The sequence below is a fragment of the Podarcis bocagei genome, assembly GCF_964188305.1.
Source record: "Podarcis bocagei genome assembly, chromosome: 2".
NCBI classification, from domain to species: domain Eukaryota; kingdom Metazoa; phylum Chordata; class Lepidosauria; order Squamata; family Lacertidae; genus Podarcis; species Podarcis bocagei.
The window spans coordinates 105,749,100-106,317,564 of NC_138126.1; the positions used below are offsets into that span (position 1 = coordinate 105,749,100).

The 568,465-nt window shown below is 46.0% G+C and overlaps 5 protein-coding genes and 1 long non-coding RNA gene across 24 annotated transcripts; 3 read left to right on the top strand and 3 right to left on the bottom strand.

Moving 5' to 3' along the window:
- Nucleotides 1–108,716: 108,716 nt before the first annotated feature.
- On the bottom strand, nucleotides 108,717–111,214 carry LOC308579904. Its single transcript, XR_014004623.1, has 2 exons — nucleotides 111,056–111,214; nucleotides 108,717–109,187 (listed from the first exon to the last, which is right to left on the bottom strand). It is a non-coding gene; the product is annotated as an uncharacterized lncRNA (long non-coding RNA).
- Nucleotides 111,215–111,317: 103 nt separating this feature from the next.
- SDK2 (sidekick cell adhesion molecule 2) lies at nucleotides 111,318–465,242 on the top strand. Of its 9 annotated transcripts, XM_081180817.1 has the most exons (47): nucleotides 196,457–196,739; nucleotides 197,566–198,290; nucleotides 306,615–306,774; nucleotides 373,520–373,626; nucleotides 381,578–381,725; nucleotides 389,598–389,731; nucleotides 395,435–395,546; nucleotides 396,561–396,751; nucleotides 398,274–398,357; nucleotides 400,346–400,540; nucleotides 401,535–401,657; nucleotides 402,951–403,118; nucleotides 404,309–404,411; nucleotides 405,279–405,455; nucleotides 406,837–406,973; nucleotides 408,094–408,241; nucleotides 409,745–409,885; nucleotides 410,596–410,777; nucleotides 411,803–411,918; nucleotides 418,704–418,899; nucleotides 419,268–419,366; nucleotides 420,501–420,692; nucleotides 423,286–423,407; nucleotides 424,405–424,514; nucleotides 425,717–425,867; nucleotides 426,654–426,891; nucleotides 427,067–427,182; nucleotides 428,077–428,266; nucleotides 429,134–429,232; nucleotides 429,943–430,137; nucleotides 433,242–433,443; nucleotides 433,804–433,907; nucleotides 435,053–435,123; nucleotides 436,067–436,202; nucleotides 436,988–437,044; nucleotides 438,121–438,222; nucleotides 439,274–439,389; nucleotides 442,824–443,010; nucleotides 449,169–449,306; nucleotides 450,658–450,819; nucleotides 451,203–451,328; nucleotides 454,103–454,267; nucleotides 454,405–454,545; nucleotides 456,004–456,075; nucleotides 456,486–456,624; nucleotides 456,747–456,894; nucleotides 462,790–465,242. In XM_081180817.1, exons 3-47 carry the CDS (start codon nucleotides 306,695–306,697, stop codon nucleotides 463,141–463,143), a joined length of 6,474 nt encoding a protein of 2,157 aa, XP_081036943.1. In that variant the 5' UTR covers nucleotides 196,457–196,739; nucleotides 197,566–198,290; nucleotides 306,615–306,694; the 3' UTR covers nucleotides 463,144–465,242. The 9 variants fall into 9 exon arrangements, with proteins under 9 accessions (XP_081036935.1, XP_081036936.1, XP_081036938.1 ...); XM_081180809.1 differs by lacking the exons at nucleotides 196,457–196,739; nucleotides 197,566–198,290 and adding an exon at nucleotides 111,318–111,879; XM_081180810.1 differs by lacking the exons at nucleotides 196,457–196,739; nucleotides 197,566–198,290 and adding an exon at nucleotides 111,318–111,879 and having other exon boundaries at nucleotides 401,535–401,651.
- A 14,575-nt stretch (nucleotides 465,243–479,817) lies between these two features.
- Nucleotides 479,818–512,704, top strand: CDC42EP4 (CDC42 effector protein 4). Of its 7 annotated transcripts, none has more exons than XM_081180955.1 (2): nucleotides 479,818–479,952; nucleotides 509,834–512,704. In XM_081180955.1, exon 2 carries the CDS (start codon nucleotides 509,982–509,984, stop codon nucleotides 511,005–511,007), a length of 1,026 nt encoding a protein of 341 aa, XP_081037081.1. In that variant the 5' UTR covers nucleotides 479,818–479,952; nucleotides 509,834–509,981; the 3' UTR covers nucleotides 511,008–512,704. The 7 variants fall into 7 exon arrangements, with proteins under 7 accessions (XP_081037081.1, XP_081037078.1, XP_081037076.1 ...); XM_081180952.1 differs by lacking the exon at nucleotides 479,818–479,952 and adding an exon at nucleotides 484,733–484,841; XM_081180950.1 differs by lacking the exon at nucleotides 479,818–479,952 and adding an exon at nucleotides 484,739–484,887.
- Nucleotides 512,705–523,138: 10,434 nt separating this feature from the next.
- Nucleotides 523,139–531,514, bottom strand: MTNAP1 (mitochondrial nucleoid associated protein 1). Of its 4 annotated transcripts, none has more exons than XM_081180900.1 (4): nucleotides 530,309–531,511; nucleotides 526,893–528,332; nucleotides 524,150–524,263; nucleotides 523,139–523,588 (listed from the first exon to the last, which is right to left on the bottom strand). In XM_081180900.1, exons 2-4 carry the CDS (start codon nucleotides 528,322–528,324, stop codon nucleotides 523,575–523,577), a joined length of 1,560 nt encoding a protein of 519 aa, XP_081037026.1. In that variant the 5' UTR covers nucleotides 528,325–528,332; nucleotides 530,309–531,511; the 3' UTR covers nucleotides 523,139–523,574. The 4 variants fall into 4 exon arrangements, 3 of the variants coding, with proteins under 3 accessions (XP_081037026.1, XP_081037025.1, XP_081037024.1); XM_081180899.1 differs by lacking the exon at nucleotides 523,139–523,588 and having other exon boundaries at nucleotides 523,627–524,263; nucleotides 530,309–530,426; nucleotides 530,590–531,513; XR_014004601.1 differs by lacking the exon at nucleotides 523,139–523,588 and adding an exon at nucleotides 526,239–526,439 and having other exon boundaries at nucleotides 524,159–524,263; nucleotides 530,309–531,514.
- Nucleotides 531,515–532,220: 706 nt separating this feature from the next.
- VCF1 (VCP nuclear cofactor family member 1) lies at nucleotides 532,221–538,166 on the top strand. Its single transcript, XM_081180977.1, has 3 exons — nucleotides 532,221–532,406; nucleotides 535,131–535,227; nucleotides 537,500–538,166. The coding sequence occupies exons 1-3, from the start codon at nucleotides 532,360–532,362 to the stop codon at nucleotides 537,740–537,742; spliced, it is 387 nt and encodes a 128-aa protein (XP_081037103.1). The 5' UTR covers nucleotides 532,221–532,359; the 3' UTR covers nucleotides 537,743–538,166.
- Nucleotides 538,167–538,514: 348 nt separating this feature from the next.
- COG1 (component of oligomeric golgi complex 1) lies at nucleotides 538,515–556,367 on the bottom strand. Of its 2 annotated transcripts, XM_081180860.1 has the most exons (15): nucleotides 556,001–556,367; nucleotides 553,806–554,050; nucleotides 551,594–551,775; nucleotides 549,347–549,517; nucleotides 549,091–549,247; nucleotides 547,663–547,873; nucleotides 546,275–547,063; nucleotides 545,209–545,355; nucleotides 544,311–544,472; nucleotides 542,273–542,400; nucleotides 541,208–541,316; nucleotides 540,060–540,169; nucleotides 539,890–539,968; nucleotides 539,494–539,534; nucleotides 538,515–538,676 (listed from the first exon to the last, which is right to left on the bottom strand). In XM_081180860.1, exons 1-15 carry the CDS (start codon nucleotides 556,346–556,348, stop codon nucleotides 538,655–538,657), a joined length of 2,901 nt encoding a protein of 966 aa, XP_081036986.1. In that variant the 5' UTR covers nucleotides 556,349–556,367; the 3' UTR covers nucleotides 538,515–538,654. The 2 variants fall into 2 exon arrangements, with proteins under 2 accessions (XP_081036986.1, XP_081036985.1); XM_081180859.1 differs by lacking the exon at nucleotides 539,494–539,534 and having other exon boundaries at nucleotides 556,001–556,366.
- Between the last annotated feature and the right edge of the window lie 12,098 nt (nucleotides 556,368–568,465).

Sequence of the window (568,465 nt, forward strand, 5' to 3'; positions counted from 1 at the left end):
TGGTACCTCGGGTTACAGATGCTTCAGGTTACAGACTCCGCTAGCGCAGAAATAGTACCTCGGGTTAAGAACTTTGCTTCAGGATAAGAACAGAAAACTTGCGGCGGCGGCACAGCAGCAGGAGGAGGCCCCATTAGCTAAAGTGGTACCTCAGCTTAAGAACACCTCCAGAACAAATTAAGTTCTTAACCCGAGGTACCACTGTAATTCTTTATCTCCATGACATCTGATGGGAGAGCATTCCACAGGGAGGACGCCATAGCCAAGACGGTCCTCTGCATTGGAAGTGGACCCCAGTATCTGGGCTGAAGGATGGAGGTGGAGACGCTCCTTCAGGTATTCTGGGCCAAAGCCATTTAGGGCTTTAAAGGTCAGCACCAACACTTCGACTTGTGCTCAGAAACATACTGGGAGCCAGTGAAGATCCTTTAGAACTGGTGTTATATGGTCTCAGCGGCCACTCCCAGTCACCAGTCTAGCTATCGCATTCTGGATTAGTTGTAGTTTCTGAGTCACCTTCAAAGGTAGCACTCTTCGCCATCACTATCACCACTTGGTAGGGTCAACATTGAGCTTTAACCCATGTCCAGTCCAATTCAGAATGAGCTTTCCACCACCGGCAATCTAGCCGTCTCAGTGATTGTTTCATCGCCCTCAGCTCAGGGGAGAACCATGGGGCCGTCCAGGCTCCATGCAATCAGAGAGGGTGCTTTGGAGCCACAGTCAATAGCCCTGGGTTTCTAGAAGGGTTCATTCATAGTCAGTGGCGTAGCGTGGGTTGTCAGCACCCGGGGCAAGGCAAGTAATTTGCTCCCCCTAACCCGTGGATTTGCGCCCCCTAACCCCCAGATGTTGCGCCCAGTGCGGCTGGCCCCCCTGCACCCCCCACGCTACGCCACTGTTCATAGTGCCTGAACAGAACACATTATCTATGCCTTTCAGGGATTACATCAGAAGGTGGCGGGGGGGGGGGAGCTTTTCAGCTTGAGAGCTACATTCCCTCACAGGCTACCATCCAGAGGCTAGATGTGGCCAGAGACACACTTTCTGGGAGGCAAAAAGTGGGTGGAGCAATTAATGTGACCCAGTGCATTCCAGCTACAATAACGTCAGAGGTCTCTGCATACTACCATCTCTCCATCCTCCACACAGACAAGTCAGAGGTATTCTCACAGTTAAGGACACATTCCACCCAGACAAAAGTGCTCAAGGAATCAAGGCAGCTAGGGAAGAGGGTTGTGGCCGGGCCAGGGTCCGAAGGGCCAGATGGAGATACATGGAAGACTACATTCTGACCCTAGGCCTAAGATTCTCTATCCTTACTTTGCTTTTGCTTCTGCTTCTTCTCTCGTGCATTTTTTCTTGGCTGTGGGTGCCACAACAGAGAAGACCCTTTCTCTCGTTCCCTAGAAGACACCTAGAAGGTATCTTCTACTGACCACAGTAGGTAGGAAAGATCATAGTGGAAGAGATTGTCCTTTGGATATCCTGGTATTAAGTCAGATGGCCGGGGTAAAATAATCAATGGTGATGTTGTGGAATGAAGGACATAGCCTTAGACATGAGATGTCACATTCAGAATAATATCCATCTGACTACCCTATGTTGTTTTTAGTCAGCTATTCTTAAGAGTCAAGATTAGGTCTACTTCCCTGCAGGCTCATAAAAGATCATCTGGGCTACATCGCATATGGGAAGACAAACAAACATCAGTCAGTTACATGTTACAGGCCTTTGGAAAGATGCTAAGATGCAGTTCCTGGCTGGGAAGGCAACAAACAGCTTCTTCCAGTGTCTGAATTTGTGAAATATTTTAGGTAGTGATGAAGCGCATCAGATGGGCCTCCATGTGATGGACAGGCCAGAAGGAATTCATTTACACCTCCACTAGCATGCCAGCATGAAAGCAGCTTTGCGAGCAAGGTGCAAATGGCCTTGTCAAAAGTTTCACTGCCCTTTTGGAAATTTCCACTTCTTACTAGGCTGATAGTTCAGAGTCTTATCCTGCACACGGCTGCCTGGGATGCAAATGCATTTACAGGCTGAATGCACAGTAACTGAGGACCAAGTCCTCAGGATCTTGCAGGATAGGGTCATTACCAGGGAGCAGAGAACAACCTTTTCCACTTGCGGTTGCAATCTCTGCCAGACAGGCTCTCTCAGCAGTAAGCTACAGAAGGCAAATCAAATGTTTCCAGTTGTGCGCCTCTGAAAGCCCAGGAAGTGGTGATGGTTAAGTATGGCAGGTGTTCACCTACTCTAAATTCAATGTCAACCAGTGTTAAAATGCAAAGTGATTTGGACTGCTTAAGACATGGCTCCTCAGCCCCACCCCAACTCACAAGCATTGTTTTGAGATAATGCCTGAGTTATTTGTTTTTGTGACCTTCTTCTGGCTTCTGTATGCAATCCTCCTAAAATGTGGTGACTGGCTCAACTGCATGAGTGTTGACTGTTGGTTTTGGAGGGTCTTTGGACAATACACCTTCCATGGACTCATCTCCATCAATGAGATGACCTCCTCACTGCAGCAAGTCCAGGAGGCTGGGACCCCTCCTGGGGTGTGTGCCCATAGCAGATTCCTGATCATGTTGACAACCAGCATTGACTCTGATAACAAAAGAAAGACAACCTCATCAGGATGTCCCTGAATTTGGCCACCCTGTGGCATAAAGCCCACCCCAATTTGCAAAGTGTAATACATCTTACCCTGTATCTTGATGTCATTAAGAGCATCCCATTATTTGGGAAAGAGGGTGGGGAGATGCTGGCCATAATGATCTCAGTCAGTCCCCCTTTCTAGAGAGGGAGGTGAGAGCCTAACATGGGCGTGCCATTTTCAACAGCAGCGCTGGATTTTTAAAAATATATAATTTGATCCACAGCAAGAAAAATCCGAATGTCAAAATAAATTGCCAACATCTTTAGGGACTTTAAGAAACCTACTGAGAAGAAAATGGCAGGAGAGAAAATTACAACAGGCTCTGGCAGAACAGGCTTCTGCTAATGTACACACCACAGGTCTGTAATGCACACTTAGAAAGCCACTCCAGGTCAACAAGTCATGGGGAAGTGTGCTATCAAGGCACAGTTTATAATTTTTCATTGGAAACAGAACTGTTGCATTGGTTCTGTCCTAATACAGAATTGTTTCTCTAACACCAGCCTGTCTTGCAGGCTCAACCCTCATAGCAATTTCTGGGGAAACAGTTGCCTAAATTGGCCAGAACAAATCTTGACCTATGCCAATCTAGGACAGTGGTCTAAATAGTAGGTAGCGGTAAAAGTAAAGGTAAAGGACCTCTGGATGGTTAAGTCCAGTTGAATTCGACTATGGGGTGTGGTGCTCATCTCTGCTTTCAGGCCAAGGGAGCAGGTGTTTGTCCACAGACAGCTTTGCTGGGTCATGTGGCCAGCATGACTAAACTGCTTCTGGTGCACAGAACACCGTGATGAATGCCAGAGCACATGGAAACACCATTTACCTTTCAGCTGCAGTGGTACCTATTTATCTACTTGCATTGGCATGCTTTCCACACTGCTAGGTTGGCAGGAGCTGGGACCGAGCAACAGGAGCTCACCCCGTCATGCAGATTTGAACTCCCGACCTTACAATCAGCAAGCCCAAGAGGCTCGGTGGTTTAGACCACAGTACCACCCATGTCCCTTATATAGTGGATGCCTAGAAGAAAAAGAATGTGTATAATCTCTGTGCTTCAGATTCTGAGAATCATGTTGAATTCAGAATCTCGGTGTTCATTATAAAACAAATTCCTAGCCCTTGTGGTGGCAAGAGACAGGGAATACGCAGAGGCTTGATTCTGCACAGCTCTTAAGAAATGTTATCAGTAGCTCTCCTCCACATTAGACATGTTCCATTTCTACCATCCTCAAAGGTTCAGAAAGTTTGCGTCCTTCCCATGTAAGGCTATGCCTTTGCATCAATTGGAAGTGGGAGCAATGGCCATATGGCAAATGGTTCCTGCTTAAACCAGAAGCGGTGTAGCGCTTAGCTCTCTGCTGTCAACACACAGCTCTGCTCTCTGCTTCACCGAGTGCAGTGAAGTGCAGCTCCCAATGTTCTGATATGCTCTAAGGCACAACGGAAATGGTACCAACCTTCATGCCATAAAGGAAACGCTTAGCGGAGTCACGGTGCAGGAATTGTCAGCGCAGTGATCCTGTCATCTTTGTATTATCTTATCACTTGTTACAGCACCGTCCAAGACAGCTGCTCTGAAAGGCAGTGTTGCACATTCCTCTTGGAAGGTTGCAATCAGTCTAGCCACTTCGGTTTTCTTGATGCTGTGCTCCCAGCCATAACTTCTGTCTGTGCTCGTGGGCACTTGTGGAAGCCAGCTGCTTGGGCACTGAATTGTGGAAGCCAGTGAAGGCATAGCGTGAGTTGTTAGGAGTTCAGCCTACACTTGAGTAGGACCCTGGCAGAGACACATGCCCGACTAGCATGTTCTCTCCCTCCTGGTCGATTGTTCGGGAGCTTCAAAAGCTTTCTTCTGCCCGAACATAACAGCGACCGATGCCAGCTGACACCGGCATACTTAGGGATCCGCAGAGACTGCGCAACTTGTGTGACAGACCTCAGCAACTCAGCATTATGGCTAATCTACTTTATTTACATATAAACACACATGGAGCACTGCAACATGGCTCCCTCTCTCTCTAGCATCAGACAGCAAAGAGAAAAAAACAAAGTACAATAGTCCCACTTCATGGAACACAGTAAAACAAACATTCTGTCTTCGTCACTTCACACTCTGTGGAGTCAAAACATATACTGTCATGTGAAAGACAACAATCCCATGACTGCAATCATGTCCAGGAATTCTAACATAAGTGTCTTGCCCAAGGCAAGGTGGTTCTTTTAAAATGAGTGAAACAAAATACACAAGTGAGTGAGAAGATTAAGGGTTTTATTCCAAAACAGCAAGCAAGGTATACATACCAAGCAAACACTTCAGTCTGCCACTTGGAAGCCCTCAAGAAGTGGCAAAGCGACTCCCCTAGGTAGCCTCAGTTTCCACGGCCCTGCGGCCAATCAGTCCATGCATGAGCTTCAAAGAAACTCTGCACAAACCTTCTGATTTTATAGATAGCCTGTGTGGCTTCCAAGACTGGCTACATGCAGATCATCCATTAGACACCCCCTCCCAGTGCCTCACTTTCTCAAAACAATATCCAACATCAAAGAAGGTACCCAGCACTATCCTCCACAACTGATTAAGGCAGCTGCGCGTGGGACTTCACCTCCTCCCAAGGTTCTCAGGGCATTAAAGACTGTTCTCACACCATCAAAAAACTTAACAAGAGCAAGGGAGGGGAAAGGAACAGAGGCAAGAAGGGTAACCATGTCAGATCACTAAGTCCTCGATACATTTTTGTCTTCCAGATGCATTTCCCATACAGTAAGTCAGCCAGGGCTCCCTGGCATGGTGACTCTTTTCTGGCTTAAGAATTGTACATTAAATAGTGTAGCCATATGTCCGGAATTTCCTGGACATATCTCCAGAATACTGCAGTCGGAAGCAGTGTCTGGGCAGAAATCAGTAAAAAAACATGTCTGGGAAAATCTGGGTGTATGGCAACCCATGTCGGCAGTGCCGTCTTTTGGTGATTCTTCATTAAAAAATCTAAAAAGCTTTTGTGAATTTGCCAAAAATGGCTCAACAACTTTTCTGTCCAGATTTCCACTGTTTTAAATTTGGCAACCCTATTTAAAATATATCCATTTCTTCAGCAACCTGTCTGCCCCAAGCTCCAAGTTCTTTTCCCCCAGAAAGTGGGGTGGAGATCATTGCTGCCATGCTGCCATTGTTTGATTCACAACAAAACTGAACTATATAAGGACTTAATGCTACCCTATATGGTCACTTCTCCCATATCATCTAGATCAGAGCTTTCCCAACTGTGTGTCATGACACATTAATGTGTCAGCTGCAGTGTGTAGGTATGTCAAACGAACTCTCCCCGTGCTAGTAAAATTGAATTACTGTGTCACGAAATGATGTGTGTCTCAAAAGCATGTCACCAACATGAAAAGTTTGGAAAGCTCTGATCTAGATGCTTGGGCAAGCTGAGCTGAAGCACTAGAAGAAATACGCAGCGCATTCCTTACTATTAACAAGATGATCACATCACTGCCATAACTCCTATTGGCCCCAGGCAACAAGAGGCTGATGAGAACCGTAGCCCAAAACACCTGGAAAGCACTAGGTTGGCAAAAGCTGGTACATGTACGCTTAACGTGTACCGTTCTCCATAAAATTTATTAGCCTTGCATTAGCATTCACAGTCGGGAGGAAAAAGACACCAATGTCTCTTTAAAAGTGAGGATTTCCAGTTAGGATAAGCAAGGATTCAGAGAGCTCCTGTGCAGAAATTCAAAGTCTACATGCGCACTGTATATTTAATGCTCTCTGACACCACTTTCAACATTTGGGGAGCTGTACTTTCTTAAAGGGACACAGGTGGCGCCGTGGGTTAAACCACAGAGCCTAGGACTTGCCGTCAGAAGGTCAGCGGTTCAAATCCCCACGACGGGGTGAGCTCCCATTGCTTGGTCCCTGCTCCTGCCAACCTAGCAGTTCAAAAGCACGTCAAAGTGCAAGTAGATAAATAGGTACCGCTCCGGCGGGAAGGTAAACGGCATTTTCGTGCGCTGCTTTGGTTCACCAGAAGTGGCTTAGTCATGCTGGCCACATGACCCGGAAGCTGTACACCGGCTCCCTCGACCAGTAAAGCAAGATGAGCACTGCAACCCCAGAGTCGTCCACGACTGGATCTAATGATCAGGGGTCCCTTTACCTTTACCTTACTTTCTTAAAAGTTCTAAAAGCTGTTAGGAGACCCCCATTCCCCACACAGAGCTACAGAGAGATTGACGGTTAAACCACTCTGGGAAATGTAATGGCCCTAATGGAATAGGGTTTCTCTTCACAACTCTCAGCACCCTTAACAAACAACAGCTCCCAGAATTCCTTGGGAGACTGTTCTATGACTGTTTAAAGTGGTATCAAAGTGCTTTAAATGCATGGTGTGAATGTGGCTGAAGTGAATGCTTGAAGAGGGTAGTATAGTCACAAGCCTCACCCACAACTGGGGGAGAAATTTAGAGGGGTCACAAGGTAGGGGTCAGCTGTGGGCCCTGTCAGGGTACTTGGACATAGACAACTTTTAAACAATGCCAGTTATTGATGTTCCCCACCATACTTTTCTCTCCACTGTGTCACTAGGGGTGGATCTACATGCAGTGGGGGAAAACACCATAAATAAGTCCTAAATTAAATTGTTATAACCAAAGAGGAAAAAACGCTATGTAAAATCGCATTAAAAAGTTTTGTGCTCTACAGCACCATCTGGTGTTACGTGTTTATAACGCATTCAAAACACAGCTTTTTGACTAATGTAGCTGAGTCCTGAGACACAGCTGAAATGTGTTTATGCATGGAAGTGGATATAGGCTGTAGGGTTAGAAGTAGAAGATGATGTGTTTTAAAATAGTATTATTTGTAAGGGATAAAATATGAAGATTTTTATGGTAAAAGCAAGTGTGATCAAAAAATGGTTAAAAATTATGATATAAGTAATCTGCTAAAGATGAGTTAAAATGAAAATCAGATGGGGGGACTTGGGAAAGCTCACCCAACAGTGTTTAGAAAAAGTAAGGATAAGACAAGAATTGGTTTGTATTGTTTGTTTTTCTGTTTTTGTTGTTCATTTGTGTTACAAAATGAATGAAAATTTGGGGGGGAGGAATGAAATGTGTTTATGCATCTTATGCACACACACTCTCTCACACATACATGCTCACACACATGAACACAAGCATGAACACACACACACGCACAAGCCATAGCTCTTTGTGGTACACACATTACAATTACATTTCCATTCCCATCCAGGCTATGGCAGCCTCTCATCTCACTGCCTATAATTCAGATGGTTTGACCTAGCTAGACTACATTATAAAGGAAGGAGCAGGCAGTGAGGAAGGAATCTGCCAAGCACACAGAGTGCGCACGGGGCCTTGAAGCCACTGATATGTAGTCCCTGAGCCAAGTCAGCAAGACGAAAGCGTGGCAAAATCCCACATTTGCCAGCATGCCAACCTGAGACTCGAATTATCGGTGCCTCCGTGTGCCAGGCTTTCACTGGGCATGGATGGCTTCTCCTCGATGCCAGCTCAGTGCTCTTGGGGAATGTCAGTCAGGCTTAATGTGCCATTGTGTAACAATGAGGAATGAGCTGTTGCATAAATTAATTGTTACATTGTTTCAGGCAGATGAAGATCCTCCGGGAAGGAGGTTTCTGCGCCAAGATTCTGTGATCTATGCCGTTGCTGGCTCAAAAGAAGATCTGGCAATTTGGCGGTCTCTCATCTTAGAGTGGTATTGATCAACGCAACATGGCTGCAGGGAAGGCTGGTGGGTGATCCCTGGACCCAAACACACTTCTGGCCTTTTACTGCAGTCACAACATCTCAGGGTAGTTCCATTCCCACAGCCTCTTTCCAGCGGTTCCTTCTCCCAGCCTCTCAAGAACATATGGGGAGCAGAACATTCCTCAGTTCCCATAATACAGGATGCTGTATAATGAGCTGGTCACTGTGTGCTTGGTCTTTTGATGAGTCTCAAACTTAGATATATTAGTGGAAAGGGTGTAGCTCAGTGGTAGAGCATGCGCTTTGCATGTAGAAGGTCGCAGGTTCAATTCCTGGTATCTCCAGGTACAACAGTGAAAGACCCACGCCTGAAACCAGTCAGTGTAGACAGTCCTGGGCTAGATGAGCCAATGATCTAAGTCAATATAAGGCAGCTTCCTGTGTTCCTATGGGATGGTGGTCCCTAGTGGGTAGGGCATAGGACAGAAGTGGAAAATCTGTGGCCCTACAGATGTTGCTAGACTACAACTCCTGTCATCCTCTACCATTGGCCATGCTGGCTGGGGCAGATGGGAGCCACAACACCAGAATGGTACCCTGGAATAAGACTTCTCCAGACACACAATTCATGTGCTGTTCATTCCTCTGAAAAGCAGGCAAGTAGGAAGTGGGAGATGCTTTTTTAAAAAAATGCCTTCATCTACTGGATTTAAGTTGCAAATGAAAAGCAGATTACATAGAGGATAAACAGTCATTCTTACGAGTAATTCAAAGAGGCCTCAAAGGCTGCCATTATTATGTCTTGGTGTTGCCTGCGTCTTTCAGAGCACTGAGTATGGCGATGTAGGATGTAAATCACAACCCTTATAAATATCCCCAGTCCCTATATATCTAAATAGTCCTGTCATCCCCAGCACAATCACTAGATATGTTCCAAAAAAGGAAAAGAAAAGTATTTATCTTTGTGTGCTTATTGGTCTGATCTGGGAGCAGCTGGTTGAAGAAAGTGTCATTTAATTTCTGTCAACTCTGCATCCTTTATCCTTTGTTTCAGGAACACATTGTCTACACTGAAATCCACACCTTGTCTACATTGAAATCTAAAGATAGATAGATGGATGATAGATAGATATAGATATAGATGATAGATATAGATGATAGACAGACAGACATGCTTGGCAACACTAGACAGAGGTAATAATAGATACCATAATAAGTGTAGGTCCATGTCACTAAGGCAAAGAAATAACACTTTGTGTCAAGAGGTCATCAGAGATCACTTCCCTTGCTCTCCCGGAGATGTAACACAGATCCAGATTGCGAGATAACCAACCTCTTGGTCTGGGATTAACTTTATAGCCTCTTCAAACCCTTTTGGCTGGAGACAAGAAAGAGAAAAGTAGAATCAAGAAGCTGCATATCCAGGACAGGGCTTGTGTTTGGTCTTAAGTCACAGCTGCATAGGAAGATAAAAGAACATTGGGACCAGCACCCAAATACACTGTACTTCCACAGTCAACATATTTCGCAGGAGTTGGCACAGAAAGGAATTACAATTAGCCTCTGCTTACTTATGTGATCCTTCTTATCTGAGCACACCCCAAAGCATCCAGGGTCTTGGATAGCTTTAAAAAAGGATCACGCAAATTCATGGAGAAAAATAAGGCTATCAGTAGCTACTAGTCATGATGGCTAAGCTCTGCTTCCATGGCTGAAGGCAGCAATGCTTCTGAACACCAGGTGCTAGAAACTGTAGGAGGGGGAACTGTTCTTGTGTTCGGGTCCTACAGGCACCTGTGAGAACAGGATGCTGGACTAGATGGATCTGTTAGAATTCCTGCTCCATGACTGCAGTCATGGGATTTTTGTCTTTCACATGACGGTATATGTTTTGACTCCACAGAGTGGGAAGTGACGGAGACAGGATGTTTGTGTTACTGTGTTCTGTGAAGTGGGACTATTGTCCTTTGTTCTTTTTCTCTTTGCTGTCTGATGCTAGAGAGAGAGGGAGCCATGTTGCAGTGATCCGTGTGTGTTTATATGTGTAAATAAAGTAGATTAGCCAAAATGCTGAGTTGCTGAGGTCTGTCATGCAAGTTGCGAAGACTCTGCAGATCCCTAAGTGTGCCAGTGTCAGTTGGCATTGGTCATTGTGATGTTCGGGCTGAAGAAAGCTTTTGAAGCTCCCAATTGATTAACCAGGAGGGAGGGAACATGCCAGTCGGGCATGTGTCTCTACCAGGGTCCTACTCATGTGTAGGCTCAGCTCCTGACAGGATCATGGGGCTGATCCAGCAGGCTCTTTTTATGTTCTTATGTGATCGCTGTAAGAATGCACAAGATCTAAAACCTATGGATACAGAATGCCCATGCAAATGAGTCTAGCATCTTACGATTCACACTTACTTTGTACCCTCCCCTGATATTTCCCCAACTATTAGAGTTAGTCTCTGGAAGGCTACTTTATTCCACCCCTAACCCCAGCATGCAAAGTGCAATGGTACTGATTCATTATGGTAGACCCACCCACTAATCTTAGGAAAGCCGAGCTTTGTTCCTCATTGTTGCCTTGCTTGTGTGGGCTGGGTCCTCTTTTGGAAGGACAAAAGAAAGAAAGAGCCTTTTAAGGCTGTGCTGTCATGGCTCCAATCACAGTCGTTTAGCACGAGCCACCATCAGTATAATCACTTCACATGCAGGCACAGCTTCCCCTGAATGGTGCTTATCTGTGAGAAAATGCAAAGCCAGCCACTGCCTAGGTAGGTAGAACCAGAACAATGTTTCTCTGAATCCTCCTGGCAGCTAAGCAGGACCAATGTGTGGAGCCAATGATAGCGGTGAGGATGCCTCAGCACCTGGCTGTCAGAAACAAAAGGTTTCTGCTTCTGTGTGCAAAGGCTTGGCTCTTCTGACAGAGACCGTATGTTGCAATTCTTGGTCAATAGGAACGTAGGAAGCTGCCTTATACTGTGTCAGATCATTGGCATACCTAGCCCAGTATTGTCTTTGCTGATTGGCAGGACCTCTCCAGAGTTCCAGATGCTCTAGCACTGAGCTATGGGGCTTCCCTAGTTAAAAGGTGGAGAACAAAGAGAAAAAGAGGATGATGGAGACGGAGGAGGGCTGGTGGTGTTGAAGTCGGGATAGTTACAAAGGCAGCATGAAAACAGCTGCCAAGCTGTCAGCAAAGCTGAACCAAGTCTGAGCTGGGGTTTCTAGGATACTATCCCTTGCTTTTTCCTGTAGGACTAATTGCAGTCGTTAACAGTTGTCAACAGGTTTACCATACCATTGAGTCAATCACCCATCTCCTGCTACCCTCCTGAGAAAAACCCCACCCCACTCTCCCACTATATATAAGGGTCTGGTGACTTCTGTTTCAGTGAATCTGAAGAAGTGTGCATGAACATGAAGGCTTATACCAAGAACTTGCTGATCAGAAGGTCAGCTGTTCGACTCCCTGCGATGGGGTGAGCTCCCGTTGCTCGGTCCCTGCTCCTGCCAACCTAGCAGTTCAAAAGCGCGTCAAAATGCAAGTAGATAAATAGGTACCGCTCCGGCAGGAAGGTAAACGGCATTTCCGTGAGCTGCTCTGGTTCACCAGAAGTGGCTTAGTCATGCTGGCCACATGACCCGGAAGTTGTACGCTGGCTCCCTCGGCCAATAAAGCAAGATGAGTGCCGCAACCCCAGAGTCGGCCACGTCTGGACTTAATGGACAGGGGTCCCTTTACCTTTACTTTAAGGTACTACTGAGCAATTTTTTATATTTATATATATATATTGACTGCGTCAGACCAACACGGCTACCTACCTGAATGGAGACAGAAATGGCGCGGCAGGCTGCACATGTGTTGCAGACTCATGCTTGTGCAGTCTGCAGTACACATAGCCAATGATCAGCACAAGCAGGAAATACGCACTGTCTCAGACCCTCCAAGTGTCCCTATTTTCCAGGGATGTCCCTGATTTCGAGAAGCTGTCCCGGTTTCTAATTTGACTTGGAAATGTCCGACCTTTCCTTAAGATGTCCCTATTTTCATTGGAGAAATGTTGGAGGGTATGGAGTTATCCAACCCTTGAGCCAAGATTTTAAAAAATGTTTAATTATGTTTTTATATATGTTGGAAGCTTCCCAGAGTAGCTGGGGAAACCAAATTACCATTATGGAATGGGACGTCCCTATTTTCATTGGAGAAATGTTGGAGAACATGCTGTCTGCAATCCTGCGTGTGCTCACTTGGATCATCACAGTGGGACTTGCTCACCCATGAGTGGCATAGGATTGCCGCTTGAGAGTTGTAGCAAAGACGGTTATGGGTGTTACCAAAAGGCAAGAGGCAGGCTCCAGACCTAAAATGAAAATTCTTTGTCAAGCAGATCTGGAAATTACCCTGAACAGTAATTTTCCTTTCCACTAATGTAGGGGTGGAGAACGTGTGGACCTTCAGAGGTAGCCATGAGCATAAGGGCTTTCCACTAATGCAAAGCATATTAGATAAAAACCCTTTTATTGTTTGGTCCCAATCCCACCTCCCATTTCATTGCCCGTGGGTTCTGCCTCATTTGGAATTTCTTGAAAGAACTTCCAGAAATAGGAAGGACAAGCATGGAATGAAAGGGACATTTTGTGGATGGGAGTGGAAAAAATAGACTTGGGACTAAGAGTTGGGGCAGGGAATTCTGAGCCACTAAAAACTTCACTGTGTTGAGAGACGGGAGGAAGATGGCGCCGGGTCAAGTCTCAACTGAGTCTCTGCTGCATGAGTAGGAGCTCTAATGACCAAATTATGACTGTCTTGACTATAGGAAGGTCCCACCATTCTTATCCTATTGCAGAAATGCCCATCAGATTCCCCCCCCCCCCCGTGCTAAGAAAGACCAGGAGGGTGAGGGGGGAAGAACCACCCCACTGGATACAACATTATGATCGGAGGTTTTCCAGATTCCACATTCTGCCTGTGTTCTGCTACAGTCCGCATTCAGGTGCACCAAACACGCACAACCATCAAGCTAAATGGCAGAGCACTTTGACAAGCTGCAGACTAACCTGCTGAGACAGATTTGGGCAATGTTTTAAAATATTCATTTTATGCACACTGTGAAACTAAAACATTGGTGATGGAGTGCCGGTGTTTTGCCAAAATATAAAATAAAATCTGGCAGCTGGCACCGCCGTGCACTTCCCAGTTGGCCATGGCGCAGGTTGTTCCAGTTAATGCCACCCATGATGTTTATGGTAATCAGCATTTGTTTAGGAAGGGGCACACCTGAGTGTGATCCCCCCTCACCTTTCCACCCCCTCCTCCCTTGAGTGGCTGTGCCTGCGTCAGAACTGCAGGTGAAAAACACAAGCCGCTTTTGCTGCACAGCCGGGGCAGCTTTCCCTGCTCCACTTCTGCTGCACTTCAATCTTATTTAGTTCTCATTTGCAAATGGGCTGCAACCCAACACAAAGAATCAGGGAGAATATAAAGCTGCTCTCCCATCAGCTTTAATTGGTGCTGGGTTCTTCATTACCTGCACACCTGTTTCCCATGCACCATATGGTCAGAGGTAAATAGACTGTAATTGTTTATCCAGAGCTGAATTTCCTCCCTTCAGTTCAGTGCATCTTGCCACTTGGAGAGAGAGTCACCTTTCTGAAAAGATTCTGGTCTGAAGATCTCAAGGTCAGAGGCAAGGGGAGACTTGTTTGTGGCCTCCCCTGTTTCCCTCCAGCTCTAATCTCTTTGCTTTACCCCATTTCTGAAGCTCCCCTTAGTACCTTGAGCAACACACTCTTTGCCAAACCTTTACTTCTCTGCTTGGCGTTGCCTGTGTCTCTCGTACAGCAGCAAGTTTAACACGGCAGCTTTCTGTTTTTAAGTCTTTTTATTTTCTGGCGTTGGCAATGAGAGATGAGGGGCATGGCTCATTTTCCTTACCTGCAGCTGGAGGGAGAAGAGAGCGAACGCAAGTGGGGGACTTTTCTAATTAGAGAACCGCAGGAACAGGAGGCGTCTCAGAAAGCAATCTAGTCCATCACTGTGCCACGGTGACAGGAGTCTATATTGGTTTTAAAAAATAATCATAGTACTGAAGTGCAAAAAAAAGGACTTGAAGGTCATTGCCTGTGTCTCTGCATTGGGATAAGAAATCTCGGCCCTAGCATTCTCCTCTGAGTTATAATGTGCTATTTTTCAACCAGCCACTGTTGCTTTGTCTTGAGCTGCAGACCCATATGCAGATCTGAGCGTGTGATATCTTCATGCTTCACCTGCTAATTTGTGTGCACTGAGCTCCTGTCAAAGAAGCAGAGCAGCCCAATCTTTGCATTGACTGGCTGTGAGCAAACTTGAGCCCAAGACATCTTGCTGGTTGAGGGGTAGGTCAAGATGACCCCTCCCTCCATTCCATGCATCGAAGGTGGCCAGTCTGACAGATGAACCATATTTTAAAACTGATGTGGTTTTGTTTCTTATACTTCAAATTTCAGTAGTCAACATTTACTGTACACTCCAGCTGTGGAACTCTGCTTGTATGACTTGATATTGGTGTGTTATCATCTGGAGGGTAGGACTCAAACCAAGTTACAAAGGAAGGAGATTCCAGCTAAACATCAGGAAGAACTTTCTGGCAGTAAGAGCTGTTTGATGGTGGAACAGTCTCCCTCAGGAGGTTGTGGACTCTCCTTTCTTGGGGGTATTTAGCAGAGGTTGGGTGGCCTTCTGTCGTGGATGCTTTAGTTGAGATTCCTGCATTGCAGAAAGTTGAACTAGATGATCCAACTCTACAATTCTATGACTCCTTCCATTTATTATTCCTTGTTTGATTGCTTTGTATATGGTATGTTGCAATACCCTACTACTGCATTTTTTGGGTTATTAATAATGCATGTTGAGTTAGAATAAAAATTCAAAAAAACTGGGGGAAGAACAGTGCCCTCTACTGCTCTGGAAGACAGTAAACTAGGGGGCATAGGCAGACTCCGCAGCATACATAGTTGAGTCCACTATCTGCCACTCAGCAGCTGCCACCTGAGGCAGCTGCCTAACAGCAAAGCTGGCCCTAAAAGTGACAGCATTCTTCTTGGCTGCATTTTATTTAGATATTAATATAACATAATATCTATTATATTTAAAATATTTTTAGGCTGCTCTTCAGCTGAACTATCAGGGTGGTGTACAATGAGGATGATAAAATGCCGGAGTAAATATAAAATCGCATATAAACAGAGCAGAGCAAAAGCATAAAAATTCAGCATAAAGCATCCACGCAGCGGATGAAAACATTGCACACCGAATTGATATTACCTCTGAAAAGCCTGCAAATAAAAATGTCTACCAGTGGCACAGGAATGACATTAAAGTTGGCTCCAGGCAAGCCTCCTGGGGCAGCAGGTATTCCATAGCCCATGGTCCTCTTTACAGTCGCCACTCATCTCCATTCCGATCTGGAGGACAGATGGCAAATGCAGGCTCCTGCAGTAAAAAGCAGCTCTTTGGGTACTTGGTACACACAGCTTAGCAGCCTGAATTGTGCTTAGAAATGGACAATGAGATCACACAAGAAATGTCGGGATTTGATATCTGTCCTGAGTTGTTTGGTACCTGTTGTTAGTAAACACTTGAAGAAGCTAACTAGCTATCAAAACCCGCCTGGGGGCACACGCAGCCTCCAGAATGAGACAAACCTCTCCTGATGCAGCGCAGCCTGGGATGTCCATAAATATTAAGTCCTGGCACGCACCAGCGACACATATCAGAAGACTATGTGCACGCTCACTCAGCAGAGTATAGCAGAAACGAAGTAGAGCTTTGGTTTGTGCATTCTAAGTATTTATTGAGCAATACATACAGGACAAAGCAATCATGGCGTCCTCTCCCTTCTCCTCCAAGAGAGAGAGAGGGTAAAAAAATAATACAAAAGTACAGTAGAGCAGAAGAGATAAGACTGGCTTCCGTTCTCACACTTTCCAAGCCTGTTAAGTAAACACAGACATGTGATGTAACAATCACATATCCAGCAACGGAGGAGTGAAATGCTAACACTAGTCCCATCTTCTAGTTGCCAATGTGTGTAATGGGCACCACCACCATCCTGGCCAACACACATTTGGCATCAGTCTGAAGGGCCCCTATGCACTGCAGAAAGTTGGACTACATGACCCCTGTGACCCTTCCGATTATACAGTTGTATGATGCTGTGTTCTTATCTCCATGCATAGGCTTCAGCGAGATGCTTTTCAATAGTCAAACAATGGTTGGGAACCATGATTGTCCATCAGTAAGTTATTTATTATTTATTTCATTTCTATACTGCTTTATATTTTGAAGAAATGTGTTGAGTCCTGTTGCTGGTCGCCCATTGGCCTAAGAATGTGGATGGCACATGCATTAGCAGCATCTAGGACATGGGTAGGCATACTAAGGCCTGGGGCCCGGATCTGGCCCAATCTCCTTCTCAATCCAGCCCGCGGACGGTCTGGGAATCAGATTGTTTTCACATGAGAAGAATGTGTCCTTTTATTTAAAATGCACCTCTGGGTTATTTCTGGGGCATAGGAATTAATTCATTCTTATTTTTTTCCCCAAAATATAGTCTGGCCCCCCACAAAGTCTGAGGGTCAGTGGACCGGCCCCCTGCTGAAAAAGTTTGCTGACCCCTGATCTAGGAAATGAGGCTAGTCAGCATGTTCTCAGAATCCCCTCCACACATTCATTCCTGAACACTCATAGTAGTATTAACTCCACAGAATCAAGGCAAGGGAATAAAAGTAGCCCATTCACTTAATTCCATGTGGGAACATACAGGCTGTACACATACACCCCATAAAACCTGGTTCGTCCGAGCTCCACCCCTGCCCCCTTTGTCTCTCCCTGTCCTACGACAGCCAGAACTCTGCTTTCTACAGTAGATCTGGCCTCATGTCAGCAGTAAAGGCTAAAAACAACCCCATTGCTTGTTGCAAAGTATCTCGCTTGATGTCACTAAACTCTTCGGGCCATTCAGCGAAAAGGAGCTGGACTGTTGTTAATTCACTCACCATTCAGGTTCTTGGGTAGTTCAAACAAGCTATTGTTTTCTTTCTTTCTTTCTTTCTTTCTTTCTTTCTTTCTTTCTTTCTTTCTTTCTTTCTTCTGTGTTGCTTTTGTAGCTGACTGGTGAGAGGGTGGGTGGGTGGAAACTTCAGTTCCCTTTTTTTGCACTTCTCAGGCTGTGGAGTGATTGAGCCAAATCCTGACAGGAGGAAACATTTCCTGTCACCTTAATCTGCAAGCAATTGGTCTTTAGTGTGACAGAAAGTCTCTGTTACTTTCAGAGATGATTAATCATCGGCCAAATAAAGGCATTAATTTTAGCCCAGAGTGTAGTGGGAAAAGATGAGAGCAACATGTAATACAATATGTATGATGTCTCCATGCTGTCATCATCATCTCTGTCTCTCTCACACACACTGCCCTGTGTTTCATACCTCTTCGCAGACATCCTCCGCATATGTCAATTTCTTTGTTGTTACTTTTTCTGTTAAAGTGCACTAATCCCTCCACCAGCGCCAGAGCCCCCTTCTCTGCCTCATCTATCCCCAGAGCCCTGGCACGTAGGTACCCAGGCGATCAGTGATTTACGGGAAGATGATATACGACCTGCTTGCTCATCGATGTTTGCAACTAATATTGGAGCTGAAATTTCTCTGCAGGAAAAATAAAACAGCGGGGTGGGGGGGGGGGACTTTTCCTCACCACAATGCTGTCCTTTGATTGTCTGCTCTTCAAAAGGAAAGATGCAGTAATGATAAACTCTGGCATTGCTTGAAAGCCGGAGCGAGGCTTATGTATATAAAAGAGGGGTTTTTACACAGGCTGGGAAACTGATCCCCAGTGGCCCAGCTTCCAGCTTCAGCCTCAGGTTAGCAGCAAACAAAAAGATTCCCTCATCTACCGTCAGACCCAAGGTTCTTCCCTTGGGCTGAAGTTAGAAGCTTGGGTAGAGAGGGCCCATGTTTCTGTTCCTGCATGCTGTCTGCTTATGGACCTCAGAGGGCTCACAGCAGCCTGCAGGGAGGCCCAAGACGCAGGCTCCAGCCGCCCCACCATCTGCTCCACCAACTCCCATGCCGTAGTCAGTGTCCTTGAAGAAGTCAGGTCATCACATGTTTGGAGATATATGGTTGGTAGCATTATGTGCTGTTATTTCATATACCATCTGGGGAAGCAGCAATAACAAGCATGGGAGCACTGAGGATAAACAGCACCGAAGCACTGAGAGAAATAGCAAATGTTACAAGAACCTGCCTGTCAGTAAACTGGAGAGAATTGGCTCCTCTGCTTGGGTGAACTTCTAACAAGGCAGAACTCAGGGACACACAAAAGACAATTGACATCACTTCCACTGACCTGTGTCCTCTCCTCCCAGGCCCAGCCCAGTCTTCTTTATTGCCTGAAGTGAAGAACAAGATGGTGCCCACACTGTTCAATGTACAGAAGCCAACAGGACTGCCAGTTGAATCTGATTTCAGTGTTGGCAAGAAGACAGTGTCTCACCACCACACCTAAGAGCAGCAGGATAGTTATGGAGGTACAGGAAAAGTCACATGACACACTCTGTCCTCCAATGGAAAGGTACAGTCGCCCTGCCTAAGATAGGGCCTGACCTGCCTCCTTTTGCTACCTATAGTAAAGGTAAAGGGACCCCTGACCATTAGGTCCAGTCGTGACCGACTCTGGGGTTGCGGCGCTCATCTCACTTTATTGGCCGAGGGAGCCGGCGTACAGCTTCCGGTCATGTGGCCAGCATGACTAAGCCACTTCTGGCGAACCAGAGCAGCTCACGGAAACGCCATTTACCTTCCCGCCGGAGTGGTACCTATTTATCTACTTGCACTTTGACGTGCTTTCGAACTGCTAGGTTGGCAGGAGCAGGGACCGAGCAACTGGAGCTCACACCATCGTGGGGATTCGAATCGCCGACCTTCTGATTGGCAAGTCCTAGGCTCTGTGGTTTAACCCACAAAACCACCCATGTCCCTATATGCATATATTATTATTATCAGTGCTACTTTCTAGAAAAAGTGACGCCGGAACTCACCATGAACACCTCCCTTGTTGTCTTAAGGTGCCCACCTGAGAGGTGCCGGAACTGAGTTCTGGTGAGTTCCAGTTGATAAAAGCCATGGTGGTGGTGGAGGTGATGCATTTCTATCTTACCTTTTTCTCCAATGAGCTCAAGGTGGTGTACATTATTTTCCTCCCCTAACTAATCCAAACAACAATGCTGTGAGATAAGTTAGACTGAGAGCTGATGACTGGCCCAAGCTCACCCAGTGAGCTTCATGACTGAGTGGGCAATTGAACACTGGCTTCCCCAAGTCCTGGTCCAACACTCTGACCACTACACCAGGCTTGCTCTTTGAGTTTTATCAACATTTCTTGGATAAAGGAAACACAGGATGGTTCCCCCTATCCTGTTCCAGTTCACTGTCTAATGCTTGCAGGGGGAAGGGAGATGCTAAGCACGATCCTGTCTCATCAGACGCATTTCTTTTGCCAGGATAATGTATGAAGGAGTTGCATGTTGGTGGCAGCCACGAATCCCTCTTAATTAGTGAGGCCACCAGTCGAGGCAGCTCAGTGAAATAATGCAATATATGCACAAGAGCAAGAGTTATTGACTTTGGAAGAGTTCAGCCAACAGCCTAGGAAGTTAACAATGTTGCCATTAGGAAGTGTGTACGCACATGCAGCATTCATGTTTATAAATCAGCCAAATTTTGGGCTGTTGTAAAAAAAAAAATGTAGTAAAAGTGATAGATGCTTATGCTTGTAAGTGATGCAGGTAGGCATAGTTTGGACAGATATATATACCACCCTGGTTTGTAAATCGCCTTTCAGCTATGCTGAAAGGATAGTATATAAATCTTCTAAATAAGTAAACCACAGGGCCTAGAGAAAGTTAGTTCTACTTAAATCTCATTGAAATTAATGGGACTTTGAGTCAAGCAATTATTTGTCCCATTGATTTCAGTGGGGTGTGAACATTACTTTTTCAAGAACAGGGCCCATGTTTACAAATGTAATCACCGAAACCATTCTTTATGCCTCCTTGGGCCTGTGAAATACTGGACACCAGGTACAGATACAAGGACTAATGTGCACCAATAGACTGTTTATCTTTATGTTTGATTGATATGCGCATCTGATATCGTTCATGTGTATGTGTGCATGTGTATGTATGGAACGACTCAAATAAAGAAGGCAACTGGATGTCAAACTGTATTTGAGTAAAGCATTTATACCCACCGGCTTTCATAGAATCCCCACTGTTTGATTCCGAGCCCCATACAATTTCCCCCAGCCGTGTGCATATCTTCCCACCCTTCTCCCTGTCTCCCAGGATGAACGCTCTATTGAATGTGAACTTGATTGACTCTTCGCTCTATAATGGAATTTTATCTGGGATTCCTGTTATGAGTAGCTTATTTTCGGCTTTCTGTCAGAGGCTCATTCCAGATAAAGAATGCAGAAGATGTGCTGGGGTGTCGGAAAATATATGCCGATCCCATCTATCATGCTGTCAAAGTATCAATCAGGACAGATGCTGCATAAAACAGACTCTGGTTGTTGGTATTCTGTGTTGTTTTTTCTCCCCTACCTGCAAGGTGATAGTATAAAGGCAAAACTTTTGGTCTGGAATCTTTCCTTCATTGACCTGATTTGTCTCTGTCTGCAGATGAGAACATTGGATTCAGAGAACATAGGTGCAAATCAAAGCCAGATCCGTAAGCTCCTGCATCTCTTGACTGTTCAAGGTGTCTTAGGGTTTATTAGTAATATGTTGGGTACCACACTCCATCATACTGAAGCCACAGACTGTTGTACAGTTTGGAAAGTCTGGTAATAAGAACGCTCAGGGGAGTTTTGACATTACCAGACATCTCTCTGTTTAATAATACAAACTTTCACTAGTCACACTTTGGGCTCATCCACACTTTTGCTTGACCCATATATTGATTGCATTGTGTACCAATTAATTCTCCCAGGTCCGAGAGCTTTTCTCCTTGTTCCATGGCTATGCCTAGTGAAATTCCAATCTTTCCCACTGAATTGAAGCTCAGTTAAGCAAAATCCCACTTTGGGTTTTCCACACATCCGATAACATCCAATCCAGCAGGTAAGATCAGATTTTCACAAGACACAGCCCCGGAACAATGAGAGCACATCAAAGTGCAAGTAGATAAATAGGTACCGCTCCAGTGGGAAAGTAAACGGCATAGCAGCTAGAGTGTTGGTTGGAGATGGAGAAGCCAGGTTCAGATCTTGCTCCCTGGGTGGTTTTGAGCAAGAGACTATCTCCATGGTTAACGTATCTCACTTCTTGTGACCTGAGTTCTCCCCGTAGGAAGGGCACAGAATACCAATAAAATAATAAGGGTACTTAGGATTGCAATTCTTCAAGACATTTATTAGCAAGTAAGGATAGGGAAACAGTGTTTCCGTGCGCTGCTCTGGTTCGCCAGAAGCGGCTTAGTCATACTGGCCACATAACCCGGAAGCTGTATGCCAGCTCCCTTGGCCAATAAAGCGAGATGAGTGCCGCAACCCCAGAGTCAGCCACAACTGGACCTAATGTTCAGGGGTCCCTTTACCTTTTATGTAGGAATTAATTGGTAAATGATGTGGTCAAAATACAAGTCAGGTGAAAGTATGGATGAGCCTTTTATTTTAGAATAAAATAACTTAGTGGCGATTGTTGCAATGCTTTTTGAAATCCTACCCCGTCCCTCAAATAATTTACTAGTGTGCCCTGTGCCAGCTTGTCTGCAAACCTATGGGAATACTGAGCAATGCTTGAGCTATGCTTGGCTAGAGTAGGGGTTCTCCAACATCAATCCACTGGTTTCATGTTTCAGAGATCAGGACCCAGATAGAAGAGAGGTCACATTTTCAGGACCTGGGACACTTCCCAGTAAGAGCCACCAAGTGAGAGAGAAGTGACTTCTGTATGGTTTATTTTTTTTCTGTTTGATGTGTGCGGATTTGTAAAATTAAAAATGATAAATAAAACTGAGAGAGAGAGAAGTGGCTTCAATGGTAAATTGAACTATAAAGAGCCAAGTGTCACGATCCAGGACCTGCATTGGAAAAGGAGTCATGGAGCTCAATAGCAAGGGATGTACTCTCCCTCAGCAATCTCAGGAAGAAGTCACTAAGGCAAATCCTTCTTGCAGAGATTAACCCTCACCAAAAAGGAAGAAGAATCCACAGGGGCTGGACTTTCTCTGTCCCCTGCTCCCAAGAGCATATTATTGCCAGCATCCTCATATATCAATCTTCTCCCAGGAAACTCCTGAGCTCTTGGTCAGAAAGCATGGGTCAGAGAGGTTTTCCACTTGTCCCACATTTTCTAGGCACAGGTCCGAGCAGTTTTGCCTTTGCCCCACTGCTTTCTCCCAGAAAACCTGCTCTTTAGCACTAAATTGGAACAAACAGCAGTCTGCACTAAAGATTGGGTTTCCAAAGGGGGAAGCAGCGGGGTGAAGAGAGGTGTGGATAAGCCTTCAGTTGCAAACTCACTGGAGCGCACGCCTAATCAACAGAGCACTGCCCCTTTAACTAAGGCTTCGTCTCCCTGGGGGAGGAGGGACCTAGAATACACACAACCCTGCAGGAGCATTTCAGTCCTCCATAGGCTTTCACCATATCTGCTCCTGCCAATTAGCCATGGTGCATTTGTCCTACTCTATATGACATAAGCTAACTGGGAAGCCTAGTCTGGAAATGCTTCAGTGACAAAGACTAATATGGAACAGTAGCTAGATGAGACATGCACGACTTTTGACTCAAGACCAACACAGTCCACCTACCATGCATGGCGGTCTAACCTCCAGCTTTTCCTGCTTATCTAGAACTGGTGTGTGTGTTGCAAAGCTATTAACAGACTATGATAAGAAGCTGGACTATATTCAGCTTGGGAGAACTTGAGTTGCACAGTCCAGAGACGAGGGTGTGATGATGTGGGAAATTCCAGGCCCAAATTCCTGCTCAAGTATGCAGTTCATTTGGTGGTCAGTGGCCATAGGCAGCTCAATGCCCCTTTATCTAACCTACCTCACAGGATGGCTGCTAGACTAAAATAATGAGCTTCTTAGAGGAAGGACAGGATATAAGCACCATTCAATAAATAGGACTCTCTCTCTCTCTCTCTCTCTCTCTCTCTCTCTCTCTCCCTCCCTCCCCCAATCATCCTACCATCAAAGCAAACAAGAAGGAGGCCAGTGAAGCTATCACTGTGCAGTTTCGGCAACATGTCAGCCCTGATCACCTCAACTGTCACCCTCCAAAAGCTGTTTGGGAAAGGCATTAAATCTGCTCTTCAATGTGATTAATCATTGTCACTGGAGTTTGAGGCCGCCTCAAGTGAAGAATGGGTGCCACCTCCCATTGGAACAAAGGAAATTCATGTGTGCCTTCACCACCATTTAATGTGAGACATCTCTACAATTATTACCTGGGCCATCTCCACTGACCGGAAGGTAGCTATGGTTAGGGGCGGAGCCCTAGTATGGAGAATTCCCATACACAGCACAGAAAACTTCAGTGTGTTGCTATAGCCAGGTTGGTAAGGAACAAGGCAATGTAACATTGGGACCACAAATTTTGGACATCCCACAAATGGGTCTATGTATGTGGTTGCAGGTGCACTGTTAGGTCATGACTGTGGGCATCTGTATGCAAACCTAGATCTGAAGTGTATATATTTCAATCCTGCAAAGGTGACGTGAGTTGCAAAAGTCAGAGCCTGAAGGGCAGAACCTCCCAGCACTGGGCCTGGCCAACCCCAAGTTTCCATTTGGTAAGTCAATCACAGAGGCTGATTTTGTCTACCCCTATTCCCCATTGTGCTTGAAGAGGGCTCTGAGGTAACAGCAGCAGTTAGATCCCAACCTCAGGCTATGAACAGACATGCTAGCAAAGTTTCCATAAGCCTTTCAAAAGACTGAGCTTGCATCAAAATGACAGTCCAGTTTTCCAAGGCCTCAAATTCTTCTCTGGCTTAAATTAACATCTGAGTCGGGGAAGAATTGCTCCACTCCAACTCCACCCTGCTCCACCACCCTTCCCATCCCAACACCTATCCCTGCCCCCCCAAAAAAACCCAACACGTTCCCCCCACTTTCCTAAAATCATTGGCAGTGGCAGTGGCTACAATGAAGCTGTCTGGGGAGAACATAGGAAGGTGGACTTCTCTCTCTCTCTCTCTTTTCTCTGTTGCCTGGTTGTGCAGCATAAGGGACTATGAGAGATGTAGTTCTTTCAAAAGCTTTGGTTGAGATCCTGGAGCCACTGACTCAGTTGGCAGGAAGCTGAAGGGGTTGGCTCAAGAAGGCCAGTGCGGGGAGACAGGTTCTGAATTCCACATTTGATTAGAAATAACCAGCCAAGCCTTGGGCTGCTTATCTCCCATCTTTGCATTAGCAAGGAAATAAATCCATATTGAGAAAGTACTATTCAGATTAGTGTGGCTGTTGACAGCTGATGTGATATGGACAACATAGGTAATGACAGAGGGTCTCTCTCTCTCTCCCTCCACCTTCATTATTTAGCAAGTTAATTTTTCCCTACATCCAAAGGGTTTTTGCCTGTTCCGACTCCTTTCTGCTCCATACAAACAACCCTATCACTCTTCTTGACTGTCAGCACCTCTGCTGAGAATGCAGGGAGAGGAAGTGATTCTTCTTCTTGTAAGGCTTATGCTCTCCTCCCACCCCCACCCGGCCTTGCCACCCACACTTCCTATCTCCTGTGCAGCCCTGTTTCTCCCTCCTGCATCTGGCAGGATTAATATTTATAACTCAAGGTACCAACTGTAGCACAGACTCAGACACAATCAGGCCACTTAAATTATTACACAGGGACTAATAGCGGTGGGCCCTGCACACCATGCCTGTCTCTCGATTGCGATGGCAAAGACAGAGCTGCTCAGTCAATCTAGAGCAGGCATAGGCAAACTCGGCCCTCCAGCTGTTTGGGGACTATCTCCCATCATCCCTAGCTAACAAGACCAGGGGTCAGGGATGATGGGAATTGTAGTCTCAAAACATCTGGAGGGCCGAGTTTGCCTATGCCTGATCTAGAGGAACTGATGGAGTGGGAGGTGGGAGGCTGAGCCAGTAATGAAGGTATGGGGAATCAAATATTGTTAGGTTCCAGCTCCCACCATCCCCAGTCAGCATGGACAATGGTTGGAAATTATGGAAGTTGTAGCTTAGCAGCATTCAGAAGGCCCTAGGCTCCCCATCCCTGCAATAACAAATAACACTGGCATCCGTGCAGCTTGGTCACTCATGCCCTCTGCTTGTGGAACTCTGTTGGTTGGTTCACAAGGAAATCTGTTGGTGCTGCTTGGGTCCCACCACCGACAAGATCTGGTAAGAAACCAGGAACTGAGAAGAAGCAGAGAACAGGACTATCAAAGGGGGAAAGGTGAGGCTAGACTGGTCCACTGAAGGCTTTGCTAAAGATGTTGGTTGCAATGATGAAGCTGAAAGCCAGTGAGGTGTAATCATTAGAAGGTTGGACTAGGAAGACCTAGATTCAAATCCTTAATCAGATATAGGAAGCTGCCTTAGCAGTTGAGACCACTGGTTCACCTACCTCACCATTGTCTTTCTCAACTTCCAGACATTTTGGACTGCAACTCCCATCAGTCCTGTCTGTTGGCCATGTTGGCAGAGGTTGCTGGGAGCTGTAGTCCAACAATGTTTGGAAGGCATCAGGTTGAAGAAGACTGGTCGGCTTTGATTGGGAGTGGCTTTCTGGTATTTCAGGCAAGGGTCTTTTCCAGTCCTACCTGAAGCTATCTGACATTTAAACCACTGGTTTTTGCATGCAACACATGTGCTCTGTGACTTGAGCTATGGCTAAAGCTCACAAGATGATCTTGGGCCAGGCATCATCTCTTACCCAAACCTAACGTGCAGGTTTTGCTGTGAGGATAAAATTGGAGGTGAGTAACCCTGCGGCGGGGTGAGCTCCCATTGCTCGGTCCCTGCTTCTGCCAACCTAGCAGTTCGAAAGCACGTCAAAGTGCAAGTAGATAAATAGCTACCGCTCCGGTGGGAAGATAAACAGCGTTTCCGTGTGCTGCTCTGGTTCGCCAGAAGCAGCTTAGTCATGCTGGCCACATGACCTGGAAGATGTATGCCGGCTCCCTCGGCCAATAAAGCGAGATGAGCGCCGCAACCCCAGAGTCGGTCATGACTGGACCTAATGGTCAGGGGTCCCTTTACCTAACCCTGTATACTTCCATGACCTCTTTGGAGGAATGGTGGACTATACATGCACTAGATGTAAGAGAAAAGAGAGGTGAGATCTGGCAAATATAAACATTGCCCCCATAGTACCAGTGTGGTGTAGTGGTTAGAATGTCAGACTAGGACCTGGGAGACCAGGGTTTGAATCCCCACTTGGTCATGAAGCTCATTGGGTGACCTTAGGCCAGTCACGGCCTCTCAGCCTAATCTACCCCACAGGATTAAATGAGGAGTGGGAGAACCATGCAAACCAGCTTGAGCTCTTTGAGGCAAATGATGGGATTTAAATGCACAACCGGACGCCTACATCTGACCCAGCTGTAACAAAATTTGTCTCTCCCTGATTGGTCTCCACAGCCACAGCAGACGCTGCAGCCTTCCAATAGCTTGACCTTACCCACAAAGGCACACTTCTCCATTGTCTCCTGGAGCAGACGGATGCCAAACAACGTTGGTAAATGACTGCTTATTTATATATATTTTCTGGGCCTGGCAGGAAAGGTGGATCAGAGGGAGGAAGGTGGCTGAGGGTAGCCTAAGTAAACAGCAGCTGAGGACCACTTGTACAGCTGGCATATAGAACCAGGATGAGAGCAAGCCAATACTGAAAGCATCTTCAGAACATGGCAGCTCTCAACTTGTGCAGGATTCAAATGTACCCTTGGACATCTGTGTAGAGGCTTTGCATGTGTGCTCAGACCTCCGGGTATAGGATGGTATCAGTGCCAGATTTACGTATAAGCTAAACAAGCTATAGCTTAGCGCCCCACTCTCTTGGGGCCCCCAAAAAAAATTAAAGGGGGGGCCTGGATTTACATTTCCAAAATATAAGATAAAAAACAAATAAAATAAAACCTACATACAGCAACAGTGTTTTGTGTTGTGTAGGCTCCTATGATGTAAGTAATGGGCCACGCCTGCTAGCCTGCTCCCTAAAATATCTCTGGTTTGCTCATTTCTATATATATGGTGCCTACATTCTGCATGTGCAAATGGCTTTAGATACCTATTAGGTCCATAAATTACCATATAGCATATATTCAACACAAAAAACAGTGACAATTTGTTGTTGACAAAGGACAACTGGACAAACGGTGTTTCCTGCTTGGCAGGGGGTTGGACTCGATGGCCCTTGTGGTCTCTTCCAACTCTATGATTCTATGATTCTATATAAAGGCCCCCATTACCTTCAGTAGCTTAGGGCCTCATCAAACCTAAATCCGGCCCTGGGCAGTATATAAATTCAATCATAATCGTAATCTATGTGGGCAGTGGTGGCTCAGCATCTCTGGGAGCCTTTCTCAATCTTCAGGCCCAGTGAAATCATTTCAGATGTATCCCTATGGCTATGGTATATTGTTTCATACCACACCTAGCTTGCAGCTCAACCCACACACATCACATTTCAGCGCAAACTCAACAGCTTTGTGATGAAAACGGTGCACACGCACGTTAAGTAGCAAGGTGGCATATGGTGAAGCAATCATCTTCACCACATGCTGAACACCACATGGATCCACTCAGCCCACAATCTCAGCAAATCAGCTCTTCTCTAGAGTAAGTAGTCAGGATGGGGGGCAGGAGTCTCATTCTGAGATGAGGAGAAATCCTGGACACTTTCCTATCGTCTCGACCCATCTTGTCTGCTTTTTTTGCATGAAACATACAGAAAACCAGACCCAGGAGCCCAGATTGGTCCTTTCTGCAATCGATTTTGCACTGTGTGAAATTGCTCAGAATCTCTGTGGAGTGAGAATGGGGTGCATACAGCTTCGCCACAAGCCGTCACCACCCTGAGAGCAAATCGCCATTTCTTCCACAGGGAACTCCAATTTGAAGGGGGTTTAAAGGGGCAACATAAAGACAGGCAAAAGTGTTGTCATTTCAGGCACTTACTCACCATCATCTGTGGTGCCAGAGGAGCAACTTGCAAGAAATGGAACAGTGTCATTACACACAGCTTGGTGCCTGCCATTCATCCCCTGTCAGCAAAAGAATACCACCCATACAGTCATTTCAGCGCACACAACATGGAGAAAGAAAATTTAAAAGATATTGGGCATGACCTGGCCTCTCCCACTGAAAACAAAGGGATTTAAATGCATGCTTCACTTTGGCAGGATGGTACCATCTAAATAAGTCATGGCTTGAAAGCAGGATAGTTATTCGTGGTTAATGCTTATGTAATTTATCTTTTGAAATTCCCCACCAGGAAAATTCCAAATCTCTTCTTACAAGACATTTCCTTTCAGTAGTTAATTATAGTTTGTCTCTGATGATGTTGGCCCATCCCTCCCCCCACCGCCTTTCCTAGTCCCTAGCGCTCCTAGTTGAAGCTCTTCACACAATGCTTTCAAACCATCGATGGAATAGGCCTGTTTTATGCTGAGGGTTGAGTCATCGGTCTGGATGAGAGCAAAGGGTGCTTTCTTCAAACCATGCACAGCTCTAATTAGAGAGGGTGCAAAATTTCTCAGGTGTTGAGTATTGAGGCTGATTCATTTCTCACACAGAAATTAAACATTCTTGCTTTTGAGGGCAGCCACAGATTATATGATGACAATGATGATGATGATGATGATGAAAACCAGCATCAACAGAAAATAAAGAACTACTGTTCTTTTCTTATCTCTGCAGCTGCAATCTCCTGGGTGATGTGGATGCCATTAGGCAATAGGATGTGCATGCGTACCCCGTCCATTTCCCTCCCACCCCCCGCCACACGGCCCTGGGTGCCGGCAACCCACGGTACGCCACTGTGTTCTACTGCTGGAGAGCTCAGGAAGACAAGTTGCTACTACATTTGAAATATGGGCACATGAGGTGGGAAGCACATCAGCAGCCGGACTCCCTTTGAAAATTTCAGCCGGGCAACTCTCGCTGCCAAAGAGGCAAGCTGCTCTTTGGTTTTTTAAATGGAGACTTGTCTCTTCAGCAGTTCTGACTCTAGAGCAAAGATGTCAGTGGAACTTCGGGCTGTTTGGTTGACTCCTTCCCACAAATGTGCATTGCACCTTCAGGTTGTAACCAAATTCTAGTTTTTATAGCATCACTATCCCTTGTCTTCATAAAATCACTATTCTTCCCCTATCCTCCACTCTATATCTATGCATGTGGTGCTTGCAGTGTAGTTCACATTTATTTATTTTACCTTTATCATATATGTTTTATCCCAAAAGACCTCCAAAGGGTTTAGATTTGTATATGGCATGGACCAACCAGGGACCAAAAGCAACCCTCCAGCTCTCCCCAGGCCACACTCTTTACCAGCCTTGCTTTGGCGCTCTGCTTGCATCCCCCCCCCCCAATCTGGCTGGGATGAGCCCTTGAACTCTGGTAATCCTTCCTGCTAGGATGGATGGAGGATAGAGAGAGGTGTGTGACATACCCTCCAACATTTCTCTGATGAACATAGGGACGTCATATTCAATAGTAATAGTAATAATGATATTTTTTTTTTACCCCGCCATCTCACTGGGTTGCCCTAGCCACTCTGGGTGGCTTCCAACATACTGTATTTTTTGCACCATAACACTCACTTTTTTCCTCCTAGAAAGTAAGGGAAAATGTCTGTGCGTGTTATGGAGGAAATGCCTACGGGTGGCATGCCTATGGATTTTCCTCCTCTAAAAACTACGTGCATGTTATGGTCGGGTGCGTGTTATAGAGCGAAAAATACGGTATATAAAAATATTAAACATTAAACATTTTTTTAAAAAACTTCCCTATACAGGGCTGCCTTCAGATGTCTTCTAAAAGTTGTAGAGTTACTTATCTCCTTGGCCCGGGGGTCTCCTGACTCCATGCCCTCCAACATTTCTCCAATGAAAACAGGGACATCCTAAGGAAAAGCGGAATATTCCAGAATCAAATCCAAAACCAGGACGGCTTCTGTAAATCTTTTCAACTGAAAGTGCTTCAGAAGGGCTGATTGACAGGTGATTAAGAAGAGTCCATTCTTGGGTCCATTTGGCAATGAAGGAGCTGCTTGTCGAGCCATTGTCACAAAGGTGGGTGTCTCTTCCACATTTGCTAATCTTGCCAAAGATTTGGAAATTGAAAAACATACCGTACTTTTCCGTGTATAAGACTAGGTTTTTTTACTTTAAAATAAGGTTAGAAATCTGGGGGCGTCTTATACACGGATAGTGCATATGCTCATTTTCTAAATTTGGGGTCCCCAGAAGTAGGGGGCATCTTATACATGGAAAAATACTATATATTTGTTTTTTTTGAAAAACCCACTGCTTCCTGTGTCAACTTTGAACTATATCAGACATGTTAATTGACTCAGGAACCATCAATGTGGAAAAATCTGTGGGGAAATTATAATTTCTAAAAAGGATTGTTTCGTAAAAAATAGCCATGACTTAATGAATGGATGCAATACCAGTCAAGCTTGACCATCTCAAGGGTATAATTAACTATTTCTATTCATAGGAATAGTGTTCTGTCACACACACACACACACACACAGAAAGCACAGCCTGTTTATTTGTAAATATGGGTGGGCGGTGTGAGAGAAGGACCAGTCTATTTCCAATCCATATTAGATTCACATATGTTCACTTGTAAGTCTGCTCTTTTCAGATTATTATTTCTTTAAGTGCAGAAAAGGTTACATTTTCCGCATCTTTCATGAACACATTTTCCACAAAAGTTCACGTTTTTAAGAAGCTGAGGACTTACATTATAAAACTCAGCTGTTGTATTAAGGAAATGCCTGTATATATTAAAAGAATCCTGGTGAAGATTCGCTAACAGAGCAATCCAAACTATAGGAAGGCAGCACAACTTTTGCTGGGTGTTACTTACCCCTATTCCAAACTCTATTCAGGAGTGCAGCTACTGCTACCTGAGGGCCTGACAGAGGGGAAACAATCCTTTAAACTCCCCCAGAATGCCCATTGTGAGTGTAATTTACCACAAGTTTTGGCTGAGCTGGCTGAGTCAGGAAGTAGGAATTTTGCAGGCATCTCATAGTCCTAACCGAGTCCAAGCTGAGCCAGCTCAGCCAAAATTCAGCCAATTCCAAACTCCCCTCATCCCAGGGAATCTTAGTTTGAATTGCTCCCTGAACTTGCAATTCTATACCCACTTACTTGGGAGTAAGCCCCATTGAACTGGGCTGCCTTCTGGGTACAGAATTGCAGAGGTGCATTTTCTTTCATGCAGGTAATTTTGAGCTATTTTTGTGGTTCTGACTGAATCCGTCAACTTTTTATGCAGCTGAATAAATAAACTGAGATTGTGAGAGGGTGGTGTTTGATAAGTAGATGGAGATAAGTGATTGAGGGAAAGAGACCTTCTGAGGGCAAATTTTGTCTCTCGTTTTTAACGCTTTTAATTGTAAATGTCTTTATGGGTTTTTTTCCTCTGCTACTTTTATTGGTATAGTTTATGTATTTGGTTAATTTGTAAGTGATTTACAGATTGAATAGGAGGAGAGCTATAATTGCTTTTTATTATCTATCTTTGATGACTTCTTTATGCTGAACATTCAGTCTTGTATAGTAGTAACATTTGTAGGGGGAGGGGAATATATATATATATATATATATATATATATATATATATATATATATATAGGTTTTGGTGTCTTCGGGTGTCTTCCCGTGTAAGAGTTGGGGTGTCTAGGCGACGTTTCGACGAGGTCTCACTCGTCATCTTCAGGCTGGTGCTTTCGGCTTCTTGTTACTAGAACTAGAATCTTGTTGGTTCTAGTAACAAGAAGCCGAAAGCACCAGCCTGAAGATGACGAGTGAGACCTCGTCGAAACGTCGCCTAGACACCCCAACTCTTACACGGGAAGACACCCGAAGACACCAAAACCTACATTCCTGTACCCGTGAAAATCTACGAAAGCATATATATATATATATATATATATATATATATATATATATATCTCTCTCTCCCCGGCTATGACATGTCATTAAATTCATTAAAACTTATCTGAAGATCCAGGAGATATTAATTAAGGAAGATAAATTATTGCTAACGTAACACAGAAATGTTAAATGAAAGTCATCAAAGGAATCAGAATTTCCAGACAACTGAATATTTGTTATGGAAGATGGGATAACAGGTATGTATATGATGGCATTCCTATATTAAAGGCAATAAATGAGGAAGGTCTTGCTGTAATGGTTTCAGGGAGCTTCCTTCCCCCCCCCCCCTTTTATTCTTCTTTTTTAAATACAAATTCATATCTGCTCTAAAAAAAAAGAACAATCCCCAGACAGCTCATTAACAAGGCTTGAGCACAAGGAAGTCAGAGAAATCTGGCCTATTTCTTACAGAGGTAGGTGATAAATATGTGTCTGGCTTTAGACTGCATGTGGAAACAAGGGATGTGTGCTGGCCGCAAGATTCAGTTCAGATTCAGCATTTCAGAAAACAGCTCAAGTTTTAATTGATTCAAAGACCGTCCAATTCTGCTCAGGGTCCAATTCCAAACCCTTGGTTCCCATTCATTATTACAGAGAAACCAAAATAAAAATGGTGATAGCTCCTGCACCCCCTTTTGACAGATATGGATGAAATTTGTAGGCATGGTAGCTTATTTTGAGGCTATAGATTATGCCAAATATCAGACAAATAGGACCAGGGGGTGTTGTTTGCTTGGTTGTTTTTTCTTTTTTGTTGGGGTTTCTTTGCTGGGTATAATATTTTCCAAAGAAGAAGAAGAAGAAGAAGAAGAAGAAGAAGAAGAAGAAGAAGAAGAAGAAGAAGAAACCATCTGTAACTTTTGTATTGTTTGGCAGAATTGGATGGAATTTGCAGGTATGATACCCTGAGGGGATGAAGCATGTTAAGTTTTAGAAATTTTAGAATTAAATTTAGAATGCTGTGCCTCTTCCCCCCCCCCCCAATAAGGACAGTATTTGCAGTTTTAGGGTGGTTAGAAAAGTGTCTCCTATTGCTTTGTGGGCAATTTGTATGAAAACAGTGTGTATGAGAGATATACTCTGAGGTAAGAAGCCTGCCAAATTTAACAATGACAGGTGCAGGGAGGGGTTGTAGTAGGCACCTTTACATTTGTGTTTTGGGGAGGGAATTAGAGGTGATTCACTCCCCTCTCAGATGTTTTGTGGCAATGTTTTTAATGTGAAAATGGCATGCACCAAGAGTTGCCACTAGGAAAAATGCCCTGCAGAAATTCAGAAGGATGGGCACAGTAGCTAAGGTGTTATGAATAATGCGGGTGGGACAGCTTCAGGCTTGTTTTCTGCTCAATTGACCCCCGAGGTCCCAAAAACTAAATGCAAAGCTAGTTTGGCAGGAGGAGGTGTGTAAGTATGTGGTACAGAGATAGAAGCACTTGAGTGTCCAGTATTTTCAAGCACCACTAGCAGAACAAGACCAAAGTGCTACATTACTTCAGAATTCCTTCTCCTAAACATTATGAGTAGAGATCCCTGATGCAATCATTTCTTCTTATTAGAAGTTTGACCTGTCAATCAGAAAAGAGCTCTCCCTCCCCTTCGTATTTTCCTTATGTGCCAAATCTGAGGAGTAATCTTTCCTTCCTTCCTTCCTTCCTTCCTTCCTGCAATCACACTGTCAACACCGTTTTTTCCTATGTGCAGATCTCTGAAATATTCCAAATCATTCCAGAAGTTCCTGCTTCAGTTCAAGGTGCTTCAGAGAGATCCTACTTCTGTCTGCACAAGCCTCAAATCTTTCCAAACTGGCCCATTTCGTCCAACGATTTAGGATTTATCTGAATTTGATGCACATCACAAAAGGAAATGCACATTATCAAATACTTCATAAATAGCACATTTTAAAAAAACTAGGTGTTAAGGAGAAAGTTAGGCAAAAGGCCTTCTCCCTGACATCAACTGTCCTGTGTAGGGAAATCTTTATTATTATTATTATTATTATTATTATTATTATTATTATTATTATTATTTTGAATGGAGAAATTTTTCATCATGTGAGGTGCCACTTACAGTAAAGCAAGGCAGGGCAGACATCAGGCTGTCAGGAAATATTTTTGTTTGTTTGTTTGTTTGTTTGTTTGTTTGTTTCCTGAACCCCTGAGATCTTCCAAACACCAACAAAGGCAAAAGACATACATTTAGAATTAAAGAATTCCAAGCCCAGGAACTGGTTTTGAAAACCAGAACCAAACTGAGCCCATTGTCCATTCCTGGTGACCACTTCCTAGCTTTCTTCATTTTCACAGTATACATTTGTAGAGGAGGGGGGTCATTTTGTTATTGCCTGTCTTAAGCAATTGGAAGTCAGAAAGCTTTGTGCATCTACTTTAAATCATTTAGAGGTATTTCAGTAGATCCTGATGTACCTTCTAAACACGTGTGATCTAAAGCTCAGACACTGGTTTATTATCTCAGCAAAACTCAATGTATATGCACTTTTTCTCCAGGGTAATATTTTTGCCCCCATCAAAAAATATATATGCACCAACATGTAAAGGTAAAGGACCCCTGGATGGTTATGTTCAGTCAAAGGCGACTATGGGGTTGTGGCGCTCATCTCGCTTTCAGGCTGAGGGAGCCGGCGTTTGTCCTCAGACAGCTTTCCGGGTCACGTGGCCAGCATGACTAAACCGCTTCTGGTGCAACAGGACACTGTGGCAGAAACCAGAATGCACAGAAACGCCGTTTACCTCCCCGCCACAGCGGTACCTATTTATCTACTTGCACTGGTGTGCTTTCGAACTGCTAGATTGGCACTAGCATGTACATCCACAGGAAAAAATATTGAGCCATATTTTCCTCCTGTTGGGGGGACAAACATTGTAAGGCATGCTTTTTAGCAGAACAACAACAACTAGTCTTTGTTTGCATTTTGACCATCATGTGAAGTTCTGGCCTCAGAATTAGGCCAAAGCAAGGGGAGCCAAGGGGTGCCCTTAGTTGCTGCTGAACTGCAACTCCCATTGTCCTCCATCATCAACCATGCTGGCTGGGGCTGATGGGATTTGTAGTTGCACAACATCCAGAGGATACCAGGTTGGCAACCCCTGCACTCGAGCTTTCCCTAAAACTTACTGAGCTGAAGAATTAACTTCATCAGCTAGTTCTATGCATCTTTAGCAGGCACCTAACATCTATGCAAAAAATTGGCAGAGACGTGTGTCAGCTAGCATCTTGCACTGAAATATTTAATTTGCTGAATGAAACGCTACATTTTAAACCATTAAAATGTCTACAGTCTAAGGCCTTTCACTAGAACTATATATATAGTTAAGTTCCTATACTCAAGAGTTTTGTGGTTGTTGTGGCCTTGAATCTATTAGATCTCCACTCAGGCCTGTCCCCTTTTCCTTGTGCCACCATTTATTTCTTTTTAGATTTATATCTCATTTTTCAGTTTTAAAAAAAATTAAGCCTGAAGGACAGCGCACAATTACAGCAATAAACTTCTACAGATCAAAATCAATCAAAAGGAAAAACTGCAGACACATGAGGCAATGTGTACAGGCACATGGAGTCACTGTGTGGCCTTGGGCAAGTTGCTATCTGTCAGCCTCAATTCTTCATCTGTAAAAGGGGAATAATAGTTCTTAAAAGATAATCCCTTCTTAGAAAAGTTGAGAGACAGCCTTGAGCCAGATAGTGTGCACCCTGCTGTTCCTCAAGGAAAGGCTGCAGTTTCTGTCCCTTTTCTGTTCTCTCCCATCTTCCCTATGAGGAAGAAGAAACCCTTTAGGTTCCCTTCCTCAAAACCTTTGGCGTCCCCTCCCCTCAAAAATGCCCAGTGCATTGGTCTGCCTCTTGGGGCCCTCAGCTTCCAGTTGTTATTGTCATTAGATTTTCTCCCTCCCTGGGGGTAGACTCAGAATGAGAATTCTCATGCTTCGTGTCCTTCTAGAGTTTTCAACTACCAGGTTTCACACTCCTACATAAAGGATTCATGCGTGCAATCACAAGAGCCAATAGCATTGGTGGGGCAGCAGCAGTTACCTGACCTCTGGCAGCTAACAGATTGGGGTTGAATCCTGACAAGACAGAAGTACTGTTTTGGGGGGACAGGAGGCGGGCAGGTGTGGAGCACTCTCTGGTCCTGAATGGGGTAACTGTGCTCCTGAAGGACCAGGTGTGCAGCCAAGAAGTCATTCTGGACTCACAGCTGTCAATGGAGGCACAGGTCAATTCTGTGTCCAGGGCAGTTGTTTACCAGCTCCATCTGGTATGCAGGCTGAGACCCTACCTGCCTGTGGACTGTCTCTCCAGAGTGGTACATGCTCTAGTTATCTCCCGCTTGGACTACTGCAATGCGCTCTATGTGGGGCTACCTTTGAAGGTGACCCGGAAACTACAACTAATCCAGAATGCGGCAGCTAGACTGGTGACTGGGAGCGGCCACTGAGACCACAACACCAGTCCTGAAAGACCTACACTGGCTCCCAGTACGTTTCCGAGCAAAATTCAAAGTGTTGGTGCTGACCTTTAAAGCCCTAAACGGCCTCGGTCCAGTATACCTGAAGGAGCATCTCCACCCCCATCGTTCTGCCCAGACACTGAGGTCCAGTGCCGAGGGCCTTCTGGTGGTTCTCTAACTGCAAGAAGCCAAGTTACAGGGAACCAGGCAGAGGGCCTTCTTGTTAGTGGCACCCGCCCTGTGGAACGCCCTCCCACCACATGTCAAAGAGAAAAACAACTACCAGACTTTTTAGAAGACATCTGAAGGCAGCCCTGTTTAGGGAAGCTTTTAATGTTTAATAGATTATTGTATTTTAATATTCTGTTGAAAGCCGCCTAGAGTGGCTGGGGAAACACAGCCAGATGGGCAGGGTATAAATAAATTATTATTATTATCATCATCATCAGCGTCACTGAAGACTACCAGGGGTGGAGGTTGCTGAGGTTGGCACAGGGCAAAAGCCTGTACCTTGCTCCCAGTGGTGTTACACTGCAGCCACCTCATACCCGCTTCATCCTCTCAGTGCACCACAGTGATGATGGTGTTGGGAGTTCAGGTGAGCAACGCTGTCCCACCCAGCCTCCTTACAACAGTGATCTTCCTCAGGACAAACATTCTGTTGTAGATCTCAGCCAAAAAAATTCAGATAATAAAATACAACATTAAAATGTGATGATTCAAAGCTGTGGTTTTGAGCCAGTGTGCCATGGTACCCTGGGGTGCTGTGAAGGATAGTCCATGGTGCCATAGGCAACACTGGCCTCTTTCCCTCTTTCTTTCCTTCCCTCCCTTCCCCTGAAGCCCTCTCGCATCTCTGCCTCTCAAAGGCTTGCACAGCTGTTTGTTGCAGTAGCCCTGGCTACAAACTCTTCAGGCGAATGGTGCCTCTAGGGCTGGCCAGGGGTGCTTCCCTGTAGGGCAGTGTGAGGAGGCATCTCTCTTTGGGGCAGAGGGGGCAGCTCAGAGATCAGCTACAGCTGCCCAGAGGGTTCCCAAGGAGAGGGGAGAAGAGAGGAGGCTGCAGGAACACTACACAAGGAAGGGTGTTCAAAAAGCAGTGAGTAGTTGCTTTGACCTTCAATGCATGTCAGATGTGTCTTCCAGCCAGCATGGTGAAGTGGTTGAGAGAGGTGGACTCGTAATATGGTGAACCGGGTTTGCTTCCCCGCTCCTCCACATGCAGCTGCTGGGTGACCTTGGGCTAGTCACACTTCTCTGAAGTCTCTCAGCCCCATTCACCTCACAGAGTGTTTGTTGTGGAGGAGGAAGGGAAAGGAGATTGTTAGCTGCTTTGAGACTCCTTGGAGTAGTGATAAAGTGGGATATCAAATCCAAACTCCTCCTCCTCCTCCTCTTCTTCTTCTTCCTGTTGTGACACTAGCTGTTGTGACACTAGTCGCCCATGTTTCACATCTCTTTTAAAGGATAAAGCAGGTTGCTGGTGGAAAAGTGTGTGTGTGTGTGTGTGTGTGTGTGTGTGTGTGAGAGAGAGAGAGAGAGAGAGAGAGAGAGAGAGAGAGAGAGAGAGGCAGCTATGGAATCTGTTGCTAAAACTTAATTGTATGCACTTTTTTTGTTCCAGGCTGAACTTCTTCCAGGATCTGCCAGATTTCCGTATCCTGGTTTGCAGTGGTGATGACACAGTCAGATGGATCTTGGATGCCATTGGTAGGTCTTTGAGATACTTTAAAGGTTGCCAGCTACACAGAGAAGGGTGACATAACTGGGCTCCTGACCCTCACAGAGGTGTCGCAGAAAGAAGGTAATTGGTCAAGGGGACCCCAGAAGAGTGAAAACCTCTGATTTAAAGAATCTACAGAAATAGTGAAATGCAGGATAAAACTTCTCTCTGTCTCTCTCTCTCTGTCTCTCTCTCTCTCTCTCTGTCTCTCTCTCTCTCTCTCTTTCTGTGTGTGTGGTGGAGGGGAGAAACAAAATAAAACTCAGGTTACACAATGACACCTCAGGTTTTGTTTTTAAGGTCTTGGGTGTTGTTGTTTTTAGAAAGTATGGGTAAATAACAAATTTCTTCACCTGACACTTGGGAAGCTATTGAGCAACAGCACCCTAGCCAGGAATCCCTACTGTATACTAGGGAATGGGAATGTGTGGGGCTATATTTCGCATCATCCCAGTCCATTGGCCAAGCTGGTCATACAGAAGTCCCACACCACCTGGAGGGCAACAGGTTATCCACTCTTGCTGTATGTATACAATAACAGCCACTTGCAGGGTACATACTTGGCCCACTCAAAAAGGAAGATGAAGTTTGAATTTGATGAGTCCAGCATCTTAGGCAGTGGAAGACAATTGCCTCATAACCTTATTTTAAAGCAAGGATGTGGAAAAGAGGAGTTGCTTGAGTGTGACCCACACAGGCTGTAGAAGTCATGAACATTTTGGCTTCAGTGACAGAGGTAACCGATCACCTTGTTACTGTATTCTACACACACTGTTTTGTCCTTATATTGGTAGGGCATGGTGTTTTTTTCCTCCAACAGCTTGTTTTTCCTTTTTTATTTCTGCTCTTGACAATGTCAAGAAAGAGGGCAGCATGGTATTGATTTAACATCCAGGGGGGGGTTTTGGTAGGTGTCCCAGACATCAGATCAATATGGCAGCTCCGCCTTCATTACAAGCCAACGCAAGCGCTAGGAATAATCCTAGCCTAGCACCCACAGGTCTGGAGGTCACTCTTCCAAAAAATGAACACAGCTATTACACTGGGGTGGCGGTGGCAGAGGAGGAGGGTGTGTTGTCTTTTAAAGGTAGGAGGCTGTCAGGAAACGACAGAGTCAACAACCTCTTTCAAACCTCCAAGAAGATTGCAGCTTACCTCCAAAATGTGCAAAATCAGCTTTTCTTACCGAATGCGATTCCAATGGAAGAAGGAGCAGGGAGGTTGAACTGGCAACTCCCACTAGCCCCCTTCATTTCAGATTCTCCACTGAACCATGCCAAAATGTGCAGGGCTCCAGTGGAGCATGCTCCACTTCTTGACTTTCAATTTCGACCAAAAAAAATGGGGAAATGGGCAAGCGAGGCATGACACTTCAGGAATAAATGATGTGCCAGAAGGCGGTGTTGAGAACCGTGAACTGACCCAGCCCTGTGGCTGCAGAGATTAAAACCACAGTTCTGGAACAGCAGAGGTGCAAAGCATGTGCTCAGTTTTACCTGCTCAGTGGCCAGACCAACAGGGTTCATTTCACACAGAAGTAGAGCCACGAAAGGTTTCTAAATATATGCAGATAGCAGCACTGGGCATGTGACAGAAAATGTGACGCTATATCTACTTACACAGGGCAAAAGGGCGTTCCAGGTAAAGAAATAATCGTAATTGTAATCTCTGGAACAGCTGACAGAATAGAAAAGGGAGTGGAATATATTAGGAGGAGTGTCGCTGAGCTAAATCCACGAAAGCTTCTGGGCACTGGTAAATACAGAAGTGGGATAGACAATTCTTTATTCTTTGAGTCTCCACTAATTCTAAATTTATGCAAATACTTCTGGGGAGCTGGAGCTGCAGTTAGGCAGTATTTGTGCTAAGCATTCTGCCACCATATGGAAAGAATGTGGAATCGCACATGTTGACATCACCATCATCATCTGTTTATTTATATGCCACTTTCCCACAATTGTGCCCAAAGTGGCTCACACAAGAAGAAGAAGAAGAGTTTGGATTTGATATCCCACTTTATCACTACCCAAATGAGTCTCAAAGCGGCTAACGTTCTCCTTTCCCTTCCTCCCCCACAACAAACACTCTGTGAGGTGAGTGGGGCTGAGAGACTTCAGAGAAGTGTGACTAGCCCAAGGTCACCCAGCAGCTGCATGTGGAGGAGCGGAGACTCGAACCCAGTTCACCAGATTACGAGTCCACCGCTCTTAACCACTACACCACAACACAAGTAAATGATAATGAAAACAACAATAACCAAACATATTAAGACCAATTGAAAATAATCACAATGTCAAGAAATACAGAAAACAAATTCATATATCATTATATAAAACAATGCAAATAAATTAACAGTTTAAAGCCGTTAAAACCCTAAACGGCCTCGGCCCAGTATACCTGAAGGAGCGTCTCCACCCCCATCATTTTACCTGGACACTGAAGTCCAGCACTGAGGACCTTCTGGCGGTTCCCTCACTGCAAGAAGTGAGGTTACAGGAAACCAGGCCGAGGGCCTTTTCAGTAGTGGCGCCCCCTGTGGAACGCCCTCCCATCAAATGTCAAAGTAATAAACAACTATCTGATGTTTAGAAGACATCTGAAGGCAGCCCTGCCTAGGGAAGTTTTTAATGACTGATGTTTTAATGTATTTTTAATCTTTTGTTGGAAGCCGCCCAGAGCAGCTGGGGAAACCCAGCCAGATGGGTGGGGTATAAATAAATTATTATTATTAATAATAATTATTATTAATTGTTGTTGTTGTTGTTGTTGTTGTTGTTACAGTTTAACAGTGAGCAGGAGAGAGAATGATGTCTAACATAGGAATAAAATGGCATACTCTCAACTGTCCCAATTAAATTGAGACATTCTGCTTTGGGGAGCCATGCTCTCAGCCAAAAACACACATCTCATATGAGATTGCAGCACCCAAAAACCTAGAACCCTGATTGTGTGTTTGTGCCGTAGTGGAGTTGGAGCTAGTACGTAGGGCCCTGCTGTCTGAAGCTGATTAGGACTCTGTTCTGTAACATGGGGATAGCTGTTCTGTTGGTTCTTGTTGAAAAACTTTCTGACTGAAATACTCAACCCCTAATGTTATGAAGCCCGCTTACATGTTTGTGCTCTTTTGAATCGTCAAATGAATTCAGTCTTTGAAAACTAATGTCTTGCATCTTGAAGTGCTTTGTGTTACATTGGGGAGAAGAAGAGAGTTTTGAGCAGTGTTTCTGGGAATGGCAGACTAGGTAACAATCATCACTAGCAATTTGCCTGCTGCAGTTTAAAACTAGACATGCCTGGTCAGGAATAAGCGCCACTGAATTCAGCGCAGCTTACTCATCCCAAGTGTGTGTGTGTGTGTGTGTGTGTGTGTGTGAGAGAGAGAGAGAGAGAGAGAGAGAGAGAGAGAGAGAGAGAGTAGGTTTGCAGCCTTCAACTGCTATCTTGGAACATACAGGTTTGTGCATTATACTGTGTGACAATCAGTTTGCAGAAAGCACCAATTGGGCTTGGGTTCAGAGTTCTCAACCCACCATAGAATAACAGGACAAACCAAATCAGCTTCTAGCCACATAGATCTCCCAAGCTTATTGGCACTCCAGCAAGTTTTCTACCCTAGAAACAGTTGTACTCAAAGACACCAAAGTCTTCTGGGGGAAGATTGAACCTCTCCAAGAAGGTAGTAGCTACTCAAAACTAATTGTTTTGTTCCTATGAAATGTGTTCAGTGGATTTGGTTGCCTCTCCTGTGCTTTCTTTTTTAGAAGAGAACGTGTTTCAACAGAAAGCAAAGAGATTTGATATGATTAATAGCTCAGTTCTGATAGCCTTATTGGTCTGGCCAGCAAAAAAAGAAAATTATTATTTTCTTATTTATAGGACATCCCTATTTTCACTGGAGAAATGTTGGAGGGTGTGCCATCTTAAAGTCTGAAGCAACAGCCACGCAAAATGGAGGGAAAGAAATGGTTTCTAAGTGAACTGCCTTCGAAAAAAAGTTGAACATTGTGAAAACCACCTGGGTAGAGAAGATATAGGCAACTGTGCCACCTCGGGGATTGTCAGCCATTTTGTTTTCCTGTATGTGTTCACCAGGCTGTGCTCAGGCTGCAGTTACCCAAAAATTTTAACAAGTTGTTGCTCTGTGCTGTGTCAAAGTCAGTCAGCTCACAAACTAATTTCCAGGATGCCCCAATTGCTTTTCCTATCCAGGAATCCAAGCTTTTTTGCCCTGTCCTGTCCTTTCTCCCTATCCCCCATTGGCCAAATACTGTCTGTTCTTCCCCAAATGGCTAGGGCGGTGATTTACCTGTAGGGAAAAAGCACCAAGGCAAAAGCCAGCTCCAGATTGCTGGAATGCAAAACAGGATGTTGTGGTTTGCTGCTGTACTGCTGGGGAAAAGGTGGAGCCTATTCTCTGTACTGCTCAGAGTGTCATGTGACCTGTGCTGGAAGTACAGGGGAGGAGTCGTGACTCTTCTGATGGAGTCTGAAGGGAACAGTCACAATTCTATGTACTGTTGAGTGACAGGAATAAAACATGTAAAAGGACTCCTGTCTGTCTCATTTCTCCTCCCTGGGAGAATGCAGGGAGGGGGAGAGAAGCAGAGTAGCGGAGGGTGTGTTCTTCACGTCTGATTGATGAGGAGAATCGCCGGAGTTATGACCTAGCCTGCCGGGAGACGCAGCGGAGAGGTCATCAAGTATCCAGCTTAATTGCCTCGGGGGAGGCCAGGTACCTCTGACTGTAAGCTGAGATACTAACATTTGGTAGCAGAGGATGGTTGCGATTCATCGGACATCTGCATGAGAGGCTGGTGGAATGTCCTCCTCTGCTCCAAGGGAGAAGGCAAGCGTCTGAGAGAAGCCAGAGGCTGAACAGACCCAGAGGAAAGTGTTTCCAAGCAACGGAGCTCAAGGTATGCTGCATTTTCGGGCTAAAAGTATGAACGCAGGTTGATTAATTCCCTGGTTCATAGGAGCTGCGTTTTGGAAAAACAAAAGCTCCGGGAGTAGAGGCCTGCAGCTCAAAGCTGAAGCCTGCATTCCACAAATTCTTGTGGTTAAGATAAGAAGTCCTGAATGCACTGTTGCTAAGTAACGGAAAGTTGGAAAGTTACTGGCAAAGGGGCTGGACTGTGAGTGTGAGCCCGGGAAAGCGAAACAAAGCCATAGAATGTTTTGGCTACACGTTTAAGAGCTCTTGGAGGGACTTTCCATAGCAGCCAGAGTTCAGCTGCCAGGTGCAAAAAGCGTAAACAGCTTGCAGTCTGCCTGAGAAAGGAAAAAACAACTGTTGGATTTTACAGTTTGTTTGAGAGTGTGAGCCAGAGGCTTGGCTTCAAGATGGATGCCAAGAAAGGGGGAGGTTTGCCTTACCCACCTCCCTTAACCAATAACAATTATTCATCTTGGTCTGTAAAGATGAAGGCCCTGCTGCAGAATCAGAGGCTTTTTGATGTAATTGAAAACCCCATCCCTGCAGCACCAACCAGAAGTTGGGAATCACAGAACGTGAGGGCCAGGACTGCTATAATTCTGTGTGTCTCAGATGAGCAGTTGGTGCATATTCAGAGTTTAGAACACGCGAAAGAGGTTTGGGATACACTGCGTACAACGCATCAGAGAGATGCTGGTTCTTCAGCGTTGCTGTATTTTGAGAAGTTGACCAATCTGAGACTTGCGCCTGATGGTGATGTTCAAGCGCACCTGACAGAAATGAAGTTTCTGCGTCAACAGATGGTGGAACGCAATTTCTGTCTTCAGGAGGAAGTGTTTTGCTTCATGATGATAAACAGCCTTAATCGCACCTACAAGGTTGTTGCCAGTCAGCTTGGTTCCCTACCTGCCGCGCAGCTAACCGCGGAAAGGGTGTGTGCTGTGGTCCTGAACGAACACGACAGACTTGCTGCACTGGAAGTGAAGGACAGGGGGAGGGTAGAACAGAGTTCGAATCTTCCCACTGGTGAATCTACTAGAGAGCATGGAGTAGCATTGAGTGCTGTCCGATGCTACAATTGTGGACAGACTGGGCATCTACAGCGAAACTGTAAGAAGCCGCGCCAGTCAAGAGGAGCAAAGAGCAGCTCTACGAAGCCTGAGGCGTCAGGCAAAAGCCGTACCAAGTGCCAGGTGAAACCTGCAAAGGCTATGATGGCGAAAGGAACCACGCCAGATGTTGGGAACGCCTTTATAATCGACACAGGATGTACAAAACATTTATGCCCGCACAGACAACTGTTTTCGACGTTGAGGAAGCAAAGCTTCACTGTGAAACAGGCCAACGGTCATGAGTTGGAAGCAACCGGAATTGGGACTGTGTATCTTGAAAGTCTGAACTTGACTATAAGCGATGTTTACCTGGTTCCAGAACTGAAATTTAATCTGCTGAGCGTGTCGCAGATTGCAAAGAAAGGACTGAAACTGTCCTATGATGCTAAAAGCTGCAAGATCTACAAAGATGGAGAACTGTTTCTTACTGCCAAAGAGAAAGATGGACTGTATTTGTTGACTTTTGATCAAAGTGATTACATGCAATGTAATTCTTCTGATTCTAATGAAATCTCTCTTGCAGGTGTGACCAAGAGCGCCCGGAAGGTGCCGAAGGTCGACAGAGCGTTTCAGCGGGTGTATGCTGGTGTGATTGGTCCTCTAGAACCATCTAGGGGCAATGCAAAATATTACCTTTTGTGTGTGGATTGTTTCACTAATTATTCTTGGGTTTATATGATGGAGAAACCGCAAGAAACTTTAGAAAAGTTTCAGGAGTTTTGTGACAAGGTTAAAAATATGCATGATGCTAACATTGATTGTCTTTTCACAGATGAGAAGCAAATTTTTCTGTTACAGAAGTTTCAGAAGTTCCTGGATGGAAAAGGGATAGACCACAAAGTTGCTGTTTCGACCGAAGCGTGGAACAGGGGGGTCTGTGTGAGAGTGAACAAAGAATTGCAAAAGGGGATGCATGCGCAATTGCTGAGTTCACATTTGCCACATGAATATTGGGCCGAATCTCTAGCGTCCTATCTTCATGTGTGGTTGAGAAAGGTCTCAACAGAGTTGGGATGTTCTCCTTTTGAGAAGCTGTTCAATAGAAAACCTTCTGTTGCCTATTTTAAGGTTTTCGGGTCTCATGTGAGAACAGAAGCTCCAGGTGGAGTAAAGAGTGCCAGAGGCATTTTTGTGGGTTATGAAAAGGGTCTCTACAGAGTAATTTTGTCTGAATCTGGTCAGGTGATTCTCACAAAATTTCTAGAGAGTGCTCCAGAGCAAGAGCGGGTTGTAGAACAAACATTTCCCACAGGTGGCGATTCAGATGATGATGATTTTTCTGATGTCACAGATTACAGTGGTGATGATGACACTGATAGCTCAGAGAGTTCAGTTGTAACAGTCATTGAGAGAAAATCTCACACAATGGATAGACCTTCACAGGTGAAGGAAGAACCACTGTTAGCCATTGCTACTGGTTCTCAACAAAGTCCAGAGGTTGAACCAGTGAGCACAGAGGATCAGAACCTCATACGCAGGTCTGAGAGAGTTACAAAGGGTGTATCACCAAAGAGGTACTCAAAAGAGTTTGCTAACTTAGCTGTTGCATGTGTTGCTATTGTTAACAACTCAAAACAGGTTAAAGCAGTGTCTAAGTCAGAGACAAAGACACAACAGAGAGTAGCTAGCCAAGGGAATGCAGAAGCACTCATTTCTTGGAAGCCAGACAACCAGAGAGGTACACTGGTGGAACCAGTGGTGGGAAGTTCCAAGGGTGGAACTGAAACATCAGGGGACTGTTATATGTATAACAACTGTTTGTTTTCTTCTCTGGATCATGTTTTGCCAATTGATGCTTTTGGGGGAGGATGTTGGGAAAAAGCACCAAGGCAAAAGCCAGCTCCAGATTGCTGGAATGCAAAACAGGATGTTGTGGTTTGCTGCTGTACTGCTGGGGAAAAGGTGGAGCCTATTCTCTGTACTGAGCACCGGATGTTAGCTCAGAGTGTCATGTGACCTGTGCTGGAAGTACAGGGGAGGAGTCGTGACTCTTCTGATGGAGTCTGAAGGGAACAGTCACATTTCTATGTACTGTTGAGTGACAGGAATAAAACATGTAAAAGGACTCCTGTCTGTCTCATTTCTCCTCCCTGGGAGAATGCAGGGAGGGGGAGAGAAGCAGAGTAGCGGAGGGTGTGTTCTTCACGTCTGATTGATGAGGAGAATCGCCGGAGTTATGACCTAGCCTGCCGGGAGACGCAGCGGAGAGGTCATCAAGTATCCAGCTTAATTGCCTCGGGGGAGGCCAGGTACCTCTGACTGTAAGCTGAGATACTAACATTACCATGTGTGGGATGTTGTTTCTTCCTAGCATACCTTCCAACAATTAGACACCCGCACAGCCCACCAGAAATATGAGGAAGGGTACACTTCACCTTACCCCATGTACAGATTGAAGATATACATTGCTTATCAAGTGGTTTTAGGCCAATGCTTTTATTTATTTGGGACGCGGGTGGCGCTGTGGGTAAAACCTCAGCGCCTAGGACTTGCCGATCACATGGTCGGTGGTTCAAATCCCCGCGGCGGGGTGAGCTCCCGTCTTTCGGTCCCAGCTCCTGCCCACCTAGCAGTTCGAAAGCACATCAAAGTGCAAGTAGATAAATAGGGACCGCTTTCTAGCAGGAAGGTAAACGGTGTTTCCGTGTGCTGTGCTGGTGCCGGCTCACCAGAGCAGCTTCGTCACGCTGGCCACGTGACCCGGAAGTGTCTCCGGACAGCGCTGGCCCCCGGCCTCTTGAGTGAGATGGGCGCACAACCCTAGAGTCGGACACGACTGGCCTGTACGGGCAGGGGTACCTTTACCTTTTATTTATTTATTTTGACATTTTATATTCCATTTAATTACAATGATCTCTAAATGGTGTGCAGGAAGCTCAACGTAAACAATAAAGACTGAAATCAATTCAAAAGGATAAAATCATATATATTTATATAAAGTGGTACCTCAGGTTACAGATGCTTCAGGTTACAGACTCTGCTAACCCAGAAATAGTACCTCGGGTTAAGAACTTTACCTCAGGATGAGAACAGAAATCATGTGGCAGCGGGAGGCCCCATTAGCTAAAGTGATACCTCAGGTTAATAACAGTTTCAGGTTAAGAACGGACCTCCAGAGCGAATTAAGTTCTTAACCTGAGGTACCACTGTATTTATATATACAGTGGTTCCTCAGTTTTTTAACGTCTTGGAAGCCGAACATTTCAATTTTCAAACGCTGAAAACCCAGAAGTAAATGCTTCCGTTTTCGAACGTGCCTCGGAAGTTGAACGACTTCCACTGAGTCCCCCCCCCCCAATTTTCTCCATTGAATTTGTAGACTGCCCTTTGCGCCTCGGTTTTCAACGTTTCGGAAGTCGGACGGTCTTCCAGAATGGATTACATTTGAAAACCGAGGTGCAGCTGCATTTGTTTGTTTTGTATGCTGCTCTTCATCCACAGATCTCAGGGTGATCGACAACATAACATTACAATATAAAAAACCACAAGAGTTCCAGCACCTCTCAGGTGGGCGCCATTGCCATTAGAAGAGAACAAGGGAGGCGTTTGTGGTGAGTTCTGGCCCTTCTTTTTCTAGAAAAATAGCTTTGGGTAGATGGTTGTCTATGTTCTCAGAGCAGAGCTGATCCAAGCCAAAGCCATAGAATAGAATACCCAGCAAATCCTAAGCAGTGCTGCACAAAAGAAAATAAAGATGGTATACAAATTCCATTAGTAGAGGGTTTTGGAAACCACTGGCTGAAGTGACTGAAGTAAGATCGTGTTTTTTATGACCTTCTTCCCAGATTCCTTTTGACAAAGATGTTTTTGCCACCCACCCACCCCCCTTTCTCTCATGTATTTATATAGTATATGGAAGCAACTTTCTGGTAATAAAGGATTTAATAACCCACTGTTCCATGTAGAAAGAAAGCTCATTTGTTTAATAGGCTGCTGTTTGGCTTTGTCATGTTCATTTAGTTTTTTAATGACGCGCAGTTGTGCCAATATTGATTTTAGCTTATAGGGAATTTACTATCTGGGATTATCTGAAATTTAACCATTTTATCTTCCGGGCAGGAAGATGGATTGCCTCCTGCTCATACTCTTGAGTTACAGGCTGTGCGCCATGCTTTATGATGGAGTCCGAATCACCCCCTTCCGCTGCTCGCCTAATTCGTTAAATATCACCCCATCAGGTACTGCTGAGGCTGCTGGAGGGGTGGGGAGGGGTGGTAGTTGATGTGTTTTTCATCTGGCAAAGAATAATGGAATTCTGTCAAGAACAGAAGAAAGGAAAGTGAATTTCCTCTGTTCTCTCTCCTCCGCTGCGTGCGCTGTTTTAATCTCTCTCCCTATATATAATTCTCTTCACTTCTGTCTCTCGACGGGATGCTTCTTTCCCTTTATTGCTTTCTTGGTGTGTACACAGAACTCAGCTGCACCTGATGTTTTGGCTCTGAAGCCCCTAGCAACCCTCCGGCATGACTCAAAATCTCCATTCCATGTTAGGAGATACTCCTTTGAGTGGAGGATCTGAAATATACATAGGAACCGGGAATCACCCTCAGGGCTATGCTGGCCTCTGATTCAGGCAGCGTAGCACATATATATATATATATATATATATATATATATATATATATAATCTGCTAATAACAATAACCTTCACCCATCTTTTCCCCCCTCCTTTCTTTCTTTTGTGTCAAAGTCCCACTGATAGAAAAGAAGCCCGGTTCTGTCAGGCGTCGGAAGACGCGGAATCACTTTTCCTGTTTTGTGTCAAGCTGCAAATAAGGTTGGTTGGAAGTAGCTGGGCAAAACGGAGGCAAAACACGCACGTACACTGCGGAGCATCCTGATTCATAGCTGCAATCCAATTCTTGCACATGTTTGGTGCTAAAACAAGAGAGACTTCTTCTTCAGAAGCTGGAAAGAGATGCCCTTTTTATTGTGCATCCTTGATGGTTTATGTTCATGACGGTATTGGGGCAATGATACCTGTTCTTACTTTCATTTACGCCTGTGGACATACTGCGTCATTTCCACTTGGTGCATGTCCTACAGCTTCCTGCTGAAATCCTAAAACTTTTCATACTGCAAAAGTTCATGTATAGGGAGTGGTGAGTGAGTGAGCGATCATCCTGCTTTTGTTATGCTTGGTGCGTTTTTTTGTTTTTGTGCCTGTACTCACAATGAAGTTGTTACAGTAAGTGCCACACTTTTAACATGTGGGGGGAAAGGTGTCCACGTGGCGCTGTGGTCTAAACCACTGAGCCTTTTAGGCTTGCTGATCAGAAGGTCGGTGGTTCGAATCCCCGCAATGGAGTGAGCTCCCGTCGCTCTGTCCCAGCTCCTGCCAACCTAGCAGTTTGAAAGCATACCTGCATGAGTAGATAAAGAGGTATCGCTGTGGCAGGAAGGTAAACGGTGTTTCCATGTGCTCCGGCTTCCATCACGGTGTTCCATTGCTCCAGGAGTGGTTTAGACATGCTGGCTACATGATCTGGAAAGCTGTCTGTGGACAAACACTGGCTCCCTCGGCCTGAAAAGCGAAATGAGTGCTACAACCCATAGTCGCCTTTGACTGGACTTAACCGTCCAGGGGTCCTTTACCTTTTTTACCTTTACTGCATACCCTTGAGTACTCTGGGGGGAGGGCGGAGCACTGGTATAGCTCAAGAGCTCTCCTCCAGACTGCAATAATGAGGTAATGTTGGGGAAGCATGGCCAAACTGTTAATAAAGTGGAATGCCATGTAGACATGCATGTTGACATAAACCCGCCACTAATGCACTATTAAAACTAAAACCAAGCCAGAATACCATGAGTCTGGATCTGCACATTCCTTTCCTCACCTGTCCTACTGTTGAGAGAGAGCTGAAGAGACCACGGCTCCATGTCTCCTTCTCTAAAATATGTTTTAGTGCAGGGGTATGTGCATGCTAAGGGACACAGGTGGGGCCGTGGGTTAAACCTCTGAGCCTAGGGCTTGTCGATCTGAAGGTCGGCGGTTTGAATCCCCGCGATGGGATGAGCTCCCGTTGTTCGGTTCCAGCTCCTGCCAACCTAGCAGTTCGAAAGCATGTCAAAGTGCAAGTAGATAAATAGGTACCACTCTGGTGGGAAGGTAAACGGCATTTCTGTGCACTGCTCTGGTTTCACCAGAAGTGGCTTAGTCATGCTGGCCACAGGACCTGGAAAACTGTCTGCGGAAGCAGACAAACTCTGGCTCCCCGGCCTGTAAAGCGAAATGAGCGCCGCAACCTCAGAGTCGTTCACAACTGGACTTAATTGTCAGGGGTCCCTTTACCTTTATGTGCATGCTCTGTGCAAGCCTGGGAAAGGTGCAGAATGCATACCCTCCAACATTCCTCAGATGAAAATATGGACATTTCTCACTTCCTGCCAACTGGCCCTTAACCCCCCTCCCCATTTTTTCTCCCCGCCCCTCCACAGAACATTTCCTGCCAAAGGAAGGGCGAGTGCCAGCACTACACCAACGGGACCCAGGACACATACCCTCCAACATTTCTCCGACGAAAATAGGGACGCCTTATTCCACAATAATATTAATAACAATAATTTTACTAACTATACCCTGCCCATCTGACTGGGTTGCCCCAGCCACTCTGGGCAGCTTCCAACGTATATGAACAATAAAACATTAAGCATTGAAAAGCATCCCTATGCAGGGCTGCCTTCATAACTCCATACCCTCCAATGTTTCACGGATGAAAATAGGGACATCTTAAGGAAAAGCAGGACATTCTGGAATCAAATCAGAATCTGTAAATCTGGGACTGTCCCTAGAAAACAGGGGCACTTGGAGGGCCTGAGAACACCCACCCTCCACCATCCTGAGCAAATCCCTTAATGCCGAAGTTATTTTATTTTATTTTATTTTATTGTTTAGTAGATTGACAAAAAGAAAAACGCACACTAAATTTTAGAAAGAGGCAAGATTAGATGCAGCAATTTTTTCATGCTCCTTGTTCTCTGCTCTGCCTCCCCCTTTCTTCTCGCCTAGGGCGGCCCTGCCCTCTTCCTGCCCCTCAGAGCCAGCACATCATGCAGGGCTGAGCCTTAGTGGATACAGTCTCTCCTTCTCACCTGCTCTTCAGCAGCTGCTGTGAGCTGCCCAAGGGAGGAGGCTGGCGGCAGCAGCAGCCATGCAGAGGCCATGGAGAGGCAACAGGATTCTCCCTCGCAGCCACCACTGCCGCCACCACCACTTGGAACAAGAGCCAGGTCATCTTCCTCCTTGAGCTCAGTGGCGGCAGATGCCGGGAAGGCTTTTGTGATTCCAAGACTGTTGGAAAATCGGGACCCTTGGAGGGTATGAGAATCCAGAACTTGGCAACTGACTACAAATTCCTGGAACTCTATAAGGGCTCAGTCTCTTGTATGAACAAGCTTTTCTTATTTTGCCCTTATAGCTTGCATGCACATGCTGAAATGTTGCATGTTGAACTGCAGACTGAAACCTCGGAATCCAGAGGCGTGATTTCCACTGGGGAGGAGGGAATTTGGTGCCCCATAGAGCTCCCCATGCCCTAGCAAAACACAAATAAATTATGCACAATAGTAAAAATTGCAGAATAACCTTTCAATCAATTTGCATAATTTATATAGGTCACAAAATCCAGCTTTTTTCTCTTCCCCAGCTTTCCCCACTCTTAACGCAGTGTGCACACACAACCAAGATTTACTGTGCGATATGGCTGAATCTCACCGAGGTCTGTGCAATGCCTGGCCAAATTGGTTCCAAATATTTCTGGTGCATTTGAGAGATGCACCAAAGAAAGCCCAATTCCTCCTCTAAGAAAGGAAATAAAGTCTGATTCAATAGTTACAGCCCACAGGTGCTTAGCAGTCCTGACTGAATATTGCTGTCTGTTCTGAAATCTGAAAGGGGATCATATTAAAATTCTCCTCATCTGAATTTCCGCTCGGTTTTTAGACTTCCAAATTACAATCCTAATCTGAGATAGGGTGCAGAACTGCCGTTGACTAACACATCCCAGCCTTTTCGCTCATTCCATCGAAGTCAGAAGGTGTGTGTGTGTGGTGGGGGGTGTTGGTGATATTTGCAGAAACAGTTCCAGGCTGACTCAGCTGAAGGGTCCATCCTGGGACACTTCCGAGGGCAACACAGCAGATCTGGCTCCATAAAATCTGCAGCTGACTCCTCTTTTCTCTGCTCCACCCCCATGGCATCGTGTTTTTTGGACTTGCAACCTCTGATGGAAGCAGCTGCAGAAGTAGCTTCTCAACCACCCCAACTTTCAGCAAGCACAATGGGGCCTTTGCAGCTGCAGAGCCTCTCCCTATGCTAGCAGAACCTGGTGAAATTTGGTCTATAGACAACCTCTACCATACCTTTTGGCCACCCAGCAGTACAGTTCAGGTGCTTAGGATTGCTGAGTTTGCCTTGTTCCTGAAAATGAGTCAATGCATTGGGATTTCCCATTGTTCTGTTTTTTCAAATGTCTAAATTATAGCGCAAAAGCCTATGCATTCACTGCTTATCGCACCTTTCCGTTCCTTCACTACCTTTGCGCCTGTCTCTATACCACCCCGTACATCACCAGTGTGTATGTTTGCAGACACTGATATCACACTGCAGAAAGCAACCTCTATTGACAATAAAGCTGTCATGGTGGCTATATTCTAATGAACCTCTTGGGCTTGCCGATTGGAAGGTCAGAGGTTCAAATCTGCACGACGAGGTGAGTGCCCGTTGCTCTGTTCCTGCGTCTGCCAAACCAGCAGTTCGAAAGCACATCAAAGTGCAAGTAGATAAATAGGTACCGCTCCGGTGGGAAGGTAAACGGTGTTTCCATGAGCTCTGGTTTCATCACAGTGTTCCGTTGCGCCAGAAACGGTTTAGTCATGCTGGCCACATGACCCAGAAAGCTCTCTGTGGACAAACACCGGCTCCCTCAGCCTGAAGTGATACAAGCACCGCACCCTATAGTCGCCTTTGTCTGGACTTAACCATCCAGGGATCCTTTACCTTTACCTTACCTATCAGAGGCAGTTGCTGGGGATCCTGAGTGGGGAAGTGTTGATGTTCCCATATCCTGCTTGTGGGCTTCCCAAAGCAATCTAGTTGCCCACTGTGAGAACAGAACACTTAGTGGAAGAACAGCAGAGATGCCAGGCAGACCTCACTGGAGAGAGGCTTTCCACAAGTGGGGAGCCAGAAACTGAAAAAGGCCCTCTCCCTTGTCGTTGTCCTCCTGGTGACAATAGCTTGACAATAGTTGACCAATGCTGAGTGGTCCCCGTTTCCTACCGCCCTGCTGGGTATTCCAGAGAATTAAACTAGAAGAAACAAAAGAGGCATTCAGCAAAATCATCAGGATGACAGGCTTGTTTGCAAACAGAATCTGTGATTCATACAAAGTGAGGTAGGCTCAGTGCAAGAGACAATAGGGCTAGGATGATAGACACTGTGCCTGTTTCCCTGTTGAGGCGTTCAGAACATCCACAGCTTTGAAGGAGTTTAAGGATAAAGACTGACAAAACATGCTAAGAGTGGGGGAAGTGGCTTGATAGCATAATCACTGCTCACAATGCAATCATAAAATGTTCAATTTGGTTGTGCAATTTCTCCATGTGTACTTCAGTCTGTACAGGAGAAAAACCTACCCAACTCCACATCTCAGAAGGTGGATTCAGCAGTTTTACATCTGCTCCCTGCAGACACCTATTGGCTACATCCATTTTAATGGATAGATAGATGATAGATGATAAATAGATATAAATAGATGATAGATAGATAGATGATAGAATGATAGAAAGCCAACAAGGAGGTGAATGATATCCAATATTTCACACAATATGAATGACTTATTTGCCTTTGGGGCAGAAGTTGTAGGTGTGTGTTTGATGCAATGAGCTTCTGGATCTTAGGAGACAAACAATATTCCTCCACTCTAAGGCAGATTATCTGGATGAACTGAAAAAAGCAGAGAGAGATGTAGATTGGTAAGACCTTCAGGCAGTGAGGTCCCACTTGCATGCGGATGGTTCCTCAACTATTATTGCGAGAAAAAGCCTAAACTCTTGGGCTCTTATTCTTCAAGTAGGATGGTTTTATAATGAGGAATGGGAAATGATCCATTGAAAGGGCTCATTTGTCCTGTCCCCATCCAGCATATGCAGACCCTTACTTGTAAGGAAGAAGGTGATATTTATTCAGGCAAGTAATGGTACTGACTCAGCAGCAGACATAGAATGAGGCAAGAAGTTCAGCACTGGACAAAAATGATAAAGATATCCCAATAAGTTTCCATACCCTACCCACCAAGCTTTTGAAGATGAGGTGTTTCATTCTCACTCCTGAGACTTGCTTGCCTTTCTGGGATTGCAAATGTGTGTCCTGTTGAGGTGGCTGGGTCTGTGCTCATCTGTGAAGGTGGTGCCTAGTTCTAGGCAACAAGACTATGCCCTCCTGTTCAGTCACTGCTGCCTCATGTGGTCTGCCTTCCTCCTTGGCTGCTCACAGCCCCATTACTACAAATGAAATGTCAGAACAAACAAAAGAGGACACTTCTTCAATGGATAATTAACTTTTTCAATTCACTGCCATAATAAGATGTGATAGTGGATGCTGACTTAGATGATAGTAAAAGGACAAATTTATGGAGGAACCACCCGTCAATGGTTGATTGTCATGAAATTTATACAATATCTTTATGTTCAGAACCGTTATACCTCTGAATAATCGTTGTTGTTTGGGGGTGGGAGGGGGATGAAAAACAGTTTGCCTTCATACTTGTGGGCATCATTGAAGAATCTGGCCAGCCACTATTGTAAACAGGATACTGACCTAGTTGGGCCCTTGGCATAATCCAGCAAGTTCTTCTTATGTTCTTCTCTTGTGATCTCATGAGAACCAAGTTCCTTTCCCATCACTGATGTAGCTCTGCAACTTTCAAAACACTTAAATGTATTTTTAGTAAGGTGAAATATTAATATGTGGGCATATAAGAACATACGTAGTATTCAAATAATGCACAACAAGCTCTGCACGGTTATCTACACAGCTATAATCAATACAATTTTCTTTCCTTAAATAACTAAAATTGTGAATTTTCATTTCCCAGCATCAATGCTCACTTCTAATATTTACCTAAATGAACTTTAAAAAGAGCCAAACAGGTGTTTTCCTTCTTCTGGAGAAACTCTACAACCTCCATTCTCACCTCCTCAAATCTAGACTCACTCTCCTATATTCCCATTTATGGGTTATTCATCTTTTAAAGCTAGACTGAAGCTATGATAACAGTGAAGGAGAAATCACTCTAAATTGTTTTCTTTTGTACCTACCGTAAGTCACAGAAGGTCTGTTACCCTATTCCTAACACAGTTGCACATGTTTTCTTAGGTCAAGTGGTACCTATAGTCAAATGTCTGGGGCTCCACTTGCCTCTTAAAGATCATTTAAAGACTGGCTTCTTTCCCTTCAGCATCTAACACAGTGGCGCTGTAGCACAGTAGCCTTCAGCCTTTTCAGCCTTTAACTCAAATATGCATTTCTTACATATTTCTACAGTGGTAGTGCTGCTGCTGCTGCTTCAAACCCACCTTAGATCAGGTTGCAACCCAGTAGTGACTCCTCCTGACCCACCACCTGAAGACCAATGCTGTAGCTGTTGGTGGCATCAGTGTTGGTGCATCCCCATTGTCTATCACTCTATTCCTATCCGCTAAATTCCTCATGTGCCCTTTTACTCCATCTCTCCATCTCCTGCTGCATCAAAGAGGGTGATGCAAATGACTTAGAAAATGACCATGGTTAGGAAAGTTGTAGTAGGCTCTCTATCACTGAACATCTTTAAGAAGAGTCAAAGCAGAACCCTGAGGGACAGGGAAGGCTTTTCAGTGTAGGATGTCTGGCCTCAAGGCAGACAACAGATTACATGTTTTGTTCAACTCTCTTTGTTATGGTGTTTGTTATCTACACTGGATACAGTTTGGAAGATTACCTTTCCCCTTCTTTCCATCTTTATAATATTCTATAATGTTGCTGAAGTTATCTATTATTCTTAGGAGTTTCTGCCTCTGTGGGCACATCAAGAATGAAGCTGGATGACATCTTTTTCACAATTCCACAGAATAAACTTTTCAGCAATGAACATGACAGAATGTTTTGTGGGCCCTCCGGTGTTTTGCTTGCGACTTTGAACACTGGGACACATTCAAGTAGGGGTTATAAAACAAGGTGTAACTGCTCCTGCAGTAGATACACACACACTCAGATGCTTATACCCAGTGCTTTTTTCTCCTTAAAAAGAATGTTTAGGGGTACTCTCATTTTGACTCACAAAAAACCACTATTTTATAGTTCAAATCGGGGAAAATAAACACAGTAAATGGACAAAAGTACAAAGATTCACAAAATGTTTGGGGTATGTGTATCCCTCCATCCCCCCAGAGAAAAGCACTGCTTATACCATGATACTCTTCTACTTGTCCCGGGCAGTCAGCATCACTCCCACAGAAACATGCCCGATTACTAATAGCTATTAAGTCTTACGTAACTACAGGGCTGAAGTGGACCCCAAAATGGTGCCCTGCTCCCCATCAGGGAAGAAGAGGTGAGGGAAGACCTACATCAGGAACAAGGGGGGGGGGCTGATATTGATGTTGGGATCTGCTGCCCCAGTGAATCCTTCTACCTGTGTGGTGTAGTGGTTAAGAGCGGTAGACTCGTAATCTGGTGAACCGGGTTCACTTCCCCACTCCTCCACATGCAGCTGATGGGTGACCTTGGGCTAGTCACACTTCTCTCAAGTCTCTCAGCCCCACTCACCTCACAGAGTGTTTGTTGTGGGGAAGGAAGGGAAAGGAGAATGTTAGCCGCTATTGAGACTCCTTCGAGTAGTGATAAAGCGGGATATCAAGTCCAAACAACTCCTCCTCTTCTTCTTCTTCTTCTTCTTCTTCTTCTTCTTCTTCTTCTTCTTCTTCTTCTTCTTCTTCTGCGTATGGAGGTTGCCTCACCAAGGCATCGTGCTCCTCTGTCCCCAACTGTCCCCAACCCCCCAAGAGGATGAAGGATGACACAGACTGATTTTGGATTGAAACACGCCACAACTTTTTTGAATATAGATGAAAGAGGTTTGGCTTGGGCACAGGGCAATCAATTACCTCTGGCCTGTCTGCCGGAAGTGGCACCATAGGTCGATCTGGCAGTGGGAATTCCTAGGACTTACGTACATAAAATAGGGTGACCCTGTAGTGATCGCAATCCGGGGGAGTACCATCAGCCCTGCCCCCCAACTAGTCTTAAGGACATAGGCAACTCCCCCCCAGAACCCATTAATGGGATACCTCAACATTGGAGGGGCAGGGAGAGACTACAACCTCTCCTCCATCCAAAACTAAGATTCACTTTGCCTCATGCGTACGCTGTGCGTGACTGGCTCCAAAGAGTCAATGCAGGAAGCGTTGTGTCCAGTGCTCCCCCCCCCCCGAAAAAAAATGTTTAAGGGTACACTCATTTTCCTACTTGTATTGAAATACTGCCCCTCAATGCAGCCAAACTTAGATTCAGAAAATGTTTAGGCATATGCATACCCCTGGGTCCGCCCCCCCCCCCAGAAAAAAGCACTGGTTGCGTCTATATGTTTTAATGTGCTTGCTTTGTCAAGGGAATGCTTCCTGCACTTTTCCCTTACGGATGTAAAGATAGGAGAACTGCCCTTCTGAAATGGAATGTAGATCGATATAGTCAGCTTTCTGTTTTCAACAGTAGCCAATCAGATCCCCCCTGGGGTAGCCTACAAGTAGGGTGTGAAGCTAATAGCTGTCATAAGAATATCAGAAGAGCCCTGCTGAATCAGACCAAAGGCCTATCTAGTCTGGCATCTTGCTTCCCAGAGTGGCCAATCAGATGCCTGTGGGAAGCCCAAAAACAGGACATGAGTGCAATAACCTTCTCTGGCTGTTGTTCCTCAGTAGCTGGTATACTGATACTGGAGACAGTGCAGAGCAGGGATGGAGGGGAATTTCATTCCCTTTGTGTTTTTAAATGAACCGACCTCATTCACAGCTCTTGGACTAACACACAGATTAGAATGTAACAATCCTTTGGATTTTACACTCTTCTGAATGTTGCAGTTCTTGACCAAAATGTACCAAAGTGCCCCAAAGTCCATATTTTGAGGTAAAATATATGAATAAATGTCAATTGAGATACAATGTCCATATAAATACATGTTTCTGGGCACCGCAATTTAAGAAGGACATTGACAAGCTGGAACTTGTGCAGAGGAGGGAAATAGGATGATCAAGGGTCTGGAAACAAAGCCTTATGAAGAATGGTTGAAGGAGCGGGTATGTTTAGCCTGGAAAGGGGTAGCCTGAGAGGAGATATGATAGCCATCTTCAAATATCTCAAGGGCTGTCACGTGCAAGAGGGAACAAGCTTGTTTTCTCCTGCTCTGGAGGGTAGGACTTGAACCAAAGGCTTCATGTTACAAGAAAGGAGATTCTGACTAAACGTACAGAAAAACTTTCTGACCGTAAGAGCTGTTTGACAGTAGAACCGTCTCCCTCGGGAGGTCGTGGATTCTCCTTGGAGGCTTTTAAGAAGAGGCTGGGTGACCTTCAGTCATGGATAATGTTAATAATAATATTAAGAATCACTATGTTGCTTCTTTGAGATCCTAGTATGGACTTGGATTTGAAATGTTGCCAACAGAAGCTTTTCTTTGCTTAGATGCCTGCACTTAGGGATTCTGGAGAAATTCAGTTTTGCAAGTTTGGAGACAAGCTGACCTGATCCACACCATCTAGACTAATGTGCAGATTCCAGTTTCCATAGCAATTTGAACCGACAACTGAATCCACCTTTGCATCTTTGGTGTTGACCTTTAAAGCCCTAAACGGCCTCGGCCCAGTATACCTGAAGGAGCGTCTCCACCCCCATCGTTCTGCCCAGACGCTGAGGTCCAGCACTGAGGGCCTTCTGGCAGTTCCCTCATTGCAAGAAGCAAAGTTACAGGGAACCAGGCAGAGGGCCTTCTCGGTAGTGGCACCCACCCTGTGGAACACCCTTCCATCAGATGTCACAGAGATAAACAACTACCTGACATTTAGAAGACATATGAAGGCTTCAGGGAAGTTTTTAATGTGTGACATTTTGATGTATTTTTAATCTTTGTTGGAAGCTGCCCAACAGAGTGGCTGGGGAAACCCAGCCAGATGAGCAGGGTATAAATAATATATTATTATTATTATTATTATTATTATTATTATTATTATTATTATTACTACTACTACTACTACTACTACTACTATTACTATTATTATTTGCATCTGAAGCCCTGCCAGCTCATGCCAGCCAGGGTGGAAGTTGGTGTGTGTTGCTTTTTGCTCTTGGGGGGATCCATGGGGCTTTGGATCCAGCAAGTTGGATCCACAGTGGGGACTTTCTGCTCTACCAGTGGAGAAACTGCCAGCAAGTACTTACCTCCTCTCTTGGCAAAGCTCGGCAGCTCCACCAGAGTGGAGCCCCCTCACCACCAATGATGGGCTTCTCCACCAGTGGAGGCCAGCAGACAAGAATCTACACACCATTCTATTCCCCCCAGCCACCATTGACATGGGGAGAGGAAGCATTGTGCTCACTCCAAGTTAACCACCATTGTCTACACTTTTTCAATGTTATTCTGCCATTCGTCACTTAAAAAACATATACAGTGGTACCTCGGGTTAAGAACTTAATTCATTCTGGAGGTCTGTTCTTAACCTGAAACTGTTCTTAAACTGAGGTACCACTTTAGCTAATGGGGCCTCCCGCTGCCACTGCGCCGCCGGAGCACAATTTCTGTTCTCATCCTGAAGCAAAGTTCTTAACCCGAGGTACTATTTCTGGGTTAGCGGAGTCTGTACCCTGAAGCATCTGTAACCTGAAGCGTCGGTAACCCGAGGTACCACTGTATAGTGGTACCTCTGTTTTCGAACATAATCTGTTCCGGAAGACTGCGAGTTCTGAAATGTTCAAAAACCGAAGCATTTACTTCTGGAAGCATTTACTCATGGAAAACTCAATATGGAAGCTGCGTGGTTAGTTAACCACCATTGTCTACACTTTTTCAGTGTTATTTTTGCCATTCATCACTTAAAAACATATACAGTGGTACCTCGGTTTTCGAACATAATCTGATCTTGAAGACCATCCACGTTCTGAAACATTCGAAAACTGAAGCATTTACTTACGTAAGCATTTGCTTACAGAAAACTGAATAGGGAAGCCACATGGCATGTTCGACTTGCGAAAAGTGTTTGGAAACCGATGCATTTACTTCTGGGTTTATGACGTTCGGAAACCAAAACATTTGTTAACGGAGACGTTCGGAAACCGAGGTACCACTGTATTGAAATACATTTTGAAAAGCATTTTTGATAGAGAAAATCTATTTAGAAATGCATCTTTAAATACATATACAAATGTGATTTTTGTGTGTGTGCACAGAAGTTGATTTATCTTTAAATGCAGATTAATGAGAATATATATGAGTGAACACAGGACAAAGCAACAAGGGGCTGGAAAGAGACTGATTCATCCATCACCAGCTGTAATTCTCTATGCACTGACTTGGGCGTAAGCCCTGTGGACACCAGTAAAATCAACTTCTGCGCATACATGAATAGGATTGGGCTATTAATGAAATGCTGGCTGTGCTACTGGAATATATCAAGAAATACTATGTGTGGAATTAACTACTGTGTTTTACAGATTGTAATATTTATCTTTTTGCACTTTTCCCTAATTAGCTGTATCCCTCTTCTGCATTATTGTTCCATTTGTAATCTGCACAGGTTTGTTGTGTAAAGGAATAACAGTATAAAAGGTAAGCAGGATTCAAAGGATACAAGATTCTAAGTTACACCTAATAGGAGAAGCCATAACTCTTTGGCAGAGTGAATGTGTTGCCTGCATAAAGTTAAAAATTCACTCCCTGCCATCTCCACTGAGCATGAATCATAGGTAAGGTAAAAAGGTAACTGTAAAGGACCCCTGGACGGTTAAGTCCACTCAAAGGTGACTATGGGGTTGTGGTCTCATCTCACTTTCAGGCTGAGGGAACCGGCGTTTGTCCACAGACAGCTTTTCAGGTCACGTGGCCAGTATGACTAAACCCCTTCTGGTGCAACGGGACACTGTGACGGAAACCAGAGCGCATGGAAACGCTGTTTACATTCCTGCCGCAGTGATACCTATTTATCTACTTGCATTGGCATGCTTTTGAACTGCTAGGTTGGCAGGAGCTGGGACAGAGCAACGGGAGCTCACTCCATCTCAGGGATTCGAACCACCAACCTTCCGATCTGCAAGCCCAAGAGGCTCAGTGGTTTAGACCACAGCGCCACCCGTCTGAATCACAGGTACAGTTCTAGACTTGGGTGGAGTATACACAGTGCTATTTTTCTAGAAAAAGAGGTTCTGGAACTCACAATGAACGCCTCCTTTGATCTCTTATAATGACAACGGAGAGGTAGCAGAACTGAATTTTGGTGAGTTCCGGCTGAAAAAAACAGTACTGAGCATACAGCTCTGGGATAGATGGACTAACAGTCTCACTTGGGAACACACTAAAGAAATTGAAGGAGTACTATTTTATCTTAGGGTAAGTTGACCTATGAAATGAGGTTTTTGTGTTCAGTTGAATATAGAATGCTACTTAAGGTAAACAGAATTTCTCCTGTGATCTGTGTATCCAACCCACTGATGCTGAGTCCCGGTCAGCATGCTCTCAGTCCCAGAGATTTGACAACTTCCCCAACTTGTGCCTTCATATACACCATCATTCATTCATTCATTCATTCAATTTATATACAACCCTTTATCAGACGATCCCAGGGTGGGGTGAAACAATAAAAATGCATTACACAACATCAATGATAAAAACATAATAAAATAAAAATACTGACAAACAGCCAATAAATAAAATAGTCATCATAATAACAGTCCTGTCCCCCACACTTTCACAAAGCGTAAGTTCTTTAACAGTCATAGGCCTGGATAAAGAGGAATGTTTTTGCCTGGGGAGCCTCTCTGGGGAGAGCATTTCATAATTGGGGAGCCACCACAGAAAAGGCCCTTAAGGCACCAGTCGAAAACATTCCTTTTCAAACAGGCCTTGGGCTGACTAACATCCTATATCCTTTTAACTGTGTTTGAGGGAGGGGTGGAGGGGTGCTGCTGCTGCTGTTATTAATTAAATTTGTATACAGCTCTGCTCTGTTGTTGTTTTTAATTTTGTGTTTTTATCTGGTATTTTTATGCTGTAAACTACCTAAAGTTGATGGATGAAGGGTGGCATACTTATCTAATAAACAACCAAACCCACTGTGTTGGGAATCCTGCCCCTTCATTTTATAATACAAATGGATCTTAAACAGCGAAGACTGAAGCCTTCCACATGATTAAATGGCTTTAGGACAGTGCCCAAGCCTGTAGTCCCTTACCTGAGAGTAGTCCCTATGAAATGCAATGGGACTTACTTGTGAGTACACATGCCTGGGATTGTACTTTAAGTCTTTTTTATTATTATTTTTTAAAAAATGATATTTATTACTTTTCGAACAGTTTCAACACAACACTACAAACAAAAAAAGAAAAAAGAAGAACAATACAAATACAATACAAAAACACTACATACAAAACAAAACAAAAACAAACAAAAACAATTTAAAAACACCTCAAACATTTTCAATATCTTATCTTTCATTTGCTTATTTCCAACGACCTCCTCACACCTCCCTTTTTGTATTCCACTTCTATTAATTGTTTCAGCAATTCTTTTCTATCTTCCTCTGTTTTCTATCCTATAATTATCTTAACACATTCTTGCCTTATTTTTTCCTTTAATTTTCTATTAATCTATTTATACTTAATTCCTTATAACATTTCTACTAAAGCCATATAACTTCATTCCAACATTCTTCTAACATTCATTAATTTTACAATATTTCTATAAATAGTCTTTAAACTTTTTCCAGTTTTCTTCCCCCGACTCTTCTCCCTGGTCTCGGATCTTGCCAGTCATTTCTGCCAATTCCATATAGTCCATCAACTTCATCTGCCATTATCCAACACTTCAGTGCTTTCAAGAAGCAGCCATTCTCTCAGCCAGCAAAAAGCAGATGGTTCACAACAAAGTTTAGGGGTCTGGCAGGGCAAGTCCACCTCCTTGGGATTGTACTTTAAGTCTTACGGTCATCAGTAGGTAACAGAAAGTTAGCAGCTCTCCATTCTGGTTTCAGACCTTGTTGGGGAGTCAAGTTACACTGAGGACTTTATATACAAGAGAACTCAGTTTTCAACTGAGAGAATCTAAGTGCATTGGCAGTTCATTTTTAAAAAATTAATATATTTATTGTGTTTTTAAAGAAAATGTGAAGAAAAACAATCTGTGCTGTTGCATGGCTATTTTAGGTTTGGGTTGGTTTTTTGTTTTGGAACCTGCTGTGTAACATTCAATTAAATTATGTTAAGCAGAACTTCCCAAAATCAAACTTGGTGATAAACAATTCTTGTGGTTCATTCTTTATCCTGCCCTTTCTTTCTGTGTATTTAAAAATAAATAAATCAGCAGTTTCCACATCAATCCATTCCCCACACCTGAACCTATTAGAGTTGATATTGTACAAAGTGACAGTTGACAGCAAATTCTATTGACAGAGTCTCATTGAACATAATTACTCAACAAGGACCATCCTGAATCCATTAGCCACAGTGTAAGTCAGCAGTAATTTTGTGACACCTTTGACGCTCAGACAATGAGCATGGGGTCATGGAACTGCAAACGCAGCCTCAACCCACTTCTTATTAAAACCAACAGGACACTGGGTAAAAGTCACCTCAGTCCAATGGAATGGCCTATTTTGTGTGCCAGTTCATTGCCATTTAGGCCAAATTAATTTCATAGAGATGCATACACAGACACACACACACTGTGTTAATCATTGTTTCCCCCCTCTTGCCTTTGATACTGCCACGTGCTGCTATGATGGACGTGAAGAAACAGAGGTTTGAAGCCCAAAATCGCCTCAACCCAGTATACCTGAAGGAGCGTCTCCACCTTTGTCGTTCAGTCTAGATACTGAGGTCCAGTACTAAGGGCCTGCCCCTGCCCAATATCTCAGAAGATATTGGAGAATTTTTCGTTCTGTACAAAAGAATCTATGGAAGTCCACAAAGAGAACAATAGCACTTTCCCAGAACTGATATTCAGAGACATACTATCCTTTTTTTAAAAAAAAATAATTTTTATTAGATTTTCCACAAAGCAAAATGATACACAAAAACAGAAAAAGAAAAAAGAAGAAAGAGAAAAAAGGAGGGAACAATAAACAGATAAACAATAACAACAAACTTAATTCTTCACAAATCCAACCTTTTAAACATCTTGGTTGACTTCCTCAAATCCCTCCCTTCTGAGTTTCCTTGTAATTAAAAGTAACAGCTTTCCAATATCATTATTAAACTAAAACAGTTTCCAATTATAGTCCATCTTATTCACTTTTCTTAACATTCTAAATCCCATTTATTTAATTATAACTTAATTTAATCCTAGGCCTATTTGTTTCTTTCAAGTAATTTCTAATTTTTTATATTACAATATTTATTCAAATAGTCCGTGAATTTCTTCCAGTCCTCTTGAAACTCCTCTTCCTTCTCGTTGCGGATTCTTCCAGTCAGGTCAGCTAGCTCCGAAAAGTCCATCATCTTCATCTGCCAATCTTCCACTGTTGGTAGTTCTTGTGTTTTCCAATTTTTAGCAAGTAATATTTGGGTGGCTGTTGTGGCATACTATCTGAAGTAGCACACAGCCATCAAGACTAGTACCATTGGCGGTCTTGCTCGTCATGCATTTGTCTAATCCCTTTTTAAAGCCAACCAAGTTGGTCTCCATCACTGCATCCATGGTGAACTACTGGCGAATGAGATTGTGCATCTCCAAATGGACTCCATGGCAGCTGTCGAAGAGCCGTTGGGTTCCAAGCAATGAAATTACTACTGATAAACATATGGCCTGGATTGAAAAGGGCATCTGGAGGGAAGGTTCTCCATTGCTGACAGCTATCCATCCTCATATAATATATTGTTTCACTTCACTTTGGACTATGTAGCTGTCACTTTTCAGAAGATGTTGGGAAACTGAATAAAGTTTTGATAAGTGTTATGCAAGGAGAGGAGTTTCTGCAAATGAAGTGAGCATATTAATTCTGTTGAAGAAAGGACATTACGTTGCATGTAATCATTTTCAAATATTGAAGTGGTTCTAATAAAAAACCACCAGAGAACAGTTCGTCTCCCTTGTCAGTGACAGAACATAATGGGGTTCAATTTGTGGAAATTTAATTTCAGTTGTAGGACCAACTCACTGGCAGGGGAATGAATTTTCCAGGGACACTAACTTGATCATTTTGAAACTAGTTTGAATGTTTTAACAGTTTGAATAAATGTCTCACAAATAATCAGTGTTTGAACAAATGATATATCCAGTTTGAGGGACAGGCTGACTGAACTTTAGTCCGACCTGATGAGATGGTTCTTCTATGGGTGGATTTGAATGCTGTTAATTCTCCTCTTTCAGTAAGTATATTATTCTAGTAAATGTTGGCCTGGCAAAGGAAATTTAGCATTTGGAACAAAAAGAGGGGTGTATGGGTGTGGGTGGGTGTGTGGGTGTGGGTGTGTGTGGGTGTGTGTGGGTGTGTGGGTGTGTGGGTGTGTGGGTGTGGGTGTGTGTGTGTGTGTGAGAGAGAGAGAGAGAGAGAGAGAGAGAGAGAGAGAGAGAGAGACCTGATGGGTGTCACACACTGAATCAGTAAAATAGGCCTTGCTGATTACCTTCCTTCATTTCCTGGACAAATAACCATTTGAGACTGCTGAGAGCTGTTGGATGGAATAGCCGTCAGTGGTCATATCAGGGATTACTTAGAGCTCCTTCAGACAACCTGTTTCTTCTGCATTCATCCTAATTTGCTTGCTCAAAACTTAACGGTGGTTAAACAACGTCCTGTTTTATTGAGCATTCATTCTAATTTGCTGACAGGGTATTTACACATCTTCACATTAGCCATTCGCTCGTCCCACACTTTTCAATGCCCTATCACTTTCCAAATTGCAAAATGTCTGGATTTATTTTTTTTTAAAAAGAATGGATTTGTTGATTTAGGACGATAGAGCCCTTTCATCCACTTTAACAGTGAAATCTAAAGTTCCAGTATGTGATTGAGTCCCTTCCAGAAAATAGTGACTATCTGGAGGTTGCCCTGTGATGCTGCTGTTTGGTGAAATGGACATCAGTGGTCATATCAGGGATCACTCAAATTGTGGGTAATAAAACACGGCCTGGTCTTATGATGCCAAAAACCACTGAAGCAGGCTATCCAAGGTAAACATGAAGCACTGATGAACATACATCCACTCCTTAGAAAGTAACACCTATAGGCCCCTACCTTTACTTTATCATTCCATCCTTGGGGTCCTTGATCTTCACTCTTCCCAGTAGACAACACCTGCTATCCCATCTCCACTCATGAGTTACCCTATGCCAGGGATCTGAAAGAGGTAGACCTTTAAAATTCTGGCTACATCCTCCCAGTGACTATTAAATATTGTTGGAGGACAGAGCACTGGAGATATATAGCACCTTTATAATATTTTTTAATCTACTAATGTACAAATTGAGCAGATATTATATGGTGTAGAATGAAGCACACATGCAGCAGTAAATTTACAGCAACATTATTTATTTCTGTTTATTTTTTTAAAAAGATTTATATCCCATTTCTTGATGGCCAAATAGTTTTCCCAGTGAAGCTTTAATCCAGTTCCCTAAAATCTAAAATCCATCCTGTTGATTTCTAGCTCTCTTCACAAAATACATCAGGTAACAGCGGTTACCTGCCACAGGCACATCAAGGTGACTCAAGGTGCGTTTCAATATTAAAGAGCAGCCCAACTGCCCGTTAATCAAGCTCTTATGATTCTCCATCAACTCCATACCCTTCAACATTTCTCCGGTGAAAATAGGGACGTCCTAAGGAAAAGCGGGACATTCAAGGGCTTTGGGGGAGAGAAAATCAGTTCTACCCTTCTAATATAATTTTAAACTTTACTTTTTACATTTGCTTTCATGTTTCTGTTTCTGAAGAGATATGTAAGCATAATATGACTGAACTAAAGGTGTTGTTAACTCTGGAAAGAGCTCTAGATCTTTCCAGACTATCCATTTTTTAGTTCAGTAACTCATGCACAATTGTTACACATTTGTTGTTCACAAATCTAGACATCATGTGTTGCTGATTCACTTCTGTTGCGGGTATAGTTCATTTCCCCAGCACTGGGTGTGATTTATTTTTCACTTTGCAAAATGGGATTCTTCTCCCAGATAGTGCAGTCATGGCTATCATTACCATTTTGTGGGATGTGAAGCTGCCCAAAATTTACAGCAGACTATGGACGTTGCTAGAAGAAATGCAAGTGGCTCTGAGTCAAGACCCACACAACTCAATTCCAGTGCTGTACCTGTTTCTTTATGGAGAGTTCCTGCTCAAAAAAACCAAAACCCTGGTTCTTGGAAGGTTGTACATTGGTCCACTTCTGGTCCAGTTCTTTATCTCCTGTCCAATATTTGTTTCTCCCTCTTAAGTGAAATCCAGCACCGAGGGCCTTCTGGCGGCTCCCTCACTGCAAGAAGTGAGGTTACGGGGAGCCAGGCAGAGGGCCTTCTTGGTAGTGGTGCCCGCCCTGTGGAACGCCCTCTCATCAGATGTCAAGGAAATAAACAACTATCTGACTTTTAGAAGACATCTGAAGGAAGTCATGCATTGGGAAATTTTTTATGTCTGATGGTTTACAATGTTTTATATATGCTGTAAGCCACCCAGAGTGGCTGGGAAAACCCAGCCAGATGGGCAGGGTATAAATAATAACTATTATTATTATTATTATTATTATTATTATTATTATTATTAATGTGTGGCTTGGGTATTGTGCTACTGCCTTTGAGATTATGTAGTATTACTATCAAAAACTGTCTAAAACTAGAATCTATTTGAGGCACGTCTCCGCAGATAATCAAATAAGCCACTGGAGCTCATAGCTGGGCATGCTACAATTTTCACATGACGTGTGAAATATAGATATGTGTGCAATTCAAAAGCACGCCACCCCTTTTAAAAGGGGAAGATGAAAAGCACCAGAAAGAAGTGATCATAGACATTTTGCCATCCTTCCTAGGAAACGCCGACATTTTCGGCTCTTATAGGCCCTTCCTAGGGTCCATTCAGGCCTAAAAACAGATTAGGTACATCACAGTTTTGCAATGATAATTGTAATTCAGTTTGAATTGAATTGCCTGAACGCATGAAAGGTCTGCTCTCTTTTTATTAAGTCATGGGCACAGAAGACAAAGTAGGAAGCGCTAAGAGAGAAAGTGTGCAGCCGATGACTTTTAACATGAGTTTCCCTTTTTTGGACAAATACTATCTTGAGGTACAGAATGCTCCTGCTGCCACCACCCCATCTAGGCTGCCAACTTTTCATTGCCCTCCGTTACTGTGCATTAAGCAAGAGATTCTTCTGGTGGAAATGCCTATCCACATGCCAAGAAAAGCTTCTGGTTTTTTAATATATATATTAAAATAGTGTGTGTGTGTGTGTGTGTGTGTGTGTGTGTGTGTGTGTGTGTGTGTGTGTCACTATGTCAGCTTGACAAGACCCCTTTGTGCTGTCACATGAAGACTGCAGTGAGCATGTCCAAAATGCTAAGGACAGCATGAACATCCTGGGCAAGACAAGAAGTGCTGGGATATGGTGTGGCTTTCTTAGGATGCTGGAGAATGGCTGTGTGTTTAATGACTTGGTTGGCGTGAATAAATCTGGGAGATGGCATGGCTGTTCTGGGAGAGACATGGTGTTCCCGCCAAAACATGAGGATCCAAATGTCTCCAAAAACATTATTTCAAGGAAGACAGTGCTCACACTATTCTCTGAATTAACCTCCTCTTTCATGCCATCCTCTAGGTACAGGAATTTGATAGGGCATGAACTGAGCTCACCAGCTAAAATCCAGGAAAGGCTGTGAGGGATTTTCCATTTGCAACACTGGAAAATATTGCTTTATGTCCAGTTCCCTGAGAGTGTGCTAGTCCGTGTTCCACACCTGCGTGTGCCAACTCCTTGGCTGCCTCTCAGTCCCTTTCCTGCCTTACTCAATTAGCTAATGCCTACTGGAGGGGGCTGTTGCTAGAACAACCAAGTTATTATAAACAGCCAAGTCACTCCTGGAAAGAAAGTCTTTCCACTTCTGGCCCTGTGGGTTACTAAGTAGTCCATAGGAGTTGACTAGCCCTTGAAGGGTTTCACAGAAGTGAACAACCGAGGTTCCAAACTCTGCTTCTCATATCAGGGTATGGCCACACACTCCTCCACCACTAACTATGGAGCATGAGCCTCCGATTCTCCACACCACAGATGTCTCAAAATGCTTTTCAGCTTCAGGTAACCTCTCTGCTTCTCTCTAAGCTGTTTTGTTTTGTTTTGTTTTGTTTTGTTTTGTTTTGTTTTGAAGTTCAGTGGTACCTCGGGTTACATATGCTTCAGGTAACATACGCTTCAGGTTACAGACACCGCTAACCCAGAAATAGTACCTCAGGTTAAGAACTTTGCTTCAGGATGAGAACAGAAATCGTGCTCCGGCGGTGTGGCGGCAGCAGGAGGCCCCATTAGCTAAAGTGGTGCTTCAGGTTAAGAACAGTTTCAGGTTAAGAACGGACCTCCGGAACGAATTAAGTACTTAACCTGAGGTACCACTGTAGTTTCTTTTACACACGGACCTAAGTCCCCTCTCATTAGTTGGGCGTACATGTGAAGAAATGTGTCTTGTTCCCCAAACTCTGATGGTTATCTTCATTAAAAACATTCTAGAAATCTCCCTGCTTCTGAATGTCAGCTCCCACTGTAGGCCAAGAAGATTGTTTTTTCAAGTCCCAAGCTCTGACCAGGCATTGCCTTCAGGCAAAATCATCACGATTGTCTCACCCACAATAATTCGACAGTAGTCCCTAACTTTGTACTGGGAGTGAGGTATCTTGCTGTTACTCACACAAAAAGTAAATGTCTTTTGGAGATATAATAACTCTCACCACAAGAGAGAAGCTTTGCTTTCTTATGAAGCCTGGGTCCTGACCTTATTAGAGTCAATAAATTGCATTCCTAGCCCTATTCCCTAGCGAACAATCTTGGGCTACTTTCCCCTCTGCCCTCTGACTTCCATCAGGGCTCGCTCATGTTTTGTTCTCCATCTTAGGGTCAGTTTCCATTTTTCAAAGCACACCTATAACAGGAAAACACACACACGTTTTTTTTAAAAAAGGTTCTCTTATGGATATGGCAACAGGAGTTTGACCTTTGTGTGTGTGGTTTCATGCTTTGCTCACCTACCTGGAAACAATACATACCCTGAAATAAGCATCCGTCTTCCACTGTCTCCCATGCTGCTGAACAGAAATTGTTGAAGGATCCCCCTGCTCAACATTCACAGAAACCAGTCAAATTCATGTAATATTCACAAAAATATTCACTCAACATTTTTGCTCAATATTCACAAAAGCCAGACAAATATATGCAAAAAGGGTATAACCAACTCAGAAAACGCTTCCACCCATTGGAAACCCACAACAAAAACAATTAAGTCTCATTGTCTGCCAAAAGTCTGTCCGTATCTCTTGCCTATTTCTTGAGGCCTTTGTGGGTACTAAGGTCACATCACCGCCATATATTTTAAGTGCATGACTTTCCCCAAAGAATCCTTGGAACTGTTGCTTGAAAAGAATTCTCAAAATTGTAGCTCTTTAAGGGGTGAACTACAGTTCCTAGTGCAGGAAATAGCTTGAACCACACAGTCTACTTAATTGAAGTGTTTAGGTATCACCCAAGTGAGAAAGGATGGGAATGGCTGTTATTTTTACACATATTTCATTTATTCAGTGTGTGAGCAGGGGGAGGAAGTAGGGCTCCTTCCAGTAAGGAATTCTGGACTATCACCCACAAGGTTAATTTGTCCTTCCTGAACTGCAGTTCCCATCATCCCTCACCAGTGTCTATGCTGGCAGAGTCTGATAGGAACTGGGGTTCAACAACATCTGCAGCGCCATAGGTTCCCCCCATGTTTTAGAGCAGGATTTTCCAGTTGGTTTTGGACCACAAGTCCCATCATCCCTAGCTACCCAGGAGCAGTGGTCAGGGATGATGGGAATTGTAGTCCAAAACCGTCTGGAGACCCAAATTTGGGGAACGCTGCTTTAGAGGAAGAGAAAGGATACTCTTTTTTGAAATGACAGACAATATGGACTTGATTGACATTTGGAGGACAAGGAACCCCTTGGGTAAAGAAGGAACCTTCTTCTCTGAGGCCCACTTGTCATGGACACGAATTGACCAAATTTGGATATCTAGAGGGCTGGCCCCGAAAACAAGAAAAGTGGAAATCTGCCCAAAAACCTGCTCCGACCATAATGCCTTAAAAATGGAATTGAGACTTTTCCCAACTGGATCCTTCAGATGGAGAATGAATGACACCTTGTTAAGAGATCAAGAGATTGTTAAGAAGGCCCAAAAAACGCTAAAGGACTACTTTGAAATAAATTTGAACACCACGGTGGAGAAAAGAACAATCTGGGATGCAAGCAAAGCTGTAATGAGAGGGTTTCTGATACAACAGAATACAATAAAGAGAAAATTTTGGAATGGAAAAAAGGAAAAATTTTTAGAGAAAATAAGTGAAGGAGAGAAAAAGTTGAGAACCAAACCGAAGTCAAAAGAGGTGCTAAGAGAGATCAAATTCCATCAAGCACAATATTCGAAACTGATCAACCAAGAGATTGAGTGGAAAATTAAACAAATGAAGCAGAGATCGTTTGAATCAGCAAATAAATGTGGAAAATTGCTAGCTTGGCAGTTGAAAAAAAGACAAAAGTTAAATACGGTTACAAACTTGGAGATTCAAGGAAAAATAGTTCAGAAACCAGAAGAAATAAGAAAGTGCTTCCACAGATACTTCAAAGAGCTTTACGCACAGGGGCCTCAGAAAGAACTGGAAATAGATCAATTTTTGAGGATAAATGGACTACCTAAAATAAGCCAAGATAAAAGATCAATCCTTAACAGCAAAATAACTCAACAGGAAATTGAAGGTGCCATCCAGAACATGCAGCTGGGCAAATCTCCAGGCCCGGATGGACTTACCTCCAAATATTATAAGACTTTGAAGGACTTCTTGATACAACCGTTGTTGGAGGTTTGTAACCAGATCATGGAGGGGAGAAAGGCACCGGAAACGTGGAAAGAAGCATTCATCACATTGATTCCCAAGTCAGAAAGGGAAAAGACTCAGCTTAAGAACTACCGTCCCATCTCACTCCTGAATGTGGATTACAAAATATTTGCAGACATTTTAGCAAATAGACTTAAAAATGTACTAAATGAAGTAATTCACAAGGACCAAGCAGGCTTTCTCCCTGGTAGACATATGTCTGACAACACCAGGAACATTATTGATATATTGGAGTTGTTGCGAATTAGAAACACAAGGGCTGCTTTAATCTTTATTGATGCGGAGAAAGCATTTGACAACATTTCTTGGATGTTTATGAAGAAAAACTTGAAAGGGATGGGAGTGGGACGGGGGTTTGAAAATGGATTAGAAGCAATCTATTCAGAACAAAAAGCCAAACTGATAGTGAACAATGTGGTATCTGAGGAACTCCAAATTGAAAAAGGGACACGACAGGGGTGCCCTTTATCCCCTCTGTTGTTTATTTCTGTTCTGGAGGTATTGCTGAATATGATCAGGGAGGACCAGTTGGTGCAGGGTATAGTGGTCGGAGCGAAACAATACAAACTGAAAGCTTTTGCAGATGACCTAGTCATCACAGTACAGGAGCCAGAATCTAGCACAAAAAGAGTTCTTGAACTTATTTTGGAGTTTGGTCGGGTGGCGGGATTCAAGCTAAACAAACAAAAAACTAAGGTTTTGGCCAAAAATTTGACGCCTACAGAGATAGAGGGGTACCAGAAAGAGACAGAGCTAAGCGTGGTTAAAAAAGTGAAATACCTGGGGGTATCTTTGTCCACCAAAAACTTAAATTTATTCAAAGATAATTATGAAAAATGTTGGTCGGAGATCAAAAAAGACTTGGATATTTGGTCAAGATTGAAACTTACCTTGTCAGGCCGAATCGCAGCTATAAAGATGTGTGTTTTGCCAAAAATGTTATTTTTATTTCAAACCCTCCAGGTCGTGGACAGAATGGAATGTTTTGGAAAATGGCAGAAGGATATTTCTAAGTTTGTCTGGCAGGGCAAAAAGCCCCGAATAAATACTAACTGACTCAAAAGAAAGAGGGGGGTTTGCCCTGCCGGATTTAAGGTTGTACTATGAGGCTGCAGCCTTCTGCTGGTTGAAGGATTGGTTTTTGTTGGAAAACACCGATGTCCTGGATCTGGAAGGGTTTGACAATGTTTATGGTTGGCATGCATACTTGTGGTATGACAAGGCGAAGGTTCATAAACTGTTTAAAAACCATATTGTCAGAAAATCAATTTTTGCCGTCTGGGTGAAGTACAAGGACTTATTAGAAAGTAAGACCCCGAGGTGGTTATCAACAGTGGAAGCCAAGATCTCTAAAAAAAGGCCCAATATGGAGGCCTACTGGCCAAAATATTGGGAATTGATTGAAAGAGTTGGAGATAATTGGAAGCTCCAAAGCCAGGACAAACTAAAAAACAAGGTGCGAGATTGGTTACATTATGCTCAAATTCAAGAGGTATTTAAAATGGATAAAAAAGTGGGTTTCCAGTTGGAGAAATCGAAACTGGAGACGGAGTTACTAGAACCAAAGACTAAGGTACTTTCGAGAATGTATGACTTGCTGCTTAAATGGAACACACAGGATGAGACAGTTAAATCTGCTATGATAAAATGGGCACAGGATGTAGGACACAACATTATGTTTGAGGACTGGGAAAGGTTATGGAACACCGGTATGAAATTCACGGCATGTAGTGCCTTGAAAGAGAACATTATGAAAATGGTATACCGGTGGTACATGACCCCAGTCAAGTTGGCTAAAATATATCATCTTTCTGATAATAAGTGTTGGAAATGCAAGGAGGCAGAAGGGACATTCTTTCACCTCTGGTGGACCTGCCCGAAAGTAAAGGCCTTTTGGGAAATGATACATAATGAGCTGAAAAAGGTATTCAGATATACCTTTTCTAAGAAACCAGAGGCCTTTCTTCTGGGCATGGTGGACCGGAAGGTGCCAAAGAAGGACAGAACCTTGTTTATGTATGCAACCACAGCAGCTAGGATTCTTATCGCAAAGTTCTGGAAGACACCAGATTTACCCACACTGGAGGACTGGCAGACGCAGCTGATGGACTACATGGAGTTGGCAGAAATGACTGGCAGAATTCGAGATCTGAGCGAAGAAACAATGGAGGAGGACTGGAAAAAATTTAAGGACTATTTGCAAAAACATTATAAGTTGTTTGAATGTTAAGATTGCGCACGATTAAGAAACGTTATGCTTCTGCAATTTATTTTAAGTAAATGATAAAGTAAGTATTGATGGGAAAAAAAACGAGACAAATTAGAAACAAAATATTATGTTTATTAAGAGTGTTAAAACTAAATTACAAATTTTCGAAATTGGTAACATAATAAATCTAAAGGTATAATAAGATGGGAAATAAGATAACAAATTGCTGAACTAGTTAGAATAATGAATGCAATGCTGAGAGGATGCGAGGAGGTCCAAAAATGAGCCGTCGAAGGATGTTATGAAAATATCTTAACTTTTTTTTTCTTTCTTTTTACTTTTCTTCATATGTAAAAAAAAAAAAATGTTTCTTGCATGTTGCTGTGTAAACAAATCTGTTAACCTATGGAAAGAAACGCAATAAAAAATTTTATAAAAAAAAAAAATAGAGGAAGAGAAAGGATACAAATTTCAGTAGAGTGGGGCAACTATTTGGGGCTAAAGAAGACCAAACTGCCATGCAAGAAGACGGTGTTTGAAAACTCCAGAGGCAACGCTGCATTTCCACAAAGCAAAAATTCCTTCTGTTTATAAATCTCCATGTCAGAACAAAATTCTATTTATCCTGTGTAATTGAGAAGGTGTTGAATTGGAGGCTCCCAGCTCTCAGGCTGGCATGGCAACTTTATGAGCAGTTGAAATAATTCGTCATTTTATTTATCTGGGTATGTGTTTTTAAGACTAATAAGAACTTGGCGTCAGATCTACAAAAGCACTTTCCTCCCCCTTAACTTTGCCATGCTCTTTTAATCTTGCACAATTGTGGCTTTGGGCTTGTTTTTTTTAATGATGACAACCCTTTTCTTCTCCCTCTATTTTCCAGGTGAACCTCTTTAACGAGACGATAAACAGCAGTTTGAAAGAAGGAGCTCTGAAAAAGGATTTCTGATGGGGAGAGCTTCCCCTAATTGTGGCGGGAGAATGACTGCACCAGCTGAAGGAAGTAATAGAATTTCATTTGAACGAATAATGCTTGCCTTGTCTCCAACACCTTTCATCCACCATTCTCAAAGTGCCTCAAATGTGCTAATTCCCTGCATTGATGTACTGCTGTCATGCTAACTGTGGGTTGCTGCAATGGTTCCCCACCTCCAATCTTCGCAGCCTGTAATAACATCTTGTGTGTACTTTTTTGAAATCTTCATGGGAGAGGCAAGCAAGCCCAGCCATTGACAAGAGGGATATTTCTGAGACAGGAGGCAAAACACTTTTAGCCACCTTTTTGCAGTCCAGATTCTCCACTCACTCCAACTTTGCATGGCTAGACTCCATTCATAATAATGCCACTTCCAACCTTAGCTTGTCTTGACCATACTTGGTGTGAATGTGAATTTTTGTATTGAATTTAAAGCACAGGGCAGAAGCCATTTGCTGAAGTGTGTGTGTGTGTGTGTGTGTGTGTGTGTGTGTGTGTGTGTGTGTGTAATAGCAGCTTGAGGAGGAACACATTTCATAAGACCCGGGTGTGGCTGCAGTATCAGTGCTGAATATCCCACCACCACCTACAACTAGGACTGGGAAATTTCTGCCTTTCAACATTGTAATATATCACCAACTAAACATCGTGATATACCAATATATCATGATATCTGAAATAAGGATGGAGCTATACAGAGGCGTTGGCTGGCTTCCCACATTTTGATTTTTTGCATAGCATGCACGCACACGCGTGTGCACACACACACACACACACAATGATTCTTGATATATTGTCAAAATTATGAAATCCATTATATGGACTTCAGACCAGTTTTAGACAATACATCACCCAGCCCTACTTACAAACCATCTACCCACAATAAACAGCTGCCTTTAAAGAATAAGGTAGAACCAATAAAAAAAATACATTAATGTGTTGCCTAGGCTTATCACTACTTTGCCGTGGCAAAGGGGCTTGAATAACTCAGAGGAGCTATGAGCTATGCCCTGCAAGGCCACCCAAGATGGACAGGTCATAGTGGAGAGTTTTGACCAAACGTGATCCACCTTGAGCAGGAACCGGCAAGCCACTCCAGTATCCCTGCCAAGAAAACTCCATGGACAAAGACATTTCCCAGTAGTGATGTATGGATGTATGGAAGTGAGAGCTGAACCATAAAGAACGCTGGTCGCCGAAGAATTTATGCTTTTGAATTCTGGTGCTGGAGGAGACTCTTGAGAGTCCCATGGACTGCAAGAAGATCAAACCTATCCATTCTTAAGGAAATCAGCCATGAGTGCTCACTGGAAGGACAGATCCTGAAGCTGAGGCTCCAATAATTTGGCCATCTTATGAGAAGAGAAGACTCCCTGGAAAAGACCCTGATGTTGGGAAAGATGGAGGGCACAAGGAGAAGGGGACGACAGAGGACAAGATGGTTGGACAGTGTTCTCGAAGCTACTAACATGAGTTTCACCAAACTGTGGGAGGCAGTGGAAGACAGGAGTCCATGGGGTCACGAAGAGTCGGACACGACTAAATGACTATACAACAACAACAGGCTGATGCTAAGTTTCTATATTGCTGCCGTGGGTACAACTAATGAATCAGCTGAAACTGACCAAAGTACAGCATGCCACGGCAGCTGTTGAGGACCCCAGAAGCAAAGCTGGGTCTAAGAGTGCCCCCCCAACAGCAAATTGTCTCTTTCAGGGCAAATGCAACCCCAACCCAAAAGGTTGGGATTCAATCAGTTTGCTGAGTCAGCCACCATTAGCTTATCCAGCTTGTCTGAATTTTGATTAAAATTATTCAGTTAGTTAGTTAGTTAGTTAGTTAGTTAGTTAGTTAGTTAAAAAGAGAAAAAAATGCTAATGCCAGGTAGTTAACGTTTAGTGCAGTGTTTCCCAAACTTGGGTCGCCAGCTGTTTTTGGACTACATTTCCCATCATCCCTGGCCACTGGTCCTGCTAACTAGGGGTGATGGGTGTTGTAGTCCAAAAACAGCTGGAGACCCAAGTTTGGGAAACCCTTCTCTAGTCGAATCGCATAGGCTAGAACAGGGGTCTGCAACCTTTAAGACAAAAAGAGCCACTTGGACCCGTTTCCGAAGAAAAAACTACAACTGGGAGCCGCAAAACCATTGCGACATTTAAAACAAATATATCTCCGGAGCCACGATCTGACAGCGGGCGGGAAGGTGACATTGGAACGGTGCGTGACTAACGGACGCACTGCCCCCATGCTACGTCACAGCTAGTACAGTGCCCGCCACAGTGAGGAGTGTCGGGGCGCACAATGCGCCTCATCACCTCGCTAGTATCCGCCCCGGAGCCGCAGCAAAGATGTAAAAGAGCCACATGCGGCTCCGGAGCCGCGGGTTGCAGACCCCTGGGCTAGAATGTAGCCTACTATATGAAGGAAAGCTACATCTGTTGCTCTGGCCAGGTTATTATTATGATTAAAGAACAAAGTAAACAAGTAAAAATATCACAGAACACATACGTCATATAAAAATCCTTCCCAAGATACTTATACTGTCCTCAACAGTATATATGGTTGAATGTATTCCTGCTTCCTTTTCCACAAATAAATACCAAATAAACCCCATTTTTCACTACACAGCTTATTAAGTTGCCTCGTTCTCAATATATCAGCGAACTTGACCATGCATGCCAACTTCCCGGCCCTTAAAATGAAATCCTCTGAGGTACAGAGGCTCATTTCCACACACCCCTTGAGTTGTAGTCAATTTATACATTGGCTGTTCCCCCCCCCCTGCTCTGTCCACTTCATTATTTATTTATTTGTTTGATTTCATCTTACTATGAAGACCTATAAGAATCCACCCTTCATTATACAGTCCCAGGGTGGGGTTCATACCAAATAATAATAATAATCAGTATAATAAATTTAAGCAGCATATAGCATTAACACTTTAATTAACTGTAAAATGGTAATGTAATATCTCAACGTATTTGAAGCTCACTTGGTGACCTTGGGCCAATAATAATAATAATAATAATTTATTATTTATACCCCGCCCATCTGGCTGGGTTTCCCCAGCCACTCTGGGCGGCTTCTAAAAGAATATTAAAATACTGTGATACAGTCACTGCCTCTCAGCTTAACCTACCTCACAGGGCCGTTGTGGGAATTAAAGGAGGGTGGGGAGAACCACATACACAACCTTGAACTCCTTGGAGGTAAATGCAGTAAATAAATAAAATAAGAAATTTTCAGGATCACTTTATGAAATAAATGGATTTTGTTGTGTTGCATCTTGGAACAACATACCGTACTTTCAAGATGCAACACTGCCATTTGCGCGTTATTTTCTTTATCATGAAATATTGTGCGAGTTTCTTTGTTGGTTTGTTTGTTTTTAATCTAATTTGGAGAAATTGTTTTTTTCATATTTGGGCGGGGTGGGTGCCTTGTTACTGCTGGATCGTTTAGCACTCTCGGTGTTTTGTAGAAATTATCTTGTTTTTTACATTTTCTAATTGCTGTTGTGTGTTGTTGTTTTTTACCCTCAGAAAGGCAGCCTATATTTAAAATTAAAATTAATTAAGTTAAATTTAACTTTTTTAAAAAACAGCACTACATTAGGGGAGGGGAGACAATAATTTAATCTTTAACTTTCCACCCCCATAGTTTACATTTAAAATATTATATGGGTGCAACTAAACATGTAATGGGAGATGTTCTGTGACCCTTAAATTGCCTGACCTGTGAGAAATCCTTCTAAATCTGATTATTCTTTGTGCCTGGGATGATTTTTCTAACTGACTGCTAGCACACAGTCGTGTGTGTGTGTGTGTGTGTGTGTGTGTGTGTATGCACATGCAACTCTCTGTCTCTGGGGACTGAGTGCTGAATGCGCCACAGGGAGTGTTTGTTGTGCTGCTAATACCCTTATTGTCTCCTGAATCCCCAGGGAAGAGATCACCATGCGACTTAATGCGTCTTCGCTCTCTCTTTCAATCAACCGCTGCCTGAGCAATTTGCAGCCTGTTCTCCAGGAGTCTGGAACGCCATTTGCCTGTGTGTGGTCTGATTAAAGGTATTTCGCTTCTGGTGCATGGAGAATATCACCCATGTGAGGCATGATGTATATGCAGAGAGGATTAATTCCTGTCAAAACATTGGAATACATCCTAACACGGTAGTTCCCAGCACAGAATCTCCATCTCCTTTCTCCTCTAAGGCCTTGGCAAGAGAACACAGCTAGGCTATCCTGCCAGGAAGATTCCACTCAATGCAGACAGGATACCATTTTTTTAGGGTCAAACTAGAAAAGGCACCAGGGATGCTAATGTTTTTATTATTATTCATTAATAATCATCAGAAGTTCTCAGGGTGGTTCACAAGATAAAAATACAAAACAAAACCACAAATAAGTGCAGTAGTACCTCGGGTTACATACGCCTCAGGTCACATACACTTCAGGTTACACACTCCGCTAACCCAGAAATAGTGCCTCAGGTTAAGAACTTTGCTTCAGGATGAGAACAGAAATCGTTCTCCGGCGGCGCGGCAGCAGCAGGAGGCCCCATTAGCTAAAGCGGTGCTTCAGGTTAAGAACAGTTTCAGGTTAAGAACGGACCTCCGGAACAAATTAAGTACTTAACCCGAGGTACCACTGTAGTTAAAACAAAAACAACAAAACAATAGCCCCCACACCAATCTATATCATATACAGTGGTACCTCAGGTTACATACGCTTCAGGTTACGGACTCCACTAACCCAGAAATAGTGCTTCATGTTAAGAACTTTGCTTCAGGATGAGAATAGAAATTGTGCTCCGGCGGTGCAGGCAGACCCATTAGCTAAAGTGGTGCTTCAGGTTAAGAACAGTTTCAGGTTAAGAACAGACCTCCAGAACGAATTAAGTACTTAACCTGAGGTACCAATCTATATCTATATCTATATCTATATCTATATCTATATCTATATCTATATCTATATCTATATCTATATCTATATCTATATCTATATCTATATCTATATCTATATCTATATCTATATCTATATCTATATCTATATCTATATCTATATCTATATCTATATCTATCTTGGTTCCCCACTTTTTTCTTTGCCAAAGGCAGCTGTATTTAGGAACAGGGGTGGATCAGGAACTCAACACAGCGGAGTGAGACTTAACTCTTTCCCCCACGCTGCTTCTCTGATACAAATCCCACCAAGCTACTGTTACAGCAGAAGGGAAACAGACAATCACCCATAATGTCACTTTATGTTTCCACTTTTACAGCTGATAGCAGCCTGAGGGGGGGGGAATGACTGGGGTCACAGCATGACAGAATGGTTGCGCCACCCCTTCTGGAACTGTGGCCCTAATTGAAGTTGCCTCTGCCAACCGCCATTACTATACATATAAAAAAAGTCAAGAGACCTTTAAAGAAAGGTTGAAGGAGCTGAGTAGGCTGGAGAAGAGAGGATTGAGCCTCAATATGAGAAATATATTTAAATATCTGAAGGGCTGTCACACAGATGATGGAGCAAATTTGGGTCCTGTTGCTGCAGAGAGAAGGACCCAGACCTGTGTGCTGAAATGAGAAGGGATTTTAGACTAAACTCTAGTTTCATTTTAACGGAACAACTTCATGTTGGTGCAACCTGTCTAGCAAAGCTGTATGACACGTCTGAAATATGTGTTGGCTAGGTCTGGCTGGAGAATATGCACTATACACAGGGCTTTTTCTCAGGCGGAACTCACCAGAACTCAGTTCCGTCACCTCTGAGGTAGGCACCATCGCCATTATAAGAGAACAAGGGAGGTGTTCGTAGTGAGTTCCAGTACCTCTTTTTCTAGAAAAACAGCGCTGCTCTAAAGCATTAAATCAATTAGCATTTTGAAACTTAAGTAATACAACTATGAGGTGAGAGAACCAAGAGTTTTATCATCTACACTGGGGGCGAATATCCAAAAAGGCGGCTATTACTCTTGCAAAGACATGCCCAGGGATTGCAAGAAAAGCAGCAGTGATCTCTGGGGTATGAGGATTGCAGGTGCAAAAATGTATTACACCGCGAGCTAGGCAAATGCCATCTCCTACAACAGAGGCACAACCCTGAGGGAAAACATCTATGGCAGAACACAACAAACAGGTTGCAACTGAGGGGTTGTGGCGCAGAGAAACAAATAGTCTAGAAAGGCCCTAACTTCAAGCAAGAGGTCATTTTTTCCCTCCGCTCCCCAATTATTTCTAAATATACGCCACCCTGCTTTTGGCTCATCCCCTGGCTATTTTTGGAGGAGGAAGCAGCAGTGAGGTCAGTAAGACATGCATTCCTGCAAATACGCTTGTCCTCTGAGAAGCCAATCAGGTTTCAGCAACAACACAGCCATCGATTTCCATTTTCAGCTCTTATCGAGATTTATTTATCATTCCCACAGGTAAAAATAGTGACCTTGGGCTGGCTTCATTTGATATTCACAGTGCGGGTCAGTGCATCTTCATACAGACCTCGGTGTTTGTCAATAACCAGCTTATTGTTGATCTCTCAAAGTCAATACGAGATCCTTCTGTGGTGGGGGAGGGGCCGGGGGTGGAGAGAGATTGGAGGACGGAGGCCTATTTAGCTACACTAGATCTCCTTCTGCTGTGGAAAGAAAAGGCAATCCTTAACTCAAACAAAGCTTTAGCCTGAAAAATCACAGTTTAAAACCAACTAAGCTCCTAGCAAACAGAGCAAGATAACTGTATAACACATCAAATTACACATAAAATGTAGCAGTTGGTTATTAAAGGGGGGGGGATTGTAATGGAAGTTGTTCACACACATTCCTATGCTGAGCCAGTCTTTTAGAATATGTACTCTACAGCAGGTTGGCTTAGATGCCTTTTTCAGAACCCGCCTAGTAGGACAGACATTTTGACATTTTGTTATATACTGTGAGAGCTGGGTGTGTCTACTCCACCGCAGGCCCATACCCTCCAACACTTTTCTGATGAAAATAAGGACATCTTCTTCCATACCTTCCAACATTTCTCCAATAATGTCCTAAGGAGAAGCAGGACGTTCCAGGAGCAAATCAGAAACCAGGACAGCTTCTGTAAATTTGGGACTGTCCCTGGAAGATAGGGACACTTGGAGGGTCTGTGGGCTTTGCCTGTGCCACTCTAAGTGGGATTGGGTGCCTAGTTAGTCAGGGTCCTAAAAAGTGTTGCTGGGCAGCAAGTGTTATGGGAAAAGGCAGAGAAAATTGGGGTTATCAACAGAGGCTAGCAGAGAGAAAATTACACCAGGAAAGGCACTACGGTATGATGTAGGAGCCCACAACCATGAAAGACTCTGGACCTGCCTGTTACCCCAACCTGAAACATGGGGGCCAGTAATATTAATTCTTAATGCAAATGTCTGCCTGTTCCTCCTCTGTTTGTCTCAGTTCAATTTGTATAGAACCAGGATTAAGTTGTAGCATAGATGGACCCCCATACACTTCCCTTGCCCTTCTCCCGCCATCTTTCTTACTCTATTTTTACTCTATGCAGTGCTACTGGGGATTGACATCAACTTGGATGGCTGCAAAATAGGATTCGACCCATTCATGGAGGGAAGGGCTTGCAATGTCTACTAGCCACAGTGGCTATGTGTTATCTTGAGTGCCAGAGACAGTATGCATGTCTGAATGCCAATTGCTGGGACCCACAAGTGGGTAGAGTGTCGTTTCACTTGCATCCTGCTTTTGGGCTTTCCATAGGCATCTGGTTGGCAACTGTGAAAGCAGCATTCTGGATGAGATGGACCATTGGCGTGATCCACCAGGGCTCAACGCTCTTATGTCTTAAAATCATAGGTGAATGCTTTCAGATAGGAATGTTTGCACCAAACCTATGGGATATTTGGCTAGAAACATGGTGGTGCTTTGTCTCACCCAGGACCCTTTCCTTGCATACGTTGTTGCTTTGCGAGAGGAATGTTTGCACCAAATCTGTGGAATATTTGGCTAGAAATGTTGGTGGCACCTTTCCTTGTATACGTTGTGGAGGCTAGAAGCTTTCCACTCCAAGCCAGCAGTTACTCCTTGTTGTGATAAATGCATAACCAGATGAAAATTAGCCAAGCAGCAAAAATCCCCACAAAAAGATGTCTGAAATGGAGACTGGCTTGATTGCTGCTTTACACTTGCTTTTCAACCATGACCAGAATGTTTTCTGGTCAAAAGGGTGGTGGTCTTTTGAAGCAGTCTGTCTCAGCTACGACTTTGTTTCTTTATTCCAAAGAATCCTATGACATGGTGGATTTAACAACAGCAAGAGAGGCAAAGAACCATAAAGGGAGAATTAAGAATGCCAATAACTCTCCATATAAACTGTTCAGAAGAAGTCATTATCTATAATGGCACAGCCAACCAAATTGGAAAAGGACCCATTCACATCCACAGATGAGCAAAATGCCTAGACGTCCCTACATCCAGGGAAAAAAGCACAAAGGAGATGGAGATTACGTTGATGGCCATTTATTTATTTATTTTAAGCTTCTGTATACTGTGCTCTTCAGCAGACAGAGGCACTTACGGAAAATCAGTAAAAACAATAAGAATTCATTAAAGGGGCAAAAAAGTGTGTGTGGTGTTTTGAACAGCCTGTTCAAAAGGGGCAGAGACAATGACATTTCACTCCATGGGTGGTGGCTATTTCTCTACTTCACAAGGCCTAATCATCTCTGATTCTTCTAGCTTTTAGTGGGAATGGCTCATTCATCTATTTCATATTAGAACTTACTCATGAGCCAACAGCAGTTTCACTGGGACAAGGAATGAGGTGGGGTGCGGGGAGAGAAGATTCATCATCTATTTCCCAAGTGTAACTTTAATCACACATTGTATGGTAAAATTTTATAGTGATGATTTGCAGGTCACCAAGCTGTTACAATAAAATACCAAAAGCATACCAAAAGCTATTTTAAAAATAAATAGCAGTATGCAATGATGATAGGACTGTGTATAAACGTCCTTGCTAATGTCACCCAAATTTTGAATGACTGGATGCTTCTCCTTGTTTTAAGTTATGCAAATTGTACAAGATGGCGTGCATTCTCTTTCTTCCCTTATTCTCTTCTGATTCTGCAACTCAAGGAAAGAGGTGAAGCTGTACAAGGAACCTTCTAATCCCCCCAAAATCTTATTTGGCAATTGCTCTCTGTCTTCCAAGGTTCCCTCAGCCGCTCTTCACAACCGTAAAGGTAGAAATCTTGCTATTTAAAATGGGAGCTGAGATTCAGGAGGCAGCAAATTCCGTGGACAGTGTTATAACAGGGTGGCAAGATGCGACAGAGGACTAAACATTAGGAAGAACTTCCTAAACATTAGGAAGAACTTCCTGACAGTAAGAGCTGTTCAACAGTGGAATTTGCTGCCAAGGAGTGTGGTGGAGTCTCCTTCTTTGGAGGTCTTTAAGCAGAGGTTTGACAATCATATGTCAGAAGTGCTCTGATGGTGTTTCCTGCTTGGCAGGGGGTTGGACTCGATGGCCCTTGTGGTCTATTCCAACTCTATGATTCTATGACTAGACTTCTGACCAGATGTTTTCCCCACCCCTCATGTACAAGAAACTGTTTATACAGTGGTACCTCGGGTTACATATGCTTCAGGTTACATAAGCTTCAGGTTACGTACGCTTCAGGTTACAGACTCTGCTAACCCAGAAATATTACCTCGGGTTAAGAACTTTGCTTCAGGATGAGAACATAAATCATGCTCCAGCAGCGTGGCAGCAGCGGGAGGCCCCATTAGCTAAAGTGGTGCTTCTGGTTAAGAACAATTTCAGGTTAAGAACAGACCTCCAGAACGAATTAAGTTCTTAACCCAAGGTACCACTGTATGTACAAATTACACTTTCGGAAACCCAGTCTTCTTCTGCAAAATCACTGGAGGTCTAGAACCCTCCCCTGTCCTCTTTGTCAAAGGCAGAATTGATGTCCGGGGGGGGGGGGGAGTCAACCGAAAAATCCTGGTTTTTACTTTTTGAAATACGGCAACCCTACGCATGCTCCAAGATCCTACACTTCTTTAAAGCGACGGCAGTCACTGTTGCTATCATCACATTTCCCCCACACTGTTAGGTGAGACATATTAAACAGCCATCTGCCGAGTGCAGTAGGTTGCAGACTGGCCTTATTTCAGGGTTGAAGAGTAAAGCTTAATTGGCATAGAAGCTAGCAGGGATGAAGAGCTCTGATCTGGGTGGCAAAGAAAAAAAGCAGCTTTCAAGTGCTCCTGTTTATTTCACATGTCTTTTCAAACATGCTGCTGCCGCTGCCTTTTTTGCCTTCTCCAACTCTCTCCACCCAACCCCCGCCTCCACCCCCACGGTCATATATTATTTTTTAAACGCCTTCAATTATTTAGCATAAGCGTCGGTTTTTGAAACAATTAGTTCAGCGGCTTGCCTTCAGGTGGAGTAAGGCTGCAGTCAAAGGCATTTCCTCATCTGATACAGCCATTTTCCCAGCTGGTTTTTATTCTCAATATCACACAACCGCAATTGCACTAGTTACATTATCTCATGAGGATTCTCATATCCTGGGTATGTGTCAGGCACTGGCTGGATGCAGAGGAGTTGTGCCAGGCCCCATGTGGGGGACCCCCAAGCGAACCCCCGGGGGAAGAAGGCTCAGAGCCAGGGGATGGGTGGTGGACGATGATGAGTGGTCAGAGGAAGAAGAGGGAACAGACTGGGAGAAGGTGTCAGAAACTGAAGAGGCAACAGGGTTCAGTGAGCAGGAAGAGGCTGTGGCAGAGAGCAGTCCAGGCTCAGAGACAGGAGTGGAGGGAGGACAGAAGACAGAGATGAGGCAGACTGCTGAAGAATCCTGGGAGCCTCCCCCTCTTTCTGCAAACCAGCTCCCCTCTCTGCTGGTCTCCCAGAACATGCAGAGAAATGAAGACAGTGGAGCAACGAGAGACAAGATGATGGAGTCTTAGGCTGCTGGGGGAGGAGCCGGGGGAGGAGCCAAAGAGAGCAGTGGGAAGGTAGGTACCTTCATTCTTTGCAACTGCTTCATTGAGGCATGACCTATGGAGAAGGGTTGCTGTGACCACTAGCACCGAGCCATTTCGTTTCTTTGAATAAAGACTTAGTTTCACAGACACCAGGTGCTTTATTGTTTAATTGCTGGCATAGGCCTTGACCCCAGCTCCTGACGTGGTGAGAAGCCACACAAGATACAAATGTGAAGCAAAACAATGAAAGAGGCCTCCGTGAAGTGGCCTCAATGTGTTTATAAACTCTTCATTTTCCACAAGCTTATGAGGAGACTGACCATAGCTCAGTGGTCAGCTTTATTTTTTTTTATATAAATTTTTTATTGATTTTACAAAAAAAATTAAACAATACAAGCATATAAAAAGACATACAAACACGTATAATTTCATAATCTTTTTTTCATAAACCTCGTTTCTCAGACTCCCCCATACCTCCCCTTTCTGCATCCCAATGTCCAAAATTTTCCAGCAACTTCTAACTCACTGGTCAGCTTTAAGCCCCAGCATTTCCAGGCGGACGTGGGAGAGTCCTCTGGAGAGCTGCTGCCAGTCAATGTCAACAATAATGGGTTAGAATCAGGGGTCAGCAAACTTTTTCAGCAGGGGGCTGGTCTACTGTCTCTCAGACCTTGTGGGGGGCCGGACTATATTTTTTTGGGGCGGGGGGGGGGGGGAATGAACGAATTCCTACACCGCACAAATAACCCAAGATGCAGTTTAAATAAAAGCACACATTCTACTCATGTAAAAACACGCTGATTCCCAGACAGTCTGTGGGCTGGATTTAGAAGGCGATTGGGCCGGATCCAGCCCCCGGGCCTTAGTTTGCCTATCCATGGGTTGGATCAGTGTTTCTCAACCAGTGGGTCCCCAGATGTTGTTGGACTACAACTCCCATCATTCCTAGCCAGCATGACCAGTGGTCAGAGATGATGGGAGTTGTAGTCCAACAACATCTGGGGACCCACCGGTTGAGAACCGCTGGGTTACATAAAGCAGCTTCCATTGTTTGTATGACTTACTTCCAGTTAAGTGTTGGGGTGGAGAGCCTGTGGTCCTCCAGAAGTTGCCAGGTACCAACTCTCACCATCTCTGGCTACTGGCCAGGCTGACTGGGGCTGTTGGGAGTTGGAGTCCAAACACCTCTTGGGGGCTGCCGATTCCCTATCCCTGTGGCCATCATCTAAGATCTCATCTGTACCACTGTACCAGGTAGAGAGGCAGTGGTTCCTTATGATCTTGAGTCTCCTTTGGGAGCCATAAGTCATGCTGCGATCCACATGGCTTTGTTCCCAGCCTTGTTCGTTGGTGTGCCTTACCCTGTGCTCCAAATACAAAGAGAGGGCTGCCAGCTAAGCCATTTGCCTTGATTGCCAGGAAGGCCCTGGTTTTGTTTGTTTGATTTTACCTGGGAGTCTGGCTGGGAGGAAGCTTAAGCACCAACATCTCAAAGCATTTAATTAATTGAAGAGTAACTAAAAGAAGAGAAGACTTTATAACCTCCAATAACGTGGGTAATAATGCCTAATTATAGAAAGGAATTATTAACTTTGAGTTAGAAATAACTCAAAGTAATGTGAAGTGAAGTGAAATTCTTTACAAAGAGAGAGTGGTGATGAACATCAACTTTTAAAGCAATATTTGAGTGGTATATTAATGGGATTAATACTCTCAAGACTAAATGTCCTCCTTCTTATGTCAGTTGTCTCAGATTGGCTTAGGTTTGAGAAGGAGTGATTGTGTGTATGTGCATGCGTGCACGCCCATGTCCAAGGTGGGTCTAGAATCCTAGAGATGTTATTATGCTTTTCTGGACCATGTATTAGTCCTCTCCAGTGCTATTTTTCTAGAAAAAGAGGTGCAGGAACTCACCGTGAATATAATGGCAATGGCGCTCACCTGAGAGGTTCCGGAACTGAGTTCCGGTGAGTTGCGTCTGAAAAAAAGCCCTGGTCCTCTCCAACTGCATGGACTACCTTGCCCTGAATCTGAGGAACCAAACATCTCCTACATTGCCTCACCAGTCCATGGAGCTATCCATGGTCCTGCAACTCCAGCCTTGCCACATGGGGTCCATCATCAGACCAGAATAGGACAGGGTGCTGCTTTTCCTCTGCCTCAAACAGCAGCTTGTCATGGGCTTGGTCCTGCTTCCTCAGCACAGCAAGAAGATGAGGGTCACTTTGTCTCTAAGGCCCAAACACCAATATCAGGGACTAAAACCAGCTTGCTGAAGTCGTGGCCAATGAAGGAAGATGGAAGCACCAAACAGAGTAGAGCGAAAAGAGAGAGAGGTGAACCTCAAAACGATGCTCAAATACATCATGGAAGAAAAAATGTTGCCTGAAGCATTTCAGTAGGCAGCTTCCTCAGGGACAGAAGAATATAATTCCTTAGAATACTCTAGCAAGGCAACATATCTCAAGACATTCTGTCCAGTAAAGTCAGACACAGCCCACAGCCATGTCATGTGGCTTTTCAAGTGCTTGGCAGCCCTCTGGTTTCTTCAGCAAGGACAAAAGCTTCACCAAGTCCCCAGTAGCTTGCATCCATTCATATCTGGTGGCACTGTGTTTGGCTGAGCGAGTTGTGCAGGTCCCTGGAAGAAAGTGAGGTCACCAGAGGTCCTAGTTATCAGCTTCCTTCTGCTACAGTTATAGATGGTGTTTGCGCTCACTAAAATCTAGATATCACCCAAAGTAAGACAAGGGCGCTGGTGGCATATGCTTGATTTATTCCATTGCTGCTTTTATTCTGATGTTGTGTTAACAGCTTTTGATTTTACATTCGTATTCTATTTTTATGCTTTGTGCCACAAACAAACAAATAAATAAAATTTGAGGGTTTTTTGAGACACTGGAATGTGTTAGTTGTCACCTTCTTTATATGGCCAGGGCTGCAATCCCCACACTGCAAAAACTCTTACACACACACACACACACACACACACACACTGTTATTTTCTTGAACATACAGTAAGAGTTTTGTGAGCATCAAAGCTTGCATCCTGCATTTTAAAGATCAGTTGTTCTAAATAAAAGGTGTTCTCCCCCTGGCTTTGTTTTGTTTTGTTACATTTTGCTCTGCTCTGTGGGACTTTGATGAGCTGTGTGAAGGCCAGTAGAATTCTGAGAGTGTTGACTTTCATATATAAAACAAGCTTCCATCTGTCATGACTACAAAGAAAAGCTTAAGATGTGAAGACGTTGGTTGTAAATAACAGAAGCCAGTGAAGTTCTGAGTGAGGTTTACAATGTCCATAATAAGCCTTTTTCATCGTCTGTCAGGTTATATGTCCATCCCTATGAATTTTAGCCACTGCTCCAGGGTCATTTGCCCAGGAATATTCCATGCACGAGCATCATTCTTCCTGTACTTTTCCTTATTTTCCTCTTGAGAACTTTATTGAAATTCTGAAGAACATGCTTAAAGTTTGTAACTCAACTAAAGTATTTAGAAAATGCATTTAAAGTATGGCTGTAGAATGTGTAGATTTTGTAGGACAGAAATCTAGAGCCCTTGGGTTAATACAAGACAAATAAATGCCTATCAGCTATGTGAGTGTTGACCGTGACCATTGGCCCCTTGTTGCCTGGGGGTAGGTTATTGTAGCGGACTGCTATGCAAGCACAACAGTTGGTACCACGGGTAATAACTACTGTGGTAGCTGGTCATGTAAACACTCCTGGCAGAAGAACACAACTATTCTGGAAAAATGGGTGTGTACAGGGTGGGGAATGACTTTTGGCCAGAGGACCAGATCCAAAACAGGCCAATGCCCGCACAGGCCACATTTGACAAGGTTGTCTGCCTGTCAGTCATCTGAAAAGGTATGATGTCAGATATGTCATATGATATCAGGCATTTCCCATCAGACATGGGAACTTCAAGACATGGATGGGCTGCAACGTAAGACTTGGGAGCACATTCTATGCTATAGTATAGCTGTGGGAACCCTTGGCACTCCAGATGTTGCGGAACTACAATTCCTACCATCCTTAGCAACTGGCCAGGCTTGCAGGGACTGCTGGGAGTTGAAGTTCAGCAACATCTAGTGAGCCAAAGATTCCCCACACCTGCTGTTTCATATACAAGATCTCACACCTTCTTGTGAATATACTGAAAATAATCAGATTTCTCTGTGTGGCCAATTTCCCCCATACCAATCCTAGTTCAGCTTAGCAACCTCTCCTACTACATGCTATACCTCTCGGAGCTAGGAAAATGTCAATCTTCTGGTTGCCAAGCATCTAGAAGTGTGAGTAGGTCATTGAGGGCACCTGAACTACTTCATTTTCTCTAAGTTGGTGGGGCTGGCATCTAAAAATTTGATGCTCCTAAAAAAATGATCCCTCAGAAGAAGAAGAAAATATCCCCCCCCCCCATTCCAGCTCCAGCCTACCTATTTCAGGCTAATTGTACCTGCCCCTTTAGTGTTAAAACAACAACAACAACAAAAGGAAATGTAAAATGTCTTAGAACGAAGCCCAGACTTGTTACTGCACAACCGTAGTCCCTGCTTTTGTCCCCTCACAATGCCAATATTAAGAGAGTGAATCAAAAAGTCTCCAATGTAACACAAATTCTCTCTCCCAAAGCAGTACTCACTGCACTGTGGCATGCTTACCTCTCTCTGTGTGTGTGAAGGGGTGTGTGTGTGACAAAGCCTCGTTATTCCCCCCCCCCCACATCTCCCCAGCCATTTAATTTCATGCTGACTGCAAGAGAAGATTGAGCTCTGAAATGTTTTCTTTAAAAACAGAAAGAAAAAGTTGCACATGAGGGGGGGAACAAAGTGAGGGGCGATGGGAGGGTTGTTTGAGAGTTGATATACCCAAGTCCCCTGCCAAACTCATTTTCACCCTGATTTAACAAGTTGGAGATGCATCAAGTGGAGGTGCACCACTTGCTATCTGTACCACACAGCTAGATAGGCTTGCCAATTTTTATTTACAATTTCCTGGTGACTAGGTGGAGCTAAGGACAGGTCAGGGGGCAGGCTGCACAAGGACATGACTGTGAGAGCAAATGCCACAGCTGCCACAGCCACTATACCATGTTCCTCAGTTGTCACTCAACCACAAAGTTCAGTACATGACCCTGGGACAGACACTCCCTCATCCTTAAGTAGGGATGGGGGAGAAATTCGATTCAATTCGCATTTAAAGGCAAACCAACCAATCTTCACTTTGCAAAGCAATGCCCAAACAAGAACACATCGATGCTTCAAAATTCGCACTACTCTGAATTTTGCAGTGCAGTGTTCCAGCCGAGCAAAAAAGTGCATATACTAGGTTAAAGTGTGCATATAAATGTGTATATTAGTAAAATACAAAAATTGCATCGTATTAAGGGAAATTGCTCTGCAAAATCTGTACATTAAACAAAACTGCATATTAAATGTTTTGTCATACGAAATTGCTGGCAAATTTTCACGAGGACTTTAAAATAAATAAATTGCATGCTTATGTAGAAAGGCAGAGGACTGGATTTAAGATTGAAGCAATGAAAAATCAAAATGGACCTTGCCCCCTAACTTTAAATTATGACAACAACCAGACAGAATTCCTGGCTTCTGAACAAATAAAAAAACTGGTAATTGCAGGCCCAGGTGGGGGAAAAATAGCTAGGCCACATCCCACCACCCTCATATTTGTTGGCAACCCAGACTTTCAAAAGCCAGATTTTTACATAACCAGAATTTACAGCCAGTATTCCTAATTTTTTTTACCCTGAAAATAGCATTCCTTGTAAGTGAGAACAGCATATCTCAGTGGGTTTTAGCCATACCGTCTCACCAAGTCCCCTCAGGTTGCAAGCTTTGAGGGTCTGCTGTGTTGCTCATGTTGTAAATAAAGGAATGACACCAAGGACTGGATTTAAAGTGACTAAAAAAAATTGCACTTGGCAAACCGCTTTAGGTGGCTTAGTTTTTTGTTTTTTTTAAAAAAAATAGTATCATTATTTTTTTTAAAAAAAGTATTATTATTTTTAAAAAATAGTATTATTTTTTAATATATGTTGGAAGCTGCTCATAGTGGCTAGGGCAACCTAGTCAGACGGGTGGGGTATTTATTATTATTATTATTATTATTATTATTATTATTATTATTATTATTATTATTATTATTATTATTATTGGATAGGTCATTCCTATTTTAATCAGAGAAATGTTGGGGGGTTTGCAAAATGGTATACATGTGTTAAATTTGTGTAAAATCTCTTGTACCAGATGAAAATCAATCATTATTGGCTGAAAATAGAACAGGGATGAAAACGGGTTTGAACAATAGAATAATGACAGATCTGGGTAAATTCCAGCTTTATAGGGCTATACAACCAGCTCTGAAAAAGTCAGTGCTGCTTTGATGGACTGAAAGAGTGTAGCTATGCCTTCTTTTCTGTCAGTATGAACAGCAACTTCTATGGATGAAATCAGCAAAGTCGGTCCAGAGAACTTTGTACTACTAAGTTTGAGCTAGTCTAGCATACTTTTTCATGCTACTCATGGTCTCATTGTTTTGCCTTCTTTAAAATATCTAATTTAGGCTCCAAATTTCCACCTGTTAGACGTCCATGCATGTGTCACTTTGCATTTAAAATAATTCTCAGCAAAAATCTGTAGAGTTGAATTAGATCAGTGAGACTTCTTTCCGAGTACATGTGTTTAGGATTAGGGGGTTGCAATCTGTTAAGCAGAGTGTTGGTTTATCAGGCGCTAGAGATCAAGAAAGAAAAAAAGAACAGTGTGCATTTTGTCCTATTACAATGTTTAAAATATTCTCACCTACTCTCAAGACTCTAGGGATAAAATGGGTTAATAACCTAAATAAATACCTTTATTACAAAGGTGGTAAGATTTATGGGATAAGAAATTCAGGCTCACTCTTCCATTCCTTTATTTTAAAATGTGGATTGTTGGCTAAAGTAAATTGCTTGATAATTGCTGGATCTTACTCACTTCAATCCTTCACACTTATCTACAAGTCCCATTGTATTCTAAGGGATTTGATTTCTATGCATATTTTCTTGAAATGGGCTGCAGAAGTACATTTTGTTGGGATACTGCCAGGGAGATAAAGTCCATCATGGCCCCCAAGCCGGCTGCCGGACGATCCATCGATCTCCCGTAGTCACGCAGTAAGAGCGATTAGCGACACGAGTTTCCTGAAAATACCTTGCCACATTCCAGGGCTCATGCACACTCTTATCAGCAGATAATGCACAGCCAGAAGTCGCACTCAGGAGAGCATTATTTACAAGCTTTTATTCAGCGTTGATCAGAACAAAGAAAGACATGACTGTCTGCAACAGTGTCTCAGACAGAGAGTGAGAAACGAAAGCAATAGCAAACATAAACATCCTGTGAACAGGAAATACGCAGGCTGTGACACAAACATCCTGCTCCCTTTTAAGGTGGAACGGAAATATCCTAACACATTTTGTCTTTAATGCTGTGGATGGTGGCCATGACACATGTCTTGTGAGTTGTCCAGTTGCTAAAGGGTGAGGGTGTGTCAGGAGTCCAGTCCCCGGCTTGATAACACAGTGAGCGCAGTTAACTAAAAAGGATGATTTATGGTTAAAACAAACAGATAACTCCAGGGGGCTTTAACACAGCCTCCGCCATCATCAATCAGATGACCCTTCTGAAGCCTGCTTCTGGCGAGACCAGAAGCAACTGAACTTTCGCTTCATACGTCTCTTGTTTTGCTTCCTCTCTTGCAGCCCTCCCATTCATCGAGACCTCGGAGTGAGTGGGTCAGCTCTCTCCTCTTCCCCATTCTCTGAGGGGCTGTCTCTTAACTCTTTCCTGCCAGTTGGTGCTTATGGTGAGCTTTGACTGCGTTCTAGCTTGCTCTCCACCATTCCCTTATCAGCCGGCATTCCAAGGGGCGGGGGAGTTGGCACTAGTCGATGCTCATCCTTAACCCTCTCTGTTCCTGACTGCTTGCTTCATTTGGCAGCAACCCTTCCCTGGGCGCTGGCTCATTCATGACAGGGTGTAACTACTCTGGCTCCATCTATGGTTAGCTGCCTTGCCATCTGCTCCACCAGTTCCAACGGGCAACAGTCACCCATGGCGAACGGCCTCTCCCTCCCTCGTGAACCCCATCACGAACCTTGGCAGCCCCAACCGCAGGGGGTCATGACTCCAGACCATAAGTCCAGTGATGATGGCACCTCTGAAAATGAGGTGGATCTGCTCCCTGGTACACTCCACATGGAGCTGCAAGCACCAGAGCTTGAATCTCCTCCACTGAACCCCAAGGAGATACCTCTGTCACTCCACTCCACAGACTCCTTGGAGAACTGGAGGAGCCAGAGGGAGATATCCCCACAGCTTGAAAAACCGGGGCCTACAATGCGCCAACATCTGCAGAAGAATCACTGGCCTTTTGACTGGTCAGATGCAGCAACCAAAAGTTGGAAGCTATAATAACTAACCTGGGCTACAAAGATCTGATCCAGGACACTACTGAAATAACTTCTGTGCTCTGCCTTAGCTGCAGGATCAGTAACCATGGACATGAAATCCAGACCTCGATCCCTCTCCAAGGCACTGATCTTCCCTCACCTTCTTGTCTTCCAGAAACTGGATTTCCTCCTTGCTTGGGCCATCACCTCTCTAATGAAGCAATGATGCCGAAATGGACTCGAAGTTTCTCTTGGGTGTCTGTGGAGAGAGTTCTCAGGCAGGATGCATTTAAGGTTTCCGAGCAGACAAGAGTTAATCATCCACCTTACTATCTTTTCTGTTCTCCTTGGCTATTTCTAGTATGTGTGAAGTGCTCCCTTTGTTCAAAGTGTCCTTGAGCCAAACTCTCCACTTGCATGTTCCTAGTTCTTTAGAAATGGAAGCAAAGTGACATTGCCCCTTGCTGTGCATCTTCATATACGGTAGTTGAGCTGGGTTTCCTTTGTGCTTAGATAATAATAATAATAATAAATTTATATCCCTCCCTCCTCTGAGCCGGGCTCAGAGCAGCTAATAACAGTAAAAATAGCACAGTTTACATAAAATCACAGTCAATTAATTGAAATACATTCTAAAATCAGTTCAGAATCAAATTAATGGCAACCATTGGGCTAGAGTTCTATGAGGATTACAGAAGGAGAGAGGGGGTCAGACTGCGCCTTGGCCAAAGGCCTGGTGGAACAGCTATGTCTTGTAGGCCTTGCGGAAAGATGTCAAGTCCCGCAGGGCCCTACTCTTGTGACAGAGCATTCCACCAGATCGGGGCCACAGCCGAACAGATATTGCTGGTGTTATGACAGGGTTGACCCCTTAATTGATATCTTATTCTCCCATGGGGACTGAGGTGGGGCGGACGCAGATAACCTCTCCTTTAGTCCAACTGAAGTGTATTTACTTACAACTGTTTTGTTGTTGCAGATGGGCCTTCTGGCGGTTCCCTCACTGCAAGAAGCAAAGCTACAGGGAACCAAGCAGAGGGCCTTCTCGGTAGTGGCGCCCGCCCTGTGGAACGCCCTCCCATCAGATGGCAAAGACATAAACAACTACCTGACATTTAGAAGACATCTGAAGGTAGGCCTGTTAAGAGAAGTTTTTAATGTGTGACATTTTGATGTATTTTTAATATTCTGCTGGAAGTCGCCCAGAGTGGCTGGGGAAACCCAGCCAGATGGGCGGGGTACAAATAAATAATAATAATAATAATAATAATAATAATAATAATAATAATAATAATAATATCTGGTGGGAGATGTACCCCAGAGGGAGGGAAGATGTGCTAGCTCCTTCCGTTGCTCTCTCCAGTTCCAGCTTGTTGGGATTCGCAGGATGTTGAATAAGTCTGCAGGCTTCAACAGACTGATGCAATACTCTGTGAAGTGCTGGGTCAGAGTGACTCAGCAGGAATGTGATTGGCTATCACCTGTTTTAAAAGGAAAGCCTGTTCAATAGTAAGTGGTGGTGGTGGTTGTGCTGTGGTGTGGTGGTGCTGTGGTGGAGAGTATTCGTTTGCCTTAAGGTGCAGATACTCTGTATGAACTGTTTTTGTAAATATTTGTATATAGCTCACATTAAAAAGACTGCACTTAAAAAGAAACCTGGGACTCTGAGCGTTTTCGCTAAAAAGCGTGACGAGGAATTCGCGACACAGCTCTCCCCTTCACACCTTTGTGCTTATGACAGCATAGTACTTACGCCAGGCGTGCAAAGCCTTTGATTCTTCCGTTGCTGTTGGGTCTCTAATACCCACCAGCCCCACCAGCATGGAGAGTAGTCAAGGGTGATGGGAGTTGTAGCTCAACATGTTAAGAACCTACACTAACTAGGTTCCAATGACAACAGCGTAACTTCATTGCACTGTCATAACTTGGGAGTTATGCTGGCATAGAAGAGTGAGTTGCAGTCCTGTCCTTGTCCAGCCAGTGTAACTAGAGGATAGGTTAGCTTTGCACAATGACAATATAGCATGTTTGGGCTTTTTAAAAGAATATTATGTTTCTGGGTTTTATTTATTTTTTGTTTGTTTTTCAAATTTTGCTGCTCCCCGCTGCTTTTTTTTTTTTTTGCTTTTGGTCAAGAACTCAAATCTGATTTCTTTTTCTAATTGCTTGGTGGTTTTTCCCCCCATTTGTGTGTGTGTGTGTTTTAAGGCCTATGGTGAGAAGGAGCAAAGAAGTAAATTGTGGTCTCCTTTGGTATTTGCTGCTTTGATCCACGAATGCTTTGTTGGAGTTGATAGTGAGTTTTCACAGAAATCTGACCATCGTTGGCTTTCTGGATTCTTATAGCTCTTGATCAGTGGAATGGGGGGCGAGGGTGGGAAGCAGAGGCTTCTGTTGCTATTAAGCAGCTGAAATACACCTAGGATGTATAAAAGAATGAGGCTGGTAGTTGGCTGTGAAGATCACCAAACTGAAGGAATCTTTGCAAAATTCAGAAGCAGGTGACAGTCTTGAATATTAGAGAACAGCTGAATTTGGGAGGTAAGAGTCATGGCACTAGTGAACATTCAAAGCCAGTGATTGTGCTGTAAAATATCCACTCTCTTTAGGAAACATTACATTCTACTAAGTGAATTTCCAAAACCGACTTGAAACATTATAAATATAACGTTATATTATGTCTGCATTTTCACACTCACTAAACACCATTAACATTGCAGGACTTGAAACAGAAGCTATTTTTATCACAGTAAAGTTGATAATGCCTGCAGAGGTCTCCACTCTTATTTTAGACTTGAGGCTCCAAAAATAAAAATAAAAGAATTGTTACTGTATTATCCAACTTAGTGTCTTCCAGAATTGCTGGACTAGAGTTCCCATCATTGTTTCATTTTTTAACTTACAAAGTATATACCACCGATTCACACAATATAACATGGCAGTACTGAACATTGGCCATGCTGGCTGTGGCTCGTGGAAGTTGAGGTTCAATAATAACATGCGTAGGGAACCAGGTTGGGGAAGGCTGAATTGTGCATACACAAGAAACATATGATTGGGTAACCTTGTTATTGATTGCTACTGATGGTGGTGAAGGGGACGTGGGTGGCGCTGTGGGTTAAACCACAGAGCCTAGGACTTGCCAATCAGAAGGTCGGCGGTTCAAATCCCCATGACAGGGTGAGCTCCCTTTGCTCGGTCCCTGTTCCTGCCAACCTAGCAGTGAAAGCACGTCAAAGTGCAAGTAGATAAATAGGTACCACTCCGGCGGGAAGGTAAACGGCGTCTCCATGCGCTGTTCTGGTTCTCCAGAAGTGGCTTAGTCATGCTGGCCACATGACCCAGAAGCTGTACGCCGGCTCCCTCGACCAATAAAGCGAGATGAGCGCCGCAACCCCAGAGTCGGCCACGACTGGACATAATGGTCAGGGGTCCCTTTACCTTTAATGGTGGTGAGGTTCTCCTGAGTCAGGCTCAGAATCAAAACGTGGAGGTTTGTGAAGCCCATTTTACAAGGAAAAGTATTGGAAGCCCCCAGATTTTATTCTGTATTGGTTAAAAATCAGAACAGGTCTTATATAGTTCTCCCGCAACCTGCTGCAATTTTAGGTGGGGCACTGAAGAAAGCCCCTCTACACACCACTTTTGCTGCTTGCTGCTTGCAAGGGAAGGGTTTGGGAAAATGTCTGGGCTAGTGGGGACAGAGAGGTTTGTTTCTTGAACCTCTATTTGGAAGTTCTTCTTGGTGGTTAGTTTTTTTAAAAAAAATCCCTTTTCTGAAGCTCTTTGGTCAAGTCCAAATAAAAATTGGGAGTGCTCTGCAGAACTCATCCATTCCTACTTATTTGCATGGGAGGCTTCTTGCATGGCCACAGGATTAGTGCAGACCTTCTTCCTTTACCACTTGTATGTACAATGGTGCTTTTGCTCATCTGGGGTTGCCATGTGTCTTCTTTTTCTAGGATGCGTCCGCTTTTCCAGGAGTAAAACTTGAGACAAATCGCATCTATTTCCTTGAATGGCCGTCATAGCATCCTCTATTTTTGCTCTTCCAAATATGGCAACCCTAGCCTGAGACTCTGTTCTCCTGTCTTTCCCCTCATCAACTTAACAACTCTCTCTCTGCTTCTACATGGATTAATCTTCCGTCATAAGTTGCTTCCATGAATAGAACCTTTGGGGAACTGGCTTGGCTATGCTCCTGACAATGACAGCTTTGCTCCTGTTTTCGATACAAAGCTACAATTACTCCTGTTGAGCCTTACCTGGTTATTTTTGCCTGTTTCTTTCCCACTGTGCTTTCTATAAAAAAACTTTCAGTGAGTTGAAAAAGGAGAGGAGTAAACACACACATATATTTATATAAAGATATAACAAGACTGGACTCACATTTTGGCATTCTATCTCTAGTACCCTTGGAGGGTCCAAAATAAAAGGCCACAGCATCTACTACAACAATAGAAAGTTCTTAATAACACTGCATTACACCACACTGCACCATCCCCGAAAAAAGGCTCTATAAACACGCATATAATTCATATACTTTATTAATAATGAGGTATCAATAAAATCCGTCTACAAACATTAAATCATTCCTGTATAGCTGGATGCATTTCAACTCCGCTGTCTTCCTCAGCAGTTTCTGCTCGCAAATAAATAATATGCCTGTATAACAACATTAAGAGTTTCATGGATCCTCTAGACACTTTGATTAATCTTCAAACTGTGACCATTAAGGTCAAAACAGAAAATGGATGATGATGATGATGATATATTTATTTATACCCCAGCCACTCTGGGCGGCTCCCAACAGAATATTAAAAACATGATAAAACATCAAACATTAACAATTTCCCTAAACAGGGCTGCCTTCAGAAAGTCAGATAGTTGTTTTACTCTTTGACACCTGATGGGAGGGCGTTCCACAGGGTGGGTGCCACTACTGAGAAGGCCCTCTGCCTGGTTCTTTGTAGCTTCACTTCTCGCAGTAAGGGAACTGCCAGAAGGCCCTCGGCACTGGACCTCAGTGTCCAGGCTGAATGATGCAGGTGGAGACGCTCCTTCGGGGCTTTAAAGGTCAGCACCAACACTTTGAATTGTGCTCGGAAACACACTGGGAGCCAATGTAGGTCTTTCAGGACCGGTGTTATATGGTCTCGGCGGCCGCTCCCAATCACCAGTCTAGCTGCCACATTCAGGATTAGTTGTAGCTTCTGGGTCGCCTTCAAAGGTAGCCCCACGTAGAGTTCTGGGGACAGAGCTCCAGAATCCGCTGCCACAGAGGGAAAATGCTGTACGTCTGGGGCTGCTGATTCCACTCACAATAAGGCACTAGAGCAGAGGTTCATGGCCCCCCTGAGCAACATGGCCACCAAACACAGTGCAAATGGCTATTTATATTTTGAAATAAGTGAAGGAATATACATCACCATCTGCTGCAGTACCAGATTGTAAATTTAAGTCAAGTTTAAAATTATCTAACTGCACCACATATCCTCCAACATTTTTATAACAAAATAATAATAGGGACATCCTATTCAATAAATTATTATTATTATTATTATCATCATCATCATCATCATCATCATCATCATCATCATCATTATTCCACCCTATACCACACGGTTGTTTACAGAATAAAATCAAAATATAAAACCACAAAATATAAAACCATCATCAAAATAAAAACCAGAACCCAATAACCCCCCCCCCAAAAAAAAACCTCTCACTTTTTTGCTATTTATACCCCACTCATCTGACTGCACTCTGGGCAGCTTCCAACGCATATAAAAACATAATAAAAATTAAACATTAAGAAACTTCCCTATACAGGGCTGCCTTCAGATGGCTTGGGGGTTGGATAACCCCATACCCTCCAACATTTCTCCAATGGAAATAAGGACGTCCTGAGGAAAAGCTGGACATTCTGGGATCAAATCAGAATCCAGGATGGCTTCTGCACATCCAGGACTGACCCTGGAAAATAGGGACACTTGGAAGGTCTTGCACCACGACCTAAGGCAGGAACGGAAGATAATCGCCTCCCTGCACAATTAGGCCCAATTCCAGTATGATGCAATAGGTTAAATTAGATGGGTTGGGTTTTTTTAAAAAACCAAAGCACAGGTTCTCATTTTAAGCAGAGCTTCCTGTACCTTCAGAGCATAGGGAGTCAGATGGGAAAGAGAAATGTTTGGACTGGAAAAGTCATAAAGTGGACACAGTGGATGCTAGCCGGCAATGCTATCACTACTTAATATCCAGCACTTCTTAAACAAGGGAAAGGAACCTCTAATTCCTTATGTCCAGGAAGGGACTTGACCAGCTTACATGGCCAAATAATGGTTATTGGAAATCTTCATTTTCACAGTTCTTGTGTTATTTCTTGCAAGGAAAATAGGTGATCTGAGGGGAAAGAGAGGGGAGGATATTTATTCATTTCAACTCTGACTTTCCTTATTGCTTAGAGAAACAAATTATTAACGTCAGAAGCAAAGTACATCTCTGTCACAAGAGGGCATTACATCGGAGGACACTGATGAGTTTCACCAATAACTATTTCTGATCAGAATGACAGAAGTCGTTTTTCATCCCCACTCTCTCTTTAGCAGCTGATTCTCCCAGGGGCTTCTTGGAACCTCCCAGGGTAATTAAATCAGATTCAACATGCAATTATCACTGGGGATGTGGCAGCTCCAGCTGCAATACGGTGGATGCGGGAAGGCGATTGCTAAAGCTGTTTTCTGAGCGAGGAGCTGGAGGGTTAATAGGGCAGCAGGAGGCTAGGGTGGGAAGGAGAAATCCTTGTTTGGAAATTCTCCTGCCTTCAAATACTCTCAAACTGCCAGGAGGACGAGTGTGTGGTTTTTGAGGAGAAGTGTCGCCTTTCCAAGTTAACTCTCTGTTCCCTTTCCTGTCTCTTGTATGTGGGTTTTGGGCAGAAATAAATGCAAACCCAAACCGAGTATTTTTGGGAGTAATTTGCGACACACCCTCAGAACAAAGATGCAAAATAACAGGCAAGGACATCTGCAAATAGCTCTGAATCAGCCCGTGCTCCACATGAGACAGAAGAGGGCTGTGGGTCAACGAAAAACCGAAGTCTCATTATGCATTTTCATGCTTTTCTCTTCTCATCTTTTCAAACAATTTCGCTCGTTAACAGCTGGGTGCTAAAGAGAACTCTAACGGGGATCCAGTGGAGCCATGTGTGTATATGTTCTGCAGCTACAGGGAGATCCCTTTTATATCCTGCAGATGTCCATGCCCAAGGATCACTTCACACGTGAGGCAAAGCTGTTCCTGGCATCACAGGGATAAAGGTAAAGGTAAAGGGGCCCCTGACCATTAGGTCCAGTCGTGGACAACTCTGGGGTTGCACGCTCATCTCGCTCTATAGGCCGAGGGAGCCGGCGTACAGCTTCCGGGTCATGTGGCCAACATGACTAAGCAGCTTCTGGCGAACCAGAGGAGCGCATGGAAACGCCGTTTACCTTCCCGCTAGACCTATTTATCTACTTTGACGTGCTTTCGAACTGCTAGGTTGGCAGAAGCAGGGACCAAGCAACAGGAGCTCACCCCATCGAAGGGATTCAAACAGCTGACCTTCTGATCAGCAAGCCCAAGAGGCTCAGTGGTTTAACCCACAGCGCCACCCGCGTCCCTCATATCACCTGAAGCTTTTCCTTCTTCTTATCACAGTGATAAGAAGAAGGAAAAGCTTCAGGTTGCTTGTAAAGGGAGAGAAGCAAGGCTATTGCGGGGGGGGGGTGAGATCCTGTCTCCTGATGTTTTCAGGTGAGGATTTGAAAATGAAACTGATTCAGTTTAATTGATATTGAATAATTACTTTGCACCTGATCACTCACTTGCTCCTGCATAATGAGTTGAACTGCCCTACGTTGTGACATATCTCCACCCATCATTTGGCCATGTTCTCCTTCCTTTCCAAGGACTGAACAGTGTAAACTAGCAGGAATTTGCCAAACTTGTGAGTGACAAAATAATAATAATGATCAGGACCTGGAAAATGCACAATTTCAGGCTTACCCTACACACAAAATACCTTTCGGTTTAAATCATCTTTGAAAAGATGATTATCGACCCCCCACCCACCCACCCAGCGAGAAGGTGCATTTGTAGCTGTTCGGCCCATGTATATCCTTTTCCAAGTGATTAAAGCTCAATCTCATCTGCCATTCTTCTTCCTAGTAACCCAGGAGAGATCTTTCTAAAGCTTTCTATGGTATGCTCCAGATTTCGTTGCCCTGAATGCTTCAATGCAGCAACGGTCTCTTGACCTGATCTTTTCACATGACATGGGTCCTTTTTAAAAGCTAAGTGCATTTTCTTACGCTGCGGACACCAGATGGGAAGGCTGTTTGAAAGGCTGTTTCAAATTAAAACTCATTTCCTTTTGCTCTCCTGTGCAGCTGTGCTGAAGGCATGGGATGGGGGAATAGAAATGGCTCCTAGTAGGCAAGTACTGTCAGTTGTTCAGAGACTACAGCGGTACCTCAGGTTACATACGCTTCAGGTTACAGACTCCACTAACCCAGAAATAGTGCTTCAGGTTAAGAACTTTGCTTCAGGATAAGAACAGAAATCGTGCTCCGGCGGCGCAGCAGCAGCAGGAGGCCCCATTAGCTAAAGTAGTGCTTCAGGTTAAGAACAGTTTCAGGTTAAGAACAGACCTCCGGAACGAATTAAGTACTTAACCCGAGGTACCACTGTATTTATGTTTCCAAGTGACCAATACATTGGAATAATACCAAGAAATAATAATGCCTGTGTGGTGCACATCACTGAAATATTCACAACTGCAGTGGTACCTCGGTTTACAGACGCTTCAGGTTACAGACTCCGCTAACCCAGAAATAGTACCTCAGGTTAAGAACTTTGCTTCAGGATGAGAACAGAAATTGTGTGATGGTGGCGTGGCGGCAGCAGAAGGCCCATTAGCTAAAGTGGTGCTTCAGGTTAAGAACAGTTTCAGGTTAAGAACGGACCTCCGGAACGAATTAAGTTCTTAACGTGAGGTGCCACTGTACTGAATAAGCTTGATCCAAATGCACTACGGTGCAGAAGGAGCCAAGTCTGAATCCAGCCTTTGAAACCAACTTGTTCTACCAAATGCATCCATCCTCTTCTAAGGCACCCATTGTTGTCTCATAGCTTGATTCACAGAAGTGTCATGTTCGTTAACTGATTTTCGCAGCATGAAGTGATGAGCTGCAAGCTTGAGTGGATGATCGCAAATACAGAAGTTCCATCTCTGGCGCTTTTCAATAGACAGGTCATCGATTCAGCTGCCTGTTCCCATCGCAAACGTTTTTGCTGTAAGGGTTGTAGGCGGATGTGTGGACGAGCCCTTTGAATAACTGCTATGCAGGCCCAACCTGATGAATATTGATTCAGAAGCCGAGTCCCAGTATGAGCAATGGAGTGGAGGAGGGAGGGCGAGCTCTTATATGATTGCAATGTACAAAGCCAGTCCTACGCATGTTTACTTGGAAGTTTGTCCCACCAAGTTCAATGGAACTTACACCCAAGTACGGTAATTGTGTACACAGGGTGCAGCCTCATGTGTCATCCGCATGGCTTGGCATTGCCACCAGAGGAAGATACAGTGGTACCTCGGGTTAAGTACTTAATTCGTTCTGGAGGTCTGTTCTTAACCTGAAACTGTTCTTAACCTGAAGCACCACTTTAGCTAATGGGGCCTCCTGCTGCTGCTGCGCCGCCGGAGCACGATTTCTGTTCTCAAGAACTAAGCAAAGTTCTTAACCTGAGGTACTATTTCTGGGTTAGCGGAATCTGTAACCTGAAGCGTATGTAACCCAAGGTACCACTGTACATTCAGAGACACACATCTACAACACCTGTTCCTACTCAGATCCCTTTTTAGATCATGTATTACAATGCTGCACTGTGAAAACTGTTCCTTTTGTTCTCCCCCTTTTGTTTCCTACATTTTATCGCATTTACAATTCATAAAAAAACACACACACCAAACTGTTCTCTTATCCTACGATTACCAAGCTTATGTAGGGGGCTTTGAATAATTTTGAACATCCAAAGTAAGTTTTGTCCATCAGGTCATTCCTATCCATGCTCTTCTTGCCATCTTCCAGGCTACTGAGATATGTTTTGCTTTTGCTTTTCACAGAAGTCACATGTTAACTTGGGGAGGGGGCATTCTCATTCCCTTGAGACTGGGGGTGCTAACTCCCAGGCTAAAGGACTACAGCCTACAGTAACCATTCTAGCTTTGGCTGTTGCTCAGAGAGAACCCTACCTGTCATTTCTACTCGCTTGAACACCCTATTATTCTGTTTGGATTGAGAGGAGGCCACAGGATATGAGAACAGCTTCCATCAAGTACAATTCTTCCATCAAGAAGAATTGGAACTGAGGAAGGAGCACTGTTGCTCAATACTAAAAACACATTATCTGCATGCAGAAGGTCTTGGGTTCAATCCCTGTTTCCCATGCCTGAAACGTGGAGAGTTATTGTCAGTAAATAACAAGAAATAGCCTCACCTATTCTTGTGCCTTCAGTCTTGTGTAAAAAGAAGGAGCTGAAGCTTTTCACAGCAAGGAAGGAAATGTTGTCACCTGGTAATCCTTGCACATCATCACTGCTGTTCAAACGAGGGCATTTTTTCAGGCAGAACTCGCTGGAACTCAGTTCCAGCATTTCTCAGCTGGGCGCCACTGCCATTATAGGAGAAAAAGAGAGTTCCGGCACCTCTTTTTCTAGGAAAACAGCACTGGTTAAAACCCACAACTACTGTGGTTGGCTTAAAAGTTAGCAACCCAACAGAGGCTGGTTATTGCTTGGTTAATACAGAGATGTAAAGTGTAATGCAAGTCTTATGTGATAGATGGGTAATGCTACCATCCAAAATTTTGGAAGTGAAGTGAACTTGAATGGTATGCAGACCCAGTGCCGGATTTATGTATAAGCTAAACAAGCTATAGCTTAGGCCCCCAAGAGAGTGGGGCCCAAAATATTTAAAGGGAAAACTGGATATACATTTCCAAAATATAAGATAAAAACAAATAAAACAAAACCTACATACAGAAACAGTGTTTTGTGTTGTATAGGCTCCTATGATGCAAGTAAGGGGCCCCGCCTGCTCCCTTAAACATCACTTCTATATATAGGTTGCCTACATAATGGTTGCACGGCAACAAGTGCAAATGGCTTTAAGTCCCTTTAAGTCCTATTAGGTCCATAAATTACCATATAGCATATATTCAACACAAAAAACAGCAACAATTTGTTGTTGACACAGGACAGCTGAACATATAAAGGGCCCCATTACTTTCAGTTGGGATGCGGGTGGCGCTGTGGTCTAAACCACTAAGTCTAGGGCTTACCGATCGGAAGGTCGGCGGTTCAAATCTCTGCGACGGGGTGAGCTCCCGTTGTTCAGTCCCAGCTCCCGACAATCTAGCAGTTCGAAAGCACGTCAAAGTGCAAGTAGATAAATAGGGACCGCTCCGGTGGGAAGGTAAATGGCGTTTCCGTGAACTGTTCTGGTTTCACCAGAAGCAGCTTAGTCATGCTTGCCACATGACCTGGAAAAACTGTCTGCAGACAGACGTCAGCTCCCTTGGCTAGTAAAGCAAGATGAGCGCCGCAACCCTAGAGTCGTTTGCGACTGGACTTAACTGCCAGGGGTCCTTTACCTTTACTTTTTACCTTCAGTAAAAATTATTAACATGGGATAATAATTCCATTTCATTAGCCTTCCAGGGGGTTGGAATTCACAGTTAGGTTGCATCCCAATCTAGGGTGGGGTAGCACAAACACACTGCTATCTTTTCCTGTCTCTTAGGTAAAACAGGAAGAGGAAGAGGAAGAGGAAGAAACAACCACGTGGGGCAGAGAAATGAAGTGTAACCAGAAGTGTAAAAGAGGCCAGAGCTCTTTTATTTTTGATTATTGCATAATGGAAGAAACTGGTGGATCCATTTCTGCATCACAAATCACACCTGGCCATACTCTCTCTCTTGGACCCGGCCCCCCTAAAAAGAGGAAAGAGTTGGAAACAACTAAAAGCAGGCCCCATATTGCAGTTTTCGGTTAAAGTTGGAGGGTGTTTGAAAAGATTTCTGGGTGTTTAAAAAAAGGAAGAAGAAAAGTGTTCGGAGACCTTACAGTCTTGTAGTATAGGAGTAGATTTGATTAACTTATAATATATAACTTTGCTGTTTCCTATTTGAGTTAAGAACTTTCAGGGGAATGTGCCATCTGGCCCTGGTGATTTCTTACGATTTAGCTTGCAGATTAGTTCTAAAAATACTTTGTCATTTTTCTTTGACGCTGTTCTGATTTATTGCCTTGGAAAAAAATAAGTTCAGGTGTAGATATCTCACCCAACATCTTCTGCAGTAAAGACAGATGTAAAGAATTCATTGACATGCCTTAGCAATTTCCCTGTCTTCCCTGAGTGCTCCTGTTACGTCTTTGTCATCTAGGAGCTCACTGCCTGTCTGGCTGGCTTCCTGCTCCTGATGTATTTAAAGAATTTTTGTATGATGAGGTGTAATACATATATATAGCAATTTGTTCTTCAAAAGCCTCCCTGATTGTAGCCTTGCATATAATTTATCCAAGTTTGCGCTATGCTCTTTACCTCGGCAAAACTTTCAGTTTTGGAAGGAATTCACTTTGACTTTATTACTCCCCCCCCCATGTTGGCATTTTGGGGGCTACACTTGTTGGGTTTTTGAGCAACGATAGAGACAGGGCTATTTTCCCCAGCCAGAACTCACTGGAACTCAGTTCCAGCACCTCTCAGGTGGGCGACATTGCTATTATAAGAGAACAAGGGAGGTGTTCACAGTGAGTTCTGGCACCTCTTTTCTCACAAAAATAGAACTGGATAGAGAGATCATGAAAAAATAGTCTATTTATACCATTATTTTTAATAACCTCCTTGCTGCCTTTAACTGTATTTTTCACTCTCAAGTAATTAAAAAAACACACATAAGGGATGAGTAGATTTTCCATGTTCTGATTTAAGTAGGTTGACTCTGCAAATAGCTTTCCTTTGCGCCAGGGAAGGGAAGCCTGTAGCCTTGGGCTATAGCATTTGCTTGCATGCAGAAGATCCCAGATTGAATCTACAGTCTCTTCAGATGTCCCTGAAACCTAAGAGACCTGCGGTTGGGATCTTGGTCTGACTTGGCATAAGGCTGCTTCCTATGCCCTTAAGGACAGTCTCACTCTCATTCAGTCTGAAGGAAGGGCTGTAGCTCAGTTGTCTGACTCAATAGAAGTGCCCCATGCTCCTTTGACTACAACTCCCAGGATGGACAGTGAGCAGGGAAGCCAGTAGCTGGAGTCCAAGATAACTGGAGGACCACAGGTTCCTCTCCCTGCTGTAAAAAGATATGCAGACAATGAGGTTTGCCTTGCCGTTTCTGCTTCTTTTGAGGCCAGGCCAAGGTCAGTTCCCTCAATTTCCCTCCAAGAGCATAGAAGCCAACTTCTAGGGGCTGAGGTCCCTTTAAAAAGGTAAAGGACCCCTGACTGTTAAGTCAAGTCGCTGATGACTCTGGGGTTGTGGCGCTCATCTCGCTTTATTGGCCGAGGGAGCTGGCGTACAGCTTCCGGATCATGTGGCGAACCAGAGCAGCGCACGGAAATACCGTTTACCTTCCCGCCGGAGCGGTACCTATTTATCTACTTGCACTTTGATGTGCTTTCGAACTGCTAGGTTGGCAGGAGCAGGGACCGAGCAATGGGAGCTCACCCCATCATGGGGATTCAAACCGCCGACCTTCTGATCTGCAAGTCCTAGGCTCTGTGGTTTAGACCACACCACCACCCGCGTCCCTTCACCCCCCCCAATAAAATATCTGAGAGAGGTTGCCCCCCCCCCGCCAGGTGATGGGCATTGCCATTCAAATGATGGATGTGTACCACATCTTACTTGGGCCCCCCAATGTTTTATTCAAGTTGGCACCCCCTGTCTGCAGTTATGAGGGCTCGTGATTCCAGCTCGTGTATTTTACAACATGGACCTTGGGCGTGCAGTTAAGTACAGTGGTACCTCGGGTTAAGTACTTAATTCGTTCCGGAGGTCCATTCTTAACCTGAAACTGTTCTTAACCTGAAACACCACTTTAGCTAATGGGGCCTCCCGCTGCTGCCGCGCCGCCAGAGCACAATTTCTGTTTTTATCCTGAAGCTAAGTTCTTAACCCGAGGTACTATTTCTGGGTTAGCGAAGTCTGTAACCTGAAGCGTCTGTAACCTGAAGCGTATGTAACCCGAGGTACCACTGTACTTAACTGCACACCCAAGGTCCATGTTGTAAAAGACATGTAAAACATTTGCAACAGCGTGTTCCCCTGAAAGAGTTTCTGGATCCATTTTGCGAAACTGGGGAAGGAGGGGGTGGGGCGGGGGAGAGACACAAACAGGGGTGTCTACAAAAGACAGTAAATCTGGATTTTATTTGATCCAAAACAACACCTTAACCCACCCCCCACCCCCGGAGGCAGGGATGCCGGCACAGCACATCTTCTGAGCGCACCCCTCTCAGGATCGCGCCCTTCCGGCGCACAGAAGTCGCGCCCGCGCCTGGGTCTTTTCAGAGGGGGCTTCTCATATTCCCGAAGGCGGAGGAAAGGAAGGCTGTGGCCTCCGGTTCGCGCAGAGCGGAGGCTTTTCGCGCCCAGCCTTCAACGACGCCCTGTTGAGCTGCGCTCGGCCAGCCGCCAGTCCTGCCTGGCGCGCACCGCGCGCTCTGGGAGCCGGCGTCGGTCACCAGGTGGCGCTGCCGGCCTCTCTCTTTCTCCGCCTACCCCGGGCTGAGGCTGCCGCCGCCGCCGCTACTGCTGGCGGCTCTACTGCTGCCAGATCTTTGGCTCACTCCGCTGCTGCCGAGCCGAGGAGTGGGAGGGCGGCAGCAGCAGCAGCAGCAGCAGAGCCGCTGGAAGAGCCGGCGTGCCCCCCGCAAGAGAGGCGCGCCGCGGCTGCCCTTGGAGACCCGTCGCCGCCAGCTCGCCTTCCGCCTTCCAGCCGGCGCTTGGGGTGGGTGGGGGTGCTGTGGGAGGCGGACACGTTCAGGAGAGGGAGACGCAAGCCGCTGCCTCCGGCCATGGAGAAGAAGACCGCTCGCCTGGCGAGCTGAGCGGGGGGTAATCGGGGAGGGGAGAACCCCGGACCCCCAGCCCAGTCCGGACCCTCCCCCTCCGCGAAACTTTTCCCCCCGTTTTGAAGCCCCCCGCAGTGCCTACCGAGAGAAAACTTCGCGCCGTCTGGGATTTGCGTGTCTGAGTCTGAGTCGATCCCTCCCCCTTTCTTCTCGTGACTCCACCAGTCGATCTTTGCTTTTGCAGGGATCGATCTCCGTAGCCTTGAAGTAATGTTTTGAGAAGCCCGGAGCAGTTCCTGGAAACCTCCCCCCACCTCCATCTCTACTCCCCCGTAAAGGTTTCCTCCTCCTCCCCCCCGACCCTGTTGAGCTTCCACGGGAGCCGAGCGCCGTCCGCTCCTTCCGCGCTGCTGCTGCGACCCCGGCGGAGGAGGGCAAGAATTTGCAACAGCTCCGAACTCCGACGAGGCGCGCCAGTGGACGCCTTGCCTGCCAAACTCTCTCTGTGCTTCCTCGCCCGCCGAACCCCCTGGAGGATGGAGGTGGTGGCTGCGTTGCAGCGGACTTCACAATTCCCCGTTCCCCCGTAGACTTTTTTTTTTTTAAGAGTTGATCCTAGGGCGGGATGTTTCAATTGGATTTAATTGCTGCCACCCTGTTTGCTTTTTCAATGCGCCCTGGAGGACGAAGTGGCTTTCTCTAAGGTCTGGCGGAGAAGATCGTTATCAAAACGGAAGAAGAGCGGAGGGAATCCCCTCTCCCCTGCGCGGTTCTTCCTGGGATCCGGCAGCAGGCATAAGGGATATTAGATACAGTACAGAACAAATATAAAAAAAGCCCGCTCCAGCAGAAGTTCTCTTCCTTGCAAAGCTTCTCTGGTAACCATGGCTGGGATTGGCAAACGCTGGGAGATAATGTGCTGCGTGATCGTCGTGCTTCTGGGCAGCCCTGCAGCCACAGCCCAAGGTAAATCGAGGAAGGGGTTGCTTACGAAGCCCCCTGCCCGCCTTCAATGGCTTGCATGTGTGGTTTGGCGGGGGGGGGGCGCTGGACGGCGCAACGGAGATATAGGGGCGCGCGGCAAAATCTGGATATTTAGCTCCTAGTAGCTGCTGGATAGCAAGACCCGCACTTCGCGTTGAGGGTTGTGCATGACTTTTTTGGGCTGATGGAAGTTGAACAACTCAGCCATAGGCTAAGGAGAGCCTGTTAAATGGAAAGGGACGGCGGGGGCGGGGGGGGGTAAGAGATTGTCAGAGAGAAAGAGGGGGGGAATCCTCGGCTTTTTTCTTCTTAGTTGGGCGATGGAGACTTTTCTTCAATTCGGTCCGATCTGTGCTTTGGTTAGTCAGGAGGAGGTTGACGGCGGGGGAGGGGGGAGGTTGTTTTGTTGTGGATGCCGGGAGACACGGCTTTGGATAAGTTTACGTCTGGTCGGTTTGCGGGACTGAAATGCCTGTTCAAAAGTAATCAAGAGATCAAAGCGGAGTGGGAAGGAGGGAGTCGGAGACGAGAAGAGGCAGGCGCTGGAGATTTGAGGGAGATAAAAAGAAAGGCTTTAAAGAGGAGGGGGGAAAGGAGGAGGGCCTCCTGTTGAAGGGCACTTTCTATATTCTCTGCTGGGGGCGGCGGCGGCGGCGGAATTCACAGCGCGATCCTAACTCGATCCTGCTCATTTAAGAAGTGGGGCTCGATCCCTAGCAAGTGGGAAAGAAACGAGCTTTCAGCCCCAAGACGAGTCCGGTGGGGCTTGCCTTCGAGCGCAGCCGTTTCTTTTAAAAACGCAAAGGATCGGAATGCGCGCCCGTCGGGGTTGCGCGCCCAGAAAGAAGCCTGCGGGGCGAGGTTTCCCCAAAGCACCGCCGGCCCCTCTCCAGGCGCGGGCTGGCCGCCGGTGAACCCGGCTTCTCCTTCGCGCAGCCAAAAGGCTTGAATGTTCCTTGGAGAGGGCTGCGTGTGTCTCCCTTTCTGCGTGCGTTTTGTGTGTGTGTGGCGTGCACAGCCCAGCGCAGGCTGCCTGGGATACCCAGAGAACTTCCGGGGGAGAAGAATGCGACACGTGGGGCAGACCTAAAAGAAAAGAAAGAGTAGGAGAGAGAGCTCCCTCCTTCTCTCTCTATCACCACAAAAGAAAATACTGCCTTGGGTGGCTTTTTTCCAGAATAAACCTTCCCTCAAGCTGAGGGGGGAAATGAATTGTGCGGCGACTCTGAGGAAATAATAACAATACGGCGACTTCTCCAGGCTCCCTCTCGCGCGCCAGCCTTTTATTTTTTAAAGGCTAGATGGAGAGGGTGACCTCTTTTCTTGCACAGCCTGTTGTCTCGCGATAAGGGCTTCTCTCTCCAAAGCTGCTTACAGGTGGGCAGGCTTTTCAAACCGCGCAGAGGCGAAGCGGGGACCGTAGGGCAGCCGTCAAGTGTCGTCGGCGTCGTCCCGGCGCCAAAGCGCCTCATTCTCTCCTCTCAGCTCTCTCCCCCCCCCCCGCCATTTCACGTCCAGTCTCGTTTGATGTGTGTGACTTCATTGGCCAGAGCAGCCCGGCGTAGCGAAATTCCCGCGCGCCTGGCATTCCAACTGAGGCGGGGAGGGGGCGCGAGGGGGGGGGAGAGAAGCGGGCAGAGTGAGGGACTGATCTAAGACAATGGCCGCCACATGCCATTCTTTTCCCAGGCCTCAGGAAAGGGTTAATCCTCCTGCAACCCAGGAAAAGCTGGGTTGTCGTAGCAGCCGTTCTTCTCGTTCTGCCTTGTTATAAAAGCACCAATTTGTCCAAAAAACTAAAAAAAAATCCTTTAAACGCCCTGGTTCACAGATGGGGGGCGTTGATGAAAGAAAGCAGACGGTTTTTGGACGATTTGCAAAGAAGAAGAAAAAGCGAATGATGGAGACCAACAGCAACAAGGAAAAGTTGCTGAGGGGATTAAAAACTAGGGTTGTTTGAGGAGGTGTTTTGTTGTGGTCTGGAGAATTCAATCAGTTGCTCTAGAATAGTGTTCCCACTTGATCTACCTGTTGCCTGTAGCTGTTCGTTTTCTCTCCTTTCCATCACCCTCTTTTTTCTTTTTCTTTTACCACAGTCACAGGACTCTTGAAAAAGTTTCAGAAGCTTCCCGAACTCCCCTTTCCCCTCCTCCATCCGTGGGCTGATCCAATATTTGGTTAGTTATCCAAACGGCAAATGACTGGCACAGGTTTTACAGCCCGCCTGTATAATATCTCACCAGGCACCTTCCTCTCGCCTCCTTTTCTATCTCTTGACCTGTCAAGATAACAATACCAGCCAGGAGAGAGATTTATGGTCAAGAGGCAGGATGCAATGGCCGGCTGAACCCATGGAGGCTGGCGATAGCTCCTTGGGGCTGCCGAGGGAAATGAAGTGGGGGCGAGATGGGCGGCAGTTCCAGGGTCCAACTTGATTTATTTTCTCCCGAGGCTGGCAGTCGGGTGATGGCAAAGCCTTGCTCATAATGGAGAGCATCCGCAGCAAAAGGATGTGTTGTGGAAGCTAATGCAAAGGGCACATAACTGCTACCCTGTGCTTCTGCTCCCGAGCAAAAAACCCCCCACACCTGGCTGTGTGGATGGGGGGGGGGTGGGAGTGGCAGGACTCTAAATGTGTATAATGGGCTGGTGGGATTTGCAGCTTGGATGCTGCATAATCGTCTCTGGGTGGAAGAGGCAACCCCCCCCCCACACACACACTGTATTTATTCCCTCAAACTTAGATGTTTGCTCTCTTTGGGTTGAACTAGAGTATATCCTTCAGCTAAACACATTTTTGTCAGCTTCTGGGGCTTGGTTGGTTTGTTTCAGCCACCAGTTGCTAAAATCGTTACGTTCCCTCGCATCCACTGTTCTCAATTTCCTCCCGTCCAGTTTCCCCTCTCTGCAGAGCTGTTGGAACCTGGCTATGTAAAACCCACTTAATGTGAATCAAATGAAAAGTTTGCCATTAGAAAAATGGCGAGTACCCTTTCATGACAGGCCATGGTCTGCGAGTGCCACAAGCCAGCGCAGGACCATGCGATAAGCTAATTGCCTCCGGGATGCTTATGTGCTGTGCAGACTATTTTCAGCCACTTCTGTTATCTGAACGTGATACATAAATAGACTCCCTCTTTAGGCAGAGAGCATTGATCTGGATGCACCAGCCAATGTTGGCTCTTGGAAACTCTAAACTACCTGAAAGGGCAAGAGGAGGGATGTGTGATGATGCCAAGGAAGAGGGGGAAAGTGCTTTCTTTTTATAGTAGACTTTGGGGATGCAAAAGGGTTTCTTAATACCGCACATTAGGCTTGTGGTATTGGCATCTTCCATGATTACTGTGGGCTGAATGCAATATTTTTAAAAAAATTACCCAAATTTATTAAACTGCTACTTGATACATTGTGCAAGCACAGGCACGGTGGGCAGGTTCTATATCTTCTGCATTTCTTCGCCACCCCATTCCCTAATGACCCATAGGGATCATGCGCAGCTGTCAAAATGCATGGTGAAGCTCATCCAATCTTGCCTTTAAAAGTCTGGGGCACTTTGTGCCAAAGCAGGAACTAAAAGAATGTCAGTATTAACAGCTAACTTCAATGGGTGGATAACGCCACTGAGGCTCTATAGGATGCTGTTATGTGACAATAGGGTTGCCAGCGTGTATACGTATATGTATATGTACTGAATGTGTATATGTATATGTATATGTGTGTGTGTCCTATTCCTATGAGCTGCAGTCATTGGCAGGTTGCAATGCTTATGTCATGGGAAGCTTGACTTGCTGACTCAACAACCAGTTGACCTAAAGAAAAATCACAGGAGCACAACATAAATTTGGCCCGTGTTTTTCTGATCAGCTGGGAACCCTAAATCTCCAGTTTGTAAAGGACCAAGAAGCAGATGATGGGAGAAGCATTGGGAAGATGGGAAATATAGTCTGACCTGATGTAAGGCAGCTTCTTATGTTCCCTGTTGCAAACGAAATGCACATGTGGGTGTGGTCATTTGCACTACATTGCTTTCCGTGAAGTGCACACTGGCCTACTGTGCACACTGTCAGGACGGTTGGACGCAGAGGAATGGTGGGAGGAAGGAGTTGGGGAACCACTAAGGGAAGAAGGCACAGAGCCTGGGGAGTGGTGACGGGACAACGATGGGTGGTCAAGAGGGAGAAGAAGAGAGAGAAGACTGGGAAGAGGATGTGTCAAAAGCTGAAGGGTTAACAGAGGTTAGGGAGCTGGGAAAGTGCTGTCAAGTGGGAGGAGGCAGAGATGAGTCAGGCTGATGAAGGGTCTTGGGTGTTTCTCCCTCCGGCTGCAACAGCCTCCCCTCTTTCTCCCAGAATCAAGAGAGGCATGAAGAGAGGTTGGAGATGCACAGATGCAGTCTCCGATTCCTTGGAAAAAGCCCTGGAGAGGAGGGGACTTAGATGGCTGTGGGGAGGCAGAGACTTCCAATCTCACCAACTGGTTTTTCATGGAGCAAGACCACCAGGAATGAGCTGCTGTGCTCCTTAGGCTTGACTCTCTGCCAAGTATGTGGAGATTGCGCTTTTGCTAATAAAGAGTTAACTCCAAGTTTGAACTGTGTGATGGCTGACCAGCAGGCTCTGTGACACCTACAGAGATGGATTGTAGGTTAGTGGTAGAGCATATTTGCTTGCAAACGGTGCTTGGGGTCCAGGGCTGGGGAGCTCTTTCTAGGTCTGAGGACGTGGGAGCCGTGTGATGATTAGCAGATGTCTAGTCGTGCCATTTAGGCACATGTAGCACCAGTTTAAGGGAGGCGGGTGGCCCTGTGGGTTAAACCACAGAGCCTAGGACTTGCCGATCAGAAGGTCGGCGGTTCAAATCCCCGCGATGGGGTGAGCTCCCATTGCCCGGTCCCTGCTCCTGCCAACCTAGCAGTTTGAAAGCACATCAAAGTGCAAGTAGATAACTACCACTCCAGCGGGAAGGTAAACGGCGTTTCTGTGTGCTGCTCTGGTTTGCCAGAAGCGGCTTAGTCATGCTGGCCACATGACCCGGAAGCTGTACGCCGGCTCTCTCGGCCAATAAAGCGAGATGACCACCGCAACCCCAGAGTCAGCCACGACTGGACCTAATGGTCAGGGGTCCCTTTACCTTTACCTAGCACCAGTTTGGTAGAAAGCTTTAACAAAATCTTCAGGAGGCACACCAAATCTTCAAGAGGAGGAACAGTTCTTTGCCCAGTAGCTGTGTATGCTGCCCCCTCTAGGTTGCAGAGAAAGGGATATCTGTGTTCATAATGACAAAGAATTACCGCCACATTTATTGACGCTGATGTTGAGGTCGAAACCATTTTTGTCCCACATGTTGTTTGCTGCACAGATGCACAGAGTGAAAGGCAGCCTTGCTTTGAAAGGGCTTGACAGGCTAAATGTGAGAGAGAGACTAGCTAGAGGTGAAAATAAAACTGCATCCACAGTTCAGTGGCAAATGTGGGAACCTAGTCCTGTTCCAGCGATGTAGAATCGTAGAGGATCATCTAGTCAACAATGCAGGAACATGCAGCTTGTCCCATGTGGGGATCGAACCTGCAACCTTGGCATTATCAGCACCGTGGCCAATGAGTGCCTCATTATTGGTGCCAGAAACCCTCTTAGAACATTGGGGTGCCAGTGGGTCCATTCCAGGATGGGGAGTAACCCCCCCCCGGCATGGAGTAATGGTTCACATACAGTGGTACCTCGGGTTAAGAACTTAATTCATTCTGTTCTTAACCTGAAACTGCTCTTAACCTGAAGCACCACTTTAGCTAATGGGGCCTCCCGCTGCCGCCGCACGATTTCTGTTCTCATCCTGAAGCAAAGTTCTTAACCCAGGTAATCTTTCTGGGTTAGCAGAGTCTGTAACCTGAAGCGTCTGTAACCTGAGGTACCACTGTATTCCTGCATTCAAGTCAGGAAGCTTTCTAGCCTGACCCTTAACACCTGTCCCTTTGCTCCAGGCAGTGGCGTAGCGTGGGGGGTGCAGGGGGGCCGTCCGCACCGGGTGCAACATCTGGGGAGGGTGCGCTCGCACTCACAGCTCTCTGCCCCTACCTGGCTCGGGTAGGGTTAGGGGGCGCAAATTACTTGCCTTGCCCCGGGTGCTGACAACCCACGCTACGCCACTGGCTCCAGGGTTGGCATTATGTCTTTGGAAACATTGCCCAGGCAGTGAGGCAGCATTTGTGACTGTGGAGGAGCCTGCGACTCTTTCCTTCAGGTACCTAATATCCAAGGTGCATATCACAATGTATTCTCTCTCTCTCTCTCTCCCCTCTGAATTTATAGCCATTGTTTCCAGCGGCTGACGAAGCCAAAGCCTTCTCAGTGCCCCTGGCTCTTAATGCTGCCTCTTCTTTGCACCTAGCCTATAATTTCTCAGTAATTAAGTCCAGAACATAACAGATAAACTTGCAGTATATTATCCAGAAGGGCCCCTGTGTCAGAAACTGTGACGGTCTCTTTGATTGATTCACTTGCGCTCGCCGAGTTCCTCTTCTCCTTGTCTCCGAGTTTCTGTCTCCTGGGCTCCCTTGCATTGTGTTTGCTCTCAGGCATCAGAAGCTATTACGGCCTGCGTTATGAACTTTTCCCAATTTATTTCGTAAACTCCTGCCTCTGTTGTCTTTGTTTAAAGTGTGTTTCAATGAAATACTGTGTGTGTGTCGGCCAAGGGAAGGAGAATTAGCACAAGGTTATCCACTTGAATTTCTTGTTGACTGTTGAATGAATCGGGTTTCGTAACTGTAATGCAGTACCATTTCATGGTATGTTTCCTGCAATTAAAAAAAACCACACACTTAAAATATGCAGAAGAGATGGGCAAAAAAGGAGGCAGTAGTAAGGATAACCTAGTAAAAAAAAGCTGTAGTCTAAAATATTGTACTTTTACTATTAGATTCTTGAATTATTTGGAGACTTATGGTGCAATCTTATACACCAGCGATAGCCAACTTGGTACTACTTCGCTCATCTCTGATCATCGGATATTACTGGCTGGTGCTGAAGGAAGTTTGATGTCCAGTAATATTTGGAGAGCACCACATTGGCTCACCCTGCTAGACACACTTACCTCGGAGAAAATTTCATTGAACTCATTGTACAGGATTGCAAACTAGACATTATGAGGCACCGCTGTCAACCTATGTCTTTCCCCATGGCCCATGCATTTAGCGAAACAGGTGACATAATATCAAGTCCAGTGTTTATTGGCTGCTGTTTGCAAGGATAAAGGAAATACTGAACGCAAAGAGGTCACATTAATCACGCATTTCCTTTATTGGACCAGGGTTGTAAATAGCCAGTCGCCAGGCTATCAGCCAGGGCAGTTTCTCTGAACCAGAATAGAACTAAATTATCTGCCACCGCCTTGAACTTTAGTCTGCCATCAGTTGTGGTTAAGAAGGAGCAGTAAAATTCTTTTGGTTGGTAGTCTTTGTGGACTTCCATGCAAGGCTGCACTCTGCTTTCTTACCAGGAAGCAAGAGGGAGATGGCAGTAGCTAGGCATTTCTCATAAAGTATTGTTAGGCCCGGGTGGCGCTGTGGGTAAAACCTCAGTGCCTAGGACTTGCCGATCGTATGGTCGGCGGTTCGAATCCCTGCGGCGGGGTGAGCTCCCGTCGTTCGGTCCCAGCTCCTGCCCACCTAGCAGTTCGAAAGCACCCTAAGTGCAAGTAGATAAATAGGTACCGCTTTATAGCGGGAAGGTAAACGGCGTTTCCGTGTGCTGCGCTGGTGCAGGCTTGCCAGAGCAGCTTTGTCACGCTGGCCACGTGACCCGGAAGTGTCTCCGGACAGCGCTGGCCCCCGGCCTCTTAAGCGAGATGAGCGCACAACCCTAGAGTCGGACACGACTGGCCCGTACGGGCAGGGGTACCTTTACCTTTATTGTTAGGCCCTTACATTCTCAAAGCAGATGTAAAAATTAGTGCTTTGGAAGCAATATCCACTCCTTGTGTCACTGTCAATATCCACACACCAGCCTGTCTTCTAGATATAAGGGCGGCCATGCATTTCTGTAGTGCCCTCACTGGGAAGCTAGGACTGTAGCATCAAAAAAGCCACCTAGTTAAGTTCTGCGCACTTACCCATTCATGGCTGAGGAGCTATATATGCAAGCAGGTGTTTTGTTTGTGATTCCTGACTGAATCCAGCTGTATGGTTAGTCGGAAAACCTGCAACAGTGCTGATCAATTATTTCAGAGACAGTCTCTCCTCCCCAAACAGCTAATTTGTGCTATGTGTGCACAGCCAGATGGGGGTGATTAAATCTGGGATCATTTTGGAGTAAGTTGCTTGCTTCCCTGTTTCGTCTTCTTCCGGTTGCCACATGGAATTCTGCTAAACATTTTTGGATGGGCTGCAGGCAGAGGTGGTGACACTGCTAGTCGTTTTATGTTTACATTTTGATTGTAACGAAGGAAGGTCACGTACTTTGTTCCTTGGGCAGAATAATTAAAGTCGATAACTTTTCCCGAAAGCTTGGCTTTGTTTTGTTTTTGTACATCCTGTTCTTCAAGAACGCATTTCTCCCTAACTATAATCTCAGAGTTTCACTGTAACAATTCCATTCATTTATGTGAGTTTAGGATCCTAGCCATGGAGACAGCTGCTCTTTATAATGGCCCTGTATGTAGTTGAGAAATGTTGCTCTGCTCCCCATCCATCATCCCAAAACTGAATGTGATCATTTCGTTCACATCTTGCCCAAGCCTTGCTTTGGACATTTTTATCTCTTCCTCTTCTCCATAAACTTGTTAACTTATCCACTTCACTACTGCATTCTGGGCCATGTGTCTGCTAGGTCTGTCGGTTTCCCAGGAAATATAAATTACCGGTAAGTGCCATGTTACACACGTGTGTGTGTGTGTGGTGGTGGTGGTGGTGGTGGCCTTTGACACGTGAGACATACATTTTCAAGACCCACACAAATTTTGCATGTGAGAGAGGTACTTAATTAATAAATAATAATACATGTGGATGCAACAGACATGTATTTCATTCAGTGACACTTAACGGGGAGCTGCAATTGGCCACAGCTCCTTGTGGCGTGTGCGCTTCGTGAGAAACCCTCATTTGCCTGTGTGTGGTGTAATGTGTAAAATAGCCCTCTGATGAACAGTTGGTAATGCAAACTTAAACTGGCATTGATATTTAACATTGCCTCCCCCTTTTCTTAAATAACTTGAGAAATAAGGCAAATCTCCTATCTCATGCCTGTAGTTCTGGGAACCTCAAATTATACTTGATATTTTGATTTGAGGGTAGCCGGTTCTTAAAACCACTTGTTTATCTAGCTAATGAAATGCCTGAGTTCAGAAGTTTGCATTTCTGAGTCAAACTCAGGCCACCTTTTAAACTCCCTGCACTTAACTCTTTTGTGTGGTCGCCTCTGCAATTGGAAGTCCACAAATACGCTGACTAGGAGCTCGAGGAAAATACAGCCAACGATGTGATCCAACCGATGTTTCTTTTTGATTGTGTGTTTGGGGTGTGGAGGTAAGACGTTGGAAAGAATAGTCCATGGATGTGGTGCTTTATATAACCACTAATGTCGACTAAATGTAAGCATGTTGTATTACAGGGTTTCCCAAACTTGGGTCTCCAGCTGTTTTTGGACTACAACTCCCATCATCCCTAACTAGCAGGATCAGTGGGCGGGGATGATGGGAATTGTAGTCCAAAAACAGCTGGAGACTCAAGTTTGGGAAGCTCTGTTGTATAAGAATGTACAGTGGTACCTTGGGTTAAGAACTTAATTCGTTCTGGAGGTCCATTCTTAACCTGAAAATGTTCTTAACCTGAACCACCACTTTAGCTAATAGGGCCTCCTGTTGCTGCCGCACGATTTCTGTTCTCATCCTGAAGCAAAGTTCTTAACCTGAGGTACTATTTTTGGGTTAGTGGAGTCTGTAACCTGAAGCGTATGTAACCTGAAGCATCTGTAACCTGAGGTACGACTGTATAAACAGAAGAAGAGGCTGCTGAATCAGTCCTGTCTTGTTCAGCATCCTTGACAAACCAGATACCTATGAGAAGCTTGCACGTAGGGCATGAATGGAACATCACTAATACACACTGCTGCTACTAATATATACTACTAATGTTGTAAAAGTATAGCTTTTCCTCATGATAAGAAAAAGTCGCATCAAGTCAATACACCACACTATCCTGTATAGCTGGTTCCGCTGTTTTCCCTTTGTCTGATTTGTATTGGCAGGTTCCAGTTGGGGGAGCTCTTTTCAGAAGCTTATGGGTCTGAGTTTTGGAAGCTGAGCGGGGGTACAATAGCTTGGCATCTTCCTACGAACATCTGAGCTGACATCCGTCTTTTGTTGCATGATCGATTCAGCTAAAGAAAGGCTGGTCGATAAGAGCTTGAGAAGCAAAGGGGGGAGAAGAAGAATGAAAGAGAAACCAAACCAAAAAAATACTCAAAGCCAGAGAACTGCTGCCCTAATGGCTCCGCCTGTGTAGAAGTAAAAAAAAAAAAAGTTTGATTACCCGCAGTTGTTATATACATGCCAGAATGCCAATCGGGGAAGGAACACCGAAAGTTTAATTATTGTCGAGGCAAGCCGCGCCACGTAATTATTAATTACCTAGGGCAAAAATAACTTATTGATTAAAGCCGATTGCTAATTATCCACAGTGGAATGCAATGTTTATCAGGAGGATAATATGTCACGGAGCTGGTGGCATTGCGGCTCAGAGGTGGGTCTCAGCTGGAGTGCCCTTAGTGGTTCAACCTCCGCTGGGCGATTAAAGGGCACATTGTGATAGACTTCTCTTTTATATCCTCCCACCAAATAAGTATTTCAAAGTATGGGATGAGCACAAACAGAATTTCCTGTTTCCTCCTCCCCTGCTTAAAAAAAAGTCCTTGCATAGAAATCTGTCAGGAGTGCATGCAGGAGCCAGGCCATGTGGCCAGTAGGGCTTTGCAGGACTGGGGCTTTCCTAAGTTTCTTCTCAAGAGGCAAGGCGCGGCCGCACAGGTGATGCCAATTGGTAACTCACAGCACCTGGTAGCAAGAGCCAGGAAGGGATATAAGGGTAGCATTTCCCTTTGGCTCTTTGACACAGCAACATGCTTCTTGCCTTGCTGCGTTTGGCTTCTTGACTCCTTGCTTCCTAATCCTCGGACCCTTGGCTTCTTGACTTCCGACTCTCTGACCCTTGGCTTCCTGACTTCTGGCTTCCAGACTCTCGTTCCTGCTCCCACCCCGCCATCTTGCCCCCGGTCCCGACATCCTCCTCCAGGACTTCGACCACCCATAAACTGGACCGTGACAGAAATCACTCTTACCCCCTCATCTTCCATTTTCCCAACACCAGATCCAGGACCCCATCCAAGGAAGTCCTGACTCAAGGAAGGAGCTGCTTAATGCAGTTTTGGCCCTAGGAATGGCCCACATCTCATTGGGCGTCCTTCCCCAGCCTGGTGCCATCTACATGTTGTTGGACTCTAGTACTCATCAGCCTCAGCCACCATGACCAGTGGTCATGGGAAATGGGAGCTGTAGTTCATCTTGATGGCACCAAGTTGGAATAGACTTCCCTTAGGGATCCTAACCTACTTTGAGGACTGTGGTTTTGAGCCAACCCTAACGTGGAATAAAGCTTCCTTGTTCAGCAGAAGTTTCTTCTCTGGTGAACCTTGATCGCTAATAATGCCCCACCTTAAAAATATTGTCATAGACAGAACTGGAAAAGGTGCAATGGATTAGAGCCTCTTGCCAGTGAGGGAAGTCTCAAGTGTTCTCAGTTTAGAAGGGGGGGAAAGACAACCCAAATGTGGATATGATAAGAGTTCTATCCATTTATTTGTGGTATTGAGAAAGTAGCTTTCACCTTACTTTCCACTGCATTAGAACTTGGAGTCATGCGATGACATCAGTTGGCAACAGGATGACCAAAAGAAACAAATTCTTCACACAATTCACAGTTAACTTAATAGAATTTACTGTCACACACTGTGTTAGAAACTCATATATATATATATATAATCTAATTGCTAAATGGTGCCTTAAGCCTGGCTTACAGCTGCCACAGTGGTATGTCTAGGCGCCATTTTTGTTTGTTTGTTTATGTTTTGCAGTGGACTTTATCATCATCATCATCATTTATTGTTGTCCATTTCATTTCTGTAGTGGTTTATAGTTTAAAGAACAAATCTCCACGTTGTTTACAACACATTAAAGCATTGAATAAAACAACAATAACAACTAATAATAATAATAAGCTTAAAAGACAATATTTCAGATCCTTCTCTAAGTGACATTTTGCTTTCCCCAGTTGCCAGCCTGGCATACAGAGATCTCCATGTGGTCACAGTTGGACTGGCGCCAGTCACGAAACGCATCTGGCGCCTGGCTAATTTTGAACACTGCACATGACATGGTGGTGATCTCAGGCCAGATCCGTGGAGGAGAATTGGTCTTATCAATGGATTGGTCTGTTGACTATGATAGCTAAATGAAACTTCCATGTTCAGGGGCAGTGCATCTCTTGAGTTCCGGTTCCAGAGGTTGGGGAGAGAAACACGAACCCTATTAATTGGCCATCATACCCTGTTATGCATTTCATTCTGTTTGGCAGTATGTGACCTCTGCAACTCCTCTTCTACTTCCTGCATCTGGAGGTGAGCACTGCTTTGCTTCTTACTTAAGATTAGCCAGTGCATTAGTTACCAGCCTTATGTGAGCAGCTGAGGAAGGAGAGTAGTTTGTGGGTGAGCAGGTTGCTGAGGAGGAGGAGGAGGGAAGAAGGAGATTAAAATTTGATGCTTCTTAGGAAGCCATTAGTGGCCTGGTGCGGCCCTGAAATTTTGATGATACGATAATCGTAAAGGAAGGAAATATTATTTGCCGTAATGCGGGCTGTTAATGACTCTGCCGGGGAGCTGAGACCTGGCAACGCAGCTGGCCTCGGGGGCCGCTCATGTGTGTGGTAATGTACAACAATTGTCTGTGTAACCTTGAGAAGTAGCTCTGGGACCGGTGGCACTCTGATCTCTTTCGGTGTATTGGTTTGTGTTCTCCCAGCAGTAGCAGACAAAAAAACAAAAGAACATTAAACCTTTCCTTGGCTTGGAGCTGCTCTGAGTGGCAGCTCGGAGATTGCACTGGGCAAATAAGCAGACTTTGTTTACCCAAACCTGCTTTTTACATCCAGGTCTTGAGAGGTAGGCAGATGTCTGCAGGAAACCAGCGAGCCTGAGCACCTAGGTCAGGGATGGGGACGTCTTTCCCAGCTCGAGGGCCACATTGGCTTCCGGGCAACTTCCCAGGGGCCACATACCAGTGCCAGGCAGGGCCAGAGGCTAATGGGAAGCAACAATTTTGAGCTTTGGCTTTATACAGTAGACTAGTTTCTGCATAGGCTCTCACAACTCTCTTTACCCTCTGTCCAGGCAAGCTAGAAACATTATCAGTGTTCAAGGCCGCATTCCAAAGCAAAAACAATCCGGGAGGATGCAAAGGAAGCAGAGTCCGTCAGGGGTGTGGCCCAGATAGAGCAGGTGTCACCTGGAGACAGTCCTGAGGGGCCAGACAGAGAGGTCTGGGTCCCCACATTTGGCCCCTGGGCCTGGGTGGAACAGCAAGGGACTCAAAACAAAAAAGCACCAGGGGACTGCATCTGTTAAATTCCATTTTCACTGCTGGCAGGGGAGGCTATTCCTAGGTTCGGTGTTTCTTGATGGGGAGGTTGCTTTTAGCTTTGATCTGCGTGGGGTTTTTTCCTCTTCTTTCTTTTTTTTTAATGGAAAGATGAAGGCGGCTGACACTGGAAACCCTTTGAAGAACTGAAGTGCCAGCTGAAAAGCGGAAAAAGTGCTTCTCGCTTTGCTTTTATTACTAGGATCCAACAGGAGAGAATCATGTCCTTTTCCAGAAGTCGTGCCGGCAAGCCGAGGGGTCGCCTGCTTCTTGCTGCCTCGCAAAGCATCACTCATTGCAGGCTCCAACGATCCACTGATGGGTTTTGACCCACCTTGTCAAAATGGCTTCCCCTTCCTTCTTTCTTTTTTTTTTTTTTTTTTTTTGCTGCCATATGAAATTTCGCTCCCCAGTTTCCCCCCTCTCTTGCATAATAAAAACGGAATAGAGAAGAGTGAAGGAGGAATGCCGAGTGGGGGGGGGGGAAGAAGCCAGAGAAATGACGTTTGAAATATTGGGCCCCCTCCTATGGTTGCAATCCTAGCAACAACCTTCTCTTATGATAGATGGACTTCCCATACATTGTTTGATCAAATGGGGACAACGCATTGGCTTCCGATGTTGGAAGTGTATGTGCTTCTGTCGAAATCTGCGATAACCTCAGCAAGCAACTGGTAGCAGGGTCAAAGCGAAACGCTTCAAAATCTTTTGCTCTGACTCTGCCTGCACTCCATCCCCTGCAGAATGTACAGTGGTACCTCGGGTTAAGAACTTACCGTATTTTTCGCTCTATAAGACGCACCAGACCACAAAACGCACTTAGTTTTTGGAGGAGGAAAACGAGAAAAAAAATATTCTAAATCTCAGAAGCCAGAACAACAAGAGGGATCGCTGCACAGCGAAAGCAGCGATCCCTCTTGCTGTTCTGGCTTCTGGGATAGCTGCACAGCCTGCATTCGCTCCATAAGACGCACACACATTTCCCCTTACTTTTTAGGAGGGAAAAAGTGAGTCTTATAGAGCAAAAAATACGGTAATTCATTCTGGAGGTCCGTTCTTAACCTGAAACTGTTCTTAACCCAAGGTACTATTTCTGGGTTAGCAAAGTCTGTAACCTGAAGCGTCTGTAACCTGAGGTACCACTGTATATTGTTGGCTGGATCAAGTGGTAAAGCTTTTTCCTGGGCTGGCTTGTTTCATGTCCTACGATATATCTATCTCTATTCACTACTAACCACTAATGATGTCTGGGGCTGGGGACCAATGTGCTATTTCACCATCCTTTCTAGCACTGCTCCCACTTTGCAGTGGACTTGTTTGTTTATTATTTAAAGCTATAACCCACTCTTCCTCTGCAAAGGGAGCCTAGGGAAACTCATAACAATAAGATTACATTAAAAAAATTCATATAAACTTGGCAGCACTTGGAACTAGCATAAAACTAAAGTCTGGATTAGACCCACCTCAGCTGGAGAGTGTGCAGGAGGCCCAGGTACATGCAGTTCCCTGGGCTCCTTGCTTCTCTGAAGCTGAGCTGGGGAACATGTGGTCTTCCAGAGGCTGGGCACAGTTCCCATTAGCCCCAACCAACATGGCAAATAATATGGGGTGAGGGGAGTTGTAGCCCAATAACATCTGGGGTTCTCCATCCCTGCCCTGAAGGGTTGCCATTTGGAATGTACAGCTCAGCTAGGAAACGGGGCTGGGGAATGGTGTTCGAAATTCGCCAGGCGCATTTTGCACATGGCTATTGCCCACTTGCGACCAAGTGAAGATGCCCGGGCGCCAGGATGGCGCTTGACGTCTCCAGCATCTGGAGGTGCATGCCTGGGGATCCTTGGATTTTGACTGTTTTCACACACTGGCAACACATCCGGTAGAATTCTGTCCGCCATTATTTTCTCTGTGCAATCAGAGTTAATTCCAGGAACCAAAGTCATATGGAAAAATATGATTTTCAAGCTGTCTGACCAAAAAATGACAATTAGGTATTCCGTTTTGGTGACTGTAACCCTGGTTTAAGAAGCCATTTGGTGCCTAGCTTTTATACCTGAGTTCCTGACACTGTTGGTGAAGTATCTGTCCTAGTGCTTTTCTTCAAGTCGCACTGACACTTGGTCTCACTCTCATGCTCCCATCCAATTGTGAAAACAGTGGTTGTGAATCTTAAGCATCTGGAATGGATAGCTCAGGAAGAATGCAGCTGTAGTCAGAAGTGGTTCCTTTCACAGGGTGCCCTGAGATACCATTTTAAAGGGCGAAAAACACCCTAAAATCAATGCGGAGATGGGGTTCAAATTAGCTGCTGGGACTTAGCAGGGTTGGCTTGGTGGAAAAGAGACTTGTAGAACTTCCATGTACTGCAGCCCCAGCCATCGCTAGCTGCATTGATTGCATTATTAGTTGCCCATTGATCCCCTGGGAGACAAGTTTAATCAGTTGGGTTTCCTGGGCAAACAAAATGGGACTTCATCAATGCCAGCTGTAGCTCTCATGGGCTCAGCAACCCTGTAATTGATGTCCTGGCTGTGACATGTGCCTGCCTGCTAATGCCATCTGATTTCACTGCTCCAGATCACCCCTGGCAGCAAATGGCTTCTCCCATTGTACACCAAGATTCATCTCAGCACAGCTGGAAAGGGCCTTTTAAAAGGGTCGGATATTTCCCCTTTAATTATAGGGATCAGGATGTTCCGGCAGCCTCTGCACAGCTGGAAGCAAGATGGTGCTGTTGTAGAAACTTGGCGGATTGGATACAGCAGAGGGACTACAAAGGGAAGGGTTAGGGTTAGCAGATAGGCAGGAAAAGAGAGAGGCTTTTCAGTTCCTTTTGATCCTTAGAGGTGGAGAAAACTGAAAGCACCCTGTTCAAAATGGTAGAGGGAGTTTGGGAGAGAGGTGAGAACGTAGATTTCTCAGCTGGGTACAAGCTGCAAGGTCTGAACCCAATCTGAGTTTCGGAAGGGATATTGAGAGATCAACCACTCAGCGAAGATGGCAATTTGATCCTATCAGCTGGCCTGGAGTCCCAGTAATTTTTAGGACTCAGTGAGAACAATTGATTTTGCTCGCCGCAGATCTCTGACATTTCTAGCTCATGTCCCACTTCGTATATGTCTCACTATGCGTTAGAAATCAACGGTGATTTGTTTTGTTGAAGGAAAGAAGGAAGTATGAAAAATATTTGGCCATGTTAACTGCTTCTGTGAGAAGATACTGAAAGGCAAAAAAGGCATTGAGACCTTTTATGCCCATCCTACCAGAATGCATATTTGTGTCCCATTTTGCATTTTTAACCATTTATTTGATGTGTGTGTATCTTTCATCTGTCTCTCTGTCTGTTTGTCTATCCATCTAGCAAACATAGTGACAAATATCATGTGCTTTCCCCGTCCACCCACTTCTTCTTTTGCAATGTCTTACACCAGTCTTTGGATATATGATTCTTTAAGTTCTCTGCAGCGTTCTCTGTTGTTTGCTTCCTTCATCCACATAAGACCTACTACTAGTTTTACATCCTCCGCCCACCTCACAGGTGGTTGTCCCATTAGTCTTTCGAAATTGTAGGGTCTCGATACGAACACAGTTTCAATTCCATCAGCCTAAGTCGCCTCTTGCCCTACATACGTCTATTTTCACTTTGTGGCCTTTTCCACAACATCCACAACTTTTCATCTTTGTCATATGGAATTATTAGAGTTTTCGGGTTTTTAATCTTTTAATGATATTCCTGCATTGCACTTTCCATGGTATGTTGTGTTGTTTTTAAGCTGGTCAGACATAAACGTGCCGCCCCTCCCTCCCACGTTAGGGCTGAAACATTAGTTACAACCCATAAATACATTGATTGCAGATTACATGTATGCATCTATCAGGATGCTGTCAGCAGCTCCTGGCTGGTTGCCCAGGAAAGTATAAAGACGAGGAAAAGTTTCTTACAGTCTTTTTTTATTTCAGTCTTTACAGAGAGAGGCTATAGAACCCAGCCTCTTGGATAATGGCGTTGTCCCAAGTGAATCTCCATCCCCTGTCTCTCCCACTTACTCATTCGTCGTTGTCATCATCTCCTCTATGGGTGCTGCTACGTGGCCTCTGTCTTTGAGCTCTTTGCTCTCCTACTTTTAAGGCTTGCCGGGTTCTGGGAGATGGTGGGTCTGGAATGCTTTCTAATGACAACGTGTCAGCCGGGTGTTTTGCTCTGGCTCTCCCATGAATCCCCCGCTTTCTCCCTCATCTGCCTCTGAGCTTCTAACTCCCTCAACTGCCTGTTGTAAATCTATACTGCCTTCCTCTTCCCCATCCCTGGAAGGGTCAGGATGGGGAGGCGGTCTCCACCAGTCCTCCTCTGCCCAGTCCCTGACAGCATCTCTGGGACAGCTTCAGTCACAATCTGATTAAAAGGATGCTCTGCTAATGGTCCACAGCAGTTCAAAAGCACGTCAAAGTGCAAGTAGATAAATAGGTACCGCTCCGGCGGGAAGGTAAATGGCATTTCTGTGCGCTGCTCTGGTTTGCCAGAAGCGGCTTAGTCATGCTGGCCACATGACCCGGAAGCTGTACGCCGGCTCCCTCAGCGAATAAAGCGAGATGAGCGCCGCAACCCCAGAGTCGGTCACGACTGGACCTAATGGTCAGAGGTCCCTTTATCTTTACCTTTATTCATACTTTGGCTGTGGTCTAGAGAGCTGTGTATGCATGTGACCGCAGCCCCCTGCTGATGGAGCTCTACAACAGCATTCTTTGCCCTTCCACAGCTAGTAATTGAGAAACCTTGCTTTTGCAAAGGGGGCTGCATTGCAACCATGGCATTAAGAGAGCTTTCAGACAAATAAAAAGAAGTTGTTTCCCAGTGTTTAGAGAGAAAAGGCACCATTAACTTGGTCAAAGGGTCTTTATATCAACTGGAATTAAATGTTATAGAATCTATTTCCATCTACTAATTAGTTAATTAGACTAATAGATGGCAATTCAATTAGATCAAGAGGTTACCATTGAGACAGTCTCATGACTAAATGGCTTTGGACTGGCTGTGTGCCTCAAGTCCTAAGGAAATCTGACATTTTCAGGTATGACTGAAGGCTTATCCACAATTCCTCTTGCCCCCTAGGGAAAACTGTTCTTTAGCACTCAGTTGGAGCAAATGTTCTCTGGATCTGTGTTGGCTCTGATGTAGAGCTATAGCAGGGATCAGCAAACTTTCAGCAGGGGGCCGGTCCACTGTCCCTCAGACCTTGTGGTGGGCCGTACTATATTTTGGGGAAAAATAAATGAACAAATTCCTATGCCCCACAAATAACCCAGAGATGCATTTTAAATAAAAGGACACATTCTACTCATGTAAAAACATGCTGATTCCCGGACCATCCATGGACCGGATTTAGAAGGCTATTGGGCTGGATCCGGCCCCTGGGCCTTAGTTTGCCTACCCATGAGCTAAAGGGAGGGTTTTCCTTGGGAAAGGAGCAGGGCAAAGGGAAAACCAAGTGGACCCATGCCCAGGAAGTATGTCTCAAGCAAAATGCATCTCAGAGCTGTGCTTTCTATGCACAGGAAAAGCCTAAGTGTGGACGAGCCCTGACATAGTAACTTGGAGGAGGAGATTGCATGCTTATGTGCACATTTGTTTTTCTGTTTTTACAGTGCAAGCAGGGCAAAAAAAGAGAAACCTGGTCTCGTTTTTCCGAGAATGTGTCTCGAAAACCCATTCCAGTTCAAGCAGCGGGGAGTGATGGCAGCCCCATCAATGCTGGCATGACCTCCTGAGTTAACATTTAATAGGGGGTGCTGAGGGTTCTTTGGAGTGGAATTGTGTGGCTTTCAGCCATTTCCGCTGCAGGCAGGGAGCCTTTTCAAGCTAAGTAGGGTCAGGCACAATCATGGCTTTTTGGACAGGGGACTTTTAAGGAAAAATCAGGAGTGCTGGAGGGGAAACAAGCGACACTGACAGGCTGTGCTGTGTAGCTGGAGGGCAATGTCAGGCTTCAGATAAGAACAGAATCTGAGCCTGGTACTCCTTCTCTGGCCAGTGGTATGCTGGAGGTCAAACGAAATGTACGGGATGTGTGATGTATTTAAAACTCCTTTGTCTTCCTTTGAAATGGTGCTTCCCATTCCGGCAGCAGGTGGCGGGAGACAGTGACAGAATTCTGGTACATTACACAGAAGCGGGAAGAACTGCTCACAGGGCTGATGGGTCTGTGTGTTACCAGCTTTCAATTACACAATTAAAACAAGCGTGGCATCTGGGAGCTTGTTCCTTCAGCCAGCTTTGGATGCCGCCCCTCCCATATCCCAGCCCCTTTTCATACTGCGTCATTCACTGCGTGAGTGTTCTCTTTCTATCCATGTTTTGTGTCATGTTCGCTTTTTGTTGGGCGCTGGAACACACGCTAATGGAGAGAGCAAGCTCTCTGTGCGTCTTAGTGCGTGTGCGCTTGGGTAGCTTAGTCCATCGCTAAAAGAAACTCCGTGTAGTTCCGAAAGCGCAAGGCAGCTGAGGTCTCATCTAAGCGGTTTCCGTTTAACAGTAGTTATAAAGCTGGCCATAACTTATAATCAACCTTTTTTAAACCTACTAATGCATATTCAAAGGTAAAGGGACCCCTGACCATTAGGTTCAGTTGTGGCCAACTCTGGGGTTGTGGCGCTCATCTCGCTTTATTGGCCGAGGGAGCCGGCGTACAGCTTCCAGGTCATGTGGCCAGCATGACTAAGCCGCTTCTGGCAAACCAGAGCAGTGCACAGAAACACCATTTACCTTCCCACCGGAGCGGTACCTATTTATCTACTTGCACTTTGACGTGCTTTCGAACTGCTGGGTTGGCAGGAGCAGGGACCAAGCAACGGAAGCTCACCCCCACCAGTGCTCGGTGGAAGTAGGATTCAGCTTGTGCCATAGAACCCCCTACCGCCCACCTAGAATCCTGAAACGGCATCTAGTGGGTGGTAGGGACCAAGTTGACAACCCCTGGTATAGCTAGATGCTGCAAGAATGACTAACTTCTGGAGAGCACAGGACAGAATAGACGTGGCCTGTGTAGGAGAATGCCACTGATGACCCTTTATTGCGTACAATAGGCAAGGGTTGCATTTCATAGTAACCTTCCATCAGCTTCAGCCGGTGGCCCAACTGGTCCCCTAACGTCTGTTGTCTATGCTCTGGTAACCTCTGGGATGGATTACAACTATGTGTTATACATGGGGCTGCCTCTGAGGATGGTTTGGAAACTTCAGCTGGTGCAGAATTCAGCGGCCAGGTTGCTCACCGGGGCAAGACAGTTTGAGCGTGTAACACCAATCCTGGCTTTATCGCACTGGCTGCCAGTTGTTTTGTGGCATTCGGAAATATTCACACGGTCTGAAATCTGATTAATGTCCCAGATATAAGACCATGCTGTCTGAGCAAGAGTCAGAATTCCTGGGTCTTTGACAGGACCACCTTGGCTCACCTGCAAGAAGTACCCACTGGATCTAGAAGTATTTACTTTATTATTTTATTTATCTATCAAAATTTGTATACCACTTGATTGTAAGAGAACCTAAGTGGTTTACAAAAAGGAGTAGCCAGGGAAATTAGCCTTTCCTTTAACCACTTCCTCCTTCCCAACTCGTCCCCCCCCCCCAGATCTGCTGAAATAAAGAGTTTGTTTCAGTTTGCAATGGATTTTGCAAGGCTAAAAAAAAAAGCAGCTTTAATACAGATTGCTCAGTGGAGGCCTGTTTTTATATATATCCAGTGATGGGTGGGAGGTGACTGTTTATGATGGCACGAGGCACAGCATACACACTCCACAGATTGCGGAGCCAGAAATAATTGCAGAGAGCATGTAGTCTGACCTCCTGAGTACTGGAGGCCTGCATTCCCTCCCCATTATTGCAACGACAAGACCAATAGCTCGTATACAGCTGGCATTTCGTAAAACAGTTTTTTCCAATAGTATTCATTGGAAAGAATTCTTTAACCTTTGCAAGTCCATACCCCCCTTTAATTCACACTTCGTTTTCTAAGGCTTTAAAAAGAAATTGCCCTTATTTGATGTTCTTTCCTGCAACCAAAAGCGCAAATCCTACTGCAGCATTATCACGTTCCGCAACAAGGCAGTGCAAAACTACATATTCCTTAGATCCCCTGATTTGGGTTGGATAAACCTTCCTTTAACGCAAATGAACCTTGACCTGTGAAGCTCCCTCTACACTATCAAACAAGAGGCTGGTGCAAAACCCTCAAAAGGCGATGGTAAAAGTTTTCCTAGCTTCAGACCGGAGGGTGTTTTCATCCCACCTGATCCTTTCAATCCGGTGGATACTTGTGTTCTGGTGCCAGCTTCTCATTCAGATAAGTGGCTTTGGGAATGGAAGAAGTAAAACCTGCCATTAAGGTTGAGTAAGCCCAGCCAAGTTTGTTAATCGTCATGTTTGCCCAGATGGAACAAGGGAGGAGGGAGAAAATAATCCCTCCCGATCGTTTGCCGCTTTCTCCTTGCATGGCTCCCCCAGCCAGGGAACTGGGGCGCAGAGGCACCGGAATGTGCCGCAAGAATAATGCCCTCCAACTCATTACCAAGTTGCACAATCCTCGGTGAAAAATGGCCCGCGTTCGGTGCAGCCACGAATATGCCGCTGTCAGTCTTGATGTGATTGCGCTAATGACCAGAAACGAACCGCAAAACCCAGGCTGCTGAGCTGGTGCAAGTGTATGCGCGCTCTCCTCCAGCCTGCCTTCCCCCTGCTCCCCTCAAAAGTCACGTGAAGGGTGTGCAGCAAGAGCTGTGCTGGTGGTGATGTAGCAGGCCAAGAGGGGAGGGAGACAGAAGCCTGCACTTGACCCCCCTGTGCTTTCTGCAGCTGATGCAGACCGAGCGGTTGCTGGTACCCTCCCTGCTCTGTCGAGCAAGCTGCTAGAAGTGGCCCTACGGGCAAACACAGCTCAGCGGTGGTGCACTGAGCCGGGGCTGCGTGCTCTGCCTCGGGCGTTAGGATGTGCTGATCTGAGAAGAGTTGTAGGCCAGGGCAGGAGGGGTCAGCGCTTGCTTTCCTCTCGGATTTCCCATTTTTAACGTGGGTGAGGCGGAGGCAGCAGAGGAAGCTGCAGTTAACTTCAGCATGGGGTGCTCCCCGCCTCACTTCCCCCAGCAAAGAATTCCCCACAAGGATAATTTGTCAGAAAAGTTGGGCTAAGACATTCTCTGCTGACATCCTTTGCCTCTCTGCTTCTGACCTGTGTCTGAAGGTTCGCTCTGTGTCCTGAACTGACCTTTTGACCTAAGTGAGTCTTTCTTCATCATTCATTACTACTTATGAGTAATCCAAGGAGAATTTTTTTTTGCATTTTATTGAAAATGGCAGCAGAGTAGCAACCCTGGAGGTCACAGATTTGGCATACACATACACACACACACACACACATATACATATATATATATATATATATATATATATATATATATATATATAAGCTTAGTCGTTGAAGCCATTGGCTTCACTTGGCTATCCTCTGTTGAACCAAAATACACCTCCTGAATTATATGTCTTTCTTGCAAGAATTTCCAATTAGTTCCACCCACCCCTGCATCGCATACAATGTACCTCATATATAAATAGATAACTCTCTCTCTTTAACTCTCTCTTTCAAACAATATATATACAACATAATTAGATCTATTTCTTTCTTAGTGTCCTTAGGCAACATTTTGGTTGGATCTGGCTGATGACTTCAGTTTTCAACCCAGAACAAGAGTTTGGCACCAGGACAGCTCAGCCAAGCAGCAGTTGATATCAGGAGCAAGTGTCAGGAATAAATAACTCAGAGTAGGCGAAGTTAACGTTTTATTAGAAGATACAAAGTCTGCTCAGGAGTGCCAGGCTTAATAAGCACAGCAACTCTTCCCTATGAGGCAGAGGTGGAGGCCTTTCCACAGCTGCCTAAATATTCTCTTTCCCCAGGTGCTTCCCAAGCAATCTGAGACTAAGCCATGTGTAGTCCTGCTCCTCCCTCTTCATACCTCTTCTGGAGACCTACAGGAAGGGGAGCTTGTTGCAGCATGAGTGGGAGACACCCTGGTTTCTTCACCAGCCTGCCTCATCTTGGCTCCCGTCCTTTCCAGCCTCTGCCTCTGATTCTGGACTGCTCTCTGCCACAGCCGCTTCCTGCTCACTAAACCCTGTTACCTCTTCAGCTTCCGAGACCTTCTGCTCCCAGTCTGCTCCTTCTTCTCCCTCTAACCACTCATCATCATCCCACCACCAATCCCCTGGCTCTGAGCCTTCTTCCCTTGGGGGTTCCCCAGTTGATGCTTCCCACCATTCCTCTGTGTCTAGCCATTCCATGACATCTGAGTATCATGTATAGAGGATGTCATTAGATAAGGCTTACCAGTTTAATTTATATATTCTGCAACCTTTGGGCATCTCAGCTGAAGTTCAGTGGTTAGAGCCTGCTCTGCACTTGATGGTTGCAGAACTAAGGAAATAATTCAAAACTAAGACTACCTCTGGCCTTTTCTGTAAATTGAGACTGTTGCTTCCATTGCTGATAGTCAAATCCAGGCACAGTAAGCTGAAGAGCAGGCTGGAATGTACTTTTTTTTATTTGCAAAACAAAAGGAAAAGGGCTTTGACTTTCTATTATCTGGTGTGTTGATAATCCCCTGTACATCGAAGGAGAGGGATACTACTCCATCTGATATGTCCGTCTTTAGATAAGCAGTTTTAATCCAAACTTTAGCCAATATTGCTTTGGAAAACCAACCAACCAACCAACCAACCAACCAAGGTAACAATCTGGGAACCCCATTCAAAACTTGCAGGTAAAATTCTGAACTCCCAACATAACTATAGTTTGCATGTTCAAAGTTGAAGAGCATTTGACTCTGCATAATAGAAGGTGGCAACACAAGCAAGCAGAGTGGGTTGGATTTAGCTTTTGAAATTCACCAGGCACATTTTGGACCTGGCTATCGTCCACTTGCAACCAAGTGAAGATGCCTGGGCACCAGGATGGAGCCTGACGTCTCCACCATCTGGAGGTGCATGCCTGCGGATCCTCAGATCTTGCCTGTCTTCACACACTAACAACACATCCTGTAGAATCCTTGCTTCTCATATTTTATCTGCACAATCAGAAGGAATTTCAGGAAACCAAAAGCTGTTTCTAACTGTGTTTGGATCGTCCATGGAGATTTCTCATTTCAGTTGTGGATTATGTAAGCAAAGTGTGACATTGAAGGAAGCTGGTGGCCCTGTCTCGTTGCTGTAGACCTCATTTGGATGGAAAAGAGCCTAGTACAGTCCATCATATCGGGACTCCTGATAGCAGAAGGGAAGTGAGGTGGGGAAGAGTTTGTCAGCTGGAGTCTGCCTTTCCAGGCAGAATGACTGATGACATCAGCGCACCTGCTTAGCTCCTGCTGACAGCCTGTCTGCAAAGGCCTCTAAGCAGGGAGGCGGTTTATTACTTAGCAGGTTTCTGTGAGCTGGTAATTAAGCTGTACCCCCATGGAGCCTGCTCGCTGCCCTTTTATAGCCTTGTCTTCCATCACTGGGCGGGCATAGGGCTTTCGTCAGCTGACTTGGTTGGCTAATTGGTCTCATCCTGTGGCTGCTGTTAGCCGGATAATTGTCAGCACGCACATGCACACACACACACACACACACACACACACACACTGCTTCTGGGTATTCAGCCCAGCCTGAACCGTGCCTTTCATTGGCCTCAGCCTACCTTGGTGTTTGAAAGGCACAGCGTCTTTCAGGACTGCCTTGCGATGGCATCAGTCGAGAAAAGGCTTAGCCAGGAACTCGTGTTGATCTGCTACTGGCATGGGGATAGCAGAGCGTTCTGTGCTGCTTGGCCCCATACTCTTTGGCAGAGATGGGTGTAATATTCTTGATTCTTTTAGCACTCTAGTTTTAAAGCAAATGAGAAAATCTTTTATGACGCAGCTTTACTGAGGCTCTCAAGGGCAGTCCAAGGACACAATTCATCCTGCTTTGTCAGGAAGACTGCATTGCCCCTCAGATGCTTGGGAAATGTTTCCTGATGTGCCCCCTTTAGCTCCTGCAGCTGCCAAAGGAATGCGGTTGGGGGAACATTCCCCCTTCTACAAATTAAGCCAAGGCCTACTGGATTTTGCCCATCCCACCCCAGTGCCCTGTTGTGCTTGTGTCAGTGGAATGAATTTTTGTGAATTGATTTGGGGGGGGGCATGTGAAATGGGATACCGAGGCAACTCGAGACATATTTATCTTCTAACGCTGGCTGAGATGCCTGGGAGAATTGCTTATCTTCTCAGGAAATACTTCTGCGGCTTGATAAGAAACTACAATGTTATAGCTTTCACTTTGTCTTGATTGTGGATCTGAGAATACAATAAAAATTGGTACCCTGTTGGTATCCCGTCGTCGTGGTCTGTGCTTGTTTGTGATGGAGAAATGACTCACTTGAGATTTAGAGGAGGTCACTTAGTGTGGACAGATGGACATCCAGATCTCAGAGTTGGCCCCTGGTCCCAAGTTCCATAAAAGTATGTGGAGGTGAGCTGTGGTGCATCTCCCCACTTCCATTTGTCCAGAGATCTCCCCCTGTTCTCACTGCCACTTAACATACATTAATACAGTGGTACCTCGGGTTACAGACGCTTCAGGTTACAGATGCTTCAGGTTACAGACTCTGCTAACCCAGAAATAGTACCTTGGGTTAAGAACTTTGCTTCAGGATGAGAACAGAAATCGCACAGTGGCAAAGGGAGGCCCCATTAGCTAAAGTGGTACCTCAGGTTAAGAACAGTTTCAGGTTAGGAACTGTTACCGGAAAAATCCGAGGGCTCCCTTGGACAAAAACAAAGACACCAACCAGGATAACTTGGAGCAAAACAGCAGCTTGTAGGCTTGGCCTTTATTGAACTGTTGCAACAGGGTGTTCCCCTCACTTGCAAGAGAGAGGAAAGACCCAGAAAGATGGTGTGCAAGACCTTATAAAAACTTTTGAAATTCCCATCCTCTAGGTCAAGACCACCCCCAGAAACATCATGCATACATTACAGAAAGGAGGGGTTGAGGGAGGAGTTGTGGTGGTAACCTGACTGTCCTGTCACCTGGCTGGTTCCTCCTTTCCCCCTCCCCATGAGTCACTTCCAGGAGACAAAGGGGAGTTGGCAGTTTCCTGCTCCCAGAGGGAAGAGCTGATCATTGTCCTTTGTTTCAGTCCATGCTGAATCCACTCCCATATGGAAGTTCTTTGTGATCTTGATGGTCTTCTGTCTAGGACCATCAGGGTTGGCATAGCAACTGGGCAGGGCTCCTGTGGATGTGCTGGGATGGTGAAGGGATTATGGCTGACCAGAACCACGCCACCCCCGTTTGATAGTCCTTGTCATATGGAGTAAAACAAAAATGGAACAGTGCAAATCCGATGTATGGTTGATTTTTCTATGAATTTATAACAGAAGTGTGGCATATGTAGTGTGTGAGTGTGAGTGTGTGAAGTTTGTACAAACTGAATGATTGGGGTGGGGGGTTCCTGCTACAGAACGGACCTCCAGAATGAATTAAGTTCTTAACCCGAGGTACCACTGTATTTGCACTGGATCATCCATGCATACACTAAAATATCCTATTCCCCAAATGCCAACACCCTCTGCCTGGCTTTCCTGCCTACCTCCCCACCCCTGGACCAGTGCAGACACATGAGACTTCTGCACTGCCTAGGCAGCCCTTGGGAGGAGGACAGAGCCCCTGTGTGGCCACCTCTCTAGTTTAGCTGCAGTCCAAACCACTTTAAGCAGGCACCTTGGGAAACAGAAGAATGCCTTGGACCAGAGAGAGATGCACTTTAGGCTCCTTTGGCCCTGCCCTGCTGCGGAATCATAGAATTGTAGAGTTGGAGGGCCTTGGCCCAGTATACCTGAAGGAGCGCCTCCACCCCCATCATTCTGCCCGGACACTGAGGTCCAGCGCCGAGGGCCTTCTGGCAGTTCCCTCACTGTGAGAAGCAAAGTTACAGGGAACCAGGCAGAGGGCCTTCTCGGTAGTGGCACCCGCCCTGTGGAACGCCCTCCCATCAGATGTCAAGGAAATAAACAGCTCTATCTGACTTTTAGAAGGCATCTGAAGCCAACCCTGTTTAGGGAAGTTTTTAATGTCTGATGTTTTATTGTATTTTTAATATTTTGTTGGAAGTCGCCCAGAGTGGCTGGGGAAACCCAGCCAGATGGGCGGAGAATGAATGAATAAATAACAATAATTTAGTCCACCCCCCTGCAATGCAGGAATATGCATTTGTCCCATACAGGGATTGAACCTTCAACTTTGGTATGAGCAGCACCAACTGAGCTTGCGTGACTGGTTATCTCATCACCTTTTGTTAGGGGGGCGTGACTGGAGCATGCAGAGCCCCAGTTCTTAAGGAAGGAAGGAACAGCAGCTTACAGTGTTGGGTGGGATGGAAACAGACAGGCAGAGGATATAAGTGGCATCTAGGAAAACCCAACCTACCCACCCCTGCCATACTATTTCCAGCACAATCCAATAGCTGGCTCCTTTCCACCCTGTCAAATCCTTCTCCTGCCCTGCATTCTTTCCCAAGGTCTCTGTTTTCAGCCTCTGTTGTCTGCAACATCCTGACACAGCCCACCTGTTCATCAGGAGGCCAGTGTTCAGCCCCTTCCCTCCACCTGTTTCCCCCAGGAATTCTTTTCCTGCAGTTTGGTTGCCTGGGAACCCAGTAACCCGATGCTGAGAAGTGGGGTTTGCCTGTCAGGGAGGGGCCCATCAATGGTCACTGGTATGTTGCCCCCCTCCACAACTCTGCCTTTTGTCTCCCACGAGCAAATAAAATTAGCCACAGGAGGCAGATAGGCTGCTTTCTGCTGACTTTGGACACAATCCACGAACTGTGTTCTTTTGTTCCAATATGGGGAAGGGGTGTGTGAGTTTAGGAGAAAGGGGGAGGGATTGAAATTGCACAGTAAATGTTCCTTGATAGACTGGGTCTTCTGCTGGCTGGGATTTCTGTCAAGTTTAGAGCTATAGTGTGCTTCGAGGGAAGGAAACAAAGAAATATGCACGAACAAAACTTTGTGCATTCCACAGCACAGCATCCCTTCTCTGCCTTTGCAGCCCAGTGTTATATACTAAACCAGATGGCAGCCTGTCTTTGTTATATCAGGATCAGAGAGGCCTGGATTCAAATCTTCTCTGCTTGTATTTTTAATCTTTGTTGGAAGCCACCCAGAGTGGCTGGGGAAACCGAGCCAGATGGGCGGGGTACAAATAAATTATTATTATTATTATTATTATTATTATTATTATTATTATTATTATCATCATCATCATCATCCCCGAAGCTTCTTTGGTGACTGTGGGCAATCACTTTCTTAGCCTAACCTCCCTCGCAGGATAAAATGGGCTCCGTGGGGGCAGCAGAGAGCTCTTTGGAGGAAGAATGGGATGAAATTGTAATGGCTGAATGAATGCCAAATAAATCCGTGCAGAGGTCACTTCCGCAAATCTCATCAAGGCTGGACATGTCTGTGTTCAGCTGCCGAACCCCTTTTGCCCCATCATAAACACCCTTAGATTACCCCAGCACTGCCTCTTGGCAGTATCTTCATTCCCCCACCCCAACCTTCCTTGTACTTGTTGTTTCCCCATCTGGATTTCCAGTTCCATCCATTCCATTCATATCCCTACTTCTGTGATGGAAAGAGAAACAGGAGGAGGAGGACTATGCGTGGACTCCAGCAGATGCTATACAGGGCATGCCACTTTGTACCTAATCATCAAAATCAAAAGCTGATCAACTTTTAATATAGCCGGAAATATCTCTCTCAAAAAAAGAAAAAAAGCCTTGTGTGCTATGTAAAAATAGACACATGCATCAATTTCCCCATAACTGAATCATTGACAAGTTGTGGCATTTGCTATTTGGAACAACTCTCTGTCCATGAACAAACATTTCTCTGCTTCCTCCAGAACCAGCACTGAAAATAAATATTTGATCAGCATAAAACTATTTTCTTCCCACTTTTGAATGCATCTACTTGGTAGCAATTGTTGTGGATTTGAATGAAAGGTGCCCTTTAGATCTTGCGCTTTTACAGCAGCAGCAGCAGTGTGGGAGCTGTTATTCCGGACCTTTCATCATCGGGGCCTGGCTACTCATGCCGTTCCTTGCCATGCAATTGTTGCCTGGCCAGGCTTTTAATGTTAACAGCATCACCATGGGGGGATCTCCAAGCCCCACACCACTTTTGCAGCACCTGAAAGGCCCCTAAGTGCAACCCTGGACGCTTAAGAGCAGTTATTTGAATATACCGCATTTCACACAATAAAAAAAGATTTGTTATTTTGGAACTGGTGACTGTGAACTTTAAATTGAAAGTTTGCAAGGGGATATTTGAATATTTGTACACCTGCCGCTGGTTGTCAGAGAGCTTGCTAAGCTAACTAAATCTGAACTTATTAAGCACCTGTGCTAGGTAGGACAAACTAAATCAAATAAGGATGGTTGAAAGCTTTGAATTTGACTAGCAGATTGGATAAACCTCATTCAGGTCAGCCTAAATTAAAAGTAAACGTAGTTAAACTTGATTCTGGTATCCGTCACCATGACCTCAGCAGGATTTTGACCATGCTTTAATTCCCATTGAATCATCAACAATCTACGGCCTATCCTGCACAATGACAGGTAGGGCTGGGTGATCATCTGGTATTCAACATTGCAATATATCACCAGCTAAACACTGCGACCTACCGTTATAGCATGATGTTTGAAGGAAGGATGGAGCTATGTAGAGGCATTAGCTGGCTTCATGTTTTCCCCCGCATTGTGATTTTTGAATATCTCTCTCTCTCTCTCTCTCTCTCTCTCTCTCTCTCTCTCTCTCTCTCTCTCTCACACACACACACACACACACACACACACACACACACACCATGATTCGTAATATTTTGCCAGGCCAAAAATTATGAAATTGATATCACAATATGGACTTCAGACCGGTTTTGGACGATATATTGCCCAGCCCTAATGACAGGCCCATCTCACACCTGGCCGAGAGATATGCACACAGGGGACCAGACAGGTGCCAACTATGTCCCCATGTCTTCCCTGGCAACTTCATTACAGGACCTAACAATTACATCCAGGATATCAAGGGTTTATTCGCTTCCTCCTCTTCCAGTGTCCTTTCCCCCATCAGCTGCCAGCAGTGTCCTTCTGCATTCAACACAGGACAAAACAAAGGCAGAAGGGTAAATTGACATAAATCTGAAATCAGAAATGGCAGCGCAGCGTAAGCCAGCGGGGGAACGCCACAACCTTCTAGGACACTGCAACTGACTTTAATGTGGCCATCCTGGAGCAAAGGGACTTTGAAGAGAGACTAACATGAAGCCACTGAATTTTGATGCTATTGCTCTTGGATTGACCCAAGACCAGGGATATAATTTACACATCATATGTGTAAATTGACTTATACCGTTGCAGGATAGTCTATGCCAGGCATGTCCAAAGTTTATTTCGGGGCAGTTCAAAGTTTATTTCCTGGGGTAAAATCCTAAAAAAAACCCTCAACAACTTCAATCCTGAAAAAAAGTTAACAAGTTAGGTCGGCCCTCACGGCCCTTCACATAATCAAATCTGGCCCTCTTTGAAAAAAGTCTGGGTACCACTGCTATGCCATCAAGAACCGGTCTGTGAATTACTGGGCTAAGAACATCCTTATCACAGACTCTGCTTTTATTTCCCTTTGACCTTTTTACAACCCTCCCACTGCCCCCCACCACCCACAGTTGTGTATATATGTGCCTATAACTCTGGATAACACTTCAGGTGCCTGATGAAGTAGACCATAGTCCACAAAAGCTTTATGACACAATAAATTTGTTAGCCTTTAAGGTGCATCGAGGCTGTTGGTCCATCACCGCTGCTCCTCTGGGAATTGTTTAGGTGTGATTGCCTTAACCTCAATTTTATACTCTGGAAAGGGGTTGTTTGTGAGGACAGCACGCTTGTGTGGCAGTGTGAGTTGTAATAGCAAGTTACGCAGCTTTTCCGGAGACCCAAGAACCTCCTCTTTCAAGTTTCTAGTCCTTGTGACTGCGTAAGAATGAAATTGAAAATTCCGCTAAGGTTCAAAGGTTAAACATCTGCTATGGATTGGATGGTCTTGCAGTCAAGGAATAGGGTTGCTGTGCTCACACTGCCTGCTTACTCCCCATTTTCAAGGCGCCTAGACGTTGTTGTCTTGATGCACTACTGTCTTCCTTTTTTTGTCATCTCAGTCCGTCTGCAAACCCCTCAGAATCTTGCACTTAGAATGAAGCACTGAAATTAAAACAAATCTATGCAAATGTCTCTGTAATTGTTCATTTAAATATGCTTTAAGATCTTTGCCTCCTTCTGTGCAAACACTGAGAGACAGGCACTTACTACTTCTGTTTGATGGATGGAGCTACTGAAGCTGAAACACATTGACTTTACCAGTACTACTCAGTGTGCCAGCATTCGAACCCGAGGTTCCCAGCGCCTTTCTATTCACAGAGGCAGGTTTTGCAGAATTGATTCCTGCTTACACGAATCTCAGGCCTTTTAAATATGTGATACTTACAGCCATCACTTCCTTGACAATTAAGCGATATATTACTGAGAACTTTTTTTAAAAAAAGTCTTCTGATCTAACCAACCCTTTTGAACTAAAGAAGCATTAGTTGTGTCACATTGATATTTTATAAATGGCTTTTAATGTCGCCATTAGGGTGATCACTGCAGCCTATATTTAAGCTCCTAAAAACCAAGGTGGGTGGGTGGGGGGAGATTTAATTCTCCTCACACCTTCCTCGGGCGAAAAGGCTTGGCAAGGCAGAGGCATGAGGACATTCTCATAAACTGAATTATGCCTTAATAGCATCAATAGAGCTTTTAAAGCGCCGAACGGGGCCAAAACTGTAGAGCAGGCTTTTGGCAGCAAGGCAAGAGTCAGCATCAAGCATAAAGCTGCGGCTGGCTGAAGCTGCGAGGGGAGTAGCCAGAACAGAAGTGGGATGCTGGGTGGATCCTAGCCAGCCAATCTCTTTAAGTGCAGAAATACAGAGACGTTTTCACAAGGCCTAAGGAAGATTCTGAAGCCTCTGTGATGCTGAAGGTAGCCATGGGTTGCTTTCAGGTCATCCTGTGGGTTGAATTCTCTCATTCAAATAGAGAGCAGCAAATAATAATGATAATGATAATGATGATAATGATGATGATAATAATAATAATAATAATAATAATAATAATAATAATAATAATATGCTATTATTTATACCCTGCCCATCTGGCTGGGTTGCCCTAGCCACTCGGGGTGTCTTCTGACACATATGAAAACCTAATAAAATATCGAATGTTTAGAAACTTCCTGATACAAGGCTGCCTTCAGTTGTCTTCTAAACGTTGTGAAGTTCTGAAGGAGGCCCTCTTTCCTGGTTCTGTGTAACCTCAGTTCTCACAATGAGGGAACCGCCAGAAGACCCTCGGAGCTGGACCTCAGTCTCTGGGCTGAACGACGGGGGTGGAGACGCTCCTTCAGGTATACTGGGCCGAGGCCGTTTAGGACTTTAAAAGTCAGCACCAACACTTTGAAATGTGCTTGGAAATGTACTGGGAGCCAGTGTAGATCCTTTAGGACCAGTGTTATATGGTCCTAGTGGCCACTTCCAGTCACCAGTCCAGCTGCCACATTCGGGATTAGTTGTTTCAGAGTCACCTTCAGAGGTAGTCCGACATAAGAAACATTGCAGTAGTTCAAGCGGGAGATAACCAGAGCATGTACCACTCTGGCAAGACGGTGATGTTTTGGTGTCACTGTTGGATGACAGTTCCTCAGTCCCAGTTTACTTTCTCCCTCCCAGTCTGTCCACGGTTCACAGTATTCTTGGCACCCCCAGAACTTCAGCATTCAACTGTTTGGAGCGGTAAAATGTTGAGTCCAAAAGGAAGTTGTGTATCCTGAACCAAGCAGTGTAGATCAGAAAGCTGAAGCCCTCCACCATTCTTCAGCAATGGCCCCTCACTTCAGGTCTCCAAACATTAAGGGGTGTGTAGTTGTATCCCCTTTATACCTTAAATCCCATCATAGGCGCCGACTCCATGGGGCCTGAGGGGGCCCGAGCCCCCTCAAAAATTGGATTGGGGGGCAGAGCCCCCCCAATAATTTAAGAAAATTATTAGTGCGCGAACCTTCGTGTAAAGTCTGGTGGGCCAGTGCTGCGGCCGCGGCGACATCAAAAGAACTGGAGAGTCCCGAGGAGATTGCACGGCGGGGGAGAGAGAGAGGGAGAGAGAGGCAGGAGGTGCACTCGCTCGCTGCGCGCACGCACATGCAAATACAAACACACCGAGGGAGAGGGGAAAGTGTTTTGCAGGAGGAGCTGCTGCCGCCGCCGCTGCTGCCAGGACGCGCCAGAGGAGCCGCCGGGTGGGAGGGGGAATCCGAACGGAACAACAACAAGAGAGAGAGAGAGAGAGAGAGGAGAGAGAGAGAGAGAGAGAAGCAGCAGCGTCTCTGAATGGGCTGGATATTCCTCCTCAGGCGGCGCTGGCTCTGTGGCTCCCGGGGCCTGGGCGGCAGCAAGCAAAGCAAATGAGCCGCCGACCGAACAGCAGCAGCAGCCGCCTGCCTGCCTGCCTGCCTGCCTGCCTGCCTGCGGCCGCCTGGCGCTTCTATACAAAGGGCCAGGTTCTTACCCGGTCTACCTGGAAGACGGCAGGCAGGCAGGGAACGTCCACGCTCCCTGCCTGCCTGCCTGCCGCCCGCCTGTCGCTTCTATACAAAGGGCCAGGTTCCTACCCGGTCTACCTGAGGGGAGGCGGGCAGGCACGGGGGTCCTGCTCAAGCAAGGAACCGACGCCTACCCGGCCAACCCACTGCCTTGAGGCAGGAGCAGCAGCTGCGCGGGGTCTCGCGTTCTCTCAGAGGCTCGCGCTGCTTCTCGCGTTCTCCCTCCCCCAGGACCCCGGTATGGGCCCCCCAATATTTTTTATAAGTCGGCGCCCCTGAATCCCATACACAAAGCTGGGTGTTAATTTTAGCCGGTGTACTAGGTAACCAATTAGCAGTCATATCCAACTTAAGTTTCAATCAGAGTAGACCCACCAAAATCAACAGAGCCAAATTAGTCATTAGTTTCAATTGGTTTACTTGGAGTATGACTCATTTTGGACCCTAACCAAAGTCAACGGAAGCTAAATTGGATAGCTTTGCCCAGCAGCTGAGGGTCTGTTTCCCTCAGAGTATTAAGTGTTTCCCTCAGATTATTAAGTGTCATCTTCTCCTTCTGGTTTAATGGCACAGCAAGGGCAAGGAAAGGCCCTGCTGCCACCACCTACTGGCAACAGTATGCCAGGTGGTATAAGATTCCACCACCACCCCCTTCTACTTAGGATTCAGCTGTGGAATTCTTAAATTTGGCATTATCCCAAACACGGAGGAAGTCCTTCCATCTTGCTGTGGTGACCAAATGCAGACTCTATGACTCCACCAGTCAACTCCCCCTTCTCCTCACCAACACCTGATGAAGAGTTCTGGAGAATTCAGCCCAGACACTGAGATCCAGCTCTGAGGGCCTTCTGAGAGAAGTGAGGTTACAGGGAACCAGGCAGAGGGCCTTCTCGGTAGTGGCACCCACCCTGTGGAATGCCTTCCCATTAGATGTCAAGGAAACAAACCAACTCTCTGACTTTTAGAAGACATCGAAGGCAGCCCCGTATAGGGAAGTATTTAATGTTTGATGTCTTACTGTTTAATATGTTGGAAGCCGCCCAGAGTGGCTGGGACAACCCAGTCAGATTAGCTTCTTATTCTTATTTTTGATTATGATTCACAGCAACAATAATGTGAAAGTTGCCACATTGACATTTTGGTTAGTCCAGTAAAGGTATTGTCCTAATATGTTTCTACCCCTTATGGACCAAATGGCTGCTTTAGCTTTTTGTATGAATTATGAAGCAACTCTTCTCTCAAGCCTAGGCTATCCCTACACACTGGTGTGTGTGTGTGTTCATACATATTTTGTTCATCTTACACTATCCCTCGAATGGAAGAGCCTGTGCCTGCCCTCAGAGCCCTGGCGTGAGATGTCACCTTCGTGCTGTTCATAGAAGTAACGGGGGCTGAACAACACTACTCTGTTCCCTCATGCTCTCCTTTGCGCTTGCTCTCTCTCTGTTCCACAGGCTATAAACAACCTTACCTCTGCCTGACCCCTTCCTGCTTTAGTCTCTGCTGTCCTCCTTTTATTTGCTAAACCTCACACATCTCTCATAATCTCTCGCAGTAGAACTTAAAGGAGATGTGACTTTCAACAGACCACCTTAACTGTCATGGAGGCGAAGGCTCCCTTGGCATCCTTCTTGAGCTGAAAAAGAGAGCTAGCTCCATCATTTCAGCTGCTCAGCAAGGACCCCTCGGAGCTTACAGGCCCAGAAAACGGCTTTCATTGCCAAGACGCAGCTCTGGAACGTAGGGAGCCACCCTAATGAAGTGGCCCCTGCAGACCGCCTTTACCTCACCACAGAGTAAACACAAGTTGGAAACAACTTGCTAAGAAAGCCTAAGATGCAGCCTTCAAATGCACTGGCTGTTGGATGGATGCTATGCGGGTGCTTTGAGAAAACAACAGCAATATGGATCTATTGCCCTAGATTGATTAAGCAGCAGTTCTGTGCTTATCAGGGAGCTGCCTCTGAATGGCAGTGAGGCTACAGCCACTCACGGCAGGATGCTGGCTGATCTTGTCATGTGTAAAAACACCAGTCAACAGGCTTCTGAAAACGGGGCTGCCCAAATTCCCGTCTCTCTATTCTGCCAGCTTCCTATCGTCTGTTTGGTGTGCAGTGTCTGCTGACGGCAGACCTACTAGCTTTGTCTGTTTGGATGGCACCACCCCCAAAAGAGCTAAAAATTAATATTTGTGTACTCCTTCACTGAAGCTTTCCCAAACAATGGAAAGAAAAACGAAAGTGTTACAAAACTTAGGACGTGAATCAAAACAGAACTTCAGCTTCCCTAGAGACCAAGATAAACAAATTATATTAGATTTGCACAATGTATCCATGTTCTGTTAACAAATTTAACAAATTGTGGGTTGTTGTTGTTGTTTAAGTGTTGCCTTGAACATGCAATTAACACCAGTAATTTCTATAGTATTAGAAGGGGACAAATCATTTTAGAAACCTTGTATATAATTTCAGCAATGAGAGGCCACTATTGTTCCCATTTTGCAGTTTGTGAAACCCCATCTTAGCTGCTCATTGTCCACCAGTCATCAAGGTGGGACTGTAGCTCAACGGTAGAGCATTTCTGTGCGCTCTGGTCACATGACTCAGAAAAGCTGTCTGTGGACAAACGTCAGCTCCCTTGGCCTGAAAGCAGAGATAGGTGACTGGACTTAACCATGCTGGGGTCCTTTATCTTTTACCTGGAGCACTTGCTATGTATACAGAAGATCTTGAGTTTGACCTCTGGTGTCCCCAGTTAAAAGGATCAAGCGGCAAAAGTTGTGTGTCCAAAACTGTGGAGAGCCAGTATCAGGCAGAGTTGGTAATCCTGGGCTTAGTGGACAACTTGGTATAAGGCATCTTCCTCCATTTGTAGTAGTAATAATAATAATTGTTGTTGTTGTTGTTGTTGTTGTTGTTACCTCACCCATCTGGCTGGGTTTCCCCAGCTACTCTGGGCGGCTCCCAACAGAGTATTAAAAACACGATAAAACATCAAACATCAAAAACTTACCTGAACAGGGTTGCCTTCAGATGTCTTCTAAAAGCCAGATAGTTGATTATTTCCTTGACATCTGATGGGAAGGTGTTCCACAGGGTGAGTGCCACTACTGAGAAGGCCGTCTGCCTGGTTCCCTGCAGCCTCAGTTCTCGCAGTGAGGGAACCGCCACAAGGCCTTCGGAGCTGGACCTCAGTGTCTGGGCTGAAGATGCGGGTGGAGACACTCCTTCAAGTATATTGGGCCGATGCCATTTAGGGTGGAAATGGGATTTGATTCCAGTTCTCCTGCCTCCACACCCACCATTTCATCAATTACTGTGCATCGCAGCGGGAACTAGTTGATGTAATGTTATAGGCTTGACATTCAGCATAGGTCAGAGGGAGAGCCATAAAGGTACCACTGGGATTTCTAGAGCATTGACTGGTACGAGACAATGTTCTGCTGTAATCACAATGCAGATGTTTATGCAGGGTCTTCCGTAAGAAATGCCAGCTGGTTTTCGGTCTATGCTCCCCATAGCTTATTCTGCCTGTGCATGACACTTTTTGCCTCATAAATCATTGCCAGGCCTCGTGCACAAGAATGCCAAGGTCCTCGCAGGGGGGGGGAGGCGGCAGGGAAACGAAGCTGCGATGCTTTCGACCATTAACAGCAGGAAGTCATTGATCTAATTTTAGCTGCACTTGCTAATTGCCTTTTATGCAACCAGCTACCTGTAAAAACTCCCTCTGTCCTTTAACCTTGAATTCTTGCCTGGACTCGGGGGCTCAACACCCAAAAGTAGCCCAGGCAGTGATAGATTTTCATTATCAAAAAGTTTGCCGGTTTTCCCGCTCTCCGAGCCCGGGAGGCTCACGCGGAGAAAGGAGTTGAGTTGGTGACTGGAGATGAATGACTATTTCCTACCCGTGGAGCAAAGGTGGCTAACATTGCAAATTGGTTCTGGAAAAAGCTTGGCTCTGGGATACACGGGAGGTCTTGGGGGGTTAAAAGCAAGCTGAGGCAGCTGGCTGATGGTCCTTGCTGCAATTTGTTTACTCTGGATATTTGGCTACTTTCCTGAGTGTTTCCGTCCAAATGTTGGGACAAAGCAGGAGGCATCTTGTGCAGCATCCCTCCTGAAATTGCCTGACATTTTAAGTACAGTCATCATCATTTCTCCATTATCACTTGTATATCAAGCCACTTCAGGAAAGCAGGGTCAGCCTAAGACATTTAACTGCCCAAATGGTGTCTCCTCCCATTCCTTATGGTGACCCGCTTTGCCCACGGTGCTGAGTCAAACCAGCAGATCCCTAGATAGGAATGTGCCGTTCCCCAGAGAGAAGCTCTAGTCCTCTTCCTGCTGCTGCTGCTGCAAGCTAAGCCATGGCTTAGTGCGCCATCAGAACACAGGCTGATGGTTTATCTCACTCCAGGTATACCATGGTTGTAACCAAGGTTTGTTCTTGTGTTTGCTTTGATCAGCAAAGGCAAATGACAAGCCTGGGTTCCAACAACATGCTAAGTCGAACTATGGCTTAGCTTCCAGTAGCAGCAGGACTGGAGAAGGAGCAATACGGCCACAATCTCTCCCATGGGAACATGCATGCTCACACTTTTGTTGTTGTTAAGCCATGGGTTGGTTCAGTGTTAAATGCAAACTTAGCCCTAGAGTCTGCACTTGACTAACCCTGGTTTAGCGAGGGCATCCTCCACTACACCTGGGGAAAGCCAGCTACGTTAGAGACACAGGACAAACCAGTTTAGGAGAATCAGGAGGAAGAGTGGGAAGCTCCTCCCAGCATCTTTTGCCTGACATGACTGCCTCGCTTTGCCTAATGGTAGGGCTGGCCGTGCAGGAAAGGACAGTATGCACACACACTTCTATAGAATGTTCACTTCCAGCCATATCAGCCTTAATGTAAACTGTTGGCATCTTCTGCTGCAGCGATAACCCAACCATTCTCCATTTTCAGTATTGTGACAATTCTACCAAAAAATGTTGAATAGACAGGCATCAGACTTGTGACCTCCTCTGCCCATGAGGAAACTATCTATCTATCTATCTATCTATCTATCTATCTATCTATCTATCTATTTTCTATACCACTTTAGATTTTTAAGAAAAATCTCAAAGCGATTTACAGCATATTAAATCAATAAAACAATCTGAAGAAAGTCAAATATAGAGTATACAGCCAAAGCAAATACTAAAATATTATCTTAAATATTTCAAAATAAAACATTACAAAGGAGGTCAACTACAGAATACATATTTGACATAGTAGGGCTGGGTGAGTTTGGCCCCACCCCCTAGGCCCTGGGGCCTTGCAGGGAGCAGCCTTCATATATAGATGTGCAATGTAATTTATATGTGTGTAATATAATGCCATTGGGTGACTGTGATCTAAATCACAGAGCCTAGGGCTTGTTGATCAGAAGGTTGACGGTTTGAATCCCCGTGACAGGGTGAGCTCCCATTGCTTGGTCCCTGCTGCTGCCAACCTAGCAGTTCAAAAGCACATCAAAGTACAAGTAGATAAATAGGTACCGCTTCGGTGGGAAGGCAAACAGCGTTTCTGTGTGCTGCTCTGGTTCTCCAGAAGTGGCTTAGTCATGCTGGCCACATGACCTGGAAGCTGTACGCTGGCTCCCTCGGCCAGTAAAGCGAGATGAGCGCTGCAACCCCAAAGTTGTCTGCAACTGGACCTAATGGTCAGGGGTCCCTTTACCTTTAATATCATGCTGCTTCTTCAGTACAGAAGGTTGTGGGTCCCTGCAGCCTGTTCTTTGTTAAGCAGTGAGGCAAACTGGTTGAGGAGCCTAGAGGACACCCCAGCACCATTGCTGTCTCTGCTCTTTGCAGGGTGGAAGCTGGTAGAGAGAGCTAGATTGCCGATGGTGCAAAGGCCTGGTTGCAAAACGTTGGCTCCCGTGTGTGCATCTATACATCTGACAGCTGCTGGTGCCGGTGTGGAGACATCCCGTTTGACTGGCCAACTCGTTTGGCAAACGGCACGCAAATATTATGAAGCCGCTGCCTTGTTGCGGCATTTTTCTGCCATAATCTTTTGAACGGGCCCGTAACAGCTTCAGCTACTATTTGCTTCGGCTTCCTGGCCCCAGCGGCTGCAGGTACTAATATCTGCAACACCAAACCATACTTGAAGCACAGTTAAGAGATGTCACTGTGTGGTTAAGAGATGCCACGTGATGTGCAAAAGGTATTTGATTTGTGAAGAGCTGGTGTTGGGGCTTTATAAATCCTAAGTATCTAGTTTCTGTGTAGTGGCAGCTGCACCAAGCTGGTGACCTGCAAATGTTTCAGACTACCACTCCCATCAGCCCAAGCCAGCGCTGGAGGGCACCAGGTGCATGAAAGTGGCTGTATTGAATAATAAAATCATAGATTTGTAGAGTTGGAAAGGACCCTGAGGATTATCTATGATGCAGGAATACGCAATGCAGGAATATACAGCTGCCCCATACGGGAATCAAACCTGCAACCTGGGCATTATCAGCACCAACTGAGCTATCAGGCCAGAGGCCTGTTAGAAATATGCCAAAGGTTGAATAAGGGATGCCTTTTTTGGATTACTTAAAGAAATTGTAGTATGATGAACTCGCCAGCGAGATTTGAGCTATGAGCAACAGAGAGCACCAGAAGTAAGTAGATTGGGGTATGGCGGTTATGATTTAGCAGACAGAAGATAGGGTGCAGCAGAAGGGGAGAAACAACAACTCCATGGGAAATGAAGTGGGAAGTCGACAAAATAAGAGAAGAAAATTCAAATGTGTATTGGATTGTATACGTTAAGAATGTTGAAACTCAATACAAATATAATTAAAAGAAAAGGAAATATGCCAGAGGCCAGGGCTAAAGTATTTAGACCTGTGCATTGCTGGTTCCCGGAAATCAATGCAGAGTCTTGAAACATGGGAATTATACAGTGGTACCTCGGGTTACAGACGCTTCAGGTTACAGACTCCGCTAACCCAGAAATAGTGCCTTGGGTTAAGAACTTTGCTTCAGGATGAGAACAGAAATCGTGTGGCGGCAGCGGGAGGCCCCATTAGCTAAAGTGGTACCTCAGGTTAAGAACAGTTTCAGGTTAAGAATGCACCTCCAGAACGAATTAAGTTCTTAACTTGAGGTACCACTGTACTAGGTTAGAGTATCAGACTAGGAGGACAAGCAAGACCCAGATTCAGATCCCCATTCTGTCAAGCTCATTGGGTGAATTTGGCCCAGTTGCCACCATAGAGATGTTACAAGGGAAAACAAAAGGAGGAACAGGGTATGGCACCCAGAACATTTTGGTGCGATGAGCGAAACATTCCCAGCTCAAAGCCTTGATCCTGGCTTTTTTTCAGATTATGAATATTTCTTTGACAGCTGTATGTTGTTGCCTAGCCAAGCCGTGTGTGTGGATCTGTGCTAGGCTGCCAGCAATAAGAATGTTAGCCACTTTGCTTCTCCATCGTTTCACAGGTATGTGGACTCCCACTGTAGAACCCACATGCACCTTGCTGGCAGAAGTAGAAATGCGGTTATGCATTCCTCTCTGCCTTTGGCCTGTCAGGCGCTTTTAGAAGTGGGACAGAAGAGGCAATCTTCTCTTTGTCCATACCAGAAGCAGAAGTGGTTTGGGAGCTACTGATGAAGAGAGCTACTGTTCCTATGTAATATTTCGCACCGTGCAGCACATCCCAAACAGTGTTAGAAACTCAGATATATCAGCTAGGCACCAAATGGCTCCTCCAGTCGCCAAAACGGAATGCCATTTTGATGACTCAAAAGTCATATTTTCCAGTACTACGTTTTGGTTCCTGAATTTCATTCTGACTGTGCAGATAAAATATCACGGATGGAATTCTTCAGGGTGTGTTGCTGGTGTGAAAACAGTCAAGATCCAAGGATCCTCAGGCATGCATCTCCAGGTGGTGGGGATGTCAGGCCCCATCCTGCAGCCCGGGCATCTTCACTTGGTCACAAGTGAAGCAAAAGGCACCTTGCGCCTGGGGAATTTCAAATGCTGCTCCCAAGCCCAAGTTAACTGGCTGCAAGGCTGTCCCCAGCCTGTTTGGATGGTGGCAGTAGCAGTACTTGGCAAGCTACATAGCTCTGTTTGGGGACCATAGTCAACTACCCTCAGGGCAGTTTTGTTTGGCTGCAGGCTTCTTATTGAAATGAATGTTATTGTATGTGTGTGTACACCACGCTCCCACCCAAATTCCGCTGAAACAGTCTCAGCAACCTGAGGTTGGTATGCACATGCTGGATATAGGGGTCCTTTCGCAGGGGAGTGTTGAATCAATTGACCCCAACATTAGTCGGAAAGTCCTGAACGTCTCTGGAATATATGGATAAAATTGGGTGCTGCAAATGAAGTCCTTCGGTTGACATACACAACTCTCCAGAGAGCTCTGTGTTTGGGAGGAACGGCATCTTGAGACCAGATACGTACGTTGCTGTTAAATGGCAATTCCATGTTCAGAAGTAGTGCAAACGTTGCTGGTTATCAGATTCTGGAGGTAACCGTTTTTGTTGCATTGGGCTTCTTTTGCTAGCGGGCGCTGGATTCGGTCAGATTTCAATCTGATCCTGTAAAGTACCGTATTTTTCGCTCCATAAGACGCAACCGACCATAAGACGCACCTAGTTTTTAGAGGAGGAAAGGGAGAAAGCCCCGTTTTGGGGGGGATAAGCTCACAGTTGTGCAGCTTCTTTTGCAAAGGGGAAGAGCCCCCTTTTTTGAGGATCAGCTCAAAGTTGTTGAGCTTACTTTGCAAATGGAAAAAAATCCTGGTTTTATGGGGTTCAACTCACAGTTCTGCAGCTTCTTTGGGAAAGGAAAGGGAGCCATTTCTACAGTTTCCAGACAGATAATCTAATCAGCCAGTCACAAGTCGCTGGGGAAACAAACAGCCTCCATCTGCAGAACCTTCAACAATGGAGGCCTGGCAAGGGGGCAGGGCCAGAAAGGGAGCCAGCGATTGACCACACATTCGCTCCATAAGACGCACAGACATTTCCCCTTACTTTTTAGGAGGGAAAAAGTGTGTCTTATGGAGCGAAAAAATACAGTAGTTCTTATGTCTTTATAGGGGATGTGGCACATGATCGGGGAGCTTGCAACCTCTAGTGGGCCACCATAAGACAAAGGTGAAGGTAGTGCTTAAAAAAAAAAAGTAGCAAGGAACATCAAGTCATGGCAGGCAGGATAAGAAAAGTACAGCAGCATCTATCTGTTCAGGTGAAACTTGCAATTCCCTCTGGGGACTTCTCTCCCTCCCTCTGCCCTCTACCACTCTGTATGTCCCACCTGCCCATTGTTGTGCAACATTAAATGTAAAGTGAGTCTTTGGAGATACCGCATTACTGTCAATAAGGGAGGCACGGAGTCGGAACTTGGGAATTGGAGAATGCGGGTGGTGATGGAATCTGCCTCGCCTGCTTTAGTTTGCTGTGTATTGCACCACGCACAAGAACATCTCCCATGCTAGCATAAGCTCTCCCTCCCAGCCTGGCTGAGGGCTTGAGGACAGAGAGGGCAGCTTCATGTAGACGAGCTATCCAGCCGTATTAGTTTATTCATGACTCATAATGAGTTGATGAAGTGCAGAGTTATTTTTAGAGCCTTTTAATTGATCACTTTTTTGTGCGCCTGTGTGTGCAAGTTTTCCTTTTAATGAGAGGGCATTTCCATGGGACGATTAGCTCAGGGGGGGAAAGGAAACAGTTTTTAAAAAGACCAGGCACCGTTTTCTATGCTGCTCTCCCTAAATTTAGAAGCGGCTAATTGAGGCGCTTTGCAAAGCTGTTAGTCTTGTTTCCTCTTTCTTGGCTTCACAATTAGAAGCCCTGCTGTGAGCAAGATGGGTGAGAAAGGCCTTTTCCACAGGAAGAAATAAACTGCAGTAGCCCCACAAATGCAAGATTGGGGAACCTGTGGCCCTCCAGATGTTGTAGGACCACATCTTCCATTATCACTGGCTACTGGCCTCTGTGGCTGGGGATCGTGGGAATTGGAGTCCAGCAGCATCTTGGAGAGCAAGCATCAGTCTCTCATCCCTGCCATAGTGGAAGGTGTTTGGAGGAATAGTCATGCAGATGTTTGAAGCTTATCTTTTTTGTTCCCAGCAAGCATGCAAGTTAGTTAAAAATAAATCACTTGAATTACCGGTATCTTGAAATGGTAAAACACAGGAAGGATGATCTTCCTACTTATCTACTACGTTGTTATTATTGTTTTGGATCTCGTTCTGGAAGAGGAGGTGCTGTAGTTGATTTTCATTGTGCCATGGCGACCTGATGAGCGAAACGTGATTGGACATTTATTTTTATTTGTTGTTTATGTTTTTCCTTTTCTTAAATAGGAAAACTGCCTGCAGTTCCCATTTGACCAAGGACCAGAACTTGTGCTGCATTTGAAGTTTGATCATTTTGCATCCATGTATAATTTCTTTTCTTTTGTAAAATTTTTATTAAGTTTTAATTTTTCTACATATCAAATTAAACATTTCACAAACTTTGAAATATCTAATGACTTCCCTTCTTTTCCCTCCATAGTTCATATTGCACATCATCGTTTCCTGCATATTTTACTATAACCATTCAAATCAATTTTCCACTTTTACATCAATCAAATATTATTAACTCTGTTGAATTTACTTTAATGCTGCCAGCGTTTTCAGCTGTGTACAATTATTTTCCATATATTCGATAAATATTTTCTACTCTTCTTTAAATATACTTCTTGCTCTCTTATTCTGTGGGTTAAGCCCACAAGTTCTGCATATTCTAGCATCTTAAGTTCCCAATGCAAGGGACGTCACTCACTTTTCATTTTTGGTCCAGCAAAACATGTGCTGCTGTTGTTGCATACATAAATAAACTTTTCTGGCACCTAGGAATTTCTGTCTGGGTTATTCCCAACAAAAAGGACTCTGGTTTTTGGGGGGAGGGAAGGTAAATTTAAACATTTTTTTCAGCTCATTATAAATCATTTTCCAATATTCTTTCTACTAATTTCTGCTTGTTCCTGGTCCAGTGGCAGGGTTACTCAACAGCAGAATAATCTATCTACCCCAGAAAAAAGCAAACTTTTTCAGCAGGGGGCCGGTCCACTCTCCCTCAGACCTTGTGGGGGGGCCAGACTATATTTTTTGGGGGGGGGGGGGATGAACGAATTCGTATGCCCCACAAATAACCCAGAGATGCATTTTAAATAAAAGGACACATTCTACTCATGTAAAAACACGCTGATTCCCGAACTGTCTGTGGGCCGGATTTAGAAGGCGATTGGGCCAGATCCGGTGCCTTAGTTTGCCTACCCATGATCTACCCCATCAATTACCTTTCTGTTGAATCAGACACAGTTTTGTCCTCAACTAATTTCCATCAGGAATTTCTGTTCAGTCCAAAATGGTTTGTTTGAAGGAGTTTTGTAATCCGATGAAGAGCAGTTCTTTTTGTGTTGTTTGCGAGCTTGCATTTGCCTTTGACGGAGACTCAGATCCACGTCCTTTGAAAAGTTCGGTTTTGGATATCCTTTTCATTTACCTGAAAAGCCTCGCTATCAGAAATCACTGCATTCTCCTTTCATAGGATAATAACCCTACACAACTAGTGCTTTGGACGAACCCAAAGCTTTGATGATCATTGCAAAGATGTGCAGGCAGATGAGAGTAGACTGTGTTGCCCTCCTGTTAGGCTTGGGGGGGGGTAAGGAAGGGCTGCAACAAATGCTCTAGTTCTGCAGAAGACTTTTGAGAGGCGTCAAAGGGCTGAAAGGAGAGGAAGAATGGAGTTGCTGCAGTAAGGACTTGCGTGGTGCAGTAAACTTTTTTTAAAAGCTGCAGGACGGTGGGGCCGCAGGGAGTCATATGACAGATGAATGGGTTGATATACAGTGGTACCTCGGGTTACATACGCTTCAAGTTACATACACTTCAGGTTACAGACTCCGCTAACCCAGAAATAGTGCTTCAGGTTAAGAACTTTGCTTCAGGATGAGAACAGAAATCGTGCTCCGGTGGCACGGCAGTAGCAGGAGGCCCCATTAGCTAAAGTGGTGCTTCAGGTTAAGAACAGTTTCAGGTTAAGAATGGACCTCCGGTACGAATTAAGTACTTAACCCGAGGTACCACTGTATATGCTTTAATTGCATTTTATTGCTCTATTGCAGGCATGTCCAACTTCCAAGAGACTGTGATCTACTCCCAGTATAAAAAAAACTGGCAGTGATCTACCCATTGTCATTGGAGGGAGGAGGAACATGCGTGGGGTGGGTGGATTGCCCAGAGTTGTGGAGCTTTTGCAGGGAGGATTGCACAGAGTTTTTAAGCTTTCCCCCCCCGTAACTTTTTGTACACGATAAGGTTCCTGCAATCTACCAGGATCAGCCGGGGATCTACCGGTAGATCGCAATCTACTGGTTGGACATCCCTGCTCTTTATATTGTTGTGGCCTGGGATCGCTTGTGATGAGAAGCCAGGTGTACAGTTAATACAGTGATACCTCGGGTTAAGAACTTAGTTCATTCTGGTGGTCCGTTCTTTACCTGAAGCACCACTTTAGCTAATGTGGCCTCCTGCCGCGCCGCCGCACAATTTCTGTTCTCATCCTGAAGCAAAGTTCTTAACCCGAGGTACTATTTCTGGGTTAGCGGAGTCTGTAACCTGAAGTGTCTGTAACCTGAAGCGTCTGTAACCCGAGGTACCACTGTAAATATTTAACCAAAAGCCCATTACTTTGCTACCTTTAGTTTTCTGTTTTGTGTTGGCAGTGGCCAGGGTGGTGGGGCACAGCATGGAGGTACCCTCCCTACAGCAATGTTGCTGCAGCTTACCTGGGCATGGGGGGAGGGACGACAAAGTGATGGCAAGGCCAGGGTAGTGCAGATGCACCCGGAGGAGCAGTGGATTGGCTCTGCTGGGGCACCTTGACCTTGCTGTCAGTTTTCCTCGCCCCAAAGCATCCAGGTAAACAGGAGCAACATCATTGTTGAGATAGAAGGCGGCTCTGCAGCACCGTCCCCAACCCATTGGCCGCTACCGCATGGCGATGAAATAAAACTGGGCCAGAACACCTGACCCCCAGAGATGCTGAATCTATGTGTCGACACCCATCTAAAGGGTGACTCAGTAAATCATTAATGAATAAAGTGGGTGGGGTAGGGTGGGAAAGTGGAATCTCTTAAGTGCAGGCCATTGTCTGGCAGTTTTATTGTTGTATTTATTCAACATCTTCCAGGAATATATGCCTCATTGATGCATAAGAATCAGCCGTTTGGGCCATGTAGGGAACTAACCCTTTTCCTAGCAACGTATCCATTAATCATGAACTTTTACGGCAAGAATGGCCTAAGCAGCTATCGGATGAGAAAAGAAAAAAAGAAAAATCCTGAGACGTTGATTTACTCCTTTATTAAGTCTGTCTGTAAGTTGTGACTGTGCTGCATGAAATTCATTTTTAACTCTGAATGTTTCGCTTGATGGAGAGAGGGGAAATTAATATATTGGGATTCAAAATTTTAAAAATTGAACTGAAGCTGTGTCTCCTGCTTAGCAGTGAGAAGCAATTGAGTTTTTCTTCTCTGGAGTTTCAAAGAGGGCTGGAGTGTGTTACCTTAGTTGGAACAAGACTCTGGACCAGGACACTGATGTTTTATGGAAGGGAAGAGATTCGGAGATGAGCATCCTGTCATCCCTGGAGCCAAAACACTAGATTTGTTGAACACACTTATCTGACCTAAACCAGCATCAGAAATTCTGCAAAACATCTCTGCAGGTCTACAGAATAATTCATATTCAGCAAGCAAAGCACCACAGTCCCTTGGGAACATTGTGCCTCCACTGAAATGTCACAAGGTACCCGAAGTGGCTGGTTATTTTATGCACCTTTTCTACGTTTAAGCCATACCTTATTCATCTGGGGCACATAAATAGTGAAGTATTACACAGGATCCATTGTGCTTTTTTCCCCACTTGCCACACCTGGTGGTAGTCAGGGTGCTTAGTATCATTTGTAGAAGCTGGGAGATAGATAGATAGATGATAGATAGATAGATAGATAGATAGATAGATAGATAGATAGATAGATAGATAGATAGATAGATGATAGATAGATAGATGATAGATAGATAGATAGATGATAGATGCATTTGCACAGGGGGTCAAAAACTTGGGCTGTCCTTTGCACCCAGATTCCACCAGAAGACACACTGCCTTGCTCAGGGTTCTGGGTACTCTTCAGCCCATTGCAAAGAGAGAGGGCAGCTCTGGCTTTCCAGATGACTGTGAGAGAGCAAGGACCAGTTACTCCCCGCCAGGCTGGGAGATGGTTGCAAATGGCAAAAAAAGAGAGGAAAGATGTTCTTACTATTTTGGAGATGTGTTCACACAGCATGGTGGGATCATCTTCTGATCGTTTGCTTCCATCAGCCTGCGGGGGGAGTCACAAAAGTGGCAGGAAGAAACATTCCCAACGCTTCTGAGTCATTAATGCCTTTCACGACTGTCTACCACCTCCTATACTTCTTAAACTAGAAACAATATACGGTACTTTTCTGTGTATAAGACTAGGTTTTTTTCCTTTAAAAATCATGCTAAAAATGGTGGTCATCTTATACATGGGCGGTGCATAGGGTGGACGTTTGATTGGTTGCTGCCACGGCTGTTAGCGGTTACTGTGTGTGTTACTGGTTGCTGCGCCAATGGGTGGGGTTGATTGGTTGACAATGTGGCAATTGGGCGGGCGACTGGCAGCTTCTGCCACCACCGAGGGGACAGACAAGAGGCGGACTTCACGATGTGTGTGGTTGAGCAATTTTTGGCAATCCCCCCTAAAAAAAGCTCAACAACCCTGGCTAATCCCCCCCAAAAGAAGCTCAACAACTCTGTGCCATCTCCCTCCCCCCATTTTTTAAATTTTGAGTCCTCCAAAATAGGGGACGTCTAATACACGAAAAAATACGGTATGATGGCTCTCACAAACTCTATGCTAACCCTGCTGTTACTGTTCTGCGCATGGACATCTCTACAACTTCCTATGGTATATATTTAGGAGGGTTGACACGAGCTACAATGTAAGCAAAAGACTCAGTGGATAGGATTTTCTTTGATGTTCATGCCATATTGAGTGGAGGCGGTGAGTATTTCCATAGTCCCTCCCTTCTGAATCTAGTGATCCAGATTTTTTGCTTGGCTTTGTCCTGGCACGATCTGTCTGGCCATAAGAATGTGCTCCTTGGTTGTTGTTTTTTAGCAAAGTGAAATGTGTTCCTTGGTTGTTGTTTTTTGGCAAAGTGAACCGCACTGCCATGGATCCCTTGGTTCTGTCAGGATCCGGCATGGTTTGGCATCCCCGGACGAAAGAAGAAGAGGAGGAGGAGAGACCAAGAGCAGGGGGAAGCTAGAAGGTTGGCACCCAGGGAAGGAGGACAAAGTTTCTCCCGTCGCAAATCTAGATGCTAAAGAATGGGAAGCAGATCTGCTGATTCTCCTCACCACCCTACCTGTGGAGTGTAGAGCCTCCTTGGGGAGGTGGGAGGACCAGCCAGTGGGAGGAGTTGAGCAGGAGGAGATGGCAGCCAAGATGGAGTCGGAGAACAAAGCATGGCTTTGTTGAAAAGAAACAGACCCTGACCCCGTTGGTGGGATCAGGTGCAGCAGCCCAGACAGAGCCCATGTTTGCCTGCACAGCTGTCTTGTTAAGTGTGAGAGTCTCACCAGTAGGTTCACCCCACCTGTTGGGACATCTTTGTTCTGCATCTTTGGCCTTGGAATCATGACTTTTGGACCCTGCGCTTTCTGCTGAGCCTGTACTGCCTGAATAAATATCTCCCCCCTACTCTCAATTAAGAGCGGCTGGTGTTGAGCTTTGTGATGGGAGTGTGACACCTAGCTGTTTGGATCTCGTGCTTGTGGCAAGCTCCGATAAGAGCTGACATGGACTTCTTGTTTGGGGTGGGGCATGTGTTTGCAGACAAAAGGCTAGATGTACTTTTCAGATCTGCCCAGCCCTTCTGTGATTTATTAGTTCAGAGCCTGCTCTGCACTCCTAGTATCTCAAGGTGTCTCCTCCAGCTGGGCTTGGCAGGATTTTGGCTTCCAAACCATGCGGGAAGAATGCCATAGGGGAGGGCAGGGGGGCACACTGTTAGAAAGGACCATTCCCTGCTGGCATTGATGAATAGCCCGCGGAATGACAGGGAGCTTCTCTGGGTGTGGGAAACAATAGATCCAATTTCACTTGGCCCTCCCCATCTCATTGCTGCCCAAATGCCTGAAAACAGCTGACAACCGTGAAAGGGGATGAAGTGAGATTAGCCCATCCCGGATGAAAGAAAGAATAGATAGCAGTGCATTACATTGTATCTGCTCCCCCAGTGGTTTCATGCTTCATGCTGCCAGGGAGTGAGTCGGATCAGGATGTGCCCTGCTAGCAAGGGGGAAGGGTGCACATTATGGTCTACCCGAGAGACTCCTTAGCACAAACAGTTCCGTAACTCCAGAACCCAGAAAGGAATTCCCCATGCCTCATTCCCCAATGACTTAACACCCAGCAGAACGACACAAACTAACATTGAAATCCTAGATGTACAGTGGTACCTCGGGTTAAGTACAGTACTTAATTCATTCCGGAGGTCCGTTCTTAACCTGAAACTGTTCTTAACCTGAAGCACCACTTTAGCTAATGGGGCCTCCCGCTGCCGCTGTGCCGCCGGAGCACAATTTCTGTTCTCATCCTGAAGCAAAGTTCTTAACCCGAGGTACTATTTCTGGGTTAGCGGAGTCTGTAACCTGAAGCGTATGTAACCTGAAGCGTATGTAACCAGAGGTACCGCTGTATTTACTTGGAACTAAGTCCTACAGCGGATGGAATTCAACATAGCGTTAATTGTGGTATGTGTACATGGAAGAAGGACTTCTCCACCCCTCTCCCTGTCACATGAGCACCCCTAAACCTATTCTGGGTCCGTCCCCATAAGGGCAGGAAAGCTGGAAAGTCCCGTTGCACAAGTGGACCTCATTCTGTGCACGCAACTTGGTTGAATCTTGCCCTGTGTGCACTAGAGAGCCAGTGTGGTGTAGTGGTTAAGAGCAGTAGTCTCGTAATCTGGAGAACCGGGTTTGCGTCTCCGCTCCTTCACATGCAGCTGCTGGGTGACCTTAGGCCAGTCACACTTCTTTGAAGTCTCTCAGCCCCACTCACCTCACAGAGTGTTTGTTGTGGGGGAGGAAGGGAAAGGAGATTGTTAGCCGCTTTGAGACACCTTAAAGGGAGTGAAAGGCGGGATATCAAATCCAAACTCTTCTTCTTCTTCTTCCATTCAGTGTTCCAAATTAGCCATTCACATTTTTCACCTGGCTGTCGGCCACTGGCGACCAAGTAACGACCATCTGGAGGTGCATTCCTAGGGATCATTGGATCCGCACTGTTTTCACACACTAATACCACATCCTGTAGAAATCTCTCTGTTATATTTTATCTGCACGATCAGAATGGATTTCAGGAACATAAATCCTTTTTCTGTGCAGCTTGAGCAGGATGAAGAATGTTAGAGTTAATTGTTGTAGCTTGTCTTCATTTACCCAGTCCCACTGCCCTGCCCACCGTTGCGAAGAATATTTCAACTTATGAATGGTCCGTGTCACAATTAAGAAAAAGAGGTAGGAATAGGCCAATATCTATGTGGACTGTCCCTGGATCAAGTGACTTTTCTTCTTTAAGTTCTCAAAGTTCTTAACCTAGCTCAAGGTTGTCATCTGAACTAGCCAGATGCTTATCTGAGAATCAATCACAGTCAGTCCTTCATTTGAAAAATAAGACTTGGGAGGCGTCTTGCCCCAAAGTGGCCACTAAACATTCAGTTTAACCTTGGTTTAAGGAGCCATTTGGCGCCTAGCTTATATATCTTGAGTTTCTAACACTTACCTTTGTACACTAAAAGCCAGAGGATTCTATGTACATTGCACACATCTCTCTTATCCCCATCTAATAATAATAATAATAATAATAATAATAATAATAATAATAACAACAACAACAACAACAACAACAACAACAATAACAACAACAACTTTTATTTATATCCCGCCCTCCCCAGCCAAAGCCGGGCTCAGGGAGGCTAACAACAATCAAACAATCAAATAATCCAACATTCTAAAAACATTTCATTATAAAAATTAATTAAAATCAAATTAATGGCAACCGTTAAGCAAAATGCTGTGCAGATGGCCAGAGGAGGGGGTCAGGCTGCGCCCTGACCAAAGGCCTGGCGGAACAACTCTGTCTTGCAGGCCCTGCGGAAAGATGTCAAGTCCCGCAGGGCCCTAGTCTCTTGTCACAGAGCGTTCCACCAGATTGGAGCCAGATTCTAAGCATTCACAGCTGGAGGACACATTCCAACCAAACAAAAGCATTCAAGGAAGGGGTGGAGCAGGGCTGGGGAGAGGCGTTGTGGGGGTTCAGGAAGGGTATGTGGCTCAGATGACTAGATGAGAGTTCCAGAGGAATGATTGGAGCCCCATGGGTGCATAGCCAGGATTTTTGCTGGGGCAGGACAGGCCTTTTGTCAAAGGGGGGGGCAGAACCTCAGTTTGCTATGTATTTTTACTGATTTTTATTGACTTGGGGGAGGGCAGGGAGGCTGCCTTCCCCCTTGGTTACACCCATACCTAAGGTTCGCCATCCCTCATATAAAGGGGGAAGAGGACATGTACAGAGGGACCGGTGGAGTACAGGATCAGGTTTAAGGTGCTGCTTTTAACCTTTAAAGCCCTATACGGCCTAGGACCCTCGTACCTACGGGACCGCCTCTCCTGGTATGTCCCACAGAGGACCTTACGGTCTTCAAACAAAAACACCTTGGAGGTCCCGGGCCACAGAGAGGTTAGGCTGGCCTCAACCAGAGCCAGGGCTTTTTTGGCTGTGGCTCCAATCTGGTGGAACACTCTGTCACAAGAGACTAGGGCCCTGCAGGACTTGACATCTTTCCGCAGGGCCTGCAAGACAGAGCTGTTCCACCAGGCCTTTGGCCAAGGCACAGTCTGACCCCCTCCTTTGGTAATCCTCATAGAACCCTAGCCCAATGGTTGCCATTAATTTGATTTTGAATTGATTTTAGAATGAATTGATTTTAGAATGCTGTGTTACTTTTATTGTTGTTAGTCGCTCTGAGCCCGGCTTCAGCTGGGGAGGGCAGGATATAAATAAAAATTTATTATTGTTGTTGTTGTTGTTGTTGGGGAGGGCAGGATATAAATAAAAATTTGTTGTTGTTGTTGTTGAAGCCAGCCTCTGCAAACCACAGGAGAGGAGAGTGCTGCTGTGTTCAGGTCTCGATTCCTGGTTGCCCATAAGGCCACTTTGAGAGCAGGATGCTGAACTAGATTGGGACCACTGTCGTGGTTCAACAAGACTCTTTATTATGTTCTTATCAGAAGCTAGGCTAGATATCTCAGAAAGTTTGAAGCTGCTCGTTCCACTCCCCTTTGTTTTTACCCCTATTTCCTTGCCCGGGCCAATGAGGCCGGCCGAGCTGGGAGAGCCCTTTCTGGGGCTGGATGGTGTGTCGAAGCCAGGAGTCCCAAGCATCCTTGAGCACTTGATTAATTCGACATAGGCCTTCTCCCCTGTGAGCAGCCGCTCTCTGCTTCAGAAAGCACCGTGTCTCCAAAGAGAGGAGAGGGGCGGAGCCTACCTTGCTGCTCCTTCAGGCCTCGGTTACTTTAGCAACACATTTGGCCAGCAGCTAAAATCCTCTGCAAAGAGAGGGCCGTGTTTTTGTCTCCTGTTGCCGCGTCACGCCTGACTCACTTTGCAGCTGCAATGCTGTTGGTATATCTGTGCCTGCCAGTGTGTGTGAGGGTGGGGGTGGGAGGGATCTTCAGCGGGCTAAGTGGATTGATGTTTATTTTGATAATGAGTTCTCGATGTGTTCACAAACTAATAAAATCAACTCATTAGGAGGAAGCATGTTTAATTCAGAACTTAGCTGCTAGGAGATTCCCCAGCAGTGGCTGATGGGTAATTTAAATTAGCACCCTCGCCAAAGAATATAGTGTCAATACAGACAGGCGGGCTGAGAATAATGGGGGCAGAAAATTCAATCTGAGCCCTTTGTCCGAATGCGAGAACTTCTGTCTCCAATGCTGGTCTCCTATGGGATAGTTCATGTGCGACAGAAGATGTCAATGCCTTGCGTTCGCAACCTTTGTCTGACTTGCTTTATTGCAGGAGAGAATTCCAGACCAATTGAAGCTGAAATTGAGTGGTGAGACATTCATCCGAGCCTGATCTGGCCTGAAAGGGGGAAAAATCATATGGATGTTGTCAGCATTCAGGCATAACTACTTTAACCCACTGTCTGGGATTCACAGAAAAAGCAGAGACATCCCCACATTGGAGACTTCTCCCATTTGGAACTTAGCATAAAACTAGACCTACAGAAAATAGACTTCTACAGAGAGGATATTGTCCAAAAGAGACAATTTGTCAGAGGATGTGAAGCCAAGACTAGGAGCTTTTTGCTGCAAGGTTGGGGCTTGGTCCAGTCAACCAGTGTTCGAAATTCCCATTGTTCCAGGCGCATTTTGCAACAGGGAATTTAATTCATGCAACAGGGAATTTCAACAAGCAGTTTTTGAGTTCTGGGCCCACTACTGCGCCCAAGATTTCAGATTAAAACTGCACAGTGGAAGGAAAGGAGGACCTTTTTTCTGCCTCCCACTTCCGACTACTCTCTGAAGACCGGAGAAGAGACCCTCTTAAGAATATTAGGGGAGTGGGCAGGGGAGGGACTAGACCATTTGAAAAATGAATGTAATATATTAGCTGCAGTTCATTCATTTTCAGCTTTGTATACTTGCTATAAAAAGTGCACCTAGACATTCCTTTGTTGCACCCATAACCTAGGATTAAGGTGTGCCATTTGCATGTTCAGACTCAGAAACCTCCCCCCTAAATAAATTCACACATGACTCAAAATTTTGGTTTGGTTTTTGGCAGAATTTAGGCCACAACTTTACTGATTACAGCAAGTGACTGGTTGCACAGGCTCCGGTTCGACTAGCTCCTTGCCATGCAAGTATCACTGACCCAGGGTTCCAGCATAGGTCAGCCAAGGGTGAACACCTGGATAAGCGGAAAGCCGGGAACAGGCTAACTCCGCCACCCAAATGTCCCCCTGGACTCAGGCACAGGCACAACCCCCTCTCAGGGGTTGACCAAACCATCGAGTCCCTGGATTCCTTTAACAGAATACCCTTCACATAGGGATAGCGAGAGCGTTCTCCCAACCCTATCACCTGAACCAGAGCCTGTCCACAACCTTACAGGTTGTGACGATTTGCTAGGTGGCAGGCAAACCCCAAATGGCAACAGCCAATCAGCCAAGTGGGGAAAACTCCTGCCATGCCCCAATGACAAACGACACACGACGGCATAACAAGGTCAAGAGCAAAGCCCTAAAAGGGTATACAGGTGGTACATGACCCCAGTCAAGCTTGCTAAGATATATCATTTGTCTGATAATAAATGTTGGAAATGTAAGGAGGCTGAGGGGACATTCTTTCACCTTTGGTGGACCTGTCCAAGAGTGAAGACCTTCTGGGAAATGATCTATAATGAGTTAAAAAAGGTGTTTAAGTACACCTTCCCTAAGAAACCGGAGGCCTTCCTTCTGGGCATTGTCGGCCAGAAGGTGTTAAAGAAGGATAGAACCTTTTTCATGTATGCCACCACAGCAGCAAGAATTCTTATCGCTAAGCATTGGAAGACTCAAGATTTGCCCACACTGGAAGATTGGCAGACGCAACTGATGAACTATATGGAACTAGCTGAGATGACTGCCAGGATCCGAGATATGGGAGAAGAAACAATGGAGGAGGACTGGAAAAAATTTAAAGACTATTTACAAAAGTATTATAAGTTATATGAACTATAAGATGCCGCATGATTTGGAAAGTTAGCCCCAGCAATGAGAGTGGATTATATATGAAATTGGATAATATTTTTGAAAGAATCAAAGTTTAAATGGTTAAAAATGATAATATGCTATGTTTTTAGAGTAATTGGAAAACAAGGGATTTAAACTTAAACTGTAATTGAAGGTACAAAGAAACACATGAAACAAGGTTACAACTTGCTGATAAATTTATTGTTAAGAATGCACTGTGCGGGAGATGTGGGGAAGTCCGATAGAAGATTGAAATAAGTTGCTGAAATGGTTCGGTTTTTTTCTTATTCTTTTTATCTTTTCTGTTCTTTCTTTTTTCTGTTTTATCTGAAATTGGAAAAATGCAATAAAAATTATTATAAAAAAAAAAAAGAGCAAAGCCCTAAAAGCAGGGAGAGGTGGGCGGGTGTTCCGAATGCACATGCTGAAAGAGAAAGCTCTGGGTCACGTGCATGGGCATAAATAGGTCTCTTGAACCGTTTGGACTGCGTCCCATTGGCCAGATTGCACCCAGCTTCAAGGGACCTACCAATCGGGTGTTGTGGCTGACCAATCGTACCCACCCACAACACAGGGTGTCGGTTTTCCAGGTCTCACCGCAATATGTACCCTCTTTAAGGGAGGACCCGATTTAGCTCCTAGCTTTCATATCTCAATTTCTAACACTGCAGTCAACTATACAGATAGATTTTATTGTCACCGTTGCAAGGGTTTGGGTGCATTAATCTGTACCCCGGAAACCTCATCCCCAGTATGGACCTGGCCTTAGCAATATTTCAACAGTACCGTTACAATAAAGTCATCAGTAGTGGCTAATAAATACAGTTTTGTTAGCGCATATGTATAACTAGTACTAAAGATACTAATCCAAAAGAGTCTGTGTGCAAGGCAAATCTGGCATAATATGGTTTCGCTTACCTGGGGCCAATAATGTCAAGGCTAATTCACCTGTTTAAAACTTGGCATTAGCACAGATGTGTCATAAAAATCAAGGCAGGCTTTGAAGAGAGTTGTAAGAAAAGCCACCAAGCTGTTATAGGCTAAGCCATCATCTTGTGTTCACTCAGAGCATGCAGCAGTCCCAGAGGTTACATAAGAGAGTTGTGATATGTGGCTTTCATTCCCCAGCAAACCGAGCTGAAAGCACTTGTTCCGTCTTCAGTAGAGTCTCATCATCCTTTTCTTTTCTTTTTTTTTTGGGGGGGGGCGTTGATGCGGTTATAAAATTTGACTTTCACGGTATCCCATGGCAACAAGTTCCAAAGAGCAATTGAGTGCCGTGCGAAAACCCCCCCAAAAAAACTGCATTTTGTTTGCGCGGAACTCGCCACTTCTTAATTTCTTCTAGGTGTCTGTTAATATTTGTATTGTAGGAAACGTTTTATCTTTAATTCGCTTTCCTTTGCTCCTTTTGTGGTCTGAAAGCTTAATCAGCACAACTGTTACTTGGGGACACGGAGGATAATAGCAGAAAGGGAAAAGACAGACATCTAGCGAAACAAAGATATTTCAAGGATGCAAATACTGAATATTGAATAATTGAGAAGGAAAAGGGATGTAGCTGCCATGTGTTATGCATTTGTTCGAAAGCCAAGTGGAAATTGCTAAGTTACTCAACAGCTTAAGAGCAGTATTAACTTTGTGTACGGCAAGTAAATAAACTGCACAGTTTCTGTCACTTGCCTTACAAATTTCTGTCACTTTGCTGGGAGGGGTGGGTAGGTGCATTCATGGTTGAAGGCTGTTCTCCAGCAAGCTAATGGCATTTCAAAAGCCCAAAAACAGAAATCAAAAGTAAATTCCTACTCCTTTTGTTCCGATTGCAACTAAAAGGCTGAACCATGTGGCAGTAATGCTGACTGAAGCCACTAGTCAGCAGAGTAGGATCTTGGAGATTCAGCAGATCTCTTTGACTCCTAGTTCCCAAGTCGAGTAGCACCTCTCTAATGCACCACCTTGCCTTTTTGTAGCTAGAATGCCCCATTGTTTGGCTAAATGATGCAGAAAATCTGTGAAATCTGTGCATTAAATTGAAGCAATGCAAGTTAACACGTCTGCGTATTTACCAAACCCGTGTAATAATATCTTTTGAGTGCAATTTTTGTGCGTTAACACACCAAAACCTACCTATGATCAGGCATAAGAGCAAAACAGTCGGGTTAGAATAACGAACACCCATTTTGTTGTTTGATGCCCTCAGTAGAATATTTGGAAACCACTCATCTATTAATAATATCATGGGGGGAAACCCCTGATATTGTTTAAGAGGCTAGACTAGGGGCTTAGCCACACTTTTTCCCTGGGGAAAACCACTCTTTAGAGGCTAGACTAGGGGCTTAGCCACACTTTTTCCCTGGGGAAAACCACTCTTTAGTGCTCAATCGGAGCAAATGGCAGTTCAGGTTTGGTCCCTGGGAAAGCAGGGGGGCAAGGGGAAAACTGCTCAGTGGGGACCAGCATAAATGTGGGTGAACCCTAAGATGCTCAGTGCACTCCAAATTGCAACCATTGTTAGACACACGTGTGGCAGGATCATGTTTTGCAGTGTCATGTTAATGCATGCTTGAATATTGACTATTATTGTCTATTGTCTATTGACTAATATTGACTATTACACTGCATTGTGGCTTTTTGTAGTCTTAAAGCTACATAAACATTCAGTTTCACCTGTGCTTTTCTTTGAATGTCTGCTTAACTAACCTGTTTATAAAAAAGTAAAGGTAAAGGTACCCCTGCCCGTACTGGCCAGTCGTGTCTGACTCTAGGGTTGTGCGCTCATCTCACTTAAGTGGCCGGGAGCCAGCGCTGTCCGGAGACAGTTCCGGGTCACGTGGCCAGCGTGACAAAGCTGCTCTGGCGAGCCGGCACCAGCGCAGCACACGGAAACTCCGTTTACCTTCCCGCTATAAAGCGGTACCTATTTATCTACTTGCACTTAGGGGTGCTTTCGAACTGCTAGGTGGGCAGGAGCTGGGACCGAAAGATGGGAGCTCACCCCACCGTAGGGATTCGAACCGCCGACCATACGATCGGCAAGTCCTAGGCGCTGAGGTTTTACCCACAGCGCCACCCGCGTCCCTAACCTGTTTATACCTAGTCCTAAAGAAGACGCTTGAAACGGGATGCAGTTGTGTGTGTGAGTGTGTATTAGACCTATATCTGTTTCAGATGCTGCTATGCTGTGCTACATCTAAAGGAAAAGGGTCACTGATTTGGGGAAGTCTCCTGTCTACTAAAAGCTGGGAAATGGTTTGGAATCCCCTCCCCAGCAATTCTCCTGTGGCAGAGCAGTTTCTTTCTCTTCATGTGGTTAAATATGTGGCAAAGAGGTACTATTTTTAGATGACGTGAAAATGGGTGAGCCTAATCCCCTTCTGAGCTGTGTGAAACCTTGTCTAAGTGAAAAGAGATTGACTGCGTTTCTGTGGGCAGCCTGCTCTGTGGAAATTGCTGTGTAGTGCAACGCTAAACTTGTTTGCTTGGATGTAAGGTTTTACTTCTCTATTGCAGTCCTACAGGTTTACTCTTCCTTTGTCATTTCTAGCAAAAAAACTATGTAGGAAAACTACATCTGAAGCTACAAGATGCAGTCAGACAATCAGTGACTAGCACTTCAGTGAAAGCAAATTATTGGTAAAAGATTGACAGTCATCATCATCATCATATTTACACCCTGCCCATCTGGCTGTGTTTCCCCACTCTGGACGGCTCACAGCACATATAAAAACATAGTAAAACGTCAAATATTAAAAACTTCTTGATACAGGCCAGCTTTCAGATATCTTCTAAAAGTTGTGTAGTTCTTTATCTCCTTGACATCTGATAGGAGGGCATTCCACAAGGAGGGTGCCACTGCTGAGAAGGCTTACAGCTTTGACATCATTCACATAGCAGCACATTTACCAACACCTTATCATCCGGGCAATTGGACCCCTTGGTATCATATCCCATAGTTTGCAATCTGTGCGTAGCTATAGTGTTCCCCTTCCTCTATAACTGTTACCATTTGCAATCGTGCACACACCTCACATGTCAGCGGGAACAAAGGAAGCAGAGAGTGAAATAAAGCTTGAACAGGAAGCCTTTGTGTCTCTCCATTATTTTGACTTTCATTATTTTGAAAGTCTCTGTTGCAACCAAACCACAACAGAACTGCAGGGTACTGGCTCCTTGTTGCTGCAATAGTTTATGGTCAAACAAGTATTTTATTGATTTGATGATGCACTTATTAGTCCCAACTAGAGTGAAGCCTTGAGGACATGAAACCAATATCACAGAAGACTTTATAGGTTTTGGTTCCTGCTTTCTGTACTCAGCTATCTTTGGGTGCTAGGAAGAAATCTACTGTGTAGAAGCAGCACTGTAGAGCACATTCTGGAGGTTAACCGCCTGGTGGAGGAAAGAGAGGAGACCACAATCTATGTGTTTGTAGAATGACTGCCCCAAGTTGTAGAATTCAGCTGGTCTTGACAACTGCGGTTGAAATCTTTTATATCTAACCTTTTACTCGGGATTCGGCATGTACACTTAGCTGTTAAACATTGGTTCAGTTTTAATCAGACACCGTGTTCCCAATCCTCTCTAAAGCATGTTTCTGAGGTCAGAAGTATGCTTCAAGTTGGTGCTCTCTGTCTTCTCCTCTGGTGCTTTGACTCCCTCGTCCCTTTCCTGGTTTGCAGCAACCATAGTTTGCTACGAGTCCCCAAACTGGCCAAGCTATGATTACTGGCTGGGAAACCAAGTGTATAGAATCAATTTCTGGGTTGCAGTAACGAGAGTTTGCGTGAGTAAAGCACTGTGCTTTGCACTGGTGCATCAGCTGGCGACGTGAACAGCCAGGTAACATACGCAGCTTGTTTAAGGTGCAGTGTGGGCTTTCTCCTCCATGGCTGAGCAGAGGACAATTTGCATTGGGAAATTATGGCCTGTGAGGAGGAGGAGGAGGAGAAGGAGAAGGAGAAGAAGAAGAGGAAGAGGAAGAAGAGTTTGGATTTGATATCCCACTTTATCACTACCCTAAGGCAGTGTTTCCCAACCTTTTTTGGGCAAAGGCACACTTGTTTGATGAAAAAAATCTCGAGGCACACCACCATTACAGCCCCGTGACGTCAGCGTGCAGCGTCACGCCGGGAGGGACGCACGAAAGTGTAAGTTTCAATTTTTTCCCCTCCCCCTTGCCAGGGAACCTCCAAGCTTTGGGGGTGGGGGGGAGGAGGCAGCAAAGCAAGGCAGGAAGGAGAGCGCGGCTTGGCTGGGTGAGCTTTGGCAGGGGCAGGGAATGAGAGCCGCGAGGCGGGCGCTGTGGACGGAGGCGCTGCCCGCCGAGCTCGCAGGCAGCCAGGCAGGCAGACGGCGAGAGCCCCGCGCTGGGCGGCCTCTCCTCGCCGCCGCCGCCCCGCCTCTCGCCGCCTGACTCGCCCGCCTCCCTCCAGGCAACATCTCGCGGCACACCAGGCAACATCTCGCGGCACACTAGTGTGCCGCGGAACAGTGGTTGGGAAACACTGCCCTAAGGAGTCTCAAAATGGCTAACATTCTCCTTTCCCTTCCTCCCCCACAACAAACACTCTGTGAGGTGAGTAAGGCTGAGAGACTTCAGAGAAGTGTGACTAGCACAAGGTCACTCAGCAGCTGCATGTGGAGGAGCGGAGACGCGAACCCGGTTCACCAGATTACGAGTCCACCGCTCTTAACCACTACACCACACTGGCTTAAAGTACGCCCTCCCCCTCCCCATGACATAGCCCTTACCCAACGTCCGCAGCTTATTCTTGGAGTGGCGGGAGTTTCAGACATAGAATTCCCTTGTTACATCTAGCCTAGCATTGAGTAATGGGCAGGCTGCTTATGTGGCAGTTAGACCTGCAGAGTCCCAGTCAATGCAAAGGGCAGCTGCTCTGAAGCAGATAAATTGAATCAGAGAATCTGGTAAGCACGGGAGTGGATTGCTTCCAAGTAAGCATGGAAATGAATGTACTTTTATTTAAATTTTCAATGTCAAGTAATAAGCACAGACCAGCATAATGTTTACTCTAATTTCCCCTTCTTCTATTTTCCGTGCATATGATGAGCTATTCCGTTTAATGTTTCCCATCTACTGTTAAGATATGGATACCAGATCCAACCATTAACCGTCTCATCTTACATGCAATTCAGCAGTACTCCCTTCTTTCCCTGTGAACCAGAAGTGAACCTTCATTGTTCTAAACCAGGCTGAAATTGCAATAGCTACCATTACAAGAGAAACAAAGCCAGAAAATGCAATGGGTTGCACCTTTTCATGCGAGATGCTGCGTTGCGATTTTTGCATAGGCCGTAGAGTACACTTGAGCAGCAAGGAATGATATAGCCAGGTCCCTCTAAATTCAATTTAACTGAAATATTATTCAGTCCCATATTAGCCATGTTAATATGGATTAAGGAAAGGGTTGACCATTTCCTGCTCTGGTATCCTGCCACAGCCATTACCTCTGCCAGCATTGCTTACTTTGGACCATTGTGTTGTGTGTCTAGTAATAATAAAGTTTAAAAGCTTGTTATCTTGCCCTTCCTCTGTTGCTGCTGTCAATCCCTATATTGGACGAAGAGAGCTGTACATGCAACAAATTTTAAAATGGGGAAGAGCCATGGCAGACCCTTCCAAGTGTTGCTATTTTTCAGGGACAGTCCCGGATTTAAAGAAACCATCCTGCTTTATGATTTGATCCTGGAATGTCCTGGACACCCCTATTTTCATCAGAGAAATGTTGGAGGCTATGGAGTTATCTGGCCCACAAAGCTAAGGAGCTACTCAAACAACTTGGAACCCAAACACTGCAAACCTGGAAGTAAGCGTTCCGATTTGCGAACTCTTTTTGGAAGCTGAACATGCTCCGTTTTGAGTGTTACGCTTCCAATTTTAGTGCCACACTTCCGTTTTGAGTGCCACGCTGAGCTCTGTCTGTTTTTGCTAATCATTTTGCATTTTTGTTTTTGCGCCTTCTTTGTTTTGTTTTTGTGGCTGTGTGGAACCCAGTTTCGCTAATGATTGATTGATTGTGTGACTGTAGTACATTGATTATTGCTTTCATTTTATGGATCAATGGTCTCATTAGATAGTAAAATTCATGTTAAATTGCTGTTTTAGGGGTTGTTTTTAAAAGTCTGGAACAGATTAATCCATTTTGCATTACTTTCTATGGGAAAGTGCGCCTTGGTTTTGGAACACTTTGGTTTTGGAACAGACTTCCAGAACTGATTAAGTTTGAGAACCAAGATACCACTGTATAAAGCTAATATTAATATTAGTAATGAAATAGGATGTCCCTATTTTTGTCAGAGAAATGTTGGGGGTTATACCATGGCTATGGCTCAGTGGTAGAACATTTGCTTTATGTGCAGGTTCAGTCCTCAGCATCTCCAGGTAGAGCTTGGAGAGACCCCTGTCTGAAACCCTAGAGGACCACTGCTACTCAGGAAAGATGATACTGAGTTAGATGGACTAGTGATGTGATTCCATGTAAGGCAATCTCCTATGTTCCTATTCCACTGCACTATGTGGCTTTCCTAAGCCATTTTCCCTGTGCCCATTCTACCTTAAAAGGCAATGGTCCTTTAAGGTAAGAGACCAAGAGGCGGATGTGCAGCTCGCATGGAGGTGTGTTGTGTTTCCAGGTCTGTCCGTGTTGGTTATCTGAGGACAAGGGGTGCTCACCACTGGCAATCAGGTAACTGGCAAATGTCAAGGCTTCCCTCTGCGCATTTCACCACCGTCTTTCGTTTGACCTTCTGTTCATCGGGACATTTTGATTCTCCCCCAGGCTATTAGGAAGCCCAACTCCTATTATTTTTAAACATAAGGGCATAAATATGGGGATACGGAGTCTGAATAAGGAGAGGAGATGGAAGCCCTTCTGCGGTTTCTTTCTGGGAGAAAAATATGCCTTTGATTTACATGTCAGAATGGATTCGCTCAGCATGAAGCAACATTTTCTTGTAATTTGGCAGCCAGGCAGAAATCACTTTTAGCTATAAAACAAGCTAATGTGAAAATGACAACTGGGCTGTTTTCAGTGCAAAATTTCAGCATGTGTGCGGCGGAGACGAGTGGGAATCCCCTGCTTTAGGGATGGCTTGGGATGAAACGAGGAATGCAAAGACACGTATTCTCACGCTTCCTGACGCTATACGTCCAAACTTTTTACAGAGCTGAGTAAATAAGGGCCACCACCACCCTATCCTTTTAGCTGTAGACTGAATAGCCTGCCAGATATCTCAGCACCTCTCTTGAGAGCGAGCAGTTCGGTAATTTTAGACCCTGGGCTTAATTGCCTTTACCATACTACCCCACCCATCTCTGAAGATGAATTTAATGTGTGTCCCATCACTTCTTTCAGAATATGGTAAGAAGCCAGCCCTCCTGCTCATCCTGTGGAGCAAGACCCCAGACTTCTACCCCAAAGTCCTGCCTTGCTGGCATCATTGGCAAAGCCTTCCCTAGGCTCTGCACTGACCATCAGCCCAGTATGCCTCAGTTTCTCAAATGGTACAGTGAAGTGGCATATCAACTTCAGAATCCTATGCCTATCTATCTCGTCTGTCTTACCATTATTGTTGTTTTTATATGTACAGTAGTACCTCGGGTTAAGTACTTAATTCGTTCCGGAGGTCCATTCTTAACCTGAAACTGTTCTTAACCTGAAGCACCACTTTAGCTAATGGGGCCTCCTGCTGCTGCTGCCGCGCGGCTGCGCTATTTCTGTTCTCATCCTGAAGCAAAGTTCTTAACACGAGGTACTATTTCTGGGTTAGCGGAGTCTGTAACTTGAAGCGTATGTAACCTGAAGTGTATGTAACCCAAGGTACCACTGTATTTGTTAAATTTTGGCAGTTTTGGCAATTCTAATATTTCTTGTAAACTGCTTTTATTACAGCCAATAATGATGATGATGATTATGTAGTATTCCACCTTTCAACAAAAGGTGTTCAAAGCAGTAAAGTACAAAATGACAAATGGAAAATAAGAACAGGCAGGAAAAAGATTACTGGCATAAGACAAGGGTCATAAAAGGGGTCCCTGCTCCCCAGCAGTTCACAATCTATGCACTGATAACGTGGGGAGATAGCAGAAGGACAAGATGCATGGTCAAGAAAACAATAGGCATTGAGTGGAAGAGACAAGAGTAAAAATGTGCAGATGAGATCGAATGCAGTTACACACATGTAGACATTGTTTCAGCCGAAGAGCTGGCCTGAAGCTTCATGATGGAGGCTTCATGATGGAGGTGGGCTTTGAGAAGGGATCTGAATGATGATGGTGTAATCTCTAGGGCAACAGTCGCTGCCATAAACACCCACTTCGCTGTTGAGAAAGATAATTCTACAACCCCAATGAATCATGATTTAGAGAAGGGGACTTCAGTCTGTTTAGGACTTCTGCAAGTTATAAGAAGCAGATCAGTGTATCAGAAGTTGCACGGTTAAACCCAGCCTACATTTGGGGCATCTCATCAAAGCGTGAATGTCCGTGGGACAAAAGCTCTTGGCAGGATTTGAAGTCTACAAATGACCGAAAACAGCCTAAATATCTTTGTGCTATCAGGTCAGCTTTTGCCAACCTGGTTTCCTCTTGGGGTGGGGTATGCCGCTGATGGGAGTTGTAGTCCAAAACATTTAGATGGCAGCAGGTTAGCGAAGGCTGTGCTAAGTGAAGGGCATCGAAAGTTGCTCATGTTCTCGGCCACTTTGGTCATTCCTGGGAAAGCTTATAGCTGTCAACATGACCTATCCTCCATCATGGCTTTTAGCTCTCGGTCGCCTGACATTCCCCATCACCTTTAACAAGTATCATGTAGACTGTCACTCTTTTCTTACCCCTCTGGGCAGGCACCAAAGAACTCAGGCCAAGATAAATGGTAGCTCTTCTACTGAGGCCAAAAGCACCTTATCTCGGTTTGCCTGGATCTTTCCCAGGTGGGGCCTTGGGTATTTACACTTGTACTTTCTCTGTGGCATGGAGATGTGAGGAAGGGCCTAACCAACATACCACTCTCTAATGGGGACGTGCGATTCCCCGACAGCATGGTAAATTTGTGTCAGGATGCTGCCAGCAGCTCCTGGCTGGTTGCCCAGGAAAGTATAAAGACAAGGAAAAGTTTCTTACAGTCCTTTTTTATTTCAATCTTTACAGAGACAGGCTATAGAACCCATCCTCTTGGGTAACGGCATTGTCCCAAGTGAATCTCCACCCCCGTCTCTCTCTCCCACTTTCTCATTCGTCATCATCATCATCTTCTCTATGGGTGCTGCTATGTGCCCTCTGTCTTTGAGCTCTTTGCTCTCCTACTTTTGAGGTTCGCCGGGTTCTGGGAAATGGTGGGTCTGGAATGCTTTCTAATGACAACATGTCTGCCAGGTGTTGTTCTGGCTGTCCCATGACTTCCCAACTTTTCCCCTCATCTGCTTTTGAGCTGCTACCTCCCTCAATCTCCTATCGGAAACCTATACTGTCTTCATCTTCCTCCTCCCTGGAAGGGTCAAGATGGGAAGGCCATCTCCACCTTTCCTCCTCTGCCCAGTCCCAGACAATTTGCAACCTTGTAGTAGCTGCAGCACGATGAAGGAGAAGAGGTGGGCAAACCAGAAATTTAGCAACATGGTGGCAAAATCTCCACTGGATGCTTATGAGGCTGGCTGTTAAAAAAATGCAAAATGGGAGGTGATCCAGGTGAGCACTTTCCTACCCACCCTACAATTCACAGCTAATAATAATAATAATAATAATAATAATAATAATAATAATAATAATAATTTATACCCTGCCCATCTGGCTGGGCTTCCCCAGCTACAGGAAGAAGGGCATGCTTAGCCAGTTTTGAAAAGTTGTGTTTGCAGTTCCCAATTGCAGTGGGGGGGGGGGGGAGTTCATCAGCGATCTCTGACTGTCTATCACATTTGTATCCCAGCCTTCCTCCAAGTCTTTCAGGGTTGCATGTGTTTGGAGGGGGGTTGGATATCCTCATAGCGACTCTTGAGAGGTAGGTTTAAGCTTAAAGTGGCTGATCCAAGGTCATCCAGTGGGCAGTGATTCTCACCCAAATTTCTCTGATCTTTCATACTATCCCCGCCGCATTCTGACCACCACATCGCACCTGCTGTTCCCATAATTCCTCTGCGCATCAGACACGGAACATTGGTGCAGTGTACGTTTTGCGACACACACAAAATAGACTTCGTTATGAGCACATGGAAGCTAGGAATACACAGTCCCTCTCTTCCTGCTACACTTGTTCATAATAATGCCTGATAGGAGCTTGACCTGTGCATCACACTTTGTATTTATATGAGTAGGTACCCAGACAAATTAACATAGCTGAGATGATTTCAGGTGACAAGACTGTTAACTCTGATTTCATGCCGAAAGTTGGCTGATCCTACAAAATGCAAGCTTGAGGGCTCGTCCACTTCCACTAGAAAAGTGCAGCTAAGTGGTTTTCTGTTTGTCCAGTGCTTTCTAAGCACAGGTCCAAACAGCTTCCCTTTGCTACAGAAAACCCACTGTGTAGTGCTAAATTGGAGCAAATGTCAATATGGAGAAAATCCAACTGATGTTTCCTCTGATCCAGTGGTAAACAACAGGTTTCCCCGGGAGAAAGCAGCAGGGCTTCCTGCAAGTCGACCTGCAGATGAGCCCTTAATGTTCTGGAAAGGAATACATAATTTTGCCAAGAATCAGCTGATTTGACATTGTGGGAAAGGTAGGTACACACACACACACTTATAAATTACACGTGAGTGGAGCTTACAAGCAAGGGGAAGGGCTGTTACCTCTGTTGTAGATCATGGGTAGGCAAACTAAGGCCCCAGCCCAATTGCCTTCTAAATCCGGCCCACGGACAGTCCAGGAATCAGCGTGTTTTTACATGAGTAGAATGTGTGCTTTTATTTAAAATACATCTCTGGGTTATTTGTGGGGCATAGGAATTCATTCATATTTTTCCCCCAAAATATAGTCTGGCACCCCACAAGTTCTGAGGCACAGTGGACCAGACCCCTGCTGAAAAAGTTTGCTGACCACTGTTGTAGATCATCTACTTTAAAGGTAAAGTTAAAGGGACCCCTGACCGTTAGGTCCAGTTGTGGCCGACTCTGGGGTTGCGGCACTCATCTCGCTTTATTGGCCTAGGGAGCCGGCGTACAGCTTCCGGATCATGTGGCCAGCATGACTAAGCCGATTCTGGCAAACCAGAGCAGCGCACGGAAACGCCGTTTACCTTCCTGCTGGAGTGGTTCCTATTTATCTACTTGCACTTTGACATGCTTTTGAACTGCTAGGTTGGCAGGAGCAGGGACCGAGCAATGGGAGCTCACCCCGTCACAGGGATTCGAACCGCCGACCTTCTGATCGGCAAGCCCTAGGCTCTGTGGTTTAACCCACAGCGCCACCCGCATCCCCTATCATCTACTTTACAAATCCTCAATTCAGTCCCCACCATCTCCAGAATGAAATGTCCCTTCTAAAACGCTGGAGACCAGACATGGTCAACAATACTGGACTGGATGAACAAATGACCTGACTCAGTATATAGCAGCTTCTTCACTTCTCTTCCCAGTCTAATTCCTGTTTGCTCTCATTTTTGTCCCCTGTTTTACTCTATCCTACAGTAAAGCAAGACATGTTAAAAAAGAAGAAGAAGGAGAAGGAGGAAGGGTAAGGAGACTTCAACCTCTCCCTGTCCCATGACTTCAGAGTCAGGGCTTTAAAGATAACCACTAGATATCACGAGGCAAGATTGCAGACCCTCCAAGTATCCCAATTAGTCAGGCACAGTCCCGGATTTATAGAAGCAATCCTGGTTTCTGATTTGATCCCAGAATGTCCCGCTTTTCCTTAGGTCAGCTCTATTTTCATCAGAGAAATGTTGGAGGGTATGGAGACATGTGATCCACTGAGCCAAGGAGATAAGTAACTATACAACCTTCAGAAGACATCTGAAGGCAGCCCTGTTTAGGGAAGTTTTTAAGTGTTTAATGTTTTATTATGTTTCTGTATATGTTGGAAGCCACTCAGAGCAGCTGGGGCAACCCAGTCCGATCAGTGGGGTATAAATAATAAAATTATTATTATTAGGAAATAGGACATCCCTGTTTTCATCAGAGAAATATTTGGAGTGTATGAGACTATGTGTTCTGTTTCAGGCATGGGGGACTAGTCATAAGGGCTGTTTTGAGACTCACCTCTGGAATAGGAATAATGGCTATGAGAGAGTAGTTGAGACTATTTAGCAGCGATGGGGAACCTGTGGCTCTCCCAGTGCTGTTGGACTACATCTCCCATCTCCCCTGACCATTAGCCATGCTGGCTGTGGCTGATGGGAGTTAGACTCCAGGAATATCTGGAGGACCACAGATTCTTCATCCCAGGTGTAGAAGCAGTACCTGCCTCAGTACTGGAATGCTCAGAGCCATTCACTGCAACCCATATATTTGGGGTTGGGGGGGGGCATGTCAAAGCCATATGTCTTGTTGACGCATGCTGGAGCCCAGGACCTCTCTTTTTTTAGAAATCCGCTACTGACTAGGCAGCATTTGGAAATGCAGCAGCTGCCTTTTTGGCTTCTGCAGACCTCACCTGTTTGTGTGCACCTGGATCTCACCTTGTTCTCTCTTCTTACCTTGCAAGTCACCACCTAAAGTGCAATTCCTTCCCCTCGGGGTCCTTCCTTGCTGTTGGAACTGCTCCTGAAAGCTGTCTCCCTTCTGTCTCTTTCTCTCTCTCTCTGCTGGAGCGTTACTGACATTGAGTCACTCATCGGAGTGAGTCACAAGAGACCTAAGAGCGGCCCAGAGACCGAGGAGCCATAAGTATCTGTGTCTGGTCTGTCTGAGGGAATTTATAATAATAATAATAATAATTTATTATTTGTACCCCGCCCATCTGGCTGGGTTTCCCCAGCCACTCTGGGCGGCTTCCACAGAAACCAAAAAACACTAAAATATCATACATTAAAAGCTTCCCTGAATAGGGCCGCCTTAAGATGTTTTCTGAATGTCAGGTAGTTGTCCATCACCTTGACATCCGATGGGAGGGCATTCCACAGGGCGGGCGCCACCACCGAAAAGGCCCTCTGCCTGGTTCCCTGTAGCTTCGCTTCTCGCAATGAGGGAACCGCCAGAAGGCCCTCGGCGCTGGACCTCAGTGTCCGGGCAGAACGATGGGGGTGGAGACGCTCCTTCAGGTATACTGGGCCGAAGCCGTTTAGGGCTTTAAAGGTCAACACCAACACTTTGAATTGTGCTCGGAAACGTACTGGGAGCCAATGTAGGTCTTTCAAGACCGGTGTTATGTGGTCTCGGCGGCCGCCCCCAGTCACCAGTCTAGCTGCCGCATTCTGGATTAGTTGTAGTTTCCGAGTCACCTTCAAAGGTAGCCCCACGTAGAGCGCATTGCAGTAGTCCAAGCGGGAGATAACTAGAGCATGCACCACTCTGGCCAGACAGTCAGCGGGCAGGTAGGGTCTCAGCCTGCGTACCAGGTGGAGTTGGTAGACAGCTGCCTTGGATACAGAATTGACCTGCGCCTCCATGGACAGCTGTGAGTCCAAAATGACTCCCAGGCTACGCACCTGGTCCTTCAGGGGCACAGTTACCCCATTCAGGACCAGGGAGTTCTCCACACCAGCCCGTCCCCTGTCCCCCAAAAACAGTACTTCTGTCTTGTCAGGATTCAACTTCAATCCATTAGCCACCATCCATCCTCCAACCGCCTCCAGGCACTCACACAGGACCTTCACCGCCTTCACTGGTTCTGATTTGAAAGAAAGGTAGAGCTGGGTATCATCTGCATATTGATGGACACCCAGTCCAAACCCCCTGATGATCTCTCCCAGCGGCTTCATATAGATGTTAAAAAGCATGGGGGAGAGGACGGAACCCTGAGGCACCCCACAAGTGAGGGCCCAAGGGTCTGAACACTCATCCCCCACCACCACTTTCTGAACACGGCCCAGGAGAAAGGAGCGAAACCACTGTATAACAGTGCCCCCAGCTCCCAACCCCTCTAGACGGTCCAGAAGGATGTTATGGTCGATTGTATCAAAGGCCGCTGAGAGATCCAGCAGAACTAGGAAACAACTCTCACCTTTGTCCCTAGCTCGCCGGAGATCATCAACCAGTGCGACCAAGGCAGTTTCAGTCCCATGATGAGGCCTGAACCCTGATTGGAAGGGATCCAAATGGTCCGCATCCTCCAGGCGTGCCTGGAGTTGTTCAGCAACCACACGCTCAATCACCTTGCCCAAGAATGGAAGATTTGAAACTGGGCGATAGTTGGCCATACTGGCCGGGTCTAAAGATGGTTTTTTAAGAAGCGGTTTAATGACCGCCTCTTTCAGCGGATCTGGGAATGTTCCCTCACAGAGGGAAGCATTCACCACCCCGCAGAGCCCATCGCCCAGCCCTTCCCGGCTAGCTTTTATAAGCCAGGATGGGCAAGGATCAAGGAGACAGGTGGTTGGTTTCACTCGTCCAAGCAGCCTGTCCACATCCTCGGGGGTAACGGATTGAAATTGATTCCATGCAACTTGACCAGACAGGGCTCTAGCACTCTCCCGCCCCAGCCCTGCTCCCACGGTGGTGTCTAGCTCCTTCCGAATATGAGTGATTTTATCTGCAAAAAACTTTGCAAAATCGTTGCAGGAGATCTTGGGGTCTTTACAAGGCCCCGATGGTAAAGGTGGTTCCGTTAAATTGCGGACCACCTGAAAGAGTCTCCTGCTACTATTTTCTGCAGATGCAATAGAGGCGGCGAAGAAAGTCTTCTTTGCCGTCGCTATCGCCACTTGGTAGGCTCGACGTTGAGCTCTAACCTGTGTCCGGTCAGATTCGGAGTGAGTTTTCTGCCACCGACGCTCTAGCCGTCTCAGCGATTGTTTCATCGCCCTCAGCTCCGAAGAAAACCACGGGGCTGTCCGGGCTCCATGCAATCGGAGAGGGCGCTTCGGAGCCAGACAGTCGATAGCCCTGGTTAACTCCGCATTCCAGCGGGCCACCAGGGAATCAGCTGAAAGGCCATCAACACGGGATAAAGCATCCCCTACCACTCTCTGGAAACCATTTGGATCCATTAAGTGGCGGGGGCGGACCATCCGAATTGGTCCCACCTCCCTGCAGAGGGGAAGGGTCGCGGAGAAGTCCAGTTGCACCAGGAAGTGATCTGACCATGGCACTTCTTTGGTTTCATTTTTACTTAGTGTCAGATCACCCACGTCGCTAGAGGTGAATACCAGGTCTAAGGCATGTCCATGACTATGAGTTGGGCCCAACTTATTCAGGGACAGCCCCATGGAGGCCATGCTTTCCACGAAGTCCCGAGCGGCCCCTTGTAAGGTCGTGTCGGCGTGGATGTTAAAATCCCCTAGGACAACCAAACTAGGTGTCTCCAGGAGAACATCCGCCACGACCTGAAGCAGCTCGGACAGGGAATCCTTGGTGCAGCGGGGAGGTCGGTACACCAAAAGGAATCCTGTACTGCCCCTATTGCCCAACTTCCAGAACATGCACTCAGAAAACTGGGTCTTCCCAGTAGGACGCCTGGTGCAGACTAATGACTTCCTAAAAATCACTGCAACCCCCCCTCCCCGCCCACATGACCTGGGTTGCTGTGCGTAAGAGAAACCTGGTGGGCAAGCGGCAGCAAGGACGGGCCCATCTGTCTCATTCAACCAGGTCTCTGTCACACAAGCCAGGTCAAATCCTCCATCCACAATCAGGTCGTGGATGGCAGTGGTTTTATTCACTATTGACCTGGCATTACACAGCAACACCTTCAGGTTATGTGGGTTTCCCCTGTTGATTCCAGTATCCATCTGGTCAAGGCCAGACCCGGAGGCAGGGATAGTCTTCAAACAACGACTAAACCTGCCTCCTCGGTAATGACATGGTCTGGTCTTAGCGTAACTCCGCCTCCTGCCCATGATCACCGAGATCGGATGTCCCAGTGCTTCCCCCCCTGTGGAACTTGTCCCAGCCATCGTGTTGGCTGGGGCCCCACTCCCAGGCAGCCCTGATCCCACCCCTTAAAAACAAAACACAAACTATACAGAACCAATAAAACAACAGAAAACAAAAACAGAACAATTACACTAAAATTAATCCCCAACCAAATATCCATTACACCCACCCACCCCCAGCAAGAGAAAAAAGGAAAAAAAGAAATACAAATTTAAATTGCCACCGACTGCTTGAGGACATTTTAAAACACATTGGAACAGGGAAGCAATTGCAGAACACTTCCCAGCTTCCCCAAAAGTTTGTTCCAAATAAGGGCCTGGGCCACGCCCCCTGGGCCAGTTGGAGAAGGCCCTGGAAGGGAGCAGGCCCTGCAGTCCTCACCCAGCCGATGGTCCGAGGCTTCCCTGCAGCAGGAGTCCCTTTATAGCTGGGAGAAAGGGCCTGGGCCACGCTCCCTGGGCCAGTTGGAAAAGGCCCTGGAAGGGAGCAGGCCCTGCAGTCCTCACCCAGCCGATGGTCCGAGGCTTCCCTGCAGCAGGAGTCCCTTTATAGCTGGGAGAAAGGGCCTGGGCCACGCCCCCTGGGCCAGTTGGAAAAGGCCCTGGAAGGGAGCAGGCCCTGCAGTCCTCACCCAGCCGATGGTCCGAGGCTTCCCTGCAGCAGGAGTCCCTTTATAGCCGGGAGAAAGGGCCTGGGCCACGCCCCCTGGGCCAGTTGGAAAAGGCCCTGGAAGGGAGCAGGCCCTGCAGTCCTCACCCAGCCGATGGTCCGAGGCTTCCCTGCAGCAGGAGTCCCTTTATAGCCGGGAGAAAGGGCCTGGGCCACGCCCCCTGGGCCAGTTGGAGAAGGCCCTGGAAGGGAGCAGGCCCTGCAGTCCTCACCCAGCCGATGGTCCGAGGCTTCCCTGCAGCAGGAGTCCCTTTATAGCCGGGAGAAAGGGCCTGGGCCACGCCCCCTGGGCCAGTTGGAAAAGGCCCTGGAAGGGAGCAGGCCCTGCAGTCCTCACCCAGCCGATGGTCCGAGGCTTCCCTGCAGCAGGAGTCCCTTTATAGCCGGGAGAAAGGGCCTGGGCCACGCCCCCTGGGCCAGTTGGAGAAGGCCCTGGAAGGGAGCAGGCCCTGCAGTCCTCACCCAGCCGATGGTCCGAGGCTTCCCTGCAGCAGGAGTCCCTTTATAGCCGGGAGAAAGGGCCTGGGCCACGCCCCCTGGGCCAGATCTTTTAAGAAGTTTTATAATCTTTTAAGAAGTTTAAGGCAGAAGGTGTCCAGGGCTGCTGGTTAGGACAATGTTATTGATTAATTGAGTGAGGTGTCGGTGTGCGTGCGAGCGTGCATGGAAAGAGGTCAAGGATTAAACAAGGCCTGCAAGGGAGCAAAGTTTCTGAACACATTTTGACTGGCCAGGCTACTAATAGGTAGCAAAGGGCATTCATTAGAGGATGCTGGAATAAGGTTGCAAGACAGTGTTAATTGCCGAGCTTGTGTGTCTTTTGAATAGCCGCTTCCTCCCTTCTCTGTGTTGTGGATATTTTATGTGGCAGCATGTTTCTGTGCTGTCTGCATTTCCTCTGAGCGTTTCCTGTGGCTGCATTTAGGTGTGCACAGTATTTTTGTGTTTTATCAACAGCGTGTGTCATAATCTTGTGTGGGAGTCGGGGAATCATATGCCTTCTATTCTCAGTGTATCTTTGGCACTCTCTCTCTATGGCTCTGCCATGCAGCAGGGGCCAGCAGCTTCCTTAAAACTGCACCATTTATGGCTATCTTCTGAGTCCAGTGACAGAGGCGATGTGTCTCTGAATACCAGTCCCAGGGCATCATAGGTGGGGAGAGCACTGATTTCTCGCGGGCTTCTGGTTGGCCACTGTGAGAACAGGATGTTGCTCCAGAGGGTCTTTTCTTATGTTCTCTTCTGGAGGGAGCCGGCTATGTCTACCCTGGAGAAGAGAAGACCGAGAGGTGATATGATTGCCTTCAAATTTCCGAAGGGCTGTCACATGCAAGATGGAGCATGCTTGTTTTCTGCTGCTCCAGAGGGTACGACCCAAATCAATGGATTCAAATTAAAAGGAAGGAGATTCCTACTAAGATTTCGGGGGAAACTTTCTAGTGGTAAGAGCTGTTGTGAGAGTGGAATAGACTACTTCAGAAGGTGGTGGACTTTCCTTCATTGGAGGTTTTTAAACAGATATTGGATGGCCATCTGTGAGGGATTATTTACCATAGGTGCGAATCCTGCATTGCAGGGGTTTGGACCAGTTGACCCTTTGCGTCCCTTCCAGCTCTAGAATTCTATGATTCTACAGACTGCCCCTCTCTGGTATAACACTGCTTCTCTCACACAGTGCTAAACCCCCACCACATAACTAGTTTCCTTAAAACATTTTTGAGACTCTCTGGAGGTTGAGGATCCACTTACTTTCTTCTCCTCGCATTCCCCCACAAAATACCGTCGTACCTTGGTTTTCGAACAGCTCAGTTCTCAAATGTTTTGGCTCCTGAATGCCTCAAACCCAGAAGTGACTGTTCCGGTTTTCAAACTTTCTTTTGGAAGCTGAAGGTCCGATGGGGCTTCCGCGGTTTCTAATTGGCTGCAGGAGCTTCCTGCAGTCGATCAGAAGCCATGCTTTGGTTTCTGAACATTTTGGAACAGATTCTGTTCAACTTCCAAGGTATGACTGTACCACCCGATGCCTCTTGTCAACTAGCTGAGAAGAGGCAGGGCATGCAGAGTGAGATTGTGCCCCAGATTCTTCTAGGAAGTATCTAACTGAACAGATCTGCTAGTTTAAGGATTTCTGCTTGCACAATGGAATTTCTCCTCCTCCTCTCTTTACATGCCCTCTAAATCTGTTCTGGGGGTTCCCCTAACCATCTAGAGCAGATTTGGGGTAAAGGTAAGGTGAAGGACCCCTGGATGGTTAAGTCCAGTAAAAGGCGACTATGGGGTGCCTCGCTCATCTCACTTTCAGGCTGAGGGAGCCGGCGTTTGTCCACAGACAGCTTTCTGGTTATGTGGCCAGCATAACTAAACTGCTTCTCATGCAACGGGACACTGTGATGGAAGCCAGAGCGCATGGGAACATAGGAGCACATGGAGAGAGGCTAGGAAGTAGAAGTTCTATTCCACAAGCAGAAATCCCTGCATTAGTGAATCTGTTCAGCTGGATTCCACCCTCTGTGCTATTACAAAGGACTCCAAGATAAGTGTTTACATTGTAAGCTATCTCCTGCTTATTGCTGTTATTGGCTTGGCTGATGGCACTTCCTGCATAAAGCTGAGGTGCTCACTTTATCTTTACTTTGCATGGGGAATAAATACCTGCCAAGCCAAGTGTAGCCCACCAGACAGCTGAGCATCACCTCAAGTTTAGTTAGATGCCCTGCTTGAAGTGAGCATGTTCTCTGGAGTCTGTTACAACAGTGTGGGATCGCTCTGGGGCTCAATCTCACTTTGTAGAGCTTTCCTGCCTCTGACCCTTAGGAACACATCAACAATTCTGCTGGATCAAGCCAAAATGCCATCTACTCCAGCATCCCTTTCCCAGGTTAACAACCAGATGCCTGTGGAAAACTCACCAACAGGACGTAAGGCAATAGTCCTCTCCTGCACATGTCCCCCAGTGTGTGGTATTCAGAGGTGTCTCTGATCCTAGATGTAATATATCTCCATCATGGCAAGTAGACATGGATAGCCTTATCCTTCATGAATTTGTCTTGCCACCCTTTAAAGCCATCTCAGCTGGCAATCATCACAATTCAAACTAGTGCAACTAACACAGAATGTGTGCATCCGTTTGACTTTTATCTTCCACCAGTCAATTTCAGCGGGTGACCCCAGGTTCTTACATTATGAAAAAAAGGAGAAATACGCCTCCCTATTTGCTTTCTCCACTTGCTCTTTTTCCTTCCATAACCCAGTTGCTTCTTATAAATGGGGGAGAGCGAGTGTCTTAACGAGGAAAAAAATAAAACCATGAAGCAGGGCAGGGAGTCCGATGAATCCTTTTGAAGGGGGCGAGTTCAGCTCGCTTGCCAGTTGTTGTCAACATTGCACCTGGTACAAGAGCTGATTTGGGGCAGAGGGCAGCTGCCTGCTATCTTCTTTCCAAATAAATCCTCCCAGGGAGAATGTAAGGAGATAGCAGAAATCGGCCCGTGAGTAAGCCAAGTAACTTGCTGCTTTATCTTAAGACACTGTGTTTGTGACACAGGGAACGGTGCCAGGCAGCTGATGATGCTACCTCTTCTCTGAGTTTGTCAAGTCCTTCCCATAATTCAGCCCACTAGACTGTAACCTCCTGGAGCTCACTTTCCCATTATCCCTCCCACCCCCTGAAACCCAGCGGCAATTATAAATCTATTATTTATTGGCAGAGTCAGGCAGTAAGATATTTCCACTCTCGTTCCATTACTTCTTTCATTTCTGCATTCGGTGGTGGTGGGGATTGCTGACATCCTGCTTGGGAGAGGAGACATTCCACCTGGGCTCATTGGCTCTCACAGCAGAGATGCCATACCTCCTCTTTCGATGTGATTTGGTGGGGGGAGATACAGACACACCGGTATGGGTAGGAACGGGAAGAGAAAATGTGAAGGTGTTGTTATTTTTGCTTCTGCTGAACTGGTCAGACCTGAGTGGGTTTACAGCCCTGAGTGTAAACTCCTTGTAGCCATCTGATTGTGCCTTTTAAATATGTGGAAATAGACTTTGCCGCACCTGGGGCCATGCGGGAGAGGCCTCCCGCAAACCTCCTGTTTTAAACTTTCATGATCCATCGGTTCTTCTGCTCCATCCTCCCCTCTCTCCCAGTCGCCCCCAAGGTGCCTTATTAGCTCACTGAATATCCGAGATGACAACAGGTAAAGGGTGCTATTTTTAAACCATCATCTTCTGGCAGGTGCGTTCGCCACCGACCCGCTAACCTGAGCTGTGAATGCGTAGCTCCTGGCTCAGCAAGTGGGGAGGGGCAGCTCTAGGGCATTCAAAAACACTCCCTGAAACAGATCCGCACACACGGAGAATCAAGGTTAGGCTCCGCACGTGGGTTGCACCAATCAACTGGCCAACCCACACCTCCGCCCCCCTCGCTACCCTCTGAGCTCATTAATTCCAACAGTCTGGGTGTGAGGAGAGCTCCCAGAGCTCTCTGCCATATTCTTGCAGCAGCTGGCTTTCTCTCCTTGTATCAGCCAGGTGAATTTTAAAATCCAACTTTGCAGTTCTTCTGCTTTGGAGAGCACGGTCTGTTTGTGTCTCCAGGCGGCAAACCGTGAAGCTCTTCCTCGGACTCTTCCCCACCCGCCCCCAGCACCACCACCTCTCCTTGTGACAGGTTTGACCGAGGGGTAGGTGAAAGGAGGTGTCTGCCGTAAAACACGTCTGCCCCACGGAGCTGCGAACACACAAACAGCAGCCTTGTTGCTTGTCTTTCCAAAAATGAGAGTAAGTCCAGCAGCTGGCAGGAGGGCTGGTTCGATACCTTTCGCACAGAGCCGGGAACGCAAATGTTGTTGTTTATTGTGCCAGGTATGAAATGGTGAGTTCCCTTGGCCATGCTCATTTAGAGTTGCCATGCATCCCAAATGGAACCAGGCCTTCCTTGAATAGGCATGGCAGAGGGCATCATATAACCAAATTAGCATATGGTCGATAATACACACACACACACCTTTCCAACAAAATAAATCCTGTAATGAAATTCAAAATGTGTCATGAAAATGAGCATAATTTGCTCATCTTGCCTCTTTTGTTCTTAAGAGTCCCCAGCTGCATGAGACAATGGCTTGGGCATGTAACATTGAGTTCCCCACGCCTATCTCTCTGTGCAAGCCAACATCTGGGTAGTGTCCAGACCTTTTATCTATCACCCCTGCATATCTCATCACCCTAGATTGTGTGTCCTGCTGTTTTTGTGACTCCAAATTCATAGTCCCGAGAGGAATTATTATTATTATTATTATTATTATTATTATTATTATTATTACTATTTATTTATTTATACCCCGGCCCCCCGCCCACCTGGCTGGGCTTCCCCAGCCACTCTGGGCAGCTTCCAACAAAATATTAAAATACAGTAATGCATCAAACATTAAAAGCTTCAGATGTCCTCTAAAAGTCTGGTAGTTGTTGTTCTCTTTGACATCTGGTGGGAGGGCATTCCACAGGGCGGGTGCCACTACCGAGAAGGCCCTCTGCCTGGTTCCCTGTAACTTGGCTTCTCACAGTGAGGGAACTGCCAGAAGGCCCTTGGCGCTGGACCTCAGGATATGATGGGGTCTTTGGCAACCTCAATGCACAGTACTATGAGTCAAATGTATTATTTGTATTAGGTACTGATTTCAGTACCCAGAGTTTGTTTTGGTATTTTGTCCTCTAATGGACCCAAAGCTTCTACGTTGCTTTTTAGTGCCAGCCTTTCAAGGACTTTTGTTCTAGTGGGGCTGATCCATGGAGTGTCTCATTCAACTCCCCCACTGGGCACCAGTTCTTCAACACACCTTACCACCAACAAAGGGGCCACTCCTTTTTGGCAGCCCATGCTATGTGTTTCTTATAATCTCCTTTTCATGGCTACAGGGGGTGGGAGTTGGGAATACTTGAATTCAGAAAGTCTGCACTGTGCGGAGGCTCCTCCAAGGATCATTCTCCATCATCCACTGCCCACCAGTGTCCCTCGCTTCTCCCAGTTTGGCTTCCACTCTGTCCTTTCATTTGCTTCAAGAGAACTATTAACTGGAGACAAATGAGTTTGGAATGGCATTATCCAGTGTACAGGCCTCCTATGATGATTATTTTATTACGAGAAGAGGAAAAGGGGGCATCTGGGCACTGAGATTAAGCATTCTGTCCAAAAGGAAGTGAAAGGTTCAGTGAAATTATACCCTGCTAAGTTCATGTTTCCCAAAACGGGAAGGGATGGTCAGTCTTGTAAGAACAACCTCAAATAACTCTCTCGTGCTCAAATGGATCACCCTGTTTATTAGAGTGAATTCTCTAATTCAAAAGAGGAAAAGTGGTTTTGCTCAGTGATACACCACTACTCTGCAGGGAAGCTGTACCTTTGCTCCAGTATGCTCCCATGTATTCTCTGAGAGGTGTTTAGTGGCTGCTTGGGTCTCAACTGCCTTGATTTCCTCCATGTGCAGCTGAGCATGAGACCCCCTGCAGTTCTGGTTCCTATGGCTCTCCAATCCTTGCAGGAATACCTTTAACGAGCTCTTCTGGGAATCACCACCTGAAATGTTTTGTGGTGGACTTTGGGGGGTAGGACTTGCGTCTGAAACCCTGGAGAGCTGCTGTCAGTCAGTACAGGGAATAATACTGAGCTAGATGGTCTGACTCTGTATAAAGCAACTTCTTGTGAGGTGCTGCCTGACACGATTGTAGGGTCTGACAAGTATTTGCAAGATCGTGGTTTCTTGCACTCCATCCTATTTTGAAGGACAGTCCTAATGTGATTTTCAGAGTGCTGTTTCTCTCTCCCCCCCCCCCGCCCCACAAGACCTTTCTGTTTGGTATGATACATCATAGTGAGAGGTTGTTCCAATGTCAATATTTTTCTAACTGGGTGTGCACACCTTAAATCTCCTGGGTACGGAAGGACACAGATTTAACACAAATAAAAATAGAGAATTTAGTCCATCCATCTCCCCAGTTGTCTGCCTTTGTGCTTGATTGTACCACTCCACTGTCCATCACTCCATGATGCCTGTGTGTGTGTGTTCAGAACAGACCAGGCACACCAAACTTGAACACTGTGAGTTTTGAGAGGTGCTGCAATCCAACCTGCTAAACCCCTGTTTTCTGCAGTGACTGTGTTGACAAAGTGACTCTCCCTCTTCCTCCTCCCACCTCCCAACCCCAGTCGCCTTGTCCTCTTGTTTCGCTTCCACCTAGCTGCTGTTGGGACTGATTGATTAGGAAGGACGTCTGGTCGTGCTGAGGAACAGGCCAGTCCCCGTCATCCGTGTGCACTGATGTGGCCTGACAAGTGGGTTTGTGCTGAAAATGTGGATTTATAACATTGGCGGCATGCTGGGAGGTGGCGGGGGGGGGAAGAGCACGGAGCGTTGGCGGGGGTGGCTGAGAAAAGACCACACGAGCTGACAAGCGGCAAATGAAGATGAAGCATCAGGCTGTGGCCTACTGTCCCCTTGGGAACTTCTCATGTACACCTATCTACGGGGGGAAGCTACAAGGGAGCCAGCCCTCTTCAGACGAAGAGCTGGTACGTGCTCTGTAGTTTTGTTTTCCAAGGAAAGGTGGAAGAGGCACAACTTCCTATGTCAGGCAAGAAGAAGATGAGCCATGCTCATCCATCCATGCAGCTGTTTCTCTCTGGCAAATGACCCCTTTGCTCTTGGCTGCAAAGGCCCCAGAAAGCAGCTGTCAGCAGCTTCCCTTTACCTGATGGTAGTTCAAGGTATGACGATCCAAACCTTAGCTACAGAATCAGTCTTGCAGTGGGAGAATGGATGAATGGTTTCAAAGGAATGTTGTTGATAAGTCTGTCCCTCACCAAACGATGTTGGTGAACGAGCATGGAAGGTGCACGTTCCTAAGTTTCGGTGCTTTCTGAAATTTCAACTTGAAATGTTGTTTCTCACTTGTTCATTTTAAAAGTGTGGCTTGTGAAGCAGCTACTTTTTTTGTTTCGGACACAGCTTCATTACTTGTACGTGCATCTTCATTTGTTACCTGCTCGCTTGTGATTGGGTGATTGGCGCCGCACGATGCAGAGCATAGGGTTTGATTGGTAGGCGCTATTAAGCGCTGTTGACATTTTGAATAGTTCAGATGTCACTGCACACTAATCAGACACAAGCTACATACTTAATAAATAATTACGTGCGGGTTTTATATTTTTTTAAAAGGTGACTTCAAGTAGGATTTAATCAAGCTGAGGTTGGTATGGTTTCAAACAGCTGGATCAGATGTGAAAAGATGTTATTAATGGAAATAAATCTTCAATGCAGTGTGTAAATCTCATAAACCGGGCTCATTTCAAAATTACCAGGAAGTCTTTATGGAGGAGCCTTGTCTTAATCCTTGGTTTGGAGTGCTAGCTGCCAAAAGTTAGTGAAATAACTGTTGTCGCTCAGAGAAGCAAGGTATACTAATAATACTAATACTAATACTAATACTACTACTACTACTACTACTAATAATAATAATAATAATAATTTATTATTTGTACCCCGCCCATCTGGCTGGGTTTCCCCAGCCACTCTGGGCGGCTTCCACAAAGACCAAAAATACACTAATATGTCATACATTAAAAACTTCCCTGAACAGGGCTGCCTTAAGATGTCTTCTGAATGTCAGGTAGTGGTTTATCTCTTTAACATCTGGTGGGAGGGCGTTCCACAGGGCGGGCGCCACTACCGAGAAGGCCGTCTGCCTGGTTCCCTGTAGCTTTGCTTCTCGCAATGAGGGAACCGCCAGAAGGCCCTCGGCACTGGACCTCAGCGTCCGGGCAGAACGATGGGGGTGGAGATGCTCCTTTAGGTATACTGGGCCGAGGCCGTTTAGGGCTTTAAAGGTCAACACCAATACTTTGAATTGTGCTCGGAAACGTACTGGGAGCCAATGTAGGTCTTTCAAGACCGGTGTTATGTGGTCTTGGCGGCCGCCCCCAGTCACCAGTCTAGCTGCCGCATTCTGGATTAGTTGTAGTTTCCGGGTCACCTTCAAAGGTAGCCCCACATTGCAGTAGTCCAAGTGGGAGATAACTAGAGCATGCACCACTCTGGCAAGACAGTCCACGGGCAGGTAGGGTCTCAGCCTGCGTAGCAGATGGAGCTGGTAGATAGCTGCCCTGGATACAGAATTGACCTGCGCCTCCATGGACAGCTGTGAGTCCAAAATGACTCCCAGGCTGCGCACCTGGTCCTTCAGGGGCACAGTTCAGGTAGCTCTGAAGAGAGTGGCAAAACTGGAATAATATGATCTAAGGAAGTGAAACTCCTCGCTCTGTCGGCACATGGGTATGTATGTGCATGAAGGTTTAGTTAGGTGTGTTTGTGGATGTTTGTGAATGTGGGCAGCACTGGTAGGGGTTGAATGAGCTGGCAGTGAAAGGACTGAAACAAGGAACATTATCCTCCAGTTCTTTTGGTATGTTTGTATTTAAATATGTTGGTGGGAGAAAGTTTGTGACTCTTTTTAAAAACGCTGGGGTTGGCTCAAGACAATTTGCTGCCTTAGCCTAAGGACAACATAGCATACCATCCCATTTCATATGCAGACTCCAACTGGACTGGCAGTCAAATCTTACTTCAACACTAGCAATTTAGAAGGCGACTGGGCCGCATCCAGCCCCTGGGCCTTAGGTTCCCTACCCCTGATCTAGGATCATTATTTGTACATCCTTTCACTGACTGTGGAAACAAAGGATCTATAAACTTCCCTTCTTATCATAATTTTAGGACTGTGTAGGCCAAGTTAACCTGGCAGCAGAGCAGCAGTGGAACAATGATTGATTAGCTTTGTTGCTTCTGTTGTTCCTGTGTGTATACATGCACATTTAGAAGTTCTGGACTCTCTAGCCACACACACAAAAAAGTCATGAAGCTGATTTAATATTTATAAAACAAAACAAAAAAGACCTCCAGAGATATTTGAAGATAATCTGCATGAAGCTTAGGAGGTGGTGAAAGCACAGGTTATTGCTATCCATACGTATATGCAGGTAAAAAAAAGATAAAGGACCCCTGGAGGGTTAAGTCAAGTCAAAGGAGACCCTGGGCAGCTAACAACAACAACAACACATCAAACATTCATCAAATCAGAAACCAGGACGTCGTCTGTAAATCCAGGACTATCCCTGGAAAATAGGGATACTTGGAGGGTCTGCAATCTGGGCAAAGCAGCTAGGAAAATGCCTTCACTACAAAGGCTTTTAAAGGTTTCCTTCTTTCTTCTTTAAAGCTTAAGTCACAGTGGCAAATCATTGATGTTCCAGGCATTCTCCTGGCAGAAGGATGCCTTTGGCCCTTTCTCAGAGCTCAGGTGCCAAAGGTGGTGGAGAAACCACCAGCGCTGCTGCTGCTGCTATCTCAATAGCAAAGAAGGCGAGAGAGAGAGAGAGAGAGAGAGAGAGAGAGAGAGAGAGAGAGAGAGAGAGAGAGGGTGGGGGGTCGTGAGGAAGGGAGGGGGGAGATGAGAATGTAGAAAAAGGTGTGGGTCCCAGTGGTGGTGGTGGAGCATGATGAAGTTGGACGGCACTGTGCTAACAGCCTCAGAAGTCTGCTGCTGGTCCATTCGTTGTTATGAATTGGCAGGATGATGGAAAGAAGATCCTGGCAAGGGGTGGAGCAGGGGATGGGGAAAGGAAGTACTCACAGGATGATATAGGATGGTGAGGGGTGGGAACCAGAGCAGCTGGACAAGAGCCAGAGGGGCCCCTGTCTCCATAGATGGGCTTTGAGGCGTAGGGAGCTGCAGGAGTGATGCTCTAGGACAGTGTTTCCCAACCGGTGTGCCGCGAGACGTTGCCTGGTGTGCCGTGGGAGGGAGGCGGGCGAGTCGGGCGGCGAGAGGCGGGGCGGCGGCGGCGAGGAGAGGCCGCCCAGCGCAGGGCTCTCGCCGTCTGCCTGCCTGGCTGCCTGCGTGGCGCTGACGTCACGGGGCTGTAACGTGCCCCACATAGGCACACGCGGGGCGGCGAGCGAGCTCCCTCCCACATCCCATCGCCGCTCGCTTCGGCCGGCCTACTGGGCTGTCGCAGGCGGAAGGCCTGTGCATGCGCGAGGTTTTCGCGCCTTCGGGATTCCCTTCACGCCTTCCTCCTCCCGGGTCCTTGAGAGCGCGGGAAGCGGCAGCGCGAGACCGGCGTTGAGCCTGGTAGGTATTGCGCTTGCCAAGGCAGTCATTTGGGAAATGAAAACTTGCAAAGCAAGCAACCAGTTCAATCTGAAGTACGTGTATGCTTAATATCCTGTATCTGAAACCTGTTCTGCCCCCTCCCCCACACTTGGTGCCATTTTCATCTACACATGCAGCAGAGTAAGTTGACCCAGAATAGTACCAATTCAGATGGCAGATGGGAGAATGACAGTGCTGAATGCTTTCCCATGTAGAACAGTCCTTGCAAATAAAAACCTAGCATATTTGGAAGAGGGATGCTAGCCTAACCATTACCTTCTATGCTGTTACTATTTTTTTATTTTTTTTTACATAAGTAAAAAGTGACCTTTCCCCATCTGGCATGGTGGTGTGCCTTGAGATTTTTTTCATGAAACAAGTGTGCCTTTGCCCAAAAAAGGTTGGGAAACACTGCTCTAGGAAGCTGAGACAGGCAAGGGCCCACAGCCCAGCTCCCTAGCTGGCCAGGTGGGGCTCATTAGCTCTGGGAAGAGAAATGTGATTCCACAGCTGGAGTCGGCTCAGAACAGGTGAGGGTCACCTGCCTCATCAAGCCCAGAGGCTGCAATCAGCAGGCCGAGTACAAAAGGGAAGCAGAGCTGAGGTGCTGTGTCTGTTCAGCTGCCTGGGTTGATGGGCCTCGGCTTGGATGTTCCTGGACTTATGTGGGCCTGTGCTTCGGGTTTGATTCTGGACTGTGTCTTGAATGCTGGACTTCAGTACTTGGGCTGACCCTGGACTGTTGTTTCCTGACCTTTGACTGCATAGATTGATTGACTCCCCCCCCCCCCCGAGTTTGAACTTTGGACTTGACATGCTGACTTGCCGTCAGGCAAGATGAGGCGACCATTTCAGGAGACACGATCCACAGGGGCAACAGATCTGGCCTCCAAGGAATGCATCGCCTGCTAGTGCAGTGGCAATGATGGCTGTGTCCTTGGAGGCCAGATAAGCCTCCTTCTCGGCAGCACCCGCCCTATGCTGCCTCCACAGCGGCAAATAGGAGGCAATGCTGGTCTCCTCCAACCCCTAGAGAGGAAATAGTGGGGTGCCCTTTGGAGTCTCCTGAGCTGAGCACCTGCCTGGCATGATTAAACGCAGGTCCCCCCCCCCCTTGCATCCATCTTCGATTCTTGCTTCAACAGTCAGGTAAGGTCGAATTGGATTCCTCCCTTGTTCCTGAGGTAGATCTTCACTCTCTCTCCCTTGATCCCAATGTCGATCTTTGTCCCACCCTTGCTCCTGGTGTACATGTTCTCTCACTCCTCCTTCCCTGGAGGGGAGGGACACCATTTTGTGGTCCGCCTCAGGTGTCAAAAATGTCTGGGGCCGGCCCTGTGCTGGCTCTGCATCCAGCCCTAGATAGATGAACACCAGAGAGGCCCAAATTCACCCCCTTGCTTAACCACAAAGCTTATTCATGTGACTTTGGGCCAGACACTTTTCTTTCAACCGAACTTCTCTCACAGGGTTGTTGTATTGATAAAGAGGGGAAACCCTGTATGCTACCCTGAGCCCCTCAGAAGTAATCCGGGAATTTTTTTTATTTTATTTTTTTAAAGAAAATCTAGTGCATCAAAAGATCCATTTTTAACATACCAAGTTGTCTGCCCTATCTGTAGTGACAGTGACTAGAAAGACTTGAAATGGTATGGGGGAATAAAAAAAAAAGAGTGATTTTCTGAGGCGATTTTCTGAAGAGGAAACCTTTCCTCTGCTTCCCTCAGCGGCTGGCTGAGAAGAAATGTTCTCCTCTCAGAGGGACAAGTTTGGCCGTTGGAACAGAACAAAAGTGCTGTGTGTTGGGGGGGCTTCTTGAAAGGGGAAATATTGGCTTTTCCAATGTGGTGGGCTGGGCAAGGCTGGCATTTCTCGAGCAGAGCGAGGAGCTGCCTCAATAGGCGCTTCTATACTTTCCCCAGCTCCTACAGACAGTGGCTCTTTCTCAGCTTGTGTCAACATCCCCAAGCGAGTGAATGGAACTCTGTTAGCCAGCTGGGATTAAGGCTGCTCCAGCAGCTATGGAGAAGATTGATTTGGGGCCAGGCCCAGAGATGTGAATGAACAAAATATGCCCGGGGGCCAAAGCTTTTGCCGCCACAGAGGCTCCCTTTCCCTTTGACGTAGGAGGGCGGGGGGCTGGTGGAAGGAGATGGAAAGAGGCAGCTCTCAAGCTGGTGTTTGAAAGTCATCTTCTGTTCTGTGACCAACGTGGCTTCTGTAATTCTGCCAGTCTCAAAAGCCATTCTGTGGTGAATCCCCTCGAAAACGATTATTTGCCTCATCCCCTTAGTCTCCCACAGAATGCTGTTGAAGGCCGGCAGAATCGCTGTGCTTCAAATGATTTTAGTTTTATTTGTTTCTTCTTGTTTTTTGAGAAGGGAAAAGGTGACGCCTGGGTCATTGTAGACACTGTGCCACAGAGGCTCTAAAGGAATTGCCAACTTACTGGTTTTTAACTGGGCTTATTGCTTGCTTTTTGTCTTGGTGGTTGTTGCACCGTGTTGTTGTTGTTGCACTGTTGTTGTTGTTTCACTGCTTCAGGGCTTCCCAGAGGCATCTGGTCAGCCATGGTGGGAAATTTGGGGAATTTGGGGGAAATACCCCCGAGAAAATATTGGCAAATTAAGTTAATGGAATATGCAGAAATGGCTAAACTAACAGAATTTAGAATTTAGAAACAGACTCAGAAATCAGGACAATAACAAATTTAAAAATGAATAGGAATTTTTTTATTGCAGATATATCAAAGCATTGTATACAAGTTGATACATCAGCAGGATTCTAATAAACATTTGCAGTATTATGATAACAGAATCAGATATGTATAGATGGAAAATAAGATATGGACATGTATACATGAATAATAAATATAATGGAACCATGGAGAGGGTAGAGGGAAGTCAAGAGATTGGACAAATCCCACATTGTGATATTGTATTGATGTTTATTTTATATTGTTTGTTATGAATAAAACCAATATTTATTTATTTTAAAGGAAACAGTATATTGAACAAAGATGGGTCTTTGGTCTGATATAGCCGGGCTCTTCTTATCTTAGCCTTCTTATGACATACCAAACAAGAGAGGCAGTGTGGTGTAGTGGTTAGAGTGCTGGACTAGGACCTAGGAGACCAGGGTTCAATCTCCACTTGGCAGTGAACCCCACTGTGTGATCTTAAGCCAGTCACCATCTCTCAGCTGAAACCTACCTCACAGAGCTGTTGTGAGGACAAAATGGGGGAGTAAATGAAGTGCATACAGTACCTTGAACTCCTTGGAGGAAATGTGGGAGATAAATGTAATAAATAAAACAAACAACAGCAACCCCCACCAACCCTCTTAAGTATTGGAATCTAAGATAAATACATGCATATATGTGAACATGTGTAATGGCGGGGTTTCCTTTCCCATCTTGTATTCAAGTTGCAACTTTCCTGTGGACTCTGCATGACTTTGCTATTATCTGTATGGCCTGAGCATCATTTGGTGGGATATGTGCATTAATGATGACCAGATCCAGAGTACCACATCCAGGTAGCTAGTGCTGGAAGTGGAGAGGGCAACACACAGTTGGGTTCATTTAGAGCTCCTTCAGACATTCCATAGTAGCAGCGAAAGGGAAAACACGGCTGACTCAGTGCTTCCTTTTCTCACGCTTCTGGTTTCATCTTTTGTGGGGAGATCGCGTTGCAGGAGCCCAGGGGTGGGGGCACGTCTGCTTTGGACCTGAAATGGAGAAGAGAGGATGCACAAGTCACTTGTGCTTTGCTTCTCTTGCAAGCTGACTGTCCGAAGTTGCTTTCTGATGAAACTGCATTTCCATGTCAGTAAACATGTAGAAAATGTAAAGCCTTCCTTACAAGTAGGATATGGAATAGCTGAGGAGGTGCTAGAATTAGATTTGTGCATCAGCTGGCAGGAACCATCCTACACCTTTACTAGCGATAAACACTCCTGAGCCGCAGCTGTTAAGAGAGATTTCAGGATCAGATTCTCTCTCCTTTGAAAAGGTCTTCAGCTCCTTTTTTGCTTCTCCAAACCCATCATGATCTTAACACGGTGGAGTGGGTGAGGAAAATGAGGCATAGCTCCAGTTGAATGAATAGAAGAGATCTTAATGAATTGAGCACTGCATTGACTTTTTAAAGGATGTTAGAGACCGGGAAATAATGCACAGACGAGTGTAGTTCATGGGTGGAGTTTTGGCATCACTCTCTCCTTGGGACTTGGAAGAGAAGGACAAGGAAGAGCATGTTATTCAGACAACCTCCTTTGCATCTTCTGTTGGGTGTCCAAAGTGGCTTACCACCAAAACCATATATCCACCTTTCATTTACTCAAAGTGAAAAATTAAATCGCCTTACCTTGAGTTGCAGGCGCTCTCCCATTTACCTTGGGTTGCAATGCTAACGAATTGGCAGAACGTTCTTCCTTTAACTGGTTATGGTATTTCAACACTGCGTTGATCAGGTCCAGCTCTAGTCTGGTCTTACTGGAAGGTGAAATGTCTAAATCTGTGTGAGATGTATGTGGGAATACGGTAAGTGAAAATGCATGTGATAAACAAAACAAAACAAAACAAAAAACAGCAATACCCTAATGCTGTTTCACACCAACAGGGACTGTGGATGTGTAACAGGTTGTTTTTACTTTTGGGGTTTTCTGTGTTTTAAGGGAAATCCGAATTAAATGCCAAAAGAGCATGGGCTGGCCTTTTGATGTGGATGGCAGTGTTTGTCAGCTACAAAAAGCCATGTGTTTATGAGCGCTACCAATAAACTCCTGTCTAGAAGCACCCCATGTTATAGGTAGTAGGCAAAATCCCCTCCCCCCAAGTCTCTCATCAGTAATAAATACTCAGTGATTGGCTGCTTAGTGTTCCCCGCAGGCTCAGTACATGAGAGAGGAAATTCCCATCTGCTAAATGACCAGGACTGGCGCTGGTGCAGAACCATCCAAGCTCCTATCTCTCCTGGATCTTAGCCAGGCTCCACTTTTGTTTGGACATAAATTTCATGCACTGCATGTTTGAAGGTATCTTGATTCCCTTCTTTCCATTGTGCCTCCTCCGAGAGGTGGGCTGTACTGCAGCAGCTTGCTACGAAGGCATCCTGCTTTTAATTAACAAATTAAAATCCTCGTTAACAATCCAGCCCCAGGGCTGTTGGGAGGCCTGCAGTAGCTGAGCATTTGTTCTGGAAACAGACATTAATTGGGAAAATGTAATAAAATGGGTCCATAGACGTGCACACGTATATGTATGTGCATGGAGGATAAGGAAATGTGCCTGGCGCATCCAGCATCCCTTTGTAACAAGCCAGGATTGAACCAGTGAGGGCCATACCTCGCATGCTAGTAGGTGGGGACTTGGGGATGGTCAAGGCATCTAACCTCACATTGAGAATTTCCATAAATCAGGTATGGCAAACCCACAGCCCTCTTTATTATTGCAGGACTTCAGCTCCCATCATCCCTTAAAATTGGTTGGGCTGATGAAGTTGTACAACATCTGGAGGGCTGCAGCCTCCCTATCCCTGACCTAAACCTCTTATTCAGACTGGTCATTGCGGGCTTTTCCCATTGTCTTACAAAGCAGTTAAGTGTTGACTAGTGGTTCCAAGGAGATGGGCTGCAGCAGGGGCAGCCAACATGGTGTTCTCCAAACACTGTTGGACTCCAGATCCCATCAGCCCCAGCCAACATGGACAGTGGGGACAGATGGTGGGAGTGGAGTCCACCAACATCTGGAGGGGGCACCATGTTTGCTTCCATTGAGCAATGCATTGTAACCCAAATTCTGAGTAGTGAATGCCCAAGCTGAGTCCATGTGAGCCTCCAAGGTTACAAGCAAGGATCTGTTCTCTTTCCCCACCCCCCTCTCCTGGTGTTACGTCCTCTGCTTCAGCCTTCTCCCGTCTGGTGCTTTTGGACTACAGCACCCATAATCACTGGCCATGCTGGTTGGAACTGATGGGAGTTGTAGTCCAAACCAATCTGGAGGGACACTCAATCAGGGAAGGCTGCTCTACCTGATAGCCTGTAGGTTGTGGAAGGGAGGACATACAGTGGCACATTCTACCTGGGTTTTCTAATCAGTATGAGGATGATGTAAGCTTAGGTAGATCAGAAAACCCTGTTTGACCTGTCCCTTGCTGTGAGTTGGGCTGGGTTGGCCTTCATCACTTGCAACTGAAATTGGGGTGGTTGCACTTGTTGCTTCCTAATGCAAGCAGGATGTGCCTCAGATCACTCATAGGAACTGTCTAGGAAGAAGAGCAAGGCAGTCAGGCTATGTTTTCCTTATAATTATGGGTCTCTAACTCAGATCTAGATACCTATGTCATAGGAAATAGTTTGCTGTTTATAACCTGTCATTTACACAGTGGAGGCTGGTGTATCCGGGCAAATGGGGCACTGGTCCACCTACTTCAACCAGCCTCCACCTGCCTGCCTTCGTAAATCCAAATGCAGCCCATCAGCTTCCTTCTCCATGTTAGTCTCCATGTTGCCCTTGTACAACTCAGCATGGAGGAGAATGGGAACAAAAGGAGAATTGGTTGGCTCTGCCTATCATTGGCTCTGGCTTCACGTCCTGTTGGTCTCCCCGCCTTCTGTCCTGCTAGTCTCAATTAGCTGCATTTTCAGGCTTCGGAATAAGGTGAGTTATTTATGTGCAAGGCTTCTCCAGGAAGATGACCCCCCCCAAATCCCCCTTTTTAGACTGCAAACCAGGCTTGTAATTGGCCGGCTGAAGAGCTGGAGAGCTCCTGGTGTTGTAAATGCCGCTGAGCCCCCATGGAACCTTGGGAAGGAGCAGAGGGAGCCAGCTTCACAATGGTATGGATTTTATCGGCTCATAAACAAGACCTGGGGACAAACAATTTAAAGCAGCTGACAAAGCATTGTGGGGCCCTGGAGTTGGCAGAAGGGAGGCATTCCATTACTGGGCAAGCTCTCTGCTCAGTGGCGGTGTATTTAAGGGCAGGGGGTAAGCTGGGAAGCACTGGGAAGTACCTTATTGCACTAAAACATGGCATAGGCTTTGCAAATTTATTTGTGAGGCTGGATTTCTATTCCTGCCTTATCCTGAAGGCTCAGAGCAGGTTACAGGAACTCCAAGATAAATTTTTGTGCACAGATGTTTTCAGTGCTGAGATGTATGTCAGAGGCTAGTTAGTTATGGAGTCTGCTTTGGTTTACTGTTTGTTTGTCACTAAAAGCACTGTGCTAAGAGCAACATGTGTTTGTGCTAATAGCACCGTGTAGGTGTATCTATCCCGTTAAGTGTGGGTTTCACTGGCAGTTGCCCAGAGCTGACAGCAGAGTGTTTATTTAAGGAACATCGGAAGCAAATTAACAGTAAACAGAAGTCTGGGATGAATGCAGCTACTGGGATGATTAGAAACTACTAATCTCCTAACCAGGGGTAGGGAACTCGTTGGTTGCCAGACATGGCCCTCCCACCCAGCACGGCCAGGGATGGGTGGAAGCTGTAGTCCAACAACATCTGGAGGGCCAGAGGTTAGCCACCACTCATCCCTACACAGCCAATTCCTTCTACCTTCCACCTTCTTCCCTCTCCCAGCTGTCAACTGCTAAAGTTCCCACAACTGTCATGCCCCCTTTAACTCCCACTGACTTTAATATTCCATATACCAAGTGATCTAGGGACGCGGGTGGCGCTGTGTGTTAAACCTCAGCGCCTAGGACTTGCCGATCGCATGGTCGGCGGTTCGAATCCCCGCGGCGGGGTGCGCTCCCGTTGCTTGGTCCCAGCGCCTGCCAACCTAGCAGTTCGAAAGCACCCCCGGGTGCAAGTAGATAAATAGGGACCGCTTACTAGCGGGAAGGTAAATGGTGTTTCTGTGTGTGGCTCTGGCTCGCCAGAGCAGCTTCGTCATGCTGGCCACGTGACCCGGAAGTGTCTGCAGACAGCGCTGGCTCCCGGCCTAAAGAGTGAGATGAGCGCACAACCCTAGAGTCTGGCAAGACTGGCCCGTACGGGCAGGGGTACCTTTACCTTTATACCAAGTGATCACCTCACCATTACCCTCCGGAAACAAATGCCAAACATGGATCATTGCATACTGTTCCATTTATCCCATTTATGCTTAGCGATACTTCCCTTGCTTGGTGGCTGGTGTTCATGCAGAGCAGCCTTCTCCACTGTTCATTTTTCTTCTTGGGATATAAAATTAGGAACAGCATAAGGACGTTAGAAGGCCTCTTCTAGAACAGACCAAAGACTCTTCTAGTCCAGCATCCTGTTCGCCAGAAGCTTATGGCGAAGCCCACAAGCAGGACATGAGTACAACTGCACTCTCCCCACTTGCGATTCATAGAATTGTAGCTGGAAGGGACCCTGAGGGTCATCTAGTCCAACCCCCTGCAATGCAGGAATGTGCCATTGTCCCATATGGGGATTGAACCAGCAACCTTGGCATTATGAGCACCCATGCTCCAACCAGCTGAGCTATTCCCAGCAACAGATATTCAGAGGCAGTAGGCCTCTGATCACACATGATCATTGTGAATTTTCTTGCCACCCAGAGAGGCAAGGGAGAATAGACATAAGCTGCAAGCAACAAGACTTTCACTACTCTACCTTGGCAGTAGAGCCACATGAACATGTTTCAGGAGCTACCCAAAATGGAAGTTGGGGTGGAGTGGGGTAGGCTAGTTAGACCTTCTGACCGTCTGAAGAAGTAGACCATAGTCCACAAAAGCTTGTGCTATAATAAATCTGTTTGTCTTTAAGGTCGTCCTTTGCACTTTTGCCACAGCAGACTAACATGGCTGCACTTCTGGAAGACACTTGCATCCTTCTGATTCTGTTCTTCAAGGCAAGAACTTGGTGTGTGTGTGTGTGTGTGTGTGTGTGTGTGTGTGTGTGTGTGTGTGTGTTTACACAAGCACACACACTGTCTGCTCAGTAGATTGGACACCACCTCGGTACAATTCCAGCACCATCCCTTAAAACCAGTTGAGGTCAATAGGACGAAAGTTGCCAGGGACCTTGTCAGTCTGCAGGTTGCCGAGTGCAAGGCAGTTGTAGAACCGTGGTGGGAAGAGGCGTCAGAACTTCTTGTCCTCCCTCCCGCACCCCCACCACCCCTCATCCTCCATGACAAGGCTGTGGCGCTCTTTCCAAGCTCAGGCTGTCTCTGGACACTGTCAGGGGGCTCGTCAGTGCTGTAAAGCTGTCAGCATGTCTCGTTCCTGTCGTAAGTTCATATGCGAAGGGAGCAGGCGGGCATTGCCTCCTCCCTCCATCACCGGCAGGGTCTTCTGGTGGCGGCGTGATCTTTGCACATAGTTATGCTGTGAGGGAGAGGCTGTCACGGTGCCAAATCTAACCAGTTGTGTGACTTGCCCAAACACTGAGGAGGTGCCGAGAGCAGAGTTATGTCAGCTTCATTTCAGCTGCCCGGTCCTGAGCTGCTCTTTCACCTCACAGCCCTATAGCTTACCCTTGTGGAGCTTCTATGCCACCCCTGCGAGGCAGCCCCCCCTTTTAAATGCCCTCTCTTCTCTGCTGTCTTCCACATTGGCATATTTGCCGTTCCGTTGCTAGATGTGACTCTCATTCTGAGAGACAATAGGTCTGTGACTACTAGGGCAGATGCAGCTTAGCTCAGAGCTAGAGTTAGCAACTCCGACCACATTTTCGTCTTGCTTGTTTCTGGGCTGCAGCTAACATGTTCCTTATTTCCAGTTTGTCACATTGCGAAGCCCAGGCTAGAAGAAGAAGTTTGGATTTGATATCCCGCTTTATCACTACCCTAAGGAGTCTCAAAGCGGCTCACAATCTCCTTTTCCTTCCTCCCCCACAACAAACACTCGGTGAGGTGAGTGGGGCTGAGAGACTTCAGAGAAGTGTGACTAGCCCAAGGTCACCCAGCAGCTGCATGTGGAGGAGCGGGGAAGCGAACCCGGTTCACCAGATTATGAGTCCACTGCTCTTAACCACTACACCACACTGGCTACTTGAGTATAGATTTACATAGATAATTATTCTTATCCCAAGAAGGGGGTAAAGTCCCAAATATTTTGTGCTGGATCTCCTGTCCCTCCCTCCCTCCAATAACAACAACAACAACAACAACAACAACAACAACAACAACAACAACAACAATTGCTTTCAGCGTGGCTGGGCATGCTGCAAAGCACTGTGCCAGTAACACCACAGATGCCTTCCGCCTTTTATGTCATGGGCCCAGGCCCCAGAGTCCTCTTAAGTCCATACCCCTGGGATCATGAGCCCTGTTGCACTTTGACGAAATGCAATGTGCTATAAGGGCAGACCATGCAGCTCCTGCGACAGTCTCGTTCAGTGGGCTTTATTATGTGCTGCTTAGCAGCTCCTCCCAAGCCTGCGCCTCTCTTACTTTGGAAACCTTCTGCCTAATCCAGTTACTGCCTTCGTGCAATCCGATTAGCCCATGTAAGAAATCCCAAATCTGATCAGGCACAGTCATATGAGTGCAAGCAAAGGGGTTTGTGGGTGGGAGGCATTTTGTGTAACCATATGTTCCTGCCAGGAGACCTGGCCACCATGTCTCGCTGGGACAGGCTGCACTTTTAAGCACACTCCTTTGTGCTTCTTCCCTCTCCCTCTTTTGTTTTCCTAGGGAGGTGAGAGGAGGTAAATTGGTCTAAGTCTAAGAGGCATAAAGCAGGGCTACATTCCTCCAAAGGTAGAGGTACCTGACACCTTCCTATTTCCAGGGAATGCATCAAAGTAGAGAAGCAGAAATAAGGGACATGGGTGGCACTGTGGGTTAAACCACAGAGCCTTGGACTTGCCAATAAGAAGGTCAGTCGTTCGAATCCCTGCAATGGGTGAGCTCCCGTTGCTTGGTCCCTGCTCCTGCCAACCTAGTAGTTCAAAAGCACGTCAAAGTCCAAGTAGATAAATAGGTACCACTCCAGCGGGAAGGTAAACGGCGTTTCCGTGCACTGCTCTGGTTCGCCAGAAGCGGCTTAGTCATGCTGGCCACATGACCCGGAAGCTGTACGCCGGCTCCCTCGGCCAATAAAGCGAGATGAGCGCCGCAACCCCAGTCGGCCACGACTGGACCTAATGGTCAGGGGTCCCTTTACCTTTACCTTAGAGAAGGAGAAAGGTAGGGGGAGAAAGACACTTCCCAGTGTAGAGAAGTGGCTAGAACAGGGGTCAGCAAATTTTTTCAGCAGGGGGCCAGTCCACTGTCAGACCTTGTGGATGGCCAGACTATATTTTTTTTGGGGGGGGGGAATGAACAAATTCCTGTGCCCCACAAATAACCCAGAGATGCATTTTAAACAAAGCACACATTCTACTCATGTAAAAACACGCTGATTCCAGGACCATCCGCGGGCCGCATTTAGAAGGCGATTGGGCCGGATCTGGCCCCCAGGCCTTAGTTTGCCTACCCATGGGCTAGAGTGTCACTACATGCCCCTTAGGCAAATTGCAGTCCTTGGGATGGATCCACCTCACAGGGCTGTTGTGAAGAAAAGGAGAGGGAGATGGAGCATGTGTGCCACCTTGAGCTCCTTAGAGGAATTGCAGGATTCAGAAAAGGACAAAACATATCCCTGCAGACCAGGATACAGTACAGTACAGTGGTACCTCGGGTTACAGACGCTTCAGGTTACATACGCTTCATGTTACAGACTCCGCTAACCCAGAAATAGTACCTCAGGTTAAGAACTTTGCTTCAGGATGAGAACAGAAATCGTGCTGCAGCGGGAGGCCCCATTAGCTAAAGTGGTGCTGCAGGTTAAGAACAGTTTCAGGTTAAGAACGGACGTCTGGAACGAATTAAGTACTTAACCCGAGGTACCACTGTACTCCTTTGAACAGGAGTGATCATAGAATTGTAGTTGGAAGGGGACCATGAGGGTCATTTAGTCCAGCCCTCAGCAATGCAGGAATCCTTTGCCCAACATGGGGCTAGAATCCATGACCTTGAGATCAAGAATCTCATGCTCTACAATAGAGTTGTGAATCCTAAAAGCTGCAGAGTAAAATATTCATATTGCCCAAAGCCACCAGGCATCCCATATAGCTCTCCTTTCCCTCCCTCCCTCCCTCCCTCCTTCCTTCCTTCCTTCCTTCCTTCCTTCCTTCCTTCCTTCCTTCCTCCCTCCCTCCCTCCCTCCCTCCCTCAGAGTCTCTTAGTCAGGCACTGATGGGATCTGTAAGGAGCCAGTCCAGGGATTCGCCTGACAAGGTGCTCCCTGGAGGTCACTGGACTACAACTCCAGTCATCTGGCCATGCTGTCTTGGGTTGATTGCAACTTTAGTTCAGCAACATCTGGAGGGCACCATGTTGACTGCACCTGAGCTAGTGCAGGGACACGAATGCTCTGTTCAGAACATTATATATTGCTACTTATGCCTGTGGCCTCCACTCTAACAGAGATGTTGTTGTTGTTTAGTCGTTTAGTCGTGTCCGACTCTTCGTGACCCCACGGACCAGAGCACGCCAGGCACTCCTGTCTTCCACTGCCTCCCGCAATTTGGTCAAACTCATGCTGGTAGCTTCGAGAACACTGTTCAACCATCTCGTCCTCTGAGATAGGCCTTGCCTTTTAAACACAGGTGCCAGAAACCCATATATAGGTACCATGTACCACAACCACCCATTTTTTACATTGTAGCCATTGTCTTCCCTTATGTGCTCCCACATGAGTAGAGAGTTTGACGAACCCATGGATGACCTATATCAACAGTTCTGATCCAAACAAACACCTAGCAATGGGGATGGAAGGGGAAGCGAAGCTAGGTGTCCTTGCTGCCAAATGAAGGCCTCAGCACTCGTAACCTTGACAGTGCATTGGACTTCCATACTGCGCTCTCCATTCGCTGCCTGATGGCTCTCAGCGTGAGCCTGTCAGCTTCTAGACGGATCCATTTCGGCAAGCAAGGTGAGCATGTTGTGCGCTGGGCCTAGCAGATGGCTGCACTGTGCATGGGGTCCTAGTGCCTAATGGCAGAATTTGCAGGAAGAAAATGCCGCGCAGGTTAGTTTGACGAGCGATAGCTTTCCAGCCAGGCCCATCAATCACCTACGAATAGTATCTTGCGGAGGGATGGGTGACCTTGAGAGGAGGAGGATGCAGGAATGTCAGATAGAGATGTGGAATGCCATCTTAGCCGGTGTGTAAAATTTGATGCAAAGGCTGGGGACACTTCAGCTGCATAGCTACTTTGCTGATGGCTGGACTACAACCTAAACCTTTGCCAACTTTTTATTCCTTTAGTTGTGTCTGTATAAGGTGGGGGCAGGGGTGAACAGCACAGGAGGGTCTACAGACCCTAGGGGGCTCTGCAAATACAAAGATCTTTTTAAACGAACACAAACATCAGATGGGTTTTCCAAAAAACCATGGATGAGTTTGCGCATCTCATTTTATTTTTTTCCATTTGCATTTAAGTTGAAAAGTTTTGGATTTTCTTTGAACCAAGTTTAAAGTTATTGATGTAATCATTGTAATGTTTTAATGTAATTTTCTCATGCCAATTAATATTACGTACAAAGATGGATCTATAATTTTTATACAGTCTGAAGGTTCTTCATGTTTAATTGAATAACTTTTCATAATAATATTTCATCTCCAGTCAGGAGGAATGTAATTGGAGACTTGCGTATAACCAAACTAAATTGGGAGGGGGCACCCAATAACCTATTTTGCACAAGGGCCCACAACAAAGAACATCCACTATTTCATTCCTTGTATCTGATGCAAACATTAGACACAAACTTCCAGTGTACATGGTGATGAATTCAAACAGAGCCATCCCAGGCACAGGAAAGCAAGAACCATGCCCGGGCTTCTTCATTGCTTTGCATTTTGCAAATCCCATTTTTTAATATATTTTGAAACTTCTTACTGAATTGCCAAGGTTTTAGCCATATGCTGCATGCTTTGGAGAGACTGAGCAAGAGCTTGGTTAGCTTCAATACCAAAATAACAGCTTGCAAATGGGCAAATTGCAAATCTATGAATTGCAAACAAAGCAAACCAGCTAACTGACTTTTGCCAATGTTCTGAAAAGGTGTGAAATCAAATTAAGAGGATAAGGAGACAAGACCATTCAGCTGTGATTCAGGCACTGGAAACCTGTTTGTTGTCCTGGCGGTTTGCTGTTCTGGCAATTCTTTCAGCTCTGCTGCAGTCTGTCCAGTTACATTGCATCAGGCCCCTAAGTTTCCTCCACTACCCACTGCTCCTCTGTTTTGCATTGCTATATAGGTGCAGTGCAGGATTCCACCCCACCCCACCCCTTGTTCAGCCCTTGAAACAGCAATTCTTTGCTGCTAGAATTTTCTTTTTTCTTCCTAAAACTTTTTTTTAATTACTGTACTGAATAATGTCTCTAATATAATAGCGATAACTGGCACAATTTTACTTTTTCCCTTCTCTGTGCTCCATTTGTGGACTTCTTAATCTGGGGGGGGGGGGTGGAATTTAGCTGGAGCTCGGCATCTACCACGTGGAGCATTACAGCTTTTTAAATGGTCACGAGAGAGTGCTTTGTAGGCAACCCTGCTTGATATTAATAAGATTTACTTGGGACAAAGTCACGTTCATTTGAATGAGGACATACTTTCTTCAGTATGTTTGGAATTACAGCTACAGGAAGCAAGCCAAAGCTTGGTTCAGTTCATGTGGCAGAAGGGGTTCTGTCCAGGCTGTTTTTGCCCTTTGCCCTCGGGTTAAGAACTTAATTCGTTCCAGAGGTCCATTCTTAACCTGAAACTGTTCTTAACCTGAAGCACCACTTTAGCTAATGGGGCCTCCCACTGCCGCCACGCCACTGCTGGGCGATTTCTGTTCTCATCCTGAAGCAAAGTTCTTAAGCTGAAGCACTATTTCTTGGTTAGCGGAATCTGTAACCTGAAGCGTCTGTAACCTGAAGTGTCTGTAACCTGAGGTACCACTGTACCACACATGAAGTGAGGGTGTGTCTGTTCAGCACACTTTTGTAGCTGTACAAACTTGGACATGGTCAGCAATTTTTTGTCCTTCAGAGAAGCATGTCTGCCATTACTTTATTTCTGCATTGAGGGGCCCCCGATACAATCTCCCAGGTGACTCCAGCGATTGAAAGCCACAGCTTTATATTTATTGCTTTTGAAGGTACTCTAATTCTCGGTGCTATATGTTACTTTATAACTGCTTACCTTGGGGAACAGGTTGATAGCAGATGATGCCCTGAGAATCTATCTGAAGTTGATTGGAACTTGATTTCATGCCCACCTTTTCTTTGCGGTGGACTCGGAATGGTGATTTAATTTCTCATTCCCTTGTTTTCTCTTCTGCATAATGAGGCTCATATATTTCTTTCCCTGACTGTGGTATTTTCAATTAAGCTCTTCAGGGATGAAATGTATCCAAGTATAGGACACATTATGACCAGGCCCATTCCCATTTAAGGCAGTGCTTATTGAAGCAGCCCTGGTTTAAGTCAATGGATTTCAGCCAATATCCATTGATAATAATAATAATAACGTTGATGCTGAGGAGTGAGAAAAATTATAATGCTTGAAGGAGCATCATCCACGCCAGTCCTGTGCGCGAGAAAAGAGATGTCAAACGGCCTGTGAGGTGTCAAGGTGTTTTGATAAATAATAAACATAATTTCATAGGGCTGGACTGAAAGGTAGTCAGAGCTTTGGAGTCAGTGAATTCATCTGTTATGAAGGATGCAGGGTTGCAGCTGAAAGGTGACAACCTGTATTGAATTCAATGCAACTTATTCTGTTCCGCAAATGTCATGACACTGTATGGGTGGAACCCAACATAACACTAACGCAGATGTTTCATCAGTGCAAGAATTTCTGCTTATGCAACTGAACATTCTCCCCCTCCTCCTCTGTGCACCCACTATATCTGTTATAGGGGTTTCCCCAACCTTCCAGAGCAGATTTGGGGAGGGTGCAGGATTCAATAAGGGGGGGAAGTTCCATTGCACAAATGGAAATTCTTTTGCTGATGGGACTAATGAGTGGAATGCCAACCAATGTGTGTGCCTCATCCCCATAGCAGCAACGAGCCATGGTTTGTGTACAAAGCATCTGCCACCATTGTATATGAATATCACTACATGTACTTGCTTCATAGGCTAGAAAAATGCCAGAGCAGCAGGAGGATGGTTGTAAGAATCTGTATGAAAGGGAGCGCTCTAAAATGCCAAGGTGACATACCGTCTTTTGACAAGACATTACATGCCTAGGGAGTGACCACTATTGGACAAGGCTGATGGGAAAGATGGCGATTCCAGAATAAGACTGAAACTTAAGTGTTCTAGAAGGAAACTGAGCCTACATTGGCCAGAGGCGACAGAGCTCAGAAGAAACTTTCATGGAATGAGAGAGTGACAAAGATGGCCCAAGGCCACATGTGTGGTTTGTGTGAGAGTGAGTTTGTGCGCTTGCATACGCGTATGTAACAGAGGGATGCTAGTGTGCTCTGTCAAGTGGAGAGATTGCAACCTCTCCAGACTTCTGTGTAGCTTGATTTGTGATTGCACGCTTAGTGGCTTTTGATTGCTTGTGGCAATACCAAAGGACTGGAATTTGCAGATTACACCTGTCAGCTGTGATTTTTGCCCCCATCTCGTTCTGCCCATGTTTCTCCTTTGTTATACTTCTCTTCAGTGGCTCCCATTTCCTTACTAGGAGAAAGAGAAATTTGAATTTGGTCTGTAAAAGAGGGTGAACGAGCTCTGCAAGGAAATGACTTGTAGGAAGCTCTTGAGACCAGGGGTAGGGAACCTTCTGCAGCCCAAGAGCCGCATCCCCTTCCATGGCCTCATGATCTGGATAGCTCAGTTAGTTAGAGTGTGCTGCTGATAACACCAAGGTTGCAGGTTCAATCCCTGTATGGGACAATGGCATATCCCTGCATTACAGGGGTTGGACAAGATGATCCTCAGGGCCCCTTCCAACTCTATGATCCTATGCCAGTGGTGGGTGGAGCCAGGGGCAGATGTGGGTGGAGCCATGGATGCAACACCTGCCTTTGTACAGTAGGCTGCATTCCAGCTGTCCGGAAGTCAGAGGTGCCTCCATCCAGGCAGACAAGAGTCACTGTTGCAGTTCAAGGGCATCTTCCAGCCAAGCAGAAACACTTGAGGGTGTGGAACAAGGCTGCGGAAGAATGTGGCCTGGGGAGATGTGTGTATCACCTAGGGCAGAGGTTTTCAACCTTTCTGAGTACACGGCTCCCTTGAGCAATGACATTCCTTCTGTGGCTCCCCCGCTCCAAACCTCAGAAGCCCAGTTATGTCATGCCTTCAGAGCCAGCAGCCCCTCTCCTCTTTTTGAACCTTGTTTTGAACCTTTTTGAGCCTTGTGGAGTGTGCCCTCAGCCTCCTCTCCTCTCCCCTCTCTTTGGGAGTCCTCCAGGCAGCAGCTGCCACTGCCCCTGGTCTCTGAGGCACACAAACACACACACCCTGCCACAAAGAGAGGTGCCTGCTCATGCTGCCCCACAGGGGCCTGGTGGAAACTGGCGAACATGAGAGTCACCTTGGCCTACGTGGCAGAAAGGCTCCCCTTCAGCAGACTGGCTGGCTGGGCTCCCTCACCCACTTACTTGCTTTCTCTGAGGCCACCTCAGTTCCTGGCAGCTAGCACCCCTGGCCAGCCCCAGAGGCAACATTCGCCTCAGGAGCTTGCAACAAACAGGTGCACAAGCTTTGGGAGGTGGAGACACGAGAGGGCATCAGAGGAGGGAGGGAAGGAAAGAAGGATGGGGGGCCATTGTTGCCTGTGGCACCCCTGACCATTCAAGGCACCCCAGGGTGCCACGGCACACTGGTTGAAAACCACTGGCCATGGGAGATTTCAGAGTGGACTGAAGCCCCTGGAGTCAAGGCTACCTACCCTTGCTCTAAGGACACGTGGTTGGTTTGGAAGGAACCGATTCTGTTCTAACAACTACCCCTGTCCATCTGGGTGGCTGCTTGCTTTCTCTTTGCCCATCTTGCAAATTCACAAATAGACAGACTCGGCACCAACACAGTAAGTCTGCAGTGGTTTGTGCAACAAGGGATGAACCTTACGAAAAGGGGTGCTCCTGTAACTTTTTTATCTCTCCGGGAAGCACACATATTACAGTATATAGTATGTACAAATGTACATCACAAAGAGTAGGGCGCCTCTAGTGGTTCAGGCAGCTGTATGTTCAGTGGTTATCTGCCGTGTTCTCCTGACACTCACATTTTCAGGGTTGTGTCTGTCCTACGCTGTCACACGCAATCGCCTCTTATCTGGTGCTGCTGCCACTTCACACCCACAGTTGTGGCAAAGCTTCTGTCGCTTGTCCCGACAGACAGCATGCAAGATGTGCGCTCACAATTATTATTGATTAGCCACTTTCCTGTCAGCGGGCAGCAGAGAGGCAGGCAGGCACAGGCACAAATATTTAGTTCAGGGTCTCCTTGCTCATTCATTTCCAAGCAGCCATCTGTACGGGGAGGGGATTGTAGAAGGAGATGGATGGTTTGGGCCAGAATGAACTTGCACACTTCCACAGCGAAGAGAAGAGGCAGGGGTTTTCAGATGGGATGCCAATGCATATTTCCTCGTGGTCAGCTCTTTCCCCATACGGCACATGTTCCTCCCCACACATTCTTCCCCCACCCCCCATTCTGCTGTGTTTGAACTCTCTTCCACATGGGTCTCCAGCAACTCAGATTCTTTCTCCCTCGACTACCTGTTTTGCTTTCTTGGCCCCTTCCCTTCCCTGTCTTTGCTTGTGTTGTCCTGCTTCCAAAGAACACATGGTGTGGGCATTCCACCACTCTTGTTTTCTGCTGGGCAAGTCTATTTCACTAAGTTTATTAAATCGCCTTCATCTCTCATTTCTCCACCTATCTTTTCGTCCATGCCCCTCTTCTCATACCATTCTTCAATTTATTTGCGGATAATGTTGCCACTAATCATGTATGTTTCTTTAATTCTCTTCCTTCCTTTCCTACCTCGGATCACTTTCCTGTTTGCTATTCCCTCTCCCCTTTTCAGTTCTCTTCTCCATTTCTATTTATTTTGAAGGTCTTTCTTTGTATTCCCCCACCCTTCTAAAATGGGTGGAGAACTGGTGGTCCTCCACATGTGGCAGTACTCCAACTCCCATCATCCCTGACCATTGGCCATGATGCCCGGGGCTGATGGGAGCTGCAGTCCAACCACGTCTGGGTATGGATGTGTCTCAGGTTTCCCACCTTTGTTCTAAACCAATGACTCATGCACTTGATCCTTTTCTATCTCCTCTATTAAAATCTCTTGCACTCACCATTCTTCCTTTACTATAGTTGTGGCATTTGCCCATCTTTCACGCTTTTAGGGGGGGGAGCCTCTCTTGATTCTTCCTCCTCTAATTATCATACTCCTTCTCTTTTGCCAATCACCTTGACAATTCTTAAGCGCTGTCTTTCTCAACTTCACCTCCTCTGTTCTCTTCTTAATTTTGCTGTCCATCTCCCCTGCCCTGTATCTCATTGTACTGGTGTTTCTGCTTTGTAACTCTCCCTTCACTGGATCCTGTTTCCGCGTATAATCCAATATTAAGTTACTGCTTTTTATTTTGGCTTTTTGAATCTGTTCGCTCTTATCTGTCAGCTCGATCTCTCATCTCTGTTTGTGTGCTTGTCACCTCTGCTCTCCTGATACTCTTCTCTAGTCTAAAGCTTGGGTTACTCCTTCTGCTTATGGTTTCACCCTTTCTCTCTCGCTTCGCCCCCTTCTCTGAAACTCTCTGCGCACCTCGCCTCCTGGCAGGGATTGAAAGCTGAAACAGCATCTGAAAAATGTATTTCTTTGAGCACTCAATGAATATGCTGCTTTGCTCTTAGGGACACAGGAAGGGCCATGTAGGAACATTTGCATACAAAAGGTGCAAGCTGAATCCCCAGCATCTCCAGGTAATCCTCAAGAGACTCCTGGAGAGCTGGTCCCAGTTTGTGTAGAAATGTCGATAGTATTGTGCTATGGACCAATGGGCTGATTTTGGTATAAGGCAGATTCTTGCTTTGCTTTTCTGAGCCCTCACTGGAACTAAGGGGATTCTGTTTTGAAAGGGCAGCAACAAAATAATAATAATTATAGAAATGTTCCTCTTCAAACAGACCTTTGGCTGATTAATATTCTATCGCCTTTTGAATGTGTTTTGTTTTTGTTTAACTGTTTATTTTGTGTTTTGATCCTGTATTTTTATGTTGTGAACTCCCTGAGATCTTCAGATGAAGGACAGTACATAAATTTAATTACTACTACTAGGGATGCAGGTGGCGCTGTGGGTTAAACCACAGAGCCTAGGACTTGCCAATCAGAAGGTTGGCGGTTCGAATCCCCGGACGGGGTGAGCTCCTGTTGCTCGGCCCCTGCTCCTGCCAACTTAGCAGTTCAAAAGCACTCAGTGCAAGTAAATAAATAGGTACTGCTCTGGCGGGAAGGTAAACGGCGTTTCTGTGTGCTGCTCTGGTTCGCCAGAAGCAGCTTAGTCATGCTGGCCACATGACCCGGAAGCTGTACACCAGCTCCCTCGGCCAATAAAGCGAGATGAGCGCCGCAACCCCAGAGTCGGTCACGACTGGACCTAATGGTCAGGGGTCCCTTTACCTTTACCTTTACTACTACTACTACTACTACTGTACTACTACTACTATAAATAAAATAAATGCCTTAGAGTGTGCAAAGCATATCACATACATTACCTTAATAATCCTTACAACAACCATATGAACTAGATCAATATTATTTTACCCACATAGCAGAGAGAGACTTAAGGCTCATAGAACTGTAGAGTTGGAAGGGACTCAAGGGTCATATAGTCCAACCCCCTGTAAGGCAGGAATCTCAGTTGAAGCATCCATGACAGATGGCCATCTCACCTCTGCTTAAAAACCTCCAAGGAAGGAAAGCCCACAACCTCCCGAGGGAGACCGTTCCACTGTCGAACAGCTCTTACTGCCAGAAAGTTTTTCCTTCATGTTTAGTCGGAATCTCATTTTTTGTAACTCGGAGCCATTGGTTCAAGGCCTACCCTCCAGAGCAGGAGAAAACAATCTCTTCCATGTAATAGCCCTTGAGATATTTGAAGATGGCATATCATAAGATGGCTTAGACAGTGGCTTACCTGAGGCCACCTAATGATTTCAAACCGGAGGTGAGATTTATATCAGAAGCTTTCTGGCTCACAGCTCATGTCGTGGGTCTCTGTGCTACCTGAGAAGCCAAATATGCTGTAGTAGATGGGGACACGCACACTGAGGCTTAGAGATGGTGGCTTATTTAAGGCTAGCTATTGATTTCAGGTGAGCTTTGCACCAGGAACTTGTCGGCTCATAACCTCTGCTATCCAAGAAGTCAAATATGGAAAGCAGCAGAAGCCCACGGCAAGATCACAGTTGGGGTATGGGCAAATTGCCCTGTTTCCAGAGGTGAAGCCCATGGGTTTCTTGCAAGCGAGTGCATATGAACTCAGCATGCAGCAAGCACGGGCGATGTTAACATTCCCATCTGCCCACAGAAGCTTACAGACCCGGGGGGGGGGTTGAAGTTCTTGTAACTTACTGAAATCCACACGCAGGTTGGGAAATATAAACCCACTTGCTCGTTCTGTACTCTTTAAATAATGCAAAAATGTTAGGGCCGTCTGCTGAAGCTGTGTCTAAACGAGGTAAATGGCTGAGAAATGGAACACGTCTTTGGGGAGATGATTCTGGTGCTGTGTTTTGATCTTCTTTTTCTTCTTCTTTTTTCCAAGGCTTTTGTCTGTGTCAGTTGAGTTCACATGAAACATAAACACAGTTGTCCAGATATGGGTTGGGATGTTTATTTCCTTCCTTCCTATTATCTGACCCAAATTGTGAGGAATTGGGGTAGGGGAAATTAAATTTCATGCCCTGGTGGACCAAGATACCAAACTCCCGCACCGTGCGTTCGGAGGAGATAAGATTTGATTAAGAAAGGCCGCTATTAATTTGTGGCAAGTACACTTACTATAACAGAGAGCTTGCTTTTAATTAATAGCCAGAAGGAATTTTAAACTCCTGGTCTCAGCGGGGGGACAGATAGAAGAAGGGGAAGACAAATGTGATCGGAACAAAGTGAGTTACAAAGATTAATAGACGTGCCCACAATTATCCGCTATAAACAAAAAAAAAGGGAAGAGCACAAATTGGAACAGAAGGAGCAAGGGGGATGTTTGCCTATTGCTTTTTAATTGGCCTTTTTGTCCTGTTTTGCAGCGAGGTGGGGAGGATGAGTTGCTGATGGCAACTCCATCTGGGAGTGGATGTTGAGCCCATATGCTGCTGTGTCTTGGCCCATCCCTTTCCATGGGAAACTTCTGGTTGTGGGCAAGTCCTAACATCTGCGTGCAATCCTTTTAAAACTGATGCTAGGCTGCTACGTTTTCCAGGCAGCAGAGATCACCCAGGAGGGAAACCCTTTCAGAAAAGTTCTTCATTGCCTGTGCTAAATGTTAGGCTTCGGGGCTCTTTTAGTTACCTGGTTGTTGCTAAATATGTTGATACATAAATCTTAAGGCTGGAAGAATGCCAAACCTTGAGGAGGCTCCGGCAGCCTACATGCCACCCTTCTGTCAATTTCTTCTTCTCCTTCCCTGCTCTTCGCAATTCCCAATTCTCTCTTTTGTCACCTCCTAGAAATCGTCCACAGCTACCATTCCAGCAGGCACGTGTCCCAAGGTACTTCCTAGTCTTTAAGGAGGCTGTACCAGTTCTTCATAGCTAATCCTTTTTTTTAATATGGGGGGCTGTTGTTCCTTACCTGCTCTCCACCCGAAGTTGCTCTTTGTTGCTTTTTGCTGCCTTGCAATTTTATGTTTTGTTTTGCATATGTGTGTAGGAGAGTGGGAGAGAGAGTGCAAATAAATAAAAAAGTCCCCATTTTCAACTCTGTCTCTAGCTTTCACCAAACAATAAAATATGGCAGATGAACTGCCATCCTTCTCACAGGCTATCTGTGTCTCCTCTCCTTTCTGTATGAGGAAAGCCTTTTTTTTTTTTAACAGGAAATTCAGGAGGAGATTCCTCTGTTATGAGTGTAGGGACAAGAACTACTAGCCAGTTCTCAGCTGGTGACTAAATAGCCGCTATGTGGCAATCAGAACAGAAAGGTTAATTCACCAGCAGGCCCCTGTCTTGTAAATGCTTCTTTCTCCATTAGAGTCTCCCTGTTTTCTGATTTGTAGGCTTAATGGGATCATGTAGCTTTGGGCACCCTGACTGAACTGTAGATCTCATGGATGTAGTACTCTTTCCTCCTCATTATAAGTAGTAGAGGGCTTAAAGCTGCAGTCGTTGATATGATATGAGTGTTCATATCATATCTGCCCAGCTGGGATAGTTGTGTTGAATTCCCTCACACACAAACACACATATAATGAGGGAGAAGTTTTTATATCTCAGCAATCGCAGAACACATGCTTTGTGTTAACCACTGCATTTTGTGATTTATAGCTAAGGCTATGCATGTTTAGGGACGTGGGTGGCGCTGTGGATAAAAGCCTCAGTGCCTAGGGCTTGCCGATCGAAAGGTCGGCGGTTCGAATCCCCACGGCGGGGTGCGCTCCTGTTGCTCGGTCCCAGCGCCTGCCAACCTAGCAGTTCGAAATCACCCCCGGGTGCAAGTAGATAAATACGGACCGCTTACTGGCGGGAAGGTAAACGGCGTTTCCGTGTGCTGCGCTGGCTCGCCAGATGCAGCTTTGTCACGCTGGCCACGTGACCCGGAAGTGTCTCCGGACAGCGCTGGCCCCCGGCCTCTTAAGTGAGATGGGCGCACAACCCTAGAGTCTGTCAAGAGTGGCCCGTACGGGCAGGGGTACCTTTACCTTTACCTATGCATGTTTACTTAAGCAAATCTAGCTGTTTTCAGCAGCACTTACTCTCAAGGAATCGGGCAGCACACGACTGCTTCCTCAGTCTATATTCTTATGTTCTTTGCTACTGAATACCAGCTGATAGGGGCCCAAAGAGCAGGAGAGTGTTATTGTGTTTATGTCCTACTTGTGGGTTTACAGAGGCATCTCACAGGCTACTAGGAGCAGGATGCTTGACTCGGTTTTGTTTTGTTTTGTTCTAATTATGTATGAAAAACCAGCTTAAAATGGGCCAGCCTGGGAATCATGCCCTTAAGCTTTCCCCCTGCTAATCCCAGGTTTGCGGGCAACAGATAAAGAATGCCATTAATGAAACGCACTCTGCACATTCTAAGTATTCTGTGATTTTTGTGTGTGTGTGTAGACTGATGCCAACACTTTAGAAGGTGGTTCTGGTTCTGCCTTGCCTGCTCCCCACACCCCAAAATCCTTTCCCCCCCTCCCATATTTTGCAAACCCTTCAAGTGCCCCTGTTTTCCAGGGACAGTCCTGGATTTACAGAAGCCATCCCAGTTTCTGATTTGATTGCAGAATGTCCTGCTTTTCCTTAGGACACCCCTATTTTCATTGGAGAAATCTTGGCAGGTATGAATTTATGTGACACCCCCCCCCCCGAGACAAGGAGATAAGTAACTATACAACCTTTAGAAGATACCTGAAGGTAGCCCTGAATAGGGAAGTTTTTTTTAATGTTTAATGTTTTATTATGTTTTTATACATGTTGGAAGCTGCTCAGAGTGGCTGGGGCAATCCAGTCAGATGGGTGGGGTATAAATAATACAATTAGTAGTAGCAGCAGCAGCACAGAATAGAATGCCCCTGTTTTTGTTGGAGAAATGTCGGTGCTAATAGGTTAAACAGAACTTGTTTCTGTAGTAAAGTATGGGGCAGAGAGGGTTTTGTCCTTGAATGCTAAGAGGCATTTGGCTATGAGATATATGGTAGGTGATGATGATGCCACTGTCCTTCTTTTCAGAAAAATAGTAAGCAAAATAAGGCCTTGGAATCATTTTTCAAAGCACAGCTAGGACCTTGTCCTCAAGCTGCCTCCTGCTACTACTGTCCAAGGTCACTCATCTGTCTTCCCCTCCCTGCTAGTCATGGAGGTTTTTGGCACCTGCCTCCTAAGTCCTCCCAAACCCTTGGAAGAGTGAGAGCCCATGCCCCCCTCCCAAAACTGCTTGTCATAAGTAGACCCTGACCTTTCTTCTGCCTTTCCCCCCATCACTGCTAGTAATTAGAGAGCTTTGTTCCTCTTAGTGCTTCAGGGAAAGTGTCACCTGATGAAAAGTCAAAATCTGCATCTCAATAGAGATTGCTTCTGATAGCCACAAGTCTGTCATTGATTCCTGTGAGGAGGTCTAGTCTGAGAATGCAGCCATATCACCTTACAGGGAAAGAAAGATTCTTCATTGCTGCTCCATCCTAGCATTGGAAGGGAGGAAAGTGAGGAAATGATACCAAGATCTGCCCACACAATTCGCTTGACACAGTGCTGCTTCAAGGAAAACATAATTCCAAATATGAAAGGGTGTGTATTTGTGTGTTACAGGGTGAGGAAGGGGGAGCCTTTTTATTGTCATGCCATCACTGTACAGGGTGCTATATGGAATGGCATAATCAAAATGGAGGTGGGTGCAGGAGGGGTAGAAAGCCCCATCGAGCTACCAGAATTCATTGTGCTGACTCTCAAGGGAGTTATTTGAATCTGGCCCAGGTAATTGAGATCACTATTAGTATACTAAATCCAAGCTTTCACTGCTGGGCCATTGAATTCTTTCCCTTTACTGAGAAAAAGATAAAACAGGGCGGCTCATGCCTTTGAACTCTTGTCCCAAGCTTTTTGCAGTTGACTTTAGGTAGCTCTCTCTGAGACTATCAGAAGGAATTAGCTGCCCCGCTGCATGGTAATCATCACTTGGGTAACTTTCAGTGGACAAGTTCATGAAGGTAAAGTCTTATCAGTGGCTCCTGGTTGGAGGGAACCAAAGCCACCAATTTTCAGAGGCATCTGGTAGGCCACCGTCTGATTAGATGGTCTTGTTCAGCAATAATTCTACAGGTTACTTATATTTTGCTAATATAAGCCAAGAGAATGGGCCCTCATTCTTGTGTATATGTTACAGCTATGCATTCCTATTGTCCATGCTGGAATTTCAGAAGCAGCTGAGAGAGGAAGGGAGGTCAATGACATGAAAGTAAAGCTGAGTTGGGGTGCAGGGTCTGCAAACATAAAGCATCTCCCATGCTTGTTACACCAGGGATGGGTTTTGATAATATTTCATAATATGGCACCCTGTGTGAGCCCAAAATTGGGCCCCCCCAAATGGATCGTCTCAATTATGAATCTTCTCAATTTTTCACCCCCTCGGCTTGGTGCCCTGTGCAGGAGAAGCGCCCGCACTTCCCTGAATCCTGTGCTGCTTACACTCACCTCTTTTGTCCTCTCTCCCCATACCCTATTGCTCATACAGAAGAATGGAACTGGAATAAATTCAATAGGTTTTCACCCCAACCTTGACAGGTGCTTGCATACCATCTCAGCCTTCTGTACATTTGACTGCATGGATTTATTGAACGTGTTCATCTCCTAGATCAGAAGAGAGCTACTACAGTGCATGTCAACCTGTTCATTTCAGGATGATTTTTTCTTGCGTTGGTGACTTTCATCTTCACCTTTAGTGTATCTTCGACTCATGGCTCCCAATATATTTCAGGATTTAACTTCTTCGCCCTTTCAGGTGCTATTCTTGTCCGGCACCAACCCAGAAACTCAGTGATTCCCTCTCTCCCAACCAGCAGGAAAAGGTCAGAAGGGAAAATTAGTTTGATAGCTAAAGAACTTGAACTGTAAGTACAAAACTGGGGTGGGTGTGGGGTGGAGAGTGGGTGTGTAACGGATCGGGGCTCTGGAAAACCTCATTTATTTACCTGGATAATTGATGACCTCATAATTCAGGAGTGTTGGAGTGGAGCGGTGCCCTGAGCAAGCTTTGAAAGGTCATCAATAATGTTGCGGCGATAAACGATGTCAGCCCCGTTGTGCCTTCCATTCTACGTAAGAGAGCAGGGTGATAAATGAGCTTTGCTGGGGAGGACAGGAAGGACGGGGCCAAGCCGGCCAAGATCAAAGTGAAGGGGAACGTTCTCACATGGCAGGCCTTAGTCTCTGTCTCCAGGGAAGGTCAAGGAACAGTTATTGGCTTGTTAAACATGCTGCTTTGGGCAGGAAAAGATAGGAAAATGTGAGCCGCAAAAGCAGGAGGCAGGAAGGGAGCAGGACGAACCTCCAACCAAAAGACAGCTTTGATCTGACTTGGCCAAAGGTGGAGCAACCAGGTCAAAGGCAGTACGGATTATCATTTTCTGAGAGCAATGTGAGCAACTTTCTTCTTAAAGCTGCCATGCCGCTAGCCCTAACCTGCCACTACTAGCTTGATCAGCGTACAAATGTCATGGTGGTGGGTACAAAGGAAAGATGTGGAGAGGAAAGCATGCTAATTCCTTTTCTCAGCCATTTGTTGTAGTCCCATAAAAGTACAGCGGTACCTTGGGTTACGTACGCTTCAGGTTACAGACTCCGCTAACCCAGAAATAGCGCTTCAGGTTAAGAACTTTGCTTCAGGATGAGAACAGAAATCGTGCTCCGGCGGCGCGGCAGCAGCAGGAGGCCCCATTAGCTAAAGTGGTGCTTCAGGTTAAGAACAGTTTCAGGTTAAGTATGGACCTCCGGAACGAATTAAGTACTTAACCCGGGGTACCACTGTAACCTGAAATCAATTGTGGCAGAATGCAAGCTGGTGAGGGGCCTCAGTGGGCAGGAAGAATGACCCTGGCACACAACACATAGCTAAGCCATGGGATCCAATTCCCCAAGGCATGAAGAAAGCCACCATCTTAAATAATTTTAAAACGAGGATTATTAGACTACTTCATAGAGGATAAGCCCACCAATGGCTACTAGTCATGATGGCTGTATATTACCTCCAGGACCTGTATGTCTCTGAATAACAGTGGCTGGGGAACAAGTCTGGGCGTAGGCTGTTGGCCACCTGCCCTGTTCACGGGCTACCACAGTGGACAATAGAATGCTGGACCAAATAGGCTTGGGTTTGATCCAGCAGAGCTCTTATGTTCTCATGCAATGACATTTTCTCTTCCCCCACCCCTTTAAACAATCTCCTGTGGATAAATATTTGTTCTTTTTTTTTTAAGCTTCAAAATTTCTCTCAGCATTGCATGTTAGCACACACAACACGCACACTTGGAGATATGGAAGCTCTCCATCTTGTTGGGCTATATAGCCTGTAGCTGCCAATGACAGTCAAAATACAAACAAATCTCTTGCAGGCAATACTGCATGTTTTGGTTTGGTTTGGCTTTGCTTAGGTACTGCTTTACCTCCCCTCCCCAAGCAAACTGAAAAATAGGTTTGGGCAGAGACCATGGAAAGGACAGGCAAAAAGAAAGAGAGAAGGGAAAAATAATGTGTGTAAGGATCAGGCTGTAAGTGATGGTAAATACACTGGACTATATGGACAAATAGTCAAACATGGTATAAGCAGTAGCAATGTGTAGCAGGATAGGCTATAACAGTCCCAACAGCAGCTGTATCTGCAGGCCCCAGGAGTGAATTTGGTAGACCTTCTGAATGTTTCAAATCTGAGGTGGCAAGCATATGGCCTGCAGGCTAAATCCAGCCCACCAAGCAACAGGAAATGGCCCCTGCGATTTCATCTCACAATCTGATTGGGAGATAAAATCTATTGTGAAATGGGTGATTTTGTTTTTATCTTTCATCACAGCCCTAAAGCACCACAGCGCTGAGATTGGAGATAAGCCCTCTGCCTGCTGTTTTAATCTTAAAGAGCAGGTAGAGGGCTTATCAGAGGTAAAATATCCCTCTATGTGCTTTTTAAAGATGGACAGTAAGAGATGGATCATTTATCTCCAGTTTTTAGCACTGTAAGATTGAAGATAAAGCTGTTTGCTGCTCTTTAAGAGAAAAAGGCAGCATTTCCACCCCCAGCTCAGTGTTGCCTTTTAGCTCTTACTCTGGTTTTAGTGCTGTGGTGCTTGTGCTAAGATTGGTGATGAAATTCCTCTGCCTGCTCTTCAGAGCTCCTCTCTAAAGAGGAGGCAGAAGGTTTTTGGGTTTTTTAAATCTTCAATCTCAGTGCTGAGTTCCATGGGCCCACAGCACTACAATCAAAGAAACTGTCTGCAATGCTGCCTTTTACTTTGCACAAAATGTTTCCAGTCGTACCCCACTCCAGTATGTGTTGGTGTATGTCCACATTTGCATGTGTGTTTGTGTGTAACAGTGTACGGAATACTGTTGACTGCATGCAAGTGTTTGTGAGAAAAAGGAAGCAAATCCCATACATCTGGAGAGTGGGTGTGCTATATGTATAATGAGTCTGTGTGTGTGTGATCCTAGGGGAGGTATGTGTGCATGTGTGTGCATGCCTTCATGCCTGCATACATTGGCCTCACCCATTGCTACACATGGCTCTTGGAGGAATGGCTATCAAGGGCAGCCCTCGGGGGGTGGTAAACATTAGCCACCCTTGATTTAAGAAGTCAGCCTTGCCCCACACAGTTGCATCAGTTTCCTCCCCTAAAGTTTCAAGTCTCACCTGAGGGAAGCTACTTCCCTGTTCGAAATAATCAGAATCAGCTTGCTTCTTATCTCTAGCCACCAGTGAAGCACTTGCATACAATTCTATATTTAACTCTCCGGCACTATCCAAGCCATCCCTTTCAGTTTGCCACCAGAACCATTTGATAACTCCAGAGCAGATTGGGGTGGGGAGAGAGAAATATCTTCTGAAAATTAGGAAGGAGACCTTTCTACCCTCTTAAACTGCTTGTGAAACTTCAGCAGCTTCTTGCTATTTTATATTTGCTTCTTTGGACTGCGAGAGGCCGTTTTGCAATAGCAGATGCTGGCTCAGAAAACCAGCAAAACGAGGCCTGGTTGCCATTCTGACCTGCGCTCTTAGAGCTGTGCATGTGCGCCATAGAATCAGCATTGTTTCTGATGTGGCACCACATTCCACCGGCTGGTCGCTTTGAAAGACTTTCCCTCCATCTGTTCCTCAGATGGGAATAGAATGCCCTATCATATGTTGAGGGCCTGGCTGCCTCTCCCTGTTATGGTGGAGAGGGGGTTCCCCTGACACTCAGAGAAGCTTCTAGCATTTCACCTAGCAATTCAAACGGATCTGGGGTGAGCCCTTGGCAACCTTGAGCAACTGCGAGACCCCAGAACCCTCCACTGTACTCAGCACTCCCTACACCAGGTGAAACTTAGGAAGCTGCCTTACACTGATTCAGACCATTGGCCAAGTTAACACGGTATTGTCCATACCAGTCTTCTCCAATCTGGTGACCTTCAGATGCTTTAGATTGCAACTCCCATCAGCCCTGCCAGGCTACTTGAGGTTCACCCTAGTTCTACAGTCATCTCATGTCCTCCATGCTAGATGGACCAATGGGTCTGACTGCGTTTAAGACAAGCCTATGTTTGAGAAAGGGACGCAGGTGGCACTGTGGGTTAAACCATAGAGCCTAGGACTTGCCGATCAGAAGGTCGGCGGTTCGAATCCCTGCGACGGGGTGAGCTCCCGTTGCTCGGTCCCTGCTCCTGCCAACCTAGCAGTTCGAAAGCACCTCAAAGTGCAAGTAGATAAATAGGTACCGCTCCAGCGGGAAGGTAAACGGTGTTTCCGTGCGCTGCTCTGGTTCGCCAGAAGTGGCTTAGTCATGCTGGCCACATGACCCGGAAGCTGTACGCCGGCTCCCTCGGCCAATAAAGCAACCCCAGAGTCGCTCACAACTGGACGTAATGGTCAGGGGACCCTTTACCTTTATGTTTGAGAAACTGGGGAAGAGGGGAGAGGCTGAACTTCCACATTCCTCATGTCTACCATGCATCGGTTCTCTTCAGATTCTTTTTAAACCAACTTTTCCTCCGCCTCCTCCCTCCCATATTCTGCAACATAAGTACATTTCTGGTTTTCTTTCTTTTTATGCCATGTAAACTTGGTTTCCTTTAAGCAAATTCAATCTCACTCTTTTTAATTATAATCCTGTGCCTCGGGGCTATTCACACTCTGCCCACCCACGATTGCTCTTGCTATGCGCTACCCAAGTTTGACTAGACATTTCAAACTCTTTTATTTGCATTCTTAGAGGAGGGTTTGACTCAACCATCTCTGGAGTCTAGGGCAGCCAGAGCAGAGGCAGCTCTACTGAGGTTTTTATAAGTTGCGGCATCTCTGATGAACTGGGGAGACAACAACTAGAAGAGTGAGTTGTGAGTTCAGAATTAATTCTGTGCCCCTGACATCAGCGCTTCACTTTATGGTTACACAAACCAAAACTTTTATGATACTTTAGTTGCTCCTAATAGAAGGTATTATACTACAGTGGTACCTTGGTACTCGAACGGCTTGGCTCTCCCGAACAAATCGGCTCCCGAATGCCACAAACCCAGAAGGAACTGTAAGTTTGTGAACGTTTTTTGGAAGCTGAATGTCTGATGCTTCCGATTGAGTGCAGGAAGTTCCTGCAGCCAATCGGAGGCCGCGCCTTGGCTTTTGAGCGGTTCCAGGAGTCCAACAGACTCTCAGAACGGATTAGGTTCGACAGCCAAGTCACCACTGTACTGTCTCTCTTTGGTTTATAACAGTTGTGGGGAGCCTTTGGCTCTCTAAATGTTGCTGAAATGCAGCTCCCATCAGCAAGCATGGGCAATGGCCAGGGATCATGAAAGCTGTTGTTCAGCAACATCTGGAGGGTTCCCCACACCCAGATTATATATAATGTGGTGATCACATGAATGCAAAACAAGAGGGTTTTTGATGGCAGAATGTTATGCTTTTTAGGCCTGAGGTACTGATTCCTCTAGCTATGACTCCACACCAATGCTAGAATCCTTCCATGCCTCTCTAGTGCTTTCCCCTTTTCCAGTTGGCAGCAACAGTCTTTAAAAAGCCTGCTTTCCATATCTGGCAACCTTTAGCCAGCAGAAGACAAATTTGCTTGATGAATATGAGTGGGGGACAAGAGATGAAGATGTGTCCTTCCTCCTTGATCAGTCCTTGTGCTTAAATCCACTGAGTCACCTGTCATAGCATTCGGAGTCCATCCCCACTGCAAGCACCAGACTAAGGAGCTGGGCAAAGGGATGGAAGATAAGACGTTTTCTTCTTGCGAAAATTGCTCTCTGCAGCAGCTAGGCTCCCTGGTTCCAATGGGATCAATCAAGACAAAGTGAACTATGCTATGCAAATGCTTCCTGCGCGGTGTGATCTGAGCTGTAGGGAGCTGTGCGCTTGCTAGGAAGTGCTAATAAAGTCCCCTGGTGATGATGCTGGCAAGTGGAGGAGTTGATTATCTCCCATGGCAAAGAGGGAAAGCAGCCCAACCCAACCAGCGGGGGTGGTATTCCACCTCCTTTGGACATCCTCCTGGAGTGGAGATCACAGCATTGCCAGCTACAACCAGCCAGGTTGGCGTTTATCCAGGAGGCGAGACCACTTCTATTAGGAGGCCTTTTCTGAGCAGTAGCTGCAGTGGCTGCTATTAAAGGTTTTATGGGCCACTTAAAATCTCCTCCCCAAACTGAGCTACGGTTTATGGGCTCTATGGATGACTTACTGGAACCACCCTCGCTGCAGAGAGAGAGAGAGGCCTTCTGAGGACTTTGTTTCCTGCTGGCAGCCTGATAGGAATACCTGGTAAAGGATCATCTGCCATTGCAGAGAGCAGCCTACCTACTCAATTCAATTTCTGAAGAAATCAGAGTGCATTCCTTGTCCAGCCAGCTGTAGGTTTTACATATATATAGCTATGAGTGGCAGCAGAAGGGTGACAAAATATTTGGGACCGTAAGAAGTTAGGAACATAGGAAGCTGCTTTGACAAACCTAGGATTTCCCAAATTTGGGTCTCCAACTGTTTTTGGACTATGGTTCCCACCATCCCTGAACACTGGTGCTGCTAGCTAGGGATGGTGGGAGTTGTAGTCCATAAACAGCTGGTCAGATCATTGGTCCCATCTTACTCAGTACTGCCTACAGTGCCTTTCCTAGACAAACCTAGAGATGCCTGAGATTGATCATGATATCGTCTGCACTGCTCTGAGACATAGCCCTTCTTAACGCTGACAAGACTTGCAGCAAGTGTGCTGTGGTCATTTACGGATTTCTGCATTTCAGGGCTTCTGGGCTGGAGAACACACATACGCTTCATGTCTGTGTCCAAGTGCAGATTCTCATAGTGTAAAATACTCATTTCCATATTAGAGGTGGGCAATATATTGATATATCATCCAAAACTTGTTTGAAGTCTGTATGGTGATACCAGTTTCTTAGTTTTTGACCTGACAATATATCATGAATCATGATGTGTGTTAGGGCTGGGCGATATATCGTTCATAGCCAGTTTCAAGTCCATATCATGATATTGGTTTCATAATTTTGCTCCTGGCAATATATTGCGATTCATGTGTATGCGCGCGCTATGCAAAAATCACGATGCGGGGGAAACCGTGAAGTCAGCCAATGCCTCCACAATGTTTAGCTGGTGATATATGTATCACGAAGTTGAAAACCAGATATCGCTCAGCCCTATTCCACACGAGCTGTCCTCTGTATTTAGTTAGGCACAAATTGCAGCACCGGAACATGTAACCCTTTTCACTGTATGTCAAAATGACAAGTCATATAAAGCACACGTGTTCCACTGCCCACCCATCCCTTCTTATAAAATGGTAATTCCCTGCACAGTTCTTGCACTCCGCACATTCCTGTTCCTGCCTGCCCGTACTCTCTTGAGCCCAGAGTCTGCTGAAAAGGCAGAGGTTTATCACAGCCCTTCTGGGTGGCCTTGACTTAGTTGCCCTGATACCACCAAGCTTGGCAGCCTGGGGTTGTTTGGATTGCATCACTGAAAGCCACTGTTGCATAGAGTGTCGGGCTAGGACTTGGGAGACCAGGGTTCAAACCCTAGTCAGCCATACAGTGGTACCTCGTGTTACATACGCTTCAGGTTACAGACTTCGCTAACCCAGAAATAGTACCTCGGGTTAAGAACTTTGCTTCAGGATGAGAACAGAAATCGTGCTCTGGCAGCACAGCGGCAGCAGGATGCCCCATTAGCTAAAGTGGTGCTTCAGGTTAAGAACAGTTCCAGGTTAAGAACGGACCTCCGGAACGAATTAAGTACTTAACCTGAGGTACCACTGTATAATAAAACTTACGTACAGTACTGTATTACACTTGACAACGGTGGCTTATTCTAGGGTTGTTTTGACTTGAGTGGTAATGAAACACAGCTAGGGTTTTGTTAGGAGTATTCCTTGCTGATCTAAAGCTCCTGTTGGTTGTTTAGTATAGTATTGGTGTATGTCCACATTTGCAGGCCAGGCCAGGCTACTTTGACTGATCTTTGCTGCTGTTGAGGAGAAGCTGAGGCAATACAGGAGGGGTAAGGAACCTGTGGTCCACCAGATATGGTCAGACTCCAATTCCCATCAGCCCTAAGGCCAGTGATATTTTTCTAGGAAAACAGGTGCCAGAACTCACCATGAATGCCTCCCTTGTTCTCTTATAATGGCAATGGCGCCCCCCCCCCCCGAGAGTTGCCAGAACTGAGTTTTCGGTTCTGGCTGAAAAAAAATTGCTCTGCCTAAAGCCAATAGGAATGATGGGAATTGGATTCTGACCACATTCTGAGGACCACAGGGCCAATAGGGATGATGGAAGTTGTGGTCCATGTACGTGCACATAAGAGGGGCTGAGGAGCCTCTGTTATTTTGACACCCCCCATGCTAACAGCATAATCCAGTTTTATTAGGCACAAGACCGAGGAGCCAACTTGTTGCCCTTGCACATAAGTGGGCAGAAATCACCCCTAATTACCATTTCTTCTCAGCCAAACATATTTACATCTAAATATGTCACCTAATCAATGCAAAATGCAAATGATCAGATAATGTGTTTTATGGCAATCTAGTAGCTAGTTGCAATTGATTTTCTATTTCTGAAGAGCCAACCGTGTTCAGTTAAAAAGATACCCATGTATCACATGCCTGTGGTTACAGGGAAAACACTGGGTTGCTGGTGCCTTGGAGCTGACGATCCCTTTGTACCTTCTGCAATTGTAACTTATAATCGGACCGCTGTTGCTCAGGCTGCCACTTTGAAATTGCTTGCATTCCTTTTGCAGCTTCCTAAATCAAATGCATTTCTCTTTAGCAACAAGTTAGCAGCTACTAGACGGAGTTTACAATCCCTGTGTCTCCACAAGCACCATTGACTGTCCTGTTCTGTGCCACTGAACTAGCTATGAGGGAAGAGTTTTCGATTCCCTCCTTCCAAAGAAAAAAGAAAGAGTTGCAAAGTACTTAAAAATACAAAGTGCTTTGAGGGGGCCCAGCACTGCCACTTCTTGTGACATCATGCAGATCCCAGCAGCTCAGCTGGGTTGGGTTGCAGCAGTGCAGGCGATACGCCTCATTGTACCCAGGTTGCATTCAGTGTGCGCTCCACACAGGTTGCTCTGTGCACTAAAACATTGATGATAAACCGTATTACTGCAATTCATAGAATTGTTTGGCAATCATAAATATATAAGTGAGGCTTTCTGAGACAATGAAACCAAACGGCAACCTTCCATAATCCACTCCAGTCTTCCGTGTAATGAAACCATTGTTGTAATAGAAAATAATTGAAGAAGATATTAATGCCTTAAACTGGGACTAATTAATTGTTTCCCTGGGTGGTAAAAAACCACTCAGGTAAATACAACGCTGCTGGCACTGAGCAATGTTGATCAGCTTACTGTTTTTTCTAGGATTGCAGTTGGGAGTGAATGGGGTGGGGAGAGAGATCACCCACTTTGCCTTTCCTCTCCCCTTTCTTTAAAGGGGGCACAGGAACATAAAAGTGCCTTGTGTTTTGTTGTTTGTGCGCAAGTCAGAATGGCCTGCAAGTGCCTGTGGTCCCTTTAATTGGCTCTCCTAACAGCTCTGTGTGGAGCTATATCTGTGCTAATGGCCTTGCCGGAGAGCACCCGGGAGGCATGTGCAGTGCTGCTCATCAGGTTGGAGTTTAAGGTCATGTGGAGGGTTTCTTAGCTCAACACTTAAAACCCAGTTCTGGGGAATCCTTCTCTATATAAGCTATTAAAACAGGGCAGCTCGCAGAGACAGTCCCCACTGGGCTGGGCCAGGAGACATCTCAACCCAACCCAACCCCCTGGCCCAGCATAAAGAGGTTGGGATTGTGCCCTAAATTAGGAGGGGGTGCGTGGGCAATATTTCAGGATGACAAATTTCCAATACAGCTCCAGTGTCGGAACTATTTTTTGTTTGGGAGAGGGAAGCAAGGTATCGAAGACGCATTGACTTTCTCTAACCCAGAGGTTCCCAAACTTATTTGGCTTACTGCCCCCTTTTCAGAAAAAAACAACAACAACCCATTGCTCAGTAAAAGGTATAGGGACCCCTGACCATTAGGTCCAGTCATGGCTGACTCTGGGGTTGCGGTGCTCATCTCGCTTTATTGGCCGAGGGAGCCGGTGTACAGCTTCCAGGTCATGTGGCCAGCATGACTAAGCCGCTTCTGGTGGACCAGAGCAGCGCACAGAAACGCCGTTTACCTTCCTGCCAGAGCAGTACCTATTTATCTACTTGCACTTTGACATGCTTTCGAACTGCTAGGTTGGCAGGAGCAGGGACCGAGCAACGGGAGCTCACCCCGTCGCCGGGATTCGAACCGCCGACCTTCTGATCGGCAAGTCCTAGGCTCTGTGGTTTAACCCACAGCGCTACCCCTGGAAATCTACCTTCTTTAAGTGAACAAACAGAAAAATGCAGGCAAACGGCCAGGCAAGCTGCGATCCACTTCCTGGACCTGGGTGAAGCCAACAAGGATTCACCTAAGCCGAGGAAAACCCCTCACCTCCAGGGGAGGCATTGTCGCCATCCTACAATGGTGCTGGTCTGGCCTTGGTTTTGAAGTGCCTTTCGCCAACTTGGACTTAGAAAGGCAGGTTTTGATTTTACTTTAGTTGCTTCTTTTATTGCTGCAAGCTGCTTCAAATATTTTAATGAGGAAAAAATCAAGGATGGTGGAAAAAAAGCTGGCCCCAGCACCCATTCTGGAGAATGCACATCTTCCCTAGAAAACAGACGTGTGTGCCTCATTCTTCTTAGATTACTTTTACAATATGTGCATCATAAGATGGGCATTGTAAGTGCCTGCCACATGGCCTTCTGTGGCATGACCAGCGGAGGTTTCCCCGCTTTTGTCACAGAGTTATGTAAACTATGTTTGGCCTTGATTTGAAAATTTAGTATAGAGTCTAAACCCGTTTCTGAGAAAGAAACGTCTTTCAGAACTGGACATGTGCAGTATCCTGCCCCCCGTATATTCATTCATTGATATCTCACAGGCATATATATGCCTTCAAAAAGGGCAGTTAACTAGAGCTGAAAAGTAGTATTCAAAGTGAATAGGAAATGAAAGGAATTTTATAAATGCCAATTGGAAAGAAAAAGAAGAGGATGTGTACACCAGCTTTTGCAGCAAGATTGGCAGGCATGTGTGGCTGTTAGGGTTAGCGCCCCTTTCATTGCTTCCTCGCATGTGTTTGTGACATAGTCATTTATCATTAACACATTGGCATTTCAATAGCAGAGATTTAATTTGAATATAGACAGGCAGGCAATGTAAATCCCTATCTGCTTTCACCCAACCTGCTACAAAGAGCTGGCCAAGCAAAGGGACTATAGGCTTAACCTAACTGGTATTCAATTGCTTTTTACAGGTTGACTTGTTTTAAACTGTTTGGGTGGCTCTGATTTATGCAAGCTAGATGCATTAATTAAACAAGGATTGATTCTGTGTGGACAGTCCTTAGCAGTAAGAATTCAGAAGCTTGTGAGTGTTTATCTCCTTTTGATTCCTAATTTCCTCATCGCATCAGTGCATGCTGACAAGATTGACAGCTGTAATGACTCACCCATGGGGCTGTCCTTGAAGATAACTTGGGAGCATCAGCTGGTTAAAAATTCAGGAGCAGCCAGGCTGCCAAATGTCACAGGTTATGTGGCTCGCATCTCAACGGTGTTGAAACAGGTGCCTTTAACCTTGTAATGACTTAGGAACACAAGAAACTGCCTTATACGAAGTCTTTCCATTGGTCCGTCTGGTTCAAGCAGGAGTCTTTCTCAGGCTTTGTCAGGAGATGCTAGGAATTTAACTTAGGACCTTCCACCAAGTTCTGCATGGCAATAAAATGCTCTACCACTCAGCTCCTACCCTTCCTTGGTATGTGAAGGGCTACCTGCTCCAAATTGAATCTTCCTCAGATCATCTAGTGAGGCGTTTCTTTAGGTTCTCCTGTCTATTCAGGTCAGGCAAATGGTGCCCCTTTTGCAGAACACTGTCCTTATTTCCACACCTCTGGTACCTAACCATGTAACTTTTCAGCATCAGGTAAATTATATTTTTTTATTAACCCAAGCACTTTAACACAGGATCTTGAGCTTTATCTGCTTCTGTTTTCAATGTAGTTTTGTTTTAGTTCTAATTTGTGAATTGCGTTAGTTTTGCATGGTGGTTTCTTGCTACTTGATGTTTGTTTGTTTTAACCGAAGAGGGCGAACAATCTGAAATGTAATTTGCACAATGCAGGGGTACTGGACATGGGGAAAACAGCTGATACGGATCAGGGAAGTCAGCTGTTGCTGAACAAGATTGCATTCTCCCCCACCTTAAGGACTGTGTTCATATATTGAGAGGCCTTCTGGAAGTTGCCAGGAGCGCCTTTTTCCATCTTGTTTCAGTATGGTAGCTGTGATCGAATCTAGGAAGAGCAGACCTAGTCAGTTTTGTATGTAACAATTACATCAAGACTAGATGAAATGTGTGCTCCTTGGGGCTGCATTTGAAGATGACTCAGAAACTTCAGCTGGTACAGAATGATATTTTTTGAGTCTTTGTTGGGGATAGATGGTTAGATCATATCCCATTTTTGCCATTGTGTTTCTGGGTCCAATTCAAAGTGCTGGTTTTGACCTTTCAATGCAGCCCAGATTCTCTGCACCCATATGCACACCATATCTCTACCTTCAGAGATAGGGCCTCCCCTATCTTGTCCCTTCTGAAGGCTATACAGACTTTTCTGCTTTCCCTGGCTTTTATTTGAAGGCTAATTACTTTACCACTAGAGTTTTAAATGGCATTTTAAAATGTATTATGCTCAATTTGGTTTCCTTTCATTTTCTTATTCCATTTTCTTTTTCTGGCTGTACACCACCTTGATATCTTTTTATGAAGGTCCTTGCCAAAATATTTTAAATAAATACATTTGTTTCGGCTTGTAAGTGACCTTGAACATTTGTAGAGAGGTGGGGGTAGATATTAAGTGCATTTAGATTTTCTCCTCCCCTCATCTTGCCCCTGAGACAGCAGGGATATTGAACACATTTGGGGCGCATGCTGCCTTTCCTTGTGTGCTTTAAGCATAGGTCAAAAGCTCAGTTTTGCTGTTACCTTGACTTTCTTTCATGCAACTGAGCTTCACCAATGGCTGGGGAGGGAAGCTAGTGGCAGCCTTCCCTATTATACTTATCCCCCTGGATAGAGAGAGGCACGTCTGATCTCAGGGGTTCTTGATGTTCCAGCCGCAGGAAATTCATTCCCAATTTCCTTTTGCAAATACAGAGAGTTAAACATGGGGGGCTTCAGCTGCTGTCTTCTCTCTTCCCAATTACTGAGCTGTCAGTCCATCTCGGTGTGCGGAGTTGCTTAGAGATCTGAGCCTGGCTGGGCTGGGATGTAGAGGCAGCATTTGATTGGCAGTGAAGACACTGTCTGTGACAAATCCTCTTTAGCATGTGCATTGGCCAGAGTAGTGACTGCTAGCCTGGGACTGAGGGAGCCCTGTTTGCTTGCTTGTCACCCTTGCGCCACAAAAGTGAGTGGCAGCCTGTGACAAAGACTGGAAAACAGCTTCTTCACTCTGTAGGGGTCAAGACAGAATCAAAAGATCTACCGCTGTTGCCTCACATCTAGCTCTTCTTCAACAGGGTGAGGTTTGAGAAGCAAAAGCCTCTTAACTCTTCCCTGCTATTGTAGCGGAAGAGAACCCTTTTCTCTGCTGTTTCCTTCCAACCAAGTTCTCAGTGGAAACCATCACAGGGCAAGGACATCAGTGGCAAATCACATGCTTAAGTGCCAGATTCAGTCCCCAACATCTCCATGCTCCTGGCATCATATATTCTTAACGGTAACCATATGGCGAAACCAGTAGACTTTTTGGGTCTTCCCCACAGATGTCCCCACATCATCACACCGACTTTGCCTTAATGCTTGCAACCTAATCTATGCACTCACTGCTGTCCTGCACCAATCTAGACAGGATTCAAGCCCAATGCCAGGTTGAATTCTGCAGCGTTGCTCCTGGAAATTAAGGTGGAAATGCATACAGGTTGCAGAATGCATGTGGAAGATTGGAGGTTCCTCATTTGGAATCTAAGGGACGGATGAGAAGTGTTGTCTGTGAGAGGTGGGTTTGCTGTCTGCTGGGAAGATGAATAGTGAGGGGAACTGCATGATCCTGGGATTCAGAAGAACCATGCCCAACTCCATCGCATAGTCTTCTCTAGCGGAGCCATTTTGATTCCATAACATAAAATGGGGGTCAGAGACTTGTCTCCTGGGTTTCTGCACTGCTGTAGTTGTGTAATGCGTGACAGAGATGCTCAGCCAGCATTGGCTTCTTCCTCTGGGCTGCGGCTGTAGGCCTGTGCGTTGGGGAAGTGCTTGCTGTCTGGTCCCTTGCCTCCTTCCCTTGCAAAGCGTCGGCTCTTGTATTTAATTACGCTAGCATGTAGTTATTGTTCCTGGGTAATTGTTTCCAGGCTGCCTTGGGACGAGGGGATGAGCTGAGCGATTAAAGCACAGGTGCCTGCGAACAGGAGGGAGAGAGCACAGATTTCGGTGCCTCTAAGGAGGAGCACAGTAGCCTAGTTCTCAACATCTCAGCCTAGACACAAACTCAATGTCTCCATCCTCAAGCCCTTTACTGTGTGTGTGTGTGTGTGTGTGTGTGTGTGTGTTTTCTCTCTCTCTCTCTCTCTCTCTCTCTCTCTCTCTCTCTCTCTCTCTCTCGTTCACAGCTTGAATGGCACCCAGAATCCCTAATTGCCTCATTCAAAAATGCCCCCTTTTAGCCACTCGCAGATCCGGCCTCTCGGTCCCTAACCATTGCTTACCTGCTGGACTGGGCATGTCTGGCTTTGCATGTGTCAACAGATGTTTTCCATCCTGGGGCTTCCATGCCCCAACCCATAAAGGAAGCTGCAATCACAGGGAGGAGTGATGTGTTCAGTTCCTTCCCCAATAAGCCTCGGATGGAGAATTGCTTGCTTGAATTGCTTGCTTTGTTCATTTGCATGTCTGTGAAAGTGAACACCTTGCTCAATGGTGCTTTATTGCCAAGACCTTTCTACCAGTGTTAGAAACCAGATATATAAGCTAGTTGCCAAATGGCTCCTTAAATCTAAGTTAGGGAATGTCTAGGCACCTCCAGGACCGAGGGCCTTCTGGCAGTTTCCTCACTGTGAGAAGTGAAGTTACAGGGAACCAAGCAGAGGGCCTTCTCAGTAGTGGCGCCTGCCCTGTGGAATGCCCTCCCACCAGATGTCAAAGAAATAAACAATTATTTGATGAATTATTATATTTTAATATTTTGCAGGAAGTCGCCCAGAGTGGCTGGGAAAACCCAGCCAGATGGGTGGGATAATAATAATAATAATAATAATAATAACAACAACAACAACCAAAATTGTTGTTGTTGTTCATTTCATTTGTATACAGCTTTATATTTTAAAGAAAAAATATCAAAGTGGTTTTCAACGCATTAAAACATCAAATCAAACAGTCCAGAATACTAATTCAAGCATTTGTATACAGCTTTATATTTTAAAGAAAAAATATCAAAGCGGTTTTAAACTCATTAAAACATCAAACCAAACAGTCTAGAATAATGCTAATTCAAGCTTCAAGGAAAATATTTCAGATCCTTTTCTAAGCGACATTTTGCTTTCCTCATATTTATTTACCTATTTAATTTATATAGGTGCCCCATAACAGAAGAACTCTAGGAAACCAGTGTAGTGTGGTGGGGTGAGTGTGTTGGACCAGGACCTGGGAGATCAGGGTTCAAATCTCCACTCAGCCATGAAGCTCACTGGGTGACCTTGGGCCAGTCATAGCCTCTTAACCTACCTCACAGCATCGTCGTAGGGATTAATTGAGAAGAGGGCTGTATTCCTTGGAGAAAAAGGTGGGCTATAAATGCAGTGAATTAGGTCTTCTGCTTCCCTCCTTAAGAAAGCTGGAGGGGCCATCCAGATGGAGATGTCAGTCGCTAACCTGGCATCCAGAGATCTCCACTTGGTCGCAGTTGTACCCATGCCAGTCGCAAAATGTGCCTGGCACCTGGTTAATTTCTAACACTGCCTTCTACCTATGCAAGCTGGGGTCAAACATCTTTCTATGAGAGGGAGTTGGGAGTACCGGTACTTTGCATGAACAAGGTACTTTGGAAGGGTCTTTTTTACAGACCTGCCAACTTAGCCTCTTTGGGTCATTGACTTCTGATAGAATAAGAATAAGGCGTTCTTGTTTATCTTCCTTCTGCTAGTATTCCTCCTCTCCAGGTTCACGTCCCTTAAAAGTACCACTAAGCATGTGTTCTTGTGCATTGAGCCTTCCAGTGTTATTTAACAATTAAGCTTCTCAAGGTCTAGAATTGCTTCCATCAAGTTGGAGAGTCCCGGTCCAAGCTAAGCTTTGCAAGACACCAGCTGCAGGTCAGCATTTGCAATTGTAGGAGAATTGCAAGAAGGCCCTATAAAGTAACTTTAGTGTGACATACATGATGCAGGTGGATTAGTCACTACACTGAACACACTTTACTTCCTTAAAGAGCTCAGAACAGCTTACACACAGTTCTCAGGCAGCTTATTATACAGTCAGACTGCTTAGCTTCAGCAGCAAGAATTGCACCGCATTGCTTCAGGCAATTTCCTGGTGTTATCTGAGTGAATGCAAACATCAAGATACTGAACCCAGTTTTATTCTGATTGCTTTTGAAACGGGCGGGGGTGTCTGTGTGTGTGATGAAAGTGGCAAGGCATGGTCAAGGCCATGAGCCCAGATTGGGTCTCATGGGGATTTTTTTCCAGATTCTAGTAGATTACTGCAACCCTAGGATCACTAGAAACAGGAACAGCTCTCTTCTTTGAACAGTTGTTAGGGATGCTTGAACAATTCCGTCTCTTCCAATTCTGATATGAGCTGACCTAATAACTGCGATAGCTCAGATGGCAGAGCATGAGACTCTTAATTTGTCACTCTCTTGGTCTAGCATATGGGTGGGAACTTATTATTATTATTATTATTATTAAATTTTATTTATACCCCACCCTCCCCAGCCAAGACCGGGCTCAGGGCGGCTAATGCCGGTATAAAAACGATTGAAATACAACTTAAAAACAACATTAAAACACAGCCTCATTTCAGTAGGAACTCAAATCAACTTAAATATCCTCACTTATCCAGATGTTGTAAAACAGTTCTTAAAAGTTTTAAACCAATGAAAATCCTTTAAATAAATGTGGTGAGAGAAATTTATTCAGTATTGCATATATGTATTTAAACACTTCAGGACAGATCCTGAAGCTGAGGCTCCAATACTTTGGCCACCTCATGAGAAGAGAAGACTCCCTGGAAAAGACCCTGATGCTGGGAAAGATGGAGGGCACAAGGAGAAGGGGACAAAAGAGGATGAGATGGTTGGACAGTGTTCTCGAAGCTACCAGCATGAGTTTGACCAAACTGCAGGAGGCAGTGGAAGACAGGAGTGCCTGGCATGCTCTGGTCCATGGAGTCACGAAGAGTCGGACGACTAAACGACTAAACAACAACAACAACATTTAAACACATAATGCAGTGTGTGTGTGCGTGTTTGTGTTTTTAAAACACAGTTTAATGCAGAGCGGTGTTTGGAATGTGCTTACAAAAGTGAAAATGAGCAAATTGCCCACCCTTAGTAGTCTTTCTAGAGCTGGCCTTGGCAAATGTCCCTTTACAAGTTCATCTGGGGCTATATCATGAGGGGAACAACAGTAACTAGGTAAGAGTGGAATTTTTCAACAATCTCAACTTTGAGCTGCCAGGGCCAGCAAACATTCTAGATGACATATATCACCCAGCCCGCCCTGTTTTTTGTTTTGTTTTTTATGGCTCTAAAGCCACTCTTTTGGATTCATAAGCTTGGGTGACATGTCAGCCATCAAAGTATGGAAATGTGGCGTTTTTCGGTAGCTGTTCCGCTGTGGATTTACAGCAGCCGTTGGGTGTGGAGCAAAAAAAGCACTTTATTTGCTGGGTGAGTTGTGGCTTGTGGGTGGCTTATAAGCCTGGCAGCTTGTTATTCGGAAAGAAACAGGGTTGCAAGTACTTCTCGCAAGCAGCTTCCCAGGCCATGACATTTAGTCTGCATTAAGTGGGCCTTGCTTGTCACATATATATACATGGCTCCGGCTGTCCCTCTGAGGGTCAGGGAGGGGTCTTGAAGTGGTTTGAGTTGTGCATTTTTGTAAGGCCACTTTTGCATTAATTTAACTTCAAGAGGGCCATACTGCTCACATTAACGGCGAGAAAGTATTTTTGCTGCATGCTTAATCCAGTGTTTTCTTTTTAACCTATGATCCGCTCACCTCGTCCCTTTCTCTAGGCCCCTCCAGGCTAGTTGTGGGGCACATTCAGCACAATGTTCTTGACATGATAGTCGTGCATTAGTGGTGGTTTTATTCTGCCTTTTCGGCTGTTCTGTGATGCTTCCCCTGTTCAACCGCATTGTTGCTGTCTGGAGGAGCTATAGTGCAATCAGAGCACACACACACACACACACACACAAAAGTATGAAAATTACAGGAGTTCAGCAGGAATTCATAGGATATGTACTGTTTGGAAATGAAGCAGTATGACCACTGCAAAACTATTGGAGGTTCAAATAACACCAAGTGCAGGATTGCACAACTACTGCAGTAGCATGGTGAGCATAAATCGCCATGAATACGCAATAGAAAGGTTATCTGGAGAGGCCCTCTCTCAAGCACATACGTGTCCTTTCTTTGCTCAGCACTGCCCAGGTCTTCCTGTATCACTCTTTTCTCACTGAAACCTTTAGCATGCCTGTCAGGTGGTGAGGTGTTTGCTCACGAGTAACCAGGCAGGACTCAGACCTGTCTTTTGCAGGTTTTTATTTGTGCAAACTATTTACAGTGCACAACCACAAAGTTCATGTTCGTCTTAGTCACTTGCAGATTCCGGGAGTGGCCCCTTCGGGTTTCTCCCCCAGCATAAGAACTTAGAAACCCCAAATCTCCTCCTCCCCTCCTTACGTTTCACCTCCCTGCAGTAAACTGGGCGACGGAAATGGCGTGTCTGTCACCTAGCCAGCCGGGCTAGATGAGGCGCTTGGGCTCTCAGTAGCATCTTCAAGCCCTCCCCTTGCCTGGCTACCCCCTTCCTCCTCCGCTCCACTGGAGGCGATGGCAGTCCTCTGACAATGCCTCCCATCTCCCCATTGCAAATCTCTCTGCATCCTCATGTATATCATGTTGTTTTGCTCTGGTTTTCCCATCCAGTGCTGTTGTCCCCCCCCCCCTTCCTGTGGTAAGATCATACAAGGCTTTCACTCTCCCAGCAATTCACACATCAAGCAAATCTCAGAGGGAGGCAGAGGAAAACAGGCCAGAACAATGACATCCACTCCACCTTTGCACCTCTGAAACCAGGAGGAGGACCGCCCACAGTACCCCAAGCCCAGCTGTTGAAAAGCACTTGGGGCTACATAATGTAAAGGTAAAGGGACCCCTGACCATTAGGTCCAGTCGTGACCAACTTTGGGTTTGCGGCGCTCATCTCACTTTATTGGCCGAGGGAGCCGGTGTACAACTTCCGGGTCATGTGGCCAGCATGACTAAGCCGCTTCTGGCGAATGAACCAGAGCAGCGCACAGAAACGCTGTTTGCCTTCCCGCCAGAGCAGTACCTATTTATCTACTTGCACTTTGACGTGCTTTCGAACTGCTAGGTTGGCAGGAGCAGGGACCGAGCAACGGAAGTTCACCCCGTCACGGGGATTCGAACCGCTGACCTTCTGATCAGAAATTCCTAGGCTCTGTGGTTTAACCCACAGCGCCACCCACGTCCCCTTTTGGGGCTACATAGGTGCTCACAAAGAGGAGAAAATGGGCCATGTAACAGCCGGGGGAGGGGTTGGAATTTCCCCCCGGGCCACAAGTAGTCAGGACAATGGTGCAATTAGCTTATGGGCGTAATATTGCATTGGCCTGAGCAGTGGGGTATCAGAGATGTCCCAAGCGTTATGCAGAATGAGGTAGTACACTGAGGTGGCAGAGTGGTGTGTGGGTGTGTGTGTGGGTGTGTGTGTGTGTGTGTGTGCGCTCTCCAGATGTTCCCATCATCCCTGGGCATTCGCAGATTTTCGCTGGGACTGATGGGAGTTGGAGTACAACAGCATCTGGGGAGTCACAGGCTTCCCCATCTGTGTGTCAGAATGCTAGACTCTACTATTGTTTTTGTTCCCCCTATGTTTAGACCAGCCCTGTGCTCCACCCAATGTAAAAATATACAATGGTACCTCTGGTTACGTACTTAATTCGTTCCGGAGATCCGTTCTTAATCTGAAACTGTTCTTAACCTGAAAGACCACTTTAGCTAATGGGGCCTTCTGCTGCCGCCACACGATTTCTGTTCTCATCCTGAAGCAAAGTTCTTAACCCGAGGTACTATTTCTGGGTTAGCGGAGTCTGTAACCTGAAGCATATGTAACCTGAAGCATATGTAACCCGTGGTACCACTGTACAGGGAGGTTTGTTTGTTTTAACAGCAGCAGCAGCAACATTCAGTATTCATTCAAAATTATCACACCCCTGTGGTCCACAATTCTGCTGCCGTTGTCTACCTCTTCATTCTGCATAATGTGTCGAACAGCTCTTGGACAGCAAGTGGGTCTGGTGGAGTGAATCATCATCTCTGCCCTCTCTCCCTGAGTCCTCATGAATCATGAGATGAACAGCAGGAGGGGAATTTGAACCAGTGACCTTGAAGACAAAGGTTTCCTAATTCATCGCCAGCAGAATAATTGTGAAGTTCAAATGTTGGAGGCATGCTTCACACCTCCCGAAATCAAGGTCGCTGTGCCACCTGGCTGTGCTCTGGTGTTCAGCTTTGAATGTCAATATCCTGGCTAGTGTTTAGCCTGGGAAATGTGCATACATTTGATTTACTGACACCTGTACTATTCATTCTCTGTGGGTTGTGGGGGGGGGGAGAGGGGGGATGAAAATACTCAGCATAGTCATTTAATCCCTGGCACCTACCAAATCAATTGCCTCTTACTACCTCTCAGGGGCAGCCCATCCCATTTCACCACCTGAGATGAAACAGGAAGGTGCTAGCCTGCCAATGAAGCCTCCCTTATTTGGGCTGTGCAGCAGTGTCTGCAAAATAGCAGTGGCAGGTTCCCACGAAGCCACTATTTCTCCATAAGCGGCAGACGCGGGCAAGGTACCCGCAGGGGCAACTGCCTCTTGGGGTTCTCAGGGCCCTTCTCAGGCCAGACTGATGGACTGTGTGTTCTTAGAGAGCCACAGTTTGCCCAGCTTTCTGTGCTGTAGAACTACTATGTTGGGTGTGCAGTAGGGGGAGATTTAACAGTAGAGGGAACATTTTTGGCTGTTTACCAGCTTTGGAGAGTGCTAATTGGGCCACAAGGGCTCTGATGTCCTCCTAACATAGACACCCCCTCAGGCTGTGAAATGAACTCAGGTGGCTGTTCGTTAGCTTGAGCAAGGGCTACCAGAACGCTAGCACTGCTGGAGATGGAGGAGGAGCAGAGCTGCCCATCTGGGTGACTTATCCAGGCAGGCAGTTCAAAGCACGCCCCTGCTGCACTTTAACCTTTGTGTAGGGCATGGGGAGGGAATAGCCTTGCAATTCCTGTTTCAAAGGCAGCTTTACAAAATACAATCCATACATAGATGGAGGGGGGGGGGGAATAGCCTGGATGCATGTGGAAGGGAGAGTTGTGCAGTTGCCCCCTCCCCTTAAAAAAAAAGTTCCCTGTCCACTTGAGTTTCTAAAAGGCAAAGTGCGCAGCCTGAGAAACTTGCATGAGAATTGAAACAGTTGTTTTTCAAAGGGGAACTAGATGTGAAGTGCACTGCTATCACTTGCATAAATAAATAGCACGTGCAAGGGACATGCGCGTGCACATACACACACAATTCTGATCAGGGTTACAGCAAGGTCATGGGTACCTCAGTTACGGCCATGATTGGAAGAGGAGGATGGAGATGAATTGGAAGTAGGGCTTGAAGACTGGAACCCAAGGATGTAGGATGACAGTTCTCCCATTGCAACTCCAGATGTCAGAGAAGGAGAGGCAGAGCTACATTACAGTAGGGTAGGACTTTGACCAACTAGTGGAGGGAGGGGCTGAGCAAGCAGAAGGTGCTGGAGCTGGAGTGAGAGGGGCAGGATGCAGCGTTGCTGAGAACCAGGTGCCACCTTCATAGGTGGTACCAGATGTGTCAGGCATGACGCAGCACACATATGCAGGCATGGCAATCTCCTAAGGTGAGGCAGTCTTGCAACTGAGACTAGGAGGTAAAATACTCCCTCTTCTTGCTCTTTTAGAGAACTTCACAAAAGGGGGGGGGTCTTCTTCTGCTGATAACAGTGCTAAGCACCACAGCACTGAGATGGGATATAAAGCTCTCTGCCTTCTCCTTAAGAGTAAAAAAGGTAGCATTTCTCCCCATCCATGTTCTAGTGTTCCTGTGTGCTTCATGTGTGGTAAATGTATGTGTTTGTGGTCTGTGTGGATATACGTGTGTGTGGATAAATGCCACTCCCATTGCTGGCATGTGGTGGCTGACAGTGAAGCTCTTGATTCGATAAAGGTTACCCACATCTGGATTAGGTGAAGCAACATCTTGGTTGCAGGCTTGCAAGGGGCAAGAAGATGGATGAGAAGAGAGGTCAACCTGCTGGCTCTTCACTTCTTGGGGGAGCTGCCAGAGAATAAAGGACATGGGGCAGAGTTCAGCTAAGTAGTTGCATGGACAAAATGAGGCTTTCTTGGGCAATGGGGCTTCCCCCACTCCTATATGCTTCCCATGGCCCCTAAAACTGCTCTGGAGGGTTGAGGGGAAACCCAGAACAGGTCTAGGGGAGCATGGGGGAGGAGAAAAGGGGAAGTCACATTTGACAGTAGGTATTATTCTGTGCACACATAACCCACTTAGTGTTATGTTAAATTCTACCCACAGTGGGTGGGCCAAGTGGGTGATGCAGATGGTATAGAGACCTGAAAGGCCTGTGGTGGTGGTTGTTTAGTCGTGTCTGACTCTTCGTGACCCCATGGACCAGAGCACGCCAGGCACTCCTGTCTTCCACTGCCTCCCGCAGTTTGGTCAAACTCATGCTGGTAGCTTCGAGAACCATCTCATCCTCTGTTGTCCCCTTCTCCTTGTGCCCTCAATCTTTCCCAACATCAGGGTCTTTTCAAGGGAGTCTTCTCTTCTCATGAAGAGAAGTGGTAGTGTAGCTATTTTGTCCTGTATGTGGACATCTGGTGGGAAGCGGGACCTGGTGCGAAAAGCATATCTTGCCCACAGAGTTTGGCCCAGGGGTTTGTGCAAGGCACACCAAAAGTTGCTGCATGCAGTACAGCTGCCACACGGAAGCTGCGCTGTTACAGCACTCCATGTGACAGCTGTCACCGTGCGCTAAGCCATTCATGTGAAGTAGCTCGCCACACCATTTGCCTGTTTTTCCTCCGCAGCATCGCAGGCTTCTTCTTTGCTCCATTTTGGGTGGCGTCTGTCGAAATAGGAAGCTCTTTCATACAAAGAGATCAATCTGTGGCGGCAGCTGCCAGGTAGAAGTACTTAGAGTTGCAGTGCGTAGCTGAAGTAATAGGTTCAGCCAGCTCCGAGGGCCAGGTTAGTAGGAGAGATTCAGGCAAGCGCTCGTTTCTGATCTGCCCTCTTTTGCTTCTGTCTCCCATGTCCAGCTTAATGTCTTCTGCCGTGGCACCTAGGCCATCTACCTGCCACCTACTTTCTCTCTCTTTGTAAAGCCACTTCCCTCATGCCCACTTCTTTAACAAATCATTTCATGGATCCTTTTAACCCATGCCTAACCAGCTGGCATCCACGCTCGCTCTCGCTCTCACACACGTGCATACCAGTTCATTTCCTTGACCCTACTTCGCTGCTTTGTCCGCCTGCAATGTATTAATGAGCCTTCCAGCCAGGAACTCTATTGTTTGTGCATTCCGTACAGCATCTCGAGCTCTGCAAATGTTCACTCATAACAGTGGGTTGGGGGCACACTAGAGTGACTGATGGTCAGGACTGGGATGTCTTGCTAACTCATTTGGGAAAACTTGCGCTGTGCCTCTTGCTTTAAATTCAACACGCACACCCATTTTTCTCTGTGATAAAATGGGGCACACACACACATGCACAAACTTAAAAAAAGAACCTTAAAGAAATTTGACTCTAAATAAAACCTTTCCCTGAAGCTGATCACCGGCTCTGGCTCTGTATGAAAAGCTCTTTCCCCAACTCCAACCGCTGCATCTGTGAGCCGCCCCACGCTTCTCCCTTTAATGTTCTCACTTTTAACAAATGCATAAAAATTAAACAACTTACTCCCCTCCGGCTTCTTTTCCTGCTTTAGCAAATATTTACTGAGGTTAGATTTTGCCTGTGGCGTTTGTGTGAGTGAGGGAGATTAGAGCGGTGGAAAAGGAGTGCTCTCTTTTTTCCCACTTTTGCAATTTTTCCACTTTCCAACAAAGGAGCTGAGGGAAGGAACCCCCTTTGAAACGCTGAACCCCTCAGAAGCCTTTGTGTCCCTGCCAAGGCGGGCCTCTCCCACCACAGATGCGTGGCTGCACTTCAGCTTGAGTGCCTGGAATACCCTGTCCGCACAGGGGCAGGCTATACATTAGGCACAAATGCAATAACAAAGCATGTACAGTATTTTTTAAATGAAAGGCAGCCTTGCCCAAAGAGAGGCAGGGAAGAGGGGGATGTGAAGGAAAGGGACTACTTAACTCTTTCCCCATTTCCATGTAAAATCTCTTCTCTGCGTGCTGCTTTCCTCCATGCAGAGTTCCACATCTTTGTTTACAATGCTGAACAGGGGTGTGTCAAAACACCCAACCCTGTTGCACCACCCTGTTCATGGGCTGCATGGTTGGCTTCCCCTTATAATGATTTTTTGAGGGGTGGGGGAGCGGGATGTCTGGATGGGGGCAAAGTACGTGTCCCACTTCTGGCAGCAATTGTCGTCTGTTTTTCCTTCTGTGTTACCATTTCAGAGGAACCTAGGAAATTGCCTCATACCACGACAGACCAACAGTCCATTTAGCTCAGTATTGCCAACACTGGCTGGCAGCAGCTTTCCCGGTTTTCAGACTGGGAGTCTTTTCCAGCTGCATCTGAATACACTGTGGATTGAATGTGCATGCAAAGCAGATTCTCTACCACTGAGGTGTTCCCTTCCCCTTCCCTTTCCCCAACATTGTTACTTAGCTGATTCTCAGGGTCTCACTGATTATGTGAGTTTGTTATGAAACACCATCGGAATGTATGGGGGGGTTATGTCGTGTGTGTGTGTCTGATTTGGCTTGGTGCTGATACCGTGCAGGAAGTGCAGTTGGGCTACATGTTTATTATCATTTATTAAATTTTTATACTGTATTTATGGCTGAAGGGACGCGGGTGGCGCTGTGGGTTAAACCACAGAGCCTAGGACTTGCCGATCAGAAGGTTGGCGGTTCCAATCCCCGTGACGGGGTGAGCTCCCGTTGCTCGGTCCCTGTTCCTGCCAACCTAGCAGTTCGAAAGCACGTCAAAGTGCAAGTAGATAAATAGGTACTGCTCCGGCAGGAAGGTAAATGGCATTTCCGTGCGCTGCTCTGGTTCGCCAGAAGCGGCTTAGTCATGCTGGCCACATAAGGCGGAAGCTGTACGCTGGCTCCCTCGGCCAATAAAGCGAGATGGGCGCCGCAACCCCAGAGTCGGTCACGACTGGACCTTTACTTATTTATGGCTGACTTCAAATAAGCACAACTCTTTACAATGAGTTACCCCATGCCTTGTTTTATTTCCTTTACTTAGAAGTTTGGGTGCTTGCTCTAAGTTGCTTACAATAAATCCATAAGAAAGCATCATACAAATACATTCATCTTTCAGAGAAGGGACTAGACCTAGCAGTCAAAAAACCCCAGTGGGAAATGGGTGCCATTTGTGTAATTTCTGGTGGGGCTTAGGGGACTTCCAGTCTCATTCACTTCCCACAGAGAAACATGCTTTGCTGAGGCCCCTGAAACACTTATTGCCATTGTCTTCTTCCTTCCCTTAACTTGATTAAAGTAACTGAGCCTTTGAGGCAAGGGGCTTGGAGCAGCAGTACCTGGTGCCATCGCCCATGACCTCAGTACCCCAAGTTATAATCAGAGGAGCTTGAAGTGCTGGCTGCTTCATCCAGGCAAGAGCTTTTAGTGCCTTCTCCCATTTCCTCCCTGTCAGAGGATGTGGCCTTACCTACATCCTTGGATGCCACTTTCCCAACCTCACAGAAAGCAATGGGTGCAAGAACAGACAAAGGCTCTTTAAAAAAATACAACTAGCTCTTCCAGACAGGCAGGGCCAACTAGAGTGCATGCCTTATCAGCCTACAGAAGGCTTCAGCTTTCTGCTGAGACAACATACTTTGGTAGCTGCAATAGGAAGGAGAGCTCCAGCCTGCTGGTGCACTGGGAGCTGTCCGTGGTTCTGACTTCCCTGATTAGCCTGACTTGAGAAGTCCAGAAGAAACTCTTCCTGTGTCTACTTCCACTGTGAGGCTCAGTAGCCATGGGATGGGTTTCATGCATATTTATGATATATAGAAAGGTGCCCTCTTAAATATCCCACACAATGTAATATTTTAAGAGTTAAAATTGGGAACATTACAAATGTGTAGCTAGTTTGTATGATTCTATGTGAAAGCTGATAGAGAATGGAGAGTATAAGATAGCTAGAGCATCAGACAAGATATAGGCTGCCATGAAATGCCATGTCTATCTATCTCAGCATTGTCTATGTACTCTAAACAGACAGATAGAAGCTTAGGCAGAGTTCTCTCTCAGCCGTACCTGGAGATGCTCTGACACTAAGCCATGACCCTTCAAAACTCAGTCCCTTGGCCATTACACTCTGGTGGCTGTGATGCAGTGATGGGCTATCAGACCAGCCTCTGCGGTGACTACATGACAGTGGCTCCTGTAACATGGCTCCCTGGTCCCAGAAGAAGAAGAAAAAGAGAAGAGTTTGTATTTGATATCCCGCTTTATCACTACCCAAAGGAGTCTCAAAGCGGCTAACATTCTCCTTTCCCTTCCTCCCCCACAACAAACACTCTGTGAGATGAGTGAGGCTGAGAGACTTCAAAGAAGTGTGACTGGCCCACAGTCACGCACAGAAGTATTTAAAGAAGTGTACTATCTTCAAATTGAGAGCTGGTAACCTTATCTATAAGGCAGAATGGCAAACTGTACCTTGATGATCCATGTGATTCACTAGGGAGCAACCGAACATGGGAGATGCCGATTTGAATGTTATTGGGGAATCAAAATTTAAGTAAAAGTTTGGAGGTTGCTTTTTTTTGCAAATGCCCTCATTTGGATATGAGGTTCCTCTAGGAAGCACGGTAACAAGCTCCTCCACAATTCACATCAACTGCACAGAATTCCTTGAAAGTCTGGGAAAGGTAATTTGTATTTGGATCCTTGAGGCAAGGACCTGATTTTGGTTTTGGTTTTTTGTTGTTGCTCTTGCTGCTCTTTAAATTGGCCTTGTGCATTAGCAGAGCAGTATTTAATAGTAAATTTAAATATTGTAGATGGTGGTGACTTGTAATGTGTATTTGAACTTCAGGATGTGCTGTATGCATGTGAGCTGCACATGAACTTTTTACAGGACAAAGCCAGTTTCTGAACGTGAGTGGCATGTTTGGGCAACCGTGCCTCAATTCTTAGACCAGTCTACCAGAGATACTGTATTTTAATCTTGTTTTTTAAGTTGTATTTCAATCGATTGTTTTATATCTGGTGTTAGCCGCCTTAAGCCTGGTCTTGGCTGGGGAGGGCAGGGTATAAATAAAATTTATTATTATTATTACCGTATTTTTCGCCCTATAGGGCACACCGGCCCATAGGGCGCATCAAGTTTTTGGGTGGGGGCATAAAGGGGGGAATATCCCCCCCCCCAGCCACGGGGCTGGGGTGGGGGAAGCTCAAGCTTCCCCCGACCCCAGCCCCCAGAACAGGCTGCTATCCGCAAGCCTTCGGAGCCTGGCGGGAACTCCCGCCGGGCTCCGAAGGCTTGCAGATAGTTGCCCGAAGCCCAGCTCTGCGCTGCGGAGCGCTCCCCGGGTTTCGGGCTGCAGGCTGCTGTCTGCAAGCCTTGGGAGCCCGGTGGGAACCCCCTTCAGGCTCCCAAGGCTTGCGGATAGCTTCCTGAAGCCTGGAGAGCAAGAAGGGTCGGTGCGCACCGACCCCTCTCGCTCTCCAGGCTTCAGCGAAAGCCTGCATTCGCCCCATAGGACGCACACACATTTCCCCTTCATTTTTGGAGGGGAAAAAGTGCGTCCTATAGGGCAAAAAATACGGTATTATTATTATTATTATTATTATTATTATTATTATTATTATTATTATTATTATTATTTCTCAAAATGGTGGAGCCACCCCACCATTGAAGGGAGTTTTCCATGGTAACAAGGAAACCATGGCCTGCAACTCCTCTCTGCAAACAAGAACGATGGGATGCAATTTTGCCATTGCTTCTTCCCATTCACGTAAGTGCATTCACACAATGGCATTATCTTGCACAGTGTGGAGTGTTGCACACCAATTGCATATTCACTATCAAACACACACTCACCTGCGTAGCCTCTTCTGTTTATGAATGGTCATGCAAAACCAACCCTCCTGTGCATGCTGTTTTGCATCTTTCTCGCACACGCACACAATCTCTGCCATTTAATCAGCACAACTACCTTCCCAACAGCTGATGAAACATTCATGTCTCCTAACCACATGCTGACATTTTACAAGCAGAAAATGTAGCGTACACAATACAAAGCTGCTCCAGCCCCAGAGTGAAGACAAGGCACAGCACGATCCCATCCTTGGCTTTTGTGTCCCGGCTTTGTCTCCTCACCTGGCTTTTCCTCTTGCAGAGCCTGAGCATCCGCTTGTTAAAGAGGAACCGCGGCCTGGTGTGCCTTTGTATTGGAGCACTGATCGGCGTGCCATGGAACAGAGGGCTAGTTAGACAGCAGAAGGGGGCGGCAGCCAACAGTGACTGTTTGGTGCTTCAGGTCTTTAACCCTGAAGCGTGTGAGATGGAGAATGAGGTCTGGAACATCTGGGGCTTTAGAAAGTCCAGAATTCACAGCTCACCTTCAATCAAAGTCCTAGTTTGCTTCCTTTTATCCTTCCTTTTTGCCTCGTTATATTTTTCTCTTTTTTTCGCGGCTGTGTTGACTTCCAAAGTCATCCATTGTTATCCACAGTATTCTTTGACAGTGTGTTCCAAAATACAAAACTCTATTATTGATCAGAAGTTGCCCATAGCCAAGAGTGGGGCCAGTTCTGACACTTGAACATGGGGAAATCGTTCCCTCTCTCACTACATGCTAGAGATGCTGCTGAAGATGTCCTGATTAGTCTGGTCTTACTTGTTTTGCCACTTTTAGTCGTTTGGACCCAAACTGATTCTTTTGGATTGCATGTGCACACAATACTATATTTGTGCAAGGGAGGAAGTGGGAACCCCCTTTTTTGAATGGGTATGTGCATACGGGGATAAGAAATGAGCCTTGGGGTAGAAAGTAGGACCTTGTGCTTATGTGCCTTCATATGCATATTTGTTTTAAACATTTCTATTCTGCATGTCTGTCTGAAATGCAAAACTTGGCAGCTTACATTGTGCCCAAACTCGTGATCGCCAGCATCTGGTATTCAGTGGCATGCCACCTTCGATGCTGGAGATATGGGAGCCATCACAACTAGTAGCAATTAATACCCTAATCCTTATCCTCTGCGAGTGCATTGGATAGATTTTAAAGTTGCACAACGGGGCATGTTTATGCAGCCATGTGCTATCCCCACTGATCCTCACCAGTGCTGTTTGGGCAATACAATCTGCCTCCCGACCTCACATGTAGAATCATAGAATTGTAGAGTTGGAAGGGACCCTGAGGATCGTTTAGTCCAACCTCCTGCAATGCAGGAATATGCAGCTGTCCCATTCAAGGATCAAGCCTGCAACCTTGGCATGATGAGCACCATGCTCTAACCAACTGAGCTATTCAGCTTGTCCACCTCCCCTCCCTGCAGCATTCTGTGATTCCTTCTCCAATGTTCAAAAAAGGACATGGCTTGGGCCTAGTTGATGAAAGCAGTGGGGAGGGTTTTTGGCAGCTTTGTGGGGGCCAGGGGTGTGTGTATAGCTGTAAAGCTGGGAGCCTGGCCAAAGGAGGTTGTGTCTGGGAAGCCGGTCTCACACTTGCTCCAGCCAAATGAGCTATATTTAGCAGAGGGAAAATCTTGCTTCATCAGGCGAGATGAACGGCAGGCCAAGGAAGCAAATTCTGCAAGGGCTTGACAGCAAAGGCAGGGCTTTTGTGTGGCTGTTTTGAATGGCTGTGATCAACCGATCAACTTCTCAGGTTAAAAAAAAAAGTCTTTCAGAGAATGGGATTGCTTCAACTATCAGTGCTGCCATTTCTGACTGCTGAAAATCTGGATTTCCCCCCATCATTGTGGCTCAGGGCCAAGAGGACAACAGGATTCTAGGTCTCAGAGTGATACTTGGTTGGAGGGTGGGGGGGAAACACGTGAAGGTTTCAGCAGCAGGGAATTTAAGCGGTTAGGATTATCCTGTAAAGTGATGGAATTTATAGTACAGAACACACACGGACCTCTTCGTTCGCTTTTCCTACCCTCTTCCCTGCCACAGGGTTTTCCACATAATATACATAATGATTATATTAGCAACCCAATGCTTACTAGCCACCTGAAGTTACTCTACTGATCTCCACTACTCTGACCAGGAGAGAAAGGAGAGCCAGAACAGACAATTCACTTCATGCCGCCAAATGTCCCGGGTATAAGGAGCCATTTGGCACCTATCTTATATGTTTGAGTTTCTAACACTGTTTCCAGGAGCGCTGGCACTCCGGGCAACTCGCTGTTTCTTCACACGCACAGACCACAGCTTTAAATATTTAATAACAACGCAAGCCACCCAGAATCTGGGCTCTGCATCTGAGGCCGTTCTCCGCTCTCTCTTGCTGTCAGAAACCAGGAAGGGGGCAAATAGGAAGTGGGATCCTGGTATATGTTACCCTGGGCTGCAGAAGCGATGCTTAGGTTGTGGGAGAAACAAGGGAGGGAGAGGCAGCTTCACCCCTTTCCCCCTCCTGCCTTTTATCCACCACAACCCCCCCCCCCTCCCGCAAGCAGCTTTTAGCCTTGGGAGGCAAACAGATCACCTGGGTGTGTGGGGGGGGAGGAAATGGGGAAGGACAAATTGAGTACAGAGAAAGGGTTAAGAACCCCTCTCTGCCTGCCACTGTGCTCTAAATTCCTCCCCACCCCTCCCAATGCAACTTTTCATGTTTGGTTTTCTGTGCTTGTGCTAGTGTGAAGTGTCCACTAGGTCTGCTAAGAGCTGCAAGCTTGAAACAGCCCTGCCTGGCTGGTCCAAGAACATGTGAAGCCTCCTTCCCTCCCTCCCTTTGCTAGCCTATGCCCATGTTTCATCTAGATTAGCTGAAAGGCAGCGTCTGTTATACAAAGAGTGTGAAGTACATGCATATGTTTTTTCCAGGACCACATGATATTTTGGCATCCATATACTGTACTCCTCTCTGCTCTGGTCTCCTCTGATGAATTATAAGTACAGTGGTACCTTGGTTCCCGAGTGGCTGGGCTCCCAAACAAATCGGCTCCTGAATGCTGCAAACCCGGAAGGAATGTCTGACGCGGCTTCTGCTTGAGTACAGGAAGCTCCTGCAGCCAATCCAAAGCTGCAGCTTGTTTTTTGAACAGTTTTGGGAGTTGAATGGACTTCCGGAATGGAATAAGTTCGAGAACCAAGGTTCCACTGTACCTATATTGAGTCTTCATTTTATCCCATTGAGACTATAAAAAATAAAAAGTAAGTAACAGCTTTAGGGGGATTTATACTGCGGAATGGCTTTAAGAAGCTTTCTGTTGTTACCGCTGTTCCAATCAAAATCAGAGGCCACAGGCAAGAAACAAAAGAAAGTTTGGCATCTATTTGTTCCTCCCTGGTCAGGATCTGCCATGTCCACTTTTGGTGTGGTTCTGAGTGCCAAGTCACACCCACCGATGAGATAGGGCAAGTCGCCTGCCTTGAGTGGCAGAAGCCAACAGAGAACTCACACCTTTCAGCAGCACCTGTTTCTGGTGAGATCTCGCAAGGTTTCACTGAAATCTCACGAGATCTCGTGGAGCGCACAAGATCTCACCAGAAGTTGACATTGCAGGTAGTGCTTTGCCAGCACCGCTGTGCAATTCAGGTGAGAGAGGCATGGTGGTGGCACAGCAATGGGGGGGGGGAGGCACATTTCTGTTTCATCTTGAGCAATGAAATGAGCCGTGCTGCCCCTACTGAGTGCCCTGAAAGATGTAGCTCTTGAAACATAGGCGATTCATTCAGCCCTTTGAAAGAAGTGAAGACCTACAAGGTGAAGATTCCCCACCAACACTCCCAAGCTGCAGCAGCGCCTGGCTGTTTCCCCCTCTGATTTGCTGAAGTTTTCGCTCTCAACACTCTAGTGCTGCAGGACACACCTCCCTTGCTGAAAGAATTCAGAAAGAAACTAACCCATTGCAGCACAACTCTCCCCCACTTCCATCAAGCTGTAGGGACGCAGGTGCCGCTGTGGTCTAAACCACTGAGCCTCTTGGGCTTGCCGATCACTAGGTCAGCAATTTGAATCCCTGCTACTGAGTGAGCTCCTGTTGCTCTGTCCCAGCGCCTGCCAACCTAGCAGTTCGAAAGCATACCAGTGCAAATAGATAAATAGGTACCACTGTGGCGGGAAGGTAAACAGTGTTTCCGTGCACTCTGGTTTCCGTCACAGTGTTCTGTTGCGCCAGAAGCGGTTTAATCGTGCTGGCCACATGACCCAGAAAGCTGTCCATGGACAAACGCCTGCTCCCTTGGCCTGAAGGCAGAAATGAGCGCTGCACCCCATAGTCGAATTCGACTGGACTTAACCATCCAGGGGTCCTTTACCTTTACCTTACCAGCAAGTTGTCCCCTCTCTTTCTAACCCTTTCTTAAGACAGAATATGATTGGGATATGGCTGGTGCTAGTGGTGGTAGCTTTCTGTTTCCCAAAAGGCATCTGTTTAGCCCCTGGGAGAACATGAGGACTAGATGGGTCATTGGCTAGCTCTAGCAGGCTCTTCCTTTGTTCTTTATATACAACAGTATTACCCCCCAAGGCTTTTTTTCAGCCAGAACTTGCCAGAACTCAGTTCTAGAAAAATGGCACTGATTAGCCCCCCTGCCCAAAGATCCATAGTTTTGGGAACCACATTTATTTTTAAGTCATGTTCAAATGTTACACCCTCCCACTCCCATGTTTCCCGCTATTGATTCCCGTAGCATAAATGGGAAAGTTCCTCTAATATACTTCCATAATTATGTGAATTATAATCTGCAAAGAACTCTGCAGTCGTCACTTTTTGCGGGGGTGGGGAAATTGCAGGAGGGGAGGGGTGATAAGCTGTGCACATACACACACAAAGCGCAAGAGGCAGTCCCAGCGTTCTCTTCCCAGGTCTTCACGCTCTTAACTTCAGGCTGGTCTTACTTTCAGCCTGGCAGTACGGTCCCGTAGCTACACAGATCCAAATGTGTGCCGCACAGGTCAGAGGTCCTTTCCGGATTGGTGGGACCTCATAGCAAGCAGTCTTTGAAGCTGGGCTGTAAAATTTTAGAAGCTCTGATATGCCCAACGGGTGTGAAACTGTCAGAAATTTGGGGGCTCAACACTCAAACACGTACATCTCTCTCCCTCTCTCTTCTCCCTCCACACACACACACAGAGAGAGAGAGAGAGAGAGAGAGAGAGAGAGAGAGAGAGAGAGAGAGAGAGAGAGACTGTTTACCCAGATGTACTACCTCTTCCCTTCAGGGCTGGAGAATTATGCCTCAAATATGTTGCACAAATGAATAATAAAAACAAAAGAAAATGACCCTCTTTATGGAAACTCATTTTATGAATAAAACAATTATTCTGGTAATTGAAAAAATGTGTCATTAAATTAAATGCAGTGGTTCCTATTAAAATTTTAGTGGGTTTCTTTTCTTTCTTCCCCACCCACCCCTTCTCTCTCTCTCTCTCTCCCCCCTTCCCTCCCTTTCCCCTCCCTGCCACTGCTGGCGGTGAAGGGTTGGCAATTAGAGCGGAGGGTTTCGTTTTTCTCTTTATTGTTTTTTAATCTCGCTTCGTGCCGTGCAGCTCCAATGATATTTTGATGTCAATGAGATTTAGAACAATATCCCTGGTGTTGGGAGGGGGAAGAGGCAAAGATGGGGAGGGAATGAGAAGAAAAATAGCTGCTCTTTTCCTGGGCCTGAGCATGCAGGGGCAATGCGTGACCATTGCCGCTTCTTCTCCTGGGCAGTAAGGCAGCCAGATTCACATGGTCTGAGCAAGCTCTGAGCCAAAGAAAACCCGTCTTGATTCAGTGGGTGAAGCGTATCACTCTGCCCCTTAGAAACCAAAGGGGCAAAAAGGGGCAAAAGGTCTCCACTGTTGGCTGGAGAGTGTCCTTGGTTTCCCATTTCCGTTTCAAAACAGGAAGTGCAGGAAGGGGCAGCACGAGTCTGCAAGCCCGGTGGCTTTGATGTGGCAGGGCTCCCTGCTCCCATAGGGTAGCTCTCACTTTCTGATGGAAATCATATCTGAGTAGATGCAGTAACGGAGGAGGATGGGAGATGGAGGGGTATGTTTATGAGGAATCACTGAGAGAAGAAGAAAGAATAGGGCAGACCCCTGTGTTGGGGGGCTGGCCATGCCAGGCATTGGGAGGTTGGAAGAGTGGGAAGAATTGAGGTTAAGAGCTGCCTTATACTCAGACCATTTGCCCATCTAGGTGAGTGTTATGTATGTACAGACTGGCAGCGGTTCTCTGGGGTGTCTGGCTGGTGACATTCCCAAGGTTTGCCTGGATATTCTGAGTATCCAACCTGCAACCTTCTGCATGCAAAGCAGATGCTTCACCACTGAGCCGCAGCCCTTCCCCATGTTAATGTGTTGTGGCATAAGAACATAAGAAGTGCCTGCTGGATCAGGCTAGTGGCCCACCAACGTTTGGCTCTCGCAGTGGCCAGCCAGATGTCTGCAAGCAGAACCTGAATGCTAAAGCACTCTCCCCTTCTGTGGTTTCAAGCAGCTTGTACACAGAAGCTTTGCTGTCTCCCAACAGTCGAGGTAACCATCATAGCTAGTTGCCGCCTTATCTTCCGTCAATGTATCCAGTCCTCTTTTGAAGCCATCCAAGTTGGCAGCCATCACTGCTTCTTGTGAGTCGGAATTCCATAGTTTAACTATAAGCTACGTGAATACGTACTTTTCTTTGCGGAGTTGAAAGAGACCCTGAGGACCATCTAGTCCAACTCCCTGAAATGCAGGAATATGCTGCTGTCCCAGATCCCAGCGTCCCTGGTGTCATCAGCACCACGCTCTAACCAACTGAGCTATCTTCCAACTCTCACCTTCAGTGGATGTCCCACAGTTTGTACTGTTAGGACTGAGCCCCTAAATTCAGCCCACCCATAAAAAAATTTAAAAATCTGAAGTAGACACTGCATCTCATCCCATCTGTGTAGCGCACAAGATTCCAATCTGACTTCCTTGCATATCAATGACAAGGATGGGCAGTGCAGGAGAAGGGAGTTGTATCCTCTTCTGCTGCTTCAGGAATTTTAAAGCAGGGGGTGTGGGGGTCTCCAGATGCTGCTGAGCTACAACACCCATCATCCCCATCCAGCACAGCCAGTGGTTAAATATGATATGAGTTCAGCAACATTGGGAGGGACACAGGTTACTTGTCTGTGGTCTTTGTGCACATTCACTAGACTGCATGTTTGCAAAGACCAAGGTGCCTCTCCCTTAACCCTGTCCGCGAGTACAATGTGTACAGTGTAGCTTTTGCAAAAACTTGTGAACATCTTATTTTGCCAAGGAAGGAAAAGAATGCATGGTTCTTTGGAAGACAATTCCATGTCTGCATGAGCCTCCAGATTCCATGACTACACTAGCCTCATGAAAGAACCAACACAATCATTTCTTTAGGAGCATCTTTCCCCACAAGGCTTGGACACGTACTTGACACTGGATATGTGTGGCTGTCGTGTCTTACATGTCAAGTTAAATGCTGGTGTTCCAGGGGCTGGAGTTGCAAATTGCTCAGGCACCTCAAAAAGCGCCAAGGCACTTTGCTAAGGATTCAGAGCTGTGCAGCAGGCATGAGCATCAGCAAAAGTGCTCAAGGATATGTACCAAGGAGGTACCCAGGGGCTCCAAATGAATGGATTTCCCTTCCTTGGCTCCTAAAGCAAATTACGTGGCCTCCTTCCGCCCCCCCCCATCGCACCCCTCACCATGTAGAATTGCCAACAAAATGTTCTGCTTAAGTGGGAGGCATCTCAGCTTTTAGCTGGTTCCTTGTGTGTGTGTTTAATGGTGTATAAATAGCACATAGGCTTTTAGGCAAGCACCAGGCCAGCTCTTCCTTTGGGGATCAACTTTTTAATCATAGCTGTTTGAGTTAGTTTTTTTCTTAATTCTTCTCCTCTCTCTCGATGCCCCTAGAATGCTCTCCGCTGATGGGAATAGGATTGACAATCCACCTGGTTCAGCATTGCTGGTGCATTTTTATTACAAGCATTCAGGGTTTATGGCATGTGGACTCAGTCCAAATCCAGCTCTTGTGTTTAAAACCAACTGCTCTGTCCACACACAGAAGGGCGCTCCAATAAGAAACTGTTGAGCATCTTCTTCCTATTCTGCAGTATGTCTCAAGTGCTCTGTAGTGTGACTGGTTGTTGAAAGCCCATTTGCACCTGCCATGGAAAAATTCAGTGGCCCTCCTTTTCTGCTGAATTGTATGCACAGGCTAATCATCCTTGGAGGAGGAGGAGTTTACATATTGGAGTCCTGGGGAGGAGCAGAGATACTGGGTCTCTTCATGGAAGGAGCAACAGGATCTCCCCTTGGAAGCAATGGCCCAGTGAGAGGGGATTAAGAAACATTTTGCTCCTCCTAAAAAACCCCATTCACATCAGATAAAGCACCCTCAAAAATACAGCATAGCATTAATATTAGCCCTTGGATTGGTATTTCTGGGTTAGAAATTGTGAAAAATAATGAGTGTGGAGGTTCATCCATGGGCTAAGGGGGAAAAGAGATGAATGTGGACATTTGTTGTTGTTGTTGTTTAGTCGTTCAGTCGTGTCCGACTCTTCGTGACCCCATGGAACAGAGCATGCCAGGCACTCCTGTCTTCCACTGCCTCCCGCAGTTTGGTCAAGGACATTTAGTCCTTCCCAAGTCATTGCTCTAGAGGAGGAGTGGGGAGCCCTTTGAGGTCCACAGGCCAGATCCATATAAGAACCTAGCTTCACAAGTTGAGTTTGACAACAGGGTGGGGCCACCTACCTGTCAATCACCTGGCATCACAATGACATCAAGTCATTGATGTCCCAAAGTTCCGACCTTGGCCTGTCAAAGCACCACCCAGGGCTTGCAAAGACTTCACTGCCCAGCAGCTGAGGGATGGAAGAGACAAGGCCTAATAATGAAAGGTGCAGGGTTTCTTTAACTCAGTCAGTAGGGCATGAGACTAAATCTCAGGTCTGCAGGTTCAAGTCCCATGTTGGGCAAAATATTCCTGCATTGCAACTCTACAATTCTGTGATTCTATGATGTCACACATGACATAAAGTGAGTGCAGTTTGGAGGAAGGAGCCTCGTGGACCAAATTTGAACCCTAAGTGGGCTGAGATTGGCCCACAGGCTGGAGGTTTGCCTCCTCTGTTCAAGAATGTTAAAGCGACACATGAGAATTGCTGTACAGGGCCAGATCAATAGTCAAACAAGCCGGTGTTCTGTCCTTTCTGTTGTTGTTTTTTAAATAATTTTTATTCATTTTCCAAACAAGTTTTATACAGTCAACAAATTATTTTACACTCATGCTTCAATTTTTGACTTCCCTCAGTTTCTCTGTCAATCGTTCGAAAAAAATTCTATTTATTGATGCATTTCTAAACATGATATTGCCTTTCCCCACTCCTTTTCCTCTTACTCTCTTTTCTGCAGTATTTCTTACTATTTCACAGAGTCTCTTCAAAACCAACAAGTGTTGTCTGTACATCACATATATTTTTCAGATATTCTGTAAATTTCCCCCAGTCCTCGATAAACTTTTGGTCTTTCTGGTATCGAATCTTCCCAGTCAATTTGTCCAATTCTGCATATTCGGTCAATTTCCTTCTCCATTCTTCCACTGTTGGAATTTCTTCCTGTTTCCATCTTTGGGCCAGAAGTATCCTTGCGGCAGTCACTGCATATTGAAACAGTTTACAGTCTCTCTTATTGATTTCGTTTCCTACCATTCCTAATAGAAAGGCTTCTGGTTTTTTAACGAACGTATATTTCAACATCTTTTTCAATTCATTGTATATCATTTCCCAGAAGTCTTTCACCTTTTTACACTCCCACCACATATGATAGAAAGTACCTTCTTTTTCTTTACATTTCCAACACTTATTGCATGTTTTATACATTTTGGCCAGTTTAACTGGCGTTATACACCATCTGTAAAACATTTTCATTACATTTTCTTTCAACGCAGTACATGCTGTAAATTTTAGCCTTTCATTCCATAATTTCATCCAATCATCATACTGTATATTGTAACCAAATTCTCTTGCCCAGTGTATCATTACTACTTTTACCTCTTCATCTTTTGTATGCCACTCCAGCAACACTTTATACATTTTAGACAGGTTTTTATACTCATTATTCAATACCTCCACTTGGAATTTTGATTCTTTACCTTCATACCCACACATTTTACAATCTTTTTTAAACATTTCATTAATCTGAAAGTAGTGTAACCAGTCGTAAACAAATTCTTTCACCTCTTCATAAGTTTTCATTTTCCATTCCCCCCCCTCTTGTTACCAATTCTCCATATGTTATCCACCTCCCCCTCATATTAATTTTTTTCACACTCATCACTTCTAATGGTGAAATCCAATGGGGGAGTCTAGGTTCCAACAAGTTTTTATACCTCTCCCACACCTCTATCAGTGATCTTCGGAAGATGTGGTTTTCAAAACTTTGTGAATTTTTTTCTTCTCATACCATAGGTAAGCATGCCAACCAAATCTGTTGTCAAATCCTTCTAAATCTAACAGCTCTCCATTCTCTAATTTAATCCATTCCTTTATCCAACAGAGGCTTGATGCTTCATAATATAATTTCAAATCTGGGAGGGCGAAGCCACCTCTCTCTTTTGCATCTGTTAATAACTTAAACTGAATCCTTGGCTTCTTACCCTGCCAGATATATCTTGAAATTATTTTTTGCCATTCTTTAAAAATTGATGCCCCCTTAATTATCGGCAATGATTGGAAAAGGAATAACATCTTTGGTAGCACACTCATTTTTATCGTGGATATTCTCCCCCAAAAGGACAATTTCAGTCTTCCCCACACCTCCAAATCCCTTTTTATCTGATTCCACATAGGTAAGTAATTGTTTTGAAACAAATCAATGTTCTTGGGGGTTAACCATATTCCTAAATACTTCACTTTGTTCACCACTTCTATCTCTGTCCTTTGTTGTATTTCCTCAATTAGTTCTTGATTCATGTTTGGTGTTCTGTCCTTTCTGATGGGCAACTGTGTACAATACAGGAGAAAGCAACATACAAAATTGTGCAGTAATCTGATCATGCAGAGAGGCCCTGCATATATATATATAATGCTTTCAATTTCCAAATGTTGGCAGGTGCATGTTCAAGAACATGCAGAAACACGTTGGTGAGATTACACCAATCTTTCTGAGGAACGGCTGCTCCCTGGCTCCCCTACATGTCTGCAGTTGAGCTCCCAGGAGGCCTGTGAATTAGGCACCACTGCAGCCTATTAATGTGTTTTTGGCGGGGAAGAGCTGGAGACTTTCCATGGGTCTTTAGCATCATTTTCCACTGTAATGTTTCCCAGCTGTTGCGTTGCACTCCTTGGTTAAAGAGGTTTCAGGCCCGTGGCTCCAGTGCGCGGGCGGATGTTTTACAAGCTTTGCGCCACGCTCACCAAGAGCTGCTGGTCTAGTTGGCTGGCTAGGGACCTCCATCCTTTCCCCCACACCATGTGCATGACGCACCGGCCCTTCTACGCACAGCATCTACTTGGATAGAGAGCTAATAGAGAAGGGAGCGAATCCAGGGCATCCCCCAGTTGGACCATTACTGGAAAGATGTCTGTTTAAAATAACCTAGTCTTGGCTGGCTGTGGGCCGGAACATAAATGAGAAATGCTGGAGGCAGCTTTGCAGGAAACAGAGTGTGTCTTGCGTGCCTGCGGCTGTGTTGGAGACACGAGCTTGGCTACGCTGAGCCAGGACCTTGGCCTTTCCCCGCTCTCATGGAACGGAACAGTCCCCTGCTGCTACAAGCCGTATGCTCTTGCCTTGTTCTCCAGTAGAAGGTCTCCTGGTTTGCACTTAACTCTGATACACACACACAAAAAAACTTTCTTGCCAAGACTCTGTGCAGACTGCAGAGTTCTGCTCTGCCTCTGGGTTTTACTTAGTTTTTCTTCACTGCAACTCATTCCAAAGCCGGGATTTAAACCCCTTTCAGACAACTCTTTTGCACCTTCGCGTTGAGGAGCTCCCGTGCATTTCAGATGCTCCTGGGGCACGTTTCTACGGTGCAAAGTGAGCAAGGGGCGCTGCCGGCCAGACCTGTCGGATCTCATTATTGCTCTGCGTGAGCAGAGACAGCACTGTTGAACATGCGCAGCCATGCATCGCAGGGGACAGTCGTTAGTGCTGGGCAAGCTGTCTTTCAGCATGTGTGCTGCTGCTGGTTTTCCCACTGACGAATGCCCCGTAAGGTTTAAGGATCCCCAGGGTTTCCTGGGAAACAGACTGAAAGCACCGTTGTAGGAGAAACCAGGTTAAGTCTCTCGCAATCGCAGAAAAACGGCTTCAGCACTTGGGGCGAGTGGAATTGTGGGTGCGCTGCTGAGCAACGTCTGGTTCTGAAGAAAATTGAATGCAAACAATAAATCTGACTGCTCACATCTCTAAGGATTTATCTAAACTGCAGAATTCTGTCCCTTCTTGTCTTAGAATCCTGTATCTCTGGGACATATGTGCTTTTAGTAAATTCTGAACAGGTTTTCAATATTTATTTTCTATGACTTTCAAGGCTAGAAACTTGCTTTTTTTAACAAAGGAACCAAATCCCATTGGGCATGGCACAGTGCCTTATTCATCTCTCTCACACTCCCATAGCTATGACCTGCCACTGTAACTTTGTTCCTCTTCTGAAAGTGGTTTTTTAAGATCTTATTTTAGGACTTAAAGAAAAAACCTATAAGCTCTGTTGGATTAAATCAATATCTCAAATATCTTAATGCCCCTCTCTGAAGCATAGAGTGTCCACTGAGTTAGACAATGAAGCAGGGGAAGTCTCGACCACATTTTCTTCTTTTTAAAGGTGGCGTCTTACTTGTTAGAAACAGAGTAGTGGCTCTGGAGAGTGCAGCTGTGTGTATTAGAGAAAGTTCAGAAGAAGTGATGTTCTGAGCCTGCATCCAGCATTGATGAACTTTATACCAGTATCAAGAAACGCCCTTGTGGATAGCTTTCCCTTTTGCCACCCAGAATATAAGCAAATATGGAAAGCTCCCAAACCGAGTAGAAACCCAGAGTACATATATTCAGAGATGGGCAGTTCGAAAGCCTTTCCTGCCAGTAAGCCGTTTTTGGAAAGGACTGTGTGTGCCAGTTCTCCCCTGGTTTACCTGGAGAATGAAGGCAGATGGCCGCTCATCTTGCCAAATTAGCACCTGACCTTTAAACTGCTTACTCGCCATTTTCATTCATGGCTTGTGCACCTGTGCCAGGGGTGGAGAAACTGGATTCCAACCCCTGATGGTCAGGAATGATGCAAGTTGTAGTCGCAGCATCGTCAAGAGGGCCACAGGTTCCCCATCCTTGGCCTCATTCCACACTGTTGCTCAGCTGTATGGCTCAGCTATTCTCTCCCACAACTGAGGCAGATAACATCTCCTCCTGAATATGAACAGTTTGCCAGACTCACTCTTGTGGCATATCGGTGTGTGCAGACTGGCAGCTTCTTTGTGTGTGCTGGATGGGGGGTGGTAAAGTATTTTATTTATTTATTTACTTCCAGGTTATTATTTTTTTGGACTGGTACATTTTCATCACAACCTTACGGATGTTTACTGAGAATCCAGTTCCACTGTGTTCAACAACATTTACTCTTTAGTAAGTGTGTATCGGATTGCAGCCTGGATAGCTCTGTGGGCTAGAGCTTGGTGCTGATAACGCCAAAGTTGCAGGTTCAATCCCCATCTGGGACAGCTGCACATTCCTGCGTTGCAGGGGGTTGGTCTAGATGATCCTCAGGGTCCCTTCTAGTTCTATGATTCTATGTAATCTGACTGTGTGCGTATGCCTAAAAGGATAGTTTACAAGGTAGGCTACAGGCAGCAGGTAACGTCACTGCCCTACTAATCTGCATTATGTCTGTATTTATTCATTTGTACTTCTGTTTGAAATATGTAGACCGTAACTTTCCACCCTATTTAAAGGGCCTTCATTGTGACTACAATGTAATAAAAATCACAATTTGAAGTAATCTAGTAATGAAAGCAAAGCAGAAGTCATTGATTTTGATATTCCCATTCCGCTCCGCATCGAAATAATGCAGGAAGCCACTGCAGCTTCTAGGTAGGTATAGCATAAAACTCTCTTTATACTGACGAGCATGTTTGCTGCAGTCTCCAAGGTTATTGCTATTATTATATCATAATATCTTATTATATAATATTATATTTCCAAAAAAAGACTGACTGGCAGCAGCTCTCCAGGGTTTCAGATGATGAGTCTCTCTACCTGGAGATGTCAGGGAGTCAACCTGGAATCTGCAGTAAATCAGACAATTGTAGACTCGGAAGGGACCTTGAGGGTCATCTAGTCCAATCCGCTGCAATGAAGGAATGCGTACAAGGCAGATGCTGTAGATGCTGTACCACTGAGCTATGGCCCTTCCCCCCATTATACATAATACCCAGAATTCTGGACTGCAGCACTTTAGAGTGCAAAAGCTTCTTTGCATGTAATAATGTAGCCGACCTTAAACCTGTCCCCTTGGTGTGCTAGTTTACTCCATGCAGGCATCTTTTTACAGGTGGGTGATAACTTCTCCCTTATGACAACTAGAGTCCTCCCGCCTGCTTCTCAAAGCCTAGTTAGTGCTTGAGAAGAAGGTGGGAGAGCTCTAGGACCCTGCCAGAGCCTTGTGCCTCCTTCCCAAAGCCTGGAGCCTCACTTACCCGCCTTTGGGAATGCAGCACAAGGGCTGGGGAGAGACGTCAAATTCTGGCCTCGCTCCCCACCCCACCCTGTGCATGACAAGGCTGTGTGCGGCCCCGGGTTCTGTGTCAAAGTAGCCTTGGCGTGAAAAGTTGAACCTCCCTGCTCTAGGGAATCGGATGACGAACTCTAAAACCTGTTAGCTGAAGGCAGACCATGCAGTTTGCCACCTGGATCTGTAGGCTTGTGATGGAGTAAAAGGTAAAGGGACCCCTGACCATTAGGTCCAGTCGTGGCCGACTCTGGGGTTGCAGTGCTCATCTCGCTTTACTGGCCGAGGGAGCCGGTGCACAGCTTCCGGGTCATGTGGCCAGCATGACTAAGCTGCTTCTGGCGAACCAGAGCAGCGCACGGAAATGCTGTTTACCTTCCCGCCAGAGCGGTACCTATTTATCTACTTGCACTTTGACTTGCTTTCGAACTGCTAGGTGGGCAGGAGTTGGGACCGAACAACAGGCGCTCACCCCATCACGGGGATTTGAACCACCAACCTTCTGATCGGCAAGTCCTAGGCTCTGTGGTTTAACCCACAGTGCCACCAATGTCCCGTGTGATGGAGACGGCATGCAAAAAAGGAGCAAACGAGAGCTGAACCATCAGCTCTTATGCACAATGTGGCCTGGACGTCCTTGGATAATAACAACTGCCCTGTGGGGAGTAGGGGGGGGGGCCTGATTGTAAGGTCAGCTCTGCCAGAGATTAGATCTCAACTCTTCTTGCTGCTTTGATAGGTTCTCCCCAGCCACCCATAGGACTTAATCAGAGCAGAACCTTTTTGTAGGCAGCCACCAGAGGGTGCCTCGTTACCTAGTCCATGCCCAGAGAGAGTTCTGTGCAAAGCTTAGGTTCCCCCTGGGGTTGCATGAGACACCTGCAGGGGATTCATAAATGCTGAGGCCTTGGGAGTGATTCAGTGTTTCTGGAAAACAAACAGCAGCTCCACCCTCTGCCTTTCCCAATTCACTGAAGGAGGGGGGTTCACATGTTACATATTACATTGAATGGCTTCAAAAGAGGATTAGACCAATTCATGGAGGATAAAGCTATCAGGGGCTACCCACTATCAGTAATTTCCAGAAACAAATGCAGACACTTTTCTTTTGTTCCGCTGGGTATTTCCAGCTGGATTAATGGGGTCTCTGCCATGAGTGCCCTATTTATTGATTTACTTAACATCCCACCTTTCTCCCGGTGCTGAGATACAACTAAAAACATACAAATAAAAATATCAAATATTTGTTTTGTTTTTAAATGCCTCTGCTGGTTTTTGTGTTTTTTAACTGCTTTTGTTGTTGCCATATTTATTGTACATTGCCTGGAGGCAGTTGTATTGGAAGCAATTCATAAAACAACCACCACACAACAACACACGGCACAACAACAATTTATCCACTGTCAGAAGCAGTACAGTTGTACCTGGGATCCCAAACGCCCTGGAACTCGGATGTTTTGGCTCCCAAACGGCGCAAACCCAGAAGTGATTGTTCTGGTTTCTGGCGTTCCTTTGGAACCTGAACGTCCGACGGTGCTTCTGTGGCTTCTGATTGGCTGCAGGCACTTTGTACAGCCAATCAGAAGCCGCAATTTGGTTTTCAAATGTTTTGGAAGTCGAACGGACTTCCTGAACAGATTCCATTCGACTTCCAAGGTACGACTTGTGTACCACTTGCTGGGGATCAGAACTGTTGCCCTGCAACGTTCAACGAGTGTGCAGTCTGCGTACACAATGGTTGAGCCGAATGGTTAAATGAATGTACGGTTTTTTTCACTAACACTTGGATATGTGCAGAGACAGTGTGCCCCTGTGCTTGGTTTAATGTGCAAACAAGCAAAGAGTTCGTGCAGCAGGCAGAGAGGGAAGAGCTTGGGTCATGCCTGGGATAACTCACTGATGGGCTATTGGGTGGGGATGGGGGTGTTGCAAGGTGAGGAAAAGTGAGTGGCATTCTTACTAAAGCAATCTTCAGTATTTTAATATTCTGTTGGAAGCTGCCCAGAGTGGCTGGGGAAACCCAGCCAGATGGGTGGGGTATAAAAAATAAATTGTCATTATTACTATTATCTTTACAGTCTACCATTTCGTACTACAGGATGATGTGTGATGTAGGATGCCAGACCAGTGCAGGTGAGGGCAAGGAACCTGAAGAGAGAGTAAAAACCCTTATAGTCCCTCTAAGCACTGTGAAGGTTTGTGTGGGCTCTTCTGCACCTGAGCAAACCCGTTTCTTGCACGCACATCCACACAGAGACTCAAGCTAATGGATTCTGAACACATGAGAGCAGCTCTCCAGTTCCCTAGCACCAGCCATGATTTAGTGTGGAAGCGTGGCTTGTGTTTGCTCGGCAGCCCTGGGGTGGTCCCTTTGGCTGCCGGAGGATCCCTCAATTATCTCAAGCATATGGCACCCTAGTCCCTCAAATCTCCTCCAGCAAACAGTGCCTTGATGGATTTGCATTTGCAGCCAATGCACTCAGAGCAGCTTTAAATTCCCCTGCTCCCTCCCCGGTCTCTGTCTTACCACGTGCCAGCTTGTGTTGAGTAGAGAGATTAATATTGAATGGGATGGGTGGCGGAGGGGAAGCAGGGTCTGCTTGCTGCGTGAGGTCGAAGGGCACGGGCAGAGCTGTGTAAGAAGGGGATGGGGTGTATGAAAGCAAAGGTAAGAGCCTGAAAATGCATCACAACTCCCAAGGCTGGGCTAATGGGAGGCTGGTGCGGAGAACTTCAGGGGCACCTTCATACCTTTGGACAAAGAGGCCTGAGGCAGGGGCAGTGAGACTACGGGCAGAAGGAGAGCTGCTGGAAAGCAGAGACTGCAAGAGTGTTGTGGGGTGTAAGAACAGTTGGGGGGCACCAGGGCAGAGGAAACAGGGAAGCTGCAGTTGAAGCAAAGTAAACAGGGGCCAGAGGGACGTGGGTGGCGCTGTGGGTTAAACCACAGAGCCTGGGGCTGCCAATTAGAAGGTCGGCGGTTCGAATCCCCGTGACGGGGTGAGCTCCCGTTGCTCGGTCCCAGCTCCTGCCAACCTACCAGTTCAAAAGCACAAAGTGCAAGTAGATAAATAGGTACCACTCCGGTGGGAAGGTAAACGGCGTTTCCGTGCGCTGCTCTGGTTCACCAGCAGTGGCTTAGTCATGCTGGCCACATGACCCAGAAGCTGTACGGCGGCTCCCTCTGCCAATAAAGCGAGATGAGCAACCCCAGAGTCGGCCACGACTGGACCTAATGGTCAGGGGTCCCATTACCTTAAACAGGGGCCAGGGCAGGAGTCTAGCCCCAGCTGCGTGCATTCAGGTATGCAGGCCTCAGTGTAAGTATTAGACACATATTTTCAAATTCACATTGAAATCAACCCCAATTTAATACTCACCAGGTTTGACCGAGCTGAACCAGCCTCCCTTGCCATATTCGTGTTCAACCTGCTTTCCACGATTTCTCGAGGCCAATCAAGTTGCAATCTGGATAGTTGTCAAAATGGGAATAAGGCCAGTGCTTGTGGGTGGCATAATGAATAAATCGTGTGTGTGTGTGTGTGTGTGTGTGTGTGTGTGTGTGGTAGGGGGCACTCAGTGTGAGGTCAACGTGCAAGTACTGGTTGAGTTGTCATCGCACCTTAAACCAGCTTTCCCCAACCTGGTGCAGTCCAGATGTTTCGTACTCCTGCTCCCCTTTCTCCTGACCATGCTGGCTAGGGATGATGGGAGTTAGAGTCCAGCTGCAACCTGGGATGGCACCATGTTGGAGACGGCTGATGTATACAACATTTCAGTGCACTGAGTTCTCAGTTTTGCATACTGCTTTTTGACTCTCTCTCTGTATATGCGCGTATACACACACACACATCGCAGGGCTTTGGCACTGTCTCCCACGAATTGTCCATTTGGCTCCCCATCTTTTGCCCACATTGCCCTATCATTATTATATTATATTATATTATATTATATTATATTATTATTATCATGTCCTTCTTTGGCCTTGCATCCATTCCTGATAATGTTGGAGGTTTGCTCTCGTCAAGTTGCGGAAACTTTTCCCTTGGGTGTCTGTCTTGCCTCTTTTGAAAGGTAGCTGAGCTATGAGGACCCTTGCCATTGCAACAGGGTTGGACTACGTCACCCTTGAGGTCCTCTATAGTTCTTATACTCTTGGCTTTCAGCCCAGTACAGGCAGCTCGTGATGTTTCCTAGCAGCTGCTGTGAGGTGCCACCAGCTCAGTCAGCCAGCGAGGGATTGCTGCACACAGCTGTCAGCCACTGGAGCTACCCAGCTAACTTTCTCACCCAACAGCTGTGATGGGATTAAACAAACCACAGAGATATTGATACGGATTTAGCATATGTGGCAAAGGGAAGGAGTCGGAAGGGAGGGGCAAGTTCGTTTATGAAAATGTAGGGAGGAGCTGACTTGAAGAACAGAGAAGCCAAACTTCCCAAGTATCCTAAGTTTTAACCTTTTATTTCGTTTCATTTTTAATTTCTTACAATTGCACCCCACCTTTCCATTCTGAACATGGAGCTATCGAGAGGGCTAATAACAAAGTAACAGCAGTCTAAAATAATAACCGAAACAGCAAAAGCAAGAAACAGAGATAGAGCAGTTTGAACCACCGCAACAGGAAAGCAGCAGCAATTTTAAATAAAATACTCCAGAGGGGATATAAGTCAAGACAAGGTCTTTCGGAAACATCATCTGATACTGGAAGACCAATAAACAATTGACAAGATGGAACTCCCAGGACCCAGGAATTCCACACCCTGTCTTCCCATTCCCACCACCAGCACTTAAGGAGGGGATCAGAACACATGAAACAGCCTCTCCCACTGAGTGCAGTAGATGAGCAAAATTATTTGGGAGGAGATGGTTCTGCAAACTCCAGGGCTTGAAGGCTTTAAATGTAATAACCAGTTCTTTGATTTGTGCCTGGAAACAGAGTGACAGCCAGCAAAGCTGAGAGAAAACCTTTCTTTCCCCCAGTTTGCCTATTATTTGGCTGTTTTGTTCAATACAGTGCTTTTCAAAATATGCAACATTATTCACAGTTCTCACCTTGCTAATTTAATACATATGACACCTTGGCAAATAAACATGACTGTCTGTAATTATTATACCCCGGGGAAATAATCAGCGCAGCGGTAGCAACGGGGCATTTCCCGAAATTCAGCTGCTTGTTTTTTTCGCTTGGTTTGGTTTGCAGGAAAGGACCATCTAAGCTAGCTTTTGTCAACCTGGTTCCCTCCAGACATTTCGGACTATAGCTCCCATCAATGTCAAGCAGAATCCTAACCCCAAATGACCTTGACCGCTTATTTGCCATGCACCGAGCCCAGGCTTGTATGCCACACTGCCTCCCCGTCTTCCCTCTACCTCCTCACATTCTGTAAGCCGGCACCAGAAATGCTGAATCAATTTACACCAGAATCCATACAGTGTCCTGCATGGCTTGCACAGACAGCTTGCCTGCTAATGGATCTTTCTCTTTCTCTCCCTCCCTCCCTCCCTCTGCCTGCCACCTTCCAACACACAGGCGGCTGGAAATTATCCACCACTAACAAATCACCCCAAGGGTGTCTTTTTAAGGGTACACATAGCCAGATCAATACTCTTTGACATAAGCTAGAAGGGTAGCATGAAACTGCATCAGGGTACATTAGTTGTGATTCACAGCAGAGAGGCTAGACCTAGTTGGATCAGGGCCAGTGATGGTTGCGGGATTGAATGGCGGAGGCACCGGTGTTGAGATAACACTTTAAAATGCACACACATGGAGCTCAGTGTAGTTCCAGCGCTGCTGTGCTGAAAATCACATCTGAAGAGGAGTAAATTGCCTCGCTTCCATCTTATCCCTCCACAAACATACGAGCAGATGAAAAAGAATTCGTGTAACATCACAGCTGCCATTTGTAGGCAGAGCCTGTCATGCCCTTCTCTTCCTTTTGACTTTCCCCAGCTCAAAGATGAGATGTTAGCTGCAGGGGCGGGTACTGGTGGTGGCCGTGATTACTTGCAAGCAGGTTCGGGAGAAGATAGGAATGAGTTGGGCAAAGCTATTCTGAAAACGAATCAGAAACAAAGTGTTGCTGATGGGAGACCAAACCACAGTGCTGTCTGTATCTAGGGGAAAGTAACCTAGGAAAATCCCAACGTGTGCAGCTTTTAGTACAGAAACACAGGAAGGATCGGGCGCAAATGGTGCCATGAGTGATGCCAGCCCCGTCCCCATTCAATAGAAACAAGGAAGCTAAACGGTGGACGTTTCAGGACAGATCAAAGAAAGTCTTCCTTCAAGCAGAAAGGAGGTAAGCAATGGCCACCAACCTTCATGGCTTTAAAAGAGGATTAGACAAATTCATGGAAGCAGAGGGCTATCGATGACTACTAGCCATGATGGCTGTGCTCTGCTTCTACAGTTAGAGGCAATAATGCTTCCCGGTACCAGTTGCTGGAAACCACAGGCGGGGAGAGGGCTCTTGGGCTCAAATCCTGCTTAAGGGTATCCATCTGGCTGGCCACTGGGAGAACAGGATGCTGAACCACATGGGCCATTGGCATGGTCCAGCAGTCTCTTCTTAGGTTCTTATGTATCATAGAGTGCAGAAATATCCCATGTGTCAGGAGCCCAGGTTCCCAGCTTGATAACACAGTAAGCATAGGTAATTAAAAAGGAGGATTTATTGCAAAAACAAACAGATAGCTCCGGACGGCTCAGACAAAGCCTCCGGCATCATTACTCAAGATGACCCTTCTGAAGACTTCTTCCAGCATCTCCAGAAGATACTGAACTTTCGCCCCTTACGTCTTGCTTCCTATCTAGCAACCCTCTCATTCGTTGACTCCTTGGACTGATTGGATTAGTTCCCGTCTCTTCTTGCTCTGGCAAACTGTCTCCCTTCCTGTTCGTGCCTGTCTGAACTTCCTGAGAGCTTTGGCTGGGTTCCAGCCCACTCTCAGTCATTTCCTCGGCAGCCAGCATTCCAAGGGGCAGGGGAGTTGCCCTGTGTACTGACTGCTGTTCTGCCTGTATCATATCTAACTCTCTCTATTCTTCAGCAGGCTGTAAAGTTACACTAGGAGCAGGCTCATTCCTGACACCATGAGAGAGTTACCCATCTATTTGGCGTCCCCGTTTCTTAAGTTTCCTCCTCCCTCCAATCATTTCTTTCCAGAGATTCCATATAGGGGAAGGGACGCAGCTGGGTGGTAGATAATCTGGCTTTGTGCACAGAAACTCTGCTGCATCTCCAGGCAAGACCTCCCTGCCCAAACTCAGGAGATCCCCTGCTGTCATTGTGGACAATGCTGAGCCTGTGGTGTGACTTGGTGTAAGGCAACCTCCTGTGTTCCTCTATAGCTGGTGTTCTCCTCCCACCATCTTTCTCTTAACAATTGTCTCATTCCTTCCGTGTCCAAACCGCTGCGAAACCCAAAGTTTCAGCAACGCCCATTCTCATTGGCCTCTCCTCTGTCCCACTGGCATGAATAGGGCCTAGCCTTAAATGTGACATCTTTCTAACGTCGAGCCAGTTTTTTCTTTGGGGGGGGAGGTATGTGACTGATGGGTATGTTTGGTACACGGTGGAACGTACGGATTTCTAATCCCCTTTTGATGGACTCCTGCTTTATCTGCCTTGTTAGCAGCCTTGTCCATTTGGCTGCCTGGCGGGGAATCCGCGTCAATTTTGCAGGCTTAGGAAAAACCACTGTCCCTCTGTACAAAGGGATTTATTGGGAGCGGTGGAGACAGTCGCTCATGCTCGCTCCCTCCCTCCCCTGACTCATTATAGGTGGCATTAGGTTCCATTTACCCATTATCAGAGTCATCCTTGGGCTATCCCAATGCTCTCCTGCCCTATATAATGATTCACCGCCTGCCCCCTTTCCCTAATGCATGGGGCCGCACACTGAATGTCCGTTATGTAAATAAAGTGGCAAAGAGTTTGATCCCATTAGGAGGGATTAGCCCCTTCTAGTATTAAAAGGCCAGCAGGGACAAGATAGGAGGGAGGTGATTATCTCAATTCTTCCTCCCCACCCACCACATTCTGTTTCCCCCACAATGCTCACCCACATCCAGTCCAAAATCCTCTTAGCATCTTCATGTCTCAGACAGTTTGATCTGGAGACGGCCTTCAAGCAGGGGAGTCTCATCAAGGGTGGGGTTTTGTTTTGAACAGCATCCCCAGCAATGAACAAGCTGTCGGGGGGGGGGGGACAAGGGCAGAGAATGTTTTTCATACACCCGTCCTTTTGCAAACATGTGGACAGAGGTGAGACCAGAGTTTTGAAATGGGTGCACTCATCTTAAGTATTTCTAGCCTGCCCTCTTCTTGAAATCAGGGTGGTTTCCTGCAATTAAACAATAAGCATTTTTATTATGTTTTTAAAAAAATTGTAATAAATGCTTGTAAACAGCCTCTTGCCTGATCCACACAAAGACACATCTTATAAATCGGAAGGGAGCTGGTTTGCTTTGTCTTGTGAGTCATCAATGTGCAAGAAGTGTTTCAAGTGGGTAGGTAGGCTATTAAATGTTTTTCTGGACTAGTGATTCCCATGGGTTTATTTGCAGGGTTGACATCATAAATAAGCATAAGACCCAATAATAAATGGAATGTCATTCAGTCTTGTCGAGGACAGGCGGTGGCTACATTCATAGTTGGCCAATCCTTCAGTGTTTGCTTGTGTGTGGCCAAAAGTGATTGTGGCTCATTCTTGCATGCATGCAAATGGGCAGAAATACCCACGCTCATTCTTGCACGCATGCAAATGGGCAGAAAGACAAAGCCCCCACTCTTCCATGCAGATCTGCTGAAGATGGGCATTACTGACCCCTCTCCACTCAAATTATCGATACACTGCTGCCCACCCCAGCACTGTGGCTACTTAAAAAAAAAATCCAACTAATGTATCCCATCAGTATTGGACTTTCCATTTGTGCAGTGGGACTTCTCCTCCTCCCACTGTCCTCCCCAGATCTGCTCCAGAGGGTTGGGGGAACCCTAGAACAGATTCTGGGTGGGGGGCACAGTGGAAGGAAGTCAGGTTGCTCAAGCAGAAATCCTTGTGTTAATAAGATGGGTTACTCAGCACTACTTTGGATACACCCCAATAGCTTTTTCTGCTGCTGTCAAAATTGGTGTGGTCCAAAAATGGTTATTTGTGTAAATGTGTGCTTATATGTATGTGTGTGTAACTGGTTATACCTGCTACAGTTCTGGACATACAAAGGGACTTACCATGAATCTGAATTTTGTTGGGCCTCAGTGCCTTATTATAATGGAAAAGTCAGCTTGGCTTTTCCGCCACAAGAAGGTTTCCGAGGCACTTCAGGGGTTCTAGCTTGCCAAAGGAGATTTGGGCAGATTGAAGGATTGGGTTGAAGAGCCCAAGGTGTCTTGTTGGCAAAGAGCAGTCATCTTCCTGCAGTGTGTGAAGTTCCTGTATGAATCATAAAAAATAAGGGATCTGAATGGCGGCAGAAGGGTTGGGGAGCTTGGGTTGTAATACCAGCAGGGCTGTTGGACGTGAGACTGAAAGGTGTCAAGGAAGCAACAGGACAGGCAGGATTTAGGTGAATTAATGCGGAGTGGAATTCAAACCCAAGGCAGTGCAATCAGGGGGTTGTGTAGTAGTTGTGATCCACATCACAATTGTAGGTGAGTTGAAGTAGGAGTGGGAGAAAAATACTGGCAAATGTACCTAATTCGCACTTCCTGAAACAATACATGCACCAAAATGCATTTATCCTTTCAAACGCACATTTCTCTGAATTTTTCAGTTAGTTCTCCACCAAGTAATGTGTACAGAAATGCCTATACGAGGCAAAGTGCACATAAAGATGCATTTATTAGATTAAATAGCATATGAAATATATGGGGGAATTCCTTGCAAAAATGTGTGTATTGGGCAGCATAACAAAAAGAAAAAGAAAGAAAATAAATTCACACCACAACACTTGATGAATTTTCATGAGGGCGTCTTTCGAAACAAAAAACAAAGCAAAAAAGAATTGGTGAATGGATGTTGGAGAAATGAACTTCATATCTGGAAAGAGTAGAAACCAAAATCGAGATATTTGCCCATCCCTAGTGAAGAGTGCCCTTGAATGTTCGCTGTGCCTGGCCAAAAAAACTGGACACCGGCCTATCCTGGACACATTTGCTGGACCACCCTGGCTGTAAGCTGCAGAACAGATGTTGCTGGCATTGCCGCTGGCTTCTCCCCACCACTATGTGTGTTTGGAAAGTGATGAATTTCTGCACTCACTAATTAGTCTCTAATTAGCAAGCAGAGTGTAAACAGCCACAGCAGATGGGCAAAGAAAGGATTTAGAATGAGCAACCTTTGATGGTGGGGGCCAGTCTGAGCCACCACCAATTGGAAAGCGTGGCAGAGATAGCGGGCTCCTGACACAGATGCATGCAGTGGTGAGAGTTGGGGTTCAGGCTTGGAAGTAGACCCATGTGGTGTGTGCTGGTGAGGGCAGGTGTATATTCCTGCTTGTGTTAGTGTTGTGCAAGGTAGAACACTTACTGAACTATGCTTGGATGCAGAGAGAATAATACAGAGGTATGTATATCTGAATTTTTGTTGACTCTGTGCTCACTTACAAGGCATGCCTGGTAGATCAGCGAGCATTTCAGGCAAAAGCATGAACACTCGGATGTGCGTGTCTGCACACTTGCATGCATTTCTGTCTCTGTGAGTTCCCTATGCTTTTTTTCATACACCGCAGATTTTTTCTTCATTCTGGCATCTCAGTCCAACTTGGCACTGGCCATATACTTGGCACAAGCGGGTACAATCCTTGCACAATCTGCTCCCAAGAGCAGCAGCCAAAGCATATTCAGGTCCTGGGAGAATTTGGAAAGATGAGGCTGACACATTTAGGGCACAACAAGACAAGTGTTCACATTCTGGAACAGGAAGGCATGAGTCAAATACAGTGGTATCTCAGGTTAAGAACTTAATTTGTTCTGGAGGTCCCTTCTTAACCTGAAACTGTTCTTAACCTGAGGTACCACTTTAGCTAGTGGGGCCTCCCACGCCGCCACTGCATGATTTCTGTTCTCATCCTGAAGCAAAGTTCTTAGCCTGAGGTACTATTTCTGGGTTAGCGGAGTCTGTAACCTGAAGCGTCTGTAACCTGAGGTACCACTATACCAGGAATGTACATGGACAATGAACACACAGTGTTGTTTTCAAGGATCCATATAAAAGCAAGATCAGCCTCGCACAACATAAAGCAATCACCAGACGATCCTGACATTATATGGCTTGCAGCTACTTCCTATACTAAAGAAAACCTTACTTATGCTTCTGAGTCTGGGGAGTTCCTTGGGCGCATATGGAAAAGGTCTATGCTTAAGACAAGGATAGCCAATATAGTGCCCTCTTCCCGTAGCTCCCACAGCCCCATCCAGCAGGGCAAATGGTCAGGGATGATGGGAGGTATGGTCCATCAACATCCAAAGGGCACCACTATGGCCACCCTGATCTAAGACTTGGGTTGAAGTAAAGCCAGCTGCATTTAACAATAACAAAAAGGGAAGTGCTGGAGGAGACTCTTGAGAGTCCCATGGACTGCAAGGAGATCAAACCTCTCCATTCTGAAGGAAATCAGCCCTGAGCGCTCACTGGAAGGACAGATCGTGAAGCTGAGGCTCCAATACTTTGGCCACCTCATGAGAAGAGAAGACTCCCTGGAAAAGACCCTGATGTTGGGAAAGATGGAGGGCACAAGGAGAAGGGGACGACAGAGAATGAGATGGTTGGATGGTGTTCTTGAAGCTACCAGCATGAGTTTGATCAAACTGCGGGAGGCAGTGGAGGACAGGAGTGCCTGGTGTGCTCTGGTCCATGGGGTCACGAAGAGTCGGACACGACTAAACGACTAAACAACAACAACAAATCCCACCTATTGAGTAGGGATGCAGGTGGTCACTGGATTGTTTACTGCTCCCTTCCTTACTTTAAACCACACATTGATATGCCTTCACCTTGCTTTCAGCTTTGGCCAAGCTTCTGTTGATGTTTCAGCAACCAAGGAGTCCTTCCTTTGTGAAAGGCATGGGATAGATAGCCTTTGCTGTTTATGCCGCCCTCCATTCTACAGTTTTGTGAATGGATTTGGAATGAGAAGGAGCTGAGGTTGGTGAGGTGGTGGCGGCGACAATGAATTGCGAAGTGGGAGGCCTGTGTGGCTGCTGCCACCCACAGGAAATGGAGGGATTGAACAGGCAGGTAGGTAGAGAAAAGCAGGAGATGTTGTGAAAATCTGGTGGTTAAATGGAATGATCAGTCAGGTTGTGAAGGGACAGGAGACTGGGGGGGGTGGGTGGGAGAAGGAAGCTTCAAAAGGGAGTGATGCTAGTTGAAGGGTAGGATGAGAGTTGGAGGGTAAAAGAAGAGAAGGAGAAAGGTTTGAAGGTTGGGCAAAATGCCATGGGAACGCCAAGAGATTGGTGCTAATATGACAAATGCATTAATTCCACTCCACAACAAATTCAGGTTAGCGTATGTGAGTTAACAGACACATATTTTGTCCTCCATAACCACCTTGTAGGGTTGGTGACTCTGACGTGTGACTTGCCAGGGGCTATTCAGTGAGTTTCTTGGCTGAGCAGGGATTTGAATGTAGGTTCGCCATGACCACAACCTTAAACTGGCTGGAGGGGGGGGGGAGGTAATGGTTGGGTGGCGGTCCTGCAGCTTGACCCGAAGATCACTTCCTGTACCTCCCAGTGCATGACTGGGAGAGTGAGAAGCACCTTTTCACCTGGATGCCCCATGACCACAATAAGTAGTCAGTCGTGAGGACCATGAAGCCACTTCTGTGCCCATGACCAATCCCCATCACTTGCCAGACCAGGCTTGAAGCACTCCTCTGGTCTGAACAAAGTGTGGGTCTTAAGGAATTCTGTCTCCCCCAGTGAAAAGCATCTCAATGAGTTTTGGCTTGGACCTCAGGGCTGCCCTTGTGTGCCTGGACTTGAAGATGGAGTGTCTGTGCCTAGCATCCTAAGAGCATTTCCCCCAAAATGTGCTCTCAGGTGACTCCAATGCTCCAAGGGCCTGTGGGAGCAACAGCATTCAGATCAACATCTCTCCCCTCTCCGATGTGTGAGCCAGGAATGATTTGTAGGCGACAGTGTCTGTGTCACTTGGATATTTTCTGATGCTGGAAGGGAAGCGGCAGATTGTTGGGGAGGGGGGGGGTTAGAGGGGAATGAATTACTCTTCTCCTGGGCAGCCGTTGATTGCAAGAAGTGAATTGGAAATGGCCTGTTGATACACCCAGCCCATCAATCACGGCCGAGTCACCCAAGTTCCCTCCTGACAAAATGTCAATCATCCTCCATCCCTTGCTCCAACTGAATAATGACATCGTCAGTTACCATTAAGGCTGCCAGCGAGGTGGACCCCATTCTGTACTCCACATGCAGTATCGCTGACCACTCAGATGTCTGGAGGAGTTATTGGCTGGGGTGATAAGGGAGCAGACAGGTAAACTTAGCACCAAATGTGAGCCTCCCATGCACCTAATGTCCAGAAGGAGTCCAGAGCCAGAAGAGCTGGATAGGGACAAATGTGGCTAATAAGGAAACTGATTATTTTCCTTACCCCGACTACACCTCACTATTGTGTCTGCTTAGCACCGAGGAGGGAGGAGCGCCTTTTATGTATGTAGCACTGTCAGTGAGAGGGAAAACAGGGGCTCTGCCCTGAAGAGCCTGCAATCTGTAGATTTTTGACAGAAGGGGGCAAAAGGAGAAGAGTTGGAAAGGCAACACAAGAAGTGGATGTGCAACATTAGCATCCCTCTTAGCAGTGAGCACATGCCTGGGAGTGCGTGAGTTAGGCAACCTGTGCTTCCATAATAATAATAATAGTTTATTATTTATACCCCGCTCATCTGGCTGAGTTTCCACAGCCACTCTGGGTGGCTTCCAATCGAGTGTTAAAAACAACACAGCATTAAATATTAAAAACTTCCCTAAACAGGGCTGCCTTCAGATGTCTTATAAACATAAGATAGCTGCTTATTTCCTTCACATTTGAAGGGAGGGCGTTCCACAGGGCGGGCACCACTACCGAGATGGCCCTGGCCTGGTTCCCTGTAACCTCACTTCTCACAATGAGGGAACCGCCAGAAGGCCCTCGGCGCTGGATCTCAGTGTCCGGGCTGAACAATGGGGGTGGAGATGCTCCTTCAGGTATACAGGACTGAGGCCGTTTAGGGCTTTGAAGGTCAGCACCAACACTTTGAATTGTGCTCGGAAGCGTACTGGAAACCATTCATTGTTTCACTTGTTTATTCAGCATGTCTCAGTCTGTTTCCCCTCTCTCAGGGCCAAACTGCACTTTTATTCATGCTATTTTTTTAAAAGTGTGCTTAAATTATGGTCAAGAAGCAGCTGTTAGTTCCCAATTTGGAACACAGGTACATACACACCTGGCTTCTGATCTGGATCAAGGGCCCCTGTGCCCTTTTCCTGCTGGAAAACAAATTCCCCTCTCTGGCTGCTGTCTTGTTTCTTTGTTGCAAGCAGCATCTGTGGAGGCAAAAAGCAGGTGTGGCCGAGTGGTTTTTGGTAGGAAGCTACAATGATTTTTAGTGGACCCCAGTCTGGATTGGGAGCACAATCCATCAGGCAGAATCCTTTAAATGCACGCAGTGGGATTTCTGCAAGCAGAAAAACAGGGGAAGCACGGGCTTGCTCTGCAGTCAGCGTAGAAATGACTTATTGACAAATACAGTGGTACCTCGGGTTACAGACACTTCAGGTTACAGATTCAGCTAACCCAGAAATAGTACCTCGGGTTAAGAACTGTGCTTCAGGATAAGAACAGAAACCGTGTTCTGTTGGCGAAGCGGCAGCAGGAGGCCCCATTAGCTAAAGTGGTGCTTCAGGTTAAGAACAGTTTCAGGTTAAGAACAGACCTCCAGAACGAATTAAGTTCTTAACCCGAGGTACCACTGCACCACATTAATAGGGCTTCCATTTCCATCTATCACTTCAGTTCATCTTACGTATCTTTTATACCTTGCATGCAAGTTTCCTTCTCTCCCGAACTGCCCCTGTTTTAAAACCCTCTATACCTTCTTCTCTAGTTGCTTTCTTCCCTGCCGCTGTAGCTTTTGCCCTTTAAGACTACGCTCTTGCCCCCGCCCCCCAGCTGAAATGCAGCCTGCCCAGGTTACATCTTCTACCTAGGAAACTCCCCCTCCCCTCCTTAGCAGATTTTCTAGTTTGGTTTTCCCAAGCATGAGCAGAGTGGCTGCCTCCGGCAGCAGCCCTTGTTGTGCAAGTGAAGGGAACAGCTGTGAAGGGATAATGAGCCTTTACCGTTTAGCCTGTGTCTGTGCACTCAGCAGCGTGGCTGAAATGCAGCCAGTTCTGGGCTGGAGAGTGGCAGCTGACCATGCGAGGCATGCTGAGGTCACAGCTTCTGGCACCAACAAAGGTCGTCTGAATGGTAGCCCGGCCTGTGCGTGTAGCAAAGGCCAGAATGCAGCTGGCCTTTCAAGAGTGTTTCCCAAAGGTAGCTGCCTGTCACTACCCAGTGAGCTCTCATGTGTAAATAGAAAACTGTCACCTTGGTTGCGTTGTTGCATCGCCAAGAGACTGTGGCTGTTGGGAATTGCTGGGTCTATGTGTGGCTGCCCTGTGTGGTGAATCACTGAACTGCAGGTGGCAGCTTCTCAGTGAAGTATCTTCAGGTTCTAGACTGACTCCACCAACCCATAATGACTGTTGGATCCCTCTGGGCAGGCAGAAGTGTAAGGGGCTCTCTGTCTCAAGATAACATGGGTTATCTTGCTTCTCAGTCCTGCTTCACAGCTTGCCGTTTGCCTGTGCTTTGGTCCTGATTCCATACCTTAATAATGATAAGAATAATTTTATTATTTGTATGTCGCCCATCTGACTGGGCAGCTCCCAACAGAATACAGTGGTACCTCAGGTTAAGTACTTAATTCGTTCCGGAGGTCCGTACTTAACCTGAAACTGTTCTTAACCTGAAGCACCACTTTAGCTAATGGGGCCTCCTGCTGCCGCTGCGCCGCAGGAGCACGATTTCTGTTCTCACCCTGAAGCAAAGTTCTTAACCTGAGGTAATATTTCTGGGTTAGCGGAGTCTGTAACCTGAAGCGTATGTAACCTGAAGCATATGTAACCCGAGGTACCACTGTATTAGAAACACAATAAAACGGCAAACATTAAAAACTTCTCTAAACAGGGCTGCCTCCACATGTCTTCTAAAAGTCAGATAGATGTTTATTTCCTTGACATCTGATGGAGGGTGTTCCACAGGGTGGGTACCACTACCGAGAAGACCTTTAAAGCACTATTACGTATACTCCTTTAACAGCAATGGCTTTCTCCAAAGAACCCTGGGAACTGTAATTTGTTAGGGGTGCTGAAAGTTGTTAGGAGACCCCTATTCCCATAATTTCCTGGGTTGACTGTAAAACCACTCTCAGAAGGCATATCTCGGGAACTTGTGGCCTTCCAGACGTTGTTGGACTACGACTCCCATCAGCCCCAGTCATCAGGGGCAATAGTTAGGGATGATGGGAGTTGTAGTCCAGCAACAGCTGGAGATCCACCAGTTCCCCGCTGCTGTTGTGAGAAGAAGAAAGTCCCAGTCCGCAGGAAAGGTTTTCCAAACATTACAGCTCTCTGGCCTGAGGTTTGTTTTGTGGGATATAGCAGATGGCACTGAAGAGCAGGGAGCATTGAAACAGCTAACTCCAAAGGCTCTGCCGTGGCCTAACAATTGCATGATCAATAGAGAAATTAAGGAACACTTTTCTCCTGCATCTGTGCTTCTTCTCTACCTTGAACACAGAGCAGATGGCACTGGCACTTCACAGAGACAAGAATAACCTTAGCTGTTCTGAAATCAAATTAGAAGTTGCACAAACCGCATTACAAGCCATTTGGGAAGGTTCATACCATGGCAGCTCCTTCCCACCCCAGCTGGATCTCTCCCCACCAGGGATCAGAGCTCACACTGATGGAGCACAGTAGCACTAAATGCATCTGATGGGTCTTTCATCCTCTCAAGACGTTGGTGTATGTATGCGTTGTTTGTTCTGAACCAGTCCTAGCCACTGCTGATTGGAAAGCATCTTCATGAACCGATGCACCATGGAATTGTACCTATTATACCTTACCATCTGTGTGGGGTTTGATGGGGCAAACCAAATGTGTTCCTAGTCATTCAACAAAGTCCATAATAGCAGCCCCAACTAACTGAAATGCCTTTATTCCTGTCTGCTGTGTCTTTTGAAGCATAACGTTGCCAGACTAGTATATAATTTGATCACTGAAGGGGAGCTACTTACTTATCCCAGTTAGTCACTTCTAAACCAAGAAGGAGAACTGTAGGCCAGTGGTTAGAACATCTGCTTTGTATGCAGAAGGTCCCAGGTTCAATGCCCAGCGGGGTGGGAATGCCTGAAACCCTGGTGAGTTGTTTTTAATCAGAGTAAATATTGTGCTATGGACCAATGGTCTAGCCCGGTTTAAGGCTGCTTCCTATATTCCTACACTACAAGGGATTGATAATCATGGCAGAATGGGGAACCTCTAAGTGTTGTGTAGCCCCAGCCATCATGACCAACAGTCAAGGATGATGGGAGCTAGAGGCCAGCAACACCTTAAGGGCTGCAGGTTCCCCATACCTGTTCTAAAAGTGCATGATGTACTAAAGCAAATACCCTCCAACATTTCTCCAATGAAAATAGAGACGTCCTGTTCTATTATTGGTATCACCATCATCATCATCATCTTCATCCTGCCCGTCTGACTGGGTCGCCCCAGCCACTCTGGTTGGCTTCCAACATATATAAAAACAAAATAAAGCATTAAAAAACTTCCTTATACAGGGCTGCCTTCAGATGTCTTCTAAAAGTTGCATAGTTACGTATCTCCTTGGCTCAGGGGGCACATAAGTGCATACCCTCCAATGAAAATAGGGACATCCTACCATACCCTCCAAAATTACTCTGATGAAAATAGGGACATTCTAATGAAAAATGGGACATTCTGGGAACAAATCAGAAAACTGGGGTGGCTTCTGTAAATCTGGGACTGTCCCTGGAGACACTTGGAGTCTGGCCCTGGCCCTGCAAGACATCTGGATGGGAGACTGCCAAGAGACCAGTCCGACCCACTTGAGAAGATCATAGTATAAATGTAGTAACTCACTAAAACGTTCAGGTGGCAACCAGCGGGAGGGTTTGACATTGCCATTCCATGTTTGTAAATGTGATGGTTTCTTGTCGGGCTGCTTACTTTCTGTTTGGACTTGTTGCTTTTCACCAGCCCAGACTCTAACATATCCGGTGGCACAACAGTTACAGGACCACTCTGTCCCGGGGACAAATTGAGCCAAAAAATACACCTGCCTGAATAGGAAAGAAGTAACCAGCCAGTCAGACATATGCCCGAGACATACATAAAGCTGTCTTCCCACTTTTTCACCGTTTCCCTGTGCGGCTAACCCTGGTTGCTTATGTGTTTAAGCATCTCCCACAACGTACCCAAGAAGTGGCTCTGTTCCATCACGTAGTGACTGTCTGGTACTCAAGTCAGTATTGCTATGTATGTGTGTCGGAGAGTAGGCCGTGCCTCACTGAGAAGTGGCTCCATTACAGTGCTGGCTGCACCGCTAATTGGTGCATGTTTTATTTGCTCCCTTAATTACAGTGGGTTACTGCTGACAGAAATGACAGAAATTGCAGACTTAGCCAAAGAGAAAATATTGGGTAGGGGGAGAAAACAGAAAGAGTTGTACTCTATCCCTCCCTCTTCTACTGTCTTCCAGTTTCCATTTTTCAGGAACCACACACACACACAACCCAAAATTGGCTTAGATACTCCTCCATCATTTGAGCCTTTCGGCTCCAGATACACCGCATGCTCTTTCTAGCGAGGCACCGCATCGAGTCAGAAGCCATTTGCCCTCTCTGCGGCCTTCATTTCATCCCTGCCTGGGGTTAATTAAAGGACCATGAAATCTGACTTCTCCTTTGCCAATTTTTCTGGGAGAAGCTAATGGAATCACTCTGGTGTGTCATTTGCAGCAGCGAGGGCAGCAGCATATGAGGGAGGAGGGGAGTGGTGGGTGGCACTGACAAACAGAGGCTGGAGCTCCCTGACAGGCTGAAGCGTAAGCCATGCCAGGCCTCAGAAACCCAGTGTGATGGCCTGGGAATCAGATTCGGATGCTGAATCTGAGGAATCCCAGCCTGCACAGGATTCCCTGCCTCCAGAACCAGCTGAGCCTGAAGGGTCCTCACCTGTGCTGGATCCTCAGGTGCAGGTGCCAGCTGAGTTTGCTCTGGCTCCTGAGGTGATGGAGGACCCATTGCCTGCAGGTGCTCCACTCTCAGCCCCATCAGAGGAAGCTGAGGTTGTCTCTGGGTCTGGCAACCCTCCAGCCTCTCCTGAGCTGCAGAGGCTCAGGGCAGAGAAGGGGAGCGAACTAAGTTCCCGCAGGAGGAATGCTCGCCTTCAGGCCAGGAGAGGTGAGTCACCGGAGGATCAGGGCCGCCCTATGCCTCTGGGGAGATAAAAGCCAGCCAACCCCAGTCCCAAGTTGCGGGAGCAACATCGTTGGTTGTCAGTTCCAGCCTGATCCCTGACCTGCTTCCCTTCCGGAGCTCCTGACCTCACCCGACACCCTGCCCTGCACCCAGCTTCAACTTCTATGGACTGCCTTCATATTGCACCTTCGACCTTGGACTGGACTCGGACCTTGCCTCTCGGTTAGCCCCCGGGACCAGCACACCCACGTGGAGGGGCAGCGGAAACAAGTCATATCAACCAATGGCTAGAAGCAGGGAGGGAGCAGTGAGTTTGAGGCTGGAAACCGAGGCACAGTGTAGACAGGGGGGGGGGGAGATGTGGTCCACATTTATCATCTGTACCAAGAATGTGAAACAGGATAACAATTAAAGCAGCCAAGAGAATAGTTCAGCAGTCCCAGGACTTTATTTAGAAATAGAATTTGAGCTCCACCAGACAATTGCTCTCCTTGAAACAAGTGGGAATCTCTGCTGAATCCGGGGTTGGAGACCCTCAAGCATGGGGGCTAAATGTCTAGTTAAAAAAGCAGAGACATCACCTTGCCAACAAAGGCCCGTATAGTTAAAGCTATGGTTTTCCCAGTAGTGATGTATGGAAGTGAGAGCTGGACCATAAAGAAGGCTGGTCGCTGAAGAATTGATGCTTTTGAATTATGGTGCTGGAGGAGACTCTTGAGAGTCCCATGGACTGTAAGAAGATCAAACCTATCCATTCTTAGGGAAATCAGCCCTGAGTGCTCACTGGAAGGACAGATTGTGAAGCTGAGGCTCCAATACTTTGACCACCTCATGAGAAGAGAAGACTCCCTGGAAAAGCCCCTGATGTTGGGAAAGATTGAGGGCACAAGGAGAAGGGGGCGACAGAGGACGAGATGGTTGGACAGTGTCCTCCAAGCTACCAGAATGAGTTTGACCAAACTGCGGGAGGTAGTAGAAGACAGGAGTGCTCTGGTCCATGGGGTCATGAAGAGTCGGACACGACTAAACAATAACAACAAGGGAGAGACGTATTTTGTTGCAGCTGGGGCAGATGAAGGTGTCTGGTTGTGCTGCTGCACATGCACCATGGTGTTTCTTCTCTCTTTGCTCCTCCCAGTGGTCCTTCCTCCCACGGTCACTGCCGTGGATGCATGACCTGACTGATTGTTGCCAAGCGCTGCGGTCGTCTACAAGCATTCCCACATGGTGGGGTTAACACTGCCACCCTACATGTCACATTTGCAGATGTCTTTGCAGCTTCTCTGTATAGAAACACCCCCTCCTTCTCTCTTTTTTTGGTCAGGAATTGATGAGTTTATTTTCTATTGTTTATCATCTCTGGGATAGCAGAGATCTGGGGGCAGCACCACCTATGTTTGATCCTGTCTAGCTGACAAGTAGTTTTCCTCCCCAGTCCTGGTCCTAGGACTGCTACATTCAGATTAGCGTTAATACAGATAAATTGGCAAGCCGCTCTGCTGGGATGGGTAGCTCGTGCTGTTGCCACATGGCAATTGATCATGGCGTGCTTGCAGAATCGACCTTAAATGACGACACACATCCCCCCGAAGGTGAAGGCCAAAGAGGTAAAATGGTGGAGGAGCTGATGAATCTTTACTAGCATAATGAAACAACTTGTGTGCTTGTGTCCACCTGTAACAGCTGGGAAGAGTCGCCTGCCACGTTGCTGCGCGCAGGAGGAGGGGAAGGGAGAGCCGGGGCTGACATAAACCAGGACACAAGGAGGAATTCAGACATAAATTAGCAGGTCATCCTTGTGAGCACAACATAACCAGTGAAAGAGACGGGAGGATAAGCCAGGAAGGCCCAAGGCCAGACCAGATTAATAATAATAAAAAAGGAAGTGTAACAATTGCTTTTGGGTTTGTTTGTTTTTTAGTAAAGCTGGCCTGAATCACATTGCACCCTGTAGAAACTCCAGGAGCTGGCTCCAGGATTTATTTATTTTTAAGTACAGTGGTACCTCGGGTTACAGATGCTTCAGGTTACAGACTCCACTAACCCAGAAATATAGTACCTCGGGTTAAGAACTTTGCATCAGGATAAGAACAGAAATCACACGGCGGCGGCAGGAGGCCCCATTAGCTAAAGTGGTGCTTCAGGTTAAGAACAGTTTCAGGTTAAGAATGGACCTCCAGAATGAATTATGTTCTTAACCCGAGGTACCACTGTATGAGGTTTCCTTAGATTAGGGAGAGTTGCTTGCTGAAGGCTTTCAACAGTAGTGCAGTTAGGCAGATGATCCTCATGATACCTTCCAATTCTGCGATTCTATGATCTTCTGTCCTGCGGACCAGCGGGGCTCTAAACCAAGAAGCAAGGCTTTACAGTTGGGGGTATAAACAATAAAGCATGCCAGGCAGTCTGAAGCAGGTCACCATGATAACAGAGGGTGTTCTGTTGTTGAACAAGGAGACTGTTCATTATAATACCCTGCTTGCATGGATTTTAGCTCTTTTAACCTTATTGGGACTGTCAGTTGTTCCAGGAGGGCAGAGAAGCCTTTTCTGCTGCCCACTAGCCATGGAGCTGCCAAAATAACCTGAACCTAAGAACTGCATTCTACTGCATTCTCAGTATTAATCTCCTTCCACTCCAAATCTCTGTCGTCCAGGGTTGGGAAACCTGTGGCTCTCCTGATGCCGTTGGACTACACCTCCCCTCATCCCTGACCATTGGCTGTGCTGGCTGAGGCTGATGGGAGCTGTAGTGCAACCAAGTGCCTGCTTCCCACCCAGATCTCTCTTTACCAGGGAATTCCTTTGTTCCCTCCTACACTCTTGGTCTGTGGCTTTGCATGTTGGCGCTCTGTGAACCAGGCATCTGTAGTTGCCACCCTTCTTTGCTTCCTCTACCCCTCTTGCTACTACCTCTTCCTTCCGCTAGCACTCTTGGTTGTAGCTTTTGCCATTGATACAGAAATGAAAGTGATGAATGAAATGACATGGGTCGTTTTCTTTCAAACCGCCCTAAAGTTTCAAATTGTTCTTCAGCCATAGTTCAGCTGCTCGTGCAGTTGAAACAAACAAAATCTCTGCATGCCATGTTCTCTCTGGTTCCCACTGTGCCAAACAAGCAAGAAGTAGAGGGGATGATCTGCTCCCTTTCCCCCCATTAGTGAGAAAAGCAATCCAAATATGCAGCATACCCTCTTTAGGGAGACACTCCCCCCCCCCTAGCTTAAGAAGAAGAATTCTGACTTACCCGTATTTTTCGCTCTATAACACGCACCCGACCATAACACGCACGCAGTTTTTAGAGGAGGAAAATCCATAGGCATGGCACCCGTAGGCATTCCCTCCATAACACGCACAGACATTTCTCCTTACTTTCTAGGAGGAAAAAAGTGAGTGTTATGGTGCAAAAAATACGGTATGTCTAGTTCCGAGGCTTGAGATGCACTCTTGAGTCCTGAGAGCCTCTTACTGCATTTCTCAGGCAAGCAAACAAGGCAGCGAGGTTGTTTTATCCTGGGCAGCAGAGGTATAATAACCCAGGAGCCTTTTGCCTGTGCAAGTTTCCAAGGTGGAAAATTGAAGCTGGATGTGTTCCAGTCAGAAATGTTGAAGCAGAATGTTTACAACCATGGGACCTTGTCCAGACATTATGGATATTATGCGAACAAGTGTTGAGAGTAGTACACCAGTGGAAGTCTGAGGGGGGTGGGTTGGATTTCCAGTAATGTACATTTTTCAGATAAAGGCATGGTTAGATCATAAGGCTGCAAACACACCATACAATTCAAAGCACATGACTTTCACTCAAGGAATCCTGGGAACTGTCATGACCTATAATTACTAGCACCCTTAACAAACAATAGTTTCCATGATTATTTGGGAGAAGTCATGTACTTTAAATGCATAATGTGTACACAGCCAACAAGTGTGATACAGGCATATTGTATTTATTTATTTATTTATTTATTTATTAATTATTATTATTATTATTATTATTATTATTACTACTACTACTACTACTACTACTACTACTACTACTATTGCTTGTTAGCCACCCTGAGCCTGGCCTTGGCTGGGGAGGCGGGGTATAAATAATAATAATAATAATAATAATAATAATAATAATAATAATAATAATAATTATTATTATTATTATTATTATTATTATTATTATTATTATTATTATTATTATTATTATTATTTTGTCCTGATCATGTGTGCACACACTTCTTGTGTGTCACTGTCAAGATTTTTTGAGGAAATCCAAAAACCTGCAAAACCTTTTTTCATGAGACATATTAGCGGGATGAGAGTACACACCAGAGGCAACGATGCCTCTATTATCATATCACTTTCAACTGTCTCCTGTCTGAATTTCTAAAACGCATGCTTTAGGCAAATTAAGATGAGGTCGGCTACACACAATACCTGCAAAATAGGTTAGTGGTTTACAGGTATTGTGCGTAATGGACCTCATCTTAATTAACCTGAAGCATGCATTTTAGAAATTAAACGAGAGACAGTTGAAATTGGTATGATAATAGAGGCATCCATTGCCTCCGATGTCATTTTATGTGGTTCTTGGGTTGCAGGTACAATTCTAAAACTCAGATTTATTTTTAAACATATGACAGTTTCTGGCCTTCATTGTACGAGATACCTATATAAAAATATAAAAATGCAGAAAAAATTCTAAGTGAGCAGAAAGAGAGTAGTAAGTAAAAACAACAAAAGGTCCATTTTCCATTTCCCTCCCTTTCTTTCTCTTGCTCCCAACTCTCATCTTCTCCAACTCATTATATGCTAAGAATTGTTAAGAGCTGAACTGCATCCTTCACATCAGAATATTGTACAATAAACAGAAGACTGCAGTTTAGCATATGCTCCGTTCATCTAAATGCTATGCAAATTCCAGCTAATTACATGGCAGGAAAGATGTAAATTAACTGCCGCCTTAACACTTATTACATATTTGCATACTTTAATTTATTTAAATGTATACAAATTTCAGAAGTCTCATTACCTAACACTGAGGATGAGAATCACACACACATGGGGTGGGTGGGATAGATCGTTTTAAAGCCAAGTATATGTAGTTCATGAAAGAACTTCCTATGGCCTTCCCACTCTGGGAAGGGATGGTCCCAGTGCTGTTGAATCAACTTTCAGTTAGCTCCTGAAGTTGCTCTTCACAGCCTTCCTGTTTGTACCCCATCCTTCCTCCTCTCTGCCACTAATTTTTAGCCAATCCATTTTCGCCTTGTTTATTTCCAGAGCCCACTCCCTTTCTTCTCCCCCCCCCAAATAATCTGCTAAACAGGCTTTCCCCAGCTGAAGAGCTGTTCCAATCTTCCTCCCTCTGATCTCACAATTACCCGACAGTTGTGCCCGGGGGGCTGGCAGCCATGGCTTTCTTCACTAATGGGGCCTGTGAATTGGCTTTGATTATCTGCTCAAGCTGCATGGCATAGCACAAGAAACAACATGGACATTCCACTCACTCACGCTAACTGCTTTCTAAAACAGGAGAAATCCTAATTGGGTGCTACTAAGTTTAGAAAGAAAGAAAAAATAGTAGTAGAAGAAAGAAGCCCAGAGGTCCCCTCCCTAGAAATCATGTGCTTCTCAGAATCTCTCTTACCCAGAGGTTCTCTTCCAGAGTTGCAAGAGGACACACTTGCAAATTCTGTTCCTTGAACAGTAATAATGAGCCTCATAGTGCAATCTTGCATGTGTTTAACTCAGAAATAAATCCCACTGTGATCAATGGGCCCTGCTCCCTAGTAAGCACTTTAGCATTGCAGCCACAGAAATGCACCCAGTCGCTGCTGTAGCTAATCTGAAACTAGACAGCCATGAACAATGGATGCAAAATTCTGGACCAAATGAGAGCCAGAGGCGGCTCCCATGCCTTATCCCGAACATATACCTGGGTGGTGCTGCAACTTTTCTCCAAAAAGGGGGGGGGTCAACAAAAGAGCAGTTTTCAGGAAAAGGAGGGGAATTTTTAAAGTAGCAGATTAAAGAGAAGCCGGTCAGTTTGAAACTATCCAGGTAGCAACTTTGTATGTATGCTTTGCACTTGACTTCCTTATTATGTCAACAGGGTATCACTGTGTATGTTTCCTGCAGTCACAAAATGAGCCCCCCACTTGGTACGTGGAGCTGTGTGCACGTGATGTCTTGGAGCATTTCCTATTTATTGCAATTCAGTTAATCCTGGGCATCTCTTCCATATGTATACTTTCCCCCATAATTGTCCTGAGACCCTCAAGCAGCTTCATCCTGTATACAAAGAGCCAATTCAATCCAATTACTTTATCTATATCAGCTTTGACACATATCCTTTCATAGGAATCAATAAAATATAAAACACAGCCCTGCTATGAATGGCAATGAATAAAATATATTTTTTTTAAAAAAAAAAAGAACACTACAATGTGGTAGAAATGTCTAGAACATCCCTTTTTTAATGTCTTATACCGTAATTTCTGTTGGCAGGTAACATTAACTAAATAAGCATATGTAGCAAATGAACTAATCTTGTTTAAAAATCAGTAAAAAGGAAGCTTTTATGGCATGGATAAGTGATGAAAGCTTGGCTAAGAGCTGCTGAAAGGTGGGAGGGCTTGGGTGATTCTGCCCAAATGTTCATAGCACAGGCAACTCTCTTTGGCATATCCCTAGCGATTCCTGTAAGATAGCTCTCTGTGGAATGGGAGGAGTTGTTTTCATCACTAATTGCACCACAAACAATACCCAACAGGGACATCCCCACAACTGTTCCACATAGCACATGCATTGCTTTGTGATTGCTGTCTCAGGAAAGTCATGTATTTCCCCCATCACTAAATGCTTGCTTTGAAGTGCTTGGGAAACCTGACACGGAAGTACCCCCTTCAGAATGATGTGCACAATAAATGAGACATACTGATTTTGTGAGATGTGCAAAACATCCTTCACATGCACCAAACTTTCAGAATTTGCAAATTTTGGGGGGAAGGAATTGGGAGTATATATTTGAAAACTTTGCCTTGAATTGCATGCTGTTGCGTTTGGTGAAACGATGATCTTGGGAAAGCTCTTAAAAGTTTTGCTTTAAGAAACCCAGGTTCTACCACACATCTGCATTTAGAGTTCATCCACACTTCTGTTTTTTCTGTACCTAGAAAGCACAGGTCCGAGCGGGTTTTCCATTTTCCTCGCCATTTTCCCCGGGAAAACCCGCTCTTTAGTGCTGAATCGGAGCAAACGTCAATCCATGGAAAACCCAATGGACGTTTGCTCCGATTCAGCAGTAAAGATTGAGTTTTCCCAGGGGAAAGTGGCAGGGCAAATGGAAGTCTGGATAAGCTCTTAATGTGGAGGGTGAACTTTCTTACCACTTGGCAGGGTGATGCAGATGATTGAGCTGCTCTGGGATGAGAAAGAGCTCTTGCCATGTTAGCTTGATGGTCTACATGGGTACAGAGTAGATGAAATGGCTGCCTTTAGAGCAACCTTCCCCAAGCTTGACTCCTCCTTTGTTGTTGGACTACAGCCTCCATCGTCTCTCCAGCCAGCCATCATAGCCAGTGGTCAAGGATGATTGGGACTGTAGCCCAGCAATACCTGGAGACAAGTTTGGGGATGGATGCTTGAGACTGTGAAGTGAAAGTCAAGCTGAAAATCTTTCTAAGCAGAACTATAACTGGAAATTACTAAGGAGCCCTTGAATCTTCAAGGAGGCCTTCCTATTCTCTTTGCATTCCTCTGCCCAACAAAAAGTAACCAAATTTGGTGTCGATAATGGTTTTGCCTAGATTCCTTTCTCTTTCTTTCACTTTCTTCTCCTCCATCCCTGATTGGTATCTTGTGCCTCTTTCCAAGAAGGAAGTGCCTGCAAGTGATGTCACTTCTACTTTACTGGTTTTTGTGTTGCTCCAAGACTGCTGTCACCTCCCAGCCAATTGCTGTTAATGACAGTGATAGGCAGCTTGCCCTGCCACACAAGTCACAGCCCTGTCTATCCTGAAGGCTGCCTCTTCTTGCTTGTTCTGCCACAGCCCTTCAGATCAGCTGGAGATGCCCTCCTGGAGGAATCTTCTGTGTGCCAAAGTCAGAACATCAAGGGCAGGCAAGGAGGCAATCTCAGCTTATGGAACTCCATTCTCCTTGGAGGCTAGTTGGAGCTGCAGAATGTCAGAGGCAATGCAAGACCTTTTAATACAGACTTGATTTTTTAGCAGCCTGCGATATGGTGAAGGCCGATTTTGTTGCCTCTTTTTATTAGTTTTGGGAAGTTGTATACTGATTTTATTGTGATATTTTATGGTGGTGTCTGCATAGAGTGCTTCCCACCCCCACCTCCTTGTACACTGCTAAGTCATTGAACTGGTGGTATATAAAAAACAACAACGATCTCTCTGTAGTTGGTGTGTATGTGTAGCAGAATGAGGCAGAGAGAAATAAAGAGAAAAAAGATGAATCAAATTCTTTCTCAGTGCAGTATAAAGACTACATACAGTGGAATAATGATGCAGATTTTCAGTTTTTGAATTGTGGGAGGATGAGTACTTAGTAGCACATTTAGGTCTACCAAGTCGGTCACTGGTGTTTATAGACTGCAAAACCTTACTTACACACAGCCAAATTAATGTCACTTTCTCAATAAAGGAACTGATGGGATCAAACCTTGAAGTACCTCCTGAACTGGCACTGTCCCTTGCAATCGGTGGCAACTTAAGATTCCTCCCAACTATGCCTTCCTCCTGAATGGGAGCAAGTGCCAGGTGTAATCCCAGGCCACTGCTGTTGCCGTGCACAGGCTATGCTCCCTGCATGCGCTGACAGCGATTGCTGCTGCTACTCTCCCATGAACAGGCCAGTGGGTGGACTTCCTTCCTTACCCTCACTCTTCCAGAGGTGATAGTCTCAAAACTTAGATTAAGGTCTCAGCCACACTTAGTGCTCTTTCTAGTCGCAAGCCTGCACTTAAAAGCTCAGTGTCCGAGTGTGGTTTCGGCTTTGCACCAGAGCTTTCCCCACGAAAACCCTCTCCTTGGCGCTCAGTTGGAACAAATGTTTCTGCAGTTTGCCATTTGGTCTGATTGAGATTTAAAGAACAGGTTTGTGGACCATGACTGGGAAAATGTGTAGAAAGGGTCAGTGTGCATAAGCCCTAAGGAGAGAGAAGTCTGTTCCATTTTCAGTTGGGCATCAGCTGCTTTGTCTACGCAACCAGCTTCTCTTCCCCCGTCTTCTTGTAGCTACCATTTTGGAAAAGGAACTAGAGCCTAGAGGCAGCTGTGTATGTCTTGAGCAAAGAGGGAGCGATCCCTTTCTTGATGCTTGCATTCATCAAAATGCCTCTGCAGAAAATGGGCTAATTCATGGGCCAGGCTAGACTGGTGGCTGGTGGGAAATGACCTCTTTTCAGTTTTGACAGCATTATCATCATCCCATGCTTCTCCAGCCAAGGGAGCAATATGAACGGACAATAGGTCTCTCCATTATGTTCATTTCCACTGCAGGAATGCATCAAGATGGGGGCGGCTCACACAGAAGACCTTTGTCCTGATTGGCATCACTTGTCCTTTTTCCGGCCTTCTTAAGACTTCAGAAGTTTTCTCAGTCTAAAGTGGCCGACTTTGTTCAGGGAACAAAGAGTTAAAGGGGGCGGCGGCAGATATCCTCTCTTTGTCCCGTCCCCCTCCCAATCCTTCCATTAAAAATGGAGAAAGAAAAGGGAGAGGAGGAAATGTAGTTCAGCGCTGCCATCATGGGGACCATTTAGAGGCTGAATCTTTGGAGTCTGAAGCGGATAAAAGATGTGTTTAGTGGGTGAATTTTCAAGCCACAAGGGACGGCAGTCGGACAGAATGTGACAGAGATCAAAAGCTTGGGCTGCTGCATGAGTGACTGGAAAGAGTCAAAAAAAAATGCCTTTAATTATTTTCCTTGGTTCTTCTGTGGTTTTTCTGCTGTGATAAAACTAGAAAGTTTAAGGCAGGAAAAAACCTCTACTGTAGATCTTCCTCATATAGACTTCTCCCTTGCTGGGGCTCCTTTCTTTTCTACAAAGCAGCCTATGGTATCTTTTTCCTGCAGTCCTTGCCTTCTGGCCTCTTTTAATCACCCTCCTGCCTGCAAGCCAGGGAGGGCAAAAAGGATGCGACTCCCCTGACTGGTCATTTACATTAGATTTATTTGTATCAGTGCAGCTCCATAGGCAATGAGGCTTAATTGGAATGTCTGCGAGAGCTTTGACTTCATTTAGTTGGCGAAGATCACAAATTTCAATATTATTCACAGGTTCAGTTAGGTTAACCTGCACAAACAATTTAATTGGCTTCTGTTTCATGTGGTGGTGGCTTGCAGCACTTTCCAGTACATTTGTGCTTGCTGATAATGCGCGTTGTGCTGTTCCCATAACAGAAGCTACATCTCATGTTCCTTTCAGGTGAGCTGGGCTGTGGCAACTGGGTTTCTTTCCTCCCGGACATCAGGAATTTCCCAAGATTTCTGTACTTCTGTTTCAGTGTATCTGAAGAAGTGTGCATGCACACGAAAGCTCATACCAAGAACTAACTTAGTTGGTCTTTAAGGTGCTACTGGAAGGAATTTTTTTATTTTGACTATGGCAGACCAACACGGCTACCTATCTGTAACTGTTCCCAAGATTTGAACAAGAACTCTGGCAAGCTTAGGTGGAATTAGGCTAGCAAATAACCCTAATTTCGCATACACATCAATAGGGCCTTTGAAATATACTCAGAGTCCTGTAGTGATTTCATGCTCTTTATTGCAGCTTGTAAAACAGTGATTGAATTGCCCCACAAACCTCAGGCTTTTATATACATTATTTACACAATGAGTCCCGTCTGATTGGCTGATTCTGCTTCCCTCCTGGAGCCTGATTGGTCTTTTCCTGCAGGCCAATCGGCTGTTGCATTCTACAATCCTACCAGCCTAATAGGCTGATTAACTTCCTCCTGGAGCCTGATTGATCTTTTCCTGCAGGCCAATCAGTTGTTGCATTCTACAATCCTACCAGCCTAATAGGCTGATTACGGTAACTTCCTCCTGGAGCCTGATTGGTCTTTTCTTGCAAGCCAAACAGTTGTTGCATTCTAGGATCCTACTTGCCTATTGTTCTAGGATCCAAGCTTAGTACGTAACAGCCTTAATTAGTGGTGAATTACCAGAAACGAGGTTGATGAAAATTTTGATCCAGTGAGCAATTCCACTTTGGGGGTTCTGAGGGAAAGCGGGGGTCACTTTCTGGGTTGCATGGAGAAGCTGTTTTCAATGGAGCCCAGAGACGGAAGCCTGCAGCTGTATTGAGGCAGCACTAGGTGTTGAAATTTTGCACCCCTAACAATTTTGAGCCTGGGGCAACCTGTGCCCCCCCCCCAACTCTACACCACTGGTTAGGTCACCTGTGGGGGCCAGCTACCGCCAACAAAGAACACCTTGCTTGCAGGAGCTGCACTGACTGTCAATCTGATACAAGGCCAAGTTCAAGATGTTGGTACTAACAAACAAGGCCCTATGGAGCTCAGGGCCAGGTCACTTGAGAGACCTTCTTATCCCTTATAAACCCAGTAGATTCCTGTGGTTTGTGGGAAAGTTTCTCCTGCAAGTTCCAAAGACTTAGAAGCCTGCTCCACAGTAATTCAGAGCAGGGCTTTTAGCGTGGCTGACTCTGCTCTGTGGCATGCCTGTGAAGATAAAACAGGAACCCACTACTAGCACTTTCTGGAAACAATAGAATACATATTTTTGTTCTGACAGACTTTCTCAGCTGGATAAACGAGTCTTTGCGACTAGTGCCTGCTTGGTTAGGGTTCTCGTTTTGTTTTAAATGGATTTGCTTTTTTTATTTTTAACCATTTTTAATAACCTTTTGTCTAAATCGCATGGAAACAGATGTTTAGAAGGTGACTACTTTATCAGCAATGACGAAATAGTCACACAAAATTTTGTCTTTTATGTTTGCGACACAGCGTTTAGACAGGGCCTCTGACAGGGAGAGTTCTCACATGCATATGCCAGCTTCTGTGTTTTAAAATAATTTGATGACCATCAAAAATTCAACAGCTGAACCTTTTCTCCTGGCACGGTGATGAAATTGTGGGAGCTTTGAATGCTGGTTTTCTGTGGGTCACGTAAAGGAACAGGAACAAGAAAAGAAGCTCTATAGCCGTTAACAAAATGGTGGGTTGTAAGAACTTCATGGTTGTTAGCCCCATAACTTGCCAACACTATTAGGTGAGTTGACAAGGTGTGCCAAGGACAATTCAGCACAAAAGTCCAGCATTTATGTAGCCTCAATTCATATTGTGGTATGAAATTATAAGAGACTTCTCTGTAAATTCTCCTTGTACTTCCCCTTAGAATACTGCCTTCTGCAGGAGCCTAGCAACGTATTGGCAAATGAAGATTACTCTGGCTCTATTTTATTTTCAGAAGATTGTCAGATCCCTAACCCTTGCATGAAACTGCGATACCTTTGGAGTAAAGTGTGCACTTCAAGCGTTTTACTGCCTTGAAGTTGACACTCTTTAGTTTGTTCAGCTCCCAAAAAGCCCCAGAGGACAAGAGAAGCAATAAAATATAAATGCATACCTCACAGCAGATTGCCCTGCGTGGGGGCCTGAAAAGCTTAAACCCTTTTAACATTGCGCTTTCTGCATGTGTGTGTGCTGTTTGTTGGTTGAAGTGGCTCTCCACCACCCCCCTCCATTTTTGAATTGGTCCCACATGAAAAGAGGAATTTAATCATACAGGTCCTGGAATGTTATTGTTTTATAACAAATTGATACCAAGAACTAAAGCTGAGGAGGGTGTTTGGATTTTTTTCTCCCTTCTCTTTCTCTTTTCTTTTTTGTATGTGAAAAAAATAAATGTGATTCAAAGTACACTTGAAAGCTGTTGGGAAATATGAATGTGCTTTTGAAGTAAAAAAGAATTCCATTTGTTAAACAGAAAATGAAGCTGTGCACTTCAGCTTTCAGTTTTACACCGCAAATAAAATGGCAGACTTTTGCTTTCTTGTTTCCCCTCTTCCTCAGACTCCCCCCAACCCCGTTCCGCCCTCTATCTTAAAAGCCCAGCATGGTGTTTAAAATGCTAAGAAGCCAGCTGGGAATAAAGGAAGCTAAAGCAGCTTAGAGAAATCCTAGATGGACTTTAAGCTCTTGTTGATATGGTTACTAAATGGCTCAGGTAGGAGCAGGGACGGCAGAGCGGTCAGAACTGTGTCACTGTGGACAATATGGCACAGAATGCCAGGTGCGGAAAGGAGCAAGGCCGGGTCAGCTTGGGAGATGTGAATTCAGCTCCCGGGTTCATGGGTATGCAACTCTGCACAGCCTCGAAATAATCTCCATTCCCTTCATACATAAGGAATCCAAAGGGAATATAGCATGAGGAACAGGTCACACAGTCACTGGCATGTTCTTTGGTCTTGGGGGGATTGGGGACAGGGTCTCAGTTTGCTTGTGGTAAACTGTTCTTGACTAATCTGAGGCTGGTCCACCTCTGAAGGGTTGGAGTGCAGCTTCTTGTCTTAACCTGAGTCCATGATTAGGTGCCCTTGTGTCCTCCCCTCTCCCCCATGAAATGAATGAGTAACTGTGGACTCATTCAGCCTTCCTTTTTCTGCCGTACCTTTTCTGCTGTACCAAGCACAGGCCTGCGTTTTAAACCTCTTTGTCCAAGAGAGGTTGTGGTGTTGGTGTTTGTTTTGTCCCCCCCCCCAAAAAAAAACCCCACGGTTTACTGGTCAAGCAGAGCAAACAGCAGTCCACAGAAAACCTGATTGCCTTTTACTCCAGTTCAGCAGCAAAACTCTGGTTTTCCTGGAGAAAGTGCTTGGGCAAAAAAAAAAAAAAAAAAAAAAAAAAAAAAACTTGGACATTAGGCTTTAAAGCCCAGACTTGTACCTAGAAATATGGCACAAAAAGGCTGAGTGAGCCCTATGTTATTGGTGGCATTTTTGAAACAAACAAACAAAAAAGTATTAATATACTCCTTGTTATCTGCATTGGCCCTGACAATATTAACCTAGTTTGCTTATCAGGTTGTTGCAGTGCATGTAAATACCAGTAAGTTCCGAAAAATATGTACAAATGTGACATTTCGTTATCTGCATGTGCAGAATCTTCAGTTTCCAACATGGAACCTGGCAAAGGAATTGGATATTTTGGTTTAGCAAAAATCTTAGGAATATACAGTATTTAAAAACATGCATTCAAATGAAACCGTTTGGGGGCAGCGGAGCAGTGAGAGGGGACGCTTCCGGGTATAGATAGCAACGTGTCTGGTTGCCTGTGGTGAATAGAACCATCTCTAGGTGATCAGGCAAGGGAAATGCATTGTGTGGAAGAGGATGAAAGTGGGTTACAAAGCCAACAGGTGGAGTTTTCAAAATATTGTGCACTGGTGGCTTTCAAGGACTTATTAATCGAGATTGGGGAAATATTTGTTGTTTACTCGTGTCCGACTCTTCATGACCCCACGGACCAGGGCACGCCAGGCACTCCTGTCTTCCTCTGCCTCCCACAGTTTGGTCAAACTCATGCTGGTAGCTTCAAGAACACTGTCCAACCATCTCGTCCTCTGTCGTCCCCTTCTCCTTGTGCCCTCCATCTTTCCCAACATCAGGGTCTTTTCCAGGGAGTCTTCTCTTCTCATGAGGTGGCCAAAGTATTGGAGCCTCAGCTTCACGATCTGTCCTTCCAGTGAGCACTCAGGGCTGATTTCCTTAAGAATGGATAGGTTTGATCTTCTTGCAGTCCAGGGGACTCTCAAGAGTCTCCTCCAACACCATAATTCAAAAGCATCAATTCTTCGGCGATCAGCCTTCTTTATGGTCCAATTCTCACTTCCATACATCACTACTGGGAAAACCATAGCTTTACTCCTTGCCAAAATTTGGGGTGGCACATTCGTGTTCCTCCCACTGCTGCCATGTTTCACTTTGCTGCCATTGCTCTTTGGAACTGTGCCCCCTGCACTCTTGCAAAACATTGTGAAGCATAACAGCTTGTGCAATAGGGGAAGGGTTGTAGCTCAATGTTGGAGCACTGGCTTTGCATACAAGAAGGTACCTGGTTCAGTCTCCAGCATCTCCAGGTAGAGCTGGGAGAGGTCCCTGCCTGAAACCATGGAGAGCGGCTGCCACTCAGTCCAGACAGTATTGACCTAAATGGACCAACGGCGTGGCTCTGAATAAGGCTGCTTCATTCTCTGTTACTAATAGTTCCATTTCTTGGCTGTCCATCTTGTATTCAGAGCTTCTTTGTCCACAGCTGCTTACATTCACAGGAACGGTTGGCTTGAAATTCCTTCCGAAAACCATCAGGGAGAATCAGCTGCTTGCTAACTACTGTATTTAACGCAATATGGTTTGTGTAGCCGAGCCAACTAGACAAAATAATAAAAGGCACCCAGCCCATTACTGCATCGCCCAGACCACAAACCAAGGAGTCGCCAGCTCACTTTCGCATTCCCAGGCCCTAAAATGTGTGCTAAAAATAGAGGACGGCTTTTCGGGTTAGGCTGCTCCTCCGTTCTCAGCTATTTTGGTGGAGAGAAGGATACAACGTGCTTGCCACGGGGAGAGAGGAAAGCATTTCTGTGAAGCATTTATTGAGAGGAAATGTAGGTTTGGGGCAATGCCTGGTAGATTATGGGCACAAAGCTAATAATGGCAGAGGTGAATAACAGGAAGTGAGAAGGGGAGTAAGAGAGGAAAAACTGCTTCCAGACAACAAGAAGACAGATAGGAGGTTGATTTATACAGAGTCACGACTACTGCGCCATCTCATACCCCTCAACTGTCCCGGGAAAACCAGGGCATCCTGTATTTTCGTGCGAGAGCACGGTGGCCATTTTTGGGTGCCATGAATCTCACACCACAATCTCACCCCGGGGGGAAAAGCGCTTTTTGGAGGGCTGCAATCTCACACAGGTCATGTGACTCACGCAGGAGTGTGCCCCTGGAATATGGCGTCCCAGTTTTCCCCAGTATTATCTACACCAGAAGTAGCTAACGTGGTGCCAGCTGCATATGGCTGGACTCCAATTCCCATCAGCCTCAGCCCACCAATGGATGATGGGAAATGGAGTCCAGCAACTACTGGAGGGCCACCACTTTGGCTATTCCTGGTCTACATTGACTTGCTGCCATTTTCCAGGATTTCAGACAGGGCGTCTTTTCTCAGCCTTACCTGGAGATGTCAGGGGTTGAACCTGATGCCTTCGGCTTACAACACTCGTGGTCTACCCCTGAGCTTCAACCCTCCCATCCAATGGTTTATCAGACATTTTAAAACCCTCCATACATTTGAATAAATGTCCCCTCCTCTTGGGCAAAAGTAACCATCCTACTTCCCCCCAGCTGGCTGCCTTTCTGCCCTAATTCCTGGACTGCCTTTGTGTCTCCCTCCACCAATCTTTTTCTTATCAGTATCTCTTCCCTGCTCCGTAGGTAAAGGGATGCGTTTTCCATTCCTCCTATAGCAGATTTGCCACCGCGGCCAGATAGTGGTTTTGGCATTCTACCTTTTATTCAATGCTAGTAAATACGGCTTTTAAAAGTCTGCATGCACGTGAATGAATTAATGTGTCTGAACTTTGCAGTCCGTCTGTCCCCCCCCCCCCCCCAAAAAAAAAGTGGCAGCACTTTTCATGGCAGGTTGGGGACAAAGTTATCAGTTGTCTTTGCTCCCTCTGCTGGCAGGAAGTGAAACTTGTGACAATCCGAATGGTGCTCTTTCTGTAGGTATTGTGTTCATAGAAACCCTAGTTTCGAGCTCTTGGGAGTCTGAAATCAGGGGCAAAAGCTAGTAAGAAAGACAGTAGATGTATGTAGGAACAGAGGGGGCAGCTGGACTCAAATGAGGGAGGTATTCAGCATTGTTCAGTTACCCCAACCCATCTCACTACCCAGTTGGTGTTTGCTTTGTTTGGTTTTTTTGCAAGCATCTCCAGTTGCTCATCCCCAGTGCAGGCAAGAGACCTCTGGACCAACTGGCTACAGACTTTGAGGCTAAAGTTGTTTGATTTCGGAGTGATATTTTCTTTAAAAACAAAACAAAAAAACTGATTTTATTAAAGCTTGAAAAAGAAAGAGAGAGAGAGAGAATTTACAGGAGTCAACATCAAATATCAAGCATTTTTTTAAAAAGTAAGAAAACCAAAAGAGAGAAAATTTTAAAAAAGGAAAGACTTCCAATTCTCCATCTATCAGCTGTAAAAACATATGCAAAACTCTTACTCCATAACATCCCATTCTTCTGCTTTCCATAAACTATCCATCTATGGCCTGTGAAAGTGTGAGGAGGTGGACTGTTATGATGATGATCATTTTGCTACAGTGGTACTTTGGTTTAAGAACAGCTTAGTTTATGAGCAACTTGGATTAAGAACGCTGCAAACCTGGAAGCAGGTGTTTTGGTTTGTGAACTTTGCCTTGGAATAAGAACATGTTTCGTTTCCTGTTGAGTGTGTTCCATTTGTAAATTGAGTCCCCCGCTGCTATGGGAAAGCACGCCTTGGTTTAAGAATGCTTTGGTTTAAGAACGGACTTCCGGAACAAAGTTCATAAACTAAGGTTTATTAGGCTTCCTTCCATTATGTTTTTATCATTGATGTTCCACAATGTGTTTTTAATGTTGTGCACTGCCCTCGGATCTTCAGATAAAGGGCAGTATATAAATTGAAATAATACCTGTCAGGGGTACAGGGACAGAGGCACAGGGAAGACAGGAAATGGAGAGCGATGGAGAGGAATCCCAGGATAGCGAGGAAGAGGATAGCAATGACGCAGGGGATTCCATGAGTCTCTCCAGTGAATCAGAGGATTCCCAGAAGGGGGCGCCTGTGGTAAGGGCAAGGGGAGCCCCAGGGGGAAAGTGTCAGGAGCGGGGGGCCAGCAGGGGACCCCAAAGCGGCAGCTGGGAATCAGGGCCAGCCTCCCCACCAGAGCGCAGCGAGGGAGGGGGAGGTTCCAGTGTGTCAGAGGGAGCAGCTCCGGCGACAGAGAAAGGGGAGGGCTCAGAGGAAGCCATTCTCCCGGAAGGGGAGGAGGGCAGTGAGGGGAGTAGCATAACTGTCAAGAGGAAGGTTAGAGGTTGGGCGCGCGCGCCAAGTTCAAATGAGGAGGCGCGCGGAAGAGCAGGGAGCCCGGAGGAGGAGGAGCCAGGTCCCAAAGCCCGCAGGAGGGGGCAGGAGCAGTCTGGAGACTCCACTTCAGGAGAAAGCAGGAGGGGAGGAACCCCGGCGGGCAGAAAGACCCTGCGGAAAAGGAAAGAGAGAAAAAGGTGGAGCAGCGTTAGCTTATTAAAGTGGTGTAGGGGAGGGACCGATTCAGAGGAGACTTCTAATGTCTAAGGAAGAGACGCGGGGCTGCGAGCCTCGGTTGTGGAACCAATAATGAACTGCAATAAACATCCTTGTATATAAGAAGAACTTGGCGTTGGTCTTTTGTGAGCTGAGACCTGAGGCAGCCCTGACAATACCAATACAGTACTATTAATAATAAGCCAACCTTTTTTTCAGTCTTCAAACCTAGATATCAAGAGCTCATTTTTCTTTTCGTGCAAAAAGTCCATAAGGGGTGGCTTTGGAGCAATCTTGACTCTGCACTGATTTCAGCTCCTCTTGTTTTTATGGTCTGACTCCACATTCCTCTCCAGCTACTGGCCTCAGTAAATCATGTTTATGAATGTCCTATGTGTCACCTAGTGTGGATCTGCCCACATTAGGATTTTTTAAATATTGCATGCCATTCTGTATTCACTACATTTTACCGTGGAAATCTTATGGTATGTCTATGACCCAAGAGGGTCAGTGCCAGCAGCTACACTTAGGACTCAGTCACACATCTGTTTGTCCCCTGAGGCATGGGCCTGGGAGGATTTCCTTTTGTCCTGCCACTTCCCCTGGGAAAACCCACGGTTTACTGCTGAGTTGAAACCAATGTCCATCAGGATTCAGCACAAAACCACAGGTTCTCCCACGGGAAGTGGTGTGACGAAAGGGAAAACAAAAACAAAAACTCTTGGACCCATACCTAAAATCATGGGACAAGCAGAAGACATTACAAGACACGTGGGTGGCGCTGTGGTCTAAACCACTGAGCCTCTTGGGCTTGCCGATCAGAAGGTTGGCGGTTCGAATCCCCACAGGTGAGTGAGCTCCCATTGCTCTGTCCCAGCTCCTGCCAACCAAGCAGTTTGAAAGCACACCAATGCAAATAGATAAATAGGTACTGCTGTGGCGGGAAGGTAAACAGCGTTTCCATGCGCTCTGGCTTCCGTCATGGTGTTCTGTTGCACCAGAAGCGGTTTAGTCATGCTAGCCACATGACCCAGAAAGCTGTCTGTGGACAAACAAAGCAAGGTGAGCGCCGCAACCCCATAGTGGCCTTTGACTGGATTTAACTGTCCAGGGGTCCTGTACCTTTACCTTATTGCAAAACAAAGAGAAGGGTGGGTGAGCCCGTACAGAAAATGCTGTCCAAATACAGTTGGGGGGAATGGTGATGAAAAACTTACAGGGGTTCTGGTTAAGAGAACTGCACTGCCATGCTTAATTTATAACCTTTTTGCTTATTGGTTTTTGCTCACCCAGTCAGAGCAATAGAAACCATTCATATAGGATGATCCAGAGACCTGATATCAAGTTTGATATTTCTCTAAATTTCTGTCGTGAAATAGGAGACAGGGAATGGCACAATAAAGGATAGATACACCCAGAATTGCCCTGTAGCAGCCTTAACTAGCCTGGTGTCGTGTCCCCCCCTCCATATTTTGTACCATGGAACCTATCATCCCTGGGTGGCACAGTACATCCCTGAGATTTGCAGTACAAAACAACTCTCTGGAAAGCACCAGGTTCGTGAAGGCTTCTCTACTGCTTTCCATTCATTTATGTAGCTCAGAAGGACCCAGTATCACAGAGAAGATACTGGACGAACAAGCCCTTTGTCTGGCTCTTGTGCCCTTTAAATTTGGCAGGATGCTTAGAAAGAACATACAGCTTGACCCTCTCTCCTTCCCCTCTTCTGTGTCCTTTGCAGATGACGTTTCTCCCTATTTCAAGACGGAGCCGGTGCGTACACAGGTTCACCTGGAGGGAAACCGCTTGGTCCTGACCTGCATGGCAGAAGGCAGCTGGCCTCTGGAGTTCAAATGGCTGCACGACAACAGGGAGCTGACCAAATTCTCTCTAGAATACAGGTACGTTGCAGGTGGCCTTTCACTCTTCGGGGCTCTGTGAAGTGGCAGCGAGTGTTCCTCCCTCCACCTGGAGCCTTGTCCCTGCAGGCTGCTTCCTGTCATTATCCCCATGGTAGCAAAAGCCCCTGGGGCATGTGTCATCTGCAGCTCCCAGCTGGTGCACAGGAACTATTCTAGGTCTTTAATCAATTTATTTTCTTTTATAGCAGCTAAAAAAAATAATAGTGGCTTTGGGGAGGGGGGTGGAGAGCGTTCAGTTGTTTGACGCATGCAAAAGGTCACACACGAAACGCTAGAAGTGTGAGATTTTCTATGAAGTCTGGGAAAGCTAGAAAGGTGGAGGGGGGGTGACAGGGTCCAGAGCAAACAGGAACGCCGTGAGGCAGGGCTTGTCCACACTTCCACTAGTGCTGTGTCTATAAAGTAGCCTTTCTCAGCCTGTGGGTCCCCAGATGTTGTTGAACTACAACTCCCATCACCCCTAGCTAGCAAGGCCAGAGCTCAGGGATGATGGGAGTTGTAGTCCAACAACATCTGGGGACCCACCGATTGAGAACCGCTGCAAGGATGGGTCCTAGTGGTTTTCTGCTTGACTCAGGCCTTTGCCCTCATCCTTTCCGAGGGAAAACCCGCTCTTTGCCAACAGATAGGAACAAATGGCTATCCAGGGGAAACCTGAACTGTTTGCTTTGGTTGAGTGCTAAAGAATTGTTTTCCCTGGGGGGAAAGTAGCTAAAGTGTGGACTTAAGCAATCAGTTAACTCCAGCCAGAGTGTGATGGATCCCCCAGCTCATGAATCCTTAAAGCCAAAATGGAAGGAACGTTTTCAGGAAAACTATATTTCGTCCTTATCTAACCTCTCCTTAAAAAGACAAAACTGAACAGAATTTGTGCACCAGTTGTCAGTCAAGCACCCCTCTCCCCGCAGGGCTGGCCATTCCCAAATAATTTGAAACAAACTCCCTCAAAGAAGCAAGCAGATGTAGCAGTTGCAACATCATGTTTATTGGGCCAGGTTTGCCCCACTGAAAAAAGTAGATTCCTTCTCTCTAGTGTCTCCTTTCTTATTACTGATTTGCAAACTAGCGCCCCAAATTCTTCCTCTGCCCAAGATGGAAACTTGCTGCTTAGATCAGGAGTAGGCACAGTACACATTTGCGGAATCTACTTTTGTTTGTACTAGAACTCCCAAGATCCGCCAACCAGAGCAAGTTTTTCTTGATTTTAATGTTCTATCTTTTTTGTGGACGTGGGTGGCACTGTGGGTTAAACGACAGAGCCTAGGACTTGCCGATCAGAAGGTTGGCTGTTCGAATCCCCGCAATAGGGTGAGCTCCCGTTGCTTGGTCCCTGCTCCTGCCAACCTAGCAGTTCGAAAGCACGTCAAAGTGCAAGTAGATAAATAGCTACCGCTCCAGCGGGAAGGTAAATGGTGTTTCCGTGCGCTGCTCTGGTTCGCCAGAAGCAGCTTAGTCATGCTGGCCACATGACCTGTATGTAGGGAGCTGTATGCCGGCTCCCTCGGCCAATAAAGCGAGATGAGCGCCGCAACCCCAGAGTCGGCCATGACTGGACCTAATGGTCAGGGGTCCCTTTACCTTTACCTTTTTATAATAATAATAATAATAATAATAATAATAATAATAATAATAATAATAATAATAATAAAGCAGTGTGATTTTTTAAATGAAATAAATAAATGGAGAGAGTTCCAAAGATGGACTCCCTCTGCCCGAAACGTCTGGCCCCTTGGTGAGCGAGTTCCAAACCCCCTTGAACTGGGTCAGATGCGAAAGGGGTTCCAACACACTACCCAGTTCACCCTGCTATTGCCCTGCCCCCATTCACCAGGGAAACAAAGAACATAAGAAGACCCTTATAAGATGAGACCAGGGGCCTATCAATTCCAGCCTTCGCAGTGGCCAACAATGCCTCTGTGTAGCCCACAAGCAGGAGTGCAGCATCCCTCTCCTGCCCAAGCCTTGCCTTGGGAAAGCTGGAGGGTGCACCTATTGGGAGATGTTTGCAAGGAGGGAACTGGCAAGGAAGGCTGGAATGTTTCTTGCATTTGGGCATTTTGAGAGTTCCTACGGAACGCTCCAAAGGGGAGGGGGTTGGTGCATCGCTGCAAACTACTAAGTGCCGATCAATGTAAAATTCGCTTCCCTAGAGTATGGCCTCGTTGGCCATATAACAAATTTCCTGGCTTTCATATCCCTCAGTTTCAGGAAGACCTATATAAAAAAAATCCTTGCTGACATGATGTCCTGCAAGCTTCAGATATGAGACTCGCCCTAGCCGAATTAATCCACCCCTAATAGGAAGACATCCTCTCTTGATTTAAAGACTTCAAGTGATTTGGGAGCTCTTCCCAGCCTCCTCTGGTGAGCAATTCCTGTGTTTTAATTACTGTCACAGCTAGGAAATGCACTTATTTTAAGCTTGTCCAATTACTTCTCCCAGGTACGGGAACATGTTAGCCCTCTGACTGCAAGATTGAACAGCGTGCTACGAAGCTGTGGCTTACCCGTGTTCAAATATTTATATACATTGATCACATCTCCCCTTCAGCCCTTCTCATGGTTAAGCCAGACAGATAAAGTTCTCAGTGAGAGAAAAATGGGGACGGGGTGTGTGCGTACCAGCCATTTGGAAGTGTTAGCCTTTCCACAATATATATATATATTCCCACCCCCCTTTTCTTGTATACAATTCATGCTTGCATAAAACCAGATAACTTGCTAAGCTGTCAGATGGCAAAGGTGGTTGCTCACGAGTAACCAGGCAGGACTCCGACCTGTCTTTTTCAGGTTTTATTTAGGTGCAAAACTATTTACAGTGCAGAACCCCAAAATTCATGTCTGCCTCAATCGCTAGCAGAATCCGGGAGTGCCTGTTTCCTGGACCTCCCCCAGCATAAAAGTCTCGTTACACCCAGCCTTTTCCTTCCCTCTTTGGGCTTTAGACTTCTGCGCAGGGTGGGCGATGGAAGGGGCATGCTTCCCTCCTGTCCGGCTTGCTCAGGAGCGGTGTTGAGGCTCCTACCAGCATCCTCTGGTCCTTTCACCTCTTCCCCACTGGAGGTGGGGTTTTCCTCATCACCGGACGAAGAACTGCTTCGCAAGATTTTCGGAGGCTCCCTGTAACACAACTGCCCCTCTGTTTCCCGCCCCTGTTTTGATGGCAGTTCCCTGACATAAGCGCTTCACTTTTCTGAGTTCAGAGCCATCTATAGTACCTGACGCACATTTGTTGACTACTGAAGAGCCCAGTAGAACAGACCTTTGCTTCTCATTGACTTCTGAGACTGTAACAGGGCAGATCTGTAGTCGGAGGTAAGTTCCATTGTGTCCAATGGGATTTTTCTCTCATCTAAGTGTGCATAGGGTTGCAGACTAATTCATGTTGCGGGTCCATGTTATATGCAGCTGCAGTGCTGCAGCTGCTGGAGCAGAGATGAGGAGGGGCAGTCAAGAGATTGGGAGAGCTTCGTGTTGGTAATGGCAGCATCCTGCAGGGATGCAAGATGTTGATGCCACCAACCCAAAGCTCCCCTTCCTGATGCTTCCATTTTGAGTTACTCAACCTGAGCGCACATTGAACTGTTCATAGTCTGAGTTGCACCTGATTATCTAGTGGCGGGAAAGCTTGTGGGAAGAGGAGGAGGAGACAGCAAAAGTAAATTGTGATGGTCATTTCCGGCAGTGGTTGGTTCCTGGGCTTTAGACTTTAGCTGTCTTATAGTAACCTTGCGTAATGTAAATAGAATACACCGATGAGCACTGGGTGACAGGGCACTAATTCTAGATCGCATCTTTTTATATATAAAAAAAGTTGAAAAGAAAAAACTATTACAAACTGAACCTTAAGGCATAGTTCTGATGTAAATTAATAATAATAGTAAAGTTTACACAAGCACTGAAGTGGAGAGAGACTGACAGTTGCTAGTATAAAAGTCTTTCATGTTTTTTTTCCACCTCTAGCCACACCGAGTTTTTGCAACTGTTTCTCAGAAAGTGTTATGTCCCAACCCAAATTACGTTACACCGTTTTCCTACATTTAAACCCTTTGCTTCTTTCCAATTTCTAGCTGTCAATATTCCTGCTGCCATCACTTCTTAACATTGTCCTTTGAATATCCATACTTCTGGGATTCTTACTTTGTTTACATTTTCAAACGGGAGACCTAAAACTGATAATAATAGCTGAGCTTTGTGTCCGAGCTAGCCTGTCTCTCAAGCAGATACCACCTTGTGCATTGGCAAAATATACATCAGATATACCAGGTGCTGAAGAACAATTGTCAATCTGGCTTTCGCTGCTTATTAATTTGTGTAATACTTGTCCTTCTCTGTTAATTTGTTGCCGTTTTGTCTGAGCACACGGAAGATGAAAAGCACCTCTAGTTGCTTTTGACACTTTTGTAGAGTTGTTCCTTCTTCAAATAGCTTGTTAATTACCCTCCATTCTGATTGCTATCGTTTATCTGCCGTTTGCTGGTAACTCTGTGCCTCCTGGTTTGCAGTAGTCTCTCTCCATCCTGCCTTAGAAAACTGACAAAAATAATAATAATAATGAAAAGCTTCCTTCCATCTCTTTTGCTCGCACTTGGGCCCTGCCGGTAATTTGAAAAGAAAGCGAGTGTCATGGAGTCACAGCCACTTGAGGCTTGTCTTTAAATCAAGCCTATGCTTCTCTGCATCTCCTCTGTGTATGAATGTGTGTGTCATCCTCCCCATTTTAATCAATAATTCAGCCCGAGACAAGCTATTTCCCCATTTAAAGGCATCAAACTTGAAGGCATCTTGCTGCCATGGCAACACCTCCTCACTCTAGGACCCCAGGAAGAAAGGCAGTGTCGCCAAGTGTGCAGTCCCTTCACTGACAGATGCTCAAAAAAGCTGCCTTCGGTGCCAGGCCTACATCACACGCTGTGGACAGCAGCTTCAAGTCTTACCTCAGAGGAACAGAGGAAAAACTTCCTTTTTCAATGCAGCATCACACAGCTATGTCTTAACTGAGCTGAGGATCTGAGTGTTTCTGTCATGTGGAACCCCTTTGAATTGGGTTGTGGGTAGGAAAGCCAGTATTTGTTGCCAAGGTGAGCAGCTCTTAGACCAGGTATCGCCAGCCTGCAGGGGCTGTATGTATACCAACCCTGGTCAGCCACAGCCAGCATAGTGAAATGGGATGATGGGATTTGTAGTCAGTCATCACATTGGCACCACATCGACTATCCCGGCCTCACAATCTCAATAGCGTCCAGCTTGTTCCCCGCCTCACAAATAATTTGCATGGCTAACATATCATGATCTGCTGTTAACCATACAGCGGTACCTCAGGTTAAGTACTTAATTCGTTCCGGAGGTGTGTTCTTAACCTGAAACTGTTCTTAACCTGAAGCACCACTTTAGCTAATGGGGCCTCCTGCTGCCGCCGCACCACTGGAGCACAATTTCTGTTCTCATCCTGAAGCAAAGTTCTTAACCCGAGGTACTATTTCTGGTTTAGCGGAGTCTGTAACCTGAAGCGTATGTAACCCAAGGTACCACTGTATTCCATTTGCATCAGGTCGTACACAGGAGCTGGTCACTCCAGAGTTAACTTCAGTCGCTGTTTCATACTCAGAATTGCAAGCATAAATTAAGCTAATTGAAAGGTTTATCCAGTGGCACAACTGTAGCTGCAAAAGTCGCTCCCTTGTGGTTCTGGGAACCACAGTTGTGGGGACATATTTATTCCAGTTCCTTTCAGTTGTATAAGGAAATGTTCACATTGCCGCCACAGGTCTGGCGTAGACACTTCTTCTGGGATCTAGCAAAGCCACGCGAGGAAGTGGATTCAAACATTTCCGCAGCCTTTCAGAGCCACACTGCTAAGCAAAGGATTTGCCTCAGGCCTGCCTATGTCTCACCCCACTGACAGACATGCCTGAAAGAGCAGGGGAAAGCCACTCTTTAGCTCACCTCTGTGCCAGAAAGGTGATTAACAGGTTTTGAGGGTGTCAAAGTTTGCTGCAGGTTGCTCAAGTGCTGAAGGGATCAAAGCCCCAGGGGTCCAGAGGGAGAAAGCCATCACCCAGAGGCAGCCGGAGTGGTGCAAGTCAGGAACCCAAAGTGGTGGCTTGGCCAGAGTCAGGTGTCATATTTCCAAATCAGGTTCTCAGGGCAGCACCAACTGCAATGGGAACTGACCACCAGGAGGCCAGCTTGCCAGCGCCTTCTCTGCAAGAGACAAGTTTGCTCAAACTTTGAGGCTTTATCAGTCCAGGTAGATCTTCATTGGTCCCCTGGGTCATCTGACGAGGTGCCAAGTCAGCTGACGGGGCTTCTGATGCTGCCTAAGTGATGCTTCTGTTCCTTGGTAACAGAGGTCAGCCTAAAATTTGGCTAGCAGCCATACTGCTTCAGTGGGGTAGTAGGTGACGTACTGGAGCCTGGCTACCAGGAGCGCAGGTTGAGACTACTGGTTCATTGCATTAGATTGAATTAGGTGGAATATTTGAGGCCCTCAATATGCTTTTGGACTCCTCAGACCCAGCTGGCATGACCCCCTGTCAGGGATAGTGGGAATCCAGCATGTTCTGGGTAGCCACAGTTAGTGTGGTATAGCAGTGAGAGCAGTGTTCCTCAAGCATGGGTCCCCAGCTGTTGTTGGACTACACCTCCCCACATCCCTAGCTAGCAAGACCAGTGGTCAAAGATGATGGGAGTTGTAGTCCAACAGTAGCAAGTTCAAGTAACCCAAGTTCAAGAAACACTGAGTGTGTTGGACTAGGACCTGGGAGACCAGGGCTCAACCTCCCACTGGGTGACCTTGGGCCAGTCACTGCCTCTTAGCCTAACCTCCTTGAAAGGGTGGCTGTGGTGGTGGTGGTTCAGTGAGGAAGGGGAGAACTGCATAGGCCACTTTGAGCCCCCTGGAGAAGAAGGTGGGATATAATAAATTCAATAAATAAATAAGCCTGGATAGTTCAGTTGGACAGAGCATGGTGCTGATCATGCCAAGGTTGCAAGTTCAATCCCCGTATGGGACAGCTGCATGTTCCTGCATTGCAGGGGGTTAGACGTGATGATCCTCAGGGTCCCTTCCAACTCTACAGTTCTATGATTCTATTAAATACCTCAGTTAGGGCTAAACTACCCATGACGCTCAGGTTGGTTGGCTTCCACCCAAAGCAACTACAGTGAAAGCTGCCATTTCAAAAAGAAATTTGCATGTGGAATAGTAGGTGCTTATTCCATTGCCGCTAAGCTTTCATGTCCAATTCTGCATTATACCAACCCTTGAAAACTATATATGAGCACAGGGAACATTATGCATTACAAGAGCCTAGAGATATGTTCTCCCAGCCCTCACCCCATTCAGCCTTTGATCATTCATCCCAGACAGTGATAATACATCAAAGTTGATTGTTTGCTGGTAGAAGAGAGGAGAATATTCCTTTTTACTTTATTTGTTTTTCATTTGTTGTGGCACAATATAATCATGTGCCACTACAAATGAAGTGCAGTGACCTTAATGTTAAATAGCAAATGGCTGTGTAAACCAGTTTTGCTCAGCAGATGTTCCTAGAGTATTTCTAACATGCACGGAGTGCCTGAAAAACAGCAGATGCATAAGACAAACTATTCAAACACTGTTGGGAGCTTCTGTGCTTTTTTCTTTTTTGCCATTGTTAAGATTAAAACCATTTTGTGCAATTTCACTAAGTGGTATCATCATGGTGTTATAGGAATACACACAACCCACTTGACTTCTTGAATTTGCCATGCTGAAGTTATTTTTGACACTTTCCTTGACTGCAATTATGTATTAGAAAGTGGCAGACCGAATTTGGAAGTGTCCTTGGAAATTGTGGAAACCTGTGGCATTCCAGATGTTGGACTCACATTCCTATCAGCCCTCCCATCACAGATGATGGGAGTTGTAGTTTAGCAACATCTGGAAGGCCACAGTTTCCCTATTCCTGTAGCAACCGTACAGAGGTACCAACATACTCCTTTCACCTGTACCATCCAACAGGATAGGATGTTCCAAACTTCTGCGATACCAAAATTAAACTCTACAAGAGCTGTTTCCTGCTCAAATCTTCATTGATGCCCGGTACCACTAGCAACAGTGACCAGTCTGGTTAATTGCCTTTGAAATCTTGAACGAACCCTTAGATGTAAACCCAAACTTATTTGAAATGCACATTTAATTGAGTCGTCTCTCCCATAGCTATTCCTTGTTAAGTAGATTCAAATGCTGAACTCAGATCTGCACATGTGGCAAACCATGCCCAGCCCACCCCCCTTGGCCATCTATGTACAGTGGTACCTCGGGTTACATACACTTCAGGTTACATACGCTTCAGGTTACAGACTCCGCTAACCCAGAAATAGTACCTTGGGTTAAGAACTTTGCTTCAGGATGAGAACAGAAATTGTGCTCTGGCGGCGCGGCAGCAGCAGGAGGCCCCATTAGCTAAAGTGGTGCTTCAGGTTAAGAACAGTTTCAGGTTAAGAACGGACCTCTGGAACAAATTAAGTACTTAACCTGAGGTACCACTGTATTTGTAGACTGGATGTTGTAAAACGGAACACCAGTCAGTGGTGAAATAAAGAAGAGGGTGGTGGTGTAGTAGCAGTCCTTGAAAACCTCACTTGCTGTTAAGAGTCCAAGCCTCCATTTTGGACAGCTCTGCCCACTGTGAAAGTTACCAGGGTTACACCTGTGTTCCTCACAGCAATCCCGTAACATATATGCAACTTTTGAGCACCAGTGAGCATGGGCTACGCTGGGAAGGTAAGATACCTCCTTGTCTCACCAGAGTGGTGCATTCTCTAGTTATCTCCTGCTTGGACTACTGCAATGCGCTGTACGTGGGGCTACCTTTAAGGCGACCCGGAAACTACAACTAATCCAGAATGCAGCAGCTAGACTGGTGACTGGGAGCGGCCGCCGAGACCACATAACACCGGTCTTGAAAGACCTACATTGGCTCCTGGTACGTTTCCGAGCACAATTCAAAGTGTTGGTGCTGACCTTTAAAGCCCTAAACAGCCTCGGTCCAGTATACCTGAAGGAGCATCTCCACCCCACCGTTCAGCCCAGACACTGAGGTCTAGCGCCGAGTGCCTTCTGGCGGTTCCCTCACTGCGAGAAGCCAAGTTACAGGGAACCAGGCAGAGGGCCTTCTTGGTAGTGGCACCCGCCCTGTGGAACGCCCTCCCACCAGATGTCAAAGAGAAGAACAACTACCAGACTTTTAGAAGACATCTGAAGGCAGCCCTCTTTAGGGAAGCTTTTAATGTTTAACAGACTACTGTATTTTAATACTTTGTTGGAAGCCATCCAGAGTGGCTGGGGAAACCCAGCCAGATGGGCAGGGTATAAATAAATTGTTGTTGTTGTTGTTGTTGTTGTTGTTGTTGTTGTTGTTGTTGTTGTTGTTGTTGTTGTGTCAGGTTCCCCAGATACTTGTATACCAGTATTTAAGGATACAAATATAGGCATGTGTTATCTGCACATCCTGATGCTCTCGCTACAGCAATATGTAGAGCTGCCCTTTACAGCAGCAAAAGTGAGAATAAGTAAAACCTCTGTAGAGCAGACTGTCTAGAAATGGACCGGTCATCTCCACGAAGCTGATGAAGCCACAAGGACTCTGTGCAAACCACTCTCAAACCACCCATTTCTTCTCCTCCCGCTCAAAGTGCCACCTGCTGCCGTCTCCTTCATTCAGCCCTGCAGATGAGAGAGAGATCCTTTCTTTGGAGATTTAATGCAGTGAGACGAGGTTTCGGACATCTTGTCTGGCAATTGAAGGCTGCCGGTGAGGAAGCTAGGGCGGCAGAATTAGTTATGATGGGCATAAATTGAATTTTAATAGAGATGTAGATGGCACTCAGCCAGCTTGCTCAGGCGGTAATTAAAAGTTAACGGGTTTAGAAACATATTAATCCTTTGGGGAAAGAGAGGGCTGTCTTTGATCGCAGGGGAGGGCCCTTTTCTGCACGGGGCAACGTGTCCTGAATTTGCCACTCAGCTGGGCTATTTCAGGAACTATCTTGGTGATTGGGAGGCTGCTGCTAGGTTACTCAAACAAGGGATAGTGGACCAAGGATAATTCACAAGCGATTGTAAGAACACTTTTACTGCCTAATTCACGGCTTCTGAAACTTGCTAATATGATACAGAATATGAAAGAAACCATTTTTTTCTGTAATTGCTCGAATGTGATAATCAACTTGGCTTTATTTTCACACAGGTTACAGATGCAGGAAATTCTAATACCATTCTAAGTCTGTGTTCAAACATGGGGTTTCTTGGGTTAGCTTTCTTGGTTATAATGCTGGCGCTTCTGTCTCAGTTTCTAATGTTCCTTTTATCCTGCAATTCCTGCTCCATTATGGAACCGTGGCTTTTGGGTCAATATATTGGCATGTCATGCTAAATTTTAAAAAGCAAGAAAGAACTGCATGCCAGGATACCGCCACAAATTCCATCCCGTGAAATTACAGTGCAAAACTCCTAGCATTCAACAATTGACATGGAACAATTGTTAAAGAAGAGAATGAAGAGGAAGCTGTAGAAGTAGAAGTTAGAAAAGAGGTAACACGTTCTTGAGGTCTTCTGGGTATTTGCGAAGAAAGACACGGCTGATGCTTTTGCTTTATAATTTATTGTTAGCCAACCTCGGACATCTTTGGATGGAAAAGCAAGGTAGAAAATGCTAACTTAAAAGGAAATAAATGCTAGAATTAAGTAGCAGGAGTCTCCCTTCCTTCAGAAACACCCCACTTGCCAGACCATTGGCTAGACAAGCTATGGCCATATCCAAATCCTGGAGCACCTTGCAAGTCTCTCCACCACCACCCCGCCCCACCCACCACTCTCTGGGTCTGCAGTGCCTAATACTGTGCTGGGTGTGTGCAGGACTTGGTGGTGTACAAATTTGTGCTGCTTTGCAGCCCCGCATTCCCCAAAGGGCTCCTTGCAAGATGCAAGAACGTGACCTGAAATCCAACATGCCAGCCTCTCCTTTTCATCCGAGCCAAGGCAGGTCTTGCTGCTGACTCTCTGTTCCTAGCGTTTTGCAATTCTTGCATTTATGAGGCACTTTGTGCAAATAAAGACAATCACTTGGGGTTTGGTTTAGGAAAAAATTAAGGGGCGGGGAGCTGTAGGATTTTCCCCCCACTTTTTTTTAAATAGTGAAAGAGGGAATAACTGCACAAGTCAAAAATGTTTAGTGCTCCCGTTCTCCTGATTGTTCTGCACTCTGCAAAATTGCTCTGTAGTTGTCCCTTAGCAAAGGCACATTGCAATTAGCAGTGAATGGTGCTGCCGACGGCGAGATTCTTTTCACCTCGCACGTGCGTCAGACAGATGTAATTGCATTATAGATTTTCTTGGGCTATGGGAAAGAATGGGGAGGGGGATTGCTGGTTGTAGGTGCTGGGGGTGGGTTGCTATCTGAGCAAGGTCTTCTCATCTCTTTGTCCCCATGAGGCTGTCCACCTGTTAAGGACCCATTTGCAGTGCCCCCCAGCCCAGGGTGATGGCAATAGCTAAGGTGTGAGGAACAAACTGCGGTAGACAAGACAAGGATCTGGGATAAAATTGGCCACAACTTAGTGATTACACATGTGGGTGAAATTTGGCTCAGGCTTTTGGTGTATGTCCATCTCAGACTCAGTGGCACAGAGATGAATTGATAACAGCAATAGCTTTCCAGATGTTGTCCAGCTCCCATTAATCCCAGCAAACATGGTCAGTGGTGATGGGATATCAGTTGGAGGGCCACAGGCCCCCCACCCCTGTTATGACTGATTATCAGTTGCCTGACCGACTGGTAGAAACAGAACTAAGAATGGTATTGAGGCTAAATGATGACTCAGATCAAAGATGATCCACTAGGACATTCCCAAGGTAGGAAGATGGGATTAGTGTAGCCAAGGAATCTAAAGCAGTGTTGGAATTGGAAGAAACATCAATCTCTATGGCAAAAGGGCAAGAGAGCCATGGTTTCCCACAGGCATCTGGTTGGCTTCTGTGACAACAGGATACTGGACTAGATGGGCCATTGGCCTGATCCAGCAGGCTCTTCTTATGTTCTGAACAGGCAGGAAAACACCAAAGCCCAGCAAGCAGTAAGTCACCAGAACGAAAACTTGGAGTGGGATTTCCTAGAGGTACTAATTTATATAGTTACCCTTAGCCAGTGAGGCATCTAGACTGGAAACAAATCAGGATCCAAGGAATACATGGTGAAAGGATGGAATATGGCGAGATATTATTTCTTCCCAGGCCTTACTGAGATGACTAAGAGATTGTGTAGTCTACACATTTGGGGGGGGGATGGGACAGAGGGGGTGATAATATGGCTCTCCTGGAACTGTATTGCCATAGAACGCCAGCAATAATTTGCTGCCTAAATCCTGGCCCATATCAAAACCTCCCTGCTTTGCTGTAACTCTTCTCCCTGAAATGCTAGCTTCCACTAGGCAGTGAGATTTTGCAATCTCCCACCTGCATTTTGAAATGGTACAATCCCAGCATGGTTGTACCACATGCTTCTCCCCCCCCCCCCGCCCACCCTGAATTTGTAGATCAGTCCTGATTCCTGAGTAGTAGAATTCCCCTGTGTAATAATAATAATAATAATAATAATAATAATAATAATAATAATAATAATAAAAAATTTTATTTATACCCCGCCCTCCCCAGCCAAGACCAGGCTCAGGGCGGCTAACACCCAATATAAAACAAACTGATTGAAATGCAACTTAGAAACAAGATTAAACTACAACATTAAAATACAGCCTCATTTCAATGGAAACTCAAATCAAAAACTTTTTGGGGGATGAAAACGTCAAGTCTTCACCAAGGCTAACTTTCCAAACTGGTCCTACATGGGCCAGAAAAAAGCCAGGGAAGTCCCCAATAGGAGTTCCATCACAGGAGGTGAAAGGAAAAAAGAAGAGGGGGAGGGAATCGAACTGATTCCAAGCCGAAGGCCAGGCGGAACAACTTGGGTTGTGTTAAAAGAGGAGTAGACAAGATGATAAAGTTATCATTGGCTACCAGCCACAATGGCTATGTTCTGCCTCCACGGTCAGAGGCAATATGCTTCTGAATACCAGTTGCTGGAATTGCAGGTGGAGAGAGTGATGTTCTGCTTAGGTCCCACTCCTGTGCTTCCCCTGGGCCAATGGGGAATAAGAAACAGTGCGGTGTAGTGGTTAAGAGCGGTAGTCTCGTAATCTGGGGAACCGGGTTCGCGTCTCCACTCCTCCACATGCAGCTGCTGGGTGACCTTGGGCTAGTCACACTTCTCTGAAGTCTCTCAGCCCCACTCACCTCACAGAATGTTTGTTGTGGGGGAGGAAGGGAAAGGAGAATGTTAGCCACTTTGAGACTCTTTCAGGTAGTGATAAAGCGGGATATCAAATCCAAACTCTTCTTCTTCTTCAATGGAGGCTGATCCATTTGTGCCAACCTCAGCCTGTCCTCAGTCAGCCTCTACCTGCCTGCCTTCTGGACACCTCCAATCACCTTCCTCCTCCCTAGTCCCACCGTTGCCCTTATAGAACTCCTGAGGGAAAGGATGGGAACAAGCTAGAATTTAGTTGGTTCTGCCTACCACTGACTGCAGCTCTGGTTCCGCCTGCTGGGGGTTCTGTTCCCGCCTACTGATGGTCTCCCTGCTTCATACCCTGCCAGTACTGGTGTACATCACTGCCCTGGGCACCTGGTTGCCACTCTGAGACCAGGATGCTGGACTAGAAGGGTCACTGGCAAGATCCAGCGAGACTCTTCTTATGTTCTTATGTAATGCTATGCATGAATTGTCTCATCCTAGCAAGCGATTCAGTGAAGCCGTTTCAAAGAGAGAGCTCTTGCATCCTCCCATAAAGTTTGGGACGCTTTGTAACGCAGGTGAAAAACATTACAGTTTTCCAATTCCGCGTGAATCTAAATTGTGAAAAATAACTGTTCGCATCAAGAGTGGAAGGCTTGGCGTGTGTGATTGCAGTGGCTTGCGTAGGCGTGCTTAACAAACAATTCCATGGAGTCTTGGGTTTGTTTTCTTTGCTCCCACAGTCGTTGGCCAAAACTCATTCAGCGCACTAATTATGGGCCTCAGGCAAACTCATAAACAGCTGTAACCTATGCCATTAATTCCGGCATAGTGCTGGATTCAGCACAAGGCTTCGGAAGGTGCGATTGTTTGAGTATTATGTCAGGATAGGGCAGTACACTCCCATCAGCTGTTTTTAGCTGTGGCAACCACAAATTGTTGGTTTGGAGTCGGTGCCCACTCTGGTCCCTCAACCCACCTTTTACTGGCGTCCCTGTTCCTACCAAACCCAGTACCCACACACCTTCCCAAGAATGCTGTGTGACCTCAATGCTGTGTGTGAACGAGCATGTAACCTGCAACCAATTATGTCACCATCATATCTTTCCAAGCCACAACTGAGCAGTTTTCTTCACTTGGGGAATGTATGAGATGTATGGAAATTTTACTGGTAACTTTTTTCAGTGTAACTCTTTTCTTCCCTCCAAATTTGTCAGACGTTTTGCTCAAGCGGGAGTTTGTTTGTTTGTTTGTTTGTTTGTTTGTTTGTTTGTTTGTTTGTGTTATACCATCCTTTCTCTGCAGGGCAGTTCAGAACATAAAATTGCAATATAAAAACCACAAAATACATAGTTAAAATAAGAACAACCAATAATCTCCCCGCCCCTTCCACAACACATTTAAAAGGACTTCGGATGTCAATCAGCCCAAGGTTGAAGAGGAATGTTTTCCCCTGGCACCAAAAGGTGCATAATGAAGGTGCCAGCCAAACCTGGCTGGGGAAAGCATTCCACAAAAGGGGAGCGGCTGCAGAAAAGGCCCGTTCTCGTGTTGCCACCCTCTGGACCTTGTGGAGGAGGCACATGATCTCAGGGTGTAGGTGATTCATATGGAGAGAGGCTGTCCTTGAGGTATTGTGGTCCTGAGCCATGTAAGGCTTTATAATCCCAAACCAGCACTTTGAATTAGGCCCAGAAACTAATTGGCAGCCAGTGTAGTCAGGCCAGGATTTGTGTAATGGGTTCAAACTGTTTTGCCCCACCTGGCTGCTGAATTCTACACCAGCTGAAGTTTCCAAATTGTCTTCAAAGCATGTTGCAGTAGTTAACCAGAGAGCATGGAGAACAGTAGACTGTCCCTGTCCAGATAGGGGCATAGTTGGGCCAGCAGCTGAACCTGATGGAAGGCACTCCATGCCACTGAGGCCTCCTGAGCCTCAAGTGACAGCAATGGATCCAGAAGTATCAGAGCAGACAACCTCCCAGTCACCCGGTCTAGGGAACGACGCACTAACAGTGCCTCAGTCTTATCCGGACTGAGATTCAGTTTGTTGGCTCTGATTCAATCCATTACCAAGGCAAGACAACAGTCCAGGACTTCCACTGCCTTACCTGCAGATGTAAAGGAGAAGTAGAGCTGTGTGTCATCTGCATATTGTTGACAACGTAATTCCATAGCTCCAGATAACCCCACAAGGTGGAGACGTGTAGATGAAATTCAGTGGTGATTCTCATCCAGATTGATTTAGGAGCACAACACCACTATCTGATGATAATAGATAGAGATAGATGATAGATGATAGATGATAGATAGATAGATAGATAGATAGATAGATGACAGATAGATAGATAGAACTACTAAGAATTATCTTCTTGCCTCACACACACCCTACCCAGACTCACCCTTAGCTAGGTAATGTGATATATATTGACCGAGCTGAAGTTTTATAATCCAAAGATTATTACTTCACACAAGGAAAGGCTGCATATATGAATAGCAATGACTGCCAACAGTTCCCATTATTCAGTTCCATGGATGACCAGCATGAGGAAAAGAGGTGCATAGAGGATAAATGATGCAGTTGTATTACACTGAGGAAGGATTCCTTGGGGGTTGGGGGTTTCCAGGTCATTCTGCCCCTTTGAGTAGGGAACCCCTCTGAGCAACACTTCCAGTTTCCACATGCCTCTGGCGGGTAGGCCCAGAGCCAAAATTTTGCTTTTGTACAATAGGACGTTTTCTGTCCTCCACCCAGGCAAGCAAGAACATACCCTCCCAACATTTCTCCGATGAAAATAGGGGCACCTTAACTGGGACTAAGGAAAGTGGGGTGACTTCTGTAAATCTGGGACTGTCCATAGAAAATAGGGGCTGCAATAGAAAATGTCTGCAAGAGGCATTATCAGATTTTGGTGTGTAGAGCTTTTGGCAGCACTGTGTTTGTTCCTCCTTTGCTGGCACCCCAAAAGTTGCATGATAGACCAGTGTAGGCATTAAAGGGTCCTGCTGGGAAACAGGAAGCAGATTTTTGGCATGGGCTACTCATGGGTCCTTGTTCTGCCACCTCTTGGTTTGTCCTGCCATGATAAATAATTGTCTGCCCGCACACTTGTTCTGTGTCTGAATGAAACCCAGTTTGATGTCCCTGCTTTCAGTCGAAATCCTCGAATGAGTCCAGTTCTTGTTTTGATTCTTATCCTGTCTGCAGAAAGCTGTTCAAGATGGCGGTGGTGGCAGTGGTCAAGTTGCCCTGCCAAATGCAGGAAGTTAGAGGTTGTATGTATGTATATTATTAAATTTAGATCCCACCCACCCTCCGAAAGGAGCCCAGGGCAGCAAGCACACAAATCGTAAAAGAATTAAAACATCTAAAAGCAATTCCAATACAGTAGTAGAATGGGAAATAGCTCCACTTTAAAGGTTTGTCAGAAGAGAGAGGTCTATAGTAGGCACTGAAAAAGCAACAGAGTCTGATATTTAACAGGAGAAAATTCAAAAGGGAATTTCACAACACCAAAGGCCCAATTTCTATATTGTGTGGGACAGACCTCCTGATAAGATGGTATCTGCAGAAAGCCATCTCTTGCAGAGTACGTGGGGTGAGACCATCTTTTAAGTTTCATTTCAATTACACTGACCCTTGTAGGGTGGAAAGTGGGGTGTCTCAGAAAGAGAGTGGCCTGTGTTTCTACCCAGCAGCCTACTAAATCCCACAGTGCATATATCTCTGCTGCTGTCTCGTCAACCCAGATGAGATGTTTGGCATCCCCTGTGTCAGTGCAGTATCTTCAAAAATAGGGTATTTATTTGGATGCTGGTGGCAGTGCCAACCCCTAGATTGGCTAATAAAAATAAAACAAGGTTAGAAAGGAAGCCAGCCCCATTTGGAGCATGTTGCAACATGAACCCTGTTGTCCCCCTGGATGTGGTCCCACCAGCCATCAGCAGCGTTCACCATCCTTTGATTCCATCTCTCCTTCTCCGTGGTGCTTTGGTTGCTGCTTGTTATTAAACAGCTGCCTCCTTTCACTCAACAGGTGGTTGCATCTCAGCGGTGGGAGCAGCTATTCTCATCCACCGTTTAATTCCGCAAAGCACGTAGGAACCCTTTGGGACAAAAGAGACGAGGCGAGATCTTTAACCCACGAATTGCCACGTAAACTCAGATCTTTCGCATGCTAGATGTGCGCATAGTCCTTAAACCGGGGGGGTGGGGCGGTGTGTGAATACCACAGCTTCCATTCATTGATCTAATGCCAGGGTGATGCTGGATTGCTGCCAAATATAATCTGGGAAGGTCTCCCTTAACCCCACATGTGCTCTGTTTTTCTCTCTTGCTGCTTCTTCTTTCATATGCTACCTCTCAGCCCTGCAGGGAGGAGAGACAAAGGGAGGGAGGGCCTAGCAAAAAAGTCTCAGATTGTTGCATGGGAGGGAGACACATGGACAGATGAGGCCAGTAACACCCCTGCCATTCTTGTAACAAGTCAGGATGCGATGGGGTGAGTTTCTGTTGCTCTGTCCCAGCTCCTGCCAACCCAGCAGTTCGAAAGCATACCAGTGCAAGTAGATAAATAGGTACCATTGCAGCGGGAAGGTAAACGGCATTTCCATTCGCTCTGGCTTCCGTCACGGTGTTCTGTTGCAGCAGAAGTGGTTTAGTCATCCTGGCCACATGACCCGGAAATATGTCTGTGGACAAATGCTGGCTCGCTCAGCCTGAAGCAAGGTGAGCGCCACACCCAATAGTCGCATTTGACTGGACTTAACCACCTAGGGGTCCTTACCTTTACCCTTTTTTTACATGACAGGGACAAAACTGACCTTCCTTGCCCCCTTGATGCTTCAGAAGAGGATATTCCATTTGTCAGAGACTTAAACATTGGACTGTGTTGAATGTGGAATAAGCTCTCACAATGATTAGCTGCTATAATGATTAGGTGGTCACTCATTCATCCAGGCACTGACCGGACTTAGCTTCAGCAAGGTTGTAGCCTCAATGCGCCTTAATGCCATACACTGGGACCCCTTGCACATGTTGCCAGGGCCCCCCTGCTCACTCCAGAGTCCCTCCGCTGCAATAACAACAAGAAACAGAAGAAAGAGTCTTCAAGGCAGTCCCCCCAGGACTGAAGGATTCACTGTTAAGTAAGATAGATCCACTGGTGCCATCCCCTCAAAACTATCGGGAAGTAAAGCTCATTTATTATTATTGGGGAAACTAAAACACCACAGGCCATTTTGTGATGAAACTCTGCTTCTGGCAGTCGCATCTGTATTTTCAAATTTATGGTATTGCTTTTATTATATTTCTGCAATATAATAAATATATCCCCATATTGTGCAAGGTGCCTTGAGTGTAAGCAGGAGGTGAGGGAGAGATTTATATATAAATAAAATGTTTATGGGAAGATTCTCGCACAGTTATATTAATCTGTTGTTTTGCTCCAGATTAGTAACCAGGGACATTCTCCTGTCACCAAAACAGATTATGCTTGGATCCTTTAAATGCGCTTTGGGGAAAAATGGGAAATATCCACAAGCATTCCCTACAGGGAATGGGGAGGTGATTAGAATATGCTTGCTCTGCTCCATCTTTCATCAATTCAGCCAGACATGTGTAATAAATAGCGGCCCTGACTAGGCATACACATCCTCATCCACATCAAAAGATGCATCCAGCCAGTTCAATGAGGTTTGAATGAGCACTGCAGCATGTAACATCTGCATCAGCTGTGGGTGCAGAAACCCTGCATACTTGGACCGGGGCGACTCTGAACCTTCCCATTCTTAAAAAGCATCTGAGGATGTATGGAAGCAGTCCCGTTTGTCCTTCCCAGCTGTGAGGCTGCAACTGTCCAAGAAACAGACAAATGTTTTTCCAAAGCTGCCTCTTTATATGTACTGAATTGGGGGTGGGGGTTCTGTTATATCTAATGGGCTTTTTGTGATGTACGGAAGTGAGAGCTGGACCATAAAGATGGCTGGTCGCCGAACAATTGATGCTTTTGAATTATGGTGCTGGAGGAGACTCTTGAGAGTCCCATGGACTGCAAGAAGATCCAACCTCTCCATTCTGAAGGAAATCAGCCCTGAGTGCTCACTGGAAGGACAGATCCTGAAGCTGAGGCTCCAACACTTTGGCCACCTCATGAGAAGAGAAGACTCCTTGGAAAAGACCCTGATGTTGGGAAAGATGGAGGGCACAAGGAAAAGGGGACGACAGAGGAAGAGATGGTTGGACAGTGTTCTCAAAGCTACCAGCATGAGTTTGACCAAACTGCGGGAGGTAGTAGAAGACAGGAGTGCTCTGGTCCATGGGGTCACAAAGAGTCGGACACGACTAAACAGTAACAACAAGGGAGAGACCTATTTTTTTGCAGCTGGGGCAGATGAAGGTGTGGAAGTGCCTGGCATGCTCTGGTCCATGGGGTCACAAAGAGTCGGACACAACTAAATGACTAAACAACAACAACAACATGGTTGCTGCCCACCTTGAGGTTCATTAGAAGAAAGGCTGCATAAAATAATTTCCCTGTTTCCAAATGTAATGTGTGGAGTATACACCTATTTGCGGGGCTGACCACATGACATTGTTAACCCATCAGCAACCTCCAATAATGCCACTTAGGTCCTCCAATTTGGTTTCATTTTGCCTGGCTGGTTTTTGGCTCTCAGGAAAGAAATGTTTTGTCATTTTGCAACACACACACACACAGCATTGCATGCATGAGATGAGCCAGCCTCTGCATTCTGCTTGACTTCTGCTGCTCTCCTGAACTGCAACAATGCCAAGGAGAAACCTGAGTGGTTTGTGCCTGGGCTGGAGTTGGAGATTATGCTCACCCAACTCCCAGGCTCGCTAGCAGATGGAAAGGGATTGGAGGAAGGGATCATCTGGACCAAATCTGGGTTTGTGACTGGTTTTAGGACCAAATCAGTTTTGGTCCACTAATGAATGGCCTTTATCAGGAGCAGGAGACAGGTGTGTGTGAGACCCTGCTGTTCCTCCACCTGGATCTCTTCATGGCTTTTGGTACCATTTACCATGGCATCTTGCTAGATTGGTTCCATGGGTTAGGAATGGGAAGCACAGTGATACATGGTTCTGCGCCGAATTGCAGGGCTGTTTCCAGAAGGTGGCATTGAGAGAACCGCACCTCAGTCCCTTGCCCATTCGTGCTGTGGATTCCACAGGGATCCATTGTGTACCAGGGGCTATTCAACAGCTGCATCAAGTCCCTGAGAGCAGTCATTAGGGGATTTGAAGCAAAGTGTCACCAGTATGCAGATGATATCCAGTTCTGCAGAACTCTGCAAATCCTGGATCAGGGTTTAGGTGCAGTGATGGTCTGAACAAGAGCCAATACATTGAGACTGAATCCCAACAAGTGATGGCTTGTAAGTGGGTGGTTCCTAGGTTCAGGGATTAGACTGGTTACCTGTTCTCGAAGGCGTTGCACTCCTTTTGAAGGAACAAATATGTAGGGAGGGCACTTTAACTGGAGGCACAAATGGCCTCCATGACTAGGAGTACCTTTAGCTAGCTTTGACTGGTGTGCCAGCTATAGCTATTCCTGGGCAGGGATAGCCAGGACTCTGTGAACCAAGTGTTCATAATCTCAGAGTAGGATTGCTGTTGTGTGTTCTATGTGGGGCCATCCTTATAACTGGCTTAGAAGCTGCAGCTAGTGCAAAATGCTGCAGCCAGGTTGCTAAGTGGGGTATCCTGCCATGTTTACAAAACACCCTTTGTGAAAGGATTTTGTATGTGGATGTATTGCTGGGTGGCTGGGAAAAATTAAGCACATTTGATAAACAGGTTTTTCTGGCTTCCACCATTGCTCCCTGCTCTTGGACCCCAACAAGGTACTAGAAATTTGTATTTCAAGAGCTTGCAAGACGAGTGCAGCCCAATCCTATGCGTATTTGTCTGAAAGCAAGTCTCACTTACAAGAAAGTGTACATTGAATTCCCTCAGTCAATTTTGTTTCTTTCTGAAAAGTTTATAAAATATTGACAAAATAAAGAAAGAAAGGAAAGCAAAATGTTCTTGACCTGCGAGAGTGGCATGCAGCTTTCAAAGACTTAACATCTTTTTTAGAAATCTGGTGGCGGAGGGTGGGAGGGTGGAATCTTGAAATTCCCTCAGACTATTTCTTTTTTCTTTTTCAAGGCTATATGATAAAATTGTGGATGCACCCACACTCAAAACAAGTGGATATACAGTGGTACCTTGGGTTACATACGCTTCAGGTTACATACGCTTCAGGTTACAGACTCCGCTAACCCAGAAATAGTGCTTCAGGTTAAGAACTTTGCTTCAGGATGAGAACAGAAATCGTGCTCCGGTGGCACAGCAGCAGCAGGAAGCCCCATTAAGTAAAGTGGTGCTTCAGGTTAAGAACAGTTTCAAGTTAAGTACGAACCTCCGGAACGAATTAAGTACTTAACCCGAGGTACCACTGTACAAACTTATTTAGCTGTCCTTTAACGTGCACGCTCCCCCAGATAGACAAAACTTTTGAGAACTGGTCTAGGCAGTGGGAGAAATGTGAAATGTGATTCTTGGCGCTAACAATATCAAAGGCACTGTCCAATAAATATCAACGTCAATCACAAACCCACCTATATCAGAAGTTCTGGTGACACTGCCAGCAGCTGGTTTCAGCTCCCCACCCACCCCAATATTTCATTATTATTTCATTTCATTTAGCCATAGTCTCTGCCACAAACAGCACTCAGAGTACACGTTACTACCAATATTGCTCAAAGTGCTTTGGAAACAGGGACTTCCGGGTTGACGCGATCTGGAAATGGCGGATTCCCTCCGAGCTGCGGAGGGAATCGGCTCTACCGAGGACGGGTCTTTGCCGCGCCGGCGACGCGGGGACCCTTAAAAACCGCAGGCGCGGATGCCTGCGGACTGAAGACTCGGCGGGTGCCTTAAGCGCCCCCCCTGATCCACGAAGAGCCTTTTTAAAGGCTGCGGAGAGGATACGGGGGTGGCGTGGCGCTGAGAGTCGATCGCTACCTCGGTGGAGCGAAGCCGCGAGCCATGACCAGAGAGCGCTGACTTCCTTCCTTGAAAATTTGGACTGAAAGAATCACCCGTGAGTAAGACGGATTGGGACTTTAAAAAAATTTACCCTGAATTGGAGACGAGCGGGGGGTGTGCTAAAAGGAAGTCCGCACCCCCCCCCTTGCAGACGATCTAAGCAACGACATAAGAGCTAAGCTGGAGAGCCTACCTTTGGTGGGGTGAGTTAAAAAGGACATTAACTTTCAAGATTTGGCTAAAGGAAATTTCGGGCTGGAGAGTGGAGTTTTGGAAACCTTCTTTTTGTTTTAAACAACCCCCCCCTCCCGGGCTCGGGAAAGTCCTGCCTTTGTGCCTGTGTAAGAGCTGCGGAGTTTGACAGCTGTCAAAGCTGTCAAACGGGCGGTTTAAAGTGGAAAAATCGCTATCTAAGATCCCTCTGGACTAAGACGAGTTATAATTGAGCCAAAATCGTTGGAAACAAAGTAATAATAATTTGTTAAAGGACTGTTGGAGAAAAGACTAATAAGTAACCAGATTCCCTCTAGGGGGAATTCTGTGAAACTACAATGGATACAATGGCTGTGGAAGGAAAGTTGCTAGTGGAAGTCGAAAGGATGTTTCAATTGGTGGGAACCTTACAAGAGCAGAGCTTGGCCATGAATAAACAACTTGTGACTATGACCTTGGGAACAGGCAACTCTGCTCTCTGTATTGAGGACCTGAATGAGAAAGAATCCACAGCTGAATGGGAAACAATATCTACAGAGGTGGAAGAGACTAAACAACAAGAAAAAGAAGAAGCAACCTTGGGAAGTAACAACCAAAAGCTGACTTCTGTGGAACACAAGCAAGGAGACGCTGGGAACTTATCTACCACAAGTCTGCGAAAGACACAGAAGAAGAAGGAGGAGGTCCCGGGGCAATATGGAATACAGGAACTTAAAATAAAGAAATATGACTGGGGCCTCCGTTTGGATTCTGATTCTGAAGATACAGGCTTTGTGGAAATTTTTCAGCAGTTACTTTCAAATCGCCTGGTGGGAAGAGAATACACTTTGATGGTGAAAGAACTTTTTCCAGACTCGACGACTGACATAAAGGACTACCAACAAGACAGGCGGAGAGGGACTGAAATTGACTTGAAAGCCTCGGACGTGAGGAACCCAGGCTGAGAATCTCGAATTTGGATTCCTATTGGGAAGGGACAAAAACCGGGGATGGGAGGGAGGGAAGAGGAGATTCTTAAAAACTCTTAAGACTTTTAGGTTTGGTTAATATGACTCTTAATTAAGACAAAATGAAAATCGATGGAAGAGAACTTAAGTCCAACTTAGGAAAATCAATTTTTATTATAAAAGAGGTAATAAGATGAATAAGATGGTTAAGAGGAGAAACACCAACTTGCTGATATAATCTTGGGAACTGGGATGCACGAGGGGGGGTGGGGGGAAGTCAGGAAACAAGGTTATGAAATGGGGATTTGCTGATTTTATACATGTTTTTGTTTTGTGTCTTTTCTTTGTGTGTGTTTTGTTTTTATAAAAGCAGAAAACCAAATAAAAAAATTTTTTTAAAAAAAAACAAAGTGCTTTGGAAACAGGACAGGCTTAAACACCAGATACCACGATGACATAGAAAAATGAGAATATCTGCTGTGGGGAAACCATATCTTTTCTGTCGTACTCCACATCTTTGAAATTTGTCTTCTACCCAGGGTTGCAGCATCACCAGAAGAATCGCCATGTGATTGGTGGCTTCTTGTTTTTGAGTGTCAAGCCTTCAAAGTTTGCCATGCACCTCCTGCTTGCCAACATCCAATTTCCCCATGGCCACTTGTCCTTGTTGTTCCTTTACATCAGTGTTTCCAAACTTTTTTGGGGGGGCATGGCCCCTTATTTCCATCAACTCATCCCCAATGCTTCCTAGCCTATGAACAAGCATTATTCAGAGTAGTGGTTTGTACAACTCTCTAAGGAATATAAGAACACCGTAAGATTCAAAATGCATTTGTTCAAAATGTAATTGAAACTATTTAGTTTTAATCAGTTCAGCAAAACTGATGAACTGTAATCTTCAAAGTCTGGTAGTCATTTAGACCTTCAGTCCCTCCTGCCCCCCACTTCCTTAGAGCATCCCCCTAGGTAACCCTCTCTCTTGGGTGGTGCCACCCATTTTAGATACCACTGCTTGACAGCATTTCAGTAGCACCTTCAGTGAGTTCCAGGTGTTGTATAAGGACCGACTGTGTGGTGTTTTTTTAACGGGCAGTGAAGTAAAGAGGGTGAAAAAAGCAGAGCATCTTTGCGAGTTGATTAGCACAGCGTGAAGTCCAGCAGCCTCTGTGCAGAGCCACACTTTACTCATTATGTCATCCGAAGGCTAATAAGTTGGTTTCGTTCCCTTATTATTTCTTATTCTTCTTTTCTTTCAAGAAAGGAGCCCGTCTTCCAACATTTGCGTTGTTTCCATAGCAACTGCATCTTTCCTCTTCCTTTCATAACTTGTCTCCTGGACTACAAGAGAGGGGAGAGATGTGCTGAAAGCGGGGGGGGGGCATGCGGGCCAGCGGTGCTGTTCAGAAGTGTGTGTTGACTGTGAGAATAGATTTTCGGGCAGCTAGGCATTCAGGGAAGGCTTTGTGTCTGTAGGGTTCCCCTCCTGCGGCCCACCTTCCCTTGCAAAGCAGCGCCTTTTGCCTTGTGGGAAAAGGAGACAAAAAAGGGGAGCCTGGTGAGGTTCCCCGGCGATACAGTATGTGGGATGCTGCCAGGCTCTGCTCCTCGCAGGGGTTCTAATAAGCAGACTTGCTGGGATTTGTCAAGGTTAGGGTCTAACAAGGAACACTTTGATCTAATTTCGTATCCCACCTGTTGTGTTTGGCTGAGCTGTCCTCTGCAACAACACCCCTTTCCCCAGCTTACTCTCCCCACCCCCTTGCCCAGTGCAGAGAGACTCATAGATTTCTGAGGTCAGGAGACCGTTGAGATGATCCAAGCTAAGCCACGATGAGACAGATCGCTTTGTTGCAGAGCGGGAGTTTCCTTCCCATCAAAGCCTGTGATGTTCCTCAAGGTCGGCAGAGTTTAAGCCCCTCCTCCCCTCTCCCTTCCCCTCCCAGTAGTCTTGCCTGGCGCTGCACTTTGCATCCTCATTTATGCTACCCACTTCTTTTCTTTTCTTCCAACATGCGCTTCGCCATCCCTAGGCTAATATAATTTCCAAGCTTTAATCTCTCCAGTGCATGGATCTCTTGTGGGTTTGGGGGGGGGGCTTCTTCTCTCCTGTGAGGAATCATGAGATGCAAATCAGGCCGTTTTTGATGTCTTTAATGAAATCCTCCCGATCCAGAGGAGATTCTCTAGCGATTTGAACATATTTACTTCTTGCACGAGGAATTTAACATGCAGATTGGTTAGGGCTGATAATTTATCACATGAGATTGTCCTATTAGGGGCCTGGAGCTTGAAATTACTGGAGGCGTGCATTACCGCGGCTTATATGGGCTTAGGGCCTAGAGATGAATGGGGCAGGTAAAGCAGTATTTCAATGCACATCTGTCCCTTCCAGAATGTTCGCTCCCTGCCTCCACATTTTGGCTCCCCATCGCATCTGGTTCGAGAATCCAGAAGTCACCTAAAGGATTTCCCGTTTCCCCCCAAGAGCCTCTGTCAGAGGCAAACTTAATTAGGTCTTTGACTCTCATATTAGCTCCAGCAGACACGCAGCTTACCCAGGAAAATAGAAATCCTTACATGAATAATTCTTCCCAAATGCTCTAGCTTGGGTTTCCAAAGATGCTGCTGCTGCTGCCACACCAGCCCAGAAGCCTCCTGCTTTTCTTAATAAAATAAAATGAAATGAAATAAAATAAAATAAAATAAAGGAACTCTGCTTTCCATTATGATGTACTGTTATTTCCACCCCACCCCTCTCACTTGCACAAGGCTTGGTGTGATTTTTAGTGCTTTGAAAGGATGTTTTTAAAGGGGGTGGGGAGGAACAGTGTTTTTCTGAGCAGGGAATATGGCAAACTGACTCTTGTGGTGTGCTTATTTAGAGAAACCCTCAGCCCCATCAGCGGTACACTCAGAGCACGCAATGCAAGCTATGCAACACTCACATTTGTTTTTCTGTGAATACTTGGAACGCTGAAGTCACGCCCATGTGTTGCTGGTTTGAATTTTACAAAATGTGTCGTTTATTTGCCATTTATTGAATTTATACCGCACCCTTCCTCTCCAAGGAGCCTGCACACTGTGTTTTCTTTTCACCACACTTCAGTGACACATTTCACTTCGTCTTAATCATGCCAGTCAGAAATACAGTTCTGACGCGGCAAATTTTATGTGGCTCTCACACTTCCCAGGGAAGGGAAATTGGAAGGCTATGCAAACACATTTGTTGAAACATCTTTTTTTATTATCAATGAGGGAAGGAATAACTTTTCGACAATATATAATACCCCTACGAGGGTACGTCTGTCCTTGTACAGTAAGCTAACGTTGCTACCTATTCCCCCAGCGGAGTCTCTTACGGTGCCATTGTTGCCCAGGGGTTCCCATGAGACAATGTTCTCATGGTCTTCCTTGTTGTTGCAGGGCAACCTGTCCCCATTGCTGTCCTGTTCCATCTGTATCCACCACAGTCACTCCCAGAACTTGATCATAGTTCCTTCTCTTCCTCTCTTCTCCCTCTCTCTGGCCTAACTACCCTAGTGGTCACTTGCCTCACTCTCCGATTCCCTTGGAAACAGTCGCCAAGACAGCCCAGAACTGTCTCACCTGCCTCCCAACTAGTTACAATCTTATTTACCCCTCTTTTTATCAGGCAACCAGCTTTGCGAAATATACCAAAGCAGAAACATTAAACACACATTTCATCCCCTAAGCCCCGTGAATATACATACATCATCTGCCACATTGGATCACTGCCAGGTAGAGACCATATAAAACATTTTTTTAAAAAAAAAATAAAAAAATACAACAACGATAGCATTGACTTACTGCTCATACAGAGATGCCTGTATCCTGAATGTAGTATATATATTTCCTTTTAAAAACTATGTGCCCAACCAGGAATGATAGAGGCTACATGCAGATTTTCTCAGCCAATGCAAAATTAAAATGGAGACACATAATGATGTATGGAACATTCACAAATCCCTTAGGAAAGCCATATTTTTCGCATTGGCAAAGCGACGGCATCCTGGAGGCTTTTTGTATCCTGAAAGTAATGTGTTTATTTACAAAACCAGTGTGGCAGAATTGTGGGAGTTGGCGGCCTTAATCTGATCTCCTTCAGCTCTCTCGCTTCCAAGACAGTCTTGCACAGCGTGGCCCATTTGTTTGTAGAGGTGGTTCCCCATCACTCCTGGTGCCTGGCTCACAGCCATAGCAGCATAGCAAGCATCTGCAGAGAAAGGAAGTGGCTTCCTTTCCATGCATTGCTGCTACAGGAGCAGCAAACAAGCTGCACAGGTGGATGGGAAGGACATTTGGAAGTGGGCTGGAAGGTCGGGGGGAGCATGAATTCTACAGCTTAAAGCCTAACCTTACAGACGAATTTATGGAGGCCACGTCACATGGCTTGTATTTGATGCTAGAGATTCATATTTACAAATCAGGAAATAAGGAATTTTGTGACACCGGCAAAGTTCTCATTCTGATCATGGTCATGATCCTGTCTGGTCTGAGCTCCCTGTGCATCCACTTAAAGCACATGCCCCCCCCAAAGAATCCTGGGAACTGTAGTATGTCAATGGTGCTGGGAGTTGTTGCTTTGTGGGGGGGGGGTAAACTATAGCTCCCAGGATTCCTTGGGTGGAAGCCATATGCTATATGATGTGGCCTATCCCATGATCCCCTCTGGCCTTTTCTTATTACAATGCTTCATTGCCAGTCTGTCTGGTCTCCCTGAAGTTCCCTCCTTTGGCCAAAACTGAATGGTTGTGAGCTGGAACTCATAGAAACTCAGTTCTGGCACCTCTCAGGTAGGCACCATTGCTATTATGATAGATCAAGGGAGGTGGTTCATTGTGAGTTTCTGGCATCTCCTTTTCTGGAAGAATGTCGTGGGTGGTGTACCAGCTGATCCCCACCTGACATCCCTCAGGCCCCAGGGTCAGCTGCTGCCACAAGCTTAAGCTCTGACAGCTGGGCTATGCATTTCACAGGGCCGTATGATCCCAGCCTCAAGAGATCTTGGCGATCAGACACACATAAGACACTTTTAAATGGGGATTTGGTACAAGAGAGCATCTGGCTGCCAAGTTGTGTTCATGGCAGTTTTTCTTAACTGAGTAAAATAATGCTCAGTCGTCTGTGTGTAGGACCCTCAGCCAGTAACTCTTCAATTTGTTATGATTCAGAAAGTTTGCGGCAGCCCTTTGTTTCTTTCCGGGCTTCCATATAATTAAATTATGCCACACTTTCTTCTGCCATTGCATCATTAGCCCAGGAGCGGTAATATCCATGCAAGAGGTTTTGTGGTGTGCACAGAGGAGGGGCCCTCAGCCACTTGACCTTGGCGGTGTTGCCTTTCAGCTCTGAAATGTGCGTCGCCGCTGCCTTGCCTTTGCCTCTCTCCTCCTCTTCCTGCTCCTTCCCGCTTTCTGTTAATGTGCAAGCATAAATTATTAAATGACTTGTTGTAGCGGGGCCAGTTGAGCCGGCGATTTACAAGGGCCTGGGATTCTTCCGGCCGTTGCGGGAAGGAGGGGAAGGGGAAACGGTTTGATGGCAGCTCAGAGGCAGCAGCAACAGTTCTACCCGCGTGTGTCAAAAAAAAGAAAAAAAAAGAGGGCAGCCTCCTGGAATCAGGATTCAATAATACAGTTAGCATGCACTGATTAAATACCAGGGGGATTGTTAAAAACATATTGATTGAAATTCCTGCTGTTGCATGCCAAGGACAGCTCTCCGTGTTTGAAGGTGTTGTGTATGAGGCTCAGGGAGCTGTTTAAGAACATACTTAGCAAAGGCTTAGGACTCACTTGACATTTCATTATTCCACAATAACTATTCAAATGCACCCCCCCCCCACTAGAATTAATTAGTCCTTCCGCAGCATGTTAATAAGAGGGGCTGTGCCCAGCATTCTTCAGCCAAACCTGCTCCAACTCCTCATTGGCTTCCGTAAAGACAGCTTGGCAATATTTTATTTGAAGCACTCGCATGTGTGCAAGGAAAGGGCGTTTTATTTGTCTCTCCCTTCCCTTGAAAATAACGAATGAAGGTTGGGGCAAGCTAGGCTTTTTTTAAGGTTTGCAGGCTGAATTTCTATTAAAGGTTCAGTGTGGTGTAGTGGTTAAGAGCGATATACTCGTAATCTGGTGAACCGGGTTCGCGTCTCCGCTCCTCCACATGCAGCTGCTGGGTGACCTTGGGCCAGTCACACCTCTCTGAAGTCTCTCAGCCCCACTCACCTCACAGAGTGTTAGTTGTCGGGGAGGAAGGGAAAGGAGAATTTTAGCCGCTTTGAGACTCCTTCGGGTAGTGATAAAGCGGGTGGGATATCAAATCCAAACTCTTCTTCTCTTTGTAAAGAGAATTTTAGCCACTTTGAGACTCCTTAGGGTGGTGATAAAGCGGGAGATCAAATCCAAACTCTCTTCCTCCTCCTCCTCCTCTTCTTCTTCTTCTTCTTCTTCTTCTTCTTCTTCTTCTTCTTCTTCTTCCATTGAGTGAAGCTTACAGTCTCTTGTATTAGAATTGTGTAGGACATACCACAAACCAGTCAGGTATTCTGATATACCTGGGGGGGTCTCAGGGCGGTTCACAGAATAAAGTCATGATATCAAACCACAAAATACATAATAAAACAACAACAACCCAAAAGCCCCCCAACAACCCAATTATGGTGGGAACATGAAAAACATTTGATGAGTTTGATTACCCTCCGGTTCAAAACACAATATGAGTTATATTTGCCCAAGACCAAACTTCCTGAATCCATTAGATTTTGTTCACCCAAATAATTTTACTTTAAACTACATGTAAAAAGAACAGGCCAGCCAATACCTGGCCACCAACAGAGATTCAAGGAATGTTAAAAAAATTGAGAAACATAAAGTCCTCAGAAATCAAGGCCACTGTTGAAGAAGTGGGTGGTGGTTCTATTTATACACCTCATGATTTCTAACCCTAGAACCAAAATCTGAAGGCGTGGCTCATCATTTTGAATTTGGGGGCTCAACAGTAGACTTTTGGTCCACCTACCTCTTCTTTCCCTTAAGATTCCTGACAGCCCAGTTCTGTCCCCCTTTTCTTAAGTTATAACTTTTTTAAAAAAAGAAAGGAAATCCACTGTAGGGGAAAGCTTCCCGCTTCCATTTTATTAAGCCCCAAGAGTGGAAGGTCAAAGTTTGACAACTGGAGCTGGGCTACGAAGCTAATACTAGCTTCTCATATTCCCACCCAGCCTTCTCGTGCCAGGTGTACATGCAGTAACATTGTAAAGTTACCACTGCCTCTTGAGGAATTCTGCACTCGAGTTCACAGCAGGATATCTTCTGGTCTTCCAGTGGAAAGGAAGTTGCAGCTCAGAACTTTGCAGGGGAGGTGACAATTACTTCCCCAACTTGATGCTGCCTTAGAATGGATGCAGGGACTTGCCCTTATCTCCTGACCCTCTTTTGAAGTGGTTGGCAGCTCAAGGGAAGACCCCTTTGCTTTAGCTTTCCTCCTTGCTCGCCTGGCTTGACGTTCTTCTCTCTGGCTTCAAAGGGAAGGGCCACCAGCCTATGTCACTCCCGATTTACTGTTCAGCAAGTGAGATTTAAAACATGTCATTGAGCCCTGGGAACTAATGTGTCGTGGCAGTGCAGGGGTCTTCTAACGGCCCTGACCTTTTGGGCTGCTTAGTTTCCTCCCATGGGCCCAGGAGGGGAGCTTAATTAAGCTGTTACTCGTCAGAATGTCAATTAGCATAGGGTTTTGCCCAGTCATATATAAACTATAGGAGAGGGCTCACTGAAACACTGAGAGGGAAGGGTGTCTCAAAGCACCTCTTGTAGCAAAGGGGTTTCACCAAGATGTCGCCATCCTACATCGCCACAGCTTGCCCATCTCCTCTCTGCCCCCTTTTCGAGAAACCCATTTTGTGGTGTGACGGAAAGGTGACGGAACACACAGCCTCTGTACTTCACACATAGAAATACAGTTCTTGACTTGTTTGTAGCTTCCCTCAAGCACTGTGCTTTCTTTCCTTTTTTTAAATTGTCTCAGCCACTGTATAGCCTAAACTGGAAGCAGAAAGTAGGGAAATATCTAGACTATTGTGTCCTTTCTTTCTCCCACTAGCGTGAGCTTTTGACCCCTTTCTGCATAGTTATTGTCCTGTCACAGTACATCAGCAGAGCCCAATGTAATTGACATTTCAAAACTGGCCATCAGGCTGTAGGCCTGTGTGCAATATTAAATCACTCTTTGTTCGATTTCCCCCCCTCTTGATCCTCTCACACAGGCATATCCCGTCCCTCAAGCATGGCATTCCTTTGCCTACATAGCCCCTATAAGCTGTTCGTCTTTATTTCTCTATAAATGCCCTCGCACCTCCCACTCCATTGCTTTGTTGTAGAGTCATAAATTCATGTAAATAAAAACCTAGGGCAACTATTCTACAAGAAAACATAGCCCTGGGTGCAACACCACAACCTCCGTTCAGAGATTCAGCAACGTAATATGGGCCCAGAGTTTGATCTGGTATGAATCAGGCCCCTAGAACTGTCCCTGACACCCTTTCCCATGCTCTAGGTTACCTAGACCGTTCACAGTAACAACTAGAGCCACCAAGAACCACAAGCATGGCGATTCAAGCCCTCTCCCTGTCATCTGGAAGCAGCTAGGAAAACCTGGGGACTCACAGCCCTCCTGAATATAATAGTTTGGTATTGTACAATAGGAAACACAAAGGCACATGCTGATATCCCCAGTATTTCTGATCTGGTCGGTGGCAGAGCCAAAAACAGAACACTCCATTGTAACGCAATTTCTTCCATGGATGGAAAAGCATTGGATCAGGACTGTATGATATAATTGGCTTGTCCCAAGGAGGAAACAGGACCATATATGCCAATAGTATTGGGGTATATATGTATGTGTGTGTGTATGTATATATATATATATATACACAGTGCAACCTCTGCTTTCGAACATAATCTGTTCCACAAGAGAGTTCAACTTCTGAAATGTTCGAAAACTAAGCAGCAATGGGTGGTTGACAAAATCCATTGAGGGGGGGGGAACCACACAGCGGAAGTCGTTTGACTTCCAAGGCACATTTTGGCGTTCGGCTTCCGAAACGTTCAGGTTCCAAGACAGTAAAAAACTGAGGTTCCACTGTGTGTGTGTGTGTGTGTGTGTGTGTACACTTCTATATTTTGTTGAGGAAGAGCAGCGACCTGAAGTGATTTGAATGTCTTACAGATACGTACAATAGAAATACTAAAATTGCAACACAGCAGCAAAATAAAATGAGCCGGTGCAGCAGTGCAAAACAAAATCTTAAGAGTAGCCTCCCCAACTCACCCCAAATCTCAGTGAAATGTTTCAACTGAGCTGATATTCTGAGCAAGATTCCAGATATTTATTACGGCAATAGTTAAAACATCAAGCACTTTGATTCCAAATAAACAAATACGGAAAAATTAAAATGAAATAAAGTATGATTCCACTTCTTCTACCCTGCATCAGGACTATGAATTAATACAACATGGGGAGGTTTATCACACTAGTTTGGATTTTTTAAAGGGAAGTTAGCACTCGGTACTCAGGCCTAGTCACACACACGCCCAAAAATGGGCTTGGTTTTATGTGAAAGAACGCCACACTTTCCCTGGATGTTCTGGGCATTTTCTGAGAGATTGGCTCTTTCATTATGAGAGTGACATGCTTAACCACTTCACTGTGCTTCCCTCTCAGAATTAGAACTTAGACAAGAGTCATGTGGGAAGGGCAACTTTATATGCCCCAGAGTTCTCTAGAGGCATAGCAACATTGGTGCAATACAGTGGTGAGGAACCTGTGGTTCTCCAGAGGTTGCTAAACTCCAGATCCCATCAGCCCCCAGCCAGCATTACCAGTGGTCAGGAACCACTGGAGTTTGGGGGCTCCTCTATACATCCTTTTGCTCTGCGGCCGCAGGTCTATCTGTCTGTCTGTCTCCACACAAATATATTGGCATAGTAACCTTTCGGGCCATGTCTCACATATTTCCATCCCCAATTAATTTCTCCCCATGCAGAAGGAGCTCTGGTGCTGCCTTTTGTCAGGAATCATTGAAAAGCCTTTCGCTGAGGAAGATCAGAGAGAAAACAGGATTATACTTAACTTGACAAAGGCCTGCATGTACAACAAAGTCTTCTCACTCTTTATTTTGTTAATGACAGAAAAGGCGCACAATGCTGGGTAATTTCTTTTCTAAAAGCTATTTTCATGTATTGAGGTGTGCAGAGATGAGGGGGAGAAAAATACCACCCCTCTTTAATGGTCTCTTAACTTCTGGTGGTGAAGTGAAGAAGTCCATTAATTGGGCCTGCTGGGGTGGTTCACATCACAGACCTGGTGGGTTTTTTTTGGGGGGGAGCCTCTTAATTCTCGCACCAGAGGCCAAGGGAGATTTCACAGTATTGTCTGAAGCACTCTAGAGAGGCGAAGAATGAAAAGAAAGGCCAGCAGCCGAAGAGACCAAACAGTTTGACAGAATGCATGGAATAATCATTAGTGAAGAGTTGGATCCCACTGAATTTTGAGCCTCGTGCTGGCAGCATTTCCAAGGGATCTGGAAATGCCTGAATTGAGCAAGGGTGTGTAAGAGAAGAAAGGTGGGCCTCGATCAAATGCAACACAAACACCTATATACATTGATGTTCTAGGAAGGTATCTATATGCATGTGTGTGTGTGTGTGTGTTGCTTCCTACACTGTCCAAATTCCCTCTCATTGATTCCAGCAGGAGGGAATTAACTATGCCAGCTTCAGGGCTGATGTAGTTTAGATCCATTTAGCAACATGGTGTCGCCGGAAAACCCCCCCACACACACACACTGACACGTGTTACACAAGCACCACACTCACACATGCACACATCTTCCCCTTCCTGACCCTGGGGACGTCCCTTTAGAGGGGCATCCCTTAAAGCCTTCCGTAAATAAGGAAGCGCTAGCTTGACAGCTCCCCGCTATGGCGCTCCGCGCAGTCCTATTCTTATTATAGGTAGACCGGCCGACCGAGTTCCGCTGTCAATCGGCGCCCGCCTCAGCCAATCAGCATTACCGAACAGCGCCCCTTGCGGCGGCCACGCAGGTACTGCAGGCTACTGCCGCTCTTTTCCTAACCCTTGACAGCTCTCAATACAAAGTTTCCGACTTCAATTGACCGTGACTGATCTAATCAAAATGTAGCAAGCCGCTTCCTGAAGACGAAAGTGTTTTGAACTTCAAAGACAATATCCTTTATAAATTCACTAAAAATCGGCCGTATTTCGGATTTTCACCGGACCACTTTTATTCTACTGTATATTGCAAGGACTATCAAAGGGGTGGCCTGATATCAAACGGCCATAATCCCTTCACCGAGCAGTCACGTACTCTGTGTTCCTTCCTGGTATACGTGACAACCTTGATAGCCATCGGTGATGGGCTCAGACAGAAGGCTATCAGGGACATAATGAACTGCATATCATAGTGTATTCCGCGCGGACTCTCACAAAGGACTGTGACCGGATTCCCCTCAGGGGGGCAGGAACTTTGCCCTTTTCCTTTGTTCTTGAATATGGCTCATGTGGGGAGGGGGAAGGAGGCTCCGGCCAGGTGTCAGGACACTCAAGTTACCTGTGCAGCTCCTCCCCAACTCCTCCTATTTTTAATATAATCATGATGTAAATATGATGTAATTCTGAGGGTGTAGCTAAGGGGATTAGTAACTAATAAAAGCTAGGGTCTCCCTTTGTTCGGGGCTTCCATCTTGCTTCACCTTGTGGGCGGTGGGAGTCCTGTCGCGACAGTCTTTCTAAATAAAGACCGAGCCTACTGGCTGCTGTTTTGCTCTGACTTGCTCTGGTCGGTGTCTTCATTTGCCCAAGAGAGCCCTCAGATTTTTCCGATAACAGTTGGCGACCGCGACTCAGGGACACTTGGTTCTCCTGTAAAGGTGAGAGGGGAGATAGAGGGGATCGGGCGCCACCGGACAACCTTAGCCCGGGGATCCTTTTCTTCCTCTCCCTGCCTCCTCTTTGCGGGCGGTAATCAACCGTCACCAGAAGCCCAACCAGAGAGAGCAAAGGCGAGGTAAAGCCGGCTAAGGAAGGATCCCGGGATCTGCGGGGGACATCTGCGAACGTGAGTATGGTTTGAAGTGAAATACAGAGGGAGGGGGGTTGGAAAGGGAATATCTCCACGACAGCCAGACTTTCTTCTTTCTCTTCTGACGTTGCCCTTCGGAGTCGGCCGGGAACGTTTCTGGAACTTTTCCTTCTCTCCACGATTTCCCCTTCGGAAAGCGGCCAAGGAAACCGTGGTACTTTTACTGGTTTTCCGGCGTAACCTCTCGGAGTCGTCCAGGAACGCCTTAATCTCTCCCTCTCTCCTTTTTCTCCCCCGTTTTCCGTCTTGGAATTGAGTCCGGGAAAGCGTGGCTCTTCTACTATTTTCCTGACGTTCTTCTCCCGGAGTTGTCCGGAGGCATCTTTCAAATATTCTCTTACTTTTCCCTATCCTAACTATGCAAACGAAGCCGCCCCTCCTGCCTGGCGACCTTTGTTAGGGATGACCCGGGTACGTGAGAACGCAAGGTCGTTTGTTTTCCTTTCAACCTTTGAATTTTCTCGGACCCCGATCTGACATTGCACTGCGCAAGCGTTCAGTAGGGAATTCCGAACTTAGTCACAAGGCTAGGCAGGAGGCTGTCGTGGAAAGAAAAGTGGGTGGTACACAATTTGGGGCCCCACACTAGGGTTTAGTCCTGTGAAGCAGCGCGAAAGGAAAAGGTTAAGGTTTTCGGGCCAGGAGTCCCGAGGTTAAGGTTTTCGGGCCAGGAGTCCCGAGGTAAAGGTTTTCGGGCCAGGAGTCCCGAGGTTAAGGTTTTCGGGCCAGGAGTCCCGAGGTAAAGGTTTTCGGGCCAGGAGTCCCGAGGTAAAGGTTTTCGGGCCAGGAGTCCCGAGGTTAAGGTTTTCGGGCCAGGAGTCCCGAGGTTAAGGTTTTCGGGCCAGGAGTCCCGAGGTTAAGGTTTTCGGGCCAGGAGTCCCGTGACTGTAGTTTGTACTCTCGTGTAAGGTTTCCTGAAACTGCTACTTGGAGATAGGTGAAAACTGTGATAGTCAAAGATATTCCAAACACTGAGGAATTTTTTTCTACCCCTCTTTTTTTTCCCCCCTCCCATCATTTCTTCCCCTGTGTGCGTGTTTCTATCCCTACCCTTACATAGGAAGAATGGGAGCCCAGGCTTCTAAACATTCCGACTGGACTCCTCCAGGCGACAAGGCTTTCGCGAAGCCTTCCCGCCAGATGGAGGACTCTGACACCCCCCTCCAATTTGTCCTTTTAAACTGGAAGGAATTGAGGGGGAGGAAGGGACTTTCGAAGTCCAAGTTGAGGGACCTTTGCAACACCTCGTGGGTTGCCTTCACCCACCATCTAGAACCAGCTTCCAGGTGGCCGCCCCACGGTTCCTTTAACTTACTGAAGATGCAAGCACTTAAAACTTACCTGGCTGATGAAAAGCCCCGGCAGCTGTACTACCTAAATGCCTTCGCTGAAGCCCGCGAACTATTTCAACGGCAGCAAGCACAAATTGTCCGACAAATGGCTGTTTTAAAAACAACCGGACCCCCCCCATACGATGAGATCAGAGCTCAGGAAGAACAGCTGGATAGGACCCTCATCCCCTTTTACTACCCCGAACCTCAAGCACCTCCACCACCAAGACCCGGGGCGGCGGATAGAACAGGAGCCGGGGGAGCTGGTGGGGGGGGCACAGATCCAAGGGAGAATACACCGCGCCCTGCAGCCGCTACACCTCCCCAAAGCACGCCAAATATACAACCAACCCCCGACCCTTCCTCAAGCTCATCCAGCGTAACAAGAGACCAATTAGATCTAAATCTCGGACCCCTGCTCAATGGGCAGCTTTTAACCGAAGGAGGAGAGGGACCCGTCTCCAGTAGAACCAGGAACAGGGATAATCTGCAAAACGGAGAGGTGGAGGGTGCCTTTCCACTACGGGCCTTACCAATACCCCCCATTAGGGCAGGAGACCCACCCCGCATGGTCTTTACTCACCAGCCCTTCCTTACCTCGGATCTAATGAACTGGTCCGACAAGATGCCCTCCCTAAGAGACGACCCCGACAAATGCCACCGCCAGGTGGCCACCATCTTCTCCACCCACAACCCCACCTGGGCAGATGTGCATATGCTGCTTGGGGCCCTCTTTAACGAGGCAGAGAAAAGAGAGATATTAGCGAAGGCGGGAGAGGCTCTCGCCCGGGAGGGGTACCAGCCAGATCGCCCCACCAACATGGCCCCGCTGACCGCCCAGACTCTAATCAACGACCCAGACTGGAACTATAACACAGAGGATGGCAAATGGGGTTTAAAAATTTTTAAGAAGGCCATCCTAGACGGCATTAAAGCTGCGGGACAGCGAACAGTAAACTGGACCAAGGTCCAAGCTATCCTTCAAGGACCAGATGAGCACCCCTCTGATTACTACTCTAGACTAGTCTCCGCCATTAAGACCTGGGGGGGAATTGATCCGGAGAGCCCTCAACACGAGGTAATCGTAAAAGGGTTTTTTAAAGACCAAGCTACGGCCGACATTCGGAAGGCTCTAAACTCTCACTTAGGATATGATGGAAAAACCATAAGTGAAATTCTCTCCATCGCAAAGTCTGTTTTCAACTCGAGGGATGAACGAAAAAAGAAAGACCAAAAACCTGATTCCCCAAGGGTGTTAGCTTATGCAGCCGCAATGCCTACCCCGAAACAAAGGTTTAAACCAGGGGGGTCCGAACTCTTTGAAGACCGCACTTGCTACCACTGTGAAGAAGTAGGGCACATAAAGAGAAATTGCCCCCTTCGAACAGGAGCCAGAAAGGTCGAGTACAAAAACCCCAGACCATACTACCCAGAAAATGCCCACCCCAGATTCAGGGAACCTACTCCTCCATACGGACCTATCCAACCCTCAAATCTAACACAACCCAGCGCTGAACACTCGCTACCCCTGCCGCGACCACGAAACCAACCCCACGACGCTGCCAACCCCTTCGCGCAGGGAGGACGACCCGCAAACCCAACTCGCGAAATGGTGGTTGAAGAGTATCAGACACATTGACAATTAGAAGCAGATCCCGCCTCCTTCCCTTTCCTCTGCCCGGTCTTGCAATTATCCTCCACCGACCCCATGTGCACCATGCAAATTGATGGGCAGTCCTACGATTGCCTCCTGGACACTGGGGCCACCTACTCAACTTTAACAAATAGCCATTTGCCCCCGGGCGAAGAAACTAGGACCGTCATGGGGCTTGATGGGATTCCTCGAAACTGCCCTTTATCCAAACCTGCAAAAGTCTCCGTTGGACCGTTATCAGTTAAACATACTTTCCTATTAACCTCCAGCCCAGTCAACCTTCTCGGTAGGGATCTGCTATGTAAACTAAATGCTACTATTCAATGCGGCCAGGAAGGAATTTACTTACATATGCCAAACGACTCCATATTCAACTTCCAAGGAGTCCTGCAAGAAGCTAACAACAAACCCATTGATCTTCCTCCTGAACTTCTAAATAGTGTCCCTTCTTGGCTATGGGGAACTGAATCAACCTCCGTCGGACTTCTAAAGTCCGCCACCCCAGTAAAAGTCAACTATAGGAAAGACCTACCCTTTCCCTGCACTAAACAATATCCCCTACCTCCCGAAGCAATCGACGGCCTCACTCCGATGATCGATGAATTTCTAAAAATGGGAGTTCTAGTTCCCTGTGCCTCACCATGTAATACCCCCCTACTTCCAGTCAAAAAGCCGAATACCAACCCCGTAAAATGGCGCTTGGTGCAAGACCTTCGATTGATTAATTCCTTCGTTATTCCCAGACACGCCGTGGTGGCAAACCCACACCACCTTTTAAGCACCATCCCGGAAGGAACTGTAGTTTATTCCGTAATAGACCTCTGCTCCGCTTTCTTCAGTATCCCCGTGGATCCAGAAAGCCAGTTTCTTTTTGCCTTTACCTGGCAAACAGGCCAATTAACGTGGACCCGGTTACCCCAGGGATATGTAGAGTCCCCAGCAATTTTCTCCTCCATCTTACACCAAGATCTCCTTGATGTGAACCTTCCGGGTGGCTCAGCCATCAGACTTTATGTAGATGACATCTTACTCTGTGGACGAGATTTGGAATCCTGTAAATCAGATACTATAACTCTCCTGACCATATTAGCACATAAAGGCCACAAAGTATCCCCAAAGAAGATACAATACTGCCAAAAGGAGGTAAAATATCTTGGCCACATCCTCGGACAAGGTACCCGTGCTCTCACCACCGATAGAATCGAGGCCATAACCAGACTACCCCTTCCAAAAACCAAGAGACAACTCAGGGGCTTCATTGGAATGAGCGGATTTTGCCGAGCATGGATCCCCCGTTATGGCGAGTTCACTCGGCCCCTCACTGCAATGACGCATGATAGCGCCCCAGACCAATTGCAGTGGACTGCAGAGGCACTCGAAGCCTTCGAATGCATCAAACGGGAATTAAGGTCATCGCCCGCTCTTGGACTCCCAGATTATAGACTGCCCTTCTCTCTATTTGTCCACGAAAACAAAGGGGTAGCCTCAGGCGTCCTTACACAACCGTTCCAGGGGAGGAACAGACCTGTGGCTTATTACAGCCTACAGCTCGACACTACGGTACTCGGAAATGTAGGATGTCTTAGAGCCGTAGCCGCTGCAGCCTTGCTTCTAGAAAAAGCCCAAGAAACGGTTTTGGGACATGAATTGACTGTAAACGTTCCCCATGCGGTGGCCACCCTTCTTAGCCTACAAGGCTGCCAACGGTTCACGATACAGAGACTGAATAGATATGAGGCTATCCTCCTAAGTCCATCAAACGTAACCATTAAAAGAGTAAATTCCCTCAATCCCGCGACCCTCCTACCCCTTCCAGACGACGGAACCCCACACCACGACTGTAGCCAAGTAGTACGACATGCCGAGAAACCACGGGGAGACCTCGACTATCTCCCTTTAGATAACCCCCACCTAGTACTGTACACTGACGGGAGCTCGAAAGTAGTGGGAGGAGAGAGGAAAAGCGGGTATGCGGTCGTTAGTGACACTGATATCCTGGAAGCGCGCCCTGTCCATGCCAAGTATAGTGCACAGGCGGCCGAACTCATCGCTTTAATCCGGGCATGCGAGTTAGCAGCAGGAAGGAGGGTAACAATCTACACAGACTCCAAATATTGCTTCGGTTTAGTTCACGCTACCGGACAAATCTGGTTGCAGAGGGGCTTCCTAACGGCCGCAGGCACTAAGATCGCCCATGCGCCCCTAGTGCAGCGCCTTATGGATTCCATACACCTTCCCGAGGAAATAGCGGTAGTGCACTGCAAAGCTCACACCAAGGGAAAAGACCCAGTATCCACAGGAAATCGCTGCGCAGATCACACAGCACAAGAAGCAGCCCTTCAACCACTAACTTCAGATAATGAATTCCAGGGACCCCAAATTCCATCGGACATAGACTTTAACCTAATGTATAAAACCGCCACCCCGGAGGAAAGGCAAGGGTGGGAAGATCACGGAGCTATCCTTGAGAATGGCATCTGGTACCTTCCCGACAAGAGACTTATAATGCCTAGACTGTGGGTACCCAAGCATGTCAGAATTCTCCATCAGTGTACTCACTGGGGAAGAGACAAGCTTATAGACTCAGTTCAACGCTGCTGGTATGCCCCCGGACTGGCCCTTGCCGCTAAGACGGCAGTAAAGAACTGTCACACTTGTCAAACTTTTAATCCTAAGCATACTGCCAGAAGTCCACCTGGAGCCAGACCATGGGCTTTTGTCCCTTTTGAAAGTCTTCAAATTGATTTCATAGATCTGCCCCCTTGTCAAGGCTATAAACACGCCCTCGTCATCATTGACCAGTTGACTGGATGGGTAGAATGCCTCCCAGCCCGCCGAGCTACTGCCCAAATGGTTGCGAAAACTCTACTACACGAAATAATACCACGCTTCGGGGTACCCAGACATATAGATAGCGACAGAGGCTCCCACTTCACCTCAGAGATAGTTCAACAAGTCGCGGCAGCTCTAGGGATCAAATGGAAACTGCACACTCCATACCATCCCCCATCCTCAGGCCAGGTTGAAAGAATGAATCAACAGCTAAAGTCACAACTAGGAAAGCTTTGTAAAGACTCTGGAATCAAGTGGATCAACGCTCTCCCCTTAGTTTTACATAATCTCAGAGCTTGTCCCCGAGGAAACTTAAACCTATCCCCCTATGAAATACTCTTTGGTAGACCCTCCCCAGTATATAATACCCAATTTCCAACATCCGAGTTGGAAGTAGGCGAGTCAGACTTAACACAATATGTGATACACCTACAGAGACAACTCATTCGCCTCCACAGATACGCGGCCTCAAGCCAAAACATCCCCCTAGATGAAAACATCCACCCGTATCAACCAGGGGACTGGATATTAGTAAAAACATATCACAAGGTACCCCTACAGCCCACCTGGGAGGGCCCCTACCAAGTACTTTTAACCACTCCAACTTCTGTTAAGGTAGCTGAAAAGACAGCCTGGTTGCATCACACCCGCTGCAAGCCGGCTTTGCCACCTGAACCCACACCGGACGACTCACCCTACCACGTCCCACGCCAACCAGCAGACGACGACAACTGCAACGAGCGGGACCAACAGACCGGACCAGATCGGGGCACGAATCGAGCCCAACAGACCGGACCAGATCGGGGCACGAATCGAGCCCAACAGACCGGACCAGATCGCGGCACGAATCGAGCCCAACAGACCGGACCAGATCGGGGCACGAATCGAGCCCAACAGACCGGACCAGACTCACCTCTCACATCAACACTTTGGTCTTCCGAACTCATCACTACACCTAGCCAGAAAGATAAGCCCCCCATCCGCCTGAAACTCCGCAAGGTATCACCGCTCCCCATTTGACAGCTCCGCAGTTTGACAGCTCCACCGCTCGCCGCTCCCCATTTGACAGCTCCGCAGTTTGACAGCTCCACCGCTCGCCGCTCCCCATTTGACAGCTCAGCAGTTTGACAGCTCCACCGCTCGCCGCTCCCCATTTGACAGCTCTACTATGACAACCACCATACCCATCCTACTCCTCCTCCATTTCACCACCACCTTTTCCCAGAACTCCACGAACACACATACTTCTTGCCCTGGATTACAAACTGAATACAAATACCTGGACTTTGGCATCGTTGATATGGTAAAAAGAGGAACATTAGACCGCCTTGGGGATTTCGAATTCTGCTTGCCAGAGACCCGCGTTCTCCTTCGGCACTCCGTTTCACCGACCCTCTCCGCACACCAAACCTGGGAACTCTTTGTTCGCTCACCATCTTTCCGACCTCTAGGCAAATTCATACTCACCAGAGACGGGCCTTGGAACCGTGCCCAATGCCTCAATGGCTCTTACGTACTTTTCTCCGATGGTACACCACAACGATCGCTCAACTGGACTGTCCTCGACAACGGTGGCGGAGAGTCAGTCTATACTGACCAGAACCACCCCACAGATCGTTTGATCCACGGATTTTACTGCCAAAGGGTAGATTCCACCCCCCGCCAAACCATTTTACAAGGCATCTGCCTCCGAAGGTACTGCTGCGTCTGGGATATTGGATTAGCCTCCAATTGGGACGGCAAAATGTACCTAGAAGGATGGCACTACCCCGTACCTCCAACAGCAGAATGGGATACCACCGGCCCCCAGAGATGTGGAGGCCTTGCCACAAACTTAACCTACTTGTTGCGCCAAGACCCCCTTCATCCGGCGGGGACTGCACCTCGACAAAGGGGGGAACTGTCAACGTCCCAAGACCCCAACAACAACGACCTCTTGTCCACCTGGCACTCCAACTCCTATCTAAAACTGATCTCCCAAATTGCAAAACAAACAACTGCCAACGAATGCTGGATCTGCGCCAACGCTCCTTCACACCTCCACAGTGGCATACCATTCCTTGGAGTACCCCTCACTTTAGAACAACACCTTTCCGCTGATGTACGCTCCTGGAACCTGACCGCCGTGAACTTAACCCACCAGTACATCTACCTGACGGGACCCACAACAGGCGACCTCTGCCGGAAATTCAGTGGCAACGACAAAGTTATCGGCGAGAGCACCTGTAAGTACACCCTTGATATTACCTTAAGCGGCAAGATTACCCTATGGCACCAAGGCAAACTTTCCATCCACCCTACCCTATTGTCCGCATGGAAACGTGTAATGGACTTGCCTGACCCCTGGGACCCTTCCCCGATCTCCCAGTGCTTTTTCCGCACCTTCCACACTGGGCGCATAGACTCGTGCTTGCAGGGGCTGTTCTGGATTTGCGGCCACCGCGGCTATACATGGGCCAGCCCCCACTCCCGTGGCACCTGCTACCTTGGACTAATTTTACCTGGGGTCCGTGTTACCCAAAAACTTCCCTCCGGAAAGAGGCGCAACAAGAGAGCAAAAGATTTGTCAGAACTCTCCGATGTAGCGGCCAACGGGGAAACTTACGGCCGGGCCCTCTTTCCCGCTTATGGGGCTGGCTCCAACCACGTCGATATCCTTAAACTGACCGACATACTGCTGAACTTTATGGAAGAATCCAATGCAGCTACCCAATCCATTTTAACTGAATTAACAGAGGTCAGGCAAAATTCGATCCAGAACCGCCTTGCTTTGGACTACGTACTCGCCTCGACTGGAGGGGTTTGTGCCCTCATAGGAACTGAATGCTGCACTCACGTCACAGATCAGACCTTGAACATCACAGGACACCTCAACAACATCCACAAACTGACCGATAAACTCAGGGATATCCAACACGAAGGCCTGTCGGACACTCAGCTCTGGAACTGGCTACCTGGGTCGACCTGGATAAAACAACTTCTGGGGAACGGCCTCTTAATATTGATCACTGTTGCCATCTGCATTGCTTTCTTCTGCTGCATGATCCACTGCTTCCCGATGTGCTGTCAAACTTGTGGCTCTTGTCCTCCTATCCTTCGTCCGCGATCGACCACCATTTACAGACCACCGGCATCAGAAATCCAATCAACTCCCGTCGAGATGGGAGCCTTGCACCACCTCCGGACTCTGGACTCTAGGTATGATATGTCAAGCCTCTATTAATTATGCGGAGAAAAGGATTGCGCGGTTTCCCTACCCACGCAATCTTATCTCCGAAGGGGGGAACTGTCGCCGGAAAACCCCCCCCCCCCACACACACTGACACGTGTTACACAAGCACCACACTCACACATGCACACATCTTCCCCTTCCTGACCCTGGGGACGTCCCTTTAGAGGGGCATCCCTTAAAGCCTTCCGTAAATAAGGAAGCGCTAGCTTGACAGCTCCCCGCTATGGCGCTCCGCGCAGTCCTATTCTTATTATAGGTAGACCGGCCGACCGAGTTCCGCTGTCAATCGGCGCCCGCCTCAGCCAATCAGCATTACCGAACAGCGCCCCTTGCGGCGGCCACGCAGGTACTGCAGGCTACTGCCGCTCTTTTCCTAACCCTTGACAGCTCTCAATACAAAGTTTCCGACTTCAATTGACCGTGACTGATCTAATCAAAATGTAGCAAGCCGCTTCCTGAAGACGAAAGTGTTTTGAACTTCAAAGACAATATCCTTTATAAATTCACTAAAAATCGGCCGTATTTCGGATTTTCACCGGACCACTTTTATTCTACTGTATATTGCAAGGACTATCAAAGGGGTGGCCTGATATCAAACGGCCATAATCCCTTCACCGAGCAGTCACGTACTCTGTGTTCCTTCCTGGTATACGTGACAACCTTGATAGCCATCGGTGATGGGCTCAGACAGAAGGCTATCAGGGACATAATGAACTGCATATCATAGTGTATTCCGCGCGGACTCTCACAAAGGACTGTGACCGGATTCCCCTCAGGGGGGCAGGAACTTTGCCCTTTTCCTTTGTTCTTGAATATGGCTCATGTGGGGAGGGGGAAGGAGGCTCCGGCCAGGTGTCAGGACACTCAAGTTACCTGTGCAGCTCCTCCCCAACTCCTCCTATTTTTAATATAATCATGATGTAAATATGATGTAATTCTGAGGGTGTAGCTAAGGGGATTAGTAACTAATAAAAGCTAGGGTCTCCCTTTGTTCGGGGCTTCCATCTTGCTTCACCTTGTGGGCGGTGGGAGTCCTGTCGCGACAGTCTTTCTAAATAAAGACCGAGCCTACTGGCTGCTGTTTTGCTCTGACTTGCTCTGGTCGGTGTCTTCATTTGCCCAAGAGAGCCCTCAGATTTTTCCGATAACAATGGTTAACACTGGGAATGGGTTTTTCTAATCTTGTTTTTAATTGTGGCATTATAGCCCTATAGGGAACAGGTGACACTGTGGTCTAAACCACTGAGCCTCTTGGGCTTGCCAATCAGAAGGTCGGCGGTTCGAATCCGCGTGACGGGGTGAGCTCCTGTTGCTCTGTCCCAGCTCCTGCCAGCCTAGCACACCAGTGCACACCAGTGAAAGCACACCAGTGCAAGTAGATAAATAGGTACCACTCCGGCGGGAAGGTAAATGGCGTTTCCGTGTGCTCTGGCTTCTGTCATGGTGTTTCATTGTGGCAGAAGTGGTTTAGTGTCATGCTGGCCACATGACCCAGAAAGCTGTCTGTGGACAAACGCTGAAAGCGGAGATGAGCACCATGCCCCACGGTCGCCTTTGACTGGACCTAACCGCCCAGGGGTCCTTTATCTTTTACCTTTACCTATAACACTATACTTCTATTTCGGATTGATGGTAGGTAGATATAGCCAAGAAAGTGTTTTAGTGATACTTAAAATATCATTATTATTTTTTAAGACATAAAATGGCACACACCATAAAGGTTATAATGAATGTGTGCTGAGCTATGATAGTTCACTTAGCCAAAAAACCATGGAGATGAGTACTGAAGGCATCTACATCTTTTTTTTGGGGGGGGGGGATCAGTGTTTCTGTCCTCTGACCCTCTGGTGGAAGAACCACAGGGAAAACGCAGCATGACAATAGCTGGATGACAGCGTCATGTAGCATCCCTGTAAAAAGTGAGTGAATGAAGCATGACAATTCTGCACTAAACACTTAGTGCGGAACCACCTCTAGATTGAGTGTTCTTAAACCTCATCCCCAAACTGGTTTTCTGTCATCCTTTTTGTGTGTAGCCGCCATGCTTTAAAAGTCAGCCCAAGCAGAGTCCTGTCTGCAAGAGCTACGCGCTCAGCTGTGCCTGTGGACATTGGGGTCTTGGTGCACCATATCAAATACTCAAAAATCAGCATTGGCATACTGAAAACTGATTTGCACTGACTTCTGCATGGACCACTGGCATCCACGCGATGACAGTGCACAGCCGCTGTGGCAGCAAAGTCGCCACAGATTGCCTGGAAATAGAACCTGCCGTAAACTGGGAGCACTGTAGGAATAAGCCTATTCAAATAGCACTCATATTGATCCAGACTTCCTATTATACAAATAAAAAAATTCCTTCCAGTAGCACCTTAAAGACCAACTAACTTAGTTGGTCTTTAAGGTGCTACTGGAAGGAATTTTTTTATTTTGACTATGGCAGACCAACACGGCTACCTATCTACTATTATACAAATGTTTTGAATGCGTACCGCCCTCCTTGCGCTATTCAAGAGGCATTACTGTCTTTGTCTGACATGTCTCTCTAGTTATTTGTCTATCGATTGTGTGTATTACTGGCCTATGGGGGGGGGGGAACCATGAATAGTACCCAGAAGATGAACAAGGCACCATGACTCAGCATTTCTCATAATCCCAGAGCCGCCTAATTAAATTTGCAGGCTGAATCTTTTAAAAATAAAACAACAATAGATGACAATGAGAAATGGGGCTTGCCTTATTGCCCTTTGGAACTCCATGCTCCAAGACATTTGCATGGCCACTGTTGTTATAAATACAGTGGTACCTCTGGTTAAGCACTTAATTCATTCTGGAGGTCCGTTCTTAACCTGAAACTGTTCTTAGCCTGAGGCACAACTTTAGCTAATGGGCCTCCCGCTGCCACCGCACAATTTCTGTTCTCATCCTGAAGCAAAGTTCTTAACCCGAGGTACTATTTCTGGGTTAGCGGAGTCTGTAACCTGAAGCGTCTGTAACCCAAGGTACCACTGTATTGGGTTCAAAGAGATCTACACTGCAAGAGCACTGCGCTTCCAGAGATGGCCGCCAGCCCAGGGATAAGAGTACATCTCTAGCTGTACACCCTGAAGGCTAATGGAACCTAGACCTGGCAGGGTCCCTAGGAGGTCATGTGGGTGATGCCTAGGTCTCCATCCTCCTCCCGTGAAAAAGAAACAGTGGGCACTTCAGCAGTACTGTTGTAGCGAGTACTTAGCCCCAAATGTGAGTTACCTTGCTTCAGAAAGTGTCCCTGCTGTCAATTACTTTTCTGCTGGGAGGAGCCATGCATGGTCCCAGCCTCTTCTGTTCATCCCCCTATCCCTCTCCGTTGGAGAGCCAGTGTGGTGTAGTGGTTAAGAGCGGTAGACTCGTAATCTGGTGAACCGGGTTCGTGTCTCCGCTCCTCCACATGCAGCTGCTGGGTAACCTTGGGCTAGTCACACTTCTTTGAAGTCTCTCAGCCCCACTCACCTCACAGAGTGTTTGTTGTGGGGGAGGAAGGGAAAGGAGAATGTTAGCCGCTTTGAGACTCCTTTGGGTAGTGATAAAGTGGGATATCAGAATCCAAACTCTTCTTCTTCTTGTGAGGAAATGGAGGAGACCATTAAGCGGTGCAGTAGGACAACTGCTTGCCATCAGACGCGACTGAAAAGTGCCTTAACTTAGGTTCAGAAGGGATTCTGCTGTCACAGCTGCTTCTCTGCTGGGAGAAACAGTGTGTGGTCGTCCCCATCTTTCCTTACAGCCACTCCTTCCCTCAATTATTTGAAGCATTGGTTCAGAATGTATACAGGCAATCATACTTGGTTACTGTATTTATTTATTTATTTATTTATTTATCTATCTATCATATTTATATACTGTACCAATTAAGTGGTATATGAAATAACAAATGCAGCATATATAACAACTAAACTCGGAAACCACTATATGGGCACCTTCGGGAGGAAGGGCAGGATATAAATCAACCAAATAATAACTGTGCAATAAAATATTAAACAAAACTACACTAACCCCCCCCCCAAAAAAAACCATAGCATATTTAGAAAAAGTGTGTGGCCTCCATCACCTCCTACAGCAAATCCATCCTTCCATCCATTTCTTCAGCTGCCTTCTCATGGTGTCATCTTTTATACAGTGGTACCTCGGTTTACGAACTTAATCCATTCTTAAACGAAAACCGTTGTTAAACTGAGGTGCACTTTCCCTAATGAGGCCTCCCGCCGCTGGTGCCCTTCCACTGTTCGGATTCCGTTCTTAGACCAAGGTAAAGTTCAGAAACTGGGACACTGCTTCCGGTTTTGCGGAGTTCGTAAACCGAATCATTCGTAAACAGGACTGTTCTTAAACTGAGATACCAGAGTTGGAAGTGACCACAAAGGCCATCTAGTTCAACCCCCTGCAATGCAGGAATTCTTCTGCCCAAGACTGAGATTTCTGGGGTGGCAACAATTAGCCCTAACAAACCAGTCACCACTGCATGTACCTGTAAAGGAATCTGGTCAGCCTGAACGCTGACTATGGGTATATAGAAGCTTATCTTGCACTCTGAGGTAAAAGTACAAATTGCATTCGATTTGCAACCCATCTGATTTTTCCGAGCTTTGCAAATTCATTCTAAGCCAGGCAAAACCATGAATTTCTGCAAAAACGTAAGCAAAGGCCTGTTTGTTCAGTAACGGCACCTCAGTCACAAGGATGCTGCTTACATATACATATGAGTAAGTTCACCTGTTTTTTGTGATTCCTGCTAGGGTGTCACAGAGCTTGCACAGGCTACAGAGAGTGGAGTGTTTTACAGATGAAAGGTACTAGAATTCCACATTAAGCGCACTTACTTGCCTCTTTATGTGGAAAGGTCTTTACCTTCAAGCTGTACGTATCACAGATATTAGTCATCGGCACACAGAAGGGGAGATGACTCAGTCTGGAGAACAAAGGTGATGCACATAAGTTCTGATCAACCAGTTGCATGGCTTACATCAGCACAGTAGTGATTTGCAGCGCAGGGTAGGGGTGCTCAGCTGTCCTCCTGTCACTCACATTTCTGCTGCTTACCAGGAGGTAGAGAGGGAGGTGGTAGCAAGGTTAAGTGTGGCGTGAACACACCAGCAGAACCAATCCACTGCTTCCACCAGGGGGGTTTGCACCTCAACTCACAACACCACCATCTTGTGCCTCTTGCTCTACCTCTCAGGAAGTAGCCGCAACATAGGCCATGGCAGTGACGTAGCATGGGTTGCCAGTGCCCAGGGCTGGACAGTACACATTCAGTTGCCCAATGGCGTCTGCATCACCCAGCCACAGAGATAAGAAAAGAAGAGCCATTCCGTTGTCTGGAGAGATCACTTCCTGGTTGGCATGGAGAATCTGTTTTCAGAGGAGCCCAGCGACGGAAGCGCACGGCTGAATTGAGGCAGCACCAGGTATTGAAATTTTGCGCCCCTAATCATTTTGCGCTTGGGGCAAGCACCCCTGTGGCCCCCCACCCCTCATACTACGCAACTGAGCAATGGGAAAGCAGGTGAACCCACCACCGACTGTTTACTAGATCAGTTAGTAATTCTGACTCCCAATTGTTTAACAACGTCAGCAACAAAATGACAACCTTAAAAAAAAATGCATACTGCCGAAAAGAAGGAAGTTTTTTTGGGGCGGGCGGGGTAGAGATGAGGAGTTTCTGTGTGACAGGACTGTGAACTCAGTTCAGTTCTGGTACCCTGCACAAATTCCTGAGATCTTTTCTTCTACATGTATAGCATTTGCGCTTGGCTCTGGTTGGTGGATCTCAGGGTAAGAATAATAGTAGTAGTAGTAATTTGATGGTAAATCCTACATGCATCAATTCTTCCCACCCTTAGTTTAACAGACCCAAGCTCTACAATCGCTACATCAGCACCCCAATCTTGAAGTGCATTCCATGCATGCAGTCTCGTGCTTGCATGATCAGGGCAGAAGAATTTCTGCATCAGCAACCCAAAGAAGTAACATCTTGGAGAGCTGTGACCTAAGCCAAATTCACACACTGTATCTCAGCGTTCAAGGGCTGGCGGAGGCAGGCTCTATCAGCCTGCCTGGAATGGTTTCTGTGCCCCAGTGATCATTGTTTTCTGGCTGACGGCGGAAGAAGTTTCTGAATGGCTGATCAATCCCATATGGACAATGTTCACTCACAAAACTGAGCTCGATGGGGAGACGAGGGTGGGAGTCTGTGCGCAGTGGAAAGCACCATGCTTTGTTGGCTGCCGCTCAGGCATGGGGTGAACAGAAGCATAGATTTGTGGGGGATCATTTGCATGATTTGAAATAAGGATTGCTGGGTGGCACAAACATGCGGTCCACTGTTTACTTAAAATTGTGAGTGCTTAGAAAGGTGTGGTCCTATAAAGCTGTGCTGTGCTGGCAGTACATGTGATCTGCACTTTGCTATGAATTATATAGATTGGGGTAGGTCTGGAACTACTAGTTGCTGTTTGGCTTATTTGCAGTAGATCTCCCGGGATTTCTAACTCCCAGAATTTGAGCAATAGTAACTTACGCACTATGATAGAATACAAGTCTCTGGGATGGCTGACCTTTGGTTAATCACTTACTTCTCTGCCTCAGTGTTCCTCACCTGTAAAACAGGGGTATTAATTGGGACTTTTTGACCCAGACTTGGAGCAGCTCTGCTGGTGATTTTGGGTTTGGTGTTTTTTTAGAGTTTTATGTTAGAATTCCTGATCTGTAATAACTCAAATGTAGATATGTACTTATCCCAATGTGTGGCTTAAGAAGTGCAGGAGGTAAGTCCCCCTTCCAACAGCATCATTTACATCAGGATCCAACCCCCATGGCCACTGTTTTGTGCCTGGCAAATAAAGTAGAACTTAAACAAGTATGTGAAGTCTGGCCGGACAGGCTGATAATTCTTCTCCAGTTGATATTTTTAATCTGAGCAGGAGAAGAATTTTGAAGTTTGTAAACCTTGACTTTTCTTTCGAAGAAAGGCCTTTACAATCCCCCAAAGCTCATATCCGAGCCATAGCTTGGAGAGCTTCGCTGGCATCTCTAGTAATTTTCTGAATTCTGAGAAATAACTCAGATACTGTAAAAACCCCTGGGTTGTAAAAATAGCAGGGCTGTAATCCAATGTTTGATTTCTGTTCATAGCGCACAAGTGAGATGCTTTAAGACCTTTTCAAAATGAGGAGTTGGAAGGGAAACCTCCAGTATATGACTGGGTGAGCAGAGAGTGGTTGTTCTTCGCTGTGGAGGGCAGGCCCCTGAAACTGGCAGAGAGCCATTACAAATAATCATCCCTCGGGACAAACTGCAGTTGTGACCTAGAAGCAGGGAGCTGGGAGTACGTCATATTTTACTGAACACCCAGACTTTGATTCTGACCTGGATTTACACATCTACATTGCAACCAGAGTCCCTCTGCTCTCGATGTCCTCTCTGAATCCACACTTAGTCTCACTGCCACAACCTCCGTGGGATAGCTGTGGTGGGGGAAGGTTGGGCCAAGCCCACATAGGCAGAAGTGGCCCAAGCCTTGTGCTTGACTGCTTTGACTAAGAGTTGTTTCACGCCAGCATTTCCTGCAGTACAGTGGATGCTCGGGTTGCGAACGTGATCTGTGTGGGATGCACATTCGCAACCCGCAGCTTCTGTGCATGCGTGACCGCCGAAACCCGGAAGTAACCCCTTCCAGTACTTCTGGGTTTCTGCGGTCCGTAACCCGAAAAAAAGCAACCTGAAGCATCTGTAACCCGAGGTATGACTGTACTAATAAGCTGTGTTTGCATTTTGCTCTTAGGAATAGAAGGGAGATGGATGGTGGTATTCCTGTTGGAATAGAAAAGGGAGAGGTTAAGTGGGTGCCTCTGTTGTCACCCTTAGCTTGCCTAGGTATGTGGGGATGGTACCCTGTGCTTCATCCTTGTTAGAGTCTAAAATTATGTTTCTAGGTCGGTGTGCATTTCAGGATTTGTGTTACTGTTTGCATCTCTGAATGGTTGGTGTGCCTGTTTGAGGGGGTGAGAGAGAGAGAAAGATTCTATCCCTGCCTTTGTCTGCGTTCGTGTTGTGGCTGATTTATTAACTAGGACAATACAAGGAGACTCTGCCCATTATTCCCAGTGTCCGCCTCAGCTCCTGACAGCTTGGTGAAATTGAAATATCTTATTTAAAGCAAGTGAGGATCATTTTGAATATCAGCAGTGACACTCAAGGACTCACAGCTGAAAGGGTGCTAAACAACAGCTGGGAGGGGGGTGTAGATGTTCCCACCACCTTTGCCACTGCTTTCCATTGGGCTGTTTTGCTCCTTTAATGCCTTTGCCTTTAGAATCCAAGCAGTCTGCCTCATCACTGCTCACATTTCCGTCAAGCCAGCTGCCAGAAATATTTTGCCCCGGTCCTTCAAGCAGGTGGCACAAGGAGTCTGACGTTGGTTATCTGAGACAGCACACAGTGTCAGGTATATGGGGAAGTGGCACATCTCGAAACTGAGACTCTGGTAGAAGGACCGTAGCTCAAGAGCATCTGCTCTGCATGCAGAAGGCCCCAGGTTTGATCCCCAGTATCTCCAGGGAGACTGGCAGAGACACCTGCCTGAGACCCTGGAGAGTCATTGGCAGCTAGAGTAGACAATACTAGACAAGATGGACCAAGTGTCTCTCACCCAATGGTTCCTTCACTCTCTATACTTTTGTACTAGGAGGGACCTATTTGCTTGAGAGTTGCTCGCCTGCTTCCTGTCGGCCAACCCATTTGAGTTCTCAGGTGGCCCATCCTTGCAAATTCAGACGCCTGCTTCCTTGCTTGCTTCCAGACTGCCAATGCTGGCATGTGTGCGCACTGTTAGCCAGTGGATGCTAAACGTTTGGATTCAGTTCAGAGGCAGATGGCGGGAACCTTGTGAGCTTTTGGCATTTTGTATTCAGGGGAAACACAGAGCTAACAGTTGAGGACGTAGTGAGGTTTGAGGTTGGGATGGTACTCACAGGTAGGTCTTGAGTGCAGCCTGCATATTTATTTAGATAATCAACCCACCATTTCTCACAGGTCCCAAGAACTCAAAGCAGCCACTGGAATCTCTCTCTCACACACACATACTCACACGTAGCTGTTAAATCTAAAATGGTTACCCCCACAGAGCTACATTTTCCAGAATTCCCTGGGAATAAGAATCAAATGTTAAATCACTGAGCATTGTAGATCTGAAGAATACATAAGGTTCCAGGGAATTCTGGAAAATATAGCTTTGTGGGGGTAACTATTTTAGATTTAATAGCTGTGTGTGTGTGTGTGTGTGTGTGTGTGTGTGTGTGTGTGTGATTCCAGTGGCAGCTTTGAGTTCTTGGGACCTGTGAGAAATGGTGGGTTGATTATCTAAATAAATATCTAGGCTGCACTCAAGACCTACCTGTGAGTACCATGAGTACCCTAACAGCATCCGTAACAAACTGCAGTCCCCAGGTTTCTTTGGGAGACAGTTCAAAGTGGTATGGTGATGCTTTCAATGTATAGTGCATGTGGGGCCGTAGTTGAAGGGCTGTGAAAGAGCCTCTGAGAATGCCTCTCGTTATACTCTTATAATGTACACTTGTCATATGACTGGTATTGTGCACGTAGAGGACCATCTTGGTTGATCTTCGAGAGCAGAAGTCTGTAAGATGCACCAAGGCTTTGTTTGAAGGGAGCAAGCCATAGGCCGTCTTAGTGTGGTGTGAGTAGGTCATCACAGCTTGAAATTTGACAGTCACCAATATAAAGCAAATCCTATCAATTTTAGTAGCTGAGCCCTCACCCGCAGCTTCTTAGACAGTATTTAGAGATGAGCCAATATTCACTGCACCCCACATTTTGCTGTCCCTTTCTCTGTGGCAATCTGGTGTGTGTTTGGTGATTGAAGAATAATTTGGGGGTGAGGGAGCCCCAACCCATTGCTGCTGCTGTCCTTCTTGGTCATCATCAGCTGGCGGCCACCCTTCTGCCACCAACCTACACCCCCTGGAGCAGTTATATGATGAGATGGTGCTGCTCTGATGAAGGAAATGACAATCTCTGCTTGTGGCTGACACATTTTACATCAGAGCAACCACTATATCATAATGTAATGTCAATCCAGGCAGCTTTTGAACCCCCCCCCCCCGAAAAAAAAGAAGGCTGGTAGTCACTGGGGGGAGCTCTGACGGTAGCAAGGCCCCCCTCCTAATTTTAATCCATCCTATGAATTTCCTGAGGCTTACCCCTGCTCCTTCTCCAACCATTGCCAAAAATCTGAGGAAGAACTTTTTTCTGACTGCTGTATCCGACCTTGCATTTCCATATTTTAAAATGCATCCTGCAAGGAAGTGGAGGTTGTCGATTTTGCCATCTGTTAAAAGTACAGGATTTTGCTTTAATGACTAAGCTAACACACTTTATTTGATTCAGTGAAAGAAAGAAAAAAGGACACGATACTTTGTAAAATGGATTAATTTTATTCAATACAGCAAAAGGGGGGGATTTATTGTCAGATAAAGGTTATGAATTCACTTAGTTAATAGTAACTTAGATTTAAAAAAACAAAAACAACCAAGCTGATAGTTACATCTGGGTATTACACAGAAAGACAGAATGCTATTAGTTATAAATGTGACACCCATTTGCGTACTTCTATAGAATTATAAATATAAATGCCCTTGTAGTTTCATTCTGTGTGCTGTTGCTTTGAGTTTTTGTTGAATGAGATATTATATTCTACGACTGGTTGTACTGACAAAGTCCTGTTAGTCCAAGCACTTCCTCCTGCGCAGCACAACTTCCTCTCCCTTTCCTCTTACGTTCAGAAGGTCCCAGGAGAAACCCTAGAGAACCACTGACTAGCAGTATAGACTATACGGTGTTGATAAGGGAGTGGGTGGCACTGTGGTCTAAACCACTGAGCCTCTTGGGCTTGCTGATCAGATGGTCGGCAGTTCAAATCTGTGCAACGAAGTGAGCTCCCGCTGCTCTGTCCCAGCTCCTGCCAACCTAGCAGTTTGAAAGCACACGTGTAGGTAGATAAATAGGTACCACTGCGGCGGGAAGCTTAACAGCATATCCATGCGCTCTGCCTTCCGTCACGGTGTCCTGTTGCACCAGAAGCGGTTAAGTTATGCTGCCCACATGACCTGGAAAGTTGTCTTTGGACAAACGCTGGCTCCCTCGGCCTGAAGCGAGATGAGCGCTGCACCCCTTAGTTGCCTTTGACTGGACTTAACCATCCAGGGGTCCTTTACCTTTGTCTTTATCTTTATCTTTATCATCTTCATCTTCATCTTCATCTTCATCTTCATCTTCATCTTCATCTTTCCTTACCTTACCTTACCTTACCTTACTGTGTTGACAAACCAGTACAGTGTAGCTGAAGCAATAGTTTGACTCTTTCTCTTGACTTAGTACTTCCTAGTGTGGTCCACTTCCTTCCTTGACCATTTGCCCACTTTCCTGCATACAAACAAGACTCTGGGACTAGCAAGACATGCCTTAGTTCCTGCTTCTTGCAGTGCGACAACATAGTCCCTTGTCCCCTGGACTGTTGTTCCAGAGACAGCCCTGGCTTACATCATGCCTGTGTGGCAGTAGCAAACAGCAGGGTGGGGCAGCAGGTTTCACCTGATCTCCAGTCACCAGCGTGTCAAGGGTGCTCTGCAGCCGAAGCAATGCACACAGTGGATAGTTAACTCTTCATTGTCAGAGCTGACACTTACAGTAGTTTCCACAACTCCGAATACCCACACACACAAGCCTAGCATATAGGCAGCTATTCCCAGGTCTGCGCTGTATGGAGCAGTTGCAGCGACAGGGGGCCACACGCCCTCCTCCATCCTATGTATCTTCCCCCTGCACACATGCAGTCAGAGACTATGCCTACCTGGAAGCTGCCTCTGCTCTTCTCACTTCAGTTCTCTGCTGGTTGTGGGAGACAGTGGTGCAGGAGAGGGTGGGGAACCACCCAGCCCTTTGCTTGCCTGACCTGCCTCTTCTTCCTCTTCTTCACACCCATCTTTTGCTCTATTCTGCAGCTCTGAAGCTTCCCCTGTTTCTGGCGCTTGCCTTCTGGCTGTTACAGGTCCCCACAAACCACGAGAGTCAGATACCAGCCCCATCTTCCCCCGATGCACCCTTATCAGCGACCTGCCAGTCCCTGACACTGTGCCACTTCTGAATACCAGGACAGAAAAGGGGATGGGGGAGGTTGCTGTGGTGCAAAAGCACCAGCGGAGCCTATCCGGTGCCTCCTGCCAGTGCCTCTGAACCACACTCACCTGCCGCTGCCTTTCCCCCTCTCCCTCCCAGTATGCAGCAACAACACAGGTGACTTCAGATCAAGTGTTTTAATGACTGAGCTAACACTCTTTCTTAGATTCAAGGAAGGAAAACAAAGGCACAGTACTTGACGATAAGATAGATGAATGTCATTGAATACAGCAAAGAAAAAGGGGAGAGAGAAACCAGCCACTATCTGCAAGTGCTGTGTGGTCTTCTTTGTCTAGATTGCCTGCTGGCTTGGATTCAGGAGTGTTTAATGTGTCTTTCTGAATGGCTGAGTTCCAGCAGTTGTACCCAGCATGTAAAAATGTTTTCTCTATATATATCTTGTGAAAACGACAGCTTCAATTGCTTAAACTAAAAAGGTAGACTAGGTGATTGAAGCAGTTAAGAGCAGGGAAGGCGTCAGCACTCAGCATTTGTAGGCCCCAGAACGCTGGCGAAGCCCACCATTTAAATTTCCTACAATGCCCCCAATGATGTGTCACACTTGGGTATTGTGGGTTAAAATGGCAGCCCTGGAAAAGGATGAAGGTGATGTTGGAGGGGACCCACCAATGGAGGAAGGATTGCACCAGAGGGACGTTTCCCAGTGCTCTCTCAGATCTAGAGCCTTCCTGTGTAAGATGTCCTTGTAGACTCATTGGGCACAGGAGGGGACCATGTTTAGGGAAGTTTTTAATGTTTAATGCTGTATTATGTTTTTAATATTCGATTGGGAGCTGCCCAGAGTGGCTGGGGAAACCCAGCCAGACGGGCAGGGTATAATTTTTTTTTATTTTTTTTTATTATTATTATTATTATTATTATTATTATTATTATTATTATTATTATTATTATTCCCAGCTCGTGTAGTTAAAGCCTACAACAGGACTAAAGCATAGGAACCACTGCAGGGCAGGCAGCAGGGAGCACACATGGGGGCACTATATAATAGTGATTTTCTCTCTTATGGAGGCTACTTTGGATGAAGACAGACAGAACATTTTTAAGAATGGCAGAGGAAGTCTGAGAGTGCCTCCATTGATGTGTAGACAAATGTACTTTCTCTCCCAAAGAGAGCGGGGGGGGGGGGCACGGAACTATTACAGGCTTTCAGATTGGTTCACATCGAATGGGATGCCAATTGGCTAACACCTGTGACATCATTTGTGCATTCTGAGTCATCTTAAAACGTTTAAAAAGTAGTAATAAATACTCCAGGATTTGAGGAGTGTCTGCTTTTAGAACATTTCATTTTTTAAAAAATAAAAAGGGCATTAATGTCTATATGTCATTAAGTAAAGTAAAATGTTTAAAAAGGCAGGCAATTCACCTGATGCGCAAGAAGAGGAGAAAGACTGAGGGCTGGTATACATTTTCGTAATGCAGTCTGTACAGCCAGTGAGCAAAGGGTCAATTCTGCCTGCCATTGAAATCCACATTTGTCTTTATCCAATGATGCCATGGAGACGTGTTCATTTTATTTATCTATTTAACAACTTTTTTTACTTATAAAAACATTTATACCTCTTGACAGCAGTTTACTAAACCTTCGCCTTTTGTTGCAAGGAAGACCCCAAATATTAAAATGTCACAGCAGTACCAAAGGACCCTAATGCAATATGCACACCTCAATTCCTTCTGTCCATGCCTTTTATGGTTCATTTCAATCCTTCCTTTTCTTCCACTTTATTTGTGCTTGAGCCAAGAGATAGGAGAGACAAGAGGGAGCACGCACTGAGAGGGAGCAGTAGCAACCAAGCTTGCAGGCTGTATTTTTAATTATTTCTCTTTTCCTTTTTTTTTTTCATAGCCTAAGGAGTTCCCTAGAACAACATTTGGAGAGAAAAAACCCACTTTTCATAGAGGTTGGATTTCCCCTCATTAAAAGCCATCAAGCTCAGTCCCGTTTCTAAGCTTCACTAACACCTTTTGGGGAATCTGCCTGTTGACATAGTGCCCAAAGGTGACCCAAAGTGATGGTCCCTGCCAATTTGTATCCCAGCTCATTTCTGCTAATCACAGACGAATTCCACAATGTCCCCCGATGGTGTAAAAGGAAGGATTGCTGATAGTATATGGCATGCCTTCCTCAAGCTCATCCAGTGCCCTTTCACTCCTCCAATAAGGCACCAACATCAAGGCCTTGAGAAAAGAGGTTGGGTAATGCAAACTCCCTAAGAAAACTCCTATGGACATCAACCTCATTTAACCTGATTGGTGGTTTCCAAGTAGGGCGTCCTATGCTGCCACCTACGGGCTCAATTGGGATATTCACCTTTGCAGTAGTATAGCCGAACTCTTGAGTCCCAGTACAGGGTTGAATAGACCAGTGTGTTGAACTGGAGCAAACGCAATTCCCATTTCACCTGTCAGGCCCTTAGTGCAGGAGAGGGTAAATATGAGGCGTTTGTGATGACCACAAGCACTGCTGTCTTCATGGCCTAATGAGTCTGTCCGCATTATACACAGGATGCTGAAAGTTGCACGTGGTACTTGCCCTTGGATAAAATGCAGGTTGGTGTTCCAGCCAGTTGGCAAAGGACTTCATAGCTATAAGAAGCAAAGAGGCGGAGAGAGAGAGGACAGGAGCTGGCAAACAGCCCTGTCAAGCCCAGATAGCCCTCAGGTCCTTGTTTACCCTGCCAACATCCCAGAGCTTTGGCATGGAGTTTTGTCCAAACATCACATGGAGTCTTTGGACAGCTGTGCTGGAATTTGTAGCCTTCCCTTGCACGGAACGTGGGTTTGGAGCACCACCGCTAGGAATTAACAACTCCCTCCAATAGGCTGGCAGAATTAAGAAGTTTGGAGCTAGCCTGTCAAAAGGAGAGAAAGGTGGATTTAAGAATGAGTTGAGGATTATGGTCAGAGCTCTTGTGTGATAAGCTAAGTCAAGTCCTGAAACAGGAGAGATAGAGGCAGTTACTGCTGAAAGGTTGGTGAGCCATTGGAGAGGGGATTAAGACTGACGGAGCAATCCACTGCGTGCTTACTTAGAAGTAAGCCCTGCTGTATAAAATGGATTTTACTCCCGTGCAAGTGGGGGGGGGGAATTGCTGCCTAAGAACTGCTATCCAGGCCAACTGAGGCCAAAAGACTCATCAGCGGATTAAACCAGGCCTGTGTTTGCACCCCCAATGCCATCCTTTGCAAATCTTCCCCCTCAGCACAGAATTTTGCAGTGTTGAACACTTTTGGTGTAGGTGTGGGTTTTGGGTTTTTTTTTCCAGGACCACATTAATATAGGAATGAAAGAGGATGTGAAAATCGAAGGGCACATCACTATTGAAAGAAATGGAAAAACCAAGAAGAAGCCAGGCGATGCTCAAGGGTTCTCAGGAGTCTGTGTCAGCATGCAGACCGGTGATTAATTCGCAGCAGCCTGCTAGGATGAGGATCTTAATGTTCATTGGGGCATTTTATTATTTACTTATTTGTCTCGCCAATTTGTATAATGCTTACTTAAATTTTGTCTCTAAGGGGTGTACAGGTAACACAATACAACAAAGCTAAAAATCAGTTAAAACAATTAAATCAGAATTCAGTTAAATGCCTGGTGGAATAGGAAGGGGGGGAGTCTTCTCCAGTATTTCAGCAGAGAGAGGGGGGGGCTGTGTGCCCTTAACTGGAAGGGATTCCATAAAACTGAGTCCACAATATTGAACACACTGCTGCTGGTGGATGAGAGTTCTGCATCTGAGCCATGGGATATAATGAATCAGGCATTGCCTGAATTATCCTGGACCTAAGTTGTTAAATATCTTGTAAATTAATAAAGTGGTACTTAATTTGTTCCAGAGGTCCGTTCTTAACCTGAAACTGTTTTTAACCTGAAGCACCACTTTAGCTAATGGGGCCTCCCTCTGCTGCCGCCATGCTGCCGGAGCACAATTTCTGTTCTCATCCTGAAGCAAAGTTCTTAACCTGAAGCACTATTTCTGGGTTAGCGGAGTCTGTAACCTGAAGCGTATGTAACCTGAAGCATATGTAACCCGAGGTACCATTGTACAAGAACCTTTATGGGCAGCCAATGGAAGCTTTTGAACACCAGAGTGGTAGCAATAATCTGACCCCTATCAACAGTCTAGCCGGCATGTTTTGCACCAAGGGTAGCCCCACAAAGAGCTTGTTGCTATAATCAAGGCTTGGCTCAGTGCAGCAGAACAACCATGGAGAAGCAAGGGGGCTGCAATCTCCTCTCCAACAGCCCTGTTCTTTGACATACCAATCAGGACAGTGGATGAAGAATTGTGAAGGACTCTTGTGTTTATGCATATGGTGGGCCCAGGGCTGCTAGAATGGGGAACCTGCATGGAAGATAAGTTGCTTCTTCTGTAAAGGAATCTCCATATATCCCTGGACTGGACGTATCACAGTAAGGGTGATAGCAGCCAGAGACTTTAAATGAACCATTGTCCTCTAATTCTAATGGACTCAGAGGCTTTCTCTGACATTTCAAGTATTCTGGAAAAGCACAGCGGCTGCCTGTTCCTCCCATGCCCTATTGGCCTTAGCGCTTATGTCACCTTGTTGTCTTGAAACATCCTCTGTACTTCAAAGCCTTCCGCCTTGTAACTACTATATGGGCAGCCACTGCGCCAACATCAGGAGGGCAGGCACTCAGCTCTCCTGCTCTGTCCGATGGGGGTCTCTTGCCCTCTTTATCCACAGGTAGAGATGAATTTTTCTGCACGCCGCAGGCAAACAGCAGTGTGTCTACACTGGGGGAGAAGTGTCTCCAGACTTCAAGGCAACCATTAGATGATCACCTCTCATTATTAAAGTTTAATTTAAGCTGTGTATCGAAAAGAAAAATACAAACAAACTCGTATCAAAGGTGCCTCCGGCACTTTTAGTACTTGATTAAATTTTAGGACGTGGGGGCTGGAAGCAGTCTGAATTCCTTCACTTATTTCCTTTGAGTTTCCATCCTCTGGTTTCTTTCATTGCTGCAGAGAAACTACATAAATGAATGCCTGAGATTAATTCACTCTTTCCAGGTTTTCTGCAGCCTAAAGGGAAAGCTTTTCCTGCTAGCCCCATAACATGTTCCTCTTTGGTTTTTCCATGATCTTTTCCTACTTCATTTCCCAGGCTTTCACACGCCCATGTCCTCAAACTTGTTTCACCATAGCATCCCCATCCAGCTGCCATGCTTAGAAAAACCCACATATTTCAGCAACTCCCCCTAGTTTTCACAGTCTCTTGAAGTTACCACCAGTGATAAGGATGCTTCAAACCTGTTTGAACATAGATCCATTTTCCCCCCATGACATGCAGTTACAACTGCATTGATGAGACATAGCAAAGTTCCATGCGCATTTTATGGGGTGGGGTGGGGTAGAGCAATGCTATACTGCACAGTGCTGACGAAATAACCTGTGTACATAAAAAAATAAGAAGAGCTTGTTGGATGAAACCAGTGTCCCATCTGATCCAGCATTCTGTTCTCATGGCAGCCAAACAGATGCCTGTGGTTTCCAGCAACTGGGGTTCAGAAGGATTACTGTTTCCAACTGCGGAGGCAGAGCATTGCCATCATGGCTAGAAACCATTGGTAGTCTTTATCCTCTGTGAATTGGTCTAATCCTCTTTAAAGCCACCCAATTTGCTGGCCACCACTGCCTCCTATGGGAAGAAGTGTCATAGTTTACGTGCCCATAGTTTATCTGTCCCAAATCTTCCAACATTCAGCTTCATAGCTTCATCAGATGACTGGGAGTGGCCACCGAGACCATATAACACCAGTCCTGAAAGACCTACATTGGCTCCCATTACATTTCAAAGCACAATTCAAAGTGCTGGTACTGACCTTCGAAGCCCTAAACAGCCTCAGCCCAGTACAGTGGTACCTCTGGTTGCGAACGGGATCCGTTCCGGAGGCCCGTTCGCAACATGAAAAGAGTGCAACCCGCAGCGGCGCGTCTGCACACACGTGGGTTGCGATTCGCCGCTTCTGCGCGTGTGCATGATGTCATTTTGCACTTCTGTGCATGCGCAAGTGGCAAACCCTGGAAGTAACCTTTTCCGGTACTTCCAGGTCGCCGCGGGACGTAACTTGAAAGAACGTAACATGAAGCAAATGTAACATGAGGTATGACTGTATGAGGAATGAGTGTCTCCACCCACATCGTTCAACCCAGACACTGAGGTCCAGCTCCGAGGACCTTCTGGCAGTTCCCTCACTGAGAGAACTGAGGTTGCAGGGAACCAGGCAGAGGGCCTTCTCGGTAGTGGCGCCCGCCCTGTGGAACGCCTTCCCATCAGATGTCAAGGAAATAAACAACTTCGGGTTAAATACTTAATTCGTTCCGGAGGTCCGTTCTTAACCTGAAACTGTTCTTAACCTGAAGCACCACTTTAGCTAATGGGGCCTCCTGCTGCTGCCGCGCTGTCAGAGCACGATTTCTGTTCTCATCCTGAAGCAAAGTTCTTAACCCGAGGTACTATTTCTGGGTTAGCTGAGTCTGTAACCAGAAGCGTATGTAACCTGAAGCGTATGTAAGCCGAGGTACCACTGTCTCTGACTTTTAGAAGACATCTGAAAGCAACCCTGTTTAAGGAAGTTTTTAATGTTTGATGTTTTATCATGTTTTTAATATTCTGTTGGGAGCCACCCAGAGTGGCTGGAGAAACCCAGCCTATTATTATTATTATTATTATTATTATTATTATTATTATTATTATTATTATTATTATTATCATCATCATCATCATCATCATCATCAGATGTCCATGAGTTCTCGTGTTGTGGCAGAGGGAGAAAAACTTTTCTCTGGCCACCTTTCCCATGCCATGCATGAAGTTATATACTTCTGTCATGTCACCTCTTAGTCACCTTTTCTCTAAATGAAAAAAGGTCCCAAATGCTGCTACCTTTCCTCGCTTGATCATTTTGGTTTTGCCCTTTTCTGAACTTCTTCGAGCTCTAGAATATCCACATTGGGGCTTGAGGGAAATGGAGAGAGAATGGGCAGAAAAGATGATAATAGAGGCTTTCATTTTCACAAGCTATGGGGTAGCCCACATTCCCTTTTTCATTAAAAATAAAATAAAATTCTAAGCAGGACCAAGGAATACGAATACCTCTGAACCTGAAATAGTGGAAGCTCAAGAACTCTGGCCTTTTCTCTGATTTGCTTCACTTTCACGTTTTGTGATGTTCATTTGAAGCCCAGAGTCTGAAAGAAGAAGCCAGGAGTTCAGACGCCCAACAACTTTCAGAAAAATCACATGCTGGATACTACTTACTGTTCTTTTTTATAGGTCAGCTTTGTCTTTTATATAATTTCTCAATTTTGGATTGAGATTTTGGATCTGTTGTACTGAGAAATACATAATCTTGCACCAATCAACAAGCAAGTTGAATCAAGCAAACTTATCCAAACCTGTAGAAAGTTACATGTGTTTTGTCTCTTTTTAGCTACTGTTGGTTTTAAGCATCATTTGAATGCTCTTAAATACCTGTTTTAATTGTTTCTTATTGAGAATTTTAATGTTCTGTTTTATATTTTTGTCAATGGCTTAGACGGTTGTTGCTGTTTTTATAATCGGTTTATAAAGGTTAAGGGAAAAATAGAAGCAAATGCTGCCTGTGACACTGGCATTTTTAATAGTGTTCATATCCACCCAACACCCCTTCTTATCACATATGAGCCAGTGTGGCAGATACGGTGGTGGCTCCTGGTTACAGCCTCAGAAATGCTGGATATTATTTTAAAGTTCCATGCTCTCTAATTTGGCTAAAGTACATGCAAGGCTCATAGTACACCCTTGTGCAAATTAATTGAAACAAACAATGTAGTTTATTGTACAAAACTCAGATATACATATACAAAACTCACATATACATACCATTAGTAACGGATATGACCTCTGCTATTTTTAAGCAACATTTGAACACGGTTTGGCATGGAGTCTACTAGTTTCGAACAGTCACTGTTGATTTTCGGATCCCTTGAGTGATCTTCTCCATAGTCGTACAGTCTACAGCACAAAGGCGACTTTTGCATATAGCCCACAAATTCTCAATGGGATTTACGTCCGGGGAATTCCCTGGCCAATCAAGTACCTGTATTTTCTGCTCTGTCATGAATTTCTTCACCACTTTCAATGTATGGCAGGGGGCTAGGTCCTGCTGCAATATCCCAGTACCGTCAAGATACCTCTTTTCCAGCTCTGGAATAACTCTCTTTTGTAGAACATCAATATATTGTGGCGAGCGCATCATTCCTTCTATTGGCTGCAGGCATCCGACACCATAAAGATCAGCTGACTTTTCGTGTTTGTTTTGAGTACAGGATTACGAGTAAGATAGAAAACATGCTTTGTTTCGTTTCATTTGCACAAGGATGTACCATAAGGGCACAGGATGTACCAGCACTGACATGCTTGATCTTTGCAGAGCAAGAGAGTGTGACCACACAATCAAGTGGCCAAGGTGGTTATATGGTTTCTCAGATTCAGAGATGCAGCAGCATGCAAATTCCATGCTCATATTTTGCCATGAAACTACTTCTCCAAGATGCACCAGTGCATGTATGTTTAAAAAGCAGTACGGCAATACCATTCAGAGTTCAAGGCAGCAACCAAAGGAGTGCCATCTTCCCAGCAGGAAATTTTGCAGTTCCCATACTTGGTCCTGATACCAAACCTGAATTTATGGCTCTCTAGCTCTGCAACGCAGGTGGCGCTGTGGTCTAAACCACTGAGCCTAGGGCTTGCCGATCGGAAGGTCGGCGGTTCGAATCCCTGTGATGGGGTGAGCTCCCATTGTTCGGTCCCAGCTCCTGCCAACCTAGCAGTTCGAAAACACGTCAAAGTGCAAGTAGATAAATAGGTACCACTCCAGCGGGAAGGTAAACAGCGTTTCCGTGCACTGCTCTGGTTCGCCAGAAGCGGCTTAGTCATGCTGGCCACATGACCCGGAAGCTGTATGCCGGCTCCCTCAGCCAATAATGTGAGGTGAACGCTGCAACCCCAGAGTCGTCCGCGACTGGACCTAATGGTCAGGGGTCCCTTTACCTTTACCTTTAGCTTAGCCTGCTTAGTTTAGTCAGGCAGCCATCCTTGGGAGCAATGATTCTCAGCTTCCTTCCCTCCCCACCCAAATATGAGCACTGCACGTTCATTTAATCCAAAACAATGTGGTCAGTTTCTCTCCCATATAGGTTTAAAATATTTTTTTTAAACCACAAAATTGTAGGGCTAGAACAGAAGGGACATCTTCCGGTCCAAGCAGATACCTAACCAAACTGGAGTGTGCCTGTGGGAATGAATCCCGAATAAAAAATGCTTCTTTTCCAAAAGTTCAGCATCATGTAAGACCATTTGCTTTCTTCAAGCCTTCTCTCCTAGTTTTATTCCAACAACAGATTTAATAATTTTTTTGGCTTTTATTTACTTTTACTTTTTTCATTTTTTTGTCCACGAAAATGGAGTGTAAAGGCCACCACATAATCAATCGGCAAGTAAATAATGAAAGTTTGTGTTGATATAGGCCATGTCGCCACAGTGTACACAACAGTAATTCACTTTAGCCTATCAGGAGATGTATGGGATTACAGTTGCCCTTACTATCTACCTCATTGATTGTGTATTGCATTGATCTGTTTAGTCATCTCCCCCTCCTTTCTCTCTCTTTTTTTCAAGGTACATGATCACATCCCTGGACCGTACGCATGCTGGCTTCTACCGCTGCATTGTGCGCAATCGCATGGGAGCCCTTCTGCAAAGGCAGACTGAAGTGCAGGTGGCATGTAAGTGGTGGCGCATGTCATGCTCGAAAAGTATATATATATATATATATATATATATATATATATATATATATACACACACACACACACACACATACATACATACATACAGGGAAATAATCCATGAAGTGAGCTACAGAGCAAGAGGGCAAAGGATGATGGCAAGAGAGGTTGACCATTCCCACCACCTCTGGAGTGCTGGGGAGGCCCCAAGACCCCATGAGATTCCAGGGCCACCTGGAGGAACAAGAGCAACAACCTGGGGAATAATTTCCTTGAGTAGGAGCTGTTCCCCTGCTCTGCCAGGATGCCCCAGGGCATGCCCGTGCTACCTACCCCAAATGAAGGGACTTGCCCATTGGATGATAGGGCAAGTGACTGGAGGACCAATAAACTATTTGAGATTGTGTCCTTCCTGAACAAGGATAGGTCTACACTCTAAACCAATAGCAGTTTAATACCAGTTTTACTGTCATGGCTTTGCCCCAAAGAAACCTAGTGATGGTAGGTTGGCAAGGTCGACAGTCATGTCATATTCCTTCATTCAAATATTTTCACAATAACCTTCAAATCGAACACATTGTTTCGTAAGTTGACTCAGACCTTTTCTATTGCATTATATCTTTAGCTATTACAAAAAGTTTCTCTATTACAAGTATTTTGTCATTTTTCTTTCGCTGCTTTTATCTCAAATCCTGCCCTGAATTTCGTTTGACTGTAGTATTGTTTTTTAATACAGTGGTACCCCGCAAGACGAACGCCTCGCAAGACGGAAAACCCGCTAGACGAAAGGGTTTTCCGTTTTGGAGGCGCTTCGCAAAACGAATTTCCCTATGGGCTTGCTTCGCAAGACGAAAGCCCACAGGGAAATCTCCGGGACAGCGGGGAAGTGCAGCGCGTCTTCCCCACTGTCCTCGGACCTCCTCCCGCCGCCCGGCATCGGAACGAATCTCCGATGCCGGGCGGGGGGGGAACGCCTCCTCCCGCCGCCCGGCATCGGAACGAATCTCCGATGCTGGGCGGGGGGCGGAACGCCTCCTCCCGCCGCCTGGCATCGGAACGAAGCTCCGATGCCGGGCGGGGGGGGGACGCCTCCTCCCGCCGCCCGGCATCGCAATGAAGCTCCGATGCCGGGCGGGGGAGGGGGCGGGGACACCTCCTCCCGCCGCCCAGCTTCAGATGGCTTTCCTGAAGACTTGGGGTGGGAGGAGGGTTTTCCTTCCCACCGCCAACATTCAGAATGCTGTTCTGAATGTTGGCGGTGGGGAGGAAAAACCCTCCTCCCACGCAAGCCCCGGGAACAGAGGGAAAGCGCTGCGCCCCTTCCCCTCTGTCCCCGTACCTGTCCTGAAGGCTTGCGGTGCGGAGAAAAGCCCTTCTCCGCACCGCCAGCCTGGCAAGCGGTTTCCCTAGGAACGCATTAATTGATTTTCAATGCATTCCTATGGGAAACCGTGCTTCACAAGACGAAAAACTCGCAAGAAGAAAAAACTTGCGGAACGAATTAATTTCGTCTTGCGAGGCACCACTGTAGTCCACAAAAGGCCTCCATTCTTCTATGAAAAGTTTGTCATGTCAATATCTTAATTTCACTGCCAGCTTTGCCATTTCTGCATAGTCCCCATTACTTTCAAAAGCTATTCCTCCCTCGTTGGAACCTTCTCTTCTTTTCATTTCTGTGTATATAATATTCTAGCTGCTGCTGTTGACACTTACATTAATAATTCGGTCATCATCTTTGGAACATCCGTCCCTATTATACCTATAAGAAAAGCTTCTGGTCTTTTGGGAATAGCCCATTTAAACATTTTCTTCATTTCATTATATATCATTTCCCAAAAACCTAAAAGACAGTCTGAAAGAATTCATGGGAAGAATGCTAGTTCATTTCTAATGCTGATGTTCCCTTCAACTCCTCTTCGCGCTCTGAGCACCTCCTGAGCACTTTTCTAAACTTGTCTGAATTACCCCTTTCCCAGTCACAATCAGGAAATGCTCTTTTCAGAGGTTTGTTAGTTGTGGCCTTATTATCACATGTGATTCCTCTTTCACACGCACAGAGAGAGAAACGTTTCAGTTGCAGCATATCTTTATGACAAGTAGTCAAGGTCATCAGGCAGCAAGATCTAGGCTGCTCTTGGTGAGCAAAATGTTAGGTGAGAAATTATTGGGTGCTAAAGGGCTCTTCAGTTGAGCAGTGCAAAGTGGATTTGGAATCAACAGCTGGAAGGTGGAGGTGGAGGAATGCAAATTAAAAGAAAGGCACAGTCTCTTTACAGGGTGAGTGATGAACCGCAGGGACAGAACATCATCAAACCAGGGCCTCTTTCACCTTCTTCTGATCAAGATTAGAGGACTTTGTAAAGGACACCACTCAGACGGCTGCAGAATTTTTGATACAGCAATAATGAAAGGGTATTCGGCAGCCATGTCCTGTCCATGAGAGGTCACCTTCCAATTTTATCACACTTTATTAATCCTCTGACAACAATGAAGTGACCTTTTGTAGCAGTGCCAAATGACAGAACCTCCAAAGCGATGCCCCTTTCCTCCAAGCTGACAGATCTTAAAATGTCTCTTTTTTCTTTCTTTGTTGGTCTATTTGCTTTCTTTTTTAAAAGAAGGGGGGGACCTTTCCGATTTCCCCCCCCCCCACTGTCATCCCTATTTGCAAATCTCCTATGGCAAGCGGAGCTGGGAACTTGTGAAAGCTTTATCTTCAGTCCCTTGTAATGGAGCTGCAGGAAGAAAACAGAGCAGGACTGAGGGGCATTGGGAGATTGGGAGGCAGGTTGCAAGGGGGTTGTGCGTGCCCCCCCCCCAATGCTAACAGAGCCATGAGGAGACAGGAGAGTAGAAGTGGCAAATAAGCATGGAGGAACCTTAACGGGACTGCATGTGAATCTCACCCCAAGGAAGAGGAGGAGGCTGTTTGCCTGAAGTGTTAAATCCCTAAGATGGCTTATAACAAAAGCAAGCAGTTCTTCTCGGCAGCACCCTCTGGAAGGCAGGGAAAGCAAACAACGTTTATAACAATTACAGCACCATTGCCTGATGCAGGGACAAGCCGCCCATATAAATCAGCCCTGGTCTCTCCGACGTGCGGGGAGGTGGGGTGGAAGAGGCCGGGGTGTAGATGACAAATCTTCTGCTGGCGACTGAAGATTGTGGCTCAGTTGGCTGCCTCCTGCGGCACTTAGCTAGAGAGCTTCATGCTTCAGCACAGCTGGTGGGCGGGTGGGTCTCTGGGAAGGGGTTTTGCTGTGTGGATGGATCAGACATTTTACAGTTAGGAAAGTGATGGGGAAATGCATTTGCAGTGCAGCCCTTTGATCACCTTTAACTGCACAAACTTAAATGGAATCAATGAACTACTAATGGGAAGGTGTATAAACATCCCACAAGCAAATCAGGATGATTGCAGGGCAAACACACATTTTCATATAGCCACGCTGCAAACAACTGCATGATAAAGACCGAGTATAAGCCGACCTCCGTGTAAGATGTGTGAAACAAAATCTGGATGAATGCTCAGCCCTCAAGTCATCTGGAGCAGCTGGAAATGGCAAGCAGGCCTTGATTCTTCTCACTGTCTAATTTGTTTCTCTTCTGAGATTTGCTAGGTTCTTCCAGGTTAGCATCGGGCTGCACGGGCAGCAGATCCCAAACACCAAAAGGCTAGGTCTGACAACGGATTCTGCATGCCAGATCAGTGCATGCTGTGAGGACTTCAAAAGCCCGGAGAAGAAGAGAAATAACTTGCTGAGCCAAGAGCTGGAGAAGAAAGCAGGAGAAAGCGCCGTGACCACCAACCAGAGGAAAGGAGCAGCGGGAGCAGGGTGTGTGTGTTAATTCAGGCCTCAGGCAAGGTTGATAAGGTGCCTGCAAGGCTTCCTCTGCTGTCACTACACAGACTATAGAAGCACCGCCTGGGAAAGGGAGATGCCATTTAATTAATCCTAATAAAAGAGATGCTTTGGAGGAGCGTCGTCTACAAGCGTGGAGGGGTGGGTGGGTATCAGAAGCAAGAGAACATCTCAGCTGGTGAAAGAACAACTCAGAGTCCTGGCATTGGTCTCAGCACTGGACCACAATAGCTGATCTTCATTGCACTCTTCCCAGTCTTAATTCCCTCTTCTCTTCCTTTGATGTTGCTCTTCCGTATCCTTTGCCCACAACTGCGGGAGCCACCATTTTTAAAAATTCACAACCTGGAGTCAGGCTTCAAATAATGCACAAGCACCTTCAAAGATACTTTAGGTTCCTGGCTTTGTTGGGTTGTGTGTTGTTGTTTTTTAATTAATAAAAAAGAAATACATAGGGACACCCATTAAGCGGCTCCACTATCCAGAAGCTAAAGAACTAAAACCCACCCTTTTCTAATTGTGTATTCCTTCACCGCTGCGCATTGCTGCTACAAAGTTAATGCTGCAAAGACTGTGCCAGAACCAATTTCTGTATTGTGGCAGTTACTCTCCGTTGTGCACTTAGCTATCTCCCCGCACTTAAGAGAACCAGGAATTGCTTGAAGAAAAACCGAAAACGTTCACAACTCTTGCAGCTTTCGTTTTTTTAAGGGATCTTCCTCCACGGTTACAAGATTCATGATGAAATTACAGGTGCAGGAAGCCCTGAGGCCAACATCTCCAACGATGGGGGCTTAACCTCCCTCTGACGCTCCTTGTTCGAAGCACTTTCCATCAGGAATAATCTTAAGTGGACTTGGTGCCTCATCAGCATTCTCGGGAATGAAGATCTACGAGCCGAAGCAGGGAAAGAAAATTAAAATCCAGACAGCCACTTGAACGTCTTGGCGAGGGGTGGGGAGGGAAGGAGCACCTTGTTGCCTGCAGCCTAAAGGAGTGCTGTGGGGAGGGGACACCCCCCGCCAAGATTTAGTACGCTGACTTTCACGACTCTCTGCCTCTCTGCCAGGAAGAAAAATAACCACTGAAAATTGGGAAAAGAAAATAATCACCATCAAAAATGGGGGAAAGGGGAGATCTGTGAACATCTCCTAACTTTGAATTTGTAAATCATATTGCATCTACAGGATGAAAACCTCCTGGTCACAGCCATGCCATATATTTAAAGCACTTTAAACATCATGGCTCTCACTCCCCGAAGAATCCTGAAAGCTGTAGTTCGTTAAGGGTTTCCTAATGACACTCAACAAAATACAGCTTCCAGGATTCTTTGGGGTGGCGGGGAGCCATGGTGGTTAGAGTGGCATAGTAGCTCTTTAAATAAGGCAAAGTAAAAGTAAAGGACCCTCGACCGGTTAAGTCCAGTCAAAGGTGACTATGGGGTTGTGGTGCTCATCTTGCTTTCAGGCAAAGGGAGCCGGTGTTTGTCCACAGACAGCTTTCCAGGTCATGTGGCCAGCATGACTAAACCGCTTCTGGCACAACGGAACACAGTGATGGGAGCCAGAGTGCACGGAAACACTGTTTACCTTCCCGTCGGAGCAGTACCTATTTCTCTACTTGCACTGGTGTTCTTTCGAACTGCTAGGTTGGCAGGAGCTGGGACAGGACAGAGCAACGGGAGCTCTCTCCATTGCACAGATTCAAACTGCCGACCTGATCGGCAAACCCAAGAGGCTCAGAGGTTTAGACCACATCGCCACCCACGCCCCTTTAAATGTATAGTGTGGATAAAAGTGGCTAAGAGAACTGGAAGGGGGTGTCTGCTTTCCCCCTTGGTGAGCAGAGCTCTCAGGGGCAGCTCTTCATCCCATAAAATATTGACATAGTAGAAGGGGAGGGTGGTGTACCTGTTGAAATGTGGAAAGTTGTGTAGCCTACAGCAGGAGAACAATGAGTGGACAGTGCTTTTAAAAAGAAAAACCACACCCCCTCCGCCTGGAAGCACCCAAAGACAGAGATGGGGTGCAACAGGTACTCCTGAAAGAAGCACGAAGCAGCTGCCCCAAACTCTGAGGGGTTTCGGCCCCCTGAAGCTGTGACACATTCCAAATGTGACAGACACCGTCCACCTTTGTCAAGTAGTGATTCCTTGGTGTGTGTGAGGTGCCTGGCCAGGTGTGCAGTTTACCTCAGCATTTAACCAATAAAAGGCCTATGTTATTACCCGAGCCCTACAGATCACACCTAAGAGATCTGAACACCCCTAATTCACTTCATCATCACCTTCTCTCCCCCCCACCTTCCCCAAAGCAGCCCCCCCCCTCCAAAGGTTGGTGGCAAATCAGGCAGCTAATGGGAAATTAATCAGGCAGCTGTGCTAACGCTAATGGCCAAGTCATTAAAAAGAGATTCTTTACACGTTTTTAATTACAGCAATTAAAGCAAGTCAATAAAATGTCTCCCCACACCCCCCCCAATTTTGTCATTAGTACTATTATTATTAAAGGTTCTATAAATTTTCAAGCACACAAGCAGCTGCGCTGCACGAGGAGGCACTGACCTCCATCCCAGCAGCATCAAGGTAACTGTTGATCAAATGGTGTGAGGAGGGGAAAGGGGAAAGGCACCTCTGAATGTAGATTATATGAGTGTTGGAGGGGGGGCAGGCCTGGGAACTGTAAGTGGAGGGTTGTGAGTGTGGGCGTTTGGGAGGGGAGGTGCACAGATGAACGTGCATAGGCAGAGTATATAAGCAGAGGAGATTGCATCGAGCGTGGGAGAATAAGACATTTGCTTTTTAGCATGGGTCATTGCCAATTTAAAGCACATGAAACATTAATTTGTGCCGTCTATGTTCTAAAGAAACCTGCACAGGCTCAATAATGTCTCGCTGAAAAGCCATACCTGTTTGCAGAAGAGCCACACTTCTCCGCTGCAACTTGTGCCCACTTCTGGTGATTTGCTTGCATTCGGGGAACCGATTTGCAAGTACAAAATGTGTATCGTATCATGTCAGCCGAGAAGGGTGCTCACTCACACGATATAAATTGCCACCTTTCGAAGTGCACACGGGCGGTGACTGAGAATGGGCCAGATACTCTCTCCCATCTATTTTTGCAAGAAAAAACCTGCCGTTTATACATAAAAGTAGTAGCATTTCATGATTGGCATGATATAAGTGTGTGTTTTGCACTTAGCAATTCATGCCCAAAACAAAACTAGCACCGCATGAGAGCTGACTTGCTGCGTAGCCAAGTAAAGGTTGAGGAAATCTATCAAATTTCCAGGTGTCAAGATGACAGCTGCGAACCAACACAGGAATCCTGTAATGAAGTTAGATTATGGCATTTTGATGACACTGGGCTGGATTGCACTGCACTGCTGGCTTGTGCAACTGGGATCCATGGATACAAATGCAGCCCATGAGCACTGCATTGTGGCATGCAGCATACTTGATAGCCATTGCCTCCACCACCACCACCTCACATTTATAGTTATGGGCAGAGGACAAGCACAGGAGGGTTATCAGGCCCATACCATGCATATCTGGCCAGCTGTATTCAGATTGATGACCCACAAGTTGCATACATTCCAAGTGCCCCAGAAAAAAAGGGACACCCCGTTTTGTCTCACGAGATCTTGGCGGCCATTATGTGTTCCGTCATCTTGCACACTCTTGCCCTGGAAAAAAAAGTGTGTTTTCAGGGTGAGAGCAAGGCGTGAGTCACGTGACTTGTTCAGGGGTATGTCCTGGAAGACATATGTCCTGGTTTTGCATCAGAAAAAGTTGGAAGGTATGAAGGAGCCTAACTGCCTTTTCTAATAAACTCTGCCTTACCATGTGGCATCTTAAGTTCTCATTGTACCACCCTGTTCTCATAATCTTCCTGATCCACTTGCATAGGACCTCCATGTATAAATTGGAGAATAGCAAAGCTTTGGGTTCTTGGGAACGTCTTTAAACGTAGTGGTAGCCTACAACTTACCTGCTGTACAGCCAGGCTCTAAGAATGCCAGGTATATGGTTTCTCTGCCCTTGCACCTAACCTATTTGCTGCTCTTTCTTCCTTTCTCCTCCCTAGATATGGGAAGCTTTGAGGAGACTGAGAAGCAGCAGAGTGTGTCTCACGGGGAAGCCGCCGTCATCCGCGCTCCCCGCATTGCCAGCTTCCCTCGCCCGCAGGTCACATGGTTCCGTGATGGACGCAAGATCCCTCCCAGCAGCCGCATGTGAGTACAACTGGCCTTTAGAAGAACCACCGGAGTTTAAAAGAATGCTGGAAGGTGTTTGGGAAAAGCAGCACCCACACACTTTGGATAATGGAACCACACACCTTCTTATTATTCTCTTCAAAGGCCTGCTATTTCACCTGCATGCTTGGCTTGATAAACATAGAGGGGAGGAGTGCAAGTTCACATCTGGATGAGCTGGAGAAGCACGAGGGACAAAAAGTACAATTACCGTATTTTTCGCTCTATGAGATGCACTTTTCCCCTCCTAAAAAGTCAGGGGAAATGTGTGTGCGTCTTATGGAGCGAATACAGGCTCCATGGCTTCGCATTGCTTTCGCTGAAGCCGGGAGAACAAGAGGGGTCGGTGCGCACCGACCCCTCTTGCTCTCCTGGCTTTGCTTCACTGGAGAGGCGCTGCGCAGCTTTCCCTCTCTGCGCAGCGCCCCTTCAGCGAAGTGGGAGGAGAAATGGAAGGAGCTCCGTTTCTCCTGCCGCTTCGCTGAAGGGGCGCTGCGCAGAGAGGGAGAGAATTGTTTTCCCCTTGTTCTCCCCCTCTAAAACTAGGTGCATCTTATGGTCAGGTGCGTCTTACAGAGTGAAAAATATGGTAGGTTGTGCTCCCTCTCCTTCCCACCGTGATGGCGGCATCCAAAGCAGCCCACTCACAGATTAACTGGGGCACTAACCCCTAGAGCAGTGGTTTTCAACCAGTGTGCCGTGACACCCTGGGGTGCCTTGAATGATGGCAACACTGGCCTCTGTCCCTTTTTCCTTCCCTCCCTCGTCTAATGCCCTTTCGTGTCTCTGCCTCCCAAGGGCTTGCCCAGTTGTTGCAGCAGCCCTGGCTACAAGCTCCCCAGGCAAGTGGTGGCTCTGGGGCTGGCCAGGGGGTTGCCAGGAGCTGAGCCAGTCTCGGAGTAAGCAGGCAAGTTTGCCAGCCCTTGCTGTTGGGAATTAACAGGGAATGGCTGCTCAGAGGGCTCCCAAGGAGAGAGGAGAGGAGGCTGAGGGAACACTCCAGAAGGGAGGGTGTTCGAAAAAGGGTGAGGGGCTGCCAGCTCTGCAGGCAAGGGGTGACACAACTGGGCTCCTGAGCCCCACAGGGGTGCCACAGAAAGATTGCAGTTGGTCAAGGGAGCCGTGGACTCAGAAAGGTTGAAAAGCTCTGCCCTAGAGAAAAACCCACATTAGGTTCTTTACCATTACTCTCTGCAGACATAAAAGCACTATCAAAGCAAGGAGATATGCATCCAGACACATAGACCTTTCCTCTGTTTTAAGCAAAAAAATATGACCAATAGTGGAAATTACTTTCATTCTCTCAGAAATCCCTGCTTTGTCTCCCTGTTCATCTCAGGGGGTGCATGCCAGCTTTTTTCAGCGTTCACATGACATTCGCATCAAAATGCCAGCTCTTTTGCCCAACCCCAATTTAATCCTTTCCAGGGAAAATTTGATAAGTTTTTTAAAAAGCCCGTTGCCAGTTACTTGCTTGCAATACCTCAACAATCAATTTACAGTTTTAAAGCTGCCGCCCCCCCCCCCCATATTAGAAGCACCCAGAGAAGCTTTCCCGCTCCCCTGACGGGAGGCATGCCATTCCCCTCTAAGGTGGCCAGCATTTCATCACACTTTGCCAGCTAAGTGTCCCCTCGGGAGCCACTTGCGTAACGGCCCGTGTTCCCACCCTGCCTCAGAGACACCGCAGAGTAATGCTTGCATGCCAGTTGCCTTCCATTCTGGCTCCATCAACCATATCACAGCAATTACAGCTGATTAATATTCATAAGAGAGTTCAAAGAGGTCCTTCCTTGAAAAGTGGATCCAGCAGTGGCATCTCGTGAGCGAGAAATCCCCAGCCGGTGAATGCTGTTGGCTTGGCAGACAGAGCTGTGGATTCCTGCTGTCTTCGAACAAACTGAACGCTCATCAAACATTTACCTTTGCTCCCATTTCTAGGCACAGGTCCGGGCTTTCCAAGTCTGCGTCCAGGAAAGCATGGCTTAACTGTGCCTAGAAAGCGTGGGGCAAAAGATCAGTTTGGATGAGCACTCCTTAGTTTGTACTCCCTGTTTTTTGATGGCGGTAAGCAACAGTTCCTTTCTACACGTCCCATTGAGCTGAATTGTGGCCTGGAGCCAGGACTGTGTTATTCAGTTTGTTAATGGGCTCACTCTGCTTCATCATTAGCACTTGACTTCAAGTCCCGAGTTCCTGTTGCATCCATCCCTCCCTCCCCCCCCAAAAAAAAGACTAAACCGAATGAATCTTTACAGAGCGGCAAATGTGAACATGCACAGCTGCGTTAGAAAGAAAGAGCAGAGGTTCTTAGACACACATACACACATTCTTTTTTTAACCTTAACTCAGACATCAATCGCCATATTATCTCCAGTACCCTTGCTGTGATGATCTGGGGGTGGGGTTTCTCTGTGTCTTTCCCTTCTCTCCTTTACGGCATTGCTCTCAGCTGTTGTCTTCTTCCAAGAGTCATCATGGATACTGAAGAGGCGTAACAACTTTCCCAACACCTACAGGGATGTGGGAATTGTTGCAGCCAGCTTGCTACATGGCATGCCAGGGTAGGCGTCTGAGTTGGTTGCCTATAGATAAAAATATGGTTTGGCAACACGCACAGCATTATGAATATTGATAGGCCAGGATGCTTTCTACTCTGAGAGAGGGAGAGATGCACCCTGGAAGAGGCACAAAGCACATCCTGCAAGAAAACCCGCCGCAACCTCCTCTCCTCAACCTTCTCCCCCATTGGAAAGGCACGAGGCAGACACATTAGCCTAGCTGTTTGTCAGAGAGAACCCTGCCACGTTCCCCTCTTAATGGGAGAAAGTGTGAGGGAATGCGGCAGAATGTGTCCTTGTTAAACTAACATTAAGGATGTTTAACAGATGTCTCAGGCACATCACATTAAAATCCGGAGATAGACTTGATAAACTAATGGCTTTGTTTATCATGGAGAAAATGAATTTGGGAGAGAAGGGGGGCGGAGAGGGAGAGAGACGTAAGGAAGGGCGTTCGCTCTTTCTTAAGGGTTGTAATACTCTGTTCAGGAAAGAGGGCGAAAAATTGCCATGTCTCCTCATACAGACAGACACATTCATAGTGCGATACAGCATTTCCCCTCTGGCAAAGGGTAATTTTTCACGAGCTGAAGCTTTCCTAGCAGCCATCTCTCTGCTTGTTTGCTCCCAGGCACAGCTCACTCAAAAGGGTACAAAATTGGGGGCTGTGGAGCCCGGCGCACAGAATTAGCATATAGAAAGTGTGCGAAGTCCGACAAATGTTGCATACGTGTGTTCATGCAGCAGTGCATGTGGGGCCCACAATCCAATGAATGGGGCAGCTAGCCCCAGAGTCCCCATAAGGACTTTGCACTTATGCTCCTTAAGCAGCATTCTTCACTCTTCATCTCCTACTGTGTGTTCCTGAGTCTGCCTGTTAACTCTTGCTTCATTCATTTCTCCAGTGTGGTGTAGTGGTTAAGAGCGGTGGACTCGTAATCTGGTGAACCGGGTTCGCTTCCCCGCTCCTCCACATGCAGCTGCTGGGTGACCTTGGGCTAGTCACACTTCTCTGAAGTCTCTCAGCCCCACTCACCTCACAGAGTGTTTGGTGTGGGGGAGGAAAGGAAAGGAGATTGTTAGCCGCTTTGAGATGCCTTAAAAAGGTAAAGGGACCCCTGACCATTAGGTCCAGTCGTGACTGACTCTGGGGTTGTGGCGCTCATCTTGCTTTATTGGCCGAGGGAGCCGGCGTACAGCTTCCAAGTCATGTGGTCAGCATGACAAAGCCACTTCTGGCAAACCAGAGCAGCGCACGGAAATGCCGTTTACCTTCCCGCCAGAGCGGTACCTATTTATCTACTTGCACTTTGATGTGCTTTCGAACTGTTAGGTTGGCAGGAGCAGGGACCGAGCAACGGGAGCTCACCCCGTAGCGGGGATTCGAACCACCGACCTTCTGATCGGCAAGTCCTAGGCACCCACAGTGCCACCCATGTCCCTTTTGAGACTCCTTAGGGTAGTGATAAAGCAGGATATCAAATCCAAACTCCTCCTCTTCTTCTTCTTCTTCTTCTTCTTCTTCTTCTTCTTTGCTGTTTCTGGCCTTGTTTTCTACTCCCAAGTTCCCTCCTTTGTGCTTATCCGTGTGCCTCCCTTCCGACGCATCCTGCTTCCCTTAGGCACAAGGCTATTAAAATGTAGCCTCCCAGTGCCTGATATAAGTAATGCCACTCCTGTTCTGCTTTCAGTTGTGTGCCCTCTGCTAACGGCAAGGGTAATAAGAGCTACTTAGGGGTTTATCCACACTAACGTTTCCTCTGCACTTTCCGGCACAAGTCCGTATTTTAAAGCTCCTGTGTCCGAACACTCTCTTTTTTGCACCCCAGAACTTTCCCTGTGTAAAGTTGCAGGCCCTCCAAGTGCCCCTATTTTCAAGGGACAGTCCTGAATTTACAGAAGCCGTCCTGGTTTCTTATTTGATCTCAGAATGTCCTGCTTTCCCCTAGGACGTCCCTATTTTCATTGGAGAAATATTGGAGTGTATGAAAGCTGTTCTTTACTGGCAAACCAGAGCAAATGTTTGTTGTTCTTCAGCTTTAAAGAGTGGGTTTTTGCAAGGAAGGCTTGGGGGGGGGAGCGCTTGGACACAGCTTCAAAGCACAAACCTGTGCCTGGAAAGCATGGGGCCAAAGGCCAATGTGGATAACCCCTAAGTTAGGTAATATAACTCAAATACTAGCACTAAAGCAATGGTCTACCAGCCTCAGAGGTTGGCCTACCAGGCTGTTTTAGGTGAACCACACCCACCTTTCCCCAGCCTGGTATCATAAATGACATCAAGCATGGGAAAGTTGGCACCACGACTTGGGAGTCCAAGGGCACCTCTATTCTTTCCTTCGCATTTCCGGTTTAAATTCATGCGCTCTTGATTCTTTCATTTGAAGCTGGGTCACCAAATGTCATGGTGATGCCTGGTGATTGACAGGGGGGTGGCTCTGCCATCGAGATGCTGTTCCGCACCCCTATACCAAGAGATGTTATAAAGCTCTTCTACACCCCCAACACATGTTTAGACAGACTCCTGGAGATGACACAGCTCAGCTCAATCCATCACATTAGCTAATGTCTAACATCAGTGCATAGATAATAGTGAACCGTGGTCAAACTAGACAAGGGAAATCTGTGCCTAGATGGAGATGACATCTGTCATTTTCTGGGCTGTGTGATCCTGTAACCTTATCTCAGTCCCCTAACTCTGATTAAGGCTGATGTCTGCAAAGGCCTGTTGAGTTGACTACACAAAGCACCTTAACAGGGAAGCCAGCCAAGTTGTTCTCACCTTCCGGAATCAACTCCACCTCCGATTTGGAATTATATTCCATAGGGGCTGATCATGCATCTCCCGAGTATCTCATCTAATTTGACCCCTTGAGACGCATTTACCCTTTATTATGTGACGTTTTATTACACGCGCTGTGCACCCGTATAACACACTTCTGCCAAAACCTCCTTCCATTAGTAAGCACAGCAGAAAACACAGACACACGTTCTTTAAAGAATAAAAGTACACATGGCATCCTAGATTCAACACCGAACTGCTAGGTTTCTCTCCCATTCAATTGTGGTGCAATTGAATATGTAACCTCCATTATGCGGGAAGTGAACTGGTTGCCTTTCCATTTGTGAAGGCGGTTTGAGAAGATAAAGCTCCTTTATCACAAATTTGATGGTAAAATATAGTTCCCCTCCCCCAGCCATTTTATGTCTCCAGCAGATTAGATCATTCTGTAAAAAGGAAAACTATTAATCTAGGAACATCCAACTTGTTCTCCCTCCTGAGCAATTCGTCACTGGGGTAATTTAAAGGCCAGCACTGGGAGATGGGGAAGAATTTTATTTTATTTTTTGCCTTATGTTTGAGGTGAAAGTAGCTTCAGCATGTTTGGTTCAGGATTGCAGCTGGCTTGTCCTCTGGGGTCACCTGCATGTATTACATGTGTGTGTGCAGAATTGCACACACATACCTAGACATACCTGGAATACTGCAGCCGAAAGCTGTCCAGATTTTCACTTTTTTAAATGTAGCAACCCTAGTTCATGTACATTAATGCATACATAGATCTATGTGAAAAACACCATATACACAACTACCGAAACCTAACATACACTCCCCCCCATTGCCACCAGTCAAGGAGCACACATGCAGGTACTGGTTGTGGTTCCATTTTTAAAGGCAAGCAGGTCAAGCCTTGGCCAGAACCTGGATAGAAAACTACCTGGAAATCCCATGTTGGCTGCTTTGAGCTCCTTAAAGGAAAGGCAGTACGCTTGTTTAGGTGCCAAAAGAAAAGATACATGCACACAAGGAATCCAGGAAATGAGGGTGGTAGGTTTGCATTTATGTGCTTTTACATGCATTCTGTGTTTAAATATACACTTGACAATTAGATTATGTGTGCTCAGTCTGCATACCTGCCTGTGCCCAGTCACAGGCACACACCAAATGAAATCATGACCACACTGATGGTCTTTTCCCAAAAAGGCAGCACTAAAAATGAGTGGAAGCATGCACTTTCAGGTATTTATGCAGGTAGGTGTAGAGTGTGTTTATTATTTGGCTGTATATAGCACTCTGTCCTGGGAGCTCAGGCCAGGCAGCAGTCCTGCGTGATAGAAAAAGACTTGCCACTATGCAAGTGGTGTGGCTTAGTTCCAGAAGTGCCCCCCTGTCCATTTTTTTCAGGCAAGAACCCAACACACTTCCCTAGACATTGATCCAATACATCTATGGTAACTAGATGCCAGACATGACAGGGCTCCTGAACCTTTAAGCAGAAGTGGGCCTTTTGGCAACAAGCTATACCTGCTGAAATTCCCGTTTCTACAAAACTATTAAAGGTGCAAGAAAACCCACCCATGTCCTCTTTTGCAGCTGGCTACCCTAAGTATAAGGGACGCAGGTGGCGCTGTGGGTTAAACCAATCAGAAGGTTGGCGGTTCGAATCCCCACGACGGGGTGAGCTACCGTTGCTAGGTCCCTGTGCCTGCCAACCTAGCAGTTCGAAAGCACATCAAAGTGCAAGTAGATAAATAGGTACCACTCCGGCGGGAAGGCATTTCCGTGTGATGCTCTGGTTCACCAGAAGCGGCTTAGTCATGCTGGCCACATGACCTGGAAGCTGTACACCGGCTCCCTCAGCCAGTAAAGCAAGATGAGCGTCACAACCCCAGAGTCGTCCGCGACTGGACCTAATGGTCAGGGGTCCCTTTACCTTTACCTTACCCTAAGTATGTAAAAAAAGAGAGATGAAAAAAACATTCAGGTTTTTACAGCTCTGACACAGACAATACGCTTCCCCTTCACTGTCAACCCAAAAAAGTTTTTGGGCTGCCTATACTTGATTTGTCCCAGATGCCAGAGTTAAGTAATCATTTCCTGGGGGGGGGGGAGAGATAGTGAAAGACTGTAGACACAAAGCCCACAGTGTGTGTGTTTGAAGTGTGGAATGCCCAAAGCCTCCTTGGGGAACACAGTGTTCCATATTGGTCCCCACAATGCAACAGAGCTCATAATCCATGCTGGATTATTTGTGGCAAAGCTTGGGTAGAGTGGCTTAGTCATGCTGGCCACATAACCCGGAAGCTGCATGCCGGCTCCCTCGGCCAATAAAGCGAGATGAACGCCACAACCCCAGAGTCAGCCGCGACTGGACCTAATGGTCAGGGGCCCCTTTACCTTTACCTTGGGTGGAGTCAGTGGGCTATCTAAAAAAGCTTGTGCACCTCTCCTAGCAACCTCTTTTAAACCTCCTATCTGCTCTAAAGCCATTTCCTCCCTTTCCTTCAGAGCCATCACGCTGGAGAACACCCTGGTCATCCTTTCGACAGTGGCACCTGATGCTGGAAGGTACTATGTGCAGGCCGTGAATGACAAGAACGGAGACAATAAAACCAGCCAGCCCATCACCCTCACCGTGGAGAGTAAGTGACCATTGGGGACGAAGTGGGAGAGACCTCTGAGTGGGAGTTCACAGCTTTTCTAGCAAGGCATCTATACCTTTAGCGGGGTAGGCAGAAATCCTGCAGGAACCAGGAGAAGCACCTGGGTGAAGCACCTGGTTCTGCTTGCCGTTTCTTGCTCACAAGAGCAACGGGGCGGAGCACTAGGAAACTAAGCTGCTTGTCAGGAACTTTTGGAAGTAACCATTGGATGGGATGTCCACATATTTAGCACTGTGTGTGCATATGCATACTTTTTATGTACACATGTGTACTCCCGTGCATGCTTCTCCGCTAAGAGTTACTGCCTGGTCTTTTCATTGCTATGTCTGCAATTCTAAAGGCACTAACTTGGGAATAGCTCCAACTGAACTCAGTGGGATTTGCTTTCGAGTAAACCTGCATGCGCTGGGGGATGCCTGTCACATTTCTTCTCCTATTTATTATTGTCTAGTGGCTGACAATCCCGGCTTACTTTACTCCCATCAACCTGCTCTCCTCTACCCCTTACTCCCTCCTTGAGCTCCCCTCCCTTACTTCCTCTTCTCAGTGAGAACCTCATCATTTCCAAAGCCCAAGGGACAGCTAGGTGGGCAAGGCCTGTGTTCATTCTAAAGTAAGTTGGCTAACCTGCGGCACATTGGATGTTGTTGGACTACAACTCCCATCATCCCCAACAATTGTCGATGCCAGCCATGCTTTTGGGGAGTTGCAATCCAACAACAGCTAGAGAGCCACAGATCCCCTGCCCCCGTTCTAGATGGTTTGAACCACTACCTGCTTGTATGACTTGGGCAAATCACTTGCAGCGTGTTGACACACACACACTCCATCGAGTGAGGCTTAGCCCCAAGTAAGCGTGCATAGAATTGCCGGTGGGTCTTTCACTGCCTTGCTGGCCCATTCTTGAGGGCAACAGCCTCATGCAGTCTGGTTGGTAAGGACTATGCAAATAAATAAGGCACAGGACATAAGGTTCCGAAATACTGATATAATAAATAATGTTAGCCCAAAGAGCCACAACCGAGTGCGAGAGGGGCTGAGGATGTAGTTTATGTCTTGCCTGGTTTTTTTTTCCCCCTGCAGACCAACAGGTCCCTAAAGCGCAGCCTGTCGCCCGCATCTCTTTGCATCTGGCTTCTCCGTCGCTTCTGCTGGCTTGGGCCCAAATTTAATTTGCAGTAAATCTCTGGCGAAGCTCCGGCTGGTGCTGACTAAACATTTTTGCCGGCTCCAAATTTATTTAGACACTTTGGGCCTCAGCTACAAGAGCTAGGAGGCTCTAATTACATCATGGGCTTAGGCCCCCCATCCCTTCTCCCTGCACCACCCAGACAATATCCCTGCTTTACCAAGATGCCTGTAGCACAGAGAACAGGAAGTTATATGGCTGTCACATCAGTGATACGCTGTGCTTCACTCCAAGGCAGCCTTAGCCAACCTGGTGCCCTCCAGATGTTATGACACTCAGCTTTGAGTCACAAGCCCCTGTTGTTGTTACCTATGTAACGGCCTCGGTCCAGTATACCTGAAGGAGCGTCTCCACCTCCATCGTTCTGCCTGGACACTGAGGTCCAGCGCCGAGGGCTTTCTGGCGGTTCCCCTGCTGCGAGAAGCAAAGCTACAGGGAACCAGGCAGAGGGCCTTCTCGGTAGTGACACCCACCCTGTGGAATTCCCTCCCACCAGATGTCAAAGAGAAAAATAACTACCAAACTTTTAGAAGACATCTGAAGGCAGCCCTGTTTAAGGAAGCTTTTGATGTTTGACGCACTATTGTATTTTAATATTCTGTTGGAAGCCACCCAGAGTGGCTGGGGAAACCCAGCCAGATGGGCGGGGTATCAATAATTTATTATTATTATTATTATTATTATTATTATTATTATTATTATTATTACTACTACTACTACTACTACTACTACTACTACTACTATTATGTATCCTGCCTTTCCTCCAAGTAGCTCGAGATCCTGTGCAGGGTTGTTCCCTCTCCATTTTATCCTCAAAACAACCCTGTGAGATATGTTGTGCTGAGAGGTGGACAGTGACTGCCTCAAGGTCACCCAGTGAGCTTCATGGCTGAGTGAGAATCTAATCATAGAATTAAGGAACAAAGCTGATACTGGGGATACCACAGAATCGTAGAGTTGGAAGGGACCCCGAGGATCATCTAGTCCAGCCTTTTTCAATCTGTGTGTCCCCAGATGTTGTTGAACTACAACTCCCAGCACCCCTAGCTAGCAAGGCCAGAGCTCAGGGATGATGGGAGTTGTAGTCTAACAACATCTGGGGACCCACAGGTTGAGAACCGCTGGTCTAGTCCAACTCCCTACAATGCAGGAATATGCAGCTGTCCCATGCGGGGATCGAACCTGCAACCTGAGCGTAATCAGCATCACACTCTAACCAACGGACCTATCCGATGCTAAGAATGAACCTCCCCTCCCCGCTTTAGCATTATCAAAGTCTATCAAGTACAACACATTCTCCTTCCCACGTTCTTTGCTGCCCCCATAGCTGTCTCTCCCCGCAAATCCTGATGGGAAGCTGCATCTTGCAATAAACTCAACTTCACCTGACTTTCATCCTTTTCCCACACCTGTTATGGGATCGCCTCTCCCACCCCCAAAGTTTTGTCAGTTCACCCGCAGAGAGGTAGACCTGAAGCGCAAAATCCAAATGCCATCCTTCCCGGCAGTAAAAGATAATACAGTCATACCTCATGTTGCGTCCGCTTCGAGTTACGTGTTTTTGTGTTGCGTCCCACAGACGCGGCACTTCAGCTTGCGTCAGTTCCGTGTTATGGACGGGCCTCTGGAACGGATGCCGTCCGTAACACGAGGTTCCACTGTAATAAACTAAATAATGGTTATCCCCAAAATCTGTGGCCTGAGGCATGCATTCTCACCCTCCCAAACGGCAGGCCTAGCCCTGATTCCAACACAATCCTAATCCCACAAATCTTTCTCTCTGCCCCTGGTTTGAGGTTGATAAAAGACTTGTCCAAATCCCTCCATCTGGGCCCTGTAGCTGTTAACCTTTCTCTTTCATTAAGCATTGCCAACTTTGCTTTCCCCCATAACTCCCAGCACTTTGGGAATGGCCTTGATTTCTGCCTCCCGGCAAAGCTGTGAAATCCACGTGAATCGGCCTTACGATTCCTCCATCCCTCCAGATGATGTTTACTTCGCAGCTGTTTTATGTCTCCCGGACTTGGCTTTATGTCCCCCCTCCCCTTCCTTTGCCTCATTAATCTGGAGTGCTGTACCTCAGTGTGTAATAAACACCATAGCACCCGCCTTTATGGATTCCGCTATATCAGCAACCTTGCGATCCCAACCAACACGTCAGGGGAAGGGGGGGTTTATCACAGCCATTATTTTGCTTTATGCGCTTATCCTGTTGCTTGCTGCTGCTCCCGCTTTTCCTTTCCTCTCTGATGAGAAGGATCAGACTTAAAGCCCACCTGGTCCAGAATCCTTTCCCCCTCCAGTGGCCAACCTAGAGCCTTTGAAAAGCCCATATATGATCTTCAGCCCATGTCGCGCACCAACTGGTATTTGGAGGCCTACTGCCTTCGACACTGGAGGGAATATAAAGCCACCGTTAAGGCTTTAGCCTTTGATATGGCCTTATCTTCCAACGAATGCTGCCTGCTGCTACCCAGCTAGGGGCCAGGAGAGCACGTGGCAGAGCTCGGCGAAATCTAATGATTGAAGTGGATCTTAAGCCTTAATAATAGTGATCTCAGTTCTCCAAATGCCAGTCCTTAGGCAATCAAAATGACACCATCTAAATGTAAGCAGGAGGTATCAGAAGGTGCAGGGAGATTCCCAAGGCAAACTGAAATCTACATCTATCATCTATCTATCATCTATCTATCATCTATCTATCTATCTATCATCTATCTAGGCAGGACTCTATCTATCTATCTACGCAGGACTCTATGGCGGGGGAAATTCCCTAAACTGTCCAGTGGGGACTGAGGGTCCCTCTAGACTGATGGGGTTTATTGCAAGAAACAGTGGTACCTCGGGTTACAGACGCTTCAGGTTACAGACTCCGCTAACCCAGAAATAGTACCTCAGGTTAAGAACTTTGCTTCAGGATGAGAACAGAAATCGTGCTCCAGTGGCGCAGCAGCAGCAGGAGGCCCTATTAGCTAAAGTGGTACCTCAGGTTAAGAACAGTTTCAGGTTAAGAACGGACCTCCGGAACGAATTAAGTTCTTAACCCGAGGTACCACTGTATATTATTCTGCAACATGCCATAATAACAGGGCAGCATGCAACCCCCAAACATTTGATATTAGTGGTAGGAAGGGCCCCTCTGGACATCTTTTCTGTTGTGCATTCACAATTATTTGTGCTCACGACAGTATCAGGGCAGTTAGTCACTGTAATGCTTTCACTATATTTTGCACCTGAAGAAGTTGGGGGGGGAGGCAGGGGGAGGGAGCAGTGGTGTAGCGTGGGTTGCTGGAGGCCCAGGGGCAAGCCCACCTCCCGACAGGCTTCTTGTCCGCTGCCTTCATCAACCTGCCCATTTGACCAACCTGCCTGCTACTATGCCTCAGCTGCCAGGGCTCTGTAAATGTCGTGGGAGCACCTGATTGCACCCCCTCAAAAATGTGCTCCCATAGCCGTGGCCCCCCTGCCCCCCCCCAAGCTACGACTCTGGAAGGGAGGCTCTCCCAGGGTGGGAGACTGGGGGAAGAAAGGGGAGCTCCCAGGTGAGAACTGGGAGGGTTCACCTCTTTCTGTGTGGGACAACAGTTAAGATCGACCTGTGAGAGAGGACTTTGTATTCTTCTTTTTTCTTTCTTTTTAAATTTTTGTTTAGATTAGTTTGTTTTTTATTGTAATGTATTATGAAAAAATCTAAATAAAACCTTATTTTAAAGAAGAAGTTGTTTCAGGGTGGACATACTGCTTCTAATCAGTGTGCGTCCCATAGCTTTCTGCTGAACTCCTGGAACTTTTCATGCCACAAATTTTCTAGAGGTTTTGTCTTAGTTTTCATTTTGCTTTGTTACAGGATTTCTGCAGGAAGCTACGGGACAAGGGAATTCATTAGATGTACTTACAGAGTTAAAAGAAATTGTTTGATCAGGGAGTGAAAGGCGTTTTTAATTTTCTAGTATCTGGGAAAAGGACTGATAAATAATTTGGGGGGTTTTTAAGCATCCGCTTACTATTTATTTATATGTGCATCATATGAATAATTATTTCTATATTTGCTTCATCAACATACGAAACTGTACCAGTTAGTCCTAAATGGTAATTTTGTATGCTATCTTTTTCAATTTTTATTATGATATATTTATAACGTGTAGGGTATTAATTTGCATGTTTGTTTGTTTTAAAAAAAGATGTTCAGGGATTTGTAAGACTTAATAACACCATGGCACTGATTCTAGAAGGCTGTGGGAGGAGAGGTTTGATTCTGTGTGCTGGGACTGCTCAGGATTAATATTTAGACTTGGCAAAATATGCTTATTGAGCAGTCTGCTGCTTGCTCCAGGTGCCATCCCATTGTTAAGGGCAGCCTGTGGCTCCTCGTTAGTCCTTTGCTTGCATTCTGAAAGGGCCAGTGCGCTGCCTTTGTGTGTTGGAGACTGTGAGTGTTTCTATCTGGTGCATGAACCCGTGTTTGCTGTCAACACCACTTCATCCCTCCTCAGATGTAGGTGGACCAGCTGACCCCATTGCACCAACCATCATAATTCCACCACGCAACACCAGCGTCGTCTCTGGCACCTCAGAAGTGACCCTGGAGTGTGTGGCCAATGCCAGGTAAGTCTCCACCAGGCTGCCAGGCTCCGCAAACAGCGTCTTGTGCTTGTGAAGCATAGTTGTCCCTGTTGCTGGGATGTTGAAGGTGATGGCATGATCTGTTACGAGCCCTTCTTTCCCATGGAGCGTCGGACGCACAACACGTCCAGGCTTGATCCCCCTGGGTCTCCCTGCAGAACACAGCTGAAGTTCTGGTTCATAGGTGCAAAGCTGGGAAATTACCTTCTTTTTTTTGGTCCACCGGATGGCCTTTGCTGACAACTTGGCCCCTTCCTTCACCCAGTGCAATCTACCTGCGAAGCTGAAGCCCACCCACGTATGTGAGAAATACTTTTCATCAGCAGAGCTCTTCGCCAGCAGCCCCTCATGCCTGGCAGTTTGCATCCGTAAAAGCAGCCCGATCTCCCTGAACGCATGTTTACACTCATAACTGCAAACCTGAACCAGAATGTTAGGCAGGGCCGGATTTAGGTTTGATGAGGCCCTAAGCTACTGAAGGTAATGGAGCCCTTTATATGTCCAGCTGTCCCTTGTCGCTGTTTTTTGTGTTGAATATATGCTATATGGTGATTTATGGACCTAATAGGTATCCAAAGCCGTTTGCACATAACAAAATATGCAGAATGTAGGCATTCTATATATAGAAATGAGCAAACCAGTGATATTTTAGGGAGCAGGCTAGCAGGTGGGGCCCATTACTTACATCACAGGAGCCTACACAACACAAAACACTGCTGCTGTATGTAGGTTTTATTTTATTTGTTTTTTGTCTTATATTTTTGAAATGGACATCCAGGTTTTTTTCCTTTAATTTTTTGGGGCCCCCAAAGAGAGTGGGGCCCTAAGCTATGGCTTGTTTAGCTTATACGTAAATCCAGCACTGACGCTAGGTGTGCGTTTCCTTGAACTGCAAAGACACTTGGGGTCCTGGGTTTGTTTGTTGGTTTGTTTTTAATCTGGTGACACTGGCCCCATTGGAAGGGGTCCCCCCTCACAGGCTTCTCTGCTAACCAGGCCACTCATCAAGCTGCACATCATCTGGAAGAAGGGTGGGGTCCCAGTGTCCGGCGGCATCAGCGACTATAACCGGCGCCTGACCATCCTCAACCCCTCGCTGAGCGACAGCGGCTACTACGAGTGTGAAGCTGTTCTGCGAAGTAGCAGTGTCCCCTCCGTGGTCCGGGGAGCCTATCTCTCTGTGCTGGGTAAGGATGGGTGCAGGAAAGTGGAGAGTGGATGGAAGCAGGGCTGCCAACAAGTCTGGGAATGTTTGCTCAAGTTCTGGGGACTATTATATCCCTAGGAGCAAAGTTAGTTTTTAAACTTGAGAAGTATCAGCCAACTCCACATGTAAATAGGGATGCGGGTGGTGCTGTGGGTTAAACCACAGAGCCTAGGACTTGCCGATCAGAAGGTCGGCGGTTCGAATCCCCGCAACAGGGTGAGCTCCCGTTGCTCAGTCCCTGCTCCTGCCAACATAGCAGTTCGAAAGCACGTCAAAGTGCAAGTAGGTAAATAGGTACCGCTCTGGCGGGAAGGGAAACGGTGTTTCTGTGCGCTGCTCTGGTTCGTCAGAAGCGGCTTAGTCATGCTGGCCACATGACCCGGAAGCTGTACACCAGCTCCCTCGGCCAGTAAAGTGAGATGAGTGCCGCAACCCCAGAGTCGGTCACGACTGGACCTAATGGTCAGGGGTCCCTTTACCTTTACACATGTAAATGTTTGGGGTTTTCTTTCTTTCTTTCTTTCTTTCTTTCTTTCTTTCTTTCTTTCTTTAGATTTATACTCAGCCCTTCATCGTAAGACCTCAGGGCGGTTCACAGAGTAAAAATTCAGGATAAAATGAGGGTGGTGAATACAGCACAAGATATTATGGGCTGTCCCGTGAATCCGCTGGATGAAATAGCGGAAGAACATTGCCTCAGGAGAGTGAGAAAAATTCTCAGGGATGATTCACACCCTGGCCGGCACTTTCTTGATCTCCTGCCCTCAGGCAGAAGATATAGAAGCATGATTAGTCGCACCAACAGGGTAAAGAACAGCTTCTATCCATGGGCTGTTAGAATGAATGAAAAGATGAATGAAAAGATAACAACAGGGCAACTGACTTTTGGGTTTGGTGGGTGGGTGTCAGTAAACAAGGGGAATTAAGACTAAGAGAGCTGAGTGAGGGGGCACTTGTGTAATCTCACTGTATACAAGTTGTACAAGTGACAATAAAGTATTTCAATTTCAATAAAAACATGAAAATAGGTAAAACAAAATAGCAAAACAATAACCTCCCCCTTCCCACAGACACATTTAAAAGGCTGTGGAGTATTAATCAGCCCAAGGCCTGGTTGCAGAGGAACATTTTCTCCTGGAGCCTAAAAATGTATAAGGAAGTAGCCATGCGAATCTCCCTGGGGAGAGCATTCCACAAACGGGGAGCCACCACAGAGAAGGCCTGTTCTTGTGTTGCCACCCTCTGGACCTCAGGTAGAGGAGGCACGTGAGGAAGGGCCTCGGGTGATGAACGCAGAGTCCAGGACCTGGGGATGTTTAGTGCTGTCAGTAAAAACACTGAGCTGTGGGTCCATCTAGCCCAGTATTGTCTACTGTGATAGACAGCAGGGGTAATATCACAACGCCTGGCTGGACATGCCTAGGACCGAACCTTAAACATTGATCACCTTCCCATACACGTGGGAATTCCGGCCAGTCCCATGTCCATGTTCTGTCTTGCAGAGCCACCTCAGTTCACCAAGGAACCAGAGAGGCACATCACAGCTGAGATGGAGAAGGTGGTTCAGATTCCATGCCAGGCCAAAGGTAATTTTCTTCTGGCTGTTTGGTATTCTTCCTAACCAGTTTGGAAGCTTTGGAACTTGGTTAGAAACTTGGGTATTCAAACAAGCCGTCTCCCAGAAAGAACTAAATCTGGAAGATTTCGCACACGGAGGTGGGGGTTAGGGAGAGATTATAGAGCGCCCACCATTCTTATGCTGCTTTCCCTTCTTCTGCATTTTTAAAACTTGCAAATAAAGAGAAGCACATTTTCTATGCATCGCGTCAAGCTGCAGGGATAACCTTGAAAAGACGATCTGAACAAAACAAGGGTGACACAATGACATCTGCCTGAGCCTTCAGACAGCCTAAGACAGGAACCCAGTGCTAGATGGCAACTTCATTCGCAGATGATATGATGTCAGTGTCTATGCTCTCTCCATGAAAGGAGCGGAGAGTATCTCAAGACAGTTCCAAAGACGGTGAAGAGGCAGCCGCAAACTTAAATTGCAAGATGCACGCCTGAGCTTAAAACCTAGCAGACGTTGCCTAAGAATAGTCTGTCCAAGTTTGTTGAGTTCCCAGAGGATATAGCGGAGGCGCTGAATTTCCGTATTTATTTATTTAGTTAGTTAGTTAGTTACATATACTGACCTTCAGTGGTTGTGATTTGCAGGGTGGTTCACAATAGTAAAAGATCATAAAAGTACAGTGGAAGAAGAACGGTTAATCAAAACAGCAGGGTAAAAGAAGCAATAAAAGAGATATTAAGAGAAAGCTCCCTAAATGTTAAAAGCCTGGGACAATGAAGAGGTACTCCCCTAGCACCAAAGTGGCATAAAAATAAATGTTGAATAAGCTGCTTTGGGGTGGGATGGGGGACAGTTCTTAAGCAGGGGCGGTTCAACAGAGAGGGACCTTTCCCCAGTTTGCCACTTGCCTAACCTCCAATAGCAGAGTCTTCTGGAGATCGGTCTCTGAAGATGATCTTATTAATGCATGGGCAAGTTCATTCAGAAACAGATGTTCAGTAATAGCAGTGCAATCCTATACATGTCTACTCAGAAAATGAAGTCTCTTTGAGTTCAGTGGGGCTTGCTCCCAAGCATAGGTGAGGAACCTGTGATCATCCAGACACTCTGCTGGACTACAAGTCCCATTGACCCTGACAGTTGGCGAAGTTGGCTGAAACTTATGGGAGTTTTAATCCAGCAACACCTGAAGAGTCACAGTTTCCCCACCCCTGGCTTAAGTGATCTTAAAAAATAGGATGCTAAACAGCTCTAAGGGGGTGGCTTTGGTACAACTGTTCCTTTTATACTGGAACATAGGTCAGGGTATTCTGGTTTTACCGTTGTTTCATGACAAGATTCTCATTTCACTTGGGGTTGTCAAATAAAAGTTGTTGCGTCATTTGGAAGAAATATGAAATCTTCTTACAACATTAACCAGAGACTTAGAGAAGGAGGAAGCAGAGGATAATCTTCCATGTGGTTTGATCAACCACAGATATCTGTTGCCCCTTGGCTTTTCGGATGTTAGTGCCGTACCACTGGGATTTGCAATAAATGCCAGGATATGTGTCTTCTGAGAGTTACCTCTTGGTCTAAGAAGTTGGGGGGTGGGGGATAATAGGCTTGGAAGGGAAGCATTATGGGTTGGGAGTTAAGGAACTAAAGCCAATGGAAAAAGAAAAAGAAAAATCTACTAGGAAGATACATTGAGGAAGGAGGGCAATGGATGAAAAAGTTTGTTTTCATTTCCTCATCACCGTCTAAAGCAGAGTTTCCCAAACCTGGGTCTCCGCCTGTTTATGGACCACAACTCCCATCATCCCTAGCTAGCAGGACCAGTGGTCAGGGATGATGGGAACTGTAGTCCAAAAACAGCTAGAGACCCAAGTTTGGGAAACTGGTCTAATGGCACTATCTGTGGCCAGGTTCTTCTCTTCTTTTTGAAGAAATTCAAATCAATTCACAATATTCTCCCCCCACCCTGAAAAAATACCACCATGGGCATGTTTTGTTTTACAGGTGTGCCTACACCCAGTATGTTCTGGTACAAGGATGCCGTGCTGCTCGGAGTGGAGAAGCTTGCCCGTTTCCAGCTCCTCGCCAACGGGAGCCTGCAGATCAGCGGGCTGATGCCAGATGACACGGGCATGTTCCAGTGCTTTGCCCGCAATGCCGCTGGCGAGGTGCAGACCTCCACGTACCTGGCCGTCACCAGTAGGTGTCAGCAAGTACTTTTCTTGCCGGTTGCTTCAAAGGTGCTCTTTGTGGGGCAGGGTTGAGAGAAACAGGGCTTTTAGTAGCCAGGTGGCTCTGCTGCAGGAAGCACAGAGACAGGTTCGTGGGGAGATGTGTAGTATTGCAGAAATACAGGACGAGCTACTGCCAGGTCCTGTAGGAAGTGGGTGTTGTTTTGATAGAGGAGCTCCAGAATAGGAAGAGGACCGCGTCAATCTTTCGGGAGCACAGTAGGCAAAGCTGGCCCACCCATGAGACAGGGTGAAGCAGCCACCTCCAGTGACGCCCCACCTACCCTCTGCCAGCAGCGCAGAAGCGGCACCAGCATCAGTTCCAGTTGCCGGCAAGAATTCGCAAAACCTCAAGAGATCGCATGAGATTTTTGCAGGCTCTCGTGGGACCTTGCTGCGAACCGACGCCAATGCCAGCTTTGCTTCTCTGCCAGTGACAGAGGTGCCGGTAGAGGTGGGTGGTGTGGCAGCAGGTCGAGCGTCACTGCAGAGTAGGGCAGCCCTTCCTGTTTCGCCTCAGGCGGCAAAACGGGATGCGCTGGTCCTGACAGTGGGTGTTCCATAGACAGTAGCTTGCTCCTGTTTCAGGAACCAACAGGGGATGTCCTAAGAGATGGTTTTCCTCCACACTCAGTTGAGATTTGCATGGAGGTGGCTTGTGTGATGAAAAGTCAACGCCCAAAATACCCATCATAAGCAGAGAATCAGGGGTCCTTCCTAATTATTCCTTTTATCATCTATTCAGCAATGCAGGTTCAGACAGTTGGGGAAGGATAATAATAATAATAAGAATATTTGTATCCCACCTATCTGACTGGGTTGCCACAGCCACTCTGGGTGGCTTCCAACGTATATAAAACGCAATAAAACATTACACATTAAAGTAACATTGTATTTGTGCTGACAGCTTGGCAGTCTGTAACCCTTCCCATCTTCCTCCCCGTCCTCCATCTTCACCACAGGCATTGCTCCCAACATAACCAAAGGGCCCCTGGACAGCACAGTAATTGATGGGATGGCTGTGGTACTCAGTTGCGAGACTTCCGGGGCTCCCAGGCCAGCCATCACGTGGCAGAAAGGTAATGGTGAGTTGAGAAATTTTTCACTTCTTTTACAAAACCGTTCATAGGATCCAGGCATGGAATGAAATATCTTCAAAGAGGGGGGCATAACTCAGAGGTGGGACACATGCTTTGCTTCCAGAAGGCCCCAGGTTCTATTCCCAGCATCTCCTGGATTTTTGAGGTGGTTTTTTTTAAAGAAAATAGCTCAGGTGGCAGCTGGTGGGAAAGAAAATTGCCCTGCCAGGCAGAGTAGTCATTAGTGGGCTGGAAGGACCGATTTCATATGCCTCCTTGTACCTTTGAAGCTGTGGATTTGAACCATGTATTATGGAACCCATATTAATATGCTTAACCAGGCACACTATGGACAAGCCCAGTGCTTGGAATGAACTAGTTCAGCTTAACGAATTAGTTCAAAAATATCTGAAATGAAGCTGAAAGCAGTTCCCCTAACTGCCGGGTGAGCGAATAAATGAAACAATTCATATTCCACTGTGTTTGTATTTTGATGTTTTCAAAATTATATTTGACACAGCAGCTTGTGACATTTTGGAGGCTAGAAGAAAAAAAATCCAAGGATAATTTGGGTGAACTTGAATTGAACTGTGACGTGAACATGGGCTCTCTAAATCCCTAAAAATCATGGTCCACAGCCACATTCACAAACAAGTCATATAAAGAAGGAACCTTTTCTTACACCTGCAGTTCCTTTCTCTTTTTGACTGGGAAAAGCTGAGGCAAAGCCATTGGAAGCAAGTAACCAGGGGTGGAGTTTGGTGCTATGGCACCCTAAGCTAGGCCAGAATTTGGCACACAAACCCCAACCAGGCCTTGTAGGTCCTGGGCTGTGGGAAGGAGGCAAGAAGGCTCTGGTGGGGTCCTAGAGCCTTCCCATCTCCTCCCCAAAACTGGGCAGGTGCTAAATAGGCTTTAGGAAGGAGGTGGGGGGACTCTAAGACCCTGTCAGAGCCCTAACACCTCCTACCCCGTAACTGGGCAAGTGCTTACTGGGTGCCTTGTCCTCTTGGTGCTCAGTGCCCTAAACCACCTCTGCAAGTAATTGTAAGACGTACTCAAAGTATGGTGGCCAAACCACTTTATTTAGAACAAACACATGCATTCGGTATTAGAAAAGCCCACCAGAAATCTTATCTCCTCAGCAGCCTCAGGTTATATTATTTCTGGATTTCCTGAACTGGAACTGCTCCAGAATCCAATGAATTGGATGTCATAACACATGGATGGGATTATCTTAACATTATGGTTAACCTGCTGTTGTGGACCAGACAACAAACTCTGCTCTTTCCCATGCAGGCGAACGAATCCTGGCCAGCGGCTCCGTGCAACTTCCTCGTTTCACTCTGCTGGAGTCAGGAAGCCTCTTGATCAGTCCTACGCGGATCTCAGATGCTGGGAGCTACATTTGCCTGGCTACCAACTCCCGGGGAGTCGATGAAGCATCAGCTGAGCTCGTCGTCTGGGGTAAGGTGCCCGCTGCCTCAGTTAGCATCCTGGCACGGGACCAGTCCGTGATCTTCCACGTTGTGTGCAGTTTAAATCTCGGTCGCATGTATTTGGGGTCTGTTGGTGCAATCAGACAAGTGCTTCGTTTTGTTAAGAAATGAAAGGGGGGGAGCTTCATCTCACAATCCGAGGAGGAGGCACGTGGACATGCATGGAAAATATACAGACTTTATTTTCCAGGGCAGTCTGCAGTGCAGCCAGGCAAGAGACTGGTGCAGTCTAAAATCAGTGGCATATGTGGCCTGTGGGCGTCAAATTGGTTTTGAGCACATATCCATCCCCCTTTAAAGCAGCTCTAACTTTGTGGAATAGAGAGATAGAAATAACGTCCACCGTGCTCCAGGTTGAAGTGAATCAGTGTCCCCTGCTGGCCCTATAGTAAATAATCCCCTGTAAGCGTCCAAACAAGCACGCTCTGGGAATCTGTGAGCGGGTATAGTTATCTATGTGTATGTGTGAGTGTGAGCGGGTGTTTATTTTTATCCTGCCTCCTGACCTAAAACTAGACCTTTATATAAAAGACGGTTTTACCTAGGCTGGTTCTCATGGTGATTGTCACATGAATTCTGCCATATATTAGCCTCTCCCCACTTCCTCTTTGCAGGTTCCCTAAATGTACACAGATAGTCAGGTATGTAGCTTGTGCCTGATGAAAAGGCCCTCTCTGTGGTAACTGACTAGCAATGGAGGTTTCGGACTGACCCTGGACGTGGGAGGGAATATGCATGGGTATTTGTTCAGAACCAGCAATCTCTCCAGCATGGGAGTGGGAGGAGGGGAACACTTGGATTTGGAGCTGTGAAACACCACTTCTTCTAGTTTTACTCACCAAAGTCTGGTCTGTACCACATGGTATATGAGGAGCAGGAAGTGGGGTCTCCTGCCGTACAGCAAAGGGGTTGAACTAGATGGTATTTAGCCCCCTTTCAAATCAGTCATGTTTTGAGTCCATTATTAGATGATCTCACACTCTTATGATAATTGCAGTTGACGCACGTGATTCTGCGGCTTCCTGCTGGTCTCACGCACAAGGAAGCTTTTATCTGTTGAAGTTAGCAGGCCCAAGCGTTGACCTCTGGCATGGCACAGCAATGGCTGGTTTGGTTTCTGATTATGTCTGAGTGCCTCCTTTCTCTCTGCATCTACAGCCCGGACTCGCATCACCAGTCCTCCTCAGGATCAAAGTGTCATCAAAGGCACCAAGGCTTCCATGACTTGTGGAGTGACCCATGACCCCAGAGTGGTAGTCAGGTATGTGGCGGTACCTATCCCATCAGGGGTGAAACAAATGGGAAAGTCTTTGGAGTACAACTTGGGGAAGTAGAGTTGGAGAGGGAAAGGCAAGGCAGTCTGGTTAGAGATGGGTCGCATGGACTAAAAATGCCTTTGTTTGAGTATTTCCTGTTAGAGAGGAATAATCTCCTGGCATCTGCTAAGCATGGATTTGCACAAGTTTCAGCCGCTTTGTACGTTTTAAGCTCTTGGGAAGTGGCCAGCATCTTTGTAACCTGAGAGCACCCAGGTTTGCATTCAGCTAAAAAGCATGTCTGAAATGCACACTCAAGTATGACAGTGTTGCAAAGCCAGCAGTCTTCCAGCCACTTCTATGTGCCTCAAAAACACTTACAGGGAAAGGTAATGCGAGGAGAACCTGTGCAAAATCGTGGGCCCACATTGCCACCTGGTGCCTGGCTTAGTGACGGTGCTGAGATTAAAACTGCCGTGATCCCTCTTTGGCGTGAAGGAAGACAGCCGTTGCAAACATTTGTCTTGGACTCCAACTGTGTTATAATGGCAGAGGTGTTGGTGCTGAAAAGGCCAGGTGTCCGTAAGGCAGGACCTTGTGTGTGCCCTGCATCATTAAAAAGTAATAGCCATTCTGTGCTGAGGAAAACTGAATTCTGCAACGAGTATCCATGATGCACATATTTGCTTTAGAAGCAAGAAAGAACTGTTTCAGTTGCAGTCAGCTCTGAAGCAGGAGGGGCTTATAGTCCTGCGGTGTGTGGCTTCGGTGAACTGGGACTCATGGGTACTAATACCAGTCTTGGGAAGCAGAGAGAGGTATTGGTTTTTGGTGAGAGGTAGAATAACCTTGGCCCTGCCTTTTCTCCCTAGATACATGTGGGAAAAGGATGGTGCAGCACTGAACGTGGAGAACGTAGCTCGCATGAGGCTGGACGGCACGGGCACCCTCCATATTGCCCAGACCTGGTCAGGTGACATTGGCACCTACACTTGCCGTGTGGTTTCTGCTGGGGGCAACGATTCTCGGAGTGCTCACCTGCGAGTCCGGTAAGGATCAACTGTTGAAGGCAGGCATTGGGAACTACTAAAGACCGGGGAGGACGGACCTCATAGCATGGTGCATGAATAAGAAGGAGGGGGTGAAGTGTCACCCAACAGGTGACAACAGGTTCTCACAAGACCACAGTGAATGATGCACTCGTATTGATCTAAATGTTACAGGAATCGTCCAGCCACAAACTGAGCACAGGTGAACTGTTTTCCCAACTTCTTGGGCTCTCCATAAGTTCTCTCTTTCTTGCTTAGGATCCACGCTGTTAAACCCCAGATAAACCCAGACCCCAAGTTCCTCCCACGCCCTGCAAACCATTTGTACATTCAAGTATCCCTCACTTGAATGCCCAGCAACACAGAAGTAGCTTTAGTGTAGCGTAGTCCCTTACCACAGACATGCACGTGCAAATAACTTGATTGTGCAAGTCTTTCCAGCCACGGGGCCACCTATTCCCATGCACCCTTGAAGTGTGGGATCACACACCACATTGAAGCAGATCCCACATGACTTGGTGTGCATGTGTGTGTCAAAGAGGAAGTGAGTGTGCAAGCCCTTCCGACCTGGAAACTGGGGTATTGTTCTTACTCCCCCCCACAGGTGCTATTATGGAAAAAACATGGCACTGTGGCTGAAATTCCCATCTTACTTCCCACAATGCCACTTTGAACCACTGGAATATTTTGTGTGTGTGTCTGCTGTCCATCCATACCATATGATGTAGCAAGATGCCTGCAACCGGCTCCTAGGGAGTCCTGAGCTGCTGCCTGCAATATGCAGAAATTAGTCACAGGGCCCAGCACGGTTAATGCACAAAGCGGCTTGGTGTCCCTGGGATGACGTGGTGCATCATGCCATCCTTTTGGCTGCAGCAGCTCTGCTGCTTGCCAGAATGAGGTGTTGCCGTGATGCAGCAAGGATGGGAGAGAACAGTGTTGGGGGTGACCAGGCATGCTTACGGGCATCATCAACCCAGTGCCAACTAAGGGCTCGTCCACAGTATGGGTCCAAGAGCTTTTCCACGTGCCCCGTGCTTTCTAGGCAAGGATCCAAGTGGATTTTTGTTTGTCCCGCCGCTTTCCCCAGGAAAACTTGCTGTTTATCCGCGGAAAAGCCGACTGGCGTTTATTCCGATTCAGCTGTAAACAGCAGGCTTTCCCAGGGGAAAGCGGCAGAATGAGCCATCGCTGTTTCTCTTCCCCATCCCAGTGAGCAGCAGTTGCCAGCGCAACCAGGAGGGCAGCAGGGGACAGCCCTGTGACTGCCTGAGACTCTCTCCAAACAGCTTCTCTTTCTGAAGGGGTGGTGCTCTGTCTTTGGGGCTCTCCGGTTGTGACAGCCTCTAAAATAGGCTTCTTCTGTCGTTATCCTCATCAGACAGCTCCCGCACGCACCAGAAAACCCCATTGCCATGCTGAGCACTGCAGAGAAGCGAGCGATCAACCTGACATGGACCAAACCCTTTGATGGGAACAGCCCGCTGCTTCGTTACATTCTCGAGGTCTCCGAGAACAGTAAGGCACTGCATATTCCTAACTATATCGAGATCTTGGGTGCAGCGAGAGAAGCCAGCCCCATGGCCTTGGGGCTGAGGCTCATGTACATTCACAAAAAGGGTGGCATTGTGGTTTAAATCACTAAGCCTCTTGGGCTTGCCGATCAGAAGGTCGTGGTTCAAATCCCCGCGACCGGGTGAGCTCCCATTGCTCTGTTCCAGCTCCTGCCAACCTAGCAGTTCGAAAGCATACCAGTGCAAGTAGATAAACAGATACTGCTGTGGCGGGAAGGTAAACTGCATTTCCGTGCGCTCTGGTTTCCATCACGGTGTTCCATTGCGCCAGAAGCGCATGCATTGTGCAAGAAGCGCAGAAGTCATGTTGGCCAGCTGACCTGGAATGTTCTCTGTGGACAAACACCATCTCCTGCCTGAAAGCGAGACGAGCGCCACACCCCATAGTTGCCTTTGACTGGACTTAATCGGCCAGGGGTCCTTTACCTGTACCTTTTTTACATTCACAATGTGGTCTGAGGGAGACTGGGTGGAGTGGGAGGCAAATGCAGTAGTAGATGCAGAGCATTGGAGTTTTGTGGTGGCTCTTATGAAGACTTAATTCCACGGACTTTCCCACAATGCAATTTATCACACCTCAGCTATTTGTGGCGTTAGGTTCTCAAGGCTTATATACCTCATTTGCTTCAGATTGCTGCTGAATTGCAAATGAGCTTGTGTATGCTCAGCAGTAGGGGGTTATCCAGTGCCTTGCCTTCATCCTGCCCCATTGCTGCCAAACTCTGACAATGTGATTTCATTCCTCAACAAACCAAAACTGCCTAGTTTTGTAAATCATTTTGAGGTTGTTGGGTGGTGGGTTGTTGCAGCAATGGTCTTTTGGGTGCAGCTGGAAGCAGAATAGGCTCCTGGCTTCCAATTTAGTGGGACATCAGGTTTGGGGGCTTCCTCCTCTAATTCTGTGTTGTTCTGGGCAAAACCCAGGCCATGAGACTCCTTCCTGCACAGAGGAACTTAACATAGAGACCAGGAAGTGAATAGTAAGAATAGGTGGACTCCAGCCCTCATCACTTTCTCCCATATTGCTCCTTTACCTCCCCGCTGCTTTCCTCTGTGCCTGGCAGATGCTCCCTGGACAGTGCTCATGGCCAGCGTGGACCCTGAAGTGACCTCAGTGCTGGTGAGAGGGTTGGTCCCTGCCCGCTCATACCAATTCCGGCTATGCGCCGTCAATGATGTGGGCAAAGGCCAGTTCAGCAAGGACACCGAGAGGTGAGGTGGGCACATCTTAGATGGGGGACGGACAGACCAGGGTTTGGTTTAATTGCAGGGGTTGGGTGATGGTGGGGTTGGGAATGGGAATGGAGCTGAAGATGATCTGGTGTGTCTGTGCTGAGCCTTAGTTTTTGGAGAGAGCCAAACATAATTTGGGTAGGTGGGCACTGGGGGGTAGTGTCCTGTTTCCCACCAGCATGATCCTGGGTCTATCATCTTGGGGTCAAGAGGTCACCACCATTCCTCCTCATCTAGCCAGTCCCTAAGAGGTGGGGAGAGAGATTATTGGGTTGTAATTGTTTTTTTATTAAGCATTTTGAGTTTTATTGTGCATTTTGAGTTTTATTATATTGTGATTATATGTTGTCAACCACCCTGAGATCTCCAGGTACAGTGGTGCCCCGCAAGACGAATGCCTCGCAAGACGGAAAACCCGCTAGACGAAAGGGTTTTCCGTTTTTGAGCTGCTTCGCAAGACGATTTTCCCTATGGGCTTGCTTTGCAAGACGAAAACGTCTTGCGAGTGTTCTGATTTTTTTTCGCTTCCCCCCCTTTTTCTAAGCCGCTAATAGCCTTTTAGCCGCTAAGCCGCTAAGCCTTTAATAGCCGCTAAGCCTTTAATAGCCGCTAATCCGCTAAGCCGCTAATAGGGTTGCTTCACAAGACGAAAAAACCGCTAGACGAAGAGACTCGCGGAACGGATTAATTTCGTCTTGCGAGGCACCACTGTATAGGGTGGTATAACAATCATAATAATCATAATAATACGTTTCAGCTGTGGGTTAAACCACAGAGCCTAGGGCTTGCCGATCAGAAGGTTGGCGGTTCGAATCCCTGCAATGTGGTGAGCTCCCATTGCTCGGTCCCTGCTCCTGCCAACCTAGCAGTTCGAAAGCATGTCAAAGTGCAAGTAGATAAATAGGTACTGCTCTGGCGGGAAGGTAAACGGCATTTCCGTGCACTGCTCTGGTTCGCCAGAAGCGGCTTAGTCATGCTGGCCACATGACCCAGAAGCTGTACGCCGGCTCCCTCGGCCAATAAAGCGAGATGAGCCCCGCAACCCCAGAGTGGCCATGCCTGGACCTAATGGTCAGGGGTCCCTTTACCTTTACCTTATGTAGTGAATGGGTAAATGTGGCTGGAAAAGGGGCCATCTGAGTAAAGTGTGGCCTCAGAGCTTGGTGGTTTGTGCACAAAGGAGTGGTCTGACAAGATGGTGAAACTTAGCTTGTTATCATCTATTCATCCAGTACACAAAGAGCTTAGCATGACCAATTATCTGCTTTCTTCAGTGTTTAAAAGAGGGTTTGATGCAAACCAACGTGCACATAGTGAGAAGTGGCTATTTGAGAAGCGGCACCGGACATTGTCTTGGCACATGCCGTGGCACGGCTGGGTTGGGCATTGTTTGGCAAGGACAAGCTGACATAGCTTTGAGAGTCTAGCCTACCTTCCAACCATCCCTGAAACATGCCTCCGTTGTTACCTTCGCTTTGCCAGGGTTTCCCTCCCAGAGGAACCACCCACTGCTCCTCCTCAGAATGTCATTGCCAGTGGCCGAACCAACCAGTCCATCATGATCCAGTGGCAGCCGCCACCTGAAAACCACCAAAATGGCATTCTCAAGGGCTACATCATCAGGTGGGTGAGCATAGCATCCAGGTTTCCACCGTGCCATCTCTAGGTGGATAGACCTCCGTCTCAGACAATGGAATTGCTGGCGATCCTATTGGAATGTGTCCGACTTCAGGGAACTGGCTTCCTCCCCCTGTGGCAGTACATAAACAGAACAAAGGAAAAGGAATCTTCTTACCAGTTAGAAACTTTAATAATCACAGTGAGAGAACAAAGAACCCATCTCCTAGAAATGGTGGTGCTCCCAGTTAAGAATCCCACCCCCTTACGTCCCTATTAATACACGTCACTTCTACTTCTTGTAATCTGAGCTTGTCCCCTCTGTGCTTTGTGTGCTTTCTGTTCTGCCACTTTCTCAGCTCTTCTTGACCTTGGGCTGAGCGGAATCTTTCGAGACAGTGAATCTGTTAACCCTCTCTCTCCCAGTGTTTCTTCTCCTAGCTGTTCCCCATCCAGTATTTCCCAGCTTCTGCCTTCTGAACTATGTCCCTCTGCAAACCATAGTTCCAAATCTATACTGTCCTCCTGCTCCTGGGAAACAGGGGGAGGGGTGGCTCCCACCATTCCTCCTCAGTGCAGCCCTCCTCAGCACAGTCCCTGACAGAATGCTTCAATGCCAGGTCTGAAACTGGAAAAGCAGGAAGTTGTTGCCATATGGTTTGAAAGATCCCTGCTGATGGCATCGGTTCTGACCTGACCTCTTGTCCCTTCCCCAGATTTTGCCTGGCTGGCCTGCCCGTCGGCTATCAGTTCAGAAACATCACCAACGCTGACGTCAACAACCTGCTGCTTGAGGACCTGATCATTTGGACCAACTACGAGATTGAAGTGGCTGCATACAACAGTGCTGGGCTGGGTGTCTACAGCGCCAAAGTCACAGAGTGGACCCTCCAGGGTGGTAAGTTGCAGTACTAGGATGTGGGAGGTGGGGCAGGGGAGATGAGAACACAGATTAATGTGGCCCCAGAGTGTCTCCATAGACCCAAGAAGATTAGAAAGGGAGGTATACTGGGCCTATACACACACACACACACACACACACACACTCCTATTGCAGGGGCTGAATCTTGGTATGTTTTTAAGAGTTCAGGACACTGCTGGTAGCAGGCTCACGCTACCTGTTATTTTTATTTATTGACTCTGGGTGGGATTCACCTTACAAGCTTGTGCAGTAGGGTTCCCCTCCCTCTCTTCTTACCCCATACCTCCCCAAATTGGCTCTGGGGGTGGCCAGGAGAACCCACAGAAGAGCGTGGAGAGGGAGGGGTGATATTTCCATTTGGCAAGCTGATATCCTTGCACAGACGGAAAGCTTGTCATAGAATGACATTGAATTCCACCATATATTTTATCCTGTTTTTCTCCAACTCTTGTCTCCCCAAAAGGATCACATCAATAAGGGAGGGGGTGGGGAGGCAGAGTCCTTGCCATCAAATTGGAAAGACAAGATGCAGAAAGGAAGGGGAGTAGACAAGGAAGGGTTGGGGGGGATCAGTTCTCTTAAAGCCAGGGGAAATTGCTGAGAAGCAACTATTATTATTATTATTATTATTATTATTATTATTATTATTATTATTATTATTAGTTTATACCCCACCTTTTTCCCTGATGGGACCCAAGGCAGCTTACAGATTTTTTTAAAAAATTACTAAAAACACAAAAACAATCATTTTGTCATTATTATTAAACATGGATGGGTTTAAAACCTATATAAAATCTACTGAAACCATACAAGTAATTACAATAAAACCAGCAGGGCACCGTTCCTTTGGCCAACGGATGGAGCCAGAGCATCCCTTCCCCTTCCTTCTCCATTAGATTAGCATCACAGGTAGAACGAGAGCAGGTGGTGTCAGCAGCAGTGCTTTCCATGCTTCCACCTGTTCATACTGAGGCGCCTCCTTTAAACTTGCCCTCCCACAGTGCCCACCGTATCCCCAGGCAACGTGCAGGCCGAGGCCACCAATTCCACCACCATCCGCTTCACCTGGAACCCACCCAGTCCCCAGTTCGTCAACGGCATCAACCAAGGCTACAAGGTAAGAAGGGTTGGGATGAGAAGGAGAAGTCGCTTCTCCTCTAAGCCTAGGGCTGTAGCAAGCTACCCCAATGCTCCCTGGATGCTTAGGAAGCAGAGGCATGGCTGTTTTATCCGTAGGTCCCGGGATTAAGCAACGTACGGAGGTAAGTGGTGATGTGGACGAGCTGCAACATCAGTAAGCGGGTAGTTCTTTTGTCTCAGCGAGGCTAAATAGGTCCAAATTGGTGTGAGATGTTACAGGCATCGCCATCGCGGGCCCCATGTGGCTCTCTTCCCTCCACAAGCAGCATTTAAACAAGAAAGGAATCTGTACTCCTCATTCCCTCTTTGCCTTGAAGCTCTGTAGTTCCACAGCTTCTCATCAGGAAGGGCTGAGTGCTCCCGCTGTTTCCTGTCTGCACTTCGCTCTGCCTCTTTTCATTACCTAGTTTGGGGCCGTTAATCATTGCACGGGGTTGTTCCTGGGCCAGCCAATTACTGTGGCCATGTCCGTAAATCTCCCATGCAGAGGCCTTCCGAGGCTTTCCTACCTTGCTTGTCACGGCGTAGATTAACAGGGGGTACGGGACTTGGCTAACACAAAGTATGTAATCACGTAGCCCCTCCTCTCCCTAAATAACCATATCTGTATCAGGTCCAGTCCCCCGCAAGCAGCCAGGAAGCAGGCCTGCAAAAACCGTATAGTTGCTCCCACTCTGTTTTCTGTCATCGCTTAGCTGGCTGTAAAACACCAATTAAATGATGTAATTCCATAGTTAGCGGCTATAATAAACTGGTATCCTTTATATGAACCAATTATCTGTGGAGCCGCCGTTTCGGCGTTATGCATTGCAGGAAGCTACTGCACCCAAGTGCTCCAAACTGAAATGGCAACTTGATTTGCAAAGCAAGAGAGTTTATGCCACTGCTTTCCTTGATGAAGCATCGCTGTATTTGATTTGATCAGTGCAGTCAATGGTATTTAAGCCCCCAGTTCCATATTTCCATGCATTTTGGATGATCCTCTTAGCTCACTGTTATTTCATAATCAGTCCATTTAAAACAAGATTCTACTTAATTCTTTTTCTATTAGAATGGTTATTATCATTGCTTCAAGCTTGTCTATTAAAATATATTTACTAAGATATTATACTTATAGAGGAGCCTCGCCTTGTTCGCTCAGTTCCGAATTGTAATTAATTCAAATTTGCATTAATTAAATTGAATTAAAACTTGTTTCTTAATCTACTCCAAAGAAGTTCAGGAATTTAATTGCTGCCAAACGAGATAACCAACGTTAAGAAGGATACTTAACATACTTATTAAATGCCACTTAGTATTTTTGATTAGTATTTTTGGAGGCCTAATTAGTATCTAATTAACTTGCTATAGGCTATCTCGCACTGTGCCAATTAAACACCCAAACATCCTTGAATGTAACACCACGACAAAGTAGCTGATTATGCATTGTTATCAGTGTCAGTTAATCAGCCAGCTTGTGTTGAATATTGTTTTGGATGCATAAGTACATACACTTATTAAAACTCAGCTATTCCTTTCTCCTCCTCCCCGCCCCCCATTAATTGATACTTAATCAACACCAAATAAAAGAGAGGATATGAATGGAGCAATTTAAGCACTAGCTGTTACACCTAAACACTCTCAGATTTATTTATTTTTCACCAATTGGTCTTACCTTTAACCCTTTATAGAATAGCACTCTTATCAGGCCCAGTGCTTGATAGTCCTTATGTCATCCATCTGAGACAAAGGCCACTGTTTTCATTTTAAAAATTAGCAACCACTTCTGGGCTGTGTAGTGACGTGACCAGATTTTTTCCAATGAATCTGGGGACACTTCAACTTCCTACTAAATAGATGGATTTTGTCAGGGGACTTATTTGAAAATCTGGGGACTGTCCCCAGGAAACGAGGACGTCTGGTAACCTTACTGTGTAGGGGTTCCTTTAACGTCAAAGGAGAACACTCTAATTTATTGATGGTCAAGGAGCTATAGGGCCCAAGCTACTCTTGCTGGCCAGGGCGAAAGGTGGGGATGCAAATCTCAGCCCTACCTCCAGAATGCCCCGTTTCTTGACATCCCACAAGCTGCCACATCCTTCAGGCCGTAGTTTGACTTGCCCACTGTTTTGACAGGTGAAACAGGCAGGGCTGGCTGAAGACATTTTGGCAGCTGAGGTGAACCACAAAATGGTGCCACTTCTTTGAGGGAAGAAGGAGTGACTGAAGATGTACTTCAGGAGCAGGGAGAATAAAGATCTACGTTGGGATCTTTTCACCCCATGGATCGTGCCCCCCAAGGCAGGCACCGCACCTTGCCTCCTGGGTAGGCTGGCCCGGGAACAGCGAGTGTTGCACCAGCAGACTGACTCCTCACAGGCAGACAGGTGCAGGGACACCTCCACCCAGTGCAACCCTCCCACAGCAAAGTGTAAAAGGGGTTCAGATTGCAGCCTCAGCTTTGCAAAGAGTGACTACATTTTCCTGAGAAAGGGAGGGTAAAGCACAAGCCTCAGTATCGGTTTATTCTTTGAGTATTTGTTTTGTTGTCCTGAACAATTTGGAGGAAGAAGGATATATGCAATAAATAAAAAGTGCAGCGCATGGTTTTTCTCTCACAGCCTCTCACTTTTGTGAGAGAGAAAACAGGTTCTGCTTCCAAACACCAAAAGTGAAAAATGACTGGTGGCAGAACCGGACAGCGTTTAAGCTGCTTTTTTAAAAATCCTGGCTCCTTCTTCTTCTCCTTTAATTGGTTACCCACGTAGGCCAGCCTTTCAAATTCAGTCCCTTCCAGGTCTCCGAGGAGAGAAATCGCTCTCGGTGCATAGCCGATCCCCTAACCCTTCAGCACACACCTGTGCTTCAGAGAAACAATCAGCCGCCTTTAATCCCAGCAAGTTTCCCCCTTTATGTCTTTGAAGCGGCGCAGCCGAAGGGAAAAAAAAGATCAGAGGAGCTGAAAGCCATAGAAGAGGATGGTTAAAGCCCCGTGTGGATCCCACGCTGCCCTTTTGAGTAATAGCGCAGTAGGGATTAAGGTCAGGATTGTTAAACATGCTTGGACAAGTCTAGGTCCAGCCAAAGCCACATGGGCACTACATATATGTTCATCCATCACCTGCCAGCCGGTCTAGGGTGCTAATGTCTGTCGGGGATGAAGGGAGGTGTCTTGGCCTCAAGAACCAAGTGCTTTCAGCCTACAAATACTCCCATTTACAATATAGTTGAATGGAGCTAATCAGACCTTGGTCAGCTATAAGGCCATACATTTACAGGAGCCCATACAGTTGCACCTGTCTCACTGTTTCAGCTTCAGTAGGGATTATACCAAGATGCTACTTAGAAGAACCTACTTTTTTGGCAGTGCCTACTCTGCCCGGTGAACAACAGAGGAGTGAAGGGAGCCAGACAGGTCTGGTATGCCCTGCCTGCTGCAGCTGGGCACCCTCTCTGGTGGGTGCCATTGCAGGCTGGCATTACCCAGATGTGGGAAGTCCCAGGGACTGTTTCCCAGGCAGAAAAGGAAGCCTCTGGGTGGAGCTTGCTGCCTGGGCAATTGGTCCTGCCCACTCACCTCATCAGCAAATCACAAGTAGACATGGGCTCCCCACGCCTCCAGTATAGGCACTGTGGCTTGCTCTGCAAACACTTTTTGTTGGATCTTTGCCTTTTGCTTTGGAGCATGTGGCTCACCATGTAACCAAGTCCAGAATACTGGCTGTAGGTGGAAAGTAGGGAGGCAGAGCAAGGCCATCCATGCCTTGGAGGTGCAAATAGGTCCCTTAAGTTATACAGTGGTACCTCTGCTTACAGACACGTCAGGTTACAGGTGCTTTAGGTTACAGACTCCGCTACCCAGAAATAGTACCTTGGGTTAAGAACTTTGCTTCAGGATGAGTACAAAAATCGCGTGGCTGCGGCAGCGGGAGGCCCCATTAGCTAAAGTGGTACCTCAGGTTAAGAACAGTTTCAGGTTAAGAACAGACCTCCAGAACGAATTAAGTTCTTAACCCGAGGTACCACTGTATTACGAATGGTGTGTCCTCAAAATCCTTACTCTGCACTGCATCCCACAAGAAAACCTGAAAAGCATGGCATAGCAGGTGACTGGAAGGACTTTAGTTGTTTAAAATATCTGTTCAGGACTAGAGACTAACATGGTTTTAGCGCTCGTCTTGCTGTTGGGCTATGCCATACTGCTGGCACTAGACAACAAAATTATTGTTGGCAAATGAAAAGCAACAGCTATTATGGACACAATTTATTAAACGCCTCGACAATGACACTGATTGTTGAGATGAATGCACCAACACTTGTGTTTACACCTTAGGGCTGCAGCACTAAGAATAGCAACTTGGATTACTGAACAAAAACGTCTATAAGAATCAATTGCTTCTTTCTTTCTTACTTGCACCCCCCACCTCCAACCTATAATTTTATTTTATTTTACTTTTTTATCCCTGAACTTGGGTAAAAAGAATGAGTGGGTCAGTTTCGCTTGGCAATTTCTTCCAAGCATTTGCTGTAATGACTATGTTGCTGGGGACATTTCAAAAACAAAGGATATAATAGCTCTTTGTCTTTCTTCCTTCAAGGGGAAAAAAGGAACCAACCAAAAGAAGAAAAAAGCCACCTTGCAGAAATAATATTTCTGTTTACAGAACTTGCAATTTCATCCACATACCCTGTAGTTTTGCCTACCAGATACTACCCAGGGCAGAGCAATTCTGTACCCCGGTTGTGCAGGGGACGAGAATATGCCACTCAGGGGGAAATCCCAAAATGGTAAATACATCTCCCACCTAGAAGGGGGGGGTCAATGATGACACCCACACACAGAAGGAGCAAGTGAACACAGAGCACCCAAATGCCTCTGTATCACCACATGCACAAAACAATCCTGACCCCAGAGGCAGTGGCGTAGCATGGGTTGTCAGCACCCGGGGCAAGGCAAGTAATTTGCGCCCCCTAACCCTTGGATTTGCGCCCCCTAACCCCCAGATGTTGCGCCCGGTGCGGCCGGCCCCCCTGCACCCCCCACGCTACGCCACTGCCCAGAGGCACAGGCAGCAACAATTCCACTACTCCAGTCCCTGGGCAATTCACCACACTGTTCCTTTCTGCCCATTTTGCAAAAGGGAAGAAGCAGAGTCTCTGCAACACAGCACTCCTATGGCTTCCCGTGCAGAATGTTTGCAGGCAGCACATAGAGTCCTCTGCAGTTATGGGTGCTTCCAGACTGTCACTGTTTTGGGATGGGATTCAGTCCCATCATGGCAAATTCTGGCTCCACGGTTAAAGGATGTGAGGTGGTGGTGAATTGGCTCTCCTCTTGGGGAGGAAGGAAAGGTGGTTTCACCAGTATAATTGAGACGGTTTTCACATAAAGCAGTGGGAGAGGGAATATGAGAGACTGTTGCAGCAGTTGCACCTTGTAGCATGGTTAGGGTTGCCACATTTTGAAGAGCAAAAAAGAGGACACATTTGCCGACTTCTACTTTTAACTGAATCACTATGACGACACTCATTTTACATACCCGTGAAAAAGAGGACATGTTCGGGTAAAAGAGGATATTATGGCAACCCTAGATTGGCCTCTTTTCTTGCTTTCCTGTTTGAGGTGCTCTGTCCCGGACCAGAATGGAGTGGGGTTGGGGGAGTCCTGTATGTTTATGCCTGGAGTCCTGAGGCAGGACTCTAGAAATCTTAGGATTCTAGAAAGAGAAGTGTTAGCAGTGTGCCCAAGTTCTGCCCTGTTTGTGCAAAGTGCCCTTTCTCCCCATTCACCAGAGCTCCCCCCCTTTTTTTTTTCTTTTTGAGCACCCATTTTGTGCTTGCACAAAATTTGCACGGAAATTCCTTGCTTTTTATCAAGCACCCCATTTGGTTGGTTTGCATAGATTTTACACAGCATTTCCCAATGTTGCTATTGCTCCACACTTTCCAGTGCATTTTCTCGATACTTTTCTTAACTCAAAAATTCCCCCCCCCCTCTCCACCCCTCTTACCCATTTTTGGGAAGCAGGTTTGTTGTACAAGAGAGTGCCAAATTGTGGCGATCACACAGGGTCCCCGGACGTTTAACAGTCTATTGATCCCTGTGCCACCACTGTGCTCGCTTCCCCGCTGCCACCAACCCGTTACTCTGGGGTAAAACACTGAGTCCAGACAGTTGTTAAAAGTGAACCCAAAAATAAGTTTATTTTACAAACATTAACAAGTTTATGGTTCCTCAGATAATATTCCTGTCAGTATCTTAACTTTCCCATAGTTTCTTTACCGGCCTATACCTTCCTAATACCTTCTGACTGATTATCTCAACTGTTTGACTGACTCCTCTTAACAAATTCTCTCACTCTCTCATACCAGACTAGACCATCCCACAGACTTATCTTCTCAGTCTCTTCTAACTCCAGACTGTCTTCTCAACCACCCTAACTCTAACTCTCTCAAAAAAAAATCTCTGTGTTTAGTCCTTATACACAGTTAACTCTGCCCCTTGGGTTCCCATTGGTTAGTAATTTTACAATTAGTTAACCCTTTCCTTATGAACCCATTATGATGTCACACACCTAGGAGGGCAAACGCCACACAAATCTACTTTTAATTGTGCAACATAAATTTGCCGTTGCCCAAGTGAATCACACCAGCAAAAGAGTGCTAATCTGGAGCTGGCCCCTGCGCACAATATGGGGCCAGAAAGATAAAGCCCCATGCCGTGTGGTCTGCCTTCACATCCTCCTTTCTGAGCAACCATGATGTCGTTCATTTATTCCTCAGCTGATTGCCTGGGAACCAGCACAGGAAGAAGATATGACTGTAGTGACAGTGCGCCCTAACTTCCAAGACAATATCCATGTGGGATATATCCCAGGCCTCAAGAAGTTTACAGAGTATTTCACCTCGGTGCTGTGTTTCACCACACCAGGCGACGGACCCCGCAGCCCCCCGCAGCTGCTGCGCACCCATGAGGACGGTACGGCCTTTCCCTTTGGAGCTGGGCACAGGCACAGCTCTTGGGCTCCTGTATGCCCATGACTATGGATCCAAACACCCCTAATCTTCCGGTCAACATGAGTTTAGAACATCACCTTCCACTGTGGAAGTCTTGAGTCTGACACTGCCCTCAGTTGTAGAGCCCGACACGTCGTTGCTGAGACTGCAGTGACGCCCTTGAAGGCCCCGGGATCCATCTTGACTGCATCCACTGCAGTCATCCTTTCACCCAAACCCCAGAGGGCCCTGGGAAGAGTCAAGTGACTCTTTTATTTCCTTGAGGAATTCCTATATGAAGTGTTTGTCCTGTTGTAACTTTCTGGGTGGTGGGGTTGTTTGTTTGGCTAGTTCCGGGTCCAGTGGGACACCTCAGCTTCAACGAGATCCTCGACACATCCCTGAAGGTCAGCTGGCAAGAGCCCCTGGAAAAGAATGGCATTCTGACAGGTAATAAATCTCTTCAGGTGGGAAGGGAATGGGTGGGGTGAGGTGGGGTGGGGGAGGAAGGGGTGATTAACTGGACCAGGAAACAGGGAGTCCGTTTCTTCCTTGGTACCAATGGAAAGAACTCAGGGCTTATACAAAATTCATTTTGTCCCACTGCTTTGCCCTGGGGGCAGTTTGGGTTTTCTCTGGAATGACGTTTGCTCCAGTTTAGAGCTATAGAGTGAGTTTTCCCTGGGAAGGAGTGAGGCAAGGAGAGAACAACTCTATAGCTCTAAACTGGAGCAAACGTCATTCCAGAGAAAACACAAATTGCCTAGAAATTGTGGAAAACCGCTCAGACCCATTCTTTCTACTACCTAAGAAAACTTCTGTAGAGGAGATATGTATCTTGATAGTCCATGCTATCATATCCACTAGCCCTATGAACTAATAGCCTGGAAGCCATCTTGATTTCAGCACGAGGAATAGTTTGGGAATTGGAACCAAGCATCACATCTGTTTGCTTCAGGCCTCATGGAGCTTCCCTGGTGATAGATTTCAAACAGATTTTGAAGGATCCAGCTCCATGTTAAGCATAAGACATAGGGAGCAGGTTATCCTGATAACAGGGCATTGGGAATTTAGGTTCATCTCTTCCCTTTCCAAACATGATCGGGATGGAAATCACATCCTGACCCCTCTCCTCTCCGCCCCGCCCCCAGATGTGTCCATGAAGCTTAGGTAAACCTCATTTTAGCATTAGTGAGACTTTTGCTTTTTACTGAGCCCTGTTGTCACATGGGCATGTATGTATGATTTCAACCTTGGACGGCTAGGGAGAGAAGGCATTGTGCTCTCTTATGCTGTGATCAGAACAACAGTTCCCTCTCCACCTGATGCCTCTAATTAAGAAAGAAGAGAAGACATAATAGCATGCTATGCTTTAGCCATAATGTGTCATTCAGCCTCAGGAAGCTTAATGAACTAGTGGAAGCACTAAAGCAATATAAATTAGAATCCCCAAAGAACTGTTGGTGAGGCCTAAGTCTCTGGCTTAAGGCCACCAGATTTATTGGGCACGTTCTGTTTACGCCTTGGATTTTAAATGAATGTTGTGCAATTCTACACATCTGTGTATGTTTTGGGCTCCTTCAGGCTACCGGATCTCCTGGGAAGAATACAACCGCACCAACACCCGTGTAACACACTACCTGCCCAACGTCACACTGGAATACCGTGTCACTGGCCTCACAGCCCTTACAACATACACCATTGAAGTGGCAGCCATGACCTCGAAAGGTCAGGGGCAAGTTTCCTCCTCCACCATCTCCTCAGGAGTTCCTCCCGGTAAGTTTGACTTACGGACCCTGCCTTCAGCAGAGCACAAGGGTGGCAAGAACCACCACAGCCTTGGTCCCTGCAGAATGCTTCAGTTAGTAGTGGAAGTCCCAGATGCAGATGATTTTTCCTTCTTTTTTTTACATCAGATGTACTGATACCCAGTTGAACCCTCTTTGAGACACTGATAAAGTGAAAATAGGTTATCTGGGCAGAGACCGCTACATAGTTGGACGTATGCATGATCATCGTGAAAGCCCACTAATAATAAGAGCAGACACAAATCTCTTGAATAACCCAGTGTCTTCCCAGCTTTCGAAACACTACATCAAAGGGCAACTGGATTCACATAATAATGTATCATATTCAGAAATGTAGTGGCACACACTTCCCTGTGATTGTGTGAATATTTGTGGGGAAGAGAGGTTGATTTATTGGTGGTTGTTGTTGTTTTCTCAGCATGAATGCCTCCCTTGTTCTGTTATAATGGCAATAGTGCCCACCTGAGAGGTGCCAGAATGCCGGATCTGAGTTCCGGCAAGTTCCAGCTGAAAAAATGCCCTGCAAGGTTATTATTGTGCTTTCCATAAACTGCAGCTTCTTTCTTGTGCAGAAAGACTTGTCCTAAATCAGTACTCCTGTCTTTGCTTTGTTTACCTGTGCTGCGAACCCCGGCATCTCACAGCCACATTTCATGTTTCATTGGCTAGCAGCACCTGCTATGGGGGAAAAAGTCTCTCTGAGATTTTGACATCTTGCAAGGCCAATTTGCCCCTTAAACATGGAATCAGACTTGAAGGATGAAGCAACAGAAGGAGCTGTTGACTTGGGATAAGTGGCCATTATGCCTGTTTTCATGAAGAATTTCCATCTATACCCCATGTAAGCTCTTAGCTCGGCCTTTGAGGGACTTCAGGTTGAGACACTGAGCAACAGACCTTTTGCTGCGGTGATCCTTCAAAACTGAGGATGCAACTACAGGCACCAGCCCAAACCTTATAATTCTGTCTCTGTATATTTCTGCCACTTTCCTAACCTTCAGGCAGCAAGCCATATCTAAGGTATTAGGAGCATTAATGGAAAGGGACTGCCTTTTACTAAGGATGAATCTACATCTAGTTGTTTCAAGCCCTCATGAGCAGAATTTTAAAAACGCGCTTTCGTGAAGAGATAAGTTGTCCGTATTTGATTTAATTCAGTTTGTCTGTGCGAACTTTGACTTTGCCAATCCCAATTAGCTTCAATATTTGTTCTTTTGAGTAATTCAATTAATTCAAGTGTGGGCCTCCTTCATGCGGGCAGATAGCATGGCCCTCACAATCTGACAACAACCAACCACTCACAAGCTTCAGAGTTATTAAATTAACAAACATCGGAGTAATGAATATGAAATTACAGAAAGCGCTGACAGCTCCCCTTGTGACCTTCATGAGATGGGAGTTTTAAATTTGATGAATATTTGAATCACTTCAAATATTTGTTTGAGGCCTGCACTTTTGTCAGACCTAATCCAAGGATGCCACAGTCTTATAAGGCATCATAATAAGGCACCATGTTGGCCACCGATGATCCTCTTGTTCTTCAATTCCTGTTCTTTAATGTGCATTTTGGATGGGCATGGCATTATTTAGTTTATCCCATGTAACAATTAGTTGTCATTTAGACCTTTGTGCCTAGGGAAGAAGAACAATACCTTTATAGAAGCACATAGTGTAACAAATCCACAATGGTTGCTTCTGCCAATGCAAAGCATTTTCAGTAATACAGGCTGGTTGGAGCGAAAGAGAAAGATTCTTAGCCTTGACCTTCCCCTCTCCTCCTGTTGGATTGCCACACTTGACGTTGTTGAGGGTAAACGCTCCTGGGGGGACGGCAGACCCCCAGTACCTCTGAGCGTCTCCCAGTAGGCACGTCTCTGGAATGGCACGTCCCTTCACTCCAGAGTGCCCCTCTGCGACACTTCCCATATGAAAAGTGGAAACAAGTCTTCTGGCATCACACAGCAAGAAGATAGAAACATCCGTAGATCTAAACTACGTTTTATTCACAATATATACAGAGAATCCATAATCACGCCTGTGCCTTCCAAACTCTGGCAGAAAAAAAAGCATACAGCAAAAGCGAAAGTACAGTCCAATAACACTCTCAGACAGAAGAGATAAGACAGTCTTCCGTTCTCACACTCTTCTCAGACATCTCATGTGATTTATACTAATCTCACTAGCCAGCATCGGCTTGCATAAAATCCTAACAGACGTTGATAGATATTTGCCCTTCAACTATAGTGTTTGGCACATGTAGCTTCTTTAATCTGTATTGGTTGCCTTTTTTTCCATCCTAAAGACCTTTTTGGTTCACTGCATCTCAGTCCCCATCACCACTGCCACCAGCAGCTCATGGCATACTACAGTTTCAACTTTGCATAATCAAGTGGTGCTTTCTCCTGCTCTGGCTTGTTAGATGGAGAGTTCTTCTTCAGTGCAGGATATGGCCACTGTGTGCTGCCGTCATCCTGAGAAGGACAAAGAACGGCTGAGCCAATGGCAATAATCCATGGGCTGTAGATATTCAAGTTCCATCTTTGCTTTCTCTTTGCCTGCAGAGCTCCCTGGAGCCCCCTCGAACCTGGGCATCTCCAACATTGGTCCCCGCTCAGTCACACTTCAGTTCCGTCCTGGTTACGATGGCAAGACATCCATTTCCAGGTGGCAAGTGGAGGCTCAGGTAAGCCATTGGAAAGGGACACATCTGACGGTAGGAGAAGCCAGCAGCAGAGGAAGCTCTCTCATTCCTTTTCTTCTTCTTTTTAGCCCTTAGGATAGCAACTGTTGTATTAAAGTTAAAGAAGCATCTCTGCCATCAGGAGACACGTAAACTCAGTGGCAGGGAGCCAACATCCTCCACTGAGAATACGATTAATATGTTAATTTTGCATTCATTGACTTTGCTTAATTTCAGGCATCTGTGGGGCGGGGGTGGGGGGAATTGCAGTAGCAGAAGGCAGGAGGAAGGGAGGAGCCTGGCAGTTTGGATACAGAGAGAACAGCGTGTCAAATAACAGGAAATATGAGCTATAAGCAGGACTGTGTATTGTGCGTAATCCACAATCTTATTTGAGAAGCCCATCATTTGATACTTAAATATAATCGATACCCTAAAAATTTCTCCTGTTTTCTTAAAATAGTTTATAATCTTTGCTGCAAAAAGAGCTTTGCAGTAAGTATATGAGAAATGTCTAGTGAAATCTCACAAACTAAGAGAAGGCGGAGGTTCAGGGCCAGCCCATCCATGAGGTAGACTGAGGCAACCACCCCAGGTGGCAAAATCCAATCAGGTGCACCCCCTCTACTGCCATCAGAGAAGTGGCTGCATCGACTTTTGGGTTCTGGCAAGATCTCACAAGAGCCTTGCATGATCTTCCCGAGACCCTGGTAAGCGAGGCTTCAGCATGTATGGGTGGTGAGCTGGCTGGGCAGCCCCTTTCCATTTCACCTCAGATGGCAAAATAGGATGGGCTGCCCCTGTGGAGGTTATTTTTACTGATGGTGTAAACACATCAGGCAAAAAGTGTCCTGCTCTTCAGTCTCTGACAACACACACCAAACTCTACAGCTTTAGCTAATACATTTTACACTGTCAGGGAGCAGAGAAACTGGCTGTACTATATGCAACGATGATGCTGACCCAATCCTGCTCAATATCTTGTTTGCCCTTTCCCTAGGTGGGTCAGATTGGTGAGAGCGAGGAGTGGACCCTCATCCACCAGCTGTCTAATGAGCCAGATGCCCGCTCCATGGAGGTGCCCAACCTCAATCCCTACACATACTACAGGTGAGTGCTGCTTTTGGGGGAGATTGAAAGGATGGTTGAGCATGCATAAAAACATAAGGGCCCTGCTGAATCAGAGTAAAGATCCATCTAGTTCGGCATCCTGCTTTCCATAATGTCCAACCAGGTGCTTCCAGGAAGCCCAGAAAACAACAACCTCTCACTAGTCCTCTGTAACAACTCAGATTCAGAGGCATCTTGCTGTCAGGGTTGGGCTGGACACAGAAGAATGGTGGGAGGAACCAGCTGGAGAACCCGCAAGGGAAGAAGGCTCAGGGCCTGGGGATTGGTGGTGGGATGACAATGAGTGGTTAGAGAGAGAAGAGGGAGAAGACTGGGAGGAGGTGTCGGAAGCTGAAGAGGTAAAAGGCATCATGAGAAGGAGCTCAAAAGACAGGAAAGCAAAGAGGAACCCGGCCCCAAATCTCTTGTGACACTCTCATCTGCTAGTATTAGAAAGCTACAGCCGGGAGGGTTGTGGTCTGGCTAAAACTGGGGAATGAGAAGGGATGAGGCTTGTGGGTGTCATTAAGGACCTTCTACCGTTTCCCTCAAAATTAATGCATTAGCTAATAGGGACGCGGGTGGCGCTGTGGGTTAAACCACAGAGGCTAGGGCTTACCTATCAGAAGGTCGGCGGTTCGAATCCCCGCGACGGGGTGAGCTCCCGTTGCTCGGTCCCTGTTCCTGCCAACCTAGCAGTTCAAAAGCACGGCAAAGTGCAAGTGGATAAATAGGTGGGAAGGTAAACGGCGTTTCCGTGCGCTGCTCTGGTTCGCTAGAAGCGGCTTAGTCATGCTGGCCATATGACCCGGAAGCTGTACGCCGGCTCCCTTGGCCAGTAAAGCGAGATTAGCATCGCAAACCCAGAGTGGGACACGACTGGACCTAAGGGTCAGGGATCCCTTTACCTTTACTTAATAAGATAAAGGACAGGCGTGTAATGCCAGCCTAATTAAGCCATGTTTGTATGTCATCAGAGATTGTGACAACACACCCCAGTAGCTCTCCTGTTGGCAGTGCAAGGAAGAGAAAGGAGCCAATGGAGGCCTCTCAGGGCATGCAAATGGGGGCGTTCAAAGTCCTATTTGTGTGTGTGTGTGTGTGTGTGTGTGTGTGTGTGTGTGTGTGTTAGGCAGGGTGGGTGATTCCTATGCCACCTTGCAGTTCCTTCCAACACTAATCCATTTCCTCTCTCCTCCCAGCTTCCGCATGCGACAAGTGAACATAGTCGGCACCAGCCCACCCAGCCTGCCTTCCCGCAGGATCCAGACGTTACAGGCCCCACCTGATGTATCTCCTGCCAATATTACACTGCGGACAGCCAGTGAAACCAGTCTCTGGCTGAGATGGATGGTGAGCAGTAGCTCAGAAAGGCACCAGGCCTCATCGTTGTTTCTGGAGGCGGGGAAAACCAGGGTTAATGAACCAGCACTGGGGCTGCTCATTGTTTACGAGGCAAGCCAAAATTCTGTAGGATAGATCTGAAATTAACAGGAAGATAGATGGGGTGAACAGCTCCAGTTGAGGCTGGATTTGATGGTGGAAGGTATAAAATGACTAGGCCAGGGATGTACCTATCCATCTTTAACGATATAGACCTATAGGTCAATTCTACCTCTAACTGCCCTACTGGAAATAGGAAGACCTATATAACACCAATTGTCTCATGGTGGGCACCATTTTGAATCAATACAGTCTACTCGGTTCTTGTTATCTTAACGCAAATGACAACTGTCTTTTGCCTCTAAACACCCAGTCCAGCAGCAACAGGAGAATCCCTAACTACTTGTCCCAGACAGAGATGCCACCAAATTCTGCGCTAAGCCAAATTTTAGTGGTGGAATTCTGCTTCAATCTGTGGTGCAATCACCTCAAATCAGAACTGAAGTTTGCTTTAAAAGAGTTTTCAGGAGTTCTAGCCCATGCCATTTAGATACGTGTTATTTGTGCACAGAGGGCAAGGAGATAGGAATTGGGTGTTGGGAGGGTACCGCCTACAAGGTCCAGTATGGTCTCTGTCCCATATCCATTGAGGCAGAGAAATGCACTCAAACAGTATAGGATTTGTGTTTTTTTCCATGCAAGGATTCTGGAAAGGACTCAGTTGCAGGCCAACAACGAGGTTCCCTTTCTTTCCAGCCTCTGCCAGAGACGGAGTACAACGGCAGCCCTGAGTCAGTGGGCTACCGGTTGCGCTACTCACGCCTAGACGGGCGTGGCCGCACACTGGCCAACACCATCCATGACCGTGTGGAGCGTGAGTTCACCATTGAAGACCTGGAAGAATGGACGGAGTACCGTGTGCAGGTGCAGGCTTTCAATGCCATCGGGCCCGGGCCATGGAGCCAGACCGTGGTGGGGAGAACCCGAGAGTCAGGTACCTTCTCCACCAGGCCCTTGAGACAGTCTGGGCAGGCCTCCCATGGTCAGTCTGGAACTCTGAACATGGGGCTCAGGGCTCTGCTGTGGTGACCTACCTCTCGCAGAGCCATCTCAGAGAAACTCATTGGTGAAGCGCTGACTCCCCTCGGTTCTTCTCTTTGTTCGCGCAGTGCCTTCGTCTGGACCCACCAACATATCAGCTTTGGCAACCACCTCTACCTCTATGCTAGTGCGATGGAATGACATCCCAGAGGCTGACCGAAACGGGCTGGTTCTGGGCTACAAGGTGGGTGTGAGGAATGCAGTGAAATGCATTTTCTCTTGCCTCACCTTCCCGCTCGCTAAAATCTGCCGGTCCCTCATCAGCCCCAGCCTGAAGCCCCCTTATCATTCCAGAGCTAGTCTCCTTGTCTTCCTCAGCGGCCTGCCCCATTGGTCTCTACCTACAGGCCCCCACTGTCACAGGCCTCAGCTAGGCCCTTCTGTCCCAGCCCACAGCTTACTATGATCCTGTGAACCTGCTCACCAATTCTGCCTCTGTCATTGTCACTCAGTCTCTCGACTGGTGTTGGGCTGAGGTATTTGGCCCAGACTTTCTCAACATTTTGAGGGCAGGGCAAGCTTCTTTGGGGAGGAGGCGACCTGCGTTAACTGCCATGCCAAGCAATATCTGGTACTTCTAATATAAGTAAAGGTAAAGGGACCCCTGACCGTTAGGTCCCGTTGTGGCCGACTCTGGGGTTGCAGCGCTCATCTCGCTTTATTGGCCGAGGGAGCCAGCGTACAGCTTCCAGGTCATGTGGCCAGCATGACTAAGCCGCTTCTGGCGAACCAGAGCAGTGCACGGAAACGCCTTTTACCGTCCTGCTGGAGCGGTACCTATTTATCTACTTGCACTTTGACGTGCTTTCGAACTGCTAGGTTGGCAGGAGCAGGGACTAAGCAACCGGAGCTCACCCTGTCGGGATTCAAACCACCGACCTTCTGATCGGCAAGCCCTAGGCTCCATGGCTTCTAACATACAGCAGTCCAATGCTGGTCATCCAAGCTACTGCTCTGTGTATATATGTCTGCAACATGGCAGCACAATGCAGCTTTTTCCCGCTTGTTGGAGGCCGCAGTGTTCATTTGAGCCGCTGTCTCTTCCTTCCCTCCATGGTTTGTATCTGTTCTCTTCTAGGTCATGTATAAAGAGAAGGACTCGGACACAAGAGCACAGTTCTGGTTGGTGGAGGGCAATGCTTCACGGAGTGCCCAGCTCACAGCTTTGGGCAAGTATGTTCTGTATGAGATCCGAGTGCTGGCTTTCACCCGCATTGGCGATGGTGTGCCCAGCAATCCGCCCATCCTGGAACGGACGCTCGATGATGGTAGGTGTCCCAACAGCAACCCATATGGTGGAAGGAAAGCTTAACTCTGGGAGAGAAGGGATGGGGGTAACAGGGTGGTCTGTGAGATATTAAAAGTCATTGGAAAGCAAATGAAAAAGAAAGGCTAAGCCTTATAGCACATACCATTTGAGGAAAAACTCAGTCCTGTACATCATGAAAAGCCTGGGAGCCTGTGGCACAATGGGTCAGTGCGTCTGGCTGTTAACCAGAACGTTGGTGGTTCAAGCCCACCCAGGGATGGCTGCGGGCAGAATTCCTGCATTGGCGGGGGGTTGGTCTAGTTGACCCTCAGGGTCCCTTCCAGCTGTATGATTCTATGATTGTATGGAGTTCTAATAGCATTTGCTGAAATAATAATAATACTTGGCATTTGTAGACTACTTTCAGGTGCTTAGAGTACGTCATGTACTTAATTTTGTTTCAGTCCTTACAACAAACTTGTACATTAGATTCGTATTACTGCCCTCATATTGCAGGGAGGGTGTTGAGGCTTCATGGAAAAGGCAAGATTTGAACCAATGACTTCCTCGATCGGTAGTGCTATGTTTTAGCCACTATGCTAGATGTGTACACCACAGTGGTGATTGCTTTAAAGTCATGACATTGCAAGATTAGCGCTCCATGTCCCTAAACACAGCCCCAGTCTTCAAATAACAGACCAGGGAATGTCACCTTAAGCGTAGCATATGTTTATCTGTGTGTGTGTGTGTGTGTGTGTGTGTGTTTGCACCCTGTGGCTATGTATGTATTTGCATTAAAAGTCTGTTCTCTGGCTAGGTGCGCGGAAATGTATGTGTTCCTTCTAAACTTCATCTGTGCATCCCTCCCTGTCTTCCTGTGTTCCAGTACCTGGGCCCCCAGTGGGCATTCTCTTCCCTGAAGTAAGAACAACTTCTGTACGGCTAATCTGGCAGCCACCTGCTGCTCCCAATGGCATCATTCTGGGTAAGCAGGCAACCCCTACGTACCATGGAGATTGTAGACCAGAGTGGCTCCCCACCCAACTTTTGTCTACAATTCTCAATGTCAGTTCAGTGCCACAAGAGCAGGCATGGCCAAACTTGGCCCTCCAGATGTTTTGGGACTACAACTCCCATCATCCCTAGCTAAAAGGACCAGTGGTTAGGGATGATGGGAATTGTAGTCCCAAAACATCTGGAGGGCCAAGTTTGGCCATGCCTGCACTAGAGGAATTGCGGGAGGCAGAGCCGGCCCACCCATGAGGCGGGATGAAGCAGCTGCCTTAGGTGACAGAAACACAGGAGAGAAGCCCTTGAGCAGAAGCCCTTGCAAAGCCTCACCGCTGAGCGGGAAGGGACATTTGGCAAGAGGAGAAGCCCTTGCCAAATCTCCCACAGATACCCAGCAGGATGGTGAGGCTTTGCAAGGGCTTTTCCTTGAAGGGAAGCCCTTGCAGAGCCTAACACACACCCCATTATGGGGGCAACCGGAGGACCTTTTTGCCTCCAGTGCTTGAAACATCTTGGGCCACCCTTGATAAAGGAAACCAGCCCACCTCACAAGCCATGTGTAACCTCTCCTAAAATCACTTCCATGGTTCTGATCTACTTCCTCCTGGACTAAAGTCAGGATATGGGGACTGTGTCCTCTCCCCAATAATTTCCTGTTTGGGTTTGTCTTCCTCTTGCATGCAGCCTACCAGATCACTCACCGCCTCAACACCACCACCGCCAATTCTGCCAGCGTGGAAGTTCTCAACCCCAGCGCGAGGCAGTTTACTGCCACTGGTCTCAGACCCGAGTCGACCTACCTTTTCCGTATCACAGCACAGACCCGGAAGGGCTGGGGTGAGGCAGCAGAAGCGTTGGTGGTGACTACAGAGAAGAGAGGTAATTTTTTTCCAGGAAGGGACATAATGCCTGGAATTGGGAGGAAAGCTCTAAAATGCATGCTATGCATCAAGGCCAGCGTGGTTGAGCACACAAAATTGCAGACACCGAATGCCGATAGAAAAAGTAGAATTCTATACGGCCTATATGGCCTAGGACCCTCGTACCTATGGGACCGCCTCTCCTGTTATGTCCCACAGAGGACCTTACGGTCTTCAAAAAAAAACATCTTGGAGATCCCAGGTCGCAAGGAGGTTAGGCTGGCCTCAACCAAAGCCAGGGTTTTTTTGGCCATGGCCCCGATCTGGTGAAACACTCTGTCACAAGAGACTAGGGCCCTGCGGGACTTGACATCTCTCTGCAGAGCTTCAAGACAGAGCTGTTCCACCAGGCCTTTGGCCAGGGCACAGTCTGACCCCCTCTCTCCTTCGGTAATCCTCACAGAACTCTAGCCCAATGGTTGCCATTAATTTGATTTTGAATTGATTTTAGAATGAATTGATTTTAGAATGCATTTCAATTAGTTGATTGTGATTTTATGTAAACTGTGTTACTTTTATTGTTGTTAGCCGCTCTGAGCCCTTCTTCGGTTGGGGAGGGTGGGATATAAATTATTATTATTATTATTATTATTATTATTATTATTATTATTCTTGTTGTTGTTGTTGTTGTTGTTGTTGTTGTTATTATTATTTCTGGACTCTTCCACTTCACATGTTAGGTGGCGGTGCCATATTTTTAGTACTTATCCATATGATTTTTAAAGAAAGCTTCCTCCATGGGTACCTAGCACACCACGCTGATGCACTAGTTTTCTATATGCAGAGAGGTTCTTTTATAAGGGAGCATAAAAAAATATGGAATGCATACTCATAGTATGAAATAGTTCTGTCAGAATTGTACCCCCTCATGCTTTTACTGTTTGTGATATGCAGTCATGTGTGTCTTTCCTCTAGTTGTTTTTTTTTGGGGGGGAAGGGGGGTCTTAATCTTCTTTTGATGCTGCCAGTTTTGAGTGAGGAATGGCAGATATCACCTCCTTCCGGCCATTTTCCACTCAAAATTGCTCTGCCCCCACCCCACAGCTCCTTTTCTTCCTGAGATAAAGCTACATTCACCCCCCCCCCCACCTCAGTGAGTGGGAAAATAAGTTGCGGGGGGGGGGGTTGAATGAAAGAACAGCTGGACAGAAATGGTTAAGCATACAGCTGTTCATCTGCTTCGACTTGCAGACTTCTGAAGCTGCTTTCAGATTAAATAAGTCCTGTGCCACACCTGGTTTGGGCCTCAGGCTTCTAACTCATTCGGCGAAATATGTTGGCCTTAAGCTAATACACTTTCCTGATATAAAAAGGAGGTTGGTCTGTAGTGAATCTACATGGATTTTAAATTCTCAAGCTACAGCTGGATGGTAAAGCCTTTTTGTTTGCTGCAGACTTGGATTTCACAAAGCTGGAAAAGCAACATTCTGTAGGTTCACCAGAGATCCACAATGTGCATCATCCGGTGTTTGTTTGTTTTTAATTGGAAGTGTCATTTGTGTATAAATAATTGAATGGTTCATTAGGGCATTCCTGACCATTTTTTATAATATAGAGAAACTAGGGAGGCTCCTCCCAGAGGCGCCAACTTGCGCCAAAGATTGAGGGGGGGGGATGTAGTGTGTGTCGTGTTTTAGGAAGAGGAAGGGGGCGGAGCCAAATACAGTGACTGGTGGCTCCTCCTCTCTTGTGCTCAGCCCCCTTCCATGGCAGCAGGAGGAGAAACAGGCCACTGAAGCAGTGCTCAGCTCTGCACTCTGCCTCCTCCGTTCCCTGATGATAAGGAACATTGGGGAGCCAAAAGAGCTTGGCCCCCTGGAGTTAGTGCCCATGGCTCCCCCTATGCACTCATCTAGTATGTTTATGAGTGCTGCATAGAATGTGATTGTTTATGTGTCAAAAAGGCACTCAGTGGCTAGAGTCCATAATAGAACCCTCCACCAACCCCATGCTGTTTTGGGATTTTTTTAAAAAGCTTTTTTTATTTTATACATCTCTGCTTTTTACTACTTGGGTCACTATATCTCTCAGGCACAGGATTTTAAGGCCTCTGTTAAAAACACCATAAAAAGGTAAAGGTACCCCTGATCGTTAGGTCCAGTCGCAGACAACTCTGGGATTGCATGCTCATCTCACTCTATAGGCCGAGGGAGCTGGCGTTTGTCCACAGACAGCTTCCAGGTCATGTGGCCAGCATGACTAAGCCACTTCTGGCAAACCAGAGCAGCGCACGGAAACGCCATTTACCTTCCCGCCGGAGTGGTACCTATTTATCTGCTTGCACTTTGACATGCTTTTGAACTGCTAGGTTGGCAGGAGCAGGGACCGAGCAATGGGAGCTCACCCCGCCGTGGGGATTCGAACTGCCGACCTTCCGATCGGCAAGCCCTAGGCTCTGTGGTTTAGACCACAGCTCCACCTGCAAAAACACTGTACCAAATACCAAAAAGAGGTCCCTCATCATCAGCCCATGCCATGAATGAACTCCCCCCCCCCCCCATCTTCTGCTTTTATGGGGCTATTTGAAGCTTGTGTACTTCTCCAGGAGCAAATTGCTCCACCCCCCACTGCCTCCCAAAGAATCAGAAAACAAGCAGAAAGGTAGTCAGGACTCAGGAGTGGTTATCTAGCCCTGCCACTTTCATTGAATTGAAATATCACATTACTTTTCTGTTTAAAGAAGCCCATGAGAGCATCACATTAAAATACAGATGGTTTCTCCTTTTTGATCATGGGGGGCGGGGGGAAGCACTTTTAAAAAGGAGAAGAGAATATGATTCTTGGGAACCCAATGAACACTCTGGGTCTCATGCTGGAGCTCAGCTTCTCTGTTTGTAAACTAACAAGTATTGTGTTCACTCGATATAGGTTAGAGTCGGATAGGGAAGGTATTGCCTAGATCTGATGTGCAAATCAGGTTTCTTTCAAGCTGATATTAAACTCTCTTCAAGGTGATGGATGGGGGGGTTCTCATATTTGTCCTTAAACCTATACTATCACTGCCATGTCTATTTTCACCCCATGTTTCCAGCCTTCAGTGATCTGTACCCCTCTTGCCCCCAGACCGTCCCCAACCTCCCAGCAAGCCAGTTGTGTTGCAGGAAGATGTCAAGTCAAGAAGTGTACTATTGTCCTGGGAGCCGGGCAGTGATGGGCTCTCACCAGTCCGGTATTACACTGTACAAACACGGGAACTTCCTGATGGGAAATGGGTGCTGCATTCTGCCTCTGTGAACCACAACACCACATCCTTCATAGTCAACAGGTGAGACATCAATGGGTAGAATGAAAGAGATGTTTATTTGGAAAAGAAGGTGGCATTGACAAGGACGACTGTTACGTGACTGGATCTGGAGCAAATCTTCCAGTCACAGAGCTGTCCTCAGATTCCCACCGGTCCAAACTGAAATTTCCTGCCTGAGTGGTATTGAGTCTGGAATCAAGGCTAGCCATTAGTTCACACAGTATTAAGATAGCTTTTCTGGGAATGAGCTTGTTAGTCTCGAGGTAGAACGTGTTAAAAATCAGTGGCTTGGCAGGCAGAATACAGCAAGACCTGTGCATCTGTTTGCATCTTGTGGTTTTCTTCCAAAAACAAGCCAAGTACCATGTGCTCCCTTTGCAGGTTGAAACCCTTCACTACCTACAAATTCCGGGTCAAGGCAACCAATGATATTGGTGACAGCGAATACAGTGAAGAGTCAGAGTCACTCACCACACTACAGGCTGGTATGTTATGAGTTACTTTAGAATGAGACACTTTCCCCTTCCGGTTATGGGAGCAGAAGTTCTCATACCATATGAAAGCAAGTGAAACCATTGCAGCGTACATGGTTAGAGTGCTTACCTCTTCCAGTCTACGTGGAGCAGTGCTGTTTCCGCCATTCAGTCCTGCATCTAGATCACAAAAACAGAACCAGGAAAGAGTTTGAACCTAGTCAAACCTTTGCAGTCACCTGTCTTCATCCTCAACCACCTCCCTCCCTCTTGCACATCTAGCTTTGCATATCCTTTCATTATGGGCCAATCTCTTCCATTAATTGCACATTTCCTGAAGTGACCCTGATGCTGTTAGAACAGAGGAGGAGAGTTTGGGCTGCAGCTGCAGCTGGCTGCTGTGGGCTGCAAAACCAGTGTTGCAACGGACACCTTGGGGTTGGGGAAACTGGTAGATGGGAAAGGTTGGGGGTAATTTTGAAGAGCAGTAATAGGGACATGAAAGCATCATAGAGCGGTGTCTGTAGAGAAACTGGGAGTCGATGAAAGAAAATGAATACAGTGGTACCTTGGTAGTCGAACGGCTTGGCTCCCAAACAAATCAGCTCCCGAACACCACGAACCCAGAATTGAATGTTCCGGTTTGCAAACATTTTTCGGAAGCCGAACATCCAACGCAGCTTACGCAGCCTCTGATTGAGTGCAGGAAACACCTGCAGCCAATTGGAAGCTGCACCTTGATTTTTGAATGGTTTCGGAAGTCAAACAGACTCCTGGAACAGAATAAGTTTGAGAACCAAGATACCACTGTATTTCGAGGAAACAAATGGTTCTAAAGGAGGTAGGGAGGGGGCAATGATGGGCAGAGCAGATTGTCCAGAGGGCAAAGGACACCCAATACCAACTGGACCCAATATATTCCACATCGTGGAAATGCTCCGTCATCAAAAACCATTGTCTCCCTGCTTTGGAATTGCAAAATCCACTAATAATCTGTAAAATGGTAACCAGTTTGGGCCTTTACCAACGGCAAGTTGTCAGCTGAGTGCAACAAGTAGCCTGCCATTTCTCAGGGCTCTGTGTCTCATGAAGACAAGCAAGAACAGCTTGGATCTTCTTGCATTTGACTCATATATATTTTTCCCCTCTTTCCTCAGCCCCAGAGGAAGCTCCCACTATCTTGTCAGTGACCCCGCACACCACCACATCTGTACTGATCCGCTGGCAGGTAGGGGGATGTACCTTTTCTTTCTCCCCCATTGGAACTCGATGAGTAGGAGAGCTGGAATGTTCAGGAGTTCTTGCTGTCTTGGGGGAAAGCTTCCGACCAATGAAACATGACTGTGCTGCGCAGTGGTTCTGGGTGGCATTCTAAGCTTATTTCTGATGGGCAGCAAATCTGGTAATGTCTCTGTCTTGAGCAGGCATAGGCAAACTCAGCTCTCCAGATGTTTTCGGACTACAACTCCCATCATCCCTGACAACTGGTCATGTTAGCTAGGGACGATGGGAGTTGTAGTCCCAAAACATCTGGAAGGCAGAGTTTGCCTATACCTGGTCTTGAGCATGGTCTTAGAAACTTGAGTTTGAAAACGGTCATAAGATTTGCAACCATGTCTATTATGCGCAGATGTATACCTAGTTTCTGCAATTTAGCCCCAGCTCAACATTATTTATTCCACCCACAAAAGGAGGTTTTCCTGTCAAAATGGGGCAGGTGACTTTGGTGATAAAACTGTGGACTCTGTTGAGTTTGCATGCGTGTTGCAGCAAGGGGGTGGTGGAAGGCTATGGAGGATCTGAAAAGTGGGAAACAGAAATGTTTAACCAAACCAGTGTGAAATATTGGCTTGAGGGAGGCATCAGTAGTTTGGCTAGTACACCCAACCCATCCATTCCTCAAGGCAAAGAGCATATAAAGATGCTGAGGCGCCTTTTGCCGGTCTCCAGTGATGCTTCCCTCCTGGCAATGACAGGGAAGGGAAGCCCTGGCATTTCAGCACCACTTCCAGCTTTTGACTGGGCAATGGGAGGTGACAGTATTCGAAAGCAGGTGTAATATGGGACAGAATCCTTTTGTTGGAAGCCGGTCTCACAAGTGTCAGCCGTGCAAGGGGAAGCAAATATTGTTTGTGAGCCCCTCATTGATTTATCTGTGTCTCCTTCCGTAGGCTCCATCTGAGGACAGAATCAATGGCATCTTGCTAGGTTTTCGCATCCGCTACCGGGAGCTGGCATATGAAGGGGCGCGAGGATTCATTGCACGCAGTATCAGCAATCCCAGTGCAAAATGGGCAGAACTCACCTGTGAGTATGCTTGTGAGCAGCGAGGGTTCTGGGAACTGGAGAAAGTGAGAATTTAGCCAAGGTCTGCCCCTGCCCACTGCCTTCAACTTACACTGCAGCAAAAAAAAAAAAAAAAAAAAACAAGCCAACAAACACTAGCATGGGAACCATCATTCCAGAGCAAGCCACCCATAGCAAACACTGGTCCTAAGTACTGCCCAAGATTTAGCACCAGTGTACCCAGTACTTTCTCCAGTAACAAAAGTGACTTGACAAGCATTTTCCCTTGCAGTCATAAGTCAGTGCTGCAAGCATTCAGAAGCTGCCCTAGAATAATACATTGTTGCACTTGAAATAATACCAGTGCACTTGAAATGGAAAACATTGATCTTAGCAAGTGGTTGGTATATTCAGCCCTATCAGCTCGGCCTTTTTAGTGCCAGGGTGTCTCTCTCTGAGAGAGACTTTTCCTTTTGGTTGAATTGCTGGATCCAGTGACTATGGGCTCTTGAGTCATTTGGGAAGATCTATCACCCAGGCTATCGTGATGCCCATAAACTCTTTCTGGTCAGGTTTGTCCATCTTCGGTAGCTACAACCGCTCTCTGGGATATTTCCCCCCTTTCCTAATACTTCGTTGGAGATTTCTCGGTGTTGTTTGATGTGGCTGTGAGTTTCTCTCTTAGCTGCTTCTCCCTCACCCCTGATTGATGTCTGTTAGTCCTGCTTGCATTGTCGAGATGTTTATTTACATGTGGCTAACCTGCATTGACTGCTTCTCCCTTCTGACCACCTGCCACCCCACAGCAACGTATGCCATGAGGAACCTGACTGAGGCCTCCCTCACACAGTACGAGCTGGACAGTAAGTGGGTGCTTCTTCTCTTGTCTGTGCAATTGTTTCTGTTTGTGTTTCTGGTCTCTCTTGAATCCGGTTCCTATCTAGATTTTAGCACCGTCACTTACAGAGGGTGACTGGCAGCAGGGAGAACAGCAGCTCTTTCCTGTTTTTGTTAGCACATCACTTCCTAGAGCCCAAGGTGTCCTCCTTGCCCAAGGATAGCTTGTTTTGCTTCCAATTAAAATCCCTAATCTGGCAAAAAAGAAAGTGCAAGTTCGCCATGAGTAGATTTCCCAGTTTCCTGATCACAATATAATAACAGAACTAGTTTTGTGTTTGTCATCCAAACACACAGGCAGTCCACATTTGCTTTTTATGGTGTTTTCCCTGTTAATTTGGATACTCTTTCCTATCTTCTAGAGTGGAATAATAGAGAGCAAAGGGGAAATCTGTGGTAAATTTAGGGGCTTTATGTAGGGGCAGGGAAGTAAGGACTATGATTCATGAAGAAGAATTTTGCTTACATGAAATATCTCCCTTTCAATACTGTAAGGCCTGTTAAGGCTGTGTACGCAGTATATGTTTTTAAAACACATTTGAAACACATTCTTTCCCTCAAATAATTCTGGGCACTATCACATTCCTGCGTTGCTGGGAAGCAGTAGTAGTAAATTACAGTGCCTGAAATATTTGAGGGAAAGAATGCATTTTGAACATGGTATAAACGTATAGCATGTACACAGCCTAAGACTCGTTTTACAACAAAGTTTACTTCAGCTTGCTTAGCTTTTGCTTAGAACCACGAAGGCTTTCTAAAGTGATGGTTCACGTACTGGAAGCCAGACGTCACAATTAATTTTTCTGGTGCCCTTGCTCTGTCCTCTTACCTTCTGGAGAAATATCCTGGCACCATCTGCCAGCTTCGCAAAGGGCTGTGAGTGGTGTCAGGTAGGAGCATGCAAAAAGGAGGGAAATATGAGACCAGATCATAGCCAGGAATGTATACGCCACTACTTTTAAAGGCAACGCCAGAATTAAGAAACAAACTCTGCCTCTGCCTCCATGTATAACAATCTCCTTTCTGCCTCTCACCTCTGCAGACCTGAACAAGCACCGCCGCTATGAGATCCGAATGAGTGTCTACAATGCCGTGGGTGAGGGCCCCACCAGCTCACCACAGGAGGTCTTTGTGGGCGAGGCTGGTAAGCCAGGCATCTTTTTTTTCTCTCCAGGAGCCGTTTTCTCTCTCAAGTTTCTGTTTCCCTATGTCCTTGTGCTTCCTGAGAGCTTAGAGCATAAGCCTGAGGAGGGAGCAGGCTGGCAGGCTAAAACAGCAACAAATTGTATTGCCTGCAGCTAATTGTATTGCCTACAAATTGTATTGCCTGCAAGTAAGGGCCATAGTTCAGTGGTACAGCATCTGCTTTGCATGCAGAAGGGCCCAGGGGCAAATCCCAGCATCTCCAGGTAGGGTTGGGAAGGACTCCCTGGGCCGAAAACCCGGAGAGCTGTTGCCTGTCAGCGCAGACAATACAGTAGCCTAACTCTGTATAAGTACGTTTCCGAGCACAATTCAAAGTGTTGGTACTGACCTTTAAAGCCCTAAGTGGCCTCGGTTCAGTATACCTGAAGGGGTGTTTCCACCCCCATCGTTCTGCCCGGACACTGAGGTCCAGCGCCGAGTGCCTTCTGGCGGTTCCCTCACTGCGAGAAGCTAAGTTACAGGGAACAAGGCAGAGGGCCTTCTCGGTAGTGGCACCCGCCCTGTGGAACGCCCTCCCACCAGATGTCAAAGAGAACAACAACTACCAGATTTTTAAAAGACATCTGAAGGCAGCCCTGTTTAGGGAAGCTTTTGATGTTTAATAGGTTATTGTATTTTAATGTTCTGTTGGAAGCCGCCAGAGTGGCTGGGGAAACCCAGCCAGATGGGCGGGGTATAAATAATAAATTATTATTATTATTATTATTATTATTATTATTATTATTATTAGGCAGGTTCCTATGTCTCACACCCAATAGTTTCCAGCAGATCCATTCCTTAATCAATACAGAGGCAGCTGCGAGCAAGAGGTCATTAGGGGTGGATCCCAAGAGCAGACAGGTCTGTGGCCAAGCCCGGAAGCTCATGTAGGGTAAACAAACATCCATTCCAAACCAAAAAAACAGTCCCTGCTTCTCTGTGGACTTGTCAGATCATCAATTAACTCAGGCACGTGCCTTTTCGCTGACATCCGGTTCTTCTCTCTTCAGTCCCTGCGGCTGCACCACAGAATGTGGCTGTCCAAAGTGCCACGGCCACCCAGCTCGACATCACATGGGAGCCGCCACCCCCCGAGGCACAGAACGGAGACATCCAAGGCTACAAGGTACTAGGCCATAGGAGGGAGGGATCTGGGCTACAGGTGAAGAAGGCTGGTGCACTTGTCACCCTGGGGGACATTTGTGGATAGGAGGCGAAACCTTTTGCACTGCAGAGACTGTAAAGGGAGTTGCCGTTGTTGTTGCTACTGCTGCTGCCACATAAACGTATCGCGGCGTCTTCTTGCATATTCCTCTACAGCCTAATATGTTAAGAAAGCTCGCAGTAATGGGGAATGGTGTTCCAGTGCATGATGTCAGGCTGGATTGGGGTAGCCCATGTGATTCCCTTCTGATGTTGTAACCCTCCCACTCACATCAGCCCCAGCCAGCATGAGTAGTAGTCAGGAATGATGGTAGTTGTAGTCCATATCATCAGGAGGGTACCACGTTGGCCTACGAGTGCCTTGCAGCAGTTCGGAATCTACTTTAAAGCCAGCAGATATTCTGGCTGGATCCATTTATAGGGTGGGACTGTTGACTGCAGCAGCCCTAGATCTATTGGAGAATGGAAATGAAACAAGCAAGAAATTTTCTTTTTTTTTCGGGGGGGGGGATGTGTTTCTACATTTCCCCTGCAAGTGATGCTGTTGAGCTTCAAATAAAACACTGGCGTTTCACATGCTGTGCCTTCTCAGGATTGCTTTTGTCCCTGGGGAACTAAGGGCTGCTCTGCGCCTTATGTTTTTTTATGGGTACGTTCAAAATGCACAAGCCCGGCAACCTTTTAAAACTGTAAAATGTGTCAGGTGCAAATTTACAACAGATGCATTCCTCCAGGAGGCTGAGCTTGGCCATTGCAATATATGCTTGAGATAATAATAATAAATTTTATTTATACCCCGCCCTCCCCAGCCAAGACTGGGCTCAGGGCAGCTAACACCAAATATAAAAACAATTGATTGAAATACAGCTTAAAAAAAACAAGATTAAAATACAACATAAAACATTAAAACGCAGCCTCATTTCATTGGAAACTCAAATCAAAAACGTTTGATTGAAACGTCATTTTGGGATGAAAACGTCAAGTCTTCACCAAGGATGACTATCCAGATGGCAAATGTTTGTTATGTGGCATGTGAAATGACCTTAGTTCTGGGCTGTTCATGTGATTTGTTCAAGCCCAGCAAAGACTCTCTGTTGTTCAAAGTGCTTAAAAGCCTGTCCCCTGGATTGTGGCAGATGACAGAGCATCCAGCCACCATACTGTGGAACTGGAACTAGCCTCTTGCCAATCCCTGCGCAGCCATTCTTCATCCTGTCTTCAAGCATCCCATCCGTGATCTAGCGGGGCACTTTACAAGCCAGTAGATCTGCGGTTTTGGAAAGTTGCTTCCTTGTTTCCTAAGAAACCTCCATGGGTGCCGGGAAGTGTTGCCATGGAGCCTGCTTGCTGCAGTCTCTCTGGCGCCTTGACTTCATGGCTTGGTGGGATGGTCCGGCTTCTCTGTGGAAGTCTGGATATCACCCAAGAGTGACTTCAGAGGTGCACTGTTAACTACTCCATTCTTGGTCCATCCCCATGAGCCAAGGCTGCAAAATGGATTGCCTGTGCTGTCTTGCCTAGTTCAGGGGCCAACATGTCCTAATTGTTATGTGCCCATTTAACGGAAGAAGCTCACCTCCCCCGTTGAGAATCCTCAGGGGGAAATCTTTTGAGGTGCTCAATTCATTTCATAGCCTTTGGAAACGTGTTTTCACTGGCCAGCTGAAAAGTTTCTGGAAAATAGTGGCATGAGCTAGGTATAAGAAAATTTCTCTGTGTGTGTAACAAGGAGATTTATGTCCTGTGCTTTGAATAAATGAAAGAAACTTTTGCACACACATTTATTGGGCATTAGGACTTTTATCCTGAAAAATTTTATTTATGTATGCCATTACGGTGGCCCGTGTTTTGTTAGCCCAAAAATGGAAAACGAGCGCGGTCCCAACTAAAGAAGAATGGCAACTTAAACTGATGGAATATACGCAGCTTGCAGATCTAACTTATAGAATAAGAGAACAAGAAGAACATTTGTTTAAAGAAGATTGGGAAATGTTTATTGAATATATGCGGGGAAATTGTATACACTTGAAAATGTTGGCAGCATTAGGAAAAATTCAACAGTGTAAATAAGTTTTGATGGAAGTAGTAATGAAATACTGAATGGTTTAGTTTATATAAAATAAGCAGGGATTTATGTTGTGCAAAATGAACCATGGAAAGAGCAGAAGGGAAGTCATTGATATTTTAAGGTTGTTTAAATGCATATTCTAAATTGTAAAACAGAAACTTTAATTTTATATATATACAGAGAGCGAGAGAGAGAAAAGGACCTGTATCCAACTACGTCAAACTTAGAGGAGTTCCACTGGGATTAATTTAAGTTAACCGAGCATATTGATTTCATTGGGCCTCTTCTAAATTTGAGTTATTTGAGTAAATTTGAGTTTATCGACGCTTACCCTTTTTCCCTTCTCTTTCCAGGCAGAGCTCTACACTTTAATGCCCCATTTTAATAATAATAATAATAATAATAATAATAATAATAATAATAATAATAATAATTTGCCCCCAAGCTTTCCCTCTGAAACGCCACTCTTTAAAGCTGAACTGGAGCAAACATCAATACGAGGTTTCCCACGGATTGACGTTTGCTCCAATTGAGCTGTAAAGAGCAGGTTTTCACTGGGAAAGATCCGGAGCCCTAAAAGGGCTCTTGAACATGGAGCTTTAAATTGTGGGCCCTGCCTGGAAAGAGCAGAGAAAAGGTAAAGTGTGGATAAGCCCTGAGTTGGAAAGAACCCGGTGTTTTTGGCTTTAGCTGCATCTGAACCTACGGCAAAGGACTGGGGTAGCAGAGAGCAACAGAGAGATGTTAAAATAATGGACGGTGGCCAGAGAGCCAAGAGTAAAAAATATTTTAGCATTGTACCTGGGCATCTGCTGTTCCCCAGGATAGTAGGGCACAGTCATACTTAACAGGCCCATCATGCCGGTGGACTCCCTCTTTCCACCTGTCCCTTCCTCCATCTCTGGATTTCCTCTTTAAATCTCCCTCCCTCTGCAGCCCTACTCACTGTGGCCAACTTGTTATATGCCTCCATCATCCAGTTCTCATCAGGTGACCATCCCTTAGCCATGCCGGCTGGGGCTGATGGCAGCTGGAATGCAACCACACCTGCAAGGCCACAGGTTCCCTTTCCTTCATTCTAGATGGTTGAGCTACTGCCTGACTTGTATGAATTGAGGAAATTATTAGCAGGACAAGCCTATGCTGATAAAGGCTGTAGCAATTCCAAGGAACAAACAACAATATATATATATATATATGACACTCCACATTTCGGAGTAGCAGCATTGTTGGAAACACATTGGTGACCACAAAGAGAGAAATGGGTGCTACTCCTCTCCCCCCCCCCCCAATTTTCCTCACTACGCCCCATTTCCTCTTTCCTACAGATCTATTTCTGGGAGGCCCAGCGGCAGAACGAAACAGAACGGGTGAAAACGCTCTTCCTGCCGGAGAACGGCGTCAAACTCAAGAATCTGACTGGCTACACCGCCTACCTTGTCACCATCCTGGCCTTCAATGCTGCAGGCGATGGGCCCCGCAGCGCCCCTATCAAGGGCAGGACGCAGCAAGCAGGTGGGATAGGAGGGAGGAGAGGCAGCGGCGACTTGGCTGTGAAAAGCAGTTTGCAGGTCCTGTGCTGATGTGCTGAGTTAGGCCGGGGTTGGGAAGACATGTGCACGACCACGATGGGAAGTGTTTGTTCTCATTCAGTCTCACAGATGAGGTTGTTTTTTTAACGTGTGTGGCCAAAAGACTTCTCTCTGTATAAGCAGCAAATCTTTTTTGGTCCAACTACAGTGGTGCCTTGGTTTAAGAACAGCCTAGTTTATGAACAACTTGCTGCAAACCCGGAAGTAGGTGTTTTGGTTTGTGAACTTTGCCTTGAACTTTCCTATTGAGTGTGTTCCAATTGAATCCCCCGCTGCTATGGGAAAGCATGCCTTGGTTTAAGAACACTTTGGTTTAAGAACCGACTTCCGGAACGGATTAAGTTCGTAAACCAAGGTACCACTGTATACTGATAGGTCATCACCTCCCTTTTGCATCCTCTTAACTGCAGTCTTAAGCTCCCATCCGCATTCTCCTTTTCCTCTTATTTTTTAAAAATAGTTTTTATTAAGGTTTATAGAGAAAAATGCAAAGCTTAATACCTTTCCCCCACCCTCCTTCCTCTTTTTCCCCCCAAATAATATTTATTATTTTCAGTAGATAAACATAATAAAAAAGAAGAGATTAACAATAATAAAGACAAACAAAAAATAAGAGAAAAAGAGAAAAAAGGGAAAAAATGCATACCACATATTACCACTTAATTAATTAAAATTAAGTACCATCCATCTTCATAAACATAGTATTTGACTTCCTCGAATCTCTTGCATCGGAATTTCTTAGTAATTATATGTAGCAGTTTCCAATATCAGTGTCTTAAAAGACCATATCACAGTCCTAATCATATCACATAACCCTCCTTCCTCTTAACCAAACCAAGACTTTTATTCTGATACAATAAAAATACAAAAGGGGGAGGGGGGATAATAGAGAAAGAAAGATGAATAGAAAAGAGGTTAAAAGAGATAGATAGAAAAATAAGATTCAGAGAGTGAAGAACTTCCAATTCTTCATCTGTCCACTATATAAAACATTCACTTTGTCCAGTCCTCTTAATTTTGCATGAGCATCCCACAGCATCCCAGCATGTCTCTGCCACCACCAGCTGAATCCTGAGCCCCCATGAAATATACTCAGAGTCGCAAAGTGATTTCATGCTCTTTATTCAGCTCATAGTGGTGAGGAGGAATGAGTGGAAGTCCCCTCACAGTATCTGCTTTATATACATTATTTACACAATGGGCTGCACATGATTGGCTAATTCCGGAATTCTACTGTAAGCCAATCAGGTTGTGGAGTCACTTCTATCTGGAGCAGGATTGGGTGGTTCCTGCCAACCAATCATACTGCTGCATTGTTCTAGGACCAATCAGACTGCTGCATTCTGAATCCTATTGTTCTAGGACTAATCAGACTGCTGCAATTTGGATCCTATTCAACTCAGTACATAACACCCCACCTCCCCTGCGCTTCAACCCCAAGTTCCTGCTTCTCCTGAATGTTCAAGCCCCTCTCTGACTAGGAGCTTGACTCTTGAGCTGGGACGTTGCTGCTCTGTGTGCATTGCTGTGACCAGGCTGAGATTCAGCAGAACTGTTGAACTGTTGACCTTGGGCTGCATTTGATGCCCAACAAAAGACACATGCGCCTCTGTGGCCTGGACCCCTGTGCTCAATCCTCAACAGGCACCTGCTTTGTTCCTTTGCGTCACCTGCTCCCCTCCTCTTCCTTCCAGCTATGAGCTTCAAAACATCCTCAGGTTACATGTTTGGAGATCAAAGCCAACAAGAAAGGAAAGAAGGAGAGGCTTGTGGGCCACATCCACCGCCAGCAGCTTTGGCTGGTGAAAACTCCTTTAAGTCAAGGGCACTGCTGAGTGAGGATCTGGGCTTGTATCTGTATTTCCTGCTAAGCAGAGAGGAAGTTGGGGCTGCCTTGGACTGCACTTGCTGGCTTCCCATTCCTTGGATCTTCGGGGTTGTTGTTGGCACAGCATAAAGGAGCATGAAAAGAACTGCAGCGATGACTTTGGCCAGAGCAGTTTAGGACAGCTTCTCCCATTTCCCCTCTTTGCAGGCCCCCTGCTCGGCTCTAAAAATGACTGCGCCAAAGGTTCAAGTCGCTGACTTTGAATGGACTCGGCTAAAATACAAAACAAAACAAAAAAAACTGCATTCAGCCTAATGCCCTGAGACAATGGTCTCTCTGTTAGAAGTTCCCAGTGCCTTGGTGAGAAAAGAGGTTTGAGATACTGTGCATCTGCAAACAGTTTTTATTCCAGGAGATGCTACTTTAGGAGTTTCTGGTTTTAGGAATCCAAATCTTCTCCCAGTGCTTTGCAGAGTATGAGAGATAGCAAGTAAATAAAGCTAGATTTAGCTTTTCATTAAAGGGGGTGTGTGTAATCTTCAGTTTGAGAATGCTTTTGGGCTGGATGTTTGTGGTTTATTTTTACTAGCTTTTAATCATTTAATTGCTATAAGTTTATTCTACCTGTCCATCTCCTTGGAGCCCCCTCTCCCTTAAAGGCAGTATAAACTTTAAAACTTTATAAAATTTAAAATGAATAAAAATAAGGGCATAACTAGATGAGCTGCTATTTGCTCCAGGTAGGGAAATATACAGATATCTTAGGGTAGTCTTCCCCAACCAGAGGCCCTCCAGGGCTTGATCTAGACACATCAAAGAAGCTTTTCAGTTAAACACCGTTGTAAACTTAGTATGAGAAATCAGGTTGGCAAAAACCGAACTCCACAGCACCATCTGGTGTCACAGTGTTGTAATGCATATACAATGCATCTAAAGCGCTTTTTCTTTGCCAATGTAGCTGAGTCCCAGAAGTTGTGGGATTACAACTCCCCCTTTCCCAGACCATTGACTATGCTACCTGCGGCTGATGTGAATTAAAGTCTAAAACTTCTGCTGAGGAAAAGGTTGAGGAAGACTGCTTTACAAGTCTAGGTAGATTTTCCCCCAGGAATAAATAATAGCTTGGGGTGTGTGATCTTAAGAAAAGGAAGAAGTTAGAATATACAGTTGGGAATCATTTTGTTTAGGTGTAATAATATATTTGAAAAGATATGGAGGATACAGACTATGATGTCTGTTTTGCTAGAAGACCTAGTTGGCCCCAGTAACAACAGGATGCTAGACAAGAAAATTTCTTTACCATCCCTAGGTGCAGCCACACTTCCAATGAAAACCATGGCTTGGCTTACTTGCTTAAGCCACCAGGATCATTTAGCCTAACTTTATTTCTTTAGCGGTTTTTATAAAACTCCTCCTCCTTCTTCTTGACAAGGCTGTTGTCAGTTCCAGCTAAGATACAGAAAACTGAAAATGAAGGGCAGTTGCTTGTTCAGTACAAAGGAGTGAACTGCTGTTAAGCAGTCTAGGGAATCCCGCAAGCATAATAATAGCATTAACTATATATATATATATATATATATATATATATATATATATATATATATGCTTTCGTAGATTTTCACGGGTACAGGAATGCAGGTTTTGGTGTCTTCGGGTGTCTTCCCGTGTAAGAGTTGGGGTGTCTAGGCGACGTTTCGACGAGGTCTCACTCGTCATCTTCAGGCTGGTGCTTTCGGCTTCTTGTTACTGGAACAGAGCAGGATCTCAGTGTTTGAGTTCCTATAAATACTGTTGAGTATTTGAGTTCCTATAAATACTGTTCCTATAAATACTATAAATACCCTCAACAGTATTTATAGGAACTCAAACACTGAGATCCTGCTCTGTTCCAGTAACAAGAAGCCGAAAGCACCAGCCTGAAGATGACGAGTGAGACCTCGTCGAAACGTCGCCTAGACACCCCAACTCTTACACGGGAAGACACCCGAAGACACCAAAACCTGCATTCCTGTACCCGTGAAAATCTACGAAAGCATATATATATATATATATATATATATATATATATATATATATATATATATATATAAAACCCTTTTAAAAAATAATTTGATTTTCTGAGGATCAGGCTCATGAACTACTCTCTAAACTAGCGCTATGAGATGTTTTCTTATTTATTTCATTCATGCTTTCACACTAGTGCCACAGTGTTACTGCCAAAGCAGTAACCGTTTCCCAAAATAATCCAGACATGTGAAATGCCTTGGTTGTCAAGGAAACAAGCAGCAGAGCATGGGGTCGGGAAACAATAGCCCTAGCCCAATTCCACCTGCATAGATTTGTTATCTTTATTTCTTTCTCCAAACCTTTATTAGGCATTACAGATATAGACCATCTTAAAACATAAAAAAAATCAAAATATATACAAAAAAGCCATCTAAGATGTATAGCAACATAAATTTTCATTGGGAGTGCCTTCCCGCAATATTATGTGATGTTGTGGAAGAAGCTTTATTATCAAACAATAGACATGCTATAGAGCACTGTCCCTGCTACATTTTCAGAGCCAGCTTGTGGGAATTGTTCGGCCCCGGACAGATTAAAACCGAGAGCACAGTTTCAAAAGTAGTTAACAACTTCCTAGAAAATTAGAAATCTGAGGAGATCAGCTCCCTTCCTGGGATTTCTTGGTTTTCTGCCTACTTGCTTCCTTCTGTGACTTACGGCTATGGAAAACTCTATTATGTTTAATAGGCTTGCTGTGGGAGTTTTGTGGAGTCTCACTGCCGCTAGAGCTGGCCTTGAAGGCAGCCCCTTGCTGCTTTGTAAGGCAATGCACATGCAATTTCTGCACATGTAGGTTTCCCCTTCTCAGATGTTCTCGCCCAACCTGTGGCGGTGGGGTGAACGCTGTGATTTCAGGAGCGGGTCCAGCAAGGTGGCGCCACGATCCCTTTATTTTTTTCGAAACTTTGGCCTAGTTAAACATTATTTCAGCCTTCTGCACTTTCCTTTGCCTACCTTTGGTTTCCCAGTCCACAGTCTCCTCCATTTTTCAGTCTGCCTCAGGCTCCACTTTTCCCTTTTCTGGCTCCCTTAATCACATTGTCCATTCTCCCCTCCTACATTCCATACTTTACCACCTTAAAACTAAATTTTAACCATTCTATGGGGTGGTCTGTCCCTAGGTTTCATTCCCATCACCACCATGAACCTGAAAGAGAGATTCTGCCCTGATGTGGTTGCCTTTTAAAACTATGAGATATCCAGAGGTTGAGCTGCTTTTCCTCCCTAGGATTCACAAAAGGGAGGCAGCATTTGGCTGGGAGTCTCCTGACTGGCCATTGTGAGGGCAGGATACTGCACTATAGATGGGCCTTTGGTCTGATCCATCAAGAGTCTTCTTGTATTCTTGAGGGATAGTTCAGTATACATTCCTTTTTAATCTGTTCTATAAACAGTGGGTGTGCAAAGTGTTTTGCAATCATTGGCATTGCTAAATTCTAGTGTGCAAAGTTTTTCCCAGTCCTTCCTGCAACCGTTTTCACAATAGTTACACACACACACACACAAGCGATTCTAACTTCTACTATTGAAACCCAGCTGGAGGAAGTTAAAATCAGCTAGTGGATGGTATTTGTAAGGGAGAATCTGTGGGTAGGAAAGGCTTAAGCACCCGAGACCTGAGAGTATAGGGTGGTATACAATTTTAAATTATTATTATTATTATTATTATTACTATTATTATTATTATTTATTATTTGTTGGTTCTCCCTAGTAAATGTCCCATCACCGGCCCATGTATTGCCATTGTGAGGGAAACACAATGTTGGGCTCTTCATGCTTCCCTTTCAACATCTGTTTTCGCCCTGGTTTATTCCCGTTTGACAGATGTGATGAAGAGCCACCGTCACTGGCCCATGACCCTCCAGTGAATTCTTGGTTGAGTGGGGGTTACCGTCTCCTCTTCTGGGTTTTTAAGTACTTAACCCATGTTGTCCCCTTCCCCAGCTGCTCTTAGACCAGATATCTCTGCTTCCCGTCCTGCCATTGTTCTGTCTTGTTTTCCTTCACTGGCTGTGCAAAAGGTCACCGGTATTCAAGGACTGATAGAATTTCTTTCAATGGATTGTACTTCCTTCTGGAGATTAGTGGTGGGTAGCTAGACCACCGCCATCCACAAGGCCATGTTGTTGATGAGAAAGGCTAACGTCTCCCATAACTTCTAACTCCTTCCTTTTCTTTCCTCGCAGCCCCCAGCTCACCAGGCTCCATCAAATTCAGTGAGCTCACCACCACCTCCGTGAATGTCTCCTGGGAGCCACCAATTTTCCCTAATGGAATCCTGGAGGGCTACCGACTCATCTATGAACCTTGCATGCCTGTGGATGGTGAGGGTCTTTGAGAACAGGGTCTGGTGTTGTGTGTGCATGTGAAGGTTTATGAATGTGCATGAATTAGTGAGTCAGTTGTGTGTTTGAAGTAGTGAATCGATTAAAACAAGCAAGACTGATAAAAAAAGCCTGTCTCGTGTTTCGAATCATGTTACAGTTTTTATCTGGGAATATGTGAACAGTCCAGTGTCTCAAGGTATTTGAATTTAATAGCAATCTTGTTGTGAACCCTTTCCCAATACAAAGCAACTAATATGCTATTTATTCTAGGGCTTTTGTTGGCATTGTTTCAAACGGAGCAGTTAGTGGCATGTAGCCTAGACATCTATTCACAGCTCAAGTCCATTTTTATTTTTGGGTTGCCACAGCAGTATAGGAGGGAAGTGTTTTTTTATTTTGTGGACAGACAGTACAACGAATCATGACTATTAGAACTTAATTTCCAAAAGCTAACTGTAACCCCAGAACCTTTTTATCTTCAAATTCTGTTTCCTAATCTGAGATGTGTAGGTCAGCTGTGCATACTCAGTAGTAATGGAAAGGCATTCTGCACATGCTCAAATGCCTTTTTTTAATTCTCGGATTGCCAGCGCTTAAAAAATGGTTTCTGGAATGTGTGTTTATCAAGCACTGTGTATTCAATATTCCAGTGTGAAATTCAGTGATAATATTCAAGCATATGTTCTATCCCCCTCTTGCTTAAAAATGAGCTTTCTGGTATCCCCATTTTTCTACTACTTCCCTTTCCTGAAAAAAAAGCATTCTTTAAAATAAAAATAATAATAGGTCCCAGGCTCAAATGGCTTTACTGTCTTGTACTGCCCTATAAGGTCATATGCCGTTCCATGTATATAATTTTCTGATCAACAAAAACAAATGAATAACTAGGCCACAAGTTTTCACAAAGAATATCCAACTAATATAAAGGAATAGTTGGTTTCACACTCCCACATGCTACTAATGTCAGAACATAATCACAGTTAATGCTGAAACAGTATTAACTGACCAAATAAATCCTTCCACATCCATCCATTCATCTGAAGTGCCTCTAACCTAAGGATCTGGCATTAATAAATGCAGTGAAACCATTCCATGGTATTAGGTGCCATTCCTTATCCTGTAAAAACAGCAACATAGACCCATATAAAATACCCAACATATTAAGGTATTTATCTGTGCTGGAAGGAATAAGCAATAATGTAAGCTATAAGAAACTAGGAACTAAGCCTAAGAGAGTTTGGATTTGATAAATTGCAGCAACTTAGCTGCAGGGAAAGTTCTGTGGCTGCAGGTGGCCATTGATAGGGTTGCGTGCCTAATCCCTAAATTCTGCCTCTCTCTCCTGCAGGTGTGAGCAAGATTGTAACAGTGGATGTGAAGGGAAACAGTCCCCTATGGTTGAAAGTCAAAGATCTAGCAGAAGGAGTCACTTACCGGTTCAGAATCCGAGCCAAAACTTTTACGTATGGACCGGAAGTAGAAGCCAATATCACCACTGGGCCAGGAGAAGGTAAACTAAGAGCCAGGGGTGGACAGGGGAAACCTTTATCTGCCACTTCATATACTTATATATAGATCTTGCACAGTATTGTGAATTGAACTCTTGAGTTTCTCTAGGGAGCAACTGTCCTGGTTGATTGGTGATGTACTAATGATGTACCAAAAAAAAGTGATGTACTATTTAAAGCCACATGGAATCAGCAAACTGGACCTCTGTTGAAAGCATCTACAAACCCACCCTTTGGGGAATGGACATGGTTAGATGGGATTAGCAGTTTTTCTTGCCTAGGGCTTGTATTTAGCAGGGGGGGGGGGAGAAATGATTCCTTGGTTACTTGCTCCACAGTCTCGCAGCACGATTTCTGTACTGAAAATGTCTTTCTTGGTTCCCAGGTGCTCCAGGTCCTCCAGGTGAGCCCTTCATCTCCAGGTACGGCTCAGCTATCACAATCCACTGGTCAAGTGGTGACCCTGGGAAAGGTCCTATCACCAGATACGTGATTGAGGCGCGTCCTTCAGGTACCAGCTCTGCGCTCAGTCCACGTCCCCCTTGGCTGACTCAGCCATTAGCAGTCCTAAAGTTGGAACGTGGGAGGGGGAAAAACAGCAGTTCCTGATATGGCTGCCTCTGTCCAGTGGGCCTTTCAGGATCATGATCCCAAAAGATGAGGCTTCGTTTCCAAACCCAAGATGTGCCCAAAGCATCAGCCTGCCCGAAAGTCAGTGCTTCTGTTATGCAAATTCTCTCTTCTAATCCCAGATAATCAGGAGATTGGGTTTACCCACTGGTAACTACTCTCTGCAAATGTTCAGAGGCATTGGGTGGTGTCCAACTAAGTCCTATTCAGTGCAGAAACATTGAAACTAATGACCGTGACTAAGTTAGGCCCATTGATTTCACTGGGTCTTCTCTGAGTAAGCCTCAGTTGAATGCCACCCATTTTCTCTTAATTATTCTGGCGTATATTGTAGGCTGATCCCATAGCTGTCAACTTTTCCCTTTTCTTGCGAGGAATCCTATTTGGAATAAGGGAATTTCCCTTTAAAAAAAGGGAAACGCTGACAGCTATGGCTGATCCAGTTGTAGCTTGGAAAGGGAAGGGAGGTGCCATGGTGAAGAGGGGAAAGGGTTGCATTGAGGGACTGCGAGAGTAAGAACTGCCTGCCTTCGGAGACCATAGCTGGTGTTTCCCGCATGAGTACAGCCAAGAAATGCAGGGCACCTGCCTGCCAGTTGATTTAGCATCCATAAGACATTCACCTGTCCTGGCCACATCTGATGGTGCCTGGAATGGATGTCACCTAGTGAGGTAGAACTCAAAGAGCACTGCAGGGTAGGAGCACGAGTCTTTCAGCACGAGCCTTCGTGGCAATTAACAGGCCCCGTGCCACACCATCTGCTCTTCCTTGTCCTCTCTCCCTTTTACTCACAGCAGCCTCATTAAAAAGCAAGCCAGAGTCCATTTCAAAGCACTGGAGTGATTTATCCCCTTGCATCTGCCCTGCTCTTGGGCTGCAGGTCCATCAATCATCCTCTCCATTCCCCAGAGGGAGACGGGAGCAGGCAGAATGTTTCACGAGCCACAAGCTTCCTCTTGGGGATGGAGACTCTCCCCCTCTAGTCAATCCCTAAAGGAGCTTACACGTTAGAAGCAAGCAATCTGCCTGCATTGAGCGAAGCAGGTTGCAATCCGCCATCATAAACGACCTCTTGGACACGCGAGGAAATGGACACATACAAGTTGGGAGACCCGACTCACCTGAGGTTTGCACACTGGGATGTGAGAGCTTGGATATCCAGTCCCTTGTAGCTATTAGGCTACAACCAACGGTGTTAGGACCCAGAGACGTCCTAATTAAGTAATCGCCAAACTCCATGCTGAGTACAGTAATGCTAATGTGGTACAAAAGAGCTGTTAAATGTGCCATGAGAAATAAATGTTCTGCAAACCCAAAGTACCCACCCACTGTCTCTTTGGATGAATGACCAACCTGACCTAGTCTCCTCCAAGTCACCCTCTGCCTTTAGGAAAGACCATTCTGCACCATCGCTGCAGCGAATGTTAACAGGGTCCATCAAGCTACGCCTGGTTCAGACAGTGCAGGAGCAGAATCTCCTGCCTTGAGGAGGGAGGCAGTGACTCACAATGGCATTTCCAGGGCGGGGATGGTGGGTCAGGTTGAGAGAGTGTGTAGTAATTCAGATCAACCCAAGGAGCCCACAGTCATGAGAAGCAATGACTCCATTTTATTTGGCCACAGTGTGCACAGAAAAACCTCATCGCCCCTCTGTTAGCCTTCCTGTGGTCTTCTCCCATCGTTCTTCTGAGAGTCATGGGGCACGTAGAGATTGCTCCATCTTCACCTGTCCTTTGCCAGCTTGGACGCCGGCAATATAGCCTTGGTCTACGTATGATTTTGATGCTGAGAGGGGGCTGCCTATTTCTGCCAAATTACCATGATGTGCCACAAATGCAAGGTATTTTGTGACACACCCCTAAATTAAAGGTTCCAAAAATATTTTAGCTCATTCAATTGATGTTAATGCTATTACTGACAAGGCTAGTCTTTCCTTTAGGACTACATGGGCTTCAGGTCTACCCAAGAGTCCACCACCACTGTGACCTGCTGTTGTCTTGAGCATACTGTTCAGCAATATGTCCTTGCCACTCTTCTCTGAATCAGAGAGCCTTAGGGATTATAATGTCTCAGGAGTCAATTTAGCCCACCTTCTGGGTTGGCTTCATCATCAGATATGTAGAACTACCGGGTAATTAAAGCCGAAGCTTCCTGGACAGTTATGTACCCGGCATACCTTTTAAAGAACAAGGATATTTTCAGAACAAGTTCTGTCAGTCAGCGTCTCTTCAGAGCTGGAATTTCTTTTGCGTTACTTAATAACCTTATACATGCAGTCAAATGTCTGCAAATACATTTTGTATGAGCAGCTTGTGCTTCATTTGACCATGCTTTATTCAAACGTATAAAAAATTAAGGATCACTGGCATGTACATCATGCTAACATAGCAAATAATTATGTGAACTTTGCAAATGTCTGAAAATAGGCTGTATCAATTATTGTCATTTTTAGGGAGAGGAAGCAAGGGTTTTCTGTATATATTCAGCATTATGGGTCCCCTCATTCACTTCCCAGGGTGGTGGATATGACTTATTTCCCCATGCTCTGTGTGTGTGTGTGTTTGCAATGAATTTATAGGCGCATAGACACACACATGCAGTTCCTGTTGCAAATTCACTTGGTCTCTCTCTCTCTCTCTCTCTCTCTCTTCTAGATGAGGGGCTCTGGGATATTCTCATCAAAGACATTCCCAAGGAAGTGACCTCATACACCTTCAGCATGGACATATTGAAGCAAGGTGTCAGCTACGACTTCCGGGTCATTGCTGTCAATGACTACGGCTATGGGACACCCAGCTCTCCCTCCCCATCGGTTTCAGGTATCAGAGGTGAAAGTCTAACACTTCCTCAGGTCAGGGTCACTAAGCCCTGAGCAGAGGCTATAGGAAACAATGTGTGTGGGTGGCCTTTCAGGGAAAGGGTGTCTGATTGCTCCATGCTGCCTGCTGTCTTGCAGCCCAGAAAGCCAATCCTTTCTATGAGGAGTGGTGGTTCCTGGTGGTCATTGCTCTGGTGGGACTCATCTTCATCCTCCTGCTGGTCTTTGTCCTCATCATCCGAGGGCAGAGCAAGAAGTATGCCAAGAAGTCAGACTCAGGTGGGTGCTGACAACATCATATTGTGATGTCCTTTCCCCCTAAATAAGGCTCTTTCCTTTGAGAGTATTGAATACCAACACAGTGGAGAGATTTCGGTAGCAGCTCTGTATCCCATGTGGAGCACAGTAGTGAGTAGGTAGCAGGAAGCGACACCGTACATTCCACTGGTCCAACAGCCTTAGATTTGCTCCTTGTGGCCTTCTTAGCTCCAACCAGGAGATGATACTGCTGCCTGCAGCATCCTAGCTACAAACCTCTTCCCCAAGTGACCTTGTTGACGCCACTCCAAGCTGACACTTAAAATAAATGGCTTTGTGTCCCAGCCACCGCCAGAGGCAACTGCAGAGGTCACCAGGGCAAGGGAACGCGACTGTGTTTGCTTTGCTCTAATTGTGAGGAAAATCTGAGTTTTCCTCTTAAATAAGGGAAATGGATGGAAGAAGTGGAGTTTGTGTGGGGTGGCATCTTTGGGAACAACGGCTTGCAATAATTGTTTGCAAGTCACTTTCCTTGTATGGGTGCACACAGCTGCAGGGAAAGAAACTCCTGTGTCATCACGCGTGTAGCAGTTTTCAAACACATCTGCATGTGGCAAAAACCATTTTCATGCAATATGGTGCTCACAAGGGGTCCCCCGCTCCCCGCCACAACCTTGCAGAACTATGTAGAAAAAAACTGATGTTTTGAATTGGCCCTTAATCTACAGCCTTAGAGATATATGAAGTCATTTTTTGAACACACTGGGCCATGTGTCCAAAATATCATCTACTCTTGACTGGCAGGGGCTCTCTGATGTCTCAGGCTGGAGCATTTTAGCCCTTGTTGTCAGGAGCTGCCAGGAATTGAACCTGGGAACTTATGCATGCAAAGCATAAGCTTTTCCACTGAGCTATGATCTCTCCCCACCTATGGTCCCACCCCAGAGGCCTTCAGAGAGGACTGGGAGGGTGTGTGGTAAAGGCAGAAAGTGACCTTTGCTCTTTTGCTTGGGTGGGAAGAATGCATTTATTTCTTTATTTTAACCCTGCTCTTCAGCTGAAAAAGGCTGTCAAATCAGCTTACAGTAAGGTGCTCCCTGCACTCAAGCTCAGGAAAGGAAAGGCAATTGAGGAGGGAGGAGGGGTAAAACAAACACAGGCACAAGTTCTTGGCTACAAAGTTCTTATATGTATTCATTCTGGCAGGGAGGGATGTAGCAAGCTCTTGCTAGAGGCTCCTTCTCTGGCTGGTGGATGGAGCCATGGATTCCTGTTTCCATGATGTTCTTCCAGGGAGGCAGGGACGGGAGCCACCCAGCAGCCCTTGGTCTCCTGGCCAAAGGCCTGGGCCCAGAGGGTGCTTCCCCTCTGCTCTGCAGCCTCTCTGCAACTAACCTCTTAGAAAGCTCTTCTCACCGCTTGAAACCAAGAGCATATGAACTGCTTCTTCAGTTCAAGCAAATTCTTAACTCACTTTAGCTCCTGTACTGTTCCCACGGAAGATCTCAAAGAGGAAGATAGTCAAGGAACAGTATGTGGATTTTCCCAGAGGTACAGTACAAGATGTGCTTAAAGTGTGTGTGTGTGTGTGTGTGTGTGTGTGCGCGCGCGCGCACAATGTGGGAGAGTAAGTTTTGCACCCCTAAAATTACCCTTACAGGAACACCTAATAATCTGTGCCTTTGATGTACTTGGCATAGCCTCAAAAGGCTGTACCTAGCAGTTTATAGAGGTGGAAGCCGGGCACTTATTCACCCAAAGGATTTTTGTGCCCCCTTTTTGTTTCCATGCCATCATTTTTAAATCCTTGGATGGCACCCCCTAAATAAAGTCAGGAAGCTTGAAACAAGCCATTGAGCTTTGTTCTCTCTGGGGCGAGAATTTGGCCGCTGTCTCTTAGCCACTAAGGAATCCTAAGATGATGACGTCTTCTGTCCCCTTGGCTTCCCCCTCACCCCTAGGGAGCAACTCCAAGTCAAATGCCCTTGGCCACGGTGAGATGGTTAGCCTGGATGAGAGCAGCTTTCCTGCTCTGGAGCTGAACAACCGGCGCCTGTCCATGAAAAATTCCTTCTGCAGGAAGAACGGAATCTACACAAGGTACCAGAGGCTGTGCCCGTATAGTCACAGAAAGGATTTGGTGCGGGGAGAGGGGCCAAATTTGGGAAGGGCAGTTCTGCTCTCCTGCGCTAAACACTTTCCCTTTCTGAACGGAATCTCAGAGCTTCCATGTCTCTCCCGAGGTCCCCGCCAAGACCCAGCCCCGGCTCCCTGCACTACTCAGATGAGGACGTCACCAAATACAACGACCTCATCCCAGCTGAGAGCAGCAGCCTCACGGAGAAGCCCTCGGAAATCTCTGACTCGCAGGTGAGCCAAACGGAAAGGCTGGCAGTGGAGACATTTTTGGTTGAACTAGATCGAGGACTACTAAGGTTGTTGAGGGACTGCAGCTGCAGAGAGGATAATAATAATAATAATAATAATAATAATAATAATAATAATAATAATAATAATAATAATAATTTATTTATATCCTGCCCATCTGGCTGGGTTTCCCCAGCACTCTGGGCAGTTTCCAACCGAATATTAAAAACAATACAGTGTCAGACAGGTATGGAGCCCCTCCAGCATAGACCAAGACTTACTGGAATGGTTAGAGGTATAGAAGGGCTTCAACTTCCTGTATGTTTATGCCATACATTTCAAGCACATGGCTTACCCCAAAGAATCCTACGAAACTGTAGTTAACCCCCTCAGAGATCTACAGTTCCCCAGCCTCCTTAGCAAACTACAGCTCCCAGGATTATTTGGGGAAATCGTATGCTTAGAATGCACTTTAAATATATGGTGAATACAGGAGCCAGAATCACTGAGAAAGCATGGGCTTTGCAAGAAGTGCGCACAGCACAAGAGGTGCTGCCATGTGACAAAACGACATTGTCAGGTCGCTTTGTCCACAGGAGGCCTCTGTACAAGATCTTTCACTTCACGGAGCTGTCAGAAATGGCAATATTCTGATTACGTTTGCTGCTAGAAGTACCAGGGTCAGAAATGGTTTCTCAGAAAAATGGGGGGAAAGAGGCCGGGGGTGGGGGAGAAACGAGTTCTCAGAAAGCTAGGTGGCAGAAGGTGGCGGATATCCATCTAAAATGAAAGAACACAGAAAATTTGCTAGAGTGGGGCCCATACACACTAGGATCTACAGTGGTGCCCCGCAAGACGAATGCCTCGCAAGACGAAAAACTCGCTAGACGAAAGGGTTTTGCGGTTTTTGAGCTGCTTCGCAAGACGAATTTCCCTATGGGCTTGCTTCGCAAGACGAAAACGTCTTGCGTTTTTTGCAAGTTTGTTTCCTTTTTCTTAACACCGTTAATACAGTTGCGACTTGACTTCGAGGAGCAACTCATAGAACGCGGTGTGGTAGCCTTTTTTGAGGTTTTTGGCGATTTTTGAAGCTTTTCCAAAACTTTTCCGACACCGTGCTTCGCAAGACGAAAAATTCGCTGGGCGAAAAAACTCGCGGAATGAATTAATTTCGTCTTGCGAGGCACCACTGTACAATGGATCTACAGTGGATCTACAAAAAACCAGCCTTTTCTTTTTCTGGTGCCAATCATCAGAAAAACAAGTTGCAAGGATGGTTTTCTTCTACCTTCCTTGTTTTTGCAAACTTGATAGCTGTTGGGCTGGGATCCACCACAGTTATTTCCCAACCACAGGGCTCCACCCCAGGCCTTGTACAGATATTAGAGTTTCCCATTTCAAGAGCTGGCAGCTGCCACACTTGTGTGTGTGGTGGTGATACCAAATCCAAATTAAAAGATGCAATTTATTTCTCTATGACAGTGACGGAGGTGGGTGGGAAGGGAGCATGGGGGGGTCAGAGAGGGCTGTTAAAAGAATTTATGGGCCACAAACAAATGCACGTCAGGTTCCTATCTTGAGATTTAAATGGGGGGTTGTTGTCCTGTCAGTGGGGTGAAGTAGTAGCATCCTATTAAAAACATTTTGCTTGTTTTTTAAAGCCTGCTGTATCCACATTGCCCAGGCCATTACCAATGTACTCTGCTTACCCTATTCTCTTCAAGTTTGTGACTGTGAGTACTGGAGGAGTTTTGCAAAACAGGAAGGAAAATACAGTGGTACCTTGGGTTACATACGCTTCAGGTTACAGACTCTGGTAACCCAGAAATAGTACCTCAGGTTAAGAACTTTGCTTCAGGATGAGAACAGAAATTGTGTTCCGGTGGCGCAGCTGCAGCAGGAGGCCCCATTAGCTAAAGTGGTGCTTCAGGTTAAGAACAGTTTCAGGTTAAGAACGGACCTCTGGAACGAATTAAGTACTTAACCCGAGGTACCACTGTATGTCCCCCCTTGACAAATTGCAGAGTGAATTCTCTGAGCAAAGAAACTACCCATGTCCTCAGTCCTGGACTTACTAGACAGCCAACCTTCCTGAGACAAATCTGGTGTCTGATCCCTCTACCTCCTTCTGGAGAATGAGGTGGTGATCAGAGGCACCAGCTGGGTACTAGTAAGGGAGAAGCAGGCAGACATCTGCCCCCCAAAAGTCAGGACTGGGACACATTCAGCTTGTTGCAGCCAGGCCTTTCTTCCCCTTGCCCTGTTGCCAATAGCAACAGGCACTAGCAGTTCTGAGGCTGACAGGAGTTGGCAACCCTGCCAGGCTATAACAAAATGGCTCCTTTGTCCTCTTCCTTAGAAACAGAACCCTGGCCAAGTGGCCGGGGCACCCTTGGTGCAATTAGGCAGGCGGAGGAATTGCTGCCATGGCGATGTGTCCAAGCCGCTAATACAGCTAGGTGCAAATTTCTCCAGGACTGATCATAGGCCCGTGACATAAGAGGGCATGAGGCATGGTTTGTACCCAGCCAGCGCCCAACAGAAGGCTGCAGAAGAGCTGGGTGTTCTGGTAGCTCTGTCAGCGGCCACTGCAAACGGTTGCTCCTCAGAGCTGTCATGCCGGGCACTCGGATTTCCACAATGCTGCCATGTACCATATGTCCAGCTCAGCAAACGATTTCATTAATATCTGAGATTTGTAGCTGTACTCGCAGGCAGCTCTTCCAGCAGTCGTAACGAAAGATTCAGGGGTGCCTGGAGGAGCTGTTTTAAAATCGGGCTGTTTCCCCAAAAACGAGAGTCGCCTCTTAATCCGGAGTAAATGTGTTGATGTGAATGAAGATCCTGGCATTCTGTGGTATTGCAAATGCTGCGTGATGTTGGAGGGGATAGTCAATGAAGCCCTGGAATATCTGGGTTTCCCACTGTACCACGGGTGGCAAACCTTCCAGATGTTGGTACTCTACCTCCCATCAGCCCCAGCTGGCATGCAAATAATGAGATTATAGGAGTTGTAGGCCAGGAATATCTGGAGTTCACCATCCCTGCCTGATATACAAGGTGACTGTGAATTGGAATTCACCTATTTTGTCCAAGTGTGATCCTAAAGTTAAGCATATATGAAACTTGTGCTTCCAGAACATGTAAAAGAGTAGAGGGGTGGGGCATCTGAGGCCTAGATGTGCTCAGAGACCTAGTTTTCATCCTTTCTGTGTATACATCTGGCCTTGCTGCTTTATATTGTACCCTTCCTGTCTCTGAAACAATGACCCATCATACTTCTCCTGCCGTCCCCCCACTGTGGAGATGCGTAGCACACAGCTTCAGTTTCCCTCACCTGGGCCTAGAGGAGCCCCCTTCTTTCTCTCAGCAACTTCCTCCACCTCGTGGGTCCCCCCTTCCTCCACCATCATCCCTTGAACTGGTGGAATGAGTACTTCTGAGGAACGGCTAAGAGCTGAACTGAGCTGAAAGCTGCCACTTGATCTCTTCCCTGGCTAGGCTGTGGGTTCTCATGAATGGTCTCTATTGTGCTTCTGCAAATGGAGAAGCTGAATTCAATTAGGGAGAGCAGAGGGAGAGTTGAAGGGAGGAAAATGAGCCAAGTCTGCCCTGTCCTGGCCAGTTCCCCCCCCTCCCTCTACATTTTTTTTTTTAACCAGATGTTCCCATAGATGGAATACTTGGTTACTGGCCGATTACCGGTACTTTTGGAAGTAGAAAAAGAACGTGTTGCTATAGTGGCTTGAGTTGCTGCACTAGGGATTTTAAAGCCCACCATAATTTCAGGAGTTCCTGAAATCTTAAATTGTCAAGCAAAGGGCATGTAAACATCTCATTTATTTATTTTAAATGATGAAACTTTCCCATTATATTGAGTGATGTGAGCTGTAAATGCTGTGTAAAGGAAGTCTTAAAAGTGGAGCATGAGGATGAAGAGAGAACCAAGAAACTAACTGCAGGTTATCCCCGTGATTTGGCTCATTTCAGCCTCTAAGACTGGCAGTAGAGTTACCGTATATATCACAGGTGGCAAACCTTCCAGATGTTGGTATCCCCAAACTCGGCCCTCCAGCTGTTTTGGGACTACAACTCCCATCATCCCTAGCTAACAGGACCAGTGGTCAGGGATGATGGGAATTGTTGTCCCAAAGGGCTGAGTTTGGGGGCGCCTGCTGTAAAGAATGCGGCTGTCATGATGCTCTCCTAAATCGATTTGCATCGTTACTTATCTTCTGTTAAAAGAAATAAGCTGGAGACTGCCCTTATTGCTGGGCCAGTTCTTCCTTACTGTTCCTGCTTCTCTCATCTCTTCCACCCCTCCCCACTTTTCCTGCTGTCCTCACACTGATCCACAGCCTGTTTATATTGCAGATAATCCTGAAACATGGAACAATGATTATATCCCCCTCATTTCTGGGAAAGAGAATGCAGAAAGCAAAAAAAAAAAAAGCAGTTTCCTCTTAGTACTGTAACCAAATGACAGAATGCAATGTGTTCATTTAGGATAGTCAGCTTAATCAAAATTGTTTGCAAATTAATCGCACGCAGCCCTATAATCAGTTAAATCAAAATGAATTTCATCTTTCCTAAATTTAATTGTCAATAACTTTTGGAGATGTTGAGGGAAGTATACTGGCAATCTAATCTAAAAGGAGCTGCCCCTCATTAGAAGGAAAGTCTGTCTCTCATATTTCCCTTTTCATTCCCCATTAAGGTAACGTTGCAGCTAATATAACAAAAAAGGAAACAACTGTGCCTTTCATGCACAGCTCCATTCAACTTGCTGCTCGCCAGTGAAATTTGCCTTTTCTGAAGTAGAGTGGTACCTTGGTTGTCAGACAAATCAGCTCCCAAATGCCGCAAACCCGGAAGTAAGTGTTCCGGTTTGCGAAAGTTTTTCAGAAGCCGAATGTCCGACGCGGCTTCCACTTGAGTGCAGGAAGCTCCTGCAGCCAATCAGAAGCCGACCTTGGTTTTCAAAGGGTTTCGGGAGCTGAACAGACTCCTGGAACAGATTAAGTTTGAGAACCCAGGTACCAGTGTATTTACTCTGATGACTAGAAGGCATATAGTTCAGTCCTAAACATGCGTACAGAAGGAAACCCTATTGAGTAAAATGGGACTTAGGGTGGAATTCAATGTTGCATTTCAGCTTGACAGAGGGAATGATTCCCCCCTGTCCTACCCCCTCCAAGCTGTTCTGGGGTTCTCCCAAGCTCCCCAAGAGCCAGTTTCAGAGGGCTTGGGGAAGGAAGGTGGGAAAGCCCTGTTGTGCATGCAGAGGTCCTTGCACAGACCTTCCATTGGTGAGGCTTGTTAGGTTAATCCTGCCCTGTGTCCAATATAACTGGGTATAGAATTACAACACTTGCATACCTGGGTGGTGTGTACATGTTCAAGTCTATTCATACAGTAATAACATGCTTCTCAAAATTTGTACATTGATGGATGGATATATTGGTTGGTTGGTTGGTTTCCAACAGTTCCATCCCATGCACACAATACAAAGTATTTCCCAGACGGCTTACAATTTAAAACATTTTTTTAAAAACCCAATTATTAAAAAGAAGCAAAACTCAAAACAGAGACATAAAAACATAAAAGATCACCACAATGCTAGTGGAACTGATAGACCAAGAGCAGGAATAAAAGTTGCCCAGATTTTTAAAAACACTGCACATTTATGTTTCACAGGGTGCAAAAGAAGGGCTTTGCACCTTTATACAATATGCATGTGTGCTTGGGCCCAGGGTCTTTTGCCTCACCATCCCCACTTCACACAAAAAAATAAAAATGTTCCCGGTTTCATTGAAAATAATCTGGTAACCATACCCTTGGGTCTAATCCAGCGGATATCTTCTAATGTTCTTCTTGTCTTTCCCTTTCCCTCCACAGGGAAGTGACAGTGAGTACGAAGTGGATCAGAACCAACAGAAAGCCCATTCTTTTGTCAACCATTACATCAGCGACCCAACTTATTACAACTCATGGAGGCGCCAGCAAAAGGGCATCTCCCGGGCTCAGGCCTACAGTTACACAGAGAGTGACTCCGGAGACCCTGACCACTGCCCAATGTCCAACAGCACCAGCACCCAACAGGGCAGCCTCTTCCGACCCAAACCCAGTAGGACTCCAACCCCACAAACCCCAGTCAACCCTCCCAGCCAGCAGAGCACCCTTTACCGACCCCCCAGTAGCCTTGCCCCAGGGTCCAGAGCCCCTATTGCTGGGTTTTCTTCTTTTGTTTGACATTTCTAAAAGAGAGAAGAAAAAAAGAGAAGAAAATATGGCTAAAGAAGAACAAAATAATGGATATAATAATAATAATAACAATAATGAAGAACATTTCGGGTCCAGAATTATTATTATTTTCAGAGGCAATGAGAAGATCATGTGGGAGACAATCAGTCATAGTTGAGTTTGGAATCATTGACTGCTGCTGCTTCTAGTATTGCACAGTGCTCTTCAAAGGAACTACCTGTTTGCAAACATACACCTGGAGCAGGACAGGAGATGTGCCTGTTTTCAGGCCTAGAGTTGAAGGAAGGAAGAAAGGCAACAGGGTAAAAGATTGGGAGCCCCAAAGCTAAGACAATGTTTGGCGTTGCAGACCACCTTCTTGCAGATCAACGTTCTAGGCAGGCAAAGAAGTAGGGAATTGATGTTTTTCAGAATAGTCTCTCGGGGTTTGATTTTGATTTTTTTATTTTTGTTCACCAACCAAAGCTCGGAGGGGAACGGGTTAGGGCTCCACAAGCTGTAAATATGAGCCACTTGGACTGCTGCAGCCAGTGCTCCAAGGAGCTCAATGGCAGCACCTAGTAGCGTGCTGTCCATAGGAACATGTTCTCAGTAACTAGCAACTGGCCAATGAGAGAGAGGCAGACTCAAGAAGACCCACCCACTGCGATGTCATGATGGTTCTTTGGGGGAGCGGCAACAAATGCCGAAGAGGAATCCCAGTCTCTGAAGCTTTCTTGAATGGACTATAGAGGATTAGGCTGGGCGACCACCACCTATGTTCAGACCAGCTTTGCCTCCACTTTGCTCTTCCACTCACCTCCGGAACAGAAGTTAGCCGAGCTGAAAAGCGCTGACCAGAGACAGTGTGGTTTCTTTTTATGCATTTTGGTTTGAGGATAGGAGAGTACGTTTGAGAATCCTTGGGTGGAAGCTGTAGAATTCAAAGGAATCAATGCATTGTCACTTGGCAGGAAAGAGATGCTGTCCGTATCAGCCCGGTGGAAAGCGCTCTCCCCCTGGCTTTGTCGGAGAGCTGAGCACCTGCAGCCAAACCAAGCCGCGAGGCAGAATCCATCCCACATGGTTGGATAGTCTCTCAGCGCCCTGATTTCTTCTCAGTTCCCCTTTTTCCCCATTCACTTCATTGGACAGGGAGAGGGCAAGGGGGAAGCCCCCATCCAATCTAAGTGCAATTCGAGGGGGCGTTCAGGGAAAAGGAGATAAAACTTGATATAATATAAATGCTGCACAGCCCCTTGGTACTGGCTTTAGAATGGACAACCTCAAGAGGCTGAACTGATGCCTCATTGCAGCATTTTCTCTCCTCCTCCTGGTATCAAAACTAAACTTTCTCCTTAGTTCCATAGAAAAGGAGAGTTTGTCCCCAATTCCCCTTTTATATAGGTCTTTTTTTTTATTATTATTATTCACAGCACACAAACATTTAAGGTGGGGAGAGGGAATCGGAACAGAGTGGGGAGTGTTGAGGAAGTGATGCATTGAAAGTGATTGTCTATCCCTCTCCCTGTCTCTCTTTGTTTTGCTATCTTTTCAAATTCTGTTTTAGCACAAGGGTTATGGGGGAGGCAGGTGGGAAATTATGTTTTGTTTCTTTTTGGCCTAGCAGAATACACACATGCACACACACACAGAGTGCCTACTGAGCCCCAAGATCTGCAGTGGCCATCTCCCCCAACCCCCACAACAGAGTTGTGGGCTAGAGCAGGGCTGGGGGTCCTGTTGCCCTCCCAATGTTGTTGGTCCACAGCTCCCCTTTGGCCTCAGGCAGTATGGCCCAGTGATCGGGGATGATGGGAGTTCGAGTAGCCCAACAACACTGGAGTGCTACAGGTTCCCACTCGCCAGGGTAGAGCAGACAGAGCTCAGGAACAGTGGCTGAGCAGGTGGGGGAGAGAGGAAAAAAGAAAATATGAGCATTATGCTCTAGCTGGGTTACCTTCTTTCCTGGAAGTACTAGGGATATAGCTATTTCCATTATAACCCCTTCACCCCATGCCTTTATTTGCACATTGTTTTCAAAGCCTGGTTTACAAAGAATTGAACCTGGCACATAGGGTCCTTTTAATAAAGAATCAAAATGCAAATCATACAATTTGTGGGGTTGTTTTGTTTGCTCATTGTTTCTACTCTGCTTCTTACAAGAGTGATCTTGTTGTGATTTAACAGTTGATTTGTGGAGTACACTCTCTTCAACAGGAATGGTTGCAAACCATTGGAGCTGTCAACCCAAAGGAGCAAGCCATGAAGTTGTTTGATGATTATGGTAAAAGCATCCTTGGGCTGTCGTTTGATGCCATAGGAGTCGGCGGCCTAACTTAATTCAAAAGAAGGTCAAACAAGCTCATGACAGTATACTTATATCACTAATAGTATTAATGACAGGCAGATCAGCCACTCCCGCAGCTCATGTCTGTCCACCCCTGAACCCCTCTATGCTTTCTCAAAGTTTTGATTGAACAGAGCTGTGCCACTTGCCATGTCCTTCCTTAGCGCATCTACCAGAGACATTGGGCTAGATGAATTTAATTTTGAACTAATTTCAATACTTGCACAGTCTGTTTCAGGACTGGAAACACTAATAAAAATACAGCCTTGAGTTCTAAGCAAACCAAGGCAGTTGTCTGCTGGGAATATGAAGCAATAGCTTGGAGAGCTCTGGGATATGCATGGCTTGCAACAAGCCATATATCCATATTGATCATTACTTAATTCCCTATGACAGCTAGCAAAACAGGACCTTAAATCTGTTCTGTTTTCATGCAAGCAAATGTGTGCTTTGTTTCCATGGTTTATTTAGAGAAGGCACCAGAATCAACGTATCTCAATTCCCTGCACAATTAAAAATCTAAAAGAGCTGAGAGATGACAACAGCCACTAACTTTATTATCACTCATGCTTAGTACCTTGATGTTTTAATGAGATAATTTCCAGGTGGATTTCCAATATACCATAAAGAGTGTAAAGTTATTGCATGGAATCCAAGTTATCTTTCTTCAAGGTTACAACTTCTGTTGTGGAGAAATCTCAACAAACTCATTCACTATCTGTATTTTTTCATGGATGATTTCCTAGTACCATTCTTCTGTTATCAGTCCTGTGAATATCCGTTTCCCTCACAATTAAAAGGGGTAGAGAGCATCTGTAAAGTACCAAAGGGAAGGAGCAATGCTGATGGTGCAAGGACCTATGCCATTCAGGTGACCCAACATGATCACATAAGGATCAAGGCTAATGGAATTCAAAATCGAGAGACAAGGTCAAAATATTTTAGCATGGCTCACTGCATATTGTAGCTCAGCGGTGGGGAATCTTCAGTCTGTGGGCCCAATTAGGCCATTCCCACTTGCCCTACACCTGACATCATACATAATGTCAGGTGTGGGGCCGGTAAAGACTTACCGTAGCTGGACCAAAATAGCTCAGGCGGTAGAGCAGCTTGATCTCAGTGTTGTGGGTTCTCAGTGTTGGGCAAAAGATTTCTGCATTGCGGGTCGGGGGGCGTGTCTAGATGACCCTTCTATGAAAAGGGCCATTACAAGTGTGATAGTACAGTGGTTCCCTGCTCCAGTATGTTCCTGTGAAGACAGGAACGTATTGACCAAACAATGTACAAAACTCCTTATCAAAGTGTGTGAGAGCATCCTTCAGTCAATGCACTTTAGCCACAAAATGTGCATACCACTGAGAGTCTTCTTTTAGAGATTGGTGGTTAACTACAGGGCCGGATGAGTACATCCATTTGGTCCACTGCCAAAGAGGAGTGAGCTGGAGTTGTTGCTGAGAGTACCCTGACTACTAAGCAACTGTAACTGTATGTCAATATCAGCTTGTAGTGCAGAATCACTTGAGCGTGGGAAAACCTTCTTTTTAATGTCTTTGTAGTTAAGTTTTTAGTGGCTGGAGATAAAGGAAAACTGTAGTCAGGCAACTTCTGAAGGGTCAAATGCCTCCAGTTCAAGCCTGAGATCTTGGCAGCTGTGAAATCAGAGAGTAACTACACTGATAGTCATGACTGTGGCCAAGCAGGCCATTATATTTTGGGGAAAGAAGGGGAAGTAAGAGAGAGCGGGGATGGGGCCCATGTGGCCCTCTGGATGCCATTGGACTTAAACTCCCATCACAATAAGAACGCAAGTAGAGACATGCTGGATGAGACCAAAGGCCTATCTTGCCAAGTATCCTGTTTTCACAGTGGCCATAGTTAACCAGGGGCCATATTGGCTTGGGCTGATGAGAGCTGGAAACCAATGGCATCTGGAGTGTGGCAGTTCCCTCCTCCTCTGCCACAGATGATGCTGCACCCATGTGCATGGGTGTAACCGCTGCCCCACCCTTAAATCAAGTGTGTAGATAAAAATACTTAACTAAAAGTAGAAATAATCAGAATATTTGAAATTGAAATGCTCAATGAGGTTACTTGTATCGTGGAGTGGTTATTCAGTACCTAAGGCTTAGGTCAGCGGTGGCTAAACTTGGCCCTCCAGATGTTTTGGGACTACAACTCCCATCATCCCTAGCTAACAGGACCAGTGGTCAGGGATGATGGGAACTGTAGTCCCAAAACAGCTGGAGGGCCAAGTTTGGCCACCACTGCCTAGAAACTTGCTATAAGTTTGAGAACCAAAGTACCACTGTATATAGAAATGAGCAAACCAGTGATATTTTACAGAAGCAGGCGGGCCGATTACTTACATCAAAGGAGCCTACACAACACAAAACACTGTTGCTGTAGGTAGGTTTTATTTTATTTGTTTTTTATCTTATATTTTGGAAATGTACAGACAGGGTTTTCCCCCCTTTAAATTCTTTGGGGGGCCCCAAGAGAGTGGGGCCCTAAGCTATGGCTTGTTTAGCTTATAGGTCAATCTGGCACTGCGAGTCGTGGCTTGATCTCTACAGCAGAGGTTCCCCAATTCCTTGGACCACCGGTGGTCTACCGCGAGCTTTCTGCTGCTGATGGTCCTCCAAAGAGCAGCAACGGCAGCTCCCTCCTAAGAAGCCTGGGCTTTGTTGAGACGGGAGAGGGGAGCTCCTCGTCCGGCCTCCCTCCTCAGCTGCTACCAGTGCAACCCCCCCCCCCTTGGCTCCTTCGGGGCCTTTCAGCTGCAATAGCCCCAAGAGGCAGGGAGCTAGCGAGCTCGTCGAGAAGGACGCCACTTTCTGGCGGCCTTTCCCGCGCTTTCTCCTCCATGTTTGCGTCTGCGTGCCAAGGGTCTTTTCCGGTCACGGCGCGCCAGGCGGGCGCTTGGACTCCAGGGTGCTTTTCCTTTCCCACCCTCCCTCAACTGCTGCCGAGCCCCTCTTATGCCTTCCAAGTTTCCTTTGCGCCCCCTCATTTAAATACCTCCGCGCCCTCCCCGTTTGAAGCAGAAGTCTCTTGTTTTCCTTCAACAGCCATCCTGGACGGCTGGCATCGTCGAGGAGGCCCCCAGGTAAGGGCAAAGCCAGGCCGCGGATCCGCGAGGTTTGCTTGCACGAAGCTGCCGAGCCGAGGCTGCAACTTTCTGCACCTCTACCATTAGTTTGGCGGGCGGGGGGGGGGGGTTGCTTGTGAGTAAATAGGCAGGGGGAGGTTTGGAGAGAAAGGGTGAAGGGGCAGAACAGGAAATGAGGGATTTGGGTCGATAACGCGGCATCTGTGGAAAGCTTTGAGCACAAGCCTTGCCAGCCTATTCCCCATCAAACAGATGACTTGCCTTTTGCAACCAATCCTACCTACACACAGTGGCGTAGCGTGGGTTGTCAGCGCCCGGGGCAAGGCAAGTAATTTGTGCCCCCTAACCCGTGGATTTGCGCCCCCTAACCTGTGGATTTGCGCCCCCTAACCCTAACCCCCAGATGTTGCGCCCGGTGCTGCCGGCCCCCCCTGCACCCCCCACGCTACGCCACTGCCTACACACACAAATCCCTCAGTAAATTCCCTCAATTTCTTGTTCCATGCATCCAGTGCCCGATTTATGTATAAGCTAAACAAGCTATAGCTTAGGGCCCCACTCTCTTGGGGGCCCCAAAAAAATTTAAAGGGGAAAATACCTGGATGTACATTTCCATAATAAAAGATAAAACCTACCTACAGCAACAGTGTTTTGTGTTGTGTAGGTTCCTATGATGTAAGTAATGCCCCCCCCCCGCCTTGCTAGCCTGCTCCCTAAAATATTCAACACAAAAAACAGCGACAATTTGTTGTTGACAAAGGACAGCTGGACATATAAAGGGCCCCATTACCTTCAGTAGCTTTGGGCCTCATCAAACCTAAATCTGGCCCTGCATGTATCCATTGCATTATATATGTGTGTGTGTATTTTGTTGCAGCTTTTATTTTTTATCTATTGAATTACAATTTGAATTCAAAATTGTAATGTAATAAAATGCAATTGAAAATCATACAGCATCTAGTACAGTGCATTGAAATTTTCTGCAAAAGGCAGAAAAACCATTAAGTGGTTCCTCCAGAGTCCCAGCAATTTTCAAGTGATCCATTAGGTGGTTGTGTGGAGTAGTTTAGGAACCCCTGTTCCAGAAGGTTAATTGATGGCTTTCATGTGTGAACAAGCCATCAGACACTGAACAGGTAGAACATTTGTGTTTCCTTAGACACACGGGGTTTCAATGGAATCAATCCATACATTCATACACAGAAATCATGTGCTTATGTGCATGTATGAACCAGCCTATATGAGCGTTTTCTCTGACATAGTATTGTTTGGTTATACTTTGTGAGCAGCAGAAGTTGCCCTCTTGATAATTCCACACACACTCAGATGGGAAACTCAGGAAATAAGTTCCCAGAAATAGAAGTTAAAACTCATCTGCTTACTCAAGCAGTGGGTGGAGAAAGCCCAACTCAGCTGGCTGTCTTGTATTTTCACTTGTGTAGCCCTCCATCTTCTTCCTACTGGTGTAAAAAAGGGCTATATTAATAAAGCTAATTCCATACATTATAGGGCACAGCCCTCTATTCTAATATCTGCCCCATCATTAAGCACCAGCATTATTGGCAGGAGGTTATTGAGAGGGGAAAGTGGCCAGCTGGCACCCTGCAGACTAGGATTTAATTAACCATTTATGTGAGGATGGGGCCTCTTGCTTGGATAATGTGGCTGCTCACTTGAAAGGGATTAACTCAGAGCCAGGGAATAGGTAATAAAGGCTTCTCTTGAGCAGCTGCCTTGGTGACTGGTAATTTAATTGGCGAGTCTGAAACCCATTAAAGAGAGGAGCATTGAAAAGCAGGGCAGAAGGGTCAGGGACACTCCGTCCTTGGGAAAGGGTCAAAGCCAAGGGAAGACCTTGACCTGCTCTAAGGGAGGAAGTTCCCAGAGCTAGAAATGAAGATTTAAGAAGGGTGTGTGTGACTGTAGGTGAAGAAACAGCACGGAAGTTGTCGGCAGTAGGGTCAAGAAGATGCTTGCAGGCAGTGGCAACTGGTGCCTATTGGGACTTGTAGGGTGAAAGCTGGAGATGTCCAGAGTAGGTAGAGCCAGAGCCAAAAACAGGCACAGCCAACTAATTCTATTTTTGCCCCCACCACCCTCCTTGCTGAGTTCTACAGCAGCAACATTGAGACTGAGAAGCAAAAAGTGCCAGCTAGTGCCACCCCCAGACTGCTTGTATCACCTAGTTTAGACAATCCTATCCAGCTGTGTTGGTGTGTTTCAACCTTAGTGTTTTTTATATTTATTGTAAACTGCTTAGAAGTTTTACTACCATCGAGCAGTATGTAAACTGTGCTACGTAAGCAAGTACATTTTGCCTTAATAGACCAGCCTCCCCTGCTTTTGCAGGTACTGCAGGTTTTGGTGGAAGGGCCTTAGCTCTCCTCTACTTAACCTCATCCACTTAATATCATTCCTCTCCCACCTGTGGCTCAGCTCCTGTGTTAAAGTGGCCCCTTTCTTTCCTGGTTGCCTTAGTTAAGTCCTGTTACATGGAAGCCAAAGCAGATGCAAAACACAAGTGAGCAGCTGAGGTTCTTAATAAAGGGAGAGTGCTGGTTGAGCATCTGTTGATGTTCACAGTGGGGAGCAGAGATTTCTCAAAGCCTTTTCGCCTGTGTCTTGGCCATACTGGGCATTATAGGAGAAGTGGAGAACACTCTTCCCTCCAGATTTTGTTGGACTCGACCTTCCATCGGCCCCAGCTCCAATGGTCAGGGTCAGGATGATGGAGAATTGTAGTGCAAAAACTTATGGAGGGCCACAGGTTCCCCAGCCCTGTGGGTGTTGTCAATTCTCTTCTTTCCTCAAGTATTATTCTTACACTGTTTCTCCAGTGTTTCATCTTATTGCTTTTAAACTGCTTGAAACCATTTTCCTGCCAGCTGCCATTTTATTACCTTTTTAGTATTGTGTTGTAGCATTTTAAATAGAAGTTCAGTATGCCCAAAGACTTCAGTGTATTTTCATATTGGGTGGGGAGGACTATGCACATATGTGAACACGTGCAAAACAGTAGTTCAGCTATAATTTCTGGTGTATTAATGCCATATGGCGCGCACACACCCACACACATACACACGGCTTGCTTGTGAAGGAGTGGCCCTTTTGCGTTTCAAAACCCCACAAACATTTGCATGGTGGATAAACATGCACATCTACCCCAGTTTGCATTTCACAGAATCACAGAGTCGGAAGGGGAACTGAGGATCATCTAGTCCAGGGGTAGTCAACCTTTTTATACCTACCGCCCACTAATGCCTCTTTCTTGATGGTAAAATTTCCTTACAGCCCACCAGTGCTCAATGGAAGGAAGGTTCAGAACCCACCCCACCGCCCACCTAGAATCCTAAAACGCCCACTAGCGGGCGGTAGGGACCAGGTTGACAACCCCTGATCTCTTCCAACCCCCTGCAATGCAGGAATAGGCAGCTGTCCCAAATGGGGATTGAACCTGCAACCTTGGCGTTATCAGCACCACACTCTAACCAACTGAGCTATCCATATGTCCCACTTCATTTCTAGACCATTATAAGGGAATTGTACTCTTAAGTGGTTCCCCCCCAATGTAGGAGGTATCTATGAGAATGAAACGGAGACCAGCTTTTGGAACAAAAAGTCATACATGTGCCACAGACCATGCCTTACTGTGGATGGGAAGCAGGGCTGTGGAGGAATGCGAATGCCCACAGCTCTCTGATTCATGCCATAAATAGTAAATGTGTCAGACAGAGTCATAGATAGTTTTTCTTCTGTTATGGAGCTTAGCAAATGGAATTAGATTGCGGGGCCTTTCTTCCTGATCCTGCTAGGAAGCACACACACACACACACACACACACACACACACACACACACCTTCCTTCAACATACACACATCCCAGATGCTGGGTGGAAGATTTTGTTGCCTGCCTGCTGCTGCTCCAACCCCAAGGATTAACCTCCATAGGAAGAGCTTGGAATGGGGGAGGGGAAAAGGATGGAGGAGGAAAGGCAATTCTGAGCCCACCAGGAGGCCATGCAAAGCCTTCCCCTCCCCCCACAGCGGCAGTGCTAAGCATCTTCTGTCTCTATGGCAACATATCTGTGGCTAGCTTCCCATTAGGTTACTTGGCTGTGGGCTTATTTTGCAATATATTATTTTATTTTTTTATCCCTCCTCCATTTGCTTGGAGATTTATGCTCTTTCCCAGCTTTTAGAAACAGGATTTCAGTTCTCCCCTCTCCACCCTCCCTTTTTTTAGCCCACATTTTTTGTACTGACACATATGGAGAGCACATGTTTTCCCAAAGCCACAGCTCTCTGTTTGAGATGGGAAGGCGGATAGAACAAACCTCCCAGCCTTCATGAGGAAAAGTTGCTGATGCGGTGGCAAATGTTTGAGAGTCAGCTCTCACACACACACATACCCATGCTGTTGAGAATATGGCATTCAAAATGGAGGCCACAAGAATGTGAGGAAGAGCTCAAGGGGTAACGTGCTAAATTAGAGAGACGAAGCAACAGAGGAATTGAATACTGGTGGAGAAGGGCAAGGCAAGCTTGAGTACATCAGCAGAGAGGGCAAGAGCACATTTCTCCAAGGCATGCTAAATGACCACTGCTTTAATTGATTCACAGCCATGAACCACCAAGGTCTCCTTCAGTGTCTTTTTTTCTCAATGACTTGTACTCATGATAGCATTGGTTTGCTTATATGCAATGCCAATTGCAGTCCAAAACTGTCTGTACCTGCAACTGTTTTGGGACAGACATTCTGCTATGTTTCCAAGCAGTGCATGGCCTGTAAAGGTAAAGGGCCCCTGACAGTTAAGTCCAGTCGCGAACAACTCTGTGGTTGCAGCGCTCATCTCGCTTTACTGGCCCAGGGAGCTGACATTTGTCCGCAGACAGTTTTTCCAGATCATGTGACCAGCATGACTAAGCTGCTTCTGGCGAAACCAGAGCAGCGCACGGAAACACTGGGAGCCAGTGTGGTATAGTGGTTAAGAGCAGTAGACTCGTAATCTGGTGAACCGGGTTCGCATCCCCGCTCCTCCACATGCAGCTGCTGGGTGACCTTGGGCTAGTCACACTTCTCTGAAGTCTCTCAGCCCCACTCACCTCACAGAGTGTTTGTTGTGGGGGAGGAAGGGAAAGGAGATTGTTAGCTGCTTTGAGGCTCCTTAGGGTAGTGATAAAGTGGGATATCAAATCCAAACTCTTCTTCCACCTTCCCCCCAGAGTGGTACCTATCTATCTACTTGCACTTTGACATGCTTTCAAACAGCTAGGTTGGCAGGAGGCATGGCCCATAGCTTCCTACTTAAACCCTGTAGTTTTTCATACCACGAATGTTCTGCGGGGGGTGGGGGGCTGTCCCGCTTTTGTTTCTCTATATAGCACAAGAATGTCCCTCCAGATGGCGATAATGCCGTACCATTTGGGAAGCATTGCTGAACAACTAAAACTAAAACGAAGCAGAAAATGTGCGGACAGTCCAGTACAACTAACAAATTATTATTATTATCATTATTATTGTGTTAATAACTTGTTGCTGAATACACCCACAAAAGAAGTCCGAAGGGGCCCTGATAAAGTTGTGAAAATAAACCGAAGCCAATCACATCTTCAAAGCCTCTGCACTTTACAGATTACACCAATTCCCCTACACAGCAATTGAGTTCCATTTAGCAATGTTATAACGTGTCCCTTAGCTCTGCTTGGCAGAATACATTTCTCCAAGTTAAGCGTAAGAGTGGAAATGGGATGGGATCCCAGAATGTAATAGACACATTTTTGTATCCCTTTAGAGAGGACAAGCAAGGACACACGCAGAGGGGAAGCCATAGACCTATGGAATAATTAATAAGCATGTTTTGGCTCTGTGTATATGCTTGTTATTATGAGCGGTGGAACGTTTTCCAAGCATGCTTGTGAGCATCTGCAGCAAAGAAGCAATTACATTACATGTACCATGGACTCTCCAACAAAGCCCTGCACTCTAGCCTCTTCACGATGATAAAGCAGCATCAAATTCATCAGACATGTCACATAATTTCCATTGTCACCAGCTAGAGAAAACTGGCCTGCACCTAGGGCTGTTGAGAAACATCAAGCCCAGCTTAGACAGTGAACAGGTATAGCCAGTGGGCTACATGTGAATGGGCCTTTCTTTTTCTTAGTGGGAAAGTGATGGTGAACAGGGAAATAAATGCCTTTGAGTTACAATGTGGCCTGTTTCAACAATCAATGGTCACATTAGGTTATGCATTTCATAGCACTGTAAGCAGAAACCCATGCCACGCAAACACGGCTCTTTGCCACCATTTTCTGTCATAACAGCATTCCTCAAGGACTTGTTCCAGAGCAAAGATCATCCTTACATCTCAATTCTATTCCATATATAAAAGGTAAAGGGACCCCTGACCATTAGGTTCAGTCGTGGCCGACTCTGGGGTTGCGGCGCTCATCTCGCTTTATTGGCTGAGGGAGCCGGCACACAGCTTCCGGGTCATGTGGCCAGCATGACTAAGCTGCTTCTGGCGAACCAGAGCAGCGCACAGAAATGCCGTTTACCTTCCCGCTGTAGTGGTACCTATTTATCTACCTGCACTTTGACGTGCTTTTAAACTGCTAGGTTGGCAGGAGCAGGGACCGAGCAACGGGAGCTCACACTGTCATGGGGATTTGAACCGCCGACCTTCTGATCAGCAGGTCCTAGGCTCTGTAGTTTAACCCATAGCACCACCCGCGTCCCTATTCCATGTATACTTAGAAGTAATTCCCACAATGTTCAATGAGGCTTTCTCCCAGGAGTGTGTGCTTGCATTGCAGTCTTAGTGACATTCGTGAAAAACAGCTGAAGTCATGCAGACACATTTTCTCTTTTGCAGAGGAAGCTGCCATTAGTCCATCTAGCTCATTCCTCTTCTCCAAGCAGCAGGGGCCCTCCAAACGTTTCAGGCAGAGAGGCCTCCCCGCCTTGCTATCTGTGATCCTTTTAATTAGTGATGCAATGGACTGAATCTGGAGCCATCTGCATCTATGCCTGCCCCTATCAGCATGGCAAAGCCTTCCAAGTTATAAAGGTAGAAATTAAAGGGTATTTGAGGTGAGTCAGGGTGTTGTGAAATCAGAATATTACTGTCCTTCATACCTATGAAAAGCTAATGTCCAGTTACCAAATTAGAATTGCAAATTGAACTTCCACAGAATTTAGCGCTTGCTTTCTTAATTTATGCTGTGCTTTTTCTCTTGCTGGGGGGGGGGGGAGTGGTATGTAAGGAGAAGAAGATGGTTGGCATCTCAGCTTCACGGAGCTAACTTGTCAATGGCTTTAGCAGGCACCCAGCTGCCGATGCTTACAAGGGGAATGGGATGAGCTAGTTGTCTTTGAGGATCAGACCGCTGGGAGTCAATCAGCCTTGACAGCACTGCTGAGTTTTGCACTGTGATGGCTTGAGCATCTCCCAAGGGCAAAAGGCAGCCACTTATCAGCACTTTGCCAAGCATGGAAGGAGGCAGCAAATAGCTCACAAATAGCAGGGGGAGAAAAAGCCCCGTGATCAAAGCTATGGGGAGTGCAAATCCGCTTCCTTAACCCCTCCCACCATTACCCATCACTGTTTGTTCTCATAAGTACATTTAGTTGCCGGTTTAATAATGGGAAATGATAAGTGAAGCCTAAGGAGCTAAGGATTTAGGATATTGTGCACTGGAGCAAATGTACAGGTTGGACTTACACTGGATGCATGCTAGCTATGCACAGCAATGTGTGACCCACATTCTGGAAATTCATGAGCTGTCTGCCTCCCCTATCTCTTTCTTTAAGCAAAGCTCCTGCATCCCAAGAGAAAGTGGCAATAGCCAGATGACCATAGACAATTATGGTGTCTACCGCTCACCAATCCCCTGAATGCCCAGCACAAAGTAAGACATGTTCTCCCTTCCCTAAGTTCTCTACACATTGCAGAGAATTCACTGCGGTGCAATCCTACACATAGGGTGGTATCCAATTAACTCACTCTGTTAGCACATGGATTTCCGTTTGCACAATGGAACTTCTCCTTCTTCTCTCCCCAGGTGTCCTTGCTGCACCCTCCCCAAATTGGCTGCAGGGTTTTGAAGGAACCACCAGAACAGATTTAGGGGGCAAGTGGTGAAAGGAAGGTGAGAGGAAGTTCTGTTACACAGCCCAAAGTTTTTCTGCTAACAGAACTGCTTTGTTGGCCACCACCCTCAGTTTCCTGGGAGTAAGCTCCAGATGAACTCATTGATGCTTACGTCCAGACTGCTTAGGTTCAAAACACATTGAGATTTAGCAAAAGATCCACATCCACATGAATTCCAGCCTTCAGCTTTTAATAAGAAATGCAAACAAGGATCTTGTAAACAAGTGTTACGGTTTAAACTGTTAGCGTGAAGTAGGAACCCCGTTAAAGAAAAGGAAATATGCATTAGCCTCTGCTTTATTATTTCCCTCCATCTGTTCCTCTCTGCTAATCTGCCACAAACAACCCAGAAAGCCTTATTGACTTGCCAGAACAAATGAATTTACTGTGGCAGAAGATGATGTCCTGCTTGGCGAAAATAGTCCTGAAGTTTCACTCGCCTGCATTCTCTTTCCACTACACAACTGACTTGAAGTATAAGGCAACTTTTGCTTCACACGGGACCTTCCTGCAGAACTTGAACTAAGTGACCCTTTTACTTTGCACCCTGTGTGGAGAGATTATTAGAAGCAGAGCTAGCAAGGGGGAATTGTGTTGCTTCTGACTAGTCCAAAGCCCAGATCAAAGTGAGAGATAAGATACAGTGCTGCCTGTTGCTCTGAAGAGTAGAAGGCACGGAGACCAAAAGGAGGTGGAACCAGAGTCAATAGCAGGCAAAGCCAACTCACTCTAATTTTGCCCCTAAATGCCTCCCCGCTAAATTCTACAGCACTGAGATTAAGGGAAAGGAAGCTGACAGGCAGTGCCCTCCGCCTGGACTGGTTGCAAGTAAAAAGGCAACAATGCCATACTTGAAAAATCCACCCTGAATCAAGTGGGGAGGGCAAGTAGGTGGAGTTTGGAGCACTCCCACTTTTAGAGGGGAATACAGTGGTAGCAGGGACATCACCTTGCCAACAAAGGTCCGTATAGTTAAAGCCATGGTTTTCCCAGCAGTGATGTATGGAGAGCTGGACCATAAAGAAGGCTGATCGCCGAAGAATTGATGCTTTCGAATTATGGTGCTGGAGGAGACTCTTGAGAGTCCCATGGACTGCAAGAAGATCAAACGCATCCATTCTGAAGGAAATCAGCCCTGAGTGCTCACTGGAAGGACAGATCCTGAAGCTGAGGCTCCAATACTTTGGCTACCTCATGAGAAGAGAAGACTCCCTGGAAAAGACCCTGATGTTGGGAAAGATTGAGGGCACAAGGAGAAGGGGACAACAGAGGATGAGATGGTCGCACAGTGTTCTCGAAGCTACCAGCATGAGTTTGACCAAACTGCGGGAGGCAGTGGAAGACAGGAGTGCCTGGCGTGCTCCGGCTAATGGGGTCACGAAGAATCGGACATGACTAAACGACTAAACAACAACAACAACACAGTGGTACCTCGGTTTACGAACTTAATCCGTTCCGGAAATCTGTTCTTAAACCAAAACCATTCTTAAACCAAGGCACGCTTTCCCTAATGAGGTCCATTCTTAGACCGAGGTAAAGTTCACATACCAGGACACTACTTCCAGTTTTGCAGGGTTCGTAAACCAAATAGTTCGTAAACTGGGCTGTTCTTAAACCAAGGCACCACTGTAACCACTTTTTAAAAATTCCACTATTTAAAAAAATAATGCTCTAATTCTTTAAATGGGAGCTGTTACAGCATAAATACACTTTTAAAAATTATTAGGCGGGGCAATGCAGCTCCTAGCTGCAGTCCTTTGAAGGTGAGACTCTGCTGTTATACCATTCCCAAACCAGATAAAGAGTGGGTGCAGAGGGGGTTCATTTGTTCATCTGTTGTAGTCTTTCCTCCAGAGCAACATTCTGTCTTCACAACAACAACTCTGGGAGGTAAAACAGGCTGAGAGATAGCAATTGACCAAGGTCGCCCGGTGAGATTCACAGCTGAATGGGGATTAAAACCTGGATTTCCAACTGAAATAAAATAAATAAGGAGGGAGATATATATATATAATAATAAATGTTCATAAATGTACCAAGCAAACACATACATAAATATATAAACCACATGTCTGAAGCAGCACAGGAAAACAGCCATGAAACCATTTTGAGTCCCAAACTGACCAAATGTTTTCATTGCAAGGTCGAAGGAAATGGAAAAGCCTCCCCATTGTCTTTTCCTTCACAAATCCTGTCTTTAGGGTGAGCCGGTGACCTGGCTCAGGAACTAAGTATTTATCATTACAAAAGACTGGCCAGGCTCCCCAGGGTATCCAATCAAGTAAGCATTAACAGGTAACCTGCCAGACAGGAGGTAAACAACACACTCAGATTTCTGTTGGAGACCACCCCTTTCTGTGATGTATGTATGATGTTTCTGAGGGTGGTCTTGGACTCCAGGGCGGGCAATTTAAAATGTCTATATAAGGTCAGGCACACCTTTGTTTGGGGTCCTCCTCCTTCTCCTGTATGAAGGGGGAACCCTGTTTCAACAGTTCAATAAAGATCAGGCTTATGAGCTGCTTTGCTTCTCAATATTCTCTGGTTGGCCTCTGTTCTTTTCTCCGACAGATGGAGAACCTACAAAGGACTCTATAAGGGCTCTTGTGTCCCCCATAAGGGAATAAGGGCAGATTTTCATTTATTACAGAAGCATTCCAATACCAGCTTTCAAAAGAAAGATGCAATCTCCCCTCAGTTGCAAGCAGAATGAGGAAGGGATGTCTGGGCTTTGGGAGAGGGGCAGTAGGTGGGCAACTGAAGGGTCTGGGGGTGTAAACCGATGTGGTGTAGTGGCTGGAGTGTTGGATCAGGACCAAGAAACCTAGTTTCATTGCTGAATACAGATATGGATTCAATTAAAGCAACCTTGGCCAACCGCTGTCTTCTTTGCCTAACCTACTTCATAGGGTTGTTGTATGCTGCAATAAGTTTCTTGGAGGAAGGGTTGGATACAAATAACAATAAGCTGGGTAGGGGTCCTTCAGAACTTTGCAGTGTATGCAGATTCCCATGTGAGATAATGGCACTCTAGCAATCCTAATTACCATTCCCGGTCCTCTCCTCCACAGGAAAGTTGGATTAACGTGACAGGACATTCTCCAAGCAGGAGGAGGCTGACAGTGAGGCAAAGCCATCTTGTTTGTCCATTGTAAACCAGCAGAGAACCCATGAGCATGGTTGGGATTCAGAGCACTGCTAATGAGGTAGGAAAAGCAGGTTTTTCTAACGGTCCTCACATTTTGTTAGGGTGTGTGTGGAAACGGCCGGCAGTCCTCTCGCAGCGTAATCAGGGTTTTCCTTGGGCATTAGTGACCAAGCCATGGTTGGCAACAGAAATAGCTGTTCTTTTCAGTCCCTTGAAACATCACATCACATATCCTCAGATGGAATCTGATCTGACCAGCCAGAGAGCTCCCTTCACCTGCACCAGAGTCCTTCTTCTCATCAAAATGCCACAACAACCTTTATACCCTGACAAGACTCTCTAGTAAACCTGGAAGATAATTAAATGAGTCTCTGGGACCGCTGCTATGACCGGAGGCGATGGTTGGAATTTTGAGACATCATCAATTTCCAAAGAAAGAAGAGGCACTGAGGTGTGTGTGTGTTTTTAGTGCATCTGAATAATTAAAATGCCTTGAGCCATCAAAATACAATTGGGAGGGCACAACTGCCCGGAAGGCTCACCTCAAATCACCTACTCAGAAGAGCAAGGTGAATGATTCAGGAACCTGATTACCTTGGGCTTGCATATAAGCTGGAGATAAGTGAAAGCATAGTTTAATCATTAAGATAATTCCTCTGTAGGCCAGGGCTTCTCACCAATCAGTTACAAGGAGCAATCCAGTGTGGTGCATTTGCTAGAACTGTTTCTTGGTCTAGGTACCTTAAAAACCCTCTTTTGCTGAAAATCACGGGAACTGATACATTATCACATGACAAGGGAACAGCAGCCACCCTCTCCAGTGTGGAGAAATTAAAAATGCCTGAAACTAGATAAGTGGTCATGAGCTGCAGATGGTGACAGATGTCACAGGATAGGCTGTAACAGTGGGGTGATTTCTGCAATTGTGTGCAGTCACATTCTAACAAACAAAAGTGGCTTCTGAGATGCTTAGGGCCCCGAAATGGGGGGGGGGGGCACACACAAGCTTGGAAATGTTAAGAATCAGCTCCCACCACATGCAAAAGAGAGCAGGTGTTTACCAAGTCCTTTATCTTTCTCTCATTAATCTAAAACTCCAGATTATTTGAATCCAACATAAATTCTTCACATGCAGAGTCTCTGTAAATAACAGCTCCTTGTTGTATTTGCTCAAACTGTTCCAAGCCTCTCTCAAGGCACTTAGTTAAATGAATAATGTTAAAATGTACCAGTTTGAAATTTAGTAACACATTTATTAGAGGAACAATAAAACAGAGGACAACTAGCACTGCTTCTTTCACTCTTTGATACATTTTGGAAGATAATGGAGCCAGGAGAGAAAACCCACCTTTATTAGGTTGTGTCATTCCAAAAAGGGTTCCCCTGGCTACCAGTGCATTTAATTAGATAAGGCCATTGTGCAATTGTTTCACGGGTCTAATTACTGTTCAGAGGAATTCAGAGGTCTGGCTTGTTTTATCTGCCTAGAAAAAGAAGAAAATAGCATCAATCAATGGTTTCCCTCCCCAGTTCTTTTCCATTGTGTCCTTTGGAGTGGCTAAAATAAAATACCTAATCTGAGCAAAAGGATGTCAAATGGGTTTTTCAAAGCTCTTCTCTTGAAGGAGAGCTGAGAGGTTGGCAGCAGCAGACAAACATCTCCATTGGGATGGGATCCTAAAATGCGATCCTAAAATGGTTCCATGCCCCCAGGCCTCTGTGCCAACCACTGCCAAGCCCAAGTGGCTGAGTATCAAGACTGGCTGCTGCCCAATGGGCAGCTTTTCAACTCCACCACATGCTTGTTCTGCCAAGTTCCCTTTAGGTATCTAAACATCCAGCATTTCCAGCCCAGCTCAAGAGACTGATTTTAATCTCTCCTGACTGCTGTGTCTCATACAGACATGCAATATACCAGCACTGACTGGGGTACTTTCCAAACTGTGTGCACTATTGGTTAAAATTAGCTGGAGTTACAAATCAAGAACTGTTACTCTCCAAAGAGAAAGAAGAGTGGTGTGTTGGATAGCAGATTGGGAGAACTGTGCCTGTCTCTTGCTCCAGCAGAACACCTGGGGAAACTCATGGTGCCTCAGATTTCTCGTGATTAAAAATGTGGATCATAAACCACTCACCGTCACCAGTTCCACCTATGGAGGTTATGATATTCAACAGAGTATTGGAAACTATTCAGATGGAAACACAAGGGCTTACCTAGCATGAAATATATGAACCTAGACAGCTCATCTGACAACAAGTGGCACTCCTACATCAGAATTATAATGGACATAAGAACAAGGTGCTTGAAAAGGACCAGGGCATGACGTGTCAGTGGAGCTATAAATACGACTCTGTTCTTTGCCATTTAATCTGGTTAAATGGGGCAAAAATTGCCTGCTCAAAAGCTAGTCCTATTTATTTACATTTTTAAAAAATGCTTAATTGTTTTCCAGCAATGTACAAAATGAGTCCCATAAATGTCAATGGAACCTGTCTCCAAGTTACAGTATTAATGCATACAGGACTGCAATCTATATCACTGGACTAACTTTGACCATTTTCTTCAAGCAACATGAATAATTAATGGTATTGACTATGAAGAGATCCACTCCCTGAGACCTCTTTAGAAAGGATTAGGCCAGGGCTGGTATAATCTGTGTTTCTCCAGATGTTGTTGGACCCAAATTCCCATCAGCCCCTGTCAGCATAGCCAATGCTCAGGGAAGATGGGAGCTGTAGTCCAGCAGCATATGGGGGGCAATAGCCCACTCCACCCCTGGAACAGGCAAATCCATGGTGGCTCTCTCAACAGCCATGACAGTTACCTGGAATTTCCAGGTTTATATGCTAATAACAAACAACAAGTAAAGGCCAACAGCTTCACTTCCCTTCTTCAGAGTTCCTCAGAGGCATCTGTCAATCTGTGGTTGGAAATAAAATGCTGGACTAAGTGGATCTTGTTCCAATTCACTATACCATTATTTTACTTTCTTTCTGTCTCAGCTTTCAATACGCTGCCCAACTGACTCCGTGTAGTTCTGCACTGCAAACCTCAAGTCAAGTATGTTTTCTGTGGGCCAACAGAACTGTTATCTGCAAACATATTGTTTGCGTGAGACATCCCTCCAGAATCAATGTTGGTGTTAAAATTGCAGGCGCCTCAATTTCTTTCTACTGGAAGTACATATGGGAGCAATAAAAGCTGTCTCCATCAGATGACACATCAGATTGGGATTCCCTTTTAACCATCACCAGTGGGCTACTGTCCAAGTGGAGATGGAAGAACAGGGAGCAGTTTTGGCAAAATGCCACAAGGCTAGCACTAAAGCACAGAGGAAGTGTTGGATGAGTAGTAAGCAGGAGCTCCTCCTGTCTGTTTTATGCTTTGCCAGTGGCTTGTTCCATAAACCGGCAGCGTAGCAAATGTTAATCTCCACAGTGAAGAAATAATTGACCCAGTCTTGTACTCAGTACATCCTGTTGTGTGGCTATAGAGCAGTAGTGAGGAACCAGTGGCCCTCCTGACATTATTGGACTACAACTTCCATTATCCCTGGGCCATTGGCCATGATAGGAGTCTGGAATTTTAAAGATCTGTCATTTACTGTACATTGCTTGCTAATAAATTGTATGGTAAAGGAAATCCACATATCTCACTACTATTTATATGGATAACACTTCCCATGCTCATTTGTCTGTATTTTGCTTATATCTATTTTTGAATTTGTTATTTTGCTGGTCTCTTTTAAATTGTTAATTACCTTGGCCCTGCTTGGCAGGGGGTTGGACTCGATGGCCTTAGTGGTCTCTTCCAACTCTATGATTCTATGATTCTATGATTCATTGAAAGGTGAAATATTTATTGTGAATACATAAAACTTAATGGTTATGAATAAATTCCCATGATGCATCCCAAAGCAATGTACAATTGTAAATTATAATTCTTAAAGGGTAAAAGAAAGAAATGGGCTTTGTCTTAGCCTTCTAATGCAGAATCTTGGATTCTGGTCACATACAGTGGTACCTTGGGTTAAGTACTTAACTCGTTCTGGAGGTCTGTTCTTAACCTGAAGCTGTTCTCAACCTGAAGCACCACTTTAGCTAATGGGGCTTCCTGCTCCCTCCGTGCCGCCGGAGCATGATTTCTGTTCTCATCCTGAAGCAAAGTTCTTAACCTGAGGTACTATTTCTGGGTTAGTGGAGTCTGTAACCTGAAGCGTATGTAACCCGAGGTACCACTGTACTTCTAGACCTCTTGTTTCATTTTTTAAAAAGCGGCTGGCTAGCCCTTACAGTTAAAAGAGTAGAGTAGGGGGTGGGCGGGCTATAATTGCCTGACTGCCATAAATCGAGAAAGGTAGACTGGAAAGCAGTGCTTTGAAACAGCGCAGAGATGAGCATCTGCCCTGCCCCCGCCTGATTTTGTTGCTGGCCTTTTTGTTCAAGGACTCCCTATGCCGGGCGAAAAAATAAGTATGCCTTTCGCTGAGACAATGGCAAGCTAATTCCGACGCCGCCGAGTTTGCAGCGGGCTTCGGGTAACGTGGGCTCGCCTGCTTGACAACACAAACCCCACAAAAGCCTTGAACTTTCAGGAAACCCCATTAGCGAGGCTGAGCGATGTGTCAATCCCTTTCTGGCTCTCCCCCCGCCCTTGCCCTGCCTTCCTCCACCTCTACAAGGCACCGGGAAGAGCCGGAGCGAGGCATTCAGATTTTGAATGGAGGAGACCCGGACTAGCCTGATGACGTCGCCTTCGCCTATTGGCCTTTGGGTGGCGCGACGTCACAGACGGGTCGGTGACTTGGACGGCGGGGCGGGGAAGCGGGGAGGAGGGAGGGAGCTTGAGCAGTCTGAAGCCGGAGAGGAACGCGCCGGCGGGGAGCCCTGGGCAGGCGCGGGCATGGGGTGGAAATGCGGGGACGGAGCAACGAAGCAGCTGAGCCGGTAACATATTGCAAGCCCTCCCGTCGAGCCAAGGGGTCCCGAGTAGGTACGGGTGAGAAGGGGCGGGGTGCCTGGCTTGCTGGCCTCGGGGGGGGAGGAGGACGGGGAGGCGCCAGGTGTTTTCCGAGGGTTTGGTGGGTGTGTACAGGAAAGGGACGGCGTGGGGTAAAGGGTGCTCGTCGGAAGAAGGGGAAACCCTGCCTTGCCAGGAGGATCTTTGTCTACTTAACCTTGCTGCCGCTGCTTTCTCAACTTCCCTTTGCAGGGAAATTTTGCGGGAAGGGAGTGCCTTGCCCTTTTCTTCTTGGGAAGAAAGCGCCTCCCTTTCATCTGCCTTTCCCTGGCTAGCTCAGAGATTCTTGTTTGCTTTTGCAACCCCTTTCCGTTGTTGCTTCCTTGCTATTTACAGGTGACGTTCTGGAGGTTTGTTTTTTTTAAAGAAAGGCAATAAAAAGGTGCGTGTGGAGAATTCTCTGTAAATTAAGAACAAGGGGGTTTCTTATCAAGAGCTCCTCCCTCGGACAAAACCCCCTCGCAGAGCGCAGCGTTGCAGAACTGGACTTTCTAAAATAAGGAGCGGCTTTTTGCGGAACTGCGAATGTTTGTAGGGCTGGGAGGCAGCGAGCCGCCGTTGTTTTCTGGGCTAATGCATCTGCAACCCATTGATTGGCCGCCGCCTCCCTTCCTCCCATCTCTCCCCTTTCCCATCAATGCCTTTTCCCAAGGGAGCAAAAGGGGAGCGAGGGCGGGGAGGGAGAGCATGGGAAAGAATCGACTGGAATCGCTGTTTGGTTTTGATCATCCTAGCTGGGCAAAGAGGAGGCTAATTGGGTTGGCATTTGGAGAGTCAAGGTGATCCAGTTAGCTAGCATCTTGTTTTATTCTTGTCGGAGGGAGGCTTTCCCATTGTCTCGACAAAAAGCGAGCGTGTCTCTTTAAAATTCCGTGAATGAACGCTACGGCTCGGGGATGAGTACTGCAGCTCGGTGTGTGTGTGTGTGTGTGTGTGTGTGTGTTGTGTGTTTGTGCGCAGAGACCAAAGCGCGAGCCAGCGAGAGGGAGAGTTGCGGGAAGCCGCACACAACCCTGGAGTTTGCTTAGGTATAAACGCGCTTGGAAGGGAGCGAGTAGCAGTTTTGGCAAGTGCTAAATCCTAAAGCAAAGGAGAAGCCCAAACAAACCAGCTCTCCTCTGGCCTCCGCGTGGATCAGCGTGGGAAATTCTTCCCCAAAGGGGTAGTCGACAACTTCTGCTGGCAGGCGCGCTTACAAGGCTTTGAAGCATTTGTTTTAGCTTGTGCGGATCCAAAGGGAGGGAGGTCACTTCGGAAAGGAGGCGTTTGAAAAGGAGAAGGTAGCCCTGTAGGGTGTCTCTGCTTTTGCAGGAAGGAGGTTTGTGAGTGTGGCTCTGAAATCTTCTGTGCTTTTCTGTCCCCACTGAAGAGTAGTGGGTGACTTGAAATATTAGATTTCTGCACCCGCTCAAAAAGTTAAAAGTTCCTTTGATGTATGAAGGCAGTGGCTGTGTATTTATGTACTAACTCCCCCCCCCCACACACAAAAAGCCCACTTTGTAACCAGTCTGTTATCCCAAAGCGACAGCTGCAGAGTATGCTTTCTTGCCTATCGATCATTTCCAGCCTTAGAAGATTCTCTCACCTCCCCTTTTTTGAGGGGGGTATTCCTTTTCCCTTTTACCATGGGAGGATGATGTGCTCTGCAGTCCCTTGTGACTGTTTCAAGGGTGAGAGAGGATTGCTGCCTCCCACCCAATGGGACTGATTGAAATTCAGCTTCACAAAGAGCTCTGAACTAGAGTTCCAGACAAAGGAAACTGCTAGGGTTACGCTTCTCTTCCCTCTGCTTGCTTGAATTTCATGCTGCCTTGCCAAGTTCTCTATAAGCGGCTCTCTTGTGCAGCTTCTCGTTCCCCTCCTGCAATAGACAAGGATAAACTTGTCCTGTTAACTGTAGTTTTAACTTCTTTTTTTCTGGGCTGATTCCAAGGTGGCCTTCTTCACGCTTACTTTAATAAGCCTGTGTGCCTGACTTGTGAGCCTGAACAGAGATGCTCCTTTCTATGCTTGTGGCAAGATGTTAGCAAATGTTTAGGCCAGCAGTCCCCAGATGTTATGAATTATTTAGCAAGCACACATGCATAGCCATCTTTTGTGTGTGCAAGTAGGGAGCAATAAACAATATAAACCTTGGTGATTTCTGTTGGTTGACCTTTTCAGTGACACAGTGATGCCTTAACTCCCTCAAGGTCTCTGTGATTTTGACCTAGTTTTTTTTGGGGGGGGAGGTCGGGGTGGCCGTTGAATTCTACAATGCATAGTATACCACATAATTTAAACTGAGGTTTGGCCCAAGATGTTTTGCTGCCTGAGGCAAAGAAGTTTGCCCTCCCCATAAGGTAACTGAACTGAACAGGCAGTTTTGAATTAGCACTGATTTCACAGTTTGGGTGGGACACGCTATGCCATGTAATATTCACAACTCTGTCCTCCAAGAGAGGGAATGGGGGCTTAGGAGGAATAGCATAGGAGCTGCTATAGCATCTGCTTGAGGCAAGTTGCCTTACTTTGCCTAATGATAAGGCTATCCCTGCTTAAGTTTCCCAAAGTGATTTTGCTCTGCAACCTGATTGTAGAAGTGTTTTAAAGTTTCAGTGGGAAAGTGTTCGATGAGCATGCCATCTTAGTGATAGCTTTGGCTATGGTTGGAGAGTCTTGAATTCTGCATTCCAGCCAGCACTTTAAGGATCAGAAGAAAAGTTAAAGCATCTAGCAAGGCACCATTTTTTTATAATATAAAAAAACCATAGTACTGTATAATATCTTACTTGCAATCTAGAACAACCATTTACGTCATAACATTTACTGGGCTAACACTGGCCTGACCCTCATTCCAGTAGTGGTACAGCTATGTGAAGCAGTTGGGAGTGGACACTTCCAGGATACAGACAGCAGAAGAAATGGGTCCTTCAACTTTGTAATGCATGCTTGTGAAGTCTCTTCTGCCTGGTGGTGTGTGATGCTGGAAAGTGTAAATGGTTGGAGGCAAGTTCCAAGCCTGAAAGAGCATAGCCTCTAGTGTCTAGATGTTAAATAGCAAATGGGCTTGACCTGCTTGTGGCTTGACCTTTCCATTCTTGGTAAGAAGTAGAAACACCTGGTTGACAAGAAGTTTGGAAGTTGGTTAAGAGAATAAATCAGTCTTGAGTGCAACACTATGACATAATAGCGCAGAGATCCAGCTAGCCATGGTGTGCGGTGCTCCATAAGAGACCCTGTGATACATACAATACACCCCTTTATTGTAGCCTTGAAATGCCGCTTGCAAAGAGTGTGTAGTAGCTGTTGAGCAGTGCTGTTTGTGAACTTTCTCAATGGTCCTCTTTTCATAGGTTGCTGAAGAGAGCTGCACAAGCTGGGGTGGAACAGGTGCTGACATCTTTGCTTCCACCTTTCCAAAATCCTTGTGGCCTTATCAGCAATGGGTGCGTTTCCCCTCTCTGTTAAGAAAATAGTAGTGGTTTTGAGCATAACTGCTTCTTAAATTGACCAGAGTCTCAGCTGGACTGCCAGTCTACCGCAGGGGTAGTCAATGTTGGGTCCTCCAGATATTGTTGAATTGCAACTCCCATCAGCTCCAGCCAGCATGCTCAGCTCAAGGAGGATGGGAGTTGTGATCCAGAACATCTGGAAGGTTTCATGTTTGCCACCAAATCAACCTGCAATGTGTGAACGATAGATATCTGTGAGTAGTCAACACTGCTGCTACACAGATCATTGTTAAAGTTTGCTCATGGCTGATGTAGACCAGAAATGTGTAGACTTCCTTTGGGATAGCTGAGTAACTGGGAGTCTCATTCTGTCTAGTACAAAGATTTGGATGCTGATAAAACTTAAGTTAGGAATATGGATGGTTTTTGCTTCAGGTCATATGATGCAGCAAGTAGGTTTCTTGAGTATCTCAAATCCATGCTTATGTTAAATACATCTCGCACCACTACTGTGCCACTGTTCAGCAATGGCTTCTCCCCCTTCTTCATCTAATTCCTTATGGAAATGTGTTCACTGCTGTTTGCATACGTGCCAGTGGCTGGATCAGGCCAATATAATAACACATCTTGAAATAACTTCATTTGGTTTGGAACCAGAAAACCCCAATCTCTGCCTTCATTGGAAAAAAATCATCAAAAAAATCAAGGAGTAATGATTTGCCTTAATTGGCTGGCTGCATTGTCTGCTGATTGAGCAAGCCATTCTGCAGCTGAGCTGCCTTGAGAGTGATTGACTAATTGTTAGTTGTTGGTCAGTTCTTCAAATCTCAATGCATGTTTCAAACCCAAAATACCCCATGTGAGTGAACAGTGGCCAGGTTTAATCTCTAGAAGAGGTAGTAAATCCTAGGCTGTACATTGTGACCAGAGTAGAGAGTGTTGCTGCAATGATTTTCCTGCCTGTTCCGACCACAGGTTATTATGCCTTGGGGGGATGGTCACTTAAAATGGTTCTGGCTCTGCTGACACGATTGGGCTTCTGCTGAGCAGTGCATTCTGAGGATCATTGTCTGGTATGCTTGTTCAGAGCCGAAACAGTAATAAACAATGTCCTGAGCTGCTTGCTATCTTAAGCAGATTGCCTGCTATCTACAGACAGTAGACTTTGGCTTCACCTGGATTTGAGAAGCTTGATTGTAGCTCTCATGGGCCTAACCAGGTCAGGTGGAGCAAAGCTAGACTGGGGGCAAAAGATGCTTGGATATTTCAGAACAAACAAACACAGATGCCTTTCATAGTTGTATGTGGAGGTGGTTGTAAAATATGCCATGTGACCAGAGAGTTTGTTAGGATTCATTAACATCTTATAGTAGTGAATTCTAAGGATGCACATTTAATAGTTTCACTGCATCTATTGCAAGAGAGTTAATTAAAAATTGCTTCCTGATTATTTGGCGAGGTTAACAAGATTTAGTGACTATGAGCTCAAACACCTTTGTGCTGAAAGAATAATTCATTTCTGTGTCAGATTGTTTTTATAAAGTCAGTGCAACTTGCCTCTCTTTCCTTTGTCTAGTTTTTAATTGACAAATTAATTGTTTTGATCTAATCAGTGTGTGGCTTTGACCTTCAGAGCCTTGGTCTTCCAACAAGTGCCTCACAGCCAGACTTCAGGTGAGCTACAATAGCAGTCCTGCCACCTTACAAATAAACAAGTAAATAAATTGGTCCCCAAATGAATGTAGTGCTAAAGGCAGGTTCTAAGATCTGAAAAGGTGTAAACTCCTGGGTAGCTTGGCTCCCAGTTATTTGAAGGGATGAAAGAAAGAAAAATAATTTGGAGAGCATCTAAGTGCAATACTTCATGGCAGTGCAGAGACCCATTTGCTCAGTATAGGGTTTCATGCTTCAGCAGTAGTGATCCTATATGAAGTATAATATAAAGTCTCCCTAATGTAAGATTGATAAGCTTTTTCCTTGTGTTTGTGTTGTGGCAGCATTTTAACAAGAACCTGCAGGCCACTGAAATGGACAGTTTGTGTTTTGAAATTGATGTTGGTACACCTTTTAAACCTGCATCTCTAGCAAAACTAGTGGGTCTTGGTTTTCGTTTTTTTAAAAAATGCTTTGGATCTGCTATATTTTAACTGGCATATTTAAAAACTGGACGCGAAAGCAAATGAAGAACTACCTTCTTTTTTAGGAAAAGTGCAAGGTTTTCTCATATGCCAACACATTTACTCAAAGGTGTGGTGGTTTTTTAAATAAAAAAACCAAAAACCTGGGAGTTGTAATTAAGCCTTCTGTAATCAATTCGTTAGGTTCTAGTTCATTTTAGGATCACCAGTCATTCTTTTTCTTACTGCGTGGCAAAACCTTCTTGAAAGGGCCGGTTTACTTTCACTGCTGGTCCTCTGCAGGGTGGCAGTTTCTTCTGATCAATAATCTGAAGTGTTTGTTTGCATAGCTTTTGTCTGTTTGAAATGGAAACCTCCAATGCCTCTCTCTGTAGCAATCCTTGCCCAACCCACAACAGCCTGCCAGGGCAACTTTTTTCACACCCATTCTGCCCTTTGGTCTCTTTTGCCATATGTGGATCCCTGTCTGCAGGTCAGAATTGAGGTCAGGCCGGTTAAAATCCCAGTGCAGGACTAGGAACTCAAGGTAATCGTTTCACTCTTTTTGCTAGCAGGAATTCTGATAAAAAGGCCTTGATAATGCAATTTAAATTTGGTGGGGTGGTGGCAGCTGGGGTTATGAGTGTAGCAGAACCAGCCCCCAACCCCAAACCAAATCTTTCAAGGAGCCATTAAAACAGAACCAGTCTTCAAAAGCTGGATAGTGTTGTTATGAGTGCTGTGACTTACCTAAAAGGTAGCCTGTACCTGACTTTCCTGGTTGTAGGCATTTGTGGGAGGAGGGAGATCTCCTGCGCTACCAGCAAAGGTTATTTTAAAGACAACAATATAAAACCAAGTAAATAAAGAGGACTTTGTTTGCTTACCCTGCCCCCTCCCTTCTCTCGTGTTAGATGAAACTCTTAATCTATCTGAAGGGTTGTGGGCAGTAGTGAAGGTTCTGTCTTTTGCTCTGGTGACTCTGATCAAAGCTCAGCTCCTGTGACCTTTTCCTCCCACAAAGTGCTGCCTTGTGAACCAAAATGTACTGCAGGCCCTTAATTCCAGGCCTAGCCAGGCGTTCAGTTGCTGACGAGGGAAAGTTCAGGATGTTGTTAAGGGGCAAGTGCAGAACAGGGCCTGTTCTTGACTGGGAAAGTCTAGCATGAAAGAGAGGTAGCCTCTCACTGGGATTGTGTACTTGAGCACAGTGGAACAGATGTGTGTCCTTACTTGCGACCAGGATGGGGCAAGTATCGTATTTTTCCGTGTATAAGATGCCCCCACGTATAAGACGGCCCCTGTTTTTTTGAAACCCAAATTAAGAAGTCAGTACAGTGGTACCTCAGGTTACGTACGCTTCAGGTTACAGACTCCGCTAACCCAGAAATATTACCTCGGGTTAAGAACTTTGCTTCAGGATGAGAACAGAAATCGTGCAGCGGCGGCGCAGTGGCAGCAGGAGGCCCCATTAGCTAAAGTGGTGCTTCAAGTAAAGAACAGTTTCAGGTTAAGAACAGACCTCCAGAATGAATTAAGTTCTTAACCCGAGGTACCACTGTATTTTAAAACAGTTAGGGTTGCCATATTTCAAGAGCCTGAGCCCAAACCCGAGCTTGGCCATCCTCGCCAGAGCTGTTGCTACTAACCACTTACCTTTCTTGTTGGGCCCACTCTGTATCTCCTCCCAGAAAGGCAGGAGAAGAGGTATGTTTATATATTACATGTATATATATCTTTCCTCTAAGCAGCTCAAGGTAATGTGCATAGTTTCCTCTCCACCTGTTCATTTTGTCATCACATCATGAGGCTGAGAGTTGGCTCACCCAGTGCGGATTTGAATCTGGACATCCTTGGTTCTAGTCCATCCTTCTGACCACTACACAGTTCAGTTGCTGCTCTTACTGCTCGCTAGACAAGGGCAGGTGAACAAGAAGCACCAGTCAGGAGGATTCAGGGATTGGCAGTTGGCCCCTAGTGTGGCATGGTCCTCAGCGGATACCTGGCAGTGCCAACCCCCTGGGTGCGTGTCCTGGTGCAAATACATTTTGTGTTTCGCTTCTAAGTAGGCCTCTCTGTAGCAAGAACAAACACAGGGCATGTTAATACAAATCGTTTAGTATGTTGAACAAACTTTGCTCTGACGGAGGAGTTTAACGTGAGGAAAGAATAAGCGTATGGCCTTCTCATTAAAGAAGAGTTTGTGTACCCTTAACTTTGCAAATTATGTAATGGGCCCCACTTTTCCCTTTGCAGCAGGTGCCTTTGTCACCCGCAGTTTGTTATTGTCACTGGTCTTCCAGAATTCTAGAACATTGTCATACGATTTCACTGAGCCTGATGGAGATTTAAATGTGTGTGTAACCAGAGCACAATGCAAGATACACCCTCCTGAATATGAAGATCACAAATGCCATACAAATATAGGAGGCAGTTTTTTATTGTATCAGACAAGTCCATCTCACCATATTTACTTGCTCTGGCAGTGTAAATCCTAGACTTGGGGAAAGACCTCTGCTTAGCTCCTGAGGTGCCTTAACTGGAGAGGCATTCAAGACTGGTGCTCTGCCCCTGAGCTTCAGGTTCTTCAGATGGGATTCACTTGTGTGCATGTAATACAGGAATGCTGGCCTTCTGGGTGTTGCCAGGCATCCCTTGGGTTAAGAGGCACCCCTGAATTCAGGGATAATAACCAGTGTGCTGCCCTTGCAGATGCTGTTGGACTAAAACTCTCATCGGTACCATGCAGCATTGTCAATGATTAGGGTTGTTGGGAGTTGCGGTCTAATAGCATGTGATAGGCACCACATTGGCTACCTCCGATTCATCTCCATGGAGCGGGCAAGTAGCTTTGGCTATAAATGGCTATAAATTTGTGGCCATCTAGACTATTAGATCTCAGAATACAGAAAAGTGCAATGTCTCCCCGAACTCCTGTTTCCTTGGGATGTCCCTTTTGCCTGCAGGCTCCTGCTCTTCATTTTTTGTTGCACCTGGCTCAACATATCTGATCCTTGCAAGGTAAACACTGGGGCAGCAGCAAGCTAGCACAGGTAATCCACACCGCGGCAAGCCAGCAAAATTGGGAGTGTGTGCTGTATAAAACCCCCATGCAAATTGGTACCTATTTTTAGGTGCCACTTTTCAGCTCCGAAGTGCTTTTCTGGCAGCATGGGAAGATGCCTTTGTGCAACTTTTAATCGCCCCAGGGAAATCTCCCCATTAAGAAGTACATTATCGCCATGAAACGCTTTCGAAAGCAATTGGTAGAGAGCAGATCATGGGTACAGTCCTGCTTTTGACAAGGGACATAGCAGGCCAAATGGTTCCGACCCTCTCTTTCACACACCTTTTATTATATTTGCCTTGGCTTCCTTCTGTTGATAGCACTGCTACAAATCACTCTCCCCATGGTGAACTATCTCTATCCTGGTAGTTGTATTTGCAAGTCCTAACCATGTGACTAGGATATATGACTGGGGCAATTTTCCCAGTAGTGATGTGTGGAAGTGAGAGCTGGACCATAAAGAAGGCTGATCACCAAATAATTGATGCTTTTGAATTACGGTGCTGGAGGAGACTCTTGAGAGTCCCATGGACTGCAAGAAGATCAAACCTATCCATTCTTAAGGAAATCAGCCCTGAGTGCTCACTGGAAGGACAGATCGTGAAGCTGAGGCTCCAATACTTTGGCCACCTCATGAGAAGAGAAGACTCCCTGGAAAAGACCCTGATGTTGGGAAAGATGGCGGGCACAAGGAGAAGGGGACGACAGAGGACGAGATGGTTGGATAGTGTCTTTGAAGCTACCAGCATGAGTTTGACCAAACTGCGGGAGGCAGTGGAAGACAGAAGTGACCGGCGTGCTCTGGTCCATGGGGTCACGAAGAGTCGGACATGACTAAACAGCAACAAAGCCATGTGACTCTCATCCACATCTAGTTTTCCCTGTCCAGGTTCTTGGAGACTACTGTGGGGAACATGGAGAATGGCTGTATACCGTATTGGCCCAAATATAAGCCACACCCTAAAAATTGAAGGGGGGAGAGAAAAAGAAAAAATACCAGGCCTGCTTCCAGGGGGAGCCACACCACTTTGCCAGTGGCACTGTTGCCCCACGCTTCCGGCTGCTCTCTAGGGGCCGTCAAAACAAGGGGGGGAGGCCACCCCCTTTCGTTCCGACAGCTCGAGGGAGGTTTTGGAGCGGCGGGTGGCCGCACTCCCGAGCTGCTTCGGTGGGGGTGAGCCGCCCCGCTTTGCCAGTGGCGTAAGGTCCCGGATATAAGCCATGCTTTAACTTTTCATGATCGGAATTGGGGGGGGGAGTGTGGCTTATATTCGGGCCAGTGCGGTAATTGGGGGCAAATTGCACGGAGAGTCCTTGCAAATGCTGGATGGGAATCATCACTGGACATGGGGAGTCCATTTTCAGAGACCTCCCACATGGTGACATGCTCAATCCTCTGACTCTAAAGCAGGTCTGCACAGCCCATCACTTGTGGCTTGCTCGAAAACCCTCCTGTTTCTGTTTTTGCACTCCCAGGCAGTCCCGGCAACAGCAAATACTTGACACTTACTGAATCCTCAAGAGCGTCTGTGCATGGTTGGCAGGTTGCATTCAGCTTGGTAAATCGCAAGTTATGTGTGCACCTGCTCTAAGAGTCAGCTGAGCTGCTACACTTGCCCTGGGGACCAACATCCTTGTAGGGAGCATGTAGCTGTTTCATGTAGTGGAACACATCACGTGACTCAACCCATTGTCATGGATGTACGGGGAAACCTGTACATGTAGGATGTCATGTGCAACATTCATGTGTTCAGTTCCACTAAATTCACCCTGGGAATTGGTAGTGGAGCTGTCTAGATGGCTCCAATACCAAGAATGGTAGAACTTTCCCCTAATGCCAGGCTTAAAGTATTAGTACAGTATTGCGATCTGGCATATCTTCTTAGGACAACTGAACTGCCATCTTGTGTAGAATAACTAAGATTGTTCCTTTTAGTCAGTTTAACCAATTCAACTTTTTTAAAATTTTATTTATTTATTAATGTTGCACTACATATATGAAATATTTACATAGTGTTATATATACATTATATTTGTAAATTCACATTTTCACATTTCATTATGTACCAACATTTAGTAATTTCTTATTTGCTTCTTATTTCTTGCCTTATGTCTTCCTTCCATCTGTGCGCGACTTCCTTGTTTTTATTTTATAACTTTTATTGTGATTGTATTTTTGTATCTTACATACATTCTTGTATATCTGTTTCACTTAACTTTGTCACCAATCACCAATTCAGCTTTTTTTTACACCAGCATATGTTGTGTTCTGAGAGCAGTGTCCCCATGCTATCCTTTTTAAATTCAAAGCATGATCTGGTGCTTCTCCCCTCCTCTCCCTCTTTTCCTGTATCTGAGCCATGTTTGTGGCTTTCTAATGGCTGGTCCAGCCAGAAGAACGCCTGACTGGATATAGTGAAGTGCTGCTTATGTGAGATGTGTTCCTAGAAAGAAAGGGAAGCAGCTGAGTTGTGAAATGATGTCTGTAGGATTCCCAGATCCTACTTCCCCTAACTCTTCAGTCAGCTCCTCTAACCTTCAGTGGACTTTGGGAGCAAAGTTTGCTCTACATACATCACACGAGCAGGTCCAGGAGTCCATTGTTAATATCTTGAGGGGGGGGGGGCGAGCAGGCTGCTGCTCTAGTAGGGTGAAGAGACACTGAGATGGTGAAAAGGGGAAAGAGTTGTCCTGGCTCTGTGATGACTGCCTGACTACTCTTGAAGGGTCTTCAGTGAAGAAGATCCAAAACACCACGAGGAGACTTGAGGGGGGAGCAGACAGACTTAATGACAGTGCTGATAATAAGGGATGCCTCTTGCATTCTATGGGATGCTTATATTCTGCTTTAAGCAAATTTTGTCAGTCCTTTGGGGGCCACATACTTACAGTGTCTTTACTGGCCAATGTGGCTTTCATGTGTCTCCCTCCCTCCCACTGACTAGATCAAGCTTTCCAAACACAATACATTGGGTTAACACAATATTATAGACTGTCTGACCTCGAAACTGGCCACCAGCCGGGCTGCCTGTTTAAATTTTTTCATAATGTCTTGGCGTTCAATGGAGCTTTTCTTGGCAGATTCTAATATTAGGGGATGGTTTGTTAAGCTTCACTTACCCTCTAGCTTTCTCCAAGTAACAGCGTGATTGTCACAGGATCCTGTCTCAGTTGTTGCTCAACTGCAGATGGAGACAAGAGGCTCCATTCTTTTCTCCGTCACCCGCCCCAAATAAAGAGGTAGAAGAGGGGAGTTGCCCTTCTCTTGCTTTACTTCTAGATCATGAGACTGGGCAGTAAAGGAAGTGTGCAACACAACAACCTCCAGGTATGTCTCATTCTTTGGATCATTGTGGAACGTTAAACTCCAGCTAAGGAGAATAACATCTTTCACAGTTGAATTTTCTGCGAGAGAGAGGTCTCATACAAAAGGCAAAGGCTGCTGTGGTTGAGTTGGAAACTTCTTCATCCATCAGGGTAAGGAGGCTTTGGTGCAAGACTGTTGAGCTGTCCCCTAGCCATAAGTGCACAGGGCAATGAGTCCAGAATGCTTTCACATTATCCCTAATGGTATTACAGTATAATACTCTCTTAGAATAAAGTCTTTATTAGATGGCTCTGGAACGTGAGATCTGTGCATTTCATTATGGATGATTCGACTTTCCTCTTCAGATAAGTGTGAGCATATATGTTAGAATTGGACTAAATGTGGCTAGAAATGCCCACTTCATTAGATTTATTACCTGCCCATCGCCACAAGTTTCCAGAGTTGGGCTTCCAGCAGTCCCAAAGGTTTGATTATTGCATTCATTTAAAATGATAGCTTCAAACAGCTTTGCAAACATTGTGTCTTGCAGGCTCTCAGTTCTATAAGCAAGGTAAATGTTGAAGAACCGGTGTTGAGACCTAGAACTCAAAACAGAGTCATGATCTGCATTATTCTGTAACCTTGCACTGTGTGTACCAGTCTTGTTGAGAAGTGCTGTGATGCATCAGAACCCTTTCGCTTTCTCGTTCCACTTTCTGCCCTTCCCTAGCACACTCAATGAGTGATAGGTGAGCAGGGAGACCCCTGGGGGAAAGAGGAGAAGGCAAGGAGATGCAGCTCCGCAAAACAGGCTGAGCATAGAGGGGGAGGAACAATCAGGCAGCTGGAAGAAGACTGTGGGGGAAATCCTTGTGGCTCTGCTACTGTAGAGTGGAGAATGTCAGTTCTCATTTGCCCACATCTGAAATCCTCCCATGTCTTGATGGCAGATGAAAGGGTATGAGAGTGGACCATTACAGACAAGTAACTCTTTCTGCTTCATGGAGTTGAGCACTAATTTGATTCACTTGCTGTAACTCAGATTGCCATAAAGGTGAGAGATTTGCATGGCATGCAGACCTGAGTTCAAATCCTATAGCCTTGCCTTGTGCCATTTTTCTGTGAAATGGGGCCACTAAGGCCTAGCTCAGTAGCTTTTTAAGATAAACGTAGGCAACAATTGTTAAAGTAAAAATGTATGCAAATAATAAATTTTTGCTGCTTCTACTAGACAGGTTTTTATTGATATATATAGCTAAAAAACAAATACAGAATTGTAAGCAAACAATTCTCCCCATCCCTCTTATAACATATCAGTTGTTGTTGTTGTTGTTGTTTAGTCTTTTAGTTGTGTCTGACTCTTCGTGACCCCATGGACCAGAGCACGCCAGGCACTCCTGTCTTCCACTGTCTCCCGCAGCTTGGTCAAACTCATGCTGGTAGCTTCGAGGACACTGTCCAACCATCTCGTCCTCTGTCGTCCCCTTCTCTTTGTGCCCTCAATCTTTCCCAACATCAGGGTCTTTTCCGGGCAGTCTTCTCTTCTCATGCGGTGGCCAAAGTACTGGAGCCTCAGCTTCAGGATCTGTCCTTCCAGTGGTGCAGGTTATTAATATGTTTCTACTTCCCCTTACAATATTCCTCAAGACTTAATTTGATCTAGTCCATTTCTGCTTTTGAAGAAGGCAAAAACTGTTTGGTCTCTTCATTGGAAGCTTCTGTGAAATCAACCAGCTTGCTTCATATGATCTGCTGGGCAATGACTGCATTGTAGATGCGTTATATTGAAGAGGAGCCTTGAAGCAAATGTCTGGCTCCAAATCCCTCTCAATGTTGACTCTTCATACTTAACCATAAACACTGACACCCCCTGAGTCACAATGCTTGCAGGGCCATTCCTAAGGTTATCACTGGGCCAGATTTTTTCTATTTACCTAACCTAACTGGTTCTTCCCCTCCACCCGGTCACCCATTATGTATCTGGCGATGGGTGTTCTGTTTTGTTTCTGTAATTCTGCAGTAGACAGATGGAGTTGTGACTCTTTCCTGTCTGGGAGAGACTGCAATGCTAGACTCCCTAGTTTTCATCATTTTGTGCTCTGAGTAACTAATTATGTTGTCTGTACTTGCTTATAATGGGTTATGTCACTAGGAGAGGCTCCCCTTGAGGCATTTTTTCCAAGGAAGTTGCATGCACTTGTTGAAACTCTAGGGGAGGGGAATATTTAATAGTAAGTATAGGAGGTGTCTTTGAAAAGATGGGGGTTCCTTTCCCACCTGATGAATGCTCCAATGGTTACAATACAAAAATAGATGTGTAGCCTACGTGGATTGCTGTGGTTATTCACTCTTTCTCCTGTTAGCTGGCTGGACTGCAAAGGAGCTGGTCTTTGCTGGAGCCTCCCATGAGTATTACTTGCAAGAGCTGAATGTGCTCTATTGAGTGCATGCACTCCTTGAAACAGCCTAAGTCCAGGCATGCCATTGCATCAAGAGTCCTTTGAACTTTCTGGCCATGAGCACAAGCAGGATTTTGAGAGTGTTGTGGGCGCCATCGCAAAATAGCTGGGATGGGGGAGGCGTTCCCATTCATAAAATGGTCACTGCTGTGTGCATGGCCAGCCGCACAATGCTTGTTTCAGGGAAAGCACACTGGCAAGGCAGAATACAGTGGTACCTCAGGTTACAGACGCTTCAGGTTACAGACTCCGCTAACCCAAGAAATAGTACCTCGGGTTAAGAACTTAGCTTCAGGATGAGAACAGAAATTGTGCTCTGGCGGTGCGGCGGCAGCAGGAGGCCCCATTAGCTAAAGTGGTGCTTCAGGTTAAGAACAGTTTCAGGTTAAGAACAGACCTCCGGAACGGATTAAGTACTTAGCCTGAGGTACCACCATACAAGGAACTGAGCGCAAGGTGGGGGTGTACGGTTTTGAGCCTCGAAATGCAAGACCACTCCAGTGCTCATTTTATAAAACACTTTTTTTTAAAAAAAGGGTCTGTCAGGCAAACCACACATTCCGCAGAATGCAAACTTACTTCCTTTCTTACACGCACACACACAATCTGTTTTTCTCCTCAATCACTCACACACACCAGGACACACTTTTTCTCCTAAACACCCATGGCCTGCTCCATTTTTCTCCCTTCGTCCATTAACATTGTGGGGGTTTGGGGAAGGGGGGCAGGGCTTGCAGTCAGGCATAGATGCTCACTTGAAATCTCAGACTGGACATGTCTGTTGGCAGCATCCCATTATAACTGTTCCCTCTGCCGGCGGTGTCCAATTAGAAGTGTTCTTCTGCTGGCAGCTGGGTGAAGAGAACATGGCTCTAATTGGACACCATCAACAGAGAGAACCAATGGTTCTCTACCCCCTCATTTCCATGCCTGCTGGCCAATCGAAATGGAAGGAGTATCTAAGCAGCCAACACTGGGATGAGTGAAAAGAAATTCAAGGTTGTTGACCATTGTAGCTCATGATATGACCTAGAAGGGGTTCAAGAGCCTGGTAGGTCTCTGTGGTCTTGTTGGTACCTATGGGCACCATGTTGCTGTTCAGGACATTAATAATAATAATCACCCGCCATTCGCCAGCAGATCCCTTCCAGATTAAAATTAAAAACAGTTAAAACAAGCACAGCAATAGGATGGGTCCTGGAAACAAACATCTTGGTAAAGAGGTTTGTGTTCAGCATTCACTGAAATGCAGGTTGTCCCTGGCTTGTATATTAAATAGGTAATTCATTCATTAACAAATCTTTATACAGAGCCCAGAATATGCTGAACTGCCACCTTAAGGGTAAAGGTAAAGGGACCCCTGACCATTAGGTCCAGTCGTGGCTGACTCTGGGGTTGCAGCGCTCATCTCGCTTTATTGGCCGAAGGAGCCGGCGTACAGCTTCTGGGTCATGTGGCCAGCATGACTAAGCCGCTTCTGGCGAACCAGAGCAGCGCACAGAAACACCGTTTCCCTTCCTGCTGGAGTGCTACCTATTTATCTACTTGCACTTTGACGTGCTTCTGAACTGCTAGGTTGGCAGGAGCAGGGACCGAGTAACGGGAGCTCACCCCTTCGTGGGGATTCGAACCGCCGACCTTCTGATCGGCAAGTCCTAGTCTCTGGTTTAACCCACAGCGCCACCCGCGTCCCTTGCCCTTAAGGGTAGAGGATTGGTATTAGCCAGTCGCAATTGTCTGTATTTTTCTTTAAGGCGATTATTTGGGGTTTAATTCTTAGCAGAGATGTGTAAAAAGTGGGAGGGGTGGTGGAGCTATGCCCCTACAGTAGTAGCCTGGGTGCCACCACTTGTACCACTGGGTGCGGACGCATGAGGTGGCTGCTGATTAGAGAGCAGCTGCCTGTTTCAGATCTCATGCTTGGAACCCTGTGCATATATATAGCCTGGGGCTGTGGAACACAGAATTAGGCTACTATTCAGATCAAGCTACAAGGAGAACTCTGTGTGCCTTGAAGCACTTCTTGGAACCATCAGAAGCCTCTGCTATTCATTGGTAATCAAGATTATCACAGAAGGAGAAGCCTGCGTATTCTGTGATGCGGGTCTTCCAAAGCCCACCGTAGTCTCTTGAGGACAGAGCTTTCCAAACTGTGTCGCACAAATGCTCCCCGCACTCCTTCTGGGGCTGGTAAGGGGCTAGTTTAACCTCCAGTTTGCTACGAAACTGAATTACTGTGCCGCGAAACGATGCGTGTCTAAACGGTTCGCCCGCTGTCTCTCTCCCCCCCCCCAGCTTTAGGGTGGCTGAGTGGGAGGAGGCAGGCAGACTCCAGGGGCCCGAGGGGCTTCCTTCACCGCTGAGCTCAGTTGGTTAGTGTGTGGTGCTGATAACGTCAAGGTTGCAGGTTCGATCCCCTTATGGGGCAGCTCCCTATTCCTGCATTCCTGGGGATTGGACTACACAGGATCCTCCGCGTCCCTTCCAACTCTACAATTCTATGGTTCTATGAATCATTTCCCCTGCTTTACTCTCCACCTGACCATTCCCCACCCGACCACTATATAATGCCCCTAGTGAACCAGCTTTTAGTGAAAAATGCATCTAGGGGAACCATAAGCTGGTTTGTTAGGTTGCTCTTTTTCTAGAGTTTTGCCCAGGAGCAACTTTGTTCCTGGAGATCACATCAGTTCAAACAGGAAAAAAGGTGTTGCGTCAGCAAAAAACCCAGTTCAGCCATGATTTTTGTTTAATTTTGCCCCTGCTGCCAGAAGTCAGCTATTTAGTCCTCTCTCGGTCTCTCGCTATAACAATATAAAAATACAAGATTTAAAATCATTGGTGACATCATATATGCCTTTTAAATCTGACACAAAAGGCACCCAAGGGGCCCCCACTGCTTTAAGAGGTTTTATTGTAAAAGAAGCTTCAAGCAGGCAAGGCTGGAAGAGAAAGGTGCATGGAAGAAAACACAACCATTCCAGTCGATCCAGTTGTAGCTACTTACAAAGAGGTTTCTGACCTGCCCATGTGTAGCATAGCAGCTCTGAAGGTCAGGTGGTCTCTGATTGACAGAAGGGCACTTGCCACATTGGGGAGATGGACCACCGCAGTGCTATTAACAAAAATACCCCCCCCCCTGTTTCTGCTAGACAGAAATCTTTTCTTGTGTAATTACCTCTCTGCTTTGATGTGATGGTGGGCAGGCTGGCTGGTGTAGGACACGACTGTGTGGTACCCAAATCCTTCAAAAACAGGAGCTGAGTGGTGACATCTGCTAGGAAGAAAGCAGGGCCTCTTCGTTCTCCGGCCCTCTGGCCGCCTGCTCCAATACGGTACTGGGGTTGAGTGGCAGAGTTCGAGCTGTGTTCTCAAAAGCTTTAAGTCTCTATTAAAAATAGATTTTTTTTAATTTGTAACCATAGGAAACCATGAAATGTTTGCCAAGCAGAAAATTCAGTACCTCTATCCAAGTTAATCTGCAGGAAATTTTCAGGTAGGACCTGTGCCTAGCTTTTTAAGCAGGCTCAGTGTAGTTCTACCCCGATTATAATACATAAGCCTCATGAAAATGATTAAGGCTGCCATCAACATGGTTTTAAACTAAAGTGGTACCTTGGGTTAAGAACTTAATTCGTTCTGGAGGTCCGTTCTTAACCTGAAACTGTTCTTAACCTGAGGTACGACTTTAGCTAATGGGGCCTCCCGCTGCCGCTGCTGCTGTGTGATTTCTGTTCTCATCCTGAAGCAAAGTTCTTAACCCGAGGTACTATTTCTGGGTTAGTGTCTGTAACCTGAAGTGTCTGTAACCTGAGGTACCACGGTATAGTGGCAAAACTAACTTTGTATATACTCTTAAGGGGTTTTTGTGGGCAGGGGGCGTGTAATGAGAGCTGAGATCCTCGAAAAGCTCAACTCTGCCAGTATCCATTTTGTATTTTTGTGTATACAGTGGTACCTTAGGTTACATATGCTTCAGGTTACATACACTTCAGGTTACAGAGTCCGCTAACCCAGAAATAGCGCTTCAGGTTAAGAACTTTGCTTCAGGATGAGAACAGAAATCGTGCTCCGGCGGCGCAGCAGCAGGAGGCCCCATTAGCTAAAGTGGTGCTTCAGGTTAAGAACAGTTTCAGGTTAAGTACGGACCTCCGGAACGAATTAAGTACTTAACCCGAGGTAACACTGTAGTTGCACAGAATAACCCTCCCAGCCCCCCCCCCCCAAGCTCTGCCAGTTGCCTACATGTAGCTCATTCTGCAGAGGTTTTGCAGCCTGATAATAATAATAATAATAAATTTTATTTATATCCCGCCCTCCCCAGCCGAAGCCGGGCTCAGGGCGGCCAACAACAATAAAACAGTACAAAAGCACAGCACAAACAACACTCTTAAATCATTCATTATAAAATTAATTCAAATCAAGCCACTGGCAACCATTGGGCTAGAGTTCTGTGAGGATTACCGAAGGAGAGAGGGGGTCAGGCTGTGCCCTGGCCAAAGGCCTGGTGGAACAGCTCTGTCTTACAGGCCCTGCGGAAAGATGTCAAGTCCCGCAGGGCCTTAGTCTCTTGTGACAGAGCGTTCCACCAGATCAGAGCCACAGCCGAAAAAGCCCTGGCTCTAGTTGAGGCCAGCCTAACTTCTCTGTGGCCTGGGACCTTCAAGATGTTTTTATTTGAAGACCGTACGTTTCTCTGTGGGGCATACCAGGAGAGGCGGTCCCATAGGCGGTCCCCTCTAGATTGTTGCAGTGGGACTTCTTGGCTTTCACAGCTAGGAATGGGAGCTACAGCTGAAGCGAGCCCTTTTGAGGCTGGCAGAGTGAGCCTCCCATATTTGTTTTCATGCATCCTCTGATTTGAACTTCTCTTCCGCCTCCTGAAAGCGTCGGTTTCAGCTGGCTTTTGTAACTTCAGTTGAAATGAAAGTGTGCTTTGATTTGCACCTACCCACTGCTAGAGTTTGCAGACCACAAATTGCTTAGCCCCCGAATAGTAAAATGCAGAACTTGCGGGTTTTGAAATTGGCACATTTCACACGGGGGCTTGACAGCGTGGTTGAATGGAGAGTGGTGATCCTCAGCCACATTCTTTCCTTACTCTCAACCATTGTCAGCATCATTGCTTTTCTGTGAGAATTTAGCAAAACTGCAGCTGCATCTTCACTCTCTCTCACAGACACCCTACTTTCTGTTACTGCTCCAGTATCTTTGCGGGGGGTGGGGAGTGGGGTAGGCTTTCTTCTCCCCGATGACATCACAAAGGACAAATTAAGCCAATAATAATATAGTGGTACCTCGGGTTAAGTACTTAATTCGTTCCAGAGGTCCGTTCTTAACCTGAAACTGTTCTTAACCTGAGGCACCACTTTAGCTAATGGGGCCTCCTGCTGCTGCTGCGCCGCCAGGGCACGATTTCTGTTCTCATCCTGAAGCAAAGTTCTTAACCCGAGGTACTATTTCTGGATTAGCAGAGTCTGTAACCTGAAGCGTATGTAACCTGAGGGTACCACTGTAATAATTAATTTTATTATTTAAACCCTGCCTATCCATCTGGGTTTCCCACAGCCAATGGTTTGCCCTCTGTTTTAAATGGGGGGGGGGAGTGAATACTCCCACTGCTGATGTTGTGTGCTTGCTTTGACCATGAAGATGCACAGAACCATAGCTGCAAGCTCAGGGGTAGAGCATTTGCCTTGGATACAGGAGGTCTCAAGTCCCTGTCTCCTCAGCATGTTCAGGGTAGGCCCACCTGGGAAAGAAACCAGGAGAGCGGCTTTGCCGGTCCATGGAGACGAGACTGAGCAAGATAAAGGGAAGTTCTGACTCCATATAAAGCAGCTTCCCTACGCTGCTTCGGTTTCAATGGAGTTGGCAAAACGACGATAAGTGGTGAAAGTCTGAGCGTACTCCCCCATTTTGTAAGTGGCGAGCTCTTTGTCCTCCTGTATCAACGATGCAAGCATGTGTTCTTTTAAAAGTTTGTGTGTCCGCTGTTGGCTTGTTCCGGATCTGGCTGGCTTCGCTCTCTCTCTTTCTTTTGTAGTCCCCTTTCATAGCCTGCTCTGATGTCTGTTTTCAATTCCTTCAGCATCTGTGTGTCTGCTTTCTATTCTCTTCAAAATCCCCAGAATCTTCACTCCCCTTCCCCCATGTAACTTAAAAAAAAACCACAGGCACACAAACTTGAGGATGCCTTAGCCAGCCTTGTGAACTGCGCTTTTAAAAAAAGAAAATGCAGAAATATGTGAGTCACAGCTTAAAATCTTAAACCTTTTTTGGCAGTACTCTTGTGTTCTTTTTGGATGTCTTCCCCCCTTAACTTTAGTCTTCTTCAAAGCCTCTGGTGAACTGTTAGTTCAAAATGACAAGGGTATTTCTTTGTTCTGGTATTCTGGAATATGTTAAGTTCTCCTGTGCACTGTCAAACTATTCAGCTCATGGTAGGGCAGCTGTTTGTAGCGGAATGAGACTTGCTACCCAACCTCCCCCCCCCCTTTTTTTCTTTTTTTGTTCCAGGTTGGGTACATTCACTGCCATTCTGGGTATTTGCTTCTAATCTTCATGACTTAAGGGTAACTGTGAAGGCATGTTAATAATTGATACAACTCTGTCAATAGTGCAGAAGCTTGCTTTGGATCTGCAGCAGCACAATTATGCTTTAAAAAACCGGGGGGGGGGGGGCTTTTGTGATATCTACTGTTGTTGTGCCTAGGACTTGCCTATCAGAAGGTCGGTGTTTCGAATCCCTATGACAGCGTGAGCTCCCGTTGCTCGGTCCCTGCTCCTGCCAACCTAGCAGTTCGAAATCCCGTCAAAGTGCAAGTAGATAAATAGGTACCACTCTGGCAGGAAGGTAAACGGCGTTTCCGTGTGCTGCTCTGGTTTGCCAGCAGCGACTTAGTCATGCTGGCCACATGACCCGGAAGTTGTGCGCCGGCTCCCTCGGCCAATAAAGCGAGATGAGCACCGCAACCCCAGAGTCGGCCACGACTGGACCTAATGGTCAGGGGTCCCTTTACCTTTACCTTACTGTTGTTGTGATAACTCTTAGAGAGGTCAGAAATGGTTGGACCATGTGCAGAGGCCCCATAGAATTAACTTTTAACCCAGGGAAGAGTTTTAATTTGACAGTGACTGAGAACCATGGCTTGTGGTGCAATCCTGTACCCATTTACATGAGAGTAAATGCCATTGAAATCAATAGGACTTCCTCCTGAGTGGATATGTATAGGATTGCTATCATTGTAGCACAATGGAAGGAAATTAGCCATGGGCCAGGCATTGGACAAGTTGCCTAATAGAGCTGCTTCTTGGCTAATGATTATCCAGCTTATTTCATAATTTGTGTTGTATAACTAGATCAGGTCTTAGTATCTCAGCTTCAGAATGTTGCGCTAGCTTGTGAAATGAGGAAGCCGGGCTGATTTGGGTGGTGTGATCTCTTGTTCACAAATCCACACAGGCTGCTGATTTACTTTTGTTTTCCTCTATGTACATACACACTTTTTTTAAAAAAAAAGTATTCACATTATTTTTGGGTCTAAAAACTTTGATACTAACCAGTTTAGCATTATCAGGCTATTTTTCTTTCTATTGCTATCTGAATGTGCACCCCACCACCTTTTGAAAACATGGCTGTTTTAATATGCTGGCTTTTCACTGATTCCTGCAGCTGCGTGTAGATCACTTCTGTTGAACAAGTGGGCCGATTTCTTGCTAGTGGGGTACCGACGCTTCTCCAGTATCAGTAGCATGCTGTCAATACATTGAACTGGAGTGGGGGACTCCTGCAAGGATAAAAGCCTTTCTTAATTATAGCTGCTTTCCCTACAAGCCAAAGGATCCATATAATCAGTGCTAGAATTTCCCTTCTAGTCTGTTTCATTGCCAAAGGGAACTTTCTACCACCTTATAAACACACACACACACACACACACCTCCCCCCCCCCTCACCCCAAGAAGGAAGAGAATATTTGAGTTGCGGGAGTGCACACGTTTCATAGAAATTGAATGTTAAAAATTAATCAAACAAGAAATCATTGTTCAATTGGTGAAGTAACTCTATGTGGCAATAGGAAGCCAGTGTGGATTTGCTTCCCTTTAACGACTGCACACAAAAAGTGAATAGTTCTACATTCATATGGCACACTCATATAACCTTTTTAAAACACACACACACACACACACAGAGAGAGAGAGAGAGAGAGAGAGAGAGAGAGCGCAAAGCCTTACATTGCTCTAAGCATGGTGCACAGAGAACATTTTACTAGGTACAAGGCATTGGCACTGACCAGTAGGTGCCCAGAGCAACCAGCTGATTGGCATCGATTGCAGCAGTGCTGGTTGTGTTGCTGGCAACCATTTCGGCACTCTCCCCCCCCCCCCCGCCCGGCACTGCTTAAAGGTAACCTGTAGAAACCAGTTTGACCACAGAGCAGGACAGAAACTAAACATGGGGAGGAATGTGTGTATTTGTGGCAAGTGTGTGTTGTGGGCAACAATAGTTCTGCTTTGCTCAAGGTCCCCAAGAAGTTAGCATCTATACCGTGGGTAGGCAACCTAAGGCCCAGGGGCCGGATCAGGCCCAATCGCCTTCTAAATCCGGCCCATGGACGGTCCGGGAATCAGCGTGTTTTTACATGAGTAGAATGTGTCCTTTTATTTAAAATGCATCTCTGGGTTATTTTTGGGCCCTGCCTGGTGTTTTTACATGAGTACAAGGTGTGCTTTTATTTAATATGCATCTCTGGGTTATTTGTGGGGCATAGGAATTCATTCATTTCCCCCACAAAATATAGTCCGGCCCCCCACAAGGTCTGAGGGACAGTGGACCGGCCCCCTGCTGAAAAAGTTTGCTGACCCCTGATCTATACTAATGCCAAATCTCCTGATGTGAGGAACGCTCTAAGGGGTCACTGACCTCTGTTTCAGATATATATCTGTCAGGAGGCTCTGCAGTCAAATGAGCAGGGCTTTATCTGGAGTGGGAAGGGGCGAAGATGGGTGAAGAACAGCACTCCACCTCATGTAAGCTATGCTTCTGAGAGAGGAGGGGTTGGGGGTGCCTGTCTCAAATATTCCTTAGTTTATTGCAAACATGCGCCTCAGCTATGTTCTCTAGGAGCAGACAGGCATTCATTACTGCCTCATTCCTTTCCCTGCCTATGATGGCTGCTCCACTGAGCATGCAAAACTGCCTCGGAGCAGTAAATCAAAAGTGAAGGGAGAAGATTTCTGCAAGCGTGGGGGGAAGGGGAGAGTCATCTTCTGATGCCCCTGTTTTGAACCATGCTTTCCTACCCCACTGAGCTATTTTCATGTAACTCCCTCCCCTAGAGCTTCCAGCACAACTGCCCCTTTCTGGTTTGCATCTAGCAGAGCCGCCCTCGGTGCTGCTGCTTTTTTTGGTGAAATTATAAGTGCTCATCTCATGGTTGTCCCCCCCCCCTTCCATTGAGTAAAGCAACCACGCAGGGCAGAGAATAGTCTTGTAGGAGCAATTACCCTGTGCCTCCCAGGTAGGGCTGGGGAGCATTTTTCAAGGGCCACATTCCCTTATGAGTAACCTCCCAGGGCTACGTGCCGGGGTGGGCAGGGCTATAGGCAAAGGTGGGTGGAGCAACAGAGGTGGTTCTTACCTTCAGCGTTTGAAATTAGCCAGGCGCATTTTGCACCTGGCTATCAGCCACTTGCGACCAAGTGAAGATGCCTGGGCGCCAGGATGGTGTCTGACGTCTCCACCATCTGGAGATGCATGCCTGGGGATCATTGGATCATGACTGTTTTCACCCGCTGATACCACACCCTGTAATTCTATCAGTTATGTCTTATCTGCACAATCAGATTTAATTTCAGGAACCAAAATGCTTTGTCTGTGTAGCCTGAGCAGGAGCAGTGTACAATGTTGTAGTTAATTGCTGTAGCTTGTCTTCCCACTGCCCTGCTTATAGTTGGAAGAATATACATAATGTTATGAATGGTCCATGCCACCATTAAGAAAAAAGAGGTCGGAATGGGCCAATATATATGTGGGCTGTCCCTGGATCAAATGACTTTCCTTCTTTTAAGTTCTCAAAGTTCTTAATCTATCTCCAGGTTGTCCTCTGAACCAGCCAGATATTTAGCTAAGAATCAAATCACAGTCAGTCCATCATTTGAAAAATAAAGACTTGAGAACCTCTTGCCCCAAAATGGCAACCAGACATTCCATTTTGGGCGACTGTAACCTTGGTTTAAGGAGCCATTTGGCACCTAACACTGCTTACCTTTGTGCAATACATTACATTCCAGCCACCCCAAAGTCAGAGGTTTCTATACAAACACACCAACTAGGTAAAAGTACTTGAGGAGGGAACAGAACAGGGTTGGAGAGGGGTTTAGGCATTACCTGAGGGAGAGTTTCGCAGGTTGGATGGAGAGCCCCACCGTAGATGGTGGCCTCTCATGCCCCCATTAAAGGAACAGAGCAAGCAGCACCTCTGTTGTCTTGAGGAGACCTAACCCTCTCTTTCTTTCTTATGTCTGTGTTTTAGGCTTGGACTGTTTGAAGGCCATCAAGAGGCTTGAGGCCTACCTGTGAGGCTGCAGGAGTACAACCTGCTCCACCCACAACTGAACAGGACCTCTCCAGTCCCACCACCCTGACTCCTGTGCAAAAGAGCTCTCACGCTTGTTGCCAAAATGCCTATTTTGAAGCAGCTGGTGACAAATTCTGCCAACTCCAAGCGCCGCTCTCGGGCCGACCTGACGGCAGAGATGATCAGTGCTCCCCTTGGCGACTTCCGCCACACCATGCACGTGGGACGGGCTGGTGATGCTTTTGGGGACACCTCCTTCCTCAACAGCAAGGCTGGGGAGGGGGAACAGGAAGCCGCGGAGGAGACAAGCTCCTCATCCAAACCAGGCCTGCTGTCACGAAAGTTCCGCAGCAGCAAGCGGTCTCAGTCCGTCACCCGGGGCGACCGGCGGGATATGCTGGGCTCTCTGAGGGACTCCGCCATTTTTGTGAAGAATGCCGTCTCCCTCCCTCAGCTTACTGAGAAGGAGACGGACAGGAGTGGTGGGAAGCAACTGCCCAAGAGCCTTTCCTCCAGCCCTGTCAAGAAAGCCCCTGAGGAGAAGACCCCTGTAGAGAAGCAAATGAACGGTGCGGCAGCCGCTTTTAGCTCTGGGCCCCACAGTCCTGGCTTGGAAGAGCGGGCCTTTGGTGACATAACGGACCTGCCCCTGGTAGTGCCCAAGGGCAGCTACGGCATGAAGCACGCAGAGTCCATCATGTCTTTCCATATTGATCTGGGGCCCTCCATGTTGGGGGATGTCTTGAGCATCATGGATAAGGACCCATGGGAGCAAGAGGATTCTGGTTATCATGGTGCAGAAGACCCCCAGAGGGAGGCAGGTCCTGCGGAGGCATTGACAGGCCACTGGCTTGGCCAGGAAAGCAAGCGCCCCCAGGATTCCTTGGTTCAGTCGGATGACAACAGAGCAGCAACCTACAGCCCTGGATCTGCCCGCAGCATTACCAGTCGCCTGACAATGGACAGCAGCTCCATCTCGAGCGGCACCTCTGTGGGAGAGGAACAGCGTACTGTAGTCTCCAGGGGACAGAACCAGGGCGTTCCAGAGCATACGAGGCAGGACGCTGCTAAACAGCCGGAAAAGGAATTCTCCTTCATGGATGAGGAAGACGACGAGATAAGAGTATAAGAAAGGTGACTGGAACCTTTACACTTGGCTTGGCTCAAGAAGGAAAAATTTTCAACAGATTCTGGAATAAATTGTGGTGCGGAAAAAGTTGAATGCTCTTGATCCCCTTTCTCAATCTTCAGTTTTCAACGCCATCATTCCGTTAAACAGACCGTTAAAGAAAGATGGTGTTTTCTTTTGCTTAGTTTTCCCTGTTTTGGTGGGGGGGGGGGTCTGAGACAAGGAGCAGGTGGGGGTGAATTCACATTTAAATGGCCTCTTTGAAATATTTTGGGTGATTCCAGAGTCAAAGGAATAAAAGATAACACTTGAGCATATTTGAAGAAGCATTCTTCGCAGGAGAGAACTCGGAGTGTAATGAAACAGGTTAAACAAAGACAAAAGCACACCAAGAGTTATTTACTGGCTGTTCAAAGCAATATAGAGCTGAATACTAGAGCAAAGCTCAAAAGAACTAGTTTCCCTATTAATATATATATATATTTTCCTTTACATTTTTACTAGTACTTATTATTATTATTATTTTCTAATTGCCCAGGAGAATACCATTCTGGACCTAGCACAACATTGAAGGATGCAATATATTTGTAGAGAGCAAAAAAAGACGGAAGCTTGAAATAACCAGACCCTCCAAATCTTACATGTTTCGGAAGCTAAGCGTTCTCTCCCTGTGGGCAGGCCTCTGGGAAGATCTACAAACGTTGGAATTTACGCTAGAGATTTCGTTCTTGTTTTTTTCAGATCAGAGCTAGAGGAACTCTTTGGGAATACAGATTGTGGGGGTGTGGTGATGGGAGAAGCACAGCTAGTTTACCTTTTGCCTTTACGTTGGGTCCTTCTTTTGGTCTTGTTTTGGGCACACAAGTTGATGCTAGCAATTCTTGGAAGAGCATGACTTAAACCCTCCCTGCCCCTAAATGTTGCCACTTTTGATGGTGGTTATGTGAAACTCTCCTTGTAGTGGAATGTTTTTGGAGAGAAACTTTGTTTAGCTCCCAAGGACTGTTTAGAATTCCCCCAGTGCAAGGTGAATTTCAAGAGTGGTGGTCAGTCTAGCTGACCAATTGATTAAGAGACATATTTCTCTCTCCCCACCCCCTTTCTGTTTCCAGGCTCTTCCTCCTTTTGTAACACGGACAAGATGTTTGTGTTGCTAGGGAAACTAATGGGGGAATGTGGCTTACCTGCACGCCTACAGGTGTAAACGGAAAGTCCCACAAGCAGCCTAACCTGATACAACTTCATCCTTTCTTAGTTGAGACTCTAGAATATCACCAAGGCTGACCGAAGAACAATGATCTTGGCACTCCCCATTCCAGGAACAATGGAGACTCTGCCCTGCTCAGTTCCTCCCCATTGAAATGGCTTTTAGGGCCCTCCCTCCCAGGTTATTTGGGAGCTGCTGCTGACATTCCTGCCTCCTAGAGTTTCAAATTTTCTCTTTTTTTGCCTTCATTTTGCGGGGCATTAAACACTTAACTCCTGCCTTAATTTTTATTTTTTGACTTTTGGTTCATACTGTATATTAGATTTTCCTATCCCTTTGGGAGTAGGTTTATCTCCCTTCTTCGGATTGTGAATTTGTTGCTTGTGTACAGGTGTTTTGTTGGTGCGTTGGATGGAGGACTTTTTAACATGGAAGTATGTTTTTGTTTTAAAATTCAAAGAAATTAAACTATAGTGAAAAACAAACAAAACCACAGACCTTAAATCTATTGGGAATGTTTTGTTTTACTTGTGGGGAAGGCTGAATGCAAAAAAGGAAGAACTGGTTAGATGGTTGAACTCACGTTACTAAATCAGGAAGAGTTACAAACCAACGAATGGCAGAGATACCACTCTAATCTTAGGCCTCATTTAAGTGTGGTGCATTTTTTGACACTGTGTCCATTAGGCCAACACAGAAACCACACTTGTAATCTTTCTCTTTCCTTCAATTAAAGGTAAAGGTACCCCTGCCCGTTCGGGCCAGTCTTACCAGACTCTAGGGTTGTGCGCTCATCTCACTCTATAGACCGGGAGCCAGCACTGTCCGCAGACACTTCCGGGTCACGTGGCCAGCATGACCAAGCTGCTCTGGCGAGCCAGAGCAGCACACGGAACACTGTTTACCTTCCCCGCTAGTAAGCGGTCCCTATTTATCTACTTGCACCCGGGGGTGCTTTCGAACTGCTAGGTTGGCAGGCGCTGGGACCGAGCAACGGGAGCGCACCCCGCTGCGGGGATTCGAACCACTGACCATACAATCGGCAAGTCCTAGGCGCTGAGGTTTTACCCACAGCACCACCCGTGTCCCTTTCCTTGAATTACACCCCCCCAAAAAAAGTCTATACGGTGGGCTTTAACTTTTCTTTTGAGTGTTTTTGTGTGCATAATTGTCTCTTCCCTCCTTCACTTTTTCCCTGTTCCAATCAAATTGGCAGATTCCCCCCCCCCTTTAACCTGAACAATGATTTCTACTATGGCCAAGGGGGCGGGGGGCATGTGGTAAATAATTTTTATGTTATAGTCCCAGTCCAAAGTGTTTCATTTGTTTGTTTACCAAATTATTTATAGGCTGCCTTTTGGGGCATAGCCCACCCAAGTCTGCTCTCAACCTCTTGAAAGCACAATAAATAATCTAAGGGAAATAACAACAAAACAGTTAAAACTGTTACAAAGCCTAACAAAACAGCTAAACATACTTCTTTAGAAAAAAAGAGGCAGTTTGGAAAAGATGTTCTGTTTTAACAGCCTGATTTATTGAGCCTGGGGAGGGGGGCACCCTATATAGGTCATGTGCTATGCAGATCTGGTGTAATCTAATGATGTCACAGTAAAATGAAACTTGGGGCAGCAGCATTCTTTTCGGAGATGTAGAAATACTTGTTGCCTGGAAACTTTTTTATGATGCCCAGGAGCTGAGTTTGAGCTGTACTTCCTCTTCCTTTTAAAAGAGTTTCTCAAAAGCACTGCACCTCTCCAGTCATAAGCTTGCATCTCCTTGGGGTGGGAGACTCCAGCTCCTTTCTAGCACCACATTTAGCCGTCTCACTTGTGAGTTGCATCCATCCGTCTGAAGAGCGCGGCGTCCCAGCCACGCGCAGCTGCTTTCGCTCAAGGCGTGACCTTATCTGCCTCACCCACAAGCCCCCAGTTCCCACACAGCCTGCTTGCCTCCTTCCATAAAGAGCCTTTTCAGCAATGCCCCAGGCACTGCACTGTACAACACACAGTGCGGAACCTACGCACTGCTGGTTTCATAACTTTCTGTCACCCTGGGAATATTTATCGGATCTTTGTGTCCCCCTCTCAGCACTTAACGGCCTACTGTCAAACCAACAATAGTGCAAGTTTGTTTTCAGCAGATGGATCTCGCAGGGAGTTGGCTTGCCTCTGGTTCCCCTTGTGCTATGGCAGCCTGCTTACAGGTCTAGCTTCCTCAGCTCACTGCAGCCTCAAGTGTTTGTGAGAACAGGCTCTGGAGAAAACCCAAGCAAGGGGACATTTCAAATGCAAGCAGATAGCAGCCATAGCGTTACTGTAAGAGGAAGGGGGGCGGCGTGGAATGATTAGCACAGAGCAATGCCAAAGGATATTGGTGCCCTACATCCACTTTTCCAGCATGTTACGAGAGTCAAGTCCCTGTTTTGCAGGCAAATGGAAGAGCAGACAATGCAGGATCTATCTGAAACCCAGCACTCAACACAATGGAAATGCTAGCCTGGGACACTGATCCATTGTTCTGTGAAAGAAACAACAACAGTGGCAGCTGGTTGGGGGAGGCCCTTCTGCTCAGCTGAATTGGGGCAGGTTCGGCCTTCTGTTTACTAAACAGCCAATGCAGTGGTTTGGGGAGCATGGTCAGATAAAGGGGAAAGTCCTCTGTTCTACGTGACAGGCTTTCCAGAGAAGAGGCAATGCAGGGTTGGAAGTACGGTTTGGAGATGTGAAACAAACACGTGCACTGGAAGCTTTAGATTTGATGCCATGCCGCAGGGCCCTCTAACTACAGGGGACAACAGATTGTGTCCCCCGTTTAGGATAAATTAATGCAGATTATGCTCTGTTCAGCTTTGACTCTGTACAGCCAGTTTGCAGGAAGTCAGTATACTCCCTCAACGGCATTAATTTTGTGGTTAGGAGAGAAGTCAAGCTTATTTCCAAGTTACGAGGGATGTCAGCAGGCAGAACCTTGCCAGCAGATGTTTTCACACATTCTTTCAAAGAATGGAGGAGCGATATCCTTCCATTCCATCTTCTTCATGCGCATTATTTTAAAGGTTGGCACAAAGGTTACAGGTGGATAACTGTGGAAAGGCTCTCTGCATACCCACCCACGTTCATCTGTTGCCAACTTGGGAATACGATTGCAGAGTGAAGGAAAACACATTGTCGTCTTCCATTGACTTAGTGATCCAGTCCTTGATTATAGAGCTGTCACCCAGGGTAGTGGTGAAGTATACCTGTGCATATAAAGACAGCACAGAGTCCTTCCAAAATACATGTTCTATGAGTTACCAAATTATATCCCCCCCCCCGACCAACGTTCCTGCAATGAAGGTACTTGAAAACTTTGCCAAGGACCTAAATTAAAACCTCTTTCCACTACTGCAATTCTGTCTCTTAGTTTGGAAGATGAGCCCTTTTCCATTTTTTGTCTTCCAGCCAGACAGCTGTGGAAGGCCAGTTGTTGTTTTTTCAGAGCCAAAATAACCAAAGGAGATGCTGAAGTTGAAACCTTGGTTGTTTTGGGGTAGGGGGGTTGGCTTTGGGAGCAAAGTAGTGTCATAGTTCAAAGTGGTTTGTTTTTTCTGGCTCAGCTGTGTGTTTGGGTTAGAATTTTTTACAAATGCAGAGACTGAGGCTGCAAGACTTGAAATTTTGACCATGCCACTTTCAGAGGCTCACTTGATACATTAGAGGCATCTTCAAGTCAGAAGGCTATGCCCATAATCCCTTGGGTGCATGTACAACTAATGGCCTACTTTGGGGATTGAGAGTTCACTTGGAAGTGGAGCCTCTTTACCACATGTGAGCATCTGGCTACCTACCTTTAAGAAGCGTGAGGCTAGACCCTCAATGAGCCATGGTTTGCAATACAGTGGTAAAGGTAAGGGGAGCCCTGACCATTAGGACCAGTCGTGGCCGACTCTGGGGTTGCAGCGCACATCTCGCTTTATCGGCCGAGGGAGCCGGTGTACACCTTCCGGGTCATGTGGCCAGCATGACTAAGGCACTTCTGGCGAACCAGAGCAGCACACGGAAACTCCGTTTACCTTCCCACCGGAGTGGTACCTATTTATCTACTTTCTACTTTCACTTTGACGTGCTTCCGAACTGCTAGGTTGGCAGGAGCAGGGACCGAGCAACAGGAGCTCACCCCGTCACAGGGATTCAAACCACGGACCTTCTGATCAGCGAGTCCTAGGCTCTGTGGTTTAACGCACAGCGCCACCCACGTCCCTAATACAGTGGTACCTCAGGTTAAGAACTTAATTCGTTCTGGAGGTCTGTTCTTAACCTGAAACTGTTCTTAACCTGAAGCACCACTTTAGCTAATGTGGCCTCCCGCTGCTGCCGCGCCATGGCTGTGCGATTTCTGTTCTTATCCTGAAGCAAAGTTCTTAACCCGAGGTACTATTTCTGGGTTAGCAGAGTCTGTAACCTGAAGCATCCGTAACCCGAGGTACCACTGTAGATGAAAAGTGGAGCTCACGACTCCCAGCTCCCCCACTTCTCTATTCTCTGCTACATCCACAGTGTTTTGGCCTTTCCAGGGAGGGTGGACTATGCAGAGCCTACCAAGAAATGGGAGCAAGGGGGAGGGAGAGTACAAACATCATCCATTGTCTTCAGCATTTGCTTTGCAGCAGAAGGGTCAATGAATAAGAAGAGCAACGCCCCATGTATTCTGCAGCATCAGAGGCAGAATGTCATTGAATACCAGGTGCAGGGGGTGGCATGCTTGCATCCTGTTTATCAGTTTCCTATAGGCACCTGTGAAAACAGAACTCTGGACTAGCCTGATCCCGCAAGTTCGCTCTTAGGTTCTTGCGACAGCAGCATCACCGAACAAGAAACTTGGGACTCTGGGCTCAGAACTCCCCGAAGTAGCCATGCTTTCTTTGAGCGATCACGTAGACATACCTGGAAAGGTGGAGCATGGGCAATAGTAGCGAGAGCGGATTGTCAGAGAAGGGAATCACCACCATCATCATTGAAAACACTATCTTCTGAGACACCTGTCGTCTTTAAGACTCTCATTTGGCAGCACGAACTTGCTGCAGGCTGACAGAGCAGAAAGCTTGCCATGGGTTGCTGAGCAGGCAGTTTACGAGAGCACTGCTGTGCTCTCATCTAAATAGGAAGGGAGGGGGCGACAGCTATACCCAAAAAGGCTACAGGCAACCACCAGTGCTGAATGCTTGGTAATTAAGTGACATCCTTTTTGGAAAACTAGGAATGCCACATCAACTTTACAGTAACACTGTCCTCTCGGGAACCCTTGTTGCCTTTTGCGCAACCCCCACAACTGCAACACATTTGTCTTAAGCCCCCTAACCATTTCAGTCTCAGTCCTGCCAAAGTTAAGCATTGCTAAGTTGCACTGGTTTCAAAAGGAGATTTTGGCACATCTTTAATATCTATCCCATTGAGATCAGTTGCACTCTGCTGCCAATAAATATAGACAGCGGACACAATTGAATAGCTTTTCTCTTTTTGTTCTCAGCCCTGTAGCAATGTTGAATCCACAACGCTCATGTTCCTGATGTCTTTTGCAAGGATTGGGACTTCCAGAGCTTGGAAGCAGATGCGAGCTTACTGCCTGAAGCTCTAGCCAAGCTCCCCTTTCGACATAAGAGATAGATGCAATGTGTGTAAATATTTCCACACTTTTCAAGGGAACAGGTTGCAGTAGGAAGGTTGACTCTCGAGCTGTTACTTCCGTGACAGAGAATTGCCCTGAAAACAGCTCATCAATAACGTTTGATCTTGTGTTCCTGACATAGCCTCTACCTTTTTAGCACCCAATTAGCCAGTGACCTATATTTTCTGATGCCTATTGAGTCCAAGCGAAAATGCAAAAGCCGTGTCATTTGTTGTCTATGTCATGAGCCGCAGAGACCATTCCCTGGGTTGATGGTTTCAGAGAAGCCAATTCTGTCAAAGAAAATGACCTCATTCTGCAGGGTTATAAAATCTCTCTGCCAAATCAGTTCTTTCCTTTCTGCATCCTGTGATGGAGAACTCAATACTATGCAAAGCAGCAAAACTGGTCACTTATCTGGAAGCTGCTTTTTTTTTTTTTTAAAGGATCAGTTTTAATAGGCCACCATTTGCCTCTTATCAAATTCTGGACTAGTTATGAATGATCTATTACACAGTGTGCGTCCCGGAGGCGGCAGATGGAAATCCAACTGGGAATTTAATTTACTTTATATAACTTGTTTTGGGGCAGACACTGAAGACGCTACCTTTAATCAAAGTTGGTTTTTGCTGAAGAATTGGTTTGCATTTGAGCATCACTGAGCTTTTCCTGCAGTATGAAAAATGTTGTAAGGTGATTTAGGGATGCAATTTCCAGTTACAGTGGGGCTTCCAAGTAAACATGTACAGGGATACATTGTCAGTTAAACTAAAATATCCCAGGCATAGTAGCCAAGAGTTGCTTGCAACTACAGCCCTCATAAATCCTCCGGTGGGGAACTGTAATAACACCATTTTCATTATATATTTTCAAAGTACACATGGAGGCCACTTGGTTTTTCAAAAAATCTTCAGTATCAGCAATACATACTCTCAGATACCCATTTTAAAAATCAAATTAAAACCTCCCCAGCTGTTTGTCACAGTGCAGCAGTTGTGATCCAAGAATTTACACCTGGAACAGTGATACTTTACTTATTTCATAAAAGGATCTGGAGTCCAGAGAGTACCACTTAATGGAGAAGTCAAGATCATGGGTAGGCAAACTAAGGCCTGGGGGCCGGATCCGGCCCAATCGCCTTCTAAATTGTGTTTTTACATGAGTAGAATGTGTGCTTTTATTTAAAATGCATCTTTGGGTTATTTGTGGGGCATAGGAATTCGTTCATATTTTTTCCCCAAAATACAGTCCAGCCCTCCACAAGGTCTGAGGGACAGTGGACTGGCCCCCTGCTGAAAAAGTTTGCTGACCCCTGGTCAAGATGCAGACATCATCATATGGATAATGGGAATTTCCCACCAAACCATGCAAGTTCCCACAAAGGGTCTTGTTTGTGGTGACTAGGCAACAGTGAGAATAGCAGATGAGAGACTATGTGCATGCCTTCTAGAGCTCCACTGTGGACTGAAGGAAATGAAACACACCAGGCCTGGTTTCCATGATGTAAGAACCATGTTTAGAGTCGCCCATTTGCACGTCCCCAGCAGCAACCTGTGACTGTGTGTGTATCTAGAAAGCTTGAGCAAGCTGCACTGGAATAAGAACGTAAAAGCAGTCAGCCCTTCTCGGCATGTTTACAGTACAGCAACCCGGCATGCCACAGAAGTCCCAAACCCACTTCCCTCATCCTCTGCGGCCCCTAAAAGATGGGTGGAGTCACTGCACTGGGAGCCCAACAGATAGGATAGAGGGGTGTGTATGTGTATGCAGGACTTGGGAGGGCCCAAGTATATTTGCAGGATGCATACTGAGAGCAGCAGCAACCCTGTAGCTCAGGATGGTGGAAGGCATAGACCTGAATAGATTTAGATTGCATGAACAGAATTCACAACTGCACCAAAACCTTGGGGACTTGGGCAGTTTGTTAAGGATGCTGGGGATAGTCACTCTGCGAGGGGGGTCTCCTAACATGATGAGATTGTGGGGTTTATCTGGGTCCCCAGTTTCTGAAAGACAAGCTTTGCAAAAACATTTGGGAACCTCAGGCACAGTAAATCAACAGCAAGCAGCCATACGAGCATGTTATTGGGAAAGGTGGAGAAACCTTCCTAGCAACTAGGATGTTCTCCCCATAAATTCCCTTCTTGTCGTGATAGATAAGTCCAGGTGGCACATACCTGTCAAGCTAAGCATCTCATCAACACTTACATGTCATAACCATGCGCACGCTTGTCTTCTATCTTGGCCCTCGATCACCATCTGCAGGCTATTGTAACTTACTGCAAGAGGCACATTCATTCCCACAAAACATTCAGGTTCTGAACTGGAATCTTTCCCCTGGCTTGTGCTATATCCCCACATGGTACAGAAACTATTTCAAAGATTAAGATGGCACCTCGACAATGGCAATTAGGATTTACCAAGCACCTGTTCCCTTCCCTTTTCCAGCCGAGAGAGCTACAAATCATTTAAAAGCAACAGTTGGCAAAGGTGTACTGCACATCTAGCAGCAAAAAAAAAAGGACGACCAGTTGTGTTCTTATAAAAGAAATGCAGCCCCAAGCCAAAAAGCTAGGAAAATCTTCAGGATTTATATTGCAAGCAGTCAAATTAAGTTTCACAGGAACGTGTAAAATGTGGCAATAATATACTTCCTGCTGTTCATCAAGTGCTGGAAGTGAAATGTTTGCAATAAAGACCCAGCAATTAATTGCAGGTGTGGGGTTTCCACAACTACAGAATTATAAATCCATTGTGACTTGAGTACAAAAGAGTCAGCCCTGATTTAAATCGGCGTCTCGCTTTTGTCTGGCGAGCTTCTACTCAAAAGGGCATCTTAGCTAGTTATTGGTATGGATTTCTTCCTCCAGAAATGGAACAGTACATTATTGATGTTACTCCTGCTCAGCTTTAGTACGCTCTAAAATCCATTATTACTGTAGCGCTATTGGCTGCTTTGGGACACTTGGTCAACGTGGAGTAGTTGAAACCATTCCATCTTCACTGGTGCTAGAATGCTGTTAAGCCTGAGTGTGCTGGTCCCGGGGGGGAAAGGTACTAATACCGTAGCCGAAGTTCAGTCCAGAGTCACTAGCAGGGTAGACGAACACTAGATGAGACGCGAGGTCCAAAACAGGGAGCCGGGTGGGGGAGCAGGAACACTGGTGGGTCAGCAGCGGGCAGCCGGGCGAGGAACAGGAACACCGGAGAGTCAGGAGCAGGAAGCCGGGCGAGGAACAGGCACACCGGGAGTGCAGATCTAGGTCTGGGTAAAGCAGGTACTCCACAACGACGTTGCTCCCACAACCTGGGACCGGGCTGCCTGACCTTTATCTTCTTCTAAGGCCGGGGGCGGTCCCGGCCCCCAGGAGCCCCACCTCTCCTGGCCTTAAGGCGAGCACTCCTCCTGGGAGAGACCAGTTTCCTTCGCCTCTCTGCCCTAAGCCTCTGCAGTTCAGGAGAGGCCGAAGGGTTACTGGGCCCCGGGGGAGGCTCACCTGTAGCCAGAGTCCTCCAGCACCTCTGGGGCCAGAATGGTCTCACCTGGTGCCTGCCCCTGAGGATCTGGCACAGGTGCAGGCTCCTCAGCATCTAGGCCTTGCCCCAGTTCAGCCGGCCCTGGAGGCGGGGACTCCTGTGCCGGCTGGGATTCCTCCGGTTCACTCTCAGACTCGGAATCCCAGGCCATCACACTGAGACTGTGTACACATTATTCACTGAAAGCACTCGCTCCTACCCAAATAACCCTGTCCTCAGGTTCTGCTTGTGAGCTTCCCTTAGCCATCTGGTTGACCATCATGAGAACAGGGTGCTCCAGCAGTGCTCTTATGTTCTTCCATTTGAACAGTCACCCAGAAACACAAATGGCATAGCAGGCTGGAAGTAGATCCAAGTATGTCAATGGAAAGCTGTTGCACAAGTGGAAACGGATGAGGCTTGTTAGGTGAAACCCACCCACAATCTAGGATGGTGCTAGCCTTCATCCTGCAATATAATTATGGAAGGGGCCTGTTTACTCTTACAAATAAGCCACTAGATCTTCATGGCCCGTTGAAGGAAAATAGATAAATAGGGAATAATAATGCAAGACACTGAGGGCTGATCAGCCCTGAGTGCTCACTGGAAGGACTGATCCTGAAGCTGAGGCTCCAATACTTTGGCCACCTCATGAGAAGAGAAGACTCCCTGGAAAAGACCCTGATGTTGGGAAAGATTGAGGGCACAAGGAGAAGGGGACGACAGAGGACGAGATGGCTGGACAGTGTTCTCGAAGCTACAAACATGAGTTTGACCAAACTGCTGAAGGCAGTGGAAGACAGGAGTGTCTGGCGTGCTCTGGTCCATGGGGTCCCGAAGAATCAGACACGACTAAGTGACTAAACAACAAACAACAACAATGCAAGACAGGCTATTGTTACGAAGAAGCAGCCTTGCACTGTTGTTCTTTTCAAAGGTTTACATGAGTGTTATAAAGTGGGGAAGTTTTTGCCCTTGACTAAACTTAATATTGGGACGCGGGTGGCGCTGTGGGTAAAACCTCAGTGCCTAGGGCTTGCCAATCGCATGGTCGGCGGTTCGAATCCCCGTGGCGGGGTGAGCTCCCGTCTTTCGGTCCCAGCTCCTGCCCACCTAGCAGTTCGAAAGCACCCCTAAGTGCAAGTAGATAAATAGGTACCGCTTTATAGCGGGAAGGTAAATGGCGTTTCCATGTGCTGCGCTGGTGCCGGCTCGTCAGAGCAGCTTCGTCACGCTGGCCACGTGACCCGGAAGTGTCTCCGGACAGCACTGGCCCCCGGCCTCTTAAGTGAGATGGGCACACAACCCTAGAGTCGGACACGACTGGCCCGTACGGGCAGGGGTACCTTTACCTTTAAAACTTAATTATTTTTTTTAACTCCCGTGAAGACAGCTCAAGTGTGCAGGCACAGGAAATACGTCTCATCATTAGCAATGTCATGAGTCTGTGTCTAATAACAACCGAAAATAAAATAAAGAATGCATTCACCTGCCACAGTACCAAAGGCTGTGCCTCTGTGGTGTGTGTATGCAAAATACACTTTAATACCCAGGAGAAAAGCATATTAAAATTGGGCTTGGCTAGACCAGATCCACTACAGCCCCTCATCCACAGTTCTTCTCAAAAAATGGGGTATGAAAGGTCCGATCATCCCTAAAGAAAAAGACCTGCATTTTAATTCCACTCAAGATTCCCACATGAGACTAATGCCATCTTTTATGCAACCTGAGCAGACTTCATATATTCAGAAAAGTAGAAGAGAAATAGTTATTTGCTTGTTTAATAGTAGTCAACAACTGTGAGTTCATACTGCTGTTGGCTCTTGTCAACAATCACAAGACATTGCAGTTGTTGCTAGTCTGTCCAGAACAGGGATGGGGAATCTGCAGCTCTCCAGATGTTTTTGGATCACAGCTTCCTTCATGTCTGACAGGAGCTACTTAACTTCTGGAAACACCACACTGAGGAAGGCTGCTCTAGGCCAAGACTGATGACTATCTCTCAAGGGCTTCCAGATGGAAGTCCTTATGGAGATGTTGCTCCTAAGTAACAAAGACAAAAGTACTTCTAGCGTCTTCTGCAGAATTTTTCAGCTTGTCTTTTTCCTTCCGGAACAAACCTGTGGAACAAGGTCCAAACTCTGTTTGCATGCCGACTCCTTCCGCCACATCCTCTCGCATCCTCGCCAGCGGTATTTCTGTCAGCGACTGTGTTCTATCGTTGGGAGAGAACAAAACCCCAATATTAAAACTATAAAAATGTGGAGGTTTATACTTCTGCTGCCATTTCATCAATATGTATAATCGAAAACAACGGGACTTATTTTCAAATAAGCTTCCATACGATTGTGCAGTAAGAGAGCCTCTCATAAAAGAGCAGCAACATATTTCTCAGCTATGCTCCACAGACGTCTTGTAAGAACTTTCCCTTTGGATTGGGTGCAAAGAGCAGAGACTAAACATCAGTTGCCAACTCAGGGATGGAAAGCACCCCTGGTCTACCACCCTCCATCCACTCCTCAAAGTAGTCTTCTTGAACAAATAGTTACTGATTAGGGGTATAGCTACTTTCTGATTAAAGGGCATTCTAGGAACAGTTTTTGAACCTTCAGTTGCTTAAGCAAAGTGGAAAAAAGTTATCAAGTCTTTAATCCAAAGGCATTGTACTTGAGTTTGCATGGTTGCTTTCCTGAACAGCAGGAACCCCACATACCAAAGATTAAGAACTCAAGCAACAGTGACCTTGTCTACGATAAATACAGATAAAAGGCCTTACTAATGTGTGGATAGCTCCAGGCATAGCTGAGGACGCAGCCCAGAAGCAGGATGGAGATACCAGCCACTCCGTTCTTTTTCACGTTGATGTATCTGTTGTAGTATCCATTCCAAGCTGTTTAGGAAGAAAGACAGGAGCAGTTTGATTGTTCTTGTCAGTAGTTTTAAGGGTACAGATCAAGCCTTTCCTTTTTCATGCATAATAACAAGGGCTGTGCAGCCATCCTCAACTCCCCTGCCAGCCAACTGACTATTCCAAAGCAGCACAGAAAGACACAGTGCATGATTTGCTCTTGCACCTCTGCGTTGCTCCAAGAATCCCCTGCAGAGACAAGTCACGGGTGGCTAGCCAAGCAGGCAAATCTTGGAATTTTACATCCATCAGACGCCTTTCTGCCAGTGGAACTAGGAAAGAAAACAGCTAGATCCTTTCCCCCGCCTCCCCGGCAATAATAAACTCCTCTCTTTGCAAGTTTCCACCAGGGTTCCATCCCTGGATTAAGTATTTAGACTAGCCAGTAAAGCTCATACTGGTTGAATCACTGACCAGTGAGGTTTGTAGGTCAATGTATTCAGAGTAACTTTGCTTCCCTGTGATGTTCTGCATGATGGCCCAAGCAGACATTGTGAGAAATGTTAGACGTGGAATCTGGAAAGAGTTCTAGTTCCAAAACAGCAGGCTGAAATCTCTCCTTGCCCCCTTGTACCACAGCAAATCTATTGGCTGACTCACAAGCAAGCTGCAAGCATGGGTGCTTCTTCACAAGTAGACCTACTGGCAGTAGAAAGGGCTCCAGGCTGCCTATGGAAATCCGGTTGCTGTGAAAGGCTTCATTTCTAGTGAAAGGGTATGGCTTGCCCAGTAAGTGATCTACTCACAATGAAGCACCCTGCCTGCCAAATGATACAGCAGACAGAGTGCTTATCATGATGAGTTTTGCTGCTGCAAGGCAAACAACATAAAACATTCTGAGCAGAGAAAATAATGGCTTCTCTCTTGCTTCCTGGAGAAGGATGGATTTATGCAAACCAGCTTCATGGTAAAATCTAAGGTGTTCTGGTTCCCAGCTTAGCCTATAGAGCCTGAACTTGCATGTGTACTCAATCTATAGTAACATTCAGGGCTTATTTTCAGCTGGAACTTCTCACGTGGGCGCCATTGCCATTATAAGAGAACAAGGGAGGAGTTCGTGGTGAGTTCCGGTACCTCTTTTTCTAGAAAACAACACTGGTAACAATATCCAGAAGGGTAGCCATATTAGTCTATAGTGTTACCCTACCTATAGATTACTTGAGGAATTACTTCCCTATTATATACACTTCTGAAACCGAAAGAAAAAACGCCCGTTGAAATAATAAACAGAGAGAAGAAGTTGATTCCCTGGAATAAATTTTTAGCTCTTCGTTGCAGGTTTCTTGCACCAGGGAACCAAGATACATTCCCAATATTAAGAATACGTTGTTCACACAGCTCCCCGCAGCCCATCCCAAACTACCACCAACTTTTCTAAACATCTGAAATGATTTTTAGAACCTTTGGAATAAAAAAAGGTCAGCATGGCCACATATCCAAAGCAACCTGAGAATATGCCAGCACCCTCATGCATCTTGCTATAAATTAACTGGGGGGCATGTGTGAGGGCAAAACTACAGCTTGCAAGACACAACTTTCTGCATTATATATAAATTGGCTTAATAGCCATTTCCTTCCTGCAGGGGGTCGCAGAAGCCATAACTCTTTGAAAGGGTGTAGGAACATCTAACATTCTCAGAAGAACCCTCAGGAAACCACAGCTCCCAGGGAGCCTTCGGGGAAGGTGTAACTGTTAAACCTGTATGAAACTGATATACAGTACTTCTGTAGTGTATACTGCCTGAGAGTAGCCTGCAGACAGTTAAAGGAAGTGAAAAATCAATGCAATTCAAAAAGAGCCTAGTGTGCCCAAAGTGCTCAAACTCATCTTTGAACTAAAATAATATTCAAACAGGAAAACAGGAAAAGAAGGACCCAAGAGAAGGGCTCCCAGGAACATGGGGTAAACATCCATGAAGTGCTGGAACTGAGGCTCATGATTCTGAAACAGACTCACCCAATTCAATCCAAAGCAGATCGTGACTTGGATCAAATCAATGGTCCACTTCAGAATCCACAGTCTGCTTAATTCCTTTACGAGGCCATCCAACGGCTGGGTGCATAATTCAACTCCTCCAAAAATGTATGTGCACTCAAAGTGTGTGGTGCCAAGGAGCCTTGTGCACTAGTTGCTCCAGGTTGTGGGTGGCTGGGTACCCTGTTTTGAAAAATATATACGAAGATATTTTTTTAAAAAAAGAGGAATGAAGGCAGCACACAACCCTTGGACTGCCTCATATGTACTTCTTGTTTTTCTGCATGGATTTTAAAGGATTTCCCATTTAAAACCTACCCAGAAAGGGGATGAAATGGGCTTCAATGGATCCATTCTCCTCACTAGGGCTTGAGAAAGCAATTCAAGAAAGGGAGAAGCAGCTGTGTTCTGCTAGGTCTCACCATTTTCAGGATTTTGATGGCTTGGGATTTTAAAACCAAATAAAATATCCCCAGAGAAAGAAAAGACTCTATGAAACAAAGACTGTGTGCACCTTCCTCTTCCTACTGCATTAACCATACATGACTCGATCACTACTTCAACAAACCAGCCCACTGGGTAGCAGCATGAACTGTTCTCTCTTAGAAATCAATGGTTAAAAACTTCCCCTTTTACCTTGCTGGCCTTCCCAAGGGAGACTGAGTACTTTAGCTTCCGGGATGACTGTAGCCCACTGAGATGACCTCTTTGAAAATAAACCTAGCCCACGATAATTAGGATACAGTTCTGGAAACCACTCCAGTCCCAAAGGACTTGGGCATATGCTTCTATCAGGGGGTGTGGGCCAATGGGCAGTAGGCATTTCTAATGTTTGGAGTGATGATTGACTCACATATATCCCTGTGCCTTTATCTCCTATAGTCACAACAGAACGCAAAGCAATATCTTTTCCCAGACTAGTTAAGTAGTAGTTAGAGGTTTCATTATGTCTTTCTCTGAGGGCTTCTGTAAATGAGGGGTAGATCTCTGATTTGAAACTGATGTAAACTGGAGATTCTTTCCGATAGCCCTTCCCTTTGAAACATACAGGATTTTCTTCAATCGTGCTTTTTATTCCTGCAGCCAGCTGAACAGGAGTATTGGAGACTCGTCTGCAGTTGTCCATAAAACGGCCATCGGAAGTGTGTGCTTTAATTGTAGCCACATTCTTTTTTGTCTCTCCACTCCCAATATTCCCTGAAAATTCAAGACCTGAAGCGCTCTTTCCACCCTCAGGTTCTGTCATAATTTGCTGCCCATCAGCCAAGGCAATCTCTGCATCTCCAGATGGTGATTTCGCAGGCCAGCATCCTGCCTTCTGGTTGCCCACAACACCTTTATTTAAAGGGATATTCTCAACAGATGATACACACTTGTTCCTCAATATCCTCACGCGATGGTTTTCTATCACTAGTTCTACAGTATCAATAAATCTCTGAGGAATAGGTTGTAAATTATCAGTGAAAGAATCTGGCTTTGCAGATGATTCTTTCCTTTGCCTCTGTTTCATAGAAGGATTAGTTGTCTGGCTAGCTCCACTAGGAGATTCTGAAGTTGATTTTCCATTCTGATTCAGTGGCTTTAAAGTGAGACTGGATGCAGATTCCTCCTCGTTAGGGGTAGGCTTACTTCTGTTTTTCTGTTCTGTGGGTGACTTTTTTGCAAGCTTCGTCACTGAAAACACCTTTTCAGCTGATTGTGTTCGGACATCTTCTGAGGCTCCTTGATTTGTGCCTTCAGTTTTGTGTGCTTTTTCAGTAGCACACTTGATTTGCTTTTGTGCATCCTCAACTGAATGCTGATGGCTGCATCTTGCTGATCCAGGTATTTCCTGTGGTTGCAAGGAATGTGTTGTTGCTTTTGCTTTGTTTTTCTTATTTTCTTTTTTGGAGGTAGTTTCTGTGCTTTTGATCTGCTCTTTCTTTTTCCCAGCTTTCTTGCTGGGAGGCAAAACATTCCTTGAGTCTGTATCTCCCGCCATCTTACAGTGAGGCAGGTGAGACTTGAGCCGTTTAAATGGCTTTTTGCAGAAGGGGCAAGTTTCTACTCCTGAAGTGATACCTGCCATTTTTCTGCCTGCAGAGGAAAATAAGACAGCATGGATTGGTAAACTTTCCTACATCCCTTCATAAGGAAAGGAGTGATTGTAGGAACAATTCTAATGGAACTTATACCAGGTGCATAGTAAAGTGATGCCTGTATTTTGTGTGTCCCATCTGCTACCAGTTTCATTTCTGTATTTTTAATAGATCTTTTTATATTGTTTTAATTGAATTAGGGTTTAATTACTATGTTTTTGGTTTTTCTATTTTATCCGTCACTTGAGGGTCCCGATCAGGGAAAATGGTGAGTTGTACATGGAAATAAAATTAGTTGTGACTTTTAAGAAAATTAGTTGTGTTTAGACTTAAAGAGTCATGTTTATACAGTGGTAAAGGTAAAGGTAAAGGTACCCCTGCCCATACGGGCCAGTCTTGACAGACTCTAGGGTTGTGCGCCCATCTCACTCTATAGGCTGGGAGCCAGCGCTGTCCGCAGACGCTTCCGGGTCACGTGGCCAGCGTGACAAGCTGCATCTGGCGAGCCAGCGCAGCACACGGAACGCCGTTTACCTTCCCGCTGGTAGGCGGTCCCTATTTATCTAGTTGCACCCGGGGGTGCTTTCGAACTGCTAGGTTGGCAGGCGCTGGGACCGAACGACGGGAGCGCACCCCGCCGCGGGGATTCGAACTGCCGACAATGCGATCGGCAAGTCCTAGGTGCTGAGGTTTTACCCACAGCGCCACCCGCGTCCCTTATACAGTGGTACCTCAGGTTAAGTACTTAATTCGTTCCGGAGGTCCGTTCTTAACCTGAAACTGTTCTTAACCTGAAGCACCACTTTAGCTAATGGGGCCTCCTGCTGCCGCCGCGCCGCCGGAGCCCGATTTCTGTTCTCATCCTGAAGCAAAGTTCTTAACCTGAAGCACTATTTCTGGGTTAGCGGAGTCTTTAACCTGAAGCGTATGTAACCTGGGGTACCAATGTAGTTTTAAGATACATTTCTTCCATTAAAAAATGCTCCAAGGAACACAATTCTTCCTATTACGGTGGTACAGTGGTTGTGGATGGGATCCGGTCTGGAGCTCCAGTCGGATCCCGAGGTTTCCGAAACAGGAGGGACCGCTTCTGCGCATGTGCGCGACACAGTAGAGCGCTTCTGAGCCTGCGGAGAAACACTTCTGGGTTTGCCGCTTTTGCAACCCGAAGTTTACGTTACCCGTGGGTAACGTAAGCTGAGGTTCTACTGTACTAGTGAAAAGGCACATGCAATCCAACTACAGTTTAGTAAAGCCAGTGGCAGGGGGCGGGGGCGGGGTTGGCGCGTGTCCTGGGGGCATCCTGGGGGCATGGCGCACGTCCAGGGGGGGTGCCACTCGTAGGGTCATGGCGCCCAGCGCAAGCGGGGGGGGCGGGCCAGCTGCGATGGCACCCTGCCGGGATCGTGCTGCCAAGGGCAGTGCGCTCCCCCCCCCCGCACACCTCTTCCTCCACCAGTGAGCAAAGCCAGGGTTTAATCACTCTGTACAATAGGGCTGAAACAGGGATGTTGTTTTCATGAACAAAGAGTTGTAGTTCCATTTAAATTAATGGACTGGAGTGAGTTGATTATCTAACTGTAAAACATAGAAAAATCCAGCCTTTCCTGGTAGGAAGATGTAGTGGAAGGGAAACTTCCTTTGTTCAATACCGTCATTGTCTCCTTTCATATAAAAGTAGTATTATTCCTAGACTTAAATGATGGGAATTTTAAGCTTCTAGCAAGAAGGAGCAGTTCTTTCAACTTGCAAAGCGGAAACAAAACACCCCACGCCCCGGAATCACGAAACGAAAGTTTGCGACGCTTCCATTCATTTGCCAGTGGCGAAAAGGAAAGCAAGTTTAGCTTCTTAATTCCCCGGTTGCCTTATAGTCTTATAGCCGAGATCAGAGACAGAACTGCTTAGTTTAAATCTGTTTAAATCAGATCTTACTACATCAGGGCTTGTGTAAACTCCACCCCCCCCATGTACCTCGATCAACGAAGGTCTAATCCTGCAGCTCCACAAAGCGGTGATGAGCTGTGTCAAATGTTCTCCACATCGCTCTTCCCAGCTGCTGCTAGAAGACTTTCCGTAGAAACCATTGAAACTGAAAGTGGGGTTAAATAAAGCTGCTCTTGTTGAAACAGCTGCGCATTGGCCTGGCCATTAGTCACATGAGTCGCATCATGCCATGATAAGAGATCGCAAGGCAGCAAAGTGCTTCTTAAAATGGCAAGGGAAATGCTTATGCAAAACCGGATTTTCTTTACCTTAGTTTGATATCAGGAGCTTTATTTTGCAGCAGACTATAAATGTGTATTTTTCTATTTCCAGCCAAACCAAAATTCAAGCTAAAAGAATAAAACCACGAAATAATAAAATGATAATAAGCTTGGAATAGAATGAGTGACGTAAAATATATTCCATAGGTGCATATTTGTACCACACATAGCAAGTAATTATGAAAGTTGCCAAATAAACTCATACTTAATGGGGATTTGCTTTTGTTTCTGCATGGGGGCGCTGTTTGTGATGTATATGACCGCACAATCTCATGATTGGCACATTCCCAGAAAGTATGTATTTTAAAGTAAATACGGCGTTATAAAGCTACACACTGACTGTGGTTCATGACAACACTGCAGTGTAGTCTGGCGTTATTGCCCCACATTGCAGCGGGGTAGAGTGCATTTGTAAGACCCTAGGGTGTACTGTAATGTAGCCCGTTGTTAACATCTCCACATTGCAGCCTTTAGTGGAGTTTATAACCTTCTCCGCTCGATCACGTTTCAAATGGAGGTTCAGGCTGAGAGTGACTTACATCAACTCTAATTAAGTGTCACCTACTCAAGTCTTTATTAGCAAAACACAACGTCAAAAATCTCCGGGGCAAACCTGCCACAGCCACTGTCCAAATTTCAGGAACGAAGGTTCTCCAGCTGTTTGGGGTTTTTTGGGACTACAACTCCCATCATCCCTAGCTAAGAGATGAATGATGGGGGAGGAGGCGATGGGAATTGTAGTCCAAGAACAGCTGGAGACCCGAGTTTGGGAAGCACTGACCAGTATGTGACATGTATTTCAAACGGACTTCGTTCGTTAACATAACGTGTGAATGGGTATAGCTGAAACTACAGCAAAAAGAGAATCCGCACAGAAATACCACGGGAGCGAGGCGAAGTTAAATTATTTCCCAGCCCAAAGCTCCATCAAAAGCAGGCATGTCGGCCCAAGTAAAAAAGGTGTATATGTGTGTGTGTGTGTGTGTGTGTATATATATATATATATATGTGTGTGTGTGTGTGTGTGTGTGTGTGTGTGTGTGTATGGCTTTAAAACATTGCCATGACTCGATCCCGTGTGTGTTTCCTGCCTCCTGGGTCTTACTCCACATGAAAACACATCTGCAGTGGAATCCCATACATGTCTACTCAGAGGTAAATCCCATTTTGCTCAGTGGGTCCTTACTCCCAGGTAAGCGGGCACTGGATCGAAGCCCCGTAGTCAAATCCTACGCCGTTTCCCCTTAGAAGCAGGATCCATTGAGCTCAGGGGCATTTACACCTAAGCAGACAAGTACAACGCTGAGCTCTATGATTATGAGGAAGGCTATTTATTACTGCGACGTATCCCTCTGACGGAACTGAAACACTTGACCTCCGCGCATGCGCAGGACGAGAGGGCGGGGTAAAAGAAAAGAGTTTTGTGATAGCGCATGCGCCCGCCGCATACTGTGCAATCACACTAGGCGCATGCGGGGACGGCCTCGGCGTCGCCAGCCAATCCGGTTACGGGGCTGAGTAGTCTCGGAGGCTGGGGAGGGTGGGGGTAAGGGAGCGCTCTCCCTGTGCTGCCAGTGCGCTTGCGCGGGAGGCGTGCACACCGGAAGCGGCGGCTTGTGGTGGAGGAGGAGAAGAAGGCGGAGGGCGGAGAGCCGAGGGAGGGAGCGAGCTGCTGAGGAGAGATTGTTTGGGAGCGTCACAGCGGGGCCTGCTGGCCTTTTCGGCGTTCGGCTTTGCGAGAAGCGGCTCGGCCCGGCCATGAGCTGCCGGGGGGCGCTGCCAAGCGAGCGGGGAGCTCGGCAGAGGTGAGGAAGGCCGCGAGAGAGAGAAAGCAATGGGCGGCGGTGGGGGGGGGAAGGCCCTCGGCTTAGGGGGGGAAACAAGAACGTACGGTGGCCGGAGGGGGGAAAACTTCGAACGGCAGGGTGGGGGGAGGGGCGGCGGCGTCTGTAGCTGAGGGAGGGGAGGCTCCGTTGGCAGAGGCGGGGGGAGGCTTCCCGTCGGGGAATTGATGGACGGCGACTACGGGAAGGGCGACTTTGGCGGGGGGGGGATGGGAGGACCCAAGAAACCACCTGGCAACGTTAATTGTGATCATGGCTGGTCTCGAAAGCGCCCCTCTGCGAAGGAAGGGGGTTCTGGGTCACTTGAAGGAGAGCCGCCTTCGGTCTCGACGCGAAGCAGGCCCGGCAGTGGCCATTTTAAGCGAAGCTTTTTGACAGGGCAAAAAGATAAATAAATGAGCATCTTTTTCCTACCCCACCCCTACGCGTATACGATTTCCCCTTACATGTATACTCGCCCCTCCCCCCGCCGCCGAAATTTAGGTTGCTGACCCTGCAGTCCTGATCACCTTTACTCAGAAATATGTCAGTGGGGGGAGGAGGGGGGTATTAGTCGCTTCCAAATTCTTTTGGAAGGGTCGCAGCATAGATTCCGTGCGTTAGAATGGCTCCTACGTTTATAGCCCACCCTTCATCAGCAGGGGTGCCAAACGTGGATAAAATATTGGGGAGGAGAGGTAAGCCCCGCCCCACATAACTGATCACAAGATGTGGCATATGCACACTATTTAAATGGAAATACTGTACCCATAAACTTTGGGGAGGGGGGTTGGTCCCCTCTCAAATATTTTTTTTTTGGGGGGGGTCAAATGGACCTCAGCCCCTAGGAATTGGCTGCTATGTTCCTCAGTCTTGCTTAGGATGGGATATGTCGTTTTCCTGCCCCAACCCTCTTTTTATATTTGCAACAACCTTGCGATGTGGGTTAAGGCTGAGAGAAACACAACTGGCACAAAGTGGCCCAGTGAGCTGAGTGGGGGGTTTTGAATCTGCATTTCCTTAAGACTAGTTGTATGCTTTTTCAACCATGTAAAGCAGGTTTTGTATTAGCCCTGTATTGCAAATGAGGGGCTGAGATTAAAAGGCTAGTGTCAGCCAAAGGCCACCTAAGTAAGTTCATGGCTGAGGTGAGATTTAAACAGGGCACACGATTTACTTGTGCAATGCAATTCTGATTGTGTTTAGCCACTTTGCTACTCAAACTTTATGTTCCAGGGTTAGTTAGGGTTTGAATTCTGTAACCGTACACCATACACAGTTGTCAGCACAGTTCTGTTATATAGAGTGTTAGGCTTCTCATAAAAAATGCAGAAGTCTATTTCCAACTGCCATGTATTTTTGTGCCTTGCCATCCTGCATAGATGCTATTAGCAGTTAGGAAAAACAGCTGCCTGAGGTCTTGTGTCATTACTGGTGTGTGGTTAGAAAATTCAGTGGGATAAAAAGAATGAGGACTTGAGTCTAATCAATATATTAGTTTTGTGATAGTGTCAGTAATAGGTAAAGGTTTGTAAATTGTTAATATGCTTTCCCTCTATTTAGCAAATTGGTACCATGTAATGCTATAACCTAATCTCATGGAATAATGCCATAAGAGCATGGATAAATAATATCCAAAACTGAATGGCTAGCCAGATGGAATGTATGTTTAATGATCCTTGGACATTTCTACCCATCAAGATACCCACGTTGACTTTTGAACCATTTGCTTTACATTTCGTCAAAGAGCGTAAAGCTACAGTTTTGGCCCAAAATGTCACTGTACTCTGGATTCCACAAAATGGACAAAACAGGGCTTTTGTTGACGATTAAGTCAAGCCCTTCAGGCAAAGTGAACATACCCATGAATGACTGAAGATGCTTCCTTTTAGTCTTATTACAATGTTTCCTACAACCTGACTTGATTTTAACTGCCGACATATATATATATATATATATATAGAGAGAGAGAGAGAGAGAGAGAGAGAGAGAGAGAGAGAGAGAGATACTGATGTCTAGTTGAAGGCCATAAACCTGAAGAACATAACCGTTCTTTAATATAGCCGGATGTCATTCAGAATACTCCATGGCTAATTTTTAGAAATGGCTGTTGCTTGGAGAAATCTTGAATATTGTACAGTCATACCTTGGGTTACAGATGCCTCAGGTTGTGTGTTTTCAGGTTGCGCACCGTGCAGACCCCGGAAGTACTGGAACGAGTTACTTCCGGGTTTTGGCACTATGTGCAGAAGCGCCGAATCACGACCCGTGTGCGCGCAGACACGGTACTGCAGGTTGCGAATGCTGTGGGTTCCGAACGTGCCTCCCGCACGGATCACGTTCACAACCCAAGCATCCACTGTACTGAGATCCTCAGTCTGGGAAGGACCAGGATGGTAATTTCAAGAGGTGATTAATTGTTAAAGGTATTTCCTTCCAAGGTTTCACAGAGTAGTAAGGTGAGTGGTGAAAAAACATTCTTCAATGAATTCAGGTTGAACTACATCCTTTGATACTAATCTCTTCTGGGTTTAATGTCTGACTCCTTACTAAAATGGGCAGCTGAAGAAAAATGTAAACACTGCAAAGCAGTTAAACTAGTTGTTGGTAATTAGTGCAGGAGCTGTAACATTGTTTTTTATTAAAGTGTGCTAGGTACAAAGAATGAAACTTAATCTCTGCTTGTTCTTGCATTGTTTGTTTCAGGAAGAGGAGACGAAATGGCATAGAGGAGGATGTCCACATCCCACAAACAAAACGCAGTAGCCAAAATGCTGTTTTTCATGACTCCTGGGATACAGAGGTAAGATGTGCTCCACTTCATTGCTGAGCTGGTATTGCTTTGGGAATTTGTGTCTAATCAACTGATGGGGAGTGTTTAAGCAATAGATATATGTCCAGATGATTTGGTTACTGTGAGGAAGACCTTGATCCTGCCTTTGAAGTTGGTTCAGAAACCACGAGTATTTAAATAAGAGATGTGAGCTATATGTTCATTAATTGATTTAGAATACTTACATCCTGCTTTCAAGCTCTAAGAAGCTCTCATAGTGACTTATAAAAGATTCTTACAATGTGATCACATTCAATTGTATCATCAGAAACAGAAATAACATGATGTCTATATAGTGCCAAGATTGTTCAAACATTTCTGATTTTGTCCTTGGTGGTCTTCTTTGGTTTCACCCTTTAGCTATTTCCTACTAGGCAGTAGAATTCAATGAGATAATCCTGAAGTGAGGGTAGAGCAGCTTAAACATTCAACTTACAATGGAACCAGGGGTTCCCCTTGCTGGCAGTTACATATATGCAGAACTAGTACTTCATATTTTAAATATAATTAACACAATTCAGAAATCTGTAATTCGCAGTGCAGCTGGTAATGTTATCATTTTCCAAATGCTGCTCATTTTTGTACGGCACCACTAGTTTTTGTGTTCAGCTACGCTCCTGTATTCAATGTAAAAATCTTGTGGTTGGTGTATTCAGGGCTTCTATTCAGAAATAACACTATGAGACGAACTTATACCAAGTTATCATAATGACTCAGGGTTTAATATGCTGGAACTTACCTTCTGATCCCAGGCCCGTAGAGCCCAAATTAAGCAGGTTTTGTGTATTTTTGTTTGGGTGTGTGTAATTCTTCAATCACTTGAAATGTGTGTGCCTTGTTTGGTAGAATTGGCCATGGAGCTATATGATGTAGAAACATTGGTCTGCTTTTAGATACAGGTGGACGTGCACATCATTTGCATTGTATTATACAGAACTGTACACTGCTATAAATGAACTTATAAGTTGCCTAGCAATTGCCTTTCTACTGTACAGTATGCCTGCAACTTATGCGGGGGTTATGTTCTGGGGGTTGCACCTAAAGCCAAAATCGTGTATAGTCAAAACCCAATGGGTTCAATGGCAGGTAGGATTGCCAAAGTCATTTTTCCCAGAACTCTGTCCACTTTTTAATTTTCTGTTGTTGTTTTTTGCCACATGTGAAAGCTGAATGTGCACAATTTAAATGCATGTAAGTTGCAGGCTTACCATTCAGTACTTAGTTCAACTGTTCAGTACTTGTTTCAAAGGTACTGTAAAAACACTGAGATTGGCAATTAGTTGTCTAGTGTAGGAAGCATAGAAGTATGATACTGCAGAAATAAATATGGCAATTGAATTATTGAGGATCTGCAGTAGGCCAGAATTTGCTAAACCAGGTGCATGAAGTAGGCCGAAAAGATAATAGGTGTGTGTATACACCAGCAGTGGGGAAGCTCTGATCTACCAGGCATGAAGCCTCTGTATATGAGGTTGGGGGCAGCTAAAAATGCAGCTAAGCCAAAAGGAGTTCTGTGGGCACCACTGTGCACAGGGCTTTGCAAGCACTGATGGTCAACTGATTGGCCGATTTCAGACAGTGTAGCAGGAAGAACAGGTCACCTGACATCAGGTGGGTAGCTCTACTGGGGTAGGGGGAAGAAAATGATCTGGCTAGTTGGCCAGATCCAATTTCTCACCCTGGTATGGATTCAGTGTCTGTCCATGTGATGCCCGACTAACTTGCAGTGAAATGGGCATTTCCTTCCTCCAAGAGCAAGCCTTGTTTATACAGGAAACATAATGCAGATTGATTTGTGCATAAAGTGATGGAAAGATCTGAACACTACTTGGGAGACTTGAGGCTACATTGTGGGTTTTTTGCATTTCCTGTAGAATGGGTTAATGCACAAATTCAAGCAAGATGGTTATTTCAGAGTGAGCAAAATTGAAATGCCTATAAATGATCTTTGGAACAGGCAATAGGGTAATATTTGGGGTATGTGAAGATGCAGCCTTTTGTGCCCTTTTTAGTGAATAGGGGAATTCGCAAAGGAATGTTAGATTATTTAAATGTGTTTATGGCTATTAGCACAGCTGAATATGCAATTTGTCAGCTACGGAGTTCACTGAGAACAGGATGATCAGGTTACTCAGCTAACAGAAGGGAGCGCTATCCAGAAAAAATACCTACTTGAGATGTGTAAATAACAATGGCTTATAAGTAAGATGACTTTCATTCTTGTCAATCTTATGTTCCATAGTCCTCCAGCAGCGAGAGCGGGAGCACCAGTAGTTGCAGCAGTAGCAGCATCAGCAGCCCTGACAGAGCTAGTGGGCCGGAAAGCAGCCTACACCACATAATGCCAGGATCAAGTCCTGTGACCCCTCCTCAGTCTTTCCATGAGCAGTCTGCACTATGCCAAGGTCCTTACTTCCACATCAACCAGATCCTGAAGGAGGCGCACTTCCATAGCTTACACAGCAGGGGCCGTCCTCCCACATGATGAGCCTAGCAGTTCCCTGCCTTCTGTGAAGGGGGACGGCACTGTGTGATGGGGATATTTCAACTTAAAAGTTTGTTAAAATTGCACAAAATGCCTGTTGCCTTTTCAGTCTGTATTTGGAATAACAGGTTAACAGGCAATTGTTTACTTGTGGTTTGCTGCACTATTGCAATGCAAAAGGGGCTTTGGAGCAATTTTTATAGGATTCTTTTGGGGGAGGGATGGAGGGTGGATGTCTTTTGACATGTTATGATGGGTCTGAGAATCCACTTCTGTATAATAGGAGTGCATAATAAGTCCAGTCTGACTTCTTAATCTGTTCATTAGTAACTGATGCTTTATGTAAAATCCTTTCAAACATTTGCGTTCAGTTTTATAAGTCTTTTTTAATTTCAATAAATAGTGAATATGTTTTTATGGTAAATTAATATTTCCTAAGGTTGAATGTTCATGTGCATTAAGGTTATTTGAAAATACTGCTAGTAAGGTTTCTCAGTGTAAGGTTTCTCAGTGTAAATGTACTAAGTGGAAGACGGCTTTACTCAAGTACAAACAGGAGTGTGAACTTTTGTTTTCTTACTGTACTCAGAACCAATAGTAACCATTTCATTGCTTATGTTTCTTAATACCTAATAGCTCTAAAATAGATGTTTTCTGTTAATAGCTTCAAGTTACCTAAGCAAGGGTCCAGTCTCTTTGGCAGTAAGTACCAAAACTTAAATTCCACTCCGTTAAGTTATGCTGAAGTAGATGCTTTTTACAATGCCAAAAGTACAATCATTCACATTTTATTGAATCATTTGGTCATGCTAGAGAGCCAGCCAAGTTTAAATAAAGATGGTGCTGCTGTGTCCTCCTCCTCAGCTGCAAGCTGCCTGAACAGGGAGCCAGGGCGGAACGTCTCTTCTGCTCTTAGAAGGGCAGCAGCTGGGATCTGTTAAATTAGCAAAAGAAAGTCAGTAACCTAGGCTTTCTTCCTTTTTAAGCTGGCTTGCATTCAGAGCAGGCTCATTAGTAGCTACATAAAACCAGACAAGGGGTAGGGGTTAATATGTACAGTTCTGTGTAGCAGAGAGAACTGTAGAAACAATCACCCTTGCCTTGAAGCCTTTTGGCGTGTTTAGGAAATTTTACACTTCCCTTGTAGGCTTTTGAGACACAGAAACACAGTCTGCTGCTCAAAGTGCCTCCTACTCCCAACTCCACTTACGGCAACCATCAATAACTTCCTAGGTAAGTGGGCAGACATGTTAAGTCCATTTTCTTAACTACAGTAGTAGCTTTCTCTTATTTTGAAAGGCTTACTCTATTCCTACAGGGAAGGAGCATCATAATGGCAAGCAGAAAGGGAGGCAATTTTGCTTATGTAGTAGTGTCTTACATTACCAGTCAGTTCATTTTAGTCTAAAATTAGGTTCATTAAAATGTATGTGCAACATATGTCCAAACATAACCCTGCCATAGCAACAGATATTTAACATGTGAATTATCTAATATTTAACATGTGAATTTCTTTACATACTGAGAACTTTAGAGCTCTTTGTCCACCCTTCCCTGCAGCAGCTTCTAGGGTGTAGTTGCATGGCAATACAGAAGGAAACCCATGCCAGCTGCTAGTATGCAGTCAATTTCTCATATGTAAACTTGGTAAGTTTGACAGCAGCTATCAAGTTCTATAGCTACATAAGCAAGCCTTAGCACAGAAGCCTACAAAGGAGAGGAAGCCACTCAATTCACACATGCATTAATACCCCAGCAAGATTTCTTCAGGGGTTACTTGGTCAGCATCATACTAGAATGAAGGGTACAAGACAGTTAGATTAATCACTCCTTTAACATACCTTATTATTATTAGAGATAAGCTGTCAATGTGCAAGTCTGTACTAACAATATATGCTAATGTTGCTATCGACTCCTATACACAATTTGACAAACTATTTAACTAATTCATCTTCAAACTTAGAAAAGTATATGCTACTCCTGAAGTGTCCAAAGGAAATTGTGGCATGAGTTTCTGATTTTTTTTAAAAAAAACCCTAACAACAGCACCCTGGGCTCCCTAGGAAAATATTACCATTACCATTACCAGTGCAACTAAACAGTTGGCAAGAGTGGAGAAAACCATAAGCTAGAATAAAGGGACAAACCTGAGCCTTCTGTTCAGTGTTTCTCATAGCTGATTTAGTCTTGCGTGAGCTTGACATGCTAAGTGGCAACAGCCCAAATCTGAAAAAAAAGAAAAAAGTGGTAAGATGTTTTGCACCCCCAGGTGCTTTGTTTCACGGACTTCCTATTGCCTATAGCATGAGTCACTTACCTGATTTGACTAGATGCTAGAGGTAGGATGTTATGTAATTCTTGAGAAGTTAAATTACTGCTTCGGCTGGTGTACTGATTCTCTGCCCCCGTTAATAAGCCAAACAGGACCTAGAGGAGCACAGAAAAAGGTAATTGCTTGGTTGTGGTGGCAGTACAGCGGTACCTTGGGTTACAGACTCTGCTAACCCAGAAATAGTACCTCGGGTTAAGAAATTTGCTTCAGGATGAGAACAGAAATCGTGTGGCGGCAGCAGCAGGAGGTCCCATTAGCTAAAGTGGTGTCTCGGGTTAAGAACAGTTTCAGGTTAAGAACAGACATCTGGAACGAATTAAGTTCTTAACCCGAGGTACCACTGTAGATGTAACTGCCAAGTGCTCAGTGAACCAGAAATAGGATTTATTAGATTGGAAAGCAGCAAAGGAAGTAATAATAATTATTATTATTATTTATACCCCGCCAATCTGGCTGAGTCTCCCCAGCCACTCTGGGCGGCTTCCAATCAAGTGTTAAAAACAATACAGCATTGAATATTAAAAACTTCCCTAAACAGGGCTGTCTTCAGATGTCTTTTAAAGAGAAGATAGCTGTTTATTTCCTTCACATCTGAAGGGAGGGCGTTCCACAGGGCAGGTGCCACTACCAAGAAGGCCCTCTGTCTGGTACCCTTAAACACAATGCAAACTCTTAACTGTCAACCTGGCCATTTGTGTTTAAAACAAACGTTTCCCTCTCCCCCAGGATTTCAGGTTCACTTTTATATCACTTGGGGATAGGTGTTTGCCTACTATGAGGCATGAACTTCCAAGGATAAAATCCATACAATCTCAATGGATATTTTTGGTTTTGGTTATTCGGGAGACAAACGATGCTTTGATTCTGAGTGCTGCAAATAATTGAGAACTATTGGACTGCATGATCAAAGTATACCCTAAAATGTGCTTACATGCTTATACCACTATCCAACTGTATACATACACAACCCTTTCCCCCTTGGTTTTCATTATTGTACTGGTTCTATGAATTGCTAAGGAACAAAGTGCAAAAGACCATTTCTATGTGTTTAATTTTACCAAGTAAAGCACCCTATCTTTAAGTACAGTAGCCAAACATAATTGCAACAGTTATGTTCTTTTGCCTGAACTTACAGAGGTCCGCTGCACCAGACGATTAAGGTTGCTGTTTAAATGTGGTGTAAAGACATCCAAGTCGAAGGGATCTATATAACTTTCCAGAAAGTCTATCTCTTTCTCAATTCTGAAACAGAGGGAGTAATGCTTATATCGGACAGAGATACATTTTTGACAGTCAACAAGAAAAGACTGATGTGAAAACAAAAAAAGCAGGCATTCAATCATTTTCCAACCATAGTAATGAAATGATTAACAGGATCCTGTGCTGAGCTATTTAAAAGTCCATTAATGCAATGAGAACAGAGTTTAACATTTTTAAAGCTAAATTCTGGTTTCCGGTTACAGTTGAACTGATGCCTTACAAGCCAGAGGAATAACTTAAAATGTTCCAAATACATTTTATATAGCAAGATGCCCTGTTTCTAACAAGCTGCCTTAATGTAACCTTTCCTTGAAACTACTGAGACTGTCCCCCTTTCTGGAATCACTGCTGTGCCCTGTGTGTACAGATCTGCAAGATTTCTGACAAGGATTTCTGTTAAATGGCTCCTTATTTAAGAATTGTTCTGTTACAAAACTTTATGCACAGATTACAGAATTTGGGGAGCATCTTGCTACTCATGATTGCTGTTGTGGGCCCTCTTCTAGTGCTCCTTTCTGCAAATGGAAAGAGTGAGATACAGGTTTGCTTGGTTTTTCTCCAGCCAGCCTCATCTGCTTGTATCCCTGCCCTAAGCTATGGACTGATCTGCATCCAAGTGTATACCCTACCCGCTTCAGCGTAATTTATTATCAATCCATGAACAGCACTGACTTTTAGTAAGTAGTGGTTACAATCAGAGCTGGTACGAAAATATTAAATTACCTAGATTCAGCTCTGCACAGGTGAGAGAAAATAGCTGAGATATCTAGGCAAGCAAGTCTGAGCCTACTAGCCCTGCATATAGCCTCACATACACACTGATATATCAGCGCAATGTGCCTAGAGCACAAAGGGTGCAATAACATTTTGAGGTTTACAAAGGGAATAAAAAATAAACCCACTGTTGAAAACACTCAACTCTTGACAGAGCACTGTACCTGGAATCCTGCTTGTTTCTGCTGCCTTTCATATCTTCACTCTTAGTTGTCAGGACTATATTCAGATACCGAAGATCATACAAGAGTTGCAACGCCCTGTTCTGAGTGATGGGTAACTTCCCTTCTTTCTAGAAACAGATAGGGGAAGGAAAAGTAAGGTTGATTCTTAAGCAAATGCCTAGGCCAGCAGTCCTCACATATATTTAAAGTTTCATCAACAATCACTTTAAGCATCTAGATTATGTAGTCCTGTGCCCAAAATACTACAAGTAGTCCCCTGATAGTCACACTAGTGTTTGAAAATGTTTATTAGGCCCCTGTGAACCTGGATTTTTGTTTTAAATCTCATAGCAGATGTAATGGGAATTAGGGGCTGCTTGTGCGTAAGTTGCCGCCACTCTCGGCGAGGTTTGCCTGGAAAAACCTTTCCCTGGCTGGACAGTCCTGATTCTGCGTCTGTCTCAGTCACTGGCAGAATCCGTCAGTAGGCGTTTCCTGAACTTCTTCCAACATAAAAGTTCCTTGACGGATAGTCTCCGCCTAGCCTCCCTGCGCGGAAGTCTTCTGCACAGGGTGGGTGTGGGCAGTGGAGGACCAATGCTCTCCCCGCTGGTCTCTGGCGAAGAGTCCTGGAGCCATCCCTCCGAAGCCCGCCTCCGCCCGCCTTTCTCCCTGGTGTAACGCTGATTTCCTTCCCCAGTCACTGAGTCCCCTCCTTTCCTGCTGGGACCTTCTCCGGCATCGCTCGGGAGCCCTTCCTCCACTCCTGACGGCGATGGCAGTTCCCTGACAGCAGAGATAGCCAAAGAATCGCAGCACTTACATACAGAAGGTAGAGCACGGACAGTTGTAGAACATCTCAATTTATTCAGTGCCCGTATTTTAGAGTTACCTGTAACTGCTTGTGTGCGAGCATGCAAAGTGATCTCACACTGTTACAAACATACAGGATTTCCCCATGGAATCATACCCTCCCCCATTAAGAACTTCAACTCTATGAGAAAGACCCACGTAATCTGACCTGCTCCTGTAGTTGCATCATTCAGATGCTTCCTCATAAAATGTCAGATCATTGCATGGAGAAGGGTCTTCACTCAGGGTGCAATTCAACATGTTACTCTTCCAATCATTTCCTCTGTGCAAGTATTTCAGCTTGCCAGACAGAACACTACCCCTCCCCTCTCCCTGCTTGCTTTTTTGAGGGTTCTCCCACCCCAAGCCAATTGCAGGTGGCAGGGGAGTCCTGTTATGTAGGGCTTCTGCTGACTGGACTGGTTAGGTGAATCCTGCCCTATGTTAACTGAGCTGCTCCGAGATTGGCTGTCTTCCATAGAAGAGGTGAAAGCAAGATTAATGCCACAGTCAAACGCATACATACTTGTAAGCAGCGCCAATTCCAATCAGATTTATTCATGGGCAAAGATGCTATCAGGCTTCTAGTATACTTTTTTAGTACTGACCTGGGAGTTCAAGTGCTGCTATGAAAATGCACAAGGACTAATGGTTTGCTGTAAGCCAACATTACTGATTCTCAGAGTAGGTCCACTAAAATTAATGGACATGACCAATTTAAGTAAATAATAAAAAATAGGCCTAACCTAAACTTAATAGTTTATTGCTGCACAAAAAGGTCTCCAAGCAACTTAACAAAACTTTCAGTGGTCTGTTCTGAGTACAACTTGGTTAGTGACAAATCAGTGCAATTAAAGTCCCAAAAGATACACCCTTCACTTTTTCAACTAGCGAGATGGTCTGAAGGGACAGAATGTGTCACCCTCCAAATGCTGTTGAACAACCACTGGCTACACTGACTGGGGCTGATGGGCACTGAGCTCAGCAACATCTGTGGGCACCACATTGGCTGCTCCTGCGTTAGAACTTTCCCCATGAGCGAGCCTTGCAAAGCGGGAGCCAATCAATAGTTTTGCTCTTGACAATTCACATTTTTCATTTCCTGGGTTTTTGAATACACACTTGGAGCAGGATTATCAATCTAGTCAAACACTGTGCAGTGGTCCACAGACCCCCAACAACGCACCTTTTCCTGGCTCGCTCCTGACAATTTTTCATAGCCAGCTAATACTTCAGTCATACAATTCTTCAGTAGTTCTTGCAAGGTGACCTTGGGAAGGGTATGGCCTCCAACTCGATTGACTTCTTGGCACAAACTGAAGAGGAGGGACTGGACACACCATGATGGCTGTGAAGAATACCAGTGGTGGAAACGTTATGTTTTCTTGAAAGGACAAGTGTTTGTTTTTTACTTTGCCAGCTCCATACTCCTTTTGACAGTGACAATTACCCTGAACTGCATAAAGTGGTATTACAAATCAAGGGTGGCAACTTGTGGCCCTCCAAATGTTGGACTTCAAATCCCATCAGCCCTTGCCAGCATGCTCAGTGGTCAGGGAAGATGGAAGCTATAGTCTAACAACTTCTGGAAGACCACAGGTTAGCCACTCTTGCTATAAATCACCCTCCACCAGGTTAAGTCTACATATGAACCTTCTAAACTATGTCATCAAAATCTATACATTTCTAAGACTCAACAACACAAGTTGGTACTAAATGTGCCTTCTTAGTATGAATGAATATCACTTATTTTGACAGGGAGATAAGAGGAAAGAAGTGGGGCTTCTATGCTTCCAATCCACTTGAAACTGGAGGCAGGTGTTGGATCCTAATGACTGTGTTTCCTCTTCTCTAGAGGTATGATCAGGGGAAAAAAGAAAATCAAACCAAGTGGCTATCAGAACCCCACTTTTGTAACATTCCCCAATCTTCTCAGAAAAGGCACTGAGGAGATTTGGGCTTCAGCCTCAGCTCTGCTACTGGGTTATTGTGCACATTTGAATATCAGTTCTCCTTTCCCATATGTAAACTGAGAACACTGTACAGACTAACAGTTTGTGTGCATCTTACTGCTTTCCACCCACCTGCACAGGGAGCCGTATCTTGGACTTTACACTGCTTCCAGTCTCAGTCTCTTCTTCAATTTCAATCTCTTCCCAGTTGGTGGCTGTTGCCAGAATGGATCCAGCTTGGCCCTTTAACAATGACTGTGTGAACCCCTGAACCAGGACCTAGAGTAAAATACAAATAACAGCAGCAGGAGAATGTCAGAAACAATCTTTTTATGCCCAAGTGAGATTTGGGGCCCACAGGTTGTCAGCATGCAACTATCACAGCATCATTTTTCACATATGAAATTTCTGAAAACTGCCATTTGCCATTCTGGCACCATAAGTGTCCTACCAAATTCCATTCCTTCATTTCAAATCCTTTATTTTATTTTAGTACTATTTCTACCAAAAATTAATTATTATGTGAAGCAATTTCTTTGGCCTTAGCATGCTGAGAGGCAGACATGGATATGGAGGGAAGCATGGAAAAAATAGGCATAATCAGCCCTGATTTTAGCCAAATCCTGCTTTGCTATCTGAGCTAAATGTCGTGTCACAGCTCTGGTGAGGAAACATGGAAAAGCCAAGGATCTTCATTGCATTCTAGTAGAATTCAAGACATTTCTGCACACAAGAGAATACTGCTCAGACATTTCCCTGCCTTTTTACAATCTGTTGCAGATTTCAAACATCTACTAACAGGGTCCCCACAAACCAGGGGTCGGCAAGGTTTACCTTGCCTGGACCTGATCGGTCCCACAGAGATCCCTCCGTGGGCCGGATCGCACACACTCCTGTGATTTCCGGCATCTGTGCATGCACAGACACCATTTCCAGCACCGTTGAAGCGAGCCACTGTGCCAGTTTAGTGCAGTGCGCTGGGACTTGCCGAGCAGGCGGCTCGGTTCTGGGGCAGCTCGTGGGCCGGTTAAACGGCCTCTGTGGGCCACTTCCAGCCCAGGGGCCGCACGTTGCTGACCCCTGCCACACACAAAGCATTTGTTCTTATGGTAAGGTGGGAGGCATTGGATGCAGTAAAAAAACAAGCCAAAGCACAAGAGGAAAGGGATATCCCACCACCTTCAAGACAGACACTCACTTTAGCAACAGCTGTGCTCCAAATCCGATAGGCAGACAGGCTATCCTGCAGCAACCGTTCTTTTAATTCTTGCCATTTAGCCTTTATGGGATTCACCTCTTGAGTTTTCCCTTTCCCAACCTTTTTCAAAGGCCAAGGCTCCCTCAGAACACTTTCTGTGTAACCTGATTTACCCAGAATGCACTGCTTCAAATGCGGGCACAACTCCCCCAACGATCGGCAGAGCCGTGCCATGAAGAGAACGGTGTTGATTTTGGGGTTGTGCAAAGCATCTGCACATCCTTGAAGTACATCCTGAGCCTGATGCAGCTCTTCCCTAACACAACCCAGCACATAATCCACACAGCCGATGCAGTGGCTGCGCAACAGTTCTTCTACTGTGCCTGCATCAGCAAACCTGTCAAAGGCAGAGTTCCTGGGTTGAACACGCAGAGCATCCTTAGGCAGAGAGGAGTCAGAGGGCAAGTAGGACAGAAGGTCCTCCAACTTGGCCTTCAGCTTGGAATCCAGAGCGCTGCAGAAGCTTTGAACTCGTGGGCTGTGGGCCTGGGCCTTCATGGATAACCCACTCTTGGTGAACTGACTGCGGTTCGCCACACTGATCCAGGCTGCATCGGGTGGCAAGTCATTTGGATTCTCTGACCATAAGAAAGAGGCCATGTTATGTTCAAATAGCATATGTTTGTTGTGGGCAGATGCATCAACCTTGGCTTCAAGTTCCTGTACAGACGCAACAAGGAGCTCCTTGGAGCTGCTGGAGATGTCATCAAATCCTTCCTTTGTCAGTGTCTGGAAAAGAAAAACTCATTACACCGAGAAAAAAGCTGGTGCATCACCACAGACCCAACCAGAAGCATGGGAATGCTTTTAAGACATAGCAGGAAATAGCAGGGTGTAAATAAACTCCAACATTCAGGTTTTGAGGAATGTCCTTGAGATCTGCCCCCCCCTTTAATCCCCAAGGTTCTTCCCAAAGTTCCACTCAAAATTGATGTCAAAGGAACCAATGCACAGTTAGACCAAGTTGGAAAAGTGGTAAGCATAAAAAGTATAAGTATAAAATTGTAATACATATACAGTATTATAATTATATATAATTATTATAAGAACAATTCATCCAGTGTGGGTTAGGAGGAAACGAGCTTGTGGATGCTTCAATATTTTGCTACAAATGATAAGAATCAGATGATAGTTCTACTCTGAATAAAGTTCCCTTTACACATAAAGAGAACCAGAGTGGAAATTTCCTAATACATTACAAACATCTCTGAACTAGTCCTACATAGGAGTAGCTATTGCCCAAAACCAAAAAGCTCAATTTCCATGGCAAATAATATTTTGGCTTAGTTTGTTAAGCTTTGAGCTACCTAGCCCAGCTGTGACAATACCTGTAATCTGTCCAAGAAAAGCTGTTGTAACAAATCTTCCCAAAAAAAGATGGGTTTGTCAAGGAGCCGGTGACATACTGTCTCCCAGTTCTGACTCATGGACTCATTGGTGAGCAGTTCCCACACAGCATCACGGATTCCAGCCAGACCTTTAAGGCTCTTCACATAAACCAGCAAGTTTGTGATCCCAGATCTGATGTCATCATTGCACCTGAAAGAAATGCTAGGAGATGAGTCGCTGCCTGAAGGACTCCCTTGGGAGTTACTTTTCCCTGCACAATAATTGCAGAGCCACTACTTCTTCCTGCATAGTAATGAAAAGCTGCATTGAAAAATACTCATCTACTTATGTGAATTGTGGCCTTCACCGAATCAGGTAAAACAAGGGTCAAACAGGCGCAGGTAGGAGCCAATGTGATGGCAAAAGGTAAAGATAAACTCACACTCTCCCTGAACAAAGGATGATGGGTAGGTGAAGTGTCACAATCTTGTAAATACAGATGAAATTATGAAGAACTCAAAATCGGCACTTATCTTTCACTAGTGTTTTAACACAGCAGTGTTCTCTGGAAGAGAGTTCAAATATATTGAGCCTCCACTTGTGTGGTGACTAGAGCGTAAAAGGCAGGGTACCCTTTTAAATTGATCATGGCAAAGAGAATAAATAAGAGTTCATCCACCTTGCAGTGACAGAAAACTAAAGCACAATATTTGGGTGGTAGGGTGGAGCAACTAAAATGACTCTCCATTGCTGCACCTTACCCAGAGTTGAAAGGGGTAGGACAAAGACAAGGTTGGGACTGTGCAGATGCCCTTATGGGAATAACGGATTGGCTTCACCTGTAAACCTGTGGATCCCAATCCAACCAAGGTAAGGTACAATGATGCTGAGAAGGCAGCATTACCTGGTTAGTTAGGGCTGCCAGATGGATGATAATTATCCCAGAGAACCCAGAGGCAGCAGGAAGCAAATGAGACCAACAGAAGGCCATATTCCACAATCGTTAGGGTGCTACAAAATATCTAGGTACACTTTTGAAAGCTGCATCTTTTTCTTAATTTATTCAATCTATGGAATTCAGGTAATCAGTACCAACCACCAGTGCTTTTTTCTGGGGGTACGCATACCCCTAAACATTTTGTAAATCTAACAGGAGAAGAAACTAAAAATTTATATTTTTTTAGTTTCTTCTCTAGCACAGTGAATCCTCAGTTCCGTTGCTACCCCCAATGGCGACCTCATTTCCTGCCACAGTGTTTCCTGAATCTCAGACGGAATGAGAGTACCCCTAAACATTTTTTTTAGGAAAAAAGCACTGGCAACCACAATGATTTTCACACAACCAGAGTTTTACCCAAGTCTACAATGGACCAGGCAATGTGCTTTTCAATCGGATCACGATGGCAAAGCTAGTTCCTCCGACTCACATATTGATCCATTTCTGAAGTGTATCTCTAAGGTAATCCTGGCTAATAGGATGTGCCAGAGTTCTGAGTGTTGGCTGGAATTCTGCGATGGAAGATGGCAAATATTTGAATGAGCTGCTCAGCTTGGTTTCTTCCTTCAAAGCTGTGATGCCCTTACCTAGGGGAGAAAAGAGGTCAGGCTACTGAGGATTAAACTAGGCCCTGACCAGCGATAACATGCTAATTTTGCATAGTCCCTACCAGTTTTGCTGCTCACCTGCTGGATGCTGGCTTGTGATGGTCTCCAGGGTTGAGAAGAGCAAGCCACAGGGAAGAGATGGGTCTGGAGGCATTCCCTCTGGCAGGGAATAGAAGAGGGCATGTGCTTGATACAGGGTTGTGGCTAGCAGCTCCACCAAGGAACAAACTTGCGCTTTAATGCCAGCATCTGGTTAAAAAAAGAGCCAGTGAATAATAGCAGCCATTTTGCAAGGTAGAAATATTGTGCTCGTAGATAAAGACACCTTCTGCGTTGCAGTTGCTGCCCCAGGGTTGCAAAGAAAACAAGTATCATTTGATGGTTAACATATTTCCATATCCTCAAAATTCAACTGGGGGCAGGGGAGGAGAAACAGCAGTTTTAAAATGTTATCCAAACAACAACCACAATTTAAGAAGGATGTTGACAAGCTAGAACATGTGCAGAAGAGGGCAACCAAGATGGTCAAGGGTTTGGAAACTAATCCTTATGAGGAGCGCTTGAAGCAGCTGGGTATGTTTAGCCTGGAAAAGAGGAGACTGAGAGGAGATATGATAGCCATTTTCAAATACCTTAAGGACTGTGACATGGAAGAGGGAGCATGCTTGTTTTCTCCTGGAGGGCAGGACTCGAGGCAATGGCTTCAAGTTATAGGAAAGTAGATTTAAGACTAAACAAGTGGAAAAACCTTCTGAAAGTAAGAGCTGTTCAACAGTAGAGCAGACTCCCACGAGAGGTAGTGAACTCTCCTTCCTTGGAGGCTTTTTAGCAGTGATTGGATGGCCATCTGTCATGGATGCTTTAGCTGAGATTCCTGCATTGCAGGGAGTTGGACTAGATGACCCTTGGGTCCCTTCCAACTCTCAAGATTCTAACTTTAACAATTCTCCCCCCAAAACTCAATTTATCTCTAATGCAAACTTAGGTGTTCCTGCAGGCAATAGAATTAAGTGGACACCAGTACTCAATCTAGCGCTGACTCACCTTCATGCAGATGACTTAAGCACTATTCATACTGCTATTATCTCAGTTACCTCTGCTGCTGAGGCTATAAATTTATTTAAGATTTTGACTGACAGGTTGCAAGACCACTTGAGAACTGAGATCAAGAACAGTGGCTCAAGAAGATCAATGGGATCTTCCAGCCGGTTCGACAAAGAGTGCAAGCAGGCTAAAAGCCAGCTGAAGAGAGTTTACTGTAAATACAGGAACTCTAATTTACCCCTCTTAATTAACGAATATGTTTCCCTCAGACAGAAGTATAAACTCCTGCTAAGATGGGGAAAAACAGAAAGCAGAAAAACACACTTGGCATATCTTAATAAAGGCCCCTCATGATAAGGACATCTGCCTCTTCTGGTATACAATATCAGGCCTGCTGGAGAATACTTGTAATGTTCCAGTGTGTACTATCAGATGCAATATTATCACTCTATCATGGGCAGGATGATGAGGTCAACCAAAAACCAGAATCTTTGGAAAACTTACCAGACTGGCCTCCAGAATCTATAACTGAGGCCAAGAACCTTAATTTCACAGTTTAAAAATAATAAAGCACCAGGCATAGACTATTTGCCCCCAGAACTGCTGAAATCTAACATCGACTGGTGGGCCTCCTTGCTGGCAGTAATATTTTCACTTATTGATTCATCTGGGTTATTTCCTGAAGTTTGGGCCACAGTGGTAGTCATCCCTACATTCAAAAAAGGCCTTACATCCGATCCGGCTAGTTAATAGACCCTTCTAGTTATTACTTCTACTTTAGGATTAGAAATACATGAATATTGCTGTGAAATAATCCCAAAACTACAGTAGTCTCAAGTGAACTACTGTTAGTGACTTCTCCAAAGACAAGGCAGATATATAGCCATTACTTTATTAATGGGGTGGGGAAACACTGACATCTCTGAAACCAATAAATTGCCACTGACATTTATTCAGTGTAGGAATAAGTCTGCTTAGTGTCCATCTGATGGAAGAAACAAAGGTTTAGACCAGGGAAGTGGCCTGAGATGGTACAGTGATACCTTTGGATACGATTTTAATTCATTCTGGGGGTCCGTGCGCACCCCAAAACATTTGTAATCAGAAGTGCCTGTTCTGCACAGGTTCACGTGGCGGTAGCCTGCTTCTGCGCAGGCATCAAAAGCCTTCCCATTATTTCTTGGTTTGCCGCATGCGTATCCTGTAGGATACGCAACAAGGGCAGTACGTAACCCGAGGTTACTGTACACTGATTTAGATGAAAATTTCACTTGCACTCACCATGATGGGGCTGATCCAGAAGCTGCTGAATTGCAGATTTCCTGGCCAGCAGGAAGTCAGCAAGAGCCTGGCGTGGAGAACTCCCCTCAAGAAGCATGGCTGAACACAATGCCTCTGCTACAGCTTGGTCCAAAACGGTCTGGCATTTCAGTAGCAACTTGCTCTCATGTAGGATTGTTGACCTAATTTGTAGACAAAGGAGGCACAATCAAGAGGTGTGCTGTGCAACACTCAATGAAGAAATGTAAAGTTCAAAACAAGAATCAGTGGTGGGAAATGATAGCTTAGAGCTGCATAACATCATAAAGAAAGTGGTAGCTATTTTACTTCTCTTGCCTAACTGAAGAGAGCTTTGGGTGAATAATAACTCGGATCTATGTTAATAGACTAAAAAGTGATATTAAAGCTATTACGCTGTGGATGCAAACCCCTTTCATCAGCGTGGCTAGGACCAATTCCAGTTTGCTCCTCTCTTCCTAGAATTGCCTTCAGCAGCAGCTATTCCAATTGGCCACATATTAGAAAAGGGCAAGTTAGTAAAAGCGTCATACACCATCAGCTCAGCTGGTCCCTCTTCCCAAAACTGTTTCCTGCAGTGACCATGCTGCCTGGTAATTATGTAACTCCATTATGTACAGTATGAAAGAGATGGCACTCAACTGCACAATCCTGTTCAGAAGTAAGTCCCACTTAATTCTTGGCGCTAACTCAAAGGCAAATGGGTACAGAACTGCAGCAGGTATATGCTTATCTTCCTTTCACTCTATTTTTTATTTTATTTTTAAAAATATGTCTGTTAGATTTTTTAAACCATCACTATATCCAACATTTTTAGTGCTTTGGCAGGACAGTGGCATATGTGGAGTACGCATTTCATAAAGCCAACAGCAATAAGGGTCAGAGATAGACCTAAATATAATGTACAGTCCCAAAGGTTCCTGATCTTCTTCCTTCTCCCAAAAGTATTAGATTAAAAAAAACCTAAACAAAGAACACCAATCTAGATGGACAACCAAATCTAACACAGCATACTAATTTTAGGCTTATCATCAATCCTCCGAGGGAACGCATTACAACCAGCAGAATGACCTGAAGCAAGTGTCTAGAGTGGATGCAATCCATTTAGAAGATTGTGTGTGTATGTGTTGTGTGCGTGCGTGTGTGTATAAAGTAAGCAATCAATATTCATGTGAAATGTCCAACTCAAACATCAGGGAAGTTTTAATAAATGGCTCTGGTGCAACCAAAACAAACTTCTCCCAGATTCTACAGTAATTTGCATGCATAACATAATCCAAAAGCTAGGGCTAAGCAATACATAGCTCCAGATAGTCTCCGCAATGGAGTCAATCATATTTTCGACTTAGCCATAAGGCAGAGGAGCTGTTGCAGAAACTGACTGGAGCTGCAGCTTCTAAACCAGAAATGTGTATGTACCCATTTACTCACACACCTGCTAATGTTGCAATGTCAGAACTTTTGGCAGCCCTCAGGAGCCTATCCAATCACCAACACACACTTGGTTCAGTTTTCCATAAGGAAAGCAAGAGATAGAACTGAACACATCCAAGAGACTAATTTTTCAGAGGCAACTCGGGAAACAATTTGAATATTGTTTGTTTAATTTTTTGAACTCTCTACTTCCTTGTAGAGGTTCAACAGCCAAGCTATGCAGCTTAAGCATACACTCACCTTAAGCATACTCTCATCACCGCTGGGTTTTAAAGTTTTAAGAACTGCACCCATTTATTGCTTGTCATAAATCCTTCACAACAATGGGTGGTAGAAATCAGATAGTAGAGATTCTCAGAATATTATGAAAACTGACAGATTTGCAGTTAAAATACCTTATTTTGTGCTTAGTGACAAAACTGCAGGACTATAGTTCTCTAAGCTACTTAGCAGCATCTTTTGTGTCTCTGATACCATTTCTAAGTCCAAGTTCTTGGGAGAGGAAGGGCTACTGTTCAAAATAAGCCTTTTTAAATTAATATTAACATTTTTATCTCACTTTCCACAAAGGCACGCAAAGCAGCTAACAAACCCCAACAGCATTTGCGGTAACATTTCACAGCAACTAAAACATTCTAGTTGTTTTCGAGGGCAGCCCTGTAGTTAAGTGTGTTACTGTAATCCAATCATGATGCAGCTAATGCATCACAGCAACAAGATGAGCAAAGCTAGAAGAAGACGAAATTGGCTGGCTACTTACCGGAAATGGCTAGCTGCAGCTACTTGTCGTGCAAGGATAGGAAAACGTGCCAGAATTGGGCTGTAGCTGGCGCCAGAAGAATCCAGCTGCAGGAGGCGCTGGAGGTGGCAGCATAGCAGGTACAACTGAGTGGCATATAAGTACTGAGAGGATTCCATAGCACTCCAGATTTTCTCAGGAATCTGCAGTAGTAGTTGGATCTGTGCTGCCAAACAGTAGAACTTCTCCTGTGACTGGCGTACTGCCTAGGTAGGGAAAAATACGTGCACCCTATGAAACAAATTGATGCACATACAGAAACTACTGGAGCATGGGTTGAAAGTGTTTTGAAAAAGAGGAGATGTTGCTAGCATATATCAGAATTATAGTTCATATAACTATATGCCACAGGGTTTGTTATATTAAGTGCACAGTTTACCCATGTTTACTAACTCAAAAAGGACAAAAGATTCCCGTAGGAGCTGTACTAGTAGATAAGCAACATGGGTAGCTAGCTACTTATAAGAAAGTTTATAATACGATCATGGGGGTTAAGGTATAATTTAACATAACACATATCAGTTCTCTTTGCTACAGGGGCAAAAGTAGGCTTTATTTCACCGGGAACAAAGACCCAGTTTGGCACACAAACGCCACATATTTGCAAATGCACAAACACAGGCTGGAAGCCTCAATGGTGCCCTTCTGGAGGCTTCACCCAGGGCAAAAAACCCAGCTAGTTCCCACCTCTGCTTTGCTTTATTGACTCTGCTTTGCTTTATTAATCTTTTACTTTGGAACGCTTACCCAGGAGCTCACCCATCAAAACACTGATCAGACTAACTCACTTTTCAAGTCTTAAATGATGTAACAGCTTCGCATTACCCAGATCATTTTCTGAATGATTCGAGTGCTATTTTCCTAGAAAAAAAGGTGCCAGAACTCACCATGAACACCTCCCTTGTTCTCTTAAGAATGGCAATGGCACCCACCTGAGAGGTGACAGAACTTTTTTCAGTTCCGGCTGAAAAAATAAAGCCCTGCCTGAACCTGTAGTGCGCTTATGTCTTCTCCTGCTTCCTCATACATTTTGATGGGTAGAATGTCTCTAACTAGCAAAGTTAACTGTTAATTAACCGGGGGGGGGGGGAGAGAGCCAAAGGAAACCCCAAGCAGACACAAGTTTGGGAAACACTGCTTTAAACAACGTAACAGCTTCACATTGCCCCAGATAATTTCCTGAACGGCCTACAATGCACTTACACCTTCTCCTGCTTCCTCAATAGGGTAGGAAGCTTCTAATGAACAAAGGCGATTGTTAATTAATTGGGGGAACCCCCCCCCCCAAGCGGGTAGTAGTGCTTCTCAAACCTGAGTCCCCAGCAGTTGTTGAGACTGCAACTCCCATCCTCCCTAGCCAGCAGGTCAGGGGTAGTAGGAGTTGTAGTCCAAAAAGTACACACACACACACACACACACACACACACACACACAAACATACATACATATAAACACACACACACACGTGTTTTATATGTGTGTGTATATATATATATATATATATATATATATATATATATATGCTTTCGTAGATTTTCACGGGTACAGGAATGTAGGTTTTGGTGTCTTCGGGTGTCTTCCCGTGTAAGAGTTGGGGTGTCTAGGCGACGTTTCGACGAGGACACCAAAACCTACATTCCTGTACCCGTGAAAATCTACGAAAGCAAATATCTCACCTCTACGGGGAGGAAACCTTCCAGCTGAAGATGACGAGTGAGACCTCGTCGAAACGTCGCCTAGACACCCCAACTCTTACACGGGAAGACACCCGAAGACACCAAAACCTACACATATATATATATATATATATATATATATATATATATATATATATATATCACGTATGTGTGTGTGTGTTTATATGTATATCACCGTGACACCCCCATTCAACAACTTTGGTGTATCCCCTTTATAAAAACAAAAAAGCTCAGCAACTTTGCCTGCAAACCCCCACCACCACCCCGAACCAAAAAATAAATAAATCCATGAGATTGGGAAGCACTGTATTAAACGACGTAATGGCTTCCCAATCACCTCAGACCATTTCCTGAACCTGTGATGCACTTACGGGAGTTGTACTCCACCCACAGCAGCTGGCGGGAGCCAGGTTTAAGACACACGCCCTCCCCCCACCGCGCCCCTCGGCAAGTCCCCACCTCAACCGCCGGCCTCCGCGCGGCGGGCTGGCCGTTATGAGGGGCGCCGCCCCCTCCGGCGCGTCCCTTGGCCCGCCGCTGCTGCAGCCCCCGCACGGCCTCCACGAGGTGCTCGGCGCTGAGCCGCATCTCGGCAATGGTGTCGGCCGCCTCGATGAGGTCCCGGTAGCGCTCGCCGACCATCTGCCGGAGCTCCTCCCGTTTGCCCTCGATGCCCGCGCGGACCTGCCGCTCCACGGCCCTCAGCTCCGCCACCGCGTGCGCCTCGAAGAGCGACTCGGCCGCCCCCGGGCCGCCCCGCTTCAGGGCGTCCAGCGCCGCCGCCTCGGCAGACGCCGTCGCCGCCATCGCCGTCGTCCTGCCGCCGCCTTTCCCTCAACCGGAACGGGCCGCGTCGCCCCCCGCCTCCCACCTCTGACGTGTCAACGTTCGACATCTTTGACAGGGGCAAGGGCGCTTCTCGGCCCGGAAGGGCAGGCGAGATTTCCACTAGTTCAGCCTCGCGGGCGCCATCTTTGTGTAGGGCAGAGTCGTTGTCTCTCGGCTCTTAAAGGGAACCGAGCGTCTTCCTAACTCAATATTATTTCGTCTGTAGATGAAACTGTAGACGAGGCACAGATAAAAACCTGCAAAACAAGATATATATATTTTTTAAAAATAAAATTTTATTTCATAAATGTTTAAAAAAATCCTAAAATTTATGCACCACTTAAAAGAACCCCAAAGCGGTTTACAGAAAAGATAAAACAGTGAAATCAAGAAAGAGTCACAACCATGCTTTAAAACATACAATAAGGTAAAATACTAAAACAAATCGAGTCACCTTTCTAAGCATCTAGGTAAGGCCTGTCTAAACAGGAATGTTTTAGTAGTGTTTAGCTTTGTCTTGTATCTGAAGACAATAAACACTTTGTTACTTAGAACTGTGTGGGAGAGGTTTGCCTTAACTGGAGAAGAAACTTTTTCTGCTGGGAGCAGGAAACCTCTGAAGACTTTTCCAGGGCTCTTTGTACTCTGCTGATGCATCAATGCACTACCTGAGGTCTCACTGTTAAGTTAGTGTTCATGGAAGACAATCATATTCCTATACAAGCGATTGCGAAAGAAGAAGAGAAAAATGAACTACAAAGAGCCCATTAAATACTGACAAGGTGCAATGGAAGCAGGATAGCTAGAACCCTGAACACAAGCATTCCATGCTTCAACCTTTTGTTGCAGTTCCCACTTGTAACCTAAATTGACCAGACCAGAGGTTGGCAACCTAAGGCCCATGGGCCGCTTCTGGCCCATGAGCTTCCTGGAACTGGCCCACGGCCATTCCGTGGATCGGCATGGGGATTCTGTGCTTCCCCCCCCCCCCATGGCACCATTTTTTTCCTCGCTGCAGGGACCGATTTCCAGGTCGGAAGAGCGCCAATGGAGGAGCCGGAAATAGCTTGAGCGCATGCACGGGCATACACGCTCCAGCCCACTGAGAGGTCTGCTGGGGAGTGGACCAGATCGGCCTCAAAAAACGTTGCCGACCCCTCGACCACACCCTTCTACAGTGGTACCTCGGGTTAAGAACTTAATTCATTCTGGAGGTCCGTTCTTAACCTGAAACTGTTCTTAACCTGAAGCACCACTTTAGCTAATGGGGTCTCCCGCTGCCGCGATTTCTGTTCTCATCTTCAAGCAAAGTTCTTAACCCGAGGTACTATTTCTGGGTTAGCAGAGTGTGTAACCTGAAGCGTCTGTAACACAAGGTAAAGGTACCCCTGACCATTAGGTCCAGTCGTGGCCGACTCTTTACTGGCCGTGGGAGCCGGTGTACAGCTTCCGGGTTGTGGCCAGCATGACTAAGCCGCTTCTGGCGAAGCAGAGCAGCACACAGAAACACCGTTTACCTTCCCACCGGAGCGGTACCTATTTATCTACTTGCACTTGATGTGCTTTCGAACTGCTAGGTTGGCAGGAGCAGGGACCGAACAATGGGAGCTCACCCCGTCACGGGGATTCAAACCGCCGACCTTCTGATCAGCAAGTCCTAGGCTCTGTGGTTTAACCCACAGCACCACCCGCTGTACCACTGTATTAAAAGCTGCTCTCTTTATAGCGTGAAAAGTAAAGAAAGGTTATGAGTGAGCATATACCGTAGGACTTACCACGGTCATACAACCTCTAGCACAGGCCAAAGAACCATTTAACACAACAGCATCCTGCTTCCCTCAGTTGCTAAGCAGATCCCAGCAAGAAGCGCACAAGCAATGCTTAAAGTTAATAGCACTTTCCACAGCTGAACCCAAGCAACTCAACATTCAGAGGCAAAATGCCTCCCTATAAAGCTGATAGCTATTGATAGTCCCGTCCCACCCCCTCAGTATGGATCTGGCTGGTCTCCTTTTACAGCTGATAGTCCACAGCACTTCTTGTGACAGTGAATTCCACAAACTACATTGTGTGCAGAAAAGCATTGCTTCCAACTGAAGCAACATGCAATACTTGGCTAAGCCATTAGATGGAGATACGTTCACAGGTGTTTAACCAGCCTGCAAAATGCATCATGTATTTTAAATTGGTTTATTTTATTTTATTTTATTTTTTTAATTGTAATTTTACTGGTGTTAGCCGCCCTGAGCCCGGCTCTGGTCGGGGAGGGCGGGGTATAAATAATTAAAAAATATTATTATTATTATTACTATTATTTATCATGTCCTCCAAAAAGTACAGTATTAAAAAAAGAAAGAAAAATATTTAGCTTCCTCCTCCTCCTCCTCCTCCTCCACCTCCACCACCACGCCATCAGTTGGCAGATAATGTAATAGCTTTGCTTTCCCCTGAAGATGTTATGTTGTATACCGAAACAATGAGGTTGAATGTATAAAAGTTTCACGACAATATCAAAAGGCAGAGGAAATTTTACAGACGGCTGAAACATAAAAGATAGGCGGGTAAGGAAGAGGTTAGGAAATTTAAACAAGATTAAAAACATATATATGAAACTATTCAAGCAACTTTTTATTGAGTGACATGCATGAACAAAGTAAAATGTAAGTAGCGTTGTACAGTGGTACCTCGCAAGAGGAAAAGAATCCGTTCTGTGATTCTCTTTGTCTAGCGGTTTTTTCGTCTTGCGAAGCAAGCCCATTGACGGATTAGCGCTTTTAGCGGCTTTTAGGCTTATCGGATCAGCTGATAAGCGGCTTAGCGGCTTAGAAAAAGGGGGGAGGGAAAAAAACCCGCAGGAACTCGCAAGACATTTTCGTCTTGCGAAGCAAGCCCATAGGAGATTCGTTTTGCGAAGCACCTCCAAAACGGAAAACTCTTTCGTCTAGCGAGTTTTCCGTCTTGCGAGGCATTCGTATTGCGGGGCACCACTGTATGCTCAAAACAATCTGGATCGAAAGCTGCAGGACTTAAAATGTGGAGGCATCCCCTTCAGTTTGCACAAACACATTTCTGAGTATGAACGAAAGGTCAATGCTCACCCGCCTTCAAATGAAGGCTTCTCACAGGGCTATTGTTAAGGCAACTGCTTTGCACCAATCTCTCGCTGTTAGGTTATTTAGAATCACATTGCGAAAGCAAAAAAGCATTTCTACATCCTTTCCCGTGGCTTGCAAAGAACAAGCATCCATTATGCTTAATGAATCTCACCCATGAAGGGGGTATGCATTAACAGACTGAAAGCTATTCTGCTTTCTGCAAACAGCGAAGCAACTAGCAGTGTCGGGGTGTGTTTTTGGAGCCCTTGCTGCATTCTGCACAGGCAGCTGCAGAGGGACGATGAGGATGAGCAAGCACCCCTCTCCCAGACCAGTAGCTTGCCCTCAGTCATCTCTCCCAGTTCTTGGACCCTTATATTTCCTCGAAGAAAATACCCTTTTACGTACTAGAAGTGCTTTTCTTTATTGGGTCAAGGACCTGTAGCCCCCTAGACATTGCTGGACTCCAGTTCCCAGCAGCCTCAGCCAACATGGCCTATGGTCAGTGATGATGAGAGCTGAAGTCCAACAACTGATGGAGGGCAACAGGTTCCACAACCTTGATCTGTTCATGCAAACAGAGATCCTCTGGAACTTATTTCCCGGTCACATCCACACCACTTGGAATTGTGCTTGGAAACGTACTGGGAGCCAGTGAAGATCCTTTAGGACCAGTGTTGTATGGTCCCGGCAGCTGCCCCCCGTCGCCAATCTAGCAGCTGGATTCTGGATTAATTGCAGTTTTTGAGTCACCTTCAAAGGTAGCCCCACGTAGAATGTGCTGCAGTAGTCCAAGCAGGAGAAAACCAGAGCATGTACCACCCTGGTGAGACAGTGGGCAGGAAGGCAGGGTCTCCTGGCTTCTTCTCACTCCAAGGCTGTATTCCTGGCCTCCTTTGCAAGAAGTAGTTGTGTTTTCTAAAGAAATACATCCATGCTGTGTCTGCTTAATTTGAGCCTCAAGGAGATATTTGTTTATGGGGTCTCTCTTGTCTGAAAGGCCTTTTCCTTATTGTGATTTCAATCTGGGTGGTTAATATTTAAAACATAAAAAGTACAGTATCATCGGCCTATGTCAATTAGACTTATTTCAGCGGGAAGTGTGCATAAGATAAGAGTATTAATGTTAAATAATATCTCTTTCAGAAATTGAACATGCGAGACACAACCCACCCACCAAGAAATGTTCTTTACTTTTCCTGGATATCCCTTTTTCTCTCTCCCTGTTGCCATCATGAGCATTATATGAAGGGTTAAAATGTATTGATTCAGCAAATAAATGCCTCTCCTATCAGGTTTTATTTTCATCCATGAGATTTCCTGGAAGGAACCTCTTGAATTAGGGCACAGATGTTCTAGTTAGACACTTGTGTTAATGCAATGATTGATCCTGCCTCAGACAGTGAGAGCGCGAGCAATATAACAAGTGTTCAGTGAATTTCCCCAATGTGTGGCTTAACAAGTTCCTGCTTCTGGTTATATGATGCCTGACAGAGACTGGAAGTTTTCGTATGCCCCCCAGAAACACAAAGATTCCAATACAAATGTCTCATTTTATCAGCAGAAAGAACAGTATCCTTACATTTATGTGGTTGTAAGTCTTACTGTGTTCAATGGGGTTTCGGTTTAGGCTGCAAAACTCTCAAGCAAAATTCCCACATGGTTGGTTTTTTTTTTAAAAAAAAACACCTTTCGGTGCACATTCTAAAAGGGAAAATCGCTTTTAAAAAATTGGGCACGGATGCTACTCATGGGTATTACTGGATGACAGCCAATATATAAAGTGCCAGGGGTGTTCTGGTTCAGGCAAGACAACTCCTAGGGATTGAGGAAGTTTCGGTCCCCCTCAAGTATTTCTTTTTCTTTTGAGAGGGCAGAGCGGCGTCAATATTCAGGGAGCATTCGACTCCACCCCCTGGACCTTCACAGCGTGTGCACATGATGTCATGACGTCACACGGTGTGACACGCATGATGTCATGACATCGTGTGGCATCACACACAGGCTCCCTCAAACCTCTTTAAGAAGATGGCGTCTCTGTTCTGGTTGCAGATTAATACCCTTTCCTTATATATTTTCTGGGCTTTTTTCCACTCCAAACAATAGTTCAGAGTATAGTTCTTTGTTTTTCTCCACAAATAAATCCTATGGATAGATTCAGTGCATAAAGAGTAAGCTGTAAGACAGTGATAATAAGAAACAGAGAAATTATAGTTTCCTTCCTTCCTTCCTCTTGACATGAGGTGAAACAATACATATATCAGCATCTCTGCATATTTAACTAAAACCCAATGATCTTTGAAGCTACCAGGAGTAACCAGTTTGTTTATTTTCTTCCATTTGATATATCCCACCTTGCCTCCATTGTGGAAACCAAGATGGCATACATGGGATTCCCAGGTGGTCACCCACTCAAGGCCTTCATATTATTGTCATGTGTATTTTATACCATACTGTGAGTTTGTTGGTTCCCCCTGACATTTAGTTTTAAAAAGCCAGTTACACAAATGTTAATTGTGTGATGTGTGTTTCATCTAGTTTGGTCCTCAGTAAGATAGTGAGACATTACATATTTCCATCGGTGCATGGAGAATGGCATTCTCCAAGCTCAGCATTTTGGATACTGCCTGTGTTTGAAACCCCCATTGTTCTAGGCACATTTTGCGACAGGGAATTTCATTAGCGCAAGCGGTTTCTGAGCTCTGGGTGCAGTACTGCGCCTAAGATTTCACATTAAAACTGCAGAGTGGAAGGAAGAGAGGACCTTTTCTCTGCCTCCCCATTTCCAACTACTATCTGAAGACTGGAAGAGAGACCCTCTTAAGACTATTAGGGGGGTGGGCAGGGGAAGGACTAGACCATGTGAAAAATGAACATAATATTTTAGCTGCAGTTCATTCATCACCATGGTCCCAAGTGACTTCCTTTTCGCTGGATGAAATTTTTAGCTTTGTATTCTTGTTATAAAAAAACACATCTAGACATTCTGTTGTGGCACCCATAACCTAGGTTTAAGGTGTCATTTAGCTCCTAGCTTTATCTGTTTCTAACACTGGAGACTACAGAGATTTCTCTTTCCAGCCTTTCTTCCACAGAACATTAACCTTCAAAAAGTCCCAAGATGGAAAGCTTAGAAAGAATTCCCACAAAACATTGTTCTCGTGACCCTTGCCCCCAAACTTTTAGGAAACCATCCCTCCAGTGTGCAACTGTAAATATTATCAACATTTCTGTTACATTATTAAAGACAAATCACTATCATTCATGGGTTTCTTGACTACAAAAAAGCCAGAACCAGCACAATTGCACGCTCTATTCCCCAAAGGGTCCAAAGGATTGGAGGGGGGGGGAGAGCAGAGTGCTGTGGCTGTTCAAAGATTGACTAGCATACTGCAATATAAGTGCACAGACTTACATCAGGTGGATGAGGCACACTACAAAATAGGCTGCTACCTATGAACATTTCTGCAACAATTACCAGTTAAACTCTAATGTACCAGTCATTTGGGTTATTACAGACTTTGCATGACGAGCAATCTTCTAAACATTTCTTCATACCAAAAGGATTAAACCATGCTGGGGAGAATATACTTTTCTGAGAATGTCTGCAACTTACCACAATGTTTTTGGGTGCTTCCAGACAGGTGTTTAGTGTGGGGGGTGTGCTCCTCACGGATGCAATTTTTTTCACAAGTGCACACATGGTGTTGTTGGCATTAACATTTCCCCCCATTTAATCCAGATTTATCCTTTCCAAGGGAAACCCAACATATTTGGGGGGACGGGACAACAACAACCCAACCTACTGCTAGTTACCTATTTGCAATATCTAAATTACCCGCACTATTAAGCCCTCACCCAGGAAGCACAGTAGTTGCTGTGGTCCCAAGTAACTTTTTATTTTCACTGGGTGTAATCAAGTCCATAGGATTTTGAAAGAAAATTCAGGCATTCTTGTTAAAGATCCTTAAAATGGAGGAAAATGACTCTGATTCACACCACTTTATTAGAAAAAAAACCACAGGATCTTTTTGTAAAACAGACATAGATCATTCACAATTTTATTTCCAGCCAGCTTTGATCTTCCATTGTCTACAGAAAAGTTTACATAAAGGAGGGCCCCCTTGCAGAGCGAGGTTTCACCCCCCAGGACATCTTATAAAAGTACATATCCAAAGAGAACAAATTGAAATCAAGCAGGTGTAGGAAAGTCATTTGTAACTCAGGTGTCACAGTTTTAGAGGTTATAGCATATAATACAGCAAGCACACATACAATACACATGAGAAACATAAATATTTATACATGTTGTGTGGGTTACATGACTGGGTACAACTTCAATACTGCGTGAATCAGTGTTCAGTATGCATCAGAGGCTAGTACCTTAATCCTAAATATATAATCTTATTTCTCTCAGCGGTGCTTCGTTCCAAGAAACAAGTGTTTTGGGGGGCAGAGTGAAAGTGCACTCTTAGACATCATTAATCCAGTCCTTGTGTTAGCCTGAAACTCTATATTACAAAAAGGTAGATTCTGCATAATGGTTAAGGGAAACTACAAGCCGTTCAGCTATGGCAGGCGTCCCCAAACTGTAGTTTGTGGACCATCACTGGTCTATGAGCTTCACTCATGTGGTCCAAAGCATATCTGTGGATTTGTGGTTGAAGGCAGGAGACAGCGCATCCATCACATTTAATGTACTGATTTTTTATTGTATTTGTATTGTTTCATTCCTATATTGCATTTCATTCCATGGAATGCAAATTGTAATGAAATAAAAAATTGGTAAGAAATAAAGGAAGCAATAAAAATACAATTAAAAATCATGCAGCATCTAGAGCTCATTACAAGTGCTACAACATGTAGAAAGATTACCAAGTGGCTCACCAAGACCCTTCGCGATTTCCAAGTGGTGCTTGGAGGGGGGAAAACGTAGGGGAACCACTGAGCTATGCTATAAGGTAAGTCCAGTCAAAGGTGAGCTTGAGAGATGTGGCACTCATCTTGTTTTGCTATGGAATAAATGCCAACAAGGTGTGATGAAATTATGTCTGATCAGATTATGTTTGGATACTTTAAACTGATGGCGTGGGAGGGAGAAGTTGACTCCGTGTTTCCTTTCAAGCATGTTTCTTACTTGCTTAAGGTGCATGTCAAAAACCATGACCAAGACCCAGTAAGACACATTGTAAAGTTACTCCAGTTCCCTTCATAAGGCCTTCTCAGCATTAAGACTTCAAACAATGCCCATTCAGTTTGCCAAGAGGGGCCACTGCCGCCAGCCACCGTAAGGTTCCATCACATCAGCAATTATGCATATATGAATCACAGACCTCAGAAAATTATGCTATTCAATTACTTTGCTCCACCAGTGCTGTGCTTGGAAGGAAATTTATAATTGAACTGTTGATCTGTATGCCGATTTTTCGTGTGTGATCCATCTAGAGCAGAACCACTATTTCACAACCAAGAGAAATGGAGAGTTTAAAAAATAATAATGCAGCACTAAAGCAAAAAGGAGAAAGCCTGAAGGAACAAACGCCACGAATTGACAAGAAATCCATTTGTATTAATATGTATTGCTAAAGCCCCCCTGAAGGAAATTACTTGAGTTTTATTGTTGTTTTGTGACTTTGTAATGGCTTGTTGATTAAACAATCAATCATCTGATGGCAATGATAAAGAAGCTGTTTGCTGTTCTATAGTCTGGGAGTTATATATAACCTTTGGACTAACGTCTTGATTCATGTATGCAAGTCTTGATGAACCAAATAGCTGCGTGTCCCTGTGGAAGTTTGGTTCTGAATGGAGACCAAAGCCAGCACACAGTATTATGGATCTCAACATATCTCTTAAACTGTCCATTTCCAAGGCGGGGCTGGACTTGTACCCTACCATGAGGTCAAAATAAATTATCTCCAGATTATTAGTATGTCCCCATACATGGCAACCAAAACAACAGAAAGCCCGATCTAAATTTGCACTGTACATTTAATCACCTCTCATTTCAGGCTATTGTACAACCAATCGCAGCATGACATGGGGAGATCATGTTTCTCCTTCCAGAGTGAGGTGGTGGGCTTAATGAACAGGAATGGAACAACCGCAACTATTCTGGGATTCTCAATGGGGTGTAAGTTGTTTTCTCTGTCTCTTCATGCTTTGCAAGCTATTACTGTGCAGGTGGCATTTCATATGGCGCCGTATCATAGATCCGTACAAAAAGCTTCCCATCTTAAGTGGCCAGAACTGCTGGAAATGATCAGATAGAGGCTTAAGACTATAACCCAACAGGCTTATTTTATGAGCAGTTCACATTATATTAAGAAGGAACTGAGACAGCCAAACCAAGTTGCCCAGAGGACAGCTACATCCTGTTGTCCATTGATTATCCAGTTCCTAAAACCAGTTTGCCCCAATGCCAAAGGCTTGAGTGGAAGAGTGCAATGCATTATGGCAGGAGCCTTGCTTACGATCACTTCTATCCAAAGTGCACTTACAGGGTCTTTCCTACTACAACTCCTGCTCTGTGGAACCAGAGTCCCACTGGGCCAATTCATACCAGTTCACCTGCACTGACCCTTGCTAAGACATTTGAATGTGTTGCTTAAAGACCATTGTTGTTGACATCCATCTATCTCAAGAAACAATGGAGTGCGCCTCCAGGGGTGAAGTCAAACTGCTGCGTTAGCAGCACTCAACTGACCTCCCTGGGGTGCAAGCCTGGGGCAGTGTGTATGGAAGTCCTGGGCTGCCCAGATGACAAGACCCTCTTCTCAGCCTCACTGATGTGGTCCAAAGAAAAGCTGAGCAATATGTTTGGCACTGATGTGGCTGCAGGAGTTGCTGGAAGGAAACATACAAGGTGCCATCCAGCTGCCTTAGGGACTCTACTCTGGATTTGTGTAGGGTTTGCTTCTTAGCCTTCTTCTACTGAGGGCCCTATATTGGGTGGGGAGGAGAGAATACAGCTATGAACAGAGATAGATGGATCTGTCAATTTTGGTTTCTCTCCGTTTCATGTATTATTTTCCTAATCTTAAATTCAGTTCTCCATGTTTCCACATCAGTTTGTGATTATTATTTTTTAGCCTTCATAAAAACTCACCAGCATTTTTGTGTCAATTTCTCCTAATATACACAATCAAGTTTGCTTAATGGGCACACTTTTGCAAAGCACTTCTCCCTAATACAGTGCAATTTCATACGCTGTGTTCACTGATATACAGTTTTTTAATTTATACGGTAGTATGTGCATTTATCTAATTTTTAAAATCAGATTAGTTGGCTGGAGAACTGCAGACAAGTGTGAATTTCAAAGGCTGGCTGGCTGTGCTTTGGTTCACACGTTGCTTCAGAAAGTGTGAATTAGAAGATTCATCCTTGAACTCAGTCGTGCTTCCCTCCCATCTCTAACTACTTCCACTACTAATTGACAATCATAGATATGCTGCCAACAGTGTGTTTGTTAGGTGTTGCACTGACACGGGACCAACCAGAGGCTTACAGCAGGGGTCAGCAAACTTTTTCAGCAGGGGGCCGGTCCACTGTCCCTCAGACCTTGTGGGCGGCCAGACTATATTTTGAAGGGGGAAAAATGAACGAATTCCTATGCCCCACAAATAACCCAGAGATGCATTTTAAATAAAAGGACGCATTCTACTCATGTAAAAACACACTGATTCCCGGACCGTCCGCAAGCTGGATTTAGAAGGCGATTGGGCCAGATCCAGCCCCCGGGCCTTAGTTTGCCTACCCATGGCTTACAGTCTGAGCTATGCGGGTGAGACAGGAGAGGTCAGGGGCCGAAAAGGAAGCTGTGGGGTGGGTTACAAATCAGATAGCAGCGAAGAAGAAGAAAGCAGGGTTAAGAAGCACGAAATGGCAGGTAGCAGCATTTGAACATCCCTACAGGAGAGAGAATAAAACTATTCACGGATGAGCAGAAAGAGACCAGATGTTACCTGGTCCCTTTGCCCTGCAATATGCCTGGAGCCAGATGCAGATCACAAAAGCAAAGGAACTGGTCCCCCCCCCCCCAGTGAAATGTGTATGCATCTTTAGGTAATACATGGTGTTGCCATGGATACACATTCCTCTGATCAGACCATATAGTTACATGCAGCATGTGACAAGAAGCACAATATAAAAAGCACAGGCCTAACAATGCTGGTTGAGACTACAGATCTGCAATCTAAAAAATAAATAAATAAAACAAAATAATATCTGTGGTGGCGTGCTGAGTCTTGAGGCTCTTTCTGCAGCACTTTGAAGCAGACAGTCATTTCGTTCTGCCCAAGCACAGAACCCATACTTTAGCTGCAGCAAAGTGGTAGATCATCTGCTTTTGTTTGCAGGAGGTCAAAGGTTCAACTCCTGGCATGGCATCTCCAGATAAGAGATGGGAGAGAGCCCTGCCTGAAACCTTGGGAGAGCCGTTGCTGGAGAAAGGATGGACAATACTGAGCCAGATGCACCATTGGTCTGACTCTGCGTAAGGAATTTCTATACCCCAACGTATAAGCCTACGCTTTCCAGGAGACAAGTCTGTAATGAAGAGAAGAAGAGGAGGAGGAGGAGGAGCAGGAGGAGTTTGGCTTTGATATCTCGCTTTATCACTACCCTAAGGAGTCTCAAAGCGGCTAACAATCTCCTTTCCCTTCCTCCCCGACAACAAACACTCTGTGAGGTAAGTGGGGCTGAGAGTCTTCAAAAAAGTGTGACTGGCCCAAGGTCACCCAGCAGCTGCATGTGGAGGAGCGGGAACGCGAACCCGGTTCACCAGATTACGAGTCTACCGCTCTTAACCACTACACCACACTGGCTCAAGAAAAGAGGTGCACTGGCTCACGGTGAGAGGAGGCAACTGAGAAAGCCAAGCAAAAACTCAGAACAGGTATGGTTAGTCAGCAAGAAAGAGGACCGCTGTCCTGAGATGATCAACGTTTTAGCTTGTTCAACATATTAGGGTGAAAGCTGCAGGGAAGCCTGGGCATCTTTC

Bases quoted from the DNA above. Each gene is read 5' to 3' on its own strand.
- SDK2 (XM_081180809.1), top strand. From the start codon at position 111,798: ATGGCTGGGATTGGCAAACGCTGGGAGATAATGTGCTGCGTGATCGTC. The intron at 400,541-401,534 runs GTAGGTGTCAGC...TCTTCACCACAG, and splicing joins CACGTACCTGGCCGTCACCA to GCATTGCTCCCAACATAACC. The intron at 433,908-435,052 runs GTATGTTATGAG...CTCTTTCCTCAG, and splicing joins ACTCACCACACTACAGGCTG to CCCCAGAGGAAGCTCCCACT.
- VCF1 (XM_081180977.1), top strand. From the start codon at position 532,360: ATGAGCTGCCGGGGGGCGCTGCCAAGCGAGCGGGGAGCTCGGCAGAG. The intron at 532,407-535,130 runs GTGAGGAAGGCC...TGTTTGTTTCAG, and splicing joins GAGCGGGGAGCTCGGCAGAG to GAAGAGGAGACGAAATGGCA. The intron at 535,228-537,499 runs GTAAGATGTGCT...TATGTTCCATAG, and splicing joins ATGACTCCTGGGATACAGAG to TCCTCCAGCAGCGAGAGCGG.
- MTNAP1 (XM_081180899.1), bottom strand. From the start codon at position 528,324: ATGGCAGGTATCACTTCAGGAGTAGAAACTTGCCCCTTCTGCAAAAAG. The intron at 524,264-526,892 runs GTAAAAGGGGAA...CTTCCTAAACAG, and splicing joins CCCTTGGGAAGGCCAGCAAG to CTTGGAATGGATACTACAAC.
- CDC42EP4 (XM_081180955.1), top strand. From the start codon at position 509,982: ATGCCTATTTTGAAGCAGCTGGTGACAAATTCTGCCAACTCCAAGCGC.
- COG1 (XM_081180859.1), bottom strand. From the start codon at position 556,348: ATGGCGGCGACGGCGTCTGCCGAGGCGGCGGCGCTGGACGCCCTGAAG. The intron at 554,051-556,000 runs GTGGGGACTTGC...TTCCCTACCTAG, and splicing joins CGCGGAGGCCGGCGGTTGAG to GCAGTACGCCAGTCACAGGA. The intron at 547,064-547,662 runs GTATTGTCACAG...TTTCTTTTCCAG, and splicing joins TTTTCTTGGACAGATTACAG to ACACTGACAAAGGAAGGATT.